Source organism: Ranitomeya imitator, chromosome 1, assembly GCF_032444005.1.
Source record: "Ranitomeya imitator isolate aRanImi1 chromosome 1, aRanImi1.pri, whole genome shotgun sequence".
Taxonomy (NCBI): Eukaryota; Metazoa; Chordata; class Amphibia; order Anura; family Dendrobatidae; genus Ranitomeya; species Ranitomeya imitator.
Window position 1 is genome coordinate 133,419,924 of NC_091282.1, and position 457,555 is coordinate 133,877,478.

At 43.7% G+C, this 457,555-nt stretch overlaps 1 protein-coding gene and 1 non-coding gene across 6 annotated transcripts; one reads left to right on the top strand and one right to left on the bottom strand.

Moving 5' to 3' along the window:
• The first annotated feature begins 17,429 nt into the window (after positions 1–17,429).
• ATG10 (autophagy related 10) lies at positions 17,430–454,447 on the top strand. Of its 5 annotated transcripts, none has more exons than XM_069751167.1 (8): positions 17,430–17,498; positions 146,651–146,781; positions 177,306–177,419; positions 281,505–281,640; positions 318,287–318,384; positions 399,393–399,481; positions 399,703–399,793; positions 454,224–454,447. In XM_069751167.1, the coding sequence occupies exons 1-7, from the start codon at positions 17,447–17,449 to the stop codon at positions 399,788–399,790; spliced, it is 708 nt and encodes a 235-aa protein (XP_069607268.1). In that variant the 5' UTR covers positions 17,430–17,446; the 3' UTR covers positions 399,791–399,793; positions 454,224–454,447. The 5 variants fall into 5 exon arrangements, with proteins under 5 accessions (XP_069607268.1, XP_069607261.1, XP_069607252.1 ...); XM_069751160.1 differs by lacking the exon at positions 454,224–454,447 and adding an exon at positions 428,801–430,754; XM_069751151.1 differs by lacking the exon at positions 454,224–454,447 and adding an exon at positions 405,919–408,000 and having other exon boundaries at positions 17,432–17,498.
• A 1,292-nt stretch (positions 454,448–455,739) lies between these two features.
• LOC138660474 (U6 spliceosomal RNA) lies at positions 455,740–455,845 on the bottom strand. The gene has a single exon (XR_011317869.1). It is a non-coding gene; the product is annotated as a U6 spliceosomal RNA (small nuclear RNA).
• Between the last annotated feature and the right edge of the window lie 1,710 nt (positions 455,846–457,555).

A 457,555-nucleotide genomic window follows, 5' to 3' on the forward strand; every position in this document is an offset into this window, starting at 1 on the left:
CGGTCTTCTGGTGATCCCATTCAGCAGGTTAAAATCATCATATCCCTGCTGCGTGGTGACCCACAGGACTGGGCATTTTCCCTGGAAACTGGCAATCCTTCTTTGCTTAATGTTGATTCTTTCTTTCAAGCATTAGGGTTATTGTATGATGAGCCTAATTCTGTGGATCAAGCTGAGAAAATCTTGCTGGACCTGTGTCAAGGTCAAGAAGCGGCAGAATCGTATTGCCAGAAATCTAGAAAATGGTCTGTACTGACTAAATGGAATGAGGATGCCTTGGTGGCAATTTTCAGAAAGGGTCTTTCTGAATCCGTTAAAGATGTTATGGTGGGGTTCCCCACGCCTGCTGGTCTGAGTGATTCTATGTCTCTGGCCATTCAGATTGATCGGCGCTTGCGCGAGTGCAGAGTTGTGCACACTATGGCGTTGTCCTCTGAGCGGAGCCCTGAGCCTATGCAGTGTGATAGGATTTTGTCTAAAGCTGAACGTCAAAGATTCAGGCGTCAGAATAGGTTGTGTTTTTACTGCGGCGATTCTGCTCAGATTATTTCTGATTGCCCTAAGCGTACAAAGAGAATCGCTAGTTCTGTTACCATCAGTACTGTACAACCTAAATTTCTGTTATCTGTGACCTTGATCTGCTCATTATCATCATTTTCTGTTATGGCATTTGTGGATTCAGGCGCCGCTCTGAACTTAATGGATTTAGAATTTGCCAGACATTGTGGTTTCCCCTTGCAGCCTTTGCAGAACCGTATTCCTTTAAGGGGCATTGATGCTACAACGTTGGCTAAAAATAAACCTCAGTTTTGGACACAGCTGACCATGCGCATGGCGCCAGCCCATCAGGAAGATTGTCGTTTTCTGGTGTTGCATAATTTGCATGATGATATTGTGCTGGGTTTTCCATGGTTACAGCTACATAATCCGGTGTTAGATTGGAAATCTATGTCTGTGACTAGTTGGGGTTGTCAGGGGGTTCATGGTCACGTTCCTTTGATGTCAATTTCCTCTTCCCCCTCTTCTGAAATTCCTGAGTTTTTGTCAGATTTCCAGGATGTATTCGATGAGCCCAAATCCAGTTCCCTTCCACCGCATAGGGACTGTGATTGTGCTATTGACTTGATTCCAGGTTGTAAGTTCCCTAAGGGCCGACTTTTCAACCTGTCTGTGCCAGAACATGCCGCCATGCGGAGCTATATTAAGGAGTCTTTGGAGAAGGGGCATATTCGGCCATCTTCTTTACCATTGGGAGCAGGTTTTTTTTTTTGCCAAGAAGGATGGCTCCTTGAGACCGTGTATTGATTATCGCCTCTTGAATAAGATCACAGTCAAATTTCAATACCCTTTGCCTTTGCTTACTGATTTGTTTGCTAGGATTAAGGGGGCTAGCTGGTTTACTAAGATTGACCTTCGAGGGGCATATAATCTTATTCGTATTAAGCAGGGTGACGAATGGAAAACTGCATTTAATACGCCCGAAGGCCATTTTGAATACCTTGTGATGCCATTCGGACTCTCTAATGCTCCATCTGTGTTCCAATCCTTCATGCATGATATCTTTCGGAGTTATCTTGATAAATTCATGGTTATATATTTAGATGATATTTTGATTTTTTCCGATGATTGGGAGTCTCATGTGAAACAGGTCAGGATGGTATTTCAGATCCTCCGTAATAATGCTTCATTTGTGAAGGGGTCAAAGTGCCTCTTTGGAGTACAGAAGGTTTCTTTTTTGGGCTTCATTTTTTCTCCCGCATCTATAGAAATGGATCCGGTTAAGGTTCAGGCCATTCATGATTGGATTCAGCCCACATCTGTGAAGAGCCTTCAGAAATTCTTGGGCTTTGCTAATTTTTATCGTCGTTTCATTGCAAACTTCTCCAGTGTGGTTAAACCTCTGACCGATTTGACGAAGAAAGGTACTGATGTGACGAATTGGTCCTCTGCGGCTGTTTCTGCCTTTCAGGAGCTTAAACACCGATTTACTTCTGCCCCTGTGTTGCGTCAGCCGGATGTTTCTCTTCCATTTCAGTTTGAGGTTGACGCGTCTGAGATTGGGGCAGGGGCCGTTTTGTCTCAGAGGAATTCTGATGGTTCCTTGATGAAACCGTGTGCCTTCTTTTCTCGGAAGTTTTCGCCTGCGGAACGCAATTATGATGTCGGCAATCGGGAGTTGTTGGCTATGAAGTGGGCATTTGAGGAGTGGCGACATTGGCTTGAGGGGGCCAAGCACCGTATTGTGGTCCTGACCGATCATAAGAATCTAATTTACCTCGAGTCTGCCAAACGGCTGAATCCTAGACAGGCTCGATGGTCCCTGTTTTTCTCCCGTTTTGATTTTGTGGTCTTGTACATTCCTGGTACTAAGAATGTTAAGGCGGATGCCCTCTCTAGGAGTTTTTTTCCTGATTCCCCTGGGGTTCTTGAGCCGGTCGGCATTCTGAAGGAAGGGGTGATTCTTTCTGCCATCTCCCCTGATTTATGACGGGTTCTTCAGGAGTTTCAGGCTGATAAACCTGACCGCTGTCCAGTGGGGAAACTATTTGTTCCTGATAGATGGACTGGTAAAGTGATTTCTGAGGTTCATTGTTCTGTGTTGGCTGGCCATCCTGGGATTTTTGGTACCAGAGATTTGGTTAGTAGGTCCTTTTGGTGGCCTTCTTTGTCGTGGGATGTGCGTTCTTTTGTGCAGTCCTGTGGGATTTGTGCGCGAGCTAAGCCTTGCTGTTCCTGCGCTAGTGGGTTGCTTTTGCCATTGCCGGTCCCTGAGAGACCTTGGACGCATATTTCTATGGATTTTATTTCAGATCTTCCGGTTTCCCAGAGGATGTCGGTTATCTGGGTGGTGTGTGACCAGTTTTCTAAGATGGTTCATTTGGTACCTTTGCCTAAATTGCCTTCCTCTTCTGATTTGGTTCCGTTGTTTTTTCAGCATGTGGTTCGTTTGCATGGCATTTCGGAGAATATTGTGTCCGATAGAGGTTCCCAGTTTGTTTCTAGGTTTTGGCGGGCCTTTTGTGCTAGGCTGGGCATTGATTTGTCTTTTTCTTCCGCATTTCATCCTCAGACAAATGGCCAGACCGAGCGAACTAATCAGACTTTGGAAACTTATTTGAGATCCTTTGTGTCTGCTGATCAGGATGATTGGGTGGCTTTTTTGCCATTGGCCGAGTTTGCCCTTAATAATCGGGCTAGTTCTGCTACCTTGGTTTCGCCTTTTTTTTGTAATTTTGGTTTTCATCCTCGTTTTTCTTCAGGGCAGGTTGAGCCTTCTGATTGTCCTGGTGTGGATTCTGTGGTTGACAGGCTGCAGCAGATTTGGGCTCATGTGGTGGACAATTTGGTGTTGTCTCAGGAGGAGGCTCAACGTTTTGCTAACCGTCGTCGGTGTGTTGTTCCCGGCTTCGGGTTGGGGATTTAGTCTGGTTGTCTTCCCGTCATGTTCCTATGAAGGTTTCTTCCCCTAAGTTCAAGCCTCGGTTTATTGGTCCTTATAGGATTTCTGAGATTATCAATCCAGTGTCTTTCGTTTGGCCCTTCCAGCCTCTTTTTCCATTTATAATGTGTTCCATAGATCTTTGTTGCGGAAGTATGTGGTGCCCGTTGTTCCCTCTGTTGATCCTCCGGCCCCGGTGCTGATTGATGGGGAGTTGGAGTATGTGGTTGAGAAGATTTTGGATTCTCGTTTTTCGAGGCGGAGGCTTCAGTATCTGGTCAAATGGAAGGGTTATGGCCAGGAGGATAATTCTTGGGTTGTTGCCTCCGATGTTCATTTGGCTCGTCCTGATCGGCCTGGGGGCTCTGGTGAGGGTTCCGTGACCCCTCCTCAAGGGGGGGGTACTGTTGTGAATTCTGCTCTTGGGCTCCCCCCCGGTGGTTATGAGTGGTAGTGCTGCGGTAGTTGGATCGCAGCATTTATCAGGTGTATCTATTTTTTGCAATTTGGGCTGGGCTATATAGCCTTGCTTGATCCTTTAGTCAGTGCTAGTTGTCCATTGTTTTTGGAGGATTCACATCCCTTCTGGTCTCTCCTGTTTGCTGTGCTTTTCTTCAAAGATAAGTCCTGGCTTTGTTTTTGCTGTCCACCTGCTGTGGACCTGATAGTTCTGTGCATTTTCATGTTTTTGTCTTGTCCACCTTAGTCTGTGAAGGATTTTTTGCAGCCTAGCTATTTCTCTGGAGATGCAGATATACCCTCCATGTCTTTAGTCAGATGTGGTGTTCTGTATTTTCTGTGGTGGATATTTTCTAGTGTTTTAATACTGACCACATAGTACTCTGTTCTATTCTTTCTTTTTAGCTAGTATGGCCTCCTATGCTAAATCCTGATTTCATGTCTGCGTATGTTATTTCCCTCTCCTCTCACAGTCAATATTTGTGGGGGGCTGTCTATCCTTTGGGGATTTTCTCTGAGGCAAGATAGGTTTCCTGTTTCTGTCTTTAGGGGTAGTTAGTTCTTAGGCTGTGTCGAGGGGTCTAGGGAGTGTTAGGTACCCCCCACGGCTACTTCTAGTTGCGCTGCTAGGTTCAGGGTTTGCGGTCAGTACAGGTGTCACCTTCTCCAGAGTACGTCTCATGCTGCTCCAAGGCCACCAGATCATAACACCTCCCTACTCCCCTCCAGTCAGCGCCAGTGTGTCGCCCCATCCCGGACCAACTTTTTACTATTGATGCTGCCTATGCAGCTATGCAGCATCAATAGTAAAAAGACATAATGTCAAAAATAATTTAAAAAAAAATTCTGCTATTCTCATCTTCCGTCGTCCACCGATGCGCGTGATACTGCCGCCAGCTTCTGTTCCAAGTGATGCATTGCGAAATGAGACCGCTAAGTCATCTAGGTAATTTCGCAATGCAACACTGGGAACAGAAGCTGGCGGCAGCATCGTGCGCATCGGGACAGCTTCGGTGGACACCAAAGGGTGAGTATATAACTATTTTTTATTTTAATTTTTTTTAACAGGGATACGGTGCTCACATTGCTGTATACTACGTGGGCTGTGTTATATACTGCGTGGGCTCTGTTATATACTGCGTGGCCTGTGTTATATACTACGTGGGCTGTGCTATATACTACGTGGGCTGTGCTATACAGTATATTATGTGGGCTGTGTTATATACTGCCTGGCTGCTATATACATGGGCTGTGTTATATACTACGTGGCCTGTGTTATACACTGCGTGGCCTGTGTTATATACTGCGTGGGCTGTGTTATATACTACGTGGCTGCTATATACCATGCGGCTGTGCTTTATACTACGTGGCTGTGCTATATACTACGTGGCTGTGTGTGTTACGTGGGCTGTGCTATATACTATGCGGCTGCTATATACTATGTGGCTGCTATATACTACATGGCTGTCCTATATAATATGTGGCTGTGTTATATACTACGTGGCTGTGCTAAGCGCGACGTACATACATACATACATATTCTAGAATACCCGAGGCTTTAGAATCAGGCCACCATCTAGTATATAATATGTAGCTTTGTCACCAAAAAAGGAGAGGGGATCAGACATACTTCTTGAGCAGGGACCCCCAGGTGTCAGTGTCCATACCTACGTATGTTCCGGTTTTTCATGATAATACAATATATTAAAGCCACACTGTGTGCATAATCTCACAATATATATATATATATATATATATATATATATATACATACACACAGTATATATTTTTAACCATTACCCCAATTAAAATGATAGTGAAATTGTTATAGGCAGAAGTTAGGATAGCACTTGTCATTAATTTCTACAAAGGCAATGGAGGTGTGAAGGAGTAAGCAAACATTTATCCATTCTGTCTTGAGTGAAAAAAGCCAGCCTTAAGGTACCGTCACATTTAGCGATGCTGCAGCGATATCGACAACAATGCCGATCGCTTCAGCGTTGCTGTTTAGGTCGTGTCAGAGTCTTGGTTTGCAAACTGCAGAGCAGATGGCTCTGCAAGATTCAGCTTGTGTGAAGCAACAATGAGCCAAGTGAAGCCAAAACACCTGGCACCTCTCAGCGTGACACGGTGGCGCAGTCACCCACGGCAACCGGTCTCGGATACGGACTGTCTTGATGCCTTGGCTGCGATACGGACGATACTGTTTGTTTTCCATTTGTTAGTTACGTTGGACATTAAAGACAGTTTGTTTGAAGTTTCCTGTGGTCACTGCCGATCTGTCGCACTGCACCAACCCTCTTTATGGAGAATGGAGGGGGGAGGAGGAGTGAGTTGCAGTGAGAAAATAGGCAGAAAAAGGGGCTGAGATTTATAACAAGTCTTTTATCTCACTCCAGATCTGGTTTCCCATCTACACTGCTCAGTACTGCTCCTGCATGCTGCTGCTTCTATCCCTGACTGCTACAAAGAGAAATAATAGCAGAAAAATATCTTTCTCTGTACTGTATATGGGAGACATCATAGCAACTAGTCTCCACCCACTAACTTAGAGTCAATTGCAAATTTAGAGATATATCTTGCAGACGGTTGAAGTGGTGAAAATGCAGGATACCAATCATATGAATAGATTATGTTATTTCATATTTACACACAATCACTTTGTCTGACAAGTTTCTTGAAAGTAGCTACCCTTTTCAAATACAAAGCTAATACAGATGTAAAATACACTTTAGTAATGAATGTGTGCGGATGACAAAACTCATATCTTTTGCAATATAGAATGATTTATTTTTGCTCATTGTATGTCACAGAACTTTGAATTTAAGTTCAAGAAATTTGTTAATATATATTCAGTTTGTATTTAATATATACCAGACAACCCGACCTCTGTACTGTATGCCGAATATGAGCACAAACGTTACATAATGTGTTTTTATTTATAGAAGATTAATTTGATAAGAAAGGCGGCTATCAGAGGGGCACCAAACCACAATTTCCTTGTTTTTAGACTGTCTATAATGTTCTATATCTGATAGATAGGTAAAAGCAAAAAGTAAAAAATGCACAGATGCTTATTTTTTAAGCTACTACCTTAGAAAAATTAATGTGGTATTCAGGTAATAAATAGCTATCATATCAGGACAGGTGATAATTCATTAATTTGTGGGAGCTAGGTGCTTCCACACTTGAGACCCCCAATTTTTGCCAATATGAGCACTTTTGTTACCTGTCTGAATGGAACAGCAGTGCATATGCAATACTGCCACTCCAGGCATTCTCCATGGAACTGCCAGAGAAAGGCGAGCTCTCCACTCAGCTATCTCCAGCTGTCTCATAGATAGAGAATTATGGAGAACAGAGGTCGAGAATGTGCATGTCGCTCCATTCAGTTAGGGTACATACAGTATGTCCCTTTTGTGGGAGGAGTCTCATGTAGAAAGGTGATGACTCCTTGTTACCGGAATATCCCTTTATCTAATTAGATTAGCTGTACTGTATACAAATGGTAGATTTCAGAGAGAACAAACTTTGGGATAAAGTAAGGTGGTAGTCTGGATCAAACAGCAAGAAGTTTGTAAACATGGAGACGTAGGTCTGTATGGGAGCTGTGTGCATAAAATGGCTGGCTATATTCCATCAAAACTATTTGTGAAGTTGCCTTTTTTGTATATTAGATCACTTGGATCAATAAAAATGGTTTTCCTTTAAGAGGCTATCAATCAATCAATCCTTTATTTACTTATTTTTCTCCTATAATATAATATAAAGACCTTGCTTCACCCCAAACTGTTTTTTTTTTCAGATTGACATAATTTCTTATGTGCAATATCATCTGTACATATACTGTGCTCTCTGGAATGACATTCCACCAAGGCAACACCACAGTATCATTTACAGCAGCTGTCATCACGCCTGTCAGCGGGATTTAAGCCTCTGATGAGGCAAACATTTTTAGGAGGTGGGAAAGCAAGTAGCCATATTCCATCTTAGCAGTTCTTAGACCACCAGGGTGATTGACAAGGCAATATGAGGGTTAGCTTTCCTGGAAGGAGAGGGGTCAAGAGATGTCAAGACACTGTGTACCGTTACTCTGTACAGTTCAGACTACTAAATAGAAAAGCACATGTGAATGTGATTATGGAATATATTCAATATCAAGTTTAAGTTATAACTCATCACTAAGTGGCAATAAAGTCAATCTCGCCAGCTCAAAATTTATATCAGCCATGTTCCCACAAACCAATAGCATGGACTACTATATATGAGAGCCCTATTCGGCTGTTAGAGAGTTCACTTTTTTCAGGTAAGGAAACAGTGTAAATGTAAAAGATTAGGCAGAATTTCTCTTCAACAAAATGGAGACAATGGTCTCTCTAATGTCACCTATAAGTGGCAGTACATTTTTTTTCCTTCTGGAAAAGGTTTTTCGTCTAAGGGTATGTTTTCACGGGTCGGATTACATCCGGATTAGCTGCGGATTGAACGCTGTGTACAGCCACAGCGTTCAATCCGCAGAATCCAGATGTTACAGCATTTTATGAAATCCCGTTTCCACTATGCGTGCAAACACACATCTGGCGGCCCTGCGTTTTCGGACATGCGGTGCATCTTTTTAGACAGCAGCATGTCTGTTTATCTTGCGGCGACACTCCGTCTCCACAAGGTAAATAACACAGTCCTATGTATAGGGTGCGGCGATTCTGGATGTGTTCAATGAACACATCCGGTATCACCGTGCGTACAGAAAGGGTAACGCTTTGGGCGGAGCAAAATCGCCGCTCTGTCCAAAGCGCCGGCAATACATCCCGTGGAGACGTATCCTAATAGGTTGTTCACTCTGAAAAAAGGGTATTTTTTATCATGATATAGTCCTGATTCATCAAAGCATTTTTGCCAGAATTCTAGTGTACATTGCTTTGAAAAGTCAAAACATTTTTGCCCAACTCTGAGTTGGGCAAAAATTTGGTGACTTGGCATTTTCACACTCTGCTCTGACAAATTAGGTGGGATGGAGGCACGGTGGGGCTTGATGCCACAGCTCATCTAATTTGGGACCAGCTGTCGTGTTCCTTGCACCAGAAATCTCTTGGTGGTGTAAACTAAAGCTAGAATGTCTTACAATGAGACAGATTGATCAAACAAAAACACAAGATAAAAAGATAATAAGCAAATACTCTGCGGCAAATAAATATAATTTTGATGAAAAAAATAAAAAAGCCATCTCATCATGTCACGGTGACCCTAATTAGGATGGTCCTAACCTCTAATATTAAAATGTTATGATTTGTCAAGTGACATGCATATGGATAATGGCAGAAAAGGATTGACATCCGGATAATGGATATGCAGCTAATGAATGTCCAACTAAAAAAGGCAGGCCACACCTTTATATGCACAGGGTGCAAACAGACTGAAACAGAAAACCTAAAGAGATGAAGTGGAGTATAAGCTGGTGTGCATGTGTAAGCAGGTGACAGAGTCCTTTAGGTGTTTCCCCTCCTGTGGACCCTGTGCACATGTATCCATGTGTGGCACCTTGACGTTTACTAATGTTAATGTTTGTTGCTGTATTGTTTACGTCCTGTAATGTGATGTATTTGATGTATGTTAGGTATAGAAGTAGGGATAAGATAGAAGATAGCATAGGATAATAGTGGTGTTAGAATAGTGGGGCACATTAGAGATAGGGAATAGGAATATTAGCTTAGGTTTGGTTAGCACTGGGTTTTCCAGTTGGGAGGGGCTACAGAGCAGTGCAGCATAGAGAAGGGGGATATAGGCAGGGACTTCCTGGTTAGGGCTCAGTGCAGTGAGGATGCAGCAATGAGAAAGGACAGTTGTGCCAGCCGTGGGGATAAGGCTGCTATGGCAGGAAGAGGCCCCAGGCTGAGTGGCATGCAGGCGGTCACCATAGTGAATAGACACCACCCCAAGGAGGATCCGGGGTCTACGACCGGGGTAGGTGAAGCTGAGATGGCGAGCCTGGCACCTTTTCCTATTGAAGCCGGACCAGGGGATGGTAGGAAATTGGTGGGCCTGAAAGCACGGAGGGGACAGAGATTGTCCAGGAGCAAGACAGAGATAGTCCAAGAACGAGGCAGAGAGAGCCCAAAGCAAGGCAGGGACTGCCTGTAAGAATAGAGGTTACCGGGAAGGCAGAGGAAGCTGGAGAGATGCCACTCTGTGTACACTGTGCTGCATATGTGATGGAAACCCTATTGCTCAGTAAAGTTGAACTGTTGAAAAAGGACATAGTCTCTGAAATGGTTTGTTGAGCTCGTGGATGCAGAGCCGGAGTGAAAGAAGCCGAAGGGACTCTGAGAGGAAATATGAGTATACTGTTGCGCACGCTGCATATGCAGCAGAAGGGACATTGCATTTCATCTGTGGAGCGCCAGGGTGTGGGAACACTACAGCTCGTTGCCACAACTACCACCCTGGCCGCCTTACACATGCAGCATGAAAGCTCATGTTCACACTGGTTATGAAACAGACAAAAACCCAAGATAAAAACATAAAAAACAAATAACCTGTTGTCAATAAATAAACCGCAATAGTGCATGAAAATACTGTAACACAGGGTGCTTAGTTAACATAATTTTTATTTAAAAAATACAAAAGCCATCCCACCACGTCACAGTGACCCCACCACGTCACATCACTTGACAAATGGTAAGGTTTTAATATTAGGGATTAGGACCGTCCCAAATAGGGTCACCGTGACGTTGTGGGATATCTTTTTCATTTTTTAAATCAAAATTATGTTAACTAAGCACCATATGTTATTTACATGCACTATTGATGTTTATTTACTGCAGGGTACTTGCTTATTATGCGTATTATGTTTTTTTCTTGGGTTTTTGTCTGTTTAGTGACCAGTATGAACATGAACTTACATACTGCATGCACACCAACTTATACTCCAGTTTTTCTCTCTGATACCAAAAAGTTCTATTTTGGTCTCATCTGAGCACATGCACTTCTCCCATGCCTCATCTGGATTATCCAGATGGTCATTGGCAAACTTCAAAGGGGCCTGGACATGTGCTATCGTGAGCAGGGGAACCTTGCGTGCCCTGCAGGATTTTAATACATGATGGTGTAGTGTGTTACTAACGGTAATGTTTGAGACTGTGGCTCCAGCTCTCTTCAGGTCATTGACCAGGTCCTCCCGTACAGTTCTGGTCTGATTCCTGAACTTTCTCAGAACCATCCTTACCCCATGAGGCAAGATCTTGCATGGAGCCTCAGACCGATAGAAGATTGACAGTTATCTTATGTTTCTTCCATTTTCTAATAATTGCGCCAATAGTTGTTGCCTTCTCACCAGGCTGTTTGTCTATTGTCCTGCAGCTCATCCCAGTGTTGTGCAGGTCTACAATTTTGCCCCTGGTGTCCTTAGACAACTCTTTTGTCTTGGCCATGGTGGAGAGGTTGGAATTTGATTGATTGAGTGGACGGACAAAATTGTTATACAGGTAATGAGTTCAAACAAGTACAATTAGTACAAGTAATGAGTGCAGAGTAGGAGAGCTTCTTAAAGAAAAGCTAACAGGTCTGTGAGAGCCAGAATTCTTGCTGGTTTGTAGGTGATCAAATACTTCTTTAGTGCAATAAAATGCAATATAATTATTTAAAAATCATACAATGTGATTTTCTGTTTTCTTTATTTTTAGATTCTGTCTCTCATAGTTGAATCATACCTACTAGAAAATTAATTACTTCTCCATTCTTTGTAAGCGGGAAAAGCTAGAAAATCATCAGTTTATCAAATACTTATTTTCTCCACTGTATGTATGTACGAATCTATATAAATACACACACGCATACACAGGTGCTTCTCACAAAATTACAATATCATCAAAAACGTAATTTATTTCAGTTCTTCAATACAAAAAGTGAAACATATATCTTATATAGAGTCATACAGAGTGATCAGTGTGTTTAGTAAATGCACTCAATACTTGGTCGGGGCTCCTTTTGCATCAATTACTTCATCCATGCAGTGCGGCATGGAGGCGATCAGTCTGTGGCACTGCTGAGGTGTTATGGAAGCCCAGGTTGCTTTGATAGCAGCCTTCAGCTCGTCTTCATTGTTGGGGCTGGTGACTCGCATCTTCCTCTTGACAATTACCCATAAAGTCTCTATGGGATTAAGGTCAGGCGAGTTTGCTGGCCAATCAAGCACAGTGATACTTTTGTTTTTAAACCAGGTATTGGTACTTTTGGCAGTATGGACAGGTGCCAAGTCCTCTTGGAGAATGAAATATCCATCTCCAAAAAGCTTGTCGGCAGAGGGAAGCATGAAGTGCTCTATAATTTCCTGGTAGATGGCTGCACTGACTTTGGTCTTGACAAAGCCCAGTGGACCTACACCAGCAGATGACATGGCTCCCCAAACCATTACCGATTGTGGAAACTTCACACTAGACATCAAGCAGCTTGGATTGTGGCCTCTCCACTCTTCCTCCAGACTCTGGGACCTTGGTTTCCAAATGAAGTGCAACATTTACTTTCATCTGAAAACAACACCTTGGACCACTGAGCAACAGTCCAGTTCTTTTTCTCCTTGGCCCAGGTAAGATGCTTCTGGCGTTGTCTATTGGTCATGTGTGGCTTGACACAAGGAATGCGACACTTGTAGCCCATGTCCTGGATACATCTGTGTGTGGTGGCTCTAGAAGCAATGACTCCAGCAGCAGTCCACTCCTTGTTAATTTCCCCAATCTTTTGATTGTCCTTTTCTTAATTTTTTTAAGGCTGTTGTTATCCGGTTGCTTGTGCACCTTTTTCTACAACACTTTTTCCTGCCACTCAACTTTCCATTAGTATGATTGGATACAGCACTCTGTGAAACTCCTCAGACTGAAACCTGTCAATCAGTTTTCCAAGCGATGCTACAGATCGCTTGGAAAACGCTAGCATTGTGTAAGCTAATTACGCTTGTAAAACGGTAGTGTTTAGCGGGAAAACGCATGCCAATTCAGCATGCATTTTTCCCGCGGCAGGGAGTTCCTTATTTACCGCAGAAATTTCCGCAGCAATTCCGGACGTGTGCACATAGCCTTAATGTTAAAAGAACTTCTAATTCCAAACAGAGTAGGAATCTGCATATTTACTTCAAATATAAATAAACAATAAATAAAAACATAAGCAATATGTCTTTAACAACAAAAGTGTGTTGGAACGAGATAATATAACGGCCATAGAGGGTGATCGAGGAAGTAGACGGCTTCAGTCTTTATATTGCTAATGCTTGTGTGCATAGCTCACAAGGTGAGTTATGCAGATCACATCTTTTGGGTATATTTTTTGCACCAGCAAATAATAAATTATTTGCAAGTCTTTGATATTCTGTCCTTAGGGTACGTCATCAATATCAGGTTACTGTAAATATTTAACACCCAGCGCCCCAGGCCTTGGAAGTTAACCGTACATGAAGCCAGATCAGCACAGTTCTATCCACTATCTAGTGGTCATTCTCAGGTACTTCATCTCAGCTAGGGTTGTCAGACCCCCATCAATGTGATATTGATGGCCCATCTTAGGCTAGGATCACTTGACCGTATTTTCTCTCATCCAAGAAAAGCGTTCCGATTATGCTGATGACACTCTGATCACAATCTGATCAGATTTTGATCAGAGTGTGATCATAGTGTGATCTGATTCTCTTGCATGAGGAAAAGATGTAACAAATAATTCTCCATCTTCTGCATTCTCTCAATTGTGAAAATCGAAGCACACTCGGATGTCATGGGAGTGCAGTCTGATTTTTTTCAACAGACTCGATGACTTGTATTGCAGAGGGTGATCCAAATATTGGATGCAAATTGTGCATACTACAATTTTTGTTTCCACAGACAGACTCTGTCCGAGCAAAATAAAACCAGACACGATCATTGCTCCATAGCATAATATTAGTCCGAGTGCAGTCTAATGTTTTGTTAGATTGCTTTTGGGCCGAAAATAAGGTCGTCTGCACCAGCAATAAAGATAGCCATCCGTATCAAAGTCCTAAACAACCCTTTAATCTTTGGAAAAAAGTGACTAAGCTTTGCATGGATATCCAAATTGTTTGTTGGCATAAAAAAAATTACAACTTTTTGTACTGTGCAATAAAAGGGGCAAAATGCTGCTATTTAAAAAAACAACTGGGGAATAGGAGATATTTTTTTTTCACTTAGGGTTCGCTCACATCTGCGTATAAAATCGGCCAGTGCAATGTGAGAAAAAAAAAAAATCGCATTGCACTAGGCACAATGTTATTCACATAGTCATTGTTCATTAGAGTTTTTCCTCACCTGGAATTGGGATGAGGAAAAAACAGTGCAGCGTAAAATGGCCAAGACTCACCAATGGAAGTCAAATAATTTGTACAGGTAAAGGACCTTTCTCTGTGTGTATTTTTTGCTTTAAACTTATATGGCTAGCAATGGGGGTGTGTTATAGATGCCTCTTCACTACTAACCTCTGGGCTTGATCTCATCCGATATTACAAAGGTGACACCAACCCAAAAACCATTACCCTGTTTACCAATGCACCAGGGCAAGCTGGAAGAGCCGAGGTTAAGCACCAGAATTGGAGAATCTAATGAATGTGCCAAAAGATGTTGGTTGTTCACAGTCAGCTGTGTCTAAACTCTGGACCAAATAAAAAACAACATGGGAAGGTTGTTAAAGGCAAACATACTGGTAGACCAATGAAGACATCAAAGCATCAAGACAGGAAGCTTAAAAGCAATATGTCTCCAAAACAGGAAATGCACAACAAAACAAATGAGGAACGAATGGGTGGAAACTGGAGTCAACGTCTGTGACCGAACTGTAAGAAACCGCCTAAAGGAAATGGGATTTACATACAGAAAAGCTAAACGAAAGCCATCATTAACACCTAAACAGAAAAAAGCAAGGTTACACTGGGCTAAGGACTGTGGATGACTGGATAAAAAGTCATATTCAGTGATGAATTGCAAATCTGCATTGAGCAAGGTGATGATGCTGGAACTTTTGTTTGGTGCCGTTCCAATGAGATTTATAAAGATGACAATGAAGAGAACATGCAAATTTCCAGTCATTGATGATATGGGGCTGCATGTCAGGTAAAGGCACTGGGGAGATGGCTGTCATTACATCTTCAATAAATGCACAAGTTTATGTTGATATTTTGGACACTTTTCTTATCCCATCAATTGAAAGGATGTTTGGAGATGATGAAATTCTTTTTCAAGATGACAATGCATCCTGCCATAGAGCAAAAACTGTGAAAACATTCCTTGACAAAAGACACATAAGGTCAATGTCATGGCCTGCAAATAGTCCGGATCTCAATCCAATTGAAAATCTTTGGTGGAAGTTAAAGAAAATGGTCCATGACAAGGCTCCAACCTGCAAATCTGATCTGGCAACAGCAATCAGAGAAAGTTGGAGCCAGATTGATGAAGAGTACTGTGTGACACTCATTAATCCATGCCTCAGAGACTGCAAGCTGTTAAAAAAACAGAGATGGTGCAACAAAATACTAATGATGTTTTGGAGTGTTTTTTTGTTTGTTTGTTTTTCATGATTCCAGAATTTTTTCCTCAGAATTGAATGATTCCATAATTTTTCCCTATGCTTGGTTAAAAAAGTAACCATTACAGACTACCACATTTTTTGTTCTTGATTTCTTTTAGTGTTTCTTAAAGCCACAAAGTTGCCATTTGAAATGACTTTAGTTTTGTACCATGTCTGTGATCTGCTTTTTTTCTGCAAAATTAAACAACTGAATGAACATTCTCCAAGGTCGGTGACTCCATAATTTTTGCTAGGGGTTGCATTAGTATCAGCCCGCAGCTGTCTACTTAGCCTTTGCTGGTTATTAAAAATAGGGGAGACCCCACGTCATTATTTTTTTTCCCCCTTTTTAATAACCAACAAATGCTAAGTAGACAGCTGAGAGCTGATATTAATAGCCTGGGAAGCTCCATTTTATTGCCCCCTTTCCAGACTATTAAGACCAGTTCTCAGCTTTCGGCTGTCCTTCAGCTGGTTAATAAAAATAAAGGGGACCCCATGCGATTTTTTTCATTTATTTATTTATTAGCAAAATACAATTACAGAAAACTACACAATCAAACACTGATTATATATCTCATTGACATATTTATATATCTGTATATAAGATTGTTTTATTAGGTAGAAAACTAGCTTGAAATGACAGACAATTACTGTATGTAAAAGCTGATAGTAAAAACGCATTGTATACGGATTGCATACACATGTCATATGGATGCTAGGTGAGAAAAAAATGCTTAACACTCGCCTGACACTCTCCAACTTTTCTGGACGAGAATCTCAGCTATTTTATATACCCAGATATGAGCGCACCCTTATTACAAGGCCGAATGCAGTCAGACTAGGTAAGGATCCCCAGAAGATAGATTTGCTTGTTCATAGAGCGTTTACTCTGAGGGTATGTGCAGACGTTGTGGATTGGCCGCTGCGGACTCGCAGCAATTTTCCATGCAGTTTACAGTACCGTGTAAACCTATGGAAAACCAAATCTGCAGTGCCCATGCTGCGGAAAATTCCGCGCGGAAACGCTGTGATTTATTTTCCGCAGCATGTCAATTCTTTGTGCGGATTCCGCAGCGTTTTACACCTATTCCATAATAGGATTCCGCAGGTGTAAAAACACAGGCAAAATCCGCACAAAAAAATGCAGGAAATGCGTGGTAAATCCGCAAGTAATCCACAGGTAAAACGCACTGCGTTTACCTGCGGATTTTTCAAAAACTGAGCTGAAAAATCCGCACAGAAATCCGCAACGTGGGCACATACCCTTACTGCTAACAAAGGTTAATTAATGCTTTTTGTAAATAAGTATGTGCTGGCTTTAATTACTTACTTGAGCCAAATAAAAGCATAAGTTATTTTCTAAAGAGGAATTACATACACCTAAACATGGTTACCTCTACTGTGCTAACAGAACTGGTTCCAGTGAGAGCGCAGGGACTGCAGAGCAGCTTATGTAACAGAGGAAAAGCGTGCACTGAATTTTTATAAAACATCTTTGAAATGCAAAAGACAGAAAAGCTGGCTTTATAATGGGGACTAACAATCGAGCAGGCTATATTAATAGTCATTAACTGCTCGCAGCTCATCAAGTATAGCAAAAATAGTTGCAAGATCATCAGCTTATTATGTTTATTTATCTCAATATGGTAGGTGTTTTTTATTTTTAGGGCATCCATATATTTCTACAGTCCTCTAATCAAATGAAACATCATCAGTGATGTTATTGCCATTGTGACAATATAAATAGAGTGGGGCACATTCCAGATTTAGAGAATGTGCTGAGAAACCTTCGCATCATATTCATGTCATTTCCAAAGAAATATTTCTGACGGCTGGAAAACTGCTCGGCACAAAAGCTCATTTTCCTTTTATTTTATGTTTGTTTCTTTGTCATGGATCATGTGTTTCGTACCAGTTAGTGAAATAAAATTCTGCCTTTACAATTTTGGTTACAGGGATGGCTGGACCTAAGCAGACTAATGAAGTACCATGCTTAGAAGAAAAGGCAAACGATGCGTCCTGTTAATTCACCTTCTTCGAGGTGAGGATTTTGATAATGAACGAGAGCCAGCAGATTGTATGCTGTTGTAGGCGTTAGTAACTAGCACAAGTATTATCTTTGCAGCTTTCTTGAATGTGTCACTTTTTATAATAAATTGTTCCCAAGTCAAATCAATTTTATCAATGATATGAATAAATGAGAAGCTAAATTTCCGCAATGTAAAAAGGTTTTTGGTGATGTTGGATCATGATAGGAATAGAACAGTGTGCTAGGTTGCTGTGTGATCAATTCATCTCTCCCATAATAAGTATGCATGGCCCCAGGGGGATCATCATTTACATCTGAGGCATGAAATACCCCACAGAGCAATGTATAATGTCAGGTGAGTACTTAGAAATCATGGTGCTCCATAGCAGAGGTTCTAATTGCCCCTCAACCCCTCTAAAAAAAAATATTTGTTGGCTCACAGAAGAGTATATCTTGCAACTCTGCAGCTGTTACAAAGCAATTGTAGATGTATGGCCGCCGGCACCCCTGCATAGTGCCCTCCCCCCTCCATGTAGGGAAGCCAACATACTCACTGCCCCGGCCCGCGGAGTGTTTTTCCGGCGTGCTCCTGCTTTGGTGCATGCTGCAGCTCCCAGCGGTGCGTCTACTGCGCGTGCTCTCCTGCTCTTAAAGGGGCAGCACACGCATATTTCAAATGTCCTCAGCCTGTTGCTGAGAGGCATTTAGCTCAATGTGCGCTAAATTATAAATGTGTTTCACACAGTGTAATGCAAACAAGGTAGAGAGCAAAATACAGTGAGGGGCGGACATACTGCCAGTGAAGTCAGTGGAGCTGAATCAGAGCCCAGGAATAGAGGAGGACCCGTGTAGGGGTGGCTTATATTGAGAGCTCCGGGAACCCATTGCTAAATTGCCCTCATCAACAGCAAAGCACCGGGCAGGGAGTGTTCCTGCAGCACAACTACCTACATTAGGAGATGTGTTGCTATTCATATTTCATATTTTTCACATATATTTCACATTGACATGCTTTAGCACTACAGAGTGCAACTTTTTTTTTATTGATTGTATATGGAGGTAACTGCTCCTAGTTGGCACCTATTCACATTAGCTTGGAAGTGCCAGTCAGTCTTTTTGTCATTGTATATTAGCTTTCTAACCGAGCACTCCGCCCTTCAGCATGTGGTGGATTCTAATTGCAGCAAGGTCCTACCTGCCCATACTATCAGACTTGGAAGAGAGGTATTCACATCTACCCAGGAATTCAGACTTAAGTCTTAGGCCTCATACTCACTTGCGAGAAACTCGGATAAGTCTCGCACGGCAATACCCGGCACTGCACCTGGCACAGAGGAGCGGAGCGTGCGGCTGCATGTATTCCTATGCGGCCGCACGCTCCGATCCGAGTGCCGGCAGCAGCGCCAGGTATTAACATGCGAGACTCATCCGAGTTTCTCGCAAGTGAGTATGAGCCCTTAGAGAGGTTGTCACGCCATAAACGGCGATAAAGGGGCAGGACGGCGTACTGGAACCCGCACCTGTCCCTACCACTTAAATGGGGCCATGGCTTTCCCTTATCTCGGTGGTACCTATGATGGTTACGAGGCCCGAGCCGCCAGCGTGTCCCTGTCTCCTGTGCATGCCCTATCAGAGGCCCTCTCTCCCCCAAAGGAGGTGGACCGCACCAGTGTAATAATACAACAAATAACAGGGTATACAGATAAAGTAAGTAAAAGTCTCAAACTCACCAAACGCTCACACAACCACAGAGGAAACACAAAGAAGGGAAGAGAAGGAATAAACTTAGGAAGGAAAACAGGTTTAACATGCAACCAAAACTGCAAACACCAATCTCTGTAAATAAACCTCCAACACCAACACTACGCTCCTACAACCTCCAAGCCAGGCAGTAGAACTGATCACTGACACTAGCTGAAGTCAGGACTGGGTCTATATATAGGATCAGATTACAAAATTCACTTCAGCTGAGAGACCCAGCTCTCAGCAACTTAGCAATAAGGTTAACTCCTGCACTGCTGGCACAAAGCAGCTAGGTCAGAATACAGGTGAAGAGCTTCTGTTCACTGTGTGTGAACGAGGCCCAGAGTGCTGCGGTTCTCTGGAACCTCTCTGTTGCGGTAGCCCCGTGACAGTACACCCCCCTTCTACGAGGGACCTCCGGAACCTCAGGACCAGGTTTCTCAGGATGAGCTGTATGAAATGCCCAAACCAACCTAACCGCATGGACATCGGCAGCAGGTACCCACATCCTTTCCTCAGGACCGTACCCTCTCCAGTGTACCAGATATTGTAGGGATCGAAGAACTAAATGAGAATCCATAACCCTGGAAATCTGGAACTCGAGACTTCCATAAACAAGGACCGGAGATGGAGGTGAAGGGGAGTGATTGGATGGCGCCACAACCTTTTTGAGTAAGGAGTGAAAAAAAACATTATGGATCTTAAATGACTGAGGCAAAGCCATCCGAAAAGCAACGGAATTCACGACGGCCACAATCCTATAAGGGCCAATGAACCTAAGGCCCAATTTCCACGAGCGAACTCTAAAATTAATATTTTTTGAGGACAACCAAACCCAATCACCCTCACACAGGTCCGGATCTTCCACACGTCTCCGATCAGCCGCATTCTTATACCTGGAACCCATCCTCTTTAATTTATCAAGAACCCCTTGCCATACGGACGTGATGGATGAAGAAAACCTCTCCTCTTCAGGAACACCTGAGGAATCCCTCCTATTAAATGCATTAGATTGAGGATGAAAACCATATGCCCCGAAAAACGGGGACTTACCAGTAGACTCATGAGTACGATTGTTTATAGCAAATTCTGCTAAAGGTAAGTACTTAACCCAGTCCTCTTGATTCTCTGAGATGAAACACCTGAGATAAGTCTCAAGATTTTGATTTACGCGTTCAGTCTGACCATTGGATTGAGGATGAAAAGCTGAAGAAAACGACAAATGAGTCCCCAGCCGGCTGCAGAAAGCCCTTCAAAACTTAGAAATAAACTGCACCCCACGGTCTGAGACAATATCTGAAGGAAAACCATGCAGTCTCACAACCTCTTTAATAAAGACCTGTGCCAGAGTCTTAGCATTTGGTAATGCGGGGAGCGCAATGAAATAAGACGTCTTGCTAAATATATCAACTACGACTAAAATAACTGTACTACCCTCCGAAACCGGTAAGTCAGTGATGAAATCTTTTGACAAATGAGTCCAAGGTCTATTGGGAATCTCCAAAGGTTGGAGAGACCCAGACGGGCGAGAACGAGAGGACTTGGAACGCGCACACACACTGCAGGCAGTGACATATTCCTGTACATCATGTCTTACCCCAGACCACCAAAAACGCCGAGTGAGTAGGTCCGCAGTAACCTTACTTCCAGAGTGTCCGGCCAAAACCGAGTCATGATGCTCATTTATGACCCTGAGACGGAGATTAGCTGGAACAAAAAGTTTACCTAACGGACAGGCTGCTGGGGCGTCCCCCTTTGCCTCTACCACCTCTTTCTCAAGATCAGAATTAATTGCGGCGACAACTACACCCTTCTGCAGTATAGGACCTGGTGCACAATTATCCCCACCCCCCGGGAAACAACGGGATAACGCATAAGCCTTGACATTCTTGTTTACGTAATATAGAAATTGAACCTGGCGAAGAACAGAGACCACCTTGCCTGCCTAGGTGTAAGACGCTTTGCACATTCTAAATACAACAGATTTTTGTGATCACCATTACAGGGTGAAGTGCTCCCTCCAAAAAATGACGCCATTCCTCAAATGCCCATTTAATTGCCAACAGCACCCTGTTACCAATGTCAAAATTCTTCTCCGTAGGAGATAATTTTCTCGAGAAAAATGCACACGGACACCACTTACTCGGAGAAATCCCCTGAGACAATACAGCTCCCACCCGTACCTCAGAAGCATCCACCTCTACCACAAATGGCTGAGTGATGTCAGGCTGTATTAATATGGAAAAACTTTTTCAAAGTTTTAAAAGCTTTTCTGGCTGCACTGGACCATACGGAGAAATCCGTACCCCTCTTGGTCATGTCTGTCAATGGTTTGGCTACCACTGAAAAGTCTTTAATAAATTTGCGATAGAAATTTGCAAAACCTAAAAACCTCTGTAAAGCCTTAAGGTCCTCAGGACGATCCCACTCCAAGACCGCCCTGACCTTAGCCGGATCCATATGAAAACCTGTGGAGGATAAGAAATAACCCAGAAACAGAATCTCTTTGACCACGAACATGCATTTCTCAAGTTTGGCAAACAGTTTATTGTCCCTGAGTACCTGAAGGACCTGCCGTACCTGATCCTGATGAGACTCGAGGTCAGGGGAATAAATTAAGATGTCATCGAGAGATACCACCACAAACCTACCTATTAAGTGACTAAATATATAATTGACAAAGTGTTGAAACACAGCAGGAGCATTACTTAACCCAAAAGGCATAACCAAGTTCTCGTAATGTCCCTTTGGAGTATTAAACGCCGTCTTCCATTCATCCCCCTCCTTCATCCGAATGAGATTATATGCCCCCCTGAGATCTAATTTGGAGAACCATTTAGCCCCACAATTTGGTTAAAAAGGTCCGGAATAAGAGGGAGCGGGAAAGGATCCCGAACCGTAATTTGATTCAATTCATGGAAGTCTAAGCATGGGCGTAAACCCCCGTCCTTCTTCTTTACAAAGAAGAACCCAGCAGCAATGGGTGATGACGAGGGTCTGATATGACCCTTGGCCAGACTCTCCGTGATATAGTTATTCATGGTCTGTCTCTCTGGGGTAGAGATGTTGTATAGCCTACTCTTAGGCAGTTTAGCACCAGGAATGAGACGTATGGCGCAATCATAAGGATGGTGTGGAGGTAGCTCTCGACTCCCCTCCTCAGAGAATACATCCTCAAAATCTGAGATGAACTCTGGCAAAACCTGAGAACTCAATCCGGCCAGCTGAGTACCCAGGCAATATTCCTTACAAAACTCACTCCATCTAGTAATCTCCCGGGTCTGCCAGTCTAACACCGGGTTGTGTAACGTGAGCCATGGTAAACCGAGAACTACAGGCGATGGCAAACCCCCCAACACATAACAATCTAATGACTCAGAGTGCAACGCCCCTATTTGTAGGCTCACCCCACGGACGGACAATATGAGTGAAAGTCCCCTGGCTCAAGGGTGCAGAATCAATGGCAATTATAGGTATGGGTCTAGACAACTCTTGAGTCTTAAACCCATGTGCCTGAACAAACCCAGCATCAATTAAATTAAACCCTACCCCAGAGTCCAGAAAGGCAGAGCTATTGAACCTATTTTCATCAAGACGAATCTCGGCTGGTAGAAAAAATTGAGTTTTACCTAAGGAGGAAATTAGTACACCCGAGTTGCCAACCTCCCCGCAACCCGGGCTCAATAGTTTTCTGGCGGTTGTCTTCTAGAAGGACACACATTCACATAATGACCCTTTCTGCCACAAAAAAAACATGCACCTTCCTTACGCCGTACTACTGCAGCCCCCTTAGAATGAGTAGCGCCACCCAACTGCATAGGTTCTCCTAGAGACTCAGATTCTGGTGAGTCCAAATCTGAATTACCCTTGAATAGCGGCGATTCATTAAGTCTCTGGCGCAGGCGGCGGTCCACACGGATTGCAAGAGATATAGCTACCTCCAGTGTGGTTGGTGTCTCCTGTAGGGCGAAGGCATCTTTTATTTTATCAGATAGGCCCTGATAAAATTGACTGCGGAGTGCAGGGTCATTCCACATTGTGTCAGTAGCCCATCTCCGAAACTCAGAGCAGTACTCCTCTACTGGCCGGTCTCCCTGTGTAAGATGGCATATTGTGGAATCAGCGAGGGAGAAGCGGTCAGGATCATCATACACTTGACCTAAGGCTTGAAAAAACTCCTCCACAGTCCGTAACGGCAAAGCTTCAGCGGGAAGTGAAAAAGCCCAGGCCTGAGGGTCACCTTGTAGGAGCGATACTACAATTCCAACCCTCTGCTCCTCTGAACCTGAAGTGTGAGGACGCAACCTAAAATACAATTTACAGGCCTCCCTGAAAGTAACAAATTTGTCACGCCCCCCAGAGAAACTGTCAGGTAACGCAATTTTAGGCTCCAGCAAAGCTTGTGGAGGTGTAGCAACCCCTGCAGTGGCCACTGGAATGTGCTGCACAACCGCTGAGCGGAGGTCAGCCACCTCTAGACTGAGTTGCTGCATTTGTCCAGCTAAAGCAACAATGGGGTCCATATTGGACCAAGAAAAATTTTTAAGGTCAGTGATACTGTCACGCCGTAAACGGCGATAAAGGGGCAGGGCGGCATACTGGAACCCGCACCTGTCCCTACCACTTAAATGGGGCTTTCCCTTAGCTCGGGGGTACCTATGATGGTTAGGAGGCCCGAGCCACCAGCATATCCCTGTCTCCTGTGCAGGCCCTATCAGGGGCCCTCTCCCCCCAAAGGAGGTGGACTGCACCAGTGTAATAATACAACAAATAACAGGGTATACAGACAAGGTAACTAAAAGTCTCAAACTCACCAAATGCTCACACAACCACAGAGGAAACACAGAGAAGGGAAGAGAAGGAATAAACTTAGGAAGGAAAACAGTTTTAACATGCAACCAAAACTGCAGACACCAATCTCTGTAAATAAACCTCCAACACCAACACTACGCTCCTACAACCTCCAAGCCAGGCAGTAGAACTGATCACTGACACTAGCTGAAGTCAGGACTGGGTCTATACAGAAGATCAGATTACAAAATCCACTTCAGCTGAGAGACCCAGCTCTCAGCAACTTAGCAATAAGGTTAACTCCTGCACTGCTGGCACAAAGCAGCTAGGTCAGAATACAGGTGAAGAGCTTCTGTTCACTGCGTGTGAATGAGGCCCAGAGCTCTGCGGTTCTCTGGAACCTCTCTGTCGCGGTAGCCCCGTGACAGAGGTATTCACATTAGACGCGTAGGACAAATCAGTTTTGAGACCACCTTGTCGTTGGTTCATGGGCATGCATTAGTTTGCCAAATTTTGTGTTTAGTGTCTCAGTATTTTTTCTAGTTTCCAGAATCAGTACTGCTATTCATATTTCATACATTTCGCATTGACATGCTTTAGCACTACAGAGTGCAACTTTTTTATTTATTGTATATGAAGGTAGCTGCTCCTAGTTGGCACCTGCTCACATTAGCTTGCAAATGCCAATCAGTCTTTTTGTCATTCTACATTAGAAGATGGAAGTGAAGTTGCAGGAAACTATCCTCAGTTTCCTGCTCAGCACTTTCTATATGATGAAGGTGCGCAAGGCGTGATAATGAGGAAGGAAGCAATGCCATGGGTGATAATCAGGAGAGGTAAATTATTATTATTATTTTTTTTTTTTACACAGTATGCAGAATGAGCATGATGAGGGAAAATGGGGGATAGGCTACTATCAATGACTTAGAATAAATTGGGGGGTGGCAGAGGACACTATCAAAGAGTTTTCTCCCTCCCCTCAATTTAATTCATTCTAAATCCATGATGGTATCTTCCACCACTCCCCATTTCAGCATATGAGTTGCCTGCCAGGGCCGTGGTACTGGGTCCGGGGTTCACAGGGGGATGTAACGGTGGTGACGTGGCCTGTGGCCCTGGGCGCCCATGTAAAAGGGAGATTGAATAAAGTTTATGTTCGTGACGCCATCTGTGGTATTCAGTCAGTGGGGACCGACGCTGCTTTAAGGGGTCCTCTGGGGTGAAGTTATGGCAGCTAGATGGTATAACTTCCCTCAGGTGAAGTATATCCCCAGGGCTCCCGGTGTGTAGATAGATAGTAAAGGGTGCAGTAAAGAACGAGGACACAAGTTTGCGGTCTCTTTACCTGGTTTACTGAAGACTTCAGGCAACCGCATTCCAGGGTACCAGATCACAGGACAGGCAGGGTCCGGCCGGCTTGGAAGCGAATCCAGAGTTCCCCTTTACCAGGTGGAGTTAAAAGCCTTCCTCTAGCGCGGTGGTGTTGTAGTCCCTTACTGCCTATGGCTTCTGATAAGGTCCTCACAGTTCTCTCTGTCCGCCATATAGGATAGGACACAAATCCGTATGGCAGGTGACTCGAGCCTTTTTACAGGATCTCTATCATGACCCGGGCTCTATACGTCACTGTTCCTCCTGGTTATTGAGGTGGACAGGTAACTTGCAGTTCAGCTGTCCTGCCAGTATCTGCTGCAAGTCTTAGAGTCCCATACAACCTTAGAGTTCCGGCTGCCGGTTATCTGCACTTCAAAGGGAGGCAGTTTGTTCGCAGCTGGTCTCCTCTAATATCACTCTCCTGTGCTTCGCTCGCCTTCACACTTACTGAACGATGTTCTTTCCTTCTGTCTCTTTCTCCAGGGGCTGTAGTACTTCAGACTACAGGGCCCCTTCAGACCTTCTGACACTCTATGTCGGTCTGACCTCTCCTCTGTTTCTCTCTGACAGGAACTAACTGATTTTCCCTCAAAACCACAATATATATAGGGGAGTCACCTAGGAATAGGATCAAGAGCTCCCCTTTGTGGCCTGGAGTGTGAACATGTTGTGTGCGTTGTGATTACTTGATAGAGAGATATCCTTCATCGCTTTCAAGCGTAACATCACTCTCACACGTCACCGTGACGATCAGGACCCTGGGGTGCCACACCCCCTCCTCCTCCCCTGTTAAATCCAGTACTCCCGGACTGGGAAAAGAAGAACAACAGAACAACAATACAAATTAGCAAAAAGACATACAAATTTTTAAATGCTGTAAACATGTAAAACAAGTTAATTAATGGAAACTTTGGCTTCCCTTTATTGGAGGAATTGATGCTTGAACGTTACTGGAACATATAAACATAGTATTCATACTTTCTATGACTGACTGTGAAATGCAATTACCCTCTAAGGGTATACTATCTTTAAGGCTTCAAAGTGCAAAACAAATGTCATCTTTATTTTCTTCAAATTGCAGAAATTTCGTTACAAACGACAACTACCCCTACGGGTATACTGCATCAGGTCCGCTTAATTCAAAAGTGCAACATTAGGCATACTATAACCTTCAACACTTTCTGCACATAATACTATCTGGCATATAAAATACAGTTCTAACTTACTTTTATGACTCTATCAAAACATCACTTTAATAAAGTGCAACAAGTCAACATTCCCTTTAAGCAGGGCCGGACTGGGACTAAAATTCAGCCCTGGCATTGGAAGTTACACAGGCCCACTTGTCACATGGTGACTGTATAATATCTTTGTACACTTGCAGGCAGGGCCAGTTTTAGGCAAAGTGGGGCCCTACGCCTAGGCAAAGTTTAAAATGGGGCCCCAAATTCTAACATATTGCACATCACACAAAAGCATTTCGGTTGTATTTACATGCGCTGATCTCAGGCCGCTAAATGAGTTTGATCGACAATACTGAAGTTGTTCAACACTTGTTTCCCGACCTCTTTCCACCAGCTGAGGAATAATGATGGGACAGAACGATCAATAATAGATCCCTAACAGATCACCGTACAGTATCATGTTATCAGCAGCACATCTAGAGTTTACACCGGGGATGTGCTGCTGAGAACAATGATTTTTGTTCCAGCAAAAACAATCTGAATACGCAGCATTTTACTTGTTTAGTAAAATACACCCCATAGTCCTCCATATATTATAATGTGCACCACAGTCCTCCATATAGTATAATTCACTCCCTATAGTCCTCCATATATTAAAATACACTGCTCAGTCCTCCATATAGCATAATACACTCCTCATAGTGCTCCATATAGTATAATGCATCGCCACAGTCATCCATGTAGTGCAATTCACTTCCCATAGTACAATGCACCCCATAGTTCTTCATATAGTATAACGAAATCCCCATAGTCCTCGATACAGTATAATGCAGCCCACATATAGTATAATGCAGCCACCACCCTACAGAATATAATGCAGCCACCCCAGAGTATAATGCAGCCACCCCATAGAATATAATACAGCCCACCTTCCCATAATATATAATGTAGCCCCCATAGAATATAATGCAGCCCCCCATAGTATATAACACAACCTCCCCCATAGAATATAATACACCAACAATAGTATATAACACAGCTACATAGTATATAACACGGCCTCCTCATAGAATATAATATACCCCCCATAGTATATAGCACAACCAGCATAGCAGATAACACAGCCCACGTAGCAGTATACAGCACAACCCATGTAGCAGTATACAGCACAGCCCACTTAGCATTATACAGCACTGCCCACACAGTAGTATATAGCACAGCCCATATAGTAGTATATAGCACAGCCTACACAGTAGTGTATAACACAGCCCACACAGTAGTATACAGCACAGCCCACATAGTAGTATACAGCAGAGCCCACACAGTAGTATATAGCACAGCCCATATAGTAGTATATAGCACAGCCCACATAGTAGTATATAGCACAGTCCACACAGTAGTATACAGCAGAGCCCACATAGTAGTATATAGCACAGCCCACACTGTAGTATACAGCAGAGCCCACAGTAGTATATAGCACAGCCTACATAGTATACAGCACAGCCCACACAGTAGTATACAGCAGAGCCCACACAGTAGTATATAGCACAGCCCACATAGAATACAGCACAGCCCACACAGTAGTATACAGAAGAGCCCACACAGTAGTATACAGCACACCCCACTTAGCAGTATACAGCAGAGCCCACACAGTAGTATATAGCACAGCCCACATAGTATACAGCAGATTCCACATCTCTCCTCCCTTCCCCCTAGAATAGCCCCACAGTCCAGTAAAAAAACAACAACATTCTCCTCACCTCACCTTGTGCCCGCGTTGCTCCCTGCTCCTGTCTCGGCGGCTGCCGCTGCACTGCCTGGGACACAGTGAGCGCACACGCACCCGCAGTGTCAGATGCAGAACGGGGAATGATGTTAGAGGGAGCGTCAGGTGACGCTCTCTCCTCCATCATTGCATTCAACTGTACCGGCATCATAGACGCTGGTATAGTTGAATGCGGCGGCGGCGGTGCTGGGGGGAAGGGTGAGTCGGCGTGTAGCGGCCCACTACTGGCACCGGCCCTTCTGGCATTTGCCAGAACTGCCCGATGGCCAGTCCGGCCTAGCCTTTAAGGGTGCAAATATTTTCAATTCATTAGTACTTTCTGTGTACGTTTCCTATTTATTCTGACTATATCAAATACTTTACTTTATTAAACAAAGTGCAACCAATTCAACATTTTATTATGCTTTCTTCTGCATATTTCCTTATCAACTATATGAACTAAGGTAGCATTTTCAAAAGTGCAATTTATCATTCAAGTTATTATTCAAGTCTATCAATAACATTTTTGAACAGCAGCAATGATGCAAGGGACCCGTCATGAACCCCCAATGTAGGTTTTGGCTTGGGCGGGCTACAAGGCGTGTATCCAGACCTGGAATCCTCCAACACCAAACGAGTTTTTCTTCAGGTTTCTGTAAAACAAGGCAACTTTGACAGCAAAATTAGAAACAATTTCTTTAAAGCTTCTTTGTAAAACCAGTAGGAAGCACCTAAATAGGTGCCAACTATATACAATGGAAAGTTTTTGGATCACTCACTGTCCATGATCTCACTGTCTTTAAACAAATGATCCTTTTAACGAAAACCTGGTCAGGTGTATTCAACTTTAAAATTTCAACTGTCATTTAACTTTTGGCAGCAGGTTAGCTTTTAACTATTTACAGTCATATTCTTCTTATTTACTTTAGCTGTCTCCAAGGTAATATTTTGCGTTGGTTGCTTCCTGGCCTGGGAAGATCTTGAGCCAAAAGTTACACCTGGTAACAAGTAGACATAATGTGTCCTGTATTCATGCACGGTTAGGTCATGTCCTGCAATGGGGGTTTGCGTGGCCTGGGTACGTGTGATAAAAGGTGCTGGAGTCACTGCTGTTTCAGTTGTGGTTATTGTACACACTGTTGTCTTAGTGATGGCTTTAGAGGCTGGTGTCACAGTAGGAGTAGTAGTGGTGGTGGCCACTTTGGCACTAGGTGGCTCTACTGGTGTCTTTGGTCTGGTATCCTTTATTTTTGGAGCATTGTCTCTGAGTTTCCTCACGTTTAAGGCATACCACTCCTTATCACCAAAATGCCGAGTGAAGGTCACAGTGTCCCCAGGATACAGGTCCCTGTCCGGATGTCCTTCTCTGAGGTGAGATTCTATGTCTCTTCGGTTGACGAATACCTCAGCATACAGGCCTGGCTTCTTAATAAACCCCCATCCTCTTTTTAGCTGAAGGCCACTACAGTGCCCTGCCTCAGCGGGGCCTGGTAGGTTTGTTTGTCATTGTGGGCCTGAGCCTTAGCGCATAGATCCCTTTCATCAAAGGCTTTGCTCCCAGCCTGGTACTCCTTGTCCTTTTCCTCCCACTTATACGCGAGTTGCTGTTGGTACTCCTCCCAGCTAAGGACTTCCATGACCACTCCTTCTTTCCTTTCGGTCCCGGGGAATCTCATCAGCTCTGTCCCAGGGTTCACCCAGCGATGCCCTGTCTTTTCAGCGTATATCTCGCCTGGCATTCTGGTGGGCTGGATCGGGGCTCTCGTGTGGCTCTCCACGTTCCTTGCTGTGTCCTCGTCTCTTTCCCGCTCTCTCCTGCGGGGGCGGAGCTTCTTTTTCCTCTTTCTCCCGCCATTCAGGATCAGAAGGCGGATTTCAGTTGCTTATGGGCATGTCCTTATGGTGCAAAAGTATTTGGAGTGGGCGTCCATTGTTTTCGCGCCTCACAGCTAGTTCCTGCCCACGATGGCACACTTTTTTTTTTTTACAGCGTTCCTCGTGGTGCTATAATGGTGACAGTTTTGGCGGCAATTGACAAGTAACAGTCTCTCAGCACAACACAGTCTGTTAGGCGCACATGACCCGATTCTCAGGGTTGGTCCATCCTGTTTGTGACGCCAAGATGAGTCGCCCGCCAGGGCCGTGAGGTACCCAGTACCGGGTCCAGTGGTTCACAGGGGGATGTCACGGTGGCGACCTGGTCTGTGGCCCTGGGCGCCCATGTAAAAGGGAGGTTTAATAAAGTTTATGTTCGTGACGCCACCTGTGGTATTCGGTCAGTGGGGACCGACGCTGTCTTAAGGGGTCCTCTGGGGTAAAGTTATGGCAGCTAGATGGTATAACTTCCCACAGATGAAGTATATCCCCAGGGCTCCCGGTGTGTAGATAGAAGATGGTGAAGGGTGCAGTAAAGAACGAGGACACAGGCTTGCAGTCTCTTTACCTGGTTTACAGAAGAATTCAGGCAACCACAGTCCAGGGTACCAGATTACAGGACAGGCAGGGTCCGGCCGGCTTGGAAGCGAATCCAGAGTTCCCCTTACCAGGTGGAGTTAAAAGCCTTCCTCTAGCGCAGTGGTGTTGTAGTCCCTTACTGCCTATGGCTCCTGATAAGGTCCTCACAGTTCTCTCTGTCCCCCATATAGGATAGGACACAAACCCGTATGGTAGGTGACTCGAGCCTTTTCACAGGATCTCTATCATGACCCGAGCTCTATGCATCACTGTGCTTCCTGGGTATTGAGGTGGACAGGTAACTTGCAGTTCAACTGTCCTGCTGGTCTCTGCTTTGAGTCTTAGAGTCCCATACAACCTCGGAGTTCCGGCTACCGGTTATCTGCGCTTCAGAGGGAGGCAGCTTGTTCGCAGCTGGTCTCCCCTGATATCAATCTCCTGTACTTCGCTTGCCTTCACGCTCACTGAACGATGTTCTTTCCTTCTGTCTCTTTCTCCAGGGGCTGTAGTACTTCAGACTACAGGGCCCCTTCAGACCTTCTGACATTCTATGTTGGTCTGCCCTCTCCTCTGTCTCTCTCACTCTGACAGGAACTAACTGACTTTCCCTCCCAACCACAATATATATATATAGGGGAGTCACCTAGGAATAGGATCAAAAGCTCCCCCTTGTGGACTGGAGTGTGAACATATTGTGTGCATTGTGATTACCTGATAGAGAGATATCCTTCATCGCCTCCAAGCGTAACATCACTCTCCCCATGAGGAAAGCAATGTCACTGTGATGACCAGGACCCTGGGGCGCCACACATACCTAAATAGCATTCTAGCTCACCCCTAATTCATAATAAGTCCCTGATAGTGCAGTGCCCAGAGGGGAAGTAAATGTTATAAGTGCCAGGGACCGCTGTTATGCTAAGGTAATTTAGTACCACAATGGACATAGAGGTCAGAGCACATACAGTGACCTGACAATAACCCAAAAACATAGAACGAGCTCTGAGACGTGGGAACTCTGTTGACCGCAATCCCTAATCCTCTCCAACCACACTAGAGGCAGCCGTGGATTGCGCCTAACGCTCCCTATGCAACTCGGCACAGCCTGAGAAACTAGCTAGCCTGAAAATAGAAAATAAGCCTACCTTGCCTCAGAGAAATACCCCAAAGGAAAAGGCAGCCCCCACATATAATGACTGTGAATTAAGATGAAAAGACAAACGTAGAGATGAAATAGATTTAGCAAAGTGAGGCCCGACTTTCTGAACAGAGCGAGGATAGGAAAGGTAACTTTGCGGTCAACACAAAACCCTACAAAAACCACGCAAAGGGGGCAAAAACACCCTCCGTACCGAACTAACGGCACGGAGGTACACCCTCTGCGTCCCAGAGCTTCCAGCAAGCAGGAAAAAACAAATAGACAAGCTGGACAGAAAAATCAGCAAACAAAATAGCAAAGCGAAACTTAGCTATGCAGAGCAGCAGGCCACAGGAACGATCCAGGAGGAAACAGGTCCAATACTAGAACATTGACTGGAGGCCAGGATCAAAGCACTAGGTGGAGTTAAATAGAGCAGCACCTAACGACTTCACCACATCACCTGAGGAAGGAAACTCAGAAGCCGCAGTACCACTTTCCTCCACCAACGGAAGCTCACAGAGAGAATCAGCCGAAGTACCACTTGTGACCACAGGAGGGAGCTCTGCCACAGAATTCACAACAGTACCCCCCCCCTTGAGGAGGGGTCACCAAACCCTCACCAGAGCCCCCAGGACGACCAGGATGAGCCATATGTATGGCACGAACAAGATCGGGAGCATGGACATCAGAGGCAAAGACCCAGGAATTATCTTCCTGAGCATAACCCTTCCACTTAACCAGTTACTGGAGTTTCCGTCTTGAAACACGAGAATCCAAAATCTTCTCCACAATATACTCCAACTCCCCCTCCACCAAAACCGGGGCAGGAGGGTCAACAGATGGAACCATAGGTGCCACGTATCTCCGCAACAATGACCTATGGAATACGTTATGTATGGAAAAAGAATCTGGAAGGGTCAGACGAAAAGACACAGGATTAAGAACCTCAGAAATCCTATACGGACCAATGAAACGAGGTTTAAACTTAGGAGAGGAAACCTTCATAGGAATATGACGAGAAGATAACCAAACCAAATCCCCAACACGAAGTCGGGGACCCACACAGCGTCTGCGATTAGCGAAACGTTGAGCCTTCTCCTGGGACAAGTCAAATTGTCCACTACATGAGTCCAAATCTGCTGCAACCTGTCCACCACAGTATCCACACCAGGACAGTCCGAAGACTCAACCTGTCCTGAAGAGAAACGAGGATGGAACCCAGAGTTGCAGAAAAACGGCGAAACCAAGGTAGCCGAGCTGGCCCGATTATTAAGGGCGAACTCAGCAAAAGGCAAAAAGGACACCCAGTCATCCTGATCAGCAGAAACAAAGCATCTCAGATATGTTTCCAAGGTCTGATTGGTTCGTTCAGTCTGGCCATTAGTCTGAGGATGGAAAGCCGAGGAAAAAGACAAGTCAATGCCCATCCTACCACAAAAGGTTCGCCAAAACCTCGAAACAAACTGGGAACCTCTGTCAGAAATGATATTCTCTGGAATGCCATGTAAACGAACCACATGCTGGAAGAACAATGGCACCAAATCAGAGGAGGAAGGTAATTTAGACAAGGGTACCAAATGGACCATCTTAGAGAAGCGATCACAGACCACCCAAATGACTGACATCTTTTGAGAGACGGGAAGATCTGAAATAAAATCCATAGAGATATGTGTCCAATGCCTCTTCGGGACCGGCAAGGGCAAAAGCAACCCACTGGCACGAGAACAGCAGGGCTTAGCCCGAGCACAAATCCCACAGGACTGCACAAAAGTACGCACATCCCGCGACAGAGATGGCCACCAAAAGGATCTAGCCACTAACTCTCTGGTACCAAAGATTCCAGGATGACCAGCCAACACCGAACAATGAACCTCAGAGATAACTTTATTCGTCCACCTATCAGGGACAAACAGTTTCTCCGCTGGGCAACGATCAGGTTTATTAGCCTGAAATTTTTGCAGCACCCGCCGCAAATCAGGGGAGATGGCAGACACAATTACTCCCTCTTTGAGGATACCCGCCGGCTCAGATAAACCCGGAGAGTCGGGCACAAAACTCCTAGACAGAGCATCCGCCTTCACATTTTTAGAGCCCGGAAGGTACGAAATCACAAAGTCAAAACGGGCAAAAAACAATGACCAACGAGCCTGTCTAGGATTCAACCGCTTGGCGGACTCGAGATAAGTCAAGTTCTTATGATCAGTCAAGACCACCACGCGATGCTTAGCTCCTTCAAGCCAATGACGCCACTCCTCGAATGCCCACTTCATGGCCAGCAACTCTCGATTGCCCACATCATAATTTCGCTCAGCAGGCGAAAACTTCCTGGAAAAGAAGGCGCATGGTTTCATCACCGAGCAATCAGAACTTCTCTGCGACAAAACAGCCCCTGCTCCAATCTCAGAAGCATCAACCTCGACCTGGAACGGAAGCGAAACATCTGGTTGACACAACACAGGGGCAGAAGAAAAACGACGCTTCAACTCTTGAAAAGCTTCCACAGCAGCAGAAGACCAATTGACCACATCAGCACCCTTCTTAGTCAAATCGGTCAATGGTTTAGCAATACTAGAAAAATTGCAGATGAAGCGACGATAAAAATTAGCAAAGCCCAGGAACTTTTGCAGACTTTTCAGAGATGTCGGCTGAGTCCAATCATGGATGGCTTGAACCTTAACAGGGTCCATCTCGATAGTAGAAGGGGAAAAGAGGAACCCCAAAAATGAAACCTTCTGAACACCAAAGAGACACTTTGATCCCTTCACAAACAAAGAATTAGCACGGAGGACCTGAAACACCGTTCTGACCTGCTTCACATGAGACTCCCAATCATCCGAGAAGATCAAAATGTCATCCAAGTACACAATCAGGAATTTATCCAGGTACTCTCGGAAGATGTCATGCATAAAGGACTGAAACACTGATGGAGCATTGGCAAGTCCGAATGGCATTACTAGATACTCAAAATGGCCCTCGGGCGTATTAAATGCAGTTTTCCATTCATCACCTCGCTTAATACGCACAAGATTAAATGCACCACGAAGATCTATCTTGGTGAACCAACTAGCCCCCTTAATCCGAGCAAACAAATCAGATAACAACGGCAAGGGGTACTGAAATTTAACCGTGATCTTATTTAGAAGGCGGTAATCTATACAAGGTCTCAGTGAACCATCCTTCTTGGCTACAAAAAAGAACCCTGCTCCTAATGGCGACGATGACGGGCAAATATGCCCCTTCTCCAAGGACTCCTTCACATAACTCCGCATAGCGGCGTGCTCAGGCACAGATAAGTTAACCAGTCGACCTTTTGGGAATTTACTACCAGGAATCAAATCGATAGCACAATCACAATCCCTATGCGGAGGTAGGGTATCGGACTTGGGCTCATCAAATACATCCCGGTAATCAGACAAGAACTCTGGAACCTCAGAAGGGGTGGATGACGAAATAGTCAGAAATGGGACATCACCATGTACCCCCTGACAACCCCAGCTGGACAGAGACATGGATTTCCAATCTAATACTGGATTATGGACTTGTAGCCATGGCAACCCCACCACGACCACATCATGCAGATTATGCAACACCAGAAAGCGAATAACCTCCTGATGTGCAGGAGCCATGCACATGGTCAGCTGGGTCCAGTACTGAGGCTTATTCTTGGCCAAAGGTGTAGCATCAATTCCGCTCAATGGAATAGGACACTGCAAGGGCTCCAAGAAAAACCCACAACGCCTAGCATACTCCAAGTCCATCAAATTCAGGGCAGCGCCTGAACCCACAAATGCCATGACAGAATACGATGACAAAGAGCAGATCAAGGTAACGGACAGAAGAAATTTTGACTGTACCGTACCAATGGTGGCAGACCTAGCGAACCGCTTAGTGCGCTTAGGACAATCAGAGATAGCATGAGTGGAATCACCACAGTAGAAACACAGCCCATTCAGACGTCTGTGTTCTTGCCGTTCAACTCTGGTCAAAGTCCTATCGCACTGCATAGGCTCAGGTTTAAGCTCAGGTAATACCGCCAAATGGTGCACAGATTTACGCTCACGCAAGCGTCGACCGATCTGAATGGCCAAAGACATAGACTCATTCAGACCAGCAGGCATAGGAAATCCTACCATGACATCCTTAAGGGCTTCAGAGAGACCTTTTCTGAAAATAGCTGCGAGCGCACCTTCATTCCACTGAGTGAGTACGGACCACTTTCTAAATTTCTGACAATATACCTCTATCTCATCCTGACCCTGACACAGAGCCAGTAAATTCTTCTCTGCCTGATCCACTGAATTAGGCTCATCGTACAGCAATCCGAGCGCCAGGAAAAACGCATCGATATTACTTAATGCAGGATCTCCTGACGCAAGAGAAAATGCCCAGTCCTGAGGGTCGCCACGTAAAAAAGAAATAATGATCCTAACTTGTTGAACTGGGTCACCAGAGGAGCGAGGTTTCAAAGCCAGAAATAGTTTACAATTATTTTTGAAACTCAGAAATTTAGTTCTATCTCCAAAAAACAAATCAGGAATAGGAATTCTCGGTTCTAACATTGAATTCTGAACCACAAAGTCTTGAATATTTTGTACTCTTGCCGTGAGCTGATCCACACATGAAGACAGACCTTTAATGTCCATCGCTACACCTGTGTCCTGAACCACCCAAATGTCTAGGGGAAAAAAAAGGCAAAACACAGTGCAGAGGAAAAAAAATGGTCTCAGAACTTCTTTTTTCCCTCTATTGAGAATCATTAGTACTTTGGGCCTCCAGTACTGTTATGCTAAGGTAATTCAGTACCACAATGGACATAGAGGTCAGAGCACATACAGTGACCTGACAATAACCCAAAAACATAGAACGAGCTCTGAGACGTGGGAACTCTGTTGACCGCAATCCCTAATCCTCTCCAACCACACTAGAGGCAGCCGTAGATTGCGCCTAACGCTCCCTATGCAACTCGGCACAGCCTGAGAAACTAGCTAGCCTGAAAATAGAAAATAAGCCTACCTTGCCTCAGAGAAATACCCCAAAGGAAAAGGCAGCCCCCACATATAATGACTGTGAATTAAGATGAAAAGACAAACGTAGAGATGAAATAGATTTAGCAAAGTGAGGCCCGACTTTCTGAACAGAGCGAGGATAGGAAAGGTAACTTTGCGGTCAACACAAAACCCTACAAAAACCACGCAAAGGGGGCAAAAAGATCCTCCGTATCGAACTAACGGCACGGAGGTACACCCTCTGCGTCCCAGAGCTTCCAGCAAGCAGGAAAAAACAAATAGACAAGCTGGACAGAAAAATCAGCAAACAAAATAGCAAAGCGAAATTTAGCTATGCAGAGCAGCAGGCCACAGGAACGATAAAGGAGGAAACAGGTCCAATACTAGAACATTGACTGGAGGCCAGGATCAAAGCACTAGGTGGAGTTAAATAGAGCAGCACCTAACGACTTCACCACATCACCTGAGGAAGGAAACTCCGAAGCCGCAGTACCACTTTCCTCCACCAACGGAAGCTCACAGAGAGAATCAGCCGAAGTACCACTTGTGACCACAAGAGGGAGCTCTGCCACAGAATTCACAACAGACCGCCAATAATAAATTAGGAATGTCACACAGCATTGTGGCGTTCTAGCCCTGTCCCTCCCACTGAGCCCTTACATCCTCTTAGGCTATGTGTACACGTTGCGGATTAGTGTGCAGATTTTTCCTCACCGTTTTTGAAAAATCCGCAGGTAAAATGCACTGCGTTTTACCTGCCGATTACCCACGTTTTTTGTGCGGATTTCACCTGCGGTTTTATACCTGCGGATTCCTATTGAGGAGCAGGTGTAAAACGCTGCGGAATCCGCACAAAGAATTGACAAGCTGCAGAATATGCAACGCAGCGTTTCCGCACGGTATTTTCCACACTATGGACACAGCGGATTTGGTTTTTCATAGGTGTACATGGTACTGTAAACCTGATGGTAAACTGCTGCGAATCCGCAGAGGCCAATCCGCAGGCAAATCCGCAACGTGTGCACATACCCTAAGTGTGTGTGCGCAGTTTCAAGGATGAATGCTGACAAGGGTATTACAGTAATCAAAAGTGAGTCTTTACTGTATTCACTTTACAATACATAGTTCATAGCGATGGTATCACAGTCCTTCATACAAGCTTGAAATTTTAGGTGGAAAGAGAGATGGTCACTGTGATGTTTAAAGGGAACCTGTCACCCAGTTTTTTCAAGAAGAGCTAAAAATAGCGTTAAATAGGGGCAGAGCTGGGCTTTACATTAGTGTATTTTGGAGCCTTTATTCCCCACCTTTGCTGCCGAAATATAAAGTCGCCGTTTTGGGCTGTCACTCATGCTGGTCAGGTCATATGGGCGTGGTGACAGCGCTGTTTCTCCCCCAGATCTCCGTTGGTGGCGTAGTGGTGTGCGCATGTCCAAGTGGCGAATCCACTGCACAGCTTTATTATTATTATTTATTATTATAGCGCCATTTATTCCATGGCGCTTTACATGTGAGGAGGGGTATACATAATAAAACAAGTACAATAATCTTGAAAAATACAAGTCACAACTGGTACAGGAGGAGAGAGGACCCTGCCCGCGAGGGCTCACAATCTACAAGGGATGGGTGAGGATACAGTAGGTGAGGGTAGAGCTGGCCGTGCAGCGGTTTGGTCAATCGGTGGTTACTGCAGGTTGTAGGCTTGTCGGAAGAGGTGGGTCTTCAGGTTCTTTTTGAAGGTTTCGATGGTAGGCGAGAGTCTGATATTTTGTGGTAGAGCATTCCAGAGTAGGGGGGATGCACGAGAGAAATCTTGTATGCGATTGTGGGAAGAGGAGATAATAGGGGAGTAGAGAAGGAGATCTTGTGAGGATCGGAGGTTGCGTGCAGGAAAGTACCGGGAGACGAGGTCACAGATGTATGGAGGAGACAGGTTGTGGATGGCTTTATATGTCATGGTTAGGCTTTTGTACTGGAGTCTCTGGGTGATGGGGAGCCAGTGCAGGGATTGACAGAGGGGAGAGGCCGGGGAATAGCGGGGGGACAGGTGGATTAGTCGGGCAGCAGAGTTTAGAATAGATTGGAGGGGTGCAAGAGTGTTAGAGGGGAGGCCACAGAGCAGGAGGTTACAGTAGTCAAGGCGGGAGATGATGAGGGCATGGACTAGGGTTTTTGCAGATTCTTGGTTTAGGAATGTGCGGATCCGTGAAATATTTTTGAGTTGGAGGCGGCAGGAAGTGGAAAGGGTTTGGATATGTGGTTTAAAGGAGAGATCAGTGTCAAGGATTACCCCAAGACAGCGGGCTTGTGGGACTGGGGAGAGTGGGCAGCCGTTTACTGTAATGGATAGGTTCGTTGGGGAGATTGCGTGAGATGGGGAAAGATGATGAATTCTGTTTTGTCCATGTTAAGTGGACAGCTTCAAGGAAAATAGCGCAATCTGCGCTATTCAGCCATTTATCGTGGGCGCGGCCATCTTTGTGAGGCCACGCGTGCGCAGATGGTTCTTCTCGGCTTCCCGTGGCTTCAGGAAAATGTCCGCGGGATGCCACGCGTGCGCAGATGGAGATCGCGGCAGCCATTTTCCTGCAGCCGAGATGTGAACTCGGCTTCAGGAAAATGGCCGTCGAGATCGCTAGAGGCTTCCTCAGGAACCCAGGCCGAGAGAGTGTCATGTGACCAAACTCTTGCACCTTTACACTTTGGACAGTAGATGGCAGTATAGAACAATTTATTGAATAAACCACATAACAGGACATAGGTTTTTGGTAACCTCCCGACTACTATATTTTGCAACAGATAGGAGGAGGTACTGGGACAATATAATAGCATCCTCTCCAACCCTCCAATTTAGTATACATCTCTAAATAGCATTCTAGCTCATCCATAATTCATTATAAGTACCTATAATATCTTATCACCCACCCCCAATTCATTATAAAGGTATACAGGGACTTGAATGAATAAATTGGGGAGGGGGAAACAGGAGAGTATGCTGTTAGAGACTTATAATGAATTGGGGGAAGGATACTATACTGGGACTTATAATGAAATGTGCGGTGGGAGAGGACACTGTAAAGTGACTTGTAAAATTTGGGGGAGACTCTATTCAGAGAGATTTTTTTGAATTTTAGAAAGAGAGGTCACGTGACAGGGACATAGATTTAATTAGGGGAGATTAAATTATAGTTATTGGCAGCAAAAATTATAGTTAATGAGTTAATGGGCTCACAGTGCTGATATCAATTTATATTTTGAGCGGTGCATTTGTATTTCAGGAACGGAGTGTGGGAGATTTTTTATTTAGAAGGGTAATGCATATATACGATATGTGATCATTTTTTTCGTTCTGCGGTGATCAGTGTGACAAGACGAGTCGTTTCTGGAAGATGTCGATATGAAAGTCTGACCAGATGAATAAATAAAAAAGAATTCTATTCAGATGAGATGTCTGCGGCATGTCAGTAGGTGTAAATATTTATTCTGCATCTATACTGTATGAATTGCAGAGACATGAAGGGCGTATTACTGTTGTTTGTAAAACAACTTTTCTTAGGCTACATTCACACATTTGTGTGAAATGTCCGTGTGCTTCCAAATTTTGTTATTGCACGTTACATGGGCCAATAAAGTTTCATAGATCTATTCATCTACTATATAATTGTCTAAGGGTCACTTCCGTCTTTCTGTCTGTCCTTCTGTCTTTTTTAGGATCGAGTCGGGTTTCGCGAAACCCGACTTTCTCAAAAGTCGAGTGAAATCGGCCAATTATCGCGAAAAGTCGGGGATCGACCGAAACACGAAACCCAATGCAAGTCAATGGGGAAGCATAGTCGGCAGTGAGTGGAGGCCAGGAAAACACCTACAGTGCCCATTTTAATGGCAAAAACATCCATTCTTGTTACTGAAGCTTGTCAATCTTAATTTACCTTATAATAATAGTTAGGCATTGTAAATTGGGGGTCATTTGGTTAAAGTTGTGGGGGTAGGGCTGGTTCAAGTTTTTAGTGGGCACTGGCACAGGGCCCCTCAAAGTACAGCGGTGCGTCTGCACGGCGTGGGCGCCTCACACCGGCAGCTACACTTTTGCGTACTATGAGGGGCCCTGTGCCAGTGACGTCGCCAATGAGTATGCCCCCCCCACCTGATGAAGGAACCTGCACTTTCATCTGCACCTTCCTCTTTGTCCCCATGTAAGGTGGTATAGTATGCAGGAAGGGGAACCTGACTTTCAGCAGGGTCAGATTCTGGCTGTGTAGCGTGCAAGGGGAATGTAGTGGTCTGGGTCAATGTACCAGCAGACTCATCTAGCACTGGCTGGGCAATGGGCAGGATGAGGAGGAAACACAGATATAGGCCCAAATAATAAAGTGGGCTAAATGCAGTTCAAAATTGGTAACAGGACTAACCAGGCGGCATTGCTTTGTTCAGTGGAGGACAACTGTAATGAGAGGCTGACAAAGTGAGTAGGCCCAAATCAGTAAGTAGGCTAAATGCAGTTCAAAATTGGTAACAGTAGTAAACAGGCGGCACTGCTTTGTTCAGTGGAGAACAGCAAGGAGCGGCAGACACCGTTAGTAGGCCCAACCAAACTAGTAGGCCAAATGCAGTTAACAATTTGTAAATATAGGCCGAAAGCCTGAAGATCGAAGCTCAGGAAAACAAACCAGGAGAACACCAAGGAGCGGTAGACAACGTTAGTAGGCCCCAACCAAACTGGTAGCCCAAATGCAGTTTCATATTAAAAATATAGGCCGAAAGCCTGAAGATTGAAGCTCAGGAAAGTAAACCAGGAGAACACCTAGGAGCGGCAGACACCGTTAGTGGGCCCCAACCAAACTAGTAGGCCAAATGCAGTGTAATATTACAAATATAAGCCGAAAACCTGAAGATTGAAGCTCAGGAAAGTAAACCAGGAGAGCACATAGGAGCGGCAGACACCATTTGTAGGCCCCAACCAAACTAGTAGGCCAAATGCAGTGTAATATTAAAAATATAGGCCGAAAGCCTGAAGATTGAAGCTCAGGAAAGTAAACCAGGAGAGCACCTAGGAGCGGCAGACACCGTTAGTGGGGCCCAACCAAACTAGTAGGCCAAATGCAGTTTAACCCCTTTACCCCCAAGGGTGGTTTGCACGTCAATGACCAGGCCAATTTTTACAATTCTGACCACTGTCCCTTTATGAGGTTATAACTCCGAAACGCTTCAACGGATCCTGGTGATTCTGACATTGTTTTCTCGTGACATATTGTACTTCATGATAGTGGTAAAATTTCTTTGATAGTACCTGCGTTTATTTGTGAAAAAAACGGAAATTTGGCGAAAATTTTGAAAATTTCGCAATTTTCAAACTTTGAATTTTTATGCAATTAAATCACAGAGATATGTCACACAAAATACTTAATAAGTAACATTTCCCACATGTCTCCTTTACATCAGCATAATTTTGGAACCAAATTTTTTTTTTGTTAGGGAGTTATAAGGGTTAAAAGTTGACCAGCAATTTCTCATTTTTACAACACCATTTTTTTTTAGGGACCACGTCTCATTTGAAGTCATTTTGAGGGGTCTATATGATAGAAAATGCCCAAGTGTGACACCATTCTAAAAACTGCACCCCTCAAGGTGCTCAAAACCACATTCAAGAAGTTTATTAACCCTTCAGGTGTTTAATAGGAATTTTTTGAATGTTTAAATAAAAATGAACATTTAACTTTTTTACACAAAAAATTTACTTCAGCTCCAATTTGTTTTATTTTACCAAGGGTAACAGGAGAAAATGGACCCCAAAAGTTGTTGTCCAATTTGTCCTGAGTACGCTGATACCCCATATGTGGCAGTAAACCACTGTTTGGGCGCATGGGAGAGCTCGGAAGGGAAGGAGCGCCGTTTGACTTTTCAATGCAAAATTGACAGGAATTGAGATGGGACGCCATGTTGCGTTTGGAGAGCCACTGATGTGCCTAAACATTGAAACCCCCCACAAGTGACACCATTTTGGAAAGTAGACCCCCTAAGGAACTTATCTGGATGTGTGGTGAGCACTTTGACCCACCAAGTGCTTCACAGAAGTTTATAATGCAGAACCGTAAAAATAAAAAATCATATTTTTTCACAAAAATTATATTTTTGCCCCCAATTTTTTATTTTTCCAAGGGTAAGAGAAGAAATTGGACCTCAAAAGTTGTTGTCCAATTTGTCCTGAGTACGCTGATACCCCATATGTGGCAGTAAACCACTGTTTGGGCGCATGGGAGAGCTCGGAAGGGAAGGAGCGCCGTTTGACTTTTCAATGCAAAATTGACAGGAATTGAGATGGGACGCCATGTTGCGTTTGGAGAGCCACTGATGTGCCTAAACATTGAAACCCCCCACAAGTGACACCATTTTGGAAAGTAGACCCCCTAAGGAACTTATCTGGATGTGTGGTGAGCACTTTGACCCACCAAGGGCTTCACAGAAGTTTATAATGCAGAGCCAGAAAAATAAAACAAAATTTTTTTTCCCACAAAAATTATTTTTTAGCCCCCAGTTTTGTATTTTCCCTAGGGTAACAGGAGAAATTGGACCCCAAAAGTTGTTGTCCAATTTGTCCTGAGTACGCTGATACCCCATATGTGAGGGGGAACCACCGTTTGGGCGCATGGGAGGGCTCGGAAGGGAAGGAGCGCCATTTGGAATGCATACTTAGATGGAATGGTCTGCAGGCGTCACATTGCGTTTGCAGAGCCCCTAATGTACCTAAACAGTAGAAACCCCCCACAAGTGACACCATTTTGGAAAGTAGACCCCCTAAGGATCTCATCTTGATGTGTTGTGAGAGCTTTGAACCCCCAAGTATTTCACTACAGTTTATAACGCAGAGCCGTGCAAATAAAAAATATTTTTTTTTCCACAAAAATTATATTTTAGCCCCCAGTTTTGTATTTTTCCAAGGTTAGCAGGAGAAATTGGACCCTAAATGTTGTTGTCCAATTTGTCCTGAGTACGCTGATATCTGATATGTGGGGGGGGAACCACCGTTTGGGCGCATGGGAGGGCTCGGAAGGGAAGGAGCATCATTTGGAATGCAGACTTAGATGGATTGGTCTGCAGGCGTCACATTGCGTTTGCAGAGCCCCTAATGTACCTAAACAGTAGAAACCCCCCACAAGTGACCCCATATTGGAAACTAGACCCCTCAATGAACTTATCTAGATGTGTTGTGAGAACTTTGAACCCCCAAGTGTTTCACTACAGTTTATAACGCAGAGCCGTGAAAATAAAAAATCTTTTTGTATTCCCACAAAAATTATTTTTAGCCCCCAGTTTTGTATTTTCCCAAGGGTAACAGGAGAAATTGGTCCACAAAAGTTGTTGTCCAATTTGTCCTGAGTACGCTGATACCCCATATGTGAGGGTAAACCCCTGTTTGGGCACACGGGAGAGCTCGGAAGGGAAGGAGCACTGTTTTACTTTTTCAACGCAGAATTGGCTGGAATTGAGATCGGACGCCATGTCGTGTTTGGAGAGCCCCTGATGTGCCGAAATAGTGGAAACCCCCCAATTATAACTGAAACCCTAATCTAAACACACCCCTAACCCTAATTCCAACGGTAACCCTAACCACACCTCTAACCCTGACACACCCCTAACCCTAATCCCAACCCTATTCCCAACTGTAAATGTAATCTAAACCCTAACCCTAACTTTAGCCCCAACCCTAACTGTAGCCCCAACCCTAACCCTAGCCCTAACCCTAACCCTAGCCCTAATCCTAGCCCTAACCCTAGCCCTAGCCCTAACCCTAGCCCTAACCCTAGCCCTAACCCTAGCCCTAACCCTAGCCCTAGCCCTAACCCTAACCCTAACCCTAGCCCTAACCCTAGCCCTAACCCTAGCCCTAACCCTAGCCCTAACCCTAGCCCTAGCCCTAACCCTAACCCTAGCCCTAACCCTAGCCCTAACCCTAGCCCTAATGGGAAAATGGAAATAAATACATTTTTTTTTATTTTTCCCTAACTAAGGGGGTGATGAAGGGGGGTTTGATTTACTTTTATAGCGAGTTTTTTAGCAGATTTTTATGATTGGCAGCTGTCACACACTGAAAGACGCTTTTTATTGCAAAAAATATTTTTTGCAATACCACATTTTGAGAGCTATAATTTTTCCATATTTTGGTCCACAGAGTCATGTGAGGTCTTGTTTTTTGCGGGACGAGTTGACGTTTTTACTGAAAACATTTTCGGGCACGTGACATTTTTTGATCGCTTTTTATTCCGATTTTTGTGAGGAAGAATGACCAAAAACCAGCTATTCATGAATTTCTATTGGGGGAGGCGTTTATACCGTTCCGCGTTTGGTAAAATTGATAAATCAGTTTTATTCTTCGGGTCAGTATGATTACAGCGATACCTCATTTATATCATTTTTTTATGGTTTGGCGCTTTTATACGATAAAAACTATTTTACAGAAAAAATAATTATTTTTGCATCGCTTTATTCTCAGGACTATAACTTTTTTATTTTTTTGCTGATGATGCTGTATGGCGGCTCGTTTTTTGCGGGACAATGACGCTTTCAGCGGTACCATGGTTGTTTATATCTGTCCTTTTGATTGCGTGTTATTCCACTTTTTGTTCGGCGGTATGATAATAAAGCGTTGTTTTTTGCCTCGTTTTTTTTTTTTTTTTCTTACGGTGTTTACTGAAGGGGTTAACTAGTGGGGCAGTTTTATAGGTCGGGTCGTTACGGACGCGGCGATACTAAATATGTGTACTTTTATTGTTTTTGTTTTTTTTTATTTAGATGAAGAAATGTATTTATGGGAATAATATTTTTTTTTTTTTCATTATTTTGGAATATTTTTTTTTATTTTTTTTTACACATTTAGAAAATTTTTTTTTTACTTTTTTACTTTGTCCCAGGGGGAACATCACAGATCAGTGATCTGACAGTTTGCACAGCACTCTGTCAGATCACTGATCTGACATGCAGCGCTGCAGCCTTCACAGTGCCTGCTCTGAGCAGGCTCTGTGAAGCCACCTCCCTCCCTGCAGGACCCGGATCCGCGGCCATCTTGGATCCGGGGCTGGAGGGAGCAGGGAGGGAGGTGAGACCCTCGCAGCAACGCGATCACATCGCGTTGCTGCAGGGGGCTCAGGGAAGCCCGCAGGGAGCCCCCTCCCTGCGCGGTGCTTCCCTGCACCGCCGGCACATCGCGATCATGTTTGATCGCGGTGTGCCAGGGGTTAATGTGCCGGGGGCGGTCCGTGACCGCTCCTGGCACATAGTGCCGGATGTCAGCTGCGATAAGCAGCTGACACCCGGCCGCGATCGGCCGCGCTCCCCCCGTGAGCGCGGCCAATCGGCTATGACGTACTATCCCGTCCAGGGTCAGATAAGCCCAGGGCACCTCGACGGGATAGTACGTCTAAGGTCACAGAGGGGTTAATATTAAAAATATAGAATGAAAGCCTGAAGATTGAAGTTCAGGAAACTAAACCAGGAGAACACCTAGGAGCGGCAGACACCGTTAGTAGGCCCCAACCAAACTAGTAGGCCAAATGCAGTATAATATTAAAAATATAGGCCGAAAGCCTGAAGATTGAAGCTCAGGAAAGTAAGCCAGGAGAACACCTAGGAGCGGCAGACACCATTAGTGCGGCCCAACCAAACTAGTAGGCCAAATGCAGTTTAATATTAAAAATATAGGATGAAAGCCTGAAGATTGAAGCTTAGGAAAGTAGACCAGGAGAACACCTAGGAGCGGCAGACACCGTTAGTAGGCCCCAACCAAAGTAGTAGGTCAAATGCAGTTTAATATTAAAAATATAGGCCGAAAGCCTGAAGATTGAAGCTCAGGAAAGTAAACCAGGAGAACACCTAGGAGTGGCAGACACCGTTAGTCGGCCCAACCAAACTAGTAGGCCAAATGCAGTTTAATATTAAAAATATAGGACAAAAGCCTGAAGATTGAAGCTAAGGCAAGAAAACCAGGAGAACACCTAAGAGCAGCAGACACCGTTTGTAGGCCCCAACCAAACTAGTAGCCCCAATGCAGTTTTCAAATTCCGATATGCTGAAAACCTGACAATTGAAGCTCAGCTTTTTAAGAGGAGGACAGCTGTATTGAGTGGCGCAGACAGACACAGGTAGTAGGCCTTAAACAAAAAAGTTGGCTCAATGCAGTTTAAAAAAGGTTACAGGGGTACACGGGCAGCATTGGTGTGGTCAGCGGAGGACAATTGGAAGGAGGGACCGCAGACAGACTTACTAGGCCTAAAATTAAAAAGTTGTCTCGATGCAGGTTTAAATAGGTTCCAGGGGTACACAGGCAGCATTGGTGTAGTCAGCGGAGGACAATTGGAAGGAGGGACCGCAGACAGACTTACTAGGCCTAAAATAAAAAAGTAGGCTCTATGCAGTTTTAAATAGGTTACAGGGGTAGACAGGCAGCATTGGTGTGGTCAGTGGAGGACAATTGGAAGGAGGGACCGCAGACAGACTTACTAGGCCTAAAATAAAAAAGTAGGCTCTATGCAGTTTTAAATAGGTTACAGGGGTACACAGGCAGCATTGGTGTGGTCAGTGGAGGACAATTGGAAGGAGGGACCGCAGACAGACTTACTAGGCCTAAAATAAAAAAAGTAGGCTCTATGCAGTTTTAAATAGGTTACAGGGGTACACAGGCAGCATTGGTGTGGTCAGCGGAGGACAATTGGAAGGAGGGACCGCAGACAGACTTACTAGGCCTAAAATTAATAAGTAGGCTCTATGCAGTTTTAAATAGGTTACAGGGGTACACAGGCAGCATTGGTGTGGTCAGGGAGGACAATTGTAAGGAGTGTCTGACACAGTTAGTAGGCCAAAATAATAAAGTGAGGTTATTGTCTGGCAAAAAAATTTTTTCACAAATAAACAGGTGGCATACCTAGGTAAGGTACAGGGGTGGGCTCCTCTGCTGACTTGCAGACAGTGGTAGTTGGCGCAAAGTATTAACTGGATTAACTGGTGTAAATGTAGGACAGGGCCCCTGAATATTTTTACTAGCATCATACATGTCAACAAATTGGTATTGGCAGTGCCATTGAAGGATTTAACCACATAGACTAAACAGTGGTGGAGCAGTGAGAGATAATTTTGCAAGTGGTAGAGCACTGTTTGAGCTGGGTGGGGACACTCTCTCATGGCAGGCGGTACTGGCCCAGGGCCCCTCATGTTACGACGGTGTGTCTGACGTTGGGTGCGCACCACCACCGCCAGAGACACTTCATTGTACTATGAGGGACCCTGTGCCAGTGCCGTCGCCCAAAAGTGGGCACACCCACCTCTTCAGCCAAACGGCACTCGCACGGGTGCTTGCGCCAAGTGGTGACCATGGCCCCGTGGGGGAAGTCAGCCCATTTAGGGAGGTGTAAAAATGGCGTAGGCTGGACATACAGCAGCCGCAAATGGAGAAATTGGAACAGTCAGTAAGACCAGTCCAAAAGCAAGACCTTTTTACAGGAAAGCTAGGTGTCAGCCGGGAAAGGTGGGGCAAAAAAATTAGAAATCCATGATTAGTTAATTTTAATGAAGGTTAGATCATCAACATTTTGGATAGCCAGACGACTCCTTTTTTCGGTCAGTATTGAACCAGCAGCACTGAATACTCTTTCTGATAGCACACTAGCTGCTGGGCAAGCAAGCTCCTGCAATGCATATTCTGCCAATTCAGGCCAGGTGTCTATTTTGGATGCCCAGTAATCAAATGGGAATGACGTGTGAGGGAGAACATCGATTAGGGAGGAAACATAGTAACCATACTGAACAAATGTTGTCTCCTGTCACTTTGAATTGATGCTGCAGTACCTGTCCTGTCTGCGATCATTGCAAAATCACTCCACAACCTGGTCATAAAACCCCTCTGTCCAACGCCACTTCTCTGCCATGTTGCCCCCTGCAGCTCGCGTGAGAACCATCACCGCCGCTGTGTGCTGGGAATGCCTGAATCAAACGGTCTACAAGAGTTGCTTGTTTGGTTGCCAATATTTGCTCAAGGTTCTCATGTGGCATAATATTTTGCAATTTCCCTTTATAGCGTGGATCCAGGAGGCAGGCCAACCAGTAATCGTCATCGGTCATCATTTTGATAATGCGGGGCTCCCTTTTTAGGATACGCAAGGCATAATCTGCATGTGGGCCAATGTTCCAGGTGTCAATTCACTGCTTGTGCTGGGTTGAGGAGCACTTTCTGGCAAATCAACATCACTTGTCTCCCTCAAAAACCCTGTACCTGACCTTGCAACGCCACCACTTTCTATTGCCCCCTGAGAAGCTTCCTCCTCCAAAAAATATTCATCCCCATCATCCTCCTCGTCCTCCTCCTCTTCGTCCACCACCTCGTCCAGGAGACTTCCCTAAGCAGACAATGGCTGACTGTCATCAAGGCTTCCCTCGTCCTCGGCTGCTGACGCCTGCTCCTTTATGTGCATCAAACTTTGCATCAGCAGATGCATTAGGGGGATGCTCATGCTTATGATGGCGTCGTCTGCACTAACCAGGCGTGTGCATTCCTCAAAACACTGAAGGACTTGACAAAGGTCTTGTAACTTCGACCACTGCACACCTGACAACTCCATGTCTGCCATCCAACTGCCTGCCCGTGTATGTGTATCCTCCCACAAATACATAATAGTACGCCTCTGTTCGCACAGCCTCTGAAGCATGTGCAGTGTGGAGTTCCACCTTGTTGCAACGTTGATTATTAGGCGCTGCTGGGGAAGCTTCAAAGATCGCTGATGGTTCTGCATATGGCTGGAATGTACGGGCGAATGGTGGATGTGCGAGCAAAGTCTTCGCACCTTTAGGAGCAGGTCGGGTAACCCCGGATAACTTTTCAGGAAGCACTGCACCACCAGGTTCAAGGTGTGAGCCAGGCAAGGAATGTGTTTCAGTTGTGAAAGGGCTATGGCAGCCATAAAATTCCTTCCGTTATCACTGACTATCGTGCCTGCCTCAAGATGTACACTGCCCAGCCATGACTGAGTTTCTTGCTGCAAGAACTCGGATAGAACTTCCGTGGTGTGTTTGTTGTCGCCCAAACACTTCATTTCCAACACAGCCTGCTGACGCTTACCACTAGCTGTTCCATAATGGGACACCTCGTGTGCAACACTGGCAGCTGCGGATGGAGTGGTCGTGCGACTGCGGTCTGTGGACGAGCTCTCGCTTCTGCTGAAGGACGAGAAGGAGGAGGAGGGGTGGCGAACGCCTACAGCCAACTGTTTCCTAGACCGTGGGCTAGGCAGAACTGTCCCAATATGGCTGTCCCCTGTGGACCCTGCATCCACCACATTAACCCAGTGTGCCGTGATGGACACGTAACGTTCCTGGCCATGCCTACTGGTCCATGCATCTGTTGTGAGGTGCACCTTTCTACTGACAGATTGCCGGAGTGCATGGACAATGCGGTCTTTTACATGCTGGTGGAGGGCTGGGATGGCTTTCCAGAAAAGAAGTGTCGACTGGGTAGGTCATAGCGTGGTACTGCGTAGTCCATCAGGGCTTTGAAAGCTTCGCTTTCAACTAACCGGTAGGGCATCATCTCTATCGAGATTAGTCTAGCAATGTGGGCGTTCAAACCCTGTGTACGCAGATGAGAGGATGAGTACTTCCTTTTCCTAACGAGAGTCTCTTTTAGGGTGAGCTGGACTGGAGAGCTGCATATGGTGGAACTAGCGGGGGTGGTGGTGGACATGGCAGACTGAGAGAGGGTTGGTGATGGTATTCTTGCTGTTGGTCTACATACAGTGTTTTCTACCAAGAACCTGGTGATTCCCTGACTGCTTTGGCCTTGCGACGATACCTCCATATTTGCTGCAGGTGGTGTCGTAAACGGTGGGCTTACAGTGAGGGAAGGAATGTAGCATTGCTGACTAGCTTCATTGTGAGCGGGTGCAACAACGTTACGGGACGTTTGGTAGTTAGTCCAAGCTTGCAAGTGCATGGTGGTTAAATGTCTACGCATGCAAGTTGTATTTAAATTTTTGACATTCTGATCTCTGCTAAAGGTCATTGAGCATTTCTTACAGATGACTTTGCACTGATCATTCGGATCTTGGTTAAAAAATTGCCAGACTGCACTCTTCCTACTATCAGATACCTTTTCAGGCATTGCACACTGAGCTACTTTAACCGGATGGCCACGCTGTCCTACAACTGTTTTTGGTTTTGACACACGTTTTTGGCCAGATACGGGACTGCCAGATGAAAGCTGTTGCAATGTTGATGCCTGCTGCAGCTCCTCCTCCTCCGCTTCAGAGCTACTGCCGGCGGCACCCTGTTCCCCCAATGGCTGCCAATCGGGGTCAACAACTGGATCATTTATCACCTCCTCTTCTATGTCCTGTGCACCGTCCTCTGTGTCACCGTGTAAGCCGGTGCTATAGCGTTCGGGACGGGGCACCATAGTCTCATCAGGGTCAGATTCTGGATCAGGACGCTGCGAGGGCAATGTTGTGATCTGAGTCAATGGAACAGCATAATAATCTAGCTGTGGCTGTGCATCTGTGCACTCCATGTCCGATTCATCTTGTAATGGGCATGGCCTGTTAACAATTTCCCTTTCTAACCCAGGCACGGTATGTGTAAAGAGCTCCATGGAGTAACCCGTTGTGTCGCCTGACGCATCTTTCTCTGTTGTTCTGGATGAAGGACACAAGGAAGTGACTTGTTCCTGACGGGGAGTATCCACTGATGACGCGCTGCTTTTAAATTTTGCACTTTCCGAAGAGGAGGCGAAAGAGCTAGAGGCAGAGTCAGCAAGGAAAGCCAAAACTTGTTCCTGCTGCTCCGGCTTTAAAAGCGGTTTTCCTACTCCCAGAAAAGGGAGCGTTCGAAGCCTTGTGTAGCCAGACGATGACGATGGCTCAACAACTCGAGACTTAGGTGCTATATTGCTTTTCCCACGACCACCTGATGCTCCACCACCACTACCATTATTACCAGCTGGCAATGACCGCCCACGGCCACGTCCTCTTCCACCAGACTTCCTCATTCTTGGAAAAATGTAACCAAACTAACAAACGTTATATGGTACTGTAAAACCAGTTAGAAGGTGTACGTTAACTTGTGAATTTAAATCTCCCTTTATAGGTGTGTGAGACAGCTGGGAAAATCAGGCCCACTGTATTACACTACACAGTTTCTGTGTCAGAAAGTGGCTGACAGATATGCCACAAACAGGACTCACGCAGATGCACTTAGTGGCAATAGAAATTTCCCTTTATAGGTGTGGAAGACTGCTGGGAAAATGAGGCCCACTGTATTACACTACACAGTTTCTGTGTCTGAAAGTGGCTGACAGATATGCCACAAACAGGACTGACACAGATGCACTTAGTGGCAATAGAAATTTCCCTTTATAGGTATGGAAACTGCTGGGAAAATCAGGCCCACTGTATTACACTACACAGCTTCAGTGGCAGACAGTGGCTAGCAGATATATATATATAGAAATATATATATATATATATATATACATATATATATATATTGTAGCTTGGCTAAAGGTCATGTGATTAATGGACGGTATGTATCGCAGAGGTGGGTGGCCCTGTGATGGAAGCCTGGGTATGTTTTGCTCAAGCAGATCTACTGCTGAGGGATTTGTTTACATTGGGAAGGCCTCCAGGTGATTGGAGAGATGGGAGGGTTCAGTCACCTACAAACCCACCCTAAGAGGCGTGTTTGAATACCTAAGATGGTTTTGTGTTGAAGGACATGTGGTGATGTCACACTCACCTGTCTGGCCATGTGACAGGTATCTGGGTGTGGTTACACTTATGTAAAGAGGTGTGTGTAGCCCATATGGTGAGAGTGTGTTTGGGAGTCTGCAAGAGTGGACAGACTTCCGTGTGTCCTGGCTGGACACTGCATAGTGGCCTGTGTGTTGGACGGTTCCACGTGGGGACAGACGTCCTGAACAGCACACAGTGACCATATTTAGGCTGAAGAGCCTACGTGCTGGATATGGCACAGCCTGAATGCTAACAGGTCTGAGAGAGAGCGGAGCTCTACTATGGACACTGAGGACTTTTCTGTCTGATGTAAGACTGTTTACCTGTTGTTCTTGTTGCTATGTGGTTTATGGAGTGAATAAACCTACATGAACGCTGAAGAGAATTTGCCTCCTGTTTCCTCCTATGCATCCGAGCGAGTACAAACCTTACAATATATATATATATATACATATATATATATATATATATATATATATATATAGGGACTGTGCTACAATAACAATCTCCCTGCAATGATCTCAGGACAAGTATGGCAGCCAGCAGTAAAAAGGACTGCTGCGCACAAAAGTGTGGACAGACAAAGAAACAAGGGAACTGTGCAGAAAGAAGCAACAGGATTTTTGCTTTGAAAAAAGCAGTTGGTTTGCACAGTGGCGTACAAACAGCAATGCAGCTATCAGGGAGCCTTATAAGGCAGCCTTATAAGCTGGAAAGAGAAGGAGATCCAGCTCAACGATATAGTGAAAAATCCATAGTTTTATTTCACTTAAAAATATAGTGTGAGGATGAAACATCAGCATACAGAAAAATTAAAACCAAAGTCAACGCGTTTCCGGTGACTAAGCACCCTTAATCATGATTAAGGGTGCTTAGTCACCGGAAACGCATTGACTTTGGTTTTAATTTTTCTGTATGCTGATGTTTCATCCTCACACTATATTTTTAAGTGAAATAAAACTATGGATTTTTCACTATATCGTTGAGCTGGATCTCCTTCTCTTTCCTGTTCGTCTACGCCCTGACACAGCGGTTCCGTGCTCCGAGCTCTTGGGAATGTCGGCATGGTGAGCTGGATCTTGTTTTTTATAGCCTTATAAGCTACAGAGCTGATGCACAGAAATCTAGCCTCCACTGTCCCTGCAAAGAAAAGGTGGTGTTGGACAGTGGAAATCGCTACAGCACAAGCGGTTTGGGGGTTTATATTCCCTCCCTAACAATATCCCTGCTTCTGATGAAGCTGCAGCAACCTCTCCCTATGTTCAGATCGGCAGAAGTAAGATGGCGGTCGGCGTGCACGCCCCTTTATAGCCCCTGTGACGCCGCAGACAGCAAGCCAATCACTGTAATGCCCTTCTCTAAGATGGTGGGGACTGAGACCTATGTCATAACGCTGCCCACACTCTGCGTCCACCTTCATTGGCTGAAAAATGGCGCTGAACACGTCATATGAAACGCGACTTTGGCGCGAAGATCGCCGACCGCATGGCCGATCCCACACTGGGATTGGCTCGGGTTTCACGAAACCCGACTTTGCCGAAAGTTGGCGATTTATGAAATTGACCGATCCGTTTCGCTCAACCCTAGTCGCGGCCTCTGTCTGTCATAGAATCCAAGTCGCTGATTGGTCTCGCCAGCTGCCTGTCATGGCTGCCGTGACCAATCAGCGACGGCCACAGTCCGATTAGTCCCTCCCTACTCCCCTGCAGTCAGCGCCCAGCGCCCGCTCCATACTCCCCGCAGTCACCGCTCACACAGGGTTAACGCCAGCGATAAAGGACCGCGTTATGCCACGGGTAACTCACTCTGTTACCGCCACTATTAACCCTGTGTGACCAAATTTTTACTATTGATGCTGCCTATGCAGCGTCAATAGTAAAAGGATCTAATGTTAAAAATAATAAAAAAATAAAAAATCATTATATACAGTACTCACTTTCCGCCGCCTTTCCCGCTCCTCGCAACGCTCCTGTAACCGCTCCATGCAAGCGGCAGGTTCCGGTGGCAAGGATGGTATGCGACAAGGACCTGCCATGATGTCACGGTCATGTGTTTGCGACCTCATCACAGGTCCTGCGCACGAAAGACCTGCCATGACGTCACAGTCATATGACCGCGTCATCATGGGTCCTGCGCTACCAACCCTGGGACCGGAAGCTGCCGAGTGCACCGCACACAGGCGACATGACTACAAGGGCTCCCTCGGAAGGTGGGTATATGTTTATTTTTTATTTTTTAACCTGTGACATACGTGGCTGGGCAATATACTACGTAGCTGGGCAATATACTACGTGACTGGCCAATATACTGCGTGGCTGGGCAATATACTACGTGGCTCTGTGCTGTATACTACGTCGCTGTGCATTAAACTATGTGGCTCTGTGCTGTATACTACGTGACTGGGCAATATACTACGTGACTGGGCAATATACTACGTGGCTGGGCAATATACTACGTCACTGGGCAATATACTACGTGATTGGGCAATATACTACGTAGCTGGGCAATATACTACGTAGCTGGGCAATATGCTACGTCACTGGGCAATATACTACATGGCTGGGCAATATACTACGTGGCTGGGCAATATACTACGTGGCTGGGCAATATACTACGTAGTTGGGCAATATACTACGTGGCTGGGCAATATACTACGTGGGCTGTGCAGTATACTACGTGGACTGTGCAATATACTACGTGGACATGCATATTCTAGAATACCACCATCTAGTATATGAAAATCACGGATTATCCATGAGGCTCAGAGCATGTCCTATTCTGCTCAGATTTTTTGGGTCAGAATAGGACATACTCAATGGGTCTGTGTGCTGGCTGATATAAAAACCAGGCATCACACTGACAATTTACACAGATGTGTGAATCTAGCCTTATTATGTATAGCACCGTGCCTTAGTATATAGCATACTCACTTATTACATCACTCTGCACACTAGATAAGGTCTACCTGTCACCAGAGGACCTGCTGCGATTCTTGTGTTTGGATGATTAGTTAACATAATTTTTTTGCAGTTATGTCTTATTCCTCTTTCTCCCACACCTCAACATTCCACTGAAGACGCTTCAGGAGCTAGCCAGAAACATGTCGGACGGTTTTATTTTTGGGGACACAGGTGCAAATTTACGCTTGGGTACTACCCTTGTAAAGAGCCACTCATCGGGGCACGACTGAGACCTAGGTTCAAAAGGGCATCTGTGCAGATGTGGCCCCACAAGTGGCTCTATGAATTACCACAACCTGTCTTCTGGATTGGGTGAGATAGCAACTATTTACTATCGAAACGGGTATTAGCATTGCACTGTATAGCATCTTTGTTTGACATACCTATTTATGTCCTTTGTCCTGAAATTGAAATTATATATAGGAGGGCAACAACCCAGCAGCAGGACAAGTACATCAGCTTTTGACAAGCAATTTCACATGCTGTTGTGCAAATGGAATAGACAGCGGATGGAAATTTTTGGCAATTATCAAGACACACTCAATAAAGGAGAGGTTCTGCAGGTGGGGACCACAGACCACATCTCAGTACCAATGCTTTCTGGCTGATGTCTTGCTCACTTTTGAATGTTGGTTGTGCTTTCACACTCGTGGTAGCATGAGACGGACTCTACAACTCACACAAGTGGCTCAGGTAGTGCAGCTCATCCAGGATGGCACATCAATGCAAACTGTGGAAAGAAGGTTTGCTGTGTCTATCAGCATAGTGTTCAAAGACTGGAGGCGCTACCAAGAGACAGATCAGTACACCAGGAGACGTGGAGGGGGCCATAGGAGGGCAACAACCCAGCAGCAGGACAAGTACATCAGCCTTTTTGCAAGGAGGAACAAGAGGAGCACTGCCAGAGCCCTGCAAAAGGACCTGCAGCAGGCCACAAATGTGCATGTGTCTGCACAAACAGTTAGAAACCCACTCCATGAGGATGGTCTGAGTACCCGGCGTCCACAGATGGGGGTTGTGCTCACAGCCCAACACCGTGCAGGACGATTGACATTTGCCACAGAACACCAGGATTGGCAAATTTGCCACTTGCGCTCTGTGCTCTTCACAGATGAAAGCAGTTTCACACTGAGCACATGTGACAGACATGACAGATTCTGGAGGCGCCGTGGAGAGCGATCTGCTGCCTGCAACATCCTTCAGCATGACTGGTTTGGCAGTGGGTCAGTAATGGTGTGGGGTGGCACTTCTTTGGAGGCACACACAGCCCTCCATGTGCTCGCCAGTGGTAGCCTGACTACCATTAGGTACCGAGATGAGATCCTCAAACCCCTTGCGAGACCATATGCTGGTGCGGTTGGCCCTGGGTTCCTCCTAATGCAGGACAATGCCAGACCTCATGTGGCTGGAGTGTGTCAGCAATTCCTGCAAGATGAAGGCATTGAAGTTATGGACTGGCCCGCCTGTTCCCCAGACCTGAATCCGATTGAACACATCTGGGACATCATGTCTCGCATCATCCAATGACGCCACATTGCACCACAGACTGTCCAGGAGTTGGGGGATGCTTTAGTCCAGGTCTGGGAGGAGATCCGTCAGGAGACCATCCGCCGCCTCATCATGCCCAGGTGTTGTAGGGAGGTCATACAGGCACGTGAAAGCCACACATACTACTGAGCATCATTTCTGTAATGTGCTGCTGCAGTGCAGTATACAGCAACCTCCACCAGGGGGTGCTGGTTAAGGAAAAGAGGGTGTACACACAGCGCAGCAACACTGAACAATAACACAGGTGTCACAGGTAATGAAAGAGACGTCAGACAAGCTAAGGTCATACACGGAGAGAGCAGCGCGGTACAGAAGGGGCAAGCGGAGAATATTCAGAGACAAACAAGAAGTCAGAGCCTACCGGGAACGTGGTAACCAAAACGTTAGACGTAAGACGGAGTCGGGGTACAAGCCAGAGGTCAGAACAAGTCATAAACGGGTGCAGGCAGTCAGAGGCAAAAGTAACACTAGTACAAGTATCCAGGTCAGGTGCTCAAACCGTGCAGCATGAACTATAGCTGACACTGGCCCACAGGCTGCAGAGGACTAAAATAGCTCAGCCAGCTTCAAAGTGAGGCAGAGGGGATAAACTCCCAGATGACCAGTCCAGAGATAAGACAGCTGAACATAAACTCAGAACTGGATCATGACAATTTCCTTGTCTTGAGGCATTTACACTGAAGTTGGATAAGTCTGTAACTTAATTTTCCACTTTGATTTTGAGCATCATTCCAACTCCAGACCTCCGTGGGATATTAGTTAATTAATTAGTAATTTTTAGGTTTTATTGTTCTCAACACATTCCACTATGTAATGAATAAAGATATCCAACTGGAATATTTAATTCAGTGATATCTAGGATGTGGGATTTTAGTGTTTCCTTTATTTTTTTGAGCAGTGTATATTAGCAATATAATCGCCTAATGCTATTTACTAACTTTATTCTGAGACTTACATCTGGCACTACGGTTTGAGTGTTTATTGCTGTATAATAGAATACTCACTTATTATGTATAGTACTTTGCCTTAGTATATAACATACTCACTTATTATATATAGCATTTATTACATAGCATCTTCTCTTGTTAAGTACAAAGCCATCCCTTATTAATCAGCATACTCTATAGTTATATATGATGCTGTCCCTTATTACATATTATTCTCTGTCGCTATGTATAGAACCGTTCCATTATTACACAGTACAATCTCTTGTCATGTATAGCATCGTCCTTTACATAGTATATTTTGCTATTCATAGTGGCCTCCCTTTATTACATAGAGTCCTCTTTTGTTAGGTATAAAATAAAATCACTGCTGATGGAGCAGCATTTGACTAGTAGACCAGCCCATCACCTCCTCCATTAGAAAAAAAGCTTTATCATATATCTGTCAGCAGACATTTTGTTATATGTAACAAAAGAGAATGCTATGTAATAAAAAGAGGGTGCCATGAATAAAAAAAAACAAAAAAACAAGGGAATACACTACGTAAGGCCGGTTTCACATGTCAGTGGCTCCGGTATGTGTGGTGACAGTTTCCTCACGTACCGGAGACACTGACTCACGTAGACACATTAAAATAAATGTGTCTCTGCACATGTCAGCGTGTTTTCACGGACCTTGTGTCTGTTTGCAAAACACGGAGACATGTCAGTGTTCATGGGAGCTCACGGATCACACGGACCCATTAAAGTCAATGGGTCCATGTAAACACATACCGCACATGGATGCTGTCCGTGTGCCATCCGTGTGCCATCTGTGTGCCGCCTGAGGACCACACGGAACAGCGCTACAGTAAGTGCTGTCCCCTGTGTGTTGTGCTGAAGCCGCCATTCATCCCTTCTGTCCTGCTCAGCTGAAAGCAGCGCTCGCAGGAGAGAAGAGATGAAAGATCAAGTTTTTTTTGGTGGAGCCGCATATTCATCACTGCAATGAGCGGTACCACGTGACCGCTCACACAGGACAAGCTGCCGGTGCTGAGAGGAGGTATTGCGGGAGCTGGGTCAGTATTTCTCTGCAAGCGGGTGGGCGCACAGGGGGTGAGAGGCGGGAAGTGACCCCAAACTTTATTTTTAACAAAAAAAACCTTGATTTTTCATCCCTTCTCTCCTGCAAGCGCTGCTTTCAGCCGAGCAGGACAGAAGGGATGAATGCCGACTTCAGCACCACACGCAAGGGACAGCGCAGTCTCTCCTGCATGGTCCGTGTGGTCCTCAGGCGGCACACGGGCTGCACACGGCTGCCGGACGTGTGCCACACTGATGTGCCACGTGAGCACACGGACACTGATAACTCCGGTACCGATTTCTCCGGTACCGGAATTATCTGGACGTGTGAGACTGGCCTAAGGGACAGTAATGTACATAACAAGAAAGGATGCTACATACTAAGTGATGAAAGTAATTTAGTGGCCAAGCATGTCTCCTGGTCTGAACCCAAATGAACTCCTATGGGGAATCCTGAAGAGACAAGTTGAGAATTTCTTTCCATCCCGCATCCAGGCTCTAAAAGAGGTTGTTCTTGAAGAATGGAAAAAGATGCAAGTAGATGTTGTAATAGGTCATCAGCTTGTTCATTCCTTGCGTAGAAGACTTGGTGCTGTCCTTAATCCCTTCCCGACATGTACCGAATATATACTGCTCTACACAGCGGAAAGATCGCTCGGCCTCACGCTGAGAGCTGCAGCGATCACGTGCAGATGTCAGCTGTGTATGAGAGCTGACACCCCTCAGCAATGCCCTCGATCAGTGCTAGCACCGATCGTGGACATTTAACCCCCCTGATGCTGCTGTCAGTAGTGACAGTGGCATAGAGGAGCATCGCGCAGAGAATCAGTTCCCTGCTCGCTTCCATCAGGAGACCCCTGAACCCAAGATGGCTGCAGGGTCCTTCCAGGTCCTGCAGTGAAGGTGGCATGCCTCCTTCCCTGCCTCCTTGCCTGCCTGTCAGATCCTGATGTGATACTCTGCAGTGCAGAGTGTCAGATTAGCGATCTGATGTAATACAATAATGTCCCGTCCTGGGACAATGTAAAAAAGTTTTTTTTTAAATAGTGAAAACATATTTTTTTTTTAAGTCTCTAAATAAAGAAAAAAAAGAAATATTTTTCTAATAAATACATTTAGTTATGTAAATAATAAAACAATAAAAGTACACATATTTGGTATTGCCTCACTCTATAAAACTGTCCCGCAAGTTAACCCCTTCAGTGAACACCGTAAAAAAAATTAAAATTATACAACAATGCTTTATCATCATACCGCCAAACAAAAAGTGCAATAAAACATGATAAAAAAGACGGATGTAAATAAAAATGGTACCGCTGAAAACGTCATCTTGTCCCACAAAAAACAAGCCACAATACAGCTCCATCAGCAAAAAAATAAAAAGTTACAGAAGTTCAGAATAAAGCGATGCAAAAATAATTATTTTTTCTATAAAATTGTTTTTGTAAACTAAAATGTAAAAGCGCCAAAACAGGACCCTACACTTGCGGGCTTACATTCTACAGGATGGTGGGGAAGGAGACAGTAGGTTGACTGTTGCAGCAGCACCGGTGTTGGTGAGGCGGTGGCTCCGCTAGTGGTCGGAGGCAGCGGGGTCATTGCAGGCTGTAAGCTTTCTTGAAGAGGTGGGTTTTCAGGTTCTGTCTTTGTGGGACAAATTTTGGTGCCATTTTTACCCATTTCCCAGTGTGAAAATGTAAATCTTGGGGCTAACACACAATCTTGGTGGTAAAAATGTGAATTATTTTTTTTCACTGCCGAATGGTATAAAGTCTGTGACACACCTGTGGTGTCAATATAATCACTACACCCCTAGACAAATTCATTGAAAGGTTTAATTGGTAAAATGGGGTCACTTACGGGGGGGTTCTGCTCTTCTGGCACCTCAGGGGCTCTGACAATTTAACATGGAACCCTCAAACAAGTGCAGCAAAGTCTGCTCTGTAATAATGCGCTACTTCCCTTCTGAGCTTTGCACTGTGCCTAAAAGTAGTTTTCGACCACATATGGGGTATCGGTGAACTCAGGAAAAACTTCACAACAAACTTTGGGGTCCATTTTCTCCTTTTGCCCTTGTGAAAATACAAAATTTGGAGCTAAAAAAGATTTCTGTGGGAAAAATGTGATTTGTTTTATTTTCATGGCTTAACGCTATAAACTTCTATAAAGCACCTGGGGGTTCAAGGTGCTCACCACACATCTAGATAAGTTCTAGATAAGTTCCATAAGGGGTCTAGTTTCCAAAATAGCATCACTTGTGGGGGATTTCCACTGCACATCAGGGGCTCTCCAAACATGACATGACGTCTGCTAATTATGCCAGCAAATTTTACATTCAAAAAGTGAAATGTCGCTCCTTCCTTTCTGAGCCATGCCGTGCGCCCAAACAGCAGATTTCCCCCACATATGGGGTATCGGCATGCTCAAGAGAAATTGCACAACAAATTGTATGGTCCATTTTCTCCTGTGACCCTTGCGAAAGTAAAAAAAAAATTAGGTTTAAAGGAATATTTTTGTGAAAGAAAAGTAAGTTTTTCTTTTCCTTTCACATTCCAAAAACTCCTGTGAAGCACCTGAAGGGTTAATTAGCTTCTTGAATGTGGTTTTGAGTATCTTCAGGGGTTCAGTTTTTAGAATTGCGTCATTTTGGGGTATTTTCTGGCATATATGCCCCTCAAAATAATTTCAAATGTGAGGTGGTCCCTAAAAAAATGGTTTTGCAAATTTTGTTATAAAAATGAGAAATCGCTGGTCAACTTTTAACCCTCATAACTTCCTAACAAAAAAATAGTATGCTTCAAAAATTGTGCTGATGTAAAGTCGACATGTGGGAAATTTTTTATTAACTATTTTGTGCGATATGACTCTCTGATTTAAGGGTATAAAAATTAAGTTTCAAAATTTCTACATTTTTGCCAAATTTCTCTTTTTTTGTTATTACAAATAAACGCAAGTCATATCAAAGAAATGTTACCACTATGATAAAGTACAATATGTCATGAGAAAAGAATCTCAGAGTCAGTGGGATCCATTGAAGCATTCCAGAGTTATCACCTCATAAAGTGACACTGGCCAGAATTGTAAAAATTGGCCTAGTCAGGAAGGTGAAAACAGGCTTCATGATGAAGGGGTTAAAGGGAAACTGTCACCCCCAAAATTGCGGGTGAGGTAAGCCCACCTGCATCGGGGGCTTTTCTACAGCATTCTGGAATGCTGTAGATAGCCCCCGATGTATCCTAAAAGATGAGAAAAAGACGTTAGATTATACTCACCCAGGGGCGTTCCCGCTGTTGGTCCGGGTCCGGCGCCTCCTATCTTCATCAGATGACGTCCTCTTCTTGTCTTCCTGCCGCGGCTGCAGCACAGGCGTACTTTGTCTGCCCTGTTGAGGGCAGAGCAAAGTACTGCAGTGCACAGGCAGCGGGCCTCTCTGACCTTTCCCGGCGCCTGCGCACTGCAGTACTTTGCTCTGCCCTCAACAGGGCAGACAAAGTACGCCTGCGCTGGAGCTGCAGCGTGAAGACCAGAAGAGGACGTCATCTGATGAAGATAGGAGGCACCGGACCAACAGCAGGACCGCCCCTGGATGAGTATAATCTAACGTCTTTTTCTCATCTTTCACCATACATCGGGGGCTTAGATAAGCCCCGGATGCCGGTGGGCTTACCTCACCTGCGATTTTGGGGGTGACAGGTTCCCTTTAAAGATTATGGACGTCGTGCCAAATACTAGATGTAGTAGTTTTTAATATGGGGTGTTTCCATTTTTGCATCAACTAATTTGAGCATAACTGAAAATTTTCTAATGAAAATTACGTTATTAACCTTACTTTCATGTTATGAGTTAAAAAAAGTTCTATAAAACTCAGTCAAATTTTGGAAATTGTATTTGTGTTCAGCGAGATATTGAATAAAATTTTACTTTTCAAAAGGGGGTGTACTCATTTATGCTTAATACTGTATATATTTGTATGCAATATTTCTCCAACAAATAACTATATACGGTATAGGTCCCCTATAGCAAATGACTGTATATTGTTTAGCCTGTCTTCATGAGGGTGGGAATTTGTGAATCATAGGAAGTGGGCGCTGCTATAACAGTATTGCTGTGTGTGTGTGAGACAGATCACAGCAGGAGCGCGTGTGGAGAGACCTCAGAAAAAGCAGGAAAGTGGATCAGAGGCAGAGCCTGCAGGGAGCATCTAGACAGTGTGAGAAACAGCAAAACCGCCAACAAGTCAGGCAAAGAGCAGAAGACACTCGGTCGATTATAAGATATGGACAGCTTTAGGCGCTTTTTATTTTTATTTCAATGAACGTAATTTGGTCTAGAAATCATTTTTGCTATTTGGCTTCATTAAACATTTTGCATCATCTGCCTTTTATTGCCTCTGTGTTGCACTGTCTGCTTCTCGCTTAGGATGAAGTATCTGAGAATCCGTCAGTCAGCACCTTCTCACGGGAGTAAATTTTATCTGTCTTTCTCTGAGCTGCTGGGTGCTGATTTATGACCAAAGACCACATGAAGCAGAGCTGAAGTTTGTGATAATAAAATGAGTTATAGGTAAAAGAATTACCCACATTCCCAACAGAATGACCCGACTGATTCTCAGTCATTTCATTCAGCACCTGGCGAAGTACACTGGTATAAAATTCTGTGACAGATAAACAGTGCAAAATTGTCAATGAAGCCCAAATACGAAAAAAAATTGTAGCTCAAAACTTATTAGTTTTAAAAAACTATGCATAAATCAGTAGCACAAGCAAAACGAGAAACATTGTTATACTTTTTATTAGAACAATCTGCTTTCTCCACTTATGAGCCCCTTTTTCCCCATTCCTCTGCCTTATTTACTCCTCTGCCTCCTGCACTCATCAATCAATAAGACAAACTGACACAGTGAGATGAGTTACACTTTCTATTACAATATAATTTATACAGAGAGGAGGGAGCAGGAGTGGGGTTCAAAGTTAGAGACAGATTCTAGCTAGCTTTACCCTGTTTTGGATTCACAGCTACACTGATCAGTACTGATGTACAATTTCCTCAGTTTAGCTTCTCTTTCTGTCTCTGTGCTGCCAAATGGAAGTTTCCAAAAGTATTATTGTATGAATAAAAAATTAATAATGACATTTATACTTGCCCACCTAATGAGCAGAGTCTCAGTGGTCAGGCATGCTCTGTTGTTCTCCCCATAACCCTAGAATGCGTGACGTCTGAAATATACACATTCACATAATCTGGGCCTTTTGGCCTTTGTTAAATCCTATGGAGGAACTCAAATAAATTCACTTTTACAAGTTTATTTCAAAATTGCAAAGTAAGATATGAAAAATGCACTAAAGTAATTTTTCAGAAAATAGCAGAAAAGTAAGCAAGTCACACGTTTTAACCAATGATCTAATGTTAAAGGGCCACTGTCACCCCCCTGCAGCTGTTATAAACTAAAAGAGCCACCTTGTGCAGCAGTAATGCCGCATTCTAACAAGGTGGCTCTTTTAGTTTTGTGTTCAGGTGTTACTAAAATAAAGCGTTTTGAAACTTTGCAAAAATACCTGTCTTTGTCCACGGAGGCGGGTCCTCAGCCCCCAGTTTGAAGGGTATTCTGCCGTCACTCACATTTTCAGGGTCTTTCGGTGCCGCCCCCTCCGCGCTGTTTTCTTTTCAAATCCGGCGCCGGCGCTGTGTAAATATTTGTGGGGCAGGCGCAGTAAGCTCTGGCGGTCTGACATCCCAGCCAGGCTTGGAGACTGCGCCTGTGCGGGCAGTGCGGCCACCCACCTCGGTAATCCCTGCACCCCACACTGTGTTATGCATTGTGCACAGTGCGGGGCTGGGATTCCTGGGCATGCGCACTGCGCTTCTCAGCCTGTCACCCAGGTCCCCCGCCCCCCGCCTTACAGCGTCTTTATACTGTAATCAGCTGATCGTGCCTCCTCCTTCTCTCACTAGCAGTCGCCGGGAAAGAACCAACATTGGCAACTTGCCTGCTAGCTGGTGTGTGTTTTTTCTAGGTGTATTCTTTAGGTGTATGGATATGTTACTAAATTGGTGGCGAAATTTACCCAGCGAGAATGAAAGTTATATACTGATGTGGACATAACTTATAAGTTATACCGCACTGTGGATGCATATTGGTTGTTGGGGGGCATTAGACCACACTGCAGCTGAATATACGGCATATGTGCGGCATAATGCTCCCCAATATCTCCAAATATTCAGCTGCAGTGTGGTCTATTGCCCCCCAACAACCAATATGCATCCACAGTGCGGTATAAGTATGTATGGAGCACTATGCAGGACTCAGTATTCTGTATGGAACACTATGTGGTGCCCAGTTTACTGTATGAAGTACTCTGTGATGCCCATTATACTGAATGGAGCACTATGTAGGGTCATTAAACTGTATGGAGTACTATGGGGTGCCTAGTATACTGTATGGAGCACTGTGTGGGGCTATTATACTGAAGGAGCACTTTTGTGGCCATTATACTCTCTAGAGCACTATGTGGGGCCATTTTACTGTATGGAGCACTATATGGGGCTATTATACTGTATTGAGCACTATGTGTGGCCTACTATACTGTATGGAGCACTATGTGGGGCCATTATACTGTATTGAGCATTAAGGGGAGCCTACTATACTTTATGGAGCACTATGTGATGACCATTATACTGTATGAAGTGCCATGTAGGGTCATTATAAACTATGGAGCACCATGTGGGGTCATTATACTGTATGGAGCACTATGTGGGGCCATTATACTGTATGGGGCACTATGTGGGGCAGTTATACTGTATGGAGCACTATTTGGGGCCATTATACTATATAGAGTACTTTTTCTGGCCATTGTACTCTATGGAGTACTATGTGGGGCAAATGTACTGTATGGAGCACTTTTTATGGCCATTATACTGTATGGAGAACTATGTATGGCTATTATATTGTATGGAGTCCTAGGTTCTAATCCCACCTTGGAAAACATCTGCAAGGAGTTTGTATGTTCTCCCCATGTTTGCGTGGGTTTCCTCCGGGTACTCCGCTTTCCTCCCACATTCCAAAGACATACTGATAGGGAATTTAGATTGTGAGCCCCATCGGTGATAGAGATGGTAATGTGTGCAAAACTGTAAAGCACTGCGGAATATGTTAGCGCTATAAAAAAATAAAGATTATTATTATTATGGAGCACTATGTGGGGTCATTACACTGTATGGAGGACTATGTGGGGCCATCATATTGTCTGGAGGATTGTGTGTGAGGATTACAGTTGGAGAATGGTACTGTGATGGGATCACCATTCAGTGGGTTGAAGGAGGGGGGTACAGTAGGGTCATCATACCGTACGTGTGGAGGGTACTGTAGAAGAATTCACTGTGTGGGTATAATACTTTGGGGCACTGTAGTTTGCATCAAACTTTATTATTCGTATTCAAGGTTTTTTACCCTTTGTTATTACATATGGAACGCCCTCCAGGGCCGTGGGGTATTCGGTACCAGGCCCAGTATTCACAGGGGGATGTCATGGTGGCGGCGACCCGGTCCGTGGCCCTGGGCGCCCATGTTAAAGGGAATGTCCTTAAAGGGGTTTTAAATAAAGTTTGTGTTTGTGATACCATCTGTGGTATTCGGTCAGTGGGGACCGATGCTGCTTAAAGGGGTCCTCTGGGGTGATGTTATGGCAGCTGAGATGGTATAACTTCCCACAGGTGAAGTGTTTCCCCAGGGCTCCCGGTGTATAGATGAGGATGGTCAGTGGTACAGTAAAGAAAGGAGGACACGGGTTTGCACTCTCTTTATCTGGTTTACTGAAGACTTCAGGCAGCCACAGTCCAGGGCACCAGATCACAGGTACAGGCAGGGTCTGGCCGGCTTGGAAGCAAATTCAGAGTCCCCTTTAGCAGGTGGAGTTAAAAGCCTTCCTCATAGCGCGGTGGTGTTGTAGTCCCTTACTGCCTATGGCTTCTGATAAGGTCCTCACAGTTCTCTTTGTCCTCCATAAAGGTAGGACACAAATCCGTATGATAGCTGACTAGAGCCTTTTTACAGGGTCTCTATCACGACCCGGGCTCTATGTGTCACTGTGCCTCCTAGGTATTAGGGCAGACAGGCAGCCTTAGAGTGCCTCACAATCTCGGTCTTCCGACTACCGGTAATCTGTGCTTCAAATGTCACTCTCCTGTGCTTCGCTCTCCTGCACGCTCACTAAACAATATTCTTCCTTTCGTATTCTCTTTCTCCAGGAGCTGTAGCAACTCTGGCTACACGGCTCCCTAAGTCCTTCCGACACTCAATGTCTGACTGCTCTCTTCTCTGTCTTCTGACAGACTGCCTCCTCTCTCTCTCCCTCTGGACCAGAATGTATTTATGGGGGAGTTCCCCTTAATCTGGGTTCAGAGCTCCCCCTTCTGGCCTGGAGTGTGATCATGTTGTGTGTGTTGTGGTAACCTGATAAAAGATATCCTTCATCGCTTCCAAGCGTGACATCACTCTCCCCGTGGGGAAAGCAACTCCACTGTGACGACCAGCACCCTGGGGCGTCACACATACTTAATAAATGTGGAGTGTGGTATGTGCACCCTTCTCTGGACTAATGGAAATTAGAATTATAGTGAATTTTGAATAGTAAATCTACAGTATGTGTCGGAGTGCTCATTGCTATTTGCTATTGCTAAACAGGGACTTGTAGTACCTCATTGTAGCAGTGTGCTTTTATTCACCACTAGGCTATGCTGTGACCTGTAGTACCTGGGTATTGCAGTGCTAATTTAGTCACTACAAGGTTGTGCAGTGACTTGCAATGTACATTTATGCAATACTTGGCTATGCTGTGACTTAGAGTACCTCAGTGTTGTATTGTGAAGTTACCGACTGCTAGGTTATGCTGAGAGTTGTAGTACCTTAGTGTTGTAGTGTGAAATTACTGATTACTAGGTTATGCTGAGACTTATAGCACCTCAGCATTGCAGTGTGCATTTATGCACAGGTAGAGTTACCACCAGTCCGGTTATCCATTGGCCCGGACAGTATTTTTTCTATTTAGCTTGGCATGAGCAGCTTGTAGCGCTCTCCTCCTCCTCATCTGCAGCATCAGCTGCTCCTCACTCTCTGGCAAGTGTGCCCTCTGCACCATGCCACATGTGCCAGCCCCTGAGCTCACAGGCCAGAAGAGGCTTCAGCCCCTCCACTTATCATGTATACATTTTATTACTTTCTGGGGAAAAAAAATCAGCATTGTTAGGGTATGTGCACACGTTGCGGATTCTGTGCGGATCTGCAGCGTTTTTTGCGGTGCAGAAACGCTGCAGATCCGCAATTGATTTGCAGTACAATGTAAATCATTGAGAAAAAAAAAAAGCTGTGCACACGTTACGGAAAATCTGGTGCGGAAACGCTGCAGATTAAAAGAAGTAGCATGTCACTTCTTTTTTGCGGATCTGCAGCGTTTTTGTACCCATTCCAGTATAGAAAACCGCAGGGGTAAAAAACGCAGTAAATCCGCAAAAAACCCGCAGCAAAACTGCACAAAAAACGCTGCGGAACCGCACAAAAAACGCGACAAATCCGCAGGTGCGTTTTCTGCCAGGAGAGGCAGAATCCGCACCAGAAATTCCTAAGGCTAATCCACAACGTGTGCACATAGCCTTACTGATTAGGGGTCTCGAAGATGGCCATTTTATGTGTGGGAGCGCAAAGTGGAATGTTATTACTAATTTTGTGCAGAACGGGAAACTATTATTTTTCATCTGCATTATTACTTGGTACGGAACGGGCATTTTTACTGTGTCGGTGCGCAAAAAGAGTTATTAAAGGTACTGTGATAGCACATAATGACTGTTCAAACCAAGTACAGGTGCTCGGTGCTCCATAGATGGGGCCAATCATTTAAAGGGAACCTGTCACGCCCAAAATTGAAGATGAGCTAAGCCCACCAACATCAGGGGCTTATCTACAGCATTCTGTAATGCTGTAGATAAGCCCCCGATGTATCCTGAAAGATGAGAAAAAGAGGTAAGATTATACTCACCCAGGGGCGGTCCCGCTGCCGTCCGGCCGGATGGGCATCGCGGTCCGGCCCAGGGCCTCCCATCTTCTTACGATGACGTCCTCTTCTTGTCTTCATGCTGCGGCTCCGGCGCTTGCGTACTTTGTCTGCCCTGCTGAGGGCAAAGTACTGCAGAGCGCAGGCGCCGGGAAAAGTCAGAGAGGCCCAGCGCCTGTGCACTGCAGTACTTTGCTCTGCCCTCAACAAGACAGACAAAGTACGCCTGTGCCGGGGCCGCAGCCTGAAGACAAGAAGAGGACGTCATCCTATGAAGAAAGGAGGTCCCAGACGGGACCGCGATGTCCATCTGATCGGACAGCCCCCCCATGTGAGTATAATCTAACCTCTTTTTCTCATCTTTCAGGATACATCGGGGCTTATCTACAATATTCGAGAATGCTGTAGATAAGCCCCTGATGCTGGTGGGCTTAGCTCATCTTCGATTTTGGGGGTGACAGGTTCCCTTTAACTACACCTTCCCACTTGCTGGTTTTCAAACTATTTTCTCCCTTCTCTGGCCCTATGAAGCCAGAGCTGTCAATCAAAGAAGAGGTGGGGGGTGTAGATTGAGGGAAAACATCAGGTGAAACAAGCAGGTGGGAAGGTGTAGTTAAATGTTTGGCCCCACCAAAGGTGCACTGAGCGCCTGTACTTGGTTTGAACAGTCATTCTCTGTTGACATACTTCCTTAAATGGGGCAGAATGAGGATATTAGAACTGTAGTGGGGGCATGTGGGGCACATAGTTGGGCATTTGCACCGTGTAGTGATCACAACAGGATACTACTGTAATATTACTGTTACGATGTGGGGGCCCTATTACATTGTGGGTAATAAAGGGGGCCATTTTTAATGTGTGGTGTGATAATACCAGTCGTACCATTATTACCTTGGACGCAAAAAGGGTCAATGGGGGGGATACTACAATTCGGGGTATTATCGTTTTATGGGCATCATCAATGTGGCACCAGTCTTACAAACGTCGTCTCCAGAGCTGAACTCTGGCAGCAGACTTTAGATTTTTTGAATAAGGTTTTCCTGACACTAATAATGTGGGAACAGTCCCATACGCTGAATGAGCTATGTGCTATAAGCAGCAGCAGTCTTGTGTCCCAGCTCCACAGGAAGGGCACTTTCTGATGTCTCAGTTTCCATAAAAGCATATTTTGACAAAACAATATATTTCGCCTGCACATTTCTCAGATAAACCCAAAGCAAAGGGTTTGTGGTGTCTGTGCAGGCGGCTGCCCCCTCCTCAGAAGCGGCCAAACAGCATCCCCCAATAGTGAGGGAACAGGTTACATAGTATAAACAATGTGGTAATGTGGACAGGCTGCACTATACAGCAGATTACGGTAGTGTGAAGTAAAGCATGCTGGGAGAGGCATGGGAGAGCAGGAAGACATGTGAGTTGTGTTTATGTGACTGCAGAGGAAATGTGCAGGAAGGCAATGGGGAAAGTGCGGACAGGAGCATCTGTAGTGGTGTGTGCAGAAGTATATATAATATATATACATATATAGCTACAGGCATAACTATATACACACTCAGGGTCTGATACATGTTCTATACACATGTACCTTCATGGATATGTGCATGGCTATACATTGGATATATTTACACACAGAGTATATATATTGCTCACTTACAAACACGTGCATAAATATACATATTAATCCCCAGTATACCTATATATGCAGACACATGCATAGAGAACTATCTGTGACTCCATGTGGCTTCCATTATTGTGAATGCGGCTGCTGTGATTGGCCACTTGTGCGTTACCGCTGTCTCCATTCAGAAATTTCCACTTCCAGTTGTGAACGCACCAACACTCTGTCTATAGCAACTTACGCCTAGATGCTGGGAGTTGTAGTTCCCCACCACTTGCAGTGTCGGGGTTTGCAATGATTTACTGATATGTATTAACATACAAAGCACAGGATTTAAAAAAATTCTTCAACAGAGGAAATAAAAAAACTCAACAACGATATTTAAAGAGAAGCTGTCAGCAGGATTTGCTATGTAAACTCCAGGCCTCTTCACACGTTCAGTATTTGTAAGCCAAAATCAGAAGTGGTGACGTGTGTCTATAAGACTATGTGCACACGTTGCAGATTCCATTGCAGATTTTCCGCGCGGATTCTGCAGAATCCACAGGTAAAACGCCCTGCATTTTATTACCTGCGGATTCACTGCAGACTTTATGCAGATTTTGTGCGGATTTCGCCTGCATTTTTACACCTGCAAAACGCATGGAAAACTGCTGCGGATCTGTAGCCAAATCCGCAATGTGTGCACATCCCCTTATACTTTCCCTCTGATCCTCTGATTGTAAGCCAAAACCAGGAGTGAAACAAATACTGATGGAAAATACTGACCGAATACTGAACGTGTGAGCGTGACCTAACCCCTTAACCCCTTTCTGACCTCGGACGGGATAGTATGTCCGAGGTCAGATTCCCTTCTTTGATGCGGGCTCCGTTCTGAACAGCTGACATGTGCCCGCAATAGAGGTGGCTGAAATCGCGATTCACCCGCCGCTATTAACTAGTTAAATGCCGCTATCAAATGCTGACAGCAGCATTTAACTAGTGCTGCCGGCTGCAAGTGCCCACATCGCTGACCCCTGTCACGTGATCGGGGCTCAGCGATGCGTCGGCATGACAACTAAAGGTCTCCTGCAGACCCCTGTGGTTGTTGATGCCGGATTGCTATGAACGCCACCCTGTGGTCGGCGTTCATAGCAAGCCTGTAATTCAGCTGCATACTGTAGGAGGGATCTGAGCCTAGCTCCTATGTAGCAGAGGCAATCGAGTTGTGCCAGCTTCTAGCCTCCCATGTAGGCTATTAAAGCATGGCAAAAGTTAAAAAAAAAATGTTTAAAAAAAAAAAGTTTAAATCTCCCCTATTTCGCCACATTCAAAATAAAACAATAAAAAAAATCAAACCTACACATATTTTGTATGTCCGCATTCAGAATCACCCGATCTATCAATACAAAAAAAACCATTAACCTGATCGCTAAACGGCCACTCTGGCGGAGAAAATTGCACAGGAGCCCACGCCAATTTTTTCCACAATTTAACCCTTTAATTTAATAGAGCGCCCAAATTTTGCACATACACACTACTAACATTAGTAGTGTGGAATATGCAAAAAACAAAAAAAGGGATATGAAATGGTTTACTGTATGTAAACCATGTCTCATATCATGTTGGGTTTGAGAAGGAGATAGGAAAAGCCGGCAATTGAATTACCAGCTTTTAAGCTATCTAAAGCTGTATGATATATTAATATATATGTGTATATATATATATATATATATATATATGTGTGGGTCACTGAGATGTCTCAATGTTTTTGCGATTATTTGAGCCCATGGATCCATTGTATGTCCGTATTGCAAGCCTGTGAGAAAATCTCGCAGTACGGATGCCATAGGGATTACATACGCAAAATACGCTGACACACCCTGCCTACGGATGACATACGGATCACTATTTTGGAGACTTTTCTGCGTATTACGGCCGTAAATAACGGACCGTATTTTCATACGCCGAGTGTGACGCCGGCCTTTGCCACATGGGTTTTTTTTTTTGCCTTCCCCGGATCAACATGTTAGGTTAGGCTATGAGTTGAACTAGATGGACTTAACCCCTTCATGACCCAGCCTATTTTGACCTTAAAGACCTTGCCGTTTTTTGCAATTCTGACCAGTGTCCCTTTATGAGGTAATAACTCAGGAACGCTTCAATGGATCCTAGCGGTTCTGAGATTGTTTTTTCGTGACATATTGGGCTTCATGTTAGTGGTAAATTTAGCTCAATAAATTCTGTGTTTATTTGTGATAAAAACGGAAATTTGGCGAAAATTTTGAAAATTTCGCAATTTTCACATTTTGAATTTTTATTCTGTTAAACCAGAGAGTTATGTGACACAAAATAGTTAATAAATAACATTTCCCACACGTCTACTTTACATCAGCACAATTTTGGAAACAAAATTTTTTTTTGCTAGGAAGTTATAAGGGTTAAAATTTGACCAGCGATTTCTCATTTTTACAACGAAATTTACAAAACCATTTTTTTTAGGGACCACCTCATATTTGAAGTCAGTTTGAGGGGTCTATATGGCTGAAAATACCCAAAAGTGACACCATTCTAAAAACTGCACCCCTCAGGGTATGTGCACACGTCAGGTTTTTTTCCTGACAAAATCCAGAGAATTCTGGCAGAAAATCTCGTTTTTTTCCGCGCGGATTTATCGCGTTTTTTGCGCGGATTTTTTGCGGAATTTTTGCGGATTTTTTTTTTTTCATGAAAGTCATTTTGGCTTAGAAATCCGCAAAAAATCCGCAAAAAGAATGAGCATGTCCATTTTTTTTGCGGAATGCGTTTTTTTTTGCGGTAAAAAACGCATCCATCTGAACAAAAAATCCGGAATGCATTCTAAATGATAGGATGCATATTTTTAGCGTTTTTGATGCGGAATTATAGCGTTTTTATAGCGAAATTCCGCAAAAAAACGCTAAAAATCTGGACGTGTGCACATACCCTCAAGGTGCACAAAACCACATTCAAGAAGTTTATTAACCCTTCAGGTGCTTCACAGCAGCAGAAGCAACATGGAAGGAAAAAATGAACATTTAACTTTTTAGTCACAAAAATGATTTTTCAGCAACAATTTTTTTATTTTTCCAATGGTAAAAGGAGAAACTGAACAACGAAAGTCGTTGTCCAATTTGTCCTGAGTACGCTGATACCTCATATGAGGGGGTAAACCACTGTTTGGGCGCACGGCAGGGCTTGGAAGGGAAGTAGCGCCATTTGACTTTTTGAATGAAAAATTGGCTGCACTCTTTAGCGGACACCATGTCACGTTTGGAGAGCCCCCGTGTGCCTAAAAATTGGAGCTCCCCCCCAAGTGACCCCATTTTGGAAACTAGACGCCCCAAGGAACTTATCTAGATGCATAGTGAGCCCTTTAAACCCCCAGGTGCTTCACAAATTGATCCGTAAAAATGAAAAAGTACTTTTTTTTCACAAAAAATTCCTTTTCGCCTCAATTTTTTCATTTTCACATGGGCAATAGGATAAAATGGATCCTAAAATTTGTTGAGCAATTTCTCTCAAGTACGCCGATACCTCATATGTGGGGGTAAACCACTGTTTGGGCACATGGCAGGGCTCGGAAGGGAAGGCGCGCCTTTTGACTTTTTGAATGGAAAATTAGCTCCAATTGTTAGCGGACACCATGTCGCGTTTGGAGAGCCCCTGTGTGCCTATGCATTGGAGCTCCCCCACAAGTGACCCCATTTTGGAAACTAGACCCCCGAAGGAACTTATCTAGATGCACACTGAGCACTTTAAGCCCCCAGGTGCTTCACAGAAATTTATAATGCAGAGCCATGAAAATAAAAAATAATTTTTCTTTTCTCAAAAATGATTTTTTAGCCTGGAATTTCCTATTTTGCCAATAGTAAAAGGAGAAATTGGACCACAAATGTTGTTGTCCAGTTTGTCCTGAGTACGCAGATACCCCATATGTGGGGGTAAACCACTGTTTGGGCGCACGGCAGGGCTCAGAAGGGAAGGCACGCCATTTGGCTTTTTAAATGGAAAATTAGCTCCAATCATTAGCAGACACCATGTCGCGTTTGGAGAGCCCCTGTGTGCCTAAACATTGGAGATCCCCCAGAAATGACCCCATTTTGTAAACTAGACCCTCAAAGGAACTAATCTAGATGTGTGGTGAGCACTTTGAACCCTCAAGTGCTTCACAGAAGTTTATAACGCAGAGCCATGAAAATAAAAAAAAAAATTTATTTTCTCAAAAATGATTTTTTAGCCTGCAATTTTTTATTTTCCCAAGGGTAACAGGAGAAATTGGACCACAAAAGTTGTTGTCCAGTTTCTCCTGAGTAAGCTGATACCCCATGTGTGGGGGTAAACCACTGTTTGGGCACACGTCGGGGCTCAGAAGGGAAGTATTGACTTTTGAAATGCAGACTTTGATGGAATGGTCTGTGGGCGTCACGTTGCGTTTGCAGAGCCCCTGGTGTGCCTAAACAGTAGAAACCCCCCGCAAGTGACCCCATTTTGGAAACTAGACCCCGAAAGGAACCTATCTAGATATGAGGTGAGCACTTTCAACCCCCAAGTGCTTTACAGAAGTTTATAACGCAGAGCCGTGAAAATAATAAATACGTTTTCTTTCCTCAAAAATGATGTTTTAGCAAGCAATTTGTTATTTTCTCAAGGGTAACAGGAGAAATTGGACCCCAGTAATTGTTGCGCAGTTTGTCCTGAGTATGCTGGTACCCCATATGTGGGGGTAAACCACTGTTTGGGCACACGTCAGGGCTCGGAAGTGAGGGAGCGCCATTTGACTTTTTGAATACAAGATTGGCTGGAATCAATGGTAGCGCCATGTTGCGTTTGGAGACCCCCTGATGTGCCTAAACAGTGGAAACCCCTCAATTCTAACTCCAACACGCCCCTAACCCTTATCTCAACTGTAGCCGTAACCCTAATCACAACCCTAACCCCAACACACCCCTAACCACAACCCTAACCCCAACACACCCCTAACCCTAACCACAACCCTAATTCCAACCCAACCCTAACCCTAAGGCTATGTGCCAACGTTGCGGATTCGTATGAGATTTTTCAGCACCATTTTTTAAAAATCCGCGGGTAAAAGGCACTGCGCTTTACCTGCGGATTTACCGCGGATTGCCAGTGTTTTTTGTGCGGATTTCACCTGTGGATTCCTATTGAGGAACAGGTGTAAAACGCTGCGGAATCCGCACAAAGAATTGACATGCTGCGGAAAATACAACGCAGCATTTCCGCGTGGTATTTTCCGCACCATGGGCACAGCGAATTTGGTTTTCCATATGTTTACATGGTACTGTAAACCTGATGGAACACTGCTGCGAATCCGCAGCCAAATCCGCACCGTGTGCACATAGCCTAATTCTAAAGGTATGTGCACACGCTGCGGAAAACGCTGCGGATCCGCAGCAGTTTCCCATGAGTTTACAGTTCAATGTAAACCTATGGGAAACAAAAATCGCTGTACACATGCTGCAGAAAAACTGCACGGAAACGCAGCGGTTTACATTCCGCAGCATGTCACTTCTTTCTGCGGATTCCGCAGCGGTTTTACAACTGCTCCAATAGAAAATCGCAGTTGTAAAACCGCAGTGAAATGCGCAGAAAAACCGCGGTAAATCCACAGCGGTTTAGCCCTGCGGATTTATCAAATCCTCTGCGAAAAATCCGCAGAGGACCAGAATACGTGTGCACATCCCGAACCCTAACCCTAACCCTACCCCTACCCCTAACCCTAACCCTACCCCTACCCCTAACCCTAACCCTAGTTCTTACCCCAACATTAGTGGGAAAAAAAAAATTCTTTATTTTTTTTTATTGTCCCTACCTATGGGGGTGACAAAGGGGGGGGGGGGTCATTTACTATTTTTTTTATTTTGATCACTGAGATAGGTTATATCTCAGTGATCAAAATTCACTCTGGAACGAATCTGCCGGCTGGCAGATTCGGCGGGCGCACTGCACATGCGCCCGCCATTTTGGAAGATGGCGGCGCCCAGGAAAGAAGACGGACGGACCCCGGGAGGCTAGGTAAGTATAAGGGGGGGGAGATCAGGGCACGGGGGGTGGAGCGTCGGAGCACGGGGGGGTGGATCGGAGCATGGGGGGGTGGATTGGAGCATGGGGTGGGGGATCGCTGTGCGGGGGGGTGGATCGGAGCACGGGGGGGGATCGCTGTGCGGGGGGGGATCGGAGTGCGGGGGGGTTGGATTGGAGCACGGGGGTGGGATTGGAGCACGGGGGGAGCGGACAGGAGGACGGGGGAGCGGAGCACAGTACGGAGGGGAGCGGACCACAGAACGGAGGGCTGGGGGGGCGATCGATGGGGTGGGGTGGGGGCACATAAGTGTTTCCAGCCATGGCCGATGATATTGCAGCATCGGCCATGGCTGGATTGTAATATTTCACCAGTTTTTTAGGTGAAATATTACAAATCGCTCTGATTGGCTGTTGAAAGTGAAACTGCCAATCAGAGCGATCGTAGCCACGAGGGGGTGAAGCCACCCCCCCTGGGCTAAACTACCACTCCCCCTGTCCCTGCAGATCCGGTGAAATGGGAGTTAACCCTTTCACCGGATCTGCAGGGACGCGATCTTTCCATGACGCATATGCTGCGTCATGGGTCGGAATGGCACCGACTTTCATGACGCAGCGTATGCGTCAAAGGTCGGGAAGGGGTTAAAGTCTTCCTTCAACCTCAATAACTACCGTTTATACTCGAGTATAAGCCGAGATTTTAAGCCCATTTTTTTGGGCTGAATGTCCCCCTCTCGGCTTATACTCCAGTCATACCCAGGGGTCGGCAGGGGAGGTGAGTCTAATAATACTCACCTTCTACCCGCGCGGTTCCTGCAGGTCCCTGGTTCTCCCGGCTTGCAGCTTCCTGTAGTGAGCGGTCACATGGTACCGCTCATTATAGTAATGAATATGGACCCCACTCCCATAGGGGTGGAGCTGCATATTCATTACTGTAATGAGCGGTAAAGGTGACCGCTCAGTACAGGAAGAAGCTGCGGCGCTGGAGAACCAGGGACCGCACCAGGAGCAGGTGAGTATAATGGGGATGAGGAGCACTGCGCTATATTCACCTCTCCTGGTTCCGGAGCCTCTCCGTCTTCAGCGTCATCTGCCTGTGACGCTCAGGTCAGAGGGCGCGGTGACATGGTTAGTGCGCACCCTCTGCCTGAATGTCAGTGCAGAGGACGCTGAAGACGGAGCGGTGCCCGGAACGAGGAGAGGTGAATATTGAAAGTGCCGGGTGCCTGAGCGACGAGAGGTGAGTATGTGATTTTTTTTTTTTTATCGCAGCAACAGCATATGGAGCATCTTATGGGGCCATTATCAACATTTGTGCACCACTATACAGGACAAATATCTGTATGGAGCATCTTATGGGGCAATAATCAACGTTTGTGCAGCATTATATGGGGCAACTACCTTTATGAAGCATCTTATGGGGCCATTATCAACCTCCATTATCAATGTTTGCACAGCACTATATGGGGCAAATGTTTTAATGGAGCATCTTATGGGGCCATAATCAACGTTTGTGCAGCACTGTATGGGGCAACTATCTTTATGGAGCATCTTATGGGGCCATAATTAACGTTTGTGCTGCACTATATGGGGCAAGTGTCTGTATGGAGCATCTTCTGGGGCCATAATTAATGTTTGTCCAGCACTGTATGGGGTAAATACAGTGGGGCAAAAAAGTATTTAGTCAGTCAGCAATAGTGCAAGTTCCACCACTTAAAAAGATGAGAGGCGTCTGTAATTTACATCATAGGTAGACCTCAACTATGGGAGACAAACTGAGAAAAAAAATCCAGAAAATCACATTGTCTGTTTTTTTATCATTTTATTTGCATATTATGGTGGAAAATAAGTATTTGGTCAGAAACAAAATTTCATCTCAATACTTTGTAATATATCCTTTGTTGGCAATGACAGAGGTCAAACGTTTTCTGTAAGTCTTCACAAGGTTGCCACACACTGTTGTTGGTATGTTGGCCCTTTCCTCCATGCAGATCTCCTCTAGAGCAGTGATGTTTTTGGCTTTGGACTTTCAACTCCCTCCAAAGGTTTTTTATAGGGTTGAGATCTGGAGACTGGCTAGGCCACTCCAGGACCTTGAAATGCTTCTTACGAAGCCACTCCTTCGTTGCCCTGGCGGTGTGCTTTGGATCATTGTCATGTTGAAAGACCCAGCCACATTTCATCTTCAATGCCCTTGCTGATGGAAGGAGGTTTGCACTCAAAATCTCACGATACATGGCCCCATTCATTCTTTCATGTACCCGGATCAGTCGTCCTGGCCCCTTTGCAGAGAAACAGCCCCAAAGCATGATGTTTCCACCACTATGCTTTACAGTAGGTATGGTGTTTGATGGATGCAACTCAGTATTCTTTTTCCTCCAAACACGACAAGTTGCGTTTCTACCAAACAGTTCCAGTTTGGTTTCATCAGATCATAGGACATTCTCCCAAAACTCCTCTGGATCATCCAAATGCTCTCTAGCAAACTTCAGATGGGCCCGGACATGTACTGGCTTAAGCAGTGGGACACGTCTGGCACTGCAGGATCTGAGTCCATGGTGGCGTAGTGTGTTACTTATGGTAGGCCTTGTTACATTGGTCCCAGCTCTCTGCAGTTTATTCACTAGGTCCCCCCGCGTGGTTCTGGGATTTTTGCTCACCGTTCTTGTGATCATTCTGACCCCAAGGGGTGGGATTTTGCGTGGAGCCCCAGATCGAGGGAGATTATCAGTGGTCTTGTATGTCTTCCATTTTCTAATTATTGCTCCCACTGTTGATTTCTTCACTCCAAGCTGGTTGGCTATTGCAGATTCAGTCTTCCCAGCCTGGTGCAGGGCTACAATTTTGTTTCTGGTGTCCTTTGACAGCTCTTTGGTCTTCACCATAGTGGAGTTTGGAGTCAGACTGTTTGAGGGTGTGCACAGGTGTCTTTTTATACTGATAACAAGTTTAAACAGGTGCCATTACTACAGGTAATGAGTGGAGGAAAGAGGAGACTCTTAAAGAAGAAGTTACAGGTCTGTGAGAGCCAGAAATCTTGATTGTTTGTTTCTGACCAAATACTTATTTTCCACCATAATATGCAAATAAATTGTTAAAAAAACAGACAATGTGATTTTCTGGATTTTTTTTTCTCAGTTTGTCTCCCATAGTTGAGGTCTACCTATGATGTAAATTACAGACGCCTCTCATCTTTTTAAGTGGTGGAACTTGCACTATTGCTGACTGACTAAATACTTTTTTGCCCCACTGTATCTCTATGGAGCATCTTATGGGGCCATAATCATCATTTGTCCAGTACTGTATGGGGTAAATATCTCTATGGAGCATCTTATGGGCCCATAATCAACATTTGTGCAGCATTATATTGTAAAAGTCAATATAGATTACAGATGAGGACCACATATACAGGAAAAAAGAAAGTGGACACGCCTGGAAACAATTCACACATTGATAATCCAAATACAAATATATATACACACCAGGTAATGGATGCTATTTACTCCAGCACAGTGCTGCACATGACATAAAGACCCTATCTCATAAAGCAGGGCACCCCCATAAAGTAGGCCTGAGTATGTACAATAAAGTAATTTAAACATACATCAAGAGAGAAATATTCCCATATAGGGCCGATGGGAGGTCCTGCAGAGTCTATTCAATCATAGTAAAATGGATATGAGATATTAAAAATAAAGACATATTCATTATCAGAGATGGCAGAGAGGATCCAGGCGTCCACCACACCTGACGCGCCTTTCGCAGTGAAATACTTTCTCCCGAACACAGTGCTGCTCCGTATGTTTTCAGAAACTACTGTTAGGCCAAATGTCGGGACTGAGAAGGAAGGAGCTGTATTTTGCTTTTGGAGCACATTTATTGCTACAATAGTTTGCGGGTGACATTTGCAGAACTCCGAAGGTGCTAGGACAAAAAGCCCAAAAGTGACCCCGTTGTAGAAACTGCACCTCTCATTGAATTAATCTACATCTGCAGTGACTATATTGTGACTTCCACGCCAGGCTTTTTTTTTTTTTTACAGGAAAATTGCAAATCTGCCAATCTAGTGCCCATACATTGTGTCCCCATACAGTGTAGTTCCCCAAAATTGTAGCACCCCCATACCTTGTGGCCAGTACTTCTGGTGATACACACCCATAAATTAAGTGCCTTCTCTCGATTACAGTAATGGCGAACTGTCAAGACACGGCTGACGGGTGACCCGGGACCAGGGGCTCCTTTCCTATCCCTAACACTAAGGGACGCCCTAGCTCGCCCAGCTCCCCAGGATACTACAGATTGTGAAGATGCTGGGGCTTCTGTCTTTGCCTTATCTCCAAAGTTAGTACTCCGTCTGTTCTCTTCCTCCATCTACCCCGAGAAGAGGGGGGTGCTACTGTGCACCGTAGTACACCAACCCGACAAACAAGACAACACAGACAAGGGTTAACAGAAAATTCCAGGCATATAAAATATTCACTCACATATAACAGAGGAATGCATCGGGGTGTGAAAGTAGGGGAAGAAATCAAAATAGAGAAGGATAAGGAATTACCACACATACAGACCTAGCAACAGTCACAGATAACTCCTCCAACTCCTTCTTATGTACTCCTCCGCCACCATTAGCCATGCAGCAAATGCTAGCTCTGACAAAGATTTGTGAGAGAGCCCAGATTATAGCGAGAAATGAGTGGCTAACCGAGCTCAGCTGTGAACATAGGGATTTCCAACCTGGCCGATTAACCCCTGTTCTGCCAGAAGAAATAAACACATTTCAAATTAAGGAGAAGTGCTTCTTTTCAGCGCTGGAGTAGGAGCAATCAGATGCTGCGGTCTTCTGGCTCCACACTGTCGCGATAGCCCAGTGACACAAACATGTGGCTGCTTACTGTGGTTTAGGCACAGTGGAGCTCAGAAGGATGGGGCATTTGGATTTGGGAGTGCAGAATTCACTGAAATTTTTTTGAGGGGGAGGGAGCCATGTAGTTTTACCAGTAAAGTGGGAAGTCCCTATAGTTCAAGTGACAGATGACGGAACTGAGTAGGAGCTGGTTTTGTGTGGGGTACATAATATTTTTTGATCGTTTCCGTATAAGACTGGGATCACATTCTTGTGTTCTACGCTGAGCATTTACATTGGATTTCCCTGTAAATCCCACAAAAATACGATTCAGATGAAACCTCCAAACGTAACCACCCACCATGAGGCAGATGGAGACACTTTATACTCCGTTTGGTATCTGCTCCGGTGGTATCCATCTTTTTAGGCGTGCACAGATCTGTAGTCGCCCACACTTGTGCACTGAAAAGACTCCTAAAATGATGGGATACAGCTGGAACACAGACCAGTCCAAAGTGACTTAATCTGCCTCATAAGTGAGTGGTTCCATCGGGGGTCTTGTTTGAATTGCGGATTTAGGGAAATTACACTTCCGACGGAAGTTCTCAGTTGAAAGCACAGGATATATGTGAGCTGAGCCTTATGCTGCTTTTTGGGAAGTAGAATGAACAAATAGACAGCAGTACAAGAATAGTTCTTATTTTTATTTTTGTGCAGTTCACCGTGCACAAAGTGATAAGGCGTATTTCTTTTTCGGGTCGGTTCAATTACAGCGATACTAGATTTCTAATAGTTTTTTTTAGGTTTTGCTGCTATTAAAGTAGTTTTTTTTGTCACAATATTCTGAGAGCTGTAACATTAATTTTTAGTGAACAGAGCTGTATGAGGGCTTATTATTTGCAAGACGAGTGGAAGATTTTTTTGGTACCATTTTGGGGTACATAATATTTTTGTATTTTTTTCATGCTTTGCTATTTTTACAGACTAAAGACAATATTTTACAAAAATTAATTAGTTTTTGCATTGCCAAATTCTGAGAGCTGTAACTTTTTATTTCTTTGCCGAATGAGCCATAAAAGGGCTTGATTTTTGTGGGACGGTTTGGCATTTTCATTTATACCATTTTTTAAACGTGACTTTTTGATTGCTTTTTAGTGCATGAGAGCAGTCAGTGACTCGCCTTACTGCATCTGTGAGACCCAGCTTATAAACTGGATCTCACAGACCTGTACCCTGGTGTCCTCAAATGACCTCAACTTAAATACCGCTGTCGGTATTGGCAGTGTTATTTAAGGGGATAATCGGCCCCAATCAGTCGCAAAACCATCCTAATCCGATACTGCAGGGTGTCAGCTCTCATATACAGCTGACACCAGTTGGAAACTCCACCAGGCGGTGCTATTCCCTTATTCCCCATTGACGTTTTAAAACGGCAATGAGGGAATAAGGCTCCTTAACAACCGCCATTTTAATGCATATCGGCAATGATACCTGAAGAAATCTGGTTTCTGATTCTTTTGTAATGATTGTTTAAAGTTTTGCTGTAATCATGTCTCCGTGCATTGGGGCGGACTATGGGCAGTTTCTTTTCTTGTTGCTCTGTCTCCTCTGTCTGCCTCCTGTTTGAATGACAGGTCCATCAGTAACCCGTCTCCTATTTTGCATATTGCATCTGCACAGTATTTTGTCTTCCCGCCCCAAAAAAATTAGGTCTCCCACAAAATGGCAGTAGTGCATGTGTGGTCCCATCTAAAACCCTGTAATAATTCTCATTGAGCTGCCTACCATTCCCACAGGATCAGCGCAATGTTTACAGTCTCATCTTCTGCAGTCTCCCGCGCTATTGCACCTATCCATAGGTTACATCTTGATGGTTGGTGGGTGTTTGACGATCCGCTGTTACCCACCGATCCATACAATTGCTCATTTTGCCTTTATTCCCAGCTAATTCTTCTCTTTTTTGCTCTATGTAGAAACCGTAAGTCTCTTGCCCCTGCATTTATCATTACCCTCTTCATCTCCTGACCCAGCTGCTCACTCCTCCATCTACCAGGGACTTTTGCAGTGACTTATGACTCATACATGGAAAATTCACTTCATGATTCTACATAGAGCTTAGATAGATTCAGCTAGTCAGTTTTTAATACCGTGATGTCATAGACAACAACAGGAGAACAGGAGAATTTGCTGGGTAAAAATGTGGCTGAGAGTGCTTCTTTAACCCCTTTCTGACATCTAACGTACTATCCCGTTGAGGTGACCCGGGCCCGTATGACCATCGATGGGATAGTACGTCATATGTGATCAGCTGCGCTCACGGCGGGAGTAGCGCTGCCGATCGCGGCCGGTTGTCAGCTGATTATCACAGCTGACATCCGGCACTATGTGCCAGGAGCAGTCACGGACCGCTCCCGACACATTAACCCCCAAAACACTGAAATCAAACATAATTGCAGCATTGCAGTGGCATAGGGAAGCATCGTGCAGGGAGGGGGCTCCCTGCCTGCTTCCCTGAGACCCTCAGAACAATGCGATGTGATCGATGTGACCCTTCCGGATCCTGCACGGAGGTCGCTTGCGAGCACCTGCTAGTAGCAGGCATACGCCTTAAAAGTAGTTTTTGACCACATATGGGGTATTGGTGTACTCAGGAGAAATTGCATGACAACTTTTGGGGTCCATTTTCTCCTGCTATCCTAGTGAAAATTTTAAAAAATGGGGCTTAAACAATATTTTTGTAGGAGAAATTATTTTTTATTTTTACTGATCGAGGTAAAATTCTGTGAAGCACCTGTGGGTTCAAGGTGTTCAATACACATCTAGATACTCTTCATTACTAACCTGTGGGCTTGATGTCAGTGGTCATAAAACAGCTGACATCAACCCCACAAATGTAACCCAACTTCGCACCAGGGCAAGCGGGAAAAGTGAGGCAAAGTGCCAGAATTCTGGCATCTAATAGATGTGCCTTTTCTAGGGCGGCTACGGGCTGCTATTTTTAGGCTTGGAGGGGTAGGGGCAATATCCATGGCCCCTTACCAGCGTGAGAATACCAGCCCCCAGGTGTCTTCTGTAGCTGGCCTGGTTGTGAAAAATGGGGGGAACCGATGGAATTTTTTAAATTATATATTTAAATGGCATGGGGACCCCTCTTGTTCTTAATAACCAGCCATGATGTAACGAACGGAAGCGGACCGACATGTGGTGAAGTTCACCACGGTCCGGTAAATATATTATTAAAATATTATTAAATGATTAAATTATGTTATTTATTATCATTTAATAATTTAATCATTTAATAACATTTTAATAATATATTTTTTAACACAAATAATAAAAAGGATATTTTAATTATAGTTCACAGTGGTAGTCCAACCTAACAAGGAAACACTAACCACCTAACAAATCCCAGAAAATTTATGTTTAGACCCAGTAGCCTGAGCTCTTCGAAGCCGACTCTGGTATTTGAACACTCTACTTCATAGGTTCTTGACGAAATTCTTTCAGCTCAAGTTGTTTTTTTGTTAATTTTTTAGTTCTATATTGTTTTCTTTTTCTTAAATCCCTGAAAAAGAAGAATAGATTTGTAACCGACGTAGTAATTTTTAATATATGATAATTATATGAGAATTTCCCTGGTATAAAGATTTGTTAAGCGTCTGTTTTCCATGAACTTTGACATCAGACGTCATTTGATTGTTTGGCGCCGTTTTTTGAATCTGACATATACTTAAACATTGCTAGTACATTGTCCTTGTATGTTGTATGTGGTAATACCTGAAGAAGGGGCCATAAGAGCCCTGAAATGCGTTGAATAAACCACTGTTTTAAGTCTACTACCAACTGAAACCTCATCATTATTATGGCAGCGCGGATTTAATCCACACTTCCTATAATATACTGTTTCATATGGTCGGTGACCGGCTTGTGGATCTGCGGCAGCCGAAATCTTTACCTGCCTGCTTTTAGCTTCACCAGGTGAGTGATTTTCTTGGTGATTCCTCCATCCTTTGTGAGATAAGACCCTATTTGCGCTTTCTGTCTCCCTTTTTCTCTTCAAATATTTGTCAAAGCCTTATGCAATATTAGCATAGGTGGTAGGTCCACCATAATCAATACTGCAAGATTTAAATAGACCCAGTGATTAGTCTGCCTGTCTCTCTGTATGGGATCACAGCCACAATCCTAACTGGTCTTTATGTAGCACATGGCAAAACAATGGTCACTGGACAGTATTTGATTATCAATAGCAATTGAATGCATTAGTTTTGTCTAACTATAAACCCTCTGTCTTTCATCATATCATTAATAGACCTATGTGACAGTTTAAAGATAACGAACCGTCTCACCCGATTCTGAGAGGCATTTGCCAATTCCCTCCTAATGATCGGTAGTAGACTCCATTCACTTGTGCCTCCCTTCTCCCGACATGTTTCGTCATCACTCATCAGTGGAGTCTCCAGGGATGTTTGCGACCATGTCGCTAAGTCAAATTGCCATTACAGATAACATAATTATTTCACATACTGAGAATAGGATTTAAAATAAACTTCACTTTTTTAGCTTTCTAGTAGTTATCTTGCATAAATGGCCACTAATTTTTTACCTTAAGACCGGCGTCACACTACCGTAGAATACGGGCGAGTGCTATGCGAGAAAACATCGCATAGCACTCGGCCAAGTGTTAGGCTATGTTCACACGTTCCTGATTTCCATCCTTTTTTTTTCTGCACTAAAAACCGCAGCTCTTGGCAGAAAACGCAGGTCCTTTTTTTGGTGCGTTTTTTGATGCGCTTTTTGATGCGTTTTTTGATGCGTTTTTTAGTGCGTTTTTTTATGCAGTTTTCTATGCAGAGTCTGTGTTTTCTAGGGAGTTTTTTAGAGTTAAAATGGCTGAAAATACCCTAACCCTACCCCTAACCCTAACCCTAACCCTACCCCTAACCCTAACCCTACCCCTATTCTAACCTTAGTGGGAAAAAAAAAATTCTTTATTTTTTTTATTGTCCCTACCTATGGGGGTGACAAAGGGGGGAGGGGTCATTTATTATTTTTTTTATTTTGATCACTGAGATAGGTTATATCTCAGTGATCAAAATGCACTTTGGAACGAATCTGCCGGCCGGCAGATTCGGCGGGCGCACTGCGCATGCGCCCGCCATTTTGGAAGATGGCGGCGCCCAGGGAGAAGACGGACGGACGGACACCGGGAGGCCGGGTAAGTATAAGGGGGGGAGATGAGCGCACGGGGTGGGGGGTCATCGGAGCACGGGGGGGTGGCATCGGAGCATGGAGGGGTGGGATTGGGGCACGGGGGGCAGCCACACTGCAGCCGTTCTGCACCACAAACCGCAGTAAAACCCGCAGATATATTTTTCATCTGCGGGTTTTACTGCGGGTTTGACCTCACAATGGAGGTCTATGGGTGCAGAACCGCTGCAGTTCTGCAAAAAGAAGTGACATGGTACTTCTTTTTTACCGCGGCTATTCAGCGCGGCTTTTTTTCCCGATTCCCGCATCATGTGCACAGTGGTTCCTGTTTTCCATAGGGTACAGTGTACTGTACCCTGCATGGAAAACAGCTGCGGAGCCGCAGCGGCAAAATCGCGGCGGTTCCGCAGTAAAAAACGCACTGTGTGAACATGGCCTTAGTCTAAGGGGCCGCTGCTCACATCACCGCTTATTTTTTCCAGCGTATTCAGCGTGCTTGTAAAATTGCAGCATGCTGCGATTGTCACTGAGACTCGGCCGAGACTTGCTTATGCAAGCCTGTGGGTGCGAGAAAACAATTGCACAGCAGTCAGACTATGTTAGTGCTGTCTGATTTTTATGCATCGGTGTCCTTTGAAAAGCCAGCAATTCATGTGCCGCGTACAGTAAAATCACACTGACAGGCTAGAATAAACTTGATAGAATAGATATATACACATAGAATACATAGATATACACTGTGTGCAGAATTATTAGGCAAGTTGTATTTCCAGGTCACTACCTGACAGCACCATTGGAGGACGTCCTTCTTACCCTCAGTGGGACAGGAACAACAAGCGGTTAAAAGGACCCTCTCCACTCGACCCACCAGTGTTTTTCCTGTCCCACTGTGAATAGGAACGGCAAGCTTTTCCTCCGACGGTGCTGTGCAGATGGTGGGGATCGGGGGGCCCAGCCTTTTCCTTCCCTGCCGCAAGATATCTGCGGCTGATACCTGCTATGGGGGAGTCCCTCAGCCTCCCCAATGTAGTGCTGCTCCTGGGGTCGGGTCCGTTTCCTCCGCACAGGGGGCTCTGAGACCGGGTGCCTGTCCGCTGGGGAGTGGAGGCGGAGGTCACTTCTAGCAGCGACCGATTCCCGGCATGCGGCCGCTTCTTCCTCCAGAGACTGCTTTCAAGCGGCCACATCCGGGTCTAGCGGCCGCGTCACTTCCGGCCACGACGGCCGCGTCACTTCCGGTCGCGGTGAGCGCCTGAGCATGGGGACGCCAGCAGCAGCGCCGGCCTCCTGTGAGGCCTCGGAGCACGGTCAGCCGCAGGGACGCGGTAAAGAGGGCAGGATCAACCAGGTAAATCCTATATAAATGTCAGAGTGGGGTCTTTATGCCGGACATCCTGAACAGGGAGCACTCGGCTAAAACGGCTAAACTATCTTCGCTATGGAAGACACAGCCAGACCTGAGGGGACTGACCAGCTTCAGGGACACGTGAGTGGGCTAATCTAAGCCATACCACAATGCTCCACCCTCCCCTTACTTCCCTATCTACTGCTGAGGAACATCTCAAAGCTAAGACCTCCAGAGATGTTATTCTCAAATCTCTTCCATTACTTAAAGTCGCAGCAGGCTTTATGGCGGACGCTTCAGCAGAGTCTGTACGCTTCGCCGCCAGAAGCGAGTCTTTGTTCAACGCGGCCAGAAGGGCTATCTGGCTAAAGACTTGGACAGGGGATATCCAATCAAAAAATAAACTGTGCGGAATTCCATTCTCAGGGAATAAAGTATTTGGGCCTATTCTAGATGACATTTTAGAAAAAGCCTCAGATATAAAGAAGGGGTTCCCTGAGGAGAACACACAAAAATTCCAGCCCTTTCGTATATCCCGACCTAGTCAGGAGACAGACTACAAAGGGAAATCGGGGAGGTGGTCTTATCCCAAGGGTGGAAAAGGTAGAGACTCCATCTTCCCAAGTACAGGTGCAGGAAAGCCAAATAAATGACATCAAGGTGGGAGGACGGTTACAAAAATTTCTAGGGGGTTGGCAGAAAATATCTCAAAATCCTTGGATTCTGCAGGTAATTGCTCAGGGGTACAAACTAGAGTTCTCCAACCGTCCCCCAGAAATATTTGTAGTAACCAGACGCTGTCCGCTCTTAGACTGCTTTATGTGGACAAACATCCAGGAGTTGTTAGAGTTAGAGGCAATCATCCTGGTGCCCGTCTCAGAAAGAGGCAAGGGCCATTATTCTCACTTGTTCTCAATAAAAGGCTCCCGAACGATCATAAATTTAAAACCCTTGAACAAGTGGGTCAGGTACAAAAGATTCAGGATGGAATCTATAAGGTCCACAACGCCTCTCATAGACAAAGACATGGTGATGTGCACCTTAGATCTAAGCAATGCATACTACCATGTCCCAATACACGCTTCCTACCAGAAGTTTCTGAGATTCGCCCTGATGAACAAAGGAGTAATGTATCACTTCCAGTTCAGCGCCCAGAATTTTTACCAAACTAATGTCGGAGGTAGTAGCCTATTTAAGGAACCAGAATATTGCCATAGTGCCATATCTGGATGACTTTCTGGTAATGGCAAGGTCGGAGAAACTTCTCAAGATCGACTGCACTTCACACTCTCCATTCTACAGGACCTGGGGTGGATTGTGAATTGGAAAAAATCATGCCTGGTCCCAAATTCCAGAATGAAATTTTTGGGGGTCATATTAGACTCCAATACCAGAACATCTTTTTTTACCAGAAGACAGACAGAAGGCCTTGATCAGGCACATATACCAATTCAGAAGGAGTACCCCCTCCATAAGAGGCAGTGAGGATTCTGGGCCTAATGACCGCATGTATACCCTGCGTGAAGTGGAGCCAATTCCACTCGCGAGGGTTACAGAAAGAGATTTTGAAATCTTGGAACAGGAGACAGGACTCTCTGGACAAGAAGGTGATTGTTTCTCCGTCTGGAAAGAAATCCCTTAACTGGTGTACCACACCGAAGAACCTAAAAGTGGGGGTTCCATGGGTCCTCGATCCCTGTGTCACTGTTACCACAGACGCCAGTCAATTCGGATGGGGCGGACATATAGAAAGGACATACTACCAGGGAGAATGGAGCCCTCAGATTGCCGCAAGGTCGTCAACTTTCAGAGAGCTGTATGCTATCTGGAAGGTGCTATACCACGCCCAGTCACAGGTCAGAGACAGACATGTAAGAATACTGTCCGACAATGTGACAGCAGTAGCATTTCTAAGACACCAAGGAGGTCCGAAACATCCACTGCTGCAATACTTAGCAGACCAGATCTTCAGATGGGCGGAGAAATCTGTCAAGTACATCTCAGCAGTTCACCTGGAAGGCGCCAAAAACCAGGTAGCAGACTTCTTGAGCAGAACGCCTGTACATCCAGGAGAATGGGAACTAAACCCAGAAATATTCAGCAGTCTGTGCCAGCAGTGGGGAACAGCCCAGGTGGATCTTTTTGCCACCAGGTCAAATGCAAAGACCAGAGCATTTTTTTTCTCTCAATCCTCTAGATGGAGCCACAGGAGTAGACGCCTTGTCTCAGTATTGGGGAGAAGGTCTCCTGTACGCATTTCCGCCTCTTCCTCTGATACCGAAGACACTCAGGAAGATACGGGACGAGAGAGCAACCGTAATCCTGGTGGTTCCTTTTTGTCCAAAAAGGAGCTGGTTCTCTCTGCTATCTAGAATGTCAACAGAGAAACCAATCTTACTACCGAACAGGCAAGACCTTCTACTACAGGGGCCGGTGTTCCACAAAGACTCAGACTCTCTACACCTATCTGCTTGGATCCTGAACGGCGAACCCTAAGATCCAGAGGCCTGTCAGAGGATATCATTACCACACTCCAGGCAAGCAGAAAGCCGGTGACCTTAGCGATCTATAACAAAATCTGGAAGCGTTATTCTTCCTTGCTAGGAGAGGTTCCTGTGGATACTTCAAAACCTGATATTCCCAGAATCCTCGACTTCCTAGTACTTTAAAAGAACAGATTGCAGCACTTAGTGTCTTTTTTGATATGTCACTAGCCTCCCATCCTTGGATAGCAAGATTTTCCAGGGCCACGCAGAGAATGAGACCTGTTGTGAATTCTGCTCTTGGGCTTCCTCCGGTGGTTATGAGTGGTAGTGCTGCTGTCTTTAGTTTGCAGCATTTATCAGGTGTGTCCACTTGGACTAATTGCAATTTGGACTGGGCTATTAAGTCTTGCTTGATCCTTTAGTCAGTGCCATTTGTCCATTGTTTTTGGAGGATTCACATCCCTGACTGGTCTCTCCTGTTTGCTGTTCTTTTCAACAAAGATAAGTTCTGACTTTGTTTTTGCTGTCCACATGCTGTGGGCCTTATAGTTCTGTGCATTTTCATGTTTTGTCTTGTCCAGCTTTGTCTGTGTTAGGATTTTTTGCAGCCAAGCTGTATCTCTGGAGATGCAGATATACCCTCCATGTCTTTAGTCAGATGTGGAGTTCTGTATTTTCTGTGGTGGATATTTTCTAGTGTTTTAATACTGACCACATAATTCTCTGTCCTATTCTTTCTTTTTAGCTAGAAAGGCCTCCTTTGCTAATCCTGATTTCAGTCTGCGTATGTCATTTCCCTCTCCTCTCACAGTCAATATTTGTGGGGGGCTGTCTATCCTTTGGGGATTTTCTCTGAGGCAAGATACTTTTCCCTTTTCTATCTTTAGGGGAAGTTAGTCCTTGGGCTGTGTCGAGGTGTCTAGGGAGTGTTAGGTACATCCCACGGCTACTTCTAGTTGCGGTGCTAAGCTCAGGGTCTGCGGTCAGTACAGGTACCACCTTCTCCAGAGTACGTCACATGCTGCTCCTAGGCCACCAGATCATAACAGAGACCACTCAGGACCCATATCTTCAGATCTTTGATGACAGGATAGTCTTAAGACTTAACCCTGCCTTCCTCCCCAAGGTAGTGTCCTCAACAAATATAAATCAGGAGATAATCCTTCCCTCATTCTGCCAACAGCCTAGAAACACAAAGGAAGGAGTCTACCATAACCTTGACGTTAGGGAGACTGTTCTAAAATACCTGGGGGCGACGGAAGGTTGGAGATGGGACACTAACTTGTTCATGCAGTACGGGGGTCCGAATGGAGGTTGTAAGGCAGCAAAATCAACCATTGCTAGGTGGATCAAAACCATGATAATCCTAGCATATACAGACCAAGGGAAAGATCCCCCGGATATTCTTAGAGCCCATTCAACTCGAGCTATCTCTACATCATGGGTGGAGAAGGGGGGAGCCTCAGCAGAGTAAATTTGTAGGGCGGCGACTTGGACCAGTCTTTCTACCTTTGCTAGACACTATAAATTAGATGTCTCATCAGATCAGTTAGCTTTTGGTAGAAAAGTATTACATGCAGTAGTCCCACCCTAGTTTACCATCCTTTGGTATTTCTCCAATGGTGCTGTCAGGTGGTGAACTGGAAAACGGTAATTAGACCTACCGGTAATTATATTTCCAAGAATCCATCCTGACAGCACTACTAGTTCCCTCCCACTGCGAGTTTATACTATTGACTAATGTGATGTAACATTGGTGTATCCCCAAAAAAAAGGTAGAAAAGAAGTGCACTTACCCGTATATGCTAGTCACAATATTTATTCGGACATAATACAAAACGTGCAGGGAGGGATGTGAAAAAAGCGGACAACGGCCGTTTCGTGCCTCAGCACCAGCCGTTGTCCGCTTTTTTCACATCCCTCCCTGCACTTTTTGTATTATGTCCGAATAAATATTGTGACTAGCATATAAGGGTAAGTGCACTTCTTTTCTACCTTTTTCTACCTTTTTTTTGGACTACTATGTATCACTTTGGAGGCTGCACCCCGTCTCTACTATAGAAGGTATTTGGCTCTCTAAGTGACTTGGGTCGTTCTACGCACAGAATCCAACTATATAGCAGCTGTGCGGAGGTCTCTTTTCTGCTTTTGCTCATAACATTGGTGTATAACTGTTAATAAACTCTCTTTTTTGCATCCATCAGATGTGGTACTTAGAAAATCACTGGTGGGTGGAGTGGGGAGGGTCCTTTTAACCGCTTGTCGTTCCTGTCCCACTGAGGGTAAGAAGGACGTCGTCCAATGATGCTGTCAGGATGGATTCCTGAAAATACAATTAACGGTAGGTCTAATTACCATTTTTGATCACATGATACTTTTTATACATGTTGTCCTACTCCAAGCTGTTCAGGCTTGAGAGCCAACTACCAATTAAGTAAATCAGGTGATGTGCATCTCTGTAATGAGGAGGGGTGTTGTCTAATGACATCAAAACCCTATATAAGGTGTGCTTAATTATTAGGCAACAAACTTTACTTTGGCAAAATGGGTCAGAAGAGAGATTTGACAGGCTCTGAAAAGTCTAAAATTGTGAGATGTCTTGGAGAGGAATGCAGCAGTCTTTAAATTGCCAAACTTTTGAAGCGTAATCACTGAACAGTCAAGAGTTTCATGGCAAATAGCTAACTAGGTGTTGGGCAAAAAAAGGCGCAAAATAACTGCCCATGAATTGAGGAAAATCAAGCGTGAAGCTGCCAAGATGCCATTTGCCACCAATTTTGCCATATTTCAGAGCTGCAACGTTACTGGAGTAACAAAAAGCACAAGGTGTGCAATACTCAGGGACATGGCCAAGGTAAGGAAGGCTGAAAAACGACCATATTTGAACAAGAAACATAAGATAAAATGTCAAGACTGGGCCAAGAAATATCTTAAGACTGACTTTAAGGTTTTCTGGGCTGAAGAAATGAGAGTGACTCTTGAATGGGCCAGATGGATGGGCCAGAGGCTGGATCGATAAAGGGCAGAGAGCCCCACCCTGACTCAAGACGCCAGCAAGGTGGAGGTGGGGTACTGGTATGGGCTGGTATCATCAAAGTTGAACTTGTGGGACCTTTTCGGGTTGAGGATGGAGTGAAGCTCAACTCCCAGACCTACTGCCAGTTTCTGGAAGACAACTTCTTCAAGCAGTGGTACAGGAAGAAGGTATCGTTCAAGAAAAACATGATTTTCATGCAGGACAATGCTCCATCAAATGCCTCCAAGTACTCCACAGCGTGGCTGGCCAGTAAAGGTCTTAAAGAAGAACAAATAATGACATGGCCCCCTTGTTCACCTGATCTGAACCCCATAGAGAACCTGTGGTCCCTCATAAAATGTGAGATCTATAGGGAGGGAAAACAGTACACCTCTCGGAATAGTGTCTGGGAGGCTGTGGTGGCTGCTGCATGCAATGTTCATCGTAAACAGATCAAGCAACTGACAGAATCTATGGATGGAAGGCTGCTGAGTGTCATCATAAAGAAAGGTGACTATATGGATCACTAATTTTTTGGGGTTTTGTTTTTGCATGTCAGAAATGTTTATTTCTACATTTTGTGTAGTTATATTTGTTTACCTGGTGAAACAAGTGAGATGGGAATATATTTGTTTTTTATTAAGTTGCCTAATAATTCTGCACAGTAATAGTTACCTGCACAAACAGATATCTATATATATAATTACCTAAGGGGTACTTCCGTCTGTTTCTAACTTCCGTCTGTCTCTAACGGAAATCCTGGGTCGCTCGGAAATCCTGGGTCGCTGGTTGGTCCCGGACGGCCGGGACCAATCAGCTATATTGGGGCGGTATTAAACGCCACCTCACTTTTTACTATTGATGCTGCCTATGCAGCATCAATAGTAAAAACATAGAATGTTAAAAATAATAAACAAAAAACATTATATTCTCACCTTCCGAAGTCTGCTGCAGCCTTTCCCGCTCCTCGCGCTCCGGTCCCAAGAATGCATTGCGGCAATGCTTTGAGATCATGTAGCAGTCTCGCGAGACCGCTACATGATCACGGGTTATTGCCGCTAGTCATTACTGGGAGCGGAGCGTCGGTAAAGGCCTCCAGCTGGATTTTAGGGCCGACAGAAGGTGAGCATATAACTATTTTTTATTTTAATTATTTTTTTATCAGGGATATGGTACCCACATTGGTATATACTGTGTGGGCTGTGTTATATACTGCGTGGGCTGTGTTGTATACTGCGTGGGCTGTGCTATATACTACGCGCCTGTGTTATATACTGCATGGGCTGTGCTATATACTGCGTGGGCTGTGCAATATACTACGTGGCTATGCTATATACTTCGTTGTCTGTGTTATATACTACGTGGACTGTGCTATATACTACGGGAACTGTGCTATATACTATGTGGCTGTGCTATATACTGCGTGGGCTGTGTTATATACTGCGTGGGCTGTGCAATATACTACGTGCCTATGCTATATACTACGTGGGCTGTGTTATATACTACGTGGCTGTGGTATATACTATGTGGGCTTGACCCGTAGAAGTGCTCACATAGCACGAAACGGCCGTCGTCTTCACCTGCTCACCTCAGCTCCATTACTCACTCTCCCGGCCATGGATTTTAAATGAAGATGCAATAAAGCAATGAATTTTTTAACAGATCGGTGAGTGCCTTCTTTTTTTTATTCATTTCAAGTGGATTATCTTGTTATATTTCGAAGAGCACCCGTGATCAAAAGCACAGAATGTAACCGTATGGATAAATTACACACCTGTGAATGTACAGCTTGGCAGCTTTGCAGTGTTAGCAGTGCCGTCTTTTGTTTTCTTTTTTACATTCCATTTACTATGTGGGCTTAATTAATGAGGAAAAGCGTCTGACCGGTGGAGTCGGCTATGGCGTTGTTAAGCGCAAACTCTGCCCACGGTAGCAAGGATGCCTAGTCATCCTGGCTGGCAGAAACAAAATGTCATAGATATGTGACCAGGGTCTGGTTGGCCCTCTCTACCAACCCATTCGTCTCAGGATAATATGCTGAGGAGAGATTCAACTTAATGCTGAGTAGACGACAAAGCTCTCTCCAGAATCAAGATGCAAACTGGCGACCCCGGTCACTTTTGTCCGGCATACCGTGTAGTCGAAAGATATGTTTGATAAGCAATGCCACCAGAGCCAGAAGGTAGCCATGGAAGAGGCACCAAGTGCACCATTTTGGAAAAATGGTCGGTGATCACCCAAATGGTGCAACTACGAGACTTGGGTAAGCCCACCACAAAATCCATCCCGACCATCTCCCAGGGCCTGTCCGCTCCCCGCAGGGAGTGAAGCAACCCAGCTGGCCGTTGACAAGGAGACTTGTTCTTGGCGCTGGAGACACACGCCCGAATATAGTCTGCGACGTCACGGGCCATATGCGGCCACCAGTATGTTCTCACCAGTAGGTCAGATGTCCTTTAGGTCCCAAAATGTCCACCCACCCTGGACGAGTGAGCCCGAGAGAGCACCTCCGGACGCAAACGTGAATGTACAAAAGTCTTGCCCGGAGGCACAGACTCTAGCGATACCGGGGCCACAGTTCTCAGGCTCTCAGAAGGGACAATAAGCCGAGACTCCTCTTCCTCCTCCTCAGATGATACAACGTAGTGAGTGAGAGCATCGGCACGAATGTTCTTCTCCCCGGAAAGAAAATGGAGGGTGAAATGGAACCGTGAGATTAAGGGCCATCTGGCCTGGCGAGAATTTAACCGCAGGGCTGTCTGTAAATAGACCAAATTCTTGTGGTCTGTGAATGCTTGGAAGGGAAAGAGCGGTCCTGAACTTAGATCCCGCTCGTGACACTTCCATGGCCTCATGTGACTCAGGGACCAGGACTGGAGATTCCAAAGGTTTGGCAAAGGTGGGAGCCAGCCGAGACCTCTGCCTACACTGGACCTGCTCTAACCTCTGCTCGTGAAAACGGAGGTCAATACGAGTAGACACAGCTATTATCTCCTCCAGTGTGTTGGGAATCTCCCTAGAGGCCAGAGCTTCCTTCACGTGGTTAACCAGCCCCCTCCAAAATATAGGGATAAGGGCTTTATCCGACCACTCCAGCTCAGATGCTAGGGTGCGGAAGTGGACGGCAAAATGGCTGACCAAGGAGGAGCCCTGAGTCAATGCTAACAGTTGGAGCGCCGTATCATGGGTGACTCGAGGCCCTAAAAAGACCTGTTTCAGAGTGCTCAGGAACAGCGGAGCACTCTGCACCACATGATCGCCACGCTCCCACAGCGGCGTAGCCCATTCCAACGCCCTGTTTGACAGGAGAGACACAATAAATCCCACCTTTGCCCACTCTGTGGGGAAATGTGCGGTCAGGAGCTCGAGGTGTATAGAGCATTGGCTCACGAAACCCCTACAAGATTTACCATCACCAGAAAATTTTTCTGGCAGCGAGAGGCGAGATAGAGTCAGAACAGGGGTGTCAGCGGACAAGATTGCTGCAACCACGCTAGCAGCCTGAACCGCAACTGCGGTAACATCCACAGCTGAGGTTGTGCGCTCGAGAGCCGCCAACCTACCCTCCAGCTGCTGGATGTACCGCAAGGATTGCTATGTGTCCGCCATTTACTACCAGACCCTGGTGCTAGTATTCTGTTAGGGTTGGCGGAACGCACCGAATCTATAATATAACGCTGGGAGCGTCACTCTGTCCGAAGCCTCTATAGACTGCGCAGGCGCAAGCGCCGGCGCAGTCTGGGCCTCACAGAGTGACGCTCCCGGGAGATCGCGGTGTGCGTTCACACTGAACGCACACCGCGATCTCCAACAAAGAAGCAGGGACCGCCAGGAGGGTGAGTATGAGCTATATTCACCTGTCACCGTTCCATCGCTGAGCGCCGCCATCTTCCCGGTCTTCGGCCTGTAACCTTCAGTTCAGAGGGCGCGATGACGCGCTTAATGCGCGCCGGCGCCGCCCTCTGACTGAACAGTCACGGCCAGGAGACCGGGAAGATGGCGGCGCTCAGCGATGGAACGGGACAGACAGGTGAGTATAGCAAGTGCTGGGGGGCCTGAGCTAGCGGCGATACCGGCACCTGACCCCCACAGCGCGCCGGTGTCCCCGCCTGCTCAGGCCCCCCAGCACTCGGCGCCGAGCGGGTCAGAGGCAGTATGGGGACGCAGGATGGAGCAGCACATAAGGATGGGGACGCAGGATGGAGCAGCACATAAGGATGGGGACGCAGGATGGAGCAGCACATAAGGATGGGGACGCAGGATGGAGCAGCACATAAGGATGGGGACGCAGGATGGAAGCAGCACATAAGGATGGCGACGCAGGATGCAGCAGCACATAAGGATGGGGACGCAGGATGGAGCAGCACATAAGGATGGGGACGCAGGATGGAGCAGCACATAAGGATGGGGACGCAGGATGCAGCAGCACATAAGGATGGGGACGCAGGATGGAGCAGCACATAAGGATGGGGACGCAGGATGGAGCAGCACATAAGGATGGGGACGCAGGATGGAGCAGCACATAAGAATGGGGACGCAGGATGGAGCAGCACATAAGAATGGGGACACAGGATGGGAGCAGCGCATGACAGGATGGGGACGCAGGATGGGAGCAGCGCATGACAGGATGGGGACGCAGGATGGGAGCAGCGCATCACAGGATGGGGACACAGGATGGGAGCAGCGCATGACAGGATGGGGACGCAGGATGGAGCAGCGCATGACAGAATGGGGACGCAGGATGGGAGCAGCGCATGACAGGATGGGGACGCAGGATGGAGCAGCACATACCAGGATGGAGACCATATACCAATATAAATGCTCACCACCCGGGCGTAGAACGGGTTCAATAGCTAGTATATATATATATATATATATATATATATATATATAGATAGATAGATAGATAGATAGATAGATAGAGACTCAAAAAAAGAGGCAGCACTCCATTTCTTCAGTGAAAATGTGGAAGATTTAATCAACCCACTTTGCTGGGCCCAGCAAAGTGGGTTGATTAAATCTTCCACATTTTCACTGAAGAAATGGAGTGCTGCCTCTTTTTTTGAGTCTCTGTGAACCTGGTGCAATCGTTGGACTGGTTGCTTGGGGCCCTGCACCCGAAGATAAGTAATAGTGTTGTGCCGTTCCCTTTTTTTTTACTATATATATATATATATATATATATATATATATATATATATATATATATATATACAGGTCCTTCTCAAAAAATTAGCGTATAGTGTTAAATTTCATTATTTACCATAATGTAATGATTACAATTAAACTTTCATATATTATAGATTCATTATCCACCAACTGAAATTTGTCAGGTCTTTTATTGTTTTAATACTGATGATTTTGGCACACAACTCCTGATAACCCAAAAAACCTGTCTCAATAAATTAGCATATTTCACCCATCCAATCAAATAAAAGTGTTTTTTAATAACAAACAAAAAAACCAACAAATAATAATGTTCAGTTATGCACTCAATACTTGGTCGGGAATCCTTTGGCAGAAATGACTGCTTCAATGCGGCGTGGCATGGAGGCAATCAGCCTGTGACACTGCTGAGATGTTATGGAGGCCCAGGATGCTTCAATAGCGGCCTTAAGCTCATCCAGAGTGTTGGGTCTTGCGTCTCTCAACTTTCTCTTCACAATATCCCACAGATTCTCTATGGGGTTCAGGTCAGGAGAGTTGGCAGGCCAATTGAGCACAGTAATACCATGGTCAGTAAACCATTTACCAGTGGTTTTGGCACTGTGAGCAGGTGCCAGGTCGTGCTGAAAAATGAAATCTTCATCTCCATAAAGCATTTCAGCCGATGGAAGCATGAAGTGCTCCAAAATCTCCTGATAGCTAGCTGCATTGACCCTGCCCTTGATGAAACACAGTGGGCCAACACCAGCAGCTGACATGGCACCCCACACCATCACTGACTGTGGGTACTTGACACTGGACTTCAGGCATTTTGGCATTTCCTTCTCCCCAGTCTTCCTCCAGACTCTGGCACCTTGATTTCCGAATGACATGCAAAATTTGCTTTCATCAGAAAAAAGTACTTGGGACCACTTAGCAACAGTCCAGTGCTGCTTCTCTGTAGCTCAAAAGTGGCTTTACCTGGGGAATGCGGCACCTGTAGCCCATTTCCTGCACACGCCTGTGCACGGTGGCTCTGGATGTTTCCACACCAGACTCAGTCCACTGCTTCCTCAGGTTCCCCAAGGTCTGGAATCGGTCCTTCTCCACAATCTTCCTCAGGGTCCGGTCTCCTCTTCTCGTTGTACAGCGTTTTCTGCCACATTGTTTCCTTCCAACAGACTTACCATTGAGGTGCCTTGATACAGCACTCTGGGAACAGCCTATTTGTTGAGAAATTTCTTTCTGGGTCTTACCCTCTTGCTTGAGGGTGTCAATGATGGCCTTCTTGACATCTGTCAGGTCGCTAGTCTTACCCATGATGGGGGTTTTGAGTAATGAACCAGGCAGGGAGTTTATAAAAGCCTCAGGTATCTTTTGCATGTGTTTAGAGTTAATTAGTTGATTCAGAAGATTAGGGTAATAGGTCGTTTAGAGAACCTTTTCTTGATATGCTAATTTATTGAGACAGGTTTTTTGGGTTATCAGGAGTTGTATGCCAAAATCATCAGTATTAAAACAATAAAAGACCTGACAAATTTCAGTTGGTGGATAATGAATCTATAATATATGAAAGTTTAATTGTAATCATTACATTATGGTAAATAATGAAATTTAACACTATATGCTAATTTTTTGAGAAGGACCTGTATATATGACACAGCAGGTGCGTTTGCAACCCGGGGTCCACAGTGCAGGAGAGAAACCTGCTGCTAGTAACAGGCGGTACTGTATGGCGGTATAAGCGAACTCCGTCCTCCCTCTGTTGTATGCATGGCTCCTCCATCCTCACCCTGTTGTGTGCATGGCTCTTCCGTCCCCCCCGTTGTGTGCATGGCTCCTCCATTATCCCCTGTTGTATGCATGGCTCCTCCGTCCTCACTCTGTTGTGTGCATGACTCCTCCGTTCTCCCCCTGTTGTGTGCATGGCTCCTCCATCCTCCCCCTGTCGTGTGCGTGGCTCCTCCATTCTCCCCCTGTTGTATGCATGGCTCCTCCGTCCTCCCCTTGTTGTGTGCGTGGCTCCTCCGTCCTCCCCGTTGTATGCATGGCTCCTCTGTCCTCCCCTGTTGTATTCATGGCCCCATTTGGCTCCTCCGTCCTTCTCTGTCCTCCCCCGTCCTCCTCACCCTGCTTGCACTGTCGCTGCACGTCCCTGCATCTCTCTGTAGTCCCGGGACCGGCAGCTTCTGTTACAGAACCCCCCAGCACCAAGAATGTTATGCAGTATATGTATGTATAATAGTTTCCATGTGAAATGCATCAGTCCACAGGCTGTGCCCCTGGACAAGATATTCTCTTTCTGACCTCCCCCCACCTTTGTAATTCCCACAGTAAATATCGGCAGACTCCGGCCCCCTGCGGCTATTGTAATGTTTGTCTGGCCTGCTGTTTTTCTATTGGCCTGCCCTGTGTATCTGTGTTATATATTCTGTGTGCTGTAAATAAAGGGTGTTCTTAGACTGGAAATACGTGGAGAAGCAGTCAGCTTTTATATGCTCTCATGTAATCAAGAAATTCCTGCCAGCATCCTTCATTCAGAATCCAGCAAAAGCAGAGTGGACCTCCTGAAACACGGGGTGGTACTGAAAGAGGTACGCCAGCTTGGTAGACCCCGTTACACTGGTGGCAGACAGCGGGATGTGATATCCCTTCTACAGGAGGAAAGGAATGGAAGAGAACTACCAGAAGTTAAAGAGGACTACATTAAAAGATCTGGTGGAAGCCCGAGGGTTAATCGCCAACAACAAAACAAAAGCGGATTTGATAGCAGCCATCATGGAACACGACAGTGCAGCGCCCCCCAATGTGAACGTGGAGGAGACTGAATTCCAGAGGGAGGTAAAGAACAGACTAGCGTTCTATGGCCCAAACCCTGCAGTAGAGATCATACGAGAGGTGATGGCTGTTGTGCGTACTGATCTGAAGGAAGAGATGGCCGAGCTGACCAGGATAGAGCTAGCCAAGATGGAGATGGCAGAGCGGAGAGAGGAGAGTCAGCGAGCAAGGGGAGCTCTGGCCTCCGCCCAGGTACCTTCAACCGTAAGCCACAAAAAGATCCAGTATAATGCCTTCCGTCAGTTGGGGGAGGCAGAGAAAGACATTGATGGCTTTCTGCAGGACTTTGAGCGGCAGTGTGCCCTTCATCAAGTGAAGCCGGAGGAACGGGTTCAGATTCTGGCCAGCAAGCTGACAGGGGCCGGGCAGCGGACGCCTATCGCACGGTACCCGATGAGGACTGTATGGACTATGAGCGGATCAAAGAAGTGTTCTTGGCCCGATATGTGCTGACACCAGAGGCATACCGCCAAAAGTTCCGCTGACTTATAAAACGAGTAACCGATACCCACGCTGAATGGGCCTGTAAATTACGGTGGTCACTGTTACAGTGGGTACAAGGGAGCCAAGCAACCACTAAGGAGGACGTCCTCCAGCTCTTCTTGTTAGAACGATTCTTTAATGGACTAAACCCCGAGACACAGGAATGGCTTTGGGACAGGCGGCCAATGACTCTTGAGGAAGCCGCTCGTCTGGCCGATGAACATCATGATTCCAGGAGGCCTCAGTTGTCCGGATCAAAGATGGTCACTAGGGGTTCGCCCATGGACCTGGAGGGCCCCAAACCACCGAAGATTGTAGGGGGACCAGCTAGAAACCCGGCCTACCACAGTTCCCTTGGGGCACGATGCCACACCTGCCGTCAGCTGGGCCACCTGCAAAGACAATGTCCCAACCGGACTCAGCATACCCAGTGGCCAAAGGCGGGAACAGCTACCTTCCGCCGGGCCACTGTACACTGCTACCAAGGCGAAGCTGACCCGGCATTGGGGGCTACAACTAACCAGGGGGTGGAAGACATGGAGGAAGTGCTGCATGAAGTAGACCCCGTGCAGGCAGCCCGGGCAGATAATCGACAACAGCATCGACAGGTCATATGGGTTAATGGGAAACGCATGCAGGGACTAAGAGATTCCGGAGCAACTTTGACCCTTGTGAAGCCTCATCTCGTCCGGGACCAAGAGAAGACGGACCGGACAGTGGCAGTCCGTGTAGCAGGGGGAGCCATACATCGACTGCCCACTGCCAGGATTCACCTGAACTGGGGAGTTGGGGATGGCCTTGTTGAGGTCGGCTTGATGGAGGATTTGCCTGCAGACGTTTTGCTGGGAAATGACTTGGGGCCCATGTCTGCCTTCTCGGTTGCCCCTCTGGCTGAGACATATCCTGTGACCACCCAGAGACAAGCTCGAGCTGCGGAGGCGGAATCACACTCAGAGGAGGCCCAGGTAAGACATCCCAGCCCTACACGTATTACCATAGCCAGACACATTTCTTGGGCCACCCCAGATGAATTTAAGAGGTAGTTACTTGAGGATCCTTCATTGGAGGGATATCGTGGGAAGGCACAGGAGGGGAGAGGGGTACTGGAAGGGGAACAGTTTATATGGAAGCAGGGACTCCTCTACTGGATCACAGAGCAGCACCACACAGGGACGAGCCCCACTATAAAACGACAGCTGGTAGTTCCCAAGAAGTATAGGCAGGAGTTACTGTGAATCTCTCATGACATACCCTTGGCCGGGCACTTCGGCGTCAGTCGCACCAGGCATCGTCTGACACAAAACTTCTTTTGGCCGGGGGTAACCTATGATGTTCGTCAATACTGCCAGACCTGTGACAGTTGCCAGCGCATTGGCAAGAGGGGAGATCGATGCAAGGCCAAATTACGCCCCCTCCCCATTGTGGAGGAACCATTTAGCCGAGTAGCGGTCGATCTGATAGGGCTGTTAGCCAAACCCAGTCCGTCAGGGAAAAGTATATATTGACAGTGGTAGATTATGCCACACGGTATCCAGAGGCGGTTGCGTTACCTAACATACTGGCAGAGACGGTGGCGGCTGCCTTGCTCCAGGTTTTCTCACGGGTTGGATTTCCCCGGGAGATTATCTCAGACCAGGGTACCCAGTTTACAGCAGAGGTGACCAACCAACTGTGGGAGCTGTGCGGCGTAAAGTCCATTAGAAGCGCCCCGTACCACCCGCAAACCAATGGGTTGTGTGAACGCTTTAACGGGACGTTAAAACAATTCATTGGGACTTTTACCAGGACCTACAGGGACTGGGAGAAATTCTTGCCTCACCTCCTGTTTGCCCCAAGAATCCACGGGGTTCTCCCCATTCGAACTGGTATACGGGAGACGGGTAAGGGGACCCCTAGACTTAGTGCTAGAACACTGGGAAGGGGAGGGCACCATAGAAGGGGTACCTATTGTACCCTATGTGCTGGAATTCCGGGATCGCCTACAGGAGCTGACCCAGGCTGTACGTGGGAACATGCAGGTGGCCCAGTGGCGCCAGCGCGTATGGTACGATCGGAGGGCCAGAGAGCGCACCTTGGAAATAGGGCAGAAGGTCCTGATGTTAGAGCCCACTAGGCAGAACAAATTCCAAGCTGCATGGCAGGGGCCCTACCAGGTAGTGGGGAAAATAGCCGATACCACCTATAATGTCGCCGATTGTGACGACCCCAGGGTTATCCGCATATTCCACGTGAATATGCTGAAGCCCTTTCGGGAGCGCCCTGAAGAGGTAGTGGCCATCTGTGCACCTGAAGCAGAGGATTTAGCCGGACTTCCCTTGCCTGATGTCTTAGGGGAGAGGACTCAGTCTAAAACATGGGACCAGGTACACTGGGGTGAAGACTTAGGTCCCCGGGAGAGACAGCAGGCGGAGGAGTTGTTGAGGCAGCGACAGAGGATGTTTTCGGGGAAACCCGGGTACACTCACCTGGCACAACACAAGGTTGAGATCCAGGATCAGACCCCCCTGCGACAACCCCCCTTCCACGTCCCTGAGTCTGTACGAGAAGGGATGCGACAAGAGATACAAGAGATGTTGCGTTTAGGGGTCATTGAAGATTCAGATAGTCCCTGGGCATCCCCCGTAGTGTTAGTGCCCAAGAAGGATGGGACTACACGGTTTTGTGTAGACTATCGTAAGCTCAATGAGAAAACAGTGATGGATGCGTATCCCATGCCGCGTGTGGATGACTTGTTAGACCGGCTGGCAGGGGCAAAGTATTTGACCACCATCGATCTATGCAAAGGCTACTGGCAGATTCCCCTTAGTCCTGATGCTATTCCCAAGTCCAGTTTCGAGTTATGCCATTCGGGATGAAGACTGCCCCGGCGACCTTCCAGAGGCTGGCTGACCGGCTTCTGGATGGTCTCCAGGACTATGCGTGTGCCTACCTGGATGACATCGCCATCTACAGCGCGACATGGGAAGTGCATCTAAATCACCTAGAGACAGTATTAGACAGGATCCACAAGGCCGGAATCACCCTGAACCCAAACAAGTGTCACGTGGGCAAAGCAGAGGTTCACTATTTAGGGCATTGGGTGGGAAGTGGGAAACAGAGACCAGAACCAGCCAAGATTGAGGCCATAGCCAAATGGCCCACCCCACACTAAAACCCAGGTCATGGCGTTTCTATGGACAGCGGGGTATTACAGTTAATTCGTTCCCAATTACAGCAGCGTAGCCAAGCCCCTCACTGATCTGACCCGTAAGAACCAACCCCATAAACTTCGGTCATCCCCAAACCGATCCGTTAAGGATCAGACTGTGTATGCCGATCGCGTCGCTGAAAAGGGGAGCCGTGTTACAGAACCCCCCCAGCACCAAGAATGTTATGCAGTATATGTATGTATAATAGTTTCCATGTGAAATGCATCAGTCCACAGGCTGCGTCCCTGGACAAGATATTCTCTTTCTGACCTCCCCCCACCTTTGTAATTCCCACAGTAAATATCGGCAGGCTCCGGCCCCCTGCGGCTATTATAATGTATGTCTGGCCTGCTGTTTTTCTATTGGCCTGCCCTGTGTATCTGTCGGTATGCTGCAAATCCCTGGTAGCTAGTACGTCACTCAGACCAAGTAACCATAGGAGTGTTATCCAATAAACTTTATACCAGGCTATTTGCGCTCCCGAGGGTGTAGGATCCAAGGCTTCTTATTATCCAAAAAAGGTTTTTTATTATTTCTCAAGAAAAAGTACATACAACGCGTTTCGACAGTATAAATATCTTCCTCCGGTATATTGTCATGTCTGGTTATACACATGTTTATTTCCTTTGTGTGTAGAGGAACAACACAAAAAACTAAGAGAAAATGCAAATTAGAAATCATTTTACACAAAACCCCAAAAATGGACCAGACAAAATTGTTTGCAACTTAATATTTGGTTGCACACCCTTTGGGATAAATAACTGCAGTCATTCGCTTCCTATAGCCATCAACAAGCTTCTTATACCTCTCAACTGGAGTTTTGGACCACTCTTCTTTTGCAAACTACTCCTGGTCTCTCATTGTTGCACGCTGGCTTCTCCCAACAGTAATTTTGACATCTCTCCACAGGTGTGCAATTTAGATCCGGACTCATTGTAGGCCACTTAAGAACTCTCCAGCACTTTGTTTCCATCCATTTCTGGGTGCTTCTTTAAGTTAGTTTTTGGTCATTGTCCTGCTGGAAGACCCATGACCTAGGGTGCAAACCCAACTTTCTGACACTGGACACTACATTGCAACCCAAAATCCTTTGGCAATCTTCATATTTCATGATGCCTTGCACACAGTCAAAGCACCCAGTACCAGAGGCAGCAAAATGACCCAAAAACATCTTTGAACATCTACCATGTTTGACTCAAAGAACTGTGTTCTTTTCTTTGTAGGCCTCATTCCTTTTTCAGTAAACAGTAGAATGATGTGCTTTACCAAAAAGCACTATCTTTGTCTCATCTGTCCACAAGACACTTTCCATGAAGGATTTTGGCTTGCTCATGTACATTTTGGAAAACTGCAGTCTAGTTTTTTATGTTTTTGTGTCAGCAATAGGGTCTCCCTGGGTCTCCTATCATAGCATTTCATTTCATTCAAATGTTGATGAATAGTTCGCGTTGACACTGATGCACTCTGAGCCTGCAGAAGATCTTAAATATTTTTGAAACTTGATTGGAGCTGTTTAACCACCATCTGAAATATCCTGCGTTACAACTTGTCGTCAGTTTTTTTTGCCGTCCACGTCCATGGAGATTAGTTACTGTGCTTTGGGTTGTAAACATCTTGATTATGTTGGGCATCATGGACAAAGGAACATCAAGATCTCTGCAGGTGGACTTATAACCTTGAGAGTGTTGATATTTTTCAACAATTTTGGTTCTCATGTCCTCAGACATTTCTCCTTTTACAGTTCTCTATGCTTAGTGTGGCATGCACAGACACACAATGCAAAGATTGAGTCTACTTCTCCACTTTTTATCTGGGCTCAGGTGTGATTTTCATATTGCCCACACCTGTTACTTGCCACATGTGAATTTGAACGAGCATCACATACTTGAAACAAAGTTGTTTACCAACAATTTTGTCTGGCCCATTTTTGGTGTTTTGCGTGAAATTATGTCCACTTTGCCTTTTTTCGGATTTTTTTATTTGTGTTGTTTCAATACACACAAAGGAAATAAATGTGTTTAACAAAATGTGTAATATCAACAATTTTCTGGGATCAATATTTCATTTTCGGGAACAATGTCAACGGGGCCAACTTTTTCGGCCATGACTATATATATGTTAGAAATATTTGTTAAAGACCCCCTTGTCTCCTCTGCCCTCATGGATTTTTTTCCATCTTCTACAGGTCTGTGTGAACACATATTACATTTTTTCTGCATTTTAGTTTTTGTTGTGAATTATTTCAAAACCACGGCAACTAATTTTAATTTTAGGGTATGTTCCCATGGGACGTTTACCGAGAAGAGTTTTGCAGCAGATTTAATTTTATGGTACTTTCCCATGGGACGATAACAGATGATTTTTTGCTGCAGATTTCTCGGTCTTGTGGGAACATACTGTATCACTAATGTTTTTCTAAGTGTAGCCTAATCCTGACAGTTTTGTAATTGTTAGTTTTTGGGATATTTCACAGAAATTCAATATGCATTCATGTATCAATCTAGTGCTGTTAAAATTACATGTACATATTTTTTTGCAATGTTTTTGTTATGGGAGAGCTGATTTCTCTGTATTAAGAAGCTGCATCTTTTGCTTTGGTGGCAGAATTTTGCTATTTGACAAAGGACCAGCATTCTGCATTAACTATTCTATACGCTGACTTGGCAGATCCGTCACAGAACTGCAAAGTCATGGCAATCAAAAAGCTGGAGTAAGCCCATGTAGCAAGAAGCAATGATGATTAACTGATGTTCATTATGTCTTCTTCAATATTATTGCTAGCCATTGTTAACTGGTCCGATTTTGTGACCAGCCTTTTAGGTTTTTCGTTCACTCTTCTAGGACAGTTAGCGGCCTTGTTAAAAAGACAGAAGATGGAAGTATTGTAAATGCCACATAAATCTTTTCTTGTCCTCTGGGTTTAGGCCTCTGCTCCAATGTTATTAAAGATTTGCTGTTACTATTGAAAGAATTGAAAGAAATGTTGTTTTGTGACAGCCTTCGTGCTTGTTCACACAAGTCATGCAGCTGTCAACAGTGTGTGAATGCTCCTCTGGGAATACCACTCATAAAACCCAAGGATTGCGCATCTCTGATGTTCAGGTAAGCTGCACTGAAGGCAGCAGATGAGCTCGTAACAACAAACACTGGCTGTGCACAACCCCAGCGACAGAGCTGTAAGGAGGAACAAAAAAAGACGTTCTCCTGGAATCACGAATGACCCAAGTGGCGATGACATAAATAGTCATTTTTAGGTCTGTTGTTATAACTGCTGCTTTCTTCTTAGTTCTAAAGAAACAAGAGAGGGGTGCACCAAAATAAAATAAGTACTTTGGATGTATTTGGAAATTAAAGGCCCCCAAACATATTAAATAAAATTGTAATCCACAGATTACTTAGAATTATCACCAAAATGGTCTATCTTTGTCTCATCAGACCAGAGAATCTTATTTCTCATAGTCTGTGAGTCCTTCATGTGTTTTTTAGCAAACTCTATGCAGGCTTTCATATGTCTTGCATTAAGGAGAGACTTTCGTTGGGACACTCTGCCATAAAGGCCTGACTGGTGGAGGGCTGCAGTGATAGTTGACACTGTGGAACTTTCTCCCATCTCCCTACTGCTTCTCTGGAGCTCAGCCACAGTGATCTTGGGGTTCTTCTTTACTTCTCTCACCAAGGCTCTTCTCCCACAATTACTCAATTTGGCTGGATGGTCAGGTGTAGGAAGACTTCTGGTTGTCCCAAACTGCTTCCATTTAAGGATTATGGAGGTCACTTCTAGGAACCTTTACTGAATAAATTCTTTTGTAGCCTTGCTGGATCTGTGCCTTGCCACAAATTTGTCTCTGAGCTCCTTGGCCAGTTCCTTTGACCTCATGATTCTCATTTGGTCTGACATGCACTGTGAGCTGTGAGGTCTTATATAGACAGGTGTGTGCCTTTCCAAAGTAAGTCCTATCAGTTTAATTAAAGATAGCTGGCCTCCAATGAAGGAGTAGAACCATCTCAAGGAGGACAGCATGTGACTTAAGGGAAACCTGTCACCCCCCCCCCCAGGCATTTTTAACTAAAAGAGCCACCTTGTGCAGAACTAATGCTGCATTCTGCCAAGGTGGCTCTCTTAGTTCGGGTCCCTTCCACCGCTGAAAGAATCATTTTATAATGTGTTCCTCATACCTCTAGTTTGTCAGGGGGGCAGGTCTTTCCCCCCCTGACACAGACGCCTCACAGCCATCAGTCATTTCCTCCTTTCTTCTGGGCCCCGCCTCAGCGTTCAGTTATTTACCCATGCGCAGTTAGCATTGCCTGTCCACTGACATCACATGATATCTTCCTTGCGCCTGCGTGGACCCGCGGCCCGAAATCCCACCCCACAGTCGTTTCTGATTTATTCACACTGCGGGGCTGGGAATCTTGGGCATGAGCAGTACTTCTCTGCGGCTCTCCCTCATCTCCCTCCACCTCTTTCCTAACGTGCAGCGTTATAGGAATCTGGCGATATCTGGTATTTGGTATCGCTGTGGTCATAAATGACCGATCTATCAAAACATAAAGTAAATCAATCTATATACATAATTGTCTAAGGGGTACTTCCGTCTGTCTGTCCTTCTGTCACGGATATTCATTGGTCGTGGCCTCTGTCTATCATGGAAATCCAAGTCGCTGATTGGTCACCGCAAAACAGCCTTGACCAATCAGCGACGGGCACAGTCCAGAAGAAAATGGCCGCTCTATACTCCCCGCAGTCAGTGGCCAGCGCCCGCTCCATACTCCCAGCAGTCAGTGTCCCCGGCGCTCCGCTCCCCGCAGTCAGTGTCCCCGGCGCTCCGCTCCCCGCAGTCAGTGTCCCCGGCACTCCGCTGCTTACTCCCCGCAGTCTGTCCCCGGCGCCCGCTCCATACTCCCTTCCGGTCACTGCTAACACAGGGTTAATGCCGGCGGTAACGCATTCTGTTACCGCCGCTATTAACCCTGTGTGTCCCCAACCTTTTACTATTGATGCTGCCTTTGCGGCATCAATAGTAAAAGAAAGTAATGTTAAAAATAGTACAAAAACAAAAAACCTGCAATACTCGCCCTCCGTTGTCCGCTGAGCTGCTCGCGCCTGCCACCATCTTCCTTTCCCAGCGATGCTTTGCGAAATTACCCATAAGATCTAGCGGTCTCTCGAGACCTCTAAGTCATATGGGTAATTTCGCAAAGCATCCTGGGAACGCAAGATGGCGGCAGCCGCGAGCCCATCTGCACAGCGCCGTTGGATCCCAGGAAGTGGAGAGACGGGACGCTGAGGAGCAGCCACCAGAATGGTGAGTATGTTCAACTACAAGGGGCCCTCGGATCGTTAGGTGAATATGTTTATTTTTTATTTTTTTAATCTGTGACATACATGGCTAGGTAATATATTACGTCACAGGGCAATATCCTACGTGGCTCTGTGCTGTATACTACAAGGCTGGGCAATATACTACGTCGCTGTGCAATATACTACGTGGCTGGACAATATACTACCTCGCTGTGCAATATACTACGTGGCTCTGTGCTGTATACTACATGGCTGGGCAATATACTACGTCGCTGTGCAATATACTACGTGGCTCTGTGCTGTATACTACGTGGCTGGACAATATACTACGTGGCTCTGTGCTGTATACTACGTGGCTGGGCAATATACTATGTCACTGGGCAATATACTACGTGGCTGGGCAATATACTACGTGGCTCTGTGCTGTATACTACGTGGCTGGGCAATATACTACGTGGCTGGGCAATATACTACGTGCCTCTGTGCTGTATACTACGTGGCTGGGCAATATACTACGTAAATGGCCAATATAATACGTGGCTGGGCAATATACTACGTGACTGGGCAATATACTACGTGGCTGGACAATATACTACGTGGACATGCATATTCTAGAATACCCGATGCGTTAGAATCGGGCCACCATCTAGTCCGACCAATAAACAGCGTAATGAGGAAAAAAATCAAAACACCAGAATTAGATTATTTGGGCTGCCATAACAACTGCAATAAAAATGCAAGAGGCAATCAAAACATCATCTACTTCAAAATGGTATCAATAACACCGTCAGCTCAGGACGCAAAAAGTAAGCCCTCACACTGCCCCATATCCTGAAAAATGAAAACGTTACAGGTCTCAGAGAGTGGAGACACAAGCAAACTTTAGAATTTTTCACCTTACACCTATATATTTGGTGTCTGATTATATTGCCCGGTCAGTAAACCTGTACAGTAAACATAGTAAATACAAATAAAATTGCATTTTTAATTTTTTTTCCCCTGCTTTTGAGTGCATCACATAATAAAATGTACAAATGTCATTCAAAAGTACTACTTGTCCTGTCCCCAAGACCTCACATGGCTAAGAGGATGAAAAAATAAAAAGGTTATAGCTCTTGGAAGAGGGGGAGAAAAAAAAGGGAAAATGAAGAGGTTAATGTCCTCGAAATGTCTTTTCAAGGTGGCAACTCAGTAGCCACAGACGTATGGGATACCTGGATGGTACTGGATGTATCTCAGCCTGGATAGCAACTATAGAAGCAATTCAGGACTTAAAATCTGGGATTTTGTAGTCACAATTTTACCTTAATGCAGCACCCAAGGGTTTGTTTTTTCCACCGCTGGAGTGGTGCTTTAAGGCTATGTGCACACGATGCGGATTTGCTGTGGATCCACAACAGATTTTTCCGTGCAGAAGCACTGCAGATTCGCACTGTGATGTACAGTACAATGTTATTCTATGGGGAAAAAAAAGATGTGCAGATAGCGTGGAAAAATCAGTGCGGAATTGTTGCGGATTTCAAAGTAGTGCATGTCACTTCTTTTGTGCAGACCTGCAGTGTTTCTGCACCCCTCCATGTTAAAAATCCGCAGTGGCAAAAACCGCACAAAATCCGCAGCAATTCCGCATAAAAACCGCACAAAATCCGCATAAAAATCACGGCAAATCCGCGGCTGCGGATTCTGCCAGGAGATGCGGATTTTGTGCAGAAAATTCACCTCTTTTCTTACGCGTGCACATACCCTAAACATTAACCCCTTTCTGCCATTAGACGTACTATTCTGTCCATGTGGGGTGGGCTTTACTTCCCAAGGATGGAATAGTACGTCATAGGCGATCGGCCGCGCTCACGGGGGGAGCGCGGCCGGGTGTCAGCTGCTTATCGCAGCTGACATCCGGCACTATGTGCCAGGAGCGGTCACGGACCGCCCCCGGCACATTAACCCCCGGCACACCGCGATCAAACATGATCGCGATGTGCCGGCGGTGCAGGGAAGCATCGCGCAGGGAGGGGGCTCCCTGCGTGCTTCCCTGAGACCCCCGCAGCAACGCGATGTGATCGCGTTGCTCCGGGGGTCTCCTACCTTCCTCCCTGCAGAAAGTCCCGGATCCAAGATGGCCGCGGATCCGGATCCTGCAGGGAGGGAGGTGGCTTACCAAGTGCCTGCTCAGAGCAGGCACTTGGTAACGCTGCACTGCTCTGAGACAGATCGGTCTCGTTGCATTGCTGTGCAAACTGGCAGATCACCGATCTGTATTGTCCCCCCCTGGGACAAAGTAAAAAAGTTAAAAATTTTTTTTACAAGTGTGTAAAAAAAAATAAATCCTAAATAATGGAAAAAAAAAAATATTATTCCCATAAATACATTTCTTTATCTAAATAAAAAAAAAAACAATAAAAGTATACATATTTAGTATCGCCGCGTCCGTAACGACCCGACCCATAAAACTGTCCCACTAGTTAACCCCTTCAGTAAACACCGTAAGAAAAAATAAAAGAGACAAAAAACAATGCTTTATTATCATACCGCCGAACAAAAAGTGGAATAACACGCGATCAAAAAGACAGATATAAATAACCATGGTACCGCTGAAAGCATCATCTTGTCCCGCAAAAAATGAGCCGCCACACAGCATCATCAGCAAAAAAATAAAAAAGTTATAGTCCTCAGAATAAAGCGATGCAAAAATAATTATTTTTTCTATAAAATAGTTTTTATCGTATAAAAGCGCCAAAACATAAAAAAATGATATAAATGAGGTGTCGCTGTAATCGTACTGACCCGAAGAATAAAACTGCTTTATCAATTTTACCAAACGCGGAACGGTATAAACGCCTTCCCCAAAAGAAATTCATGAATAGCTGGATTTTGGTAATTCTGCCTCACAAAAATCGGAATAAAAAGCGATCAAAAAATGTCACGTACCCGAAAATGTTACCAATAAAAACGTCAACTCGTCCCGCAAAAAACAAGACCTCACATGATTCTGTGGACTCAAATATGGAAAAATTATAGCTCTCAAAATGTGGTAACGCAAAAAATATTTTTTGCAATAAAAAGCGTCTTTCAGTGTGTGACGGCTGCCAATCATAAAAATCCGCTAAAAAACCCAGTATAAAAGTAAATCAAACTCCCCTTCATCACCCCCTTAGTTAGGGAAAAATAAAAAAAAATTAAAAAAATGTATTTATTTCCATTTTCCCATTAGGGTTAGGGCTAGGGTTAGGGTTAGGGTTAGGGTTAGGGCTAGGGTTAGGGTTAGGGCTAGGGTTAGGGCTAGGGTTAGGGCTAGGGTTAAGGCTATAGTTAGGGTTAAGGCTACAGTTAGGGTTAGGGTTTGGATTACATTTGCGGTTGGGAATAGGGTTGGGATTAGGGTTAGGGGTGTGTCTGGGTTAGAGGTGTGGTTAGGGTTACCGTTGGAATTAGGGTTAGGAGTGTGTTTGGATTAGGGTTTCAGTTATAATTGGGGGGTTTCCACTGTTTAGACACATCAGGGGCTCTCCAAACGCGACATGGCATCCGATCTCAATTCCAGCCAATTCTGCGTTGAAAAAGTAAAACAGTGCTCCTTCCCTTCCGAGCTCTCCCGTGTGTCCAAACAGGAGTTTACCCCAACATATGGAGTATCAGCGTACTCAGTACAAATTGGACAACAACTTTTGGGGTCCAAATTCTCCTGTTACCCTTGGGAAAATACAAAACTGGGGGCTAAAAAATAATTTTTGTGGGAAAAAAAAAGATTTTTTATTTTCACGGCTCTGCGTTAGAAACTGTAGTGAAACACTTGGGGGCTCAAAGTTCTCACAACACATCTAGATAAGTTCCTTGGGGGGTCGAGTTTCCAATATGGGGTCACTTGTGGGGGGTTTCTACTGTTTAGGTACATTAGGGGCTCTGCAAACGCAATGTGACGCCTGCAGACCATTCCATCTAAGTCTGTATTCCAAATGGCGCTCCTTCCCTTCCGAGCCCTCCCATGGGCCCAAACGGTGGTTCCTCCCCACATATCGGGTATCAGCGCACTCAGGACAAATTGCACAACAACTTTTGGGGTCTAATTTCTCCTGTTACCCTCGAGAAAATACAAAACTGGGGGCTAAAAAATAATTTTGGGGGGAATTTTTTATTTTATTTTCACGGCTCTGCGTTAGAAACTGTAGTGAAACACATGGGGGCTCAAAGTTCTCACAACACATCTAGATAAGTTCCTTGGGGGGTCGAGTTTCCAATATGGGGTCACTTGTGGGGGGTTTCTACTGTTTAGGTACATTAGGGGCTCTGCAAACGCAATGTGACGCCTGCAGACCATTCCATCTAGGTCTGTATTCCAAATGGCGCTCCTTCCCTTCCGAGCCCTCCCATGCACCCAAACGGTGGTTCCTCCCCACATATGGGGTATCAGCGCACTCAGGACAAATTGCACAATAACTTTTGGGGTCCAATTTCTCCTGTTACCCTTGGGAAAATAAAAAACTGGGGACTAAAAAATAATTTTTGTGGGAAAAAATGTTTGTTTTATTTTTACGGCTCTGCATTATAAACTTCTGTGAAGCTCTTGGTGGGTCAAAGTGCTCACCACACATCTAGATAAGTTCCTTAGGGGGTCTACTTTCCAAAATGGTGTCACTTGAGGGGGGTTTCAATGTTTAGGCACATCAGTGGCTCTCCAAACGCAACATGGCGTCTCATCTCAATTCCTGTGAATTTTGCATTGAAAAGTCAAACGGCGCTCCTTCCCTTCCGAGCTCTCCCATGCGCCCAAACAGTGGTTTACCCCCACATATGGGGTATCAGCGTACTCAGGACAAATTGTACAACAACTTTTTGGTTCCAATTTCTTCTCTTACCATTGGGAAAATAAAAAATTAGGGGCGAAAAGATAATTTTTGTGAAAAAAAAATGATTTTTTATTTTTACGGTTCTGCATTATAAACTTCTGTGAAGCACTTGGTGGGTCAAAATGCTCACCACACCTCTAGATAAGTTCCTTAGGGGGTCTACTTTCCAAAATGGTGTCACTTGTGGGGGGTTTCAATGTTTAGGCACATCAGTGGCTCTCCAAACGCAACATGGCGTCCCATCTCAATTCCAGTCAATTTTGCATTAAAAAGTCAAATGGCGCTCCTTCGCTTCCATGCTCCGTCGTGCGCCCAAACAGTGGTTTACCTCCACTTATGGGGTATTGGCGTACTCAGGACAAATTGTACAACAAGGTTTGAGGTCCATTTTCTCCTGTAACCCTTGGTAAAATAAAACAAATTGGAGCTGAAGTAAATTTTTTGTGAAAAAAAGTTAAATGTTAATTTTTATTTAAACATTCCAAAAATTCCTGTGAAACACCTGAAGGGTTAATAAACTTCCTGAATGTGGTTTTGAGAACCTTGAGGGGTGCAGTTTTTAGAATGGTGTCACACTTGGGTATTTTCTATCATATAGACTCCTCAAAATGACTTCAAATGAGATATGGTCCCTAAAATAAAATGGTGCTGTAAAAATGAGAAATTGCTGGTCAACTTTTAACCCTTATGACTCCCTAACAAAAAAAAATTTTGGTTCCAAAATTGTGCTAATGTAAAGTAGACATGTGGGAAATGTTACTTATTAAGTATTTTGTGTGACATATCTCTGTGATTTAATTGCATAAAAATTCAAAGTTTGAAAATTGCGAAATTTTCAAAATTTTCGCCATATTTCCGTTTTTTTCACAAATAAACGCAGGTAATATCAAAGAAATTTTACCACTATCATGAAGTACAATATGTCACGAGAAAACAATGTCAGAATCACCGGGATCCGTTGAAGCGTTCCAGAGTTATAACCTCATAAAGGGACAGTGGTCAGAATTGTAAAAATTGGCCCGGTCCATAACATGCAAACCACCCTTGGGGGTAAAGGGGTTAATCACATGCTTCTGGTCATAGTCTCAACATCCGGCGTCTTCACCAGAGGGGACAGTGGACTTGGATTTTCAGCACCACTTCAGCAGTGAAATTTAAAAAAAAACCTCTGGACTTGTGCTTTGAATTTCAGGGACTAAAGTGAGAGCTGGATTGTGTGACAGCTTGCATTTCCAACTCTCACTTTAGGCCACATTTAGTATTTGGTCAGTGTTTTACATCAGTATATATAAGCTCAAAAAAATGCTAAAATCTAAGTAAACTATTTGTGTGTCGGTAACGACCCAAACTATAAAATGTGCATGTTATTTATCAGAGTCAGTGAACAAAATAAAAAACACCCCAAAAACAATGTAAGAATCACTGTTTTACATGATATCTCACTAAACAAAGAATCAAAAGTTATTGAAAAGTCATTTTCAATACAAACTAAAACTCGTCCTTCAAAAAATGTGCCTTCATGTGGCTCCATCAACAGAACAAATAAAAGGACTATGTCTCACAGAATATGGCCACACAAAAATAATTTTAAGTTTTACAAAGTATTTTTATAGTGCAATCATAGTAATACCTAAGTAAAACATTATAAAATTGGTATCATGCGAATTGTATTGATGCGCAAAAAAAATTAATATCTCACATATGCCACATAGTTCATGTAAAACAAAATACCGTATATAGGTATGGGGATTTACTTTGGGATTTACTAGGATGTTTTTTGTAATTTAGATTTTATGTTTACATTAAGAGTAGGAAAATTGTCCTAGCTACCAGAATCACAAAATGTAAAGTAAAAAAATGACAACCTAAGGTTTGAGAAGTGTTTAAGATTATCCCATTGTTAAGGAAAATGATCAAAATAATCCAATTAAATGTCAAATGGTGAAGGCTAGGTACGCCCAGTGCTCACTGAGCTTTTCCGAATGCGAGGTGTACTTTAAAAATTTGTTAAGCTTTTCTCTGTCTCAAAAGCTTAAACTTGTAGCCTTTTGGATTTGAGGGGATCTGTTGTAGATATGTTAGGATAATTGACTTTGTTTCGCAGTGTGACAGTGTCTGACTGCCTGGTAGTTAACTCCTGGATGTATATATATGCCTTCTATGTCCTTTGTGACCTGTATCTCCTTGGCAAATAAATAAGAACTGTCATCTGTCACTTAATAATATTACATTGTTCCAGATTTATCTTGGAAAGTGAAAATATTGAATCTACATCCCCAAAATGTTAACTCAAAGTAGTACAAACTAACGGCGAAATACCGTATATAAGATTGGTTAACAAATCACCGCTATAATATTGCTGATTGCACAATCGGATCAAACCTGCAATAACTTACCTGTCACGCTCACCTACCTATCCCATGCCCCCGCCCAATAAAGCTGCCCGGTTTTCCTACCTATGTGCACGGTGTCTCTTTCAGCCAAGAACGTCATTTGACTGTTGCAGCAAATCACTGGCTGCAGCGAGGACAACATCCATATGACCAGAATAGGATATACAGAGACCTGCAAAATATAGGGACAACACTTGTAGAGAAGTAGCGGAGAACTAGTAGGCAAGTATGCTTTTTATTTTGTTAGATCGTGCTGCATAATTTTTAAGCCCTTCCCGCCGCAGCCCTTTTTCGTTTTTGTGTTTTCGTTTTTCGCTGCCTTCTTCCCAGAGCCATAACTTTTTTATTTTTCCGTCAATATGGTCATGTGAGGGCTTATCTTTTGCGGGACGAGTTGTACTTTTGAACGACACCATAGGTTTTACCATGTTTTGTACTAGAAAACTGGGAAAAAAAATCACAATTGTGGTGAAATTGAAAAAAAAAGTGCAATCCACACTTGTTTTTTGTTTGGCTTTTTTGCTAGCTTCACTAAATGCTAAAACTGACCTGCCATTATGATTTTCCAGGTAATTACGAGTTCATAGACACCTAACATGTCTAGGTTATTTTTTATCTAAGTGGTGAAAAAAAATTCAAAACTTTGCAAAAAAAAAAAAGTGCCATTTTCCGATACCCGTAGCGTCTCCATTTTTTGTGATCTGGGGTCGGGTGAGGGCTTATTTTTTGCGTGCCGAGCTGACGTTTTTAATGATACCACGTTTTTGCAGATATATTGTTTTGATCGCCCGTTATTGCATTTTAATGCAATGTCGCAGCAACGAAAAAAAACGTAATTCTGGCATTTGAATTTTTTTCTCGCTACGCTGTTTAGCGATCAGGTTAATGCTTTTTTTATTGATAGATCGGGCGATTCTGAACATGGTGATACCAAATATGTGTAGGTTTGATTTTCTTTTTATTGTTTTATTTTGGATGGGGCGAAAGGGGGGTGATTTAAACTTTTAGGGTATGTGCACACGTCAGGATTGCATCAGGATTTTGTCAGGATTTTGTCAGGATTTTTCATCAGTATTTGTAGCCAAAACCAGGAGTGGGTGATAAATGCAGAAGTGGTGCATATGTTTCTATTAGGCCGGCGTCACACTTGCGAGTTTTACGGACGTAAGAGCGCAGAAACTACGTCCGTAAAACTCGCAAAAAATACGGCACAATTATTCTCTATGCCCCTGCTCCTATCTGCCGTATTTTACTGATCAGTATTATACGGCTTTCTACGGCCGTAGAAAATCGCAGCATGCTGCGTTTGTCACCGTATTGCGCAAATAAAACACCAATGAAAGTCTATGGAAGCCCCAAAAATACGGATTACACACGGACCAGCAGTGTGACTTGTGAGAAATACGCAGCGGTGTTAGCGAGAAAAGCCGGTAATTCAGTGCGGTGTACAGTAAAATCACACTGACAGCTTACAGTAGAATATGTAAAATAAATGTGTGCACATAGAATAGGTATATATATATGTGTATATATATATGTGTATATATATATATATATATATATATATATATATGTCAGTGAGACACATATATGTATATATATTCTTACTTCATACAGCCGCGATATAGCAAAAAGCCGGTAATTCAATTACCGGCTTTTGCTTTCTCCTTCCTAAAACCCGACATGATATGAGACATGGTTTATATACAGTAAACCATCTCATAACACCATTTTTTTTGCATAATTCACACTAATAATGTTAGTAGTGTGTATCTGCAAAATTTGGCCATTCTAGCTCTTAAAATAAAGGGTTAAATGGCGGAAAAAATTGGCGTGGGCTCCCGTGCAATTTTCTCCGCCAGAGTAGTAAAGCCAGTGACTGAGGGCAGATATTAATAGCCTGGAGAGGGTCCATGGTTATTGGCCCCCCCCCTGGCTAAAAACACCTGCCCCCAGCCACCCCAGAAAAGGCACATCTGGAAGATGCGCCTATTCTGGCACTTGGCCACTCTCTTCCCATTCCCGTGTAGCGGTGGGATATGGGGTAATGAAGGGTTAATGCCACCTTGCTATTGTAAGGTGACATTAAGCCAGATTAATAATGGAGAGGCGTCAATTATGACACCTATCCATTATTAATCCAATTGAATGAAAGGGTTAAAGAAAACACACACACATTATTAAAAATTATTTTAATGAAATAAAACCAAAGGTTGTTGTAATATTTTATTTAACGCCCAATCCAATCACTGAAGACCCTCGTTCTGTAAAAGAAAAAACATAATAAACCAACAATATACTTACCTTCCGCAGATCTGTAAAGTCCCAGGCTTTCTAGGAAAGTTCCCACGATCTAGGAACAGCCAGCAGAGGGCGCCTCACCGCAAATGAAGCTAAATATAGATCATTGACCTATATTTAGCTTCATTCCCTGGGGTTTTGCAGCAAGGAGCAGCCTGCATTAGCGGAACTCCTTGCTGCAAAATGTTTTAACCCCTTCAGAAGAATTTACATCGTTGGACTTTACAGATCTGCGGAAGGTAAGTATATTGTTGGTTTATTATGTTTTTTCTTTTACAGAACGAGGGTCTTCAGTGATTGGATTGGGCGTTAAATAAAATATTACAACAACCTTTGTTTTTATTTCATTAAAATAATTTTTAATAATGTGTGTGTGTTTTTTTTTAACCCTTTCATTCAATTGGATTAATAATGGATAGGTGTCATAATTGACGCCTCTCCATTATTAATCTGGCTTAAAGGGAAGGTACCGCGTTTGTAGATCATTAATTAATCAATGTAATGTAGCATAACATGCTGTTATAACCCAGATTTGAATGCATGTAAAACAGATTTTGTGTGTTATATGAGTAGAAAGAATGCACTGGGGGCTGACATCTTTGTTTTGCAGCAGTAGTACATCACTATCAGTGTCCGATTACGGCACCCCATGGACATAGGAGATAATAGACCGGCTCGGACCCTATCTGTAACATTGCAGCAGCATTAGCAGTGAGCTGGGCACGCCTCTGTGGTCTGCACAACTCACTGCTGTAGGTGTGACTAGCTGCCATTTTATTAGAGCCCTGTGCTATCTGCCGAGCTCCACTTGCTCTCTATCACAGGAGAGAAGAAGCCCTCACTGCTCCTCTGTACTCCAGGCACTGCAGGTTCTGGGCAGACATCCTCTGCTCTCACACGCTGCCCAGTGTGCTTCTCCTGCTCTGTCTCCGCCTCCCCACTTGCACAGAGTCCCAGTGATCTCCGGTAAACTGCACTCTCCCCCTGTGTCGCTCTCCCTCTCTGTGCGGCGTGGGGGGGTCTCTGTGCGGCGTAGGGGGGGTCTCTGTGCGGCATGGGGGGTCTCTGCGGTGTGGGGGGTCTCTGTGCGGCGTGGGGGGCTCTCTGTGCGGTGTGGGGGGTCTCTGTGCGGCGTGGGGGGATCTCTGTGCGGCGTGGGGAGGTCTGTGCGGCGTGGGGGGGGTCTCTGAGCGGAGTGGGGGAGTCTCTGTGCGGCGTGGAGGGATCTCTGTGCGGCGTGGGGAGGTCTCTGCGGCGTGGGGGGTCTCTGTGCGGCGTGGGGGGGTCTGTGCGGCGTGGGGGGCCTCTGTGCGGCATGGGGGATCTCTGGGCGGCGTGGGGGGGTCTCTGTGCGGCGTCGGGGGATCTCTGTGCGGCGTGGGGGGGTCTCTGTGCGGCGTGGGGGGGTCTCTGCGGCGTGGGGGGGGTCTCTGTGCGGCGTGGGGAGGTCACTGTGCGGCGTGGGGAGGTCTCTGTGCGGCGTGGGGAGGTCTCTGTGCGGCGTGGGGCATCTCTGTGCGGCGTGGGGAGGTCTCTGTGCGGCGTGGGGAGGTCTCTGTGCGGCGTGGGGGGGTCTCTGTGCAGCGTGGGGGGGTCTCTATGCGTGTATGCAAGCATCGTCCGATGGGACTACAAGTCCCATCGGACGATGCCTGCTACAATGACAGTGATTGACACATTGCCCAATTATGGGACAGTAATAGTCCCATCATCCGGCTAATGTGTTGAATGAAAAAAAAAAATACTCCATACATACTTCATATATACTCCATACATACATGCTACATACATGCTACATACAATACATTCATACATTACATACATATAGACATACAGTACATTAAACATAGATTTCATACTCACCATTACTTGTCACTTTGTTCCCCGAAGCCAGTGTCATCTGTAAAAAAATATGAAAAAAACAAACAACCAATATACTCCCTGTCCGCAGAAATCCACGAGTGTCCCACGACGATCTCCCGTGGAGAGCAGCAGCATCAGATAATGCGACTGCTCTCTAGGGGCTCCAGGAACACAATGACAGCAGGAAGGTATCCTTCCACCACTGTATTCCTCCGCCGCTGTAAAAAATAAAGTCCCTAGTCTCAGTTTATGCCATTGGTGTATGAGAAATTTTCCCAGGCATCAATTGCCATAAAGTGAGACTTTGTCCTAAGGTAACCTCTCAGTGATGCACTGCAGGAGCCATTGTCTCCTGTCAGTGTGTCACTGAGGGTCCTATAGAGCAGTGACATCACCCGATGTCACTGTTCTATAGGGGAGATCGTCGTGGGACACTCGATATTAATTGGACTACGGCGGATAGGTAGTATACGGTTTATTATTTTACGTTTTTTGCAGGCGCTGAAGTATGGTAAGTATGGTGAAACGAAGAATATTAAAATACTTTTTTCCTAATGTGTGCGTGTTTTTTTTAACCCTTTCTTACTATTGGATTAATAACGGATAGGCGTCTTATTGACGCCTCTCCGTTATTAACCCGGCTTAATGTCACCTTACAATAGCAAGGTGACATTAACCCTTCATTACCCCATATCCCACCGCTACACGGGAGTGGGAAGAGAGGGGCTAAGTGCCGGAATTGGCGCATCTTACAGATGCACCATTTCTGGGGCGGCTGCGGACTGGTATTTGTAGCCGGGGGGGAGGCAATATCCATGGCCCCTCTCTAGGCTATGAATATCAGCCTGCAGCTGTCTGCGTAGCCTTTCTGGCTATAAAATATAGGGGGATCCCACGCAATTTTTTTTTTGGGGGTCCCCTTATTTTAATAGCCAGTAAAGGCTACGCAGGCTGATATTCATAGCAGGCTACAGATATTGGCCTCCGGCCGTCGGTTTTCCGCCAAAACACGACGGATCCGTTGCACGACGGACGCGACGTGTGGCCATCTGTCACGATCTGTCGCTAATACAAGTTTATGGGAAAAAAACGAATCCTGCGAGCACATTTGCAGAATCCGTTTTTTTCCGCCAGATCCGTTTTTTCCACCGGATCCATTTTTTCCCGCCGGATCCTTTTTTTTCGCCGGATCCATTTTTTCCTGCTGGATCCGTTTTTTTCCACAATTTCCTTTTTTTTCTGCCAGATCAGGTTTTTTTTCCATCGGATCCTTTTTTTCCCGCCTGATCCGTTTTTTTCCACAATTTCCTTTTTTTTCTGTCAGATCAGTTTTTTTTTCCATCAGATCCTTTTTTTTCCCGCCTGATCTGTTTTTTCCCGCCAGATCCGTTTTTTTCCACAATTTCTTTTTTTCTCTGCCAGATCAGTTTTTTTCCATCGGATCCTTTTTTTCCCGCCTGATCCGTCTTTTCCCGCCGGATCAGTTTTTTCCCGCCGGATCAGTTTTTTTCCACAATTTCCTTTTTTTTCTGCCAGATCAGTTTTTTTTTTCCATCGGATCCTTTTTTTCCCGCCTGATCTGTTTTTTTCCACAATTTCCTTTTTTTTCTGCCAGATCAGTTTATTTTCCATCGGATCCTTTTTTTCCCGCCTGATCTGTTTTTTCCCGCCAGATCCGTTTTTTTCCACAAGTTCTTTTTTTTATCTGCCAGTTCCGTTTTTTCCCGCCGGATCCGTTTTTTTCCACAATTTCCTTTTTTTTCTGCCAGATCAGTTTTTTTTTCCATCGGATCCTTTTTTTCCACCTTATCCGTTTTTTTCCACCTTATCCGTTTTTTTCCGCCTTATCCGTTTTTTTCCACAATTTCCTTTTTTTTCTGCCAGATCAGTTTTTTTTCCATCGGATCCTTTTTTTCCCGCCTAATCCGTTTTTTTCACGCCAGATCCGTTTTTTTCCACAATTTACTTTTTTTTCTGCCAAATCAGTTTTTTTTCGCCGGATCCGTTATTTTCTCATTGAGTTGTATTAGCGCCGGATGGCCACACGTTTCATCCGTTTTTTGCAGGATCCGTCAAAACAGCTGTTTCCGCCGGACGGAAAACACATACAGAGGAACGATTGAATCGCGATCTCACCTGCCGCTATTGCGGACACATGTCAGTCATGTTTTTTTCTATTGACAGATTGGGCGATTCTGAACGCGGCGATACTAAATATGTGTAGGTTTGATTTTTTTATTGTTTTATTTTTGATGGGGCAAAAGAGGGGTGATTTAAACTTTTTTTTTTTTTTTTTCATATTTTTAAAAACATTTTTTTTTACATTTGCCATGCTTCAATAGCCTCCATGGGAAACTAGAAGCTGGCACAACTCGATCGGCTCAGCTACATAGCAGCGATCATCAGATTGCTGCTCCGTAGCTGAATTACAGGCTTGCTATGAGCGCCGACCACAGGGAGGCGCTCACAGCAGGCCGGCATCAGTAGCTATAGAGGTCTCAAGGACCTCTATGGTTACCATCCTGACGCATCGCCAACCCCTGATCATGTGACGGGGGTGGACGATACGCCCATTTCTGGCCGCGCGGCTGGAAGCGGTAGTTAAATGCTGCTGTCAGCATTTGACAGCGGCATTTAACAGGTTAATAGCGGCGGGTGAATTGCGATTTCACCTGCCGCTATTGCGTGCACATGTCAGCTGTACAAAACAGCCGACATGTCGTGACTTTGATGTGGGCTCAGCGCCGGAGCCCACATCAAAGGAGACACGACATGCGCAGAACATGTTGCGTTTTTTACTGCGATGCGTTTTTCCCCCAGAAAAAACGCAACATATGCACAAAAATTGCAGAATGCATTATAAATGATGGGATGCATATGTATGCATTTTTAAATTGTTTTTATCACATTTTTATAGCGAACAAACGCAAAAAAATGCGAAAAATCCTGAACGTGTGCACACAGCCTCAATGTGTATCTCCCCATCACACTCCATATGTGTCTCACTCATCATACTTCACGCCTCTTTCTCTCCCATCAGTCACTCTTAGGCCGGGGACACACACAACGTATAAAAAAAGGTCCGTTTTTGATGGACGAGAATCGCACAAATGTTACCAAAACAGTGATCCGTGTGCAGTGAGAGGATGCGATTTTCTCGCATCCAATGATCCGTTTGGCATCCGTGTGACATCCGTATGGCGTCCGTATGGTGAGATTTTCTCAAACACTTGCAAAATGAGCAAATAATGGCTGAGCCTTTCCTGTCACCTGCCCAATGCCTGAAAATTTCTCGCACGTCACACTGATGGTCCGTGTGCTGTGCGATTTTTTTTCTCACCCCCATAGACTTTCATTGTCGATTCTCGGCCGAGATACGCTGACAATCGCAGCATGCTGCGATTTCACTCGGATCCTGAATACGGCCGACAGAATATCGGATGGGAGCTGCCCCACAGATTAACATTGGGACGAGTGCTATGCGATTTTTTTTATCGCATTGCACTCGTCCGTATTACGGTCTAGTGTGACCCCGGCCTTAGCCATACAATGCATCTCTCCCCTCCCTCCATAATGCCTGGCTATTCACTGCAGAGCTGCAGCTCCCAGACAGCTCCTAATGCTGCTCCATGCACACCACATGTCTTCACTCTTCTTGGGTCCAGATGCTGCTGAGCCCACTGTGTTCTGCTCCTCTGATGCAGTAACTGCTGGTGACAGCAGGTCACAGGGCAGTCACACACAAAATGGTGCTGCCCTGTGATGCTGCTCTTCATTCTTACTGTTGGAGCAGTAACTGCTGACATCACCATTTCCCTCCCCTTTTGGGTGGTCTAATATCCCTGGGGCAGAGCTGCTAAATCTTACTATAGCTGCTTGAGGTCTAAAACGGAAAATGCTCCCCCTAGTGGTAAATATGTATATTTGTAGAAAAATATATAATATTTTTCATATAGAAATGTTTGCAAACAGTGCAAACATTGCATTAATACATTTTAATTACTATTTTAACCCCTTTACCCCCAAGGGTGGTTTGCACGTTAATGACCAGGCCAATTTTTACAATTCTGACCACTGTCCCTTTATGAGGTTATAACTCCGAAACGCTTCAACGGATCCTGGTGATTCTGACATTGTTTTCTCGTGACATATTGTACTTCATGATAGTGGTAAAATTTCTTTGATAGTACCTGCGTTTATTTGTGAAAAAAACGGAAATTTGGCGAAAATTTTGAAAATTTCGCAATTTTCAAACTTTGAATTTTTATGCAATTAAATCACAGAGATATGTCACACAAAATACTTAATAAGTAACATTTCCCACATGTCTCCTTTACATCAGCATAATTTTGGAACCAATTTTTTTTTTTGTTAGGGAGTTATAAGGGTTAAAAGTTGACCAGCAATTTCTCATTTTTACAACACCATTTTTTTTTAGGGACCACGTCTCATTTGAAGTCATTTTGAGGGGTCTATATGATAGAAAATGCCCAAGTGTGACACCATTCTAAAAACTGCACCCCTCAAGGTGCTCAAAACCACATTCAAGAAGTTTATTAACCCTTCAGGTGTTTAATAGGAATTTTTGGAATGTTTAAATAAAAATGAACATTTAACTTTTTTACACAAAAAATTTACTTCAGCTCCAATTTGTTTTATTTTACCAAGGGTAACAGGAGAAATTGGACCCAAAAAGTTGTTGTCCAATTTGTCCTGAGTACGCTGATACCCCATATGTGGCAGTAAACCACTGTTTGGGCGCATGGGAGAGCTCGGAAGGGAAGGAGCGCTATTTGACTTTTCAATGCAAAATTGACAGGAATTGAGATGGGACGCCATGTTGCGTTTGGAGAGCCACTGATGTGCCTAAACATTGAAACCCCCCACAAGTGACACCATTTTGGAAAGTAGACCCCCTAAGGAACTTATCTGGATGTGTGGTGAGCACTTTGACCCACCAAGTGCTTCACAGAAGTTTATAATGCAGAACCGTAAAAATAAAAAATCATATTTTTTCACAAAAATTATATTTTTGCCCCCAATTTTTTATTTTTCCAAGGGTAAGAGAAGAAATTGGACCTCAAAAGTTGTTGTCCAATTTGTCCTGAGTACGCTGATACCCCATATGTGGCAGTAAACCACTGTTTGGGCGCATGGGTAGAGCTCGGAAGGGAAGGAGCGCAGTTTGACTTTTCAATGCAAAATTGACAGAAATTGAGATGGGACGCCATGTTGCGTTTGGAGAGCCACTGATGTGCCTAAACATTGAAACCCCCCACAAGTGACACCATTTTGGAAAGTAGACCCCCTAAGGAACTTATCTAGAGGTGTGGTGAGCACTTTGACCCACCAAGTGCTTCACAGAAGTTTATAATGCAGAACCGTAAAAATAAAAAATCATATTTTTTCACAAAAATTATATTTTTGCCCCCAATTTTTTATTTTTCCAAGGGTAAGAGAAGAAATTGGACCTCAAAAGTTGTTGTCCAATTTGTCCTGAGTACGCTGATACCCCATATGTGGCAGTAAACCACTGTTTGGGCGCATGGGAGAGCTCGGAAGGGAAGGAGCGCAGTTTGACTTTTCAATGCAAAATTGACAGAAATTGAGATGGGACGCCATGTTGCGTTTGGAGAGCCACTGATGTGCCTAAACATTGAAACCCCCCACAAGTGACACCATTTTGGAAAGTAGACCCCCTAAGGAACTTATCTAGAGGTGTGGTGAGCACTTTGACCCACCAAGTGCTTCACAGAAGTTTATAATGCAGAACCGTAAAAATAAAAAATCATATTTTTTCACAAAAATTATATTTTTGCCCCCAATTTTTTATTTTTCCAAGGGTAAGAGAAGAAATTGGACCTCAAAAGTTGTTGTCCAATTTGTCCCGAGTACGCTGATACCCCATATGTGGCAGTAAACCACTGTTTGGGCGCATGGGAGAGCTCGGAAGGGAAGGAGCGCCGTTTGACTTTTCAATGCAAAATTGACAGGAATTGAGATGGGACGCCATGTTGCGTTTGGAGAGCCACTGATGTGCCTAAACATTGAAACCCCCCACAAGTGACACCATTTTGGAAAGTAGACCCCCTAAGGAACTTATCTGGATGTGTGGTGAGCACTTTGACCCACCAAGGGCTTCACAGAAGTTTATAATGCAGAGCCATAAAAATAAAACAAAATTTTTTTCCCACAAAAATTATTTTTTAGCCCCCAGTTTTGTATTTTCCCTAGGGTAACAGGAGAAATTGGACCACAAAAGTTGTTGTCCAATTTGTCCTGAGTACGCTGATACCCCATATGTGGGGGGGAACCACCGTTTGGGCGCATGGGAGGGTTCGGAAGGGAAGGAGCGCCATTTGGAATGCAGACTTAGATGGAATGGTCTGCAGGCGTCACATTGCGTTTGCAGAGCCCCTAATGTACCTAAACAGTAGAAACCCCCCACAAGTGACACCATTTTGGAAAGTAGACCCCCTAAGGAACTCATCTTGATGTGTTGTGAGAGCTTTGAACCCCCAAGTATTTCACTACAGTTTATAACGCAGAGCCATGCAAATAAAAAATATTTTTTTTTCCACAAAAATTATATTTTAGCCCCCAGTTTTGTATTTTTCCAAGGTTAGCAGGAGAAATTGGACCCTAAATGTTGTTGTCCAATTTGTCCTGAGTACGCTGATACCCGATATGTGGGGGGGAACCACCGTTTGGGCGCATGGGAGGGCTCGGAAGGGAAGGAGCATCATTTGGAATGCAGACTTAGATGGATTGGTCTGCAGGCGTCACATTGCGTTTGCAGAGCCCCTAATGTACCTAAACAGTAGAAACCCCCCACAAGTGACCCCATATTGGAAACTAGACCCCTCAATGAACTTATCTAGATGTGTTGTGAGAGCTTTGAACCCCCAAGTGTTTCACTACAGTTTATAACGCAGAGCCGTGAAAATAAAAAATCTTTTTGTTTTCCCACAAAAATTATTTTTTAGCCCCCAGTTTTGTATTTTCCCAAGGGTAACAGGAGAAATTGGTCCACAAAAGTTGTTGTCCAATTTGTCCTGAGTACGCTGATACCCCATATGTTGGGGTAAACCCCTGTTTGGGCACACAGGAGAGCTCGGAAGGGAAGGAGCACTGTTTTACTTTTTCAACGCAGAATTGGCTGGAATTGAGATCGGACGCCATGTCGTGTTTGGAGAGCCCCTGATGTGCCGAAACAGTGGAAACCCCCCAATTATAACTGAAACCCTAATCTAAACACACCCCTAACCCTAATTCCAACGGTAACCCTAACCACACCTCTAACCCTGACACACCCCTAACCCTAATCCCAACCCTATTCCCAACTGTAAATGTAATCTAAACCCTAACCCTAACTTTAGCCCCAACCCTAACTGTAGCCCCAACCCTAACCCTAACCCTAATCCTAGCCCTAACCCTAGCCCTAACCCTAGCCCTAACCCTAGCCCTAACCCTAACCCTAGCCCTAGCCCTAACCCTAGCCCTAACCCTAGCCCTAACCCTAACCCTAACCCTAACCCTAGCCCTAACCCTAGCCCTAACCCTAGCCCTAACCCTAGCCCTAATGGGAAAATGGAAATAAATACATTTTTTTTTATTTTTCCCTAACTAAGGGGGTGATGAAGGGGGGTTTGATTTACTTTTATAGCGATTTTTTTAGAGGATTTTTATGATTGGCAGCCGTCACACACTGAAAGACCCTTTTTATTGCAAAAAATATTTTTTGCAATACCACATTTTGAGAGCTATAATTTTTCCATATTTTGGTCCACAGAGTCATGTGAGGTCTTGTTTTTTGCGGGACGAGTTGACGTTTTTATTGAAAACATTTTTGGGCACGTGACATTTTTTTATCGCTTTTTATTCCGATTTTTGTGAGGAAGAATGACCAAAAGCCAGCTATTCATGAATTTCTATTGGGGGAGGCGTTTATACCGTTCCGCGTTTGGTAAAATTGATAAATCAGTTTTATTCTTCGGGTCAGTACGATTACAGCGATACCTCATTTATATCATTTTTTTATGGTTTGGTGCTTTTATACGATAAAAACTATTTTACAGAAAAAATAATTATTTTTGCATCGCTTTATTCTCAGGACTATAACTTTTTTATTTTTTTGCTGATGATGCTGTATGGCGGCTCTTTTTTTGCGGGACAATATGACGCTTTCAGCGGTACCATGGTTATTTATATCTGTCCTTTTGATCGCGTGTTATTCCACTTTTTGTTCGGCGGTATGATAATAAAGCGTTGTTTTTTGCCTCGTTTTTTTTTCTTTTTCTTACGGTGTTTACTGAAGGGGTTAACTAGTGGGCCAGTTTTATAGGTCGGGCCGTTACGGACGCGGCGATACTAAATATGTGTACTTTTATTGTTTTTTTTTTTTTTATTTAGATGAAGAAATGTATTTATGGGAATAATATTTTTTTTTTTTTTTCATTATTTTGGAATATTTTTTTTTTATTTTTTTTACACATTTGGAAAATTTTTTTTTTACTTTTTTACTTTGTCCCAGGGGGGGACATCACAGATCAGTGATCTGACAGTTTGCACAGCACTCTGTCAGATCACTGATCTGATAGGAGTGCAGGCTGCTTCACAGTGCCTGCTCTGAGCAGGCTCTGTGAAGCCACCTCCCTCCCTGCAGGACCCGGATCCGCGGCCATCTTGGATCCGGGGCTCGAGCAGGGAGGGAGGTGAGGAGACCCTCGCAGCAACGCGATCACATCGCGTTGCTGCGGGGGGGCTCAGGGAAGCCCGCAGGGAGCCCCCTCCCTGCGCGGTGCTTCCCTGCACCGCCGGCACATCGCGATCATCTTTGATCGCGGTGTGCCAGGGGTTAATGTGCCGGGGGCGGTCCGTGACCGCTCCTGGCACATAGTGCCGGATGTCAGCTGCGATAAGCCGCTGACACCCGGCCGCGATCGGCCGCGCTCCCCCCGTGAGCGCGGCCGATCGGCTATGACGTACTATCCCGTCCAGGGTCAGATAAGCCCAGGGCACCTCGACGGGATAGTACGTCTAAGGTCACAGAGGGGTTAAGCTTAATTTCACAAAAAAACAAAATACGAGAAAACTGGTGGCACCTTCCCTTTAATGTCACCTTACAATAGCAAGGTGGCATTAACCCTTCATTACCCCATATCCCACCGCTACACGGGAATGGGAAGAGAGTGGCCAAGTGCCAGAATAGGCGCATCTTCTAGATGTGCCTTTTCTGGGGTGGCTGGGGGCAGGTGTTTTTAGCCAGGGGGGGGGGGGCAATAACCGTGGACCCTCTCCAGGCTATTAATATCTGCCCTCAGTCACTGGCTTTACTACTCTGGCGGAGAAAATTGCGCGGGAGCTCACGCCAATTTTTTCCGCCATTTAACCCTTTATTTTAAGAGCTAGAACGGCCAAATTTTGCAGATACACACTACTAACATTAGTAGTGTGGATTATGCAAAAAAAATGGTGATATGAGATGGTTTACTGTATGTAAACCATGTCTCATATCATGTCGGGTTTAGGAAGGAGAAAGCAAAAGCCGGTAATTGAATTACCGGCTTTTTGCTATCCCGCTCTGTATGAAGGAATAATATATATATATATATATATATATATATATATATATATGTGTGTCTACTGATATATATATATATATATATATATATATATATATATATATATATACAGTTAGGGCCAGAAATATTTGGACAGTGACACAATTTTCGCGAGTTGGGCTCTGCATGCCACCACATTGGATTTGAAATGAAAGCTCTACAACAGAATTCAAGTGCAGATTGTCACGTTTAATTTGAAGGGTTGAACAAAAATATCTGATAGAAAATGTAGGAATTGTACACATTTCTTTACAAACACTCCACATTTTAGGAGGTCAAAAGTAATTGGACAAATAAACATAACCCAAACAAAATATTTTTATTTTCAATATTTTGTTGCAAATCCTTTGGAGGCAATCACTGCCTTAAGTCTGGAACCCATGGACATCACCAAACGCTGGGTTTCCTCCTTCTTAATGCTTTGCCAGGCCTTTACAGCCGCAGCCTTCAGGTCTTGCTTGTTTGTGGGTCTTTCCGTCTTAAGTCTGGATTTGAGCAAGTGAAATGCATGCTCAATTGGGTTTAGATCTGGAGATTGACTTGGCCATTGCAGAATGTTCCACTTTTTGGCACTCATGAACTCCTGGGTAGCTTTGGCTGTATGCTTGGGGTCATTGTCCATCTGTACTATGAAGCGCCGTCCAATCAACTTTGCAGCATTTGGCTGAATCTGGGCTGAAAGTATATCCCGGTACACTTCAGAATTCATCCGGCTACTCTTGTCTGCTCTTATGTCATCAATAAACACAAGTGACCCAGTGCCATTGAAAGCCATGCATGCCCATGCCATCACGTTGCCTCCACCATGTTTTACAGAGGATGTGGTGTGCCTTGGATCATGTGCCGTTCCCTTTCTTCTCCAAACTTTTTTCTTCCCATCATTCTGGTACAGGTTGATCTTTGTTTCATCTGTCCATAGAATACTTTTCCAGAACTGAGCTGGCTTCTTGAGGTGTTTTTCTGCAAATTTAACTCTGGCCTGTCTATTTTTGGTATTGATAAATGGTTTGCATCTAGATGTGAACCCTTTGTATTTACTGTCATGGAGTCTTCTCTTTACTGTTGACTTAGAGACAGATACACCTACTTCACTGAGAGTGTTCTGGACTTCAGTTGATGTTGTGAACGGGTTCTTCTTCACCAAATTAAGTATGCGGCGATCATCCACCACTGTTGTCATCCGTGGACGCCCAGGCCTTTTTGAGTTCCCAAGCTCACCAGTCAATTCCTTTTTTTTCAGAATGTACCCAACTGTTGATTTTGCTACTCCAAGCATGTCTGCTATCTCTCTGATGGATTTTTTCTTTTTTTTCAGCCTCAGGATGTTCTGCTTCACCTCAATTGAGAGTTCCTTTGACCGCATGTTGTCTGCTCACAGCAACAGCTTCCAAATGCAAAACCACACACCTAGAATCCACCCCTGACCTTTTAACTACTTCATTGATTACAGGTTAACGAGGGAGACGCCTTCAGAGTTAATTGCAGCCCTTAGAGTCCATTGTCCAATTACTTTTGGTCCCTTGAAAAAGAGGACGCTATGCATTACAGAGCTATGATTCCTAAACCCTTTCTCCGATTTGGATGTGGAAACTATCATATTGCAGCTGGGAGTGTGCACTTTCAGCCCATATTATATATATAATTGTATTTCTGAACATGTTTTTGTAAACAGCTAAAATAACAAAACTTGTGTCACTGTCCAAATATTTCTGGCCCTAACTGTATATATATAGACAGTATATATGTTTTTATTTTTTTTTTAACACATGGATCCCTTGTATAGCCGTATGTCGGTTTGGCAAGCCTGCGATAAAAACACGCAGTACGGCTGCCATACGGATTACATACGGAGGATGCCATCCGCAAAAAACGGTGACACACCCTGCCTACGGAGGAGCTACGGACCACTATTTTCGGGACTTTTCAGCGTATTACGGCCGTAATATACGGACCGTATTTGCATACGCTGAGTGTGACGCCGGCCTTATACTTTTCCTCTAATTGTTCCACTCCTGGTTTTGGCTACAAATACTGATGAAAAATCCTGACAAAATCCTGACAAAATCCTTATGCAATCCTGACGTGTGCACATACCCTCATATATATATTTTTTTCATATTTTTAAAAACATTTTTTTTTACTTTTACCATGCTTCAATAGCCTCCATGAGAGGCTAGAAGCTGGCACCACTGGATCTGCTCAGCTACATAGCAGCGATCATCAGATCGCTGCTATGTAGCTGAATTGGAAACAGGAACACATGGGCTACTTGCACAGTGAACAAGTCTGTATGATCATGTTCACACACCACCAAGAAACGTGAAGACACAAAAGAGAATAGTGAAACCAAAAACACTCAGTTTGAAAAAATGTTGCAGTAATCCGCAAGTGCTAGTAAAAGATGTAAAAAACAGGGTATTTGGTTGATACGTTTTTTGCAAAAAATGTATACTAAGCTGCTCTACCAATCTTCACGGTATACCCTTATCAGAGCAGTCCTAACTAATGTATGCAATCCCTATCTGATGTATTTAAAAACCTGATCATCTGTATATAACCTGTGTGAACAGGGTTCAGAGAGGAAAAATCCATGGGTGCATACAGGGTAGAACAGCTTTTGTGCAGATAGCCCAAGAGGAGTGGTGGAACTCCCCAGTCTTGTAAACACAAGAGAACAATTATGGAAACAGGAACACATGGGCTACTTGCACAGTGAACAAGTCTGTATGATCATGTTCACACACCACCAAGAAACCTGAAGACACAAAAGAGAATAGTGAAACCAAAAACACTCAGTTTGAAAAAATGTTGCAGTAATCCGCAAGTGCTAGTAAAAGATGTAAAAAACAGGGTATTTGGTTGATACGTTTTTTGCAAAAAATGTATACTAAGCTGCTCTACCAATCTTCACGGTATACCCTTATCAGAGCAGTCCTAACTAATGTATGCAATCCCTATCTGATGTATTTAAAAACCTGATCATCTGTATATAACCTGTGTGAACAGGGTTCAGAGAGGAAAAATCCATGTGTGCATACAGGGTAGAACAGCTTTTGTGCAGATAGCCCAAGAGGAGTGGTGGAGCTCTACCAATCTTTAATTGTTCTCTTGTGTCTACAAGACTGGGGAGTTCCACCACTCCTCTTGGGCTATCTGCACAAAAGCTGTTCTACCCTGTATGCACACATGGATTTTTCCTCTCTGAACCCTGTTCACACAGGTTATATACAGATGATCAGGTTTTTAAATACATCAGATAGGGATTGCATACATTAGTTAGGACTGCTCTGATAAGGGTATACCGTGAAGATTGGTAGAGCAGCTTAGTATACATTTTTTGCAAAAAACGTATCAACCAAATACCCTGTTTTTTACATCTTTTACTAGCACTTGCGGATTACTGCAACATTTTTTCAAACTGAGTGTTTTTGGTTTCACTATTCTCTTTTGTGTCTCTATGTAGCTGAATTGCAGGCTTGCTATGAGTGTCGACCACAGGGTGGTGCTCACAGCAGGCCGGCATCAGGTCTCAAGGACCTCTATGGTTACCATCCTGATGCATCACCAACCCCCGATCATGTGACAGAGGTCAGCGATGCGCTCATTTCCGGCAGCGCGGCCGGAAGCGGTAGTTAAATGCCGCTGTCAGCGTTTGACAGCGGCATTTAACAGGTTAATAGCGGCGGGTGAATCGCGATTTCACCCGCTGCTATTGCGCGCACATGTCAGCTGTACAAAACAGCTGACATGTCGTGACTTTGATGTGGGCTCACCACCGGAGCCCACATCAAAGGGGGAGACACGACATGCGCAGTACTAGTACGGCGCATGTCGTAAAGGAGTTAAAAGATGTGAAAAACTCTTTTAAAAGAAAGCGTAAAAGCCATTCCACCAGCGTGTACCACAATCGGGATTGTCCTAACCTTTAGTATTAAAACCTTACCATGTGTTAAAGTGACATCAATGTGAATAACGCAGAGCAGGGTCGGCTCCCAAATAGATACCCAGAAAATGGTAAGCTATATAAATGTTATGTCCAGCTCAAATAAAGGGAGGCCAAACCCTTAGCTGTACTAAATGCAGAAACCTGGTTCCAGCGCTCATCTCAAGTTGCGGTGTGACATTTCTTATATTTATCCAGTGCTCCTCTCTTGTGACACCATAGAAGCAGTGAGAACCACCAGCATGAAAAAAAGAAAGACTCTAGATATTAGAGGCTACTACCTACAGAGTAAGGCCGGCGTCACACACAGCGTATGCAAATACGGTCCGTATATTACGGCCGTAATACGCTGAAAAGTCCCGAAAATAGTGGTCCGTAGCTCCTCCGTAGGCAGGGTGTGTCACCGTTTTTTGCGCATGGCATCCTCCGTATGTAATCCGTATGGCAGCCGTACTGCGTGTTTTTATCGCAGGCTTGCCAAACCGACATACGCCTATACAAGGGATCCATGTGTTAAAAAAAAAAAAAAACCATATATACTGTATATATATATATATATATATATATATATATATGTCAGTAGACACATATATGTATATATATTATTACTTCATACAACCGCGATATAGCAAAAAGCCGGTAATTCAATTACCGGCTTTTGCTTTCTCCTTCCTAAAACCCGACATGATATGAGACCTGGTTTACATACAGTAAACCATCTCATATCACCATTTTTTTTGCATAATCCACACTACTGTTAGTAGTGTGTATCTGCAAAATTTGGCCGTTCTAGCTCTTAAAATAAAGGGTTAAATGGCGGAAAAAATTGGCGTGGGCTCCCGCGCAATTTTCTCCGCCAGAGTAGTAAAGCCAGTGACTGAGGGCAGATATTAATAGCCTGGAGAGGGTCCACGGTTATTGGCCCCCCCTGGCTAAAAGCATCTGCCCCCAGCCACCCCAGAAAAGGCACATCTGGAAGATGCGCCTATTCTGGCACTTGGCCACTCTCTTCCCATTCCCGTGTAGCGGTGGGATATGGGGTAATGAAGGGTTAATGCCACCTTGCTATTGTAAGGTGACATTAAGCCTAATTAATAATGGAGAGGCGTCAATTATGACACCTATCCATTATTAATCCAATTGAATGAAAGGGTTAAAAAAAACCACACACATTATTAAAAATTATTTTAATGAAATAAAACCAAAGGTTGTTGTAATATTTTATTTAACGCCCAATCCAATCACTGAAGACCGTCGTTCTGTAAAAGAAAAAACATAATAAACCAACAATATACTTATCTTCCGCAGATCTGTAAAGTCCAACGATGTAAATCCTTCTAAAGGGGTTAAAACATTTTGCAGCAAGGAGTTCCGCTAATGCAGGCTGCTCTTTGCTGCAAAACCCCGGGGAATAAAGCTAAATATAGGTCACTGATCTATATTTAGCTTCATTTGCGGTGAGGCGCCCTCTGCTGGCTGTTCATAGATCGTGGGAACTTTCCTAGAAAGCCTTGGAGCATTGTTGGTTTATTATGTTTTTTCTTTCACAGAACGAGGGTCTTCAGTGATTGGATTGGGCGTTAAATAAAATATTACAACAACCTTTGGTTTTATTTCATTAAAATAATTTTTAATAATGTGTGTTTTTTTTTAACCCTTTCATTCAATTGGATTAATAATGGATAGGTGTCATAATTGACGCCTCTCCATTATTAATTAGGTTTAATGTCACCTTACAATAGCAAGGTGGCATTAACCCTTCATTACCCCATATCCCACCGCTACACGGGAATGGGAAGAGAGTGGCCAAGTGCCAGAATAGGCGCATCTTCCAGATGTGCCTTTTCTGGGGTGGCTGGGGGCAGGTGTTTTTAGCCAGGGGGGGCCAATAACCGTGGACCCTCTCCAGGCTATTAATATCTGCCCTCAGTCACTGGCTTTACTACTCTGGCGGAGAAAATTGCGCCGGAGCCCACGCCAATTTTTTCCGCCATTTAACCCTTTAATTTAGTAGATAGAATGGCCAAATTTTGCAGAAACACACTACTGACATTAGTAGTGTGGAATCTGCAAAAAAAATGGAGAGAAGACGTGGTTTACTGTATGTAAACCATGTCTCAAATCATGTCAGGTTTAGGAAGGAGAAAGAAAAAGCCGGTAATTGAATTACCGGCTTTCAAGCTGTATAGCGCTGGAATAAATATTAATATATATACATATATGTGTCTCACTGACATATATATATATATATATATATATATATATATATATATATACCTATTCTATGTGTACATATTTATTCTACCTATTGGACTGTAAGCTTTCAGTGTGATTTTACTGTACACCGCACTGAATTGCCGGATTTTCTCTCTAACAGCGCTGCGTATTTCTCGCAAGTCACACTGCTTGTCCGTGTGTAATCCGTATTTTTCACGCTTCCATAGACTTTCATTGGCGTATTTCTTGCGCAGTACGGTGACAAACGCAGCATGCTGCGATTTTGTACGGCCGTAGAAAGCCGTATAATACTGATCAGTAAAATACGGCAGATAGGAGCAGGGGCATAGAGAATAATTGTGCCGTATTTTTTGCGAGTTTTACGGACGTAGTTTCTGCGCTCTTACGTCCGTAAAACTCGCAAGTGTGACGCCGGCCTAAGGCTGTATGCACACAGTGTGTTTTTGACACATTTTTGCCGAGCGGAAATGGGCCAAAAATGCTATGGAATCCTTTTGCAAGCTAATTCAATGACAATTATGCACATGATCAGTAATTTTCCTTGAGTATTTACAGTGCATTTTTTGTTCAGCATGCCAATTCTTTGTGCGTTTCTGCAACATTTTTAACCCATTGATTTCAATTGAGTCAAATCCGCAGCAAAAACTGAGGTATAAAAATGTTTGCGGATTTGCTGAGTTTTTGTTTGCGTTTTACCGGCTTCCTGTGGTGTTTCCCATGCTGTCATCTGTGTGTCAGTGTGGGAAACAACGGAGCACCGTCGGTCAGAGCGCTGCTCGGATAATGCTTTCACATGTCAGCGTGACTCGCAGCTGTGACTGTGACCCTCAGCGGTGACCCGCCGTAACGTTACCGCCAGTACATGTTACCATCGTCCAGAGCGCTGCGGGGTCATACTGTCAGATGTCAGCGTCACACCACAGCTGTGCCTGTGCCTGTGACCCGCAGTGGTGATCTGCAGTAAGCAGGTCAGCAGGCGTGTGCTGATGAGACTACTGCTCCCATCGGGCTACGTCTGCTGTCTTTGATAACAGTGACAGCTGTGCCGCTGATGGGAGACGTAGTCTCATGAGCTGCCACCTGTGCTCACAGTTAAAAAAAAAAAAAAAAAAAAAGGAAAATAATTTCATACACATTCATATAAAAATAAAAACCCCTTATACTCACCTATCACCAAATCCCCGATGCCTTCGTCTCCTAGAAAAAAATATAAAATAATAAACCATCGTATACTCACCTGTCTTCCATAGTCCACGTATTCCCGAGTGTCCCACACCAATATCACGTGTAGAACACTCTCACGGCATCTCAGTGGTACACTGAGGGTGTGATTACCTCCTGTCAGTGTATCACCGGCTGTGTTTGAGTCAAGAGCAGTCACATCAGTGACTGCTCTCAAAATGATCAGGATCGTTGTGGGACATTATGGATTATCTTCTCTGCCTACAGGTGAGAAGTATTGTGGTTTATTATTTATTTTTATTGCAGGAGACATCGGCATGGGTGGATTAGGCATTCGGTGAGTATGGTTTAATTAAGATTAATTAAAGGAGTCTGTGTCATTATTTCAAATAAAGGACTTTATTCTGGGTGTCTGTGTTTTTATACAATATCACTATGGGGTTACTAATGGATAGGTGTCTTATAAATGCCTCTCCATTACTAACCTGTGGACTTGATGTCACCTAACGATACAAAGGTGACATCAACCCCACTTGCCACCACTACAGAGCAAGTGGGAAGAGCGAGGCTAAGCGCCAGATTTGGCGCATCTTATAGATGTGCCTTTTCTGGGGTGGCTGAGAGCTGATGTTTTTAATCTGGAAGGTGGCCAATAGCCATGGCACCTTCCTAGGCTATTAATATCAGCTCACCGCTGTCTGCCTAGCCTTTGCTGGTTAGATTTTATGGGGGGACCCTATGTCAATTATTTTCTGAGGTCCCCCTGTAAACTAGCCAGTAAAGGCTAAGAAAACAGCTGTGAGCTGATATTAATAGCCTAGGAACCTTTATGGCTATTGGCTCCTTCCCAGAATATTAACATAGGAAGTTGGCTTTTCCTCTGCTGGTTATTAACCCCTTCATGACCCAGCCTATTTTGACCTTAAAGACCTTGCCGTTTTTTGCAATTCTGACCAGTATCCCTTTATGAGGTAATAACTCAGGAACGCTTCAATGGATCCTAGCGGTTCTGAGATTGTTTTTTCGTGACATATTGGGCTTTATGTTCGTGGTAAATTTAGGTCAATAAATTCTGTGTTTATTTGTGAAAAAAACAGAAATTTGGCGAAAATTTTGAAAATTTTCGCAATTTTCACATTTTGAATTTTTATTCTGTTAAACCAGAGAGTTATGTGACACAAAATAGTTAATAAATAACATTTCCCTCACGTCTACTTTACATCAGCACAATTTTGGAAACAACATTTTTTTTTGCTAGGAAGTTATAAGGGTTAAAATTTGACCAGCGATTTCTCATTTTTACAACGAAATTTACAAAACCATTTTTTTTAGGGACCACCTCACATTTGAAGTCAGTTTGAGGGGTCTATATGGCTGAAAATACCCAAAAGTGACACCATTCTAAAAACTGCACCCCTCAAGGTGCACAAAACCACATTTCAGAAGTTTATTAACCCTTCAGGTGCTTCACAGCAGCAGAAGCAACATGGAAGGAAAAAATGAACATTTAACTTTTTAGTCACAAAAATGATCTTTTAGCAACAATTTTTTTATTTCACAATGGTAAAAGGAGAAACTGAACCACGAAAGTTGTTGTCCAATTTGTCCTGAGTACGCTGATACCTCATATGTGGGGGTAAACCACTGTTTGGGCGCACGGCAGGGCTTGGAAGGGAAGGAGCGCCATTTGACTTTTTGAATGAAAAATTATCTCCATCGTTAGCGGACACCATGTCGCGTTTGGAGAGACCCTGTGTGCCTAAACATTGGAGCTCCCCCACAAGTGACCCCATTTTGGAAACTGGACCCCCCAAGGAACTTATCTAGATGCCTAGTGAGCACTTTAAACCCTCAGGTGCTTCACAAATTGATCCGTAAAAATGAAAAAGTACTTTTTTTTCACAAAAAATTTCTTTTCGCCTCAATTTTTTCATTTTCGCATGGGCAATAGGATAAAATGGATCCTAAAATTTGTTGAGCAATTTCTCCCGAGTACGCCGATACCTCATATGTGGGGGTAAACCACTGTTTGGGCACACGGCAGGGCTCGGAAGGGAAGGCGCGCCTTTTGACTTTTTGAATGGAAAATTAGCTCCAATTGTTAGCGGACACCATGTCGCGTTTGGAGAGCCCCTGTGTGCCTATGCATTGGAGCTCCCCCACAAGTGACCCCATTTTGGAAACTAGACCCCCCAAGGAACTTATCTAGATGCATACTGAGCACTTTAAACCCCCAGGTGCTTCACAGAAGTTTATGTTGCAGAGCCATGAAAATAAAAAATAATTTTTCTTTCCTCAAAAATTATTTTTTAGCCTGGAATTTCCTATTTTGCCAATGGTAATAGGAGAAATTGGACCACAAATGTTGTTGTCCAGTTTGTCCTGAGTACGCAGATACCCCATATGTGGGGGTAAACCACTGTTTGGGCGCACGGCAGGGCTCAGAAGGGAAGGCACGCCATTTGGCTTTTTAAATGGAAAATTAGCTCCAATCATTAGCGGATACCATGTCGCGTTTGGAGAGCCCCTGTGTGCCTAAACATTGGAGATCCCCCACAAATGACCCCATTTTTGAAACTAGACCCCCAAAGGAACTAATCTAGATGTGTGGTGAGCACTTTGAACCCTCAAGTGCTTCACAGAAGTTTATAACGCAGAGCCATGAAAATAAAAAAAAATTTATTTTCTCAAAAATGATTTTTTAGCCCGCAATTTTTTATTTTCCCAAGGGTAACAGGAGAAATTTGACCCCAAAAGTTGTTGTCCAGTTTCTCCTGAGTACGCTGATACCCCATATGTGGGGGTAAACCACTGTTTGGGCACATGCTGGTGCTCGGAAGTGAAGTAGTGACGTTTTGAAATGCAGACTTTGATGGAATGGTCTGCGGGCGTCACGTTGTGTTTGCAGAGCCCCTGATGTGGCTAAACAGTAGAAACCCCCTACAAGTGACCCCATTTTGGAAACTAGACCCCGAAAGGAACTTATCTAGATGTGAGGTGAGCACTTTGAACCCCCAAGTGCTTCACAGAAGTTTATAACACAGAGCAGTGAAAATAATAAATACGTTTTCTTTCCTCAAAAATAATTTTTTAGCCCAGAATTTTTTAATTTTTCCAAGGGTAACAGGAGAAATTTGACCCCAATATTTGTTGTCCAGTTTCTCCTGAGTACGCTGATACCCCATGTGTGGGGGTAGACCACTGTTTGGGCACACGTCGGGGCTCAGAAGGGAAGTAGTGACTTTTGAAATGCAGACTTTGATGGAATGGTCTGCGGACGTCACGTTGCGTTTGCAGAGCCCCTGGTGTGCCTAAGCAGTAGAAACCCCCCACAAGTGACCCCATTTTGTAAACTAGACCCCCCAAGGAACTTATCTAGATATGTGGTGAGCACTTTGAACCCCCAAGTGCTTCACAGACGTTTACAACGCAGAGCCGTGAAAATAAAAAATCATTTTTCTTTCCTCAAAAATGATGTTTTAGCAAGCAATTTTTTATTTTCTCAAGGGTAACAGGAGAAATTGGACCCCAGTAATTGTTGCGCAGTTTGTCCTGAGTATGCTGGTACCCCATATGTGGGGGTAAACCACTGTTTGAGCACACGTCAGGGATCGGAAGGGAGGGAGCACCATTTGACTTTTTGAATACAAGATTGGCTGGAATAAATGGTGGCGCCATGTTGCGTTTGGAGACCCCCTGATGTGCCTAAACAGTGGAAACCCCTCAATTCTAACTCCAACACACCCCTAACCCTTATCCCAACTATAGCCATAACCCTAATCACAACCCTAACCCCAACACACCCCTAACCACAACCCTAACCCCAACACACCCCTAACCCTAACCACAACCCTAATTCCAACCCAACCCTAACCCTAAGGCTATGTGCCAACGTTGCGGATTCGTATCAGATTTTTCAGCACCATTTTTGAAAAATCCGTGGGTAAAAGGCACTGCGTTTTACCTGCGGATTTACCGCGGATTGCCAGTGTTTTTTGTGCGGATTTCACCTGTGGATTCCTATTGAGGAACAGGTGTAAAACGCTGCGGAATCCGCACAAAGAATTGACATGCTGCGGAAAATACAACGCAGCGTTTCCGCGTGGTATTTTCCGCACCATGGGCACAGCGGATTTGGTTTTTCATATGTTTACATGGTACTGTAACCCTGATGGAACACTGCTGCGGATCCGCAGCCAAATCCGCACCGTGTGCACACAGCCTAATTCTAAGGTATTTGCACACGCTGCGGAAAACGCTGTGGATCCGCAGCAGTTTCCCATGAGTTTACAGTTCAATGTAAACCTATGGGAAACAAAAATTGCTGTAGACATGCTGCAGAAAAACTGCACGGAAACGCAGCGGTTTACATTCCGCAGCATGTCACTTCTTTCTGCGGATTCTGCAGCGGTTTTACAACTGCTCCTATAGAAAATCGCAGTTGTAAAACCGCAGTGAAATGTGCAGAAAAACCGCGGTAAATCCACGATAAATCCACAGCGGTTTAGCACTGCGGATTTATCAAATCCGCTGCGGAAAAATCCGCAGAGGACCAGAATACGTGTGCACATACCGAAACCCTAATCCTAACCCTAACCCTAACTCTAACCCTAGTTCTTACCCCAACCTTAGTGGAAAAAAAAAAAATTCTTTATTTTATTATTGTCCCTACCTATGGGGGTGACAAAGGGGGGGGGGTCATTTACTGTTTTTTTTATTTTGATCACTGTAATAGGTTTTATCACAGTGATCAAAATTCACTTTGGAACGAATCTGCCGGCCGGCAGATTCGGCGCCCGCCATTTTGGAAGGTGGCGGCGCCCAGGAAAGAAGATGGACGGACCACGGGAGGCTAGGTAAGTATAAGGGGGAGGGGGAGATCAGGGCAAGGGGGGGGGGCGTCGGAGCACGGGGGGTGGATCGGAGCACGGGGGGGTGGATTGGAGCACGGGGTGGGGGATCGCTGTGCGGGGATGGATCGGAGCACGGGGGGATCGCTGTGCGGGGGGGGAATCGGAGTGCGGGGGGGTTGGATTGGAGCACAGGGGGTGGGATTGGAGCACGGGGGAAGCGGGCAGGAGGACGGAGGAGCGGAGCACAGGACAGAGGGGAGCTGGGGGGGCGATCGGTGGGGTGGGGTGGGTGCACATCAGTGTTACCAGCCATGGCTGATGATATTGCAGCATCGGCCATGGCCGGATTGTAATATTTCACCAGTTTTTTAGGTGAAATATTACAAATCGCTCTGATTGGCAGTTTCACTTTCAACAGCCAATCAGAGCGATCGTAGCCACGGGTGGGTGAAGCCACCCCCCCTGGGCTAAACTACCACTCCCCCTGTCCCTGCAGATCGGGTGAAATTGGAGTTAACCCTTTCACCCGATCTGCAGGGACGCGATCTTTCTGTGACACAGCATATGTGTCACAGGTCGGATTGGCACCGACTTTCATGACGCATACGCTGTGTCACAGGTCGGGAAGGGGTTAAAATTAGGCGGGAGCCCACGCAATTTTTTTTTAATTTCTTTTTCTTTAAAATTAATAGTTGCTGTCTATATACAGCCTATGTACCGTATATACTCGAGTATAAGCCGACATTTTCAGCCCAAATTTTTGGGCTGAAAGTGCCCCTCTCGGCTTATACTCGAGTCACGGTCGGCGGTGGGGTCGGCGGGTGAGGGGGAGAGAGCGTGTCGCATACTCACCTAGTCCCGGCGCTCCCCCTGCCCATCCCACGGTCTTTGGTGCCGCAGCTCTTCCCCTGTGCAGCGGTCACATGGTACCGCTCATTAAAGTTATGAATATGGACTCCACTCCCATAGGGGTGGAGCTGCATATTCATTTCTCTAATGAGCGGTAACGGTCACCGCTGAAAGAGGATGAGGCTGCGGCACTCGGAGACCAGCTGTCCGGGATAAGGAGCCAGAGACTCCGGGAGCAGGTAAGTATCTCATAGTCACCTGTCCGTGTTCCACACGCCGGGCGCCGCTCAGTCTTCCAGTCCTCTGCACTGACTGTTCAGGTCAGAGGGCGCGATGATGTGCTAGTGTGCGCCGCCCTCTGCCTGAACAGTCAGTGCGGAGAGACGCCAAGACGGGACGCTGAGGAGCTGCAAGCAAGAGAGGTGAGTATGTCATTTTTTTTTTTTTATTGCAGCAGCAGCATTAAATATTGCACAGATTTATATGGAGCTCTATGGGGCCATAATGAACGGTGCAGAGCATTCTATATGGCACAGCTTTATGTGGAGCATCTATGGGTCAATACTGAACGGTGCAGAGGATTATATATATGGCACAGCTTTATATGGAGCATCTATGGGGCAATAATGAACGGTGCAGAGCATTCTATATGGGGCACAGCTTTCTGTGGAGCATCTATGGGGCCATAATGAACGGTGCAGATCATTATATATGCATTCTATATGTCACAGCTTTATGTGGAGCATCTATGGGGCCATACTGAACGGTGCAGAGCATTATATATGCATTCTATATGGCACAGCTTTATGTGGAGCATCTATGGGGCCATAATGAACGGTATGGAGCATCTATTTTTATTTTTGAAATTCACTGGTAGCTGCTGCATTTTCCACCCTAGGCTTATACTCGAGTCAATAAGTTTTCCCAGGTTTTTGTGTCAAAATTAGGGGGGTCGGCTTATACTCGGGTCGGCTTATACTCGAGTATATACGGTATGTTCGTTCTGTTAACGCTCCTCCTCTACATTTTTGCCGCAGCGTTTTTCCTGCCAAGAGATGGAGAAACCGTGCAAAAATTTCTGCAAGCAAATACTCAATGTGCGCACATGGCCAATGTATACTCATAAAGTACTGAACCTGTATTCCAGGCATATAGAGACGTAGTACGAATATTGAATAAGAACAACTGAAGACTGACAATTAAAAAAATGGCCTTTAGGCCACTTTTGAGCAGAAAAAAATGGCTGATGAAGTACCGTAAATAGGAAACTTTATTAACTTTATGTGCTTAGCGTGAAATATACTTTTGGCGGAGCTGGGAGAAACACCAAATGTTGCATCAAAATTTTGCTAATTTTCAAAGAAATTTCCTCAAGAATTCTGTGACACGACTTTGATGAATTGGGGTCAGGGACTTTAAAACTAGGTAGACTCTTAATGTTGCATTACTTTTTCTGTTGACTTTGCTATTATTGTATGATGAGCTGAATATTCCTGATCGAAGACTGTCATACTGATGCACAGTCAGGTATTTTCTGTTGTTCCTTGAGCAAAAACAATTTTGTCCATTTAATTCTGTGATGATGTTAATTATGTTTTTTTTCTTTTTTAAATCCTGACTCCAGATGTTTCAATATGAACGTTTGACATAACGATTTCCTTATTGGAAAATGTTTCTGTGGATGTTCTAAAAAGAATAAAAGTAGGAAAAATGTTTTGTGACCAGAATCTATTATTTCTAAGACCTACATTTGATCTCCGTTATCTGTTTTGTTTCCTGTGTGCATAGATTTCTCCAAAATGGAGACCAAAAGCAGAAATAACTTGATCCTGGGAGAAGACAAATTTAGATACTTCTGCTTTGAATTTTTGAAGCACTCTCAAGCTGTTGGGGACGGCTGGCAGTGGAGAAATGTTCAGGTAATGTCAGTCTAATACACATAATTTAATATTAAATGTATGGTATAACTTCCTTGGAATAACTGGACAAAGCTGATTTTCTCTTAGTTTTACATAATTTTGGTTTGCTTGGCTGCACAAAGGATAATAGCTGCTCAAAATATTTTGTGACAACTATGTCTTTGTGTTCATATCACATTCCAAAAATGATTTTTAATGTCCTACACTCCCTGACAGAAGTTATGTCACTTATACATTTATGTAAATAAAAGCTTATAACCTGACGTTAAATTCATCCATTGGTTGTTTAAATTATTCTTTTGAAAGCTGAAACCCTCCAAAATGTGGTTTAGGTTAAGAAAATAAACTGGCATCAATGCAGACATATTGACCAGTTAATGGACACAGAATGGTCAGATTTTGGCAAGACAAAAGTTTTGTCGCCCACAGAAAGTAATGTTATATTCAAACAAATAATTAACTTAAAATACAAATATATGTTGCATAACATTGGTGAATGAAGTTGTGGTGCAATTAGAGTCATATTTAATATTTTGTGTGACTTCCATGAGCTTGAAGGACTGCATCCATGCGGTTCAACAATGATTCATACAATTGGTTAATGATCTCATCAGGAATAGAAAATAATGCAGTCTTACATGCCTCCCAGAGTTCATCTAGATTCTTTGGTTTTATCTTCCAAGCATCCTCTTTCATCCTACCCCAAACATGCTCAATGATGTTCATGCCTGGTGACTGGGCTGCCCAGTCTTTGAGCACCTTGATCTTTTCTGCATGGAGGAACTTTGTTGTAGAGAAGGATGTATGAGATGGAGCACCATCCTGCTGCAGAATTTGACCCCTTTTATAATTTGGAATATAAGAGGTAGCGAATACTTCTTGATATTTTAGGCTATTGATTTTGCCTTCCACCTTGCAAATGTTTCGCACAACCCCATACTGAATGTAACCCCAGACCATGATCTTTCCACCACCAAATTTAACAGTTTTCTGCATGTATTGTGGATCCATACGGGCTCCAGTATGTCTCCTGCAGTATTTGCGGCGGCTGTGGTGTAATTCTACTGAAGATTCATCAGAGAAATCCACCTTCTGCCACTTTTGCAGCGTCCATCTATTTAGCGGGCTGTGGGACTTTGCAAATGCCACACGGTTTTTTATTTGCCTTTTGTTTAGTGCTGGCTTCTGGGCACTGATTTGACCATGGAGGCCATTTCAAGACAGAATTCTACAAACTGTTCTAGTTGACACAGGGACTTGAGGTGACCAGGCCTGTTGGAGCTCGGCTGCAGTGGAAGAGGGGCTTGCTTTGGATTTTCTAACCAACAAACATTCCTCCTGAGCAGTTGTCTTGCGGGGTCTGCCGGACCTGGGCTTGTCAAACACATCTCCAGTCTCTTCAAATCTTTTTTTAATTATTTGTACTTGACGCTGAGACACATTAAAGGCATGTTGTCAGAGCTCAAGTTGCAGTTCAAGTGAAGGTCTGGGGTGCTGGGTTTCTTTATATACACACACACTAATTAACCGATCATTTACTGAGCACAGGTGACGATGTAAACTAGGATTGGGTGCATTATATGACCAGGCGACAAAACTTTTGTCTTTCCAAAATCTGACCATTCAGTGTCCATTAACTGATTAATATTTCTGCATTGATGACAATTTATTCATCTTTCAAAAGAATAATTTATACAACAAATGGATAAATTTAACGTCAGGTTATAGGCTTTTATTTACATAACATGGATAAGCGACATAACTTCTGTCAGGGAGTGTAAGATATTTTTCTCTTTTGCAAAGCAATTCTGTCTAGACATAAAGTTTAGCGCTTTGGTGATAGGCATACAAAATTTGGTGGAAAGGATTTATTTTTTGGGCAAAGAGTGGTGCACATTTAAATTTTTGGGGGTTGGGATGGGTACGTTTATATTTATCAGTGTTGTTTATGGGGTATTTAGATACTTAAGTAGCAATAGATAGCCTATTAGGACGGGGTCACACTTGCGAGTGCAATGCGAGAAACTCATGCGAGTCTCTCGCATCACTACTCGGCACTGCCACCAGCACTCGGGACTGGAGCGTGCGGCTACATGTATTTCTATGCTGCTGAACGCTCCGCTTCCGAGTGCCGACGGCAGTGCCGGTTATTGATGCGAGAGACTCGCACGAGTTTCTTGCATTGCACTCGGAAGTGTGACCCCTGCCTTAGGGTTCAGGCAATTCATATTACAGTCATGTTCGAATAAGGTATATAATAATTAGGGCAGGATAAAAGCATTTAAAAGGTGGTATTAGTCATGTATGTTGGACATGAAGTATATTCCTATTACTAGGTAGTATGATGTTTATTACCATAAAATCGCTGTATGTAAACTGTGCTATAAAACAATGTGTGTCAGGAGTTCAGTCGCCCTCCTCCTTAGTCGCTCTGTAAGCCCTCTCTACATAAAGTGCTTTAAGAGGGACAGTCACATTTGTAGAGTATATATGATTGGGACCAGCGTTGCGCTGGATTAAAAAGGCGCCAACAGTGATCATAGTCCGTGTCCATAGCCAAAGTAATATATGATACACTGAAATAACAGAAGAGAGCTTTACCTCGTGATGTCTATTCCCTTTCTTTCCTCTTGTAGCGCCAGATGTTGTGGGGGACCTTGCGGTTCAATACCCGATAATTCTGACTGGTGGGTACTCCTGACAGAGACCGCTCAATCAAAATGGAATTTCGGAGCATTGTGCCAGCCAATGACAGACGCTCCATGCTGCTCTTCCGGTGGTTAGCAAGAGATTGTTAAGCATAGACAAGACCTTCGTGACGTAGGACAGTCACGTGGTACCATCTGGTATCAGATGTTGAGAGGACCAAAATTCAGCCAACACGTTTTCCTTCATCAGGGATGGTCTTTTGTTTGCATGGAATGTGATCACTGCTAGTCCCTTTTTAATCCTACCACAACGCTGGTCCCATTCATATATATTTTGCAAATGTGACTGCGCCTCTTAAACATTTTATGTAGAGGGGGCTTACACAACGACTAAGGAGCAGTGCATCGTTATAAAGCACCATTTACATACAGCGATTTTATGGTAATAAACAACATACTAACTCGTAATAGCAATATACTTCATGTCCAACGTACGAACAATGACAATTAACACTGCGTAAATGATTTTATCCTGCCCTAGTTATTAGTTGTGTTGGTACTTCTATGATAGCCAGTTACAGCTATCTTTTTTTTTCCTAATTAATAATAAAGAAATAAAATGAAAATTTAAAAAATACATATATGTGGTATCTCCATGTCCATAAAAGTCCTGTCTATCAAAATAGAAAATTGAAATGACAGAATTACGATTTTTTTGCAGTGGCAAACCTGCTAAAAATGCAATAAGAGGCGATCAAAACATCATACCTACCCCAAATTGATATCATATTTAAATGTCTCATGGCGCAAAACAAAAATGCCTCACGCAGATCCATTGACTGAAAATGTTACAGGTCCTGGAAAATTGCAAAAAAAAAAAATTGTTTTAGAATTTTCCACATTTTTTTTTCACCATTTAAAAAAACAACAACAAAAAAAGACGTGTTGGTATCACTTAACCATACTAACATGGAGAATCATATTAGCAGGTCATTTTTACTGTGTATTGAAGGCTTTGATAATAAACCCCTAAGAATACAATTGTGGAATTGCGCTTTTTTCCCCCGCTTTTCAGTATCACTTGATAAAATGGATGATGTGTTTCAAAAGTATATCTTGTTTTGCGAAAAAAAAACAAGGCCCTCTTAGGGCTAGGTTTTGAAAAGGCCCAGAGCAGCCAAAAACCGCCACACTTCATCCTCTCCTCACACCCAAAAGAGGTCCAGGAAGGGAACCGGAATTGTTCATGTTTTGTTTCGAGATCCATCAGTATAAAGGGGACAATATAGGCTGATCTACGTAACTTGTGTATAATGACAATGGATATGTGAAAATTGGGCTATAAAATCTCACATTATCATCCCTCTTTACAAGCAGCTTTTTTTCTGTTTCAGTGAGTTTTCTAATGTGAGTGGTGAGCATCAGCCATAGACTTTGTGTTCCCGCAGTCGATTTCGGGTGTTATTTTCCATGTCTCCATGGTTACATATCTGAAATGACTACAATTTGCGCTCTTCACATTTCTTATTAGCACACTTTTGTTATAGGAAAGGTTCAGCAGTGTTCTTATACATTCCTATTACTAAAGTGCTACCATTACTAATGGTATGATTGGGTATAGACATGTTTGAGTGACATCCCTGCTTGTGCGCCCCTCTGTCAAAGCAGGTATCTGCTGCAGAGAATGGCTCCTGCTCTGTAAGACGTGGTGAGACCATGTTACTAAAGTAAGATTACATATGTGCAAGTGCAAAAACTGGGGTCTAGTAAGTGAGTGGCATAAAAACCAGTGCACTGGGGCGGCAGGGGCTTTATCACTTAAGTAATGGTTCTTTTATGATTTTATGTAATTTATTTCCTGGCCAAATTCCTTTAATTGAGCACTCCAGAAGTTTCTTGTTACTGCTGCCTTCGTCAGCCGTCAGTGATATGTTACGTTGCTTAGGTTTTATAACACTTACCCATAGCTGTCTTTTGCCTTTTGCAGCGCCGCTCTGGTTCTATCCTGCATCATGCGACTGCAGAAATTTCTTGGCACATCACATTGCGGACAATTAGTTCCTTTCCTAATGTAAGCCCGTTAGAGCCCTGTTCTGAGTCTTATAGACTTCTTCAATGTAACTTCCTGCCGAAACAGAAGTGAGTCTGCTGGTCACAGTTGTGGTCAGATGATGCTGGATAGGAGCGGAGTAGCGCTGAAAACGGCAGAAGAATGTGATGGTCAAGTATTCTATTACACACACGGAACACATATTACTAATGGTCAATGAAGGGGAGCAATACTACTGGAATTACTGCAGGCTTGCCGAATTTAATTTGGTGGCTATTCAGGCTCTGTTCCTTGGAAAGATATATTGCAATATGTTGGCCCTAAAGCAATATAGTGTTCAAAAATCTTGTAGTACACAACCTGAGGACTAGTGGCCGCATCCAACATGCGATCCCCCCCATCTGGTCACAGATACAGGTGCTTCTCACAAAATTAGAATATCATCAAAAAGATAATTTATTTCAGTTCTTCAATAAAAAAAAGTGAAACTCATATATTATATAGAGTCGTTACAAACAGAGTGATCTATTTCAAGCTTTTATTTCTGTTAATGTTGATGATTATGGCTTACAGCCATTGAAAACCCAAAAGTCATTATCTCAGTAAATTAGAATACTTTATAATACCAGCTTGAAATTTTTTTTTTTAATCCGAAATGTTGGCTTACTGAAATGTATATTCAGTAAATTCACTCAGTACTTGGTCGGGGGTCCTTTTGCATAAATTACTGCATCAATGCAGCGTGGCATGGAGGTGATCAGTCTGTAGCACTGCTGAGATGTTATGAAAGCCCAGGTTGCTTTGATAGCAGCCTTCAGCTCTTCTACATTGTTGACTCTTGTGTCTCTCATCTTCCTCTTGACAATACCCCATAGATTCTCTATGGGGTCAAGGTCAGGCGAGTTTGCTGGCCAATCAAGCACAGTGATACTGTTGTTTTTAAACCAGGTATTGGTACTTTTGGCAGTGTGGACAGGTGCCAAGTCCTGCTGGAGAATGAAATTTCCAGCTCCAAAAAGCTTGTCGGCAGATGGAGACATGAAGTGCTCTAAAATTTCCTGGTAGACTGCTGTGCTGACTTAGGTCTTGATAAAACACAGCTGGTGTTATGACTTTTGAGTTTTCATTGGCTGTCAGCCATAATCATCAACATTAACAGAAATAAACACTTGAAAGGTCACTGTGTAATGACTATATAATATGAGTTTCATTTTTTCTATTGAAGAACTGAAATAAATTAACTTTTTGATGATTTTCTAATTTTGTGAGAAGCATTTGTATGTTTGCCAGTGTTTACTCCCATGAATTTTGCATGTCAACAAGCAGAGGAGTGATGAGTAACATAAGTAACTGTTAATGGTGCACTGTGTGGCCATCTATAGGACCCCCATATTTTGGCATTTTGGGTACAGTAGTAGTACAGACTCCTGAGTAGCACAGAAATGAGTTGGTGTGGTGTAGAAGTCATGCATGAGTGCATCTATTTACTTTCATTGTAGTTTATCGGAGAAAGTATACATTCAGCTGTTTCAATGACTCACTGAATCTAGAATGTAGAGATCCGGAAAGTTGGTCTATTTCTTTGAATAGCGAATAGAGGAGGAAGGAAACTATCCTCTTGATAGATGGGAATCCTAAAAAATGGAACTCGCCACTTTTAGATATTTAAGGAATATACTTTTGGTGTACCATAAAAGTCTAAGAAAATAATACCCCCTAAATCCCAAGTTTGTTTTTGTAGCAGGTTCAATTTGAGAATGGGTCATTCAGACCATATTGTCAGTTACCATTTGCACTAAAGCCCTCGCTCTAGAAAGTCATGGAACCTAAAGGAGTTTGAAATTATTGTAAGGCTCAAAAGAACTCTAACCATAGTAACATAGTAACATAGTTAGTAAGGCCGAAAAAAGACATTTGTCCATCCAGTTCAGCCTATATTCCATCATAATAAATCCCCAGATCTACGTCCTTCTACAGAACCTAATAATTGTATGATACAATATTATTCTGCTCCAGGAATACATCCAGGCCTCTCTTGAACCCCTCGACTGAGTGCGCCATCACAACCTCCTCAGGCAAGCAATTCCAGATTCTCACTGCCCTAACAGTAAAGAATCCTCTTCTATGTTGGTGGAAAAACCTTCTCTCCTCCAGACGCAAAGAATGCCCCCTTGTGCCCGTCACCTTCCTTGGTATAAACAGATCCTCTGTGAGATATTTGTATTGTCACCTTATATACTTATACATGGTTATTAGATCGCCCCTCAGTCGTCTTTTTTCTAGACTAAATAATCCTAATTTCGCTAATCTATCTGGGTATTGTAGTTCTCCCATCCCCTTTATTAATTTTGTTGCCCTCCTTTGTACTCTCTCTAGTTCCATTATATCCTTCCTGAGCACCGGTGCTCAAAACTGGACACAGTACTCCATGTGCGGTCTAACTAGGGATTTGTACAGAGGCAGTATAATGCTCTCATCATGTGTATCCAGACCTCTTTTAATGCACCCCATGATCCTGTTTGCCTTGGCAGCTGCTGCCTGGCACTGGCTGCTCCAGGTAAGTTTATCATTAACTAGGATCCCCAAGTCCTTCTCCCTGTCAGATTTACCCAGTGGTTTCCCGTTCAGTGTGTAATGGTGATATTGATTCCTTCTTCCCATGTGTATAACCTTACATTTATCATTGTTAAACCTCATCTGCCACCTTTCAGCCCAAGTTTCCAACTTATCCAGATCCATTTGAAGCAGAATACTATCTTCTCTTGTATTAACTGCTTTACATAGTTTTGTATCATCTGCAAATATCGATATTTTACTGTGTAAACCTTCTACCAGATCATTAATGAATATGTTGAAGAGAACAGGTCCCAATACTGACCCCTGTGGTACCCCACTGGTCACAGCGACCAAGTTAGAGACTATACCATTTATAACCACCCTCTGCTTTCTATCACTGAGCCAGTTACTAACCCATTTACACACATTTTTCCCCAGACCAAGCATTCTCATTTTGTGTACAAACCTCTTGTGCGGCACGGTATCAAATGCTTTGGAAAAATCGAGATATACCATGTCCAATGACTCACAGTGGTCCAGCCTATAGCTTACCTCTTCATAAAAACTGATTAGATTGGTTTGACAGGAGCGATTTCTCATAAACCCATGCTGATATGGAGTTAAACAGTTATTCTCATTGAGATAATCCAGAATAACATCCCTCAGAAACCCTTCAAATATTTTACCAACATAACATATGTTTTTACCATAACAGTCATAAAAATGCCAGTCTAGCAGTTTTTATATGATAACTGTATTTTCAAGTAACTTTTCAGATTAAACTGTCTTGTGTACACAGAATTAACACTATTTCTGACCATTATGTAACGTTTATCCCGCTTTTTCACTTGTTTTCACCTCTGCAATCCCTATCTGTAGTGTGTAATTGACTCTGATGATGTCTCCCATACACTGCACACACAGAGGGATTCCTATTCTTCTTTCCATAGGTAGTGGAAAGACAAAAGCAGCAGAGAAATGGAGCACTACTAATCGGTGTAGATGTGAATCCAGCACTGGAATAAGCTAATATACTTTAATTGCCTCTGGGCTTACCTCTGGCTCTGCTTCTCTTCTTTTTTTTTTCACTCCCCTCTCCATAAACTTCAAGATGCTCTGTAATCTGACTGTTTTTTCAGAGTGAATGATATGCGATCAGGTGGGGAAATGGAAGTAGTGGCTGATAAGTGAATAAAGAAGCAGAATTCTCTGATAAGATATATTACAAAGTTTCTTATATTGGTGTACACTAATGATAAATTCAATGTTTATTGAAAGTTCAGCTCCTATTTAATTGCTTCTGTCTTGTAAACAATCATTGGATTATCAGTAGATTATCAGGCATTGGTTGTTTGACAAATGTGATTTTTGTAGCATATCAAATTATTGTATTGCATAGTACGTCAGCGATAGTGAAATAAATAATACTTATTACACTAAAAATTAGATTTTTAGTTATATGTCATTTTCTGCTTAAACATTTTGCAATAAGGCCCTAGAAGTCTGGCTGCCATGGCAACGATGACTTGACCAGTCCTAGCCGCAAATATTGTCTGAACTAGCCAGTTAGAAGCTAAAAAACATGAAATTTTTGGTCTGAAAGTGTAAAAATGCTTCACAATGACAGGACAGATATCCATCTCACTGCATCTTAATGCGCCAGACTAGCTTGTATTGCTGTCTATGAGATGTTATTATTAGCATGCCGTTTGCTTTCTGTAAAATATCATTATGGGAATAGTTTGAAAAGTCCATCTTATGGCTGTGTGGACGTGTTCAGGATTTTTCGCGTTTTTTTCGGTTGTTTTCCGCTATAAAACCGCTAAAAAATTGAGCATCCTATTATTAGAATGCATTCCGCATTTTTTGTGCACATGCTGCGTTTTTTTCCGGAGCAGAAACGCATTCTGGAACAAAACGCAGCATGTTCAGTAATTTTGCGGAATTGCGGTGATTCCGCACACATAGGAATGCATTGATCAGCTTACTTCCCACATGTGGCTATGCCCACCATGCGGGAAGTAAGCGGATCATGTGTGGTTGGTACCCAGGGTGGAGAAGAGGAGACTCCATATCCCTGTTAAAAAATAAAAAGAAGTAAATTAAAAAATAGGGATATACTTACTTTCCGATGGCTCGCAGAGTCCTCCCGCCTCTCAGCGGTGCACGTGGCGGCTTCTGTTCCCAGGGATGCATTGCACGAAGGACCTGGGATGATGTCGCGGTCACGCGACCGTGACGTCACAAAAGTCCTTCGCGCAAAGCATCCCTGGGAACGGAAGCCGCCGCGTGCACCGCAGAGGAGATCGGGGGTCGTCGGATGGTGAGAATAACCCTTTTTTTATTTTTAACATTAGATCTTTTTACTATTGATGCTGCCTAGGCAGACAGCGCATTGCTGCCTAAGCAGACCTTGGGTGATGGTATTGGGCTTTAGTCAAGTTAACACAGTAACTCGGCAAGGACTAGTACAAAGTGAATGGGCCACAGGAGAAGGAAACAAGGCCTCACACCTGAGCCCGCACATGTGAGTAACATTATGTACTCTGCTCCCTGATTTGCATTAAAAATTGTCTTCTGGAGATGATTCTCTCAAATAGATGACTTATATACTGTAGATACTATGGAGCTGAGACGCTGTTTCAGAAAATCCTTGGCTTGATAAAATGATAGCCTTTTTGTTCACTGTATTGTCATGTACTCTTTGGATTATGAATCGGGGTCGGTGGAATCCGCATCTACGGAAAATGTACGTAATCTGTAGACAGAATACATAGAACTAGTAGAGAAAAGACATGTTGTAAAGGAGATCAACAGGACTAAATGGTTTATATATACCCTACAATTATAAAAGTCCTGAATCCCCCTCAACAAGTAAACAAAGACCATAGAACTAGTAGAGAAAAGACATGTTGTAAAGGAGATCAACAGGACTAAATGGTAGCAAAATATCAAAAATATTTTATTATATTAACAGTCTAATAAGCAAACAACACATTTAAAACCAATTAAAAGCACAAAAAATGCCCCAAATGACGAGGGATACAGAGCATAGCCCACAGACAAAGATGTAGTTTATAAATGTTGGCACCTGAGAGAGCTGAGAATAATGACAGGGCGCACCCAAGAAAAGGAGCGATCATGACAAATGCAATATCCAGAATACATGCATGTACATAACAATAAAATAACACTATAGCACCTGTCCCAGCTAACAAAAGGCAGACTAGGACCACATATAGAACCATATACACCCAAACAGAAAGCTACCAGCCTATGAGTGGTGAGGGTATAGCTACCCAAATACCATATCTTAAAGAGAGAGCCACTACAGGTTTGATAGAATGACCCAACCAATATAGGGAAAATCTCATGAGAAGAATCTCATGTGTGTGTATACCAAAGGATGAAAGATGCTAACGGCTCGTTCAGGGTGGTAGCTAGTAGGTCATAAGTCCAGGTCGCAGGTCCAGTCCGTATCGTCGGTCAGGATGCCAGTCAGGATGTCACAGAGAGTCTGTGGGGCTATGTAGCCCTACGCATGTCGCTGCATGAAAGCAGCTTCATCAGGGGCGAGCATGTCCGCTTGTACCAAACTAAACTTAATATATAACTCACATAATACCAGGATTGATCTCAGCTGAGAATAGAGCCCCGGGTCTGGGACCAGAAATGATGACGGCGTTGTTGCCGGTATACTGCGCAGGCGCCAGAAGAACAGCTGACGTCACTTCTGTGGGCGGACCATGCAGCCAGGGATTGCCGTAATGAGAGGGGATCTTGTTAACCCGATGCATCGGGTCTGAACACAAAGAGGATGACGGCATTGTTACAAATAAGCTGCGCAGGCGCCAGAAAAGTACTGACGTCACTATTAAGGCGGATCGTGTGGCCGGAGGTTCCCATAGTAAAAGGAAACCATGGTAACACAATGCCAATACCAAAGAAAGTGAGGGCATGACACCCACCCTCGTCTTCAGCATACCCTGAAGAGCCCAACAGTATTATTGTTTACTATCATATTTACAGGAAAATAACCAATTACCGCGTGAACATATAGCGATGTCGTACAAAATAAAGGCACATACGCAATGGGTATAGTAGCCTAGATAAAAGAAAGAGATCCTCACAAACCAAGCAGGGATATATATCCCAGAGGGGAAGTGTTTAATACCACAAACAACCGGAATACCGGGTCTGGAACCAAAGGTGAAAGTAGCGTAGTTATCAAGGCGCTGCACAACCGCCAGGAAAAACACTGACGCCACTGTTGTGGGCGGGTCATGAGACCAAGGATTCCCGTGATGAAAAGGAACCATGATGGACAGGTGCCGGCATTATAGACATTATACTGCGCAAGTGCCAAAAAGACAGCTGGCGTCACTGTTGAAGGCGGATCGTGCAGCCGGAAGTTCCCAAAGAAACTAAGGTAACATGGTGCAAATATACCAAAAAAGGGGTAAAAATAGTTAACAAGAAAATGGCGGCCGCCAATAAACTACAGTACTCCCTAAGTTGAAATCAAAGGTTGTTATTAACCACCATATTTACAAAAGAAAAAATAAAAAGCGATTGCCGCATGGATGTATAGCAGTGTCACATAATGCAGGCACATGCGCAGAAATAATACTTATTATTAATAAATGACCACATTATATACAGAGGTTCCTTAGCGGAAATATCCCTAGTGACAACAAAAAAGAAAAGAGAGACCTTGGTAGCCAAGACATAGTGGCCAACATTTTCATCAATACTTACTCGGACTAGACCTAGTATTGTTTATAAGTACCGGACTTACAGAAATAATGAATGACTGAGGGAGGAAGTAGTCACTACATAAAAAATGGGAAAATAGCACAATAAATGCTTTTATCCAAGAGACCAAATAACAGATACAACACTGAAAAAACACGGTAGATCATGGTGCGATTGGAATCCAAGTGGTGATGTGGAGAGCCCCAAACGTTAGTCTGCTGAATACAGCAAACCAAAGAGCAAATGCAGATCACATCAAACAACACATGGTGATGCAATATATATGTATAGATATAAACATGTATGATCATATATAAGTATCTCCCATGCTACTCAGGTGCCAAAAGACAGTCCAATCAAAAACCCAGACCAAACCCAGAAAAACAGGATTGTCGTGCAGAATCCAGGGAAATCACAACTGTTTATAAAATCCTGTAAATAACAAGTCTTCATTTAGGGCCTTCGGAGTGCAACTCTGAAGTCTGTAGATCCATTTGGACTCACAACGAAGGAGGGCATTCGTGATGTTTCCGCCCCTGATGTTTGTGGATACGGTCTCCAAGCCCATGACCCTGAAACCAACAGGGAGCCCCTGATGTTGCTCCAAAAAATGAGCCGCCACAGAAGACAAAGTTTTATTCCTTTTTTGATCTCTTGAGGCAGTAGCGATATTGGACAGATGTTGCTGTATCCTTCTTCTAAGTTCTTGCGATGTCTGGCCTACATATATCTTGGGACATCCACAGAAGATGGCATATACCAGATTACGTGAGCGGCAATTGAAGTACTCCCTAGGGTGTATCTGAAAAGGCAAGCAAGAGACAGAATAACCATCACTAGCTATTGTGTATTGACATATATTGCAATTGCCACAAGGATAGGAACCGAAGACCCTAATGCCCCGATTCAACCTGCCGGAGGGCCTCTGGTAATGGCTATGACATAAGTCATCTTTTAGATTTTTTGCCCTCCTGGCCACCAGGTTAGGGGTCTCAGAGATGAAAGGGATAATCTTCTTGTCGCTCTTGAGGATGTCCCAATTCCTTGATAAGATTCCTCTAATATCAGACCACTGATTATTAAATGTGGTAATCAAGGGTACCGTACGGAGAGGTTCACGTACCTTTTTCTCCAGAAGGCTAGATCTATCCTGGCCACGGGCATATTGGAAGGCTTTAGAGATCACTCCCTGTGGGTAGCCTCTGTGCTTAAACCGCTTTGTCAAATCCTTTGCTTGTCCATGAAAATCAGAATTAGTGCTACAATTCCTCCTGAGACGAAGGAATTGTCCCTTTGGGATGCCTCTTTTTAAATGTTGCGGATGAAAACTCCCATAGTGTAATAAGCTGTTTGTTGCGGTTGCTTTCCGAAAAAGATTGCAGACAATCCTGGAATTCTCAATGGATAATTTGATGTCAAGGAAGTCCACCGAATTTGCTGAAATGACAGAAGTTAGTTTCACATTAAGGGAATTTCTATTCAGATCTTCCACAAAATTCCTACAGTCTACCATCGAGCCTGTCCACAGGAAGAGGACATCGTCTATATACCTTTGCCAAATTAGAACTCCCTTGGCAATGGCTATCGAGCTATAGACTAATGTCTCCTCCCACCATCCTAAAAACAAATTCGCATAGGATGGTGCGCAACGGGCACCCATAGCGGTGCCCGAAATCTGTCTATAATATTTTCTGTCAAAAACAAAGTAGTTCTTATCCAAGATGAAAAATAGCAGTTCAAGAAGAAAATTATCATGTGCTCTGTCTGTTTTGACCTGTTTGTCCAAAAAATATTTAACAGCTAGCATACCTAGATTGTGTGATATGCTTGTGTACAGAGCTTCAACGTCCAAACACACCAGGTAGGTGTCTTGCGGTAGCTCCCGATTTTCCAAAACTTGCATCAAGTGTGTTGAATCCCTGGTATAAGATCTTAAAGCAAGGACAAAAGGTTGCAAAAAGTGGTCCACATATATGCACGGGCGTTCAAAGATGCTACCAATCCCTGACACAATTGGCCTACCTGGTGGCTCTTCAACAGATTTATGCACTTTCGGTAGTGCATAAAAGATAGGAACAACAGGGGACTGAGTTGACAGAAAATCCGCTTCCTTTTTTGTTATAACATGCCCATCAAGTGCCTTAAGTACAAGAACATCCAATTTGTCCTTAAAAAAAGACGTAGGGTCAGATGGTAAAGACACATAACAATTCCCATCATGCAGTTGGCGCAAGACCTCTTTTGTGTACTGCTCATGGGGCCACAGAACTATATTCCCCCCTTTGTCTGCTTCTCTGACAACAAATTCTTTATTATTTTTTAGATTGTGTAAAGCTTTTCTCTCCCCTCTACTGAAATTATTCTGTTTGTTAGGATCCAGTTTCAAGTGATGGATATCCCTACATACCTTATCAAAGAAGATTTGAATTGCAGGGAAAAGAGAGAAGGAAGGTGTGGCTTGAGAAGGAAGTCGTCTAGGAAACAGGCCCCTGGTCTCCGCATGTTCATTTTCTTGTAACAGATCCAGCAAATCCAAAAAGACTTGTTTTTCATTATCTGGGAATGATTCTATGAGAGTTGGCTGATGATATAATAATTTGAACGTGACCTGACGACAAAACAAATAAACATCTTTAACAAGAGTAAACTTGTCAAGGGTGCTCATGGGTGAAAATGACAGGCCCTTGGTCAACACTTGATGTTCCAAGTCAGACAGGGTGTAAGACGAGAGGTTAATGACCTGCAAATTACCTTTATCCACCATGTTTTCCCTCCGGGTGATTACCGTCTTTTGTTGTATCTGGTCTCCCTCCTGAATGTCGGTGACCAGTTCCTCCGTGTGCGTGTATTCTTCCTGTAGGCACCTGTGTTTCTTTCTTCTACCCCTCCTGCGGCGCCTTTGGCGTCGCTGGGGTCTGAGGACAAAAAATCACTCGAAGAAGGTTCATTTCTCGGGGTGATGTCATTAACCCTACCAGGGTCTCTTAGTGGCTGGCGTTTATTGCCATGGTGCACCCATTTGTAGGCCTTCCCTCTATTAAAGTCCACTTTATCCCTTTGAAATTTATGTCGTTTCCTGGCAATGATCTCTTTCTCAAATTGGTCTATCGTCAGTTTGAGTTTCTCCTGAAAAGGGGTGACTAGGGTGCTCTTATCAAAATTGCACAATTTGCTTTCACAGTTTTTAATGTCCTCCTTAATCTTTTTCAAAAGTGCCTGGTCATGTTCAATTAACATCTCAATCAAAATTATAGAGCACTTAGCTAATCCTCCTTCCCAAACAGTTTGAAAGTCGGAGGTTACCTCCCAGGAGGGAAATATCTATATCCGTAGACCACGGGGTATAATCCCCACCTTTTTGTACTCCTCCAAACTCCTAATATTCCATCAAACCTTGGTTAAGGACTTGTGTAAGTTGGTAATATCGATAGACAATGATTGAAAAGACAAGTCCCCCCCTGAACCAGCCGTGAGACTGCTGGTATCGTTATCAAACAAACCCAAAGCCCTATTGCTCCAAGCAGTTTCCCTAGCTGAGAGAGCAATGGGAAAATACTCACAATATCAAACCAATACCGTAATCAATTACTTTGGTGTGCCACACTCCTGAAAAAAAGGGGTACAACACGCCCCTAACCAAAAAGCATTTTATAATAGAAAGGATGGAGGGCACCACCTAGAAATTATATATACCCTACAATTATAAAAGTCCTGAATCCCCCTCAACAAGTAAACAAAGACCATAGAACTAGTAGAGAAAAGACATGTTGTAAAGGAGATCAACAGGACTAAATGGTAGCAAAATATCAAAAATATTTTATTATATTAACAGTCTAATAAGCAAACAACACATTTAAAACCAATTAAAAGCACAAAAAATGCCCCAAATGACGAGGGATACAGAGCATAGCCCACAGACAAAGATGTAATTTATAAATGTTGGCACCTGAAAGAGCTGAGAATAATGACAGGGCGCACCCAAGAAAAGGAGCGATCATGACAAATGCAATATCCAGAATACATGCATGTACATAACAATAAAATAACACTATAGCACCTGTCCCAGCTAACAAAAGGCAGACTAGGACCACATATAGAACCATATACACCCAAACAGAAAGCTACCAGCCTATGAGTGGTGAGGGTATAGCTACCCAAATACCATATCTTAAAGAGAGAGCCACTACAGGTTCGATAGAATGACCCAACCAATATAGGGAAAATCTCATGAGAAGAATCTCATATGTGTGTATACCAAAGGATGAAAGATGCTAACGGCTCGTTCAGGGTGGTAGCTAGTAGGTCATAAGTCCAGGTCGCAGGTCCAGTCCGTATCATCGGTCAGGATACCAGTCAGGATGTCACAGAGAGTCTGTAGGGCTATGTAGCCCTACGCGTGTCGCTGCATGAAAGCAGCTTCATCAGGGGCGAGTATGTCCGCTTGTACCAAACTAAACTTAATATATAACTCACATAATACCAGGATTGATCTCAGCTGAGAATAGAGCCCCAGGTTTGGGACCGGAAATGATGACGGCGTTGTTGCCGGTATACTGCGCAGGCGCCAGAAGAACAGCTGACGTCACTTCTGTGGGCGGACCATGCAGCCAGGGATTGCCGTAATGAGAGGGGATCTTGTTAACCCGATGCATCGGGTCTGAACACAAAGAGGATGACGGCATTGTTACAAATAAGCTGCGCAGGCGCCAGAAAAGTACTGACGTCACTATTAAGGCGGATCGTGTGGCCGGAGGTTCCCATAGCAAAAGGAAACCATGGTAACACAATGCCGTTATACCAAAGAAAGTGAGGGCATGACACCCACCCTCGTCTTCAGCATACCCTGAAGAGCCCAACAGTATTATTGTTTACTATCATATTTACAGAGAAATAACCAATTACCGCGTGAACATATAGCGATGTCGTACAAAATAAAGGCACATACGCAATGGGTATAGTAGCCTAGATAAAAGAAAGAGATCCTCACAAACCAAGCAGGGGTATATATCCCAGAGGGGAAGTGTTTAATGCCACAAACAACCGGAATACCGGGTCTGGAACCAAAGGTGAAAGTAGCGTAGTTATCAAGGCGCTGCACAACCGCCAGGAAAAACACTGACGCCACTGTTGTGGGCGGGTCATGAGACCAAGGATTCCCGTGATGAAAAGGAACCATGATGGACAGGTGCCGGCATTATAGACATTATACTGCGCAAGTGCCAAAAAGACAGCTGGCGTCACTGTTGAAGGCGGATCGTGCAGCCGGAAGTTCCCAAAGAAACTAAGGTAACATGGTGCAAATATACCAAAAAAGGGGTAAAAATAGTTAACAAGAAAATGGCGGCCGCCAATAAACTACAGTACTCCCTAAGTTGAAATCAAGGGTTGTTATTAACCACCATATTTACAAAATAAAAAATAAAAAGTGATTGCCGCATGGATGTATAGCAGTGTCACATAATGCAGGCACATGCGCAGAAATAATACTTATTATTAATAAATGACCACATTATATACAGAGGTTCCTTAGTGGAAATATCCCTAGTGACAACAAAAAAGAAAAGAGAGACCTTTGTAGCCAAGACATTGTGGCCAACATTTTCATCAATACTTACTCGGACTAGACCTAGTGTTGTTTCTACCGGACTTACGGAAATAATGAATGACTGAGGGAGGAAGTAGTCACTACATAAAAAATGGGAAAAAAGCACAATAAATGCTTTTATCCAAGAGACCAAATAACAGATACAACACTGAAAAAACACGGTAGATCATGGTGCGATTGGAATCCAAGTGGTGATATGGAGAGCCCCAAACGTTAGTCTGCTGAATACAGCAAACCAAAGAGCAAATGCAGATCACATCAAACAACACATGGTGATGCAATATATATGTATAGATATAAACATATATGATCATATATAAGTATCTCCCATGCTACTCAGGTGCCAAAAGACAGTCCAATCAAAAACCCAGACCAAACCCAGAAAAACAGGATTGTCGTGCAGAATCCAGGGAAATCACAACTGTTTATAAAATCCTGTAAATAACAAGTCTTCATTTAGGGCCTTCGGAGTGCAACTCTGAAGTCTGTAGATCCATTTGGACTCACAACGAAGGAGGACATTCGTGATGTTTCCGCCCCTGATGTTTGTGGATACGGTCTCCAAGCCCATGACCCTGAAACCAACAGGGAGCCCCTGATGTTGCTCCAAAAAATGAGCCGCCACATTGGCACTTGCGCAGTATAATGTCTATAATGCCGGCACCTGTCCATCATGGTTCCTTTTCATCACGGGAATCCTTGGTCTCATGACCCGCCCACAACAGTGGCGTCAGTGTTTTTCCTGGCGGTTGCGCAGCACCTTGGTAACTACGCTACTTTCAACTTTGGTTCCAGACCCGGTATTCCGGTTGTTTGTGGCATTAAACACTTCCCCTCTGGGATATATATCCCTGCTTGGTTTGTGAGGATCTCTTTCTTTTATCTAGGCTACTATACCCATTGCGTATGTGCCTTTATTTTGTACGACATCGCTATATGTTCACGTGGTAATTGGTTATTTACCTGTAAATATGATAGTAAACAATAATACTGTTGGGCTCTTCAGGGTATGCTGAAGACGAGGGTGGGTGTCATGCCCTCACTTTCTTTGGTATTGGCATTGTGTTACCATGGTTTCCTTTTACTATGGGAACCTCCGGCCACACGATCCGCCTTAATAGTGACGTCAGTACTTTTCTGGCGCCTGCGCAGCTTATTTGTAACAATGCCGTCATCCTCTTTGTGTTCAGACCCGATGCATCGGGTTAACAAGATCCCCTCTCATTACGGCAATCCCTGGCTGCATGGTCCGCCCACAGCAGTGACGTCAGCTGTTCTTCTGGCGCCTGCGCAGTATACCGGCAACAACGCCGTCATCATTTCCGGTCCCAAACCCGGGGCTCTATTCTCAGCTGAGATCAATCCTGGTATTATGTGAGTTATATATTAATTTTAGTTTGGTACAAGCGGACATGCTCGCCCCTGATGAAGCTGCTTTCATGCAGCGACACCCGTAGGGCTACATAGCCCCACAGACTCTCTGTGACATCCTGACTGGTATCCTGACCGACGATACGGACTGGACCTGCGACCTGGACTTATGACCTACTAGCTACCACCCTGAACGAGCCGTTAGCATCTTTCATCCTTTGGTATACACACATATGAGATTCTTCTCATGAGATTTTCCCTATATTGGTTGGGTCATTCTATCAAACCTGTAGTGGCTCTCTCTTTAAGATATGGTATTTGGGTAGCTATACCCTCACCACTCATAGGCTGGTAGCTTTCTGTTTGGGTGTATATGGTTCTATATGTGGTCCTAATCTGCCTTTTGTTAGCTGGGACAGGTGCTATAGTGTTATTTTATTGTTATGTACATGCATGTATTCTGGATATTGCATTTGTCATGATCGCTCCTTTTCTTGGGTGCGCCCTGTCATTATTCTCAGCTCTCTCAGATGCCAACATTTATAAATCACATCTTTGTCTGTGGGCTATGCTCTGTATCCCTCGTCATTATGGGCATTTTTTGTGCTTTTAATTGGTTTTAAATGTGTTGTTTGCTTATTAGACTGTTAATATAATAAAATATTTTTGATATTTTGCTACCATTTAGCCCTGTTGATCTCATTTACAACATGTCTTTTCTCTACTAGTTCTATGGTCTTTGTTTACTTGTTGAGGGGGATTCAGGACTTTTATAATTGTAGGGTATATATGTTTTCTAGGTGGTGCCCTCCATCCTTTCTATTATAAACTGTAGACAGAATACCCCTTTAATAGAAAGAACTTTAGAACAATATATTTAGCCAGTATAGAAATTTTGTGGGCTTGTAAACCATGCTGTATTTGTATTATTTTCTTAGGTTGTTTTGGAACATATTGGCTCCGGTCATGAAGATATTTTGCACTTTTTATCATCAGTGGCTTTTTATGACCTTTGTTTCAGAAAATATTATCTTACTATATGAATCGCTAATCTGTGTAAAATAATATTTTTGCATATAACATTTGATTTACATGTTTATTGATAAAAGAAATGCTAATGTAGTTTGCTCATATTTTACCAAAACTATGATATGCTTCGTACATCTTCAGTGATATAGAACAAGGTGAATGCCGAAATTTGAGCTCTTATAAAATATTACTGGAAACTGAATTTGTTTATTTACTTATGGGCAGCACGATGGCTCAGTGGTTAGCACTGCAGCCTTGCAGCTCTGGAGTCCTGAGTTCAAATCCCACCAAGGACAACATCTACAAGGAGTTTGTATGTTCTCCCCGTGCTTTCGTGGGTTTCCTCCGGGTTCTCTGGTTTCCTCCCACATTCCAAAGACCTACTGAAAGGGAATTTAGATTGTGAGCCCCATTGGGGACAGTAATGATAATGTCTGTAAAGCGCTGCGGAATATGTTAGCGCTATATAAAAATAAATATTGTTATAAAGATTACTTTTTTTACTCCCTTATATAGCACCTTTAATACCAATACATTATTATCAATGTTCCCATTGGGGCTCACAATCTAAATTCCCTATCAGTATTTTTTTGGAGTTTGGGGGGAACCCAAAGGAAACCCACGCAAGTACGGGAAGAACATACAATCTTCTTGCAAATATGCAGTGTTAACCACTAAGCCACCTTGTTGCCCTATCTCATTATTATTATTATTATTATTATTATTTATTGTTATAGCGCCATTTATTCCATGGCGCTTTACATGTAAGGAGGGGTATACATAATAAAAACAAGTACAATAATCTTAAACAATACAAGTCATAACTGGTACAGGAGGAGAGAGGACCCTGCCCGCGAAGGCTCACAATCTACAAGGGATGGGTGAGAATACAGTAGGCGAGGGTAGAGCTGGTCATGCAGCGGTTTGGTCGATCGGTGGTTACTGCAGGTTATAGGCTTGTCGGAAGAGGTGGGTCTTTTTGAAGGTTTCGATGGTAGGCGAGAATCTGATGTGTTGTGGTAGAGGGTCCCAGAGTAGGGGTGATACACAAGAGAAATCTTGTATATGATTGTGGGGAAGAGGAGATAAGAGAGGAGTAGAGAAGGAGGTCTTGTGAGGATCGGAGGTTGCGTGTAGGTAAGTACCGGGAGACGAGGTCACAGATGTATGGAGGAGACAGGTTATGGATGGCTTTGTACGTCGTGACCGGAAGCCAGATTGTAAGCGGTCGAAGAGGGAGCAAGAAGAGAGATGGGAGGATAGTTCAAGGTAGACGTGTTGTTCCAGTAGCTTGGAGTCATAAATGAGAAGTGATATAGGGCGATAGCTAGATACAGAGGATGGGTCAAGAGAGGGCTTTTTGAGGATCGGTGTGATGGAGGCATGTTTAAAGCTTGAGTGGAAAACACCAGTTGTTGGTGATAGGTTGAAGAGATGGATTAGGGTTGGGATGAAGACTGTGGTGAGGTTTGGGATGAAGTGTAATGGGATTGGGTCAAGTGCACAGGTGGTGAGATGTGATCTTGAGAGTAGAGTGTTGAGTCGATCTTCTGTAATGGTGGAGAAGTTGGTTTTGGAGGTGGAGGGCTGGGAAGTCGGGAGGAAGAGCTCTGGGGGTTGTTGACCAAAACTGTCTTCTGCTTAAATGAGGCAAAGTCTTCTGCTGAGATGGGTGGGGAGGGAGGAGGTGATGGGGGACGGAGGAGAGAATTGAAGGTGTTGAATAACTGTTTAGGGTTGTGAGACAGGGATGAGATGAGAAGTAGGTTTGTTTAGCTGTGGCGAGTGTGGTCTTGAAAGTAGTGACGGACTGTTTGAAAGCGATGAAGTGCTCGTTGGAGTGGGATCTTTTCCATCCCCACTCTGCAGCCCTGGAAGCTCGCCTGAGTTCTTTGGTCAGGCTGGTGTGCCAGGGCTGTCTGTTGATTTTGCGAGCTTTGGTATGTGTAAATGGGGCAGCAGATTCCAAAGCTACAGCTATTGTGGTGTTATATAGAGCGGCAGCGTCATCCGCATTGTGTAAGGAACTTATATCTGTGAGAGGGAGGAGGGATTCAGAGAATGAGTGTAGGTCAAGGTGTTTAAGATTTTTGCGAGGGTGTGAAAGTTTGTGGGGTGAGGATTATAGACATGGAGTGGAGAGGAAAGAGAATGTGAGAAGGTTGTGGTCAGAGAGAGGAAGAGGTGAGTTAGAAGAGGTTAGATAGGGAGCAGAGGCGGGTGAAGAAGAGGTCCAGTGTGTGGCCATCTTTGTGGGTGGCTGCAGAAGACCATTGAGTAAGGCCGAAGGATGAATTGAGAGATAGAAGTTTAGTGGCAGCTGAGCGTGAAGTGTCAATGGGGATGTTGAAGTCGCCCAGATGATAGTAGGGATGTCCGCAGAAAAGAAATTAAGTAGCCAGGTGGTGAAGTGGTCAAAGAAGGTGGTGGCTGGCCCTGGGGAGCGTTAGCTGACAGTCAGTTCGAGGTTGGAGGGTGAGTAGATGCACACGGAGTGCACCTCAAAGGAAGGGAGGGTAACAGAGGGAGGTAGTGGGATTGGGGTGAAGGAGCAGGTATCTGACAGGAGAAAACCAACTCCTCTGCCATGTTTGCTGCTGGGGCGGGGTGTGTGAGAAAGGTGGAAGCCACCATACGAAAGTGCAGCAGGAGAGGTTGTGTCAGAAGGGGTGAGCCAGGTTTCGGTGATGGCGAGGAAGGAAAGTTTGGTAGTAACAAAAAGATCATGGATGTAGGAAAGCTTGTTGCAGACAGGGCGAGCGTTCCACAGAGCTCCTGTTAGTGGGACTGGGGAAGCGGGGGCTGGGTGAATGGGTATAAGGTTAGAGAGGTTACGGAAGGTTGTGATAGAGCGTGGATGGGAGGTAGAAATGACTGTGGGAATGTGGTGAGGAGGATCAGGATTTGGAGAGATATCACCAGCAGTGAGAAGGAGCAGAGAGAGTGTTAGCAGGTGGGAGCAGGAGAGGGCATGAGGGGGCTGTCTGTGTTTGGAGACAGAGGATTGTATGTTAAGGAACAGTTTTGAGGAGGAGGTGAGGTGGATGGGGACGAACAAAATCCAACAAAATCCGACCCGTGAAGGTGCGTTCCCAAGAGATATTTTGCCTAAATCAACACGTTTCCCCCTTTTGTCATTATGCCCAGCCGTAGAGGTATTTACGAAATTGGTATCAGACGATTTGAAAAAATTAACAACACATCGCCGTTTCGATAACCTCACACATAAACAGAGAGAAAGTTTACGTCAATTACAGGCAATGGACGATGTGGTATTTAAGGCGGCTGACAAGGGTGGGAACATTGTTGTATGGCCAACCGTCAAATATGAACGGGAAGCCTTCTGGCAATTACGGGATAACAATGTTTATGATAAATTAAGATATAATCCGGTGATGTCTTTCTCGGCAGAGCTCCAAAAAATCCTGTTGAGAGCCTTTGATTCAGGGATAATTAACAAACAAGTCCTGGACGGTCTGACAGTGAGGTTCCCAAAAATACCTACTCTGCACTTGCTTCCAAAGGTGCACAAAGATGCCGTCAACCCACCTGGACGTCCGATTGTGTCGGGGATTGATGGTTTGTGTGATCCAATTTGTAGATTTATAGATCATTACTTGAAACCTTTGGTCGAAATCTTACCCTCATACGTAAAAGACACAACGGACTTCCTGTGTAGGGTTGACGGCATCTTTGTTGAGGAAGGGACGTTGCTGGTGACGGCAGACGTCGAGACGTTGTATACGTGTATAAATCATGTAGACGGTTTGGGTGCGGTCCGCTTCTTCCTCGGGACCTCCAACCTGGACGGCCCTTTGTGTGAGCTGATCAGCCAGCTGCTGCACTTTGTCCTCACACATAATTTTTTTACGTTTAAAGATCAGTTCTATCAGCAGAAGCGCGGCGCAGCCATGGGTGCGGCCTGTGCCCCCGCGTACGCTAACCTCTTTCTGGGTTTCTGGGAGAGGTTGGTGTTTGGTGACGGGGGGGCGGGGGCCGCCGACCATGTGCTGTGCTGGCTGCGTTATATAGATGATGTTTTGTTTTTTTGGCGGGGGATGGTGCAGCAGCTGGATGAATTCATGGGGGAGCTCAACAGGAATGATTTTAATATAAAGCTGACTTACAGATATGATTATCTCAAAATCGACTTTTTGGACATCAGTCTGGAAGTGGGCTCTACTTTGTCCATCCAGACTGATGTCTTTCGAAAAACAACATCTGTTAACGCACTAATACATGCGAAGTCAGCACATAGTCAGGCTACCATAAGGGCCGTCCCCGTTGGACAGTTCTTGAGGATGAGGCGGATCTGCTTGACGAATCAGAGATTCGAAACACAGGCCCTGGACTTGAGACAAAGATTCAAGGACAGAGGTTACAGCAAAAGGTATATAAAAAATGGTTACAAGAGAGACAAATCAACAACTCGGGACTCGCTGATACATGGCAATGCTAAACGTGAACAAAAGGATGATATGATCCGTTTTATTTCAGTGTATAATCATGAGTGGGAGAGTATGAGATCAATTTTAACTAAATATTGGCATGTTTTGAGTGCCGAGCCCTCCCTGGGACCTTTTCTTAGTTAAAGGCCTCTAATGACCCCTCGTAGGTCTAAAAATCTTAGAGACCTTTTGGTATCCAGCCACTACGTGGCGCCAAGTGCTAATCCATTTGGTATTACACATCCAGCTAAAGGTTCCTTTAAGTGTGGCCATTGTGTAGCTTGTGTTAATATGGTCCGTACAACATCTTTTTGCTCAGTGGACAGTAAGAGGGAATACCAGATAAGAAAATACATCTCGTGTAACACCTCTAATGTGATCTACTATGCCACATGTAGCTGTTCCCTAATTTACGTGGGACTGACGTCACGCGAATTGAGAGTGCGTGTAAGGGAACACGTACGGGATATTAGTGCGGCAAGAACAGTGGATGATGTAACAACACTTAAGACGATCCCAAAGCACTTTAGATTGGTACACAATTGCAACCCTAAGGACTTTATGGTGAGGGGTATAGATGTGGTGCACACAGGTATCAGAGGGGGTGACATTAAAAAACTCCTCGCTCAACGCGAATTAAAATGGATTGTCACACTAGGCACCATAAAGCCATCCGGGCTTAGTGACGCACTCAATTTTGGTCCTTTTTTGTAATACGAATGGTTTATATTGGGAAGGCCCTTTAGTAATCCCTCCGTTTTGTATTTTTAACGGTTTGTGTGGTTTGATTTTAATTCTCTTGTTCTATATATAGGCTCTATATATCCCATTATCAGGATTCCCTTCGGGGCTGCAGTGTCATATATGGACTCTAACGGCTATATATATTATGGACTTTGGATACTTCATGAAAGCATTAGCCGGGATAACAAGCTGCATATGGCATCACCCTGTGGAGCGATCTGGATTTCTGGATATCGTCATATATTTTAAGAATTATTTGTTATATATTGGTTAATGGTTTTGGTATTTGCTATAAGTAAGGTGTGCTTCACACTGCGGTGCGCATGCGTGCGCCTGTCACAGGCACCCGCCTCTTGCGGTCCGGCACAGTCCTGGTGCGGGCGCGACGGAGATATTTGTACTCACTCGCGGCTGGCATCTGGGCAGGTCCGGGCGGCGGGGGGGCGGGTGTTCTTTCAGTGACGGCGAGCGCATGCGCCGCTACTATGCAGTGTTGAACAAGCTTGAGTCATGTGACGTGCACATGACCGGTATCCTAGGATACTTAAGGTCCTCAAAGGAGACTGTACCACACTTCCCCTTGAGAAAGCAGGACTAAGAAGTGGCGAAACGCGCGTCGGGGACGTTGGTTCAGCGTAGCTACATGCGGTGAGGAGACATCTTTACCTCCCTCCCTCTCCCCTTACTCTTTATCTCCCTACCTCTGCCGTTTACAAAATGGTGTATTATATTGACGGACCCTAAACGGGAGGGATTAGGTCTATTGCAATAGAGTTGCAAGGTGGGTGGTGTCTCGCACCTGTTACCGCATACTATGTGTCATACTACTATATGGATATGTGGCTCGCTGTATATGTTTTAGGCATCTACACATCATTTTTTCATTGTCTGTCAGTCTTTTCAGTGTATATATTGTTTTTGGTATGTGTTATTAAAGTAATTTTGTACGATTTTTAAACAAACTCCATGGTCTTCTCCTATTTTTGTATTGCGATATATGGAGGTAAACATAGTGACCAAGCAATTGGTAAGGGTCACACTATGAGTCTGGATTTATTGTTACTAACATAACCACATAGTATATTGTAGAGGCACGTAGTATATTACATAGCTACGTAGTATATTGCACAGCCATGTAGTATATAACAGAGCCATGTAGTATATTGCACAGTTGACGTAGTATATAACAGAACCGACACAGCCACATAGTATATTGCACAGCTACGTAGTATATAACACAGAGCACGTAGTATATTGCAGAGCCACGTAGTATATTGGACAGTCACGTTGTATATTGCACAGTCACATTGTAGATTTCCCAGCTGCATACTCAGCATCAATAGTAAGAAGTTGGTCACACAGGCTTAATTGCTGCGTTACCGGAGTGCGTTACACCGCGCTCCATTAACGCTGGCATTAATCCTGTGTGAGCGCTCAGCGCTGACTGCAGGGCAGTAAAGCAGCGGCCATTTCGCTGCCAGACTATGGCCATCGCTGATTGGTCGTGGCAATGGTCGTGGGCGTTTTGCCGCGACCAATCAGCGATTTGGATTTCCATGACAGACAGAGGCCGCGACCAATAAATATCCGCGACAGACAGACAGACGGAAGTGACCCGTAGACAATTATATAGTAGATAGAAGAACTTGCTGGCATTTATATATACACAGTACCATGCCTCAGTTTATGCATATCAGTAGACTTAACTTAGGTGCGTCTTACAATGATCAACTGGGCCATGGTACTGTGTGTGTGTTTTTGTATATTACATATAGTGTAGTAAAGCCAGGAAAGACAGGGTTGAAATCCTAGCTCTAATCTGTTTCATAGCTACAGTATATCTAGAGCAAGGCCTTGTATTCATTTTGTGTCCGTCTGCTGGGGAATGCTGTGCAGTGTGTTGGAGCTGGTGAGTGACCAGCCAAAATGTGAGCTGTATCTGGGAGGTAGAACAGACCTCTGGTGCTGTCAGTCTCAGCTAGAAGCTGAGAGAGATAGAGAGGACTGAAATCTGTGTGGGTGAGGCCGCATTGACATATATGTGCACTGATGAATGAACTGTTCATTTGCTGTGATACCTTTGTACCCAGAAACTTCTGTTTTGTTTTGAATCCCTTGGAGTTGTATGCTGGGACAATGCACTGTTTGATCAAAGTGCATTGCCTGTGTGAACGCTACCTACTGCTGAGTGTGATTCATTATATATATATATATATATATATATATATATATATATATATATATATATATATATAGTGGTGCAGTGACCAAGGTTGCAGCCAGGGGGCGCTGTGTGTGCACTTCAAGATGCACTTGGAGGCATGCTTGTGATGAAATAATGACTGGTAGTGTGATTAATGGGCGGTATGTATCGCAGAGGTGGGTGGCTCTGTGATGGAAGCCTGGGTATGTTTTGCTCAAGCAGATCTACTGCTGAGGGATTTGTTTACATTCGGAAGGCTTCCAGGTGATTGGAGAGATGGGTGGGTTCAGTCACCTACAAACCCACCCAAAGAGGCGTGTCTGAACACGTAAGTTGGTTTTGTGTTGTAGGACCTGTGGTGATGTCATGCTCACCTGACTGGCCATGTGACAGGTACCTGGGTGTGGTTACACCTATGAAAAGTAGGTGTGTGTAGCACATGGTGTGAGTGTTTGGGAGACTTCAACTGTGGACAGACTTCCATGTGTCCTGGCTGGACACTACAGATTGGCCTGTGTGCTGTAAGTCTTGGACGGTCGGTGTTGGAGGCTCCTAGGAGTGGAGTTGCCCTGGAAGCACCTAGCGACCATAGACCTGGACAGTCTGTGTTGAGGACCTGGGTCTGACATGAAGTCAGCCTGAGCAATGGACTCATGAAAGGTAACCCTGGACGGGGGGAATTGTAATATACAACAGAGAAGCCTTTCGGCTGCATGAACGTACCGGGGGTCGTGATAAGTTCATGAAATGTAACGCAATGGACTGTACGTCATGTGGTTTATGATGTGTAATAAACCAAATAAGACGGTTATGTGTGAGATATCGTGCCTGAAGTGTTTATCCTGCTGCTAAGCGAGTGTTCCCCAACACACTCAGGTAGCGTATCCCCACAATATATATATATATATATATATATATATATATATATATATATATATATATATATATATATATATATATATATATATATATATATATATATATAGATATATATATATACACTGCGCAAAAAAATAAAGGGAACACTTAAACAGCAGAATATAACTCCAAGTACATCAAACTTCTGTGAAATCAAACTGTCCACTTAGGAGGCAACACTGTTTGACAATCAATTTAATTTCTCATGCTGTTGTGCAAATGGAATAGACAAAAGATGGAAATTATTGGCAATTATCAAGACATACTCAATAAAGGAATGGTTCTGCAGGTGGGGACCACAGACCACATCTCAGTACCAATGCTTTCTGGCTGATGTTTTGGTCACTTTTGAATGTTGGCTTTGCTTTCACACTCGTGGTAGAATGAGACGGACTCTACAACCCACACAAGTGGCTCAGGTAATGCAGCTCATTCAGGATGTTACATCAATGTGAGCTGTGGCAAGAAGGTTTGCTGTGTCTGTCAGCGTTGTGTCCTGAGGCTGGAGGCGCTACCAGGAGACAGGCCAGTACACCAGGAGATGTGGAGGGGGCCGTAGGAGGGCAACAACCCAGCAGCAGGACCGCTACCTCTGCCTTTGTGCAAGGAGGAACAGGAGGAGCACTGCCAGAGCCCTGCAAAATGACCTCCAGCAGGCTACAAATGTGAATGTGTCTGCACAAATGGTTAGAAACCGACTCCATGAAGATGGTCTGAGTGCCCGACGTCCACAGATGGGGGTTGTGCTCATAGCCCAACACCGTGCAGGACGCTTTGCATTTGCCACAGAACACCAGGATTGGCGAATTCGCCACTGGCACCCTGTGCTCTTCACAGATGAAAGCAGGTTCACACTGTGTCTGGAGACGCCGTGGAGAGCGATCTGCTACCTTCAACATTCTTCAGCTTGACCGGTTTGGCAGTGGGTCAGTAATGGTGTGGGGTGGCATTTTTTTGGAGGGCCGCACAGCCCTCCATGTGCTTGCCAGAGGTAGCCTGACTGCCATTAGGTACCAGCATGAGATCCTCAGACCCCTTGTAAGACCAATGTGCTGGTGCGGTTGGCCCTGGGTTCCTCCTAATGCAGGACAATGCCAGACCTCATGTGGCTGGAGTGTGTCAGGAGTTCCTGCAAGATGAAGGCATTGAAGCTATGGACTGAATGCCAGACCTGAATCCGATTGAATACATCTGGGACATCATGTCTCGCACATCCACCAATGTTACGTTGCACCACAGATTGTCTATGAGTTGGCAGATGCTTTAGTCCAGGTCTGGGAGGAGATCCCTCAGGAGACCATCCGCCCCCTCATCAGGAGCATGCCCAGGCATTGTAGGTAGGTCATACAGGCACATGGAGGCCATACACACTACTGAACATCATGTACTTGTCTTGAGGCATTGCCACTGAAGTTGGATCAGTTTGTAACTTCATTTTCCACTTTGATCTTGAACATCATTCCAACTTCAGACCTCCGTGGGATATTAGTTGTGATTTACATTGATCATTTTTAGGTTTTATTGTTCTCAACACATTCCACTATGTAATGAATAAAGATTTACAACTGGAATATTTCATTCAGTGATATCTAGGATGTGGGATTTTAGTGTTCCCTTTATTTTTTTGTGCAGTGTATACATTTATTGTGTGAAAAAGTGTTTGCTCTTTCCTGATTTCCTTTTCTTTTGTATGTTTGTCACTCTTAAATGTTTCAGATCACCAACCAAATTTAAATATTATACAAAGATAACACAAGTAAACACAAAACGCAGTTTTTAAATGAAGGTCTTTATTATTAGGGAATAAGAAATCCAAACATACAAGGCCCTGTGTGAAACACTGATTGACCTTAAACCTAAAAACTGGTTGGCCCACCCAGACTTTGACTAGGCCACTTCAAAGTCTTAATTTTATTTTTCTAAAGCCACCGTTCCTACTCCCTCGATTATGGTGTGAGGTGTCATACTATATGGTATTTGAACCCCTCTACTCTTCATTCCAGGCTACATCTACACAGTGGCACTAGATCAATCAACAGCCTGTATGATATATACACCCCTTCCTTATATATTTTATATGCAACTCTAATTTTTTATCTTTTATGAGTTCTATATGTTACATAAAATATGTGCATGCCACTAGACAACCGAGAATAACCAATCTTCATTGTGCATGTTCTTCATCTTTTGGATGCAGGGAGGTGAAGAAGGGTATCTGACTAAGACTTGCTACCAAACAAGAGCTATTGAATCACGTCATGGGAGGAATCATGAGCAGGAAGGTGAGAAGTCCTCCACCACTATTTTTGAGGTGAGTCAGTGTTTATTATCAGTTGGTTTTTAGATGTGCTTGCATGCAATGACTTCCACCAGTGTGACTTCATCCATATCAGAGAGGAATAAATGTTATTTATTGCTCTGAGCGTGAAAGGTACTTGTATTGGTAAGGCAGACAGTGTGGACAGAAGATTTACAGGTTTGGAGATATAGGGGTCTCCCAGGTAGCTGAGCACCATATTTAATGTCTATTCAAGGCTTCATGTGCACAATATAACCTTGTACAGAAGATTTTATGGAGGCACACAAAGTCTCTGTGGTATAGATCGATATAGAGTTTTTGAGAACAAAAGGGAACTCCAGGGGTAAAATATGCCCACATGGCTAGCATCGATAGACAGAAACAGTGCCATTGACGTGTGTCTGATATTTAAAGCAGTTTTTGACTGTTCAGATATTGTGCTATCCTTAGTAGAGATCATCAATGTCAAATTGGTTGGTGGCTGACACTTGGAGTTGGCACCCTCACGATATGCTTTTACAAGCTACAGCAACAACGGGATGTAATCAGTGTCATGGACTGGAACACCACTGTTTCGTCATATTGGTTAGTGACCACTCATTCTTAGTAAATTAGATTGAGCTGCAATTTCAGACAAAGATGATGTCTTTTAGTAGCACCATTACTAGAAAAGAAAACAAATGTTTTTTTCCTGAATGACCCCTTTAAAGCTATTCTCTAGAATACTTCTCCCTAATACTAGGGATGAGTGAGCACTAAAAAGCTTGTGTGCTCGTTGCTCGAACTGAGCAATTCCTAATACTCGCATGCTTGTTTCGAGTAATGAGTATAATGGGAGTCAATGGGAAATCCAAGCTTTTTTCCAGCATACCCAACAAAGAGGTCTGGGGGGCAGTGAAAATGTTCACATGGATGGCAAAAGTGTTGAATGGGAGAAGAACAGCATGGGGAAGACCCCTGGAAGCATCTCTCACCCTCAGGAGGGCCTCATACACATTTTGTTCAAACTGTCATGCATTAGTACTCCTAGACTCATAAAAGCTATTCACGTTTGAGGGTTATATACCAAGGAAATGTACTCAGGACCATGAAATAGTCTATGCATGAGCAATATGATATCAATATATTTTTTAACAAGATTTTTTAGGCTTATAAAACAGCGAAATGTACTCCAGACTGTGGAATAGTCTATGAGTGAGCAATAAAATAACGATAAGTGTATGAGCAAACTTTTCGGTATCTCTTGGCAGAAAAAAACGGAGCAGCAAAACGCGCGTTTTTACCTGAGTTTTTGATTGATTGGAGTGAAGTCCGTGGTGAAAAATGCAGGGCAAAAATACACAGAGAATTGACATGCCACAGTTTATTTTCTGCACCAAATCTGCAAGTCAAAAATTCTCAGCATGTGTATGACCTGTCAGGTTTCTCATTCAGTTTGCTGGCATCAGGTTTTGCTTCAGATTTTGTCACAAATCCGTGTAGTAAAAACACAAAAAAAGCCCCAAATCTGCAACGTGTGCCCACAGCCAAATACCGATAAATCTGTGAATAAGTTTTTTGAGGATTGCATACCAACGAAATGGACTCCACACCACGGAATATTCTATAGGTGAGCCATCTAATACCGAAAACAATTTGGAACTAGTTTTTTGAGGGTTATGTAGCAACTATAAATGTACCACAGAATATGTAATACCATATAGGTGAGCAATATAACACTGATACAATTTTGAACAATTTTTTATGACGCTTATATAGCAACGAAATGTACCCAGAAGATGTAATACCCTATCAGCGAGCATTATAATACCGATACATTTTGAACAAGTTTTTGAGGCTTATATAGCATTGAAATTTACTTAAGACCAAGGGTTAGTCTATGGGTGATCAATATAATATCGATAAATGTTTGAAAAAAGTTTTGGTGGGTTATATACCAACAAAATGTACCCAAGAACATGTAGTACTGTATGGCTGAGAAATGTAACCCAGCAGCATTTTTAAACTTACCGTATATACTCGAGTATAAGCCGACCCTAGTATAAGCCGACCCCCCTAATTTTGCCACAAAAAACTGGGAAAACTTATTGACTCGAGTATAAGCTAGGGTGGAAAATGCAGCAGCTACTGGTGAATTTCAAAAATAAAAATAGATGCTCCATACCGTTCATTATTGCCCCATAGCTGTGCCATATAGTGCTCTGCACCGTTCATTCTTGCCCCATAATTGTGCCATATAGTGCTCTGCATCGTTCTTTCTTGCCCCATAGCTGTGCCATATAGTGCTCTGCACCGTTCTTTCTTGCCCCATAGCTGTGCCATATAGTGCTCTGCACCGTTCATTTTTGCCCCATAACTGTGCCATATAGTGCTCTGCACCGTTCTTTCTTGCCCCATAGCTGTGCCATATAGTGCTCTGCACCATTCATTATTGCCCCATAGCTGTGCCATATAGTGCTCTGCACCATTCATTCTTGCCCCATAACTGCCATATAGTGCTCTGCACCGTTCTTTCTTGCCCCATAGCTGGGCCATATAGTGCTCTGCACCGTTCATTATTGCCCCATAGCTGTGCCATATAGTGCTCTGCACCATTCATTATTGCCCCATAACTGGCATATAGTGCTCTGCACCGTTCTTTCTTGCCCCATAGCTGTGCCATATAGTGCTCTGCACTGTTCATTATTGCCCCATAACTGTGCCATATAGTGCTCTGCACCGTTCTTTCTTGCCCCATAGCTGTGCCATATAGTGCTCTGCACCGTTCTTTCTTGCCCCATAGCTGTGCCATATAGTGCTCCGCACCGTTCTTTCTTGCCCCATAGCTGTGCCATATAGTGCTCTGCACCGTTCATTTTTGCCCCATAGATGCTCCATATAAATCTGTGCCATTGCTGCTGGTGTAATAATAAAAAAAAAAAGCCATACTCACCTCTCTTGATTGCAGCTCTCGGTGTCTCGTTCCGGCGTCCGGTCCTGGCGTCCGGTCCCGGCGTCTCTCTGCACTGACTGATCAGGCAGAGGGCGCCGCGCACACTATATGCGTCATCGCGCCCTCTGACCTGAACAGTCAGAGCGCAGAGACGCCGGGAAGACGGAGTGGCGCCGGGAAGATGGAGCGGCGCCTGGCGGCTGGAACGGGGACAGGTGAATATAATACTCACCTAGTCCTGCCGCTCCTGATGCTGCCCCTGCCTGTCACACTGTCCCCGGGTGCCGCAGCTCTTCCTGTCAGCGGTCACTGGCACCGCTCAGAGGAATGAATATGTGGCTCCACCCCTATGGGAGTGGAGTCCATATTCATGAGTTTAATGAGCGGTCCCACGTGACCGCTGAAGAGGGGAAGAGCTGCAGCACCCGGAGACCGTGGGACGGGCAGGGGGAAAGTCAGGAGCGCCGGGACTAGGTGAGTATGCCTCAGCGCTCTCTCCCCCTCACCCGCCGACCCTGCCACCCACCGTGACTCGAGTATAAGCCGAGAGGGGCACTTTCAGCCCAAAAATTTGGGCTGAAAATCTCGGCTTATACTCGAGTATATACGGTATGTGTAGTCTTATATATCACAAAAATGTACCCCAGAACACGGAATAGTGTATGGGTAAGAAATGTGAAGATACAAACTAAATTTTCAAATGCTTTTATATGTTATATACTTATATACCACAAAAATGTGAAATAAAGCACATAATACTGTAAGGATGAGTCATCTAAGCCTGAACTATGTTTCTACGTTTTTTGCACCTTTTACATACCACTGTAATGCAACAATAACCGTGTTAAACTGTATGGATGAGTCATTGAATCCATAACATTTTGATCAAAAATACAAGTGCTTCTCACTAAATTAGAATATCATCAAAAACTTAATTTGTTTCAGTTCATCAATACAAAAAGTGAATCTCATATATTATATTTGATGATATTGTAATTTATTGAGAAACACTTGTATTTTGAAAGTGTAGATAATGTAAGCCCCCCGCTAAAACACACAGAAATATTGCGGGGGTCTCATGTCCACATACACCCTAACCCTCTCTTTATGCTACTTTTGTTACTGGGGGACGATTTTGAGGTAATGGCAACCGGTAAGCTAAAAATAGATTATCCGCCAGAAATCTTGATTGTTTGTTTCTGACCAAATACTTATTTTCCACCATAATATGCAAATAAAATGTTAAAAAAACAGACAATGTGATTTTCTGGATTTTTTTTTCTCAGTTTGTCTCCCATAGTTGAGGTCTACCTATGATGTAAATTACAGACGCCTCTCATCTTTTTAAGTGGTGGAACTTGCACTATTGCTGACTGACTAAATACTTTTTTGCCCCACTGTATATGATGTTTCTTATTATAGTCAGTATTCTCCGGCGAATCCCTTTAAATTGTAAAGCCAATAATAGTAGACATAGATCAACTTGTTCCATTTTCTTTTTCATCATTGACTCTTGCTTCACTTCTCATATGCATGGCTTCTAGGAGACCTCTTGTCTATAACAAAGCATCTATTCATATTTTCAATATGATTGACTTCTATAAGTGAAATCATTTTAGTTTAATACCTCATTAACTAAGACATTGAAAAAGGTGAAGACAAAAGAATGCATATTGTAGTAAAGGGCAGAAATCTTCAGCTTTTTTGTTAGCTATAAAAAGGTTGTCTCATGTTCCAGCTTCAGGAGCATACAACTCTCGGCTCTTGCTTCCTCCATTGTCAGTGTGGCGGTGTGCTCCTGAAGATTGACAGTTCAGACCAGTGGCAAAGTAGTGCTGCTGATCTGAACTGTGCTCTCTCACAGGTTGCTATTAGAAAGTCTTGGATCTGCAGTATGGGAGCAGCGCAGGGAGATCACAGCTGGTCCTGTCCAGATCAGAGCGGTAAAGCGTAGAGCCATGCTCTTCAAGCCTAAATAAGTGTCCAGGATAGGACTGCAGGGTGTCCAGGAACACAGGAAACAAACTGTATTTCACGAAATACAAAGAGGAGTTTTAATAATTACCAAGTTTTGTTTTTTTTTTCTTTTCAGTTTGACCCTTTTATTAACTATCAACACCTATTTAATTGTTATGGTAAAGGGTTGTGTACCCATCTCCACGATCCTATCCCAATATGTAGTAGGTGTAATAATACTAACAAACACCTTCAATTAGAAATGTAGTACAGATTTTCTGATTTGCTATGTCTCTTTTTTCATATGCTGGCTTTGCAGGACCTTTAGGTATCCATGGTTACGACCACTAGCAACTAGCTAACTCACTATATCAGTGGTCGTAACCATGAATTCATAACGTCCTGCAATGCCTGCACATGAGGAAAGAGATCTAGCGAGTCAGAAAATCTATACTACATTTCTAATTGGAGGTATTTGTTAATATTATTACACCTACTACATATTGGGCTAGGATCTTGCAGATGGGAATACCCCTTTGAGTTCACCTTCAAATCTCTGTTGATATTTGGCTCTACTCTGCTTGGTTGGTAGGAGTCATTCAATGAATGGAAAATTGCTTGCTTGATATTTTTTTCCCTTTCTCTTTTTTTTCATCACTTTTCAGAACTGTCCCTAATTGCTGGTAGCTTGTGCTTTTCCGTGTTCTGTTGGATAAACATTAGTTTGGAGCTGCACTGTGAACATGCCGTCATTCCCCTCCCTACTCTTCAGTTTGTCCTCTGAGGTTGGAAGCAATGATCTTCCTTTGACTCAGACTTTGATCTCGCCTTCAAATTTTGTTAAATTCCCCCAAAAGAATATGCTTGAGTGACAGTGACAACAATGAGTAAATCAAAACATATTTACAAGGGAGCTGGAGGGAGAGCTTAAAATGTTGACTTTTCTGACCTCCTGAAAATATTTTTCTTTATCCACATTTTGTAGCGTTGTGACCTTACAGAGCTGATTATCTGTGTCAGTGAAATAGGTTTTGGTATGGATTGCTAACACACAAACTATTTACTAGCTGGGGCTGAACATGAAACATAAAATTATGGCTTTGCAGCCCAGAGTACATATTCTATTCACAAATGGAAAGAGCCGGCATGTGGTCTGTGCTGAGAGATTATTTTTATTAAGAAAAATGATTGCACACAGTATACTTTGTGAATATTCTGTTTATGTGATTCATTACCTTTTAGATTTTAAATACATATTATTCCAAATCCTCTTACATGAAATGATATGCTTAAAGGGAACCTGGCAGCACTTTTTTTTACATCAAGTGTGTCAGCCTTGCGAAATCTTGCATGGAATCTTATAGGCCAATCTGGCTGGGAGTGCACTGGGGTGGATTTTTTGAAGAAGTAGTCCAAATTCTTTGGCACACCTCTAATTGCACTTCCAGACTGGTTTGAGTAAAACATCTACTCTTAGAAATCTCGTTGATTGTCTCTTCAGATCTCTACAATTTTGGTTTGATATCTTATTGAGTAACAAGTGCCTGTGCCTCTAAACATTACTTCCATATGTAAAAATGTGCTAACAGGTTCCCTTTGAAAGCCATTACCCCTCCCATTGCTACTTGAAGTCCCTAACAGTAATCAGTGTTGGTGGTTGAACAGGCAAGAGTCCCCAACCTGTAGCTTGGTGGCCACTTACGGCTCATGGGCCCATGTTGTGTGGCTCGTGGTGGCCTACCAGCTTTAACAGACAACTATGAGCAGAAGGTCCCCAGATGGTGACTTTAGTGAGTATTTTGTGAAATGAAGAGCAGATCTGGGTGCGTATGTACTGAGGTGATGATAAGTATGGTAATCTGAAGATAGGATAGTGTTGCCGGTTTGAGGTTAGCTTGTAGCTGGCTGCAATAGTGAGGTGAATGTGCTTGATTGCAAGAATATTGAAAGGGAGTAAAGTTGGAACCCCTAGATGTAAGTATGTTGCCTGTAAGAGAGTGGGGTACAAGGTTTCAGTGTGCATTCTGTGGGGAATCTTTTGGCTGTCGTATCGAGACTCTGGGGCTCTTGGTGTTACTATGGTGTATGTCATATCTGAGCAAGCTACGGTCCGCAGGACCCATCATGACTTTTGACTGTTTCTATCTGGCCCGTGCACAAGTACACCAAAAGGGCTAGGAGCAGTTAGTTTGACCGGTCTCAATTTGACCGGTGTCTTCATCCTTGTGATGCAAAATTCAGTTAATTATAATGGGGAAGCAGGGAGTAGTGCCCTCTGTCTTCTGCCATTGAACCTGTGTGAATGAGTCTCTCAGCGTAGCAGGTATGACGTCGTGGTAAAGTTAATGAACAGAATTCATTTTAATTTACTCGTTCAGCTCTTCTACCACAGTTATGACCTCTCATGTGGGCCCTGGAGAAAATGTTTTGCCCATCCCTGGTGTAAGTGGAAGGGGTCTCGCCAAGTGTGGCTTGCAACTATCAGTCCTGAATGTGGCTCTCAATGTAAAAAAAAAGTGTTGGGGACCACTGTTCTCACCAATTTTGCTATCTGTGTTTTTCTAATGGATGTGATTTTAACTGTCTATTAATTTTGGAAATACCGTATTTTCCAGTGAATAAGATGACTTTTTAACCCCTGAAAATCATCTCAAAAGCCATATTCATGTAAAAAAAAAGAATAAAAATAAAAAATATGGGATATACTTATCCTCCGATGGCCCCTAGCTCTCAGCAGTGAAAGCGGCGGCCTCCGTTCCTAAGGATGCATTGAGCGAATGACCTTCGATGACGTCGCGGTTTACATGAATATGGATCCCAGGGCCTAAAGGATAGTCTTCTCTCCTCCAGACCCTGGGAACCATCCGCACCGCACACGCCGTATAAGATGACTGGGCGTATAAGATGACCCCCGTCTTATACGGCGAGTATATCCCAAACTCCATATTTTATATGGAAAAGTTGGAGGTCGTCTTATATGCCCAGTCGTCTTATACACCAGAAAATATGGTACATATGTTTTTTTTACTATGATGTTACCTTTGCTCGTACATATTCTTTTGTAAGGTTATTGATTTTTTTTTATGCAAACTAGCTAATAGCATTATCCAGGTACACTTTATAGGTTTTGTTATTTAAAAGGGTTTTATAGGGTTGGAAAAAGGGCACTGATTTTTTTTTACCCCCAAAACGGTATCACTCCTTGCTATGGGCCGCCTCTGGTTTTGAAGCTTAAATGAATTAGCTGCTATCAGAATATGAAATCAACAAAACACACCACGTTCATATGCCCTGTCATGCCATGTGAATGTCTTAAGTGGGGTACACTGCTCAGAAATCCCTTTTGTTGACCAGACTGGACATGCACTGCAATGTGCTTCTCCTCCCCTGGAGATCTATGATTGGGATAGACACATTTTCATTGCAGAATGTGTGACTACCTGTAGCATTCCTTGGGCTTAATAGCTCCTTACCAGGATTTGGGCTTAAATTAATCAACTGTTTGCTGGTAAAATCTATTTTGGGCATGTTGGGGCACAGAAGTGTTGCCTGTTCTATAAACTGCTCTAGGATGACAGTGATTGACAGCTGTCTTCCAGCACTAATGGCTCGAATTAGAGAAAACTATGATCCTATCTGATATCCTTCTTATCTTTCTGCCAATTAGGGTTACACAGAGGTCTTTAGAGTTGTTCACTATAAGTCTCTGTTATGGCATACATTATTAAAAAAAAAAAATGTACTCAATAAATGTTAAAATTCTTAAAAGTTAACAATAAAATATAATAATGCTATAAAATAAAAAATACAACGAAAACACTTTTAGGCTGGTTTCACATTTACGTTTAAATCCGCAGCGTTTTAAACGCATCCGCAAGTGGTGAAAAAAACGCATGTAAACGCGTACAAACGCTGCATTTTTTAGACGCATGCGTTGTCGCATGCGGTTAAAAAAAATGCCGCGTTTGTACGCATTTACATGCGTTTTTTCCTGCGTTTGCGCTTTTGGTACGCATGATGAGAAATTTCACAAGCTGGTTTTTGTTCATTCTGCTTCACAAAAATCGGAATAAAAAGCAATCTAAAATGTCACGTGCCTGAAAATGTTACCAATAAAAATTTTCACTCAAAAAACAAAACCTCACATGACTCTGTGGACCAAAATATGGAAAAATTGTAGCTCTCAAAATGTGGTAACGCAAAAAATTATTTTTTGGAATAAAAAGCGTCTTTCAGTGTGTGACAGCTGCCAATCATAAAAATCCACTAGAAAACCCCTTATAAATAGAAATCAAACCCCCTTCATCAACTCCTTAGTTAGGGAAAAATTAAAAAATTAAAAAAATGTTTTTATTTCCATTTTCCCGTTAGGGTTAGGGCTAGGGTTAGGGTTAGGGTTTGGATCCCTTTGGGGTTAGGGTTAGGGCTAGGGTTAGGGTTTGGATCCCTTTGGGGTTAGGGTTAGGGTTTGGATCCCTTTTTTATCTTGATGGTGGCTTAGGGTTTGGATACCCTTTCTCACCTTGATGGTGGGGGGTGGCTTATCAGTGTCTAGACTTGTTTTTCTCTATGGAAACGCATGCGTTCAAAAACGCAACCAAACGCATGCGTTTACATAGACAGCAATACGTTTTTTTGACGCAATCGAACGCATGCGTTTTTTTGCGGCAAAAAAACGCCTCTAGAAATTACTACATGTTGCATTTCCGTGCCAAGACGCAAGCATCAAAACGACGCACGCGTCGTCAAACGCGGCAAAACGCGTACAAAAAAAAACCGCATGCGTTTTTAACCCCTTCATGACCAGGGGATTTTTCGTTTTTCCGTGTTCGTTTTTCGCTCCCCTCCTTCCCAGAGCCATAACTTTTTTATTTTTCCGTCAATTTGGCCATGTGAGGGCTTATTTTTTGCGGGACGAGTTGTACTTTTGAACGACATCATTGGTTTTAACATGTCGTGTACTAGAAAACGGGAAAAAAATTCCAAGTGCGGTGAAATTGCAAAAAAAGTGCAATCCCACATTGGTTTTTTGTTTGGCTTTTTTGCTAGGTTCACTAAATGCTAAAAATGACCTGCCATTATGATTCTCCAGGTCATTACGAGTTCATAGACACCAAACATGACTAGGTTATTTTATATCTAAGTGGTGAAAAAAAATTCCAAACTTTGCTAAAAAAAAAAAAAAAAAAATTGCGCCATTTTCCGATACTCGTAGCGTCTCCATTTTTCGTGATCTGGGGTCGGTTGAGGGCTTATTTTTTGCGTGCCGAGATGACGTTTTTAATGATAGCATTTCGGTGCAGATACGTTCTTTTGATCGCCCGTTATTGCATTTTAATGCAATGTCGCGGCGACCAAAAAAACGTAATTCTGGCGTTTCGAGTTTTTTTCCCGCTACGCTGTTTAGCGATCAGGTTAATACTTTTTTTTATTTGATAGATCGGGCAATTCTGAGCGCGGCGATACCAAATATGCGTAGATTTGATATTTTTTTTATTGATTTATTTTGATTGGGGCGAAAGGGGGGTGATTTAAACTTTTATGTTTTTTTTATTTTTTTCACATTTTTTTAAACTTTTTTTTTAACTTTTGCCATGCTTCAATAGCCTCCATGAGAGGCTAGAAGCAGGCACAAGCCGATCGGCTCTGCTACATAGCAGCGATCTGCTGATCGCTGCTATGTAGCAGAATTGCACGTGTGCTGTGAGCGCCGACCACAGGGTGGCGCTCACAGCGACGGGCAATCAGTAACCATAGAGGTCTCAAGGACCTCTATGGCTACAATGGAGACGCATCGCCGACCCCCGGACATGTGACGGGGGTCGGCGATGACGTCATTTCCGGCCGCCCGGCCGGAAGCGGTAGTTAAATGCCGCTGTCTGCGTTTGACAGCGGCATTTAACTAGTTAATAGGTGCGGGCAGATCGCGATTCTGCCCGCGCCTATTACGGGCACATGTCAGCTGTTCAAAACAGCTGACATGTCCCGGCTTTGGTGCGGGCTCACCGCGGAGCCCTGCATCAAAGCAGGGGAGCCGGCATCGGACGGTATAGTACGTCCGATGCCGGTAAGGGGTTAATGTTAAATATTGGAAAACCGAACGCATGCGTTTATATGCGTTACAAACACAGCGGCAAAAAATGCAAATGTGAAACCAGCCTTAGTTATATAAAGTATAACTATTGTTTCAAGTGAACGTTTCTGCTTCTTTCTCTCTATCACTCCTCCTCATCCTCGCCGCCTCCTGTGTAGAATTTTATGGATTCTTCAGTAAATAGAAAATCTGTCTTCACTGAAGACAGATTTTACCAGTGAATGGTCAGTCCAGAAAAAGAAAGAAGCAGATTTGTCTATGATATATTAAATCTGTCACCAGATTTTACAATCTGAACTGTATATATTACCAAATAGACTTCTTTGACCAAATTAGACTTCAACATTCTTTGAAAATCCATGTCAGAATGGCCATACATTTATGATGCTCTATTCAGATTTCAGTACAGCTGTAGAATGAGATAGCTTTCAAGTCCAAGTGTATTCAATCTCTACACACCCAGTCTTACTGACAGCTGCAGCTTGTAACAGTTTGAGATCTCAGCAGTAGGGAGGCGGGACACTGAGGAGCTGTCAATCAGGCTAGATAAGCAAGGTTTGAGTTTTAGCCCTTCACTAGCTTAGACGTATCCATATGTTGCCATAGTGATCCATCGTCATCATAATGACATTCAGGTCACCTGGACTAGCAAGAATTTGTTAGAACATTAGCACTGAGCACGGTCTAAGAAGCTTGTGTCCGTGCAGCACTGACAGTTATAAAGCATTGCAATGCTCGTGCATTGCTATGCATTATAACAGAGATTATACTACAAAGTGAAAGTCCCATAAAGGGACTAAGTAATGAAGTAAAAAAAATGTAAAAACATTTTTTGTAAATCACAAAATAATAATAATAAATATATATATGTATATCTATTGTACCTATAAATAAGTATTATCATGAATAAGAGAAAAGCTAAAAAAAGTACACATTTGTTATCGTTGCATCCGTGACGACCCAACTTATAAAACTGTTACACTAGGTAACCCCTTCAGTGAACACCGTAAAATAAAGAGGCAAAAACTATGCTCATTCATCATACCACCGAACAAAAAGTGGAATAAATTGCTATCAAAAGACGGATGTAAATAAAAATGGTATTGCTGAAAACTTTATCTAGACCCAAAGAATAGAGTTGTCTAATTACTAACGCCGCATGAGGAAAGGTGTAAAAATTAATAAAACCAATTCTTCACTTGCTGTTGATTTGTTCATTCTGCCTCCAAAACACTGTAAGGCTCGGCTCTCATTTAGCAATCCTACCAAATAATTTATTCCAACAAGGCAAATATAAAGTACTGTAATTACTTTATTAATTCATAATCAAAAAGCATGATAAAAAAACATGAATGCATAACAAACAATTACAAACAAACACAAAACCTAGATGCATGCTGATATGTATAATCGTATGTTTGGGAATGGCGTATCTAGTTAATATTGTGGCCTGGAATGTCAGGGGGCTGAGTGAGACGGTGATGAGGGGTGCGATGTTTGATTGGTTTCGCCAATACCAGCCCGGTATAGTCTGTCTAGCAAAAACTCATATGACAAATGAAAGATAACATTTAATGAAAAGAGCGTGGGTGGGGAAAGCATTTAAATCTGTCTACTCGTCTCATGCTAGGGGAGTCAGCGTGTTAGTAAACAAGGATATCCCATTTATGGGGTAAACAATAAAAATTGATGCAAATGGTAGTTATATATGTATTGCTTATGTAATTTATAATACTAAAATAATTATAGTAGCTTTGTACATCTCTCCTCCTTACTCTTTTGAGGTGCTGAAGTTAATACTTTCTTTTACAAAAGATTATCCAGATTTCCCTGTTACTGTGGTGGAGATTTTAGCGCATATCCGCATCCATATTGGGATAAACATAATATGGGCACTATCTCCCAAAACGTCAGGCCAACATCTCTACATTACTTACTGTCGGAAGCAGGAATGCTGGATCTCTGACTTGTAGGTCATCCAGAAGTCAAGCCATTCTGAGATATATTAAGTCAATAAAATGTCTTCCCAGAAATATTTCGGACCATTCCCCTTTATTGATACAGTTACAGGTGGGGGACGGCATCCTAGGAGGAGGGTCTTTATGGCGCCTGCATCCATATTGCTTGCAGTCTTTTAAAGGCTCCATGTCGGATTTGATCCAGGAATTTTTTTTATTAAATGATGGGACAGCAGAGGACAATATGATATGGGATACAATGAAGGCCTATGTGTGGGGTATATGTATAAGGAAATTAGCAAAATAAAACCTAAAACAAGAGAGAAATTTCTGGAATTGCAACAAGAGGTCATGTCACAGGAGGCGTTTTATAGAAAATGTGTCTGATGACAGCAGATTACAGTGGGAATAGCCCAAAAAAGCATGGCGGATCACCTATTAGCACTTTCCTCACAGAGGCATATATTCATAAAGCAAAGTTATTTCATTGAAGGAGAGAAAGTGCGGGACACTTGTTGGCATCAATAATTAAAGTGCAGGAGGGATCATCGCATATAGTTAGACTTTTATCGAGAGAGGGCAATATACTCACTGACACCTCAGATATTTTAGCAGCCTTAAGTCAATACTATGGAGAAATATACAAAACCACATCTGCAGCAAGGGAGGAATACATCTCTACATACTTGGCAGGGGTTAAGCTCCCTAAATTGTCTATAGAGGCTAGCGGATGTCTGGATCAACCATTGACTCTGGAGGAGGCATTGAGTAAACTTCAAAATGAAAATGATTTTACTTCCCAGATTGTAGCGGGTGTTGGAGGGAACAACAATAGTTGGGAGATTGCCTGCTTCAATGTATGAAGCAATTATTATCCTGTTTTTAAAGCCAGGAAAAGACCCTGAATGCCCGGATTCCTATAGAGCAATATCTCTTCTCCCTGTAGACGTAAATTTATTAGCCATGAGACTTAATAAAATAATATCTGAGCTAATACATGATGATCAAACAGGTTTTATGCCAAATAGATCCACGGCTATCAATATTAGACGTTTATATTGTTGAGTCCTCTTCCGTCCCTGGCTTCCTGGATTGAGGAATCCAAGTAAATGACACGCAGCACAAAGGTTGTGTGTTCATAAACAGGGGTAGCCCCGGAGCACGCCTGCCTCACTGGGCGCTGCCCCTTCTTTATATAGTAAGAAGTTAGGCATTTACAGACATGCGCACAAGCGCTCATATTTCATAATCACTTACAAAGCAAATCTATACTAGTGAAAAGTTACAATATCTGGTATGTGGGTGAAAGGCTACAATATCAAGGAGAAATGCGCGCGTGATTACTTCTATAAAAGGAAATGTCAAGTTTGCTGTGCAGAAGCAGATTTCATCTGGGAGACAAAATGGATCCTTTGGTTCAGTCTGGTCTCCACAATTCCCCCCTTTGACATATTCTTTTATTATTTGTCATAAATTTTTGCATGAAGCTTGTGCATTTTCTTCTTTATGCGGCAGTATACTAAAATATAAAAGAAAATTAGTACGGCAATAATAAACTTTATACTCTTGCATCTATTACACAAAATTTATTTGTGCATACCGAGATACCCTTGAGTACAATCTTGAATAACACATATGATTACAATAATCATAACTATATGTATTATGCTCTGCATAATCCCGGCAACCCACCCACCGATCCCTCTGAACCAGTTGGCTGGGTTAAGAAAAGAAAAGGTATCTGACCACCAGCTATCCTTATTCTGGTCATTGTCTTTGTCATACTGATCTCTGAGTCGTTGTACGTCCTTTAATTTGAATGTCATACTCATAGTACTATTCGGGTCTATATAATGACAGCAGGTGGGTCCAATGATTTGACACATACCCCCTTGTGAGGCAGTTAGGTAATCCAATACCAGGGTATGTTGGTTGACGACTATTATAAGCTGATTCTGTACAGCTACACTAGTGTTTAGTATATCTAATATATCCCAGATCTGATCATCTAGATAATCCGTGGCTCTAACTAATTTATCCCACATTTGTGTTAACATAGGATAAATAAAAATGGTACTAGCAATTTTGTTGGGAATTCCCATTTGTACTATATGTGGCCTCCCCGAGGGACGTGGTGAGTTATCTGCAGCTCTTTTATACAGTGTGTGCTTGGGTACGGCTTGCATATTCACTTGTTTATTTGAAATTATGAAAGTAGCTGGGGTTAGGCGTCCTAATGTACAAGTACCCTTTATACCTACGGGAAGCCATTTATATGCTCCTTCTCCGCATATCCAAAATGTACCCTCAGGCAGATCCCATAGAGCTGAGTGCTGCAATACCAATCTGTGAGCCAAATCCACAAAACTAGATACATTTTGAAGCATACACCAAGAGGGTTTTTGTCCCAAGGGGCTACAGTACCCGGCTGCGGGATTCCCACATACATGCATTCCGTTGACGTACTCATTGGATTCATTACAAACCAGGTTCCCTGGCTTACTTGTACAACTGTTATCATCACCTTGGGGGAACAACTCAGAATGTTCCCATTTTCTATTATGTATGTATCTTTCCAATACTACAGGTTTGAAAGCATCAGAGGGAGGGGCGGTTGTACTGAAACTGAGCTGTAGATTTTCTGTGGGGACCTGTCCTAAATTAGTTAATCCAGTCTTATTCCTAGGGACCCAGGCTCCACCCTTATAGGCCAAATATTGTAGATGTGTACTACTCCCTGAGAGATTACCCTGCCACCAAGGAAATTCTACCCATCCCACAATTGGTATGGCGATTGTAGTATTCCATAGCCTAGTATTACCAGTTTGGTTGTTGGCCAGGTTGTCTGAACAATTAGGCCAAGCGAATATTTCTTCTGCTGATACGGGAACTGCTAGAAAAGGTATACTTGTGGCTGATACCGGCGAATGGGTACAGATCCAACAATCTGTCAGGGTTTGTGTATTGTTTAACAAGTCGTGCACTAATTTTCTATGATGTTGTACGAATCTATTGTTCAAAGGGGCTAAAGAATTTAGTCTTTCCCATGCCTTCGTTGTGGTTAACACTATTAACATCAATATCATGAGTTTTATACTGCTTTTTTGCAATGGCTTGCATGTATCCATGATGCCTTTCCTTCAAGCTTGACTGATGTAGGTGTTGTCAACAGGACTTGGAAGGGTCCGTCAAATCTTGGTTCAAGAGCCTTTCTGGTGTGTCTTTTTATATAGACTTGATCACCTGGTTCCAACTTGTGACTTCCTTCAGTGTTATCAGGATCTGGAAGGGAAGCAAAAACTTGTGCATGCACCTTAGTTAATTGTTTCTGAAGATTTTGCACATAGGAAGTCAGTGATTCAATATTTAACACAAGTTGCTGTGGAAAGTAACATCCTAAATTGGCAGTCCTGCCAAACAAAATTTCATATGGAGACAGTTTAGTCTTACCCCTTGGGGTATTGCGTATTGAGTAAAGGGCCAGTGGAAGGCATTCTGTCCAAGGCTTTCCTGTTTCAGCCATGGCTTTCTGTATTTTTAATTTTAAAGTTCCATTCATGCGTTCTACCTTACCAGAACTTTGAGGATGATACGGAGTGTGTAACTGACTTTCAACACCCAACATTTTTAGTACATTTTGAAATATTTCTCCAGTGAAATGAGTACCCCTATCCGACTCGATCACTTCAGGGAGACCATAACGGGGCACCAGTTCGGTAACTAGCTTTACAGCAGTGTTTTTAGCTGAAGCCTTCCGAACTGGATAGGCCTCTGGCCACCCCGAGAACATGTCCACACACACCAACACATACTCATACCCATTACTCTTTGGCAGCTGGATAAAGTCTATCTGCAACCGTTGAAACGGGTAGAGAGGTCGGACGTGGTGCTTCATAGGGGTCTTTGCTGTCTGTCCGGGATTATGTGTCAGGCATATAGCGCATGCAGCACAATAGTCTCTTGCGTAGTTGCCAAAACCTGGAGCCAACCAGACTTGCTTTGCCAGTAGTGTCATTGCATTTGCAGACACATGCGTAGGGTGATGTAATCCACCAACTACTATCGGGTACCAGGCTCTAGGTAGACATATTAGTCCATCTTTCTTCCAAATTCCCTCTTGTTCTTCTGCCCCTTCCTTTTTCCACCTGTCCCTCTCCTCTTCTCCTGCATCTTCCTGTGCTTGTCTCAGTCTATCTTCAGTATTTTCTGTGAGGTTTACAGTATGGACCTGTTGTAAGGGTTTGACTGCTGCTGCTTTGGCTGCTTTATCAGCCCTATCATTTCCCCTAGATTCCCTAGTGTCGAGTCTCACATGTGCAGCTACCTTGATTACTGCTACTTCTTTTGTTTCTTGTGCAGCCTCTAAGATCTGTTTGATCAGAGAAGCATGTTTTACAGGTTGTCCTGACGCTGTCATGTAACCTCTAGCTCTCCAGATTACTCCAAAATCAAACACAATACCATGTGCATACCTAGAATCAGTGTATATATTAGCTGTCTGATTCTCAGCTATTTTTAGAGCTTCAATCAATGCTGTTAGTTCTGCTTCTTGTGCAGATTGTTTCGGTGGAAGCGGTTCTGCTTTGAGAGTTTCAGATCCTGACACAACTGCGTACCCTGTATGGAAGTTTCCTGTGTCATCTGCAAACCTACTACCATCTATAAACAGCTCTAAATCTGGATTTTGAAGTGGTGTTTCGGATACATTGGGTAAGCCTACCGTTTCTTGTAAAATGAGCTCTGTACAATCATGTGTGTCTGTAGGGAAAAAATTTGTGTGTGTATCAGTGTCCTTATTCCCCCCTTCAGACTCGAGAGGTAGCAGTGTAGCTAAATTGAGAGTCTGAAGCCTTGCAAATGTGATAGTGGAGGGTAGCAGCAAAGAACACTGAAGCCGCAAATGTCTGGCCATGGAGATGTGTTTTGGTTGGACCTGGTTTAATATCCCATAAACATCATGTGTAGTTTGAACTGTGAGTGGATGCTCTAGGACAATTTCTGATGCTTTGTCCAACAATAGTGAGACAGCAACAACTACACGTACACAGGTTGGCGCTGCTCTAGCTACGGGATCTAACCTTGCTGAAAGATATGCAATTGGTCTTTGTTTCCCTGCATGCTTCTGGGTAAGAACTCCTGTAGCATGGGAATCAACTTCTGCAGCCATAAGCTGAAATGGTTTGGTGTAGTCTGGTAGCCCTAACGCTGGAGCTGAAACAAGGGCATCTTTTAATTGTTGGAACGAAATCTGACCTTCTTTTGTCAACATGTAAGGTTCACTTTTTACACAGTCATACAGTGGTTGCATTAGTTGACTGGCATGTATAATCCATTGTCTACAATGAGACACTATTCCTAAAAATGCTCGTAGCTGTTTATGATTTCTAGGCTCATTCATCTGTCTTATTGCTTCAGTTCTTTGAGGTGTAAGATGCTTTTAACCTTGAGAAATGCAATGACCTAGAAAGACCACTTTGGTCTGACAAACTTGTAGCTTTTGTCTATTCACTTTACACCCTTCTTTTTCTAGGAAACATAGTAAACTCACAGTGGACCTTTCTGCAGTTTCTAGATCTGGGCAGCAAAGTAGTAGGTCATCCACATACTGCAAAATTACTACCTGTGGTTCGGGTTCAAACCTCTGAAGGACTGTTTGTAGGGCATTTGAATAAAGAGTAGGGGAGTGTATCATTCCCTGTGGAAGGTGTGTCCACGCCAACTGTTTGCCCTTAAATGTAAATGCAAACAAATGCCAACTGTCTTGGTGTAAAGGAACCGAGAAAAATGCATTTGAAAGATCTATTACAGTAAACACTTGAGAACTGGCTGGTATCTGTGATAGTAACGTATGAGGATTGGGTACAACTGGGGTGATTGGATCTAGAACTTTGTTTATTTCTCTTAGATCATGTACCATACGATATTTGGGCATAGAACCCTTATCAAGAGTTCTCTTCTTGACTGGATACAGAGGAGTGTTAGCAGGTGATTGTATCTCTACCAAAACCCCTTTCTCTCTATATCCCTCTATCTGTTTTGTAATCGCTAGTTCCTGCTGGGCACTCACAGGGTATTGTCTGAGCTGTGGGAGAACAGTTCCTGGTTGCACAGATAGTTTTACAGGAGAGATATGCAATAATCCCACATCAGTGTCACCCTGTGCCCACAGTGTTTCTGGGACTGTTGAGAGGTCTAGATCTGTGGTGTACTCTTTTTCTTCAGTATAATCCTCAAAAGCCTGAATTATGACATATTGTTCTAATGTTTCTGCATCATCAGGGATAGTCAGCATGACTGTGCCATCTTCCCTAAAATTGATGTTAGCTTCTAATTTCTTCAAGACATCAGTTCCCAACAAACATGTTGGGGCACCTCTGGCATACAAAAATCTGGATGCAAAACATTTAGGTCCTAAGGAGACCTCTAGGGGCACAGTGTATGGTAGTGTTTGAATTACCCCATCATAACCCTCAGCAAAAGTTGTTTGTTGTGAAATATCTTCCGGGTTTGGAAGAAAATCTTGATTCAAAATTGAGGAAGTTGCACCTGTATCTATTAAAAATGGAATCTCTCTTCCCCCCACATTCACCTGTATTATAGGTCTTCTAGCTGGTAGGGAAGTTTGTAACACATTGAGTCAATCTGAGTCTGGTATGGGACCATCCACTATGGATGTCTGTTGGATGTCTGAGGGCTTATTCTTTGGTACAAATTTTCCTGATTTTATGTCTGCCTGCTTCTTTCTACATTCTCTCTGGAAATGTCCTGGTTTCTTGCAGTAATGACAGGGAAAATTATGTCTTGCCCTTCCACCTGTTGTGTTTGCTTGCGCTATTCTGACAGGCTTATGATTTTCTCTTAAATCCAACTCTATCCCTACGGCTTTTTGCCTGGCCAAGTGTGGGTCTTCCAAGGTTCTCCAATCAGGAGTTGCAGCCTTAAGTTTTTCCTTTACTTTTGGAGACAATCCATCTATAAAGGTTTTTGTAATTAACCTCATCATTCCTGGAGCGGTTAGATCTATTCCTTCATCTCTAAAATTATTCTCTACCCCTAGATAATATTCATCTACCGATTGTCCAGGTCTCTGAGCCACCACTCCCGTTGTTCCTCTCTGCCTCTGTTTCTGCCTCATGAAAACTATTAAATGGTCTACAAATTGTGTTCCTGATTCTATCGTTTGTAAGGCACCTTGTCCCGCTTGTCCCTCTTGTAGCTCCTGTCCCACCTGTGGCCTGTGTCCCTGTAGATGTGTTAGCAGTTCCTGGAAGAGACCAGGAGTCATTTTCATTCTACATAATTCCTCTCCATCTGCCCAGACTCCTGCATGAGTCTGCATAATTTGCTGTATATACTGTGCGAATCTAACTGGGTACTGGGTAGGATCTGGTGCATTATGTAGAAGAGACATTCCTTCAGCGGGGGACCAAGGGAAGTATTGTCGGGTTTGGTGATATCTAGTTGCCATTGCTCCATCTACACCAGTTTCTCTGAAGGGTTTCGGTACTATCCTAACAGGAGCTAACAATTGATGACCTCTGGGGGCCCCACAGGCAGAACATTCAGTTCTCCAGTCTGGATTCTGCTGGCCACAATTTTTGCACACCCATCCTTCCACCCCATTTAACCCAGGATATAAATTTGGTTTGGTTTGTCCTCCTTCAGAAGGTACAAATGGTTGAACATTCGGATCTAGGTAAGGAGGAGGAACTGAATGAGTCGTGGCACAACATTTTCCCGTACCCATACTCCATTTGGAAGTGTCTGGATCATACTTCCAATTCTCCTCTTTAGCTGTTTTTGAGACCTTTATCATACAGTGTATGATTTCTTCCCACCCATTGTCTTTGATAATTCCACCTCGTTCTTTACTCAGTCTTTCCCATTCAGTGCTAAACATAAGTGCTTCTGAAATTCCCAATTTTTCTCTTACCCTTCTGATAGTAACATAGTAACATAGTAACATAGTTAGTAAGGCCGAAAAAAGACATTTGTCCATCCAGTTCAGCCTATATTCCATCATAATAAATACCCAGATCTACGTCCTTCTACAGAACTTAATAATTGTATGATACAATATTGTTCTGCTCCAGGAAGACATCCAGGCCTCTCTTGAACCCCTCGACTGAGTTCGCCATCACCACCTCCTCAGGCAAGCAATTCCAGATTCTCACTGCCCTAACAGTAAAGAATCCTCTTCTATGTTGGTGGAAAAACCTTCTCTCCTCCAGACGCAAAGAATGCCCCCTTGTGCCCGTCACCTTCCTTGGTATAAACAGATCCTCAGCGAGATATTTGTATTGTCCCCTTATATACTTATACATGGTTATTAGATCGCCCCTCAGTCGTCTTTTTTCTAGACTAAATAATCCTAATTTCGCTAATCTATCTGGGTATTGTAGTTCTCCCATCCCCTTTATTAATTTTGTTGCCCTCCTTTGTACTCTCTCTAGTTCCATTATATCCTTCCTGAGCACCGGTGCCCAAAACTGGACACAGTACTCCATGTGCGGTCTAACTAGGGATTTGTACAGAGGCAGTATAATGCTCTCATCATGTGTATCCAGACCTCTTTTAATGCACCCCATGATCCTGTTTGCCTTGGCAGCTGCTGCCTGGCACTGGCTGCTCCAGGTAAGTTTATCATTAACTAGGATCCCCAAGTCCTTCTCCCTGTCAGATTTACCCAGTGGTTTCCCGTTCAGTGTGTAATGGTGATATTGATTCCCTCTTCCCATGTGTATAACCTTACATTTATCATTGTTAAACCTCATCTGCCACCTTTCAGCCCAAGTTTCCAACTTATCCAGATCCATCTGTAGCAGAATACTATCTTCTCTTGTATTAACTGCTTTACATAGTTTTGTATCATCTGCAAATATCGATATTTTACTGTGTAAACCTTCTACCAGATCATTAATGAATATGTTGAAGAGAACAGGTCCCAATACTGACCCCTGCGGTACCCCACTGGTCACAGCGACCCAGTTAGAGACTATACCATTTATAACCACCCTCTGCTTTCTATCACTAAGCCAGTTACTAACCCATTTACACACATTTTCCCCCAGACCAAGCATTCTCATTTTGTGTACCAACCTCTTGTGCGGCACGGTATCAAACGCTTTGGAAAAATCGAGATATACCACGTCCAATGACTCACCGTGGTCCAGCCTATAGCTTACCTCTTCATAAAAACTGATTAGATTGGTTTGACAGGAGCGATTTCTCATAAACCCATGCTGATATGGAGTTAAACAGTTATTCTCATTGAGATAATCCAGAATAACATCCCTCAGAAACCCTTCAAATATTTTACCAACAATAGAGGTTAGACTTACTGGCCTATAATTTCCAGGTTCACTTTTAGAGCCCTTTTTGAATATTGGCACCACATTTGCTATGCGCCAGTCCTGCGGAACAGACCCTGTCGCTATAGAGTCACTAAAAATAAGAAATAATGGTTTATCTATTACATTACTTAGTTCTCTTAGTACTCGTGGGTGTATGCCATCTGGACCCGGAGATTTATCTATTTTAATCTTATTTAGCCGGTTTCGCACCTCTTCTTGGGTTAGATTGGTGACCCTTAATATAGGGTTTTCATTGTTTCTTGGGATTTCACCTAGCATTTCATTTTCCACCGTGAATACCGTGGAGAAGAAGGTGTTTAATATGTTAGCTTTTTCCTCGTCATCTACAACCATTCTTTCCTCACTATTTTTTAAGGGGCCTACATTTTCAGTTTTTATTCTTTTACTATTGATATAGTTGAAGAACAGTTTGGGATTAGTTTTACTCTCCTTAGCAATGTGCTTCTCTGTTTCCTTTTTGGCAGCTTTAATTAGTTTTTTAGATAAAGTATTTTTCTCCCTATAGTTTTTTAGAGCTTCAATGGTGCCATCCTGCTTTAGTAGTGCAAATGCTTTCTTTTTACTGTTAATTGCCTGTCTTACTTCTTTGTTTAGCCACATTGGGTTTTTCCTATTTCTAGTCCTTTTATTCCCACAAGGTATAAACCGCTTACAGTGCCTATTTAGGATGTTCTTAAACATTTCCCATTTATTATCTGTATTCTCATTTCTGAGGATATTGTCCCAGTCTACCAGATTAAGGGCATCTCTAAGCTGTTCAAACTTTGCCTTCCTAAAGTTCAATGTTTTTGTGACTCCCTGACAAGTCCCCCTAGTGAAAGACAGGTGAAACTGCACAATATTGTGGTCGCTATTTCCTAAATGCCCAACCACCTGCAGATTTGTTATTCTGTCAGGTCTATTAGATAGTATTAGGTCTAAAAGTGCTGCTCCTCTAGTTGGATTCTGCACCAATTGTGAAAGATAATTTTTCTTGGTTATTAGCAGAAACCTGTTGCCTTTATGGGTTTCACAGGTTTCTGTTTCCCAGTTAATATCCGGGTAGTTAAAGTCCCCCATAACCAGGACCTCATTATGGGTTGCAGCTTCATCTATCTGCTTTAGAAGTAGACTTTCCATGCTTTCTGTTAGAAGATCTGCCTTCTGACTGTCTTTCCACATCTTTCCTGTATGATATCTTTTGCTTCTACTTGTCCTAAGACGGATTTTGTCTGTTTATTTCCCATTTTTCTTTTCAATAATAGCTACACTTATCCTAGGTGACGTTTGGACAATCACCTCACTAGAGTGATGTCTCGTTGTCTTCTTTCCTAGGGAGCTAAGATATTGAAGGGCTGATCTGCTCCGTTCTTTCTAATGTGCAGAATAAACTTGATTCCTACAATGCACGCAAACAGGATCAGCAACACCAAACAGATCACCAAACTCTCCGTCTCTGTTATCATACTTGTCCCAGGCTCATGGACTCGTGTCCTGGGCTCATTCTATCAAACTCTTATCCAAAAATGAAGGAACAAGTTTCTCAAAGAGAGTCAAGCATGGGCGGAGGTCTCCCCGAAAGGACGCAACCACATGACCCAGTTAGGCTGACTTCACTAATAAGACTTGTCCTAACAATTTCGGCTTATTGTTCTACGTACTTTTATCCTTCTTTCATAACATGCCACAACCTTCACACTTGTTCACACACTGCCAGGGACAGGACTCATAAATCTATACAATATGGTAACCCGAGTTTTATAGGTATCTACTCACTACTAGACTAACCCAGCGTGACACGGCTCGTAGAGATCTTTCGGATAATACAGGGCAGATAAAAGAGAACTAATAATGTCTCTTACCTGGCCAGGTTTTTCAATTCATTTGCCGTCCATTATCCCAGATCTCCGTTGTCCGTATCCGTAGGTGAATCTCGAGTAGACACTCTCGCCTCGGGTCCCTGTTTCGGGCGCCAAGAAATGTTGAGTCCTCTTCCGTCCCTGGCTTCCTGGATTGAGGAATCCAAGTAAATGACACGCAGCACAAAGGTTGTGTGTTCATAAACAGGGGTAGCCCCGGAGCACGCCTGCCTCACTGGGCGCTGCCCCTTCTTTATATAGTAAGAAGTTAGGCATTTACAGACATGCGCACAAGCGCTCATATTTCATAATCACTTACAAAGCAAATCTATACTAGTGAAAAGTTACAATATCTGGTATGTGGGTGAAAGGCTACAATATCAAGGAGAAATGCGCGCGTGATTACTTCTATAAAAGGAAATGTCAAGTTTGCTGTGCAGAAGCAGATTTCATCTGGGAGACAAAATGGATCCTTTGGTTCAGTCTGGTCTCCACAATATCTTAACATGCAATTATGTAGTGCAGAAACTTGTTAGACAGATTCAGGTCTAAAATCAATGCATGACGCAAACTCCCGCTATCGGTAATAGGCAGAGGAAATCTCATTAAAATGATACTAATGCCACAATTGCTATACTCACTACACAATGCTCCATGTTGGTTTCTTCCCCCTATATATGTAAAGTGCAGTCAGTGTTTAGAGAACTAATGTGGCGCAAATGCAATGCAAGAACTAAATTACTAACCCTTCATAGGGATAAAGCAAAGGGTGGGCTGGCGATACCAGATCCATGGATGTACGTTATAGCATCACAGATGCAGCATTTTCACGGCTGGGAAATGAGGGCGAGTATGGGCAAAGAGGGAAGACTTGTTTTACATGACAAAAAACACATTTCACCTATTCACAGATTGGAAGGGGGTGCGAGCCGCATGGATGGAGAGTGGCGTTAATATACAAGGTGTGGGGTAGGCGAAAGAGATTGCTGGGAATTACTGGATACTCCCAAATTTACCCCAATATGGCACAATCATAGATTAGCGGAGTCCGACAAGTTAAAGGGGTTTAGAGGGTGGGAGCTGAAGGGAATACAAACTATAGACAATATACTAGAAAACGGAACACTTAAAACTTCAATAAACTCCAAGACTATGGGCTTCATAATGCTTCCTTCTTTCAGTACCTACAACAGAGGCACGTGTTCCGATCCCAGTTTGGTGTTACTGCATCCAAAATTCAAAAAAGCCACGCACTTGAGTCATTAGCATTGGCAAAGTATACGACTGGTCTAATCTCTACAATATATCAGCTGATAAAAGGGGGGTTGGGTCAAAATAAAGGCATCTAACCAACAAAATAAATCCAAAGAAAATATATTTGTTAACCTAAAAAAAATGCCTAGAATTATTTATTCACCAAAAATGGACATGATTAAGGTTCAGTAGAGAAACATGGAATCCGATAAGAAAAAATTGTACACAAGAATCAATCATAAAAAATACAAAATTTTACTAATAAAGAGAAAAATCTAAAAGACAAGCAAGGTATTAAAAAAGTGGAAAACCAAAAAAATGGCAACGGAGACCCACCATATATTGTACAGAGGCACTACATGAAACTAAACACTTTTTTAATACCTTGCTTGTCTTTTGATTTTTCTCTTTATTAATAAAATTTTGTATTTTTTATGATCGGTTCTTGTGTACAATGTTTTCTTATCTGATTCCAATATATGAGCAGATGTTGCAGTCTCGTGCTGATGGCCATACTTGGACAGCAAGGATAAAATGGGAATCAGATGTGGGACAGATCACAGTAGAACAATGGACAGAGGTATTGGAGCAGGTTCCCAGACTGTCCCCGTGTGAGTCTCCGAGACTCTCGCAGATGTACCTCATACACAGGATGTATAGAACGCCGAGCTTCCTGTTTAAGATAGGGGTCCGCTCAGATGCAGACTGTCCTAGATGTGGAGCAGAGGAGGCGCATTTAATGCACATGTTCTGGGAATTCAGTAAACTGGGCTCATATTGGAAAAGCACGTTAGCTCTAATAAAAAGGCTGTTTGTGAAGCAAACAACCAATAGGACAAAATAACTGAAAACTTCAGTGTGCATAACTATTCACCCCCCTAAAGTCGGTACTTTGTAGAGCCTCCTTTTGTGGCAATTACAGATGCAAGTCGCTTTCAATAAGTCTGAGCTTTCCACATCTTGTCATTGGGATTGGGATTCATGGTGGGGGAGGGGGGAAATCCTGCTGATAGAGTCCCTTTATGAGAAGTCCATATTGAATACATATTTTATCTTCTGTTTTCTTCATTACATTTCCAACATGTTGTCATTTTCCATGAAAGCTACTGATGCGAAGTATAAATGACTAGAAAAACTGAAATCAGACATTTACAAAACTTAGGGACTTTGTGAAGGGTAAATCTTATTCAATGCCTTGTACATCACAGTTTTTGATGGAAACCATTATCCTAAATGTTGATGCACATAGTAAGCTAATATAACCCATCATACAGTGAATAATGACTTATTGTTTTACCTCTGGACAAGACATGTTTGTAGCAAGCGCAGCAGAGCATAACCTGATGGAAAACTGCAGACATATATCTGTTACTTTCACATTTTCTATTGATGTTTCTTAGATTAACTCGGAGTGAGACACGAGCAGTTCTCGGCAGTGACAGTCAATCAATAAGAATATGAGGACATGAGTCATGTTTCTTCATCAGTATCTTGCTGTAATGTTCAATCTGAAATTGTTTTCTTTTTTACTGAATGAGATAGGGTAATGACTGTACAGCCGGTCCTCAGAGGATGAATCCATGATGATGTCCTGGACGGATGCATGAAATAGAGAAGCGGAGTCCTGTCTGCTGTGCCTGGGAGATGGAAGATGAGTTATTACAGAATGTTCTGTGGGCCGTGGCCAAGATGTCCAGACCAAGACCTTGTCTGTTGCTGGATGGGTTATTTGGGTATTGACATGGATAAGCAGTCATATATTTGTCATTCACCTGTAATGCCCCTGTAGTAGAGAGCTGCACCGTCTTTCCGTGCTGCTAGATGGACGCCTTCGTGTTCAGTATGTAATGAGATGGAGGAGAGCACTTCTGTACATTCGGAATTAGAAGGTTCATGCCAAAGTTTGTAGTCTGTTGGACTTAGAACAGAAATGTATGCAATATGTCACTGTATGAAATCGTAAAGCATACGAGGTGCAGTGGAGACCCCATGAACCTTTACAGGATGTCTATCAGTAGGTTTAATCTGAGAACAGCATGATGTAGGAGCAGAGAACTCGATTCCATCGATGTGTCACTTTCTAGGCTGTGTGCTGTAGTTTCAATAGAATTAGTGTTTTATCAGGAGATTATTACTAAGGGATTACGTCTCACATGCAGGCTAGTCCAGCTAATCTGTGTAACTCCTCCCCCACCACTGATTGTCAGCCTGCTGACAATGCACCATGTACACTAGGAGTAGAGAGCCTGATTTTAACGATGTATCACTTACTGGACTGCTTGTTGCAGTTTTGCTAGAATCTCTGTTTTCACTGTTTTTCTCACAGCGCGGGGATATCACAGAGGTCACTGCTGTTCAGCCTGGCTGGGAACACAGCCTCAGTGACAGGAGGTAACCTCGATGACATCACTCCCGGTCACTGAGGCTGCGCTCGCAGCATCTCAGTCACCAGTGGTTCTCAGCCTGGATGGTCGCATCTTGGCACCGTCCAGGTTGAAAACTATTAATCCCCCAGACATGGATTACGGCGTGGGACAGAACGACTGAGAGGTGAGGGATATTGTTGTTTTTTTATTTTAGTTTTATTACAGGAGACCTAGGGCTTCGCTGAAATTAGGTGTTAAGTGAGTATAAACTGTGTTTGTTATTATTTAAAAAAATAAAAAATAAAACTGTGTTTTGTTTTATTTCTAAAAAAGGACTTTATTCCGTCTGTGTCTTTATTTACAATTCAATTATAGGATTAGTAATGGATAGGTGTCTTATAGACGCCTCCATTACTAAGCCGTGGGCTTGATGTCACCTGACAATATCCATGGCCCCTTACCAGCCTGAGAATGCCAGCCCCCAGTTGTCTGCTTTAGCAAGGCTGGTTGTGAAAAATGGAGGAATCCCATGCCATTTTTTAAATTACTTATTTAAATAATTTAAAAAAAAACATCGTGGGGACCCCTCTATTCTTAATAAAGAGCCTTGTTAAAGCAGACAGCTGTGGGTTGCAGCCCCAGCTGTGAGTTTTGCCTGGCTGGTTATTAAAAATTCAGGGGGACCCACGCCTTTTTTATTTTAAGATTATTTATTTGCAGCACAGGAGCCGGCTTATGAATACACCCATCAGCTGCTCCTATTCTCACTATTATTAGCGGCAGCAGGTGTCGGATGATGGGAGCTGAAGTCCCATCACCTGACACCAGTGATAGGTAAACTTTACACCTCAGATCACAACTGACCGCTCACTCTGTCTTTTGACAACCGCGGCTCTCTGACCGGCGGGGATGATTTCATTGCCGATCAGAAACAGTATTTGCCGCACTGTCATGCACATGACAGCGTGGCAAACACTGGATGTTCGGGCCCCCCATTAGAGTGAATGGGGTCCGGGTGAGGTACTGTTCTGATACCTGAACCCGAACTTTTTATAACTCTTCAGCCGAACCCGCCGGACCCGAACAATCAGGTCTCATCTCTAATCAGGAGCCTAGGGACCACTCCAACAGTGTGAGGTTGACAATAAGGCTAAGTTCACACAAGCATATAAACCATTCTCAGATTTTTCTTCAGAAATCAGGGCGGATTTCTACTTCGGACCAAATTCAGTTTCCTATGCATATTGGATGCTATACAGTTGATCCGTGTGGGATCTGATCTTTTTTTTGTGCAATGTAGCGAAGCTGTTATTCACTCTTGTGTTCTCAGCGTATATTTTCAGGATTGTCATTGTAAGGACACAAAACAATGAACTGAATAATTACCAATCTTCGGGTAACAACAAAAGGGCATTCAAATACCAAATCTAAAAATGTCAAAAAAAAGTTAAATGCGGAGACCATATTCATGAGTGTATCATATCGCTGGTTTTCCTTTCTTGAAAATGCGAATACGTTTTCCCACATCAGTTTTAGACTGTAAGGATTTCGACGGTTACATTTCTTTTCCCTGGAGACTGTGAGTCATTCTCTGTGACATTTTCATGCGAGGAAAGGCAGAAGAAAAATGTATATCTCACACTGGACTCCTTACAAAAATCCGGCTTGTGTTGCACGTCTTGTTTTTTTTTTTAACCTCTAATTAACATACCGTAATCAGCATGGCGGCGAGGCTTTGTGAAAATTTTCATTTTACAGGGAGAGCGGTTCAGAGACTTCTTGTCGGCTTATCTTTTTTTAGGTCATCTAAGGCCGGTTTCACACTAGCATTTCAGTCTGCAGTGTAGGCCTGCGTACTTTTTTCCTTAAGATCCGCGTAGATCTGCATGCGTCTTGCAGACCTATATTTAACATTGTGCACGTAGGGACATGCGTTGTACGTGGATGCGTCCCCATGCATCGTTTTGACGTGCCCGCCGAACGCGACGCTAGTGTGAAACCGGCCTAATGTCCACATTGTGTGTTTAAGAAAACTTTTTCCCTTTCACAGGCAGGTTCACCTTTGCACTTACATTTTTTAGTTATCGCAGTGTATCTCAAATAAACATACAAGCGATTTTGCAATAAATCGTCATTAAAAATGTTTGTGACCACAGCTCTTATGTAGACCTATATATTTCCATGGTGCAAACAAACTCTGTGTAGTTTAATGCATACGGCAGCACAGTGGCTCAGTGGTTAGCACTGATGCTATTGCAGCACTGGGGTCCTGGGTTCAAATCCCACCAAGAACAAAATCTGCATGGAGTTTGTATGTTCTCCCCATGTTTGTGTGGGTTTCCTCTGGGTTCTTCGGTTTCCTCCTACACTCCAAAAACATACTGATAGGGCATTGAGATTGTGAGCTCCATTGGGGACTGTGATGATAATGTCTGTAAAGCGCTGTGGAATAAGATAGTGCTATATAAGCAAAGCAAAATAATAATAATTCCTCCTGCATTATTCACTACTCAAAAATTAAAGGGGACACTAAAATACCACATCCTAGATATCACTGAATGAAATATTTCAGTTGCAAATCTTTATTCATTACATAGTGGAATGTGTAGAGAACAAGAAAATATAAAAATGATCAATGTAAATCAAAATGAATATCCCATGGAGGTCTGGATTTGGAATGATGCTCAAAATCAAAGTGGAAAATCAAATTACAGACTGATCCAACTTCAGTGGAAATGCCTCAAGACAAGGAAATGATGTTCAGTTATGTGTGTGTTACCTCCATGTACCTGTATGACCTCCCTATAACGCCTGGGCATGCTCCTGATGAGGCGGCAGATGGTCTCCTGAGGGATCACCTCCCAGACCTGGATTAAAGCATCCACCAACTCCTGGACAGTCTGTGGTGTAACGTGATATTAATAATAATAATAATCTTTATTTTTATATAGCGCTAACATATTCCGCATCGCTTTACAGTTTTGCACACATTATTATCACTGTCCCCGATGGGGCTCACAATCTAGTATTCCTATCTTTGTCTTTGTCTTTGGAATGTGTCTTTGGAAAGTGTCTTTGGAATGTGGGAGGAAACACACGTGGGTTTCCCGGAGGAAACCCACGCAAACACGGAGAGAACATACAAACTCTTTGCAGATGTTGTCCTGGGTGGGATTCGAACCCAGGACCCCAGCGCTGCAAGGCTGCTGTGCTAACCACTGCGCCACCGTGCTGCATCCATATTGATGGATGGTGCGAGACCTGATGTCCCAGATGTGTTCAACTGGATTCAGGTCTGGGGACCGGGCGGGCCAGTCCATAACTTCAATACCTTCATCTTGCAGGAACTGCTGACACACTCCAGCCATGTGAGGTCTGACATTGTTCTGCATTAGGAGGAACCCAGTGCCAACCGCACTAGCATATGGTCTCACAAGGGGTCTGAGGATCTCATCTCGGTACCTAATGACAGTCAGGCTACCTCTGGTGAGCACAAGGAGGGCTGTGCGGCCCTCCAAAGAAATGCCACCCCACACCATTACTGACCCACTGCTAAACCAGTCATGCTGAAGGATGTTGCAGGCAGCAGATCGCTCTCCACGGCGTCTCCAGACTCTGTCACGTCTGTCACATGTGCTCAGTGTGAACATGCTTTCATCTGTGAAGAGCACAGGGCGCCAGTGGCAAATTTGCCAATCCTGGTGTTCTGTGGCAAATGCCAAGCGTCTTGCACTGTGTTGGGCTGTGAGCACAACCCCCATCTGTGGACTTCGGGCGCTCAGACCATCCTCATGAAGTCAGTTTCTAACCGTTTGTGCTGACGCATGCACATTTTTGGCCTGCTGGAGGTCATTTTGCAGTGCTCCTCCTTGCACAAAGGCTGAGGTAGCGGTCCTGCTGCTGGGTTGTTGCCCTCCTACGGCCCCCTCCACATCTCTTGGTGTACTGGCCTGTCTCCTGGTACCGCCTCCAGCATCTGGACACTACGCTGGCAGACACAGCAAACCTTTTTGCCACATCTCGCAATGATGTGATATACTGGATGAGCTGCACTACCTGAGCCACTTGTGTGGGTTGTAGAGTCCGTCTCATGCTACCACGAGAAAGCACAACCAACATTGAAAGGTGACCAAAACATCAGCCAGATAGCATTGGTACTGAGATGTGGTCTGTGGTCCCCACCTGCAGAGCCACTCCTTTATTGAGTGTGTCTTGATAATTGCCAATAATTTCCATCTTTTGTCTATTCCATTTGCACAACAGCATGTGAAATTGACTGTCAAACAGTGTTGCCTCCTAAGTGTACAATTTGATTTCACAGAAGTTTTGATTTACTTGGAGTTATATTCATTCTGTTGTTTAAGTGTTCCCTTTATTTTTTTGAGCAGTGTATTTGAAGGGGTTGTCCAGTGTTAAGGTACCGTCACACATAACGATATCGTTAACGATATCGTTGCTTTTTGTGACGAAGCAACGATATCTTTAAGGAAATCGTTATGTGTGACAGCGACCAACGATCAGGCCCCTGCTGGGAGATCGTTGGTCGCTGGGGAAAGTCCAGAACTTTATTTCGTCGCTGGATCTCCCGCTGACATCGCTGGATCGGCGTGTGTGACGCCGATCCAGCGATGTCTTCACTGGTAACCAGGGTAAACATCAGGGCCGCGCTTAGTAACCCGATGTTTACCCTGGTTACCAGCGTAAACGTTAAAAAAACAAACACTACATACTTACCTTCAGCTGTCTGTCCCCGGCGCTGTGCTTCTCTGCACTCCTCCTGCATCGTGTGTCAGCGCCGGCCAGCCGGAAAGCACAGCGGTGACGTCACCGCTCTGCTTTCCGGCTGACCGGCGTTGACAGTGCAGAGGAAAGCAGAGTGCCGGAGGACAGACAGCTGAAGGTAAGTATGTAGTGTTTGTTTTTTAACGTTTACACTGGTAACCAGGATAAACATCGGGTTACTAAGCGCGGCCCTGCGTTTAGTAACCCGATGTTTACCCTGGATACCGGGGACCTCGGATCGTTGGTCGCTGGAGAGCTGTCTGTGTGACAGCTCTCCAGCGACCAAACAGCGACGCTGCAGCGATCGACATCGTTGTCGGTATCGCTGCAGCGTCGCTGAGTGTGAAGGTACCTTTAGGCTACAAGTTTGCAGTCATACACTGCTGGCCTTGATGCAGCTGAATCCTGGTTGTCCCTGTTTGGGGATATCCCACCTCGCAGCCTGGACTCCTTTAACTTATATACATTGAACATAGCCTTTGTGTCTGATGAAGGGTTTTCACTAGAAATGTTATACTTACCTCGCAGCCTGGACTCCTTTGACCTACATACATTGAACATATGATGATGGGTCTTAACCCGAAACATTAAACCTGAAAGTAATGCTGTACTTACCGCAGTGTAACCAATGGATATGAAATACCGACAATAAATCCTATTTGAAGCATTCCCAAGTGCCTTTAGGTGTGCAGCTCCTTCCCTCTGTCTACTATAGGTCTACAGGAGTTTGTTCTAGAAGATCTAGCCCCTTTCTCAAGATGACTCTACTTAAAGGGAACCTGTCACCCCGTTTTTTGAGATTGAGCTATAAATACTGTTAAATAGGGCCTGCGCTGTGTGTTCCTATAGTGTATGTAGTGTACCCCGATTCCCCACCTATGCTGAGATATAACTTACCAAAGTCGCCGTTTTCGCCTGTCAATCAGGCTGGTCAGGTCGGGAGGGCGTGGTGACATCGCTGGTTCTTCCTCAGCTTTACGTTGGTGGCGTAGTGGCGTAGTGGTGAACAAGCAGCGCGCGATCTGCGCTGTAATCCCTTGCATCGGTGGGGGCGGCCATCTTCCTGGGGCCGCGCGTGCGCAGATCGAGTGCTCTGCTGCACGGGGCTTCAGGAAAATGGCCGTGGGATGCCGCGCGTGCGCATTAGAGATCGCGGCGGCCATTTTCTCAAAGCCGAGTTTGCATCTCGGCTTTGGGAAAATGGCCGCCGCGATCTCTAATGCGCACGCGCGGCATCCCGCGGCCATTTTCCTGAAGCCCCGTGCAGCAGAGCACTCGATCTGCGCACGCGCGGCCCCAGGAAGATGGCCGCCCCCACCGATGCAAGGGATTACAGCGCAGATCGCGCGCTGCTTGTTCACCACTACGCCACTACGCCACCAACGTAAAGCTGAGGAAGAACCAGCGATGTCACCACGCCCTCCCGACCTGACCAGCCTGATTGACAGGCGAAAACGGCGACTTTGGTAAGTTATATCTCAGCATAGGTGGGGAATCGGGGTACACTACATACACTATAGGAACACACAGCGCAGGCCCTATTTAACAGTATTTATAGCTCAATCTCAAAAAACGGGGTGACAGGTTCCCTTTAACTGGTGTGCCACTTAGCTGTCTGATTACTGCACAGGGATACAGAATCTGACCACATTCAATGATCTGCCCAGCGTTAGTGCTGTGCTTGCAATTCCTATTTAAGTGAGTTTGTAAGCTCCACACTCCCTTCCTTGGAGGCCGGCTACCTCTGATGGACTGTTAGTGGTCAGTATCCTAGACAACAAGCAGTACACAACAAAATTCAAAGTTCCTCTGTTATTGACAAAGGAGAGGATTTTTAATATCAAGTAAATTGCAAAGTTGCTTGTTTTTACAAGCACTTTAGAATTTTTTTTACCATTTATGATGTTGATAAAAACCCTTTAACCTTCATACATCATATATGAAAATTGTAATTTTTTTCACATCCTGATGTCTTTTTATCATTTCTGCCGAAGTGCTAAACAGAATGCATAGCCGAGGATTACCTTGCCATATGATAAAGAATTCACACTAGTGTTGGAGACATGTATTGACAAGCAGTGGAAGAAAAGACTCTTTCAGCAAATGCTTGGAAGCAATACAAGTGTCTTTCAACACATCCATTCAGAATTCTTATGCACTGCTCTCCCTCTCTGTGACTTTCTCTTATGGAATGCCTCTAGGATAGCAATAAAGAGGAAATGCTTTGTTTTGTCAGAGGAGAATTATATAAATATATCGCCCTTGCTGTAATTACTTAGGGTTAGTTTTATGTATGGGAAGTTTGTATTGCTTGTACTTCATATCAGACTGCAAGGTTACTATGTGTCAACATTGCACCATGTAGCCATACAGATCTAGCACTAAAGGGGAAAGTGTAACTATAAGTTTAATATATTAAAATGAAAAATTTTTTCTTACAATTTGATTATTTCCATTGCAGTCCAGATAGTTCTCATAAGCCAAGGTTTTCCTTAATAATGTCCAGTGTGCATAATATACGTGTCCTGAACCGACACGGTTAACGTTTGGCGGATGACACAACAATGGGAAGGAGTGGGGAGAGAAAGGTCCTCACAGTAGGGATCAAGGGATGGGGCACCTCGTGAGCTCCAACCTGTGCCTGTCCCTACACTCCCATAACGCCCTAAATGGGTATTTCCCCCCCGCCACCGTCACAAGCCTGGTCTCTAGCTGTCACCTCACTTAACCCTGACTAGTGCAAGGATGCTAGCTTCACCACTGCAGATGGTACAAACACAGCGGATAGTGCAAAGCGTGAGACAGACAAGGTAATTTCAATGTTGAGTGTATATTTTTGCTTGGAGTCTCACCGCTGAAACCCACTCTCGTTATGTCCCAAATTGCAGGTAATCATGCAGGTCACAAGATCTTATGTTTTCTTTTTTTTCGGAGCAGGTGGTGGCACTCTCATTGATTTGTATATCTATCATCTATCCTGTGAATGTATGATAACTGGTGTGTGTGGGCTAACCCTAGATACAGTTCACTTGAATGGTACTCTAGGATCTGGTTCCAATTTTTAAAGCCAAAATCAAGGAGTGGATCTTTGAAAAAATGTAGTGGAATCATATAATTCTTCTGTTTTTCTGCATCGACTCCTAATTTTGTTTTTAAGAAAAAAGATGCAAACTGTTTTTCAAATACTTTTTATATTTCTTTATACATATTGTGCTGGTACACAACAAAATTACTAGCTACACTCCTAAAAGAGAAATTATTTGGTGTACATAGAGAGAATTAGCTCTTGTTCATTAGTTTGTAACTTTTACCATAACCTTTGATCTAGGTTCGTAAAGTCTGCGGTACAAAGTTGAGAAGAAAACTGTCAGGCATTGGAAATGCGTCGCTGTGCTTCACATGTTCATGATTTTGGTTATACTTAATTCTTGCAGGAATACTTCTCTGCTGAGTAACTGTTATTGAGGGCGACATGTGTCTGAAAGTAACTTAGGACAATAACGTGATTTTAAAGTCTATGAAAAGACACGTCACAAGGCTGAAGTAAAGTAAGATAATGTGTGATGTCTTCCTGCCCTTTACTTATTGAAATCATACTGTGGCCATCTGGGAGGAATTTGTTGGATTGTTCCCTTTATCAGTTTTCAGTGGCAATTGTGTGTGTGTGTGTATGTGTATACACAGACACACACACACACATATACAGAGTGACCAGGTGGTTCCTAGCATTTCAGGATTTTAACTTCTATGTGGAGCATAGGCCAGGGAAACTGCATGGCAATGCTGATGCTCTGTTGAGAGTCGACTGACGGCAGAAGGTGCCAGGACCCCCCAGCTTTGGGCAGAAGGGGGCAGGTAATATGGCCACCGGTCGGGTGCTTGTGGGGAGATATGTACCATCGCGGTTGTTAGCTTCGATGATGTGAGCTTAGAAAGCATGCTACAGCACATGCTGTGAGTCATTAGGCCATTCCATGGCTGAGTTTTACAAGCAGTCAAGAGATGGGGGGGACTTTTCTGATGGAGAATGGAAGGTATGGTAGTAGACAATACCAGTTCAGGCCATCCTTCTCTACGACCTTCCTCAACATGGTCTTCAAAGTTTTTGTTAATCCTTGCAACCAAACTATCGGTCTGTGTATGATAGACTGAGGTCCAGAGTTGGGTGATTTGCAGGGTTCGGCACAATTCCTTCATCACCCTTGACATGAATGGAGTCCCTGCTAGGATCTCCTTAGACAACCCCGTTGTTAAAAAGACATTGTCCAACTCCCTGGCTATACACCTGGCGGAGGCGTTTTGTTGTGATATTGCCTCTGGATACCGTGTAGCAGAGTCCAGTACCACCAAGATATGCTGATGCCCTTTGGTGGACTTGCCAAGGGTTGACAAGGGGTCCTAATTGATCCATGTCTATGTGATCAAATGGCACTTCAAAAATAGGCAACGGCACTAAGGGGCTACCGTAGTGGGCCACTGAGGGGGAATCACCTGGCAGGTGGGACGTGACCTACAATAATTTAAGATTTCTCAGTGACAACCGGGCCAATAGAACCTATGAAGGATCCAATCCGTTCCTGGTTTATTTTCTACGCCCAGATAAATACCTAACACATATGTATGGGCCATGCTTAACACCTTGCATTTGTAAAGCCCTGGCACCAGTAACTGCTCAATTACCTCCATTCTTAGCTTGGTGACCCCGTATAGTAACTCCCCATTTACAGCATTGGTATAAGGTGTCAGCCACTGGCTCTTGAGCAACCCCATTAAGTACTGTCACATTATCAAACGCCCCTTTTAGAGTTAAATCCCTGAGCTGGGCTGTTTCAAAGTTTCCCCCGGACCACTCCAGCTCCAGGATGTTTGCCTCTGGGGATGCTGCCTCATCCTCATCGGCAACAAGCACACACAATGGGAACCTGTCAGCTGCGGCCTGTGATGAGGTTTCTTTAGGAGCGACCTGGCTGTTGTCCTGCCAACCAGGCATACTCTCTGTTCCCCACAAGTCCCAAAATAACGGAAAGTCCCACGCTATTTAACAGGATGCAATAGGTACTTGACTACACCTACCACATGGGACTCACAGTGCCACAGTTTATGTCTATGACTACTCAGGCCACAGGGTAGTTCTTAGCGTCCCCATGGATACAGCGCACGCCCACCATATTCCCAGGAATAATCCGATGAGGTATTATGGCCCTCAGTAGGGTTACCAAACTATCTGAGTCCAACAGGCAAGTCATTTGCACTTCGTTTACTGATACAGGACATGCCTGCTGCCTCTCGCCTGGTTGAAGGCCAGCACTGCAGGCAGCATATGCAAAATATGAGTAGCGCCATTCTATGCTGCAGTCCATTGTCTCTGTGGTCATGGGGCAATGGGTGTTATGTTTGCTAATGACAGGTGTTATGAAGGCAATCCAGAAACACAGTGTGCTTAGCGATCAGAGCGCACACAGTGATCTGACAAATACCCAAAAATACAAGAACGAGCTCTGAGACGTGGAAACTCTGTAGACTGCACACCTGATCCTATCCTAAACACAACTAAAAGCGGCTGTGGATTGCGCCTAACAACTACCTAGGCAACTCGGCACAGCCTAAGAAACTAGCTAGCCTGAAGATAGAAAAATAGGCCTGACTTGCCCCAGAGAAATTCCCCAAAGGAAAAGGCAGCCCCCCACATATAATGACTGTGAGTAAGATGAAAAGACAAAACGTAGGGATGAAATAGATTCAGCAAAGTGGGGCCCGATATTCTAGGACAGAGCGAGGACAGTAAAGCGAACTTTGCAGTCTACAAAAAACCCTAAAGCAAAACCATGCAAAGGGGGCAAAAAAAACCCACCGTGCCGAACTAACGGCACGGCGGTACACCCTTTGCGTCTCAGAGCTTCCAGCAAAGCAAAAGACAAGCTGGACAGGAAAAAAAGCAACAAAAAAGCAAAAAGCACTTAGCTATACAGAGCAGCAGGTCACAGGAACAATCAGGAGAAGCTCAGATCCAACACTGAAACATTGACAAGGAGCAAGGATAGCAGCATCAGGCGGAGTTAAGTAATGAAGCAGTTAACGAGCTCACCAGAACACCTGAGGGAGGAAGCTCAGAAGCTGCAGTACCACTTGTGACCACAGGAGTGAATTCAGCCACAGAATTCACAACAGTACCCCCCCCTTGAGGAGGGGTCACCGAACCCTCACCAGAGCCCCCAGGCCGACCAGGATGAGCCGCATGAAAGGCACGAACAAGATCGGAAGCATGAACATCAGAGGCAAAAACCCAGGAATTATCTTCCTGAGCATAACCCTTCCATTTAACCAGATACTGGAGTTTCCGTCTAGAAACACGAGAATCCAAAATCTTCTCCACAATATACTCCAATTCCCCCTCCACCAAAACCGGGGCAGGAGGCTCAACAGATGGAACCATAGGTGCCACGTATCTCCGCAACAACGACCTATGGAATACATTATGTATGGAAAAGGAGTCTGGGAGGGTCAAACGAAAAGACACAGGATTGAGAACCTCAGAAATCCTATACGGACCAATAAAACGAGGTTTAAATTTAGGAGAGGAAACCTTCATAGGAATATGACGAGAAGATAACCAAACCAGATCCCCAACACGAAGTCGGGGACCCACACGGCGTCTGCGATTAGCGAAAAGTTGAGCTTTCTCCTGGGACAAGATCAAATTGTCCACTACCTGAGTCCAGATCTGCTGCAACCTATCCACCACAGAATCCACACCAGGACAGTCCGAAGACTCAACCTGTCCTGAAGAGAAACGAGGATGGAACCCAGAATTGCAAAAAAATGGAGAAACCAAGGTAGCCGAGCTGGCCCGATTATTAAGGGCGAACTCAGCCAACGGCAAAAAGGATACCCAATCATCCTGGTCTGCAGAAACAAAACATCTCAGATATGTTTCCAAGGTCTGATTGGTTCGTTCGGTCTGGCCATTAGTCTGAGGATGGAAAGCCGAGGAAAAGGATAGGTCAATGCCCATCCTACCACAAAAGGCTCGCCAAAACCTTGAAACAAACTGGGAACCTCTGTCAGAAACAATATTCTCAGGAATGCCATGCAACCGAACCACATGCTGAAAGAACAAAGGTACCAAATCAGAGGAGGAAGGCAATTTAGCCAAGGGCACCAGATGGACCATTTTAGAAAAGCGATCACAGACCACCCAAATGACTGACATCTTTTGAGAAACGGGAAGGTCAGAAATGAAATCCATCGAAATATGTGTCCAAGGCGTCTTTGGGACCGGCAAGGGCAAAAGCAACCCACTGGCACGAGAACAGCAGGGCTTAGCCCTAGCACAAATCCCACAGGACTGCACAAAAGTACGTACATCCCGTGACAGAGATGGCCACCAGAAGGATCTAGCCACTAACTCTCTGGTACCAAAGATTCCAGGATGACCAGCCAACACCGAACAATGAAGTTCAGAGATAAGTTTATTAGTCCACCTATCAGGGACGAACAGTTTCAATCAGGGGAGATGGCAGACACAATGACTCCTTCCTTGAGGATACCCGCTGGCTCAGATAAACCCGGAGAGTCGGGCACAAAACTCCTAGACAGAGCATCCGACTTCACATTTTTAGAGCCCGGAAGGTACGAAATCACAAAGTCGAAGCGGGCAAAAAATAACGACCAACGGGCCTGTCTAGGATTCAAGCGCATGGCAGACTCGAGATAAGTCAAGTTCTTATGATCAGTCAATACCACCACGCGATGCTTAGCTCCTTCAAGCCAATGACGCCACTCCTCGAATGCCCACTTCATGGCCAGCAACTCTCGATTGCCCACATCATAATTACGCTCAGCGGGCGAAAACTTCCTGGAAAAGAAAGCACATGGTTTCATCACTGAGCAATCAGAACCTCTCTGTGACAAAACCGCCCCTGCTCCAATCTCAGAAGCATCAACCTCGACCTGGAACGGAAGAGAAACATCTGGCTGACACAACACAGGGGCAGAACAAAAACGACGCTTCAACTCCTGAAAAGCTTCCACAGCAGCAGAAGACCAATTAACCAAATCAGCACCCTTCTTGGTCAAATCGGTCAATGGTTTGGCAATGCTAGAAAAATTACAGATGAAGCGACGATAAAAATTAGCAAAGCCCAGGAACTTTTGCAGACTTTTCAGAGATGTCGGCTGAATCCAATCCTGGATGGCTTGGACCTTAACTGGATCCATCTCGATAGTAGAAGGGGTAAAGATGAACCCCAAAAATGAAACTTTCTGCACACCGAAGAGACACTTTGATCCCTTCACAAACAAAGAGTTAGCACGCAGGACCTGAAAAACCATTCTGACCTGCTTCACATGAGACTCCCAATCATCTGAGAAGATCAAAATGTCATCCAAGTAAACAATCAGGAATTTATCCAGATACTCACGGAAGATGTCATGCATAAAAGACTGAAACACAGATGGAGCATTGGCAAGTCCGAACGGCATCACTAGATACTCAAAATGACCCTCGGGCGTATTGAATGCAGTTTTCCATTCATCTCCTTGCCTGATTCTCACCAGATTATACGCACCACGAAGATCTATCTTAGTGAACCAACTAGCCCCCTTAATCCGAGCAAACAAGTCAGATAATAATGGCAAGGGATACTGAAATTTAACAGTGATCTTATTAAGAAGGCGGTAATCAATACACGGTCTCAGCGAACCATCCTTCTTGGCTACAAAGAAGAACCCTGCTCCCAGTGGTGATGACGATGGGCGAATATGTCCCTTCTCCAGGGACTCCTTCACATAACTGCGCATAGCGGCGTGTTCGGGCACGGATAAATTAAATAATCGACCTTTAGGGAATTTACTACCAGGAATCAAATTGATAGCACAATCACAATCCCTATGCGGAGGTAGAGCATCAGACTTGGGCTCTTCAAATACATCCTGATAATCAGACAAGAACTCTGGGACCTCAGAAGGGGTGGATGACGAAATCGACAAAAATGGAACATCACCATGTACCCCCTGACAACCCCAGCTGGATACCGACATGGAATTCCAATCCAATACTGGATTATGGGTTTGTAGCCATGGCAACCCCAACACGACCACATCATGCAGATTATGCAACACCAGAAAGCGAATACCGTATATACTCGAGTATAAGCTGAGATTTTCAGCCCATTTTTTTGGGCTGAAAGTCCCCCTCTCGGCTTATACTCGAGTCATATACCCGGGTGTCAGCAGGGGAGGGGGAGCAGGGGCTGTGTAATCATACTTACCTGCTGCGGCGCGGTCCCTGCAGTCCCTGGCTTCTCCGGCGCTGCAGATTCTTCCTGTACTGAGCGGTCACATGGCACCGCTCATTACAGAAATGAATAGGCGGCTCCACCCCCCCATAGGGGAGGAGCCGCATATTCATTGCTGTAAATGATCGGTGCCATGTGACCGCTCAATTACAGGAAGAAGCTGCAGCGCCGGGGAAGCCAGGGACTGCAGGGACCGCGCCGCAGCAGGTAAGGGGAGCGCAGCGCTATAATTACCTTGCTCCTCGCTCCGGTGTGGCTCCGTCTCCAGCGTCCTCTAGCAGTGACGCTCAGGTTAGAGGGCGCTGTGACGTAGTCAGTGCGCGCCCTCTGCTGAGCGTCAGTGCTGGAGACGGAGCCGCACGAGGAGCAGGTAATTATTGAAAGCGCCGGCGTCCTGAGAAGAGAGGTGAGTATGTGATTTTTTTTTTTTATTGCAGCCGCATTCTATATGGCACAGCATTATAAGGAGCACCTATGGGGCAATAATCAAAGGTGCAGAGTATATATGGCACAACATTATAAGGAGCATCTATGGGGCCATAATCAAAGGTGCAGAGCATATATGGCACAGCATTATAAGGAGCACCTATGGGGCCATAATCAAAGGTGCAGAGCATATATGGCACAGCATTATAAGGAGCACCTATGGGGCCATAATCAAAGTTGCAGAGCATATATGGGGCACAGCATTCTAAGGAGCATCTATGGGGCCATAATCAAAGGTGCAGAGCATATATGGCACAGCATTATAAGGAGCATCTATGGGGCCATAATCAAAGGTGCAGAGCATATATGGGGCACAGCATTCTAAGGAGCATCTATGGGGCCATAATCAAAGGTGCAGAGCATATATGGCACAGCATTATAAGGAGCATCTATGGGGCCATAATCAAAGGTGCAGAGCATATATGGCACAGCATTATAAGGAGCATCAATGGGGCCATAATCAAAGGTGCAGAGCATATATGGCACAGCATTATAAGGGGCACCTATGGGGCCATAATCAAAGGTGCAGAGCATATATGGCACAGCATTATAAGGGGCATCTATGGGGCCATAATCAAAGGTGCAGAGCATATATGGCACAGCATTATAAGGGGCATCTATGGGGCCATAATCAAAGGTACAGAGCATATATGGCACAGCATTATAATTGGCATCTATGGGGCCATAATCAACGGTGCAGAGCATATATGGCACAGCATTATAAGGAGCACCTATGGGGCCATAATGAAAGGTGCAGAGCATATATGGCACAGCTTTATAAGGAGCATCTATGGGGCCATAATCAAAGGTGCAGAGCATATATGGCACAGCATTATAAGGGGCATTTATGGGGCCATAATCAAAGGTGCAGAGCATATATGGCACAATATTATAAGGAGCACCTATGGGGCCATAATCAAAGGTGCAGAGCATATATGGCACAGCTTTATAAGGAGCATCTATGGGGCCATAATCAAAGGTGCAGAGCATATATGGCACAGCATTATAAGGGGCTTCTATGGGGCCATAATCAAAGGTGCAGAGCATATATGGCACATAATAATATATAATAATTTTATTTATATAGCGCCAACATATTCCGCAGCGCTTTACAAATTATAGAGGGGACTTGTACAGACAATAAACATTACATCATAACAGAAATACAGTTCAAAACAGATACCAGGAGGAGTGAGGGCCCTGCTCGCAAGCTTACAAACTATGGGGAAAAGGGGAGACACGAGAGGTGGATGGTAACAATTGCTTTAGTTATTCGGACCAGCTATAGTGTAAGGCTCAGGTGTTCATGTAAAGCTGCATGAACCAGTTACCTGCCTAAGTATGTAGCAGTACAGACACAGAGGGCTAATACTGCATAAAGTGTATGAGAACATGATGCGAGGAACCTTTTTTTTTTTTTTTTTTTATTATAAATAGGCCACACAGGGATCGTTAGGTTAATGCATTGAGGCGGTAGGCCAGTCTGAACAAATGAGTTTTTAGGGCACGCTTAAAACTGTGGGGATTGGGGATTAATCGTATTAACCTAGGTAGTGCATTCCAAAGAATCGGCGCAGCACGTGTAAAGTCTTGGAGACGGGAGTGGGAGGTTCTGATTATTGAGGATGCTAACCTGAGGTCATTATAAGGGGCATCTATGGGGCCATAATCAATGGTGCAGAGCATATATGGCACAGCATTATAAGGGGCATCTATGGGGCCATAAAGGTGCAGAGCATATATGGCACAGCATTATTAGGAGCATCTATGGGGCCATAATCAAAGGTGCAGAGCATTATATATGGCACAGCATTATAAGGAGCATCTATGGGGCCATAATCAAAGGTGCAGAGCATATATGGCACAGCATTATAAGGAGCACCTATGGGGCCATAATCAAAGGTGCAGAGCATATATGGCACAGCATTATAAGGAGCACCTATGGGGCCATAATCAAAGGTGCAGAGCATATATGGCACAGCTTTATAAGGGGCACCTATGGGGCCATAATCAAAGGTGCAGAGCATATATGGCACAGCATTATAAGGGGCATTTATGGGGCCATAATCAAAGGTGCAGAGTATATATGGCACAGCATTATAAGGAGCATCTATGGGGCCATAATCAAAGGTGCAGAGCATATATGGCACAGCATTATAAGGGGCATTTATGGGGCCATAATCAAAGGTGCAGAGCATATATGGCACAGCATTATAAGGAGCATTTATGGGGCCATAATCAAAGGTGCAGAGCATATATGGCACAGCATTATAAGGAGCATCTATGGGGCCATAATCAAAGGTGCAGAGCATATATGGCACAGCATTATAAGGGGCATTTATGGGGCCATAATCAATGGTGCAGAGCATATATGGCACAGCATTATAAGGGGCATTTATGGGGCCATAATCAAAGGTGCAGAGCATATATGGCACAGCATTATAAGGAGCATCTATGGGGCCATAATCAAAGGTGCAGAGCATATATGGCACAGCTTTATAAGGAGCATCTATGGGGCAATAATGAACGGTGCAGAGCATTCTATATAGCACAGTTGTATATGGAGCATCTATGGGGCAATAATGAACGGTATGGAGCATCTATTTTTATTTTTGAAATTCACCGGTAGCTGCTGCATTTTCTACCCTAGGCTTATACTCGAGTCAATAAGTTTTCCCAGTTTTTTGTGGCAAAATTAGGGGGGTCGGCTTATACTCGGGTCGGCTTATACTCGAGTATATACGGTAACTTCCTGATGTGCAGGAGCCATGCACATGGTCAGCTGGGCCCAGTATTGCGGTTTATTCTTGGCCAAAGGTGTTGCATCAATTCCTCTCAATGGAATAGGACACCGCAAAGGCTCCAAGAAAAACCCACAACGTTTAGCATAATCCAAATCCATCAGATTCAGGGCAGCGCCCGAATCCACAAACGCCATGACAGAAAACGACGACAAAGAGCATATCAAGGTAATGGACAGAAGGAATTTGGACTGTACAGTACCAATGACGGCAGACCTAGCGGACCGCTTAGTGCGCTTAGGACAATCAGAAATAGCATGAGTGGAATCACCACAGTAGAAACACAGACCATTCAGACGTCTGTATTCCTGCCGTTCAACTCTAGTCATAGTCCTATCGCACTGCATAGGCTCAGGTTTAACCTCAGGCAGTACCGCCAAATGGTGCACAGATTTACGCTCGCGCAAGCGTCGACCGATCTGAATGGCCAAAGACAAAGACTCATTCAAACCAGCAGGCATAGGAAATCCCACCATGACATCCTTAAGAGCCTCAGAGAGACCCTTTCTGAACAAAGCTGCCAGCGCAGATTCATTCCACTGAGTGAGTACTGACCATTTCCTAAATTTCTGACAATATACTTCTATATCATCCTGACCCTGGCACAAAGCCAGCAAATTTTTCTCAGCCTGATCCACTGAATTAGGCTCATCGTACAGCAATCCGAGCGCCAGGAAAAACGCATCGACACTACTCAATGCAGGGTCTCCTGGCGCAAGAGAAAATGCCCAGTCTTGAGGGTCGCCGCGCAAAAAAGAAATAATAATCAAAACCTGTTGAATAGGATTACCAGAAGAATGAGGTTTCAAGGCCAGAAATAGCTTACAATTATTTTTGAAACTTAGAAACTTAGTTCTATCTCCAAAAAACAAATCAGGAATAGGAATTCTTGGTTCTAACATAGATTTCTGATCAATAGTATCTTGAATTTTTTGTACATTTATAACGAGATTATCCATTGAAGAGCACAGACCCTGAATATCCATGTCCACACCTGTGTCCAGAATCACCCAAATGTCTAGGGGGAAAAAAAAAAGTGAACACAGAGCAGAAAAAAAAAAAAAAAAAATGATGTCAGAACTTTTTCTTTCCCTCTATTGAGAATCATTAGTTAGGGCTCCTTGTACTGTTATGTTTGCTAATGACAGGTGTTATGAAGGCAATCCAGAAACACAGTGTGCTTAGCGATCAGAGCGCACACAGTGATCTGACAAATACCCAAAAATACAAGAACGAGCTCTGAGACGTGGAAACTCTGTAGACTGCACACCTGATCCTATCCTAAACACAACTAAAAGCGGCTGTGGATTGCGCCTAACAACTACCTAGGCAACTCGGCACAGCCTAAGAAACTAGCTAGCCTGAAGATAGAAAAATAGGCCTGACTTGCCCCAGAGAAATTCCCCAAAGGAAAAGGCAGCCCCCCACATATAATGACTGTGAGTAAGATGAAAAGACAAAACGTATGGATGAAATAGATTCAGCAAAGTGGGGCCCGATATTCTAGGACAGAGCGAGGACAGTAAAGCGAACTTTGCAGTCTACAAAAAACCCTAAAGCAAAACCACGCAAAGGGGGCAAAAAAAACCCACCGTGCCGAACTAACGGCACGGCGGTACACCCTTTGCGTCTCAGAGCTTCCAGCAAAGCAAAAGACAAGCTGGACAGGAAAAAAAGCAACAAAAAAGCAAAAAGCACTTAGCTATACAGAGCAGCAGGTCACAGGAACAATCAGGAGAAGCTCAGATCCAACACTGAAACATTGACAAGGAGCAAGGATAGCAGCATCAGGCGGAGTTAAGTAATGAAGCAGTTAACGAGCTCACCAGAACACCTGAGGGAGGAAGCTCAGAAGCTGCAGTACCACTTGTGACCACAGGAGTGAATTCAGCCACAGAATTCACAACAAATGGGTGGCTATGTGACCTGGAGTATGGCACACCCAAAAAATTATACTATTAAATGGGGCCTTTGACAATAACTCAGACGCCTCCTGGGTTCTTGAACGCCCCCCAGATGTGGCTCTAGTTCCCGTTTTTGGTGTCCGCCCCCATTTGTGAACCCCAATATGGAGATGCTAAGAAAGACTGCTTGTGTCACCATGTAGCTCTCGACCGCTTGGTACCTTTCGACCAAACCCACCAATTCATCAGCAGTCCGGGGATCTTCCTGGGCAACCCAGGATTGCATCGGCCTCGGAAGGCAATATATGAACCTGTCCATGGCGACTCTCTCCACCATCTGTGCTGTGGAGGAACATTCGGGTTGTAACCATTTTTGGACCAGGTGTAGGAGGTCAAACATTTTGGACCAGGGAGGTTTGAACCCACTGCACTCTGATATAGGCACTCCTAAGTGTGCCAAGATCTCAGTCTTCAACTTAGCATACTCCTTTGTGTCTGACAAGGTCAGGTCTTCTGCAGTTCACCTGTTAAATATGGCGCCAGAACCTCCACCCACTGCTCTGGAGGTAATTTCTCTCGTTCTGCCACCCTCTCGAAAATCGTCAGGAACGCCTCAACGTCATCACCTGGGGTCATCTTTTGCAACACTCTTTTTACATTCCTCCTTGCTTGTGAGTCATCTCCTGGATTTTGGGTTGGGGCGTTTGCCCTGCTACGGATCGCCTTGGCTAGAGTTCCATCTGCTGCCTGTGCTGCTGTTGTTGCCACTGCTGGTGCTGCTGTTGCTGCTGCCGCCATTATCTTCTGCTATTGGAGACTAGCCTGCGTCAGTGGCTTTATCAACTCCTCCATGTTGTCGACTTTCACTCGGGACCTGCGGTATCTCTGTGGTAGTCACACTGCCCCATGGGTCTCGTGCCCATGCTTCTAATATGAATTGTGGGGGTTTGTATTCACTCAGCTGTGGTTGAGGTAGGCGCTGGAAGCGGTATTACTGAAATGTCCAGGCAGGTTTATTAATAATGCATAAACCGCTCAGGGAAGCAAAGAAACAGCCTTTTCCGGCACAAAGTGACAACACAAAGTAAAAAGTCCATACAATATAGCGGTCTGCCTGCTCAGGATAGTGTCTGGTTCTTTAGACCTTAGCACAGACCAACACACAGGAGATCCACACATCTCCAGACACAGACACTGAATGAGACACTTGGTCTCCATTTTATCTGCCAAACCACGTTCCTTGGGTGGGAATATGTGAATAGTCATTCCCACCCATCTCTTATGACCACTCGTAAAACCCGACCCTGCAATGGCCTAATAACTCTCTCAGCACTATATGTGCTGGAGCATACTTTCCGAGCTTACATCACCGAAGCTACCAATCGCAGTGATAATCATAAAGAAAGAAAAGTGTGAATGACCAAAATTAAATAAGTACATCGATGATTAAAAAATGATATTTTATTAATCTTGATTAAAAACAATAGTAGTAACAAATTTAGCGATAAGGTGGCACCACAAGGTAAATATCAAGTGGATAAAAGTCTTAGCATGGTAAACACATAAAGTCAAAAAAAGTAACGCTCTAACTAATAGCTGCAAGGGGAATATGACAAATGGATGGCAAGTGGTATAAGTAATCATACAAAGTAGAGATAAGGTGAGGTGTAAGCCAAACATAGTATCACAGACTGAAAGTAGACAAGAGATGTCAAATATTTAGTAAGAGTGCAGTGTGGTGCCAGTTGTCCCTACATACGTTTTGGCGTACAAGCCTTCTTCCGGGTGAGTGAATGACGTGTGGGACCAGCGTCATTATATATCTGCATGTGACCAATGAGGTTAAATGAACCACAAGGATTCATAGGAGGAATGTGTCGCCAGTGTGGATTGGCGGATGTGGACACCCACTGCCCACCTGTCGCATGTGACCCGAAGCCCCGCCCATGTGTATCACGTGAGCAGAAGCTGGACCAGGAGACCATGATTCAGCCGTGAAGATGTGCCAGGAGATGAGAGAGAGGGGGAGGTGGGCCCGTATGCACACCACGAGTATATGAAGTATTAGAGATATTGCGCATAGGTAACCATAGTGACTGTCAGTGTACACAAGGAGGTAACATGATGGAGCACACAGATCCATGATTGAATATAAGTATTACAAATAAACTATGAAAAATTGCAAGCACATATAAATTTGTGTGTGTGAAGAATAACAGGAATTCTTGATTTCCTCTGTGGGCATTCTCCTTAAACACAACTTATTTTCCTTTAACAAAGAATTTTTGTTTGCAGGTTTGCGGAGCCCCGATGGGCGCAGGGTTCTCGCCATCTATCGCTAACTTGTATATGGCAGTGTCATGTCGGACGCTGTTCACACTAGGGCGTCCGACAGACAGCGGTAATTCCACATTTGTCCACTATACGCTCAGTGGCGCCGGCTAGATTTTATCCAGGTTATCCAGGGTTAATCTGGCTGGTAATCTGATTGCAGGCTGGGTCACGCCCGTGGCCTTTAAATAGTCATTCTGGACTTTGGGCGTTGCCGATTATAGCTTGTGTCTTGTGCCTGGTGATCTCGGTCTGGAGTGGTGGTCTAGGACAGGGGTCCCCAACTCCAGTCCTCAAGGCCCACCAACATGTCATGTTTTCAGGATTTACTTAGTCTTGCCCAGGTAATAATTGCATCACCTGTGCAATGCAAAGGAAATCCTGAAAACATGACCTGTTGGTGGGCCTTGAGGACTGGAGTTGGGGACCCCTGGTCTAGGAGATAAAGTATCGTATCTGGTGGTGTATTATCCTTTGTCATATTTCTCCTTCCTATATTTGTGTTTATTTTTGCCCTGTGCACATTATAGTGTTTTCCTGTGTATCTGCGAGGAGGGACAGACAGGGTTTTCCCTAGCCTGAGGGATATCGCAGGGGCCTGGGTAATCCGCTTTAGTCTACCCAATACCCCCGTGACATTATAATCAGCCTAAATAAATTTTGGATGCCATGGATCACATGACTTCCATAACCCGCCAGTTGGAGGCGCTGTCCTTACAGGTCACTGAGTTGAAGGGGGCAGTTCAGCAACAAGGTCTGGTAGTATCTAATGTGCAAGCTGAAACTGCAGGTAGAGTCGCAGAGCCAAAGATCCCTTTACCTGAGAGGTTTGCTGGGGAACGCAGTAAATTTGTTGTTTTTCATGAAGCTTGCAAATTATTTTTCGTATGCGCCCGGTTTCCTCAGGTAATGAGGCTCAGCGTGTGGGCCTGGTATTGTCATTACTGAACGGAGACCCACAAGCATGGGCGTTTTCATTACCATCTGATTCAGCTGCATTTAACTCAGTGGAGATTTTTTTTTCTGCTCTTGGACTCATATATGATGATCCTGACAGACTGGCTCTAGCAGAGTCTAAAATACGCGCTCTCCGCCAGGGGGAGCTAATGGCGGAGGATTACTGTTCTGAATTTCGCCGCTGGGCGGTGGACACGCAATGGAATGACCCTGCGCTGCGGAGTCAATTTGTACATGGGGTTTCGAGAAGGGTTAAACAAGCCCTCCTTAAGTATGAGACTCCAGCTTCTCTAGAGTCTGCCATGAGTCTTGTTGTCTGCATTGATCGCCGTTTGCGTCATGGGGTGCAAGAGACGCCGCCTATGGTGGTGGGCGTAGGTGCACGTGTGGTTGCTGCAGGTGAGCCCACGGAGCCTACGCAAATCACAGGGGTGTCACATCATCTTGCCTCACTCAGGAAGCAGGGAGCCTGTTTTTGCTGTGGTAAAAAGGGCATTATGTAAATGCTTGTCCTCTGTTTTCTAGGAAACGCACAACGGCAGAAAACTTCTAAGCTCAGAGGGTGTGGAGGAGGCCAATCTGAGCTTATGCATATCCTCCATGGGGGTCTCTCAATGTATGCTCCCTGCCAGAGTTACGGTCGCTGGCAGAGAGCTGCCAATCACTGTTTTTGTGGATAGTGGGTCGGCCACTAATCTCATTGATGCGGAGTTTGCGCGCACGGCCGGGTTCATGGTCGATAAACTGCCTCATCCTATCTGGGTGGTCACCATCAATGCTACTCCACCCCCACAGGGGTAGATTACTGAGTTTGTGGCTGAGGTTAAACTCCACATTGGGGTCCTACATTCTGAGCAAGTTACATGTAGGGTGCTCAGTAATCTTCCTGCACAAATGGTTCTGGGTTTTCCATGGTTGTCTATGCACAACCTGGTGATTGACTGGAAAACTCAGTGTCACGGATCGCTGCTCCGTGGTGTCACTTATTTGTCACGTGCCTGCTCTCACACGTGACTTTGGGTTGTGCCTGCAAGGGTTATTCTATCTCCCCACTCTCCGTCCAGCCTTCAACCTCTGTCGTATGCTGTAAGGGGAGCATAAATCACACACCGACCCAGGCCACACACCCGCTCATACGCGCTGCCACCACTCATCGAATACACGGGCGATGAGTCCCAGAAATAACTAATAAAAATATGTTTATCACTCATAAGGCTCACACACCTCTAGGCTATGGATTCTTTAGAACATTCAAGGTTCAACTTATTAAAGGTTTATACTTTAATAGAAAAAGGTTCAATGCTTACAATAAGAAAAAGGTATAAAAATATGATAATAAAAAGACATACAACTTATGCAAAACAGTATCAAATAAACAGGAGAAAACTTACAGAAATCATCTAACTTGTAGTCTGCTTTCTGCTCCCTGAGGGAGAGGGTGAATGTAGTTGTGGAACACATCAGCTTTTCAGGCTGCCCTCATCATGTGAACACAATTCTCTGTCTGCAGCCTAAATTTATAACTTTGGTCTGAGGTCAGGTTTCTAGACCAGCCTCCCAGGTTAATATGATAATTGCAGTCTGTTTGATTGGGCACGGCCGCTCTACCAATGAATATATATTCTTTTCCTCTGGGACACGTGAAATGGTTCCCAGGGATACCTTCCCTCAGGCCACAATTTAGCATCTCCCCTCCAAGACCTCAGAGGTGTCAAGTGTTCCTTTTGTTCTTTGGCCTTAGCCAGACCCCCTGGTGAGATCTGGAGACAGAATTCTTACTCTTCCCAAGGAAGTACATATTAACACCTAGGTGCCACTGGCCTTCAGGACAGATGCTACACTATCACTAGTCACCCATATAACCCTAGACAGATGTCAGATGTCACTACACACATATAGATATATATATATATATAATATATATATACACATATTTCACAACACTCAGGATATAATTCAGTGGAGCGGATTTTGCCAGGAGAATTGCCTGGCCACATGTGTGTCTGCTGTGACTTCCAGCATTCCTGAGTAACTGCTGGATTTCGCAGATGTGTTTTCTGAGAACGGTTGCTCTGAATTGCCACCACATCGACCCTATGACTGTACTATTAGGTTTAAACCAGGGGCCAAGTTGCCGAAAGCTAGGATGTTTAACATCTCTGGTCCTGAGAGGCAAGCCCTAAAGGACTACATTGCTGAGAGTCTGAGCAAAGGGCACATCAGGCCTTCGTCCTCGCCGGTGGCAGCGGGGTTCTTCTTCGTTAAGAAGAAAGATGGCGGACTACGCCCGTGTCTGGATTTTAGGGAGTTAAACCAGATTACGGTTCGTGATCCATACCCCATGCCACTGATACCTGATTTGTTCAACCAGGTGGCTGGTGCTAAGTGGTTTTCCAAGCTTGACCTCAGGGGGGCGTACAACCTCATAAGAGTCCGTCAAGGTGATGAGTGGAAGATGGCTTTTAATACTCCTGAGGGTCATTTTGAAAATTTGGTGATGCCATTTTGGTTGACAAACGCGCCTGCTGTATTCCATCATTTCATAAATGATGTGTTCTCGCATGTACTGGGGAAATTTGTTATTGTGTACCTAGATGACATTCTCATTTATTCATTTAGAGCATGTGAGGCAGGTGTTACAGCTACTCAGAGAAAATAAGCTCTATGCAAAACTTGAGAAATGTGTTTTTTTCGGTTCAGGAGTTGCCTTTCTTGGGTTATATTGTGTCTGTTTCAGGGTTTAAAATGGACGCCGCTAAGGTGCAAGAGGTGCTGCATTGGGAACGGCCTGATAACCTAAAAGCACTCCAGCGGTTCCTTGGATTTTCTAATTATTATAGAAAATTTATCAAAGAATTTCTACCATTGCTAAACCGCTTACTGACATGACGAAAAAGGGTACCAATTTCTCCGCCTGGCCGGAGGCTGCTGTGCGCGCATTCGATTTTCTGAAGAACAGTTTTGCTTCGGCCCCCATTCTGGTGCAACCGGACGTATCAAAACCATTTACCGTGGAGGTCGATGCGTCTGAGGTTGGAGTGGGGGCGGTGCTGTCACAAGGCTCATCCTTGGACGAGTTGCGTCCATGCGCCTACTTTTCCAAGAAGCTGTCATCTGCCGAACGTAACTACGATATCGGCAACAGGGAGTTGTTGGCTATCAAGTTGGCTTTTGAGGAGTGGCGACACTTCTTGGAGGGGGCGGTCCACCAGGTTACAGTTATCACCGACCATAAAAATCTGCTTTATTTAGAGTCAGCCAAGCGTCTGCCCCCCAGGCAGGCTCGCTGGGCATTGTTTTTTTACGCGTTTCAACTTTTTTGTCACGTACCATCCGGGGTCTAAGAACACTAAGGCAGATGCTTTATCCAGGTGCTTTCCGGGGGGAGAACCTCGGGAAGATCCGGTACCCATCCTCCAAAAGGGTGTAATGGTCTTGGCTCTCACGACAGAGGTTGAGGCGGAGATTGCCGAGGCTCAGGAGGAAGTACCACCAGAGCTTCCCGTTAACAAATAATTTGTACCGCTTCATCTTCGCCTAAAGGTATTGGGTGAGCATCATGATGCGGTTCTGACTGGCCATCCAGGGTTTAGGGGTACCTTGGAGTTGGTGTCGCGTCGGTTTTGGTGGCCCAAAATCCGTCAGGACATGGTCTCGTACGTATCACCATGCACCACGTGTGCTAGGGCTAAGACGCCTCGCTCCCGTCCTGCTGGCTCATTACATCCTCTAGGGGTACCCAGTAGGCCATGGACAGAGATCTACATGGATTTTATTACAGACCTAACTTCCTCTTCTGGGATCACGGTCATCCTGGTGGTTGTTGATCGGTTCTCAAAGATGTCGCACTTTGTGTCCTTGCCTTCGTTACCTAACGCAAAGACTCTGGCTCAGGTTTTTGTGCAGGAGGTGGTCAGACTTCACGGGGTCCCGTCTGACATAGTGTCTGATAGGGGTACTCAGTTTGTGGCGAACTTTTGGAAAGCTTTTTGCTCATGACTGGGGATCAAGTTGTCGCATTCTTTGGCGTTTCATTCTCAGTCAAATGGTCAGACCGAGCGTATAAACCAGAATTTGGAGCAGTGCTTACGCTGCTTTGTTTCTGACAACCAAGAGGAATGGTCGACGTTCCTTCCTTTGGCTGAGTTTGCCATTAACAATCACCGCCAGGAATCGTCTGGGGAGTCCCCCGTTCTTTTGTGTTTACGGGTACCATCCTCAATTTTGTACTCTTCGTCAGGGTGGCTCTGCTTGCGTTCCTGAGGAGGACCAGCTAGAAGCACAACTGTCATCTGTTTGGAGGAGAGTGAAACGGCGCTTGCTGAGCGTGGGTGCTAGGTACAAACGAGTGGCTGACAGTAGACGTGTGCCAGGTCCGGACCTGAGTGTGGGTGATTGGGTGTGGTTGTCCACTAAAAACATAAAGCTCAAAGTACCATCCCTGAAATTGGGTCCAAGGTTTATTGGTCCATTTAGGGTCGCCGACATCATTAACCCGGTAGCTTACCGATTGGAACTTCCTACGGTATATAAAATACACAACGTGTTTCACAGATCTCTGTTAAAGAAGGTGGTGGGTTCCGTGGACGCGGCACCCATGCCACCTCCAGTCTTGGTGGATGGCAATTTGGAGTTTGAAGTCTCCAAGGTGGTTGACTCTCGTATAGTGCGCCGCACATTACAGTACCTGGTACACTGGCATGGTTATGGGCCAGAGAAGAGGTCTTGGGTACCAGCTTCGGACATACATGCGGACCGGCTGGTCAGTATGTTTCACTGCCGTCATCCAGACAAGCCGGGTCCTATAAGTCGTGAGGGCCCTGGAGTCCCTCGTAGAAGGTGGGGTACTGTCATGTCGGACGCTGTTCACACTAGGGCATCCGACAGACAGCGGTAATTCCATATTTGTCCACTATATGCTCAGTGGCGCCGGCTAGATTTTATCCAGGTTATCCAGGGTTAATCTGGCTGGTAATCTGGTTGGAGGCCTGGTCACGCCCGTGGCCTATAATTAGTCATTCTGGACTTTGGGCGTTGCCAATTATAGCTTGTGTCTTGTGCCTGATGATCTCGGTCTGGAGTGGTGGTCTAGGAGATAAAGTATCGTATCTGGTGGTGTATTATCCTTTGTCATATTTCTCCTTCCTATATTTGTGTTTATTTTTGCCCTGTGCACATTATAGTGTTTTCCTGTGTGTCTGCGGCGAGGTGCATTTTTAGTTTTCCCTGTTTGTACTTTCTGTGTAGGTTGGTGTGTGGTCTTATCACTGGGTGGCGGGTGGAGGTTTCAGCATAGGGCTGAAACAGGAGTCAGGGTCAGGCCTGGCGGCCCAGACAAGCACACATCAGTGTAAATTCTGGGAGAGGGACAGACAGGGTTTTCCCTAGTCTGAGGGATATCGCAGGGGCCCGGGTAATCAGCTTTAGTCTACCCGATACCCCCGTGACAGGCAGTCTGGGAAAGTTTGTTCATGTTTTCACATGTTAATCCCTTCGCCCCACATATTAGGTGGCTGGGGCGCTATCTGGATGACCTTCTTCTGATATGGGAGGGACCTGCGGACTTGATATCTGAATTTATCAAATATATGAATGATAATGAAATGAATTTGAAATTCACCCATACAATTCGTGGCAGAAACATAAATTTTTTGATGTTACTTTAGACCTAAATTCAGATTCAATCATCACCATTTCCCCTTTGAGGAAAAGTACCGCCACTAACTCCATATTACATGCCAAATCATGTCATCCAAGACATGTAATAAAAAACATACCTGTGGGAGACCTCTACAGGTTTAAGAGGAACTGTATGTACCACCAAGGAATTATGACAGGAGTAAAGGGAGGTGAAGGATAGGCTGGCCAATAGGGGTTACCCCAGCTGGATGCTACAGAGGGCTTAGAGCATTGTGGATTATATTGACCAGGATACTATGCTTAACCCCTTTACCCCCAAGGGTGGTTTGCAGGTTAATGACCGGGCCAATTTTTACAATTCTGACCACTGTCCCTTTATGAGGTTATACCTCTGGAACGCTTCAACGGATCCCAGTGATTTTGACAGTGTTTTCTCATGACATATTGTACTTCATATTAGTGGTAAAATTTCTTTGATATTACCTGCGTTTATTTGTGAAAAAAGCAGAAATGTGGCGAAAATTTGGAAAATTTCGCAATTTTCCAACTTTGAATTTTTATGCCCTTAAATCACAGAGATATGTCACACAAAATACTTAATAAGTAACATTTCCCACATGTCTACTTTACATCAGCACAATTTTGGAACCAACATTTTTTTTTTTTTTGTTAGGGGATGTATAAGGGTTATAAGTTGATCAGCAATTTCTCATTTTTACAACACCATTTATTTTTATGGACTACATCACATTTGAAGTCACTTTGAGGGGTCTATATGATAGAAAATACCCAAATGTGACACCATTCTAAAAACTGCACCCCTCAAGGTGCTCAAAACCACATTCAAGAAGTTTATTAACCCTTCAGGTGTTTCACAGGAAGTTTTGGAATGTTTAAATAAAAATGAACATTTAACTTTTTTACAAAAAATTTACATTAGCTCCAATTTGTTTTATTTTACCAAGGGTAACAGGAGAAATTTGACCCCAAAAGTTGTTGTACAATTTGTTCTGAGTATGCTGATACCCCATATGTGGGGGTAAATGTTATGACCTGGTGGTGAGGACAATAATGGACCTGGTGGTTAAGAGCACACGGAATGACCTGATAGTTACTAATAATACAGGACAAGCTCTGAGACGTGGGAACTCTGCTGACCGCAATCCCTAATCCTATCACACACACTAGAAATAGCCGTGGAGCGCTCCTGACGCTCCCTAGGCGCCTCGTCACAGCCTAAGGAACTAGCTAGCCGTAAAGATAGAAAAATAAAGCCTACCTTGCCTCAGAGAAATTCCCCAAAGGAACAGGCAGCCCCCCACATATAATGACTGTGAGTTAAGATGAAAATTACAAACACAGAGATGAAATAGATTTAGCAAAGTGAGGCCCGACTTACTGAATAGACAGAGGATAGGAAAGGTAACATTGCGGTCAGCACAAAAAACTACAAAAAGACCACGCAGAGGGCGCAAAAAGACCCTCCGCACCGACTCACGGTGCGGAGGCGCTCCCTCTGCGTCCCAGAGCTTCCAGCAAGCAAGACAAAAATCAAAATAGCAAGCTGGACAGAAAAAATAGCAAACAGAGAAAAACAAGCAGGAACTTAGCTTCTGCTGGGAAGACAGGTCACAAGAACGATCCAGGAGCGAACTAGACCAATACTGGAACATTGACAGGTGGCATGGAGCAATGATCTAGGCGGAGTTGAATAGAGCAGCCAGCTAACGAATTAACCTCGTCACCTGTGGAAGGAACCTCAGAAGCCGCAGCCCCACTCACAACCACCAGAGGAAGCCCATGGACAGAACCAGCCGAAGTACCATTCATGACCACAGGAGGGAGCTCAACAACAGAATTCACAACAGGTAAACCACTTTGACCCACCAAGTGCTTCACAGAAGTTTATAATGTAGAGCCGTAAAAATAAAAAATCATATTTTTTCACAAAAATGATCTTTTCGCCCCAATTTTTTATTTTCCCAAGGATAACAGAAGAAATTAGACCCCAGACGTTGTTGGAACAATTTGTTCTGAGCACGCTGGTACCCCATATGTGGGGGTAAACCACTATTTGGGTGCATGCAGAGCTCAGAAGGGAAGGAGCGCCATTGACTTTTCAATGCAAAATTGACTGGAATTGAGGTAGGACACCATGTCGCGTTTGGAAAGCCCCTGATGTGCCTAAACATTGAAACCCCCACAAGTGACACCATTTTGGAAAGTAGACCCCCTAAGGAACTTATGTAGATGGGTGGTGAGCACTTTGAACCCCCAAGTGTTTCACTACAGTTTATAACCCTGAGCCGTGAAAAAAAAAAAAAAAATTTCACTAAAATTATTTATTAGCCCCCAGTTTTGCATTTTCCCAAGGGTAACAAGAGAAATTAGACATCTTATTCATTTGGCAGGGCTCCCATGATGATCTTGTGGCTTATTTGGATTATTTAAACACCAACAACAGGAACATTAAGCTTACTCATACCATCCGGCAGGACTCCATCGACCTCTTGGACTTGAAAATTTCAACAGATGAACTGCGAAATCTACATACAGATGTGTTCCGTAAAACCACCAGTACAAATGCTTTGCTCCATGCTAGATCTGCCCGTCCGGCTCATGTTATTAGAGCCATACCTACTGGACAATTCTTACGGATGCGTCGAATTTGTGATCAAGATGACGTCTTTGAGAAACAAGCTCAGGATTTAACATCCAGGTTTTTACAACGGGGCTACCAGAAGGACAACATCCAAAGAGCCTACTCGCGTGCTAAGAGCACAGATCGCTCATCACTTCTGATTTCAAGAAATAAAAACAAGAACAGGGCCACTGATGGCCAGGTACGCCTTATTACCAACTATCACTCGAGATGGCGGGAGATGTCGAATATAATCAATAAACATTGGCCTATGTTACAGGATCCATCATTGTCTAGAATTCTTACCAAACAACTATCTATCGTTGCTAAACGTGGCAGAACTTTACAAGACTTTTTAGTACACAGCCATTATGTACCACCTACGTCACACTTCTTTGGGGAATCTAGGGGCCCCAAATGGGGTTCTGTTAGCTGTGGTTCTTGCAAAGCTTGTAAACATATAGTTCGAACTAATGTGTTTTATGACTCAGCACAAAAACGGGAATTCAAAATCTTGCACTATATTAACTGTTGAACCTCTATGGTCATCTATGTGGCAACTTGTCCTTGTAACTTAATATATGTGGGAATGACGACACGTGAATTACGTGTTCGCACTTTAGAACATGTTAGAGATATTAAAGCCGCAGAGAAAATCAGTTTGGATGATAGAGAGACTATGCTTAAGTTTAAACCATTGGCCAGACACTTCCGCCAATTTCATAATAATCAATCACATTTGCTGCGAGTTAGAGGTATTGATCGCCTATATCCTGGTAATCGGAGGGGCGACTTAAGCACAAAATTAGCACAGAAAGAATGTAGGTGGATAACCCTTCTTAGGAGTATGGCCCCCAGTGGTTTGAATGAACAATGGGGTTTTGCGAGTTTCCTCTGAACCATCGTTGCCTGGTGCTGCTGGGTGCGTCGCCGACTGTGACTTACGTCGCACTCGGTGACGTACTTCCGGTTCCGGGTTGGCGGATGCGCCGCTGATGCGTGGGTGAGTGCGGCGCCCGATAATTATGGCGTCTCCAATTGATTGCAGCTGCGTTACCACTATATATTGCCCTCAGTCTCTGTCTCCCTCACTCCCTGACGAAGCGGTAGCGAAACGCGCGTTGGAGTGTAGTGAGGGAGCGGGCTGCGTTCACTGGTCAGTATCATCAATTGTGATTATTTTATTATCTTGGTTTGTTCGCAGGGTTATTTTTGATATCTGTGGCATGATATTTAGAGCCACTTGGTGCTATATTCACACCTCATTCAAACATGGCTTGTAACATTCAATGCTAATTAGAATATCTTGTGCTAGTTTTATCACTGCCATGTAGTGCACAGTAACCATTACTTCTTTTTTGTATACCTTTTTGAATTTTTGGATTAATATTTGTATTATGTATTTTGCAGTTATTTAATCAATTAGGGAAATACATGGTTACATGTGTTTTGGATAGAGATATACATATCTCTCCTTTTTCTTGCACCTTATAAATATGTATTAGATGTACCTTACATACTAATATTTACTGCTATATATAAATGACTTTTGGCACTATCTTGCGTATTTATAAACCCTCCGTGTAACCCACCAGTGCTCACACCCACTCCCTCTTAATGACCTTATATATATATATTGTATATACCTCTTATGAATTGTTTGTTTTTATGTGTCGTTATAGCATGTTGTACATGCTTTTTAATGTATTGTTGTGCAATCATGTAGTGTTATGTTTTATCTAATAAAATTTATATGTTGTTATATTATTTTTGGATGCTTTCTTTTGGGTTTATATGTAAGATTTCAGTATCCTATTTTTCTAATTAAAATATATTATTGGTATTTCTTTTCTATGTAGGTTTATAAACTCATTAATTACCTGTAATTGTTGCCCTGTTTCTGTTGTCTGCAAGATCAGAGGGCGTAACCTAATGGGACTAGTCCTTTATAGCAGCCCTCTTTCATTTTATTTCTTTCTCAATGACTAAGGTGGCACGACCATTGAAACGCATATGATTTTAAATGCACTTTAAGCCTGTGACGGTCACTGGTATGAATCACCCATGTTTGTGTCTCTGGATATAAAGATGGATTATGGACTTATGTGCTTTTAATGAAAATGGAATAAAAGTTATTTTTTATGGACATTACCCACGCTGGACTTCTGCTTCACTTTCATACTACTTGCAGCACTGCATGATTCGCGCGGTGGGACTGAAAGAAGGTGAGCTGATCTTTGTTGCGGTTTCTCCTATAATTAATGTTGGTACAGGCCACATATTTTCCACAGAGGGAACACCTCCATTTCTGATGAGGTTTATTCATAGAAAATACAGTTGGTTGATTGTTTGGTGCATAGTAGGTTCTCACCAAGTGGTGTCCCAGGTTGCGAGAGCGTCGAGCTGTGATGCAGGGCTAATCTGGTAGATATTGTCTTGATGTAGAATCGGCCATGAGGATAGGCCAATGTTGAGACATTTCTTGCATACGCTGACACTTTGAATGAAATTGTGTAATCATTATCACCTGATTGTAAAGGTACCTTCACACATAACGATATCGTTAAGGATATTGTTGCAACGTCACGCTTTTTGTGACGTAGCAACGATCCCGCTAACGATCTCGTTATGTGTGACAGCGACCAACGATCAGGCCCCTGCTGGGAGATCGTTGGTCGCTGGGGAATGATCAGGACCTTTTTTTGGTCGCTGATCACCCGCTGTCATCGCTGGATCGGCGTGTGTGACGCCGATCCAGCGATGTGTTCACTTGTAACCAGGGTAAATATCGGGTTACTAAGCGCAGGGCCGCGCTTAGTAACCCGATATTTACCCTGGTTACCATTGTAAAAGTAAAAAAAAAAACAGTACATACTCACATTCTGATGTCTGTCACGTCCCCCGGTGTCCACAGGGTTAAAAATGCTTTCGGCAAGAGCGCTGCTAATGCACGCGCTCCGGCTGAGAGCTTCCCTGCACTGACTGTCAGCACTCTGCTTTACGACCGGCACTGACAGTCAGTGCAGGGAAGCTCTCGGCCGGAGCACGTGCATTAGCAGCGCACCTGCCGAAAGCAGTTTTAACCCTGTGGACGCCGGGTGCGTGACAGACATCAGAATGTGAGTATGTACTGTTTTTTTTTACTTTTACAATGGTAACCAGGGTAAATATCGGGTTACTAAGCGCTGATGAGCATATCTGGCATAGCCTCAAGAATTGGCCAATTGGGACAAATTTGATGACGTGAGATGAGGAGGCATGGAGGAGGCCATGTCTTTTCTGTGGATGTCCGATTGTAGCATTCCCCTGAGTATCTCGTTGAATCAAGGAAGTTTATCCTGTGGGAGTCATAGTTATATGTTAGATGGATGTTTAAATCATTGTTATTCAAGTCACAAAAGAAGGATTTCAGTTCAGTCTCACTACCACGCCAAGTAAAAAAAATGTCATCAATATATCGGGTCCAAAATACAACCCGATCCAAAAGCAAATCTGATGAAAATAGATCCCCCTCCCACAGGCCTAGGAACAGGTTGGCTTAGGATGGCGCGATGATACATATCTTTCCTCACGGACCATCCGGCGGCCATTTTGTAGGATATATATAACCTATATCACCAACCAATAAGATTATACATTTTTATACTGCAAATAAAAATTTTAAAAAGAACCTGCAGGATTATTGCTTGTACCTCTGTGATACATACACTCGTTCTGTGCTGCTATGGTTTTTCTTCATCATATATACCGTGTGCAATACATTCATATACATAATGACGAAAAACCACTCCAACAAAGCAGTAGAGAATGTGTCACAAAAGTACGAGCAATAATCTTGTACTTCTGTGACAGGTTCTCTTTAATTCCTTTCCGACATTGAGCGCAATAGTATGCGATGTTGGACTCCCCCTGTTTCGGGCTCAGTGCCGGAGCCTGCACCTTTCCGGGCACATGACAGCTGATATATACAGATGATATGTGCCCGCAATAGATGAGAAAAAAGTCAAAACGCCGGAATTATGTTTTTTTGGTCGCCTCAACACTGCATTAAAATGCAATAACGGGCGATCAAAAGATCATATCTGCACCAAAATGTTATCATTAAAAGAACCTAGACATGTTTGGTGTCTATGAACTCATAATGGCCCTGGAGAATCATAATGGTAGGTCACTTTTAGCATTTAGTGACCACGGTAAAAGAAAAAACAAAAAACAACTGTAGGATTTCACTTTTTTTGCAATTTCACCGGGCTTGGAATTTTTTGTCCCATTTTCCAGTACATAACATGTTAAAATCAATGGTGTCGTTCAAAAGTACAACTTGTCCTGCAAAAAACAAGCCCTCACATAGCCATATTGACCGAAAAATAACAAAATTATGGCTCAGGGAAGTAGTGGAGGAAAAAACGAAAATGCAAAAACAAAAATACCTTTGGTCGTTAAGGGGTTAAAAGATTTCCCCTACCCCCCCACCAGAAGCACTTACCATACATGACATAAAGGTTATACCATTTCAGATTTGATTATTAATATCCCCACAAAATCTAGAATGAACAGTCCTTGTGAACAGCCATATGGTAGAAAGAAGTTGTATGATAATAAATAATAATAATAATTTTTTATTTATATAGCGCCAACATATTCCGCAGCACTTTACAATTAAGCGGGGACATGTACAGACAATAAATTCAGTACAAGTTAAGACAATTTAAACAGTGACATTAGGGGTGAGGTCCCTGCTCGCAAGCTTACAATCTACAAGGAAATGGAGGGGATGATGCAAAGGCTTTTCTTTGCCTGTCTCCTTCTCTCCATGTACTGTAAATCTAAGGAAGAATTGGAAACATGCACATGAGGTGATGACTCCAATTGTAGCACCCAGTCCCCACAGTATACAGTACATTTTTCTTTAAAAAGTCAAAGCATCTTGAGGGACATTCACACGTGACGGATTAGCTGCAGATTATCCTTCCGGATTTGCGGATGGAAATCTGCAGTGTATTATAGTAGCAACTAAGTGGATGAGAATTTACTAAATCTCATTCACACACTGCAGAAAAAAAATCTGTAACAGAAATTGATCTGTGAGGCTGATTGTAAATCAGTATTAGGCTGGCGTCACACTACTGTAGAATATGGCCGAGTGCTATGCGAGAAAACATTGCATAGCACTTGGCCCAGTGTTAATCTATGGGGAAGCTGACATCCGCATTCATTTTCTCTGGCGTATTCAGCATGCGTGTAAAATCGCAGCATACAGTAAAATCACACTGACAGGTTAGAATAGAATAGGTATGTACACATAGAATACATAGATATATAGATGTCAGTAACATACACACATATATATATATATATTTATATATATATATATTTTTTTTTTTATATATATATATTTATGTTGCATAGATAGAAGAAGAGCTGGCAGTTCATATGCCGTGTACTGTAAAATCACTGCAGGAGGATAGAAGAGATGGATTACATACAGTAAATACAAATAGAATAGATAGATATATAGATGTCAGTGACATGTACAATTAGTACAGTGTGTGTACAGCTTACTGTATATGTATTTAATTAATAGAAGATTATTTTTCGGAAAAAATTGGCGTGCGCTCCCGCGCAATTGTCGTAACCAGCTGAGGGCCGATTTTATAGCCTGGGAAGGGGGTAATTCCCATGAAGCTTCCCAGGCTATTAATATCAGCTCACAGCTGTATAATTTGCATTTTCTGTCTATTAAAATGGGGGACTCCCCCCAAAAAATGACGTGGGGTTCCCCTATAATTAATAACCAGCAAAGGCTATGCAGACAGCTGTGGGCTGATATTAATAGCCTAGGAAGGGGCCATGGATACTGGCCCCCCTCCCAGGCTAAAAATATCAGCTCTCAGCCTCCCCAGAGAAGGCGCTTCTCTAAGATGCTCCAATTCTGGCACTTAGCCTTGCTCTTCCAACTTGCACCGTAGTGGTGGCAAGTGGGGTGATAGTTGGGGGGGTTGATGTCACCTTTGTATTGTCAGGTAACATCAAGCCCTAAGGTTAGTAATAGAGAAGTGTCAATAAGACGTCCCCATTACTAACCCCATAGTCATATTGTAAGAAAACACAGACACTCAGAAAAAAGTCCTTTAATTGAACGAACGACACACACACTTCTTTAATAATTTTAATTAAACCATAATTACGACCTAGCTTATTCCCCCGATGCCCTCATCATCTGCAAAAGAGGTAAAAAAAAACAACAGTATTCCTCACCTTTCCGCAGAGATGCTTTTAATCCATTTGTCCCACAATGGGTCTAGCTCTGCTACATCTAGACGGCAGGCTGCATGGATGCATGATGCGTCCACACAGCCTGTCATCCAGCAGACACTGAGCACTGTGTGCTCAGTGTCTGCCTGTGAACTGCTGTTCCCTGTCTGAGGGCACCGCAAGCAGGAGAAAGTTCTCCTGCTCGCTTTGCCGTCTGACAGGTCCTGCGAGTTCAAGGCCAATCAATTGTTTATTAATTAAATACGTGTACAGTAAGCTGCACACATACTGTACTAATTGTATTTGTCACTGACATCTATATATCTACCTATTCTATTTGTATTTACTGTATGTAATCCATCTCTTCTATCCTGTTGGCTCCCGCAGTGATTTTACAGTACACGGCACATGAATTGCTGTCTTTTCTTCTATCTATGTTATATATATATATATATATATATATGTATATATATATATATATATATATATATATATATATAATTTGTGTGTGTGTGTGTGTGCGAAACTGACATTTATATATCTATGTATTCTAGGTGTATATATCTATTCATTCTAACCTGTGATTATACTGTAAACGGCACATAAATTGCCGGCTTTAATTATATCTATCTATCTATCTATCTATCTATCTATCTATCTATCTATCTATCTATCTATCTATCTATCTATCTATCTATCTATCTATCTATCTATCTATCCTATCTATCTATCTACAGTTGTGGCCAAAAGTATTGACACCCCTGAAATTCTGTCAGATAATACTCAGTTTCTTTCTGAAAATGATTGCAATCACAAATTCTTTGGTATTATTATCTTCATTTAATTTGTCTTCAATGAAAAAAACACAAAAGAGAATGAAGCAAAAAGCAAAACATTGATCATTTCACACAAAACTCCAAAAATGGGCCAGACAAAAGTATTGGCACCCTCAGCCTAATACTAGGTTGCACAACCTTTAGCCAATATAACTGCGACCAACCGCTTCCGGTAACCATCAATGAGTTTCTTACAATGCTCTGCTGGAATTTTAGACCATTCTTCTCCAAACAGCCTCATTTTTTGCCATGACTTCTGATCATAAAGCCAGTATCAATCTCTCCTGATGAACCTTCTGAGGGGAAACGCGTCGAGAGCCTGGTTAGAGCTTTCCTTTCTCATCTAAGGATTGTTGTCACCATGATGCCCAGCTGCCTGCATGTTTGTTGCACACAATAGCAGATGAGTATGATTTATCTTGGAACTTTATTTACTAGTATTCTGATGTTTAATGAGGTAAACCATCATATACATATACCTTTTACATGTGTGGTAGTATCTATGTATCCTCATCATGCAGGCTATGACTGTGCATTCCTTGGAATATTTATGAGGGTCACTGTGTGACAGTACCAATTTACATTTTGTTTGATATAGGTTTGTTACTGTACATTTGGGGATTACTACATCTGTTAATCCCCAAACTCATGTGGTGTGAGTGACTTCGGCTGATTGTACCCTCTCCTGCTTATATATATTTACCATTTTTGATCTTGTATATACCCTATATTCACAGTATTTTATACTATACAGAATTACAGGCCATCTGACCCTCTGTTTCTGACTATCTGCTTCATAGGGTTATAACAGGAGATAGGGTCAGCCATCGCACGAGTGGGGGCGCCATTCTCGAATTTTCTTAGGGTGCCAACCTCCGCACCTAGGTAGGTGTCCAGACAGTAATTACACCTAGGGCTAGGTCACTCTTTTCTGCACATCAGTTGTGAGTGTTTATATCCACCTAAAAATATTTTCACTATTACTTCTATATCAAAGGTACTGTCAATAGTTTTGAGGTATTTTTCTGTTTTCTGGGCATACCCCTGTTTACCCTTATCATCGCAGGGGTCTTTTTAGTATTCCAATGTTTTGGTTACTAATTATGTAGATAGCTGGGCTTCAATCTATTATTCTCAGCATCACTTGTCGTCTTTTGGGCCCAGGTTATCAGGCAATTTTTTCAATTAGGAACGATTCCCTTTTTAGGTTTTTTTTTAGCATTGGTATATTTAACCCCTCTGTGACCTTAGACGTACTATCCCGTCAAGGTGCCCTGGGCCTATCTGACCCTTGACGGGATAGTACGTCATGCCCTTTAATGCGATACCGCGACTTAAGTCGCGGTGATCGCATTAAAATTCCGACGCCATCTTACCTGGGGGAAGATGGCCTCGGCATCCAGGGCATTGTCGCCGCCCACCCGCCCTCTCGATCGCTGTGATTGGCTGTTCAATTCTGAACAGCCAATCACAGCCATTCTCATTGTTTCAGCCAATCGGAGCAGCTGAAACAATGAGGTGACAGGCTAGGATCGAGTACCGATGTACTCGATCCTAGGTCCAGTGCCTGGCAACGCCAGGCACCGGCAAGAACACCCCGGATTGGCGCGATCGCCGATCGCATCGATCGCGCCAATCACAGGGCACCGCGCGATATTACCGCGCTGTGCCCTGCCGGAACCTGCGTGGATCGGTGCTCTAATAGCACCGATCCTAGGATAGGACACAGTGCAGGCCCAGCAGGGCCTGCAGGAGCCGATTGGCGCGATCGATGTCATCGTCGATCGCGCCAATCACAGGGCGCAGCGGCGATCACGCTGTGATCGCTCTGTGCCCTGCAGGTGACCTGGCTGTGACCTGCCTAGGATCGGCGCGAACAGCTCCGATCCTAGGCAGGTCACAGCCAGGTCACCAGGAAAGCTCTGATTGGTGGGATCGATGTTATGGTCGATCCCACCAATGACAGGTCACAGCAGCAGCATGACAGCTCTGTGACCTGTCTGTGTCACCTGTCTGACCTGTGTATGACCGCTCTACAGGGGTCCTCATTCTAGCTGAGGATTCCTACAGAGCGGTCATACTGCTGGATCTCCCTGCTGGATTTTGTGCCTGGATCTCCCTGCCATGCTGGGTATTGTGGTGCCACAGCAGCCTGTAGCACCACAATCCCTGCTAAAGAAGAAGGCAACTAAACGTAAGTTTTATCCGTGCCCAATCCCCGTTCATCCGTGCCCAATCCCCGTTCATCCGTGCCCAATCCCCGTTCATCCACCCCAATCCCCGTTCATCCACCCCAATCCCCGTTCATCCATCCCAATCCCCGTTCATCCACCCCAATCCCCGTTCATCCACCCCAATCCCTGTTCATCCACCCCAATCCCCCCTTCCCCCTCTTTTTACCCCCTTCACCCCCATTTGTTCCGCCTCCGTGCGCACATTTAGTAGCCGCCGAGCATTGATTGGTGACGCAGTTCACCGATCAACGCTCGCGCTCGCTTTTTTTCCCTCACCCCCGTTGCGCCAACTCCGTACACACATCCCGCAGCCGCCAAAGTTTGATAAGTGACGCAGTTCACTTATCAGAGTTTGTGCCTGCCGTTTTCCTTTTTTTTCTTCACCCCCCTTTTGCGCCACCTGACTACAACCGTACGTTTTGATCACTGATCCCTGCCCAATCCCCACTTCCACCCCCATCTCCCTTCCCCCTCTTTTTACCCCCCATTGCACCTCCTTCCGTGCGCCCATTTAACAGCCGCCGAGCGTTGATTGGTGATGCAGTTCACCGATCAATGCTGGCGCTCGCTTTTTTTCCCTCATCCCCGTTGCGCCAACTCCGTACACACATCCCGCAGCCGCCAAAGTTTGATAAGTGACGCAGTTCACTTATCAGAGTTTGTGCCTGCCGTTTTCCTTTTTTTTTTTTTTCACCCCCCTTTTGCGCCACCTGACTACAACCGTACGTTTTGATCACTGATCCCTGCCCAATCCCCACTTCCACCCCCATCTCCCTTCCCCCTCTTTTTACCCCCCTTTGCACCTCCTTCCGTGCGCCCATTTAACAGCCGCCAAGCGTTGATTGGTGATGCAGTTCACCGATCAATGCTGGCGCTCGCTTTTTTTCCCTCATCCCCGTTGCGCCAACTCCGTACACACATCCCGCAGCCGCCAAAGTTTGATAAGTGACGCAGTTCACTTATCAGAGTTTGTGCCTGCCGTTTTCCTTTTTTTTTTTTCACCCCCTTTTGCGCCACCTGACTACAACCGTACGTTTTGATCACTGATCCCTGCCCAATCCCCACTTCCACCCCCATCTCCCTTCCCCCTCTTTTTACCCCCCTTTGCACCTCCTTCTCATTTAACAGCCGCCGAGCGTTGATTGGTGACGCAGTTCACCGATCAACTCTCGCGCTCGCTTTTTTCCCCTCAGCCTTTTTGCGCAACCTCCGTACACACATCCCGCAGCCGCCAAACTTTGATAAGTGACGCAGTTCTCTTATCAGAGTTTGTGCCTGCCGTTTTTTTTTTTTTTTTTTTTTTTTTTTTCCCCCCTTGCCCGACCCTCGTGCGCACATCAAGCAGCGGCCAAATTTTGATAAGTGAAACAGTTCACTGATCAGAGCTGGGCCTGCTGTTTTAGACACTTTTACTTTTTTTTGTCATCTCCGTGCGCACATCCAGCAGCCGCCAAATTTTGATAAGTAACGCAAGTTCACTTATCAGAGCTAGGGCCTGCTGTTTTAGACTTTTCTTTTCACAGGTTTTTCTTTTCCTTTTAGCATTTTCTTTTCAGATAAGTTTGCACAAATCACTATCCCCCCACACATACACATACAGTTATCAATAAAGTGCACCCAATCACCATATTCACACAAAAATGTCCCGCTCGTCCCGTTCGTCCCAACAGCGCTATTCATTGGAGGAGGCATATGCTTTCCTTGCCTCCGACACTGATAGCGAGGGAGAGGATCTCACTTTTCTTTACTTTTCTGATTCTTCATCCTCTTCTTCCTCCTCCTCCTCCTCTTCCTCCTCATCTTCCTCCTCGGGTCCTGCGGAAACGCCACGCAGACGCCCCAGGACAGAAGATAAGGCAGCCCCCACCACTCCTGAACCAGCGCTCCCCACTGCGGAACCCACATGGACCTCGCCCCTCGAAAATTACGAGCCACTGATTCCTGATTTTGTGGCAGAATCAGGAATCAAGTTTGACACCATGGGCCTCACAGAAACAGACTTTTTCAAAGTCTTTTTCTCTGAGGATTTTATTAACCTCATGGTGGAGCAAACTAATTTGTATGCTCGTCAATTTTTGGAGCAAAACCCCGGTACATTATTTTCCAACTGGTCTCCTGTAGACGCAGTTGAAATGATGCAGTTTTGGGGCCTGGTCCTCCACATGGGGATCGTGAAGAAGCCAGAAATGCGGCAATATTGGAGTGTAGATGTTTTATATAGCACTCCAGTGTTCCGAATGGCCATGGTTCGGAAACGTTTTGAGGCCATCCATAAATTCCTGCATTATTCCGATAATGCACAGTGTCCCGCACGAGATGACCCCAACTTTGACCGTCTGTTCAAAGTTCGGCCGGTCATCGAACACTTCAACAAAAAGTTTTCTGAAGTGTACGTGCCCAAAAGGGACATCTGCGTGGATGAGTCCTTGGTCCATTTTAAGGGGCGGCTCGGATTCCGTCAATACCTGCCCAACAAAAGGGCCAGGTACGGAATCAAACTCTACAAGCTGTGTGAGAGTGCCTCAGGGTACATCCACAGGTTTAGAGTGTATGAAGGGAAGGACACCAGGATTGAACCCCCTGAGTGTCCTCCTGTCCTGGGAGTGAGTGGGAAGATCGTGTGGGATTTGGTGCACCCACTGCTGGATAAAGGTTATCACCTCTATACTGATAACTTTTATACCAGCATCCCACTCTACAGATCCCTCTCTGCGCGAGGTACCGCAGCCTGCGGTACTGTCCGCAAAAATCAGAGAGGCCTCCCAAAGACGCTACTTGGGCAGATGCTCAGAAAAGGTGAGAGCAAGGCCCAATGTGTAGCGACCACCTGCTGGTGGTCAAGTACAAGGACAAGAGGGATGTCCTTCTCTTGACCACCATACATGGTGATGGCAGAGCCCTCAGCACTGTCCGGGGTACCTCTACACAGGTCCGCAAACCGGACTGTGTACTGGGCTACAACAAAAGCATGGGGGGGGGTTGATCTCTCTGATCAACTCCTCCAACCATACAGTGCTTTGAGAAAGGCCAAGGTGTGGTACAAAAAGCTGGCCGTGCACATTGTACAAATGGCAATGCTCAACGCTTTCCTGCTGTTACGATGTGCACGCCACACCGATACGTCGTACCTTCAGTTCCAGGAGGTAGTGGTTAAGGCCCTGATATTTGGTACTCCGGAAGGAGAGGGCCCCAGTACTTTCGGAACTGAAGGTGCTCGTATCGTACCAGGCCAGCATTTTCCGGGGGTGGTCCCGCCAACCGGCAAAAAAGGTAAGCCGCAGAAAAAGGTGCCGAGTGTGTTACAAAAGGGGAATACGCAAGGACACCATTTATCAATGCGACACCTGCCCCGAAAAACCTGGCCTGTGTATGAAGGATTGCTTCAAATTGTACCACACCTCCATGCACTACTAATTTACTTTACAAGAAAGCGTACATTAGTTCCAAAAAGGGGGCACATCTAGATAAGTTCCTTGGGGGGGAGGGTCTAGGTTCCAAAATGATGTCACTTGTGGTTTTTTTTTACTGTTTAGGCACATCAGGGGCTCTGCAAACGGAACATGACGACCGCAGACCATTTCATCAAAGTCTGCATTCCAAAACGTCACTACTTCCCTTTCGAGCCCCAACTTGTGCCTAAACAGTTTTTTTCCCACATATGGCGTACCAGCGTAATCAGGACAATTTGGACAACAACTTTTGATGTCCAATTTCTCCTGTTACCTTTGGGAAAATTATAAATTGGGGACTAAAATATCATTTTTGTGAAAAAAAAATAGGATTTTTTATTTTCACGCCTGGGCATTACAAACTTTAGTGAAGCACATGGGGGTTCAAAATTCTCACCACACACCTAGATAAGTTCCTTAGGGGGTACAGTTTCCAAAATGGGGTCACTTGTGGGGGGTTTCTACTGTTTAGTCACATCAGGGGCTCTGCAAATGGAACATGATGCCAGCAGAACATTCCATCAAAGTCTGCATTCCAAAACGTCACTACTTCCCTTTCGAGCCCCAACGTGTGCCCAAACAGTAGTTCCTCCCCACATATGGGGTATCAGCGTACTCAGGACAAATTGGACAACAACTTTTGGGGTCCAATTTGTCCTGTTACCCTTGGGAAAATTAATAATTGGGGACTAAAATATCATTTTTGTGGGAAAAAATAGGATTTTTTATTTTCACGCCTGGGCATTACAAACTTTAGTGAAGCACATGGGGGTTCAAAATTCTCACCACACACCTAGATAAGTTCCTTAGGGGGTACAGTTTCCAAAATGGGGTCACTTGTGGGGGGTTTCTACTGTTTAGTCACATCAGGGGCTCTGCAAATGGAACATGATGCCAGCAGAACATTCCATCAAAGTCTGCATTCCAAAACGTCACTACTTCACTTTCGAGCCCCAACGTGTGCCCAAACAGTAGTTCCTCCCCACATATGGGGTATCAGCGTACTCAGGACAAATTGGACAACAAATTTTGGGGTCCAATTTCTCCTGGTACCCTTGGGAAAATTAAAAATTGGGGACTAAAATATCATTTTTGTGGGAAAAAATAGGATTTTTATTTTCACGCCTTTGCATTATAAACTTTAGTGAAGCACGTGGGGGTTCAAAATTCTCACCACACACCTAGATAAGTTCCTTAGAGGGTCTAGTTTCCAAAATGGGGTCACTTGTGGGGGGTTTCCACTGTTTAGGCACATCAGGGGCTCGCCAAATGCGACATGGCGTCCAATCTCAATTCCAGCCAAATTTAGCTTGAAAAAGTAAAACGGCGCTCCTTTCCTTCTGAGCCCTGCCATGCGCCCAAACAGTGGTTCCCCCCACATATGGGGTATCCGCGTACTCAGGACAAATTGGACAACAACTTTTGGGGTCCAATTTCTCCTTTTACCCTTGAGAAAATAAAAAATTGGGGACTAAACGATCATGTTTGTGGAAAAAATAGGAATTTTTTTTTTCACGCCCGGACGTTATAAACTTTCGTGAAGCACTTGGGGGATAAAAGTGCTCATGACACATCTAGATAAGTTCCTTAGGGGGTCTAGTTTCCAAAATGGGGTCACTTGTGGTGGGTTTCCACTGTTTAGGCACATCAGGGGCTCGCCAAACGTGACATGGTGTCCAATCTCAATTCCAGCCAAATTTAGCTTGAAAAAGTCAAACGGCGCTCCTTTCCTTCTGAGCCCTGCCATGCGCCCAAACAGTGGTCCCCCCCACATATGGGGTATCAGCGTACTCAGGACAAATTGGACAACAACTTTTGGGGTCCAATTTCTCCTTTTACTCTTGAGAAAATAAAAAATTGGGGACTAAATGATCATGTTTGTGGAAAAAATAGGAATTTTTTTTTCACTTTTTCACGCCCGGGCGTTATAAACTTTCGTGAAGCACTTGGGGGATAAAAGTGCTCATGACACATCTAGATAAGTTCCTTAGGGGGTCTAGTTTCCAAAATGGGGTCACTTGTGGGGGTTTCCACTGTTTAGGCACATCAGGGGCTTGCCAAACGCGACATGGCGTCCGATCTCAATTCCAGCCAAATTTAGCTTGAAAAGGTCAAACGGCGCTCCTTTCCTTCTGAGCCCTGCCATGCGCCCAAAAAGTGGTTCCCCCTCACATGTGGGGTATCAGCGTACTCAGGATAAATTGGACAACAACTTTTGAGGTCCATTTTCTCTTTTTACTCTTGGGAAATTAATAAGATTATTGCTGAAAGATCATTTTTGTGACTAAAAAGTAAAATGTTAATTTTTTCCTTCCATGTTGCTTCTGCTGCTGTGAATCACCTGAAGGGTTAATAAACTTCTTGAATGTGGTTTTGAGCACCTTGAGGGGTGCAGTTTTTAGAATGGTGTCGCTTTTGGGTATTTTCTGCCATATAGACCCCTCAAAATGACTTCAAATGTGAGGTGGTCCCTAAAAAAAATGGTTTTGTAAATTTGGTTGTAAAAATGAGAAATTGCTGGTCAAATTTTAACCCTTATAACTTCCTTGAAAAAAAAAAAAGTTTGTTTCAAAAATTGTGCTGATGTAAAGTAGACATGTGGGAAATGTTATTTATTAACTATATTGTGTCACATGACTCTCTGGTTTAACAGAATAAAAATTCAAAGTTGGAAAATTGTGAAATTTTCAAAATTTTCGCCAAATTTCCGTTTTTTTCACAAATAAACGCAAGTTATATCGAAGAAATTTTAGCACTATCATGAAGTACAATATGTTACAAGAAAACAATCTCAGAATCGCTAAGATCCGTTGAAGCATTTCGGAGTTATAACCTCATAAAGGGACAGTGGTCAGAATTGTAAAAATTGGCCTGGTCATTGACGTGCAAACCACCCTTGGGGGTAAAGGGGTTAATAAAGATATTTACGTTTTAGGTGTTTTTTTTTTTTTGGTAAGCTGCCTTCTCCAAACTGCCATTTTTAGATCTCTCCACAGGTGTTCTATGGGATTCAGGTCTGAACTCATTGCTGGCCACCTTAGAAGTCTCCAGTGCTTTCTCTCAAACCATTTTCTAGTGGTTTTTGAAGTGTGTTTTGGGTCATTGTCCTGGAAGACCCATGACTTCTAAGGGAGACCCAGCTTTCTCCCACTGAGCCCTACATTATGCTGCAAAATTTGTTGGTAATCTTCAGACTTCATAATGCCTTGCACACGGTCAAGCAGTCCAGTGCCAGAGGCAGCAAAGCAACCCTAAAACATCAGGGAACCTCCGCCATGTTTGACTGTAGGGACTGTCTTCTTTTTATTGAATGCCTCTTTTTTTCTCCTGTAAACTCTATGTTGATGCCTTTTCCCAAAAAGCTCTACTTGTGTCTCATCTGACCAGAGAACATTCTTCCAAAATGTTTTTTTAGGTAAGTTTTGGCAAACTCCAGCCTGGCTTTTTTATGTCTCGGGGTAAGAAGTGGGGTCTTCCTGGGTCTCCTACCATACAGTCCCTTTTCATTCAGACGCCGACTACGGGATGACACTGTTGTACCCTCGGACTGCAGGGCAGCTTAAACTTGTTTGGATGTTAGTCGTTCTTTATCCAACATCCGCACAATCTTGCATTGAAATCTCTTGTCCATTTTTCTTTTTCGTCCACATCTAGGGAGGTTAGCCACAGTGCCATGGGCTTTAAACTTCTTGATGACACTGCGCACAGTAGACACAGGAACATTCAGGTCTTTGGAGATGGACTTGTAGCCTTGAGATTGCTCATGCTTCCTCACAATTTGGTTTCTCAAGTCCTCAGACAGTTCTTTGGTCTTCTTTCTTTTCTCCATGCTCAATGTGGTACTCACAAGGACACAGGACAGAGGTTGAGTCAACTTTAATCCATGTCAACTGGCTGCAAGTGTGATTTAGTTATTGCCAACACCTGTTAGGTGCCACAGGTAAGTTACAGGTGCTGTTAATTACACAAGTTAGAGAAGCATCACATGATTTTTCTAACAGTGCCAATACTTTTGTCCACCCCCTTTTTTATGTTTGGTGTGGAATTATATCCAATTTGGCTTTAGGACAATTCTTTTTGTGTTTTTTCATTGAAGACAAATAAAATGAAGATAATAATACCAAAGAATTTGTGATTGCAATCATTTTCAGGAAGAAACTGAGTATTATATGACAGAATTGCAGGGGTGTCAATACTTCTGGCCACAACTGTATCTATCTATCTATATGTGTGTTTTGACGCATATTTCCTTTCAAACCGATGTGTAAATGACATAGAGAATTGCTGTATGTAAAAGCTCATGTTAAAATCACATTTCAATCGCACTGCATTCGGATGTAAATCGGATGCTACGTTTGAAAAATTGGATTGTACTCGCATTACACTCCTGCGACTCTGACCAATTTTGCATACGTTTAGTGTGACTCCGGCCTTATAGCGATTTATGTTGTGGATTTTCATAATGAGTTTCACCCTTTATGTCACCAATAAATTTGCATGTGATGTGAACGAATCCTTGAAAGATCTTCACACCATCACTAGGGTTGAGCGAAACGGGTCGAAATTGTTCAAAAGTCGCCGACTTTTGGCAAGGTCGGGTTTCATGAAACCCGACCCGACCCCAGTGGGGGGTCGGCCATGAAGTCGGCGATCTTTTGAATCTGGAATCGGAATTCCGATCCCGATTCCCGATATGTTTAAGATATCGGGAATTGGTATCGGAATTCAGATTAAAGTGTAAAATATAGAATTAAAATAAAAAATATTGCAATACTTACCCTCTGACGCGCCCTGGTACTAACCGGCAGCCTTCCTCCTTCGAATCCGCGCTTCTAGGACCTTGCCGTGACGTCGCGGTGACGTCGCGGCTTGTGATTGGCCGCGCGGCCGCCCATGTGACCGCTCACGCCGCCAATCACAAGCCGCGACGTTACCCGCGACGTCACCGAAGGTCCTGGAAGGGCTGATTCTTAGGAAGAAAGGCTGTCGGAAGGAAGCAGGGCGCTTCCGAGGGTGAGTAACATAGTAACATAGTAACATAGTTAGTAAGGCCGAAAAAAGACATTTGTCCATCCAGTTCAGCCTATATTCCATCATAATAAATACCCAGATCTACGTCCTTCTACAGAACCTAATAATTGTATGATACAATATTGTTCTGCTCCAGGAAGACATCCAGGCCTCTCTTGAACCCCTCGACTGAGTTCGCCATCACCACCTCCTCAGGCAAGCAATTCCAGATTCTCACTGCCCTAACAGTAAAGAATCCTCTTCTATGTTGGTGGAAAAACCTTCTCTCCTCCAGACGCAAAGAATGCCCCCTTGTGCCCGTCACCTTCCTTGGTATAAACAGATCCTCAGCGAGATATTTGTATTGTCCCCTTATATACTTATACATGGTTATTAGATCGCCCCTCAGTCGTCTTTTTTCTAGACTAAATAATCCTAATTTCGCTAATCTATCTGGGTATTGTAGTTCTCCCATCCCCTTTATTAATTTTGTTGCCCTCCTTTGTACTCTCTCTAGTTCCATTATATCCTTCCTGAGCACCGGTGCCCAAAACTGGACACAGTACTCCATGTGCGGTCTAACTAGGGATTTGTACAGAGGCAGTATAATGCTCTCATCATGTGCTCTCATCAAGACCTCTTTTAATGCACCCCATGATCCTGTTTGCCTTGGCAGCTGCTGCCTGGCACTGGCTGCTCCAGGTAAGTTTATCATTAACTAGGATCCCCAAGTCCTTCTCCCTGTCAGATTTACCCAGTGGTTTCCCGTTCAGTGTGTAATGGTGATATTGATTCCCTCTTCCCATGTGTATAACCTTACATTTATCATTGTTAAACCTCATCTGCCACCTTTCAGCCCAAGTTTCCAACTTATCCAGATCCATCTGTAGCAGAATACTATCTTCTCTTGTATTAACTGCTTTACATAGTTTTGTATCATCTGCAAATATCGATATTTTACTGTGTAAACCTTCTACCAGATCATTAATGAATATGTTGAAGAGAACAGGTCCCAATACTGACCCCTGCGGTACCTCACTGGTCACAGCGACCCAGTTAGAGACTATACCATTTATAACCACCCTCTGCTTTCTATCACTAAGCCAGTTACTAACCCATTTACACACATTTTCCCCCAGACCAAGCATTCTCATTTTGTGTACCAACCTCTTGTGCGGCACGGTATCAAACGCTTTGGAAAAATCGAGATATACCACGTCCAATGACTCACCGTGGTCAAGTCTATAGCTTACCTCTTCATAAAAACTGATTAGATTGGTTTGACAGGAGCGATTTCTCATAAACCCATGCTGATATGGAGTTAAACAGTTATTCTCATTGAGATAATCCAGAATAACATCCCTCAGAAACCCTTCAAATATTTTACCAACAATAGAGGTTAGACTTACTGGCCTATAATTTCCAGGTTCACTTTTAGAGCCCTTTTTGAATATTGGCACCACATTTGCTATGCGCCAGTCCTGCGGAACAGACCCTGTCGCTATAGAGTCACTAAAAATAAGAAATAATGGTTTATCTATTACATTACTTAGTTCTCTTAGTACTCGTGGGTGTATGCCATCCGGACCCGGAGATTTATCTATTTTAATCTTATTTAGCCGGTTTCGCACCTCTTCTTGGGTTAGATTCGTGACCCTTAATATAGGGTTTTCATTGTTTCTTGGGATTTCACCTAGCATTTCATTTTCCACCGTGAATACCGTGAAGAAGAAGGTGTTTAATATGTTTATTTTTTTCCTCGTCATCTACAACCATTCTTTCCTCACTATTTTTTAAGGGGCCTACATTTTCAGTTTTTATTCTTTTACTATTGATATAGTTGAAGAACAGTTTGGGATTAGTTTTACTCTCCTTAGCAATGTGCTTCTCTGTTTCCTTTTTGGCAGCTTTAATTAGTTTTTTAGATAAAGTATTTTTCTCCCTATAGTTTTTTAGAGCTTCAATGGTGCCATCCTGCTTTAGTAGTGCAAATGCTTTCTTTTTACTGTTAATTGCCTGTCTTACTTCTTTGTTTAGCCACATTGGGTTTTTCCTATTTCTAGTCCTTTTATTCCCACAAGGTATAAACCGCTTACACTGCCTATTTAGGATGTTCTTAAACATTTCCCATTTATTATCTGTATTCTCATTTCTGAGGATATTGTCCCAGTCTACCAGATTAAGGGCATCTCTAAGCTGTTCAAACTTTGCCTTCCTAAAGTTCAATGTTTTTGTGACTCCCTGACAAGTCCCCCTAGTGAAAGACAGGTGAAACTGCACAATATTGTGGTCGCTATTTCCTAAATGCCCAACCACCTGCAGATTTGTTATTCTGTCAGGTCTATTAGATAGTATTAGGTCTAAAAGTGCTGCTCCTCTGGTTGGATTCTGCACCAATTGTGAAAGATAATTTTTCTTGGTTATTAGCAGAAACCTGTTGCCTTTATGGGTTTCACAGGTTTCTGTTTCCCAGTTAATATCCGGGTAGTTAAAGTCCCCCATAACCAGGACCTCATTATGGGTTGCAGCTTCATCTATCTGCTTTAGAAGTAGACTTTCCATGCTTTCTGTTATATTTGGGGGTTTGTAACAGACCCCAATGAGAATTTTGTTACCATTTTTCCCTCCATGAATTTCAACCCATGTGGACTCGACATCCTCATTCCCTTCGCTAATATCCTCCCTTAAAGTGGACTTTAGACAAGACTTTACATAGAGACAAACCCCTCCTCCTCTCCGATTTTTACGATCCTTTCTAAACAGACTGTAACCCTGTAAGTTAACTGCCCAGTCATAGCTTTCATCTAACCATGTCTCGGTTATTCCCACTATGTCAAAGTTACCTGTAGATATTTCTGCTTCTAGTTCTTCCATCTTGTTTGTCAGGCTTCTGGCGTTTGCGAGCATGCAGTTTAGAGGATTTTGTTTTGTTCCAATCTCCTCACTGTGGATTGTTTTAGAAATGTTCTTACCTCCCTTCTGAGTATGTTTTCCTGGGTCGTCTTTGTTCGAGTCTAATGTTTTTCTTCCCGTCCCCTCTTCTTCTAGTTTAACGCCCTCCTGATGAGTGTAGCGAGTCTTCTGGCGAATGTGTGTTTCCCAGGTTTGTTGAGGTCTCTGGCGAGGAGTCCATCATACCAGTAATTCACACCGTGGTCCAGGAATCCAAATCCTTGTTGTCTGCACCATCGTCTTAGCCAGTTGTTTGCATCAAGGATCCTGTTCCATCACCTGGTGCCATGCCCGTCTACTGGAAGGATAGAAGAAAAAACTACCTGTGCATCCAGTTCCTTTACTTTCTTCCCCAACTCTTCAAAGTCCTTGCAGATTGTCGGTAGGTCCTTCCTTGCCGTGTCATTGGTGCCAACATGTATCAGAAGAAATGGGTGGACGTCCTTGGAGCTGAAGAGCTTTGGTATCCTATCGGTCACATCCTTGATCATCGCACCTGGAAGGCAGCATACTTCTCTTGCAGTTATGTCCGGTCTGCAGATGGCTGCTTCGGTGCCTCTCAGTAGTGAGTCTCCCACCACCACCACTCTTCGTTGCTTCTTGGCTGTAATTTTTGCTGTCACTTGTTGCTGTGTGCCCTTTTCTTTTTTGCTTGCTGGTATTGCTTCATTCTTAGGTGTGCCATCTTCATCCTCTACAAAGATTTGATATCGGTTCTTCAGTTGTGTGGTTGGTGATTTCTCCATGGTCTTCTTGCTTCTTTTGGTCACATGCTTCCACTCATCTGCTTTTGGAGGTTCTCTGACACTTTTTGCACCTTCTGTGACCAGTAGAGATGCTTCTGTTCTGTCTAGAAAGTCTTCATTCTCTTTGATGTGTTTCAAAGGTGCTATTCTTTCTTCCAGACCCCGCACCTTTTCTTCTAAAAGGGCCACTAGTCTACACTTCTGACAGGTGAAATTGGATTCTTCTTCTGGTCGATCTGTGAACATGTAGCACATGCTGCAGCTCACCATGTAGGTTGTCACATCTGCCATGTTGCTCCTAGATCCTGCTGACTTGCTGTGTGTTTTCCTTCTTGTGTAATCTACTCAGCCAAGCTCTCTTGCAATAATGTATTCCTAATAGGAATAATAATAATAATAATATTCCTAATAGGAATATACTCACCCTCGGAAGCGCCCTGCTTCCTTCCGACAGCCTTCCTTCCTAAGAATCAGCCCTTCCAGGACCTTCGGTGACGTCGCGGGTGACGTCGCGGCTTGTGATTGGCCGCGCGAGCGGTCACATGGGCGGCCGCGCGGCCAATCACAAGCCGCGACGTCACCCGCGACGTCACCGAAGGTCCTGGAAGGCTGATTCTAAGGAAGGAAGGTTCCTGGTTAGTACCAGGGCGCGTCAGAGGGTAAGTATAAGGATATTTTTTATTTTAATTCTATATTTTACACTTAAATATGGATCCCAGGGCCTGAAGGAGAGTTTCCGCTCCTTCAGACCCTGGGAACCATGGAAACCCAATGCACTGCATTGGGTTTCGAGTTTCGGCCGACCCCGACCCCGACTTTTTTATAGGATCGGCCGATTTCACTCGACCCGACTTTTCCAAAAGTCGGGTTTCGTGAAACCCGACCCGATCCTATAAAAGTGAAGGTCGCTCAACCCTAACCATCACTAATCTTTTCCTCTTTCTCCCACTTTCAGTTTACCTTTCAGCAAGTTTCTTTTTTACTTATTGATCAGATTTGAGGACATGTGGGAGTGGACCATATGCCAAGCTGTAACTGCAATGTACATTCCCAGCAATTAAAATGATATCAAACTGAAAAATCAGTAACTCGCCAATGTATCAGCTCCATCATAGGCTAAAGCTTTGTAAGTGCCGTGTACTAATTAGTTCATGTAGGACAATAGGAGGCAGCAACTTTGGATCCTCACTAGACACTTGTATTTTAATGACGTACTGAACATAGACATAATGATGCTAAACCAGAATCTTTAAAACTGTGACATGACAAAAACATTCTTAATCATAATTTATGACTTGTGACAAATTTTGTAATCGTGAATAACTGACCGTACACTGTCAATTATGTGTCTAGAACATTTAACATGTGCCGCAGTGCGCACGCGTCATTATTTTCACCCATCGATGGGCCCGTGATGTGATCGCGTTTAACCAATGAGTTGTCATGATAGCTGGCGGTGACGTGATCACCCCCATGCCTGTCATTACGGAGCTCCTTTGAAACCTTGCCTGTGACCAAGCTTCAAAGGAGACTGTGATTTATGCTATATGCAGCTGGATGCTGTCATATTGCTGTATATGTAGGTAAAGAAAATTGGCGCGCACTCAGGATGATAAGGTGCGAGGTGCAGGTGTAGTGGGCTGTGTAAGCCCCACGAACATAGAGAATATAGTACACCGCACACTCTGTATGTATATTGCGAATGGTGAAGAATTTACCGTATATACTCAAGTATAAGCCGAGATTTTCAGCCCACATTTTTGGGCTGAAAGTGCCCCTCTCGGCTTATACTCGAGTCAAGGTGGGTGGCAGGGTCGGCGGGTGAGGGCGCTGAGGCATACTTACCTGCTTCCAGCGATCCTGGCGCTCCCTCTGCCGTCCCACGGTCTTCGGTGCTGCAGTTCTTCCACTGTTCAGTGGTCAGGTGGGACCGCTCATTAGAGAAATGAATAAGCGGCTCCACCTCCCATAGGGGTGGAGCCGACTATTCATTTATCTAATCAGCGGTAACGGTGACTTCTGATAGAGGAAGAAGCTGGGGCACCGAAGACCAGCTGTACGGGGGAAGGAGCCGGACGCCGGGAGCAGGTAAGTATCGCATAGTTACCTGTCCACGTTCCAGCCGCCGGGCGCCGCTCCATCTTCCCGGCGTTTCTCCGCTCTGACTGTGCAGGTCAGAGGGCACGATGACGCATATAGTGTGCGCGGCGCCCTCTGCCTGATCAGTCAGAGCGGAGAGACGCCGGGACCGGACGCTGGGAGCTGCAAGCAAGAGAGGTGAGTATGGCATTTTTTTTTTTATTGCAGCAGCAATGGCACAGATATATGTGGAGCATCTATGGGGAAATATGAAAGGTGCAAAGCACTATATGGGGCACAGCTATGGGGAAATATGAACGGTGCAGAGCACTATATGGCAGAGCTATGGGGCAATATGAACGGTGCAGAGCACTATATGGCACAGCTATGGGGAAATATGAACGGTGCAGAGCACTATATAGCAGAGCTATGGGGCAATATGAACGGTGCAGAGCCCAATATGGCACAGCTATGGGGAAATATGGACAGTGCAGAGCACTATATGGCAGAGCTATGGGGCAATATGAACGGTTTAGAGCACTATATGGCAGAGCTATGGGGAAATATGAACGGTGCAGAGCACTATAAGGCACAGCTATGGGGAAATATGAACGGTGCAGAGCACTATATGGCACAGCTATGGGGCAAGAATGATCTATTTTTATTTTTGAAATTCACCGGTAAATGCTGCATTTCCAAACTAGGCTTATACTTGAGTCAATAAGTTTTCCCAGTTTTTTGTGGCAAAATTAGGGGGGTCGGCTTATACTCGGGTCGGCTTATACTCAAGTATATACGGTATTAACAAAACAACTCCTTTTTGGAAGTGCATTTGGACAGCAAGATCTTCAGCAGAGCGAGTGTGAGCGAGCTGAGTGTGAACTGAGTGTAAGTGTGAACGGCGGTAAGTGTGACTTGTGATTCAGTGACTTTGGAGTCAGGGAGTTTCCAAGGGAGGAAGTACTGAATTGCTGTCTGTTTTTTTTTTTATTTTTTTATTTTTTTTTAATACTTTGTATTTATTTTTTATTTTTTTTATTTAACTTTTCTGTCTGGTGCAATCCCCATTAGGAAATGTGCTCCACTCTTGTTAATGCCATCCAGTGCACATCTTGCCACATGTATGCAATCCTTGAGCAGCCGATCGAGGGTACATACTGCTGTGCGAGATGTGAGCACGTTGTGCATTTGGAAGACCAGATTCTGAATCTAAATGTGCAGCTGGCAACACTGAGATCCATAGACAATATGGAGAGGAGTCTTCTGCTCACGGAGCAGACTCTCAATGGGACAGATGAGGGGGGGATGGTAGGATGGAGCTGCAGGACGATGAAGTAGCAAGCTGGGTGACAGTTAGGAAGCGGGGTAGAGGGAAGAGTTCCAGGGAGGCTAGTCCTGATCTGGAACGCCCGAATAAGTTTGTTAAGTTGGCAGATGAGGGGGGTGCCAGTACAGAGGTAGCACTGCTGCAGCCAGGCATGTCCTTTGAAAGCCGGAGGAGTGACTGCTCCAGTAAGGAGGGAAATAGGAGAGCAGGGCAGGCCAGACAGGTGCTGGTAGTGGGCGACTCAGTTATTAGGGGAACAGATAGAGCAATCTGTCACAAAGACAGGGATCGTCGAACGGTGTGCTGCCTACCTGGCGCTCAAGTCCGACACATCGCTGATCGGGTGGACAGATTACTGGGAGGGGCTGGTGAGGACCCAGCGGTCATGGTGCACATTGGCACAAATGACAAAGTTACAGGTAGGTGGAAGGTCCTTAAAGATGATTTCAGGGAATTAGGCTGCACGCTGAAAGCAAGGACCTCCAACGTGGTATTTTCTGAAATACTCCTTGTACCACGTGCCACGCCAGAGAGGCAACAGGAGATTAGGGAGGTTAATAAGTGGCTCAAGAATTGGTGTAGGAAGGAGGGGTTTGGGTTCCTGCAGAACTGGGCCGACTTCTCAGTTGGCTACAGGCTCTACGCTAGGGACGGGCTGCACCTCAACGGGGAGGGTGCAGCTGTGTTGGGGGAGAAAATGGATAGAAGGTTGGAGGAGTGTTTAAACTAGGAATTGGGGGGAGGGTATTCATTTTATAAGAGGGGAAGATAGTGCAGATAGAGACCTGGGCACAAATAAGGAAGATGGGGGTGGCAGTGGCATGGGGGGTGGGGTTAGAACAGTTAATAATTTAAGAAAGAATAGAGGTGCAGAGAGATACATAAAATGTATATATACTAATGCCAGAAGCCTCGCCACCAAAATGGACGAATTAGAACTAATGTTGTTGGAGCATAATTATGACATAGTGGGGATATCGGAGACATGGCTGGATGAGCGCCATGACTGGGCTGTTAACTTGCAGGTCTATAGCCTGTTCAGAAATGACCGTACAGATAAGCGAGGGGGAGGGGTGTGTCTATATGTAAAATCGTCCTAAAAACCCATCCTGCGTGATAATATAGGTGAATTTAATGAAAATGTAGAATCCCTGTGGGTGGAGATAAGGGGAGGGGGAAAAATAATAAATTACTCATAGGGGTTTGTTATAAATCTCCAAAAATAATGGAAGCAATGGAGAATATCCTCATAAAGCAAATAGATGAAGCTGCGACTCAAGGAGAAGTCATTATTATGGGGGACTTCAACTACCCTGAAATAGATTGGGAAACAGAAACCTGCAGTTCCAGCAAAGGTAATCGGTTTTTGACAACTATGAGAGACAATTACCTTTCACAACTGGTTCAGGACCCAACAAGAAGGGGGGCACTGCTAGACCTAATATTAACCAACAGGCCAGACCGCATAGCAAATATAAGGGTTGGGGGTCACTTGGGTAATAGCGATCACAAAATAATAAGTTTTCATGTATCCTTTAAAAAGATGTGTAATAGAGGGGTTACAAGGACACTAAACTTCAGGAGGGCAAATTTCCAACGGCTGAGAGAGGATCTTGGTGCAATTAACTGGGACGATATCCTGAGACACAAAAATACACAAAGAAAATGGGAGACATTTATTAGCATCCTGGATAGGACCTGTGCACAGTATATACCGTATGGGAATAAACATACTAGAAATAGGAGGAAACCAATATGGCTAAATAGGGCTGTAAGGGGCGCAATAAGTGACAAAAAGAAAGAATTTAGAGAATTAAAGGAAGTAGGTAGTGATGAGGCATTAAATATAGAAAATTAAATAAATTCTGTAAAAAGCAAATCAAGGCAGCACTACATAAATAGTAAGAAACTAAAAAAAGATAGTATTGGCCCCCTTAAAAATAGTCTGGGTGAAATGGTGGATGAGGATGAGGAAAAAGCCAATATGCTAAATGACTTATTTTCATCAGTATTTACACAAGAAAATCCCATGGCAGACAAAATGACTAGTGATAAAAATTCCCAATTAAATGTCACCTGCTTAACCCAGCAGGAAGTGCGGCGGCGTCTAAAAATCACTAAAATTGACAAATCTCCGGGCCCGGATGGGATACACCCTCGAGTACTGCAGGAATTAAGTACAGTCATTGATAGACCATTATTTTTAATCTTTAAAGACTCCATAATAACAGGATCTGTACCACAGGACTGGCATATAGCAAATGTGGTGCCAATATTCAAAAAGGGGACAAAAACTGAACTCGGAAATTATAGGCCAGTAAGCTAAACCTCTACTGTGGGTAAAATCCTGGAGGGCATTCTAAGGGATGCTATACTGGAGTATCTGAAGAGGAATAACCTCATGACCCAGTATCATCACGGGTTTACTAGGGACCGTTCATGTCAGACTAATTTGATCAGTTTCTATGAGGAAGTAAGTTCCGGATTGGACCAAGGGAACCCAGTGGATGCAGTGTATTTGGACTTTTCAAAAGCTTTTGATACGGTGCCACAGAAAAGGTTGATACATAAAATGAGAATAATGGGGATAGGGGAAAATATGTGCAAGTGGGTTGAGAGCTGGCTCAGGGATAGGAAACAAAGGGTGGTTATTAATGGAGCACACTCGGACTGGGTGGCTGTTGGCAGTGGGGTGCCGCAGGGGTCAGTGTTGGGCCCTCTTCTTTTTAACATATTTATTAATGACCTTGTAGGGGGCATTCAGAGTAGAATTTCAATATTTGCAGATGACACTAAACTCTGCAGGGTAATCAATACAGAGGAGGACAATTTTATATTACAGGATGATTTATGTAAACTAGAAGCTTGGGCTGATAAATGGCAAATGAGCTTTAATGGGGATAAATGTAAGGTCATGCACTTGGGTAGAAGCAATAAGATGTATAATTATGTGCTTAATTCTAAAACTCTGGGCAAAACCGTCAATGAAAAAGACCTGGGTGTATGGGTGGATGACAAACTCATATTCAGTGGCCAGTGTCAGGCAGCTGCTACAAAGGCAAATAAAATAATGGGATGCATTAAAAGAGGCATAGATGCTCATGAGGAGAACATAATTTTACCTCTATACAAGTCACTAGTTCGACCACACTTAGAATACTGTGCACAGTTCTGGTCTCCGGTGTATAAGAAAGACATAGCTGAACTAGAGCGGGTGCAGAGAAGAGCGACCAAGGTTATTAGAGGACTGGGGGGTCTGCAATACCAAGATAGGTTATTACACTTGGGGCTATTTAGTTTGGAAAAACGAAGACTAAGGGGTGATCTTATGTTAATGTATAACTATATGAGGGGACAGTACAAAGACCTTTCTGATGATCTTTTTAATCATAGACCTGAAACCGGGACAAGGGGGCATCCTCTGCGTTTGGAGGAAAAAAGGTTTAAGCATAATAACAGACGTGGATTCTTTACTGTAAGAGCAGTGAGACTATGGAACTCTCTGCCGTATGATGTTGTAATGAGTGATTCATTACTTAAATTTAAGAGGGGACTGGATACCTTTCTGGAAAAGTATAATGTTACAGGGTATATACACTAGATTCCTTGATAGGGCGTTGATCCAGGGAACTAGTCTGATTGCCGTATGTGGAGTCGTGAAGGATTTTTTTTCCCCAATGTGGAGCTTACTCTTGCCACATGGTTTTTTTTTTGCCTTCCTCTGGATCAACATGTTAGGGCATGTTAGGTTAGGCCATGGGTTGAACTAGATGGACTTATAGTCTTTCTTCAACCTTAATAACTATGTTACTATGTGACATGAAAGAGGTAATTACGACGTTTCGGTCCTACCAGAGCATTAATCATACAATCGCTATGGAAAAATAAAATATATAAGTATACAGTATGTACAATAAACAATATTCAAAATCGATGCATAGAACAAAAATTCAAAAAATAAAGTTCCCAACCTGGATAAAGAAAACAAAGGAAAGGGTAGAATAAAGGGAGTAAAACATAGTAACTCTGAAACAACATTATATGCATTATACATGAAATACCACGTATATCCGCAAAAAAAGGGGGGGACATAGGTATAAGCATAATCATAGGGGTAAACAAAGGCTAAGGAAGCCAGATCATATGACTGAGTACATGGGAAGAACGTAGAGATATTTTTTACCTTTGTTGTGCACAGAGGAGAGGATAGAGTTCCTTGGAAGTAAAGGCATACACTGTAGAAAAGATGGTAAACGTATATGAGCAAGAGAAGGTACATAGATGATATGATGATAATGATAGAGTGGTATGTGATGTACCTTAGGCGCCAAGTTGCTGTGCGTATGAGGTCGCAAAGACTGCCCTGTTGTGTGGTCTGTGGATAAGTAAATGTATGGGGAGGTAAGGGACTTGTAAATTATAATGGCATCTATATGTCCAGGTGGCGGCGGCACGGCCTGTATAGAGTAGGGGAGAAGGATTACCTTAAAGGTCAAGCTAATGAGCGGCGCTCCCGCGCCCTGCTGCCAGTTTGTAGCGTGACCGGCGCTGCTGTGATTTAAATGCGCGCACCGGAAGTAGGACCTGCGATACCGGAAGTGATGTGGACTGCGTTGAGATGCCACTGCGCATACGCGGCCGACGATCCTGTGCGTGCCTGGTTGTAAGGGAATGCAGGCGCTGTAGTGATGTCAGCAACTAGGGGGATGCTAATGCGCCTGAGCGGACGGCGATATTCTGTGTGCCCGGTAACTAAGTAACGCTGAAGTTGCAAAGTATACCCAGAGGGCCAGTACATGTTAGGAGATGTGCACGGCCTGTGTGCCTGTCTTAAATGGAGCTAAGGACATGGCTAGGTTACGCTGTACAGGTCATAGTATAATAATGAATGGGGCAACATGTAAAGTGCGTAATACAATGGAGTAGTCATGTCAATAATAATAAACCTGGAAGTGGAAGATAGTTGAGTCTGTGATGTGACAATGGGTATTTTAAGATGTTATGGGAGGGATGTCCAAGTATCATGGACTAGTATGGGGACCACAAAAGACAATGTATATTACATAAAGGGCAACGAGGCGAATGTGGGCAAAGGTATTATTTTGTATATGGAGAAACTCACCAAGGTGTTCAACGAATCTGTAAGGGAAGAGGAGAGTATTAGTAAGCTGAAAGAATAATTAGAGCAACCAATCGATTTCCCTATTGAGGCCCTTAGGTGCGAGGGTATCTAATGTATATATCCAGTATGTTTCCCTGGACCTCAACTGTTTAATATGATTGCCACCCCGTCTGGGCCGAGGTACCTGTTCCAAGACTTGGAATTTTAGTTGGGCTACTGAATGTCTCGCCTTAGTAAAATGGTCAAGAAGGGGGAGCCAGATTTTGTTACACCTAATGGTGGACTTGTGGCTTGCGAACCTATCATGTATGTGCTGAGTGGTTTCTCCCACGTAGAACAGGCTGCAAGGGCACTTAATGACGTAAACCACAAAATTAGAATCGCACGTATGGAATCCGCGGATAGGGTAAGACTTCCAAGTCCTAGGGTGGGTAACATTGTCAGACTTGATCACGTTTGAACAGGCGGCACAGTTCAAGCAAGGGTAAGTCCCATTGCGGCATGAGCTTAAGAACTGTTGAGTTGGTACTCGATGTGCGCTACCCATGTCGGCCCTGACTATTTGATCACGGATGTTGGGGGGGTCTCCTTGTGCTCATGAGTGCGGGCACCCTGAAGGATGGGATCTCGGGGTGGGCTCTACCCAGGAGGGGCCAGTGCTTTTTGATGACAGAATAAACCTTGGTCATAATAGGATGGTGGGTGTGCACGAACGGTATCCTTTCCTGGGGTTGGCGTGGTGCTGGACTCATAGGTGGGTTAGAGGACCGAGTGAGTTCCTGTGCCAAAAGGGTAGGGGGGTAGTTCCTGTTGCTGAACTTCTGCGCCATAGATGCTAGTCTGATTTGTCGTGTTTCGGGGTCCGTGACGATACGGGAGACTCTTTTGAATTGAGATCGAGGTAGACTATTTTTAGTGGTGGTTGGATGGCAGCTTGAATAGAGTAGTAAACTGTTGCAGTCCGTGGGTTTTGTGTACAGATCCGTTTTGAGGAATCCATTGGCATCTTTCAGTACCAGGGTATCCAAAAAGGCTATTTGCGTTTCATGGGAATGAATGGTGAATTTAAGCTCTTGGAAAATTGAATTGAGGGTGGAAAAGAATAAATCCAGGGTTCCAGATGTCCCTGTCCAAACCAGGAAGATATCGTCTATGTTACCTACAGTAATTTAGGACATGTTGGGAAAATAGCTCATTGTTATAGATGTGGTGTAACTCAAAATGATTCATATGCGCATTAGCGTAGGCCGGGGCTACATTTGAGCCCATAGCGGTCCCGCATGCTTGGACATAATAGGTGTCCTCGTATAGGAAGTAGTTTTCAAACAGGACTGTTCTCAGGAGATCGAGACAGCAGGAAATGACATTCTGGGACATATCAGTCTGTTCCAGGAGGTCTCTGGTGGCACGCATGCCCTTCTCATGGGTTATTGATGTGTATAAGCTGTTACCGTCCATAGTGACGAGAAGACTATGGGGAGGTACCTGATGGATCTGTTTAATTTTTTCAAGAAATTGGTTCGTGTCCAATATATAGGACCTGGTGTTTTTTGTTAGAGGGGTCAAAATTTTTTCAAGAAATATGGAGAGTGGTGAGAGAACTGAATCCGTGGAAGCCACGATTGGTCTGTCCGGGGGATTATGAAGGGATTTGTGTATTTTGGAGAGGAGATAGAAGACCGGAATGATAGGATGGGGGTTCTGTAAAAAAGTAGCTGTCTTGCCATCAATAGTTCCATTGTCCAGGTACGTTTTAATGAGGTCCTTAATTTTTATGGTGATGGCTGCAGTGAGGTCCCAAGGTATGGCCCTATAGGTGTTAGTGTCAAAAAGTTGTCTAAAGGCCCCTTCACATTAAGCGACGCTGCAGCGATACCGACAACGATCCGGATCGCTGCAGCGTCGCTGTTTGGTCGCTGGAGAGCTGTCACACAGACCGCTCTCCAGCGACCAACGATGCCGGTAACCAGGGTAAACATCGGGTAACTAAGCGCAGGGCCGCGCTTAGTAACCCGATGTTTACCCTGGTTACCATGCTAAAAGTAAAAAAAAACAAACACTAGATACTTACCTACCGCTGTCTGTCCTCCAGCGCTGCGCTCTGCTTCTCTGGTCCCCTCCTGTACTGTCTGTGAGCCGGAAAGCAGAGCGGTGGCGTCACCGCTCTGCTTTCCGGCTGACCGACGCTCACAGCCAGTACAGGAGGAGTGCAGAGCACAGCGCTGGAGGACAGACAGCGGTAGGTAAGTATCTAGTGTTTGTTTTTTTTAACTTTTAGCATGGTAACCAGGGTAAACATCGGGTTACTAAGCGCGGCCCTGCGCTTAGTTACCCGATGTTTACCCTGGTTACCAGTGAAGACATCGCTGGATCGGTGTCACACACGCCGATCCAGCGATGTCTCCAGGGAGTCCAGCGACGAAATAAAGTTCTGGACTTTCTTCAGCGACCAACGATCTCCCAGCAGGGGCCTGATCGTTGGTCGCTGTCACACATAACGATTTCATTAACGATATCGTTGCTACGTCACAAATAGCAACGATATCGTTAACAATATCGTTATGTGTGAAGGTACCTTAAGTTGCTGTATATAGCACAGACAATGAAATCCCCTAAGGGGGCTAACAATAACAGTAAAAAAAAAGTTTAAAAAAAAAAACACCTAAAAGTTTAAATCACCCCCTTTTACCCCATTAAAAATAAAGATATATATATTTTTAAAACATATATGTGTGGTATTGCCGCATTCAGAAAAGTCCAATCTATTAAAATATAAATACAATTAATCAGATCAGTAAACACCGTAAACGGAAAACAATCAAGAATGTCAAAATTAAGTTTTTTTGGTCTCCACAATTCTGCAAAAAAGGCTGTAACAAGCAATCAAAAAGTCACATCTATCCCAAAATGGTACTAATAAAAATGTTGTCTTTCCCCGCAAAAAATAAACTATTACACAAATAAAATAAAAATGCTACGAGTCTCAGAAAATAGCGACACAGCCCCACAAATTTTTTTTTTGTGCAAATTTCTGATTTTTTTCCCACCAAAATAATAAGACATGTTTGGTATCGCTGTAATCGCATTGATGAAGAGAATTAAATTGCAAAGTCATTTATACCACAAATTGTACACCATGCAAACAATTTCCCAAAAACAATGTCAGAAATGTGTTTTTTTCCCCCACACTTGGAAAGTTTTCCCGTTTTCCAGAACACTATGAGGTAAAATTAATGGTAAAATTACAACTTGTCTCACACAAAAAAAAACCCAAGCTCTCAAATGTCAAAGTGGACAGAAAAATAAAAGAGTTATGGCTCTGACAAGAGGGGGAGAAAAAAAACAAGTGCAAAAATGGAAATTGGCTGTGGCGTGAAGGTGTTAAATGGAGATCAACTACATAAATGCAGCATCTTCCATGGAATAATGAAATCAGCTGTCGTGGTTTAGTCCGTCCACTAATAAATCATCCCCATAATAATAGTATAATATAGCAGTGGGGGTCCTATCTGAATAAAGATAAAATCTAACTTTTATTACCAACTTTTAAAATCACATCTGGACTTCCGTAACAGTGATGCAAAAAACCCCCCAAAAAACATAAATCAAAGTGCTCAAGTGCTCAATTTAAAAAAAGGTTTGGGCTCACCAAATATCTTTCGCCCACAGCAGACTTCATCATGGACCGGAGTAGATTGTATAGCTATTAATGTGAACCTGAGGGGGGGGAAAGGTGGCTATTCTTCCCTGTCGTGCCCCTGTATAACTCCTGTCCTTACAAGGACAGTACCCGAATATGTACTGCTATGGGATGCCCACCATCACTCAAATAATACGTAACTCCCTATGCGTTTCCTCCCCATTAAAGGGGATTCATCAGGGGAGTCTAAAGATAAATGTAAACAGTGGGGGTTCAATAATTATTTCTATAGTATATTGTAAGAATCCTCCAGTGGCAGGTATTCTCCTGTCTAGGAGTGACCATTTGCATCACTTGCCCTATCTTAAGTGTGGCATATGGGGGTTGTTCCAACCTATAGCCCTTTTATAAGGGTCATTCATCCCCCCCCCCAGTTAATCGTGGTTACATCGAATGATGAATGACCGGAGATGTCAGCATTTTTTTCTCCACGTGTGAGATTAGCACTAGTCTAGTGCTAATCTCATTAGAGTCTAGTATGCATATGCACTTTATTTATCATTTATGTATACATTGGTAGTTATTTTATAGAGGAATGTATATGCCTATGAAATCATGTATATATTTATAATCATGGGAACGTATTGCAGAATGCCACCAGATCTTGTACTCGAAATGGTGATAACGAGTATGAAAGTGCCCCTTTCTGCCAATATTTGTGGGTCCAAGTGGTCAGACCCACAACTATCTATCTCCATCGTCATCTTTGGATAGATAATAACTTAGTTTCGCTTGAAAACCCCTTCACCACCTTGGGTTTTTCCGTTTTTGCGTTTCCGTTTTTTGTTCACCTTCTTCCCAGAGCCATAACTTTGTTATTTTTCCATCAATATGGCCATGAGAGGGCTTGTTTTTTGCAGGACGAGTGGTGCTTTTGATCAACATCATTAGTTTTAGCATACAGTGTATTGGAAAATGGGGAAAAAATTCAAAGTGTGGTTCATTTTTAATTTAAGTGATGAAAAAAAAAATCTAAAGTTTGTTTAGAAAAAAAAAAAAGTCGCCATTTGCCAAGATCCATGATCCAGAGCTGGATGAGGGCTTATTTTTTGCATGCCGAGCTGATGTTTTTATTGAGCTAGATACGATGTTTTGATCGCCCGTTATTGCATTTTAATGCAATGTTGTGGCGACCAAAAAACATAATTCTGGCGTTTTGATTTTTTTTTCTCGTTACACTGTTTACAGATTGGATACATTTTTTTATATATTGAAAGTTATGGCAATTCTGAACACAGGGATACCAAATATGTGTGTTTTTTATTTTTATTTTTTATTGTTTTATTTTCAATGGAGCAAAAGGGGGGTGATTTGAGCTTTTTATTTTTCTTGAAATTTTATAAAACTTTTTTTTTTACTTTTTACATGCTTCAATAGTCTTCATGGGAGACTAGAATCTGCGTTCATCCGATTGCCTGTGCTACACACAGTAAGGCATCAGCCCTGCTATGTGTAGCAAAAATGCTCATCTGCTAATAGCGCTGGCGAAGGGGTGGTGCTCAAAGCATTTCGCCGATGACAACCACAGGGGTCTCCGGCAGACCCTGGGTAGTCATGCCAACCCATCAGCGCCCCACGATCATGTGAGAGGGGGTGCAAATGGGCGAAGCTAATAACGTGCTTTCGGCGTGATCATGTTAAATGCCTCTGTCAGAGATTGACAGCGGCATTTAATATATTAAACATGTTAACAGCTGCGGGTGGATTGCGATTCCACCCGCTGCTGTTAGGGGCATTTGTCAGCTGATAAAATCAGCTGACATGTGCCGGAAATCATGCAGGCTCATCGCTGGTGCCTGCATCAAACAGGGGGAGGCGACCTATGACGTACCTGTATGTCATAGGTTATTATTATTATTATTTATATAGCACCATTGATTCCATGGTGCTGTAGATGAGAAGGGGTTACATGCAAGTTACAGATATCACTTACAGTAAACAAACTAACAATGACAGACTGATACAGAGGGGCGAGGACCCTGCCCTTGTGGGCTTACATTCTACAGGATTATGGGGAAGGAGACAGTAGGTTGAGGGTTGCAGGAGCTCCGGTGTTGGTGAGGCGGTAGCTTCGGTAGTGATGAGGAGGCAGCGGGGTCAGTGCAGGCTGTAGGCTTTCCTGAAGAGATGGGTTTTCAGGTTCCGTCTGAAGGATCCGAATGTGGTTGATAGTCGGACGTGTTGGGGCAAAGAATTCCAGAGGATGGGGGATATTCGGGAGAAGTCTTGGAGGCGATTGGATGAGGAGCGAATAAGTGTGGAGGAGAGAAGGAGGTCCTGGGAGGACCGGAGATTACATGAGGGAAGATATCGGGAGATTAGTTCAGAGATATATGGAGGAGACAGGTTATGGATGGCTTTGTAGGTCAGTATTAGTCATTTGAACTAGATACGCTGAGGGAATGGGAGCCAGTGAAGGGATTTGCAGAGGGGGGAAGCAGAGGAGTAGGGAGGAGAGATATGAATTAGTCGGGCAGCAGAGTTAAGGATGGACTGGAGAGGTGCAAGGGTGTTAGCAGGGAGGCCACAGAAAAGGATGTTGCAGTAGTCAAGGCGGGAGATGATGAGGGCATGCACAAGCATTTTAATAGATTGACTGTTGAGGAAAGGACGGATTCTGGAGATATTTTTGAGCTGGAGGCGACAGGAGGTGGAGAGAGCTTGGATGTGCGGTTTGAAGGACAGGGCAGAGTCGAAGGTTACTCCGAGGCAGCGGACTTCCGGTACGGGGAAAGCATGATGTCATTGATTGCGATAGATAGGTCAGGTAAGGAAGATCTATGGGATGGAGGAAAGATGATGAGTTCAGATTTGTCCACATTGAGTTTGAGGAAGCGAGAGGAGAAGTAGGAGGATTTGGCTGATAGGCACTCTGGGATTCTGGACAGCAGAGCGGTGATGTCTGGGCCAGAGAGGTAGATCTGAGTGCCATTAGCATAGAGGTGGCACTGGTATCCATGGGACTTTATGAGTTGTCCCAAGCCAAGTGTATAGATTGAGAAGAGTAGGGGTCCTGGAACAGAGCCTTGGGGGACTCTGTTGTGAATTCGGTTGTCGGGCTCCCTCCTGTGGTCATGAATGGTACTTCGGCTGGTTCTGTCCATGGACTTCCTCTGGTGGGTGTTTCTGAGTTTCACAGGTGACGAGGTTAATTCGTTAGCTGCTGCTCTATTTAACTCCACTTAGATCTTTGCTCCATGCCACCTGTCAATGTTCCAGTATTGGTCTAGTTCACTCCTGGATCGTTCTTGTGACCTGTCTTCCCATCAGAAGCTAAGTTCCAGCTTGTATTTCTTTGGTTTGCTATTTTTCTGTCCAGCTTGCTATTTAATTTGTTGTCTTGCTTGCTGGAAGCTCTGGGACGCAGAGGGAGCGCCTCCGCACCGTGAGTCGGTGGTGAGGGTCTTTTTGCGCTCTCTGCGTGGTCTTTTTGTAGGTTTTTGTGCTGACCGCAAAGTAACCTTTCCTATCCTCGGTCTGTTCAGTAAGTCGGGCCTCACTTTGCTAAATCTATTTCATCTCTGTGTTTGTATTTTCATCTTTACTCACCGTCATTATATGTGGGGGGCTGCCTTTTCCTTTGGGAAATTTCTCTGAGGCAAGGTAGGCTTTATTTTTCTATCTTCAGGGCTAGCTAGTTTCTTAGGCTGTGCCGAGTTGCATAGGGAGCGTTAGGCGCAATCCACGGCTATTTCTAGTGTGTTTGATAGGTTTAGGGATTGCGGTCAGCAGAGTTCCCACGTCCCAGAGCTCGTCCTTATTATCAGTAACTATCAGGTCATTCCGTGTGCTCTTAACCACCAGGTCCATTATTGTCCTGACCACCAGGTCATAACAGGACTCCAACAGAGAGAGGGTGGGATGAGGAGGTAGTGTGGGAGTGGGAGACGCTGAATGTGTGGTTGGAAAGGTACGAGGAGATCCAGGATAGGGCGAGGTCTTTGATGCCAAAGGAGGAGAGGATCTGTAGTAGGAGGCAGTGGTCAACTGTGTCGAAAGCAGAGGACAGGTCTAGAAGGAGGAGTACAGAGTATTGTCCATTAACTTTGGCAGTAAGTAGGTCGTTAGTGATTTTGGTCAGGGCGGTCTCAGTTGAGTGATGGGGACAGAAACCAGATTGTAGATTGTCAAAGAGCAAGTTAGATAAGAGGTGGGAGGAAAGTTCAGAGTGGACGTGCTGCTCCAGGAGTTTGGAAGCGAATGGGAGCAGTGATATTTGGCGATAGCTGGACATAGCAGTTGGATCGAGGGTTGGCTTTTTAAGGATAGGCGTGATTGTGGCATGTTTGAAAGCAGAAGGGAAGGTGCCAGAAGATAGTGATAGGTTGAAGAGGTGGGTTAGGGATGGGATAAGTGTGGTGGTGAGGTTGGGGAGGAGGTTTTATGGGATGGGGTCGAACGCACAGGTGGTGAGGTGCGATTTGGAGAGGAGACAATTAAGCCCCCCATCAGTGATGTTGGATAGGGAGGTTATGGGGTTTGGGCATTGGTCTGGTATACAAAGGGGTTGTGGTGGTTGAACAATAAAGACTTGCCTTGTCTGGTCGATCTTATTTTTAAAGTGTGTGGCAAAGTCCTCATAGGTTGTAAAAGAGTTAAATCCAACCTGTCATCAGAATTTTGCTAAGTAAACTGCAGGCATTGTCCAGTCGGTTACTGAGCACAATCCTGCTTACAGGGTTGCTTTAACCTTCTTGTTACAGAGGATAGGAACATATAAACAAAAAACGTAATTTGAACAAGCTAGAAAATGTATTAATCAACAACAATCAAAAAAATATTAAAAAATAGCCATTAGTGCCTGAAAGGACCCAAAGTTAGATCTTGGTGGCACCACCTTAGGAAATCAGGCAAGACAAGTACAAATACAACTAGGTGGCATAGAATGGCGATATTATACTAAGTGTCTATAACATAGACAAATTCCTGAAACAATTGGTAATCCATGTTACACAATAATATATACTTATAGTCATGTGAGAAAGGAGTAGGGGTTTCAGAGATGATTAATACAAAGATGCCAATATTGCCAGAAAACGGGTTCAAGAAAAACCTAAATAATAGTAAACAAATGCCTTACCTAAGTCCAGATGGTGGTGCCACTACCCCTACACGCGTTTCGGCGGCGTGCCTTCGTCAGGGGAAGACGAAGATCTAACTTTGGCTCCTTTCAAAAAAGAAAAATGTTTATGTCTTGAATCAGTGATTAAATTTTATTCTGGGAATTCACAGCCATGAAAAGAAACTTGGGACTTGCCGTTCAAGATGCTGTTCACGGTTACAGAATGAACCCTTGAAAAAAACCGTTTGTGGTCGAAACGTTGGGGACAAATTTCTTGTGTTACGTTTCTTTTCATGGCTGTGAATTCCCAGAATAAAATTTAATCATTGATTCAAGACATAAACATTTTTCTTTTTTGGCGTGCTTGAGGTTGCTCTACTATATTGACTTGTTTTTCCTCTGAAGCACCAATTTATATAGTGTGCAGGTGACCCTGATCTTTAATTTTGGCTCCTTTCAGACACGAATGGCTATTTTTAAATATTTTTTTGATTTTTGTCGATTAATAAATTTTCTACCTTGTTCAAATTATGTTTTTAGTTTATATGTTCCTATTCTAAGTTACGTAGAACTATGTAAAATTTGGTCCAGTACTTTAGATGCAAGTATTTTGCCAGTTTTCTTTTCCTTTGAAAAGCCCTTATACCATCTTTCTTGGCATCTAGTAAGGATACTTATTTTGATATTGTTATAGAGGATGTGCAGCTACATATTGTGTGTGACTGCTGGAGCTCTTTGCAGAACACAGCCTCATTATTTTGCTCTTAACTTTGCAAAGATCCAGCGTATAAAGTCAAGGAGTCAGTGTATTGTTCTTTACTACATGAGTCATATCACTTGGCTGAAGTAGTACATGGCAGCAGATTTAAGATGAATTGGTTGGATATGCCTATTGGTGTTTCCCAGAGTGTCCTGTTCTTGCATCTTTATTTGCTTGGAGACTTATTGTTTTTTTAATCTACTTAAAATGCAAACATTCGGCATTTTTTATATTATCGCGCTAAGACTAATAAGGTCGATGCTCTGTGTAATGTGAATTTTGTTATATTCTGTAGCTGGATGGAAAATTCATTGCAAATAATTAAAACATAGGTCATATGGTTAGTTAGGTTGCAGCTACAATATGAAATTACACTGATATGTATAGGAAGGGCTAGGGCTACCTCGTTGTTGCATGTATTGCTGCTGTTTTGGTGGCTAGCCGATTATGAAGTCTTAATGGCAATGCTCCGTGGAAAAAGTGTACAAAGTAGTTCTGTCTAGAGAAAGAAACTATATTGCAAGTGTCACCAATTGGTGGTTGCTAAGTCAAAATCTTTCCTTGCAACTTTATTAAAGAAATTATCAAAACTGCTGTCTGGAGAAGGGTGTCTGGCTTGGCCAATATGCCAAGTCATGTTGCAAGACTCGTTAAAGGGTTTACAAGTGATGCTTTGTGGAACCATTGGTGTTGTAATATATAGCAGAATATAAAACGAATCCCCTACATACTTAGAGATGAGCAGATCGCTTCCCATAATCCCGGTCCACAATTTAGGTAAATTTTCTCTGGCTGTTGAGAAGGATTGCGCGACTTTCCCTTTCCTCTGAGATCTCAGGCTCCGCTTACAATTAGGCAGGCTGGCAAGATGTCACCTGTGCACCATACACCACACAAATTGTCACACCATGTTGGTGAATCAAATGCCACATCAGGGAACTCGGAAGCGCAGGAAATGCGCTCAGCTCTTCTATATGGCCGCAGAGTACCGAGCTAGATCTTGGAACCGGATTGTGCAAAGTGGTTTGCTCGTCTCTATGCACAATGCATCTTACATTTAAAACAAAAAACAAAATTCTCCAAAACCAATTCTGTTTTGTTTTATTTTCAGTTGCAAATGTGCTGGCTGCTTCTGTGGCAACTTTAGAAATCTTGACTTTTGTAACGAAATATAATAAATGTCCCTAGTAATCATCACTTCAGTTTATCATTAAATTTACCCTAAGGTGACCCCATCCAATCTTCTAAAACTGTCTTCTTTCAATTGGCATTTTCAAGAAGGAGAATAAATGTGTTTTGTTTTCCTTGGATGCAATTCAAATCATCTCGATACCATTGTGCACTGATTTTAAGAGAGCTCTTGACTGTGAGAAAGAAGAAAATTGTTGCGTATGCGGGAGGCCATTGCTGCAGTGAGTGATCACGGCTGACCTTGGATTCGTCTAGTGTGCGAGCATGCTTGAGAGGTAAACAGAGGCTGTACAGACCATTTTCTGCTGAAAACAATTCTAGGAAAATACTTAATTTGCACTATTAACATTGAATTTCTATTGTGAGGAATCAACAAATTAAGGAGGTAATACAGTGAAATCCTTAACTTACCATTGTGTTTACGCAGCATCGGAAAAGGATCATGGCAAAATAAAACATTTACCGTAGATGGCCTTTCTTCTCCGCACCAAAATTGTGATAAATAGACATCTTTATTAGAGCTTCTGCAAAAATCAGGTCTTTTGGTGGGTTCCTGATATGTAGTGGTCATTACCTCTCAAAAGTTTTCTTTGTAAGGACTACATGTAGACAGGCAACAGGGTCAACACACCCAAGAATCATTGTTTCATGAGTGTGAAGACTAGTCCGACTGGACCCATGCCACTAATGCACAAATGTCTTGAAATTAATGCCCAAGCCAATCATTGTCCAATCTCAAAAGCATCTGTAATGGTAACATGAACATCAGCTCTGCACCATGTTGCATTATGTGGTCTGATGATTGATGACGTTTTCTGTTACATCAGGCATTGTGATGTTCTTCTGCCAAGTTTGGTTTTTGACATTTATGGGGATGCAGCTTCGACACATACAAACTACTGAACACCCGCCATTGTTGCAGCCTTTCATGTATTGCCTAAAGATAAAGCAGAGTGGTGTGCTCCTGCATGCTGCAACAGTTGTTCAGGAATAGTTTGAAGAACATGACAAATACTGGTGACAACAGAAAACTTCTCAATTTTGCTTTTATCGTATTTCCATGGTAAGACAAACAATGATTAAAAATATAGAAAAAGGGTTTACATCACCAAACGTGCATATAGATACATGCATAGCTAGAATGTTTAGCCAGGTGAAGTTTATTTGCGCATATCATCAGCTTTGGCATCTAGGAAAGACAAGCAATAACATAAGAATTATAAAATAATAACCAAGCTAACAGGTGAACATAACAAAACTGAAGATATGTGGAGTGTACAGAATTCATGGTTGTTATAGAAAGTATTAAATTCTGTAAGCCCCTAGTGAAGTAGGCACTCACCCCCCTCCCCTCCCTCTTTGCAGTAGGACAAGAGCTGGCAAAAAAACAGCTGACAGTTTGAATTCTCCTAATTATCAGATGGGCATAAATGAGTAGGAAATATTAATTAACATGAAGGAGCTACTTTTAGGACAAAAGATCATGGCAGTACTAACGAGGATTTCTTTTGTGCGTAGACAAATAGTTATAATTTGAACAGGTAATTGGGACAGGAGAACTCTTCAGAGGGCTGGACAGCAATAGAGTACCTGTGTTTACACATAAATAGCAAAGTGGAAGGGTCTTTGTCCCCAGGAAATCCATTTTGAATTCAAGTGATACTGTGGTTTACTGGAAGGGAAATGCTACAATAGTCAGCCCAGACGTAGGTCTCCGAAAGAAAATTTTGAATATTGGATTTTGTTGTATAAATCCAATAGTGATGGGACATACATTTTCAGCTTCAGGGCAAATAGGGGAAGAATATGCGTATTATATTGTTTTGTCCCCTTTGTAAAATCTTTTGTATATTTTTTATAAACACTGCCTCGTTTTGAATTAAATATACAATGTAATAGTTCTTTTCCTTTTGTTCAGTAAGCTGCGCCTTGAAGCCATACGCTACCAGAAATCAGGCGTCCAGACAGCCTGTAAAAACAACTGGTGGTGGCAGCTAATAATATTTCTTGGGTTATTGTGGAGTTCGCAGTGACTTTAAGCAACAAGCTAAGAAGTTCAAGGAAAAGTAACATTATCCAACAAATCTTAGTTTAATAGTGAACCCACCAGTCAAAAGTCTTAACAGTGAGATGGGCTTTAGAAATTTAAGCTGTTAACTTGGCTTTCTCACTCTCCATATCTAAATCTAATCAAGCATCTGTGGGGTGGTCTAGAAAAACAAATCTTATCTATGGAGGCCGCACTTCACAACCTACAGGTTGCTGCCAACATCTTGGTGCCGAATACCAACCACAAGACTCCTTCAAAATGTCTCAATGAGTTATAGCTGGTGTTGGGGCAAGATGGGGATTTATACATGATCTGGCACGTGACTCTAATGCTATGACTGATAATAGAAGTTATTAATAGGATAAATTATGATGGTAAAAGCTATGTGGATAAGATTAAGGTCTACACATATGTTTTCTCTATCTCATGGGTCGTCAAGACACTACTAATTATGAGCGAGGTAAAAGGTAGTGTTTTTTCAGAAAATTAGTGGTGATTCTTATAGAAATAATTGAAATTCTCTTCACCATTTTGAGTATGAAGGTTAGAAAACATGTTGCTTGCTATAAAAAAAAAAATCACTTTTATTACCTTTATTTGTGTTCTAGTGATTATTCTGGCCATAAAAAGTACAGAAAAAAAATCCCAGCTATTCCTTCATATTTTTTAATGCTATTTTGGCTTAAATTGCAAGTAAAATTGATTAAAAAAAAAGTCATGATGAAGATTTTTACAAGACTGCTTCAGGAATTAAAAAAATATCCTGCATATGGACATACACTGGGGGCTAGATTATATCCGTGAAGGTGTACTATTCATTTCTAGGCTTAGTATGTCTCTCTAGAATTAAATAAATCAAATATAAAGTTAAAATCATGGAGAAATAAGTTGTTCTGCTATGAGTATTCCAAGATAACTTGTATAGAAATATGTACATATCTATCTACGGTATCTGTCTATGTATCCCGGGGTGATTTTACGTGTGTGTGTGTGTATATATTTTTATAATGAACCCTTGAAGGTTTTTCCAAGGTTTGAAAAAACAGTGCCACAGCTATTCACAGGTTGTGTGTGGTATTGCAGCCTAGCATCAGTCACTGAATATAACCCTTAGTTCTTTAATTAAGCAGTAAACATTTTTGATATGCAGAACTATATCAACCAAATGTTTGCCAAAAGGACCCTTTTGTCACACGGTAAGCTTTTAAAGTAAATAGAAATTAGTCGCATCTTAATTGAAAATTCCTTCATTTTTACCTGAAGCAATGATATTGCTTACATGTTAAAATGACAGACACCATAAAAGAAACCTAAGTGAGCACATTATGAGTCCCTTGAGTCCGGCTGGCACCACTAGTGTCTGTCATGTGATGAATCTATACCTGGCACGAATTCCTAATGCAAAACAAAAAAATGGAAATCCTAATACAGATTTGAACTCGGCCTAAGGGCTCTCTCACACCAGCCTATAATGCTGCCGAGTGCTATCCAATAATTTGTCAGATAGCACTAGGCCCGATGTTATACTGTGGAGCAGTGTCGACTATTACTTTTTTTCTCATACCGATTCGACATAAGAAAAAAACGCAGCATATTGCAAGCACTTCTAGACGATGTGCACCGATACAAGTCTATGGGTCCATGTAAAACATTGGGCTGTACTCCGATGTCATCTGGGTGCAGTCCGACATCTGCAAACTCAGATGATGGATGGGGAAATTACTGTATATTTTGGACTATAAGATGTACTCCACCTCCCTACCCCCAAATTTGAGGGGGAAATGCGGAGTGCGTCTTATAGTCCAAATATAGCTTACCTAGGGGTCGTTGTGTCAGTGGTGGAGCGGGATCACAGCAGGGAGGGTTCCTTCCTCAGAAAGCCGGCAGAAGCGATGGCGGCGGTGAGGCAGGGCCTGGCTAAGATCTCATTCTGGGTAAGCGCCGCCGGAGGCTATTTCCTTGAAGAACATGACTTCAGAAAGATGACCGCTGGAAGCAGCGCTTGCACAGATTGAGATTGATTGAGATCAACCCTCCTAAGCCATCTATATCGGCATGTAGGTCATAGGAAGCTGAATAAAATGATACCTTCATATCTTCATTTCTACTTCATAATTCAATTATACACATGAAAATAAGCAACTTCACAACATATTTTATCAGAGATATTAGCTTCTTTCTCCTCCTGAACTGATCATTCACCCTCAATTCTCAGGTAAAATCTGAATTCTGTGAAGACAAACTTTCTAATTACTAAAATTGGAGATGGCAGTTGATGTTTTTAAAGTTCTCTGTAAGGGAGGGATGAGCTAGAGGAGAACACAGACATTTTACTGCAAGTTCTCCTGAAACATCTACAGTTCTCCATAAAACTTAATGAGCACCAACCGTCCTCTCCTATCTCAGTAATGGGAAAATCTGTAGTCACTGAAGACAGATTTTACCTGTGAATTGTGAATTTTGACTATGAATAATCAGTCCAGGAGGAGATAGAAGCCGCTATCCCTGTTAAGTTATCGTACCAATTGTGCTATTTTCATGGGTACTGTTGATTTATGAAAAAAAATCCTGAACTACTCTTTAAAATCAAGAAAATACACATTATTATTAACTCTATGTGGAGAAAATATGTAAATAATTTGTTGACATTGAAATGAGATAAACAGTCTGTGAATGCTAAACATATCAAATTTCTTGTTCTTTATGTTTTTTAGGATAGTCATGAAGAAGAAGATAATGGTGTTCTACCACAGGGAGCTCTGCAGTCAGAAGTGATCCACTATGAATATCATGTTCTGTACTCCATAAGCTATCAGGCCCCGGTGCTGTACTTCAGAGCGAGCTTCTTGGGTAAGCTATCAACACTAGTAATGAAGCAGTGGATCACTAAATATATGGGATATTTACCGTATTTTTCGGACTATAAGATGCTCTTTTTTCTCCCAAAATGTCGCCGTAGCCTCCCTCACTGCTGAACCTGCGCACCAGTCTGGGTCATATCGCCAGACCACCAAACACCCCCTGTATTTCACCAGCGCTGCTGATCCTCCCCACGGGTAAGCTAAATTCAGGACTGTGAGACGGACCCCCATTTGACAGATTAGTTTTTTCCCAATTTTTCTTCTGAAAATTTGGGGTGCGTCTTATAGTCCGAAAAATACGGTACCTGTTTGAGGAAAGGTTATAATTAGTAGTTTTTGATGATACGTTTTTTTCCATCTGAACCTTTTTCATTGTGTAATGAAGTATTATGTGGTTTCCTAACATTTTTTCTACATTCATTAGAGATCTCTATTTGCTTTTATTGAATAAGAAACTTGGATGTTTGCTTCTAAGTTTTGGGTTGGTCTTGGGTAGTGGGACGTTTCCCACACTCCTTTCGGAATCCTTCTTATTCAGGTTACAAACATCACCTTTTTCCGGCAGCCATATGCTATATCCTAGTAATACATTCCCAAGTACTTGCCCTTAAAAAGCAGCTTGCTTTCAATGACAGTGCCATCACTATTCAGATTACCTCCTTTGGCATTATAATGCTATAGTTACTGTTCTTTTCAAAGTCTTTCCGCTGGCAGGAGTTGTGTGACACGATACAAAAGATGACCGTCTTTTAGATGAGAGCTCCCGGAGACACAAAGAGGCTTATCATATGCAGCTCTTATGGAAATAAAAACTAAGTGATAAATTGCTTTTTCTAAAGTGTCGTCCCATGTCTCGCTCAGTGCAGTAAATATGATTAGAAGTTATAGTAATGTGATGGATAATTAAAGGGAACCTAAAAGGGAAGGAGATATAGGGTCATCACACTAATTATATTGCTGGATTGGGGAGTAAAAAGTTCCAACCTGCATTCCTGGGTATAAATGAATATTCCGTCATTGAGAAAATAAACTTTAAATCTTTGAGGCTGCAAATGCTCCGAGGTTGGTCCAATTCCACACTATTGCACCAATTTTCTGCATCATTCTTCACTTGATTGATGTATGTTTTGTGACACTATGCCACTGGCGTCTGAACCAGCGGTGGACACTGCATTCAGCTGTTCCTAGCTTACCCAGGGGATAAAATGCAGTCTGATATCTTTTCAATTGGAAAATAGGCACACTTAGGAAGGTTAATGTAGACCAAAATGTTTGTGAACCTTTATTGTTGGATTGCATATTATTATTAACTAGATTGTGGCCCGATTCTAACGCATCGGGTATTCTAGAATATGCATGTCCCCGTAGTATATGGACAATGATGATTCCAGAATTCGCGGCAGACTGTGCCCGTCGCTGATTGGTCGAGGTAACCTTTATGACATCATCGTCACCATGGCAACCATTATGACATCTACGTCGATACTGTGCCCGTCGCTGATTGGTCGAGGCGAATTCGTGGCAGACTGTGCCCATCGCTGATTGGTCGAGGCAACCTTTATGACATCATCGTCGCCATGCTGTGCCCGTCGCAATCAGAGACGCGGGATTTCCAGGACAGACAGACAGACAGAAAAACCCTTAGACAATTATATATATAGATAATAGTAATAATAAATAATAATTTTATTTTTATAGCGCCAACATATTACTCAGCACTGTACAATAGAGGGGACTTGTACGGACAATAAAATACATTATCGAATAACAATAATCACATAAATCAGCAGATACCAGGAGGAGTGAGGGCCCTGCTCGCAAGCTTACAATCTATGAGGAAATAGGGAAGACACGAAAGGTGGATGGTAGCAGTTGGTTGCATTGTACGGTCCTGCCATCAGTATAATAAATACAGTGTTCATGTAATGCTGCATGAACGAGTAACCAACCAGTATGTGTAAAAGTACAGACACAGAGGTATATTAATTGTATGAAGGGTGAGTGAGCAGGTAATATGAGGATCCTGGTTTTGAAGTACGTTTTATATGGGCAAAACAGGGATAGTTAGATTAACCCGTGCCCTCCGCTCCGCTAATGACCTCAGGTTAGCATCCTCAATAATCAGAACCTCCCACTCCCGTCTCCAAGACTTTACACGTGCTGCGCCGATTCTTTGGAATGCACTACCTAGGTTAATACGATTAATCCCCAATCCCCACAGTTTTAAGCGTGCCCTAAAAACTCATTTGTTCAGACTGGCCTACCGCCTCAATGCATTAACCTAACGATCCCTGTGTGGCCTATTTATAATAAAAAAAAAAAAAAAAAAAGGTTCCTCGCATCATGTTCTCATACACTTTATGCAGTATTAGCCCTCTGTGTCTGTACTGCTACATACTTAGGCAGGTAACTGGTTCATGCAGCTTTACATGAACACCCGAGCCTTACACTATGGCCGGTCCGAATAACTAATGCAATTGTTACCATCCACCTCTCGTGTCTCCCCTTTTCCCCATAGTTTGTAAGCTTGCGAGCAGGGCCCTCACTCCTCTTGGTATCTATTTTGAACTGTGATTTCTGTTATGCTGTAATGTCTATTGTCTGTACAAGTCCCCTCTATAATTTATAAAGCGCTGCGGAATATGTTGGCGCTATATAAATAAAAATTATTATTATTATTATTATTAATATGTTGAGTCTGAAGAAATGTGGTTTTAGGGCACACTTAAAACTTCAGGTATTAATCGAAGTGCATTCCAAAGAATTGGTGCAGCATGCAAGAAGTCCTGGAGACGGGAGTGTAAGGTTCGGATTATTGAGGATGTTAATCTTAGGTCATTAGCAGAACGGAGGGCACAGGTAGAGTGGTAGACTGCGGCTAGGGAGAAGATGTGGTGTTGAAGCATGGAGCGCTTTTTGGGTGAGAGTGAGATGTTTATATTGAGCTGTGTAGCAGATGGGCAACCAGTGCAACGACTGGCATAGGTCAGACGCATCGGTGTAATGGTTGGCGAGGAATATGCATATTAAATAATTTATTTCATTTGATCTACTCTGAGTGCTAAGTAACTATGCCAGTGTTGTCAGTAGCGCCTATGCATAGAATCCATGCATGGGCTAGGAATCGGTCCGCCCTTGTTGCATTTGCGCACTCATTTACTAAAAGATTAAAAGTGATTTTCTTTGCAAAGGAATGTCCATTTGCAGGTGGGAAGGTGTATTTTAATCTATATTTAATTGACATACCCATTAATTTAATTTGTATGATGACCCTAAAGTGACTGATAAGCTGCCTTTAAAGGGGTATTCCATGGGTATACCATCCTGGATATATTATCTGCATTTGGCTTTCTTTACATCTTTAGTGCCATAAACAAATGTGCTTCATCCAACACCTCCTGCTTGCAGACGTGGGTGATAAAGGAACGAAATGGAGACACAGGGGGCACCCACACCCAGGGCTGCCATCACAGTAGTACAATTGTTACTGTGTTATGGGATGCCATGATTTTTTCTTATAAAGTATGGTGCCCAGGCAATTTCACAGTAAAATAAAATTGCCTTATCAAGTAACCCTCCCTTAGTTCATGCAGCTGTTAGTATATGGTCATGCTGCCCATGGTTCCCTCTTGAAGAAACAAGTTGATTGCTGTAAAATGTTATGTGATGCAATGTGAACTGTGATATATAGTGTGACTTGTAAAGTGCATTAAAGGTGTTAGCAATACTGATAGTGTGTGCTGTTTGACGATAGGGATAGTAAGAGCTAATGGTTGGGACTAGCCCAAAATGGGAGGTGTTGAGCTATAGGGAAAGTGGCAGTTTCCTGTCAGATAGGGTCTGGAGTGCATAGCAAGTGAACCTGAAGGTCCAAGGTGAGCAGTGCTGCATTCTGGGGTGACCCTAAGGCCTAGAGGTGGCAGCCCACAAGGTAACCGGCCTGGACAGGACTGAGTATGAGAAACGTATAGATTGTCCAGGGCAGTAGTTTCAGAGCATCAAGTGGCTGGAAGCTAAGTCCAGCCATACTGGTATCCTAAAGGGAAAGAAGATGCAGAACCGTTAGTCGAGTAAGGCTACAGTTATATGAAAAAGTTTGGGCACCCCTATTAATCTTAAACTAAAACCAAAAGAAAAAGAAGCTGCTCAATAGAATGCACACCCAGGGCTAATAAAGAACAATCATGAAATAATAAACACAGGAATTTTATTGACAAACAACAACTTCAAAAACATAAAACATAATTAAAAACAACGGTACTGAATACATATGGTCCACATGTAGAAATAACATATACAGTCCATATATCCATAATAACAGTCTGCAAACCACAATATATATAATAATAGAAGTAACCCTCTGGCTCATGGAGCTAAATGCAAAAAATGGGCAAATCTGCACAGCCTAATAGCAGACAGAAGCACCTACCGAACCTAGGGAGTAACCCTTAAGAAAGCCACTTGCAGGAAAAAACCACCCTGATATAATGGCTCAAGATGCAATGTTGGAAAAACATCATAAGGCCCAGAGGCACCTCATGCCCCTAATAAGGCAGCAAAGTATAACATACCCACGTAGCCAAAGCGAGAGGGGGAGACAGACCGTCCCCAAGTGCAGACCCGTGTGGACCAGAAAGATGCAGCCCAACGCGTATCGCCCTGCTAAAGAGGGCTTCGTCAGGGGAAGGTATTGTCTGCCAAATGCCCCCTGCTTAAATAGTGTACATACAACCCACCTGATATGAAGCCGGTGAGCAAAGTGCCGGCGAAACCGGAAGCACGGCGCTTAGGAGGAATGCCCACAGCCAGAGAGGCAGAGACGCGGAACCGACACGCCTCCCCATCGGAATAGACAGTGCGCAGGCGCGGTCTGCCTGCCTGAAGGAGCGACGCTCCAAGATCACCGGCCATGTATCTGGCCGCCGCAGAACAGACCCAGCCATGTAGGGTGCAAAGAGACAAGATCGCCGCAGTACGCTAGGTGGACTCAAATAAATGTACGCCATCCCAAAAACCGGGCCCACCCCGATAGGTGGCGCAATGCCAAATCCCACATATGTGCTGCCGTCATGATATGGCAGAGTGCACCCTAGAAGACCCCATTTGTGTGCTGCATAGAAGGCACTGCAGAATGCGCCTAACTGAATAAATAAATAAATAAAATAGGCGCAAAACCCCCTCCATAATGCCCGGACTGTAGGTGAAACCACCCTTAGTGCAGGGAAAGCCACCAAATCGACGGTCAAAATGTATAAAGCCATATGATAGTGGCCAACCGAGGGGCTTAACAAAAAGAGGGCCACAAAAATCAGGTCCACTAAAGGTGCATATGAGCAATCATATCACCATACTCTGACACCCATACGGCAGACAGACACACCATATCACCACTCACCCCCGGGGGCAGACCACCATTCATATCATACAGCACAAAAGAATTCAGGGACCAGGAATAACATAATAAATTAGACAAAGCATGTAAACAGTTTTATTATTATATATCATACTATCAAAATATTGTAACATAAGAATGTATCCCAATTGCACAAAGCCCCAAATAAGGCCTATTAGGACTTGAGGAGATCATAAGGCCCTAAAATCAGTGTGCTAGTATAGAGCGAACCCTGTGATATTCCCAATGGAGATCTCGCAGAAAAACTGCATGGTAGCTATTCAAAAAGAGGGGGGGGGGGGAAAGGGGAGGGGAAATAGAAAAAGGTAGCAAACGCCTGATGACATATGTCCGAACCGCCCCATGAGCCATAAGAGGGTGATGTAATAAACCCGAAATGGTAAGTCAGCTCCAGCCCCAAAAAGAAGGGGACCGTATGCAAGAAGGTCATATACCATAAAGTCCATTAATCAAAAACAGGGGGTCAGACGACCTGACCAAAGGAGAAACCAAATATCCCAGCCTCCACACAAACAGGTCCGAAGGAATCCCGACCAATGAGAGCAGCTGATCACCAATCACATCAGATAAAGAAGTCCAACGAAAAAGAATTCAGTCACCAGACATTATGGAAAAACGAATCCAGGTGTTTCCTTCCAGGTGTATATATAAAACTGCTGAGGATCCTGGAGTATCACCTAGATCGGAGCAGGGAAGAGAAGAAGAGAGAGGGGTAAATTAACCCAAAAAGCCAGTGAAAAGCAGCTCTTCATTAAGCCCCCCCGGAGCCACTGATCCCAAATGGAAAATCCAGCGGGCCTCAGCCCTGAGGAGCTGGGGTTTGATGGGACCACCCCTGTTATTGCAATGAATTCGCTCAAGACCTATAATCTGCGTGTTAGAAGTCCACCCAGCATGATAGGTCAGGAAATGAGACGCTACTGGAGTAAGTATCCTGCCCTTAGCCAGGTCACTAGAAGCCACGTGGATAGTTGAAAAATGCTTCTGCATCCTGCGTCGTAATTCCTGTGTGGTTTGACCCACATACACAAGACGACACGGGCATATAAGGGCATAAATCACACATGAGGTCTTACAGTTTATATAGGAGCGCAATTTATGGCGTCTGTCGTCACGGGGATTGATGAAAAAATCTCTAGTCATAGTCATGTGGGAACAAATATTGCATTCTCCACAGGCAAAAGAGCCATGGAGTCTAATAACCTGGCCCGTCTGAGTCGTTTGTCTAACATAATGGCTCCTAGTGAGGAGGTCCCTAAAATTCGGGGCCCTTCTAGCAGTTATCATGGGACGATCACCCACAATAGTTGATGTGCTGAGGTCCGTAGTCAGAATCCCCCAGTGTTTGCGCAGGATACTGCCGAGACCATCCCAATTGTTATTAAGGGTTGTAATAAACCTGATCTTGTTATCACCCACATTGGTCCTTGATTCCAGCAGCAAATCCTGCGTCTGAGTTCTGGCCCGCTGATAGGCTCTAGCAATACTTCTGTGGGGATAATGCCGGGCCTTGAATCGGTGAGTGAGCTCCCTGGCTTCTTCTTGAAAATCCAAGTCATTGGTACAGTTCCTCCTGGCCCGAAGGAACTGGCCCATAGGGACCCCCATACGAGTATGAAGCGGGTGGAAACTCCTAAAATCAAGTAGGCTATTTGTAGCCGTAGGCTTCCGAAACAGCTTAGTAAAAATCGATCCATTATCCAGCGAGATCTCCAAATCCAAAAACGTCACTGTGAACAATGACGTGGTATATGTAAGAAGAATGTGATGAGTATTACTGTTCAAAGACTCTATAAATTGGCAACATTCTTCTTGAGACCCCGTCCAAATAAAGAACAGGTCATCAATATACCTCGGCCAGTGACAAACCTTGTCCCTGAAGGTTATGGATGGAAACACCTGGGTAGCCTCCCACCACCCTAGAAACCCTTTTTGAATAGCTACCATGCAGTTTTTCTGCGAGATCTCCATTGGGAATATCACAGGGTTCGCTCTATACTAGCACACTGATTTTAGGGCCTTATGATCTCCTCAAGTCCTAATAGGCCTTATTTGGGGCTTTGTGCAATTGGGATACATTCTTATGTTACAATATTTTGATAGTATGATATATAATAATAAAACTGTTTACATGCTTTGTCTAATTTATTATGTTATTCCTGGTCCCTGAATTCTTTTGTGCTGTATGATATGAATGGTGGTCTGCCCCCGGGGGTGAGTGGTGATATGGTGTGTCTGTCTGCCGTATGGGTGTCAGAGTATGGTGATATGATTGCTCATATGCACCTTTGGTGGACCTGATTTTTGTGGCCCTCTTTTTGTTAAGCCCCTCGGTTGGCCACTATCATATGGCTTTATACATTTTGACCGTTGATTTGGTGGCTTTCCCTGCACTAAGGGTGGTTTCACCTACAGTCTGGGCATTATGGAGGGGGTTTTGCGCCTATTTTATTTATTTATTCAGTTAGGCGCATTCTGCAGTGCCTTCTATGCAGCACACAAATGGGGTCTTCTAGGGTGCACTCTGCCATATCATGACGGCAGCACATATGTGGGATTTGGCATTGCGCCACCTATCGGGGTGGGCCCGGTTTTTGGGATGGCGTACATTTATTTGAGTCCACCTAGCGTACTGCGGCGATCTTGTCTCTTTGCACCCTACATGGCTGGGTCTGTTCTGCGGCGGCCAGATACATGGCCGGTGATCTTGGAGCGTCGCTCCTTCAGGCAGGCAGACCGCGCCTGCGCACTGTCTATTCCGATGGGGAGGCGTGTCGGTTCCGCGTCTCTGCCTCTCTGGCTGTGGGCGTTCCTCCTAAGCGCCGTGCTTCCGGTTTCGCCGGCACTTTGCTCACCGGCTTCATATCAGGTGGGTTGTATGTACACTATTTAAGCAGGGGGCATTTGGCAGACAATACCTTCCCCTGACGAAGCCCTCTTTAGCAGGGCGATACGCGTTGGGCTGCATCTTTCTGGTCCACACGGGTCTGCACTTGGGGACGGTCTGTCTCCCCCTCTCGCTTTGGCTACGTGGGTATGTTATACTTTGCTGCCTTATTAGGGGCATGAGGTGCCTCTGGGCCTTATGATGTTTTTCCAACATTGCATCTTGAGCCATTATATCAGGGTGGTTTTTTCCTGCAAGTGGCTTTCTTAAGGGTTACTCCCTAGGTTCGGTAGGTGCTTCTGTCTGCTATTAGGCTGTGCAGATTTGCCCATTTTTTGCATTTAGCTCCATGAGCCAGAGGGTTACTTCTATTATTATATATATTATGGTTTGCAGACTGTTATTATGGATATATGGACTGTATATGTTATTTCTACATGTGGACCATATGTATTCAGTACCGTTGTTTTTAACCCCTTCACCCCGAAGCCTGTTTTCACCTAAGTGACAGGGCCAATTTTAACAATTCTGACCACTGTCCCTTTATGAGGTTATAACTCTGAAACGCTTCAATGGATCCTGGCGATTCTGACATTGTTTTCTCGTGACATATTGTACTTCATGATAGTGGTAACATTTATTTGATATTACCTTTGTTTATTTGTGAAAAAAATGGAAATTTGGCAAAAAATTTGAAAATTTTGCAATTTTTAAACTTTGAATTTTTATACCCTTGCATTAGAGACTCATATCGCACAAATTAGTTAATAAATAACATTTCCCACATGTCTACTTTACATCAGCAACATTTTGGAACCAATTTTTTTTTCGTTAGGGAGTTATAAGGGTTAAAAGTTAAACAGCGATTTCTCATTTTTTCATCAACTTTTATAAAACCATTTTTTGTAGGGACCACATCATATTTGAAGTCACTTTGAGAGGCTTATAGGATTTAAAATACCCAAAAGTGACACCATTCTAAAAACTACACCCCCCGAGGTACTCAAAACCACATTCAAGAAGTTTATTAACCCTTCAGGTGCTTCACAGGAATTAACGGAATGTGGAAGGAAAAAAATAACATTTAACTTTTTTTTCAACATAATGATCTTTTAGCAACATTTTTTTTATTTTCACAAGGGTAAAAGAAGAAAATGGACCACGAAAGTTGTTGTGCAATTCCTTCTGAATACACTGATACCCCATATGTGGGAGAAAACCACTGTCTGGGTGCACGGCAGGGCTCGGAAGGGAAGGAGCGCCTTTTGACTATTTCAAACCAAAATTGGCTGGAATTGAGATCGGACACCATGTCCCGTTTGGAGAGCCCCTGATGTACCTAAACAGTGGAAAACCGCCACAAGTGACCCCATTTTGGAAACTAGACCCTTCAAGGAACTTATCTAGCTATGTGGTGAGCACATTGAACCCCCAGGTGCTTCACAGAAGTTTAGAACGTAGAGGCGTGAAAATAAAAAATTACATTTTTTCCCCAAAAATGATCTTTTAGCAACAATTTTTTTTATCTTCACAAGTGTAAAAGGAGAAAATGGACCACTAACGTTGTTGACCAATTTATCCTTAATACACTGATACCCCATATGTGGGGGAAAACCACTGTTTGGGCACACGGCAGGGCTCGGAAGGGAAGGAGCGCCATTTGACTTTTACAAACCAAAATTGGCTGGAATTGAGATTGGACACCATGTCCCGTTTGGAGAGCCACTGATGTGCCTAAACAGTGGAAAACCGCCACAAGTGACCCCATTTTGGAAACTAGACCCTTCAAGGAACTTATCTAGCTATGTGGTGAGCACATTGAACCCCCAGGTGCTTCACAAAAGTTTAGAACGTGGAGGCGTAAAAATAAAAATTCACATTTTTCCCCCAAAAATGATCTTTTAACAACAATTTTTTTATCTTCACAAGTGTAAAAGGAGAAAATGGACCACTAAAGTTGTTGACCAATTTATCCTGAATACACTGATACCCCATATGTGGGGGAAAACCACTGCTTGGGCACACGGCAGGGCTCGGAAGGGAAGGAGCGCCATTTGACTTTTACAAACCAAAATTGGCTGGAATTGAGATTGGACACCATGTCCCGTTTGGAGAGCCACTGATGTGCCTAAACAGTGGAAAACCGCCACAAGTGACCCCATTTTGGAAACTAGACCCTTCAAGGAACTTATCTAGCTAAGTGGTGAGCACATTGAACCCCCAGGTGCTTCACAAAAGTTTAGAACGTGGAGGCGTAAAAATAAAAATTCACATTTTTCCCCCAAAAATGATCTTTTAACAACAATTTTTTTATCTTCACAAGTGTAAAAGGAGAAAATGGACCACTAAAGTTGTTGACCAATTTATCCTGAATACACTGATACCCCATATGTGGGGGAAAACCACTGCTTGGGCACACGGCAGGGCTCGGAAGGGAAGGAGCGCCATTTGACTTTTACAAACCAAAATTGGCTGGAATTGAGATTGGACACCATGTTCCGTTTGGAGAGCCCCTGATGTGCCTAAACAGTGGAAAACCACCACAAGTGACCCCATTTTGGAAACTATACCCTTCAAGGAATTTATCTAGCTATGTGGTGAGCACATTGAACCCCCAGGTGCTTCACAAAAGTTTAGAACGTAGAGGCGTAAAATTAAAAATTCACATTTTTTCCCCAAAAATGATCTTTTAACAACAATTTTTTTATCTTCACAAGTGTAAAAGGAGAAAATGGACCACTAAAGTTGTTGACCAATTTATCCTGAATACACTGACACCCCATATGTGGGGGAAAACCACTGCTTGGGCACACGGCAGGGCTCGGAAGGGAAGGAGCGCCATTTGACTTTTACAAACCAAAATTGGCTGGAATTGAGATCGGACACCATGTCCCGTTTGGAGAGCCCCTGATGTGCCTAAACAGTGGAAAACCGCCACAAGTGACCCCATTTTGGAAACTAGACCCTTCAAGGAACTTATCTAGCTATGTGGTGAGCACATTGAACCCCCAGGTGCTTCACAAAAGTTTAGAACGTAGAGGCGTAAAAATAAAAATTCACATTTTTTTCCCAAAAATGATCTTTTAACAACAATTTTTTTATCTTCACAAGTGTAAAAGGAGAAAATGGACCACTAAAGTTGTTGACCAATTTATCCTGAATACACTGATACCCCATATGTGGGGAAAAACCACTGTTTGTGCGCATGGCAGAGCTCGGAAGGGAAGGAGCACCATTTGGAATGCAGACTTAGATGGATTGGTCTGCAGGCGTCACGTTGCATTTGCAGAGCCCCTGATGTGCCTAAACAGTGGAAAACCGCCACAAGTGACCCCATTTTGAAAACTGGACCTCCCAAGGAATTTATTTAGATATGTGGTGAGCACCGTAAACCTCCAAGTGCCTCACTCCACAAGTGACCCCATTTTGAAAACTGGACCTCCCAAGGAATTTATTTAGATATGTGGTGAGCACCGTAAACCTCCAAGTGCCTCACTCCACAAGTGACCCCATTTTGAAAACTGGACCTCCCAAGGAATTTATTTAGATATGTGGTGAGCACCGTAAACCTCCAAGTGCCTCACTCCACAAGTGACACCATTTTGAAAACTGGACCTCCCAAGGAATTTATTTAGATATGTGGTGAGCACCGTAAACCTCCAAGTGCCTCACTCCACAAGTGACCCTATTTTTAAAACTGGACCTCCCAAGGAATTTATTTAGATATGTGGTGAGCACCGTAAACCTCCAAGTGCCTCACTCCACAAGTGACCCTATTTTTAAAACTGGACCTCCCAAGGAATTTATTTAGATATGTGGTGAGCACCGTAAACCTCCAAGTGCCTCACTCCACAAGTGACCCTATTTTTAAAACTGGACCTCCCAAGGAATTTATTTAGATATGTGGTGAGCACCGTAAACCTCCAAGTGCCTCACTCCACAAGTGACCCTATTTTTAAAACTGGACCTCCCAAGGAATTTATTTAGATATGTGGTGAGCACCGTAAACCTCCAAGTGCCTCACTCCACAAGTGACCCTATTTTTAAAACTGGACCTCCCAAGGAATTTATTTAGATATGTGGTGAGCACCGTAAACCTCCAAGTGCCTCACTCCACAAGTGACCCTATTTTTAAAACTGGACCTCCCAAGGAATTTATTTAGATATGTGGTGAGCACCGTAAACCTGCAAGTGCCTCACTCCACAAGTGACCCCATGTTGGAAACTACACAGTGTGTTGTGTCAACAGGGTATAAACTAATTTTTATTAATTTGTGGACGTGTGGTATGCTTTGAAGCAATCCTTAATGCAAAGGCCAGGTTTCTCAGGGCAGGTTTCACAATGGTAAATTGTGTCCTTTCGGATTCCCCTCTTGGAACATACTCTGCACCGTTTTTGTGATCGTCCTGTCCTCGCTGTTTGGGGAACCTGTCCTGGGAAATGTTGACCTTGGACAATACGGGCACTATCAGATTCAAAAGTACTGGGACCCTCACCTCCCTGAGTGCCAAACATTAGGGCCTTGATGACTACCTCCTGAAACTGAAGGAAGGTCCCCGTATTGCCTGCAGATCGGGACAGCACAAAAGCATTGTACAGTGCCATCTGTACAATGTGCACGGCCAATTTTTTGTACCATACGTAAGCTTTTCGCATGGCACTGTATCGTTGGAGAACCTGATCTGAGAGATCCACACCACCCATGTACCGATTGTAATCCAGGATACAATCTGGCTTTGGGACTTGTGTTGTGGTCCCACGAACAGTGACAAGGGTGCTGTTGTCACGGTGTATGGTGGTCAGGATAAGGACATCCCTTTTGTCCTTATACTTGACCACCAGCATGTTGTCGCTGCATTTGGCTCTGCTTTCCCCTTTTCTTAGCGTTTGCCCAATTAGCGGCTTAGGGAGGCCTCGCTGATTTTTTCGCACGGTGCCACATGCAGCTGTACCTCTGGCAGAGAGGGCCTTGAAGAGTGGGATGCTGGTGTAAAAGTTGTCAATGTAGAGGTGATAACCCTTATCCAGCAGTGGGTGCAGCAATTCCCACACAATTTTCCCACTCACCCCCAGGATGGGGGGGCATTCAGGGGGGTTAATCTGGGTGTCCTTACCCTCGTAGACCCTAAATCTGTGGGTGTACCCTGAGGTACTCTCGCACAGTTTGTACAACTTTATTCCGTACCTGGACCTCTTACTGGGCAGGTACTGTCGGAATTTTAGCCTCCCTTTGAAATGAACGAGAGATTCATCAATAGCGATGTCCCTCTGGGGTGTGTACGCCTCAGCAAATTTTCTGCTGAAGTGTTCAACCACTGGACGAATTTTATATAGACGATCAAAGTTTGGATCGTCTCGGGGAGGACACTGCGCATTATCACTGAAATGCAAAAATTTTTGGATCGCTTCAAATCGTGTCCTTTTCATGGCCATGCGGAATACCGGTGTACTGTAGAGAATGTCAGTACTCCAGTATTGCCGAAGCTTTGGCTTTTTGATTAGGCCCATATGCAGCACAATTCCCCAAAATGTCATCATCTCTGCTGCATTTACGGGGGTCCATCTGGCATAAAATGACGTGGGATTTTGGGTGAAAAATTGTTGGGCATACAGGTTCGTCTGGGCCACCATAATATTTATTATTTCATCACTGAAAAAGAATTTGAAGAAATCAATTTCAGTGAGGCCAGTCGTGTCAAACTGGATTCCTGAGCTGCTGCTGAAATCCGGAATGACGGGCTGAAAATTTTCCGGGGGTGCAATCCATACGGGATCGATTGCTGCAGGAGTTGCCTGGGTCCTACGGCGCCTTATTAGGGGTCTTTCCTCACCAGATGAGGAGGAGGATGAGGAGGAGGAGAAGGAATAGAGGAACGTGGGATCTTCCTCACTGGCTGAATCTGTGTCGGACGCAAGGATGGCGTAAGCCTCCTCTGGTGAATAGCGCCTTGTTGACGAATGGGCCATTTTTTTTTTCCCAAACGCACTAAAAATTAGACGACGCAACTAATTATTCTTTTTACAAAAGAAAAGCGAACGCCACTAACAGTGTGACGTACGCTCCCCTAATGCACTAGAGATTATCCGGCGATAGCAGATTTTTTTTATGCACAAGACACTACCTCCCTACCTATAAAACTCAGTACGATTTTTTTTTTCTAAAAGATGATCGGTCGTCACTAACGCTGTGACGCCGGCTACACTAACACGCTACCACTAAACTACTCTGTACAATTTTTTTTTTCTCTAAAAAAAAAAAAAAGACCGGTCGTCACGAACGCTGTGACACCAGCTAATCTACGTCTAAGACTACACTGTACTAACTACTATTATATTTTTGTAAAAGAAAAAAAAAAAAATCGGACGTCGCTTAGACTGCGAAGTCCGTTACACTAACTAGCTAAAAAATAAAAGTCCTGTGGCGCAGTCTCTGATCAGCAGCGATACTGATCAGAGCGCTGCGGACACAGGAAGAGCACGAATGCTCTGCGCGGGACGCCGCGCACAGGAAAAAAAGCGCAAAAAAGTGCGCAAAAATTGAATTGGAGGGGGGTACTTGAACAGGGATGGAGGGACGTCACCAAACACTGACGCCGGCTACGCTACCTTGTTACGTCTAAAACTACACTGTACTAACTACAATTTTTTTTCTAAAAAAAAAAAAACGGACGTCGCTTAGACTGCAATGTCCGCTACACTAACTAACTAAAAAAAAAAAGTCCTGTGGCGCAGTCTCTGATCAGCAGCGATACTGATCAGAGCGCTGCGGACACAGGAAGAGCACGAATGCTCTGCGCGGGACGCCGCGCACAGGAAAAAAAGCGCAAAAAAGTGCGCAAAAATTTCAATTGGAGGGTGGGGGAGGGAGGGGGTACTGGAACAGGGATGGGGGGATGGGAAAGGGGTGGGGGAGGTGCTGCTGCTGTGATCACAGGAGTCACACAGCAGGCAGATGGCAGCAGAGAGCACACAGCACTGGAGCACAAGCTGGAGCACAAGCTGGAAGCAGGAGATCGCAGGGATGATCGCACTGGCCACCAATGGATTATTTGACTAAGGTGACAGAGGGGCTTAGACCACCGCTCTGCACGCCAAATCTGAGAGAATGATGGCGTGCAGGGCGCTGATCGGTATTTTAAATTAACCCCTTTGGCGCTGATTGGCTAGAAGCTATTGTTCAGCCAATCAGCGCCATAGGGGTTAATCAGGTGAGGTGACGTGGTGATCACCCCACCTACTGTGACGGCTGTGATTGGTGCGACGTCACACAGCATCAATCACAGCCTGTCACATGCTTTTTTTTTTTTTTTTTTAAACTTTATTGTCAAATCGCTGTGATTGGCTGGTCAGAATTGACCAGCCAATCACAGCGATCGCTGATGCGGGGGGGCGGTGCAGGCACTCGGGGCTGCGTGCACGGATGGTCTGCTGTCAGGGACAGCAGACACCGGAACCCGATCACCGCGCGGTGCCGCGCGGTGACCGGAAAATGGCGGCGCCGTACTAGTACTGCGGCTGGCACTAATGCAGTGCCGGCAGCGCAGTACTAGTACGGCGCATGGCGCGAAGGGGTTAATTATGTTTTATGTTTTTGAAGTTGTTGTTTGTCAATAAAATTCCTGTGTTTATTATTTCATGATTGTTCTTTATTAGCCCTGGGTGTGCATTCTATTGAGCAGCTTCTTTTTCTTTTGGTTTTAGTTTCAGTAGTTTGGCTGCTTGTTTGCACCCCGATAGGCATTCTATAATTCTTGGTACTAGTAGTGCGCTCTATCCTTTGTATTTCGCCCCTATTAATCTTAAGCTTAATGTTTTATAAAAATTGTTTTTTTTGCAACAGCTATTTCAGTTTCATATATCTAATACCTGTTGGACACAGTAATGTTTCTGCCTTGAAATGAGGTTTATTGTACTAACAGAAAATGTGCAATCTGCATTCAAACAAAATTTGACAGGTGCATAAGTATGGGCACCCTTATCATTTTCTTGTTTTAACTACTCCTACCTACTTTTTACTGACTTACTAAAGCACTTTTTTGGTTTTCTAACCTCATTGAGCTTTGAACTTCATAGCCAGGTGTATGCAATCATGAGAAAAGCTACTTAAAGTGGCCACTTGCAAGTTGTTCTCCTGTTTGAATCTCCTCTGAAGAGTGGCATCATGAGCTCCTCAAAACAACTGTCTAATAATCTGAAAACAAAGATTATTCAACATAGTTGCTCAGGGGAAGGATACAAAAAGCTGCCTCAGAGATTTAACCTGTCAATTTCCACTGTGAGGAACATAGTAAGGAAATGGAAGAACACAGGTACAGTTCTTGTTAAGGCCAGAAGTGGCAGGCCGAGAAAAACATCAGAAAGGCAGAGAAGAAGAATGGTGAGATCAGTCTAGGACAATCCTCAGACCACCTCCAGAGAGCTGCAGCATCAACGTGCTGTAGATGGTGTCACTGTGCATCGGTCAACTATACAACGCACTTTGCACAAGGAGAAGCTGTATGGGAGAGTGATGCGAAAGAAGCCATTTCTGCAAGCATGCCACAAACAGAGTCAGCTGAGGTATGCAAAAGCACATTTGGAGAAGCCAATTTCATTCATGCAGAGGAACAATTACACTGTTCTGGAATGGCCATCCCAGTCCCCAGACCTGAATATCATTGCACATCTGTGGGATCATTTGAAGAGGGCTGTCCATGCTCGGCGACCATCAAACGTAACTGAACTGGAATTGTTTTGTAAAGAGGAATGGTCAAAAATACCTTCATCCAGGATCCAGGAACTCATTAAAAGCTACAGGAAGCGACTAGAGGCTGTTATTTTTGCAAAAGGAGGATCTACTAAATATTAATGTCAATTTTCTGGTGGGGTGCCGATACTTATGCACCTGTCAAATTTTGTTTGAATGCAGATTGCACATTTTCTGTTAGTACAATAAACCTCATTTCAAGGCAGAAACATTACTGTGTCCAACAGTTATTAGATACTAGCTGAAGAGCCCGGCGTTGCCTGGGCATAGTAAATATCTGTGGTTAGTTATAGCACCTCACTTCTCTTATTTTCCCATCACACCTCTCATTTTCCCAATCACATCTTTCATTTTCCCCCTCACATCTCTCATTTTCTCCCTCACACCTCTCATTTTCTCCCTCACTCCTCTCATTCCCCCCTAACACTTGTCATTTCGACCTCACATCTGTCATTTTCCGATCACTCCACTATTTTCCCTCACTCCTCTCATTTTGCACTCACACCTTTTCATTTTCACCTCACACCTCTCATTTTCACCTCAGTATATACATGTTTGTCTTCTCCCTTATATATAGTATACACTTGTATGTCATCTCCTGTATATAGTATACACCTGTATGTCATCTCCCCTGTATATAGTATATACCTGCTGTGTGTCATCTCCCCTGTATATTGTATATACCTGTATGTCATCTCCTCCTATATATAGTATATACCTGTATGTCATCTCCTCCTATATATAGTATATACCTGTATGTCATCTCCTCCTATATATAGTTTATACCTGTATGTCATCTCCTCCTGTATATAGTATATACCTGTGTGTCATCTCCCCTGTATATAGTATATATCTGTGTGTCATCTCCTCCTGTATATAGTATATACCTGTATGTCATCTTCAATATACAGCATATACCTGTATGTCATCTCCTCCTGTATATAGTATATACCTGTAGGTCATCTGCTCCTGTATATAGTATATACCTGTGTCATCTCCTCCTGTATATAGTATATACCTGTATGTCATCTCCTCCTGTATATACTATGTACCTGTATGTCATCTCCTCCTCTACATAGTATATACCTGTGTCTAATCTCTCCTGTATATAGTTTATATCTGTGTGTCATCTCCCCTGTATATAGTATATACCTGTGTGTCATCTCCTCCTGTATTAGACCTCGTTCACACGTTATTTGCTCAGTATTTTTACCTCAGTATTTGTAAGCTAAATTGGCAGCCTGATAAATCCCCAGCCAACAGGAAGCCCTCCCCCCTGGCAATATATATTAGCACACACATACATATGTCATGTGACTGACAGCTGTCGTATTTCCTATATGGTGCATTTGTTGCTCTTGTAGTTTGTCTGCTTATTAATCAGATTTTTATTTTTGAAGGATAATACCAGACTTGTGTGTGTTTTAGGGCGAGTTTCGTTTGTCAAGTTGTGTGTGTTGAGTTGCGTGTGGCGACATGCATGTAGCGACTTTTGTGAGATGAGTTTTGTGTGGCGACATGCGTGTAGCAACTTTTAGTGTGTCGAGTTGCATGTGACAGGTTAGTGTAGCAAGTTGTGTGCAGCAAGTTTTGCGCATGGCGAGTTTTGCGCGTGGCGATTTTTATGTGTGGTGCCTTTTGAGTATGTGCAAGCTTTGTGTGAGGCAACTTTTGCCTGTGTTGCAACTTTTGTGCATGTGTCAATTTTTCCGCGTGTGCAAGTTTTGCGTGTGGCAAGTTTTCCATGAGGTGACTTCTGCACTTGTGGCGAGTTTTGCATGTGGCGAGTTTTGCGTGTGGCGAGTTTTGAGCGGCGACTTTTGTGTTTCGACTTTTATGTGGCGAGGTTGGTGTATGTGTGGTGAAATGTGTGCTGAAGGTGGTATATGTGTTCAAGCACGTGGTAGTGTGTGGCGCATTTTGTGTGTGTGTTCATATCCCCGTGTATGGTGAGTATCCCATGTCGGGGCCCCACCTTAGCAACTGTACGGTATATACTCTTTGGCGCCATCGCTCTCACTCTTTAAGTCCCCCTTGTTCACATCTGGCAGCTGTCAATTTGCCTCCAACACTTTTCCTTTCATTTTTCCCCATTATGTAGATAGGGGCAAAATTGTTTGGTGAATTGGAAAGCGCGGGGTTAAAATTTCACCTCCCAACATAGCCTATGATGCTCTCAGGGTCCAGATGTGTGAAAGTGCAAAATTTTGTGGCTGTAGCTGCGACGCCTCCAACACTTTTCCTTTCACTTTTTTCCCCATTATGTCGATAGGGGCAAAATTGTTTGGTGAATTGCAACGCGCGGGGTTAAAATTTCGCCTCACAACATAGCCTATGACGCTCCCGGGGTCCAGACGTGTGACTGTGCAAAATTTTGTGGCTGTAGCTGCGACGGTGCAGATGCCAATCCCGGACATACGTACAAACATACACATTCAGCTTTATATATTAGATATGAAACTGAAATAGCTGTTGCAAAAAAAACAATTTTTATAAATCATTAAGCTTAAGATAAATAGGGGTGCCCAAACTTTTTCATATAACTGTATGTGCACTCGTTACGGATTCTGCTGCGTATCTGCAGCTGCGGGTCCGCAGCAGTTTTCTATGCGTTTACAGTACCATGTAAACCTATGGAAAACAAAATCCGCAGTGCACATGCTGCGGAAAAAAACACGCGGAAACGCTGCATTGTTTATTCCGCAGCATGTCAATTCTTTGTGTGGATTCCGCAGCGGTTTACATCTGCTCCATAATAGAAATCCGCAGGTGTAAAACCTTAGGTGTAATCCGCCCAATTCTGCAGGAAATCCGCGGTAAATCTGCAAAAATTCCGCAGGTAATCCACAGTGCTTTTTACCTGCGGATTTATCAAAACAGACCTAAAAAATGCGTGTGCACATATCCTAAAGGACTCTTGTTAAGCAGGACTTTAAAGTTAAAGCTAGATTATGGTAAAGTAGTGAGAAACAGTGGAAACAGATGACCTGTAGAAAGAGTAAAGGAAGGAAACTGTGGAAAATGCTTAGAGTTTAAACCCCTTCCCGACCTGTGACACAGCGTATGCGTCATGAAAGTCGGTGCCAATCCGACCTGTGACGCATATGCTGTGTCACAGAAAGATCGCGTCCCTGCAGGCCGGGTGAAAGGGTTAACTACAATTTCACCCGGCCTGCAGGGACAGGGGGAGTGGTAGTACAGCCCAGGGGGGGTGGCTTCACCCACCCCGTGGCTACGCTCGCTCTGATTGGCTGTTGAAAGTGAAACTGCCAATCAGAGCGATTTGTAATATTTCACCTAAAAAACTGGTGAAATATTACAATCCAGCCATGGCCGATGCTGCAATATCATCGGCCATGGCTGGAAACACTTATGTGCCCCCACCCCACCGATCGCCCCCCCAGCCCTCCGATCTGTGGTCCGCTCCCCTCCGTCCTCCTGTCCGCTCCCCCCGTGCTCCAATCACACCCCCGTGCTCCAATCAAACCCCCCCGCACTCCGATCACCCCCCCCGCACAGCGATCCCCCCCGTGCTCCGATCCACCCCCCTGCACAGCGATCCCCCACCCCGTGCTCCAATCCACCCTCCCGTGTTCCGATCCACCCCCCCTGTGCTCTGACGCCCCCCCTGTGCCCTGATCTTCCCCCCACCCCCTTATACTTACCTAGCCTCCCGGGATCCGTCCGTCTTCTTTCCTGGGCGCCGCCATCTTCCAAAATGGCGGGCGCATGTGCAGTGCGCCCGCCGAATCTGCCGTTCCAAGGTGAGTTTTGATCACTGAGATAGGTTATATCTCAGTGATCAAAATAAAAAAAAAAGTAAATGACCCCCCCCCCCCCCTTTGTCACCCCCATAGGTAGGGACAATAAAAAAAAATAATAATTTTTTTTTTCCACTAAGGTTGGGGTAAGAACTAGGGTTAGGGGTAGGGGTAGGGTTAGGGGCAAGGTTAGGGGTAGGGTTAGGGCTAGGGTTAGGGCTAACATAGTAACATAGTAACATAGTTAGTAAGGCCGAAAAAAGACATTTGTCCATCCAGTTCAGCCTATATTCCATCATAATAAATCCCCAGATCTACGTCCTTCTACAGAACCTAATTGTATGATACAATATTGTTCTGCTCCAGGAAGACATCCAGGCCTCTCTTGATCCCCTCGACTGAGTTCGCCATCACCACCTCCTCAGGCAAGCAATTCCAGATTCTCACTGCCCTAACAGTAAAGAATCCTCTTCTATGTTGGTGGAAAAACCTTCTCTCCTCCAGACGCAAAGAATGCCCCCTTGTGCCCGTCACCTTCCTTGGTATAAACAGATCCTCAGCGAGATATTTGTATTGTCCCCTTATATACTTATACATGGTTATTAGATCGCCCCTCAGTCGTCTTTTTTCTAGACTAAATAATCCTAATTTCGCTAATCTATCTGGGTATTGTAGTTCTCCCATCCCCTTTATTAATTTTGTTGCCCTCCTTTGTACTCTTTCTAGTTCCATTATATCCTTCCTGAGCACCGGTGCCCAAAACTAGGCTAGGGTTAGGGTTTCGGTATGTGCACACGTATTCTGTTCCTCTGCGGATTTTTCCGCTGCGGATTTGATAAATCCGCAGTGCGAAACCGCTGTGGATTTATCGCGGATTTACCGCGGTTTTTCTGCGCATTTCACTGCGGTTTTACAACTGCGATTTTCTATTGGAGCATTTGTAAAACCGCTGCGGAATCCGCAGAAAGAAGTGACATGCTGCGGAATGTAAACCGCTGCATTTCCGTGCAGTTTTTCCGCAGCATGTGTACAGCGATTTTTGTTTCCCATAGGTTTACATTGAACTGTAAACTCATGGGAAACTGCTGCGGATCCGCAGCGTTTTCCGCAGCATGTGCCTTTAGAATTAGGCTATGTGCACACGGTGCGGATTTGGTTGCGGATCCGCAGCGGATTGGCCGCTGCGGATTCGCAGCAGTGTTCCATCAGGTTTACAGTTCCATGTAAACATATGGAAAACCAAATGCGCTGTGCCCATGGTGCGGAAAATACCACGCGGAAATGCTGCGTTGTATTTTCTGCAGCATGTCAATTCTTTGTGCGGATTCCGCAGCGTTTTACACCTGTTCCTCAATAGGAATCCACAGGTGAAATCCGCACAAAAAACACTGGAAATCCACGGTAAATCCGCAGGTAAAATGCAGTGCCCTTTACCCGCGGATTTTTCAAAAATGATGCTGAAAAATCTCACACGAATCCGCAACGTGGGCACATAGCCTTAGGGTTAGGGTTGGAATTAGGGTTGTGGTTAGGGGTGTGTTGGGGTTATGGGTGTGATTAGGGTTATGGCTACAGTTGGGATTAGGGTTAGGGGTGTGTTGGGGTTAGTGTTGGAGGTAGAATTGAGGGGTTTCCACTGTTTAGGCACATCAGGGGTCTCCAAACGCAACATGGCGCCACCATTGATTCCAGCCAATCTTGTATTCATAAAGTCAAATGGTGCTCCCTCACTTCCGAGCCCCGACGTGTGCCCAAACAGTGGTTTACCCCCACATATGGGGTACCAGCATACTCAGGACAAACTGCGCAACAGTTACTCGGGTCCAATTTCTCCTGTTACCCTTGTGAAAATAAAAAAATGCTTGCTAAAACATCATTTTTGAGGAAAGAAAAATTATTTTTTATTTTCACGGCACTGCGTTGTAAACATCTGTGAAGCACTTGGGGGTTCAAAGTGTTCACCACATATCTAGATAAGTTCCTTGGGGGGTCTAGTTTCCAAAATGTGGTCACTTGTGGGGGGTTTCTACTGTTTAGGCACACCAGGGGCTCTGCAAACGCAACGTGACGCCCACAGACCATTCCATGAAAGTCTGCATTTCAAAAGTCACTACTTCCCTTCTGAGCCCCGACGTGTGCCCAAACAGTGGTTTAACCCCACACATGGGGTATCAGCTTACTCAGGAGAAACTGGACAACAACTTTTGTGGTCCAATTTCTCCTGTAACCCTTGGGAAAATAAAAAATTCTGGGCTAAATAATTATTTTTGAGGAAAGAAAACGTATTTATTATTTTCACTGCTCTGTGTTATGAACTTCTGTGAAGCACTTGGGGGTTCAAAGTGCTCACCTCACATCTAGATAAGTTCCTTTCGGGGTCTCGTTTCCAAAATGGGGTCACTTATGGGGGGTTTCTACTGTTTAGCCACATCAGGGGCTCTGCAAACGCAACGTGATGCCCGCAGAGCATTCCATCAAAGTCTGCATTTCAAAACGTCACTACTTCACTTCCGAGCCCCAGCATGTGCCTAAACAGTGGTTTACCCCCACATATGGGGTATCAGCGTACTCAGGAGAAACTGGACAACAACTTTTGGGGTAAAATTTCTCCTGTTACCCTTGGGAAAATAAAAAATTGCGGGCTAAAAAATCATTTTTGAGAAAAGAATTTTTTTTTAAAATTTTCATGGCTCTGCGTTATAAACTTCTGTGAAGCACTTGAGGGTTCAAAGTGCTCACCACACATCTAGATTAGTTCCTTTGGGGGTCTAGTTTCCAAAATGGGGTCATTTGTGGGGGATCTCCAATGTTTAGGCACACAGGGGCTCTCCAAACGCGACATGGTGTCCGCTAATGATTGGAGCTAATTTTCCATTTAAAAAGCCAAATGGCGTGCCTTTCCTTCTGAGCCCTGCCGTGTGCCCAAACAGTGGTTTACCCCCACATATGGGGTATCTGCGTACTCAGGACAAACTGGACAACAACATTTGTGGTCCAATTTCTCCTATTACCATTGGCAAAATAGGAAATTCCAGGCTAAAAAATCATTTTTGAGAAAAGAAAAATTATTTTTTATTTTCATGGCTCTGCATTAAAAACTTCTGTGAAGCACCTGGGGGTTTAAAGTGCTCAGTATGCATCTAGATAAGTTCCTTGGGGGGTCTAGTTTCCAAAATGGGGTCACTTGTGGGGGAGCTCCAATGCATAGGCACACAGGGGCTCTCCAAACGCGACATGGTGTCCGCTAACAATTGCAGCTAATTTTCCATTCAAAAAGTCAAAAGGCGCGCCTTCCCTTCCGAGCCCTGCCGTGTGCCCAAACAGTGGTTTACCCCCACATATGAGGTATCGGCATACTCGGGAGAAATTGCTCAACAAATTTTAGGATCCATTTTATCCTATTGCCCATGTGAAAATGAAAAAATTGAGGCAAAAAGAAATTTTTTGTGAAAAAAAAAAGTACTTTTTCATTTTTACGGATCAATTTGTGAAGCACCTGAGGGTTTAAAGTGCTCACTAGGCATCTAGATAAGTTCCTTGGGGGGTCCAGTTTCCAAAATGGGGTCACTTGTGGGGGAGCTCCAATGTTTAGGCACACAGGGTCTCTCCAAACGTGACATGGTGTCCGCTAAAGAGTGCAGCCAATTTTTCATTCAAAAAGTCAAATGGCGCTCCTTCCCTTCCAAGCCCTGCCGTGCGCCCAAACAGTGGTTTACCCCCACATATGAGTTATCAGCGTACTCAGGAGAAATTGGACAACAACTTTCGTGGTTCAGTTTCTCCTTTTACCATTGGGAAAATAAAAAAATTGTTGCTGAAAAATCATTTTTGTGACTAAAAAGTTAAATGTTCATTTTTTCCTTCCATGTTGCTTCTGCTGCTGTGAAGCACCTGAAGGGTTAATAAACTTCTTGAATGTGGTTTTGTGCACCTTGAGGGGTGCAATTTTTAGAATGGTGTCACTTTTGGGTATTTTCAGCCATATAGACCCCTCAAACTGACTTCAAATGTGAGGTGGTCCCTAAAAAAATGGTTTTGTAAATTTCGTTGTAAAAATGAGAAATCTAGGGTTAATTTTAACCCTTATAACTTCCTAGCAAAAAAAAATTTTGTTTCCAAAATTGTGCTGATGTAAAGTAGACATGTGGGAAATGTTATTTATTAACTATTTTGTGTCACATAACTCTCTGGTTTAACAGAATAAAAAATCAAAATGTAAAAATTGCGAAATTTTCAAAATTTTCGCCAAATTTCCGTTTTTATCACAAATAAACACAGAATTTATTGACCTAAATTTACCACTAACATGAAGCCCAATATGTCACGAAAAAACAATCTCAGAACCGCTAGGATCCATTGAAGCGTTCCTGAGTTATTACCTCATAAAGGGACACTGGTCAGAATTGCAAAACATGGCAAGGTCTTTAAGGTCAAAATAGGCTGGGTCATGAAGGGGTTAAAGGAAGCATTCATAAGGCTGTGTATCCGCTATCTTATGTATACAACGGCATGTAAAAGTTTGGGCACCTCAGGTCCAAATTACTGTTATTGTGAACAGTTAACCCTGCTGTTCTGTTAGGTCAAAAATGACCGTTTTTGAAATTCTATAATGTTATAAAAATTCAGCGTGTGATTCTGAGACTTGAGGCTCCCTGACTTTTCGTCATTAGGGGGGTACTCTCTGTGGGAATTTTTTATTTTTTTTTTATTTTTGTTTACTTTATTTGGTACAATTTTTTTTACACTTGTACTGTTCGGTCAAAAATGACCGATAGGCCTTTATTCAGCTCTCCAGACAATTTTTGACAAAAATAAAGGTGCTATCACCTCATTTTGAACTATATATTGCATCTACTACTATTTATCAATGTATCTGACTACTTTTGGTCAGAAAAGATTTACACATACCAACATTTTCAAGTTGCGATACAGCCGACGGATTCGCTTCCAGTATAGCTATGCGCAATTTATTTCACTGGTTTTTATTTACCCTGCTGTTCATATAGATCTAGTTCCATTCAGTTGTCAACATTTCATATTGTAAATCATGATTTTCTGATTTTCCATGTGTTTGCTGGTTGTACAGTATTACACTGTGCAATGCTGTCCTAAGCAGAATTCACCTAAAGTGTTGTACTGTGAGCTTTTTCCTGCTGCAGGGTGGTGTCTGCTCTGATCTTATCTGTAGACAGATAACATAGCAGTGTAGAGTTTCAGTTCAGCTGGAGACAACACAGAGTGAGCAGAGGTTCAGACGTCAGAGCTCTGAAGTCCCATTTTTACAGGTATGTTACAGATAAATTATTCTTTTATTCTAAAATTATTCAATATTCTCACTGCTGTGATAAAATGGATGATAGGGGGTTAGCATTAGGGTTGTGTAGACTCAATGTCTGCTTATGAGTACATATTTTCACTGCTGTGATAGAATGGATGATAGGGGGTTAGCATTAGGGTTGTGTAGACTCAATGTCTGCTTATGAGTACATATTCTCACTGCTGTGATAGGATGAGTGCATGCCTCATTTTTGTTTGCGACGCTCCAGCACCATAATCACAGGGCATATCTCAATGTGTGACGGGACGTTATTGTGTGTATTGTTACGAAATTGTTTTGATTTTTTTTTTCATTCATTGTTTATGGATATATTTTATTTTTTCATTCAACAGTGATGCCTTACAGCATGAGAAGAAGACACTTCACCCAAGCTGAATTGGAGGAGTTTATTAACGACTCCGATACAGACGAGGATGTCCCACCTGAAAATGTCTCCGAAGAGGAGGACAACATTAGTGAGGATGAAGATATTGCCGAGAACTCGGATTCTGAGGGTGAATCTGATGTGGAAACCCCGACAACCGGTCTGACGCAAGAAATCAATTCAAAAAACAAAGATGTCGTTTGGAAATTGCAGCCTCCTGCTCCGACTGGTTGAAGGTCTTCATCAAATGTCATCACAGATACTCCAGGTCCTACTAGATATGCAATTGCTAGAATTGATGACATTCAATCGGCATTCCTATTATTCATAAATATAGCCATGCAAAATATACTTATCCAAATGACAAACATTGAGGGAAAAAAGGTTTATGGCGATAAATGGAAGAACTTCGATGTGACGGCTACGAATGCTTACATCGGGTTACTTCTATTAGCTGGAGTATACAAATCATATGGAGAGTCCACTAAAAGTTTGTGGAATTCGGAAACGGGGCGCCATATATTTAGGGCCACCATGTCTTTAGAAAGATTCCACGAAATTTCCAGAGTTCTACGGTTTGATGACAAAACGGATAGATCTGAAAGAAGAAGCACAGATAAACTTGCCCCAATTAGGGATTTGTGGAGTAAATGGGTCGAGATACTCCCAAAATGTTATAATACCGTAGAAAATGTCACTGTTGATGAGCAGCTGGTGTCATTTAGAGGCAGGTGCCCATTCAGGCAATACATTCCAAGTAAACCAGCAAAATACGGTATAAAAATCTGGACTCTGTGTGACAGTAAAACATCATATGCTGCAAATGTTCAAGTATATATTGGAAAAAACCCTCTAGAAAGACCTGAAAAAAACCAAGGCATGAGGGTAGTTTTGGACTTGACCCATGGACTCAAAGGGAGAAACGTTACCTGTGACAATTTCTTCACATCCTACCAATTGGGGCAGATGTTACAAAAAAACAATATAACTATGCTGGGTACTGTACGAAAAAATAAACCTGAACTTCCACAGGGTATCCTCAATAAGAGAGACGTACACAGTTCAATGTTTTATTTTACAAAGGACACTACGGTAGTGTCGTACGTTCCCAAAAAAAATAAACAAGTTATCCTCATGAGCACCATGCACCATGATGCAAAAATAAGTAAGAGAGATGACAGAAAGCCAGACATGATTCTTCACTATAACGCCACTAAAGGTGCTGTTGACACATTAGACCAGCTTGTAGGCACGTATACATGTAAAAGAAAAACAAATAGGTGGCCTATGATTCTCTTTTACAACCTGATCGATGTATCTGCCTATAATGCCTTTGTATTGTGGCGGGAAATAAACCCCAAATGGCAAGATAAAAAATTACACAAACGACGGCTTTTTATTGAGGAATTGGGGAAGTCTCTCACTAATCCATATGTAAAAACACGGCCACGAAATCCAAGAAATGAGAGTGCAGAAAAAGTGGCCCGACAAATTCGAGAGCATGGTGGAGACGGCGAGCCAACAGCTTCGACCACCACTGATACTGAAACGGCTTCCACCATCGCAACCAGCTGCAAGCGAAAAAGATGCTCATTCTGTCCAACGTCCAGTAACCATAAATCTAATATTATGTGTTGCAAATGTGCAAAATACTTGTGCAAGCGTCATGTAAATTATACATGTGATCAATGCAAGTAATACATTGATCGCATTTATCATTTGTTTTTGACAAAAAACCTTTTTTTTTTTTGAAAAGTTTGTATATAGTTTAGAATAAAGAAAAGTTTTTATGTGCAATATGAAGCAAATATTGCAAAAAATGTTAATTTATTTGATTAAAAAAATAAAAGTTTTTGATTTAATTTTTCATCTGATTATTGAAAACCATGTTCACATACAGTAAAACAATGCAACAGGTAATCAAATAACACTTGAATTAGGTACAAATCACAACTTTGTTAGGTCCGGTCAAAAATGACCGGGAACAGTATAAGTGTATAAAAAACAACGTTTTTTGCCATTTTATAGAGAAAAAAGCTTTTTTTTTTTTTTTTGCCTTTGAAAAAAGTATATCTACATAATGTTTGATATTATTACTTATAGTTAACATTTAGATCAAGATTTTTTTTTTATCTGCAAAAAATCAATTTTTACAAAAATCGAAAAAATACCATGTTCCCTTTTGGATATAAAAAAAATATAAAACAAGCTTTGTATTTATTTTTTTTTCTGGTATTTGAACAACCATCTTCACAAGCAATATAATAGTGCAAAAACTGTTTAAAAAAAACACTTAGATTAGCTAAAAATGATTATTTTATAAGGACGGTCAAAAATGACCGGGAACAGTACAAGTGTATGTGAAATCTAAACAGAACAGCAGGGTTAAGCAAGTTGAAGATGAAATGAGTTCTAAAAGAGCTAAAGTTAAATAGGACACATTTCCTTTGTATTTTAGGCAAAAAAAAATTATATTTTCATCTTTTACATTTTAATAATTGCAAGAAGGAAAATGAGCTGATGCAAAAGTTTGAGCACCCTTGGAGATATGTGTGCTTAGATAACTTTGACCAAGCTTTCAGACCTTAATTAGCCTGTTAGGGTTATGACTTGTTTACTATCATTGTTAGGAAAGGCAAAGTGATGCAAATTTTCCAGCTTTATAAAAACCCAGCCTTCTCTAACCTTGTGCCAAAAATCAGCAGCCATGAGTTCTTCTAAGCAGCTGCTTATCACTGCTTATCACTCTGAAAATGAAAATGAGGGGACTACAAGGCAGGAGAAGGCTAGAAAAAGATAGAAAAGCTTTTTGAAGTTGCCCTTTCCTCAGTTCGAAATGTAATTAAGGGATGACAGTTAAAGTTAAAGGGAATCTGTCACCCCCTTTTTTTCGATATGAGATAAAATATCATTCAATTTAACATGAGTACCTTTCATATCCCCTTCCCTGATTCCCCACCTTTGCTGAGAAAATACCTTTGTAATCTCTTCTCTCTGTTGTCCTACGTAAATTATCCCGGTCCGATGGGCGGGGCTTATTTGCCGTCTCTCCCCACCTCCTGCCTTACTCTACGCATTTTTCTTCTTTACTGCGTTGGTGTTGTTTTCCTGCGCCTGCACATTGAAATGTCCTCTCGCGCGTGCGCAGTATGTTTTGCCCAACAGTGGGCAAAGCATAAAACTCATTTTTGCGCATGCGCCAGCATTTTCCATGACGTTCTGTGCCCCGGAAGTCTTTCCATGCAAAGTCCAGGAACACAAGATTTCCACAGCAATACTTCCGGGGCACAGAGCATAGGGTAAGCCGGCGCTAGAGGCCAATTCAATGCACACGAGCAGAGACTGTACGGGATCTCTGCCATTCACAGATCTCGTTACGTCCAGCAAGCCAAGGAGCGGGGGGAGAGATGACAAATAGGCCCCGACCATCGGACCTGGGTAATTTACATAGGACGCTGGAGAGATTACAAAGGTAATTTCTCAGCAAAGGTGGGGAATCGGGATATGAAAGGTACTGCGGTAATGCAGAGCTCACGCTAAATTGAACGATATTTTTATCTCATATCGAAAAAAAGGGGTGACAGACTCCCTTTAACTCAACAGGAATAGTGTAGGTCAAGATAAGGTCTGGAAGACCAAGCAATATTTCGGTGAGAGCTACTCGTAGGATTGATAGAGAAGCATGACTATATATACATACCGGTGTATATTTTTGCCTAAATTACAAAGGAAATGTGTCATCTTTAACTTTTAGCCCTTTTAGAGATCATTTCGTCTTCAACTTGCTTAAGAATTCACAATAACAGTCATTTTGACCAGGGCTGGATAGCGCGTCATTAGAAAATATGTCATGACCCCCTACTCAAAGTCACATGATTGTTGCAGCCAATCACAGGCTGCAAATATCTGTCAGTGAGTATTACTACGTGTGTGTGTGTTATTTTTACAAGTCCAGGCCACTGGGTCGGTTTATTTTTGGTAGGCAACCCATGTTTGGCAAAAAGAAATCCATCACTGTGATACTGTAGACGAATCTCAGTGGATTGTTCTAATTGGGGGTATTTTATTTCACCTTGTGGTATTTGTTTGTCGCAGTAGGGAAGTATTTTAGCTACAGTGCGCTTTTGTTTGCCGCTGCTGTGGCGGCAATTTGTGCTGCACAGTGGTACTAGTTTAGTGGAATTGAGTGCTTATTTGCGTTGTTTGAAGAATAAAATGGCGTTTGAGTCCAGTGTGTTCATGAGCATAAGGCTCGTCCAAACCTGTGCCACCTCTGATATTGAAAGCTGGCTGCTGTGTTTCTCTACGTATGTTCAGATGCTACAAAGAAATGTCTCCATGGAAATTGACAAGCAATGCAGATTTTATATCCGAATCTTCAATGTCCCTATACATTTTTTTTTTGCAAAAGATTGCAAGATCATGATTTTCCTGCTGGGTCACCAAGTGCCATTAAGGAGTCCTAGTCTAAATATTCATTGTCAGGAAAAATGCTAAGTATGGGGTTGAAGAAGTGGTGAGAGAGCATTTGCGTTTCCTAGAATTTCTATTCACCATCCGGATGAAGTGCCTTTTCCATCATATTTTATAGTCTCTGTTATGGACACAATCCCAGTCCCATGCCTGGGTCTCCTGAAGCCTCATACATGCTTATGCGGCTGTTAGTTCAGGTGGCGAGACCAATGGTTGGACTGAGCATCGCAGCCATAAAATGGACATAAGTTACGATTGTATGAATTTACTATTAAAGAGTTAATAGTGGCCATGTTGGAATGGCTGCAAAGGGCTCTGGTTATGGAGCTGCATGGGACCCTAGATTTTCCAATGGCTGCTCTGCCTACACCGATCTAACAATTATCATCTACTTTATACAGTGGATAGGGAATAATTAATGTAGAACTACATACCCCCCTAAAATACGCCCCACTTTTCAGTTTTCGATTTTCCACAAAAATTTAAAATAACCAATAAATTTTGTTCAACTTCACAATTGTGTTCCACTTGTTGTTGATTCTTCACCAAAAATTTACATTTGGTATCTTTATGTTTGAAGCATGATATGTGGGAAAAGGTTGAAAAGCTCCAGGGAGCCGAAAACTTTTGTAAGGCACTGTAACAATGTCACTTCACCACTGGGAATCATAGTACCCAGATTACAGGCTCAGTACCAGAAAATTTGTATGTCTTTTTTTTTTTATTACGTCTTATGTGGGTCCCTTATGCAGTTAAGAAGTGCTTCTATTGGAAAACCATTTTAATTTTCAGCTCCTAACAAGAAGGATCCACTTTAAAGAAGAGCCTTTAGGATTGGCTTGTATTCATGAGTTTTATCACTTTTTTTTTAAATACACTATTCAGGATCCCTTAGGCCAACCTGAGAAAATGGCTCGTCTGTCAACAAGCTGAACATTTTCAAGATTTTTTTTTTTTTTTTGTGAATAAACCCATAAGGAATAAACCCTAGAAGCAAGCAGTAGGCTTCGAAGTTATCTCTAAATTTGGTTGCCTTCTACTCTACTGTTGGATCCATAACTGTTTTTTTGACGTGAGCCTACCATGGAATACACTAGGATATTACTTTTGGCAAGCCTGACCCTGATGAAAAGTGTTTTAATGGTAATTTATGTTGTCACTCAGCCTATATGGAAAAAGTGCTCTTTTATTTGTGGTCAGAATAAATCATTTTGTGTCTAATTTAACTATTTCTGTATCATTAAAATGCAGGGCTTCTTTATACCTCCACAATAAAGACACACTGGTACTTATACAGCAAAAACACCCCGACTTGTCTTTCATAAGCTTAGTATTTTTTTTTTTATCATAGACAGACTTTCCTATCTATTATTGTGTATTTATCTGCTTCCGAAATGACAGACGCTAAAGATGCAAAAAGAAAGGCAAATAACATCCAAGCTTATCACAAGTGCTCGTTTGCCAGTTCTACAGCTAGAAATTGTTCTAATATTTTCCCGGTGTAACCTGTAGGAATCGTATGTTTTAATAGCTGCTATTTCATTTTCTCTTTTGTGCTTTCTATCTCAATCGGGCTGTAAAAATTAGAAAAAATTATTCCAAACCGTAGAATCAAATATTCAAACCATGACCTAAAATCACACACGTTTGACCGACAGAAGCTGTAAAAATAAACACCAATTTGTGTGTATCGGCAGCAAAATATAAAACAGCTTCTGTATAATTTAGACATTTTTGAAGACTCTGAATAAATAATTAAAAAAATTTGAAAAAGCCCCCGAAAGCTTTAAAACCCAAATTTCGTGAACCTGGGAGTCCTTCATTTAATTAGTATTCATTGTAAGCAGTTAATCACCACAGAAAAGCTCCCAGAGACAAAACAACTTGTTTAGCTTGTCAGCATCTGGGAGTCGGAGGTGTTGAAACATGACTGCTTGTATCTAGGCCTGAATCATATAGATGAGGGGAAGAAGTGCCCGTGTCTTTCTGGCGTGCCAACAGCTCCCCTTACTGTGCACTGCAGCAATTGACTGTTTGCTGCTTGCTTGTACAGCTGAGCAAGTTTGATTCTTTCCAGCTTACACCTTGCCATTGTGGCGAGCGAGACTCCCAGTGGAAGCTTCACAACATTAATGTTTGCACATATATTTAATTATAGACATCTGGAGGCCAAAGAATCCACCAAGTGTAGTTTCATTGACATGGAACATTTGCAGCGAGCTCCTTCCAGCGTCTTGTTATTACAGGTGCTCGTATAATTTGGCCTGAATCAAATCAGTTACGCGATAACATATATCTGGCTAAGGTACACCACCACAGACCCTGAGTAAGCCGACTTGGAATGGTGGGTACACCTGGGGTGACTTCTTCACAAAACTGGCATTAGGATGCATATTCTATATTGTTCTCTTTTGTTATTCACTTTGTAACATTATTAATTATGGACATTTTTTGGTAACAGTTTTTCTGTATTTACTATTTTTCATGTACTGATCTGCTTCGGCAGTTCGAGCACTGTCAAATGTAAAGAAAACAAGAATGGAATGATTCGGAAATCTTATAGCCGCGTTTTATTCACAACAGATCATAGAACACAGATCAGAAGGTGAACGTTAGACATTTCTCTATTTCTTTTTAAAAAAATAATCTAGAAATTGATGGCAGCAATATATCTCAAGAAAGTTGGCACTGAGTGATTTGACTGTGTATGAAAAGAGCATGCTAGAGAGGCAGAGTCTCTTAGAAGCAAAGATAGTCAGAGGTTCACACAGTTCCAAAGCAGCATCTCTGATGGTATGGGGTTACACTAGTGCCTATGGCATGGACAGTTTCTATATCAAAGACACTATTACTGCTAAGCATTATATAGAGCAGTGTTCCCCAACTCCGGTCCTCAAGAGCCACCAACAGGTCATGTTTTCAGGATTTCCTTAGAATTGCACAGGTCATTGAATGCTTGCTTGTCCAGGTGATGCAATTATCACCTTTGCAATACTAAGGAAATCCTGAAAACATGACCTGTTGGTGGCTCTTGAGGACCGGAGTTGGGGAACACTGATATAGAGGTTTTAGAACAACATATGCTCCCTCCAGACATTGTTTGTTTCAGGGAAGGCCTTACTGTACATATTTCAGCAAGGCACTGCTACACCACATACTGTATCCTTCACAACTGTACTACTTCGCTGAAGAAGAGTTCTGCTGATGAACTGGCCACCTACAGTCCAGACCTTTCACCAATAGAAAACATTTGTCACATTATGAAATGAAAAATCCGGCAAAGACCCTGGACTGTGGAGCAGCTAGGGTCTTACATCAGACAAGAATGGGACAACATTCATCTTCCAAAACTCCAGCAATAGGTCTCCTCGCTTCCCAAACATTTACAGACTGTTGTAAAAAGAAGAGATGCTACACAAAGGTAGACATGACCCCCTTCCCCAGCTTTTTTTTTTTACAGGTGTGGCTGCAATCAATTTGTAAATTAATTTTTCTATATGAAAAGGAAAAATGTCTGGCGTTCTCCTTCTGATCTGTGTTCTATGTTGTGTTGTGAATAAAATATGTCCGTAGGAGATTTCCACATCATTTCATTTGGAGATCTCCACATCATTTCATTCTTGCTTTCTCTTTACATTTTACAGTGTCCCAACTTTTTTTTGGAATTGGGGTTGCATACGGTATTTATACTTCTTACTACATTATTTATTTACTATCATATTTCATATGGTGATTTTTTTTGCTAGATTTCTTTTACCTGATCCATTCTCATTGTCCTTACATCCAATACGCTATTAATTGTTTTTACCCTTGGGGAGCTTCTTGGCCCATATGTTCTCTTGAGGTGAGCCACTTACCTTATGGCAGTTTTAAGATGTTTTTCTATTATAGTACTTACAATACATTTTTGTTTCGCAATCTTTGATGGATGTCCAGCTTTTTATGTATGTTTTGAGGATTTCCTTAGTATTGCATAGGTGATGGCATTCTTGCCTGTCCACGTGAAGCAATTATCACCTGGGCAAAACTAAGGAAATCCTGAAACTATGACCTGTTGGTGGCTCTTGAGGACCGGAGTTGGGGAACATTGATCTATGGTAACACCAATGCAAATCTTCAGATTAACAAAATGATTAATACACAAACTGTAACTGATCCCCGTCCGTACATTGGTATGACTGTTGCTCTTGGACTATGGGTTTGATCTGACAAGGTCACAGTTTGCATGACATTTGTATATTCCTTTCATGATTGCATGAGTCACCTCTGGACATTTCTAGTTTAGTCTCACAGACCAAAACATGCCATGCTAAGAATAGATCCTGTATTTTCATTTTATACTATTGCGTGGTATTTTGATGCTAGCATAATAGACAGGAATGTTTTTGTGTGATATGTCGCTGCTACATAATGTAAAGTAAGAGAAGCATTCAATAATTGCTGGAATAACTGGTATAAAAGGCAACCTACACAAGAAAGGGATCCTCCAGTAGCAATAAGAAATAAATAATTGAACTTTATTGATAAACCAAAAATATGTACAAAAACATTAAAATGCACAGATGCCAAATATACCATACAGGAAAAAGAAAACCGTGAGCAGAAATGTGTCCAGAGTGAGGTCTATGTGGTCCGTGCCATGTGCTGCTACACATAGATAGGATGTCTAATATGTGGGCTGACAAAAATGTTCTGCGAATACATATATTTACCCCAAGCGATCGGATGATGGCAGCTCCTAGTCTCCCATGGAGACTATTGAAGCTCGTAAAAAGTAAAAAAAAAAAAGCTTTAAAAATATATACGTTTAAATCATCCCCCATTCACGCCATTCAAAATAAAACAATTTAAAAAAAATAAAAAAATGCACGTATTTGGTATCGCCTCGTTCTGAATCGCCCGATTTATCAATATATTAAAAGAATTAATCTGATTGGTAAACAACGTAATGAGAAAAAAAGTCAAAATGCCAGAATTACGTTTTTTTGGTCCTACATCATCCACAACGTGTCCTCAGCATCACTCTCCAGCGCATGCGCACTTTTCTGCCCTGACCAGGGCACAGCAAAGTGCTGCAGTGCGCATGCATTGGAAAAGGGCAAAGAAAAGGAAAAGGGGATACTGTGTCGATGATGTAGGAGACGTCATCCACGCGAAACAGGAGAAGGGAGTACTGCATTGCAAGAAGAAGGGTGGAACCGGAAAAAGACGAGCGACACCCATCGCACCAGACTGGCCCTTTAGGTGAGTATTGTAAAAGGTATTTTTCTTGTCTTGCAGGCTGGATTGGGGGCATATATACAGCATATTAGAATGCTGTATATGAGGGCTGAAAGGTACTGGCCCTACCTCATATGGGACAAACCTGGTGACAGGTTCCTTTTAATATTGGGGTGGGTAAGTGTGGTGACCTTTTTTTTCTCTGAAGTAACTAGTATTAGTAAAGTTTCTTTTCATCTATTCGTGGTGTATGTTTGGTGCCTCCTCCTTTTATTATTATATTTTTCTCAATGACAAGACCACGTGAGCATTTTTACACACATTACCACTTGCACAGACCCAACAAAAAAGACTCCAGGTTTCCTGTGTGGTTGCTCCATGTTCCCTACTATTTTTCTGATGATGGTTCATGTTTTGCTGTTGTCTCTACAGATGGAGCACCCCTAACGCTAGATGCAATATGGGACAGGGTCCATGACAGCTATAAACCTCGGCTTCTACATGGACCATGGGAAACTATCACTCAGCAGGTACTGACAGGTTTTCTATCTGTGTGGTGCATTGTGAGGGGGTAAATAGGCTCTCTACCAAGGGTTAATAAGTGACTGTCAACATTTTCTCAGTTGCTCTCTACCATCAAACTGAAGAGTGGTGCTGCTCTGGAGCAATTGTCAGACTTGTAAATGTCACACAGGAAATATCTGCAAAAGGTCAAATATTATAGGCTCGTGGCATAGGGAGGTATATGAATGCCTTATCTTACCAATTTATCACGTTCTTGCACACCTTTTTGCACATAAACTGTATACACCATTGACCTCTGAAATGTAGTAATGTTCTAACTTAAAATGTTATCAACAAACAACATTGCACAGCGTGTTCAGCGGCTACTACTTATTTTCTATATATCCAATGCATGTTTTTAATACTCTAATGCATTATATATGTGTGTAAATATATATATATATATATATATATATATATATATATATATATACAGGGTGTGCCATTTATACGGATACAACTAAATAAAATTGGAATGGTTGGTGATATGAACTTCCTGTTTGTGGCACATTAGTATATGGGAGGGGGGAAACTTTTCAGGATGGGTGGTGACCATGGCGACCATTTTAAAGTCAGCCATGTGACACATCAAACTTATTTAGAATTTCACAAGAAAAACAATGGTGTGCTTGATTTTAACGTAACTTTATTCTTTCATGAGTTATTTACAAGTTTATGACCACTTATAAAATGTGTTCAAAGTGCAGCCCATTGTGTTGGATTGTCAATGCAACCCTCTTCTCCCACTCTTGACACACTGAAAGAAACACGGGGAAGAAATGCTAGCACAGGCTTCCAGTATCCGTTTTTTCAGATGCTGCACATGACTCTCTTCCCATTGAAAAAAAAATAAAGTTGGATCCAAAATGGCCGACTTCAAAATGGCCATCATGGTCACCACCCATCTTGAAAAGTTCCCCCCCATATACTAATGTGCCACAAACAGGAAGTTCATATCACCAACCATTCATTCCCATTTTATTTATGTGTATCCATATAAATGGCCCACCCTGTGTGTCTGTGTGTGTATATATATATATATATATATATATATATATATATATATATATATATATGTATTTTAGAGAGGTTGTCTGACCCCGAAATCCAACGTTTTAAGCTAATCTGTGCTGTATCCACCATATCCACAGTGGTGACAAGGGTGCCCAGATTTTTGCATCTGCCATTTTCCTTTTTGTAATTTTTAAAATGTAAAAAATTACAATGTATATTTGCCTAAAATATGAAGAAAATGTGTCATATTTAACTTTAGGCCTTTTAGAGATAATTTCATCTTCAACTTGCTTAACCATTCACAATAACAGTCATTTTGACCAGGGGTGCCCAAACTTTTAAATGCCATCTTATTTAGGCTTGCACAAGATTTATCTTCCTATAGATCATTCATCCACCAAGTCACCATGATTTGAGACTGAGCTGAAGGCCGTTAAATGATGAGAAAAGAAACATAAACATTGCTTTTTTTGGAAGTGCATTGAACAGCAAGGTGGATTGCTGCTGAGGGGAAAAAGAAAAAAAAATCTCTTAAAATCTTCAGCTTAGTGAGTGTGAGCGAGCTGAGTGTGACCTGAGTGTAAAGGTACCTTCACACATAGCGATATTGTTAACGATATCGTTGCTATTTGTGACGTAGCAACGATATCGTTAATGAAATCGTTATGTGTGACAGCGACCAACGATCAGGCCCCTGCTGGGAGATCGTTGGTCGCTGAATAAAGTCCAGAACTTTATTTCGTCGCTGGACTCCTGCTGACATCGCTGGATCGGCGTGTGTGACACCGATCCAGCGATGTCTTCACTGGTAACCAGGGTAAACATCGGGTAACTAAGCGCAGGGCCGCGCTTAGTAACCCGATGTTTACCCTGGTTACCATGCTAAAAGTAAAAAAAAACAAACACTAGATACTTACCTACAGCCGTCCGTCCTCCAGCGCTGTGCTCTGCACTCCTCCTGTACTGGCTGTGAGCCGGAAAGCAGAGCGGTGACGTCACCGCTCTGCTTTCCGGCTCACAGCCAGTACAGGAGGAGTGCAGAGAAGCAGAGCGCAGCGCTGGAGGACAGACGGCTGTAGGTAAGTATCTAGTGTTTGGTTTTTTTTACTTTTAGCATGGTAACCAGGGTAAACATCGGGTTACTAAGCGCGGCCCTGCGCTTAGTTACCCGATGTTTACCCTGGTTACCGGCATCGTTGGTCGCTGGAGAGCGGTCTGTGTGACAGCTCTCCAGCGACCAAACAGCGACGCTGCAGCGATCCGGATCGTTGTCGGTATCGCTGCAGCGTCGCTTAATGTGAAGGGGCCTTAAGTGTGAACGGCGGTAAGTGTGACTTGTGATTCAGTGACTTTGGATTCAGGGAGTTTCCAAGGGAGGAATTACTGAATTGCTATCTGTATTTTATTGATACTCTGCATTTATTTTTTATTTAACTGTTCTGTCTGGTGCAATCCCCATTAGGAAATGTGCTCCACTACTGATAATGCCATCCAGTGCACATCTTGCCACATGTATGCAGTCCTTGAGCAGCCGATCGAGGGTGCATACTGCTGTGCGGGATGTGAGCACGTTGTGCATTTGAAAGCCCAGATACTGGATCTAAATGTGCAGCTGGCAACACTGAGATCCATAGACAATATGGAAAGGAGTCTTATGCTCACGGAGCAGACGCTCAATTGGATAGATGGGGGGGATGGTAGGATAGAGCTGCAGGACAGTGAAGCAGCAAGCTGGGTGACAGTTAGAAGGCCGGGTAGAGGGAAGAGTGCCAGGGAGGCTAGTCCTGATCTGGAACACCCCAATAAGTTTGCTAAGTTGGCAGATGAGGGGGTGCCAGTACAGGGGTAACACTGCTGCAGCCAGGCATGTCCTCTGAAAGCCGGAGGAGTGACTGCTCCAGTAAGGAGGGTAATAGGAGAGAAGGGCAGGCCAGACAGGTGCTGGTAGTGGTTGGCTCAATTATTAGGGGAACAGATAGGCCAATCTGTCACAAAGACAGGGATTTTCGAACGGTGTGCTGCCTACCTGGCGCTCGAGTCCAACACATCGCTGATCGGGTTGACAGATTACTGGGAGGGGCTGGTGAGGACCCAGCGGTCATGGTGCACATTGGCACAAATGACAAAGTTAGAGGTAGGTGGAAGGTCCTTAAAAATGATTTCAGGGAATTGGGCTGCAAGCTGAAAGCAAGGACCTCCAACATGGTATTTTCCAAAATACTGACTATACCACGTGCCACGCCAGAGAGGCAACGGGAGATTAGGGAGGTTAATAAGTGGCTCAAGAATTGGTGTAGGAAGGAAGGGTTTGGATTCCTGCAGAACTGGGCCGACTTCTCAGTTGGCTACAGGTTCTGCGCTAGAGACGGGCTGCACCTCAATGGGGAAGGTGCAGCTGTGCTGGGGGAGAAAATGGCTAGAAGGTTGGAGGAGTGTTTAACCCCTTCATGACCCAGCCTATTTTGACCTTAATGACCTGGCCGTTTTTTGCAATTCTAACCAGTGTCCCTTTATGAGGTAATAACTCAGGAACGCTTCAACGGATCCTAGCAGTTCTGAGACTGTTTTTTCGTGACATATTGGGCTTCATGTTAGTGGTAAATTTAGGTCAATAAATTCTGCGTTTATTTGTGATAAAAACGGAAATTTGGTGAAAATTTTGAAAATTTCGCAATTTTCACATTTTGAATTTTTATTCTGTTAAACCAGAAAGTTATGTGACACAAAATAGTTAATAAATAACATTTCCCACATGTATACTTTACATCAGCACAATTTTGGGAAAAAAAATTTTTTTTTGCTAGGAAGTTATAAGGGTTAAAATTTGACCAGCGATTTCTCATTTTTACAACGAAATTTACAAAACCATTTTTTTAGGGACCACCTCACATTTGAAGTCAGTTTGAGGGGTCTATATGGCTGAAAATACCCAAAAGTGACACCATTCTAAAAACTGCACCCCTCAAGGTGCACAAAACCACATTCAAGAAGTGTATTAACCCTTCAGGTGCTTCACAGCAGCAGAAGCAACATGGAAGGAAAAAATGAACATTTAACTTTTTAGTCACAAAAATGATTTTTTAGCAACAATTTTTTTTATTTTCCCAATGGTAAAAGGAGAAACTGAACCACGAAAGTTGTTGTCCAATTTGTCCTGAGTATGCTGATACATCATATGTGGGGGTAAACCACTGTTTGGGCGCACGGCAGGGCTTGGAAGGGAAGGAGCGCCATTTGACTTTTTGAATGAAAAATTGGCTCCACTCTTTAGCGGACACCATGTTGCGTTTGGAGAGCCCCCGTGTGCCTAAAAATTGGAGCTCCCCCACAAGTGACCCCATTTTGGAAACTAGACGCCCCAAGGAACTTATCTAGATGCACAGTGAGCACTTTAAACCCTCAGGTGCTTCACAAATCGATCCGTAAAAATTAAAAAGTACTTTTTTTTTCACAAACAAATTCTTTAAGCCTCAGTTTTTTCATTTTCACATGGGCAACATGATAAAATGGTTCTAAAATTTGTTGGGCAATTTCTCCTGAGTACACCGATACCTCACATGTGGGGGTAAACCACTGTTTGAGCACATGGTAAGGCTCGGAAGGGAAGGAGCGCCATTTGACTTTTTGAATGAAAAATTATCTCCATCGTTAGCGGACACCATGTCGCGTTTGGAGAGCCCCTGTGTGCCTAAACATTGGAGCTCCCCCACAAGTGACCCCATTTTGGAAACTGGACCCCCCCAAGGAACTTATCTAGATGCCTAGTGAGCACTTTAAACCCTCAGGTGCTTCACAAATTGATCCGTAAAAATGAAAAAGTACTTTTTTTTCACAAAAAATTTATTTTCGCCTCAATTTTTTCATTTTCGCATGGGTAATAGGATAAAATGGATCCTAAAATTTGTTGGGCAATTTCTCCCGAGTACGCCGATACCTCATATGTGGGGGTAAACCACAGTTTGGGCACACGGCAGGGCTCGGAAGGGAAGGCGCGCCATTTGACTTTTTGAATGGAAAATTAGCTCCAATTGTTAGCGTACACCATGTCGCGTTTGGAGAGCCCCTGTGTGCCTAAACATTGGAGCTCCCCCACAAGTGACCCCATTTTGGAAACTAGACCCCCCAAGGAACTTATCTAGATGCATATTGAGCACTTTAAACCCCCAGGTGCTTCACAGAAGTTTATAACGCAAAGCCATGAAAATAAAAAATAATTTTTCTTTCCACAAAAATGATTTTTTAGCCTGGAATTTCCTATTTTGCCAAGGGTAATAAGAGAAATTGTACCCCAAATGTTGTTGTCCAGTTTGTCCTGAGTACGCTGATACCCCATATGTGGGGGTAAACCACTGTTTGGGCGCACGGCAGGGCTCGGAAGGGAAGGCACGCCATTTGGCTTTTTAAATGGAAAATTAGCTCCAATCATTAGCGGACACCATGTCGCGTTTGGAGAGCCCCTGTGTGCCTAAACATTGCAGATCCCCCACAAATGACCCCATTTTGGAAACTAGACCCCCAAAGGAACTAATCTAGATGTGTGGTGAGCACTTTGAACCCCAAAGTGCTTCACAGAAGTTTATAACGCAGAGCCATGAAAATAAAAAAAAATTTTCTTTTCTCAAAAATTATTTTTTAGCCCACAACTTTTTATTTTCCCAAGGGTAACAGGAGAAATTTGACCCCAAAAGTTGTTGTCCAGTTTCTCCTGAGTACGCTGATACCCCATGTGTGGGGGTAAACCACTGTTTGGGCACACGTCGGGGTTTGGAAGGGAAGTCGTGATGTTTTGAAATGCAGACTTTGATGGAATGCTCTGCGGGCGTCACGTTGCGTTTGCAGAGCCCCTGATGTGCCTAAACAGTAGAAACTCCCCACAACTGACCCCATTTTGGAAACTAGACCCCCAAAGGAACTTATCTAGATGTGTGGTGAGCACTTTGAACCCCCAAGTGCTTCACAGATGTTTATAACGCAGAGCAGTGAAAATAATAAATACATTTTCTTTCCTCAAAAATAATTTTTTAGCCCAGAATTTTATAATTTTCCCAAGGGTAACAGGAGAAATTTGACCCCAATAGTTGTTGTCCAGTTTCTCCTGAGTACGGTGATACCCCATATGTGGGGGTAAACCACTGTTTGGGCACATGCGGGGCTCGGAAGTGAAGTAGTGACGTTTTGAAATGCAGACTTTGATGGAATGCTCTGTGGGCGTTACGTTGCGTTTGCAGAGCCCCTGATGTGGCTAAACAGTAGAAACTCCCCACAAGTGACCCCATTTTGGAAACTAGACCCCCCCAAGGAACTTATCTAGATATGTAGTGAGCACTTTGAACCCCCAAGTGCTTCACAGACGTTTACAACGCAGAGCCGTGAAAATAAAAAAATCATTTTTCTTTCCTCAAAAATGATGTTTTAGCAAGTAATTTTTTATTTTCACAAGGGTAACAGGAGAAATTGGACTCCTGTAATTGTTGTGCAGTTTGTCCTGAGTATGCTGGTACCCCATATGTGGGGGTAAACCACTGTTTGGGCGCACGTCGGGGCTCGGAAGTGAGGGAGCACCATTTGACTTTTTGAATACAAGATTGGCTGGAATCAATGGTAGCGCCATGTTGCGTTTGGAGACCCCTGATGTGCCTAAACAGTGGAAACCCCTCAATTCTACCTCCAACACTAACCCCAACACACCCCTAACTCTAATCCCAACTGTAGCCATAACCCCAACACTCCCCTAACCACAACCCTAACCCCAACCCTAATTCCAACCCTAACCCTAAGGCTATGTGCCCACGTTGCGGATTCGTGTGAGATTTTTCAACACCATTTTTGAAAAATCTGCAGGTAAAAGGCACTGCGTTTTACCTGTGGATTTACCGCGGATTTCCAGTGTTTTTGGTGCGGATTTCACCTGCGGATTCCTGTTGAGGAACAGGTGTAAAACGCTGCGGAATCTGCACAAAGAATTGACATGCTGCGGAAAATACAACGCAGCGTTTCCACGCGGTATTTTCCGCACCATGGGCACAGTGGATTTTGTTTTCCATAAGTTTACTTGGTACTGTAAACCTGATGGAACACTGCTGCGAATCCGCAGCGGCCAATCCGCTGCGGATCCGCAGCCAAATCCGCACCGTGTGCACATAGCCTAATTCTAAAGGTATGTGCACACACTGTGGAAAACGCTGCAGATCCGCAGCAGTTTCCCATGAGTTTACAGTTCAATGTAAACCTATGGGAAACAAAAATCGCTGTACATATGCTGCGGAAAAACTGCACGGAAACGCAGGGGTTTACATTCCGCACCATGTCACTTCTTTCTGCGGATTCCGCAGCGGTTTTGCAACTGCTCCAATAGTAAACTGCAGTTGTAAAACCGCAGCGAAATGCGCAGAAAAACCGCGGTAAATCCGCGATAAATCCACAGTGGTTTAGCACTGCGGATTTATCAAATCCGCTGCGGAAAAATCCGCAGAGGACCAGAATACGTGTGCACATACCCTAACCCTAACCCTAGTTCTTACCCCAACCTTAGTGGAAGAAAAAAAAAATTTCTTCACTTTATTATTGTCCCTACCTATGGGGGTGACAAAGGGGGGGGTCATTTAGTATTTTTTTTATTTTGATCACTGAGATAGGTCACAGTGATCAAAATGCACTTGAAACGAATCTGCCGAACGGCAGATAGGGCGGGCGCACTGCGCATGCGCCCGCCATTTTAGAAGATGGCGGCGCCAAGGAAAGAAGACGGACGGACCACGGGAGTCTCGGTAAGTATGATGGCGTGGGGGGGAGCACGGGGGGGTGGATCGGAGCATGGGGGGTGGATCGGAGCACGGGGGGTGGATCGGAGCATGAGGGGGTGGATCGGAGCACGGGGGGAGGGTGGATTGGAGCACCGGGGGGTGGATCAGAGTGCAGGGGGTGTGGATCGGAGTGCAGGGGGGGTGGTTGGAGCACGGGGGTGGGATTGGAGCACGGGGGTGAGCGGACAAGAGCACGGGGGGGAGCGGACAGGAGGACGGAGGGGAGCGGAGCTGTGTACTGGACTGATCGGAAGACTGGGGGGGATCGGTGGCGGTGGGGGGTGCAGACCAGTGTTTCCAGCCATGGCCGATGATATTGCAGCATCGGCCATGGCTGGATTGTAATATTTCACTAGTTTTAATAGGTGAAATATTACAAATCGCTCTGATTGGCAGTTTCACTTTCAACAGCCAATCAGAGCGATTGTAGCCACGGGGGGTGAAGCCACCCCCACTGGGCTGTACTACCACTCCCCCTGTCCCTGCAGATTGGGTGAAATGGGAGTTGACCCTTTCACCCGATCTGCAGGGACGCGATCATTCTGTGACACAGCATATGCGTCACAGGTCGGATTGGCACCGACTTTCATGACGCACACGCTGTGTCACAGGTCGGGAAGGGGTTCTTCTATTGGTTATAGTATTTATACTAATGCCAGAAGCCTCACCAACAAAATGGACGAATTAGAATTAATGTTGTTGGAGCATAATTATGACATGGTGGGGATATCTGAAACATGGCTGGATGAGAGCCATGACTGGGCTGTTCTGTTAACTTGCAGGGCTATAGTCTGTTCAGAAATGACCGAACGGATAAGCGAGGGGGTGGGGTGTGTCTATATGTAAAATCATCCTTAAAGGGACACTGTCACCTGAATTTGGAGGAAACAATCTTCAGCCATGGAGGCGGGGTTTTTGATTCACCCTTTCCTTACCCGCTGGCTGCATGCTGGCTGCAATATTGGATTGAAGTTCATTCTCTGTCCTCCATAGTACACGCCTGTGCAAGATAAGATTGCCTTGTGCAGGCATGTACTATGGAGGACAGAGAATGAACTTCAATCCAATATTGCAGCCAGCATGCAGCCAGCGGGTAAGGAAAGGGTGAATCAAAAACCCCAAAACCCCGCCTCCATGGCTGAAGATTGTTCCCTCCAAATTCAGGTGACAGTGTCCCTTTAAAACCCATCCTGCGTGATAATATAGGTGAATCTAATGAAAATGTTGAGTCCCTGTGGGTGGAGATAAGGGGAGGGGGAAAAACAATAACTTACTGATAGGGGTTTGTTATAAGTCTCCAAAAATAATGGAAGCAATGGAGAATATCCTCGTACAGCAAATAGATGAAGCAGCGACTCAAGTAGAAGTCATTATTATGGGAGACTTCAACTACCCTGAAATAGATTGGGGAACGGAAAGGTAATCGGTTTTTGACAACTATGAGAGACAATTACCTTTCACAATTGGTTCAGGACCCAACAAGAAGGGGGGCACTGCTAGACCTAATATTAACCAACAGGCCAGACCGCATATCAAATATAAGGGTTGGGGGTCACTTGGGTAATAGTGATCACAAAATAATAAGTTTTCATGTATCCTTTAATAAGATATGTAGTAGAGGGGTTACAAGGACACTAAACTTCAGGAGGGCAAATTTCTAGCGGATGAGAGATGATCTTGGTGAAATTAACTGGGATATCCTGAGACATAAAAATACACAAAGAAAATGGGAGTCGTTTATTAGCATCCTGGATAGGACCTGTGCACAGTATATACCGTATGGGAATAAACATGCTAGTAATAGGAGGAAACCAATATGGCTAAATAGAGCTATAAGGAGCGCAATAAGTGACAAAAAGAAAGCATTTAGAGAATTAAAGGAAGTAGGTAGTGATGAGGCCTTAAATAAATACAGAAAATTAAATAAATTCTGTAAAAAGCAAATCAAGGCAGCAAAAATTGAGACAGAGAGACTCATTGCCAGAGAGAGTAAAAATAATCCCAAAATATTCTTTAAATACGTAATTAGCAAGAAACTAAAAAATGATAGTGTTGGCCCCCTTAAAAATAGTCTGGGTGAAATGGTGGATGAGGATGAGGAAAAAGCCAATATGCTAAATGACTTTTTTCATCAGTATTTACACAAGAAAATTCCATGGCAAACAATATGATCAGTGATAACAAAAATTCCCCATTAAATGTCACCTGCTTAACTCAGCAGGACCTACAACGGCGTCTAAAAATCACTAAAATTTACAATTTTCCGGGCTCGGATGGGATACACCCCCGAATACTGCAGGAATTGAGTACAGTCATTGATAGACTGATCAACATGTCCATCTTGAACTGTCCTCCCATCTATCTTCCTGCTCCTTCTTCGACCGCTTTCAATCAGGCTTCCGGTCACACCACTCCACTGAAACTGCCCTAACTAAGGTCACCAATGACCTATTAACCGCCAAGAGCAAGCGACACTACTCTGTCCTCCTCCTCCTGGACCTGTCCTCTGCCTTTCACACAGTGTACCATTCCCTGCTGCTGCAGACCCTCTCATCCCTTGGAATCACAGAATTGGCCCTATCCTGGATCTCATCATACCTAACTGACCGTACATTCAGCGTCTCCCACTCACACACCACCTCCTCACCTCGCCCCCTATCTGTCGGAGTCCCGCAAGGTTCAGTTCTAGGACCCCTGCTCTTCTCCATCTACACCTTTGGCCTGGGACAGCTCATAGAATCTCACGGCTTTCAGTATCATCTCTATGCTGACGACACACAGATCTACATCTCTGGACCAGATATCACCTCCCTACTAACCAGAATCCCTCAATGTCTGTCTGCTATTTCATCCTTCTTCTCCACTAGATTTCTAAAACTTAACATGGACAAAACAGAATTCATCATCTTTCCCCCATCTCACGCGACCTCCCCAACGAACCTATCCATTACAGTAAACGGCTGCCCACTCTCCCCAGTCCCACAAGCCCGCTGTCTTGGGGTAATCCTTGACACTGATCTCTCCTTTAAACCACATATCCAAACCCTTTCCACTTCCTGCCGCCTCCAACTCAAAAATATTTCACGGATCCGCACATTCCTAAACCAAGAATCTGCAAAGACCCTAGTCCATGCCCTCATCATCTCCCGCCTTGACTACTGTAACCTCCTGCTCTGTGGCCTCCCCTCTAACACTCTTGCACCCCTCCAATCTATTCTAAACTCTGCTGCCCGACTAATCCACCTGTCCCCCCGCTATTCCCCGGCCTCTCCCCTCTGTCAATCCCTGCACTGGCTCCCCATCACCCAGAGACTCCAGTACAAAAACCTAACCATGACATACAAAGCCATCCACAACCTGTCTCCTCCATACATCTGCGACCTCGTCTCCCGGTACTTTCCTGCACGCAACCTCCGATCCTCACAAGATCTCCTTCTCTACTCCCCTATTATCTCCTCTTCCCACAATCGCATACAAGATTTCTCTCGTGCATCCCCCCTACTCTGGAATGCTCTACCACAACATATCAGACTCTCGCCTTCCATCGAAACCTTCAAAAAGAACCTGAAGACCCACCTCTTCCGACAAGCCTACAACCTGCAGTAACCACCGATTGACCAAACCGCTGCACAGCCAGCTCTACCCTCACCTACTGTATCCTCACCCATCCCTTGTAGATTGTGAGCCCTCGCGGGCAGGGTCCTCTCTCCTCCTGTACCAGTTGTGACTTGTATTGTTAAAGATTATTGTACTTGTTTTATTATGCATACCCCTCCTCACATGTAAAGCGCCATGGAATAAATGGCGCTATAATAATAAATAATAATAATAATAAATAATAATAATAATAGACCATTATTTTTAATCTTCAAAGACTCCATAATAACAGGGTCTGTACCATAGGACTGGTGTATAGCAAATGTGGTGCTAATATTCAAAAAGGGGACAAAAACTGAACTCTGATATTATAGGCCAGTAAGCTTAACCTCTACTGTGGGTAACATCCTGGAGGGCATTATAAGGGATGCTATACTGGAGTATCTGAAGAGGAATAACCTCATGACCCAGTATCAGCACGGGTTTACTAGGAAGCGTTCCTGTCAGACAAATCTGATCAATTTCTATGAAGAGGTAAGTTTCGGCGTGGACCAAGGGAACTCAGTGGACATAGTGTATATGGACTTTTCAAAAGCTTTTGATACGTTGCCACACAAAAGGTTGATACATAAAATGAAAATAATGGGGATAGGGAAAAATATGTGTAAGTGGGTTAAGAGCTGGCTCAGGGATAGGAAGCAAAGGGTGGTTATTAATGGAGCACACTCGGACTGGGTCGCGGTTAGCAGTGGGGAACCACAGGGGTCTGTATTGGGCCCTCTTCTTTTTAACATATTTATTAATGACCTTGTAGGTGGCATACAGAGCAGAATTTCAATATTTGCAGATGACACTAAACTATGCAGGGTAATCAATGCAGAGGAGGAAAATTTTTATATTACAAGATGATTTATGTAAACTAGAAGCTTGGGCTGATAAATGGCAAATGAACTTTAATGGGGATAAATGTAAGGTCATGCACTTGGGTAGAAGTAATAAGATGTACAACTGTGTGCTTAATTCTAAAACTCTGGACAAAACCGTCAATGAAAAAGACCTGGGTGTATGGGTGGATGACAAACTCATATTCAGTGGCCAGTGTCAGGCAGCTGCTACAAAGGCAAATAAAATAATGGGATGCATTAAAAGAGGCATAGATGCTCATGAGGAGAACATAATTTTACCTCTATACAAGTCACTAGTTCGACCACACTTAGAATACTGTGCACAGTTCTGGTCTCCGGTGTTTAAGAAAGACATAGCTGAACTGGAGCGGGTGCAGAGAAAAGCGACCAAGGTTATTTGAGGACTGGGGGGTCTGCAATACCAAGATAGATTATTACACTTGGGGCTATTTAGTTTGGAAAAACGAAGGCTAAGGGGTGATCTTATTTTAATGTATAAATATATGAGGGGACAGTATAAAGACCTTTCTGATGATCTTTTTAATCATAGACCTGAGACAGGGACAAGGGGGCATCCTCTACGTCTGGAGGAAAGAAGGTTTAAGCATAACAACCGACATGGATTCTTTACTGTCAAACCAAACTTCCCATATATGAATATTACAGGAAAAAGAGGCTAAGGCAAAATATACCAAATGTAATAAAATTTATTTTAATAGGAATAATTAAAAAACAATGATGTACAGCAGGAAATCTTCATAAAAAATTCGCTGGGAACAGCATATGAGCAGGACAACTCAATCAAATAACTATATGTAATATGGCATGACGGTCTAAATATAGTAAAAGATGCATTAATCTAACTGTATACCAATATACTATATTGCTGGCAATGTGAGGGCTGGGCAGAAAGGACTATGGAAACAAAGTTCCTGTAACTATAATAAGGGCTATGCACAGATGCTAAAAAACCCCCAATGGAAATGAAAACCTAATTGTATACGAATGTACCAAGTCCAATCTAAAATTACCGCTCTATATCTCTCTTTTACCAATGACAACAATATATAGCATATATTTTTCTATGGAAACTACATTCCTATAGTACACAGGCTATGCACCAGCAGGTGCTAATAACCTCCCAACAACATATTGGAAACAGCTAAAGTGCATAGTGCAATGAAAATGAACCGTGCATAGTGCTAATGCCAAAATATTCAAACTTACATAGATGAGTGTCCCTAGCAAGGTGCGTTCCACAGCGACCCTGACAGCGCCATTTCGCCTGATTGGCTTCCTCAAATAGGGGGCGTAAGCTCCTTATTCCCATTCTTGTCTTCATGGCTCCTTATCCCCATTCTGGTATGCATGACTCCTTATCCCCATCCTTGTATGCATGGCTCCTTATTCCCATCCTTGTGTGCATGGCTCCTTATTCTCATCCTTGTCTGCATGGCTCCTTATTCTCATCCTTGTATGCATGGCTCCTTATTCCCATCCTTGTCTGCATGGCTCCTTACTCTCATCCTTGTATGCATGGCTCCTTATTCCCATCCTTGTATGCATGGCTCCTTATTCCCATCCTTGTGTGCATGGCTTCTTATTATCATCCTTGTCTGCATGGCTCCTTATCCCCATTCTGGTATGCATGACTTCTTATCCCCATCCTTGTATGCATGGCTCCTTATCCCCATCCTTGTCTGCGTTGCTCCTTATCCCCCTCCTTATCTGCGTGGCTCCTTATCCCCCTCCTTGTCTGCATAGCTCCTTATCCCCCTCCTTGTCTGCATAGCTCCTTAGCCCCCTCCTTGTCTGCATGTCTCCTTATTCTCATCCTTGTATGCATGGTTCCTCATCCCCATCCTTGTATGTATGGCACCCATGAGAAAAGCATAAAACAATCCTACTTGCCTTCCCTGCGTGCCCTCGCATCATCCCGTTCCAGTGCCAAAAGCTCCTGAGGCCGAGCGATCACGTGACCCCCTAATTAAGGTAATGAATATTCACCTCTCTCCACGCCTATAGGAGTAGAGAGAGGTGAAGATTCATTACCTTAATTAGCGGGCACTAGTGATAGCCCGGCAGCTGCATTGAAGCCGGCGACTGCTACTGACACTTTGCGCACGCTATAAGAGAAATGAATGTTCCCTTCAAGTACAGTGAATTTTCATTTCTTTCTAGCAGTGGGTACAGGCTTTAGCCGCATCAGCCATCTTCTGTCTCCTGTCACCCGCTGCTCCGCCTCCCCGCCGTCTTCTGGGACAATGACTCGTGTATAAGCCGAGGGGGCATTTTCATAAAAATAGATTTGCTGAAAAATTCACCTTATACACGAGTATATACTGTGCTTAGATTTATTAACCCCTTAATCCCATATGACGTACTATCTTGTCAAGGTGACCTGGGACTTTATTCCCAGGGACGGGATAGTACGTCATAGCGATCGGCCGCGCTCATGGGGGGAGCGTGGCCGGGTGTCAGCTGTCTATCGCAGCTGACATCACTATGTGCCAGGAGCGGTCACGGACCATCTGCGGCACATTAACCCCTGGCACAATGCGATCAAAGATGATCGCAGTGTTCGGCGTTATAGGGAAGCATCGCGCAGGGAGGGGGCTCCCTGAGGGCTTCCTTGAGACCCTCGGTACAAGGCGATGTGCTCACCTTGTACCGAGCATCTCCTCCCCGAGGCCCCGGATCCAAAATGGCAGCGGGGCTACATCCGGGTCCTGCAGGAAGGTGGCTTACCAGTGCCTGCTCAGAGCAAGCGCTGGTAAGCCTGCAGCCCTGTATGTCAGATCGCTGATCTGACACAGTGCTCTGCAAAGTGTCAGATCAGCGATCTGACCCTATAACATGATGATGCCCCCCCCCCGGGGCAATGTTATAAAGTAAAAAAAAAATATTCACGTGTTGAAAAAAAAAAATGTTCCCATAAATACATTTCTTTATCTAAATAATAAAAAAAACAATAAAAGTACACATATTTAGTATCGCCGCATCTGTAACGACCCCACCTATAAAACTGTCCTGCTAGTTAACCCCTTCAGTGAATGCGGTTAAAAAAAAAAAAAAGTCAAAAAACAAAGCTTTATTATCATACCGCCAAACAAAAAGTGGAATAACACACAATCCAAAAGACAGATATAAATAACCCTGGTACCGATGAAAACGACATCTTGTCCCGCAAAAAATCGAGCCGCCATACAGCATCATCAGCGAAAAAATAAAAAAGTTATAGTCCTCAGAATAAAGCGATGCAAAAATAATTATTTTTTCTATAAAATAGTTTTTATCGTATAAAAGCGCCAAAACATAAAAAAAAGATATAAATAAGGTATCGCTGTAATCGTACTGACCCAAAGAATAAAACTGCTTTATCAATTTTACCAAACGTCGAACGGTATAAACGCTCCCCTCCCCCCGCAAAAAATAAATTCATGAATAGCTGGGTTTTGGTCATTGTGCCTCACAAAAATTGGAATAAAAAGCGTTCAAAAAATGACACGTGCCCAAAAATGGTACCAATAAAAACGTCAACTCGTCCCACAAAAAACAAGATCTCACATGACTCTGTGGCCTAAATTATGGAAAAATTATAGCTCTCAAAATGTGGAGACGCAAAAACTATTTTTTGCAATAAAAAGCGTCTTTTAGTGTGTGACGGCTGCTAATCATAAAAATCCGCTAAAAAACCCCGCTATAAATAATAAATCAAATCCCCCTTCATCACCCCCTTAGTTAAAGAAAATAATAAAATTAAAAAAATGTATTTATTTCCATTTTCCCATTAGAGTTAGGGCTAGGGTTAGTGGTAAGGTTAGGGGTAGGGTTAAGGCTAGGGTTAGAGCTAGGGTTAGGGCTAGGGTTGGGTCTAGGGTTAGGGGTAAGGTTGGGGCTAGGGTTAGGGTTTCTGTTAGAATTGCGGGTTTCCACTGTTTAGACACATCAGGGGCTCTCCAAACGCGACATGGCATCCGATCTCAATTCCAGCCAATTCTGCATTGAAAAAGTCAAACAGTGCTCCTTCCCTTCCGAGCCCTCCCGTGCACCCAAACAGGGGTTTACCCCAACATATAGGGTATCAGCGTACTCAGGACAAATTGGACAACATCTTTTGGGGTCCAATTTCTCTCGTTACCCTTGGGAAAATAAAAATTTGGGGGGCTAAAAAAACATTTTTGTGGGAAAATAATGATTTTTTATTTTCACGGCTCTGCGTTATAAACTTTAGTGAAACACTTTGGGGTTCAAAGTTCTCACAACACATCTAGATAAGTGCCTTGGGGGGTCTGGTTTCCAATATGGGGTCACTTGTGGGGGGTTTCTACTGTTTAGGTACATTAGGGGCTCTGCAAACGCAATGTGACGCCTGCAGACCAATCCATCTAAGTCTGCATTCCAAATGGCGCTCCTTCCCTTCCGAGCTCTGCCATGTGCCCAAACGGTGGTTCCCCCCCCACATATGGGGTATCAACGTACTCAGGACAAATTGGAAAACAACTTTTTGGGTCCAATTTCTCCTGTTACACTAGGGAAAATTCAAAACTGGGGGCTAAAATATAATTTTTGTGGGAGAGAAACATTTTTTTATTTTCACGACTCTGCGTTATAAACTGTAGTGAAACACTTGGGGGTTCAAAGCTCTCACCACACCTCTAGATATTTTCCTTAGGGGGTCAACTTTCCAAAATTGTGTCACTTTTAGGGGATTTCAATGTTTAGGCACATCAGTGGCTTTCCAAACGCAACATGGCGTCCCATCTCAATTCCAGTCAATTTTACATTGAAAAGTCAAACGGCGCTCATTCCCTTTTCGAGCTCTGCCATGCGCCCAAACAGTGGTTTACCCCCACATATGGGATATCACCGTACTCAGGACAAATTGCACAACAACTTTTGGGGTCCAATTTCTTCTCTTACCCTTGGGAAAATTAAAAATTGGGGGCGAAAAGATCATTTTTGTGAAAAAATATGATTTTTTATTTTTACAGCTCTGCATTATAAACTCCTGTGAAGCACTTGGTGCGTGAAAGTGCTCACCACACATCTAGATAAGTTGCTTAGGGGGTCTACTTTCCAAAATGGTGTCACTTGTGGGGCGTTTCAATGTTTAGGCACATCAGTGGCTCTCCAAACGCAACATGGCGTCCCATCTCAATTCCAGTCAATTTTGCATTGAAAAGTTAAATAGCGCTCCTTCCTTTCCGAGTTCTGCCATGCGCCCAAACAGTGGTTTACCCCCACTTATGGGGTATCAGCGTACTCAAGACAAATTGTTCAACAACTTTTGGGGTGCATTTTCTCCTGTTACCCTTGGTAAAATAAAACAAATTGGAGCTGAAGTAAATTTTGTGTGAAAAAGTTAAATGTTAATTTTTATTTAAACATTCCAAAAATTCCTGTGAAACACCTGAAGGGTAAATAAACTTCTTGAATGTGGTTTTTTTGAGCACTTTGAGGGGTGCAGTTTTTAGAATGGTGTCACACTTGGTTATTTTCTATCATATAGACCCCTTAAAATGACTTCAAATGAGATGTGGCCCCTAAAATAAAATGGTGTTGTAAAACTGAGAAATTGCTGGTCAACTTTTAACCCTTATAACTCCCTAACGAAAAAAAAAATTTTGGTTCCAAAATTGTGGTGATGTAAAGTAGACATGTGGGAAATGTTACTTATTAAGTATTTTGTGTGACATATCTCTGTGATTTAAGGGCATAAAAATTCAAAGTTCGAAAATTGCGAAATTTTCAAATTTTTCACAAATAAATGCAAGTCTTATCGAAGAAATTTTACCATTATCATGAAGTACAATATGTCATGAGAAAACAATGTCAGAATCATCAAGATCCGTTGAAGCGTTCCAGAGTTATAACCTCATAAAGGGACAGTAGTCAGAATTATAAAAATTGGCCCGGTCATTAAAGTGCAAACCACCCTTGGGGTTTAAGGGGTTAAGCAAAACCTGAAAGGTTCTGTAGGTAGATTGTACAATGCTCCAGTATCTTCTTTATTTGAATCTGTTTAAAAGTGCAGAAAATCAATTAGCAGCAAACAGCTGCTATCATACATCTCTGCCAGGCTCTGTGGGTATTTGTTTAACACTTGTAGAAACATCATGGTAAACAGGAGTCAGGCTTAAAGGGTTTGTGCTAAGGTTGGAAGTGATCCTCTGTCCATTGTATAGAGGATAAGTTCCTGATAGCTGGGAGTCCAACCCAATACATTTGTACTCATTCTGGAGACACCTGACTGCTTGGCTCTGCTATCTTTCATCACAATTGAGAATGAATGAAGCAGAGGTGTGAATACTTGACTCTAAAGGTACCTTCACACTCAGCGACGCTGCAGCGATACCGACAACGATGTCGATCGCTGCAGCGTCGCTGTTTGGTCGCTGGTGAGCTGTCACACAGACAGCTCTCCAGCGACCAACGATCCCGAGGTCCCCGGGTAACCAGGGTAAACATCGGGTTACTAAGCGTAGGGCCGCGCTTAGTAACCCGATGTTTACCCTGGTTACCAGCGTAAAAGTAAAAAAAAAAAAACACTACATACTTACCTACCGCTGTCTGTCCCCGGCGCTCTGCTTCTCTGCACTCCTCCTGCACTCACTGTGAGCACAGCGGCCGGAAAGCAGAGCGGTGACGTCACCGCTCTGCTTTCCGGCTGACCGACGCTCACAGCCAGTGCAGGAGGAGTGCAGAGAAGCACAGCGCCGGGGACAGACAGCGGTAGGTAAGTATGTAGTGTTTTTTTACTTTTACGCTGGTAACCAGGGTAAACATCGGGTTACTAAGCGCGGCCCTGCGCTTAGTAACCCGATGTTTACCCTGGTTACCAGTGAAGACATCGCTGGATCGGTGTCACACACGCCGATCCAGCGATGTCTGCAGGGAGTCCAGCGACGAAATAAAGTTCTGGACTTTCCTCAGCGACCAACGATCTCCCAGCAGGGGCCTGATCGTTGGTCGCTGTCACACAGAACGATTTCCTTAACGATATTGTTGCTACGTCACAAAAAGCAACGATATCGTTAACGATATCGTTATGTGTTAAGGTACCTTAAGGGTACCGTCACACATAACGATATCGTTAACGATATCGTTGCTTTTTGTGACGTAGCAACGATATCATTAACGAAATCGTTATGCGTGACAGCGACCAACGATCAGGCCCCTGCTGGGAGATCGTTGGTCGCTGGGGAATAATCAGGACTTTATTTCCTCGCTGGATCACCCACTGACATTGCTGAATCGGCGTGTGTGACGCTGATTCAGCGATGTCTTCACTGGTAACCAGGGTAAACATCCGGTTACTAAGCGCAGGGCCGCACTTAGTAACCCGATGTTTACCCTGGTTACCATTGTAAAAGTTAAAAAACAAACACTACATACTTACATTCCTGTCACGTCCCTCAGCGTCAGCTTCCCTGCGTCCCCCAGTGTCAGCGCCGGCCGGCTGTAAAGCAGAGCACAGCGGTGACGTCACCGCTCTGCTTTCCGGCCAGCACTTACACAGTGCAGGGAAGCTGACGCTGGGGGACGCGACAGGAATGTAAGTATGTAGTGATTTTTTTTTTACTTTTACAATGGTAACCAGGGTAAACATCGGGTTACTAAGCGCGGCCCTGCGCTTAGTAACCTGATGTTTACCCTGGTTATGCGGGGACTTCGGCATCGTTGGTCGCTGGAGAGTTGTCTGTGTGACAGCTCTCCAGCGACCACACAACGACTTACCAACGATCACAGCCAGGTCGTATCGCTGGTGGTGATCGTTGGTAAATCGTTAAGTCAGAGGCGTAACTAGGGTTTTAACTTAGGGGGGGGCGAAACACCTGAGTGGGCCCCTAACCAGCTAACCCTGATTACAACTACGGTTGCGCACTCTAATTGTGAATATAGTGGAACCTCAGAATATGACTGTGCTGTTATTGAAAATAAATCAATATACAAAACAAACATTGATTTTACTACCATATTGTGACCATATAGTGGTAGATACCAGTTCTGCAGATCATATAAGAGATTACAGTACAGTCATAGATGGTGACTTACAGCGGACGTCCTTTCTGATGGAATCGTTCACTTTCCCGTCTTTTCCATTTGGTCCACACCGACATGACGACTTCTCCAGCCAGGACTCGTCTGCAGAGATTACAACAAAGACACGTTTCACTTCTCACATTTCATGCACTGTCCCCATCTTTCCCAAACCTGCACAAACTCCTCATCTTGCTGATACCCCAATACTGAGCCGCTGCTGCCGTATGTGTCCCTATTACTGCACCTGATATCATACCCCAATACTGAGCCACTGCTGCCGTATGTGTTTCTATTACTGCACCTGATACCCCAATACTGAGCCGCTGCTGCCGTATGTGTCCCTATTACTGCCCCTGATACCCCAATACTGAGCCGCTGCTGCTGTATGTGACCCTATTACTGCCCCTGATACCCCAATACTGAGCCACTGCTGCCGTATGTGTCCCTATTACTGCCCCTGATACCCCAATACTGAGCCGCTGTTGCCGTATGTGTCCCTATTACTGCACCTGATACCCCAATACTGAGCCGCTGCTGCCGTATGTGTCCCTATTACTGCACCTACTGTGTGGTACAATAACGGCTCCTCTTACCGCCCCACATAATAATGCCACCACTGTGTGCCCCTTACATAGTAATAATGACTCCTTTGTGCTCTCTATAGAGTAAAATTGCCTCTTAGAAAATATTAATACCCTTTGCTAGTGCCCTCCACATTTTTGACCTAGAAAGTAATAATACCCCATATGCAACTTTGTTGGTCACAATACTCTGAGTGCCCCTATAACAATAATGCTTAAGTGCCCACTTAACATTTAATAATGTACCCTAAGTTCCCCCATGTACTGCTCCATTATACACAGTATGGTGAGCTCAAAGCTTCCATTTACACAGTATAAGGCCCCCATAGCTCCCCTATACACAGTATCATGATTCTACAACTCCCCATACACCGTATGATGTTCCCACTGCTCCCCTATAGAAAATATAAGCGCAATGCTCCCCTTTACACAGTATAATGCTGACAGAGCTCCACTATAGAAAGTATAATGTACCCCAGAGCCCCCCTATATACAGTGTAATGGGCCAACAGCTCCCATATGCACAATTTAATGCCTTCACAGTTCCCTATACAAAGTATGGTGGGCCCACAGCTTCCTTATACACAGTATGATGGGCCCACAGCTCCTGTATACACAGTATGATGGGCCCGCAGCTCCCTTATACACAGTATGATGGGCCAGCAGCTCCCGTATACACAGTATGATTGACCCGCTGCTCCCTTATACACAGTATGATGGGCCCACAGCTCCCTTATGCACAGTATGATGGGCCCGCAGCTCCCTTATACACAGTATGATTGGCCTGCAGCTCCCTTATACACAGTATGATGGGCCCACAGCTCTCTTATACACAGTATGATGGGCCCGCAGCTCCCATATACACAGTATGATGGGCCCACAGCTCCCATATACACAGTATGATGGGCCCGCAGCTCCCTTATACACAGAATGATTGCCCAGCAGCTTTCTTATATACAGTATGATGTGCCAACAGCTCCCTTATACACAATATGATGGGCCTGCAGCTCCCGTATACACAGTATGATTGGCCAGCAGTTTTCTTATATACAGTATGATGGGCCTGCAGCTCCCGTATACACAGTATGATTGGCCTGCAGCTCCCTTATACACAGTATGATGGGCCCACAGCTCCCGTATACACAATATGATTGGCCCGCAGCTCCCTTATACACAGTATGATTGGCCCACAGCTCCAGTATACACAGTATGATTGGCCCCCAGCTCCCTTATGCACAGTATGATGGGCCCACAGCTCCCTTATGCACAGTATGATTGGCTCGCAGCTCCCTTATGCACAGTATGATTGGCCTGCAGCTTTCTTATACACAGTATGATTGGCCCGCAGCTCCCTTATACACACAGCTCCCTTATGCACAATATGATCTGCCCGCAGCTCCCATATACACAGTATGATGGGCCCACAGCTCCCTTATACACAGTATGATGGGCCCGCAGCTCCCTTATACACAGTATGATGGGCCCGCAGCTCCCATATACACAGTATGATGGGCCCACAGCTCCCTTATACACAATATGATGGGCCTGCAGCTCCCTTATACACAATATGATTGGCCCGCAGCTCCCTTATACACAGTATGATGGGCCCGCAGCTTCCTTATGCACAGTATGATGGGCCCACAGCTCCCTTATACACAGTATGATGGGCCCGCAGCTCCCTTATACACAGTATGATGGGCCCGCAGCTCCCTTATACACAGTATGATGGGCCCGCAGCTCCCTTATACACAGTATGATGAGTCCGCAGCTCCCTTATACACAGTATGATTGGCCCGCAGCTCCAGTATACACAGTATGATTGGCCCGCAGCTCCCTTATACACAGTATGATGGGCCCACAGCTCCCTTATGCACAGTATGATGGGTCCACAGCTCCCTTATGCACAGTATGATTGGCCCGCAGCTCCCTTATACACAGTATGATGGGCCCACAGCTCCCTTATGCACAGTATGATGGGCCCACAGCTCCCTTATACACAGTATGATTGGCCCGCAGCTTTCTAATACACAGTATGATAGGCCCACAGCTCCCTTATACACAGTATGATGGGCCCACAGCTCCCTTATACACAGTATGATTGGCCCGCAGCTTTCTTATACACAGTATGATGGGCCCACAGCTCCCTTATACACAGTATGATGGGCCCACAGCTCCCTTATACACAGTATGATGGGCCAACAGCTCCCTTATACACAGTATGATGGGCCACAGCTTCCTTATACACAGTATGATGGGCCCGCAGTTCCTGATCATGATTTGACAGTCTGTAGTCATATAAAATGACTGCAGACATTTATTCCAAGCCTTTATCAACATTATAGTAAAAAAATTGCTGATCATTAAATTATTAAAGCACCTCTCTAGCAGGGTTTTTTTCTACCTCTGGAATGGTGTTTTAAGCTCAAGTTCCCTGCCCCGGTCATTTACTCATCCTCCAGCGTATTTACTATTTTGTGTTACTGCTGCAGTGCCGCTGCTCAAACTTGTTAGCGCAGCTTCTGACTGGCCAGAAGTTAGCAGCTATGTCACAAGCTCTCAATGTAGGACTATGAGAGCGAGAAAAAGGCCAGAACGAGGCTCTCATAGACTCACATTGATTAGTGACCTCTGAGCCGCTTCATGAAACACTGGAGCCACGGACAGGTCACAAACTGCAAAAGACGGAGCCGAGGTGAAAACCGATGAAAACCCCTGAAGGTGAGTATTAGACAGGGCAGGGGACTTGGATTTTCAGCTCTGCTCCAGCAGTGAAATAAAAAAAAAATATACTGGAGTGGTGCTGTAAATGTGATGCAGCTCTTGGTTACTGTAATACTAATACTCATAAAAGACCCAAGTGGTACGTATCAAAAGCCCCCTACCCCCCATCTCCAGCCACCCCAGACAGCAAATATTACACGTGATGGAGTACATATTATAAAATAACAAAACATAATATTCAGCCCCCAGTGCCCTGTCCCCCCTCCCCCATTTCAGCCCCAACAATACCCTCATCATCTCACATCCACACCCTCAATGCCCTGTCCCACCTCACCCATAACACCCCCATGGCCTCACATTCACCCCCCAGTGCCCTGTCTCCCCTCCCCCACAATACCTCCATGGCCTGACATGCACCCCCCAGTACCCTGTCTCCCCTCCCCCACAATACCTCCATGGCCTCACATTCACCCCCAGTACCCTGTCTCCCCTCCCCCACAATACCCCCATGGTCTCACATTCACCCCCCAGTACCCTGTGTCCCCTCCCCCACAATACCCCCATGGCCTCACATTCACCCCCCAGTACCCTGTGTCCCCTCCCCCACAATACCCCCATGGCCTCACATTCACCCCTCAGTACCCTGTCCCCCCTCACCCACCTTCAGCCCCCACAATACCCAATGGTCTCACATTCAACTGACAGTGACATACCTGAATTCAGTAAAGCTAATAAGTTCCATCCCCACTTACTAATGAAGTTTGCAGGCAGGACCAGGAAGTGTCTCTGTGTCAGTGAAATGGCTCTAGGACCCAGCGTGCACACTGCACAGAGTCAAGATTCAGAGCTGCAGCCCAGGAAAAGACAGGCAATACCATTCACTGCAGGAGGGAGACTCTGCAGCCGGCCACTGTGCTAGCAGCGTGCAGAGTCTCCGTCAGACGGGAGCAGACACACTGCTCTGCTCCTATGTGTGTGTTCTGCCTCCTCACAGAAGTGGGCTCGCCCTGGCTCCCAGTGGGCCCCTTCTTGTGACAGGGCCCGGGGCGACGGCCCCCTCTGCCCCCCCAGTAGCTACGTTACTGCGTTAAGTGTAACGGTACCTTAAAGGTACCTTCACACTGAGCAACTTTACAGCGAGAACGACAACGATCCGTGACGTTGCAGCGTCCTGGATAGCGATCTCGTTATGTTTGACACGCATAGCGATCAGGATCCCGCTGTGACATCGCTGGTCGTAGCTAGAAGGCCAGCACTTTATTTGGTCATCAGGCTGGCGTGATTCGTCATGTTTGACAGCAAAAGCAACGATGCCTGCAATGTTTTTTCATGGAGCTAACAACCAGCGAGAACGATAAGTACGTCACTGGATCGCTCCTGCATCGTTCTGGTGTTGCTGGTGTTTGACATCTCTACAGCGACCTAAACAGCAACGCTGCAGCGATCGGCTCGTTGTCTATATCGCTGCAGCGTCGCTTAATGTGACGGTACCTTTAGTGTCTTCAGACAGGAGTCTTAAGAGCCCGGTTCTTGGGCTCGCTGAGGGTCCCCACAGTCCTATCCCCAGCGATCAGTAAATGATCCCCTATGCTTTCCATACAATCTCTTTGAAGTTGGAAAGTGCAAGAACTTTTATAGTTGCTCAGTTATATACAGTATAAATATGTTTCAATTGTAATATGGTAAGAGTGTGTCTGTATAGTACGCCTATATTTAATGGGGAATATACTTAAAAAAGTACCTGAAACTAAAACATAACTTCCAAAATGTTAATAGTTCAAGTGAAGAAAAGTACTTTGTAATATACCTTATTACACAAAAATGCCTGTACGTCCGCTTAACAGACTTCTCTTCTCCAAACTAGCCTTCTGCAATGATTACTCACTCTCTGCATTCACCTGATAAAATCTGTATGGAACAGGCAGAGATGAGACCGATAGGCTATCTGCACACGTAGGAAAAGAGGTGTAGAATTTTTTGCACAAAATCCGCATCTCCTGGCAGAATCCGCAGCCGCGGATTTGCCGCGGTTTTTATGCGGAATTGATGCGGATTTTCTGCGTTTTTTGCCACTGCGGATTTTTATCATGGAGGGTTGCAGAAACGCTGCAGATACGCAAAAAAGAAGTGACATGCACTACTTTGAAATCTGCAGCAATTCCACACTGAGTTTTCCGCACCATCTGCACAGCTTTTTTTTACCCCATTGAATAACATTGTACTGTACATCACAGTGCGGATCTGCAGCGTTTCTGCATGGAAAACTCCGCTGCGGATCCGCAGCAAATCCGCATCGTGTGCACATACTGTAGCTATATTCTGTTTCACTGAGTTATCATGTTCCATCAGCTGCCAATAAAAATCTATGCAAAAGACAAGGGGTAGAATGAGTAATGAGTAAGCAGCTGGTCACTTTCTTGTTTTTTTTTTGTGTAGCTGCTCCCTACTCTTCCCCTTACCCATGTCATAAACTTATATAAGCAGCAGTTGTAACTGAAAGGGAATCTGTCACCCCAAAAATCATATATGAGCTATGGCAACCGGCATCAGGGGCTTATCTACAGCATTCTGTAATGATTGGCCCCCAATGTAACCTGAAAGGTAAGAAAAAGAGGTTACATTATACTCACCTATGGGCGGTCCCGCTGCGGTCTGGTCCGATGGGCATCGCGGTCCGGCGCCTCCTATATTCATACGATGACGTCCTCTTCTTCTCTTCCTGCTCCGGCGCAGGCGTACTTTGTCTACCCTGTTGAGGGCAGAGCAAAGTACTGCAGTGCGCAGGTGCGGGCCTCTCTGACCTTTCCCGGCACCTGCGCACTGCAGTACTTTGCTCTGCCCTCAACAGGGCAGATAAAGTACGCCTGCGCCAGAGCCGTGGCAGGAAGATAAGAAGAGGACGTCATAGTATGAAGATGGGAGGCCCTGGACCGCAACGCCCATCGGACTGGACCGCAGTGGGACCGCCCCAGGGTGAGTATAATCTAACCTATTTTTCTTATCTTTCAGTTTACATCAGAGGCTTATCTACAGCATTCCAGAATGCTGTAAATAAGCCCCTGATGCCGTGGCCTTAGCTCATATAAGATTTTTGGGGTGACAGATTCCCTTTAAAGGGTTTTTTCAAGTTACTTGTTTGCTGAGAGTGGTGCACTCCTGAATAGCACCACAATACCACTGACCTGAACAGGCTCCGCTCACATTCTCCTATGTTGCTAACAGAGCCAACTTTTCCTCTGCTACATCATGGATGCTAATGGTGGCTGAATCAGCGACCCAACCAGCTGCAGAGCAGCACTCACAAATTCTGTAGCAAAGAGATTGCAAGTGCTGCACTCATTACCTAGGAGACTGGTTTCCTCTATTACTGTAATATCGGCAACATAGACAACCATCAATAAACTATAGCATTAAAAATCTCTTCATTCTTGTGAACAGAAATCATTTTTAATAATGAATATATTTCGAAGTTGCTAGTTTTCACAATTAAAGTTTTAGCCATCTATCATGTTGAGACAGCCCTATCAGTGAAGCTAAAAATCTATCCTTGTGCTGTTGCTTGCAAAGTGAATTTTAGCAGTGAATTAAGTGTGGGTGATCAGTGCAGGAATCAGGAGGAGGTCTTGATCCTGTCAGTGTTCAGACCACACACCGCGCACTGTATCAAATTGGTCTGCATTGCGGTCATCCCCGAAGGAAGCCTCTTCTAAAGGTGATGCACAAGAAAGCATGCAAAAAGTTAAGGATTAAGGACATGGCTTACTAGAAACATGTCCTGTGGTCTGATGAGACCAAGATAAACTTATTTGTTTCAAATGGTGTCAAGCGTGTGTGGCAGCAACCAGGTGAGGAGTACAAAGACAAGTGTGTCATGCCTACAGACAAGCATGGTGGTGGGAGTGTCATGGTTTGGGCTGCATGAGGGCTGCCAACTTTGAGGACCTACAGTTCACTGAGAGAACCATGAATGCCAACATGTACTATAACATACTGAAGCAGAGCATGATCCCCTCCTTTCGGAAACTGGGCCCTAGGGCAGCACTGCTTTGCTAAAGCAACTGAAAGTAAAGGTGCTGGAGTGGCCAAGAATTTCTCTACAAGTAAACCCTATTGACCATCTATGGGGCATCCTCAAAGGGAAGGTGGAGGAGTGCAAGGTCCCTAACATCCACCAGCTCCGTGATGTCGTCATGGAAGAGGATACCAGTGGCAACCTGTGAGGCTCTAGTGAACTCCATGCCCAAGAAAGTTGTTGCAGTGCTTAAAAATAATGGTGGCCACACAAAATATTCCATTTTTTACTTAGGGGTGTTCTTACTTTAGTTGCCATTGATTACACATTAGTGGCTGTGTTTTGAGTTTGAGGACAAATTTACACTGTTATACAAGCTGTACTTTGACTACTTTACATTGTATCAAAGTCTTAGATCTTCAGTGTTGTCCCATGAAGAGGTAGAATACAATTTTTTCAAAAACATGAAGGTTGTACTTACTTTTGTGATATACTATATATTACAAACTTTCTCATCTTCGTTAAGACTAAGGATTTTAAACATACTGAGCTTAAAAGATTTTGGAAGGATGAAGGAGCTTGCACCGGTTATTGTAATTCTAATTCTCATCATTTTTCAGGTCACAGTAAAAGGTGCTAATGTCACTATATCGCCACAGCATTCTGAGCTACGTATGTCACATAATCTTTAGGAGTCATTAAGGTTTTCCAATGTGTCTGTACAAAATGTTCGCTGTAAGCGATTTTTGGAAAAAATTGTCTAGAAAAAAAAAAAATCAGGTTGTCAACCTTGCTTCCAAGTCTGCTGTGCTGCTTGGAGGACAATAAAATGTGTGAGTCCTGGGAAATGTAAGAAGGAAATATCAGGGCTTTTCAGCGGTTGGTTCTGCTGTGAACTACTTGACACTCTTCATGAAGCAGCGCGGCACATGCTGATGTGTGATGTCTGCCATGAGAATGATTATGTTGGTAATGCTCATAGAGAAACACTTTCTCCAGCCCCAGTAAAGGCCCCTCTGTGTGCTGAGAAGGGGAATGCCCTATAAATGGAGACTTTTTATGTTCATGAAACTCATGATTATTTTTTTCTGGTAATCTCTATCCTCATTCATAATAAAGGAAAAATTTGAACAGTTAAATAATTGAATCAAATCACAAAAATCAAATGGGAAGCATGGTTATAAGGCACTGTTCACATTGTGCCTGGCAAGCACATTTGTAGTGTGCCACTGAGGGTATACTACAAATGTATGTAACTGTTCATCATTGACACTCATTAAAAAAGTTTTCTTTTTTTAATCAAGCCTAGCATGAGGAATTTTTACCGAAAACTAGAAATCTTGTAGAAATCCATCTTGCCATTGTTGTTTAATCGACCATTGGAGTAGTATAGGAATGAGCTGCAATGCATTGGGGCGTAAAAAGCATTGCCATCTCTCCCGCGCTCCCCTGTATTCCCTGCCCAGCAGCCGCCCCATATGTTTGATTGACAGCTCAGTACAACCTCTCACAAATGCAGGAGTCGGCACCCCCAACACTTTGACTAGCCCCAAAGCACATGCAGCTAAACTGTGTAAAATTTCAATATCAGATTTCTCAGCAATGGCGCAGTGAATTTCTGCAAGAAAAATATCAATTTACTTAGGGTAAAAGTGCCTCTAGAGCCATATCTTTAGTTTTAGGTAGAACTTCTTCCTGACAGATTCACTTTCAGTAAATTCCTAAGTGCGATCCACTTATAGTTTTTGTAGACTATGATTTTTAACCCTTTAAGCCCCAAGGGTGGTTTGCACGTTAATGACCGGGCCAATTTTTACAATTCTGACCACTGTCCCTTTATGAGGTTATAACTCTGGAACGCTTCAACGGATCCTGATGATTCTGACATTGTTTTCTTGTGAAATATTGTACTTCATGATAGTGGTAAAATTTCTTCGATAAGATTTGCGTTTATTTGTTAAAAAAAAAAAAAAAAAAGGAAATTTGGTAAAAAATTTGGAATATTTCGCAATTTTCCAACTTTGAATTTGAATTTTTATTCCCTTAAATCACAGAGATATATCACTCAAAATACTTAATAAGTAACATTTCCCACATGTCTACTTTACATCAGCACAATTTTTTAGAAGCAACATTTTTTTTTGTTAGGGAGTTATAAGGGTTAAAAGTTGACAAGCAGTTTGTTGCCCAATTTGTCCTGAGTACGCTGATACCCCATATGTGGGGGGGAACCACCGTTTGGGCGCATGGCAGAGCTCAGAAGCGAAGGAGCGCCATTTGGAATGCAGACTTAGATGGATTGGTCTGCAGGCGTCACATTGTGTTTGCAGAGCCCCTAATGTACCTAAACAGTAGAAACCCCTGCACAAGTGACCCCACATTGGAAACTAGACCCCCCAAGGAACTTATCTAGATGTGTTGTGAGATCTTTGAACCCCCAAGTGTTTCACTACAGTTTATAACTCAGAGCCGTGAAAATAAAAAATAATTTTTTTCCCACAAAAATGTTTTTTTAGGCCCCCAAATTTTTATTTTCCCAAGGGTATCGAGAAATTGGACCCCAAAAGTTGTTGTCCAATTTGTCCGGAGTACGCTGATACCCCATATGTTGGGGTAAACCCCTGTTTGGGTGCACGGGAGAGCTCGGAAGGGAAGGAGCACTGTTTTACTTTTTCAACTCAGATTTGGCTGGAATTGAGATCGGATGCCATGTTTGGAGAGCCCCTGATGTGTCTAAACAGTGGAAACCCCCAATTCTAACTGAAACCCTAGCCCCAACCCTAACCCTAGCCCCAACCCTAGCCCTAACCCTAGCCTTAACCCTAGCCCTAATCCTAGCCTTAACCCTACCCCTAGCCCTAACCCTAATGGGAAAATGGAAATAAATACATTTTTTTAATTTTATTATTTTTCCCTAACTAAGGAGGTGATGAAGTGTGGTTTGATTTATTATTTATTGCGGGTTTTTTTAGCAGATTTTTATGATTGGCAGCCGTCACACACTAAAAGACGCTTTATATTGCAAAAAATAGTTTTTGCGTCTCCACATTTTGAGAGCTATAATTTTTCCATATTTTTTTGTCCACAGAGTCATGTGAGGTCTTGTTTTTTGCAGGACGAGTTGACGTTTTTATTGGCATCATTTTCAGGCATGTGACATTTTTTTTATCGCTTTTTATTCCGATTTTTGTGAGGCAGAATGACCAAAAACCAGCTATTCATGAATTTCTTTTTTTTTGCGTTTATACCGTTCCACGTTTGGTAAAAATTGATAAAGCAGTTTTATTCTTCGGGTCAGTACGATTACAGCGATACCTCGTTTATATTTTTTTATGTTTTGGCGCTTTTATACGATAAAGACTATTTTATAGAAAAAATCATTATTTTTGCATCGCTTTATTCTGAGGACTATAATTTTTTTTTTTCACTGATGATGCTATATGGCGGCTCGTTTTTTGTGGGACTAGATGAGGTTTTCAGCGGTACCATGGTTATTTATATCCGTCTTTTTGATCACGTGTTATTCCACTTTTTGTTCGGCGGTATGATAATAAAGCGTTGCTTTTTGCTTCGTTTTTTTTTTGCGGTGTTCACTGAAGGGGTTTACTAGTAGGACAGTTTTATAAGTCGGGTCGATACTGACGCAGCGATACTAAATATGTGTACTTTTATTGTTTTTTTTATTATTTAGATAAAGAAATACATTTATGGGAACAATATTTTATTTTTTTTCTTTATTTAGGAATTTTTTTATATATTTTTTTTTTTACACTTGTGAATATTTTTTTTTTTACTTTATAACATTGCCCCGGGGGAGTGGGGGGGGGGGCATCATGTTATAGGGTCAGATCGCTGATCTCACACTTTGCAGAGCACTGTGTCATATCAGCGATCTGACATGCAGGGCTGCAGGCTTACCAGCGCTTGCTCTGAGCAGGCGCTTGGTAAGCCACCTCCCTGCAGGCCTCGGATGTAGCCCCACGGCCATTTTGGATACAGGGCCTGCAGGGAGGAGACGCTCGGTACAAGGTGAGCACATCGCCTTGTACCGTGGGTCTCAGGGAAGCCAGCAGGGAGCCCCCTCCCTGCGCGATGATTCCCTGTACCGCCGGAACACTTAGATCATCTTTGATCGCAGTTTGCCGGGGGTTAATGTGCCGGGGGCGGTCCATGACCGCACTTGGCACGTAGTGCCGGATGTCAGCTGCAATAGTCAGCTGACACCCGGCCGCGCTCCCCCCGTAAGCACGGCCGATTGCATATGACGTACTATCCCATCAGTGGGAATTGAGTCACAGGTCACCTTGACGGGACAGTACGTCATATGGGATTAAGGCGTTAAGATATGAAAAACCTATACAATGTACAGTTGAAACCATAAGTTTACATACACTATATAAAAATAGAAAATTGCATGTTTTTCTCATTATCAGAATAAACATTTTCTGTTTTAGGTCAATTAGGATTACCATAATTATTAATATTTTCCAACTGCCAGAATAATAAGAAAGAGAAAATGTTTTAAGACATTTTTATTGCTTACTGCAAAGTCAAAAGTTTGCATACACTAAGATTACTGCCTTTAAACAATTCTGGACTGCCCATATGATGATGTCTTGTGTTTGGAAGCTTCTGTGGACTTGCACAAGTCTGGCTCATCCTTGGTATAATTTCAAGATTCCTGATGGTGCCTCGTTCATCTGTACAAACATTTATACGCAAGTGCAAATAAGATGGGAATGTTCAGCCATGATACCGCTCAGGAAAGAGATGGGTTCTGTGTCCCAGAGCTGAACGTTCTTTGGTCCGACATGTGCACATCAGCCCAAGGACAAAAGCAAAAGACCTTGTGAAGATGATGGCGGAAGCTGGTAAGATTGTGTCAATATCCACAATGAAACGAGTACTGTATCAACATGGGCTGAAAGGCTACACTTGCAGGAAGAAGCCACTGCTAAAATGGAAACTTAAAAAGCCAGATTAATGTTTGCAAATGCACACAGGAACAAAAACCTTAATTTTTGGAGACATGTCCTGTGGTCTGCTGAAACTAAAAATTGAACCTTTTGGTCCTAATAACCATCATTACGTTTGGAGGAAAAAGGGAGAAGTTTGGAAGCCTAAGAACACCATCCCAACTGTGAAACATTGGGGTGGCAGCATCCTCTTGTGGGGTTAAAGAAAGTTAAAGCTTGGGTAGAAATGGGTTTTCCTAATCGATAATGACCAGATGCATACTGCCAAAATGGTAACAAAGTGGCTTAAGGATAACAAAGTCAATGTTTTGGAGCGGCCATCACAAAGCCCTGATCTCAATCCTATTGAAGATATATTTGCAAAGCTGAAAAGTCAGGTGCAAGCGAGGAGACCTACAAACCTGGATCAGTTACACCAGTTTTGCCAGGAGAAATAGGCCCAAATTCAGACCAACTATTGTAAGAAGCTTGTGGAAGGATATCCTAAATGTTTGACCCAAGTCATTCAGTTTAAGGGCAATGGTACCAAATACTAATGAAATGTATAAAAACTTTTGACTTTACAGTAAGTAATAAAAATGCCTTAAAACTAGTGATGAGCGAATATACTCGTTACTCGAGATTTCCCGAGCACGCTCGTGTGTCCTCCGAGTATTTTTTTAGTGCTCGGAGATTTAGTTTTCGTTGCCCCAGCTGAATGATCTAGAGCTATTAGCCAGACTAAGTACATGTGGGGGTTGCCTGGTTGCTAGGGAATCCCCACATGTAATCAAGCAGGCTAGTAGATGTAAATCATCCAGCTGCGGCGAAGAAAACTAAATCTCCGAGCACTAAAAAATACTCAGAGGTCACCCGAGCGTGCTCGAGAAATCTCGAGTAACGAGTATATTCGCTCATCACTACTTAAAACATTCTCTCTCATTATTCTGGCATTTTGCAAATATTAATAATTATGGTAATCCTAATTGACCTAAAACAGGAAAGGTTATTTCTGATTTCATGGCAGATATTGAGAAAAAACATGATGTGCCTTTTTATATAGTGTATGTAAACCTCTGCTTTCAACTGTATATCCGCCAAATGAGTGCCAAAAATATAAGGTCCATATTTATTCTGACTGACAATTTTTTTGTACACAGCCACACCTACTAACAGTTGTGGGGGTTGAACTTTGGGTTTTCAATCAATTATGACCCTATAGGTAATTTAGAAACAGAAATTTTCATAAACAGTCAATAATGGTGAAGCATTAGATAAAGATCTCTTTGGTGGAGGCCCACAAATGAGGAGAAGGCTATAAGAAGATAGCAAAGCGTTTTCAAGTTACCCTTTCCTCAGGTTGAAATGTAATTAATAAATGGCAGTTAACAGGAACAGTGGAGGTCAAGTTAAGCTCTGGAAGACCAAGCAAAATTTCATTGAGAGCTGCTCATAGGATTGCTAGAGAGGTAATTCAGAACTCCTGCTTGACTAAAAAATCTTCAGAAAGATTTAGCAGACTCTGGATTTGTGGTACATTGTTCTACTGTTCAGAGACACATGCGAAAATATGTCCTTCATGGAAGATTCATCAGAAGAAAACCTCTCCTGCATCCTCACCACAAAATCTAGCATCAGAAGTATGCAAAAGAACCTATAGACAATCCTAATGCATTTTGGAAACAAGTCCTGTGGACAGATGAGGTTGAAAAAATAGAACTCTTTAGAAACAATGATCAATGATATGTGTTGAGAAAAAAAGGCCCAGAACATCTCGCTATCCATTAGACTTGGAGTGGATCAATTATGCTTTGGGGTTGAGTTGCAGCCAATGGCATAGGGAACATTTCATGGGTAGAGGGAGGAATGGATTCAATGAAATTTTATCAAACTCTTGATGCAAACCTAATACCATCTGTAAAAAAAGCTGAAGTTGCAGAGGATGGCTTCTACAAATGGACAATGATCCTAAACAGCGGTCATAATCCACAACAGACTACCTTAAAAGGCGCAAACTGAAGGTTTTAAAATTACCTCACAATCCCCTGATTTGAACATTATCGAAAATCTGTGACTAGACCTCAAAATAGTAGTGTATGCAAGACGACCCAGGAATCTCACAGAATGGGAAGAATTTTCCAAGGAAGAATGGATGAAAATCCCTCAAACAAGAATTGAAAGACTCTTGTCTGGCTACAAAAATAGTAATACAAGCTGTGACACCTTCACAAGAGGGTGCTACTAGGTACTATCCATAAAAATAGTATATATCAATAAAAAAAACTAGATGCCAATGTATACGGGGGGGGGGGGGGGGGGGGGCTCCAGAGTACCTGCGCGTCCGCACACACTGTATAAATTGGTATCTACTTAGACTGCCGTCACACTAGCAGTATTTGGTCAGTATTTTACATCAGTATTTGTAAGCCAAAACCAGGAGTGGGACAATTAGAGGAAAAGTATAATAGAAACATATGCACCACTTCTGCATTTATCACCCACTCCTGGTTTTGGCTTACAAATACTGATGTAAAATACTGACCAAATACTACTAGTGTGACGGCAGCCTTATAGGGAACCTGTCATCTCTGCCCACGCACTTTGATTGACCTGCAGTACTGGCCTGACATCACGGGAGCCTTCTCTGTAATCCCACACATGCGCATAGACGAGCTGCTCCTCGGGCCTGTGCATTGAATCTGGGTGTACGTCCCCAGCTTCATTTACTGTGCGTGCATTCTCTGTAGCAGCGGCGGTATCTGAGTGGTGGAGAGACAGTCAGTGCAATGGGGAGACAGCACATTACATCACTAACAACACACTGGGGACAGTTTAATAGCGAAAAACATGGGACAGGTTCCCTTTAAAGGGAACCTGTCACCCCGTTTTTTGAGATTGAGCTATAAATACTGTTAAATAGGGCCTGCGCTGTGTGTTCCTATAGTGTATGTAGTGTACCCCGATTCCCCATGTATGCTGAGAAATAACTTACCAAAGTCGCCGTTTTCGCCTGTCAATCAGGCTGGTCAGGTCGGGAGGGCGTGGTGACATCGCTGGTTCTTCCTCAGCTTTACGTTGGTGGCGTAGTGGCGTAGTGGTGAAGACACAGCGCGCGATCTGCGCTGTCATCCCTTTCGTCGGTGGGGGCGGCCATCTTCCTGGGGCCGCGCGTGCGCAGATCGAGTGCTCTGCTGCACGGGGCTTCAGGAAAATGGCCGCGGGATGCCGCGCATGCGCATTAGAGATCGCGGCGGCCATTTTCCCAAAGCCGAGATGCAAACTCGGCTTTGGGAAAATGGCCGCCGCGATCTCTAATGCGCACGCGCGGCATCCCGCGGCCATTTTCCTGAAGCCCCGTGCAGCAGAGCACTCGATCTGCGCACGCGCGGCCCCAGGAAGATGGCCGCCCCCACCGACGAAAGGGATGACAGCGCAGATCGCGCGCTGTGTCTTCACCACTACGCCACTACGCCACCAACGTAAAGCTGAGGAAGAACCAGCGATGTCACCACGCCCTCCCGACCTGACCAGCCTGATTGACAGGCGAAAACGGCGACTTTGGTAAGTTATTTCTCAGCATACATGGGGAATCGGGGTACACTACATACACTATAGGAACACACAGCGCAGGCCCTATTTAACAGTATTTATAGCTCAATCTCAAAAAACGGGGTGACAGGTTCCCTTTAACAACATAAAAACAGTACCCCGAAACCAATGGTGGTATTACATTTTCCATTTCATCCTACTTGGATTTTTCGGTGTTGAAATAAATTGAAATGAAATAAAAAAAAATTATGACATTTAAAGTCTTAGTATAAGGAAGAAAAAATGCATTCATAAAAAAGAAAATTGGCTGCATAGGTGAGGGGTAAATGTCCACCACCAGTGCGGTAGTAAGGGGTTAAGAGCACATGTGATATCCCTCTACCGCAGATGCATCCCCCATATTAAAGAGTCTTATTCCTATCATTATGCTTATTCTAATTAGTGGGAATACTTAACATCGTGTGTTTTGCTCGGTCCTTGAAATTATTTGTGCACAGTGAGCAGTCTGAAGCACCTGTGCTGTGCGGCAGAATCAGGCATTTGGTCCACAAGATGGAGATGTAGTGGTCTGAGCAGCAGATGGTGGCGTAGTCAGACACTTGTAGTTCTACCGTCTCGCTTCCCAGCAGTCTGTTGTATTCTAACAGCATAACGTCTCCAGCATGTCTATTAAAAGCGTTAGTAAGGGCGAGGAGCAGTGGTACTACTTCGAAATCTGATCTATTTGTTGTCATTTTTTTTTTTACAATTTTCTTCAGGGACATTTATAAAGAGGAGATTCACATGTACACTATGTTCCAAATTATTATGCAAATTCCATTTTTCTCAGATTTTCCTAAATGGTTGATGCAAATGACAGTCAGTCTAATAAAAGTCATCACCCGTTAGAGTATACATCGAATTTTAGTGAAGAAACCTCCTAATGATAACAGTATAATCTCCAAAATGAATAAAAACTCAAAAATTATTAGGCTTAGTAGAATTTCTAAACATTTGATATGTTTTAAAGAACTGAAAATGCTCATTTGTGGAATTTGCAGCATTAGGAGGTCACATTCACTAAACAAAAAAGCTACCGTATATACTCGAATATAAGCCGAGATTTTCAGCCCATTTTTTTGGGCTGAAAGTCCCCCTCTCGGCTTATACTCGTGTCATACCCAGGGGTCATCAGGGTAGGGGGAACGGGGGCTGTCTAGTTATACTTACCTGCTCCGGCGCGGTCCCTGCAGTCCCTGCTTCTTCCAGCGCTGCAGATTCTTCCTGTACTGAGCGGTCACATGGTACCGCTCATTACAGTCATGAATATGCGGCTCCACCTCCCATACAGGATATTCATTACTGTAATGATCGGTAACTGTGACTGCTCAATACAGGAAGAAGATGCAGTGCTGGTAAAAGCAGGGACGCGCAGGGACTGCACCAGGAGCAGGTAAGTATACGGGGAGGGGAGCGCTGCGCGATATTTACCTGCTCCTCGCTCCGGCGCGGCTCCGTCTCCAGCGTCCTCTGGCAGTGACGCTCGGGTTAGAGGGCGCGGTGACGTAGTCAGTGCGCGCCCTCTGCTGAGCGTCAGTGCTGGAGACGGAGCCGCATGAGGAGCAGGTAAATATTGAAAGCGCCGGCGTCCTGAGCGAAGAGAGGTGAGTATGTGATTTTTTTTTATTGCAGCAGCATTATATATGCTAAAGCTTTTTATGGAGCATCTATGGGGCCATAATGAATGGTGCAGAGCATTACATATGGCACAGCTTTATATGGAGCATCTATGGGGCCATAATGAATGGTGCAGAGCATTATATATTGCACAGCTTTATATGGAGCATCTATGGGGCCATAATTAACGGTGCAGAGCATTCTCTATGGCACAGCTTTCTATGGAGCATCTATGGGGCCATAATGAACGGTGCAGAGTCGGGTCGGCTTATACTCGAGTATATACGTTATTTAACTCCAAAACATCCTAACAGGCCAAGTTACATGTTAACATAGGACCCCTTCTTTGATATCACCTTCACAATTCTTGCATCCATTGGACTTGTGACTATTTGTAGAGTTTTTGCTTGTATTTCTTTGCATGAAGTCAGAATCGCCTCCAGAGCTGCTGTTTTGATGTGAACTGCCTCCCACCCTCATAGATGTTTTGCTTGATGATACTTCAAAGGTTCCCTATAGGGTTGAGGTCAGGGGAAGATGGTGGCCACACCATGATTTTATCTCCTTTTATGCCCCTAGCAGCCAATGACTCAGAGGTATTCTTTGCAGCATGAGATGGTGCGTTGTCATGCATGAAGATGTTTTTGCTCCTGAAGACACATTTCTGCTTTTTATACCATGGAAGAAAGTTGTCACTCTGAAACTCTATATACTTTGCAGAGGTCATTTTCACACCTTCAGGAACCTTAACGCCCTACCAGCTGTTTCCCCATGAATCCGGCCCAAAATCATGACTCCTCCACCTCCTTGCTGACGTTGCAGCCTTGTTGGGACGTTGTGGCCTCCACCAACCATCCACTACTCCATCCATCTGGACCATCCAGGGTTGCTCAACACTCGTCAGTAAACAAGACTGTTTGAAAATTAGTCGTCATGTATGTCTGGGCCCACTGCAACCGTTTCGGCTTGTGAACACTGTTTAGGGGTGGCCGAATAGTAGGTTTATGAACCAAGCAAGCCTTTGAAGGATCCTACATCTTGAGATTCGAGGGACTTCAGAGGCACCAACAGCTTCAAATAACTGTTTGCTGCTTTGTAATGGTATTTTTGCATGTTGCTCTCTTAATCCAATGAATTTGTCTGGCAGAAACTTTCCTCATTATGCCTTTATCTGCATGAACTCTGTCTGTGCTCTGTTTCAGTCACAAATCTCTTCATAGTATGATGATCACAAAGTTTTTGTGAAGTATCTAATTTTTTCATACCTTGTCCAAGGCATTGCACTATTTAACGCTTTTCAGCAGCAGAGAGATCCTTTTTATTTCTCATATTGCTTGAAACCTTTGGCCTGCTTAATAATGTGGAACATCATTTTTAAGTAGTTTTCCTTTAATTAGAATCACTTGGAAAACTAATTATCACATGTGTTTAAGATTGATTTAAGTTATCTATTGAGCCCTGAGACACAATACCATCCACAAGTTTATTTGAAAAACAAAACAATTTAATCTTTATGACACTTATATCCAATTTGCATAATAATTTGGAACACAGTGTAAAGCTTGCAGAATCCATAGGCAAGCCATCAAATTAACTTGATGCAGATTAATAGAACTGATTTTCAGCCTCAGAAATGTTGGCATCTGTCCATGTGTGTAATACATGCGGAGGCCATTGGCGTTATGGGAAGATGTCCTCACTCACTCACTACTTGGCCCAGAGCACCAGAGATGATATAAATCTCTGCATTACCCTAGGCTACAAGGGAGTCCACATTAAAGCTACACTCTCTTAAAGGTGTGGGCTCACTAAATGCTATTAATACCTGTGATTGAAGGACTTAATTCTGTTGATGGTTCACAAGCTATTTTTTGGGTCATGACCACTGTTAGGCCGGAGTCACACATGCGAGAAACATGTCCGTGCCTCGCATGTGAAAAGCAAGCTCTGGCGCCGGCACTTGGGAGCGGAGCGTGCGGTTCCATGTGTTGCTATGCGGCCGCACGCTCCGCTCCGAAGTGCCGGCGCCAGAGCTTGCTTTTCACATGCGAGACACCGACGTGTTTCTCGCATGTATGACTCCGGCCTTAAACGGGAAATATTTGATTACTAGGTAAATATTGGTGTTTTCCTATCTATGTAATTGCCTGATATTTGAAGAGAAGTGACATTCAGAATATAAAATGCTGCCCAATAACTATAAAGTCAGAGCCAAACGTATAGGTAGGAAAGGCCCTAGAGGCGTGCGTGGCCACATTATAGCATAAGAGACTGTAGTGATAGAAAGGAGGAATCAGCAAGTGTGAATGCATGTCTTGTTAAATATTCCAGATCCTGTTACAGAGAGTGACGGTGGCGACACTGGCGCTTCATTCATGTCACTTGTACTCTCTGATACATCAGCTGTCTTTGTTTTTCCTCTGGACACATCATGTCGCTTATGTCTGCCTCGCTTTCACCTTATGCTGATTTTTTTAATTCATTCTTTCTTTTGATGCCTATTATCATAAATCATGATACAGAGACACAGAGGTAAACAGATCAGATAGTAGAACATTGTGTTTGGAGGTCATACATTTTCCACAGGCAAACAAATAATTCAGCGCTGTTATTGAATAGGAGTGGAGCGCATAGCAGTACTCTGCTTGGAATGGACATGAATTCATCGATGTTCAGCCATCTGTAGACACACAAGTTCTCTGTGATGCTATAACTCTCACTACTGGGCATCCTGTTACTTCATGAAATATTTTATGACTCTAAAGTGAACCTGTCACCGTGAAAATGCTATCCAATCTGCCGGCACCATGGTATAGAGCAGGGGGAGCTGAGCAGATTGTTATATAGCTTTATGGGAAAGTTTCAGTATAACTTGTTTTTTTATACATTTAAACCTCTGCTGATTTTGGACTTATGAGTCAAATGGGCGGAGCTAAGCAGTGATTGACAGCCTTCCTTTTATACATGGCCTTAAAGGGATAGCTGTCAATCACTGATTAGGTAAACCCACTTAAATCATACCCCCAAAATGAGCAGAGGTTTAAATGAATAAAAACCTATTTATATTGAATCTTCACCATAAAACTATATATTAATCTGCTCAGCTTCTCTTGCTCTATACCATACTGCCTGCAGATTGGACTGTATTTCCCAAAATCTGAGCAATTTAATGGAGTTGTCTGGTCATATGGCATTAATGACTTATCTGTTCTCAACTAATCGGTGGGGTCACCAGGTGTTGGACCCTACTGATCTAGTATTGAGAGGTCATCAACAACATATCCCTGGACAACCTCTTTAATATACCGTAAGTGTTAAAATGTCTTGATGTTCCATCTTCAATTAACATTCGAATGTAAAACCTTTTACCTAAAGAACGAATATATTTCTATATTAATCAGCCTTTCCGCATATATGTAGGACTAGATGGTGGCCCGATTCTAACGCATCGGGTATTCTATAATATGTATGTATGTATATATCAGCCACATAGTATATAGCACAGGCCACGTAGTATATAGGAGCCATGTAGTATATAGCAGACAAATACTACGTGGCCTGTGCTATATACTATGTGGCTGCTATATACATACATACATATTGTAGAATACCTGATGCGTTAATACAGGGCACGCAGTATATAACACACAGCCCACATAGTATCTAACACTTGCCACGTAATATATAGCACAGCCCACATAGTATGTAACACTGACCACGTAGTATATAACAGTGGCCACGTAGTATATAGCAGTCACGCGGTATATAACACAGCCCACATAGTATGTAACACTGGCCACGTAGTATATAGCAGTGGCCACGTAGTATATAGTAGCCACGCGGTATATAAAACAGCCCACTTAGTATATAGCAGTGTGGGCACATATCCCTGTTAAAAAAAACTATTTCAAATAAAAAATAGTTATATACTCACCCGCCGGGATCCAGCGAAGCAGTGCCGATGCGTGCGACTGTCGCCATCTTCCATTCCCAGGATGCATTGCAAAATTACCCAGATGACTTAGCAGTCTCGCGAGACCACTAAGTCTTCTGGGTAATTTCGCAATGCATCTCTGGGAACTGAAGCTGGCGGCAGCTGCGAGCGCATCGTCGGACGACGGAAGGTGAGAATAGCAGGTTTTTTGCTTTTTTATTATTTTTAACATTAGATCTTTTTACTATTGATGCTGCATAGGCAGCATCAATAGTAAAAAGTTGGTCACACAGGGTTAATAGCGGCTTAAACGGAGTGCGTTACCCGCGGCATAACGCGGTCCGTTAACGCTGGCATTAACCCTGTGTGAGCGGTGACTGGACGGGAGTATGGAGCTGGCACTGACGGCAGGAGAGTATGGAGCGGTCGCCGGGCACTGACTGGACTGTAGTAGGGAGGGACTAATTCTCCGCTTGACTGTGCCCGTCGCTGATTGGTCGCGGCAGCCAGGACAGTCAGCTGGCGAGACCAATCAGTGACGCAGGATTTCCGAGACAGACAGACAGAAGTACCCCTTAGACAATTATATATATAGATTAAATGTTAGGAGTGATCAACAGTAGCTTTGGCTATGTGTCTATATTATGGCCGTATAAATCAAGTTTTAATAAAATATAATATTTCAGCCCCAACTAGTCTGACTGTTGTCACTTTCCAGTAGCATTTGGCTAATATAGAGGGAAGGCAGACTGAACAAAACTATCAACAGAACAGGATGTCACTTACATCCTAGTGGAGAAGAAGAACCTTTGTGAACTTTTTTGATCAACTGTCTTGGAGGTTGAGTTAAAAAGAAACAAATTGTGTGCTCATATGAGAGCTAGCTCCATGAACTGTAATGTATGGAATAACCCTCCAGGAGATTACACTGCTCTCTAGTAAGTTGAAGTCTGGGGAACTTGCACGTAGGTACATACCAAATCGCCACTCGTCAGAATTTCTTCCTGCTGCACCTGATATGCAGTCCACCATCAGTGTTATCCTCCCCGCTCTCCCCTTGTACTTCTATTGAAGTCACTTCACCCAGGGCTGGGACAAGGTATTTTAGTGCCCTAGGCAGATGAAGCCTATGGTGCCCCACCTCACCCTGATGAACCCTCAGGTAAATGGACCCCAAGCACAATCCTCTCCCTCTCCGATGGGTCAAGTAAGAAGCCGTGATTACCACTGCCTCAAAAATGACAGCAATAATTAAAAAAGTGATGTACTGTAGGGGTGAGGCTCGACAGCAAGTGCAATGTTAAAATTAGATATAGGATCAATTATTGTCTGGGAACCATTTATACAATACCAGGGACAAATAGCGATATTTGTCCTTGACGTCTTATATTTTACATGTCAGACACAAGGATAGCCACGGAAACTAATATAAACTTAACTACAATGGGGACCAATTGGTTTCAATAAAGGTGTGCACCATTTGGCGGATACCGTAATGGAAACTATATGATGGTTTTTAAGTCCGTCATGCGACAAACACAGTTTGCAACATAACTGATAGTGGTTCTGGTGGTATATTCCTATACTGATGGTGGTTCTGGTACCATATTCCTGTATTGGTCGTAATTCTGTTGACGTATTCATGTATTGATGGTGGTTCTGTTGTTATACTCCTGTATTAATCATGGTTCTGTTGACATATTCATGTACTGATGGTGATTCTTGTGTCTTATTTGTGTACTGATGGTGATCTATTCATGTAGTGATGGTTGTTCTGGTGCTGTATTCATGTAATACTGATGACTCTGGTGATGTACTTTGGTAGTGACGATGGTTCTGTATTCACTACAAGAAATATCATCAGTACATGAATATAAAACCAAAATTATCATCATCAGTACATAATTTGAACACCAGAGCCATCAGTAGTTCATAAATACAACACCAGAACCCTAATCGCTAAATAAATAGGTCACTAGAACCACCATGAATAGTAGAACCACATGAATATGGCACCAGACCCACCATAAGTACATGAATGCATCACCAGAACCACAATTAGTGTATTAATGAATCACCAAAACTTCAATCAGTACATGAATACATCACAACATCCACCATCAGTAAATGGATACAACATCAGTACATTTATACAACTGATGAGCAAAAGAATAACAATGTTTTGAACTTTTGAGTTTCAGGCTCCATATCTCACCATCCACTACTGCTTCGCATGTGAGACTATCATAATTTTATAGACAATATTCTTGGTTATTTAATTCATACATACATACATACATACATTTATTTATTAAGCATATTACTAGTTATGTAGATTCTTGTCTTGTCCCTGCATTGTTACTGTTTTGCTCCTGAAAATTTCAAGTTTAATATTTGTTATTTTGTTAGTATTTTGCATATCCACCGTTTGGCTTTCAACACTGCCTGAATTTTTCTGGGCATGCTCTCAATCAGATTCAAGCATGTCCTGATCCCAGGTCTCTTTTATACGTTCCCAATGTTGGTTCATACTGGTGAAGTCACTTGGATATGTATACAGTTTTATCTTCAACTTTACCCAGAAGTGTTTGATTGGGTTAAGGTCTGGGGACTTGTTGGGGTCAATCCAGCACTTCTGTTTAATTGTTAATGAACCATTTGTTTGCCAATCTCGACATATGCTTCGGGTCATTGTCCTGCTGGAGCACTATGTCATACTTTTCATACCCATATTACTCTTTTGTACGAAGTAACTCGCCTTGTGGGATACTCACATACAGTAGAGACCAAAAGTTTAGTTTTGTTTTTTTTTAAAGTGTGATTTCTTCTGTCTGGTTGTTGTGATGCTGTTTTCCTGGCAATGATATTACTGAGAGAGAAAATGACACAAATGTAGAAACAGGATGCTGCGAGTCCCCAAGATAAAAGTAGGAGCAGCACAAGTGCAAAATACTGAAAACAAGCCACTTACTGACCCACCAAACATCTGTTGGGCAGCTGCCTAGTATTCCAATTGCACCCGTCGTTCACACCATTACGTGAGATGCACCTCTATCTGTATCGCAGCTTATTACCGACGCCCCTCCTATTACATCAGGCGGGCTGCCAATAAAATATGTGATAATGCAACTATGGCTGTTTTTTCTCTCTCAGTGATATTGTTAATTTTCTTTTCCTCTTTCAGTGATTTTTTTTTTTCATTTTCCTGGTTGATGAATTTAAAGTGCATGACGTTATCATACAGGACCTTAATTTTAAACAAAATGCTTTAGAATATAGGTATGACCATTTAATTAACGAAAACTGACTGCCAAACGTTTTGCATATAGTATTTATTGATCACAACACAGAGACAATACTTAGTATTTTGTAGCATAACCTCTTGCTTTAATTACTGCACCACATTGAAGCCATTCGGGTATTCAAACATCTTGAGCGATCTTGCTCCATTCTATTTGCAAATCTGTAAACAATTCATCTTTTTTGCTGTGGGAATTGGCCCCAACTCATTGCCCTAACTCATCCCAAAGGTGCTCGGTTTAAATCCGGTGATTGGCTTGGCCATTGCAACAGGTGAACATTTTTCTTTGATAACTAATTTTTTATCTAATTGGATGTGTGCTTCGGATCATTGTCTTTCTGGAATTTTCAGCCCTGCCTACTTTGGTTTTACCATGTGGCAGCATTACATTCTCCATTATATCCATGTACATGGTAACATTCATATTTCCATCAATTCTATACGGAGGGCCAATGGAAGATGCAGAAAAGCAGCCCTAAACCATGACATTGCCACCACCATGTAGGTGTTTAGTACCTGACATCATTACGTTTTCCAATTGGGCAGTATATATAGTGCTTGCCATCACTACCAAACAGATTGAATAATAAATACACCATAAATGACATCCTATATGTATAGGGAACAAATGCCAAGGTACAAGGCCCAACATTAGAGCCGAAAAATAATCCCCATCATAAATATGGACCGTAACAGGACAAACTGCACTATATACTAAAGAAGAACAAAAGCACCACAAGCAGTTCAAATATCCAAAATATCAAAAATTGCTTTATTATCATAAAACCAGACAAACAGGTACATGGAGAACATGGGAACACATGTGAGGACGCGGCACAGCAGGTGCCCAAAGAGAGCCGTGGACGGTATCCATATAATATGTAAATAAACAATGGTAAAGCCAATATATATCATGACATGACCCTATATAAAGCCATAATTGGCTACCCTGGTGGCAGTTTAAAAAAAATACATAAAGCAGTATAGTGCATACACTGAAGTAAAGACCTACCAGAGTAGCTGGGGACAGCGGTGGACGGCGTGGTGACGGACGTTAGACTCTGGTAGGTCTTTACTTCAGTGTATGCACTATACTGCTTTATGTATTTTTTTAAACTGCCACCAGGGTAGCCAATTATGGCTTTATATAGGGTCATGTCATGATATATATTGGCTTTACCATTGTTTATTTACATATTATATGGATACCGTCCACGGCTCTCTTTGGGCACCTGCTGTGCCGCGTCCAAACAGATTGAACTTGGATTCATCCGACCACAACCCCTTAGGCCAATCTGACTCAGCATTGGCTGTGTTCTTTGGTAAACTCAAGTCGGACCTTCCGGTTCATTGCAGAGATGAAATGTTTCTTGACTGGAACTTGTGCATTCAACTCTACTACTTAGATGTCGCAAATCACTTTGACCGCATATTCTTTGTTGTTTTTGTGCAACATCTGTACAGCACTTTTATGGACATAAGATACTGAGATACTGACTTTTTCTTAATAATGTGATCAACTTTGGAGGAAGTTTTCCTTGGTCATCCACTTCTAAGTTAGTCAGCTGTTCCACAATCTACTTTTTCTTTTTTTATTATGCATGTGTTGTGAATTCTGATGTCGAACTCCCTCCTGTGGTTGTGAATGGTACTTCGGCGAGTTCTGTCTATGGGCTCCCTCTGGTGGCTATGAGTGAAGCTGCTGCTTCTGAGGTTCCTTACACAGGTGACGTGGTTTATCCTTTTGTTGGCTTCTCTATTTAACTCCACTCAGATCGTTACTCCATGCCAGCTGTCAATGTTTTAGCATTGGTTCAGTTCACTCCTGGATCTGCCTGGTGACCTGTCTTCTCCTGCAGAAGCTATGTTCCTTATTGTTATTTTTTGCTCTTTGTTTCTTTGTCCAGCTGGTTATCCTTATTTTGTCTTGCTAGCTGGAAGCTCTGGGATGCAGAGTGGCCCCCCGCACCGTGAGTCGGTGCGGAGAACCCTTTTGCACACTCTGCGTGGTCTTTTGTAGGTTTTTGTGCTGACCGCAAAGATTCCTTTCCTATCCTCTGTCTATTTAGTAAGTCTGGCCTCCCTTTGCTGAAACCTATTTCATTTCTGCGTTTGTGACTTTCATCTTTACTCACAGTCATTATATGTGGGGGGCTGCCTATTCCTTTGGGGAATTTCTCTGAGGCAAGGTAGGCTTTATTTTCTATCTCTAGGGCTAGCTAGCTCTGAGGCTGTGACGAGGCGCCTAGGGAGCGTCAGGAGCGCTCCACGGCTATTTTTAGTGTGTGCGATAGGATTAGGGCTTGCGGTCAGCAGAGCTCCCACATCTCAGAGCTCGTCCTGTATGAGTTTAACTATCAGGTCGGGTGCTCCTAACCACCAGGTCATAACAGTACAGATGGCCCAAAGTATTAATGCATCTCAATAGAGGGATAAGAGGACTTCTGAGACCATTTTTTTTTTTTGCACTGTGTTTTGTCTTTCTTTTCCCCTAGACCTTTGGGTGGTTCAGGACACAGGTGTAGAGATGAACATTCAGGGTCTATCCTCTTGTGTGGATCATCTCACTGCAAGGGTACAAAACATTCAAGATTTTGTGGTTCAGAATCCTATGTTAGAGCCTAGAATTCCTATTCCTGATTTATTTTCTGGGGATAGATCTAGATTCTTGAATTTCAAAAATAATTGTAAACTGTTTCTAGCTTTGAAACCCCGCTCCTCTGGTGACCCCGTTCAACAAGTAAAAATCGTTATTTCTTTGTTGCGTGGTGACCCTCAAGACTGGGCATTTTCCCTTGCGCCAGGAGATCCTGCATTGCGAGATGTAGATGCGTTTTTTTCTGGCGCTTGGATTGCTTTATGATGAACCAAATTCAGTGGATCAGGCAGAGAAAATCTTGCTGGCTTTGTGTCAGGGTCAGGATCAGGATGAAGCGGAGGTGTACTGTCAGAAGTTTAGAAAGTGGTCTGTGCTTACTCAGTGGAATGAATGTGCCCTGGCGGCAATTTTCAGAAAGGGTCTTTCTGAAGCCCTTAAGGATGTCATGGTGGGATTTCCCACGCCTGCTGGTCTGAATGAGTCTATGTCCTTGGCCATTCAGATTGATCGGCGCATGCGTGAGCGCAAAGCTGTGCACCATCTGGCGGTATTCTCTGAGCATAGGCTTGAGCCTATGCAATGTGATAGGACTTTGACTAGCGCTGAACGGCAAGAACACAGACGTCGGAATGGGCTGTGTTTTTACTGTGGTGAATCCACTCATGCTATCTCCGATTGTCCTAAGCGCACTAAGCGGTTCGCTAGGTCTGCCACCATTGGTACGGTACAGTCTAAATTTCTTTTGTCCGTTACTCTGATTTGCTCTCTGTCGTCCTATTCTGTAATGGCATTTGTGGATTCAGGCGCTGCCCTGAATTTGATGGACTTGGAGTTTGCCAGGCGCTGTGGTTTTTTCTTGGAGCCCTTGCAGTATCCTATTCCATTGAGAGGAATTGATGCTACGCCTTTGGCCAAGAATAAGCCTCAGTACTGGACTCAATTGACCATGTGCATGGCTCCTGCACATCAGGAGGATATTCGCTTTTTGGTGTTGCATAATCTGCATGATGTGGTCGTTTTGGGGTTGCCATGGCTACAGGTCCATAATCCAGTGTTGGATTGGAAATCTATGTCTGTGTCCAGCTGGGGTTGTCAGGGGGTACATGGTGATGTTCCATTGCTGTCAATTTCGCCTTCCACTCCTTCTGAAGTCCCTGAGTTTTTGTCAGATTACCGGGATGTATTTGAGGAGCCCAAATCTGGTGCCCTACCTCCTCATAGGGATTGCGACTGTGCTATTAATTTGATTCGTGGTAGTAAGTTTCCTAAGGGCCGTCTGTTTAATTTATCTGTGCCAGAGCACGCCGCTATGCGGAGTTATATAAAGGAATCCTTGGAGAAGGGTCATATTCGTCCGTCGTCGTCACCATTGGGAGCAGGGTTCTTTTTTGTGGCCAAGAAGGATGGCTCTTTGAGACCTTGTATTGATTACCGCCTTCTTAATAAGATCACAGTCAAATTTCAGTATCCTTTGCTGCTACTGTCTGATTTATTTGCTCGGATTAAAGGGGCTAGTTGGTTCACCAAGATAGATCTTCGAGGGGCGTATAATCTTGTGCGAATTAAACAGGGTGATGAATGGAAAACGGCATTTAATACGCCCGAGGGCCATTTTGAGTACCTGGTTATGCCATTCGGGCTTTCTAATGCTCCATCTGTGTTTCAGTCCTTTATGCATGACATCTTCCGAGAGTACCTGGATAGATTTATGATTGTATATTTGGATGACATTTTGGTCTTTTCGGATGATTGGAAGTCTCATTTGAAGCAGGTCAGAATGGTGTTCCAGGTCCTTCGTGCGAATTCCTTGTTTGTGAAGGGGTCAAAGTGTCTCTTTGGAGTTCAGAAGGTTTCATTTTTGGGTTTCATTTTTTCCCCTTCTACTATCGAGATGGACCCTGTTAAAGTTCAGGCCATTTACGATTGGACTCAGCCGACATCTGTGAAGAGCTTGCAGAAGTTCCTGGGCTTTGCTAATTTTTATCGTCGCTTCATCGCTAACTTTTCCAGTATTGCTAAACCGTTGACTGATTTGACCAAGGTTTATGGTCAAGAAGATAATTCCTGGGTTTTTGCCTCTGATATTCATGCTGCCGATCTGGTTCGTGCCTTTCATTTGGCTCATCCTGATCGGCCTGGGGGCTCTGGTGAGGGTTCGGTGACCCCCTCCTCAAGAGGGGGGTACTGTTGTGAATTCTGTTGTCGAACTCCCTCCTGTGGTCGTGAATGGTACTTCGGCGAGTTCTGTCTATGGGCTCCCTCTGGTGGCTATGAGTGAAGCTGCTGCTTCTGAGGTTCCTTACACAGGTGACGTGGTTTATCCTTTGGTTGGCTTCTCTATTTAACTCCACTCAGATCGTTACTCCATGCCAGCTGTCAATGTTTTAGCATTGGTTCAGTTCACTCCTGGATCTGCCTGGTGACCTGTCTTCTCCTGCAGAAGCTATGTTCCTTTTTGTTATTTTTTGCTCTTTGTTTCTTTGTCCAGCTGGTTATCCTTATTTTGTCTTGCTAGCTGGAAGCTCTGGGATGCAGAGTGGCCCCCCGCACCGTGAGTCGGTGCGGAGAACCCTTTTGCACACTCTGCGTGGTCTTTTGTAGGTTTTTGTGCTGACCGCAAAGATTCCTTTCCTATCCTCTGTCTATTTAGTAAGTCTGGCCTCCCTTTGCTGAAACCTATTTCATTTCTGCGTTTGTGACTTTCATCTTTACTCACAGTCATTATATGTGGGGGGCTGCCTATTCCTTTGGGGAATTTCTCTGAGGCAAGGTAGGCTTTATTTTCTATCTCTAGGGCTAGCTAGCTCTGAGGCTATGACGAGGCACCTAAGGAGCGTCAGGAGCGCTCCACGGCTATTTTTAGTGTGTGCGATAGGATTAGGGCTTGCGGTCAGCAGAGCTCCCACATCCCAGAGCTCGTCCTGTATGAGTTTAACTATCAGGTCGGGTGGTCCAAACCACCAGGTCATAACAGCATGACACTTGACTCTGAGAACATTTAAATTCCAAATCTACCTTTTTTGGCTTTTGCCTTACTTCACTCTCAGGATAATAATCTCCCTGCAGCTGATGATAAATTTGTCTTTGTCTTCGCCATGTTGTCACCTAAAAACAAACAAACAAAAAATTTCTAATAGCCATGACTACCCTAAAATTCGACTATCATGACAAAATATGCAAAACGTTTGGCTCAGCAAATGTTGAAAAGTTACATATAAAGGGAAAAAAACAATGTTAAACACAATTTTCATCATTATAGCTGACAACCATTTTTGCTTCCAGTTTACTAAAATCACCAGGAAAATGGTATCCTATTAACTAGGCAGAAGTAATCACACTTTTTAAAAAAAAAAAAAAAAGCTAAACTTTTGATTGATAGTATATAGCTTAGCATTAAGACCACGATCGATCCTGGTCAAGTATTCAAAGCCCTTTGCTATTAAACAACCCTGTATCATCAGGCTTCCTCCACTGATTGAGTTCCTTCAATTTCTAGATCTATTAGCCCCTTTTCCATTTTTTTTTCCCAGACCCATATGCACCCATCAGAGCCTAGTCCATTGATTTTCACCTCATCACTCCAAATCACCTGTTTCCAATATTCTACTGTCTACTTTTCAGATTTTTTTGCAAACTTGAGCCAAAGGTTCTTATGACTATATTGAATTTAAGGCTTCTTCACCTTTTTTCGGGCCACCATTCCAGACTTGTGTAACATGCGTTTCACTGTACTTGCATGGACAGAGGTGATATCACTATTATGAAGCTTTCAAGCCACCTCCACTGCCGTGTTTTTCACGCCAGAACTGATAGACCTTGTAATGAGCCAACCTGTTGACTCCGATATTTTGCCAGGACATCCACCTCTTGGCTTTTGAATGGATGGACTGGCATCAATTTGTATTCTTCCAATTGTCATGACACTCAAATGATGCAGTTTGCAAATTTTCTTGGCCGAGAGATCGCTATTGATGAGCTGGTTGATGCTGTTTCTCTTTTGCTGGGAAATCTTGATGGCTGTTCCGCGATTTGAACCAGTGAACGTTACCTTGGGAATCAACCTTAATAATACAATGAGCTATTGTCATGAGTAGGTAAAGTCCTTCTGGGAGATCTGAGGTTAGAAGAACACTACGTATTATGAATTGCAAATCTACCATTTAGCTTGTATGATGTTTGTGTTTCATATTAAATGGATGTTGGTTTCTTTGGTGCTGAAGAGGTTAACAACCCTTTCTGTGCTATATATAAACATGTTCTCACGACACAGCTGTCTGGTGACCAGGGACCAGGCGCTCCTTCCCTGTCATTAACACTAGGGTGTGCCCTAGCTCGCCCTACTCCCCGGGATACTTCTGAAGGTAAAGATACCAGGGCCTCCACCCTTGCCTTATCTCCTGAGTTAGCCCTCCGTCTGTTCTTTTCCCCCACCCAGGAAAGAAGGTCGCTATTGTGCACTTTAGTGCACCAACCCGACACACAAGGCAACACAAGTAAGGGTTAACAGAAAACACCAGGCATACGAAATATTCACTCACATATAACAGAGGTATTACACCAAGGCACGGAGGTAGGGACATAATCCAAAATAGAGGATAGGGAATTACCACACATACAAAACAAGCAACAGTCACTGATAACTCCTCCAACTCTACTTCTCATATGAACTCCTCTCCCTCCGTTAGCTATGCCGCAATTTCTAGCACTGACAAGGATTTGTATCAGAGCCCAGATTATAAATGGAAAAGGAGTGGCTAACCGAGCTCAGTTGTGAGCACAGGGATTTCCAACATGGCTGATCAACCCCTGTTGTGCCAGAAGGAATAAACACCATTAAAATAAAGATGTTCTTCTCAGTGCCGGAGTAGGAGCAATCAGACGCTGTGGTCTTCTGGCTTCATACTGTGGCAGTAACCCCTTGGCAGTACCCTCCTTCTACGAGGGACCTCAGGACCAGGCTTATCGGGGTGAGCCACGTGAAAAGTCCAGACCAGTGTGGCTGCATGAATATCAGATGCTGGTACCCACATCCTCTCCTCAGGAGCTTACCCCCTTCAATGTACCAGATACTAAAGCGACCATAGAACAAGACGAGAATCCAAGATCTTCGCAATCTGAAACTTGAAGTTTCCATCGACAATGACAGGAAATACTGGTAGTGATAATGGTACTGAAGATGCAACGTCATTTTTGAGGAGATTGATATAATACATTATGGATCCTAAAAGTAGGCGGTAAAGCAAGTCAAAATTCTATAGGATTGACGAAGGCTATGATCTTATAAGGACCGATAAACTTGGGACCCAGTTTCCAAGACAGAACCTTCAGCTTAATTTTCCCAGAGGACAGCCACACCAAGTCACTAACACACAGGTCCGAACCCACCAAACGTCTCCGATCAGCCACACTCTTATATTTGGATCCCATCTTCTTCAAATTATTCATAACCCCTTGCTATATGGTAGTAATAGAAGATGAAAACCGTTCTTCCGGTAATCCAGAACGACGATTACTATTAAATAAACAGCACTGAGGATGGAACCCATATGCCCCCAAAAATGGGCTTTTACCTGTCGATTCCTGACAACGATTATTACCAGCGAATTGGGCTAACGGTAAATAGGTAACCCAGTCCTCCTGATTTTCAGATATAAAACAGGAAAGATACGTCTCTAGATTCTGCTTAACCCGTTTAGTCTGCCAATTAGACTGCCGGTGAAATGCGGAAGAAAATGACAAATGGATCCCAAGATGGGAGCAAAATGCTGTCCAAAACTTGGAGTCAAACTGCAATATCTGTTGGGATCCCATGTAATCTAATTATTTCCCTGACGAAAACTTGCGCCAAGGATTTGGTGTTCGGTAAAGCTGGTAAGCGATAAAATAAGACATTTTACTGAATCTGTCTAGCACCACCAGTATTACAGTATTCCCTGCTGACACATGAAGATCCATGATAAAATCGACCAACCATTGAGTCCAAAGTCTACTGGGAATCTCCAATGTTTGGAAAGCCCCCAATGGGCGAGTATGAGAGGTCTTAGAATATGCACAGACACTGCAGGCGGCTACATACACCCTGACATCCTGATGAGCACCTGGCCACCAAAAACTCAGAGTAAGCAGATCAGCGGTGACTTTATTACCAGGGTGACCGTCCAGCACTGAATCGTGATGTTCGTTAAGGACTCTAAGATGGAGATTAACAGGAACAAACAGTTTACCAAGTGGACAGGCAGCAGGGGCATCCCCAAGAGCGTCAACAACCTCTCTTTCCAGATCGGAGCATGTAGATGCCATAACCACCCCTTTTTGTAGAATAGGTATATTTTGTAGGAATAGGTTCATACTTATTTCCTCCCCAGGAAAGCAACAGGATAAGGCATCTGCCTTAAAGGGAACCTGTCACCCCGAAAATCGCGGGTGTGGTAAGCCCACCGGCATCAGGGGCTTATCTACAGCATTCTGTAATGCTGTAGATAAGCCCCCGATATTACCTGAAAAAGGAGAAAAAGACGTTATATTATACTCACCCAGGGGCGGTCCCGCTGCTGGTGAGGTCGGATGGGCGTCTCCGGTCCGCTGCGGCGCCTCCCATCTTCATTACAAGACGTCCTCTTCTGATCTTCAGCCACGGCTCCGGCGCAGGCGTACTTTGCTCTGCCCTCTTGAGGGCAGAGGATAGTACTGCAGTGCGCAGGCGCCGGAAAGGTCAGAGGCCCGGCGCCTGCGCACTGCAGCACTTTGTCTGCCCTCAACAGGGCAGAGCAAAGTACGCCTGCGCCGGAGCCGTGGCTGAAGATCAGAAGAGGACGTCTTGTAATGAAGATGGGAGGCGCCGCAGCGGACCGGAGACGCCCGTTTGACCTGACCAGCAGCGGGACCGCCCCTGGGTGAGTATAATATAACGTCTTTTTCTCCTTTTTCAGGTAATATCGGGGGCTTATCTACAGCATTACAGAATGCTGTAGATAAGCCCCTGATGCCGGTGGGCTTACCTCACCCGCGATTTTCGGGGTGACAGGTTCCCTTTAATGTTTTTGTTCCCCAGCCTATATGTGACAAAAAAGATAAATCTGCTAAAGAACAATTAGAAAGTGAAATTAGGATCCAGCGATAGGCGGCGGTGACTAAAAAAACCCTTTTATTGTAAAGTTATTAAAATAAAAAGCACATAATGTCGGGCACTAACACACTGTTGGGAAAAGATCAACGCGTTTCGACGTAATCATGAATAAGACGCAAGTCAAAACGCTTTGATCTTTCCTAACAGTATGTTAGTTCCCGACATTATGCGCTTTTCATTTTAACAACTTTTTTAATATCTTTAATAACATTTTAATAACTTACGTCTTTCTAATCATTACATCTCAACCTGATCCATGCGATGCGTTGGCTTGGCATCAGGGAGTCAGACAACAGAGACTGGTAAGCTGATTTAAAATTTCCATGGTAAAGAACAATGCCCATCTTGCTTATCGAGGTGTTATACGTTTCGCCGATTCCAAATATACCAGATTCTTATGATCCGTGATTCCAGTAACTGGGTGAACCGCTCCCTTCAAAATATGACTCCGCCCTTCAAAAGCCCATTTGATTGCTAAGAGGTTCCCTGTTACCAATGTCATAATTTTTCTCAGCAAGTGACAGTTAGAAAAATAAGCACATGGTTGCCATTTACCAGGAGATGCACCCTGTGACAATACAGCCCCCACTCCCACCTCAGACGCATCGATCTCAACGATAAGAAGCTGAGAGACGTCTGGCTGTATAAGAATCGGCGCAGAAGAAAAAAGGTTTGGCTACTACCAAAAAGTTCTTTGTGAACTTACAGTAGTAGTTGGCAAAACCTAAAAACCTTTGTAACTCCTTCAAATCCTCAGGACAATCCCAATCCAATACCGCCCGGACTTTCGCCGGATCCATGCGAAAACCGGTGGAAAACAACAGATATCCTAGGAAAGAGATCACCTTACCCGAGAAAATACATTTCTCGGGTTTGACATATAATTTATTGTCTTGGAGTATATAAGACCTGCCTGACATGTACCTGGTGTAACTTAAGGTCAGGTGAATAAATAAATACGTCATCCAGATAGATAACCACGAATCTGCCTACCAGGTAACTAAAGATGTAATTTCTAAAGTGTTGAAAGACGGCGAGAGCATTGATCCACCCAAAAGGCATCACAAGATTCTCAGTGTCCCTCAGGTGTTTTGAATGCTGTTTTACACTCATCCCCCTCTTTAATGCAAATGAGATTATACGCCATTCCCCCTCCCGAGGTCTATCTCAGAGAACCATTTTGCCCCTACAATCTGATTAAAGAGGTCTGGAATGAGAGGGAGCAGAAAAGGATCACAGACAGTGATTGTATTGAGTTCACGGAAATCCAGGGCATAAACCCCCATCTATTTTCTTTACAAAAAAGAACCCTGCGGCAATCGGGATGAGGATGATCTGATATAACCTTTAGGGCAAGTTCACACAGGACTTTTTTGCTGCGTTTTTTTTTGCTAATTTAGGTGTGTTTTTGGTGCATATTTGGTGCATTTTTTTGGTGCGTTTTTTTTTCTTCTCTTTTTCCAGGCTAATGTCCTTGGATTTTCAGCAGCAAATAATGATACCTGCGTTTTTGCTGCGCTTTTTTCAACACCTATTCAAGTCAATGGGTAAAAAAACGCAGCAAAAACGCTGAAAGAAGTGACAGGCTCTATGTCAAAAAAACGCAGCAAAGCACAAAATACTGATTAAACAAAAAACCAGTGTGTGTGCATGAGATTTCTGAAATCTCATAGGCTTTGCTGGTACTGTAAAAAGCAGCTGAAAATTAGCAGAAAAAAACGCAGCAAAAAAGTCCTGTGTGAATTTACCCTAAGCCAGGCTTTCCGCGATGTATTCCTTCATGGTCTGTCTCTCTGGACCAGAGGTATTATAGAGTCTGCACATGGGCAGCTTGACACCAGGAACGAGATTAATGACGCAATCAAAAGGACGATGGGGAGTGAGTTCTTGGCACCCCTGTTCCAAGAACACATCCCAAAAATCCGACAGGTAACTAGGCACAGACTGGTTATCCACCCTAGCAAACCGGGTACCAAAGCAGTATCATTGACAATACATACTCCATTTTACTACTTTCTGAGTATGCCAATCTACCACAAGATTGTCCAGAGCGAGCCAAGGAAGTCCCATTACCACAGGCAAGGGCAGATACCCTAGCACATAACAGTCTAGCACCTCAGTGTGCATGGCAACCACCTGAAGCTGTAAGTCTCAGACAACTTGAGTAAAATACCCCTGCCTCAAGGGGACAGAGTCGATGGCATTATGGGAATGGGTCTGGACAGAGTATGTGAAATGAGGCCTTGGACCTGGACAAACCTAGTGTCAATCAAATTAAACCCCGCACCACTGTCCAGAAATGCAGACTCGTCCACCTTAATTCCACCCAGGTCGATTATGGCTGGTAGAAAACAGTGTGTCCTACTCTCAGAGGTGATAAGTACACCTAGGTTGCTAACCTCCCCGCAACCCGGGCAATCTAGTTTTTGGCGGTTGCTTACTATGTGGTTGGGAAGGACACATGCCCACGAAATGGCCCTTTTTACCACAGAAGAAATACCCTGTCCCTTTGCGCCGAACAACAAACAATATATCAGAGTGAGATGTCTCAACCTACTGTCTCATTCCCCATAATCCTGTAGAATGTAAGCCCGCAAGGGCAGGGTCCTCGCCCCTCTGTATCAGTCCGTCATTGTTAGTTTGTTTACTGTATGTGATATTTGTAACTTGTATGTAACCCCTTCTCATGTACAGCACCATGGAATCAATGGTGCTATATAAGTAAATAATAATAATAATAATAATAAAAATAATAATGTCTCACCCATCTGCATGGGATCCTCAGTAGGCTCAGTGCTGACCTCCCTTGACCTCGGACCTCCCTCACACAGAGGTGACTCCATATGTTTCTGATGAAGATGGTGATCAACCCGGATCACCAGAGACATGGCTGCCTCAAGGGAGTCGGGAGTCTCATACAGGGCTAAGCCATCCTTCACCCTTACTGTAAGCCCCTCACAGAACTGACTACGAAGTGCGGGGCCATTTCACCTGGAGTCCATGGCCCATCTCCAGAACTCAGAGCAATATTCCTCTGCCTGCCGGTCTGCTTGCTGAAGTTGTCAGAGTGTGGACTCAGCTAAGGAGACGTGATCGGGGTCATCATATATAATGCCCAGTGCCAGAAACAAATCCCTCCACCATCTATAGCAACTGAGAGTCAGACAGGAGAGAAAACACCCATGCTTGGGGGGGTCCCCCAGGAGGAGCAAGATTTCTATCTCCACACGTTGCTCCTTTGCACCCGAGGAAATCGAACGTATCCTTAAGTACAGTTTACAGGCCTCCGGGAACACAGCCAAACTTGTCACACACCCCAGAGAACCTGTCAGGCAAAGCGATCTTGGGCTCCAGTATGGGTTTAACGCGTTCAGAATCACCTGATCCATCAAGATATACAAAAGAATTAATCAGATTGGTAAACGACTTAGCGAAAAAAAGTAAAAACGCTAGAATTACGTTTTTTTGGTCGCCGAAACGTTGCATTAATATGCAATAATGGGCGAACAAAAATGGTATCATTAAAACCATCAACTCGACATGCAAAAGATAAGCCTTCACCCATCCCCATATCACGAAAAATGGAGACGGTTTGGATTTTTTTTCACCACTTAAATAAAAAAGAACCTATACATGTTTGGCATCTATGAACTCGTAATGAAATGGAGAATCATAATGGCAAATAAGTTTTAGCATTTAGTGAACACGGTAAAAAAAAATCCAAAAAACGATATGGTAAACCAATGGTGTTATTCAAAAGTACAACTCATTCCACAAAAAAAGAAGCCTTCACATGGCCATATTGTCGAAAAAAATAAAAACGTTATGACTCTAGGAAAAAGGGGAGCGAAAAAGAGAAACACAAAAACGAAAAAAGGGCTGTGACGTGAAGGGGTTAATGATCTATAACTTTGCCACGGCTTATACTATGGCTGTCCACTGTTTTGCCTTACACTCTTTGTCCCCATTACATGCTCTGCCCTTTCCATATCCATTCTATGCCCCCTTTTCACACTATGCCCTGATACTGCCCACCACGTTGTCCTCTCTGAACTGACAAACGTGAATAAAATTGAGTACAGGTAGGGAGCAACGGCCGGGCACAGGCGGTGAGAGGGGTGAGCGCTGTCAGTGACTGCTCAACTGCGCATTGGCCAGCGTTATGCTGAATGCCTGTGGCTGGAGGTAGGTGTTGGGTGACCACAGACATTCAGGATTGGACCTTTTTTTTACTCCATAATTGTGACCCCTTGGGAAGGAAAGAGGTAGCGCTCTAGGCAGATGCCTACCCTTCGTCCTGGCCCTGACTTCACCCCCGATGTTCCTCTCTGGCTTGGACTCCTCCAATGCTCCTTGTCTGATCAATAAATTTCTTTTATTCCTGTCTGTGCAAAGGTGATAAACAGTCTTGTTTTACAGTGTCTGACAGAGCTTTTACTTTGACCTTCAGTCTTGTCTGCTGTGTGCCCTGACCTCCTGTTAGTGTACTGTAGTGATCTGTGCTTACCCTGACCTTCTACTCAATCCCCTTATTAATTGAACTGTGCCTGTTCCGATCTTAGCATATCTAATTTCGCGGATCTTTTGGTTGCTAACAGAGACTACTCGGGTTAACGGGTGAATACTTGGTGTTCAGGGGTTCCCCATGTCTCAGTTTTGCCAAATGGAACAAAAGGGGTTTAATACTTCCAGGTGGACTTCTTATCTGCCCTTCACTTTATTCACTGTATACTAAAAGAAGAAGGATATTTTTGTTTTTGTCCCTGCTTCAGTCCTCTCTTAAACACGAACTAGTACTTTTTGCTGTTTTGACAAGTTTGATTGAAACCAAAGTGAAAGATTTTTTTTTTGTAAAGGGTACCTGTCAGCAGTTTTGGCCACTATAAGATGTGGCCACCACCTTTCAGGGCTGATATACAGCCTTCTATAATGGGGGGCCGTCCGGTCCGATGGGTGTTGCAGGTCCAGGTCTGGCACCTCCCATCTTCTTGCTATGCCACCCTCCTGCTTCTTCATCGCTCCCCTGCACAGGCGTACTTATGTGCTCTGTTGAGGGCAGAGTAAAGTACTGCAGTGCACAGGCAAGAAGATGGGAGGTGCCGAACCTGGACTTGTGACACCCATTGGACCGGACCTCCCCCCTGAGTGAGTATAATAAAACGTATTTTTCTTCACTTTCAGGTCAGATCGGGGGCTTATCTACAGCATTATAGGATGTTGTAGATAAGCCCTGAAAGGCAGTAGCCGCATCTTATAGCGGCCAAAACAAGTGACAGGTTCCCTTTAACATCAGCCCAAAATATTTCTGCAAAATTATAATTATGATCAACTGGGGATAACTTTTCAGATTCACATTTAGATGCTGATTAACAGGAAACTAATGAGTATCCGAGAGCATTAACATTCCCACCGTTTTACATACTAATGAGTACACACAATTATTTCATAAACTTTACCTGTCCCTGATATTATCTACTTACCAATATGTGTGATTGAAAACAAAGATGTATATATTGCGAGGCAGTGGCTTTCTCTTTTGTGAGGTAATTAGGCAGTGACCCAAGAAAGTTCAACGTAAACGTTCAAACTCACAAAATATATCCAGAACTTTTATCTTCCGGTTCTCAGCTAGAACGTCTGTACCAGTCCTTTGCCGTGTGTGACTGCACCACTGTATCACTCGTGGGTACGCCAGTGGCTTTGCTTTCTCTGGCTCTGGCATGTGTTCAGTCTCACACAGGCCTGTCCTGCACAGAGCTCCAACTGACAAACCGAAACCTTAACTAAAAGTTTAAATGGGCCACTCCCAAGACCAGGAGTGGAGGGAGTGATCCTACAGATCTCCAAAACTAAAAGCCAATGTCAGGTTTTCTTAAATCTGAAATAGTTTGACCAAATCCGCACTCTTTTATTTTGCATTGTTACCACAGACCTTCGTGTATGGTTCCCCTCACAGCCTCACATTCCCCCCTTCCCGTTCAAAATTGAGGGAATGAACAACTGTTACCATACAGGGTGCCCGTGACAGGGCATCCGTATATCCTTGCTTTTTTCAGACTTGGTGTTCCAGCAAGAAGCTACAATTTTGGAAAGACCGAAATCATGATGTAAATTAAGTCAAATGTTGTGAAGGGGATAAACCAAGGCCTTCTTCACATATTTTATGTTCCCGTGTTTGCATGGGTTTCCTACAGGTTCTACAGTTCCCCCCACACTCCAAAGACATACTGATAGGGAATTTAGATTGTGAGCTCCAAAGGGGACAGTGATGATAATGTCTGTAGAGTGCAGTGGAATTAATGTCGCTATATAAAGAAGTAAAAGAAAATATAGCATTTCCTTGTTGCTCACATTATTATAAGGAACAGATCAGAGAAGTATTGGATAATTAAATCTGAAGCAATTAACTGAAAAGTTAAGTTCACACGGTCATATAAAAAGTGTGATTTTCATTCAAACGGACAATTTTCACCTGTATTGTCATCTGTTTGTCATTTGTTTTTATACATCAGCAGTTAAAAAAAAACTTTCAAGACCGAATATAGTTTCCCAGGTTAGTAATTGCCAAGGATCCATAAAAATTGACTGCTATTTGGATGATCTGTATGGCATCCACGTTTTTATATTTAGCCCCCATAGACTTGAAGAGACGAATCTCAACTGAAATACGTAAAGGGCTAACTAGCGTATGCTGCTATTCGTTTTCATTTGGACATTCGGTCAGTGTGAAAAAATAGTCATCTGAACATAACATGCAAAGTCAGTTGTTTTTTTTTGGACAACACCAAAAATACTGTCAAGTGAATATACCCAAAAGGACATAGGCATCAAATCCAATCACATGATAGACAAATGGGCAGTAGTTGCCAACAAATGGTTACAAAACCTGGCAGGTACCAAGCATGTGTTGTGCACCATGGTGGCTAATCGCATTTTGGTCATGCCCATACTGATCAGGCAGGCTGTCCAGCACTATTAAAGGGAACCAGCCAGCCTCCCCCAGAACGCCCCATGTCTTTATTCAACCATTAATACTCCTCAACCCACAGGTCAAGTTATAAAAAAGAATTATGGTGATGTCAAAGCAATAAGCCACCAAAACGGGCATGTTTGAAAGCATTTTAAGGCCGGTGTCACACACAGCGTAGTGAAATACGGTCCGATTTTTACGGCCATAATATGCAGAACAAATCCAAAAATAGTGTTCCGTATGTAATCCGTTGCCAAGGTGTGGTCGCGTATTTTGCGCATGTAATGTTGCGTATGTAATCCGTATGACATCCGTAATGCGTTTTTTCCACGCAACCTGACAAAATGGACATTTAACGGTTTTGGAGCCTGAAATTAATTTAAATCGGCATCAGCAACCCTTTTTAAAGCCTCTACAACAGGTGGCACCCTCACATATGGCCATTTTGTGATTGTGCATCTGTTGGTGTGTTGTGGTAACGTTTGCACCATGTCTGACCTACTGCACTTCACCCCAACTCAGCGGGTTTTGTTTAACTGGGTCTTGTCGCGTCGGTTTGGACAGCCATACCCTGTGTTTGTAGATCCGCGAAGGAGGAGAAGAAGACTGTGGGTGCATCCTCTTTTGACCCAACGCCTCACTAAAGGCCATTTCCAGAGGCTCTATACAGCTCTGCGTGCACATCCTGATAAGTTCTACTTATACTGTTGAATGACAGTACCAACAATGGATATCTTGTCGGAGGCAGTACGTCCAGGACTCACGTATCAGGACACCAGGATGCGAAAAAGCATATCCGCAGAGGAGCGTCTTCTCCTTACTTTACGGTATGTATTCAACATTTTCACATACTGTATGTTGATGATGATTTTTTTTCAGGGTTGTTTGCTGGCAGCTATTTTAAAATATATGTGTTACTTTGAAGAGAAACAAAAGAAAAATACCCGTATTTTTCGGCGTATAAGACGACTGGGCGTATAAGACGACCCCCAACTTTTCCAGTTAAAATATAAAATCTTCTCAAAAGTCGGGGGTTGTCTTATATGCCGGGTGTCGGCTTATAGGGTGGGTGCGAAGCAATCTGCGGTCGACGTATATAGTGGGGGGGGGAGTGGTCCCGATGACGAGATGAGGGAGCGCCTCACCAGGAAGGTGTAAGTGAAGCAAACTGTCAGCGTCTGGGATGCCAGGGTTATGCAAATAAGAGAGAGCGGTGCTGTGCCTAGAAAAACACTCCTCTTTCACTAATCTGGCTCACCCTTGTATCCTATTATCTCCTCTGCCTCTGCTTCACTTACACCTTCCCGGTGAGGCGCCTCCTCACCTCGTCATTGGGACCGCTCCCCCCACAATATGCGGCGACCGCAGATTACTCCGCATCTGCCCTATAAGACGACACCTGGCGTATAAGACGACACCCGACTTTTGAGAAGATTTTCAGGGGTTAAAAAGTAGTCTTATACGCCAGAAAATACAGTATGTATTTTTAATGTTCTACTTATGTACACTAGGTAAATATCCATTAATTTCAATGATATTCCGGTGTTTTTTATTAAACAACATACTTGCGCTTTCTCATGTTTTATCAAAACTATTGTTACATAATTAATATTTTTTTTGTGTCCTTTCAGCTTCCTGTCAACTGGATTGTCTTATGCGGGACTGCACCTGGAGTTTCTCATTGGTCGCTCCACGATTTCTGGCATTGTGCGCTCAACATCTAGTGAGATATGGTCGAGACTACATGAACTTGTCATGCCTGAGCCAAAAATGGCAGATTGGCTCAAAATAGCCCGTGGGTTCAATGACACTTGTGACTTCCCACACTGCATTGGAGCCCTGGATGGGAAACATCAGGGTGCGTAAGCCGCCGAACCCTGGGACCCACTTCTACAATTATAAGCAGTTTTTCTCTGTAGTTCTGTTAGCTGTATTTGACAGTAACTACAGGTTTATAATTGTAGACATTGGGGCCTATGGGTGAACAGGAGACTCAAGGGTCTTCAATTCGTCCATTATTGGCCGGCGGCTACGTGAAAACCAGTTAGACCTCCCACCACCACAACAACTCCCAGGCTCCAATGCTGAAGCAGTGCCATATGTTCTTGTGGGAGATGAGGCCTTCCAATTGACAAGGAATGTCATGAGGCCTTATCCCAGGCACAACTTGGATCACCGGCGGCGTGTTTTTAATTTGAGGCTTTCCAGGGCGTGTAGACTAATTGAGTGTGCCCTTGGGATTCTGTGTGCCAAATGGCGTCTCCTCCAGTCTGCCATTTAGCTGAGTGAGGCTACTATTAATGAAGTAATTAAAGTGTGTGTTGTTTTGCACAATTTTACTAGATTTCATGATTGCCCGTCATCTGTTATTGGTGAAGAAATGTTGCCCAATGTGAGTAAGCCTACACCACATGGCCCTCCTCCACACCGTCCCATTTCTGGAATAAAAGTGAGAGATATTTTCACAAATTATTTTGTTTCTCCTCAGGGTGCTACTCCCTGGCAAGGATATACTGTTTCTCAGTTGTGATTACATTATTTTCTAAATATATTATCACCATAAAATATTTTTTGCCTAGAGAAACTGTGCTCTGTGTGTTGTATTTACTTAATTACCAGATGTTTAAGAAAAGAGCATATGTGTGTCATGTAAGAATGATTGACCCACAAACGTCAATTGGCTTTTGACAACATTTTTTACTTATTGCAAAAGCCTTTTGTTCTTAACTTTAAACCATATTTGTCTCATATGGTTTTTTCTTTTTGTTTTTTTTTTAGAAAACCACAACAGAACAAAGTTCAATTACAGCACAAATTTAAACAAAACATGGTTATGCTGCCAAAAAATAAGCAAAAAGAACTTGGGCTTATAGATTTCTGTAAGTTGGTGGAGATGATGGCGGCAGCTCAGGGTCTTGCTCAGTTGGCCTTTGTTGGGCCAATTGTCCTTCACCCTGTGTGGATGCTGTGTGTTGCGCTTCCAAATACAGGCCTTGGTCATATTGGCCAGTTGTGTATTGGCCATAAGGGAATTGTCTCTGCCCCTCATGCTGCTGAACATATTGGCTGGATTCATAGCCACCCCCAATATGGCCATGTCATCCAAACCAGGGTTGGGACCAGCCTACAGCACTGGGTCTGGAAAAGTGGCCATATTGGGAAGTTGGTTGTAGGCTGCCATATGGTACGGTGCTGGCCTTGGTTGATTTTGGGTGGGGAGGGGTTGAGGTGTAGGCACACGTGGAGGAGGCGCTTCAAATCCTGATTGACCATGCACCTCTTGAGGTCGTGGAAGACACAAGAGGTTATGTGGTGAAAGCTGCCTTCTTTCAATAAATTCCAAAACCTCATAGGGGTCATTTGGGGAGGTGCATAAATCAATCAGGATTTGAATACACCCTCTCACACATAGCCTCACCTCGCCGGGAAGGGGACGAAGGTATCGGGCAAGGCTGCGAGCAAAGGCCTCCTCTCCATCATCCGTGGATGCCCTGGCCAAATAATTGAGGACCCCAGCGTCCACATCCCTCCTACTGGCTTGCAGCTCTCTCCTTCTGCGGCCTCTGCGTAAAGTCCCAGCTGCCTGTGGGGAGGACGCCAGTGGGACAAAAGGGCTGCTGCTGTGCCCATGCTCTTCCTGGCTTCCAGCATCAAATGCTGCTCAGGGTGGTGGTGCTGCATCTTCGACACTTGCTGCTGTCTCTTGTGATGCAGAAGCCGATGGACCTGGAAGGATGGAGGTAGAAGAGGCCAAAGATGGGCCTGCCACCTCTTCTTCAACACCAACGGGATCAATCACAGCCTCCGACTCCGACCGGGTCTCCCTCTCAGTGAGGTTGGACTGTGTTCTGTTATTAAACAATAAAGCAAAAAAAAAAAATAATAGTTGAGTCATTTGATAACATAAGTTTATTATACATCTGTGACCTCGTCTCCCGGTAATTACTTACACACACCCTCCGATCCTCACCAAATCTCCTTCTCTACTTCCCTGTTATCTCTTCTTCCCACAATCGTATACAAGATTCATCTCGTGTATGACCCCTACTCTGGAACCCTGTACCACAACACATCAGACTCTTGCCTACCATTGAAACCTTCAAAAAGAGCCTGAAGACCCACCTCTTCGGACAAGCATAAAACCTGCAGTAACCACCGATCAACCAAACCACTGCATGACCAGCTCTACCCTCGCCTACAGTATTCTCACCCATCCCTTGTAGATTGTGAGCCTTTCGCGGGCAGGGTCCTCTCTCCTCCTGTACCAGTTATGACTTATATTGTTTAAGATTATTGTGCTTGTTTTTATTATGTATACTCCTCACATGTAAAGCGCCATGGAATAAATGGCGTTATAACAATCAAAAATAATAATAACAATAATAATATTAATAATAATTGTGTTGTGATGTTTTTACTTACGGTCTTAGATCCATACTGGGATCCAAAAAGGAAAGTCAATCGTAGTATATATACTTTCGCTTTTTTGGTGGAGCTGCTGACCCACTTCTTGCCCGCTGCTGCCTTTCCCGGCGATATTGGTCTCTGATGCTGCGCCATCGTGTCATAACATCTTCCACTGCAATGACATGGTAAAAAATATTCTATAAGCTCATTCTGCACATTGCTTAAAACAGTTGTCATTGATTGATCATATTTTAACGATGCAAAAAAAAATGCCTTCTTAAATGAATTTCCTAAAGTTTAAATTGCTTAAAAAAAAAACAATGTACACAATAAAATAAAACAACACAAGGCCAGGGTCCACTTCCCTCTGTACCAGTCAGGCGTTAATAAAAATAGTACCGAACGCAACATCTGTATTATGTACAGCCATGGCCAAAAGTATTCACACCCTTGCAATTCAGACAGATAACACTCATTTTTTTCCAGAAAATGGTTGCAAACACAAATTATTTGGTATTATTATCTTCATTTAATTTGTCTTAAATGAAAAAACACAAAAGAGAATGAAGCAAAAAGCAAAACATTGATCATTTCACACAAAACTCCAAAAATGGGCCAGACAAAAGCATTGGCACCCTCAGCCTAATACTTGGTTGCACAACCTTTAGCCAAAATAACTGCGACCAACCGCTTCCGGTAACCATTAATGAGTTTCTTACAATGCTCTGCTGGAATTTTAGACCATTCTTCTTTGGCAAACTGCTCCAGGTCCCTGATATTTGAAGGGTGACCTCTCCAAACTGTCATATTTAGATCTCTCCACAGGTGTTCTATGGGATTCAGGTCTGGACTCATTGCTGGTCACCTTAGAAGTCTCCAGTGCTTTCTCTCAAACCATTTTTTAGTGCTTTTTGAATTGTGTTTTGGTCATTGTCCTGCTGGAAGACCCATGACCTCTGAGGGAGACCCAGCTTTCTCACACTGGGCCCTACATTATGCTGCAAAATTTGTTGGTAATCTTCAGACTTCATAATGCCATGCACACGGTCAAGCAGTCCAGTGCCAGAGGCAGCAAAGCAACCCCAAAACATCAGGGAACCTCCGCCATGTTTGACTATAGGGACCATGTTCTTTTCTTTGAATGCCTCTTTTTTTCTACTGTAAACTTTATGTTGATGCCTTTGCCCAAAAAGCTCTACTTTTGTCTCATCTGACCAGAGAACATTCTTCCAAAACGTTTTAGGCCTTTTCAGGTACGTTTTGGCAAACTCCAGCCTGGCTTTTTTATGACTCGGGGTAAGAATTGGGGTCTTCCTGGGTCTCCTACCATACAGTCCCTTTTCATTCAGATGCCGACGGATAATACGGGTTGACACTGTTGTACCCTTGGACTGCAGGGCAGCTTGAACTTGTTTGGATGTTAGTCGGGGTTCTTTATCCAACATCCGCACAATCTTGCGTTGAAATCTCTTGTCAATTTTTCTTTTCCGTCCACATCTACGGAGGTTAGCCACAGTGCCATGGGCTTTAAACTTCTTGATGACACTGCGCACGGTAGACACAGGAACATTCAGGTCTTTGGAGATGGACTTCTAGCCTTGAGATTGCTCATGCTTCCTCACAATTTGGTTTCTCAAGTCCTCAGACAGTTCTTTGGTCTTCTTTCTTTTCTCTATGCTCAATGTGGTACACACAAGGACACAGGTCAGAGGTTGAGACAATTTTAATCCATGTCAACTGGCTGCAAGTGTGATTTAGTTATTGTCAACACCTGTTAGGTGCCACAGGTAAGTTACAGGTGCTGTTAATTACACAAATTAGAGAAGCATCACATGATTTTTCGAACAGTGTCAATACTTTTGTCCACCCCCTTTTTTATGTTTGGTGTGGAATTATATCCAATTTAGCTTTAGGACAATTCTTTTTGTGTTTTTTCATTTAAGACAAATTAAATGAAGATAATAATACCAAATAATTTGTGTTTGCAATCATTTTCAGGAAGAAGCTGAGTATTATCTGACAGAATTGCAGGGGTGTCAATACTTTTGGCCATGACTGTATGTATGTAAACACTTTCTCATGTTCAGCATCTTTGTTTTTGACAAAAAAAAAATACCAGTCTAAGCCCCCCAAAAATCTGCATGAAATCATGTAGGTCAAGCATTTTTTAAGGTTAATTAACCCCTTTACCCCCAAGGGTGGTTTGCACGTTAATGACCGGGCCAATTTTTACAATTCTGACCACTGTCCCTTTATGAAATTATAACTCTGGAACGCTTCAACGGACCCCAGTGATTCTGACATTGTTTTCTCGTGACATATTATACTTCATGATAGTGGTAAAATTTCTTTGATATTACCTGGTTTATTTGTGAAAAAAAAACGGAAATTTGGCGAAAATTTAGAAAATTTCGCAATTTTCCAACTTTGAATTTTTATGCAATTAAATCACAGAGATATGTCACATAAAATACTTAATAAGTAACATTTCCCACATGTCTACTTTACATCAGCACAATTTTGGAACCCAATTTTTTTTTTGTTAGGGAGTTATAAGGGTCAAAAGTTGACCAGCAATTTCTCATTTTTACAACACCATTTTTTTTAGGGACCACATCTCATTTGAAGTCATTTTGAGGGGTCTATATGATAGAAAATACCCAAGTGTGACACCATTCTAAAAACTGCACCCCTCAAGGTGCTCAAAATCATATTCAAGAAGTTTATTAACCCTTCAGGTGCTTCACAGGAATTTTTGGAATGTTTAAATGAAAATGAACATTTAACTTTTTTTCACAAAAAATTTACTTCAGCTCCAATTTGTTTTATTTTACCAAGGGTAACAGGAGAAAATGGACCTCAAAAGTTGTTTTACAATTTGTCCTGAGTACACCGATACCCCATATGTGGGGGTAAACCACTGTTTGGGCGCATGACAGAGCTCGGAAGCGAAGAAGCGCCATTTGACTTTTCAATGCAAAATTGACTGGAATCGAGATGGGACACCATGTTGCGTTTCGAGAGCCCCTGATGTGCCTAAACATTGAAACCCCCCACAAGTGACACCATTTTGGAAAGTAGACCCACTAAGGAACTTATCTAGAGGTGTGGTGAGCACTTTGACCCACCAGGTGCTTCACAGAAGCTTATAATGCAGAACCGTAAAAATAAAAAATCATATTTTTTACCCCTCGCCACGACAGCACCCTACAGGAGAGAGGGATCCGCCCCACAGGAACAGGAAACCTACAGAAAGATAAAAGGGGGCGGTCCGCCTTTCCTCCTCAGTTTAGGTTTCCTGTTCCTGCGGGAATGACAGGACGCTAAGAAGCTACAGACATACCTAGGCATGTACGCCGCCTGTGCAGTATCTGCGGAACGGCAGGGGCTGCAGCCTGGAAGCAGCGTCGGGGGAGTTCCGCTAGACGGCTCCCTCCTCGTCTGGGAGGCATACAGATGGCCGGGTCCGGAGAAAGCCGCCCGGCATCTGCATTATGCGGCGGCTCCAGCGTGATCCTCGCCCGGCGGAGGGTGAGTGGCAGGAGTTCCCTGCATGGCGGTCCGGAGAAGGCCGCACCGCGAGCGCTGTCCGCTATTAGTAAGTTCACCCCGGAAGTAGATGCTAAACTTCCGGGGTAAGCAGGCCGAGATCAGCGGTGGGGGTGGCGCGAGTTCGCGCATGCGCAGTACCGCTACAAAAAAAAAAAGAAAATGGCGCTCTATTTAAGCTGGCTAACCACTGTTACCTGCGATGCAAGATGTCATCTCCAGGTGCCATGGATCTTGCAGCAGGAGAACCAGTTCCTACCAAGGACCGCTCCAGCAGAGGATCATCAGATGCCGGTCGAAAGAGCGACACTGTGGATAAATCCAAAGGATCTCGGCCGTCTGATCCGGTAATAAAAAGCTTCACTGGGTGAGTTTATAAACTCTGCCTATTAAGCTGACGCCGTCTCCCTCCTTTCTCTCTCTTTCTCCTTCTCACGCTATGTCTTAATTTTGACCAGGCCAAAAAACGGCAAAAAACTAAACATAAGGAATGCGCCTTATGCAGCCAGCCCCTACCAGACACATACCCCAAAAAACTCTGCAAAGATTGTATAGCAGAAACCACACAAGGAGCAGCGGTGTCCATTACGGACTTACGCGCCATTATAAGGGAAGAGTTAAAAACTATGTCACAGGATAAATCACAAAAAAGTAAATCCAAAAGGCCAACGCCCTCATCAGACTCTGATAGTGAACAAGCTGTACTCTCAGATATCTCTATACCTCTTCATCATCATCATCATCATCAGCTTCGGAAATTGAGGGACATTCATGTTTCCCCTTAGAAAGTGTGGATAATCTAGTGAAATCAATAAGAGACACTATGGGGTGTGAGGAGACAAAGGGCGCACAAACCACGCAGGATATAATGTTTGCGGGTTTGGCGGAGAGAAAAAGGAAATGCTTTCCAGTTATTTCAGCAGTAAAAGCATTAATGAAAAGAGAGTGGGAGAAACAAGATCAGAGAAGTTTTTTGCCCTCTGCGTCAAAACGGAAATACCCGTTTAGTGACGATGAGTTACTTACGTGGACCAAAATCCCTAAGGTTGACGCAGCTGTTGCCTCTACCTCTAAGCCATCCACATTGCCTGTTGAAGACGCGGGGTTACTCTCAGACCCTCTAGATCGCAAAGCCGAGTCGTCCCTTAAAAGATCCTGGGAGGCAACTACAGGCATATTTAAGCCAGCAATAGCGAGCACTTGCACCGCCAGGTCAATGCTCATCTGGATTGACCAACTAGACCAAAGCATTGAGAATAAAATGTCACGGGAAAAATTACGAGCAGCTATTCCCTTAATACGAGGTGCAGCAGCCTTTATGGCGGACGCGTCTGCAGATTCTCTCCGCCTAGCGGCTAGATCCGCAGGTCTGGTAAACAATGCAAGGAGGGCATTATGGATGAAGAGCTGGAAAGGGGACGCACAATCAAAATCTAAGATATGCGCAATCCCATGTGAGGGTGAGTTCCTCTTTGGCAAAACCTTAGACGACATACTCAAAAAGGCAAAAGACAGGAAAAAGGCTTTTCCTGATACATCTATTCCCTTTTATAGGAGAGCCTTTAAGAGAAGGCCATTCGGCAAGAGAAGGCAGACGGACAGGTCGACAACATGGTTCCCTAAAGAAGATAAACAAAGAGGTACCATGTTCAGAAGACCCAACCCCCCAAAAGACAGCAAATACTAAGGATATAACCATTCCAGTAGGGGGCAGATTAAAATTTTTCACTCCCCAGTGGGAAAATATTACAACTAGTTCGTGGATTTTAAATATAATCAGAGATGGAATAAAATTACAATTCTCTCGCTTTCCCCACGAATCATATATTATAACATCTCTCAGCTCGCCTATACAACAAGAGGCCCTGGAGAGTGAAATCCAAACCCTATTATCAAAACGGGTTTTAGTCCAAGTTCCGGAAGGACAAGAGACTAGAGGATTCTATTCCCCTCTATTCTTAATTTCCAAACCCGATGGTTCATTCAGAACAATCCTAAACCTCAAAAAGCTTAATTCATTTATTAAAAATGATACATTTAAAATGGAGTCTATAAAATCCACCATAAAGTTACTTTTTCCAAACTGTATGATGGGGGGCATTGATCTAAAAGATGCTTACTACCATCTCCCTATCCATGACAGATACCAGAAGTTCTTCAGGGTAGCGGTGGCAATCAAAGGCAAGATTTGTCATTTCCAGTATGCAGCCATGCCCTTCGGCCTTTCTACAGCGCCAAGGATTTTCACCAAAGTGATTCTAGAGGTGATGGCTTATCTTCGTCAAAAAGAGACATTAATTGTGCCCTACCTGGATGACTTTTTAGTCATCGGAAACTCATTTTCTCAATGTGCTGACCGTTTAGCTCATGCAGTTTCATCTCTACAGGATCTAGGTTGGATAATCAATATCGACAAATCCAGACTGACTCCACTATCACTTCAAGCGTTTCTGGGGTTCCATCTAGACTCCATAACTCAAAAATGTCTGCTCCCTCAGGTAAAAATCTCACTCATCAGACATAAAGTCACAACAGCAATAAATAATCCACAAATGACCCTAAGAAAAGCCATGTCATTACTGGGATCTCTTATTTCCTGTATACCTGCAGTCCAGTGGGCACAATACCATACCCGGACACTGCAGCACCAAATCCTCCAAGAGGAAAGATGGTTACTTAGCTTAAATGCAAGGATAACGTTGTCCCAGGAAGTTTTATCTTCTTTAACGTGGCTGGATTCTAACCATTTGATGAGTGGTGTTCCATGGGTAATAACACCATCTCATATTATAACCACTGACGCCAGTCCTCATGGATGGGGCGCTCATATGGGAAATGATTTTTGCCAAGGGTTATGGGACACTGAAGAATGCCACAACTCATCTAATCTGAAAGAACTAAATGCAGTAAGATACGCCTTATGTCATTTTCTCCCACAGCTCCGGGGAAAAGACGTTCGAATCCTTTCAGACAACACCACCACAGTGGCTTATGTAAACAGACAAGGAGGTACTCAATCAGAGACTCTGATGTCTTCCGCTGGAAAAATTCTGGATTTGGCAGAAAAACATCTATTATCCCTCACTGCAGTTCACATAAGGGGGAAAAACAACCAGCAGGCAGACTTCTTAAGTCGACATACCCTAAGCCATCATATCTTCAAACGGATAGTATCCCTATGGGGTTGTCCGCAAATAGATCTCTTCGCCACGAGACAAAACAGGCAAGTCCAGAAATTTGCATCCCTATCGTTAGCAGATCATCCGGACGTTCTAGACGCTTTCCAAATCCCTTGGCAATACAGTCTAGCGTATGCCTTCCCTCCGATAATATTGTTACCACAGGTCATTCGGAAGATCAGGGAGGATGGAGCGAGAGTTGTACTAATAGCACCATTCTGGCCCAAAAGGCCATGGTTCTCATGCCTACAAGCCTTGTCGGTTTCGGACCCTTGGGTCCTCCCCTCGACACCCAGTCTTCTCTTCCAGGGTCCGTTTCTCCACCCCCAGGTGGACAATCTCCATCTGACGGCCTGGAATTTGAGAGGCAGATGCTAAAATTAAGGGGGTTTTCCGAGGGACTAATTGACACACTCCTCCAAAGTAGAAAACGCTCTACTACGAAAATTTATACAAAAATCTGGATAAAAATTCCTACAGTTCCATAAATCTCCCAACACATCAGAAATTCCGATACAGTCTATCCTGGAATTCCTTCAAAAAGGGAGGGAACTAGGTTTAGCTGTAAATACGTTAAAAGTTCACGTATCAGCACTGGGAGCCCTCTATGGCCATAACATTGCAGGAAATAGATGGGTATCCCGATTTATCACGGCTTGTGAAAGGATAAATCCTGTTAATATACCTAGAATTCCACCCTGGGATCTAAATCTAGTTCTACAAGCCCTAACAGATCCTCCATTTGAACCAATAGATTCAGTATCCATTAAATATTTATCACTTAAAACTGTCCTTTTGGTAGCACTGACTTCAGCTAGGAGAATCAGTGACATCCAAGCTCTTTCTATAGATCCACCTTTCCTGCTAACTTTTCAGGATAAGTTGATTCTTAAATTAGACCCTTCCTATCTTCCCAAGGTAGCGAAGAAATTCCATAGGTCACAAGAAATAGTCCTACCCACCTTTTTCAGTAACCCTTCCACTCCTGAGGAATGTAAATATCACACTCTAGATGTTAAAAGAGTAGTTTTAAAATACATTGAAAGGACCAGTAGCTGGCGACAGTGTAGGGCTCTGTTTATATCCTTTCAGGGTCACAAGAAGGGTCATGCAGTCACAAAGAGCACCCTATCCCGGTGGATCAGGGAGTCTATCACACTGGCTTACTCCGCGAGGAAAGAAAACCCTCCGGAAGGCATAACAGCGCACTCTACCAGAGCTATGGCATCCTCCTGGGCCGAAAGAGGAGACGTCCCAATAGAAACCATATGTAAGGCGGCAACTTGGTCAGATCCTTCTACCTTCTATAACCACTATAGGCTTGACCTATCGTCAACTTCTGACCTAGACTTTGGCAGGACTGTCCTCAGCACGGTGGTCCCCCCCCTAGGTGATGGTCTCTGAAAGATCTCCTGTAGGGTGCTGTCGTGGCGAGGGGTAAAAAGCCGGATTACTCACCGGTAATACTCTTTTAGTGAGTCCACGACAGCACCCTCTTAGATCCCTCCCTAGGTTAATATAGTATTAACTATTGAGTAAAATTCTTTTAATCATACATGAGCAAATGAGTTTGAAAATGAAATAAATTATATTTGCCTAATACTGGCGGTCCTCCGGGTACTCTGAAATCAAAACTGAGGAGGAAAGGCGGACCGCCCCCTTTTATCTTTCTGTAGGTTTCCTGTTCCTGGGGGGCGGATCCCTCTCTCCTGTAGGGTGCTGTCGTGGACTCACTAAAAGAGTATTACCGGTGAGTAATCCGGCTTTTTCACAAAAATGATCTTTTCGCCCCCAATTTTTTATTTTCCCAAGGGTAAGAGAAGAAATTGGACCCCAAAAGTTGTTGTACAATTTGTCCTGAGTACGCTGATACCCCATATGTGGGGGTAAACCACTGTTTGGGCGCATTGAAGAGCTCGGAAGGGAAGGAGCACCGTTTGACTTTTCAATGCAAAATTAACAGGAATTGAGATGGGACGCCATGTTGCGTTTCGAGAGCCACTGATGTGCCTAAACATTGAAACCCCCACAAGTGACACCATTTTGGAAAGTACACCCCCTAAGGAACTTATCTAGAGGTGTGGTGAGCACTTTAACCCACCAAGTGCTTCACAGAAGTTTATAATGCAGAGCCGTAAAAATAAAACAAAAATTTTTTTCCCACAAAAATTATTTTTTAGCCCCCAGTTTTGTATTTTTCCGAGAGTACCAGGAGAAATTGGACCCCAAAATTTGTTGTCCAATTTGTCCTGAGTGTGCTGAAACCCCATATGTGGGCGGGAACCACCGTTTGGATGCATGGGAGGGCTTGGAAGGGAAGTAGTGCAATTTGGAATGCAGACTTAGATGGAATGGTCTGCAGGCGTCACATTGCGTTTGCAGAGCCCCTAATGTACCTAAACAGTAGAAACCCCCCACAAGTGACACCATTTTGGAAAGTAGACCCCCTAAGGAACTCATGTAGATGTGTTGTGAGAGCTTTGAACCCCCAAGTGTTTCACTACAGTTTGTAACGCAGTCGTGAAAATAAAAAAAAAGCTTTCCCCCCAAAATTATTTTTTAGCCCCCAGTTTTGTATTTTCCCGAGGGTAAGAGGAGAAATTCGACTCCAAAAGTTGTTGTCTAATTTGTCCTGAGTACGCTGATACCCCATATGTGGGGGGGAACCACCGTTTGGGCGCATGGGAGGGCTCGTAAGGGAAGGAGCGCCATTTGGAATGCAGACTTAGATGGAATGGTCTGCAGGCATCACATTGCGTTTTGCAGAGCCCCTAATGCACCTAAACAGTAGAAACCCCCCACAAGTGACCCCATATTGGAAACTAGACCCCCAAAGGAACTTATCTAGATGTGTTGTGAGAACTTTGAGCCCCCAAGTGTTTCACTACAGTTTATAACGCAGAGCCGTGAAAAAAAAAAAAAAATTTCCCACAATTATTTTTAGCCCCCAGTTTTGTATTTTCCCGAGGGTAACAGGAGAAATTGGACCCAAAAGTTTGTTGTCCTATTTGTCCTGAGTACGCTGATACCCCATATGTTTGGGTAAACCCCTGTTTCGGCACACGGGAGAGTTCGCAAGGTAAGGAGCACTGTTTTACTTTTTCAATGCAGAATTGGCTGGAATTGAGATCGGACGCCGTGTCGCGTTTGGAGAGCCCCTGATGTGCCTAAACAGTGGAAACCCCCCAATTATAACTGAAACCCTAATTTAAACACACCCCTAATCCTAATCCCAACAGTAACCCTAACCACACCTCTAACCCTGACACACCCCTAACCCTACTCCCAACCCTATTCCCAACCGTAAATGTAATCTACACCCTAACCGTAACTTTAGCCCCAACCCTAATCCTTACTTTAGCCCCAACCCTAACTGTCGCCTTAACCCTAGCCCCAACCCTAACCCTAGCCCTAATGGGAAAATGGAAATAAATACTTTTTTTTAATTTTTCCCTAACTAAGGGGGTGATGAAGGGGGGTTTGATTTAGTTTTATAGCGGGTTTTTTAGCGGATTTTTATGATTGGCAGCCGTCACACACTGAAAGACGCTTTTTATAGCAAAAAATATTTTTTGCGTTACCACATTTTGAGAGCTATAATTTTTCCATATTTTGGTCCACAGAGTCATGTGAGGTCTTGTTTTTTGCGGGACGAGTTGACGTTTTTATTGGTAACATTTTCGGGCACGTTACATTTTTTGATCGCTTTTTATTCCGATTTTTGTGAGGCAGAATGACCAAAAACCAGCTATTCATGAATTTCTTTTGGGGGAGGCGTTTATACCGTTCCGCGTTTGGTAAAATTGATAAGCAGTTTTATTCTTCGGGTCAGTACGATTACAGCGATATCTCATTTTTATCATTTTTTTATGTTTTGGCGCTTTTATACGATAAAAACTATTTTATAGAAAAAATAATTCTTTTTGCATCGCTTTATTCTCAGGACTATAACTTTTTTATTTTTTTGCTGATGATGCTGTATGGCAGCTTGTTTTTTGCGGGACAAGATGACGTTTTCAGCGGTACCATGGTTATTTATATCTGTCTTTTTGATCGCGTGTTATTCCACTTTTTGTTCGGCGGTATGATAATAAAGCATTGTTTTTTGCCTCGTTTATTTTTTTTCTTACGGTGTTTGCTGAAGGGGTTAACTAGTGGGCCAGTTTTATAGGTCGGGCCGTTACGGACGCGGCGATACTAAATATGTGTACTTTTATTGTTTTGTTTTGTTTAGATAAAGAAATGTATTTATGGGAATAATATATATATATTTTTTTTTCATTATTTAGGAATTTTTTTTTTTTTTTACACATTTGTAAAATTTTTTGTTTACTTTTTACTTTGTCCCGGGGGGGACATCACAGATCGTTGATCTGATAGTTTGCACAGCACTCTGTCAGATCACCGATCTGTCTGAGAGCAGTGCAGGCTTACCAAGCGCCTTCTCTGAGCAGGCACTTGGTAAGCCACCTCCCTCCCTGCAGGACACGGATGCCGCGGCCATCTTGGATCCGGGCCTGCTACAGGGAGGGAGGTAAGGAGACCCACGCAGCAACGCGATTACATTGCGTTGCTGCGGGGGTCTCAGGGAAGTTTGCAGGGAGCCCCCTCCCTGCGCGATGCTTCACTGTACCGCCGGCACACCGCAATCATGTTTGATCGCGGTGTGCCGGGGGTTAATGTGTTAATGTGTTTAGTGTTCTTCATATGAGTCTGGGTTACAGAGGTGGGACTTGCATTTATATGACATTTATGGCACATTCTGATATGGAACCACCCCTTTAAAGATAATCTGTCACCAGTTCAAAAGTGAGATTTATTTTATTCCCAGTTCTCCTCTGTGTGCTCCGTTTGTTTGTTTTTTCAAATCTGCTGTACAGTTCCAGAAGTATGGCCTTTATATTTATTGCTAATTTTATGGACTTTACAAGGGGGCGGGTGCGTGGCTCCCAGAATTCTCTGAGGGCGTGTCTTTAGGCAACGCTGCATTATTACCCTGTCGGCCATGCCAACTTAATAAAAACCATAAAAAGTAGCATTAACTAAAAAGACTTATATCTTATATTATAAATAAATACATTATAACGCTCAGGAACCAGAGGAAATAACATAAGAGCAACATTTGGGCTCCTTTGACCTCGTTTTTAGTGGTAATAGTCCTCGATTAGTAAATCACAAGCTAGATCTGTAGCCATAATGTTGTAATTAGAACGGTCTACCTGTCGGCATATTGTTTTTTGTTTTTTTTTCAATAAGGTTCTTTGAAGCCTACAACAATCTCATTTTTACAGTATGATCCATCAGAATAGAATTTTACCTTCACTTGTTCAGTGAAGATCAATAATGCTGCAAATCCCGTTATCCCTTTTGCAAAAATTGCCACCACACCTGACTAGAATAATGCCAGTATCTCAATTATAATTGTAAATCTTCTTATTCATGGTACAGCATGTTTGGTACATGTTAAGCAGAAATATAGCAGACATTTCACAATAATCACAATATGTTCTTGCCGTAGCACGGTATGACTGTCCCCTTCTAGAGGGGTGACCTTATCACATACCCCCCCTTCCCACTATATATTGGATATGATGGAAATTTATCAGATTTATGTGACTTAGGTTTGGGTGGCCTTGTGGGGAGGATTACCTGTGTAAATAACACTAAACGTATATTTCATGCCCATTATCTTGTTCTATATTAGGATGGAGCTGTGACGGACATCGTACCAGATTATTCATATACAGAATATTTGTCTAGAAATGTATTTTTTGTCAGGCATCTGGTTCTCCTAAAGTGCGAAAATATGACAGAGTATCTTCAGGCTGGTCCCTTTAATTTTTTGCTGTTTACTTCTTTTTTCTAGGTTAAAATAATAAGATAAATGCATTTTTCCCTTCTCTTCTTGCAGGATATAAAGTGGAGTTTCAGCATGGTACAATAGTGGCCTCTAGTGGTCATATCAACCAATGACTGCTAGAGACCAATTCGTAGCGTAGAATTTTTAGTCGCTTGTTTGGCTATATTATCGTGCTATGGTTTTGCCAAAGGCAGGATTTTGTAGATAATCCAATGCTTATTGGATTTCGGCCACATATTGTCCAGCAGCGTTGCACAGCGATTGGCCTCATTGTCATTCAGTACAGCAATTTTTAGTGTAAATTCCACACTAATGATGGATATGCTGTAGTTTTTTAAATTGCAAAAATGTTCACTGCTAGAAATTTTTCACAATATATTTAATCTGAGAGCACAATAATGTATCAACAGGGACCCTGATTATAAGGATCTGTCACTTACTAGGCTGAGTTTTGCTGTTTTAATACAAGCAGAGTTTTATCAGCAGGGGATTATTATTATTATAGGACAACTGGCCTTGTGCCTCTTGGTCCAACCAGGTCCCCAGCACTGATTAGCAGCTCTCTGTCACTATACAATGTACAGGCTGTGGTGTGGACGGGATTATACACAGCTCAACAAATGAGCTCTGCTAGATCTGCAGAAGAGAGAACTGTGACTCTATCATAACCGCTGCACCCAGTAAACCAAGTGATACATCACTGGAATCAGCGTCTCTGCTCCTACCTCGTCCTGATGTCAGATTACATAGCAAAGCCCCATAACAGATCCCTATAAGGTGGTCTGTACATATACCATATTACAACAGTTGATAGGTGTTCTCCTCTCTACTGGCTACTCCCACTAAACTTGTCACCCCCATATAATAAGGCTGCATTCACACGTTGTGGGCACAGTGTACTTTTGCAAAAATTGTGTTATCAAAAATGAAGGAAAAAATACATACCGGTAGTTTCTTTGCCTAAAGTGTGGAAAACCAGATGAAAAAAAGTCAGTGCATCTGTAGAGCAGCCCTGAAATGTGAACGCAGGTTAGTGGGTGCCTGTTTATTGGTATCCTATGATTGCTAGGGGTATCGACAAGTTTGACCTACAGAGACACCTGATCACCATGAACTGTATGTGCACACGGCGTCTATTTCAGGCAGATTCCTCCTGGAACCCACCGGAGAAAGCTCTACAAGAACTAAAAAAAATCATTAATATGTTTACACATGAGTCGTCTTTTGCAACTTTTTTTCTTATTCGAAATTTGTATTGCTTTATAACACAATACACAACTAAAACAAACCCATCAACAGGTTGCCACTTTTATTTTTAACTGCTTCAGGCTTAGAGGGAAGTGGCGGCTAAAAAAAGGGACTTGGCCATTCTTTCTCTTGGAAGCTGCTACTATTTGATATGTGAAATTTAAAAAAAAGGGGTTTTCCTGAAGCGTCAGCTTATAACGAAACCCACGCGGAAAGTCGGCTTCTAAATGATGCCGTGGGCACTTACCGTTATTGACATTATCTGTAAGTCAGGGGATGATTACTATTAGGGCTTTACACGTTCGCGGGTCTCGGTCCGAACTCAGACCGCAGTGCTCCCAACCAGCGGGACCCCTTCATATACTTCTGTGTAACCTCCGCGTGTCTGTGCTCACCATCATTGTCATCATTGGATATAGAAATATATAAATGACAAAGCGCCTCCTATGCTTTGTAACGTTAATTACGGACAGCACACTGATGCTATACATGTACTGCGCGGAGCCATAGATTTACTGTATGTTGGGCTGCGGGAAAATCCGTACATGTCTCTGTGAGTTTTGTATGGGCATACGGTTCGTGAGAAAGCACTGACCTGTGAGTAGACCCATAGATTTTAACACCTGAGTTGTATGTGGGTGCGTGTGTTGTGTCCGTGAAAACCGTGTATAAAATACGGACATGAAACATGGACATTTGAATGAGGTCTAAGAAACGAAAAGACAAAAATTCAAATTTGGTATTACTGGAATCGTCCTGACCTGGAGAATGATCTTCACAAGTTATTTTTAACAATGAATACCGTAAAACAAAACCCCAAACAACAGTTGCGGAATTTTTTCAGTTTCACTGCACTTGGATTTTTTTCCTCCTGTTTCAGTACATTGAACGGTGAAAGGAATGGTTTCCACTTTCTACAGCCTTTCCCATCTATGGCACTAAATGTCACGTTTCTCCTTTAGGAGCATCCCATTCTTGGACAGCCGTTTTTTGTTCTTCATCCTTGCCGAACCAATGAATTCATGTCATCTGTTCAAGGGAGCACAGACAGGTGAGAGGAAAATGTCATTCTCTGGGAAATCTACAAACCCACTGGTGTCCCACCCATGTTTTTCTGTCTTCACCATCTTGGATGGCTATTGTCATACCGTGGCCTGCGAGTGACTTATAATGTGCTCTCCCTGCTAGCGATTCATGATTTGTGTATGGAATCTGAGGACACAAGAAGTGACAATGTCAGCAATTTGTTAACGAGTTTTGTTTTATTTTCAGAGAAGGGAATTACATCACGTCGTGGCTCAGTACTGTAGGACCTGTTGTTGGATTGTCGTTACCATTAAGTTATGGGAAAACGGTGTAAACGGTAACTTTGTACATTTTTCACATTTACTTTAAATCCTTCTGCTAGGCGGCATATATTAACCCCTTCCCAACATTTGCAGCATATACACGTCATGGTTGGAAATTACTTCCCAATCAATGAAGTATATATAAATGATGGCGGTTGTGCGCAGGCGATCACCGCCTGGTGTTCAGCTGATATGACAGCTGACACTCGACACGCAAGATCAGTAGTTCTGAGCCCTAAGGATCTATCTATTGTGAGCTAGCTATTTTTACATTTACAGACCTTATCAACATTTTTATAGTTGGGTTGTGCGGACATCATACTATGTATAAGAGGCAATTAGGCATCATATGTATAGAGAGCTATCATAATATGTATAGGGGACTGTGGGGTATCACAGTTATATAGGGGTGTGTGGGGACATCATACTCTGTATAGAGGGCCATGGCTGGCATTATATGTATAAAGGTGGCTATTGGGTATCATAATGTGTATAGATGGGGCATCTTACTGTGTATAATGGGGCTGTGGGAGTCATTCTTCTGTGTATAGGAAGTTCTGGGGGCCATCTTATTTTGTGTTGGGGTTGTAGGGGCATTACACTATATATGGGTGACTACGGGGGCCATTATACTGTGTATGGATGGCTGTGGGGGCCATCTTACAGTGCATTTAACTTTAAGGGCATCATACTGTGTTTGGAGGTTTGTAGATTATCAATATAGAGATGCATAAGAGGGCCTATTTTAAACATTTTGTAATAAAGCATTGAAGAGATTTTCATGTACTGTAATGTATTTTGCGGATTTTGAGATGCAACCCCAGGAAATAAGGAAAAAAAGTTTTTATTAAATGGTGGTGCGTCTTATAATTCACTTTTATGGTAGCTTACAGGGGGTGGCGGCTGTGGTGGAGCGTGGTCCAATGGTCGCTACTGCAGGAAGCTGGTGGCAGCAGGAGTGGATGGGGATGCTGAGTGCCCCAGCCTGAGGGAAGGTGGTGTTCAGCGCTGCTACGGGCTCCGGGCTTTCACAAAATGTATGTGTAACCTCCTCACTTGCCATGATTTTCAATGCTTTGGATTTTGGGAAAATGACCACCGGTAGTGGCACATGCACAGATTGAAATCTTGGATGAGATCTCTGTGCTGAGAACGCAATCTGAAAAATATGTTATATTTTTTAAACCAGACCATTCTTTCTTTGGATTATTATTATTATTATTCATTTTTATAGCGCCATCCCATGGCGCTTTACATGTGAACGGGGCAAATATAGACAACTACAATAAACATGAGTAAAACAAGGCACACACAAGTACAGGAGGAGAGAGGACCCTGCCCACGAGGGCTCACAATCTACAGGGGATGGGTGAGGATACACTAGGTGAGGGTAGAGCTGGTCATGTGGCGGTTCAGTATACTGGGAATCACTGCAGGTTGTAGGCTTGTCGGAAGAGGTGGGTCTTCAGGTTCCTTTTGAAGGTTTCCGTGGTGGGTGAGAGCCTGATGTGTTGGGGTAGAGAGTTCCAGAGTATAGGGGAAGCACGGGAGAAGTATTGGATGCGGTTGTGGGAGGAAGAGAGGAGTAGAGAAGGAGATCATGAGATGGGGCTATTGGAAATCAAAATGTGTATAGGGGTTATGTGGCATTATTTTGTCAATAGTGAGTCTGTGGAAGGCATCCTACTGTGTATCTAGGGTTTTGGGGCCATTCTATCAGAGAAGACGTCACCTATAACTTACCCGGATATCAGCGTTTATTTGCGATACTGCCTGCATCTAATTAGTACTGTGATTCTTGTATGGTCTACAGTCTAGTGCCGTATTCATGTGCTAATATTGGTTCTGGCACTGGACAATGTACTGACTGGGGATCTGGTACTGTATTCCTGTACTAATGATGATTCTGGTGATATTTTCATGTACTGATGATATTGTTCTGATGATATTTGTCTATACTGATAGTGTTTCTGGTGTGTTCGTGTACTGATGGTAGTTCTGATGCCATATTCATGTACTAATGATGGTTTTGGTGCTATATTCATGTACTGATGGTGGATCTGGTGCTGTATTCCTGTACTGATGGTGGATTTAGTCTTGTGTTCCTGTACTGATGGTGGTTCTGGTGATGTTTTCATGTGCTGATGCTTGTTCTGGTGATTTTTTTTCTGTTCTGATGGTGTTTCTGGTGACATGCTCCTGTATTGATGGTGGTTCGGGTGCCATATTCCTGCAGTGATGCTAGTTCTGGTTCTGTATTCATGAAAATACGGTGTGGCCTAGTGATGTATTCATGTCCTGACTGGGGATCTGGTGATGCATTCATGTAATTATGGTGATTATGGTGCTGTATTCCTGTAACGTTGGTAGTTCTTGTGCTGTATTCATGTGCTGATGGTGGTTTTGCTGTTGAATTCCTGTACTAATGGTGATTCTGGTGATGGTTTCATAAACTTGTGTTAATGGTTATTCTGTTGAAATTTTCCTGTTCTAATGGTGTTTCTGGTGATGTGTTCTTGTACTGATGGTAGTTCTATTGCTATATTCACATAGTGATAGTAGCTCTGGTGCTGTATTTATGTACTGACAGTGGACTTGGTGCTGTATTCATGTACCAATGGTGGTTCTGGTGATATTTTCATGCACTGATGACATTGTTCTGGTGAAATTTTTCTATTCTGATAATGTTTCTGGTGATGTGTTCTTGTAGACACAGGCCAGAAGCCTGACAAACAAGATGGAAGAACTAGAAGCAGAAATATCTACAGGTAACTTTGACATAGTGGGAATAACCGAGACATGGTTAGATGAAAGCTATGACTGGGCAGTTAACTTACAGGGTTACAGTCTGTTTAGAAAGGATCGTAAAAATTGGAGAGGAGGAGGGGTTTGTCTCTATGTAAAGTCTTGTCTAAAGTCCACTGTAAGGGAGGATATTAGCGAAGGGAATGAGGATGTCGAGTCCATATGGGTTGAAATTCATGGAGGGAAAAATGGTAACAAAATTCTCATTGGGGTCTGTTACAAACCCCCAAATATAACAGAAAGCATGGAAAGTCTACTTCTAAAGCATATAGATGAAGCTGCAACCCATAATGAGGTCCTGGTTATGGGGGACTTTAACTACCCGGATATTAACTGGGAAACAGAAACCTGTGAAACCCATAAAGGCAACAGGTTTCTGCTAATAACCAAGAAAAATTATCTTTCACAATTGGTGCAGAATCCAACCAGAGGAGCAGCACTTTTAGACCTAATACTATCTAATAGACCTGACAGAATAACAAATCTGCAGGTGGTTGGGCATTTAGGAAATAGCGACCACAATATTGTGCAGTTTCACCTGTCTTTCACTAGGGGGACTTGTCAGGGAGTCACAAAAACATTGAACTTTAGGAAGGCAAAGTTTGAACAGCTTAGAGATGCCCTTAATCTGGTAGACTGGGACAATATCCTCAGAAATGAGAATACAGATAATAAATGGGAAATGTTTAAGAACATCCTAAATAGGCAGTGTAAGCGGTTTATACCTTGTGGGAATAAAAGGACTAGAAATAGGAAAAACCCAATGTGGCTAAACAAAGAAGTAAGACAGGCAATTAACAGTAAAAAGAAAGCATTTGCACTATTAAAGCAGGATGGCACCATTGAAGCTCTAAAAAACTATAGGGAGAAAAATACTTTATCTAAAAAACTAATTAAAGCTGCCAAAAAGGAAACAGAGAAGCACATTGCTAAGGAGAGTAAAACTAATCCCAAACTGTTCTTCAACTATATCAATAGTAAAAGAATAAAAACTGAAAATGTAGGCCCCTTAAAAAATAGTGAGGAAAGAATGGTTGTAGATGACGAGGAAAAAGCTAACATATTAAACACCTTCTTCTCCACGGTATTCACGGTGGAAAATGAAATGCTAGGTGAAATCCCAAGAAACAATGAAAACCCTATATTAAGGGTCACCAATCTAACCCAAGAAGAGGTGCGAAACCGGCTAAATAAGATTAAAATAGATAAATCTCCGGGTCCGGATGGCATACACCCACGAGTACTAAGAGAACTAAGTAATGTAATAGATAAACCATTATTTCTTATTTTTAGGGACTCTATAGAGACAGGGTCTGTTCCGCAGGATTGGCGCATAGCAAATGTGGTGCCAATATTCAAAAAGGGCTCTAAAAGTGAACCTGGAAATTATAGGCCAGTAAGTCTAACCTCTATTGTTGGTAAAATATTTGAAGGGTTTCTGAGGGATGTTATTCTGGATTATCTCAATGAGAATAACTGTTTAACTCCATATCAGCATGGGTTTATGAGAAATCGCTCCTGTCAAACCAATCTAATCAGTTTTTATGAAGAGGTAAGCTATAGACTGGACCACGGTGAGTCATTGGACGTGGTATATCTCGATTTTTCCAAAGCGTTTGATACCGTGCCGCACAAGAGGTTGGTACACAAAATGAGAATGCTTGGTCTGGGGGAAAATGTGTGTAAATGGGTTAGTAACTGGCTTAGTGATAGAAAGCAGAGGGTGGTTATAAATGGTATAGTCTCTAACTGGGTCGCTGTGACCAGTGGGGTACCGCAGGGGTCAGTATTGGGACCTGTTCTCTTCAACATATTCATTAATGATCTGGTAGAAGGTTTACACAGTAAAATATCGATATTTGCAGATGATACAAAACTATGTAAAGCAGTTAATACAAGAGAAGATAGTATTCTGCTACAGATGGATCTGGATAAGTTGGAAACTTGGGCTGAAAGGTGGCAGATGAGGTTTAACAATGATAAATGTAAGGTTATACACATGGGAAGAGGGAATCAATATCACCATTACACACTGAACGGGAAACCACTGGGTAAATCTGACAGGGAGAAGGACTTGGGGATCCTAGTTAATGATAAACTTACCTGGAGCAGCCAGTGCCAGGCAGCAGCTGCCAAGGCAAACAGGATCATGGGGTGCATTAAAAGAGGTCTGGATACACATGATGAGAGCATTATACTGCCTCTGTACAAATCCCTAGTTAGACCGCACATGGAGTACTGTGTCCAGTTTTGGGCACCGGTGCTCAGGAAGGATATAATGGAACTAGAGAGAGTACAAAGGAGGGCAACAAAATTAATAAAGGGGATGGGAGAACTACAATACCCAGATAGATTAGCGAAATTAGGATTATTTAGTCTAGAAAAAAGACGACTGAGGGGCGATCTAATAACCATGTATAAGTATATAAGGGGACAATACAAATATCTCGCTGAGGATCTGTTTATACCAAGGAAGGTGACGGGCACAAGGGGGCATTCTTTGCGTCTGGAGGAGAGAAGGTTTTTCCACCAACATAGAAGAGGATTCTTTACTGTTAGGGCAGTGAGAATCTGGAATTGCTTGCCTGAGGAGGTGGTGATGGCGAACTCAGTCGAGGGGTTCAAGAGAGGCCTGGATGTCTTCCTGGAGCAGAACAATATTGTATCATACAATTATTAGGTTCTGTAGAAGGACGTAGATCTGGGTATTTATTATGATGGAATATAGGCTGAACTGGATGGACAAATGTCTTTTTTCGGCCTTACTAACTATGTTACTATGTTACTGATGGTAGTTCTGCTGGTAGTTCTGAAGCAATATTCATGTATTGTATGATTTCATGTATAATAGTCCTAGTCCTGAATTTATGAACTCATGGTGGCTCTGGTGATAGTTTCATGTCTTGATGGGGGATCTGGTGATGCATTCACGTACTGATGGTGGTTTTGGTGCTGTATTCCTGTAATGATGGTAGTCCTTGTTCTGTATTCATATGCTGATGCTGAACACAAGACAAGAACTCCTGTGTATGGAAGAGATAATTGAGATAGATGCCAGATGAAAAATTAACTGACAGCCCTCTAATGTGTATGGGGGACTTATTCCATTAGTATTTAGATTTAGGGCTGCATCCATGAACTGACTCTCTTCCTGGGTAAATGAAAGTTTAGCTATGGCTCTAGTTAAAAGTGTAATGCATTTACCCAATCTTCATTTCATTAACTTTACAGAAACCCCTGTTGTCTTGAATACTAGACTTAGGCCATGGACAAGACCTTTTTTTCTAATCCCAAACAAGCTCTTTAATGTACCCGTGTCTTTTTTTTTTTTTAGTGATTCGTCATTTTTACATTCCTTTAACCTCCTTTGAAATACTAGAAGCTATGGAGAAGATTACATTCGTATGAACACAAAAATGATTGGCAGCAAATCAGAAGAACCATTCTGTGATAATTAAATTTGCAGCATTATACTTGGAAGCGAAAAAAAACAAAGCTTAATGAAATTCACGAAATAAAAAATTCCAGGTGCTCTATAGGAGTCTGAGGTCATTGGGACTGTGCCCATGTTTCATTTACAGACGCCAGTTCAGACATTTTCATCATGAAAAAGTTACTTTATGTCAAAATAAAGTATGTTATTGCAAGGCAATGTATATCTTGGAAGGCGAGTACAGATCAGCATGTCAGATTACCGCTTCTGTCCAAGCAGTAGCTTTTATTATTTTTCTATAGCCTTGCATTATGTGGATGTGTCATAAATATATCTGAAGTAGTCCTTATTAATGGCTCCTGTTGCATATTCCTTTATCTAGCTTGTTTTTTTAATCTTAAATTTATAACATACATTAATGTTAAAAAGTTTTAGGCAGGTGTGGAAAAAATGTTGCAACTTATAAGTGCTTTAAAAATTTGAAATGTTAGTAGTTTATTTTTAATAATTAACATGATGCAAAGTCAAAGAACTAAAGGAAAATCAAAACCAAATCATTATTTGGTGTGACCACCCTATGCCTTGAAAGTATAAAAAAATCAATCTCTCTTACACAGTTTCTGAAGGACCTCGGCAGGGAGGTTGTTCCAAACATCTTGGAGAACTTTAGCCACAGCTCTTCTGTGGATGTAGGCTTGTGCTAATTCTCATGTATCTTCACATAATACTGCACAGACTTAATTATACTGGGATCAGGACTTTGTGAGGGCCATATCATTACTTCTAAGAATGCCTTGTAATTCTTTATGGTGAATATAGTTCTTAATTACATTATTAGCTCACTCTATGTATCACCAGGAGTCCATGAGACTTCTGGAAGACCGAGTTACATACAAACAACTAGCCCATGATCCCACTACTGAGTACATTAGCAAGTCGAATATTTTAGCCCAGAAGGGCAAATCTCTGGGTATTTTAAATAAAAAAGAATTCCATTATATTTTAAATAAAAATCCCAGTAATGCCATATTTTATCACATTGTAAAACTTCATAAGGACATGACATGTCCTCCTGGCAGGCCCATCATATCTGGGATTAATAATTTAACAGCTAACTTATCCTGATATGTGGATATTCACTAGCAAGAGTGCATGAAGCTAATACCAGCCTATTTGAAAGACACAGGCCACACATTAGAGATTGTAGGAGATATTAAATGGAAAGACAATTACATATTAGGCACTCTTGACATCAAGTCACTATATACAGTTATTGACCAGGAAAAAGGATGTCAGGCTGCCATACACCTTCCTAATGCTCTAGGCACGTACACCCAAATACAAATTCAATATATTTTGAACTGCATTCAATTCATATTGCAGCATAATTATTTTGTATATGAAAGACAATATTATCTTCAAACATGGGGGACCGCGATGAGACGTGGTTCGCGCCCAGCTTTGCGAACCTATATGTTGCCAAATGGGAGGAGTCTCATGTTCAGATCGATGAACATTTACGCCCAGGCCTAATATGGCGTCGGTTTATAGATGACATTTTGTTTGTATGGGAAGGCTCCCAGGCTGATTTAAATGCTTTCATTTTAGGCCTAAACAACAACCAATATGGTCTAGAATTTACACCAAATATCAGCACTATTAGTGTGATTTTTTTTAGAATTGAATATTTATGTGGAACATAACCAGCTATACACAAAGTGCCATCGGAAGGAGGTCGACTCCAATTTTTTCATCCATATTACTAGTTGCCACTTACCAATATGGTTGATCAATACACCAAAAAGTCAGTACACAATGGTGAGACGGAACTGCTCCAATATGGTGGACTATAATAGCGAGGCCAAGCACTTAACACAACAGTTTGTAGAGAAAGGATACCCCAGACCCCTACACTTCCTGACAGAAGTTATATCGCTTATCCATGTTATGTAAATAAAAGCTTATAACCTGACGTTAAATTCATCCATTGGTTGTATAAATTAATTCTTTTGAAGGCTGAAACCCTCTGAAATGTGGTTTAGGTTAAGAAAATAAATTGGCATCAATGCAGAAATATTGATCATTTAATGGACACAGAATGGTCAGAGTTTGACAAGACAAAAGTTTTGTCGCCCACAGAAAGTAATGTGATATTCAAACAAATAATTAATTTAAAATACAAATATATGTTGCATAACATTGGTGTATGAAGTTGTGTTGCTATTAGAGTCATATTTAATATTTTGTGTGACTTCCATAAACTTGAAGGACTGCATCCATGCGGTTCAACAATGATTAATACAATTAAGGGTGGTTTCACATTTGCTTTTTCTTTTTGCGGCAAAAAACACAAAAAAAGCATGCGTTTTTTCCCCTATATGTAACATTAAAAACGCATGCATTTTTTTGTATGAGTTTTGACGCGTTTTTGCAACGCATGCGTTTTTTTCTGCATGCGTTGTGTTGCAAAAATGCAACATGTAGTATTTTTACCGGCGTTTTTTTTGCCGCAAAAAAACGCATGCTTTTTTTGCGGAAAAAAAATGCATTGCTGTCTATGTAAACGCATGCGTTTTTAACCACATGTGTTTGCATGCGTTAAAAACGCATGCGTTTTTAAAAAAAAAAAAAACATAAAAACACACTGATAAACCACCCCACACCATAAAATTGATAATGGGATCCTACCCCTAACCCTAACCTAACCCTACCCCTAACCCTAATCCCTTTAAGGGTAGGGTTAGGGGTAGGGTTAGGGGTAGGGTTAGGATCCCTTTAGGGGTAGGGTTAGGGTTAGGATTCCGTTAGGGTTAGGATCCCTAACCCTAACCCTAACCCTAGCTCTTTCTGTTTATAGTGGGTTTTTTACTTTATTTTGATGATTGGCAGCTGTCACACATTTATCTGCATGCGATTAAAAAACGCAAACGCATGAAAAACGCATGTAAACGCGTCAAAACGCCGCGTTTTTTTCACCACATGCAAAAACGCATGTGCAAAAAAACGCAGCGTTTGCACGCGTTTACATGCGTTTTTTCACCATGCGTTTTTTTTTTAAAACGCATGCGTTTTGAAACGCAAGTGTGAAACCAGCCTTATTAATGAAGTCATCAGGAATAGCAAAGAATGCAGTCTTACATGTCTCCCAGAGTTCATCTAGATTCTTTGGTTTTGTTTTCCAAGCTTCCTCTTTCATCCTACCTCAAACATGCTCAATGATGTTCATGTCTGGTGACTGGGCTGGCCAGTCCTTGAGCACCTTGATCTTTTTTGCCTGGAAGAACTTTATTGTAGAGATGGATGTATGAAATGGAGCACCATCCTGCTGCAGAATTTGACCCCTTTTATGATTTGGAATATAAGAGGTAGCTAATACTTCTTTATATTTTAGGCTATTGATATTGCCTTCCACCTTGCAAATGTTTTGCCCACCCCCATACTGAATGTAACCCCAGACCATGATCTTTCCACCACCAAATTTAACTGTTTTCTGGGTGTATTTTGGATCCATACGTTCTCCAGTAGGTCTCCTTCAGTATTTACAGAGGCTGTGGTGTAATTCTACTGAAGATTCATCAGAGAAATCCCCCTTCTGCCACTTGTCCAGCGTCCATCTGTTTAGCAGGCTGTGGGACTTTACAAATGCCACATGGTTTTTTATTTGCCTTTTGTTTAGTGCTGGCTTCTGGGCACTGATTCGACCATGGAGGCTATTTCGAGACAGAATCCTACAAACTGTTCTAGTTGACACAGGGACTTGAGGTGACCAGGCCTGTTGGAGCTCTGCTGCAGTGGAAAAGGGGCTTGCTTTGGATTTTCTAACCAACAAACGTTCCTCCTGAGCAGTTGTCTTGCGGGATCTGCCACACATGGGCTTGTCAAACACATCTCCAGTCTCTTCAAATCTTTTTTTAATTATTTGTATTTGATGCTGAGACACAAAAAAGGTGCCAGCTACCTCTGCAGTGGATCTGGTCTTCAGCCTCTTGATAATCCAGGCTTTGGTCACAGGGTGGATTTTTGGCATGTTGTCAGAGCTCAAGTTACAGTTCAAGTGAAGGTCTGGGGTGCTGGGTTTCTTTTTATACACACACACTAATTAACCCCTTCATGACCCAGCCTATTTTGACCTTAATGACCTGGCCGTTTTTTGCAATTCTGACCACTGTCCCTTTATGATGTAATAACTCAGGAACGCTTCAACGGATCCTAGCGGTTCTGAGATTGTTTTTTCGTGACATATTGGGCTTCATGTTAGTGGTAAATTTAGGTCAATAAATTCTGCGTTTATTTGTGATAAAAACGGAAATTTTGCAATTTTCACATTTTGAATTTTTATTCTGTTAAACCAGAGAGTTATGTGACACAAAATAGTTAATAAATAACATTTCCAACATGTCTACTGTACATCAGCACAATTTTGGAAACAAAATTTTTTTTGCTAGGAAGTTATAAGGGTTAAAATTTGACCAGCGATTTCTCATTTTTACAACGAAATTTACAAAACCATTTTTTATAGGGACCACCTCACATTTGAAGTCAGTTTGAGGGGTCTATATGGCTGAAAATACCCAAAAGTGACACCATTCTAAAAACTGCACCCCTCAAGCTGCACAAAACCACATTCAAGAAGTTTATTAACCCTTCAGGTGCTTCACAGCAGCAGAAGCAACATGGAAGGAAAAAATGAACATTTAACTTTTTAGTCACAAAAATGATTTTTAGCAATATTTTTTTTATTTTCCCAATGGTAAAAGGAGAAACTGAACAACGAAAGTTGTTTGTCCAATTTTTCCTGAGTACGCTGATACCTCATATGTGGGGGTAAGCCACTGTTTGGGCGCACGGCAGGGCTTGGAAGGGAAGGAGCGCCATTTGACTTTTTTGAATGAAAAATTGGCTCCACTCTTTAGCGGACACCATGTCACGTTTGGAGAGCCCCCGTGTGCCTAAAAATTGGAGCTCCCCCACAAGTGACCCCATTTTGGAAACTAGACCCCCCCAAGGAACTTATCTAGATGCCTAGTGAGCACTTTAAACCCTCAGGTGCTTCACAAATTGATCCGTAAAAATGAAAAAGTACTTTTTTTCTCCTTTGCCTCATTGGGGGACACAGACCGTGGGTGTATTCTGCTACCAATAGGAGGCTGACACTAAGTGATACAAAAAAAGTTAGCTCCTCCCCTGCAGTATACACCCTCCTGCTGGCTCTCAGCTCCTCCCCTGCAGTATACACCCTCCTGCTGGCTCTCAGCTCCTCCCCTGCAGTATACACCCTCCTGCTGGCTCTCAGCTCCTCCCCTGCAGTATACACCCTCCTGCTGGCTCTCTGCTCCTCCCCTGCAGTATATACCCTCCTGCTGGCTCTCGGCTCCTCCCCTGCAGTATACACCCTCCTGCTGGCTCTCGGCTCCCCCCCCTGCAGTATACACCCTCCTGCTGGCTCTCGGCTCCTCCCCTGGAGTATACACCCTCCTGCTGGCTCTCGGCTCCTCCCCTGCAGTACACACCCTCCTGCTGGCTCTCGGCTCCCCCCCCTGCAGTATACACCCTCCTGCTGGCTCTCGGCTCCTCCCCTGGAGTATACACCCTCCTGCTGGCTCTCGGCTCCTCCCCTGCAGTACACACCCTCCTGCTGGCTCTCGGCTCCTCCCCTGCAGTATACACCCTCCTGCTGGCTCTCGGCTCCTCCCCTGCAGTATACACCCTCCTGCTGGCTCTCGGCTCCTCCCCTGCAGTATACACCCTCCTGCTGGCTCTCAGCTCCCCCCCTGCAGTATACACCCTCCTGCTGGCTCTCAGCTCCTCCTCTGCAGTATACACCCTCCTGCTGGCTCTCGGCTCCTCCCCTGCAGTATACACCCTCCTGCTGGCTCTCAGCTCCTCCCCTGCAGTATACACCCTCCTGCTGGCTCTCGGCTCCTCCCCTGCAGTATACACCCTCCTGCTGGCTCTCAGCTCCCCCCCTGCAGTATACACCCTCCTGCTGGCTCTCAGCTCCCCCCCTGCAGTATACACCCTCCTGCTGGCTCTCAGCTCCTCCCCTGCAGTATACACCCTCCTGCTGGCTCTCGGCTCCTCCCCTGCAGTATACACCCTCCTGCTGGCTCTCGGCTCCCCCCCTGCAGTATACGCCCTCCTGCTGGCTCTCAGCTCCCCCCCTGCAGTATACACCCTCCTGCTGGCTCTCAGCTCCTCCCCTGCAGTATACACCCTCCTGCTGGCTCTCAGCTCCCCCCCTGCAGTATACACCCTCCTGCTGGCTCTCGGCTCCTCCCCTGCAGTATACACCCTCCTGCTGGCTCTCGGCTCCTCCCCTGCAGTATACACCCTCCTGCTGGCTCTCAGCTAACCAGTTCTTGCTTAGTGTCTGTAGGAGGCACATGGGTCTGTTTCAGACCCCAACGTTTTTATTTTATTGTTTACTTTTCTGTAAATTTTTATTTTTTAATTAACAGAGTGAAGGGGGCGACGGATCCTTTCAAGGTTCCGATCTCCCCCGAACCATCAACAGGCGAGCACGGCGAGTATACCTCCCCCGTACCCTTTCCTGCGACGTGGGAAGCCATGCCTGAGCTCACTTCAGGGGCGACGGTTCCTTCATGGTCCCGATCTCCCCACACCAGCAGCAGGCGACCACATGGAGTGTCGCCTCCATGTATCCTCTCCTGGAGCCAGGCCTAATGCCGGACAACTGACCCTGTCCACCCGGACTGATCTCCGTGGCTGTACAGAGGCCCCTCTCTATGGCGTCCGAGCAGCCCCCACTGTCCCACCACTGTGAAAGCGGATGGCACAAGGAGGCGGACGGGTCCTCTCCACCTCCCTAACAAAGGGATGATGGATTGAGGTTTATCCCTGCACCGTCCACGCTGCACAGAACAGCGCTGAAACCCACATCCGCGGCTGCTCCGTGCCGGGACGCGCATCAATGGTGAAGTGGATCCATCTTCAGAGGGATATCCACATGCTGACAGGCAGCCTCAGCCACTTCCCTGTGGCCCACCTCTCTGAGGTAACGCTCTGGATGGCTGCAAAAATTTAGTCCCCGGCTTCGGCCGATTTGTAGGCCGCATCCTGGAAGTCTTGCCTGGAACGACCCACTGGTGACGTCCGCCGGCTACAGAAATTTAGGCCCCGGCTTAGGCCTTTACATCATCGTGTCTGTGGCTCCGCCCCCAAATTGGCGCTTCTCGCTCTCTGCGAGATTTTATCAACTCTGGAGCTCCCGGTGGCCATCTTGGTCCAGCCGGCCAGCTCACACTGGGGTGACAGTATTTTTGCATTAAAGGGGCACATCGACTCTACATCAGTACCCGGGTAAGGAAGTACCTGGTCTTAAAGGCTCATGACCAGTATTTCCTGGTCTTAAAGGCATATGGCCAGTATTCCCAGTCTTAAAGGCGCATGACCAGTATTCCCTGGTCTTAAAGGCGCATGACCAGTATTCCCTGGTCTTAAAGGCGCATGACCAGTATTCCCTGGTCTTAAAGGTGCATGACCAGAATTCTCTGGTCTTAAAGGTGCATGACCAGTATTCCCTGCTCTTAAAGGTGCATGACCAGTATTCTCTGGTCTTAAAGGTGCATGACCAGTATTCTCTGGTCTTAAAGGTGCATAACCAGTATTCTCTGGTCTTAAAGGTGCATGACCAGTATTCCCTGGTCTTAAAGGCGCACGACCAGTATTCCCTGGTCTTATAGGTGCACGACCAGTATTCTCTGGTCTTAAAGGTGCATAACCAGTATTCTCTGGTCTTAAAGGTGCATGACAAGTATTCTCTGGTCTTAAAGGTGCATGACAAGTATTCTCTGGTCTTAAAGGTGCATGACCAGTATTCTCTGGTCTTAAAGGTGCATGACCAGTATTCTCTGGTCTTAAAGGTGCATGACCAGTATTCTCTGGTCTTAAAGGTGCATGACCAGTATTCTCTGGTCTTAAAGGTGCATGACCAGTATTCTCTGGTCTTAAAGGTGCATGACCAGTATTCTCTGGTCTTAAAGGTGCATGACCAGTATCCTCTGGTCTTAAAGGTGAATGACCAGTATGCCCTGGTCTTTAAGGTGCATGACCAGTATTCTCTGGTCTTAAAGATGAATGACCAGTATTCCCTGGTCTTAAAGGTGCATGACCAGTATTCCCTGGTCTTAAAGGTGCATGACCAGTATTCCCTGGTCTTAAAGGTGCATGACCAGTATTCCCTGGGATTAAAGGTGCATGACCAGTATTCCCTGGTCTTAAAGGTGCATGACCAGTATTCCCTGGTCTTAAAGGTACATGACCAGTATTCCCTGGTCTTAAAGGTGCATGACCAGTATTCCCTGGTCTTAAAGGTGCATGACCAGTATTCTCTGGTCTTAAAGGTGCATGACCAGTATTCCCCGGTCTTAAAGGCGCATGGCCAGTATTCCCCGATCTTAAAGGCGCATGACCAGAATTCCCTGGTCTTAAAGGCGCATGACCAGTTTTCTCTGTTCTTAACCCCTTCATGACCCAGCCTATTTTGACCTTAAAGACCTTGCCGTTTTTTGCAATTCTGACCAGTGTCCCTTTATGAAGTAATAACTCAGGAACGCTTCAATGGATCCTAGCGGTTCTGAGATTGTTTTTTCGTGACATATTGGGCTTCATGATAGTGATAAATTTAGGTCAATAAATTCTGTGTTTATTTGTGATAAAAACGGAAATTTGGCGAAAATTTTGAAAATTTCGCAATTTTCACATTTTGAATTTTTATTCTGTTAAACCAGAGAGTTATGTGACACAAAATAGTTAATAAATAACATTTCCCACACGTCTACTTTACATCAGCACAATTTTGGAAACAAAATTTTTTTTTGCTAGGAAGTTATAAGGGTTAAAATTTGACCAGCGATTTCTCATTTTTACAACGAAATTTACAAAACCATTTTTTTTAGGGACCACCTCACATTTGAAGTCAGTTTGAGGGGTCTATATGGCTGAAAATACCCAAAAGTGACACCATTCTAAAAACTGCACTCCTCAAGGTGCACAAAACCACATTCCAGAAGTTTATTAACCCTTCAGGTGCTTCACAGCAGCAGAAGCAACATGGAAGGAAAAAATGAACATTTAACTTTTTAGTCACAAAAATGATTTTTCAGCAACAATTTTTGTATTTTCCCAATGGTAAAAGGAGAAACTGAACAACGAAAGTTGTTGTCCAATTTGTCCTGAGTACGCTGATACCTCATATGTGGGGGTAAACCACGGTTTGGGCGCACGGCAGGGCTTGGAAGGGAAGGAGCGCCATTTGACTTTTTGAATGAAAAATTGGCTGCACTCTTTAGCGGACACCATGTCAAGTTTGAAGAGCCCCCGTGTGCCTAAAAATTGGAGCTGCCCCACAAGTGACCCCATTTTGGAAACTAGACGCCCCAAGGAACTTATCTAGATGCATAGTGAGCCCTTTAAACCCCCAGGTGCTTCACAAATTGATCCGTAAAAATGAAAAAGTACTATTTTTTCACACAAAAAATTTTTTAGCCTCAATTTTTTCATTTTCACATGGACAACAGGATAAAATGGATCCTAAAATTTGTTTGGCAATTTCTCCTGAGTACACCGATACCTCACATGTGGGGGTAAACCATTGTTTGGGCACATGGTAAGGCTCGGAAGGGAAGGAGCGCCATTTGACTTTTTGAATGAAAAATTATCTCCATCGTTAGCGGACATCATGTCGCGTTTGGACAGACCCTGTGTGCTTAAACATTGGAGCTCCCCCACAAGTGACCCCATTTTGGAAACTAGACCCCCCAAGGAACTTATCTAGATGCCTAGTGAGCACTTTAAACCCTCAGGTGCTTCACAAATTGATCCGTAAAAATGAAAAAGTACTTTTTTTTCACAAAAAATTTCTTTTCGCCTCAATTTTTTCATTTTCACATGGGCAATAGGATAAAATGGATCCTAAAATTTGTTGAGCAATTTCTCCCGAGTACGCCGATACCTCATATGTGGGGGTAAACCACTGTTTGGGCACACGGCAGGGCTCGGAAGGGAAGGCGCGCCTTTTGACTTTTTGAATGGAAAATTAGCTCCAATTGTTAGCGGACACCATGTCGCATTTGGAGAGCCCCTGTGTGCCTATGCAATGGAGCTCCCCCACAAGTGACCCCATTTTGGAAACTAGACCCCCCAAGGAACTTATCTAGATGCATACTGAGCACTTTAAACCCCCAGGTGCTTCACAGAAGTTTATAATGCAAGGCCATGAAAATAAAAAATAATTTTTCTTTTCTCAAAAATGATTTTTTAGCCTGGAATTTCCTATTTTGCCAATGGTAATAGGAGAAATTGGACCATAAATGTTGTTGTCCAGTTTGTCCTGAGTACGCAGATACCCCATATGTGGGGGTAAACCACTGTTTGGGCGCACGGCAGGGCTCAGAAGGGAAGGCACGCCATTTGGCTTTTTAAATGGAAAATTAGCTCCAATCATTAGCGGACACCATGTCGCGTTTGGAGAGCCCCTGTGTGCCTAAACATTGGAGATCCCCCACAAGTGACCCCATTTTGGAAACTAGACCCCCCAAGGAACTTATCTAGATATGTGGTGAGCACTTTGAACCCCCAAGTGCTTCACAGACGTTTACAACGCAGAGCCGCGAAAATAAAAAATCATTTTTCTTTCCTCAAAAATGATGTTTTAGCAAGCAATTTTTTATTTTCTCAAGGGTAACAGGAGAAATTGGACCCCAGTAATTGTTGCGCAGTTTGTCCTGAGTATGCTGGTACCCCATATGTGGGGGTAAACCACTGTTTGGGCACACGTCGGGGCTCGGAAGTGAGGGGGCACCATTTGACTTTTTGAATACAAGATTGGCTGGAATCAATGGTGGCGCCATGTTGCATTTGGAGAACCCCTGATGTGCCTAAACAGTGGAAACCCCTCAATTCTAACTCCAACACACCCCTAAACCTTATCCCAAATGTAGCCGTAACCCTAATCACAACCCTAACCCCAACACACCCGTAACCCCAACACACCCCTAACCCTAACCACAACCCTAATTCCAACCCAACCCTAACCCTAAGGCTATGTGCCCATGTTGGGAATTCGTGTGAGATTTTTCAGGACCATTTTTGAAAAATCTGCGGGTAAAAGGCACTGCTTTTTACCTGCGGATTTACCGCGGATTTCCAGTGTTTTTTGTGCGGATTTCACCTGCGGATTCCTATTGAGGAACAGGTGTAAAACGCTGCAGAATCCGCACAAAGAATTGACATGCTGCGGAAAATACAACGCAGCGTTTCTGCGCGCTATTTTCCGCACCATGGGCACAGCGGATTTGGTTTTCCATAGGTTTACATGGTAAACCCGATGGAACACTGCTGCAAATCCGCAGCGGCCAATCCGCTGCGGATCCTCAGCCAAATTCGCACCGTGTGCACATAGCCTAATTCTAAAGGTATGTGCACACGCTGCGGAAAACGCTGCGGATCCGCAGCAGTTTCCCATGAGTTTACAGTTCAATGTAAACCTATGGGAAACAAAAATCGCTGTACACATGCTGCAGAAAAACTGCACGGAAACGCAGAGGTTTACATTCCGCAGCATGTCCCTTCTTTCTGCGGATTCCGCAGCGGTTTTACAACTGCTCCAATAGAAAATCGCAGTTGTAAAACCGCAGTGAAATGCGCAGAAAAACCGTGGTAAATCCGCGATAAATCCGCAGCGGTTTAGCACTGCGGATTTATCAAATCTGCTGCGGAAAAATCCGCAGAGGACTAGAATACGTGTGCTCATACCGAAACCCCAACCCCAACCTTAGTGGAAAAAAAAAAAGTATTTTATTATTGTCCCTACCTATGGGGGTGATAAAGGAGGGGGGGGGGGTTCATTTACTTTTTTTTTTTTTTTGATCACAGTGATCAAAATGCACATTGGAACCAATCTGCCTGCCGGCCGATTCGGCGGCGGGCGCACTGCGCATGCGCCTGCCATTTTGGAAGATGGTGGCGCCCATGGAGAAGACGGACGGACCCCGGGAGGCTCGGTAAGTATGATGGGGTGGGGGGGAGCACGGAGGGGGTGGATCGGAGCATGGGGGAGTGGATCGGAGTGCGGGGGGGTGGATCGGAGCACGGGGGTGGTGAATCGGAGCATCGGGTGGATTGCAGCACGGGGGGTGGATCGGAGTGCAGGGGGGTTGGATTGGAGCACGGGGGTGGGATTGGAGCAAGGGGGGAGCAGACGAGCACGGGGGGAGCGGACAGGAGGACGGAGGGGAGCGGAGCAGTGTACAGGACTGGTGGGGGGGATCGGTGGCGGTGGGGTGGGATCGGTGGCAGCGGGATGGGGCAGACCAGTGTTTCAGCCATGGCCGATGATATTGCAGCATCGGCCATGGCTGGATTGTAATATTTCACCAGTTTTAATAGGTGAAATATTACAAATCGCTCTGATTGGCAGTTTCACTTTCAACAGCCAATCAGAGCGATCGTAGCCACAGGGGGGTGAAGCCACCCCCCCCTGGGCTGTACTACCACTCCCCCTGTCCCTGCAGATCGGGTGAAATTGGAGTTAACCCTTTCACCCAATCTGCAGGGACGCGATCATTCTGTGACACAGCATATGCGTCACAGGTCGGATTGGCACCGACTTTCATGACGCATACGCTGTGTCACACGTCAGGAAGGGGTTAACCGATCATTTACTGAGCACCGGTGAGGATGTAAACTAGGATTGGGTGCATTATATGACCAGGTGACAAAACTTTTGTTTTGCCAAAATCTGACTATTCTGTTTCCATTAACTGATCAATATTTCTGCACTGATGCCAATTTATTTTCTTAACCTAAACCACATTTCGGAGGGTTTCCGCTTTCAAAAGAATAATTTATACAACCAATGGATGAATTTAATGTCAGGTTATAAGCTTTTATTTACATAAAATGGATAAGCGACATAAGTTCTGTCAGGAAGTGTATTGGAAAAGTCACAAAAGGAGGTAGCCCTTCTATCCAGGGAGTCCTTGTTAAAGAAAACCAGCAATAACGATAACAGTAAGAAAAGTGAGAGCAGTAATGGGAATTTGCAAGAACAAATACTTAAATTACCATTTATCACACAGTTCCATGCGGGGTACAAAAAATTTGTCATCATCATACGGAAACATTGGCCAGGTCTACAAAAGGATAAAGTAATAGGGGAATTTCTTCCTACTAATCCTAGATTTGTATATAGAAAGACTCAATCGCTTGGGAATCTTATAGCTCCCACTACCAGGATGACACACACAGACCTGATGGATAACCAAGCAACCTCCAATAAATCAAAAATCGGATTTCTACCTTGCGGGGGTTGTTTTGGTTGCATGCACACTACTTTCATGAAAATGAGACAACTAACATTCCTGGACTCGGATGGAACTAAGGAGTTCATTATGAAAAACCAAATATCCTGCAATTCTAGGGGTGTAATATATATCATCCAATGTCCATGCAAGAAGATCTATGTTGGTCGCACGAAACGACAACTTAGGGAGCGTATCAAAGGACATTTCAAAAATATCCTGAAAGGCTGCTTGGGTCATCCCCTCTCACGCCATTTCAAAGATAAGCATGGGCGATCACTGAAAGGTGTTCATTTTTGTGGGATCCAGGTTGTACACCCAAACTGGAGAGGGGGGGATTTTATTAAACAAATGTCCAGAATGGAATCGCAATGAATCTTTACTCTGGACAGTCTAGCCCCAAAAGGCCTCAATTGCGAACTAGAACTGTATGCCTTCTAAGGATCACCCCAAGTTACGTGTAACATAGCCCTACAAAATAAATAAGTGGTGCAACTAAATATAGCCCATTGGATGTATTTACACACGGTTTGGGGTACACCTACTTTCAGGGTCTAATAACTATATATTAAAATAAAAATATAGAAATTAATATGATTAATTAAGTCACTCTTTATTAATACAATTGTTATTCTTATCATTTTATGTGTGGATATATTTTGGGCATATAGAACCCGCTGTACCCCCCCCCCCCCCCCCTTTTTTTTTTCTTTTACCCCTGCCTGTTTTCTTTATAAATATGCAGTGACATAAATTTAAATTCTAGTCGATTTTTTATATAGGGAATTTTATTTGTAATTCTTATAAATTCATATTTTAAACAGTTTTTAGGAACACATCACTATAACAGGCAATACACCATGCAGCCTTGACTATCACAGGACTAAATTGAAGTTCTGGCCAACAGAGAGTTAATGACACATGACAGGGAAGTCTGGCCGATGCTTATATATACACATACACAGAGCTACGGACAGTGGGCTGTAACCCTGACGAAGAAGTGCGGCACACTTCGAAACGCGTTGGTTTTTTGGCCCCAGCAAGGCTCCGTACCTCAGTGACATCACACACTGCCGAGCAGTGTCGGCCATTTTTTTCTTCTCTCCGTGTAAAAAGGAACGCCACCGGCCAGGACGTCCCTGGCTCTGCGAGGATCTGCGAGTCCTCCCTGCTTACTACATAGATCCTCAGGCGGTGCACGCTCAGCAGATCACTTGCTCAGCAGATCTCTCACTCAGCCCTGCAAGAACTCGCAGCAGAGTACTTATCATCTGCGACACATCGGCAGATATCTGCACATCAATTGAACTCTCAACTACCAGACTCATTGTGAATCCTAAGGTATATGAACCTAATTAGTGTGCAGTCTAAACAAAACCCACTATTTAGTGTTATTGCCTAATGCTTGCGGGCTGAATTCTCTGTGCATTTACGGCAGTAATTTGTGCGACTAATAACCCTAATGGCTTATTCAGTGTCTACCTACTATCAACTGGCATCAGTTGTCTACTATATAATTGTCTAAGGGTCACTTCCGTCTTTCTGTCTGTCACTTAAATCCCATGTCGCTGATTGGTCGTAGCCAGCTGGCCGCGACCAATCAGTGACGGGCACAGTCCGGCTCCCTACTCTCCTGCAGTCAGTGCCCCCTCCATACTACCCCCCCAGTCAGCGCCCACATAGTGTTAAAAGGACTGTGCTGAGGAATCTATATACCAATAGGTGGAGTATACAAAAGTTGCCCCTATTAATAAACTCCCCGCTGAGTCCCTGCTACATGTGATGGGAAAAAGTGGAAGGATAAGTGCACTGTGATAAATACTATGCTGAGCACAACGTGGTACCAGAGGTGTTGGTACTAACCAATACGAGTCTGACTCACCGAGGTCTGATGATAGACGTAGTGCCAGAGGTACCAAGGATCTGAGCACCTGGAAATGAGTCCAGCACATGAGATGCTGATCCCTGATGAAGAAGGACTGCGTTCCTTCGAAACGCGTCGGTTGTCTGCTTGGTCCCAGTGTTGCTCGAAACTTTTTGTGACGTCACACAGTGAGCGCTCCCATCGGCCATTTTTTTTTTTCTCTTTTTCCTCACAGTCTCCAGGGACACTACCGGCCGGGGCGTTCTTGGTTTCCACGCCGACTCACCGCCTTCCTGTTTGGCTGCTGCCACCTGGCGCTGGCTTCCTCGCCCAGTACTCTTTCCTCAGGATCAGCGTCTCATGTGCTGGACTCACTTTCCAGGCGCTCGGATCCTTGGTACCTCTGGCACTACGTCTATCATCAGACCTCGGTGAGTCAGACTCGTATTGGTTAGTGCCAACCTCTGGTACCACATTGTGCTCAGCATAGTATTTATCACAGTGCACTTATCCTTCCACTTTTTCCCATCACATGTAGCAGGGACTCACCGGGGAGTTTATTAATAGGGGCAACTTTTGTATACTCCACCTATTGGTATATAGATTCCTCAGCACAGACATTTCCCTTTAGCGCGGTATCATCCTGTTTTACTAATATTGTTTACTTACATTGACAGCCCTGGCATCTGGCTGTTTTGATACCAGCAGCAAAGGGTATCTTTTCTATTGGTAGCGCTGGTGTTTTCCTTTGTTAAATAAATAAATTGTTTGTGTTGCCATAGTCCGAGATCCATTTTTTCTGTACATAGAGCTGTGTTAGGGCTTGTTTCTATGCTCTGAGCTGTGGTTTTTAGTGATACCATTTGGGGTACTTCCAAAGTTTTGATTGCTTATTATTGCATTTTGGAGGTAAAGTGCAGCAACCGTATTCCTAGGGGATAAAAATCTGATCTGTTTATATGATGGACACAGATTCACCTATTTTCTTGCATGTCCAGCTTGTCCAAAGGTTAATATTAGATCTGTTGAATCTTTTCAAACTCCAATTTCCTAAAAAATGTGGCATGCAACGAAACATTTGCAGCAAATCTCAATACTGCAAAGCTTTTAATTGCCCGGAAAAGATGTGTATAACAATCTGAGGACTCCTAGGAGTATATTGAATCCAGGAGAAGACGTCCAGAACTACCTTCTGTTTGTAAAAAATTATTCCATTTTTCTTAGTAATCCATTCAAATTATGAGAAGAAAAAAGTTGTTGAAAAATCGTTATAAAGTCTTACGTATTTCAAGCGGAATAACCGCCCTTAATCATAGTATTAACGCTGCAATTACAAAATTTGCAGGCTACTTAAAATGTAAAACCAGTCCAAAAATAATTATTTTCTGGAGGTAGATGCCTGCCTTGCTGATACTTGTTTATACACAAGTGGTGCAAAAAGAAGAAGCTGACATTTTTTCTCAAGTGGTGGTGCAAAAATTATGTTTGCTTGTGGAGTATCAAGAGCATTGCTCTTTGATAAATGAAGCAGTGATAGCTTTTTTACAGGTCATCTAAAAATTATCCCTTTATTTATGGAGAAGAAACAGGTGTGTTATTTTGAAATTGTTCTTTTTTGGGGATCTGCAACAGGTTAACCATTTGTGAGGGAGGGACAGGGTGGTAGTCGTGGCTGAGGTAAAAGTCTCTTGCACACCCTGACCTCTCGTACATACAAATCACAGGTCTCCGTTCCATTTCCTGTCACGTTCTCCAGCTCCCTCTCATCTCATAATGTATAAATATTAGGGAGGGAGATGGGTGAAAGCTGGTCTTCTGCATCTCTCAGGGGCATTATGAAAACCTTGTCATGCCATTTGGGTTTTTCAACATTGTGTAAATTATATTTTATGACATTTGGCTGGTAGATTTGTAGTAATCTATTTAGATGACATTTTAATTTATTTTCCTGATCATGAGTCACACTCTCTACATGTTAGTCAGGTGTTACAAGTAATTAGGGATAACAAACTCTGTCAAGTTCACCTGTTTTCGTATGGATCCTGCAAACGTCTGGGCAGTCCTGGATTTTGATTTTCCTGAAAATTTGAAGGCTTTACAGTGGTTTCTCGGTTTCCCCAACTACTACTGCACGTTCATCAAGAACTTTTTGGTAGTGTCTAAACAACTAACGGATATGACCAGAAAAGGGTCAGACTTTTCAAGATGTTCTAGACCGGCTCGTGAAGCCTTTACGTCTGTAAAGAAAAGTTTAGCTTTTTTTCCAGTTCAGCCTGATGGTACCCAATCATTCATTGTGATGGTAGGGGCTATATTGTCACATTGTGCGTCTCCTAGTAAATGGTTTCCATGTGCCTTTTTATCTAAAAAAAAAAAAAAAAAAAAAATGTCGCCTACCGAAAGGAATTATGATATTGGCAATAGGGAACTTTTGGCAATAAAGTTGGCTTTTGAGGAACGCCGTCATTTTTTGGAGGGAACGGTACACCCAGTCATGGTCATCACTAATCATAAAATTTACTGTATCAGGAATCTGAAACAACTTACTCCTGGACAAATGGTCTATGTTGGTCACCAGGTTTAACTTTTTGTGACTAATCATCCGATGGTTAGAAACATCAAAGCGGGTGCTTTGTCTTGTTGTTTTCTGAGGTAAATAGTGGTGTGCAGAAGAGTCTTCGTTTTTGCATTATGTTCTGATATAGAGAAGGAAATTATAGGAGCCCCCTTGGACGCTCCTCACGTTTGACCTCCAGGTAAATTGTTTGTTCCTTTGAAACTCCGACTCATAATATTAAGTGAACATGATTCGGCTCTTGCTGGACATTCTGGTAGTAAAACTACCACTGATTTACTCTCCTTGTTTCTGGTTGTCAAGATTGCATCAGGATGTTCAGAATTATGTCTCGTCTTGTGCACGTTCAAAAAAAACCCATACTCTGCTGTTCGGGGTTCTGCAACCTTTGTCCATTCCTTGTAGACCGTGGACTTACATATCAGTGGATTTCATTACTGATCTGCACGTGTCCACAGGTAAAATAGTAATATTAGTGGTTGTAGATAGATTTAGCAAAATGGCTCATTTTATTGTGTTATCTGCATTTCTGAATGCTAAAACTTTAGCACAAGTTTTCATTAATGAGATTGTGTGACTTCATGGGACTCCCATCTGATATTGTTTTTGATCAAGGGACCCAATTTATATAACGTTTTGGAACGCATTTTGTGCTCATTTAGGAATTCATCTCTCATTTTCATCCACCTTCCATACACAGTCTAATGGGCAGACTGAAGGGTAAATCAGAATCTTGAGACATACAGTTATATGAAAACGTTTGGGCACCCCTATTAATCTTAAGCTTAATGTTTTATAAAAATTGGGTTTTTTTCAGCAGCTATTTCAGTTTCATATATCTAATAACTGTTGGACACAGTAATGTTTCTGCCTTGAAATGAGGTTTATTGTACTAACAGAAAATGTGCGATCTGCATTCAAACAAAATTTGACAGGTGCATAAGTATGGGCACCCCACCAGAAAAGTGACATTAATATTTAGTAGATCCTCCTTTTGCAAAAATAACAGCCTCTAGTCGCTTCCTGTAGCTTTTAATGAGTTTCTGGATCCTGGATGAAAGTATTTTTGACCATTCCTCTTTACAAAACAATTCCAGTTCAGCTAAGTTTGATGGTCGCCGAGCATGGACAGCCCTCTTCAAATGATCCCACAGATGTTCAATGATATTCAGGTCTGGGGACTGGGATGGCCATTCCAGAACAGTGTAATTGTTCGTCTGCATGAATGCCTGAGTAGATTTGGAGCGGTGTTTTGGATCATTGTCTTGCTGAAAGATCCATCCTCTGCGTAAATTCAACTTTGTCACTGATTCATGAACATTATTGTCAAGAATCTGCTGATACTGAGAGGAATCCATGCGTCCCTCAACTTTAACAAAATTCCCGGTGCCGACATTGGCCACACAGCCCCAAAGCATGATGCAACCTCCACCAAATTTTACTGTGGGTAGCAAGTGTTTTTCTTGGAATGCTGTGTTTTTTGGCCGCCATGCATAACACTTTTTTGTATGACCAAACAACTCAATCTTGGTTTCATCAGTCCACAGGACCTTCTTCCAAAAAGAAATTGGCTTCTCCAAATGTGCTTTTGCATACCTCAGCCGACTGTTTGTGGCGTGCTTGCGGAAACGGCTCCTTTCGCATCACTCTCCCATACAGCTTCTCCTTGTGCAAAGTGCGTTGTATAGTTGACCGATGCACAGTGACACCATCTGCAGCAAGTTGATGCTGCAGCTCTCTGGAGGTGGTCTGAGGATTGTCCTTGACTGATCTCACCATTCTTCTCTGCCTTTCTGATGTTTTTCTTGGCCTGCCACTTCTGGCCTTAACAAGAACTGTACATGTGTTCTTCCATTTCCTTACTATGTTCCTCACAGTGGAAATTGACAGGTTAAATCTCTGAGACAGCTTTTTGTATCCTTCCCCTGAACTACTATGTTGAATAATCTTTGTTTTCAGATCATTAGACAGTTGTTTTGAGGAGCCCATGATGCCACTCTTCAGAGGAGATTCAAACAGGAGAACAACTTGCAAGTGGCCACTTTAAGTAGCTGTTCTCATGATTGCATACACCTGGCTATGAAGTTCAAAGCTCAATGAGGTTAGAAAACTAGTGTTGAGCCATACCGTCCGATACTTGAAAGTATCGGTATCGGATAGTATCGGCCGATACCCGAAAAGTATCGGATATCGCCAATATCCGATACCAATACAAGTCAATGGGACACCAAGTATCGGAAGGTATCCTGATGGTTCCCAGGGTCTGAAGGAGAGGAAACTCTCCTTCAGGCCCTGGGATCCATATTAATGTGTAAAATAAAGAATTAAAATAAAAAATATTGATATATTCACCTCTTCGGCGGCCCCTGGACATCACCGCGGGTAACCGGCAGGCTTCTTTGTTTAAAATGAGCGCGTTTAGGACCTGAGAATGACATCGCTGCTTCTGATTGGTCGCGTGCCGCCCATGTGACAGCCACGCGACCAATCAGAAGCCGCGACGTCATTCCTCAGGTCCTAAATTCCTAGAATGAGGAGTTTAGTGCCTGACAATGACGTCGCGGCTTCTGATTGGTCGCGTGGCGGTCACATGAGCGGCACGCGACCAATCAGAAGCCGCGACGTCATTCTCAGGTCCTAAACGCGCTCATTTTAAACAAAGAAGCCTGCCGGTTACCCGCGGTGATGTCCAGGGGCCGCCAGAGAGGTGAATATATCAATATTTTTTATTTTAATTCTTTATTTTACACCTCACTATGGATCCGATACCGATACCCGATACCACAAAAGTATCGGATCTCGGTATCGGAATTCCGATACCGCAAGTATCGGCCGATACCCGATACTTGCGGTATCGGAATGCTCAACACTATAGAAAACCAAATAAAGTGCTTTAGTAAGTCAGTAAAAAGTAGGTAGGAGTATTTAAAACAAGAAAATGAAAGGGTGCCCATACTTATGCACCTGTCAAATTTTGTTTGAATGCAGATTGCACATTTTCTTTTAGTACAATAAACCTCATTTCAAGGCAGAAACATTACTGTGTCCAACAGTTATTAGACATATGAAACTGAAATAGCTGTTGCAAAAAAACAATTTTTATAAAACATTAAGCTTAAGATTAATAGGGGTGCCCAAACTTTCTCATATAACTGTATAGTATACACCTGTATGTCATCTCCTGGATACAGTATACGCCTGTATGTCATCTCCGCTGTATATAGTATATATCTGTATGTCATCTCCCCTGTAAATAGTATATACCTGCTGTATGTCATATCCGTCATCTCCTCCTGTATATTGTATATACCTGTGTCATCTCCTACTGTATATAGTATATACCTGTATGTCATCTCTTCTGTATATAGTATATACCTGTATGTCATCTCCTCCTATATATAGTATATGCCTGTATGTCATCTCCTGTATAAAGTATATATTTTAACATGGTTTTTGTGTGGTGTTTACAATAAAAAATATACATTTGCATCAAAATCATTAGTGTGGTGATCCCAATTTTTGATGCATTTACTTTTCTTCTTTTTTGGTCTGTTTACATTTAAATGCATCTGGAGATCCCCTTTCTATTTAAAATGGATGGTGACCGCTCCAATCGTGTTTTGTGATTTCATTTATTCTTTGTCGCACGGTTAAACAGTACTGTTTATCTCTTAGAGCTGTCCATCCTGAGTTATCTCAGCTGTTTGTAGTTTTCCACTCCCCTCTAGTATAAATACTCACCTGTTAGCTTTAGCAGTTGCCTGTGATAGCTTGCCATAACTGGTTTGGGGCTGGAGGTGTGAGATCTTGAAAAGAGGTCTTCTCTGGAAATATCTGCCTGAAAGTTTGTGGGAGTGCCTTTCCTTGCCTTATCTCCTATTTGGTTTGCCTCACCATTTCCTGCCCCTTTCGCTTTTCTGTAGTAACATAGTAACATAGTTAGTAAGGCCGAAAAAAGACATTTGTCCATCCAGTTCAGCCTATATTCCATCATAATAAATCCCCAGATCTACGTCCTTCTACAGAACCTAATTCTGGGAGCCATTTGTGTGATTGCTGTTTCTGTTATTCTTGTCTGTTTCCATTTGTGTCTTTATGTTAGAGCAGGACTAGTGTTCCTGCTGTATAACGCACTAGTCAGGGTCGTTCTCAAGGTAAGATAGGGATAGGAACGTGATCGCTGCACAGGGTGAAGTAACAAGTCTAGGGATTATAGGGAGCTCGAGGTTGCACAGGGCGAATGTCAGGGATGTCCCCCTTTAATTTCTCCCTAGTGGGAGAGCTACCCTTCCCCTTCCATCCCACTGGGCGTCGTCATACTTCTACATATAGAATGGCTCTCCTCCGCCCCTTTGTAAAAGTAGGGTGTAAATTCTGTAAGTAACCCGATATTTTTTTTTTTTAATAAAGTATATTTTGTTTTCGGATCTATTTTACCAATACCTCATCTTTTTAGAAATGCAAGACAGTTTTATATTACCTATCATGTTTATTTGTCACATAAGGGCGCTGTTTCGTTTGTTGTTCACAACTATAAAACCTAATCTAGCTGCCAACTAATAGATTTCATTCCATTTCTTCTTAATGCCTGTTACAGATTGTAGTATATGTTTAACTTGGGCGTGTAATCAGAAAACAATGTAGTTTCTTACAGACAATAATTTGTGTCGAACTCTTTTAAAAATTGTATTTATCTCTGGCCCTGTAATCCAGCCTTACGTCTTGACTCCTATTCTTTACTTGCTATAAACACACCATATTACATTAAGCTATTAAGCTCCTTTCTATTCGTGGGGATTCTGTGCCGTTTGCCAAAGTTGTCTTGGCAAAGCCCAGATCTATTTCTTGCCAGAACATTTGGAATTAATAATCTAATTTCCTTTGAATATTGTTTACCATTGCTGAATAACAGACATTGCCAATGTTTTCTTATATTGGTATTTTAAGGCTGCATTCACATTTTACCAGTTTGTTTCTGTACATTTTGTACATATCCTAACATCACCCCATTGTTCATTTTAGGATCGCAGGCCAAATTTGGAGTTTGAAAACCTGCTCATCCATCTTTGTCTTTGATCAACTCCAGGGAAATCAAATGTTACACTGAAGAATGCTGTCATCTCAGACGCACAGATCATACTTTACATCAAGCACGATTTGTCACTCTGCTGTATGTTGATGGACCGTGACTAACAAATCCTAATGTATGACTGATACAGCTTGGCCAATCGCAGAATACCTACTGACAAAGGCTAGAACCCAAATGAGGTGGATCAGATGTTCTCATGAAGGCTACCGGGTCAGGCAGACATATTAAATTGAATTTTATTTGTCATGATTGGTTAATAAAATATTTACAAATTAAAGCCAAAGGAATGAATGAAAAAGTTGGACATTTCTAGACGTTTTGGTATAGAAATATTTGTAAGTTCTACATTTCTTAGACGTGAAATAAATGTGAAGTCCCCACCATCTGTCTCGCCAGCTTGGGTAAAACTGACATTTTCTTCAGTTGAAGAATCAGAAATGGAGACCAGGATCAGCACTGTCTTCTGTTGCCACTATTGAATCAAGGACAGTGTCTTTTTGATTGCTTGCGGAGTCGCTCCATATGCAACAACCAGAAACAGCTTGGCTGAACCTGGTCACCATTTCTGATTCTTTCACTGTGGGAAACTCCTGGGAGCGGTTTCCCCATCTCTCTCGGAATAGCTGCAGTTAGCTCAGCTATATCAGGTGAGCAAGTTTCCTTATAGAGCTCACCTTTTATAACTTAACATAAACGTACAATTCTGAGATAGCATCACATCTTTTTTCCTCTTTTACGATATTCCATACAAATAGTGATTTTCTTCAGTTGAAATTGTTTTTGATGAGAAAAAATATGAGAGGATCATGAATAAAACAATAAAGAACCGTTTGGTCATAACATGTAAAAATAATGGTTTGTAGTGAAATCAATTCTTCATCCTGATCATCTCTATTTATATTACAAGACCACTATGGTAATTTGGCCTTCGATGAGAAGGCAGTAGATCAGACTATTACTCAGGAGCAATCTTCAGTACAAACGCCAACCTAGAAGATGAGCAACCTGACATTTTGATTGGTTTGGAACAGACCCTTTCTCCTCTTTTTCACCTAATTTTGGAAAGGTGTGGCTTACCAATTCTGCATAAGAGCTGTCTATCTTTAAAGGCAATATGTCACCCCATAGGATATATATAACCAATATGGGCATACAGGTGATAGAAATGTTAAACAAGTACTACCTGTATGCCTAATATTTGCGGTGTTGTTGAGAAATCATCTTTTTTTTCTGTATGCTAATGATTTCTTCCAGGATCGGGGGCTTGCGATGTCTGGAAGAAATCTCTGCCTCCTGTCTTCATTATCATACCACCTCCCTCCCATCAGTGTCACGGTGTTACGTGATGTGTAATTGTGGCCCTGGAATCCCGCACCCTGCACGATTATATGTACCTATTCCACCTTTCTGTGGGCATTGGTTTAATCTTTCTTCTGTACTGGCACCGGCGTGCACGGAGATAAGGTGCTCTTACCACTTCCTTCTCCCTGCTTAGATAGGAACCATACAATTTCTGATGCCCCTGTCATCCATGTATGCAGGGTGGGGAGAGCACCTTATTGCCTTGCATGCTGGAGATTACTGCAATGGAAGTATCAAGGAACAGAAGAGCTTTTGCAGGGCGCAGGTGCAGGATTCCGGGGCCACCATTACACATCACATGGCACTTAGAGATGAGCGAACCCGAACAGTAAAGTTCGGGGTCCATACCGAACACCTACTCTTCGGCATGGACTCAGAACACGGACTTTGCCAGGAAGTCCGTGTTACTGTTTGGGTTTGGCTCCCCAAACACTGGGTATTTCTTTTGTTGTCATGTGCATGACAGCGTGGCAACCACTGCCTCTGATTGATGGTAAAATCCTTACCGCCGGTCAGACAGCCACTTTTCCCGCAGTTGCGATCGGAGATAAAAAGTTTACCTCCTGTCACTGACGTCGGCTGATGGGACTACTTCCCCATCAGCCTACACCTTCTGTCCATGGCTTAGTAATATCTACTATATAATTGTCTAAGGGTCACTTCCGTCCGTCCTTCTGTCTGTCTGTCACGGATATTCATTGGTCGCGGCCTCTGTCTGTCATGGAAATCCAAGTCCCTGATTGGTCGCGGCAAAACAGCCACAACCAATTAGCGACGGGCACAGTCCTGGAGAAAATGGCCGCTCCTTACTCCCCGCAGTCAGTGCCCAGCGTCCGCATACTCCCCTCCAGTCACCGTGTTATGCCGCGGGTAACGTACTCCGTAACCGCTGCTATTAACCCTGTGTGTTCCCAACTTTTTACTATTGTTGCTGCCTATGCGGCATCAATAGTAAAAAAAAAAATGTAATGTTAAAAATAATAAAAAAACAAAAACCTGCTATACTCACCCTCTGTAGTCCGCTGAGCCGCACACGCCTGCTGCCATCTTCCGTTCCCGGCGATGCATTGCGAAATTACCCAGAAGACTTAGCAGTCTCACGAGACCGCTAAGTCATCTGGGTAATTTCGCAATGCATCCTGTGAATGGAAGATGGCGGCAGCTGTGCGCGTAACGCCGGAGCTTCGCTGGATCCCAGGGGTGAGTATATAACTATTTTTTATTTTAATTATTTTTTTAACAGGGATATGGTGCCCACACTGCTGTATACTACGTGGGCTGTGTTAGATACCGCGTGGCTGCTATATACTACATAGGCAGTGTTATATACTATTTGGCCAGTGTTATATACTACGTGGGCAGTGTTATATACTGCGTGGGCTATGTTCTATACTGCGTGCTATATACTACGTGGCCACTGTTGTATACTGCGTGGGCTGTGTTATATACTACGTGGCTACTATATACTGCGTGGGCAGTGTTATATACTACGTGGCTGCTATATACTGCATGGGCTGTGCTATATATTACGTGGCCAGTGTTATATACTGCGTGGCCTGTGTTATATACTACGTCGCCTGTGTTATATACTGCGTGGCTGCTATATACTGCGTGGGCTGTGTTATATAGTGCGTGGCTGTGTTATATACTGTGTGTATACTGTATGTATATAGCAGCCACATAGTACATAGCACAGGCCACGTAGTATTTGTCTGCTATATACTACATGGCTCCTATATACTACGTGGCCTGTGCTATATACTATGTGGCTGCTATATACATACATAAATACATATTCTAGAATACCCGATGCGTTAGAATCGGGCCACCATCTAGTTGTAAATAAAGACACAGCAAGAATAAAGTCTTTTATTTGAAATAAAAAACACACTTTGACTTTTTAAATTAAAAATAACATAGTTATACTCAACTAACGCCCGTTCTATTGAAGCCCTTGTCTCCTGTAATAAAACAAAAATAAAAAACAATAATATCCCTTACCTGTCTGTCGTTCTGTCCCATGCTGTAATCCATGTCTGGGGATCAACAATTTTCAACCTGGACAGTGCCAAGATGTGACCGTCCAAGCTAAGAACCACTGAGGTATGAGCAGCATAAATGACCAGCGGTGATGTCATCGAGATTATCGCTGGTCACTGAGGCTGCATTCCCAGCCGGGCCCCTGAGCTGCGTGTACCTTGGTGAGATCACTGCTAGCACAGTGAGAAAAACTCTCACGGTGCAGAGGTGAGTTCACCGCAGTACATCGGGAGAAATTTCTGGCTTGAGGAACTTCTCCAACAGAGAAGAGCAGACACTGAAGTGGATAGCCCCAGTTAATCTCAATGACCGGCCTTCTCAATGAGCTTCTTGAGAGTGGCTTTTAAGGTCTTACTGAAGTGCTCAACTAGGCCTACTGTGTGTGGATGGTAGACTGAGGTTTGCAGCTGGGCAATCTAGAGGACCTTACACAGCTTCTTCATCACCTTGCTCATGAAGGGTGCCCCTTGGTCTGTCAAGATCTCCTTTGGCAGGCTGCTCCTAGAAATAATATGGATAAGCTTTTGGGCTATACACTTGGTAGATGAGTTCCAGAGGGGTACAGCCTATGGGTAACGAGTTGCATCCGAAATCAAAACCAGGACAGACCAACATCGGAAGCATACAGAGAACCGAAAATGCCTTAGTTTGCTCGGGACACAAGACTACGAATCAAATCAGGTTTACAAATGGCAGGACAACTACTCCTCTCGACGTACCACTCCACGAACAGGACATCGCTCATCAACCGATTACTCCACATCGGGATCGGAGCAGGACAGAAGCTCCTCCATCCCAAACAACTCCCGTTTTTTAGGGCAACGGGGTCAACGTACACGAAGAAGAGGACGCGGAGGGGCCACGGACACCAGAAGAGACGCGGACCACATGCGGATCACACAATCACAGGTACAGAATCTTTGATTGTCAATATTTCTTCAAGGACATTGGGGCCATCAGAATACAGTGTTCTCCAAAAGGGACTCTCGTTCTGCCCTACATACCGGTACCACACTTTTGACCTTGATATGGACCTTCAACTTTTTTTTCGGACATTACGTTTGAAAGTGTATTTCTCAGACCCCAATAACAGTACCTCGCATGCCCCTAGTAACATGGATAACCCACCCCAACTTCTCACGGCAGCAAGCCTGGGACTCCGCCCTAAGAGTCAATTTAGACCCCCACGGGGCTCCCATGCCCTAGAGACATTTATTGATTTTATCCAGAACTCATTCCAAACACTCCAGGGCGAAGTTGAACTTGGCCAACTCCACTATCCTCCAAATTTAACAATTACAGAACGCCAGGCTTTACAGTCACTACAATCAGACACGACTCTTATGATTAAACCGGCGGACAAAGGAGGGGCCATAGTCATTATGGATAAGAGTGAATATCTTAAAGAGGTACTTAGACAACACCACCATTTATCATAAACTAGACTCTAATCCAACCTACTCAATTAGGAGTAGGATTTCAGAAATACTACGGAAATACACGACAGCGGGAGTCCTGGACATGAAAACGTGATTATCTGACCAATAACCACCCCATCACCCCCGTTTTTTAAACACTCCCCAAAATACACAAGAATCTAGAACACCTCTCGGGGAGACCCATTGTGGCCGCTACCAACTCCATACTGTCCCGCATTGCCATTTTTTTTTAGAAAAAGTGTTAACCCCTCACATCCAATCTACAAGGTCTTATCTCCTAGACACAGGCGTCTTTCTTGAAACCATACGCTCAATGGGCAATATACCACCCAACGTCATCCTGGCATCACTTGATGTAAAAGACCTGTACACCTCCATACCTCATGTAGAGGGTATTAGATCGGTGAAAAACTTCTGACAACATCAGGGACAGATGAGCAACAGATAGACCTTTGCACTGATCTTACCTTAGTACTGGATTCAAACAGTTTTCTATTCCAGGACCAGTTTTATCTTCAGATACGGGGGACCGCGATGGGCTCCAACGTGGCGCCCCTTACGCAAATTGTTACATGGCAGACTTCGAGGAAAGCCTTATTTATCCCGATAAACGTTTCCGGGACAACGCCCTGCTATTGAAATGATACATAGACGACATATTTTGTGTCTGGGGCGGCACGTTGAAATCTCTCCTGTCTTTGATTTTTTTTATTTCTGCCTGGCCTGGTATTTCCTTCACCATCGCCCACGACTTACACAGGATGAACTTCCTTGACACGGTGGTGATCAAGGATCACAATGGCCGACTATCCACAGATCTGGATACGAAAAATACTGACCGCAACAGTTTGCTACATTTCCAAAGTCAACATCCCCATGCAGTTAAACAATCCATTCCTAAATCCCAAATCCAACGTGTGTCCCGCATTGTTTCGGATGATAGGCTACAAGAACAACGGGTTAATGAGATTAAGTCCAAATTTCAATCCAGAGGCTATCCAGTCTCCATCTTACAGGACATACCCCACAGACCTAGCAATGCCAGACCTAAGAAAAGCAATCGCATCCCGTTTGTCCACTCCTTTCATCCCTTCGCATATATTTTACACAAAAATATTTGCCAGTATTGGCACCTGCTAGCCACAGCTCATCCCAACATCCCGGAATTGCGGGAACCCTTCCTCCCTTGTTTTAGGAGGGCACGCAACCTCCGTGACACACTGGTCAGAGCAGACATGGGGCCAGACAAACACACCCCTAAACGTTTCCTACAAAACCCCAGGTTCGGGACCTTTCCATGTCTACATTGTACTCAATGTAGCAACGTACAGAAGGGCAACACCTTCCACCATCCGCGTTCTGGTAAAAGCTTCTCCATCAAGAACTATTTCACCTGTGATTCCTCGTACGTAGTCTATCTGATAAAGTGCCCCTGTGGCATGTTATATTTAGGCGAAACCACACAGACTATCTGCGACCGTATATCAAAACACAAGTCCACAATTAGATGCAGGAATATGCTTCTACCAATCCTTCAACACTTCATTTCCAAGGAATACAATATTCCCCAGATGAAATTCCAGGTCATAGAACAGATACCATCTGGGGGGGGGTGACAGATTAGTAACATAGTTATTAAGGTTGAAGGAAGACTTTGAGTCCATCTAGTTCAACCCATAGCCTAACCTAACATGCCCTAACATGATTAGCCTCCCTTAAACGCCATGAGGCGTATTGGATTCATGCCCTGGACACCTTACACCCCAAGGGACTGAATAGGGATTATGATTTACTATCCTTTATCTGAACAGGCCTACATCATGTGATACACTGTGGCCATGTCCTTCATTCCATCTCATTTCACATATGATTAACCACAATCAAAGTTGGGTCCTGAGTATCCTAGTCATCTGTAAAATGTACTCTATTAAGTGTTTCAATTATTCCACTTGTCAGGTATAATGTGTCCTCTGTAATTGTGCATAATGTATATGATCTTTATTAAGTTTAATTATACTAATATTTATGTCTATTCTTCCAGAGTCATCTTTATTGAGGCATCGCAATCACATCATTGCCACCCACTAACATGGATGTCACAGGAACGTTCAATGCCACAGCACCTTATGCGCTCACAGAGTGTACTATAAGTGACCACTTCACTAGAGCCACATCCTCGCTCTGCATAGCCCAGTGGGCCAGCCTCCTATCACTTCTTCCGATCGCCCTATTGGACGAGCTCTCCATGACAATCACGTCATTACAGTGACGCACTTCCGGTGTGTCACTTCCGGTCGGTGCTGTGCGCTCACTTAATGGGCGCGCTTTCAGCACTTCCTTACTCCGGCACATGCACTGACAAGCGGTGGACACCGCATCAAGCTCCGGACGGCAACAGGTAATCAGCGCACCACTACCCATACACAGCGTTATGCAACATACAGCGCTTTATATCATGCAGCACAGGAGATTCAGCTGGCTTCCTAGCATGGTAACTTATATATATTCAAGGATACCTCCTCTCTCCACAGCTCAGCCCACCCCATGAGCAGGGTACCGGTACCCCAGGTAACCATCACCCATTCGGGCATATACGGTATTCCCTTTTATCTGACACCATTACCCATTTGCACTCTTTACTCCCCAGTGACTCTAACCATACCCACTGGACATATGCACAAAGCGACACGCAATTTTACTCTAAGTACGGTACGCCAGTCCATATTTCTCCTCTCTGCCTCCATTATAATGTATCGGAAATTGAGAATAGGTTTATTATGTGGTTTCTTTGCGTTTTTCAAATATCAAAAATATGACCGATTCTACATTTTGTATATACTTTGTTTTTGTTTTCCCCTTGGTCCCCTCCTATTTCACTATTTTTGTTTATTCATTATTTTGTCTTATTGATTTAGTTATTTAATTTCTTATGTACTGTAGTAACTGAAGGTCGAATAAGACCGAAACGTTTTGTTGGTACTACGCAATAAATTTTTCAAGCCACACGCATTTAAGTTGAGTGCCAGGTTCTTTTATATTCATGATATTAACTAGGGGACCGACTAGGTCCATTGCAATTCTCTTAAATGGGACCTTTATAACAGATAATTGGACTAGTGGACATAGAAAATGCGAAGAGGGAGGGGTTACCTGGCAGATGGGGCAGTGTCATAGAAAATATTGAAATTTCTTGAGGTCCCTCATGTCCCCCCCTCCTTTTTCATGTACCATTTGTCATGACAAGATAGGAGTGTGCACTCCATGCTGTGTTTATGTAAAATGGCAGGGTACAGAGCTGTGAAGCCGCTTAATTAACCCCTTAACGACTGCCGATATGCCTTTTAACGGTGGCAGTTAAGGGTACTTAAACCACAGCGCCGCTTTTTAACAGCGCTGAGGTTTAAGGTTATAGTTCCCCTCAGAGTCAGAATTTCTCTGGGGTCTCGACTGCTGGGGGTAACAGACCCCAGAGAACATGATTCAGGTCGATTTTTCAGACCCCAGTGTTGCAATCACTGTTATTAACAGTATAACGGCGGCCACAAAAAAAGTCTGATTTTCCATTTAATTTCTTTTCTCTGATGTGTGATGTGATCGCACATCAGAGGAGAGAGAAATAGGGTCCCCCGATCACTCCCTCTGTACCTCTGGAGTCTATGCCATCCCCTCATGATGTCCCCTGGGCCACCGGAGTCTTTTTCCAGGAGAAAATGGGGGGCACATGCGCAGTGCGCCCGTTGAGATCTGCTGGCCGGCTACAATAGAACATTTTTCCTATTGGTTCATTTTGATCACTGTGATAGACCCTATCACACTGATCAACATTAAAAAAAAGTAAATAAAGGCCCCTTTTGTCACCCCCTTAGCTAGGGAAAAATAATAACATGAAAAATATATATTTATTTCCATTTTTCCATTAGGGTTAGAGTTGAGCTAAAGTGAGTTGGGATAGGGGTTAGCATTGGGGTTAGGGTTGGGACTAGGGTTAGTGGTGTGTTGGGGTTAGGGTTGGTATTAGGGTTAGGGGTGTGTTGGGGTTAGGTTTGTGGTTAGGGTTATGATTAGGGTTGGTATTAGGGTTAGGGGTGTGTTGGGGTTAGGGTTGGGATTAGGGTTAGGGGTGTGTTGGGGTGGGGATTATGGTTAAGGGTGTGTTGGTTAAGGTTGTGGTTAGGATTATGGTTAGGGGTGTGTTAGGGTTTGGTTTGTGGTTAGGGTTATGGTTAGGGTTGGGATTAGGGTTAGGGGTTTGTCGGGGTTAGGGTTGTGGTTAGGGTTATGGTTAGAGTTGGGATTAGGGTTAGGGTTACAGTTAGAAATTGGGGATTTCCACTGTTTAGGTACAATGTGGGTCTCGAAACGCGACATGGCGCCACCATTGATTCCAGCAAATTTTGCGTTCAAAAAGTCAAGCAGTGCTCCCTCCCTTGTGAGCCCTGCCATGCACCCAAACAGTGGTTTACCCCCACATATGAGGTATCAGCATACTCACGACAAATCACACAACAATTTTGGGTCTAATTTCTCCTGTTACCCTTGGGAAAATAAAAATTTGGGGGCGAAAAGATTATTTTTGTGGAAAAAATATGATTTTTTGTTTTCACGGCTCCACGTTATAAACTTCTGTGAAGCACTTGAGGGTTAAAAGTGCTCACCACACATCTAGATAAGTTCCTTTGGGGGTCTAGTTTCCAAAGTGGTGTCAATTGTAGGGGGTTTCCACTGGTTAAAAACATCAAGGGCTCTCCAAACGCAACATGGTGTTTGATCTTAATTCCAGCCAATTTTGCTTTGAATAAGTAAAACTGCACTCCTTCCCTTCCGAGCTCTGCCGTGCGTCCAAACAGTGGTTTACCCCCACATATCTGGTATCGGCGTGTTCAGGAGAAATTCCGTAACAACTTTTGTGGTTCATTTTCCCTTTTTACACTTATGAAAATAAAAAAATTGGTTCTGAAGTAAAATGTTTGTAAAAAAAAGTTAAATGTTCATTTTTTTCTTCCACATTGCCTCAGTTCCTGTGAAGCATGTAAGGGTTTAATAAACTTCTTGAATGTGGTTTTGAGCACATTGAGGGGTGCAGTTTTTAGATTGATGTCAGTTTTGGGTATTTTCTGTCATGTACACCTATCAAAGTGACTTTAACCCCTTCCCGACCTGTGACACAGCGTATGCGTCATGAAAGTCGGTGCCAATCCGACCTGTGACGCATATGCTGTGTCACAGAAAGATCGCGTCCCTGCAGATCGGGTGAAAGGGTTAACTCCCATTTCACCCGATCTGCAGGGACAGGGGGAGTGGTAGTTTAGCCCAGGGGGGGTGGCTTCACCCCCCCGTGGCTACGATCGCTCTGATTGGCAGTTTCACTTTCAACAGCCAATCAGAGCGATTTGTAATATTTCACCTAAAAAACTGGTGAAATATTACAATCCAGCCATGGCCGATGCTGCAATATCATCGGCCATGGCTGGAAATACTAATGTGCCCCCACCCCACCCCACCGATCGCCCCCCCAGCCCCCCGATCTGTGCAGCGCTCCCCTCAGTCCTGTGCTCCGCTTCCCCGTCCTCCTGTCCGCTCCCCCCGTGCTCCAGTCAACCCCCCCGCACTCCGATCACCCCCCCCGCACAGCGATCCCCCCCCCGTGCTCCGATCACCCCCCCTGCACAGCGATCCCCCACCCCGTGCTCCAATCCACCCGCACGCACACCGATCCTCATCCGTGCTCCGACGCCCCCCACCCCGTGCTCCGACGCCTCCCCCCCGTGCTCCGACGCCCCCCCCCCGTGCTCCGACGCCCCCCCGTGTCCTGATCTCCCCCCCCCTTATACTTACCGAGCCTGCCGGTGTCCGTCTTCTTTCCTGGGCGCCGCCATCTTCCAAAATGGCGGGCGCATGTGCAGTGCGCCCGCCGAATCTGCCGGCCGGCAGATTGGTTCCAGAGTGAATTTTGATCACTGAGATATAACCTATCTCAGTGATCAAAATAAAAAAATAGTAAATGACCCCCCCCCCCCCTTTGTCACCCATAGGTAGGGACAATAAAAAAAATAAAGAATTTTTTTTTTTTCACTAAGGTTGGAGTTAGAACTAGGGGTAGGGTTAGGGGTAGGGGTAGGGTTAGGGGTAGGGTTAGGGGTAGGGTTAGGGGTAGGGGTAGGGTTAGGGGTAGGGTTAGGGGTAGGGTTAGGGGTAGGGTTAGGGGTAGGGTTAGGGTTCGGGATGTGCACACGTATTCTGGTCCTCTGCGGATTTTTCCGCAGAGGATTTGATAAATCCGCAGTGCTAAACCGCTGTGGATTTACCGCGGTTTTTCTGCGCATTTCACTGCAGTTTTACAACTGCGATTTTCTATTGGAGCAGTTGTAAAACCGCTGCGGAATCCGCAGAAAGAAGAGACATGCTGCAGAATGTAAACTGCTGCGTTTCCGTGCTGTTTTTCTGCAGCATGTGTACAGCGATTTTTGTTTCCCATAGGTTTACATTGAATTGTAAACTCATGGGAAACTGCTGCGGATCCGCAGCGTTTTCCGCAGCGTGTGCACATACCTTTAGAATTAGACTATGTGCACACGGTGCGGATTTGGCTGCGGATTGGCCGCTGCGGAGCCGCAGCAGTGTTCCATCAGGTTTACAGTACCATGTAAACATATGGAAAACCAAATCCGCTGTGCCCATGGTGCGGAAAATACCGCGCGGAAACGCTGTGTTGTATTTTCCGCAGCATGTCAATTCTTTGTGCGGATTCCGCAGCGTTTTACACCTGTTCCTCAATAGGAATCCACAGGTGAAATCCGCACAAAAAACACTGGCAATCCGCGGTAAATCCGCAGGTAAAACGCAGTGCCTTTTACCTGCGCATTTTTCAAAAATGGTGCTGAAAAATCTCATACGAATCCGCAACGTTGGCACATAGCCTTAGGGTTAGGGTTGGGTTGAAATTAGGGTTGTGGTTAGGGGTGTGTTGGGGTTAGGGTTGTGATTAGGGTTACGGCTACAGTTGGGATAAGGTTTAGGGGTGTGTTGGAGTTAGAATTGAGGGGTTTCCACTGTTTAGGCACATCAGGGGGTCTCCAAACGCAACATGGCGCCACCATTGATTCCAGCCAATCTTGTATTCAAAAAGTCAAATGGTGCTCCCTCACTTCCGAGCCCCGACGTGTGCCCAAACAGTGGTTTACCCCCACATATAGGGTACCAGCATACTCAGGACAAACTGCGCAACAATTACTGGGGTCCAATTTCTCCTGTTACCCTTGAGAAAATAAAAAATTGCTTGCTAAAACATAATTTTTGAGGAAAGAAAAATGATTTTTTATTTTCACGGCTCTGCGTTGTAAACGTCTGTGAAGCACTTGGGGGTTCAAAGTGCTCAGCACATATCTAGATAAGTTCCTTGGGGGGTCTAATTTCCAAAATGGGGTCACTTGTGGGGGGTTTCTACTGTTTAGGCACACCAGGGGCTCTGCAAACGCAACGTGACGTCCGCAGACAATTCCATCAAAGTCTGCATTTCAAAAGTCACTACTTCCCTTCTGAGCCCCGACGTGCACCCAAACAGTGGTTTACCCCCACACATGGGGTATCGGCGTACTCAGGAGAAACTGGACAACAACTTTTGGGGTCCAATTTCTCCTGTAACCCTTGGGAAAATAAAAAATTCTGGGCTAAAAAATTATTTTTGAGGAGAGAAAACGTATTTATTATTTTCACGGCTCTGCGTTATAAACTTCTGTGAAGCACTTGGGGGTTGAAAGTGCTCACCACATATCTAGATAATTTCATTTCGGGGTCTAGTTTCCGAAATGGGGTGACTTGTGGGGGGTTTCTACTGTTTAGTCACATCAGGGGCTCTGCAAACGCAACGTGACGCCCGTAGAGCATTCCATCAAAGTCTGTATTTCAAAACGTCACTACTTCACTTCCGAGCCCCGGCAAGTGCCCAAATAGTAGTTTACCCCCACATGTGGGGTATCACCGTACTCAGGAGAAACTGGACAACAAATATTGGGGTCAAATTTCTCCTGTTACCCTTGGGAAAATTAAAAAATTCTGGGCTAAAAAATTATTTTTGAGGAAATAAAACGTATTTATTATTTTCACTGCTCTGTGTTATGAACTTCTGTGAAGCACTTGGGGGTTCAAAGTGCTCACCTCACATCTAGATAAGTTCCTTTCGGGGTCTAGTTTCCAAAATGGGGTCACTTGTGGGGGGTTTCTACTGTTTAGCCACATCAGGGGCTCTGCAAACGCAACGTGACGCCTGCAGAGCATTCCATCAAAGTCTGCATTTCAAAACGTCACTACTTCACTTCCGAGCCCCAGCATGTGCCTAAACAGTGGTTTACCCCCACATATGGGGTATCAGCGTACTCAGGAGAAACTGGACAACAACTTTTGGGGTCAAATTTCTCCTGTTACCCTTGGGAAAATAAAAAATTGCGGGCTAAAAAATCATTTTTGAGAAAAGAAATTTTTTATTTTATTTTCATGGCTCTGCGTTATAAACTTCTGTGAAGCACTTGAGGGTTCAAAGTGCTCACCACACATCTAGATTAGTTCCTTTGGGGGTCTAGTATCCAAAATGGGGTCATTTGTGGGGGATCTCCAATGTTTAGGCACATAGGGGCTCTCCAAACGCGACATGGTGTCCGCTAATGATTGGAGCTAATTTTCCTTTTAAAAAGCCAAATGGCGTGCCTTCCCTTCTGAGCCCTGCCGTGCGCCCAAACAGTGGTTTACCCCCACATATGGGGTATCTGCGTACTCAGGACAAACTGGACAACAACATTTGTGGTCCAATTTCTCCTATTACCATTGGCAAAATAGGAAATTCCAGGCTAAAAAATCATTTTTGAGAAAAGAAAAATTATTTTTTATTTTCATGGCTCTGCATTATAAACTTCTGTGAAGCACCTGGGGGTTTAAAGTACTCAGTATGCATCTAGATAAGTTCCTTGGGGGGTCTAGTTTCCAAAATGGGGTCACTTGTGGGGGAGCTTCAATGCATAGGCACACAGGGGCTCTCCAAATGCGACATGGTGTCCGCTAACAATTGGAGCTAATTTTCCATTCAAAAAGTCAAAAGGCGCGCCTTCCCTTCCGAGCCCTGCCGTGTGCCCAAACAGTGGTTTACCCCCACATATGAGGTATTGGCGTACTCGGGAGAAATTGCTCAACAAATTTTAGGATCCATTTTATCCTATTGCCCATGTGAAAATAAAAAAATTGAGGCGAAAAGAAATTTTTTGTGAAAAAAAAGTACTTTTTCATTTTACAGATCAATTTGTGAAGCACCTGGGGGTTTAAAGGGCTCACTATGCATCTAGATAAGTTCCTTGGGGCGTCTAGTTTCCAAAATGGGGTCACTTGTGGGGGACCTCCAATTTTTAGGCACACGGGGGCTCTCCAAACGTGACATGGTGTCCGCTAACGATGGAGATAATTTTTCATTCAAAAAGTCAAATGGCGCTCCTTCCCTTCCGAGCCTTACCATGTGCCCAAACAGTGGTTTACCCCCACATGTGAGGTATAGGTGCACTCAGGAGAAATTGCCCAACAAATTTTAGGATCCATTTTATCCTGTTGTCCATCTGAAAATGAAAAAATTGAGGCGAAAATAATTTTTTTGTGAAAAAAAAGTACTTTTTCATTTTTACAGATCAATTTGTGAAGCACCTGGGGGTTTAAAGGGCTCACTATGCATCTAGATAAGTTCCTTGGGGCGTCTAGTTTCCAAAATGGGGTCACTTGTGGGGGAGCTCCAATTTTTAGGCACACGGGGGCTCTCCAAACGTGACATGGTGTCCGCTAAAGAGAGCAGCCAATTTTTCATTCAAAAAGTCAAATGGCACTCCTTCCCTTCCAAGCCCTGCCGTGCGCCCAAACAGTGGTTTACCCCCACATATGAGGTATCAGCGTACTCAGGACAAATTGGACAACAACTTTCGTTGTTCAGTTTCTCCTTTTACCATTGGGAAAATAAAAAAATTGTTGCTGAAAAATCATTTTTGTGACTAAAAAGTTAAATGTTCATTTTTTCCATCCATGTTGCTTCTGCTGCTGTGAAGCACCTGAAGGGTTAATAAACTTCTTGAATGTGGTTTTGTGCACCTTGAGGGGTGCAGTTTTTAGAATGGTGTCACTTTTGGGTATTTTCAGCCATATAGACCCCTCAAACTGACTTCAAATGTGAGGTGGTCCCTAAAAAAAATGGCTTTGTAAATTTCGTTGTAAAAATGAGAAATCGCTGGTCAAATTTTAACCCTTATAACTTCCTAGCAAAAAAAAATTTTGTTTCCAAAATTGTGCTGATGTAAAGTAGACGTGTGGGAAATGTTATGTGACACAAAATAGTTAACAAATAACTCTCTGGTTTAACAGAATAAAATTTCAAAATGTGAAAATTGCGAAATTTTCAAAATTTTCGCCAAATTTCCGTTTTTATCACAATTAAACACAGAATTTATTGACCTAAATTTACCACTAACATGAAGCCCAATATGTCACGAAAAAACAATCTCAGAACCGCTAGGATCCATTGAAGCGTTCCTGAGTTATTACCTCATAAAGGGACACTGGTCAGAATTGCAAAAAACGGCAAGGTCTTTAAGGTCAAAATAGGCTGGGTCATGAAGGGGTTAAATGTTATGTGGTCCCTAAAGAAAAAATGGTGTTGTAAAAATGAGAAATCGCTGGTCAACTTTTAACCCTTATAACTTCCTAATAAAAAAAATGTTGTTTCCAAAATTGTGCTAATGTAAAGATGTGGAAAATGTTATTTATTAAATATTTTGTGTGACTTATCTCTCTGATTTAAGGGTATGAAATTAAAAGTTTGAAAATTTCAAAACTTTCGTCTTATTTCCATTTTTTTTCATAAATAAACACAAGTCATATCGAAGAAATTTTACCGCTAACGTGAAGTACAATATGTCATCAAAAAATATTCTCAGAATCTTTGGAAGCATTCCAAAGTTGTAACCACATAAAGTGACAGTGGTCAGAATTGTAAAAATTGGCCTGGTCATTAAGTACCAAATTGGCTTTGTCACTAAGGGGTTAAAGTGAACCTGTCGCCTTGCCTTGCGCAGGCGTGTACTACGGAGGACATAGAATGAACTTCAATCCAATATTGCGGCCAGCATGCAGCCAGCGGGTAAGGAAAGGGTGAATCAAACACCCGAAAACTCCACCCATATGACCGAAAACCGGTCCCGCCTCCAAATTCAGGTGACAGGTTCCCTTTAAAATGTGAGGATCCCTCTGATGTCTAACTGACTGAATACAATGTCTATGGTCCCCACAGAGAGAGACCAGAAAAGACTACTAGATTAGAGTGGATCTAAGAAAATATAACACCTTTTCAAATAGATATGGTCACTGCACTTACAATAAATCAGCAGACAGTATGGCTCCGGGAGAAAATATGGATTATTGGATTTTCTATCCATCCGATATTAATGAGACATATATTGTCGGCACATGGAAAACTAGGCAATCATACACATTTTTTTCTAAGTGTAGCTAAAATCCCAATGGAAAAGATTACATCAGTCTTGACCTTCTGTGATGGCTCTATGAGGAGTTATTATATAAATTGGGTTTTCCTAAAATTATGAAGGGCTGAGTCCGACCCACAACCGGGACCTTGTCAAGTCATAGTAAAGGGCTGTGTGGGTGGGATTCAGGGTCTGATAAAAGATCGATCCCAATTATGATCAGTGTTCGTACAAGAGAGTTACATATCCTGTGTCTGTAGGGACCTAGTCTTGACGGTCAAATCGAAGCGCTCTCCTTCGGCTAAACTGAATCGCCTCTGCGATCGGTGTTGTAAGTTCTCCTGTTAATCCCTTTTATTTTATGTAACTGTTTCTGCTGTATTGTTTGCCCCACCTTGTAAAATATTTTGTATATTTTCCATAAGCACTGCCTCCTTTTGGGTTAAATATAAAAATTAATAGTTCTGCTCCTTCTGTTCTGTAAACTACGCCTCGAAGTGATATCTACCGTTTAACGGTGTCTAATTGATCGAAACAGATTAGTGGTGGCGACGAGTAGTCTGGGGTTATCTGAGAGTTAGCTGTGAACATACCAGGGTGCGTACACATATTCCATGTGTTGGAATCTGGAGGTATATATGACGTACACGAAGCACTAATTTTCCGATAGCTGGCCTAATTATGCGAACAGGCTGCGGCCTTCTCTGTTGATCGTCGGCCAATTGTGAAATTTTCCAGACGATAGAAGGCAGCAGAGGGCTGTTCGCTCCAAACATCACAGCGGGTGGTACTCGGAACCTTCCCGACCTTTGATAGGGATTTTTGGGATCAGAAAAGTTCTGACAAATATTCTGATCCCTGACATGCAGGATCTACAATAATTTAGGATCTTTGGTAGCATCCGGTCCAATAGAACCTCTGCATTATTTTTTCCTGATTTTTCTCCTCCCCCAGATGTCCCCTCAGAACATGCGAGTGGGCCATGTCTAAAACTCCTCCAATAGGGCCCTGAAACAAATAGCTGCTCCACTATTTCCTCTCCCCTCAGTGTAGTCACCCGATATAATAACTCCCCTTCAATTGCATAGTTTGGGAACCTGGTGTCTGCCCCCAGCTGTTGAGCCACCCGGATACTGATGGTAACATTGTCAAACGTCCCCTTTAAGGTAAGGTCCTTAATTTGAGCAGTCCTAAAGTTCTCTTTGGACATTTCTAACTCTGGGAGGTTGGCCTCTTTGGTCACCGTCTTATCTTCTCCAGCAAGGACACACAGGGGGAACTCATCCACCTTTGATTTCGATGGCATTTCTTCCCGAGGGATTTGGCTTTTTTTCTAAACCTTTGGCACAGCACCCTATTGCCCTGTTTTGCTTACTCTGTCCAAAAGGTAGTGTTTGGCATCTCCATGTTTACAGAGAACACCCACAAATTTGGTAGGGATCATCCAGAGTCCAACAGTCCAAGTACTATTACCCCATTAAGTGACTTTGCACACGCCTGTGACCCCTTGCCGGGTTGATAGTCCACACTTTAGGCCAATATGTGTAATAGAAGCAACGCTGGCCTAGGCTGCAGTCGATTGGTTCAGGGGACATATGACACTGGACGGCTACGTGTTCAGGATTCTAACAGACTGCCAACAGACCACGTCCTTAACAACAGCCTTTGGGGGACCATTAGTGGGTTTGGGATGCCCCCCATTTGTTTCTCTAGTCCCCTCCGAGTTGAGATCGCCCCCCTTTGGGTATTTCAGTACAGGGAAGTGATGATGTCCAGTTTCCTAAGGGAGTTCTCAACAACCTGGTACCTTTCTACTAATCTGTACTGGCCTGGGAAGGGAGTGGTTGAATCTGTCCATCACTGCAAGCTCGACAATTTCGGTAGGAGTGGAAGACTCTGCCTGCAACCACTTCTGGACTAGATGCAGTAAGTAAAAAATCTGGGAGCAAGGTTTGTCGCCAGCATATGCCCAGTAGTGGACTCTAACTGACATGGTTACTCCCAGGCTTGTCAAGATTTTTTTTTACCTTGGCGTATTCCTTGGCATCCTGCAGTGTTAAGTCATAATACCACTTTTGGGGTTCACCTGTCAAATATGGCGCCTACATCTGCCCACTACTCTGGCAGAAGTCTCTCTTGATCAGCTGCTCTCTCGAAAACCATGAGATAGGTGTCACAATCCATCTTTGGATGCGTGGCAGCTCTGGTTCCACTATGATTTTTATGTAGCTTTTTTCCTTTTAGGCCAGCAGTGATTAATGTCAGTTTCCCTTGCTGGCATCCTGCTGCAACTGCAGAGTTGCTAGTTCAGCTTATGTGGATGGTGACTACTCCCACCATCCTTTAAATAGTCAGCTGATGTATCAGCTGACTGTCGGTGATAAAGTAATCTGTGTTGCTCAAGCCTGGAGTCAGGAGCTCTCTGGTTGCAGTTTCATGGAGTTCGTGGTCTTGGTGCCTTCTGCTATGCGGTGCTTGGCAGCAGAGTAGGCTATTAAGTTTGGTGTTTCTACCTTGTTTGTCTCGTGTTTGTCACTGTCCCCTGTGTTGTACCCAGGGCCAGCATTAGGGGCAGGCAGCCGCCTAGGGCCCCCACTCCTCCAGGGGCCCCCCCAGCCAGTTGCCGCTATGGGGCACGCCCCCTCCTCGCACTGCACATTCAATTTATCGACATCATAGATGCTGATATAGTTGAAAGCAGTGATGGAGAAGAGAGCGTCATGTGACACTCCTCCCATCACTCTCTCTCTGCTTGTGACTCAGCGTGTTTCAGCAGTGGAGCTGATCAGATGCTATGCAGACGTTCTAGCCAGGAACAGGGGAATGAGGATAGGTAAGTATTGTATGTGTGTCTGTGTGTGTCTGCATTATAGTGTATGTGTGTGTCTGCATTATAGGGTGTAATAATAATAATAATTTTTATTTATATAGCGCTAACATATTCCGCAGCACTTTACAATTAAGCGGGGACATGTACAGACAATAAATTCAATACAAGTTAAGATAATTTAAACAGTGACATTAGGAGTGAGGTCCCTGCTCGCAAGCTTACAATCTACTAGGAAATGGGGGGACACAATAGGTGAAAAGTGTTTGTTATTTCAGGTCTGGCAATTATAGTAAATAGGGATTTTCATATAAAACTGCATGATCCGGTCATCAGCCTGTGTGTTTAAGTGCAATAGTCAAGTATCAAGTGCAGTTATCGTGTGCATGGAGGGTGTGGAAACAGATGAATAGTAGGGTGCAGATTCAGAATAATATTTTGAAGGAGGGATTAGGGCAAAGTTAGTTTACTGAGTAGTTGATGTGGTAGACTTTGTTTGAAGAGATGGGTTTTCAAAGCGTGCTTGAATAGGTCGAGGCTAGGTATCAGCCTGATCGTCTGGGGAAGTGCATTCCAGAGAGCTGGTGCAGCACGAGAGAAGTCTTGGAGACAGAGGTGCGAGGTTCGGATTACAGGGGATCTTAGTCTTAGGTCATTTGTAGAACAGAGGACACGTGTAGGGGGATAGACAGAGATGAGATATAAGGCAGTGCAGAACTGTGGAGAGCTTTGTGGGTGAGAGAGATGAGTTTATACTGGACCTTGTAGCGAATGGGTAGCCAGTGTAATGACTGGCACAAGATGGAGGCATCGGTGACCCTGGCTGCCGCATTCAAGATAGATTGGAGAGGAAAAAGTTTGGTAAGAGGGAGACCGATCAGAAGAGAGTAGCTGTAGTCCAGACGAGAATGAATAAGAGCGACAGTAAGAGTCTTAGCAGTTTCAAAGGTGAGAAAAGGTCGGATTCTGGAGATGTTTTTAAGATGCAGGTGACAAGAGCGAGTGAGTGATCGGATATAGGGAGTAAAGGAAAGTTTGATGTCGAATATGACAGCGGGCATGCTGCTTGGGAGTTATGGTTGAACCCTCCAGGGTTATTTTGATATTGGGTAGAGTGAGGTTAGTAGAGGGGAGAAACACAAGAAGTTCAGTTTTGGAGAGAATTAGTTTCAGATAGAGGGAGGACATGATGTTAGACACAGCAGACAGATAATCCTTGGTATTTTGAATTAGGGTAGGCGTGATGTCAGGGGAAGAAGTGTATAATTGGGTGTCATCAGCATAGAGATGATACTGGAACCCAAATCTGCTGATTGCTGGTTTGTATTGTGTATGTGTGTGTCTGCATTATAGTGTGTGTCTACATTATAGTGTGTGTGGGGACTGCATTATACTGTCTATGGGGAGACTGCACTATACTGTGTTTGAGGGCTGCACTATACCGTTTGTGGGGGGGTTGCATTGTGTGTGATGGCTGCACTATACTGTGTGTGGGGGACTGCACTATACTGTGTGGGGGACTGCACTATACTGTGTGGGGGGCTGCATAATACTGTGTATGGGGGGCTGCACTTTACTGTGTGTTTGTGGGGGGGATGCATTATACTGTGTGTAGGGCTGCATTATACTCTGAGGGGGTTGATTTATACTCAGGGGGCTGCATTATACTGGGTGGGGCTGCATTATACTTTTAGGGAGCTGCATTATACTGTGTGTGGGGGGACTGCACTCTACTGTGTGTGGGGCTGCACTTTACTGTGTGTTTGTGGGGGCTGCATTATACTGTGTGTAAGGCTGCATTATACTCTGAGGCGGCTGCTTTATAATCTGAGGGGCTGCATTATACTCTGAAGGGGCTGCTTTATACTTTTGGGGGCTGCATTATACTGGGTGTGGGGGCTGCATTATAATGTTTGTGAAGGGGCTTCATTATACTGTGTGTTTGTGGGGGGCTGCATTATACTGTGTGTAGTGCTGCATTATACTCTGAGACGGTTGATTTATACTCAGGAGGCTGCATTATACTTTGTGTGTAGGGGCTGCATTATACTCTTAGGGAGCTTCATTATATTGTGTGCGGGAACTGCACTACTGTGTGTGGGGAGCTGCATTATACTGTGTGTTTGTGGGGGCTGCATTATACTGTGTTTGGGGGCTGCATTATACTTTGTGTGAAGGGGGCTTCATAGTGTACTATGTATGTTTGTGGGGGCTTCATTATACTGTGTGGGGGTGGGGCCTGCATTATATTGTGTGTGGGGCTGCATCATACTCTGGGGGCTGCATTATACTGTGTGTGGGGGCTGCATAACACTGTGTGAAGGGGCTGCACTATACTGTGTGTGTTTGTGGGGGTGGGGCTTTCATTATACTTTGTGTGGGGCTGCATTATCCTCTGAGGGGGCTGCAGTATACTCTGAGGGGGATGCATTGTATTCTACGAAGGACCATGGGGAGTGCATTTTACGATATGTACTATGTGGGACCTGCATTATACTGTATTGAGGACTATCGGTACCCATCATTGTTCCTCAGCCTGAGTAAGGGTTGGTGCACACGGTCAGTAAACAATGCTGGTTGGACATTGCATACTTGTACAGCGTTCAGATGCTACAGCATAGAGGATGAGATTTCAAGAAATCCCATGCCCATTATGTGTGCACAGATGCCCACAGCTCATCCGCGAAGATGGACATGCGGCATGTCTTTCCAGACCGCAGCATGTCAATTTATCTTTATTTGTCTCCGTAAGATAAATTTCACCCGTACAATGTATTGGACAAAGTGAATCCGCACGGTGCAATGAACAATGGGGATTCACCTGCATTCAATAGCCGGCAGTGCTTTGGACACAGCGGACATGTACTGCGTCCAAAGCACTGCCAATTACTGAACGTCAAAAAAACAAAAACTGAGCTTGGTTTGAGTTGGTATACATGCAGCACGTAGACGCATGCTCATATTGGTCATTAAACATACAAAACCTACAAGAAACAAAATGAGCAAAAAACCTTCTGTAACTCAATAAGTAAAAAGCAAGTGCATTTAAATAACACAGAGTTCTTAGTAATACTGTTTTTGATCAAAAATAGCATAAAAGCCATCCCACCGTCGACGAGGTAACTCTGATTGGGACTGTCCTACCCTGTCTAATATTAAAAGCCTTACATGTGTCAGAGTTGACCTCAGGACCGGGTCCTAACCAGTGGACACCAGTCTAGGGAAGCCTTTAAGTGTAATTTCCAACTCAGGAGAGGGAGGCCACACCCTGGCTTGCACAGAATGCAAAAATACAAAGAAAAAACACAAAAATTGAGTTTCGTTTGAGTTGGTATACATGCAGCACGTAGACGCATTTTCACATTAGTCATAAAACATACAAAACCTACAAGAAACAATATGACCAAAAACCCTGCTGTAGCTAAATAAGTAAAAAGCAAGTGCAAATAACACAGAGTGCTTAGTAAAACTGTTTTTGATCAAAAATAGCATAAAAGCCATCCCACCGTCGACGAGGTTACTCTGATCAGGACGATCCTACACTGTCTAATATTAAAAACCTTACCATATGTCAGAGTTGACCTCAGTGTGTGAATAAGGGCAGACAAAAGGACTGGGACCCAACCAGTGGACACCAGTCCAGAGAAGCCTTTAAATGTAATTACTTAACGTGTGCACATACCCTAAGGAGGCCGGGAAACAAGTGTCGAATGACTTCAATATTGTTGATCATGCTCGTTAAGTGGCTGGAACTTAGCACTTGTAAATGTTTCTGTCTGATGGTGCGATATGGTAGCATTTGGGGCCCCACTTTAAACTTTTGCACAGGGCCCCACTTTGTCTAGTTGAATGGGGGCTCTAACATCCAGTATTTGTCACGCTGTCATGTGTATGACTGCGCTGCAAACACTTCTTCTGATTTGCGGTAAAATCATTACTGTCGGTCAGAGAGCCGTTGTTCCCACAGCCCACAGCTCTGATTGGTGATATAAAGTTTACCTCCGGTCACTGGTGTGAGCTGATAGGATTACTGCTCCCGTCAGCCTATGGCTGCTGCTAATAACAGTGAGAGTAGGACCGCCTGATGGGAGTATTCCTCAGCCGACACCTATGCTCTAAAATAAATAATTTAAGAAAAAAAAACAGCGTGGGTTCCCCTGTATTTCTGATAAGCAGCCAGGCAAAACTGCAAAACTGACAGCTCTGGGCTGCAACCCTCAGCTGTCAGCAGTAGCAAGGTTGGTTATCAAGAATAGAGAGGACCGACAAATTTGTTTAAAATTATTTAAATAAATAATTTTTAAAAAAGGCGTGGAGTCCCCCCCCCCCCCATTTTCAACAACCAGCTTTGCTAAAGCAAACAGCTTGGGGCTGCTGTTCTCAGGCAGGTAGGAGGCCTTGAATATTGGCAACCCCAACCTAAAAATAGCAGCCCGCAGCCGCCCAGAAAAGTCACAACTATTAGATGCACCAATTCTGGTGCTTTGTGTGGCTATTCCCACTTGCTCTGTAGTGGTGGCAAGTGAAGTAATATTTGTGGAGATGATGTCACCTTTGTATTGTCCGGTGATATCAAGTCCATGGATTAGTAATGGAGAGGCATCTATAAGACATTATCCATTAGTAATCCTATAGTTGTATTGTAAATAAACACAAATCCAGAATAAAGTCTTATTATTACTCCCCTAACGCCCATTCCATTGAGTCCCTTGTCTTCTGTAATAAAACAATAATAAAAAACAACAATATCCCTCACCTGTCCGTCGTTCTGTCCCCCACTGTAATCCATGTCTGGGTATTAACAGATTTCAACCTGGACGGTGCCAAGATGTGACCGTCCAGGCTGAGAATACTGATAAATAAGCTGCCGCGAGCCCCACATCGTCCACATAACAAATATGCTTTAAAAAGGGATTGCTCATGGGATACACAAGTCTCGCTTCCAAGACTGAAAGAAACAAACTAGCTAATGTGCAAGATACTGGTGTACCCATGGCGGTATCTTCAGTTTGAATATACCACCTGTCTCCAAATCTGAAAGTATTATGCTTCAATACAAACATTAAAGGGAACCTGTCACCTGAATTTGGCGGGACAGGTTTGTGGTCATATGGGCGGGGTTTTCGGGTGTTTGATTCACCCTTTCCTTACCTGCTGGCTGCATGCTGGCTGCAATATTGGGTTGAAGTTCATGCTGTGTCCTTTGTAGTAAAAATTACAGATCTCTCCATTCTTTGTAGGTGGGAAAACTTGCAGAATCAGTAGTGTATTACATATTTGCCCCACTGTATGTTGCTTTACTTTTTACCATGTTTTGATGTTGCAGTTTTGTCTCTTCTTTGTATGTCACACTTCAAATTAAGCTGTTTTCGATACTTCCTGGTATTTGGCTTTGACAAAACTTTATTGTTAGTCATATACGGATTACATGTGTTGTTTGCACAGCAGGAATGCACTGAAAATGCACATATTTTTTTTTTACCTGCAAATTTTCCACATCTAAATCTATGGGGAAAGTTGGCACATAAAACTCGGCGTACTCGCAAGAGAAATTGACTTGATGTTTTGAAAACACACACTGCAAGTTAGCTTACACAATGTGAAAAAAAGCACAGTGGGCATAAGATTTTTTGATCTACCTTCCCTAGGTATAGTTTATGGATATGCTTTTTTTGTCCATATTATTCTTTTGCTGGTGTACCCAGTAGGGAAGGAGGCATTGCTCCCTTGGTTGGTGGCGTGTTTTTGTGATTTATCATTGTGTTATGTGGTGGTCACCTGGGTGTGGTCTCAAGATGTCATTGTTGTGCTATGTCACATCCGTACTCCTATCGGGTGATGACATCATCCGTCATTCCTCCCTTCTCTTGCTCACTTAACCTTGTTGGAAGATGTTTGAGATTTCCCACAACTATTGTATCATGTGATGGTATTGGGGTTTTCACAGCTGATTTTAAGCAAGTCATTAGGACACCCCCAGTACACACAAGGTCCTAAACAGATGCATACGGCTCTATATTCTCTCTTTTTTGGAAATGTTACATATGTGGGTGATCAATTAGATTGGATCCAGGGTGCTCCTGGTATAAGCAAAACTCTATTTTCTATATGTTACAGCATGTGTATATTTGTGTGATTTTATTTGATTTTATTGTATTTTAATGTTTTGCTTACCTCACAACTGTAGATGGCTGTCATGACCACCAGGATGGGCTTAGAGGAGGAGGAAGAGCTGGAGCCCGTTTCCTCTGGCATAGAAAAAGCCTCAAACATGCTACATTTACACCATAGCGGTATTTTTATCATTGTATCTCTGGCCTGAAAAAAGCCAAATATTAGCCAAGACATTTCCCTGTACCTTGCTTTTCTATTTTTTGCAATGTGATTTTAAGGATAAAATAAAAGTCACGTTTTTTTTTTCATTATCTCTGGGGCCTCGCATCTCCTGAGATTAGAGCCTTAGTTTTCTGCATGTGATGTCTTACAGATTTCTTGTGGAAATTGTACATTTTCACTCATTCATTTGTTGTAGAAAATAACACCACTATGAAAAGCGCAAACTTCCCGGTCTGTTCCTGGAATTGCTTCAGGACCTCCACAGCTAATAAAACTCACCTAATCTTCGGTTGTTGTCATGTTTACATTGACAATAGGCATATTCACACCACAGTATTTCTCATCAGTCTGCTCTCTGTTTTGATAATGTTCTGTATATAAAACCATAGAAGTTATGGTTTATTCAGATGACCATGTCTATTTTTTAGAACATGAAAATTGATACGTTAAAAATTGATAGCCTCCACGGGCCATGGATTTCTTCACAGCCTAATACAGATTAACGGAAAAGACACATGGATATGTTAAACAGAAGTGTGAATAGTTCCAATAAATTCTATGTGTCGTGTGCTGCCCATTTTTGTTTAATTGCCACCACAAGGCTGGGAAATACTGTTGTCTGAATGTGTTTTTAAAGCGATATTATGATTAGTGATGAGCGAGTGTACTCGTTGCTCGGGTGTCCTCCGAGTATTTATGACTGCTCGGAGATTTAGTTTTCATCGCCTCAGCTGAATGATTTACAGCTATTAGCCTGCTTTATTACATGTGGGGATTCCCTAGCAACCAGGCAACCCCCACATGTACTCAGCCTGGCTAATAGCTGTAAATCATTCAGCTGTGTGGATGAAAACCTAATCTCTGAGCAGTCATAAATACTCGGAGGTCACCCGAGCAACGAGTACACTCGCTCATCACTAATTATGATCCAAGATCCTATCCCTATTTGTAGTAGGTGTAATAATATTAACATTAGCAAATACCTCCAATTAGAAATGTAATATATTTCTTCTAATTCATTGACACTTACCACATGTGCAGGGCATTACAGTAGCTTGAGTATCCATGGTTATGACCACTTCTATGGGCTGTGAGTGGTCATAACCATGGATACCTAAGCTACTGCAACGCCCTGCACATGAGCTAAGTGACATAAATTAGAACTATATAACATTTCTAATTGGAGGTATTTGCTAATATTATTATTTTGACACCTACTACATATTGACATAGGATCTTGAAGATGGGAATTCCCCTTTAATGAAACTTAACTATCTTTAAAGAGTTCGTCCACCTTTGAGCATATTTTTTTTTACTCCATTATTTGTGTTTGGGGCTAAACTTTATTTGGCTTCTATTGACTACTTGTTTTTCTGGAACACTTCACGAATTTGCGTGTCATCCTTGTGCAGGTGCCATGCTAATCTTCTCTGTATCGTTCCTATTTTAGTACATGTGCTGCCGAAGCCATACTTGTTTTTCTGCACACTCAAATTTTATGTCGTTTTTGGTCATAAATGAACTGACAGGAGCTCAGAAAAAGACATAAAAAATAACAAACCCCCTGTCAGACTATCATAGCGGGCTAACTAACAAATTCTCAGTTGACTCATTCTGTAGCAGGACTATAGAGGCTATAGAGGGAAAAACGGTTCAACATTTTTAATGAAACCCAATTAGAAAAAATATTTTTAGCCTTAAGTACATGCATTTAAATAAAAAAGAAAAAGAGTGGATGACCCTGATCCTTGTGTCTCTTCCATTAAATTCAATGCAAGATCTGTTCTTTTTTTTTAATCAGAATTGGGCATCAGATATGAGGCTCCGTTAACAATGGATGGCACAAACATGCCATCGATCTATAATGAATCCCTTTTTTGTGTTCACAAAAGCGGACATGCTCTTAGTCATCGTATTATGTCACTTACCATCATTATGTAATGTAGGAGTGGAGCACCACAGACACAACCAAGTACACTTAAGGTTTATTCACATGTGGTAGATTTCTTGCAGACATTTCTGGGACTGAAAATATTTCCTATAAAATAGAATGGCTTACTTCTGTGAATGGTATCCCTCCCTTGAATATGCATGTAGGGGGGGGGGTCTCAATGGAGCACAAACCCTAATTTTTAATTATTTTATTGGGTATAGGGTGTTAAGGACTGGCGGAACGCACCAAGTATAAGATGATATGGAACCAGGTGCGTTCGCAGTCCGAGGTCCACCGTGCAGGTAGAAACCCTGCTGCTAGTAAAGACGGACTATATGGCGGTACTATAGGAATACACACACATGGGTTAACTCCACCCTGTGTGAAGGAAGCGATCCTGTTGAGTCACAGGACCGCGGTACCGCACATAGAGTGCGAGCAAGAAGTCAGCGAACACAACCCCAACTCAGGATTGAAGTCCGATTAGACCACTTGCTGGCACAACACCACAACTGGGTGTGAAAGGAAACTATTAAATAGTATATAAAGGCACGAGAGTGCATGAGGTGCCGCACTGACGGACGCCACTAACCACCCAGGCTTGGGTAAGGAAAGCGCAGAGGAAGCGCACGGCGCTGTACTGGCGGACACAGCAACTGGACGCTGTGATGTGTGTTACGTGCAGATGGCTAGTCGGGCGCTAGATAGCTACCATCATCCGCGAGCAGTCAACAACAGGGAGGGATACTTAGGAGCTTTCATCCATCGACATACATCCATCTACACACACACATTATATCAAGACAATACTAGCGCATGGCCGTGCGGTCATGCGCAGTTTATATAGCTGCAGCACAGGAAACAGCTACAGAAGTTTTGCCCTTTCAGGACCTGCCAAAAGGACCAATGGGATGTGCTGCAGTACCTGAGCATGTGACCCTCGATCTCCAACGGGAGATCTTGCCCTGGGCATGCTCAGTGTGTGCAAATAAGGACTTTGTCCCAGAGAAGCCCGCTCGCCGCAGATCAGTGCAGGGTACAACAGGAGAGCCAGAAAAGGTAGCAGTAACCCTTTGCACAGAATCAGTCCCAGCAAGACGCTGGGAGCGACGCCTCCGCTGAGCAGAGCCCACTGCGGCCGAAGCAGAATGGGAGACCGCAGCAGACACGGATCGAGATTTTCCCTGTGCAGCAGAGGAAACTCGACTCCTAACATAGGGCATATCATATTTGGTTTATAAGATGGCTTC

What these genes read in the sequence shown, in the direction of transcription:
- ATG10 (XM_069751167.1), top strand. Translation starts at nt 17,447, where the DNA reads ATGCTTAGAAGAAAAGGCAAACGATGCGTCCTGTTAATTCACCTTCTT. An exon ending in GTTAATTCACCTTCTTCGAG is followed by an intron (nt 17,499 to 146,650) that starts GTGAGGATTTTG and finishes CTGTGTGCATAG; the next exon opens with ATTTCTCCAAAATGGAGACC. An exon ending in CTTCAGAGCGAGCTTCTTGG is followed by an intron (nt 281,641 to 318,286) that starts GTAAGCTATCAA and finishes TTGTCTCTACAG; the next exon opens with ATGGAGCACCCCTAACGCTA.